We start from the raw sequence: 576,716 nt of genomic DNA on the forward strand, positions 1-576,716 counted from the left end.
AACGCATGCGTTTTTATAGAAAAAAAAAACAGAAAACAAACTGAAAAGCCACCCACCACCATCAAGGTGATAAAGGGATCCAAACCCTAACCCTACCCCTAACCTCACCCCTAACCGTTTAATGAACATTTTCTGACATAGTGCCACGTATTTCAGTCACGTTTAATGAATATTTTCTGAGTCATAGTGCCACGATATTTAAGTGCCACGATATTTAAGTGCCACGATATTTAAGTGCCACAATATTTAAGTGCCACGATATTTTGGTGCCACGTATATAAGTGCCACGTATTTAAGTGCCACGTATTTAAGTGCCACGTATTTAAGTGCCACGTATTTAAGTGCCACGATATTTCGGTGCCACGTATTTAAGTGCCACGTATTTAAGTGCCACGATATTTTGGTGCCACGTATATAAGTGCCACGTATTTAAGTGCCACGTATTTAAGTGCCACGTATTTAAGTGCCACGTATTTAAGTGCCACGTATTTAAGTGCCACGATATTTTGGTGCCACGTATATAAGTGCCACGTATTTAAGTGCCACGTATTTAAGTGCCACGTATTTAAGTGCCACGTATTTAAGTGCCACGTATTTAAGTGCCACGATATTTCGGTGCCACGTATATAAGTGCCACGTATTTAAGTGCCACGCATTTAAGTGCCACGCATTTAAGTGCCACGATATTTCGGTGCCACGCATTTAAGTGCCACGTATTTAAGTGCCACGTATTTAAGTGCCACGTATTTAAGTGCCACGTATTTAAGTGCCACGATATTTCGGTGCCACGTATTTAAGTGCCACGTATTTAAGTGCCACGATATTTTGGTGCCACGTATATAAGTGCCACGTATTTAAGTGCCACGTATTTAAGTGCCACGTATTTAAGTGCCACGATATTTCGGTGCCACGTATTTAAGTGCCACGTATTTAAGTGCCACGATATTTTGGTGCCACGTATATAAGTGCCACGTATTTAAGTGCCACGTATTTAAGTGCCACGTATTTAAGTGCCACGATATTTCGGTGCCACGCATTTAAGTGCCACGTATTTCAGTCACGTTTAGGATTAGGGTTGATATTCATAGCCTAGAGAGGGGCCATGGATATTGCCCCCCCCAGCTACAACTACCAGCCCGCAGCCACCCCAGAAATGGCGCATCTCTAAGATGCGCCAAATCTGGCGCTTAGCCTCTCTCTTCCCACTCCCGTGTAGCGGTGGGATATGGGGTAATAAGGGGTTAATGTCACCGTGACATTGTAAGGTGACGTTAACCCCAGTTAATAATGGAGAGGCGTCTATAAGACGCCTATCCATTATTAACCCCTAAAAAAAATTGCCGTAGGCTCCCGCCCAATTTTCATGTCCAGAAAGGGAAAGCCAGCGACTGCAGGCTGCTAATTTGTAGCCAGGGAAGGGGTTAATCTTCCCAGGCTATGAATATCATCCCACAGCTGTCTGCGTGGCCTTACTGGCTATTAAAATAGGAGGACCCCAGAAAAAAAATGACATAGGGTCCCCCTATATTTTATAGCCAGAAAGGCTACGCAGACAGCTGCGGGATGATATTCATAGCCTAGAGAGGGGCCATGGAAATTGCCCCCCCCCCCCCCGGCTACAACTACCAGCCCGCAGCCGCCCCAGAAATGGCGCATCTCTAAGATGCGCCAAATCTGGCGCTTAGCCTCTCTCTTCCCACTCCCGTGTAGCGGTGGGATATGGGGTAATGAAGGGGTTAACGTCACCTTGACATTGTAAGGTGACGTTAACCCCAGTTAATAATGGAGAGGCGTCTGTAAGACGCCTATCCATTATTAACCCCAAATTACTGAACACAAAAAAAAAGAGACAGGAAAAAGTATTTTAATATTCTAAATTTTACCATACTTACAAATCCCTTGATGATCTGTAGTCTTTTCCGACGTAGTCCATTAATATCGAGTGTCCCACGACGATCTGCCATGGAGAACAGCCACACCAGGAGATGTGACTGCTCTCCATGGCTGCCAAAACACACTGACAGGAGCAAAAGCTCCTGCAGTGTGCCTGCGCATGCGCGCGAGTTTACCGGCGTTCAATGAACTCCGGGACTCTCGCTTTACGACACTGCTGAAAAATTTTACAGCAGTTCAATTGCCGTAAAGTGAGCTCCCGGAGTTCATTTAGCTCCAGGAAAAGAACGGGCAGCTCCGATACACTGCAGGAGCGATTAACTCCTGCAGTGTATCACCGGAGGACGTCGTGGGACAACCTATTAATGGATTACGACGGAAAAGTGTTTTTTTTTTTGGGGAGAAGAATGATCGAGGAAGGTGGCCTTCGGGGACGTATGTGGTGAGTATGTACTACATGTTATATGTGTGTTTGTGTTTTTAACCCATTGTAGTCAGTCGCCTGACGATGGGACAACTCTCCCATCATCACATTTCGATGGGAGCAGTAGTCCCACCCGACGAATGACTACAATGAGTCACTACTGACAGACAGACTGACAGACACACACACACACACACACAGACACTATACATACCATTTCTACCATACGCCTCACATCGATCCCCATCCGACTGTACGACTCCATTTTCGCTACACTCCGCCCACTCACTTCCTCCTCTGACGTCACTTCCGTCTGCTGCGGTTTTGACACCCAAATCCGCATAAAATCTGCAGATGGTATATACATCTGCAGTTTTTATGCGGATTTGACCCACAGAATGGGAGTCAATGGGTGCAGAAACGCTGCAGTTCTGCACAAAAGAAGTGACATGCACTTCTTTGAAATCTGCAGCGTTTCTGCACGGATTTTTCTGCACCATGTGCACAGCTTTTTTTTTTTCACATTGATTTACATTGTTCTGTAAATCACAGTGCAGTTCTGCAGCGTTTCTGCTGCAGAAAAAAACGCTGCAGAACTGCACTAAATCTGCATGGTGTGCACATACCCTTATACATTCTAAGCCTTGCTGCTGCTTTTTTCCATGCACTCATTGACCTATTCAAGTTTTTTACAGTGATCTGTACTCAGAAATTCATCAAATCTGGCAGTGTTATTTGTGTTCCTGAAGAGTTTGTTGCTGCCACGTACAAGAAAATATCTTTTATGGGCTGGTTCAATTCCCTTCTATATTCTACAATTATTCCGCTCTTATCTGTAATTTGACTACGGTGCAGTGTGGCAGTAGGTATACTGTAGTGTATGACAGCCATCTAGTCAGGGATTATTGCATTATAATTTCTAAGCCTTGCTGATTTTTTCCATGTACTCATTGACTGATTTGTTTTTTTATTACGGTGATCTATACGCAGAAATTCATCAAAGCAGACAAAATTAACTGATTTAATGTGTCCATTCACAGTTTCTCTGTAGCATAGGTCTGTAAGAGGTAGTGGCGGGACACTTTACACTACTGGAACTGGAATTACCACTTCTGAACTCTCGAGTGCTTTGTTTCCATTCATTTCTGGCAGGTTTGGGGTCATTGTCCTGCTGGAAGACCCATGACCTAGGATGCAAACCCAGCTTTCTGTCCTCTGGCACAATATTAAAACTCTAAATTCTTTGGGAATCTTCACATTTCATGATGCCTTGCACACAGTCAAAGCACTCAGGGCCAGAGGCAGCAAAACAACCCCCAAATATCTTTGAACTTCCACCATATTTGTCTGTAACTACTATGTTCTTTATCAAAAAACTCTATCTTGGTCTCTTCGACCCACAGACAATCTTAAGAGTGGTTTTCCCCAGGCACATAGTGTGCATCCCAGTTCTAGATGTTTAACACCAGAAACGTTAAGGCGTCCTAAAAAAAAAAACCTCAAATGTTTTAGTCCACCCCGTGCACCAGCAGAACAGAGTACAAGTCTGACACGTTCTCAATGACTGGAGAGGATGATGCAGGAGTATCTGGAGCTCAATATCAATGCCATTAGGGGGTTTGGACTCTTTTACATTTTGGTCTTCAAAAATGGAAGAATGGCCTGAGCTCGCCTGTCATACCTTGGATGTTTGGTCATGCCCGGCAGCCAGTGTTCTCTCAGAACGTGTAATACATGAAATGTGAATAGCATAATGGCTTGTGAAATTTATGAAAAAAACACATGAGATTCTTAGCACAAGATTTGGCCAAAAGTTGTGAGCCCATCCACCAAACGTCAAGGTAATCTCAAAACGGATGGGTACCTGAGCTGACTGCCTAGTGTGAACACTTACCTATGGCTAATAACATGGTAAAGCCTGCTTTTATAGGAAGCTCTGAACCAACTGTGTTTGGATGTAATTAAAATCACAGCATGGTGAAGGGCGGGGCGTTCAAGTCAGAAAAAATAGTACATAGTAAATATAAGAAAACTGACTGAACAACCATATAGTCTGAACTGGTGCATAACCAAAAAAGTCATATAGCAAATAGATCAATGGCTGCACTCAAAATTTACCTTGACGTTTGGTGGATGGGCTCACAACTTTTGGCCAAATCTTGTGCTAAGAATCTCATGTATTTTTTCATAAATTTCACAAGCCATTATGCTATTCACATTTCATGTATTACACATTTCCTTGCCTTAGCACAGTAAATTTTGAGTGCAGCCATTGATCTATTTGCTATATGACTTTCGTTATTGCAGTCTGTGCCAGTCTTTGTGGTGTCTTTTGTGTCTGCTATTGCTACTGCTGCTGATGTTACTTTTTTTTAAATGTAGAGACTCCAAGTTGAGTCTCCATCTGGTGACTTGCCTTTAGTAGACGATGTGTCAGAGGCCTATTATACTGTTTCTATTCTGTGGAAATTGATGCCACTTTAGTGGAGAGTGATAATTTTTTTAAATCTGATGGGTTGCCTGTGTGAGTAGGGCTCTCAGACAAGCAAACCTGCACTCGTTTTCAGTCAACTACATGTGTTACTTTCCTTACATTTTTTTTTTACCAATAGTACTATATGAAACAGAAGTTTGTGCCATCTGAGTGTGGCTGGAAAAAAAAAGGTGTCGCATGAGGTATCAGGGCTCCCATATTAGGAGGCTTACATGGCTCCCTTAGCCACTACGTTTTAATTGAAACGTAAATTCAAATCTCTAAATGCTGGCCCAGACCGTGATACCTCATTCATGGCACATGGCTGACTTCTGCTGTGCCATTATCAAATTTGTACTGTAGGGAAATTGATGCCATGTTTCCTGTTGTCTGCCTCTAATTTTGGGAAATATTTGTACTCCAAGTTAAGTCTCCTTCATGTGTGGTGCCTGTTGAAGTATGGCTCCCAGCCCGGCAGCCCTGCCCTTACTTTTAGTCAACTACCAGTGTTACTGTCCTTACATTTTTCTAACATTAGTGCTCTACCAAGATGATATTTGTGCCACCTGAGTCTGGCTTGGAAAAAAATAGAGCTGTTTCTCCAGGTATCAGAATTCTCAGCAAAGAAGGCTTACTACTCCCTTAGCCACCATGTCATAATTGAAACTTTAATTCCTTGTTTTAAATGCTGGCCCAGACCCTGATACAACATGCATGGCCTATTGCTGACTGCTGCTGTGCCATTATAAAATGTTCTACTGTGGGTCAATTGATCAGTCACCTACCTGTGTCACTATCCTTACATTTTCTACCAATAGCAGTGTATGAAACTGATGTTTGCAATACCTGAATGTGGCTGTGAAACTAAAAAAGTTGAGTTGTTGCGTGAGGTATCTGGTCTCCCAGCAAAGGAGGCTTACACCGCTCCCTTAGCCACCACGTCTTAATTGAAACTTCAGTTCAAAGGTGTAAATGCAGTCCCAGACCTTGATATATCATACATGGCCCATGGCTGACTGCTTCTGTGCCATTATAAAAGAGTCTACTGTGGGTCATTTAATCAGTCAACTACCTGTGTTACTTTCCTTACATTTTTCTATCAATAGTACTGTATGAAACTGATGTTTGCGCCTTCTGAGTGCAGCTGGAATTAAAAAAAAAAATGGGAGATGTTGCATGAAGTATCAGGTCTCCCAGCTAAGAAAGCTTACACCTCTCTCTTAACCACCAGGTCCTCATTGAAACTTAAATTCCAAGCTATAAATGCTGGGCCAGGCCTTGATACCTCATGCATGGCCCATGGCCGACTGCTACTGTGCCATTTGCAAATTTCTACTGTGGGTCAATTGATGCCACTTTTCTAGGTATCTGCTCCTTATGTTTGGAAAGCTTTTCGTCACCCATTAAGGTGTTGTTTATGCAGCGCCCCAGAGTCCTGGTCGTTGCAGTACTGTGGCTCCGCCGCTAAGGGGGGGCTATGGTACGTCTGATGGCACTGAAGGAGTTCATCTGACCAGGTATCACAGACACCAATACACTTCACAGTCTGACCTCCAGGGGGAGCTAAGGGTTCTATTCATTAGGCCACTCCTCACAATCTGGTAAAACTGGGGGTTAGGCAGGAAGTTAGAAGAGAAAGCTGACTGGGTTGGAACCAGGTAACACCTTGTGGCAGGGGGTGTTGTAGGGGGAAGATTTAGAGGGGTCCCTGTCAGGGGTGGGATCCTGACAGAGGCCTAGCAACCAGAGAGAACGTTACGGGACCGCGCCTGCACGATATAGCGGTGGTACCCTAAGAAAGGACAAGAAGCGAGGTTTATTGTGCTGAGTGAGAAACGAGATCAACGCAACAAGGAGAATACCAGTAGGAGTCGTGCTGTAAGACGAGGCAACATCCTATTGAGGCACAATACCGGTGGCCGGAACGCCGAGGAAGTATAGAGCTCCAAACCAAACTTCAAACCTACGGCAGGACAGTCAGTTAGAGGCAGGCTGTCTCACCCAATTAACCTAGGAAGACACAGGGGGGTAACAACAGGAGTGGGGCGACGCTAGAGTCCCGGAATAGCTCCGAGCCTCGCCATCATACGGGTGCGTCCTAACCATAAGATCTGGGGGACGTGGAAGAACATGAGAATCGAGTTGTGAGGGAACACGAGAAACAGACACAACAGTTGTGAGGACTATCCCGTGGTGCTTAGCAGGGAAGGACTACAACACACAAGCGCTAGAAGGTAGGCACAGATTTCCACCTGCAAAGGGAACTCTGGAGGTGCCATCGGACCGGCCGGACTTGCACAGCCTGGTTAACCATATTCCGGACTGAGGACCCTGAAGCCTTCAGTAAAGAGGTAAAGAGACTGCAAGCTGGTGTCCTCGTTATTTGCTGCAACCTGCACCGCACCACCACAACATCATCACCACCTCGCACACCTTTATTGTACGCCCCTCAGCAGGGTCACGGACCGGGTCTAGCCACAGTGACAACCCCAGAACAGAGACTCAGAGGCCCGGTACCGGGTACCCCTCGGCCCTGCGGCAGTGGGGGCGCTACAACTTGGCGTCACGAACAGGATCTACTTAAGCCTGAAGAATCAGGTCATGTGTGCCTTGGAACTGTGATTTATTGTGCTTGGACTGTGATTTATTGCAAAGACTGTGCATTGCCATTTACCGCCAAAATCCGCCGCCATTACAGCGTTGAGGAGAGCGCAGGAGAAGAAGAGGGGCGTGGAGTAGGCGTGGACCAGCTGGAGAGCGCGAAGGACAATGGCCGCCCAGTCTAAATATTTCTGCACCGTGAGGACGTGTCCGTCAGCAGCCGAGATCCGCCTCCTGATTCTCAATGGTGGGCGGAGACAGAGAAAACGAAACCGCCCACGAAGGAGAGAGCGGGAAAAGGATCAGGAAGCGACCCACGTGGAGGACGCCATGGCCAGCAGCTCGGAACCCGAATGTGGGGTGGAAGCAGAAGACTCCCCCAACTACCCGGACGAGCACCGCAGCCAATTCTCCACGGACAGCACTGATCTCTTGCAGGCTGAGATGGGAGACTTGATCCACCAGCTCCTTCAGCTGAACGTGAAGGCCCAGGCTCCGCACCAGGTAGCGCCGGAAGGAAGTCCCCTGGCATCGGATCCTGCAACGCTGCCGGAGTTGCTGCTGAGGCCTCCGCCGACACCACCAGCAGAACCCGCCGCGGAGGAGGAGCCTGCATTGGCCGGTGAGTCCGCCGACCCCGTCCCGCTGGCAGAGGGCTTGTTAGTAGGCCCCGTTGCGGCACCCCCTCTCCCTGGGACCCATAGACTCCAGCGCCTGTTACCATGGGAGGAGGCAACGGGTATGGAGCGCTTCCTGAAAGCCCCGATCACACCAACTACCCTGCTGTGTGAGGCCCATGCGGAGCGCACGGTATGCCGCTGGGTGAACCCAGGATCCGACCTCGTGGGGTTCCCCGGGGTGAAGACACGGGAAGGGGAGATGGTGCAGGCCCTGAGCTGGGAGGAATACCAGACCCAGCTGGAACAGCAGTGGGAGGAGAAGGAAAGGGCGTACCAGGCCGGGCTGGAGACCTACTATCAAAAAGACCTGGCGGTCAAGGACCGGGCCCGCAAGGACCCCGCCGCTCACCAGGCTCCGTGCAGGCAGTGCACCATCACCACCTTCAAGCTCCGTGGAGGCTGGGGCTTCATTAAAGAGCTGGGCCTGTATGCGGAGGTGTTTGTCAACCGAAGGGATGTTGAGTCTCATCTCAGAGAGGGCCACCCAGACCGGGATCTCTACCCGGGGGACGAAGTGAGTTACACCAGGCACTTTGGGGAAAAGGGGTGGTTTGCCCTAAATGTCCACAAAAGGCAGAACCCTGTGACACCCCCGATTAAGGTGCCAGTGAAGCTGACCCCTGTGGCAAAGGTGCTGCCCCCTGATTGGTTCAAGTAACTATCCTAACACTCTGCGATTGTAAATAGTTCATTGTTTTTCTGCTGTTTTGCTGCTAAAACCCATCCAGGGTTAACTCTTAAAGGGATCCCTATTGCCTTTTGTTTGTTTTCTACTTGTTGCTTCCGTTATCAAGAGACTGCCGAATCATGGACGGTGAATGATTCAAAAACTGATGTTGTAAATAGTTTGCACCTTCTTAAAGGTGCTCTCTACTGGTTTTACACAAAGAAAGGACTCTTTGCGAAGACACTGGTCTTGGAACCAGCACCGGAGTCCTTACTGCGAACAGACTTGCAGCTTGAGAAGTTGCACTACCTCATAGAGACTTGGTCCCCTCTTAAAGGGGATGTCCACATATTGCACTTATGAACAGTGTTGCCTTAAGATGGTTAAATGGCAATAATGTCTTGAAAGAAGAAGTTAAATGTAACTAACTAGTTGATTGTAAGAAATGTTGGTAATGTGCTCTGAAATAAAGTCCTGTAAAGGTGAAAGCTAGAAGAAAGATGCAGCAGACCCGTAGGGGTAGACATAGCGTCCTGCATACATGTCAGTAAGAAAGTAATGAAGGAAGTTTAATGTTTTATTTAATAGAAAATGTTTAATAATGTGCTAGAAAATGAGGACAGGAAGTGAACCCGTAGGGGTTAGTGGTGAGTCCTCTTAGGAGCCATACAGAGATGGCTCAGTGATCCTGAACCGAAAGATGGATGGTATGTTCTATACTGTGTATAGTAGTAGAAAGGCAGTAGGCCCGGGCGGAAAGGGGCGGTCCTGTAACAGAAAGGAGAGGCAGTAGGTCTGGAGCAGTTAGGACAGGCGGTCCTGCAGATTTGAAGAAGGAGAATGCATAAAAGTTGATTAGCCTTATAATGTGTTATAAGAAGGTATTTAGTGGATTTAGCGAGTACGTCCTTAAAGGCAAAGTTAAATTATTGTTCAAAGAATTTGCACTTAGTAGAATACCCGGTTGGGTAAGAAAAGTTATTCATAGCAAGGTTATTTAAAGTATTTAACTATGTTTGTAACGTTCAAGTGTCCTTACCTCCCATAAAGGGAAGCTCTGTTAAAAAGTTTACTTGTACTTGCATTTTCAAAATTGTATGTCTTTTTGCTGACATGTATTGTTGTTTTCTTCCCAGTCCAGGAGTACTGGATTTAACCGGGGGGGAGTGCAGCGCCCCAGAGTCCTGGTCGTTGCAGTACTGTGGCTCCGCCGCTAAGGGGGGGCTATGGTACGTCTGATGGCACTGAAGGAGTTCATCTGACCAGGTATCACAGACACCAATACACTTCACAGTCTGGCCTCCAGGGGGAGCTAAGGGTTCTATTCATTAGGCCACTCCTCACAATCTGGTAAAACTGGGGGTTAGGCAGGAAGTTAGAAGAGAAAGCTGACTGGGTTGGAACCAGGCAACACCTTGTGGCAGGGGGTGTTGTAGGGGGAAGATTCAGAGGGGTCCCTGTCAGGGGTGGGATCCTGACAGAGGCCTAGCAACCAGAGAGAACGTTACGGGACCACGCCTGCACGATATAGCGGCGGTACCCTAAGAAAGGACAAGAAGCGAGGTTTATTGTGCTGAGTGAGAAACGAGATCAACGCAACAAGGAGAATACCAGTAGGAGTCGTGCTGTAAGATGAGGCAACATCCTATTGAGGCGCAATACTGGTGGCCGGAACGCCGAGGAAGTATAGAGCTCCAAGCCAAACTTCAAACCTACAGCACGACAGTCAGTTAGAGGTGGGCTGTCTCACCCAATTGACCTAGGAAGACACAGGGGGGTAACAACAGGAGTGGGGCGACGCTAGAGTCCCGGAATAGCTCCGAGCCTCCCCGTCATACGGGTGCGTCCTAACCATAAGATCTGGGGGACGTGGAAGAACATGAGAATCGAGTTGTGAGGGAACACGAGAAACAGACACAACAGTTGTGAGGACTATCCCGTGGTGCTTAGCAGGGAAGGACTACAACACACAAGCGCTAGAAGGTAGGCACAGATTTCCACCTGCAAAGGGAACTCTGGAGGTGCCATCGGACCGGCCGGACTTGCGCAGTCTGGTTAACCGTATTCCGGACTGAGGACCCTGAAGCCTTCAGAAAAGAGGTAAAGAGACTGCAAGCTGGTGTCCTCGTTATTTGCTGCAACCTGCACCGCACCACCACAACATCATCACCACCTCGCACACCTTTATTGTACGCCCCTCAGCAGGGTCACGGACTGGGTCTAGCCACCGTGACAACCCCAGAACAGAGACTCAGAGGCCCGGTACCGGGTACCCCTCGGCCCTGCGGCAGTGGGGGCGCTACATTTATACGTTTGGTTTGGCCTCCCATTGAAACTAATGGGGTTCGTGTACGTTAGCCGAACCGTTTGGTGAACGTCAAAACGTTTGATGAATCAAACTGAACAGAACCTTGAGAGGTTTGCTGATCTCTAATCCTGATTACAATTGTCAGCCATTCTCAGTCATACACTGGGTGTTCCTGCCTACTGAAAATATGCAGCTATATCATGTTATTTCATGTATCTTCATTCCACCTGTATGTAATGTAATGCAATTTTAAACATGGGATTTTAGTCAAAACCCTTACAAACTTAAGGGCTATCAAAGCCTATAAAAACCCACAACAAAAGGATTCACATAGTGAGCTTCTGCATTTTATTAGGATATCACATACAAAATTCTACTCTGGCTGCTTTACTTTCTGTGTTTGAAAAGTATGTATTTCACATTCAACTAGACTAAGCGGGTCCTATTTCATTAGATCTTGTCTAGACAGTTTGGTGGGTGTTACCCAGTAAACGTGGATCCAAGGAGGTGGCGCATAGTCAGACAACATGACACAAAAGGAAACTTTCAGCAGCTGTATGGGAAGCTACGTAGACATCATGACAAGTTCTATACATTCTTCTGCATGACTATTTGACCATCTGTTGGAGGAACTCTGATCTGGTATTACGTTCCTGAATACCAACATGCGTCAATGTATTTCTGCCTAGGAGGGTCTTCTGCTCACACCCTGAGGTGAGTCACCCAAGAATGATGTTTCTTGGTCCTTAACCCCTTTACCCCCAAGGGTGGTTTGCACGTTAATGACCAGGCCAATTTTTAAAATTCTGACCACTGTCCCTTTATGAGGTTATAACTCTGGAACGCTTCAACGGATCCTGATGATTCTGACACTGTTTTCTCGGGACATATTGTACTTCATGATAGTGGTAAAATTTCTTTGATATTACCTGCGATTATTTGTGAAAAAAATTGAAATTTGGCGAAAATTTTGAAAATTTTGCAATTTTCCAACTTTGAATTTTTATGTAATTAAATCACAGAGATATGTCACACAAAATACTTAATAAGTAACATTTCCCACATGTCTACTTTACATCAGCACAATTTTGGAACCAAATTTTTTTTTTGTTAGGCAGTTGTAAGGGTTAAAAGTTGACCAGCAATTTCTCATTTTTACAACACCATTTTTTTTTAGGGACCACATCTCATTTGAAGTCATTTTGAGGGGTCTATATGATAGAAAATAACCAAGTGTGACACCATTCTAAAAACTGCACCCCTCAAGGTTCTCAAAACCACATTCAAGAAGTTTATTAACCCTTCAGGTCTTTCACAGGAATTTTTGGAATGTTTAAATAAAAATGAACATTTAACTTTTTTTCACAAAAAATTTAATTCAGCTCCAATTTGTTTTATTTTACCAAGGGTAACAGGAGAAAATGGACCCCAAAACGTCTTGTACAAGTTGTCCTGAGTATGCCGATACCCTATATGTGGGGGTAAACCACTGTTTGGGCGCATGGCAGAGCTCAGAAGCGAAGGAGCACCATTTGTCTTTTCAATGCAAAATTGACTGGAATTGAGATGGGACGCCATGTTGCGTTTGGAGAGCCCCTGATGTGCCTAAACATTGAAACCCCCCACAAGTGACACCATTTTGGAAAGTAGACCCCCTAAGGAACTTATCTAGATGTGTGGTGAGCACTTTGACCCATTAATTGATTCACAGAAGTTTATAATGCAGAGCCGTAAAAATAAAACATATTTTTTCACAAAAATTATCTTTTCGCCCCCAATTTTTTATTTTCCCAAGGGTAAGAGAAGAAATTGGACCGCAAAAGTTGTTATACAATTTGTCCTGAGTACGCTGATACCCCATATGTGGGGGGGAACCACCGTTTGAGCGCATGGCAGAGCTTGGAAGGGAAGGAGCGTCATTTGGAATGCAGACTTAGATGGATTGGTCTGCAGGCATCACATTGCGTTTGCAGAGCCCCTAATGTACCTAAACAGTACCTAAATGTACCTAAACCCCCAAGTGTTTTACTACAGTTTATAACGCAGAGCCGTGAAAATAAAAAAATCCTTTTTTTTCCACAAAAATTATTTTTTAGCCCCCAGTTTTGTATTTTCCCAAGGGTAACAGGAGAAATTGGACCCCAAAAGTTGTTGACCAATGTGTCCTAAGTACGTTGATACCCCATATATTGGGGTAAACCCCTGTTTGGGCGCACGGGAGAGCTCGGAAAGGAAGGAACACTGTTTTACTTTTTCAACGCAGAATTGGCTGGAATTGAGATCGGACGCCACGTCGCTTTTGGAGAGCCCTTGATGTGCCTAAACAGTGGAAACCCCCCACTTATAACTGAAACCCTAATCCAAACACATCCCTAACCCTAATCCCAACGGTAACCCTAACCACACCCCTAACCCTAATCCCAACCCTATTCCCAACCGTAAATGTAATCCAAACCCTAACCCTTACTTTAGCCCCAACCCTAACTTTAGCCCGAACCCTAACTAGCCTTAACCCTAGCCCTAACCCTAGCCCTAACCCTGGCCCTAACCCTAGCCCTAACCCTAACCCTAGCACTAGCCCTAACCCTAACCCTAGCCCTAACCCTAACCATAGCCCTAACCCTAATGGGAAAATAGAAATAAATACATTTTTTTAACTTTTTACATTTTTCGATAACTAAGGGGGTGATGAAGGGGGGTTTGATTTACTTTTATAGCAGTTTTTTAGCGGATTTTTATGATTGGCAGACGTCACACACTGAAAGATGCTTTTTATTGCAAAAAATATTTTTTGCGTTACCACATTTTGAGAGCTATAATTTTTCCATATTTTGGTCCACAGAGTCATGTGAGGGCTTGTTATTTGCGGGATCAGTTGACGTTTTTATTGGTAGCATTTTCGGGCACGTGACATTTTTTGATGATGTTGTATGGCTCGTTTTTTGTGGGACAAGATGACGTTTTCAGCGGTACCATGGTTATTTATATCCGTCTTTTTGATCGCGTGTTATTCCATTTTTTGTTTGGCGGTATGATAATAAAGCGTTTTTTGCCTCATTTGTTTTTTTTTTGCGGTGTTCACTGAAGGGGTTAACTAGTGGGCCAGTTTTATAGGTCGGGTCGTTACGGACGCGGCGATACTAAATATGTGTACTTTTATTGTTTTTTTTTTATTTAGATAAAGAAATGTATTTATAGGAACAATATTTTTTTTTGGGGGGGGGAATTTTTTTAAATTTTTTTTACACATGTGAATATTTTTTATTTTACACTATAACATTGCCCCAGGGGGGCATCATGTTATAGTGTAAGATCGCCCATCTGACACTTTGCTGTGCACTGTGTCAGATCGGCGATCTGACGTGCACAGATCCAGGCTTCCCGGCGCCTGCTCTGAGCAGGCGCAGTGAAGCCACCTCCCTGCAGGACCAGGATGCCGCGGCCATCTTGGATCCGAGCCTGCTGCAGGGAGGAGGAGGTAAGAGACCCTCGGAGCAACGTGATCACATCGTGTTGCTCCGGAGGTCTCAGGGAAGCACTCAGGGAGCCCCCTCCCTGCGCGATGCTTCCCTATACCGCCGGAACACTGCGATCATGTTTGATCGCAGTGTACCGGGGGTTAATGTACCGGGGGCGGTCCGTGCCGGATGTCAGCTGCGATAGTCATAGACACCCGGCCGCGCTCCCCCGTGAGCACGGCCGATCGCATATGACGCACTATCCCGTTGGTGGTCATACGGGCCCACCCCACCTCGAAGGGATAGTACATCAGATGTCAGAAAGGGGTTAAAATGTTTTCATTACAGCTATTTCCTTGATCCACCCATGCTTTGTCTTATGATCTGTAAAGATATATTACATTAATTATGTTTTTCAAAATGATGTTTTAGAATTGAAAAGGTGATGTCGACCTTTATCATACAAGTGCTAAAATGATGGCCTACTAAACAATGTGGCTTGTGTCTGTTGGTTCAAATGTTCATAAAAATACAAACAACTTGTAAATCGCAAAACTAGTTCTGCTATTCCCAGTCAATGTAAGCAGTATGATGTTTGTTTCTTTAATAATTCCTAAGATGCCTATTGGTGTGCATGTCTTACATAATCAGATGTGTGGTTCACATTGCAACAGTAATGCAGTTATATTTGTAGGGTACAGATATTAGGGCATGCCACTATCATTTTAGACTTTGGCCTATATATCTAGTGTAAATGCTGAAAGTATGGCTTGATGGGCCTGCTAGAGTTCCATGGGAATGGGTCAGGAGACTCAGTTGGCCAGACTTGGTGGGTTGTTGAAGCTGTGGTGCAGCTACTTGTGGAGGTAGTGGTTGATGAGGCAGAGCCAGCTGGGTTGATGTTTGCAACTGGTGTTCCTCTGGCTGGTTCATGCAATGGCTATTTTACATTTCTAATTATTATTATAATTGCCACCTTTCCAGGAACTCAAACCCATTGTTACGCCCACAGGGCGTGATAAAGTATAGTGGACTCACTAGACCACTGATGGTGCAGTGGCGGCTTCATACCCGATATTCAAAAGACAGGAGAGTGGATCTCATAAACCAAAAGATATTTATTAACAAGGTTAAACAAAAAGGGAAAAGGTGCCAGAAGGAAAGAACCTCTGGATCACGGCACTGTACTACGTAGTGGAGCACTGGGCAAGATGTACCCCAATACAGGGATTCCCCCATCATAACACCAGGTGGCCTGAATGCCGCGAATCCAGGACCAGAGGACGACCTGTATTGACAGACTAGAAACACTGTGTAATACTTGGCTCTGCTGGTGGAGAGAATCCCGGAAGCTCCATGAAATCCCAGAAAGGCTGAACCTGCCGGTAGCAATATCTGGAGGGTTCGGTGAGGAGAGGCTAAGTCAACTTGCAGTGGGAACCGGAGTGACCAGAGGGATCCAGGATAGGAATCGCCAGAAGAGGATTCTGTGAAAATAGAGATGTCAGTATAGTGCAGAGCACAGCAGAGATGAGGCAACAATCCCAGAGAATGAACATGGCGCCCAGGCACCACCCTTAAGGGGAGGATGCCTATTATGCACACAGCATCACAGCACAGACAACCCTAATAGCGAACAGGTGCCCTACTGTTTTACGTATGTGCAGGAAGCGTGGCGCGCCTCCTAAGTTAAGAGCATTTTCAGGAGGCCTGAAAAGAGGATGCAGGTTCTTAGCAGAGAAAGGAGCCAGTGATCGTCTGGAGCCACAGACAGGGTGAGTAGTACCAGTGGAGCTGTGTGATAGGCGCTGGTCTCCCTGGCAGCGGCGATCGGTCCTGCTGCTGAGGGCATGACACCCATGCTGTGGTCAATTAGGTGCGGTGGCAACATCAACAACAATTTGTATCGTAGCCCTAGCCCACAGCCTGGAAGACCGCAGTATGTCTCGCAAATAGCTGGCCAGACTACGACAGAAAGCCTCCTCACAATCATCAATCATGGTGCAAGATAGATGGTCAAGGACTATCTATCTACCTTACACCTGGTCCCGTTGGTGGGTCCTTTCTACATCTGGTTTGATGAGGGATAAATGCTGCTACAGGGAAGGTGTCCAGTAGTAGCATCGGATTGGTGTTGTAGTCTTGGTCGTCCTTAAGTTGTTGGGCAGCTGTTACCGGTGGATCCTCTCCAGTCTCCTCTTCCACATCCCCAATGGGATCCACCAATGGTTTGGACTCAGACACATTGTCCCTGTCTCACAGGTTGGATTCCAATCTGCAAGTGGAAGCATGAGTCTTATTACATTAAAATCAAAATACAATTAAGCAATAAATGAAAACATGACAAATGCAGGCACTTATGGATGCATTTCTAAAATAAGCGCAAGAAAATGGAGCCACTCCATGAACACGTAGGGCCTTTTCTTGTGGGCCGCAGAACCACTTCTTGCACATTGCTGGTTCTTGCGCCTATACTGATCTCTGTAGCTCCACCAGCGCCGTGTAACAACACTCACTTGAAATACAAGGCATAAAAAAGTTAAGTGAGACACTAAATGCAGATTAAACAAATGGGGCATCATGTTTTTTGTATTTCATGCTTGTAAAACAAAACTGTAAAGGCATTGCTCATGAGACCGGTTTTAGAAATTAGGAGACTGCTAAGGCATGTGTTGCTGGTTTAGTCCATTGCTTATTTTAATTACCTAGTTTGCCTTATTTAAAAGTAAATCATCACATACTGTAGACACTTGTACACACTCTACAAAACTTTGTATTACCAGAATTATCTGCATATCAACATTGATGCATCTAGCCATGTTGAGATTCTCTGTGGAGGTGTGTGTCTTTTTTTTCTAGGTTGCCAGGATGTTCTTGGTTCAGAACTTCCTGTACTTGACTGATGCTATTTTGTCATGATCTCAATGGCAAGAGAACATAGCATAAGCATATATAGGAACTAGCTCTTGGAAGATGGGAACTGAGCTGACCATGAACTAAACCTAACGCACAACTAGCAGTGGCCGGGTAGCATGCCTACGTTGATTCTAGATGCCCAGCACCAGCCGGAGGACTAAATAAAGCTAGCAGAGGAAAATATTAGTCCTAGCTCACCTCTAGAGAAATACCCCGAAAGGAGACAGAGGCCCCCCACATGTATTGGCGGTGAGATGAGATGAAATAACAAACGTAGTATGAAAATAGGTTTAGCAAATTTGAGGTCCACTTACTACATAGCAGAAGACAGAAAGGACACTTTCATGGTCAGCTGAAAACCCTATCAAAAACACCATCCAGAAATTACTTTAAAACTCTGGCATTAACTCATAACACCAGAGTGGCAATTCCTGTTCACAAGAGCTTTCCAGACACAGTAACGAAACTACAGCTGTGAACTGGAACAAAAATGCAGAAACAAACATGGACAAGAGTCCAACTTATCTAGTAGTTGTCTAGGAGCAGGAACAAGCACAGAGAGGCTTCTGATAACATTGTTGACCGGCAAGAAACTAACAGAGCAGCAAGGTTATATAGCGACTCCCACATCTTGATGGGAACAGGTGAACAGAGAAGATGAAGACACCAGTTCAATTCCACCAGTAGCCACCGGGGGAGCCCAGAATCCAAATTCACAACAGTACCCCCCCCTCAAGGAGGGGGCACCGAACCCTCACCAGAACCACCAGGGCGATCAGGATGGGCCCTATGAAAGGCACGAACCAGATCGGAGGCATGAACATCAGATGCATTCACCCAAGAATTATCCTCCTGGCCGTATCCCTTCCACTTGACCAGATACTGGAGTCTCCGTCTGGAAACACGAGAGTCTAAGATTTTCTCCACAACGTACTCCAACTCACCCTCAACCAACACCGGAGCAGGAGGCTCAACGGAAGGCACAACCGGTACCTCATACCTGCGCAATAATGACCGATGAAAAACGTTATGAATAGAAAAGGATGCAGGGAGGTCCAAACGGAAGGAAACAGGGTTAAGAATCTCCAATATCTTATACGGGCCGATAAACCGAGGCTTAAACTTAGGAGAAGAGACCCTCATAGGGACAAAACGAGAAGACAACCACACCAAATCCCCAACAGAAAGCCGAGGACCAACACGACGGTGGCGGTTGGCAAAAAGCTGAGTCTTCTCCTGGGACAACCTCAAATTGTCCACCACCTGCCCCCAGATCTGATGCAATCTCTCCACCACAGCATCCACTCCAGGACAATCCGAAGATTCCACCTGACCAGAGGAAAATCGAGGATGAAACCCCGAATTACAGAAAAACGGGGACACCAAAGTGGCAGAGCTGGCCCGATTATTGAGAGCGAACTCCGCCAATGGCAAAAAAGCAACCCAATCATCCTGGTCAGCAGACACAAAACACCTCAGATATGTCTCCAGGGTCTGATTAGTCCGCTCGGTCTGGCCATTCGTCTGAGGATGGAAAGCGGACGAAAAAGATAAATCTATGCCCATCCTAGCACAGAATGCCCGCCAAAATCTAGACACGAATTGAGTCCCTCTGTCAGAAACGATATTCTCAGGAATACCATGCAAACGAACAACATTTTGAAAAAACAGAGGAACCAACTCGGAAGAAGAAGGTAACTTGGGCAGAGGAACCAAATGGACCATCTTAGAAAAACGGTCACACACCACCCAGATGACAGACATCTTCTGAGAAACAGGCAGATCTGAAATAAAATCCATCGAGATGTGCGTCCAAGGCCTCTTAGGAATAGGCAAGGGCAACAATAATCCACTAGCCCGAGAACAACAAGGCTTGGCCCGAGCACAAACGTCACAAGACTGCACAAAGCCTCGCACATCACGTGACAGGGAAGGCCACCAGAAGGACCTTGCCACCAAATCCCTGGTACCAAAAATGCCAGGATGACCTGCCAACGCAGAAGAATGAACCTCAGAGATGACTCTACTGGTCCAATCATCAGGAACAAACAGTTTATCAGGTGGGCAACGATCAGGTCTATCCGCCTGAAACTCCTGCAAGGCCCGCCGCAGGTCTGGAGAAACGGCTGACAATACCACTCCATCCTTAAGGATACCTGTGGGCTCAGAGTTACCAGGCGAGTCAGGCTCAAAACTCCTAGAAAGGGCATCCGCCTTAACATTCTTAGAACCCGGTAGGTATGACACCACAAAATTAAACCGAGAGAAAAATAATGACCAGCGCGCCTGTCTAGGATTCAGGCGCCTGGCGGTCTCAAGATAAATCAAATTTTTGTGGTCAGTCAATACCACCACCTGATGTCTGGCCCCCTCAAGCCAATGGCGCCACTCCTCAAAAGCCCACTTCATGGCCAAAAGCTCCCGATTCCCAACATCATAATTCCGCTCAGCGGGCGAAAATTTACGGGAAAAGAAGGCACAAGGCCTCATCACGGAGCAGTCAGAACTTTTCTGCGACAACACTGCCCCAGCTCCGATCTCAGAAGCGTCGACCTCAACCTGAAAAGGTAGAGCAACATCAGGCTGACGCAACACAGGGGCAGAGGAAAAACGGCGCTTAAGCTCCCGAAAGGCCTCCACAGCATCAGGGGACCAATCAGCAACATCAGCACCCTTCTTAGTCAAATCGGTCAATGGTTTAGCAATATCCGAAAAACCAGCAATAAATCGACGATAAAAGTTAGCAAAGCCCAAAAATTTCTGAAGACTCTTAAGAGAAGAGGGCTGCGTCCAATCACAAATAGCTTGAACCTTGACAGGATCCATTTCAATGGAAGAGGGGGAAAAAATATATCCCAAAAAGGAAATCCTCTGTACCCCAAAAACACACTTAGAACCCTTAACACACAAAAAATTAGACCGCAAAACCTGAAAAACCCTCCTGACTTGCTGGACATGAGAGTCCCAGTCATCCGAAAAAATCAGAATATCATCCAGATACACAATCATAAATTTATCCAAATAATCGCGAAAAATATCATGCATAAAGGACTGGAAAACTGACGGAGCATTAGAAAGACCAAAAGGCATCACTAAATACTCAAAGTGGCCCTCGGGCGTATTAAATGCGGTTTTCCACTCATCCCCCTGCCTGATTCGCACCAAATTATACGCCCCACAAAGGTCAATCTTAGAGAACCACTTGGCCCCCTTTATGCGAGCAAACAAATCAGTCAGCAACGGCAATGGGTATTGATATTTAACAGTGATTTTATTCAAAAGCCGATAATCAATACATGGTCTCAAAGAGCCGTCTTTTTTTGACACAAAGAAAAAACCGGCTCCTAAGGGAGATGAAGATGGACGAATATGTCCCTTTTCCAAGGACTCCTTTATATATTCTCGCATAGCAGCATGTTCAGGCACAGACAGATTAAATAAACGACCCTTTGGGTATTTACTACCCGGGATTAAATCTATGGCACAATCGCACTCTCGGTGCGGAGGTAACGAACCAAGCTTGGATTCTTCAAAGACGTCACGATTGTCAGACAGGAACTCAGGAATTTCAGAGGGAATAGATGATGAAATGGAAACCACAGGTACATCCCCATGAGCCCCCTTACATCCCCAGCTCAACACAGACATAGCTCTCCAGTCGAGGACTGGGTTGTGAGATTGCAGCCAAGGCAATCCTAGCACCAAATCATCATGTAGATTATACAGCACCAGAAAGCGAATAATCTCCTGGTGATCCGGATTAATACGCATAGTTACTTGTGTCCAGTATTGTGGTTTATTATTAGCCAATGGGGTGGAGTCAATCCCCTTCAGAGGAATAGGAGTCTCCAAAGGCTCTAAATCATACCCACAGCGTTTGGCCAAGGACCAATCCATAAGACTCAAAGCGGCGCCAGAGTCGACATAGGCGTCCGTGGTAATAGATGACAAAGAGCAAATCAGGGTCACAGATAGAATAAATTTAGACGGTAAGGTGCAAATGGAAACAGATTTACCAAGCTTTTTAGTGCGCTTAGAGCATGCTGATATAACATGAGTAGAATCACCACAATAGAAACACAACCCATTTTTCCGTCTAAAATTCTGCCGCTCGCTTCGGGACAGAATTCTATCACACTGCATACTCTCTGGCGACTTCTCAGTGGACACCGCCAGATGGTGCACTGGTTTGCGCTCCCGCAAACGCCTATCGATCTGAATAGCCATTGTCATGGACTCATTCAGACCCGCAGGCACAGGGAACCCCACCATAACATCCTTAATGGCATCAGAGAGACCCTCTCTGAAAGTCGCCGCCAGGGCGCACTCATTCCACTGAGTAAGCACAGACCATTTACGGAATCTTTGGCAGTAAATTTCCGCTTCATCTTGCCCCTGAGATAGGGACATCAAAGTTTTTTCTGCCTGAAGCTCCAAATGAGGTTCGTCATAAAGCAACCCCAAGGCCAGAAAAAACGCATCCACATTGAGCAACGCAGGATCCCCTGGTGTCAATGAAAAAGCCCAGTCTTGAGGGTCGCCCCGGAGCAAGGAAATCACAATCCTGACCTGCTGTGCAGGGTCTCCGGCAGAGCGAGATTTCAGGGACAAAAATAATTTGCAATTATTTCGAAAATTCTGAAACCCGGATCTATTCCCCGAGAAAAATTCCGGCAAAGGAATTCTCGGCTCAGATACAGGTGCATGACAAACAAAATCTTGCAAATCTTGTACCTTCGTGGCGAGATTATTCAAACCTGCAGTTACACTCTGAAGATCCATTACAAACAGGTGGACACAGAGCCATTCAAGGGTTAAGAGGAGGTAAGAAGCAGCTAGACAGCAATTAAGGGCTAGGCAGCAAAACTCTGAGGGAGAGAAAAAAAAAAAAAAAAAATTCCCTTCAACACTTCTTTTACTCCTGCTTCAGCCCAAACAATTAACACTTTGTGGGCCGGTCAAACTGTCATGATCTCAATGGCAAGAGAACATAGCATAAGCATATATAGGAACTAGTTCTTGGAAGATGGGAACTGAGCTGACCATGAACTAAACCTAACGCACAACTAGCAGTGGCCGGGTAGCATGCCTACGTTGATTCTAGATGCCCAGCACCAGCCGGAGGACTAAATAAAGCTAGCAGAGGAAAATATTAGTCCTAGCTCACCTCTAGAGAAATACCCCGAAAGGAGACAGAGGCCCCCCACATGTATTGGCGGTGAGATGAGATGAAATAACAAACGTAGTATGAAAATAGGTTTAGCAAATTTGAGGTCCACTTACTACATAGCAGAAGACAGAAAGGACACTTTCATGGTCAGCTGAAAACCCTATCAAAAACACCATCCAGAAATTACTTTAAAACTCTGGCATTAACTCATAACACCAGAGTGGCAATTCCTGTTCACAAGAGCTTTCCAGACACAGTAACGAAACTACAGCTGTGAACTGGAACAAAAATGCAGAAACAAACATGGACAAGAGTCCAACTTATCTAGTAGTTGTCTAGGAGCAGGAACAAGCACAGAGAGGCTTCTGATAACATTGTTGACCGGCAAGAAACTAACAGAGCAGCAAGGTTATATAGCGACTCCCACATCTTGATGGGAACAGGTGAACAGAGAAGATGAAGACACCAGTTCAATTCCACCAGTAGCCACCGGGGGAGCCCAGAATCCAAATTCACAACACTATTTCCTGGCTCTTTGAAAAGCTATGAGTATAAATTGACTGCAATATGGATGGTCCAATTTTTTCTAGCACCCATAGAATTGTATTGGCAAGTTTTGGACGATTTACGTGGCCATTCACAGCATGCTGCAAATTTTTCATCATGCCAAATACAGCTGAGGAAAAACTCTCAGATCTGCATGGCCTCATTGAATAACATTGTTCCAAGTGCAATGCCTTTACTTATCGGATTACACTTGTCTGATACATACACTCGTGTTAAAGAGCCCTATATGACACTTAAGAAGGTGGGTTTCCTTTACCTCTGCTGAACATATGCTGACCTGCTATACTCTATACTCAGGACTTTCCCATTTCTGTCACGTTCCAGTCCGCAGCAGATAACTCTAGTGACTTCTATATTTAACTTGGTTAAAAATTCTCATTTTCTCATTTACCTGTCTGCTTTGAACTCCGTAGCATGAGAGGTTCTCTTTTTTCAATCATACCAGTGACTTAATTCTACAGACACCAACCAGACTGTGGCCAGATATTATCTCTAAAGTAAAAGATATGCCTATAACTGTAACCATCAAAGCTCTTCTCCTACCCCAAATGTATTACATTCAGCAAGGCCATGACAAAAAAATCTGCTAAGAACTTACATAGCCTGGTCAAGCCAGAACATAAAAATGTAAACTTATTAAAATTGGAATATATACACATTTTATTAATAGTGAGCAATAATGATAATTCTAGAACACAAATCTTAATGTTGAAAGAACATTTGGAAATTAATAACTTGAACACAATTTACTATACATCAAAGAAAATCTGTACCTTTTATAATCATGTTATTTTTAGCTACAACATGTATTGGCTAATTTCTTATATCTTTTTAGAAGTTGGAGCTCTACCTTTTTTATTTTCACATTGCGCTGCATAAACATTGCTGTAAACTGCCTTACGTTCCTAAGTTCTTAACCGGTATTCCCATCTCCAAAATCCTATCCCAATATGTGGTAGCTGTAATAATAATAATATTAGCAAATACTGTATCTAAAATTATAAACGTAGTATAGTTCTTCTGATTTGCTGTGTCTCTTTCTGCATGTGCAGGCATTGCAGGACCTTCGGTATCCATGGCTACGACCACTAGCAACTAGCTTTCACTGTCACTATATCAATCAGTCGCAGCATTTAGCAGGCAAGTAAAGTTAGGGAGCCCCCTCTGCTCTCCAAAAAATTGTGAACATATATATAAAAAAATTTTACTAAATAATAAATATATATATATATATATTGTACCTATAAATAAATATACAGTATTTATGAAGAAAAAAAACAAGAAATTTATTAATATTTGGGATCGAAATGTCCAGAACAACCCAACCTATAAAGCTGCCCAACTTATTAACCACTTTAATGAACACCACAAAAAATTAAAATAACAAATGAGTCAAAAAACAAATGCTTTATCATAATATCACCAATCAAAAAGTGGAATAAAATGAGATTAAAAAAAGATCAATGCAAATAAAAATGATATTGCTGAAAACATCATCTTGTCCCGCAAAAAAGACGCTATAATACAGCTCCATCAGAGGAAAAATAAAAAAGTTATAGCTCTCAGAATAAAGTGATATAAAAATAATAATTTTTTCTATAAAATAGTTTTTAATGCGTAAAGTTACCTTATCAATTTTACCACAAACAGAACGGCATAAAAAAATTAATTCTTGCATTTCTGGCTGTTGTTCATTCTGCCTTCTAAAAATCAGAATAGAAAGCGATCAAGAAATGACATGTGTCCAAAAATGGTACCAATAAAAGCGTCAACTCATTCCGCAAAAAACAAGACCTCACATGACTGTGTCTGCCAAAAAATGGAAAAATTATAGCTCTCAAACTATGACAATGCAAAAACTAGTTTTTGCCAAAAATAAGCGTCTTTTAGTGTGTGACCGCAGCCAAACATAAAAAAAACAACAAAGCGGGAATTGCTGTAATCGCACCTACCCAAAGAATAAAGTTGTCTAATCACTTATACCACATGAGAAACGGTTAAAAGAAAATAAATCAAATTCTTCACCTGCATGAGCTGGACAAGTGAGTGATTTTCATTTTCACCTGGGAATCGGCTGGCAGGAACTTGGTGGTGATCCATGCTCTGCACATGTCTATTGAGAATTGGATTCTAATAGGTCTGGTTGGGTGAGCTGATGAAATCCTAGTATAAACAGTTGAAACCCCCAACAAGTGAGCATTTTGGAGACTAGAATTTATCTAGATGTGTGGTGAGAACCTGGAACCCACAAGTGTTTTAGAGAATTTTACAACGTTGATCTGTGAAAATGCATAAACAATATTTTTCCAACAAAAATGTTTTTGCCCAAATTTTTTTTATTTTCACAAGTATAGCAGGTGAAAATAGACCCCAAAATTTGTTGTGCAATTTCTCCTGAGTACACCGATACCCAATATGTGAAGTAAAACTACTGTTTAGGCACATGGCAGGACTTGGAAGGGTAGGAGCGTCATTTGACTTTTGAAATGCAAAATTTACTGAAATCATTAGCTGACACCATATCGCATTTGGAGAGCCCCTGATGTTCCTAAACAGTGGAAACCCCCCACAAGTAACCCCTTTTTGGAAACTAGACCCTCAAGGAATTTATCTAGATGTGTGGTAAGTGCCTTGAACCCATGGGTGTTGCACATAATTTTATGTTAATCTGTGAAAATGGAAAAATATTTTTTTTCCACAAAAATTTTGTTTTTGCACCTATTTTATTCATTTTTACAAGGATACCAGGAACAAATAGACCCAAAAATCTGTTCTGCAATTTCTACTGAGTTCACCGATACCCCATATGTGGTCGAAAACTACTTTTGAGGCATAGTGAGATCAAAAGGGAAGAAGCTCCAAATTGGAGCTCAGATTTTGATGGACTAGTTTGAGGGTGCCATGTCACATTGGTAGAGCCCCTGAGGTGCCAAAAGAGCAGAACTCCCCAAATGTTACCCCATTTTATGAATTACACCTCTCAGTGAATTTATCTAGGGGTGCAGTGATCATATTGACACCACAGATGTGTCACAGAATTTTATACCATTGGGCAGTGAAGAAAAAATAATTACATGTTTTCCACCAAAATTTAGTTTTAGCCCCAGATTTTACATTTTCACACAGGTAAATGGGTAAAAATGGCATCAAAATTTGTCCCACAATGTCTGTTGAATGTCGAAATAGCCCATATGTGGCTGTGTAGTATTGCTTAGCCACACAGCGAGACTATGGAGGGATGGAGCACTATTTGCCTACTGGATCACAAATTTTTTTACAACGGTTTACAAACTCCATATACTGAGCCCCTAAGTGCTAAAAGAGCTGAATCCCCCCTCAAGTGACCCCATTGTTTAAATTATACCCCTTTGCTAATTTATCTACACATGTATTGATGATTTTGACTCCATTTGTTGTTTTCCAGAAACAAGCAGCAGTGTATGTTGCCGAGTGAAAATTGCAAAGTGCCATTGTAATGTCCTTAAGTTGTAATTCCCAGTAAGTTGTACTCCCCAGTAAGTTGTGCTCACCAGTACGTTGTAATGTCCAGTACGTTGTAGTGGCCAATATGGCATGGTGACCAGCTCATACACCCGTAAATTAGGCTGGCTGTCGTCACTACAGAAATGCCAAACATGTGGATGCTAAATGTGGTTTAGGTACACTGTGAGGCTCAAAAGGGAGGGGACATTTCGATTTGGGAGTGCAGAATTTGCTGAATTTCTTTTTGGGGAAAAGGAGCCAAAGCGCTTTTCCAGATCCTTTGTACTACCAGTCACGTGGAAGCCCCCTATATTTCTGTTAACAGATGACAGACCTGAGTGGGGTCTTGCTTTTTTGTGGACTGAGTTGAAGCTTTTATTGGAAATATTTTACATAACATTTGGGATCACATTTATCTGGTGCTGTAGCACTTACATTGGGTTTTCCATCTAAATCTCCAAGTGACTTAATTCAGATGAAACCCACAAGGGAGCAACTTACTATAATGAGACAGCAGAGTTACTCTGGACAGAAAACTGTAGCGGATCGCACTTTTATGCAAGCCTAAAAAGATAGACACCGCCGGATCACAGGTCAGATGTCATCCATAGTGACTCCATCTGCTTTATTATAGGGAATCGTCCATCGGAATCACGCATTTCAGAGATTTACATGGAAACCCCATTGTAAGCACTGAATACAGTGCAAGATAAATGTGAGCTAAGGCTAGGTTCACATTGAGTTAGTGCAGTCCGTTCAGTGCATACGCTAACGGACTTCGCTAACGCAAGTGTCGACTTTGGCACAGCGCTAGCGCAGATGGAGCATCTGCTAGCTCCATCTGTGCTAGCAGTGACGGACCCGGAAACGCTGCAGCCCTCATCTCGGGTCCGTCACTCAATGACGGCACATCGCCTAGCGCACACCCATTGTGGGCGTGCGCTAGCGATGCGTCCGACATTGCTTTCAATGGTGGCGTTAACGGACTACGTTACACCGTGTTATGCCGCGGTGTAACGTAGTCCGTTTAAGGTACAGCCATAACGCAATGTGAGCCTAGCCTACGCCTTACTGCGATCTTTGGGAGGCAGAATGAACAAATCTACAGCATGTGAAGAATTGGTTTTGTTTATTCTTTATGTCATTCCTCTTGTTGTATAATTGATTAGACACCTTTTTTCTTCAGGTTGGTGTGATTACAGCTATACCAGATTTATATTGGGCTTTTATGTTTGGCTGCTGTCACACACTAAAAGCCGCTTTTTATTGCAAAAACAAGTTTTTGAATCCTCATATTTAGATAGCTATAACTTTTCCATATTTCATCTGATACAATCATGTAAGGGCTTGATTTTTGTGGGTCGAGTTGACATTTTTGTTGGTATCATTTTTGGGCACATGACAATTTTTGATGGCTTTCTGTTCCGATTTTTGGAGGCAGAATGAACAAAAAAAAATTTTTATGCAGTTTCGCTTGTGGTAAAATTGTTAAGGCAGCCTAATTCTTTGGGTTAGTACAATTACAGTGGTACCACATTTATATTGTTTTTTATGTTTTGCTGCTTTTACAGACAAAAAAATTATTTTGTAGAAAAAAATATTTTGCATCGCTTTATTCTCAGAGCTATAACTTTTTTATTTCTCCACTGATTAAGTTGTTTTGCAGCTTGGTTTTTTTTGTGGGACCAGATGACAATTTCAGAGATACCATTTTAATTTATATTCATTTTCTTTGTCGCCTTTATTCCACTTTTGTTCAGCAGTATGATGATAAAGCTTAGTATTCTACCTCATTTTTCATTTTTTTTTAACATGGTTCACTAAAGGGGTTAACTAGTGGGACAGTTTTATAGGTCGTGTCATTCTGGACTCGGCGATACCAAATATGTGTATTTTTATTGTTCATGTTGTTGTTACTTAAATAAATGTATTTATATGATTAATATATATTTTTTTATTATTTTGTTATTTTTAAAACATTTTTAATAACTTTTTTACATTGTTCCAGGATGGGACATCAAATTTCCCTTCCCTGATCGCTGATCTAATCCTCTGCAAAGCATCTCAAAGTGTCTCCAAGGCAGAGAGGAGACATGTCACTCCTGCTCTAAGCAGGAGCTTAGAGGTCACGAACCCTGGGTGACCCCGCGGCAACCTTTCAGCCGGGGGTCACAATGGAGACTATCATCACTGATACACCCGGTCCAGTTCCTGTTCCTTTGCGGTGTCCCCGTCGGAACTCCCGCTCTGTGCCGGTTCCACGCTGTCTGGACAGGGCCTTTGCTTCCCCTTCCTCCTCTGCTTCCTGGCATGCAGCCAGCAGGTCCTTGGGCTGTGTACTTAGGTCACACTCGCGCTCACTCCCGGTCTCTTAAAGAGACAGCGCACATTTTCCAAAAGGTGCTTCTGACCAATGGCGTGTTAATGATTACTATTTCTAGCCCCTCCACCATAGGGAGGATGCCGGAGCAACAAGTATCCTCAGTTGCTACTTCCAATTCCTGCTAGCATGTGCTTCTGTTTCTGAAGTCTGTCAGTGCTCCGCTTACACTGTTTGTCTCCACAGACTATCTGCTACCCATTACCTGGCTTTCCGGGATGATCTCCAATCTGCTTACTCCAGTTCCATCTCGTCCCGCCATTCAGTTACCTGAACCTCAGGACAACGTCAGTACCACTGGAACCAGCTTCTACCCGTACCCCTGGTACCCACCAGTTAGCTCTATGTCACCTGCTAACCCTGCTTGTCCGTCTGTCCCGCTGGGTCAGCTACCATGAGTCCAGGGTCTAACTGGAGGTAGCACCCGTGTCCCCCAGGTATCCCATTTTGACCCTGTTCGAGGGGTCTTACCACGGGTGTCTAGGGCTCATGTAGTCGCGCCCCCTTTAGAGCCCCCCTGACCGTGGTCCAGAGGATCCACGTTTAATTTCAATCAAAACAAATGTGAACTTCACCATCTGTGCCTCCGTTTCCATTCGTTACAGGCACAATGTGATCGCAATCGCGTTGGGCCGATGGGAGCATAGAGAGAGCTCCCGCCCTCTGTGATGCCCCTTAATATCACTTACACTATTGACAGCGGCATTAGAGGGGTTAATCGCCCGTGATCGGTGCTAGAACAGATGGGCATTGTTACAGAGTGTCAGTTCTCATATTGAGACACCCATATTTGATCGTGGCAGCGCTCAGTGTGAGCCCACGTGATCATCATGCACTATATATACTATGATTTGTGGGAACGCAACCATGTAAAATGCAAAAATTTTATTTAGGCATTGTAAGATTGAAGACACAAAAAAGCACAGTGAGGTCAAAAATACTCTGTTGTAAAAAAATCACAGTAATAAGCAAGTGCTAGTCAAAAGATGTAAAGAAAACAGGGTATTTAGTTGATACGTTTTTTTGCAAAAAAATGTATACTAAGCTGCTCCACCAAATCGCCAAGGTATACCCTTATAGAGCAGTCCTAACTAATGTATGCAATCCCTATCTGATGTATTTAAAACCTGATTATCTGTATAGTACCTGTATAAGCAGGGTTCAGAGAGAAAAAAAATATACATGTGGACATGCAGGATGGAACAGCTTAAATGCAAATGACCCACAGAGGAGTGGTGGACTCCCCAGTCTTGTAGAAACAAGAGAACAATTATAGAACCAGAAACACATGGGCTACTTGCACACTGAACAAAAACGTATCAACTAAATACCCTGTTTTCTTTACATCTTTTGACTAGCACTTGCTTATTACTGTGATTTTTTTACAACAGAGTATTTTTGACCTCACTGTGCTTTTTTGTGTCTTCAAGTTTTCTGGTGGTGTGAACAGGTTCCTATAGACTTGTTCAGTGTGCAAGTAGCCCATGTGTTTCTGGTTCTATAATTGTTCTCTTGTTTCTACAAGACTGGGGAGTCCACCACTCCTCTGTGGGTCATTTGCATTTAAGCTGTTTCATCCTGCATGTCCACATGTATATATTTTTTTCTCTCTGAACCCTGCTTATACAGGTACTATACAGATAATCAGGTTTTAAATACATCAGATAGGGATTGCATACATTAGTTAGGACTGCTCTATAAGGGTATACCTTGGCGATTTGGTGGAGCAGCTTAGTATACATTTTTTTGCAAAAAAACGTATCAACTAAATACCCTGTTTTCTTTACATCTTTTGACTAGCACTTGCTTATTACTGTGATTTTTTTTACAACAGAGTATTTTTGACCTCACTGTGCTTTTTTGTGCCTTCAAGTTTTCTGGTGGTGTGAACAGGTTCCTACAGACTTGTTCATTGTAAGATTGCATATGGACAGGTTGTGGATGGGAGGTATGTGTCCCCCAGGTGCCAAACCTCAGTGATGTAGGACCCGGAGAGGCAGACTCCATAACACTTAGTGCTGATGGGTGTCTTTATGATAATGGGGTTGGATTATGGGGCCTGATTACGAGCAGCTGAAGGAGCTGGGTGGGATCGGTTTCTGACTTACCTCCAGTCTAGTTCTTGGACGGCCTGATTTAAGGCAGCTGGGGCTGTCTCACTTGGTCTGTGTGTTTTGCAAGGTGAGGAAGCCTTATGTGTGGCTCAGACCCTGCTGGAATCTGAGCTGAAAAGACTCAAATTTAAACAGCTGAGCTGTGTGTTATATGGATTTGTTATTTTCTACTTTGTTCTGTTATACCTTTTGTTTACTTGGAAGAAGTTGTTTATTTTGTAACCCTGATGGTTTATGGACTTCTTTTAATATGCCGCATGTTTGTTGAAACCAGCGAACTAAGTCCCGGCTGTGAACCAGTGTCTACTGTAGAGTCAATCCCTCAAAGCACATTTAAGCCATACTAAATAGTGACTGTAAGAACACCTGACACATTTCTGCCTCAATTATTGCGCCCTTAATCGTAGGATGTCAGTGTGATAATACAGGCAGATATACAGTATATAGAGGAAGTGATCCAATCAAACGTCATTAAGATAATAACATTAATGATGCACCAGGAGTGCACTGTGCCAACAACGATAATACTATTCACATAGAAAAAATATCTAATAAATGTAAAATCTCTTTTGAAATCCATCCCTTTTGGATATTTAGTATCTAATTAAACAATCCAATAAGCTTCTCTAATGGTAAGCTGTCTATGCCAGTTGTCACCACGTTTGGGGTAAGCAACCTTTTGAAGACCGAAAAACGCAAAGTGTGTAAGGTCTCCTTTATGAACATTCACAAAATGATTGGACACTCCTGAATAGGAGCTGTTTTTCTTATTTATGTTGGATAGGTGTTCCGCTATTCGTTTCTTTAGTTTTCAGGTGGCACAACCGATTTATCGTATTTTACAAAAAAAGACATGTTATAAGTAATTGGCATATTTGGTGTCACAGTTCATATATGATGTGATACGGTGATCATTGGTATGAGACAAATTAAATGTTTTAGTTTTGTCTGATGCATATATGCATGCATTGCACCTGCTGCTAGCACATTTATAAGATCCCTTTATCCCTTTATTCCTTTATTTGCAGTTTTATTTGGTTGTCCAAAAACACTAGGACATAAAGAATTGCCAAGCGTGAAGCCCCTTCAGGCAAGGCACCTGCAGCCATTGCTTATGATTTCAAATAGAATGTCATCCTGATTGGTTAATATTTTTTTTATAATGGATTTTATTTTATTAAATTGTGGACTAAAAGGTGTTGAAAAAGTAACTGAAGAATGTGTGTTACTTTGGTCAGAAAAACATTTGTTATAAGGTACAAAGCACCTTGTTTTTTTGCCACCTTATCAAAGGCGCGTTTGATATCACGATTTTTGTATACCCTATCAGTCAATAGTTGATTGATAATATTACTTTCTTGAATGAAGGAAGCATTAGAAGAACACATCTGTTTTGCTTGGTTGAATTCACCATAGGGTATATCATGTATGGTGTGATAGGGATGTGAGGAGGAGGAGGATAATAGAACCGTTTTGCCAGAAATGTCTTTTCTGTAAAGAGATGTCTCTAGCTTTTGGGTGACAGGGTTACCAGTTAAATATACGTCCAAAATGGAGTTTCTGTGGTTGGACTATTTACCGTAAATCTGAGATTGAAATTATTGGAATTTCGATATACCATGAATTTTGCAATGTCAATGGAATTTCTCTGCCTTACAAATAGTAGGTCGTCCACAAATCTCCCAAACCAATCTATATCATTCGTAAAGGGGTTGTTTTCCGCAAAAATATGTTTCCTCCCACCATGACATGTAAAGAATAGCAAGGGATGGGGAGAATTTTGAGCCCATTGGTGCACCAAGTATTTGAAGAAAAAATTGTGAATCAAACATGAAACATTTATGATGTAATAAATAGGAGCTCCACATGGTGATAAAATATTTTAAATTAGTGGAATAATTGCTTTATTTGTCTAAGTGATGCTCAATAACCTTAATAGCTAGATGATGGGGGATAGTGGAATATAAGTTGATCACGTTATAAATTTGAAATGTTCATTCCATTTGAATTGATTAAAAACTTGTATACTGCAGAAGCATCTTTCAGATAACCTGGAATTCTGGTCACAAAAGGTTGAATGTGTTCATCCACCCATTGGCTTAGATTTTCATTTAGTGACCCAATGCTAGAAATAACTTGGGTGAAGGGGAAGAGGAAAGACCCCTTCATGGGTTTTAGGAAGCCCATGGAAAATGAGTAGTATGGGGTAATCTGGTAGGAGCCATTAATAAAGTTTATTATTAATTATTCCTAATCTGACACCCTCATAGAATTTGGGACAACATACATTGTATGACAGGGTAGGATCTGATGTAAGCGACCTGCATGTAGATGAATCTTTAAGAATATTGATAGCTAATTTAATAAACAAAGAGGTATCAAGAATGACAATACATCTGCCTTTATCAGATTGTCTGATTGTGAGGTTTAAGTTTGCTTGTAGTTCTCAGCTTTGAATTCAATGCCACTCATATTTCTGGGATGATAGGATGATTTAGTTTGTTCATGGAGTAGCTTCAGGTCTCTCTCTACTAATTTTTGAAATAAGCAAGTGATGTAACCCAAGATTAAACAGGGTAATACGTTGATGTTACATGTACGCCGCTAGGTTCAGATAGGGGCGGGACAGGTCTCATGAATTCTTTGGAACTCTGGGGGAACCGTTACACAGGGTGACCATGTACTGCAGCTTCCTCAGGCACAAGATGGATCCACTTTCTCACACAAATACAATTGATAGAGTCCTCATGAACATCAACAGTATAGTTTAATGTCACAGCACATCCAGTACAATTCAAGTCTCTTAAGCACAGGCTTTATAAACAGTACAGCTGCTTCTTTTAGAGGCACATTGACTAACAGTCTCTTTTGATAGGACAGTTCAGCACAGATCAAGACTCTTTACAAAAACACAGTAGTCCACAGCATTCCTTCTAGCACAGTGTAATGGAGGTGGGAGGGGGGTGTTGCTGAGGGAGATTATGCCTATAACACAACTTCTTCCAGTCCTTATCTTCCTGCTCCTGTTAGACTTTCTCAACTAGCAGTATAGGGCGTTAGCCCAACTCCGCTCTGTAAATGAATCCTGTGTCCCTATGGTTCATTTAACTGAACTTCTGTGAGAGATCACAGAAACACACCACTCATCCCTTGGTTGCTGCCAGAACAGTAAACAAGTTTCCCACAATCCCCCTGGGGCTCTGCTAACCACTCCCTGTCTCCTGTGACTGTCTTAACCCCTCTAGTTGCTGGATGCTTTTGAAGCAACAGCAGTTTGCACTATTTCTGCATGTCACACTTTTCCCTCCTTTTTGAATGTCGTCCTCGACCTTTGCCTCAATTGATTGATCTGACCAAATCTAAGACAGTGGTGGGAGTTATGTCACTTCATATACATATTGGCATAATATTCATAAACATTAATAACAACCTATTATTACAACCTTTTACTTGTAGGACTTCTGTAAGAAATAAACAATTAAAACAAACAGCATCTCTTCAGCTGGAGCTTTTCGTATGTCTTCAACCAGCTCTCTCTCTCACTAGGCCTTAACAGTTCTTTGTTTCTACAAAATCTTTTAAGGAAAATCACAGCATGAAAACAAGTCTTTCCACCAGGCAACATCTTCCATACTGCCTCTAGGGGTGAATACCACTCAGGTGGGCTTACCTTGTCCGTAGGCAGGGATACCTGTTTCCAATCGACAGTCCTTGGCACTTGACTTGGTTCACCAAGTGTCTCATACATCAGCATCACGGGTCTCCTCACTTCTGGAGTTGACATCCTCCTGATGGGTTGTTCCTCAGATACCCTGGGTTCTTCAATTGCAGGAGTTTCTTCCGCTGCACTAATTTCTTGTACTTCCTCAGATGCTCTTGGAACTGCCTCTGTAAGTTCCTGTACTTCTTCTGAATCATCTGGTTCTGCTCCTCCTGAGAGTCGATTGGTCTCTGCAGTGATCAGTGTTTGATCATCAGAACTGAATTGGACTTCATCTGTACTCCTTGGTTCAAACTCTGGAGCCTCTGGACTTAGTTCACTCTCCTGAGGATAGTACATTTCTCTCCTTGCCAGTCCGAGAGGCACAACAATGTGCTCTTCTTCATCTGACTTCAAGGTCACTGTTATGCTGTAAGAATCAGGCTGCACTCAAGTGTGACGATTCAAAGAGGGAAAACGGAGAGTGGACCCTGTAGACCGCGATGACGAACCCCTCTCGGACGAGCTCACCAGATAGACCGCCCCCTATACAGGGAGAGTTAGGGGCAGGCCCGTGAGGGACTATCGCCATGGAAGCTGGAGGACCAGGACGGGAGAAGACCAAGAAGAGGCGGAGATAGTAGGACCACAGGATAGGTGAGAACTGCAGAGAAACAGGACTGATGAGTAAAACAGGACTGATGGGTAAACTGCAGCAGTACAGGGACTGGCGGAGGAACTGAGGAAACGCAGTGGCTAGCAGGATACAGGAAAGACAGGATAAACCCAAAGTCAGAGGGAAAACGAACTTCACAGAGACTAAGAGCGGCCAGGAACACCTGAAGGAACAAATGATAACCAGGCACAGAGGGACGGCAGGAAGCAGTTTAAATACCTAAAGGCAGGGTAGCACTTCTGGGTAACAGACCTCCAGAACCATAGAGAGGACAATAAGGAGGACCGACTTCCAGGTACTAGTCCTCCAGGACCATAGAGGAGACGAAGAGGAGCGCCAGCAGAAGATCAGAAGTGCACACGCGCAGCACTGAACCTGGTATGCGCGCACACGAGAAGCAGAGGCCGGGAGCGAGCGAGGAGGCGGCAGCAGCGGTATGATAGTACCCCCGTCTTTACATCCCTCCCTCCTCTTTAGGCCAGAAAGAAACTTAGCTAAAATTCGGGGAGCCTGAATATTCTCCCGAGGCTCCCAGGATCTCTCCTCAGGACCGAAACCCTTCCAGTCGACCAAAACCAAAGTTCTACCTCTAATTTTTTTCATGGCCAAAATGTCCTTAACCTCAAAAACATTGTCTGCGGAAACAGGCGAAGGTGAAGAAAGAGTCGAGGTATGAAACTGATTAAAAACTACAGGCTTAAGGAGAGATACATGAAAGGAATTAGGGATACGAAGAGAGGCAGGTAACTTAAGTTTGTAAGAAACGTTGTTAATACGTGCCAAAACCTCGAAAGGACCAATATAACGGGACCCAATTTATGTGAAGGGATTTTAAGGCGAATAAATCTAGAAGAAAGCCAGACCTTATCCCCAGGATGGAACACAGGAGAATCGAGACGCCTTTTATCTGCATGCCTCTTCATCCTATGCTGAGCTAGTTCGAGAGCAGACTTGGTCTCCTGCCAAACTCTGGAGAATTCTCTAGACAGAAGATCTGCCGCCGGCACAGTAAAGACAGGAGGAACTGGTAGAGGAAGACCAGGGTGTTGTCCGTAGACGACAAAAAATGGAGATTTGGTAGAAGCTTTGCTGGTGTGGTTATTATAAGAAAACTCGGCCCATGGTAGTAAGTCAGACCAATCATTATGATGAGCGTTGAAGAAATGCCGGAGATAAGTAACCAGGATCTGATTGGTACGCTCCACTTGGCCGTTGGACTGTGGATGATAGGCCGAAGAAAAATCAAGCGAAATGTTCAATGACTTACAGAGAGATCTCCAGAAACGAGCGGTGAATTGAACTCCCTGGTCAGAAACAATGTGCTGTGGAAGACCATGAATGCGAAAAATATGTTGAACAAAAATCTTTGCCAGTTCAGGAGCCGAAGGCAGACCAGGAAGAGCAATGAAATGTGCCATTTTAGAAAAATGGTCCACAACCACGAGGATGACGGTACAACCACAGGAACGAGGCAGATCAGTTAAGAAATCCATTGTGATATGTTGCCACGGAGCAGTATGCAGAGGAAGAGGAAGAAGAAGCCCGAAAGGAAGCCGCCTGGGTACTTTGTTCTTGGCACAGGAAAGACAAGAGACCACAAAAGCTTGGACATCCTTCAAAAGAGTCGACCACCAGTAGTAACGAGATATTAGATCAAGAGTTTTCTTGAAACCGACATGTCTCGCTAGCTTGGAAGCATGTCCCCAGAGTAACACACGTCTCCTGTTCCTCTCAGAAACGAAAGTCTTACCCGGAGGTAAAAAGGTCATAGATACTGGAGCAAGTGTGATGATTTTAGCGGGGTCAATGATGTGCGAGGACTCCTCCTCAGTGTCCACCGACAAGAAGGACCTGGATAGAGCGTCAACTTTGAAGTTCTTTTCTCCAGGCAGGAAGCGAAGTTCAAAGTCAAATCAGGCAAAGAACAAGGCCCACCTGGCCTGACAGGGATTCAGTCGGCGCGCTGAACGGATGTATGCCAAATTCTTATGATCCGTAAAGATGACAAAGGGATGTAAGGCTCCTTCCAACAGATATCTCCACTCCTCTAAAGCCAATTTAATGGCCAAAAGTTCTCTGTCGCCAAAGGAATAATTTCTTTCAGAAGAAGAGAAAGTCTTGGAGAAGAAACCACAGGGCACAAGACGACCAGTAGAAGACTTCTGAGAAAGCACAGCTCCGGCACCGACAGCAGAGGCGTCAACCTCTAGGAAGAAGTGTTTATTAGCTTCAGGGCGATGAAGTAAAGAAGCGGAGGAGAATGCTTCTTTGAGAGAATTAAAAGCCTTTTCAGCCTCTGCTGGCCAAAGACGAGGATTGGCACCCTTCTTTATCAAAGAAGAGATGGAAGCCGACAAGGAGGAGAAATGAGGAATAAATTGTCGATAGTAATTAGCGAATCCTAGAAAACGCTGAATCGCCTTAACCCCAAGCGGACGTGGCCAGTTGAGTACGGCAGAAACTTTAGCCGGATCCATACACAGACCAGAATCAGAGATGATGAAGCGCAGGAACGGTAGGGACGACTGTTCGAAGGCACACTTCTCAAGTTTAGCATACAGATGATTCTCCCTCAGACGGAGAAGAACTTGCCGCACATGTCTCCTATGAGAAAGCAGATCCGGTGAAAACACAAGGATGTCGTCCAAGTATACCACTGCACAGGTGTAAAGTAGGTCCCAAAAAACATCATTCACCAACTCTTGAAAAACTGCAGGAGCATTACATAAGCCGAAAGGCATCACCAAATACTCATAATGACCGTCTCTGGTGTTAAACGCAGTCTTCCATTTATCTCCCGAATGAATTCGGATCAAGTTGTAGGCTCCTCTGAGATCCAGTTTAGTGAAGATTCGTGCTCCACGCAGACGATCAAAAAGTTCTGGGATGAGAGGAAGTGGATACTTATTTTTAATGGTGATGTTATTGAGGCCACGGTAATCAATGCAGGGACGAAGGGAACCGTCCTTCTTGACGAAGAAAAAACCAGCGCCTGCAGGAGAGGAGGACTTCCGTATAAAGCCTCTGGCCAGATTCTCTTGAACGTATTCAGACATGGCTTGAGTCTCGGAGGGTGACAGAGGATAAATACGACCTCTAGGAGGAGTAGAACCGGATACAAGATCTATCGGACAGTCGTATGAGCGATGCGGAGGTAAGACCTCTGCTTCCTTTTTGTTGAAAACGTCCGAAAAAGAGTGATAAGCTGCGGGTAGATTCGCTAGTTCCGGGGCTGAGGGAGGGAGACTAGCAGGCTTGATGGGAAGCAGGCATCTGTTTTGACAAAACTGTACCCAGGATAGGACGTCCCCAGTACGCCAATTCAGAGTGGGTTCATGGTTTCTTAGCCAGGGGAGTCCTAAAAGAAATGCATGGGATAAAGACGGTAAAACATAAAATGCCAACTTTTCTCGATTTAAAGCTCCAATTTGAATCTCAATCTCCTCTGTGACAGAAGAAACGACCTCCCGCAAAGGCTGACCGTCGACAGAAGCTATTTGCCTAGGAACCTCCAAGGATCTGACAGGAATCCCAAGCCTCTCGACCAGCTCAAGTTGAACAAAATTCCCAGCTGCACCAGAATCTACATAAGCCTCAAGAGAGAAGCGACTGGAACCCATGTGTAAAATGACTGGCAAAATCAAAGGTGGAGAGGAATCATGGCTACCTAGGGAGGCCTCTCTTACCTGACCTAGGCGGAGGCGTTTCCCAGCTTCTGGGGACAAGAACGCAGAAGATGAGAAGCGCTGCCACAATAAAAGCATAAGCCCTGTGTGAGTCTCTCCTTTCGGCATTGTTCGGCAGGCTTGAGGCGATCAACCTGCATAGGCTCAGGGGAAGAAGAGGAAGAAGCTGCAGTGGTTTGGGAAAGAGAAGTACCACATGTAACGGAGGATAAACGAGGAGGTCTCCTCTCTCTGACAACCTCACGAGAATGCTCCTGGAACCGCAAATCAATGCGAGTCGCCAAAGAGATAAGGTCATCTAAAGCAGAAGGAGTATCCCGCCCTGCCAGCTCATCCTTAATGTGGGAAGACAAACCTCGCCAAAATGCTCCCACCAAAGCCTCATTATTCCAACCTAAATCAGAGGACAGAGTCCGGAAACGGATGGCATATTGAGCTACAGAAAGGGTCCCCTGACTAAGGTTGAAAAGGGACTCAGTAGTCGATACCAGACGACCAGGTTCATCAAACACCTTGCGGAAGGTGTCTAAAAAAAAAGCAAGTTGAGAAACCACTGGATCATCTCGCTCCCAAAGAGGGTTCACCCAAGCCAAAGCCTCGCCCTCCAAATGGGACACCACAAAAGCCACCTTAGCTCGGTCAGTTGGGTACAGTAGTGGGGATAATTCAAAGTGTAGTTGACACTGATTGAGAAACCCGCGACATAATTTAGGATCCCCACCATACCGAGGTGGCCTGGCAAGACGGAGCGAGGGCTGTGGAGCGGACGCCTGTACAGGAGCAGAAGCGGCAGTCTGAAGAGAGAGAAGTCGATTATCGACTGAGGCCATAAAATTCAAAATATGGGACTAAGTGTCCCGTTGTTGACTTAACTCTTGCTGAAGAGACGCCAACTGAGTAGCGTTACCAGGGTCGGTAGACTGTAACGTCGCGAGACGAGACTCCATGTTCTTGAGAAAGGACATGATTCTAGTCTGGTTCTCCCGCAAAAAAAATAACTGCTTTTGAGTGGCAGAGACACCAGCGGGGTCCATGGCCTGGTTATACTGTTATGCTGTAAGAATCAGGCTGCACTCAGATGTCACCTGAGTGCAGTCCTATTTAAGTGTGACGATTCAAAGAGGGAAAACAGAGAGTGGTCCCTCTAGACCGCGACGATGAACCCCTCTCAGATGAGCTGACCAGATAGACCGCCCCCTATACAGGGAGAGTTAGGGGCAGGCCCGTGAGGGACTATCGCCACGGTAGCTTGAGGACCAGGACGGGAGAAGACCAAGAAGAGGTGGAGATAGTAGGGCCACAGGATAGGTGAGAACTGCAGAGAAACAGGACTGATGGGTAAAACAGGACTGATGGGTAAAATGCAGCAGTACAGGGACTGGCGGAGGAACTGAGGAAACGCAGAGGCTAGCAGGATACAGGAAAGACAGGATAAACCCAAAGTCAGAGGGAAAACGAACTTCACAGAGACTAAGAGCGGCCAGGAACACCTGAAGGAACAAATGATAACCAGGCACAGAGGGACGGCAGGAAGCAGTTTAAATACCTAAAGGCAGGGTAGCACTTCCAGGTAACAGACCTCCAGAACCATAGAGAGGACAATAAGGAGAACCGACTTCCAGGTACTAGTCCTCCAGGACCATAGAGGAGACGAAGAGGAGCGCCAACAGAAGATCAGAAGTGCACACACGCAGCACTGAACCTGGTATGCGCGTGCGCACGAGAAGCAGAGGCCGGGAGCGAGCGAGGAGGCGGTAGCAGCGGTATGATAGTCACTATCCACCTCCGGAGCTTCAGTCTGTGGTAGTCCAGTAGTCCATCTCAATCGATGTCAGTCTACTTCTGGGGAGACTTGTTGTGGTGGGAGATAATCACAGGGTAGTAGTAAATTCTGATGGACTATTCTGTTTTTTTTTTGTCCCGTTTCCAATCGGATTTCATACACTGGACTGTCATCAGCTTTCCTCCTTATGACCACATACACCTTGTCTTCCCAGTAAGAACAAAGTTTTCCTGGACCACCTTTTTCACGTACGTTCTTGACTAGCACCCGACTTCCTGGTGTTCATTCTGCTCCGTACCATTTTCGATCATAGTACTCCTTACTCTTGCTCTGCCCTTGGGTAGCCACTTTGGAGGCTATGTTGTATGCCTTTGTCATCCGTTCCTTCCATTTCCAAACGTACTCCAGATATGTTTTGTAAGTCTCTGACACCAGAGTGTCGAACATGATGTCGATTGGCAGTCTTGGCAATCGTCCATACAGCAGGAAGAAAGGCAAGTAACTCGTTGCCTCGCTCTTGTTAGTTATATGCAAGTACCACTTTTGACAGAGAACTCTTCCAATCTTTCTTCTCATCAGCTGTTAAAGTGCACAGCATTGACAATAATGTCCAGTTAAAATGTTCCACTTGTCCATTACCCTCTGGGTGATAGGGCGTTGTATGGTATCTATGAATTCTACAGTACTTAATTACTCCTAATTTGGCAAAGAGCTGGTTCTCAAATTCTCTTCCTTGGTCGTGGTGTAACCTCGTAGAGAACCCAAACTTCAAAGCAAAATTTTTGAAGATCTTCTCTGCCGCTGTTCGACCAGATTTATTAGTAGTGGCATATGCTTGAGCAAATTGAATAAAATGGTTCATCCCCACCAAGATGTATTCATAACCTCCCTTGCATGTCTCGAGATGTAAAAAGTCTATTGAGACCATCTCAAACAGATACGTAGTCTGAATGTTGCCCATAAGTGCCCGGGTTGATGTGTTGTGATGTTTATCTTTCAGACACCCACACTCCCTGGTCATGGACCTCTCAATATCTCTCTGCATGTACGGCCAAAAGAAACCTTCACGGATCAAGTTTGTTGTTCTTTCCAATCCCACGTGTCCCATGTTTTCATGGAGTTATTTAAAGACCAACCTATGGTACACTCTTGGTAGCACCAACTGCTGTTTTTTCCCTCCTTTACGATACAGGATACCATCTTCACTGAGGTAGAGCTTCGTCCATTCTTTAACTAAAACCAATACTGCTGGTGACTCATTATCTCTCATTTACTTGGAAAACGATTTTGGTCCACATAAGGAAGTACTCTGCCAATTATCTGATCTTCCTGTTGTGCTCTATGGATTGTTCTTTTTGGTAGTTGTTGAATGGACGGGGGTTATCTCGTTCTTTTGCTTTAACAGTAGTTTCCACCGTCAATGACCCCACAATGGTGTATCTTCCTCTTGATGAGCTTGTACTGCGTGGGTAGTGCTCTCAATAGCTTCCAGACTTACTTCCTCTGAGCATTCTTGCATGAACTTCTCAGGCTCTAGTGGCATTCTCGACAGTCCATCAGCATCCACATTGCATTTCCCTGGCCTACACTTAATTCTGAAATTAAAGTCAGCTAGTTCAGCTACCCATCTCTGACCCATTGCATTTAGTTTGGCTGTAGTGAGAACATAGGTCAAGGGGTTATTGTCTGTGTAAACCTCAAACTCTTTGCTGTAATAGAGATAATCTCTAAATTGTTCATAGATAGCCCATTTTAATGCCAGGAACTCCAATTTTCCAGAATGTAGATGTTAATTTCTCTCGGCGTTTGTCAATGTTCTGGAACCATAACCGATGACTCTCAATTTCCCATCTTGATGCTGATACAAGTGCAGATCCCAGTCCAACTTGAGAAGCATCACAATGAAGAACAAATTGTAAGTTGAAATCAGAATATCCCAGTATGGGTGGTTTTACTAGGTAATCCACTAGTTCTTCCAATACCTCCTGGTGGTCTGATGTCCAGACAATGAGCTGCTGGGATGAAATGGCATTGTTACTTTTAAGTCCGGTCCTGCCTGCATTCTTCTTTTTCTCCATGGGTGTTGTTGACTCTGTCATCCCCCAAGAGTAGATATAGTGGTGGCAATCCTGGAGAAGTTTCGGATATAAGTACAATAGTAGGAGAGGAATCCTATGATCTGCCTCACCTCCCCGACAGTAGAAGGCCGCTTGTCTTTCAAGCCCAGTACCGGAACGATATCTGCTGGGTCCATGGTATATCCTTCTCCAGACAATTTTCCCTAGAAATCGGACTTGCCTTTTGAACAGTTCACACTTCTTTGGGGTCAACTTAACTCCGTGTTGTTGATATTGCTGAAGTACAGTCCTCACGTGTTAAGCATGCTCTCAAAAGGTTTTGCTGTGTACCACATTGTCATCCAAGAACGGCTGACAGATATCATCCCTCAATCCTTCTAAACATGTCTCCATGCTCCTCTGGAATTCTGCTGGAGCTGAACTGAGCCCAAACGGTATGCGGATTCACTCGTATAATCCCCATGGTGTGATGAATGCTGTCAAGGGTCTACTGGACTCCCCGACAAACCCTTGGTGGTCCCTGAGAGGCTATCCAGCATATCTTGGATCTTTGGTATCGGGTGTCGATCAGGTACTGACTTTTGGTTTAGTTCCCAGGAATCACAGCAAGAATTACAACATCTTGTAAATACTCTTTCACTTCACGGTGTAATGGTTTCGGCACTGACATGTAATTTTTGGCTACTGGAGTCGTGTCTTTCAAATTAATTTTCAACTGTAATGACGGAATACAGCCTATATCAGAGTCATCTTTAGAGAATGCATGACACTCTTCTCTCAGCATCTGTTTTGCTACCGATAGATCTTCAGCACACAAGTGTTCCAGGGGTACTGGGGATCCCAGGAACCCGAGGTGGGTCATGCAATTTCCTCCCTTGGGCACTTCTGTTCCTTGGTGGGGGGACTGAATTCATGGTAGACCAATGGGCGGGTCTAACATTGGCTGGATATACCGCTTCAATGGTTTCAATGTGACCTAACACAGTCTTTGGATCCAGTCTAATTTTGTGGTATTCATCACCGACACTGTCACTCAGGCAAACCCACCAGTAGGAGCCATAAGCACAGTCTCACCATGAACTAGGCCTTTTGGAAGCTCAGAGGAGTCTTTTGGCACTAACAGTTTCTTCTGGACTTTTCTTCCCAGTTCCACCCGGACTCCACACCTCACTCCCATCATTTGGTTTGCAGGGATAATGGTTGTGCGCAGGCCTACCATGACTTCTTTCAGGTTCAATGTATTCTGTGCTTTCTTTACTCTATGAATCACATTTTCTGCCACAGCGTTGGGTATGGCGAACGATGTGGCAATTGCATCCACCATCAGTGGCCCTGACTTGTGTTTCATGATGACCTCATTGATTACATTACAACCCAGGATAGGATCCTCTGCCATGTTCTGATCACTGCTCACGAGAAAAGGTACCAAAAGCTCGATGGTGTTGCTGTTCTTCATGGCCCTGAGTTGGAAAGTCACTTCCACCCAGCCTATGAAAGGAATTTCGGTCTGGTTGACGGTTTTGCCATGGAGTTCCACTGGTCCTAAGAGTTCCTTTAGTGACCGAAGGCAGGTATGTGGTAGGTGGCACCTTCTCCATTTTTCATTTAAAAGGCTTGCTTGGGCTCCTGTGTCCCACAGTGCTTTTACCAGGAGTCCATCTAGCTGGCACTGTATATAGCACCTTTCACTGATTAGGCTGATGAGGCTATCTTTACTGACCGAGGAATCCTCCTCCCAGGAGTCTGACGTTAGACCTCTGCATTGGGCATTAAGTAACTGATGCCCCTGTGTCTCTTTTAGCTGTTGTAGATGGGAACACACTTTGGGATAGTGCTGACGCAGCTGTTTTTTAACTCATGCATTGTTCTGGGGGTTGGTGGGATTTGGATTTGCTTCTGGGGCTTTCTTTGTGTTGCGGTTACCAGTCTCCCTGCACTGGCAACCTCCTGTCTTTTAACCCAAATGACCATTGGCATTCCTTGGCATAATGTCCTTCCTCACCACATCTTGAACAGTGAACACATACCACACTCTGATTTGATGAACGGCACGCCTCACAAGCCGGGTATCTTCTGTATTGGAACCCACTCCTGGGTTTGAGAGATACAGATTCTGGCTTGTAACGAATCAGCTCTTTCACCTCCATCAGCTCAGCTCGCAGTTCTACTATTACTTCTTCCCAGTCAGCTCTGGCTGTCCTCCCTTTTGATGGTGGTTTAAGGTTCACTCTCAACGGTGGTACTGGAAGGTCTTCATCATGATCTTTGGACTGGCAACCGGGGGTCTCCAACTTCAGCTGACTAATTTTGGTGGTTTTAGGAGCTGAGCTTTTCTTTAATTTCTGTTCGCTCTCTGACTCCAAACTAGCTGCCTCATTCACTTTTTCAATCAGGACTTCATCCAGAATGCCAGGATCTTCTAGGTACTGTTTCGGCCGTAACTTAACATCTTTGCTGATTAAGCCTGTTCCCAACGATCTCAAGAACTTCTTCTGGACTAGCCCAGCATCAAATTTCTATTCCGTCCCTACATATCTGCATGTGAACAACAGTCTATCCTTAAGTTCAATTGCTCTGAACAAGAAACTTTGGGGTAATTCATTATTGTTCTGTAAGATGTTAATGAGTCGGTGGAACAATTCTGAAGGACTCTCTTCTTTATAGTGTCCTTTTAAAAATCATCTTCAACTGTGGTAGGGTCAATTAACTTTTTATCTCTAGTATACTGCGGAGGTTCAGTCCTGGGCTGATCATTTTCACCACCCCCTCAATGATCTCATCTGACTGGTAGCCTTTCAATAATCCTGCATTGATCTGGTGCAACAAGTTCATATAAGACAGTTTCTCTTTCTGCTCACACTCTTCAATCTGTCCCAAGATCTTGAACTCTTTCCTTATGGTGATTTGTGGTGTTTTTAGAGTACTGTTTTCCTGTTTTATTAAACCCAAGCAGATTAAAGATTCTGTCAGAGTCTGTCACACGTTCAGAGGGTTGGGTAGATTTCTGCAGGGCTGTTGTTAAGGCTTTGAATTGTTCTTTCGATTCCTGTAGTTCTGTCGGCGGAAGGAGATTCCCGCTCTTGGTAATTGGTGCCGCTCCTCCATCTTCCAAATTCAACCCAGTTAGAAACTGTTAGCTCCTGGAGGAATGGCCTCATGACATCTTCAGCTTCTTTCTCCCCCAGCTTATCCATCTGTGCATTAATGGCGGCTACAAGTTGTCTGTGGGAGCGTGCTTTAGAGATGTGTTCTTCTGACAGCTTTACCTGTTCTGCTACTGTTCTCAATTCTTTAGATGTTAACGGAAGAAGTTCACTGATCCTGTCCATTTGTATTTCCACATCCATTGCTGCTTGTGAGTTTTCTTTAGGGCTGGTCCCCTTTAACTGGTGTAGTTGAGTTGAGGTGCTGTGCTGCTTTAGCGCTGGTCCCCTTTAACAGGTGTAGCAGAGTTGAGATTAGGTGCTGTGCTGCTGTATTTTCCAGTCAATTTGCCTCTTTTCACTCAACAGTTGTGGCCAAAAGTATTGACACCCCTGCAATTCTGTCAGATAATACTCAGTTTCTTCCTGAAAATGATTGCAAACACAAATTATTTGGTATTATTATCTTCATTTAATTTGTCTTAAATGAAAAAACACAAAAAGAATTGTCGTAAAGCCAAATTGGATATAATTCCACACTAAACATAAAAAAGGGGGTGGACAAAAGTATTGGCACTGTTCGAAAAATCATGTGATGCTTCTCTAATTTGTGTAATTAACAGCACCTGTAACTTACCTGTGGCACCTAACAGGTGTTGGCAATAACTAAATCACACTTGCAGCCAGTTGACATGGATTAAAGTTGATTCAACCTCTGTCCTGTGTCCTTGTGTGTACCACATTGGTCTTCTTTCTTTTCTCCATGCTCAAAGAACTGTCTGAGGACTTGAGAAACCAAATTGTGAGGAAGCATGAGCAATCTCAAGGCTACAAGTCCATCTCCAAAGATCTGAGTATTCCTGTGTCTACCATGCACAGTGTCATCAAGAAGTTTAAAGCCCATGGCACTGTGGCTAACCTCCCTAGATGTGGACGGAAAAGAAAAATTGACAAGAGATTTCAACGCAAGATTGTGCAGATGTTGGATAAAGAACCTCGACTAACATCCAAACAAGTTCCAGCTGCCCTGCAGTCCGAGGGTACAACAGTGTCAACCTGTACTATCCGTCGGCGTCTGAATGAAAAGGGACTGTATGGTAGGAGACCCACGAAGACCCCACTTTTTACACCGAGACATAAAAAAGCCAGGCTGGAGTTTGCCAAAACTTACCTGAAAAAGCCTAAAAGGTTTTGGAAGAATGTTCTCTGGTCAGATGAGACAAGAGTAGAGGTTTTTGGGCAAAGGCATCAACATAGAGTTTACAGGAGAAAAAAAGAGGCATTCAAAGAAAAGAACACGGTCCCTACAAACATGGCGGAGGTTCCCTGATGTTTTGGGGTTGCTTTGCTGCCTCTGGCACTGGACTGCTTGACCGTGTGCATGGCTATATGAAGTCTGAAGACTACCAACAAATTTTGCAGCATAATATAGGGTCCAGTGTGAGAAAGCTGGGTCTTCCTCAGAGGTCATGGGTCTTCCAGCAGGACAATGACCCAAAACACACTTCAAAAAGAACTAGAAAATGGTTTGAGAGAAAGCACTGGAGACTTCCAAGGCGGCCAGCAATGAGTCCAGACCTTAATCCCATAGAACACCTGTGGAAAGATCTAAAAATGGCAGTTTGGAGAAGGCACCCTTCAAATATCAGGGACCTGGAGCAGTTTTCCAGCAGAGCATTGTAAGAAACTCATTGGTTACCGGAAGCTGTTGGTCGCAGTTATCTTGGCTAAAGGTTGTGCAACCAAGTATTAGGCTGAGGGTGCCAATGCTTTTGGCTGGCCCATTTGTGAAGTTTTGTGTGAAATGATCAATGTTTTGCTGTTTGCTTCATTCTCTTTTGTGTTTTTTCATTTAAGACAAATTAAATGAAGATAATAATACCAAAGAGTTTGTGTTTGCAATCATCATCTGAGTATTATCTGACAGAATTGCAGGGGTGTCAATACTTTTGGCCACAACTGTACATGCTAATTCCCGCTCAGAAATCCCGGTACAGGCCACCAATGTTACGTGTAGGTTCAGATAGGGGCAGGACAGGTCTCATGAATTCTTTGGAACTCTGAGTGAACCATTACTCAGGGCGACCATGTACTGAAGCATCTTCAGGCACAAGATGGATCCACTTGCTCACACAGATACAATTGATAGAGTCCTCATGAACATCAACAGTATAGTTTAATGTCACAGCACATCCAGACCAATTCAAGTCTCTTAAGTACAGGCTTTATAAACAGTACAGCTGCTTCTTAGAGGCACATTGACTAACAGTCTCTTTTGATAGCACAGTTCAGCACAGATCAAGACTCTTTACAAAAGCACAGTATTCCTTCTAGCACAGTGTAATGGAGGAGGGAGGGGGAGGGTTTGTTAAGGGAGATTATGCCTGTAACACAACTTCTTCCAGTCCTTATCTTCCTGCTCCTGTTAGACTTTCTCAACTAGCAGTATAGGGGGTCAGCCCAACTCCACTCTGTAAATGAATTCTGTGTCCCTATGGTTCACTTGCCTGAACTTCTGTAAGAGATCACAGAAACACACCACTCATCCGTTGGCTGCTGCCAGAACAGTAAACAAGTTTCCCACAATACCCCTGGGGCTCTGCTAACCACTCCCTGTCTCCTGTGACTGTGTTAACCCCTCTAGTTGCTGGATACTTTTGAAGCAACAGCAGTTAGCACTATTTCTGCATGTCACATTAAGTTTTTGGGTGTAACTGTGATGTCCTTATCTTGTACATGTCCGTATGATTCTTGTAATCTTGCAAGGATGTAATGGTTAAAACTGCATTATTTTCCTTTAAAGCAGAGGTGGGGAATCTTTTTTCTGCCAAGGGCCATTTGGATATTTATACAATCCTTTGGGGGCTGTACAAACTCCGCCTAAAAAGTACATCCTAACTCTGGCACTGATTTCAGGATGTAATCTTTCATTGCATGCCCTTCAGTGTTGAGTAGTGAGCACTGTATGTGTGTGCTAACAGAACAAGAAGAAATTAATGAGCTGATTGTAATCAAAATACACCTCCCTTCCCAAGAATGCGGTCCCTGAGAATCTGCTTGGGGGCCTGAGGGCATAAATGGCCCAGAGGCCTGAGGTTCCCCACCCGTTTTAAGGAACGGGCCGACGTATCTTGTGCTGGAAAAGAGGGAGTGGAATGTCTTTCATTTTCAGTATGTGACTCGGTGAAAAAATGTCTCTTAACGGTAAGGAGTCTAGTGAATTTGTTAATGTCTTTAATTGTTTGGCAGCATAGGAACCATGGCTGTGTGACCGGTGGTAATGATTTTACCACTGATCAGAAGCAGTGTTTGCCGCGCTGTCATGCACATGATACGTGTCAAACACTGGATATTTGGGGCCCCCACTCAAGTGAATAGGGTTAGGGTACTGTTCTGTTACCTGAACCCAAGCTTTTTTTACTGTTTGGCCGGACCCGCCATACCCGAACATCCAGGGGTCTGCCTATCTCTACTGTTAATAAGTCCATTATAAGCCCCCTTACTCCCATCCCAATTCCCCATCCCTTACTCCCATCCAATTCCCACCCCCTTCATTGTCATCTCCCCCACATCCATCATTGTCCTCTCCCCATTGCATCATTGTCTTCTTCTCCATCCCCATCATTGTCCTCTTCCCCATCATTTCCTTTTTTTTAAACCTGATTTGAACATTAGGTCATTTGCTGATTAATGCTTCCCTTTAACAAACTACTTAACAACAAAAGGCATGAAGGACTTGCCCACAAGAGTTTGCAATCTAGAAGCACTCAGTAAAGTTCACAAGTAAATGACTTAAATGAGCAAGTTTTTACGAAATAGTGCAATTAAAAAAAAATAAAAAATAAAAAAATAGCTATTTTCCATTTTGAATCTGTAATCTAACTGGAGATGTATCCTTTTGTGTAACGCCTCAGGTGAAATCGCTGTAGTCAGCGCATGTCAGGATGTCGGTTGTAGCAGCAGCAGCTTCACCACTGGGGGCCTGGAGGGGAGATAGGGCGGGGGAAGAGAAAGGGAAAGACAGAGGGGGGAAGAAATAAAAAGGGGGACAGGGGGTAGAGAGAAAGGGGGAAGAGATAGAGACACTGAGAAGAGAGAGAGAGGGGGAAGAGAGAAAGGGGGAATAGATATATATATAGAGCGAGTGGAAGAGATACAGAGAGATGGAGGAAAGAGGGGGAAGAGAGAGAGGAAGGGAAAGACATATAGAGAGGGAGAGAGATATATAGAAGGGGCAAGATATAGAGAGAGGGGAAGAGAGTGGGGGAAGAGATATATAGAGATAGGGGGGAAGAGAGAGAGAGATGAGGAAGAGATATAGAGAATATGGACTATTACTGCCAAAAATATGCCCCCCAACATCCCAAACCCCTGATCCCCTACCTTGACACACATCTTTTTTCTTGCTTTGGCAACACTAATTGTATTTTGGTACTGCAAATAAAGCCTATTTGAATTTGAATTACAGAGAGGGTGGGGAGAGAGAGGGGGAAAGAGAGGGTAGTGAGAGAGGGGGTAAGAGAGAGAGGGAGAGAGAGAGTAGAAGAGACAATGAGTAACAGATAGACAGGGAGAAGATAGGGGGAGAGAGTGAGAGAGGATAACAGAGAGAGGGGGACAGAGAGGGTACCAGAAAGAGAGGGGGGAAGAGAGAGGGGAAAGAGAGAGGGTAACAGAAAAGGGGAGGGGGAGAGGCGGGATAGAGAGAGAGACTCTCGCCACCAGGGTGTAGAACGGGTTCAATAGTTAGTGTAAATATAACTGAGGACATACTGCAGAATCACTGAACCACAGTTTTCTACAGGTTACTGTGGTTTAATAGCCTAGAACTCTTTATCTATAAACAGTCTATGGGGGCAGATGTACAGATATAGCATATATTTAGCTTTTCTACCTAATTACTAGCCTACATTATCACACTGAACTGTAACAAAAAGAATACAAAGATAATCATTACCCTGCATAAATGTAGCCATTAGCCAAAGACATGCTGGAGAAAATAAAATAAACACATTTATGACAGATATGGGATACACACTCCCTTCTGCACACATATTTTCTCAGTAAGTCTCAGGCTATGTGCACACTTTGCGGATTCCACTGCGGATTTTTCCGCAGCGGAATTCCAAAATCCGCAGTGAAAACCCGTCGCGGTTTTTACTGCGGATTTATCGCAGTTTTTACTGCGGATTCTTCTGCGGTTTTTCATCTGCATTTTCCTATTGGAGCAGGTGAAAATCCGCAGAAAAGAAGTGACATGCTGAGGAATGTAATCCGCTGCGTTTCCGCGTGTTTTTTTCTGCAGCATGTGCACAGCGTTTTTTGTTTCCCATAGGTTTACATTGTACTGTAAACTCATGGGAAACTGCTGCGGATCCGCAGCAGTCAAATCCGCTGCGGATCCGCAGCAAAATCCGCAAAGTGTGCACATAGCCTCAGTGTTCACCAACTTCACAGGCCACTTCTTATTTATTCTCACTTTATATTAAGATGTAAACAAGCATAAACCACAGTCACATTCTTTGACTTACAAATACTGATATGTTTGTTTTATCTTATCTTCATTAATTGTAATTGATGTACTATTCACCTGTTGTGTGTATTATCTGCATCAACAGGTAAGGCCATGTGCACACGTTCAGGATTTTTCGCGGTTTTTTCGCGTTTTTTCGCTATAAAAATGTGATAAAAACGCGAAAAAAACGCTAACCTATGCCTCCTATTATTTACAGTGTATTCCGCATTTTTTGTGCAAATGTTGCGATTTTTTTCCGCGAAAAAATCGCATCGCGGAAAAAAAAGCAACATGTTCATTATAAAAATGCGGAATTGCGGGGATTCTGCACACCTAGGAGTCCATTGATCTGCTTACTTCCCGCACGGGGCTGTGCACACCATGCGGGAAGTAAGCAGATTATGTGCGGTTAGTACCCAGGGTGGACGAGAGGAGACTCTCCTCCACGGACTGGGCACCATATAAGTGGTAAAAAAAAAAAGAATTAAAATAAAAAATAGTGATATACTCACCTTCGATGTCTTCCCGCCTCTCAGGTGCATGCTGCCGCTTCGGTTCCTGTAGCTGGTGTGCGGTGAAGGACCTGCGATGAGCAGCATCTATAGTAAAAAGTTGGTCACACTTGTCAAACAGTATAACAAATCGCTTGGAAAACGTTAGCATTCTGCAAGCTAATTACGCTTGCAGAATGCTAAAAAAACCGCGAAAAAAACGGAAAAAAAAAACTTTTTCTGCAAGAAATCCGGACGTGTGCACATACCCTCACACATGTAAAAAAAAAAGCATCAGATTACAGTGGATGTTCTGATAACTTAAAGATTCCCCAAACAATTGGATTTATATACTAAACTGCTCTGTGTATTTTTATATTTTGCAGAATAGTTAATACCTATGTAATAGCCCAGTCCTGACACAATACAAGCTTTCTTGTAGAGGTGCATGAAGATATTGTAAAAATAATCTTTAATTATATATTTTTTTCTATAAAAGAATTGATTAATATGCTAAAGTAGTCAACAAATGTATCATCATTTTGTACTGCAAATGAAATGTACCTTGAAACAGTATCATGCAATATTTTGATATTGAAATAATACTAAACAATAAAATAACAAAACAAAATCAATATTTATTATAACGAACATAAAAGGTGAAGCAGAAGTCCAGCGTGGGTGATATCCATAAAAAATAACTTTTATTCCATTTTCATTAAAAGTACATAAGTCCAAAATCCATCTTTATATCCAGAGACACAAAAACGGGTAATTCATACCAGTGACAGTCACAGGCTTAAAGTGCATTTAAAATCAAAAGGTACATCAATCTCTTTAAGCACACAGTTGTGCAGTTTTGTTAGAAATTGGCTGGTAGGTTGTCGGGAACATGCCATAGAACTTCTGCAAGCATTGGCAGTCTCGCTTACTTCTGCCTCTGCTCCTAGTAACAGATACGGTCTGTGATATTAAGATCACAACTGCACTGCTCAAAAAAATAAAGGGAACACTAAAATCCCACATCCTACTTATCACTGAATGAAATATTCCAGCTATAAATCTTTATTCATTACATAGTGGAATGTGTTGAGAACAATAAAACCTAAAAATTATCAACGTAAATCACAACTAATATCCCACGGAGGTCTGGAGTTGGAATGATGCTCAAAATCAAAGTGGAAAATTAAGTTACAGGCTGACCCAACTTCAGTGGAAATGCCTCAAGACAAGGAAATGATGCTCTCAATAGTGTGTGTGGCCTCCACGTGCCTGTATGACCTCCCTACAATGCCTGGGCATGCTCCTGATGAGGCGGCGGATGGTCTCCTGAGGGATCTCCTCCCAACTCCTGGACAGTCTTTGGTGCAACGTGACGTTGGTGGATGGTGCGAGACATGATGTCCCAGATGTGTTGAATCGGATTCAGGTCTGGGGAACGGGCGGGCCAGTCTATAGCTTTAATGCCTTAATCTTGCAGGAACTGCTGACACACTCCAGCCACATGAGGTCTGGCATTGTCCTGCATTAGGAGGAACCCAGGGCCAACCGCAGCAGCATATGATCTCACAAGGGGTCTGAGGATCTCATCGCGGTACCTGATGGCAGTCAGGCTACCTCTGGCGAGCACATGGAGGGTTGTGCGGCCCGCCACACCATTACTGACCCACTGCCAAGCCGGTCATGCTGAAGGATGTTGCAGGCAGCAGATCGCTCTCCACAGCATCTCCAGACTCTGTCACATGTGCTCAGTGTGAACCTGCTTTCATCTGTGAAGTGGCGAATTTGCCAATCCTGGTGTTCTGTGACAAATGCCAAGCATCCTGCACGGTGTTGGGCTGTGAGCACAACCCCCATCTGTGGACGTCGGGCACTCAGACCATCCTCATGGAGTTGGTTTCTAACCGTTTGTGCAGACACATGCACATTTGTGGTCTGCTGGAGGTCATTTTGCAGGGCTTTGGCAGTGCTACCCCTGCTCCACCTTGCACAAGGCTGAGGTAGTGGTCCCACTGCTGAGTTGCTGCCCTCTTATACCCCTCACCATGTCTCCTGGTGTACTGGCCTGTCTCCTGGTAGCTCCTCCAACCTCTGGACACTACGCTGACAGACACATCAAACCTTCTTGCCACAGCTCGCATTGATGTGCCATCCTGGATGAGCTGCACTACCTGAGCCACTTGTGTGGGTTGTAGAGTCCATCTCATGCTACGAGTGTGAAAACACAACCAACATTCAAAAGTGACCAAAACATCAGCTAGAAAGCATTGGTACTGAGATGTGGTCTGTGGTCCACACCTGCAGAAACACTCCTTTATTGAGTGTGTCTTGATAATTGCCAATAATTTCCATCTTTTGTTTTCCATTTGCACAACAGGATGTGAAATTGATTGTCAGTGTTGCTTCCTAAGTGGACAGTTTGATTTCACAGAAGTTTGATTTACTTGGAGTTATATTCTGTTGTTTAAATGTTCCCTTTATTTTTTTGAGCAGTGTATAATTTCACAAGGCCCCTACATATTATAAACTTGAACCCTTTAGTGCCTTTCATGAGGCACAAAAGGGTGTATAGTCTTGTTTAACCTAATAAATAGTAAAAAAAAATGAAAAGGTGAAAAGGGTAAAAAAAAAGGTGTGATCTCATATTTTCAGGCTTGGAAAGTCCCTGGTTATTGGGCCTTTTCCTCAGACCATTTGCAGCTGAGGAAAAACTCCCAGATGAGCACTGACATATTGAATAACATTGGTCAGAGAGCAATGCAATGTTTTCTCGCATTGCACTCATCTGATTTATATGCTAATGTGAGCAAACCCTTAAAATAAGAATAAACAATTGGAATAGGATCAACTCCCTTACCTTAATATAATTTTACACAAGCGCTTGCTACCATTTCAGGATTTATATGTGATGTAGTGTTCAGTTCTGTGAGCTGAAAGCATAATGACCTACACTATCTAAATTTGTTGTATATTGTTGGTATGTATGTTTAGGGACTGACACCTGTGAAATTTGTAGTCCATACAAAAAATAGATTGAATTTTAAAATAAAAAACTGTTGAAAGCTCATGAGGAGCTAAAATAAAAGAATCCAGATTGTGTGAGTGCCAGGGTTCTTTATCTATATGAATTTTAAAATAATCACTTATACTAAACCTGTAGCGTGCAGCAGTTATATATTATATCGAAGGGACTTGGATCGATTTGAAAAAAATTGTATATGATAAAATACACCAAAAAATAAAAAACATTCAAGCAATTCCTCTCTGAGTACCCTCTTTCCTTTGATGTTATGTTAAGGAACCCGTCAGCTGGATTTTGCTAAGTAACGTACTCACATGTCTTTACTGTCACTGTGATACTGATTAAAAAGATATCTGTGGTGAAGAAATACGTTTGTGTAATCAGGGTTTTAAGTTTTCTTAAAATCATAGCTCAGTGCATCGGGCGGGCTTGTGCGTACAGTGTTTGGCTCTGCCACGGCCCCTCCGCTTTCCTGTTGTCTTTATTGTCCTCCTGGTTTCCACATACAAGCCTTGGCATGCTATCAATGTTCTGCCACACTAAATGCACTTGGGCATATATCATCAAGCTCTGTTGCTGGCAGCTCTTTGTAATTGCTGACCAATAACGTCCAAGATGTGCTAGATGGGACACAAGTCCAGAGACGATGCCGGCCGTAGTATGACGCTGCAACATGGCACTTAGGACACTTCCACATTGTGAATGCCTCTTCATGACGTTGCTCACGTGGTCTCCAGACTAGTCTCTGGCTATCATTTGTTGAGTCCAAGATTAAAGAATATTTATCACTGAAGAGGATATACCTCAATTGCAGCATCCATTGCTGTCTTGCTTTGCGTGAGAGTGGTGAGTGGAGGTCAATGCAACACCTATGGCTGGACATCTGGCTCACAATCTAGTATCTTGAAATGCCCTTTAATGGCTTGTGTAGGAACTGTTTGAGACCTTATGCTTGGTATATGATAAATTCCTTTGCAGGACAGAATGCATCACTATGCACCTTTGTTCTAATCTGATGATATCATGTGATTAATGTTATGAACAGGATTTCATTAGGGAACATCACACAAGTTTTACTTCTGGGATTATGATGTGGCATAATGAATAGTAGCTGGACCCTTCTAGTCTTTCTTCCAGATTCAATAACAACTCTGCATTACATTGATTTGGTAGTGGAACCAGTGGTACATCCATTTCTCCAAAATGTCCGATGAACCATTTTTTGAGACAAGGTCCAATGTTGCTTGTGCTAGTGTGCGCAGTCTGAGTGACTTAAACAAGCTAACATTGCCTGAAGCGTCTTTGGACTTCTCCCACCTTGTCAACATCTGAGAGTTCATTGGTTGTGGAGCGCCCCCATGAGGTACTCAGTACCAGGTCCTGCAGTTCACAGGGGGATGTCACGGTGGCTGACTCGGTCCGGGGCCCTGGGACGTCCGTGTAAAAGGGAAAGGTCTTTAAAGGGGAAATGTTCGTGACACCACCTGTGGTATTTGGTCAGGGTGACTGACACTGCTTTAACCCCTTTCTGACCTCGGACGGGATAGTATGTCCGAGGTCAGAAGCCCCGCTTTGATGCGGGCTCCGGCGGTGAGCCCGCATCAAAGCCGGGACATGTCAGCTGTTTCTAACAGCTGACATGTGCCTGTAATAGGCGCGGGCAGAATCGCGATCCGCCCGTGCCTATTAACTAGTTAAATGCCGCTGTCAAACCCAGACAGCGGCATTTAACTTCCGCTTCCGGCCGGGTGGCCGGAAATGAGCGCATCGCCAACCCCCGTCACATGATCGGAGGTCGGCGATGCTTCTCCATTGTAACCATAGAGGTCCTTGAGACCTCTATGGTTACTGATTGCTGGTAGCTGTGAGCGCCACCCTGTGGTCGGCGCTCACAGCACACCTGCAATTCTGCTGCATAGCAGTGAACAGCAGATCGCTGCTATGTAGCAGAGGCGATCGGGTTGTGCCTGCTTCTAGCCTCCTGTGGAGGCTATAGAAGCATGGCAAAAGTAAAAAAAAAGTAAATAAAAATGTGAAAAAAATAATAAAAATATAAAAGTTTAAATCACCCCCCTTTCGCCCCATTCAAAATAAATCAATAAAAAAAAAATCAAATCTACACATATTTGGTATCGCCGCGTTCAGAATCGCCCAATCTATCAATAAAAAAAACACATTAACCTGATCACTAAACGGCATAGCGGGAAAAAAATTCGAAACGCCAGAATTACTTTTTTTGGTCGCCGCGACATTGCATTAAAATGCAATAACGGGCGATCAAAAGAACGTATCTGCACCAAAATGCTATCATTAAAAACACCAGCTCAGCACTCAAAAAATAAGCCCTCAACCGACCCCAGATCATGAAAATGGAGACGCTACGAGTATCGGAAAATGGCGCAATTTTTTTTTTTTTTTTTCAAAGTTTGGAATTTTTTTTCACCACTTATATAAAAAAGAACCTAGTCATGTTAGGTGTCTATGAACTCGTACTGACCTGGAGAATCATAATGGCAGGTCAGCTTTAGCATTTAGTGAACCTAGCAAAAAAGCCAAACAAAAAACAAGTGAGATTGCACTTTTTTTGCAATTTCACCGCACTTGGAATTTTTTTCCCGTTTTCTAGTACACGACATGGTAAAACCAATGATGTCGTTCAAAAGTACAACTCATCCCGCCAAAAATAAGCCCTCACGTGGCCAAATTGAAGGAAAAATAAAAAAGTTATGGCTCTGGGAAGGAGGGGAGTGAAAAACGAACACAGAAAAACGGAAAATCCCAAGGTCATGAAGGGGTTAAGGGGTCCGCTGGGGTGACGTTATGGCAGCTAGATGGTATACCTTCCCACAGGTGAAGTATATCCCCAGGGCTTCCTGGTTTGTAGATGGTGGAGGGTGAGAGGTGCAGAGAAGAACGAGGACACAAGGTTGCAGTCTCTTTACCTTTACTGAAGACTTCAGCATCCACATTCCAGGGCACCAGATCACAGGGCAGTCAGAGTCTGGCCGGTTTGGAGGCAAGTCCAGAGTCCCCTTGTCCAGGTGGAAATCAGTAGCCTTCCCTTGCGCTGCGGTGGGGTAGTCCCTTACTGCCTATGGCTTCACATAAGGGTCTCACAAATGTGATGTTTTGCTCTCTCTGTCCCCCATATAGGATAGGACAATACCCGTATGACTGGTGACTTGAGCCTGTTTATGGGGTCTCTTAGATAACCCGGCTCTGTAGTTGTCACCGTGCCTCCTGGGTGTAGGTGCGGACAGGTAACTTGCAATTAGCTGTCTCTGGAGCAAAGCATAAAGGTCCTTACTCCCTCGGTGCTCTGGCTACCGGGCTTCTGGGCCTCAGAAAGAGGCAGGCTGTGCAGGGCTGGTCCCCTTCTGGTATCCTCTCCTTTGCTTTGCTTTCCTTGCACGCTCACTGCAATACAGTTCTGTCTTCTGAATGTCTCTTTCTGGGAGCTGCTGCTCTGAGGGCATGCACAGCTCCTTGGACCCTCTGTCCACCTTAAACTACCATCTGGAACGTTCTAACTTTCCCTACAGACTACCAGTTATATATATATATGGGGAGTGACCTCAATAAATAGGAGCAGAAGCTCCCCCTGGTGGCCTGGAGTGTGAAATGTGTTGCATGTTTGTGATACCTGGATGCAGTTATCCTTCTTTGCCTCCAAACGTAGCATCACTCTCCCCGAGAGGAAAGCAATACCACTGCGACGACCAGGACCCTGGGGCGCCGCAGTTGTTAGTCACTAAAGGATGACCTTGATGATCAGTGTTCTCAAGTGCGTTCAGTATGACAGAACATTCCTAATACAATCATTAATAACCTCATGATAGCATTCTAAGACATATAAATGTATTTCGGAAAGTGGCGCTAATACTTGAAATTGGATAAATCAAGATTCAAGATGTTTTTAAAACTTGCTTTTCTCTCATCTTATATATACCGTAGTATAATGAAAAATATTATTTCATAAAACAGAACAGTGTTAGGTACTCCAACACACACATGTAATTCTAATGTTCAAAGAGTACATGTGCCCTGCCACTAACATTTGTAAGTGTAAATGAAAAGAATGGGGCCTCTAAAGATAAATAAACATTTCATTACATTTTTCCAAAATATATTTACCCAGAGCTAAATGGAAGAAAAGAGTAAACTATCTTTATATACATTTGGAAATATCAAGTCATTTTCCCCTTCTTTTGAAACTGAAAAATGGGGTGACTATAAAATTTATAGATTCAGTAGAGTTACTACAAGTTTCACTTGCATCATCAGCAAACATGGAAATAAAATGGTGCAGAGTCAGTTGAAATGACAATAGGCACATTACACATGGTATAGCGTTATGGATGAGTGGGGAAGACATAATAAATCATACAGAGGAGTTACACTTAGTTGGTTCAGATATATGCCATTGCACAGGCAGCCTCTGAATAGTGGAATACGATGTTGGCTTGAACATGGCAAGATGCCGTGCCATTCAGAATACACAGAAGTGATGTTATCTTTCAGAGTGCAAGCTTTTCGTAAATAGGAGCATGAGCTTTACATGCTGTATTACAAATGTCTGTTTACAATTCTTTTATTCTTCAGCATATGCTCCTTTTATTACACATAATGAGCCATTATCAAAGTCTAATGCAAAAAAGTCACTTCTGAAAGCCTCATAGCTGTTACTTCAAAGAATTTATAGCCAAGTAGACTGATCTCTCCTAGTAATGTCCTTTGTACAGAGGTAGCATTAAAGTAATGCAATCACACAATCTGAATATATAGTACGATACCCTGGTAAAACGTGCAGAGAATGTCTTGTAACCCTGGAGTCAAGCTAGCTTATAAAAAATTGGTCCAATGTTGATCCAGGAAAGTAGAATGAGTTTCATGCAAGTACAATGCGATTTTTCTCAACTGATATACAAATGTCATGTGTATGCAGTTCGTTTTTAACATCATCTTTTATACTATAATTCTCTATGTAATTTAATGCTAGTTTTCAAACTAATAAAGCAATCTTATATACAGTGTGGCATAGTGACTGGTCGTGTGATTGATGGACGGTATGTATCGCAGAGGTGGGTGACCCTGTGATGGAAGCCTGGGTATGTTTTGCTCAAGCAGATCTACTGCTGAGGGATTTCTTTACATTAGGAAGGCTTCCAGGTGATTGGAGAGATGGGTGGGTTCAGTCACCTACAAACCCACCCAAAGAGGCGTGTCTGAACACCTAAGATGGTTTTGTGTGTAAGGACCTGTGGTGATGTCACGCTCACCTGACTAGCCATGTGACAGGTACCTGGGTGTGGTTACACCTATGTAAAGGAGGTGTGTGTAGCACATGGAGTGTGTGAGTGTGTGAGTGTGTGTCAGAGTGGACACACCTCCGTGTGTCCTGGCTGGACACTGCAGAATGGCCTGTGTGTTGGACAGTTCCACATGGGAACAGACGTCCTGAACAGCACACAGGGACCATTTAGGCTGGAGAGCCTACGTGCTGGACATAGCACGGTCTGTGTGCCCACAGACGTGAGAGAGAGCGGAGCTCTATTATGGACATTGAGGAATCATCTGTCTGAAGTAAGACTGTTTACCTGTTGTTCCTGTTGTAATGTGGTTTATGGAGCAATAAACCCTGTGAACTTTTAAGGAAACGTGTCTCCTGAGTGTCATCCGCCGCACCTAAGCGAGTGTCCCCTAGACCCGTAGCGGGTGAAATGCTACAATTGGTGTTTCGGATGCGGGCAACGATCCAAGGAACACAGGTTGCAGCGCTGGCTGGTCTGAGCCAGAAGAGTGGACGGTCTTGACAACCGTGAGTAAATACTGACCGGGGTCAGTGAGAACTGCTGTTTATGGGATACCTCTGAGAAGAGGGATCCGGGAACCTGTGTGGCAATGACAGGGGACGGATGGAGATCTGTGGTGTACTGACCGGGGTCAGATTGGAGAGAGAGACATTGCGTCTGGGCACCTCTGAGGCCGAGGGGTGTCCAGGATCCCGTAAAAGTTGCCAACTGGTAACGGTCTGAAAACCATGTATTATGCTGGTCGGGATCAGTGAGAAATTGTGTTTGGGCTGTAAAGCCGGGTGTGTAACAGACCGGAGTCTGTGTTGTTCTGACCGGGGTCAGTGAGAAATTGTGTTTGGGCTGTAAAGCCGGGTGTGTAACAGACCGGAGTCTGTGTTGTTCTGACCAGGGTCAGTGAGAGACTGTGTTTTTCTATAAAGCACGTGTGCAGGTGCTTGCTGTGGACCGGCGAGTCCATGTATTTCTTTTTTTTTTTCGTCTTTGATCAACTTGCTGTGGCTTGGCGGGGCCACGAAGACTGAAGGCGGGGTTATGAAGTTTGCTGTGGATCGGCGGGTCCACGAAGGTGACAAGCGGCTTGCTGTGGATCGGCGGGTCCACGAAGTCTGCGGTTGAGCCATGCAGCGTGGTTGCAGCAAAGAGGAAAAGGAAAAAAAAAAAAAAGAGACATTGCTGGACTAGGTCGTGCAGACTCTTAAAAGGGCCAGTGCCGACCTAAAGAGATATATATTGTGGAACTGTTGGGGCTTGAGAGTACTGTGGGGAAATCCACGGGGTGTACCCCAGAGTGGGGTGGTGTCCCTAAAGGGGGTGGTGGCCCTAAAGGAGAAAATTGCCCAAAAAGGGGTGGTAACCCTAAAGGGGGTGGTGTCCCTAAAGGGAGCGGTAACCCGGGGAAAGCTAGTGTCTAAAAAGGGGTGGAGTTCTGCCAAATGGTGGTTTCCAAAAAAGGGGCGGAGTCCCAAAAGGGGGGTGGTAACCCAAAAGGTAGTAGTTGCCCAAAAGGGGGTGGAGTCCCGCGGGATGGTGGTTTCCCAAAAGGGGGCGGAGCATCCCAAAAGCGTGACTCAGTCGGACTGTTGTCCCGGGCAAATGAATTATTGTGTGTGAAAGTTAATGCAGAGAATGCACCCCCTATAGTTGACAGTCCTAAGTCAGGCGTGACCAAGGAAAATGGTGGAGGGTCCCAACTTACGGACATAACGTCACCTGATGTGTGCCACAATATGACTGTTAGTGGTGTGATGGATAGAATGTGTGGAGCTGGCTCCTGGAAAGAGTGTGACTTTGGGGTTCACCATACTGTGGGGTATGACACAGACTATGCTGGTGACTGTGACTCTGAGGAAGTAAGGGAGTACAGTAAAGAAGAGCCCCACCAGAAGGAAAAGTCCTCCCGTCACCGGAGACTTAAAGAATGCAAAGAAGTGGTACCAGTTGCACCTTGTGAAGAGCTGGAGGAGGCCACCAAAGGAGTGGGGCCTGAAGTAGGTACCACCTCGCGTGATGAAAGCTCAGCCAATCCAGAGGATGGAGGGAGCGAGCTAAGCATGGTTCAAGAGGCTGTGGATACTCGTTTGAAGCAAGAGGAGCTTCGGAGACAGGCCGCTGAGTGTCGTGTGAGTGCATTAGAGAAAGAGGTGGCGGAGCTCAGAGGTCGCCTAAAAGAAAGCCAGTCAATGACAGCTGAAGAGAAGGAGAGTTCCTTGTTCAAATGTATGATAGATGTACCTGAAGACCTGAGAGAGGCCTATGCCAGGGAGTCTATGCATGAAGAGTTCAAGAAGGCTGTGGGGGCATGTAAGGTGAATTGGTCCCCAGAAACTAATCAGTTAGTGATGCTGTCCACAACTGATGTCACAGCTAAGAGGGTAGCTACCCTGAGTGATTTGCATGGGAGACCCGGTAGCGAGCGTGTTGACAAAGAGTCAGTCTGGACAGGTTGTATGGGTGCAAGGGGATTGCGACGCCAGATTGAGCATGTTGCCCAAATCCGACTGAGACGGGATGACAAGGGGTCGTCTTTATCAAAGGGTGTGACGGAAATGGTTGACGAATGCCGACGAAAGGGTTCAGTAACAGGCCCTGACTTTGACAGACGGTTTGACTGTCAGGGGCGACAGAGAAGGATCTCTGGTCGGGTAATAGAAAGTGCCAAGCCCCACGGCTTTAGGCAGAGGGGGGGAATATGTGGCATAGTGACTGGTCGTGTGATTGATGGACGGTGTGTATCGCAGAGGTGGGTGACCCTGTAATGGAAGCCTGGGTATGTTTTGCTCAAGCAGATCTACTGCTGAGGGATTTGTTTACATTAAGAAGGCTTCCAGGTGATTGGAGAGATGGGTGGGTTCAGTCACCTACAAACCCACCCAAAGAGGCGTGTCTGAACACGTAAGATGGTTTTGTGTGTAAGGACCTGTGGTGATGTCACGCTCACCTGACTAGCCATGTGACAGGTACCTGGGTGTGGTTACACCTATGTAAAGGAGGTGTGTGTAGCACATGGAGTGTGTGAGTGTGTGTCAGAGTGGACACACCTCCGTGTGTCCTGGCTGGACACTGCAGAATGGCCTGTGTGTTGAATGGTTCCACATGGGAACAGACGTCCTGAACAGCACACAGGGACCATTTAGGCTGGAGAGCCTAAGTGCTGGACATAGCACGGTCTGTGTGCCCACAGACGTGAGAGAGAGCAGAGCTCTATTATGGACACTGAGGAATCATCTGTCTGAAGTAAGACTGTTTACCTGTTGTTCCTGTTGCAATGTGGTTTATGGAGCAATAAACCCTGTGATTTTTTTAAGGAAACGTGTCCCCTGAGTGTCATCCGCCGCACCTAAGCGAGTGTCCCCTAGACCCGTAGCGGGTGAAATGCTACAACAGATATAGATAAACAGAATAGATTAAATAGAATATATAGATGTCCTGTAGACATATAATTTCACAAGCCCCATATATATAATAAACTTCCACCCTTTAGTGCCTTTCAAGTGGCACTAAAGGGTGCTTAGCCTTATTTAATCTATTAAAAAAAAATGATGGGGTGTCCCACCTATTTTTCATAACCAGCTAATGTAAAGCAGACAACTGCGGACTTATATTAGCATTCTGGGAAGGTCCCTGGTTATTGGACCCTTCACAGCCTAAAAATAAAAGCTCAAAGCTGCCACAGAAATGGCACATCACATGAGATGCGCCAATTCTGGCTTTTGGCCCAACTCTTCCCCATTGCCCTAGTCTGGTGGCAATTGAGATAATGGTTTATGGCGTTAAAGTCAGCTGACATCAAACCCAGGGATCTATAGAGAGGCATCTATCAGACACCCCCATTACTAAGCCAGTAAGTTAAAAACACACACACATTTTATTTTTAAAAAAACACTCTCCTTCACCAATTCATTAAAAAAAACAGAAAAAAACACCATGAAGAGCAGACATATTCCAGCGAATCCGGTAGAACCTTTAACCACTACCCGACATGAGCCATACACACTGTGTACTGCTCTGTGAGAGCTGCGTTCCCGAAAACAGCAGTATATGTATGGCACAGCGATTGCGCTGCCTAACACTGAGAGCCACGGCGATCGCATGAGGGTTTTAGCTCTGTGCGAGAGTTGACACCCTGTAGCAATGCCCACGATCGGTGCTAGCACCCATCATGGGCATTTAACCTCTCTGATGCTGCTGTCAGTAGTGACAGTGGCATAGAGGAGCATCGTGCAGGGAATGACTTCCCTGCGCGCTACCATCAGGACAAGGCGATGGCTTGTGAGCATCTGTTCTCACTGTCATGCCTCCTTCCCTGCCTGTCAGATCCTGATGTGATGCTCTGAAGTGCAGAAGCCCTGCGATCTGACACTGTACAGTGATGTCCCAGGATGGGACAATGTAAAAAGTTATAACAAAATATTAAAAAGTGTAAAAATATTTTTAAAAAATCCCTAAATAAAGAAAAAGAAATACATAATTTTCCAATAAATACATTTATTTATGCAAATAAACAATAAAAGTACACATATTTGGTACTGCTGCGTCCGTAACGACCCGCTCTATAAAACTGTTCCACTAGTTAACCCCTTCAGTGAACACCGTAAAAAAAAAATTAAATCGAGACAAAAAACAATGCCTTATCATCACACTGCCAAACAAAAAGTGCAATAAAACGCGATAAAAATGATGGATCTAAATAAAAATGTTACTGTTGAAAATGTCATCTTGTCTCGCAAAAAACAAGCCACCATAGAGCTCCATCAGCAGAAAAATAAAAAAGTTATAGCTCTCAGAATAAAGCGATGCAAAAATATATATTTTTTTAAAATAGTTTTAATTGCATAAAAGCTCCAAAGCATAAAAATATATAAATGAGGTATCGTTGTAATCGTACTGACCTGAAGGGTAATGTTGCCTTACCAATTTTACCACATGCGGAACGGTATAAAAAAACAAAAAGCAATTCCTGATTTGCTGGTTTTTGATCATACTGTCTCCCAAAAATTGTGGTTTGGTCCCAATGAAGAGGTTTGAAAACCTTGAAACATGTTGACATAATAAACTGCATTGATGCTTCACCTTTGTGTGTGATCATACCTTTGAATCTTGAGCTGCGCGGTCTCTGAACCACTATATTGCTAATTTATAGCATGATATCTCACTGATGGTCCTGCAGCAAACTTTACATGCTTTTATAGGAGTTGTGACTGTCATAACTAGAGATGGGTGGACATCTGGATGTTCAGGTCCGGTAGGTTTGGCAGAACAGTTACAAAAAGTTTGGGTTCAGGTACCTAAACAGTACCCGGACTCGAACTCGGACCTCATTCACTTGAATGGGGGCCCGAACATCGGGTGTTTATGACGCTGTCATGAGCATGACAGCATGACATACACAGCTTCTGATCGGCAGTGAAGTAATTCACGCTGGTCAGACAGCCATGGTTCGCATGCTGTCAAAAGACAACGTGAACGCTTACTTGTGATCAAAGGTATAACGTTTACCTCCAGTCACTGGTGTCAGCGGATGGGACTACAGCTCCCATCATCGGACACCTGCTGCCGCTAATAACAGAGAGAGCTGACGCGGCTCTCTGGCTGGCGGGGATGATTTCACCGCCGATCAGAAGCGGTGTTTGCCAGGCTGTAATGCACTTGACAGCATGACAAACACCCGGGGTGTTTGGGCAGCCGAACCTGAATAGTAACACAGACTTCCTGATGAAGTCTGTGTTCGGTGTCCGTGCCCGAACAGTAGGTGTTTGGTACAGACGCCGAACTTTACTGTTCAGGATGGCCCATCTCTAGTTATAACCCCATCAGGAAAGCGGTATCTGGTTATCAGATAAGATCCAATTTGCGATTTTTTTTTTTTTTTGTCTCTCCAGTTTCACCATTTGATTTATCGTATTTTTTTGGTCTATGATAAACTAACCTCTAGGCTTGATGCCAGTGGATATTACACAGCTAACATCAACCCCATAAACCATTACCCCAACTGCCATCACATGAGGGCAATCGGGAAGAGCAGGACAGAGTGCCAGAATTGGCGCATCTATTGTGATGCGCCAATTTTTGAGCAGCTGCAGGCTGGTATTTTTAGGTTGGGAAGGGCCAAATAACCATGGACTTTCCCAGCCTGATAATATAATCCCCAACTGTCTGTCTACGTTGATTGGTCAAAAATAGGAGGGATTTTTCTTTAATTATTTTTTTAAATAAGGCTAAAAAATAAATACCCTTTAGTGTCACATGGAAGGCACTAGAGGGTGCAAGTTTATAAAATGTAGGGGGCTTTTGACATTAAATAGCTACAGGACAGCTATCATAGGCTACGTTCACATTTGCGTTGTGCGCCGCTGCGTCGACGACGCAACGCACAACGCAAACAAAAACGCAACAAAACGCACGCTAAAACGCTGCGTTTTGCGACGCATGCGTCCTTTTTTGCCGAAAGTTGGACGCAAAAAAAATGCAACTTGCTGCGTTTACTGCGCCCAACGCTTGCGGACAAAAAAACGCATGCGTCGCAAAACGCAGCACAACGCATGTCCATGCACCCCCATGTTAAATATAGGGGCGCATGACGCATGCGGCTACGCTGCGGCGCCCGACGCTAATGTGAACGTAGACATACCGTATCTATTCTTCATATTTATTCTAACTATTTTCTTCAGACTGTTCTGGCTGTGAATTTACTGTACTTGACTGATGAAATGTCGGGTTTCTTTTGAGATGTGTGTGTAAAAATCGAATGGCACACACATGGTGTGCTGTCCAATTTTTTTCTCACATCCATTGACTTGCATTGCCGAGTGTGATCTAATTCTCACATCTACTTGCAGCACACTGCGATTTATTTCCTCTGTTCGATTTGAGCTGAGAAAAAAAATCATAGATGAACACTAACTCATTTACTAACATTGGTCAGAGCGCAATGTGATGTTTTTTTTCACATTATACTTGTCCGATTTATATGCTCGTATGAGTGAGCCCTTTGCCATATGTACTGTATGTGCAGTTCCAAATTTATGGAATAGTCTGGTGATAGCAGCAATGATTTAACAAAAAAGTTTAGAAATAGAAAGCATATTTTTTTCTTATTTAGCGGACTATTCAGTCTAGTTACTAATACTGTATTACAGTGAAATACAAATGTTTTCCTTATGGGTTAACCCAGTGTTTATTGCGAGCAGTCATATGAAATGTGCTACCAAAAATCAGCAGAAAAGATTTGCTTTTCAGCTTTTGTGCTGAAAATGGATCATTTTAATAAGACAAACTTTAATTTTAAAGATCTGAGCTTTATTTGTTTTTAACATCAATTCACTATTTAATAGATACTTAATATAAATGTAGGCTATTGTTCAGATTTTAAAGTGAAAATGTCAGTAGAATCTACCCTCATAAGCCATCTACATGGCAAGTTAAAGAAAGTTGAATAAATTGCCTTGATACCTGTGATTCAATTTCTTATTCCAGAGAATTATACAGTTTTCATAATATGTAAATGAGTTGTTAAGATCTATGAGTAGGACATAAGTCCTCCATAGTCTGCCTCTAGAACAGTGTTCCCCAACTCCAGTCTTTAAAGGGAACCTATCACCCCGTTTTTTAAAGATTAGATAAAAATAGTGTGAAATAGGGGCAGAGCTGGGCTTTACATTAGTGCCTTTTTGTTGCCTTTATTCCCCCGTTAGGCTGCCGAAATACCTTTGTGAAGTGGCCGTTTTGTCCTGTCACTCAAGTTGGTCAGGTCGGATGGGTGTGGTTAAATAGCGGTTCCTCCCCCCTGCTTCTCGGCGTGTCTTTCGTAAACACGATCTGTGAATGGCACAGATCGCGCTTTTTCTTAGCAGTTGCGCAGTGAATAGCATATTTTATATCATTGCGCATGCGCGGGTCGTAACTTTAGCCTTGGTGCCCCGGAAGTGATCATATGGGCATAGTGTTTATCTGGATGCCGGTAAAAAACGATAGATAGAACGATAGGCAGGCGAGCGATTTTGGCACCAAACTTACGCTCGCAGTTCGGGCTGAGAAAAAATTACCGGCATCCAGATAAACACTATGCCCATATGATCACTTCCGGGGCACCAAGGCTAAAGTTACGACCCGCGCATGCGCAATGATATAAAATATGCTATTCACTGCGCAACTGCTAAGAAAAAGCGCGATCTGTGCCATTCACAGATTGCGTTTACGAAAGACATGCCGAGAAGCAGGGGGGAGGAACCGCTATTTAACCACGCCCATCCGACCTGACCAACTTGAGTGACAGGACAAAACGGACACTTCACAAAGGTATTTCGGCAGCCTAACGGGGGAATAAAGGCAACAAAAAGGCACTAATGTAAAGCCCAGCTCTGCCCCTATTTCACACTATTTTTATCTAATCTTTAAAAAACGGGGTGATAGGTTCCCTTTAAGAGCCACTAACAGGTCATGTTTTCAGTATTTCCTTAGAATGGCACAGGTGATAATTGCATCACCTGAGCAATACTAAGGAAATCCTGAAAACAAGACCTGTTGGTGAATCTTGAGGACCGAAGTTGGGGAACACTGCTCTAGAGCTTAAATGAAAGTAGGCATTACAAGTTTTAGACATATAATGACTGACAGTCTACGTTCCTGATCTCACTGCAGAACAATGTTTAATCATATCCTTGTACAGTAAAGCTGAGCTTTGTCTTATTTCAGTTTCTCCTCTTATACTGCTAACAGCTTATCTGTACTCTCTTACTCCCACACTGGCTGCCTGTGAGATGGAAACTGAAAAAGTGTTAGTTGTAATTAGGCACAACTGTGCAGCTGATCTGACAGCACCCTATGAGACAACAACAGCAGCTGCAGAGGTGTTTGTAATGAAACAAAGTTACGCTCTGATGTAATGTGTTAGTTGCAATCACACAGCTCTCTAGTGAAAACAGAAGAGCAGACTGTCAGTCAATAAATGTCTCACATTGGTAATGCCTCCTTTTATTTAAAATAATCTCTGAAGGAAGATTCTCAGGAGATCTCTGTCATGCCCATATATCTTAACGGCTAATTAGCATAAATTAAAAACGCTGATTTCTCTAGATAAGACATCAGATCACAGATATCAAGGTATCATTATATTCAACTTTCTATGGCCTAAATGCCCATATTGATCTTACTAACAAATTCCCTTTAAAGTAAACATCCTGTAATAGTAATATACATAAATCCAATTATATGATCCTACGATTTCAATTTAAATTTGTATTCACGAATAAAATAATGTATGCTTTATGCTCTTTATTGGCTTCCTTTAGTTGCATGTGACACAGCATAAAAGAAAAGTATATAGTGTGTTAAGCCCGCAGGTGACGCATGTGGTTTGTGGACTCAATATGCAGTTGACCGAGGAGAGCCTGGAGGGGCATGATTAAGCAAACACCTGACCCTTCGTTAGAGCCACTGAGGGTGGGGTTAGATTTGGCTCCGGATGAATGCCAGTTACTAGGGTTGAGCGAAACGGGTCGTTCATTTTCATAAGTCGCCGACTTTTGGCAAAGTCGGCGGCTCATGAAACCCGATCCGATCCCAGTGTGGGTCGGCCACGTGGAACGCGAACTTGGCGCCAAAGTCGCGTTTCGAATGACGCCTTCCCCGCCATTTTTTTGAGCCAATTAATTGTGGGCAGCGTGATGACATAGGTTCCGGCTCCTGCGGCATCATAGTGCTATGTTACGTTTTGAGAGAGAGAGAGAGAGAGAGAGAGAGAGAGAGAGAGAGAGAGAGAGAGAGAGAGAGAGAGAGAGAATAAAAAAATAATTTCATTGACAAACATTGGGTTTCGTGTTCCGGGTCCGGGACCCGACTTTACAGTACAATCGGCCGATTCCATACGATCCGACATCCGAGAAGGTCGGGTTTCACAAAACCCACCTCGATCCTAAAAAAGCTAAGGTCGCTCAACCCTACCAGTTACTACTGCAGGGCAGACCTGGGACACACGGCAGCTAACCCTCAAGGAGGTATGCAGGCACTGGTAGGAACGGCAAATGCTGGCAGGCACAGCTGGTATACAGGAACAGGCAGGTGCTGGCGGGCGCATCTGATATATGGTTATGAAGGTATTGCGGGCGCGACTGATATACAGGCAGACAGGTGCTGGGGGGCACAGTTGATATATAGGCAGACAGGTGCTGCCGACCACAGCTGATTTACAGGCAGCCAGGTGCTGGCAGACACGGCTGGTATTCAGGCAGGCAGATGCTGACAGACACGATTGATATACAGGTGGGCAGGTGCTGATAGACACAGCTGAGATGCAGGAAGGTGCAGGAGGATATGACTGGTATACAGGCAGGCAGTTGTTGGCAGGCATGGCTGATTATACAGGCCGGGAGGTTCTGGAACAGATAGAACTCAGTTCAGACAGGATGGACTGGAACTGCTTTAGTGAAAACGAGGTTTCTGGCAGGAGAGGATCCAGTCCGCAAGTAGGTACAGGCACGGAATCACAGATGCAAACCGGCAAGGAACCACCTGTGCAAAGTATCACGGAACTGCCGGTGCGGACAGGAAGGGAAACGTAATTGCATACAGGCAGGGAAACACAGGTGTGGACAGGCAGGGAAAAACACAGGTTTCCACGAGACAGGAGTAGGTGCACTTAGGACAGGGTCAGGTTCACACAGGATAAACACAAGGACATGCAAAAAAGAGAAAAATATCAGCTCACCTTCACAATGGATTCCACGCAAGGAAACAGTGTTGCAGTTAGAAGACCACATGGAAAACTAGGAAAAATCCAGAGTGTTGAATAAAATTAGAAGTCTTTATTGAAGAAATTTAAAAAGTCGAACCAGTGTGCCTTGATAGGAAAAACTGCACAAATCTAGCATTTCAGAATTCAATCCAATAAGGATTAAAGTAGGTTCAATAAGGATTGAATTCCAAAACGCATTTGCTAGATTTGCACATTTTTTCCTATCCATGCACACTGGTGCGACTCTTTAAGTTTCTTCAATAAAGACTTCTAATTTTATTCAACATGTTGGATTTTTCCTATTTTACCAAACACAAGGACAGGTACACCCAGGACAGACAGCACTAGGTTCACACAGGACAAATATAAGGACAGGTACAGACAGGATCAGATTCACACAGAGTACTTACAATGAAGTAGCAAGTGTACACACTGATCACTGATGTTGCACAGCGAAATAAGATTAGATATAGGAACTCAGACAAAGCTGGTTTAGGAAAGGTATTGCTTCTGACACAGCAGGTTTGGAAACAAATACTGATTCAGACAAGCAGGTTTATTAGTTTACTAGCTGAAAAGCCCGGTGTTGCCTGGGCATAGTAAATATCTGTGGTTAGTTATAGCACCTCACTTCTCTTATCTTCCCATCACGCCTCTCATTTTCCCCCTCACATCTTTCATTTTCCCCCTCACATCTTTCATTTTCCCCCTCACATCTCTCATTTTCTCCCTCACACCTCTCATTTTCTCCCTTACACCTCTTATTTTCCCCCTCACTCCTCTCATTCCCCCCTTACTCCTCTCATTCCCCCCTAACACTTGTCATTTCGACCTCACATCTGTCATTTTCCGATCACTCCACTACTTTCCCTCTCTCATTTTGCACTCACACCTTTTCATTTTCACCTCACACCTCTCATTTTCACCTCACACCTCTCATTTTCCCCTCAGTATATACATGCTTGTCATCTCCCTTATATATAGTATACACCTGTATGTCATCTCCTGTATATAGTATATACCTGGATGTCACCTCCCCTGTATATAGTATATACCTGTATGTCATCTCCCCTGTAAATAGTATATACCTGCTGTATGTCATCTCCTGTATATTGTGTATACCTATGTGTCATCTCCTCCTGTATATAGTATATACCTGTATGTCATCTCTTCTGTATATAAACAGGAACACAAACTTCAAGTTTCTTGGTGGTGTGTGAACATGTTCCTACAGACTTGTTCACTGTGCAGGTAGCCCATGTGTTCCTGTTTCCATAATTGTTCTCTTATGTCTACAAGACTGGGGAGTTACCCACCACTCCTCTTTGGCTATCTGCACAAAAGCTGTTCCGCTCAGCATGTCCACATGGACTTTTCCTCTCTGAACCCTGTTCACACAGGTAATATGCAGATGATCAGGTATTAAATACATCAGATAGGGATTGCATACATCAGTTAGGACTGCTGTGATATGGGTATACCTTGACGTTTGGTGGAGCAGCTTAGTATACTTTTTTTTGCAAAAAACATATCAAACAAATACCCTGTTCTTTACATCTTTTTACTAGCACTTGCGGATTACTGTGATTTTTTTAAACTGAGTGTTTTTGGTTTTACTATGCTCTTTTGTGTCTTCAAGTTTCAGACTTGTTCACTGTGCAGGTAGCCCATGTGTTCCTGTTTCCATAATTGTTCTCTTGTGTCTACAAGACTGGGGAGTTACCCACCACTCCTCTTGGGCTATCTGCACAAAAGCTGTTCCACTCAGCATGTCCACATGGACTTTTCCTCTCTGAACCCTGTTCACACAGGTAATATACAGATGATCAGGTTTTAAATACATCAGATAGGGATTGCATACATCAGTTAGGACTGCTCTGATATGGGTATACCTTGACGTGGAGCAGCTTAGTATACTTTTTTTGCAAAAAACGTATCAACCAAATACCCTATTCTTTACATCTTTTTACTAGCACTTGCGGATTACTGTGATTTTTTGAAACTGAGTGGTTTTGGTTTTACTATGCTCTTTTGTGTCTTCTGTATATAGTATATACCTGTATGTCATCTCCTGTATATAGTATATACCTGTATGTCTTCTCCCCTGTATATAGTATATACCGGCTGTATGTCATCTTCTCCTCTATATACCTATGTGTCATCTCCTCTTTTACATAGTATATACCTGTATGACTTCTCCTGTATATAGTATATACCTGTATGCCATCTCCTCCTGTATATAGTATATACCTGTAAGTCATATCCTCTTGTATATAGTATATACCTGTGTGTCATCTGCTCCTGTATATAGTATATACCTGTGTGTCATCTCCCCTGTATATAGTATGTACCTGTATGTCATCTCCTCCTGTATTAGACCTCGTTCACACATTATTTGGTCAGTATTTTTACCTCAGTATTTGTAAGCTAAATTGGCAGTCTGATAAATCCCCAGCCAACAGGAAGCCCTCCCCCCTGGCAGTATATATTAGCTCACACATACACATAATAGACAGGTCATGTGACTGACAGCTGCCGTATTTCCTATAATGTACATTTGTTGCTCTTGTAGTTTGTCTGCTTATTAATCAGATTTTTATTTTTGAAGGATACCAGACTTGTGTGTGTTTTAGGACGAATTTCATGTGTTGTGTGTGTTGAGTTGCGTGTGGCGACATGCATGTAGCAACTTTTGTGACATGAGTTTTGTGTGCGACAATACATGTAGCAACTTTTTGTGTCGAGTTGCATGTGACAGGTTAGTGTAGCAAGTTGTGTGCAGCAAGTTTTGCGCATGGCGAGATTTGCGCGTGGCGAGTTTTATGTGTGGTGCGTTTTGAGTATGTGCAAGTTTTGTGTGAGGCAGCTTTTGCATGTGTTGCAACTTTTGTGCATGTAGCAATTTTTCCGCGTGTGCAAGTTTTGCGTGTGGTGGGTTTTCAATGAGGTGAGTTTTGCACGTGTGGCTAGTTTTGCGTGAGCCTAGTTTTGCGTGTGGTGAGTTTTGCATGTGGCGAATCTTGCGCGTGGCGAGTTTTGAGTGGTGACTTTTGTGTTTTGACTTTTATGTGGCGAGGTTGGTGTATGTGTGGTGAAATGTGTGCTGAGGGTGGTATATGTGTTTAAGTACGTGGTAGTGTGTGGCGTATTTTGTGTGTGTGTTCATATCTCCGTGTGTGGTGAGTATCCCATGTCGGGGCCCCACCTTAGCAACTGTATGGTATATACTCTTTGGCGCCATCGCTCTCATTCTTTAAGTCCCCCTTGTTCACATCTGGCAGCTGTCAATTTGCAAAACTTTTCCTTTCACTTTTTCCCCATTATGTAGATAAGGGCAAAATTGTTTGGTGAACTGGAAAGCGCGGGGTTAAAATTTTGCCTCACAACATAGCCTATGACGCTCTTGGGGTCCAGACGCATGACTGTGCAAAATTTTGTGGCTGTAGCTGCGACGATGCAGATGCCAATCCCAGACATACACACATACATACACACACACACACACACACACACACACACACACACACACACACACACACACACACACACACACACCTTTATATATTAGATTAGTAGGGACTGAAACAAAAAGATTTGGAGGGAAGTAGTGATTCAGAAACAGCAGGTGTGGAAGCAGGTACTAATTCAAACACTGAAAGATTCAGATTCTGACATGACAGGTACAGGTAAAAATCAAGACTTTGATATAAATAGGTTAAAAGACAGGTCCTTATTCAGACACAGCAGGTTCAGGAGCATAGAAACAGGGTACAGGTTCAGAGTTAAGGCCTAGGCCAAACAAGCTCAGGGAAGTAGGTTCAGACAAGATTAGACACAGGTACTGGTTCAGAGTTCAGGCCTGTGCCAAGGAGGCCCAGGGAAATAGGTTACAACACACGTTGCGGATTTTGCTGCAGATTTTCCCGCAGCGGATTTGGAAAATCCGCAGTGCAAAACCACTGCGGTTTTCACTGCGGATTTTCAAGCGGTTTCTTCTGCGGATTCTTCTGCGGGTTTTCAACTGCACTTTCCTATTGGTGCAGGTTGAAAACCGCTGCGGAATCCACAGAAAGAAGTGACATGCTACTTCTTTGTTTCCGCGCGGAATTTTCCGCAGCATGTGCACTGCGGTTTTTGATTTCCATAGGTTTACATGGTACTGTACACCACATGGAAAACTGCTGCGGATCCGCAGCGTCAAATCCGCAGCAAAAACCGCAACGTGTGCACATAGCCTTAGTAGTTTCCCCAACACTAAAGGAGAATGTTGCTCAGGCACATAAGTAGGAGTGTGCACTGTGTCTTTAAGAACCAGGAAGTGCACGTGCATGTACCCTAAGCATGCTGCCAGGATAGATGCACAGCAAGCAAAGGACAAGTAGCTCACTGCACGGCCCGGGGTGGTATGTTGGTGTCCCTGCATGGTGGGGGATCGGAAACCATGAAGGGATACAGGCAGTGATATTGTGTAAGGGGGAATGGAGGCTTGTTCATGCTCCACTCCTTGCCCAAGTCCCTGCAAAGTTGGTATATCTGATATGTGATACTGTGGAATGCCATGTATATTTGATATGTTTTATAACGCTGTCATACTGTGTAATGCAATGTACAGATGTTAATGTATCAAGTAGATATGGGGAAATTATAGGATTTAGCCCACTAGGGGGGGCACAATAGAGTAAGATAGGAATAAGTTAGACCAATAGGACTTAGCTAGATAGGAGGGGCTACCTGGGAGTAGCTGGTAAGCTTCCTGGAGTTAGTCAGAGAAGGCTGGGAGCCAGGACAGGACAGTTGTGTCCCGTAACATTCAAGCTGGGGAGCCCAGCCATCCAGGGCCTATGGGTTGACAGTCACATGGTGGTGGAGGAATACAGGGCAGCATCAATATGGTAGCAGCTAACTTCATGGGAACCACCCTAAATGTCCGATGCTAAGCGGACAGGGGACCCTTGAAGTGGGTTAGTCGGACTAGTCAAGAAGCTGCAGTACCGAAGGTGATGGTACAACCCTGTGGTATTCCTGGAGGAGTGAGAGGCAGCACAGGGAACAGAATGGTGATATATTGTGAAGAACCTTGTTCTGTTTCTGTGACTAAACTGGACGACCTGAGTAAAATGGTTTTGTTGAAACTGGATTTGGACTCTGACTGTCATTGTGTAGTGCTGAAGGAAAATAAGGACCAGCAGTCGAAGGATGACTATGCATTACAAGTAGGTGCCCTACAGAAGGGACAGTGTGTTTATGAGACGGAGGGCCAGGTTGCAACAGAGCAGCCACCGTTAGCCATGACTACCCCCCTGGCCTCCATTTCAATTGCACAGTGAGATAAGGGAGATAATTTGGCACAAGCAACAGAGGGCTGATGTACAAGTACTGTAAACTGGCCCATTGTTCTCTAGCCATTGAAATGAAAAATGCCTCATGGCTAGTGTTGAGCATTCCGATACCGCAAGTATCGGGTATCGGCCGATACTTGCGGTATTGGAATTCCGATACCGAGTTCCGATACTTTTGTGGTATCGGAAATCGGAATCGGAAGTTCCCAGTGTATGGTTCCCAGGGTCTGGAGGAGAGGAGACTCTCCTTCAGGCCCTGGGATCCATATTCATGTAAAAAATAAAGAATTAAAATAAAAAATATGGATATACTCACCCGTCCGGGGGCCCCTGGACCTTACCGATTGTAAACGGCAGCCTCCGTTCCTAAGAATGAGCAGTTTAAGACCTCCGATGACGTCGCGGCTTGTGATTGGTCACGTGCCGCTCATGTGACTGCTCACGCGACCAATCACAGGCCGCGACGTCATCGCAGGTCCTAAACTCCTCATTGAGGACGGGTGAGTATATCCATATTTTTTATTTTAATTCTTTATTTTTTACATGAATATGGATCCCAGGGCCTGAAGGAGAGTTTCCTCTCCTTCAGACCCTGGGAACCATCCAGGATACCTTCCGATACTTGAGTCCCATTGACTTGTATTGGTATCGGGTATCGGCGATATCCGATATTTTTCGGGTATCGGCCGATACTTTCCGATACCGATACTTTCAAGTATCGGAAGGTATAGCTCAACACTACTCATGGCTTTTCTGGTAGTTGTCCCAGAATGAAAAATGATTTTGACGCTGTGCAATGTACTTGCCCTATTTATGTAAGCTTCTAAAAAAATGCCTGCACAGTGTGAACCCTTTTCCAATGACAGAAACATTAAAGGTGATGGCTGGGGCTTCTTTCCTTAATGGCTTGTGTGCTGCTATTCATGTTTTAGAGGCGTGTATACACATTTAAGAAAGACAAACTGTGATAAAATAACTTGGAAGATCTTACCAAGTGAATTAAAAAATGATTGTCCAGCATGGGCACTATGTTCAGCATGTAGTCTCTGATTAGTGACCAGAAGTCTCTGCTATCAGAAAGTGTTATGTGAGCTTGCAGACTTGTAGAGTCAGGGGCCTGTGATTGGGCTATAGCTATATCAGTAAAATCACAGACCATGCCTATTATTGAACTCTGAAAAAAAGAGAGATCTTCAGTACATCAGAAATATAAAGTCATTAGCATTAATCACATAGCAGCTTTATTATAAATAAATGCCTTGTTTTTTTAATGCATTGTAATATACACATACAAATGTTAGTGGCACAAAATATGTATTCCTTGTATCTTGGAAATAGTTTATTCTAATTATATAGAAGTCTGGATGTTTGAGGATGCACATTATGGATACACACCGCCGGCCAATCAGAGGCCAGCAGCTGACACTGGCAGACGGCGTGTAAAGAGATGGAAGTGTTGCCCACAATTCCCTTTGAAGACTTGTGTTGTTACCATGTGTATGGATGTGCATGGTGTTTAGTGATGTGCATTAAAAAAAAAAAAGACCCCTCTCCCTTGGGGTAATAACTTTATACTGTACTATATGTGTATCTTTTATATTTATATGTATATTAAAAGTTATGTTTTATATGATTTATCCATAATTTGGGTACTATCCGGTGAATTCACATTATTAGCAATAGAGTTTACTCTGCCCAGCCACAGATAGTTGATAGGGACAAGTAGAGTTAATGGTTGACAAGCAGAAAAGTTAAGCAATGACCATGGTAAGACAAGTAGCTCAATCAAGGGGGAAATTACGTGGAACCACAGGTTGAACAATAGGATTCTCGCTTACTTGTTAGTGGTGCTGTTGTTTGATACTTGGAACTTTTCCAAAGTGCTGTGCTGGGCTAGAGAGAAAGGCTAAGGAACAGAGAGGTGCAAGCTCAAGAAGGAATGTGTATAAAAATATTATATGTTCTAAGAGAAACATTTACAAAGTTTTGCACCTGCTATCCACTGTTCATACTTCTCTCTATGTTATTGTTCAGTAAAAAACAGTTTATTTTTCAGTTGTGGCCTCCTTCAATGAACACTACAACATCTGGTCAGAACTGGTCTGTAAGGGCATTGCACCCCTAATGCTAAAGTCCACACACAGGCAGGACCCCCATCTTCTTGTGGTGTGCCGGGATGTGGAAACAATCTTATTTTTTGTTGTGGCCTTCTGATCCCCTGATGAACCCCTAGGAATTTTCTAGGAAAGAAACGCGTCGGGTATTGATATGGGAAGTTGCTACGTACTGCCTAACTATGGATGGTGCCTTATTATGGTCTGATCTTTGCAATGGGAATTTCTGCCATTGAGCTGATAAAAGCCCAGCAGGACAACCAGATGCATACATTATTACTGCACCCTGTTTACCTTTATTTTGATTTTGACATAGTGATTAGTGATGAGCGAGCACTAAAATGCTCGGGTGCTTGTTGCTCGGGTCGAGCAAATTGGAATACTCGGGTACTCGGACAGAACAACGAGCCCAATGTAAGTCTATGGGAGACCTGAGCATTTTTACCGTGATCACCCCCTGGGGTCCTTTTAAGGTCTAAAAACATCTGAAAATGATGGAAACACTGCTCAAATGACACAGGAACATCATAGCAAATGTCTCTGGAAGCATTTCTGACTCCTAGGTCACAGCTGTAAACAATGTTGTCAGAGTTTCACGCCATTGTTACAGGGCACCAAAAAACATACAAAAACTAAACCAAAATGGATTTTGCTGGGAAATATGTTAAAGTACATCCTTTCCAGGGTAATGACTTATATATAAGGCAAAATAATTAACCCCAAACAAAAATGTTCCTCCACCACTTGGGCTATGTTGACACGCAGCGTTTTTGATGCGTTTTTCAACTTTAACATTGCTTTCAACCAATACAAGTGCATTCACTGGGAAATGTCATTGTAACATTTAACAACCCTAGCTGGCCATGTGGTGTGTGACACAGAAGGAGAAACATCTTGTTTCATTTATGAAGGAGGGACTCTTAAAGTCACAAAGCACAGGAGCATCAGGTGGCATTAATATTCTTAAAGGGCCATTATTAAACAGTGGGTCTCCTACGCTGTTATTGCCTATGCGGTGAGTAGCTGGGCTGCCAAGAATTACAACGCACCCCAATACCCCTTTCACGAGAGGTACAGGAGGGCCTCCTGAAAAAATGTTGCATTTACTGCAAGGCCTGCCCTGCTACCAAGTCATATGCACACCAATAAACCTTTGAACCCAGTTACTGGATGGCCACAGGAAAACCCACTTCACATTATTCATTTTGTACTCCCATACTGTTTTCTTATGCACTGACTGCAAGGCCAGCCCTGCTACCAAGTCATATGTACCCCAATAAGTCTTTGAAACCACATACTGGATGGCTACAGGAAAATACACTTCACATTATTCATTTTGTACTCCCATACTGTTTTCTTATGCATTGACTGCAAGACCTGCCCTGCTACCAAGTCATATGCAACCCAAGAAGCCTTTGAAACCAGGTACTGGATGGCCACAGGAAAACTCACTTAACATTCTTCAGTTAGTCCTGCCATACTGTTTCCTTATGCATTGAATGCAAGGGCCGCCTTGACCCAAATTTGCACGCACCCCAAATCCTTCCTGGGAAGAAACATGGAGGAGGGCCTCATAAAAAAACTGTCCCAATACAATGGAGCGGGTCTCATAGACCCGTAATGCCCATACACTAAGTGTATGGGCTGACAAACATTTTTTCCTGGGGGAGTATGCATCAACATACTGAGTAAATATTTTTATTATGGGCATCATAAACACCCTTGCAAAAAACTAGAGTGGATGTAGCAGCATGGAACACGTTAACCCTGGTGATCTAGTGGCAGTGGATGATGAGACGTGGCGGAAGGCCTCATTAAAAAATAGGCCCAATTTAAAGGAACGGGTCTCCTAAACTTGGAATGCCCATACACTAAATGCATGGGCTGACAAAACATTTCCCCATGGGGTGTACATTTTTTGAACATTTTTTATGGGGATCATAGACACCCTTGCCAAAAAAGTGACTGACTATAGCAACATAGAACACGTTCACCCTGGTGATCTAGTGGCGGTGAATGATGAGACATGGAGGAAAGCCTCATTAAAAAATAGGCCAAATTCAAAGGAATGGGTCTCCTAGACTTGGAATGCCCATACACTACGTGTATCGCTGACAAACATTTGCCCATATGGAGTTAATTTAAAAAAAAAATTGTTTACAGGCATCATAAACACCCTTGCAAAAAAACTAGAGTGGCTGTAGCAGCACGGAACACGAGGAGGAGTACACCAAATAGCCAAAATCAGGAAGCGTATACCCATGTGTGGGTGTGAAGAGGTGCATGGGAATACACCTCCCAAAAAGATACTGTATTGGAGGTTATGTTTCTCTGTCATTTGGTGGTGTAGAGAAGTCTGGTGGTGGACTCCTCAAAGTTTTGGAAAATGTTACATATGTCTGACATCCACGTCCACTTCTGAGGTCTTATGTGTGGAGTCTGACCTGAATAACGACGGCCTTGTTGATGCTGGTATTCAACAATTGCCCTCTTCTGCTCACAAATCCTTTCCAACATCTGCATTGTAGAGTTCCAACGCTTGGGAACATCACACACCAGTCGGTGAGCCAGAAGCTGCAATCGCTGCTGAAGCACAGAACGGGCGGCTGAAGCACGGCAAAGGCAGCTAAAGCTGTAACTGACTTTCTAAAATGGGCACACAGGCGGCGTACTTTCACAAGCAGATCCAGCAGCTCCGGTTAGCTTTTTAGAAACCGTTGAATGAGGTTAAGCACATGGCCCAGGCATGGTACGTGTCAGTTCATCTCGCCCCAGAGCAGCCACCAGGTTCCTGCCATTGTCACACACACAACCATGCCTGGCTGGAGGTTCAGCGGTGTCAGCCAAATATCTGCCTGCTCTTTCAGAGCTGTCCACAACACTTCAGCATTGTGCGGTTTGTCACCTAAGCAGATTAGCTTCAGCACAGCCTGCTGCTGCTTTGATTTGGCAGTGCTGCAGTGCTTCCAGCTTGGGACTGATGTGCTCATTTCAGAGATGGAGGCTGAAGAGGAGGTGCAGGAGCAGTGGACTGTGGGGACAACCCTGATTGACGTAGGGCCCGCAATCCTTGGCATCGGGAGGACGTGTTCTGTTATGATCTGGTGGCTTAAGAGCAGCATGGGACGTACTCTGGAGAAGGTGGTACCTGTACTGACCGCAGACCCTGAACCTAACACCACAACTAGAAGTAGCCGTGGAATGTACCTAGCGCTCCCTAGACATCTCGACACAGCCGGAGGACTAATTACCCCTAGAGATAGAAAAGGGAAAACTATCTTGCCTCAGAGAAAATCCCCAAAGAACAGGCAGCCCCCCACAAATATTGACTGTGAGAGGAGAGGGAAAAAACATACACAGACTGAAATGAGAATTTAGCAAAGGAGGCCACTTCTAGCTAAATAGAAAGGACAGGACAGAGTACTATGCGGTCAGTATTAAAACACTAGAAAATATCCACCACAGAAAATACAAAAACTCCACAGCTAACTAAAGACATGGAGGGTATATCTGCATCTCCAGAGATACCAGCTTGGCTAAACAAATCCTTATACAGACCAAGCTGGACAAGACAAAACATGGAAAATAACTGAACAATAAGACCACAGCATGTGGACAGCAAAATCAAGGCCAGAACTTATCTTTGTTGAAAAGAACTGCAAAGCAGAAGAGACCAGGCAGGGATGTGAATCCTCCAGGAACAATGGACAACTGGCACTGACTAAAGGGTGAAGCAAGACTAAATAGCCCTGTCCAAATTGCAAAAAGTGAAAACACCTGATAAATGCTGTGATTCAGAGACAGCAGCGCTATCACTTACAACCACCGGAGGGAGCCAAAGAGCAGAATTCACAACAGTACCCCCCTTGAGGAGGGGTCACCGAACCCTCACCAGAGCCCCCAGGCCGATCCGGACGAGCCAAATGAAAGGCACGAACCAAATCATCAGCATGAACATCGGAGGCAACAACCCAAGAATTATCCTCCTGGCCATAACCCTTCCATTTGACAAGATACTCAAGCCTCCGCCTCGAAAAACGAGAATCCAAAATCTTCTCAACCACATACTCCAACTCCCCATCAATCAACACCGGGGCAGGAGGATCAACAGAGGGAAGAACAGGCACCACATATTTCCGCAACAAAGATCTATGAAAAACATTATGGATGGAAAAAGAGGCTGGAAGGGCCAAACGAAAAGACACTGGATTGATAATCTCAGAAATCCTATAAGGGCCAATAAACCGAGGCTTAAACTTAGGGGAAGAAACCTTCATAGGGACATGACGGGAAGACAACCAGACCAAATCCCCAACCCGAAGCCGGGAACCAACACAGCGACGACGGTTAGCAAAACGCTGAGCCCCTTCCTGAGACAACACCAAATTGTCAACAACATGAGCCCAAACTTGCTGCAACCTGTCAACCACAGAGTCCACCCCAGGACAATCAGAAGGCTCAACCTGCCCTGAAGAAAAATGAGGATGAAAACCAGAGTTACAAAAGAAGGGTGAAACCAAGGTAGCAGAACTAGCCCGATTATTAAGGGCAAACTCGGCCAATGGCAAGAAAGCCACCCAATCATCCTGATCAGCAGACACAAAGCATCTCAAATAAGTTTCCAAAGTCTGATTAGTTCGCTCGGTTTGGCCATTTGTCTGAGGATGAAATGCGGAAGAAAAAGACAAATCAATGCCCAGCCTAGCACAAAAGGCCTGCCAAAACCTAGAAACAAACTGGGAACCTTTATCGGACACAATGTTCTCCGGAATGCCATGCAAACGAACCACATGCTGGAAAAACAACGGAACCAAATCAGAAGAGGAAGGCAACTTAGGCAAAGGTACCAAATGAACCATCTTAGAAAACCGGTCACAAACCACCCAGATAACTGACATCCTCTGGGAAACCGGAAGATCCGAAATAAAATCCATAGAAATATGCGTCCAAGGCCTCTCAGGGACCGGCAAAGGCAAAAGTAACCCACTAGCGCAGGAACAGCAAGGCTTGGCCCGCGCACAAGTCCCACAGGACTGCACAAAAGAACGCACATCCCGTGACAAAGAAGGCCACCAAAAGGACCTACCAACCAAATCTCTGGTACCAAAAATCCCAGGATGACCGGCCAACACAGAACAATGAACCTCCAAAATCACTTTACTAGTCCATCTGTCAGGAACAAACAATTTCCCCACTGGACAGCGGTCAGGTTTATCAGCCTGAAATTTCTGAAGAACCCGTCGTAAATCAGGGGAGATGGCAGAAAGAATCACCCCTTCCTTCAGAATACCGACCGGCTCAAGGACCCCAGGAGAATCAGGCAAAAAGCTCCTAGAGAGGGCATCAGCCTTAACATTCTTAGAACCCGGAAGATACGAGACCACAAAATCAAAACGGGAGAAAAACAGGGACCATCGGGCCTGTCTAGGATTCAGCCGTTTGGCAGACTCGAGATAAATCAGATTCTTATGATCGGTCAAGACCACAATACGGTGCTTGGCCCCCTCAAGCCAATGTCGCCACTCCTCAAATGCCCACTTCATAGCCAACAACTCACGATTGCTGACATCATAATTGCGTTCCGCAGGAGAAAACTTTCAAGAAAAGAAGGCACACGGTTTCATCAAGGAACCATCAGAATTCCTCTGAGACAAAACGGCCCCTGCCCCAATCTCAGAAGCGTCAACCTCAACCTGAAAAGGAAGAGAAACATCCGGCTGACGCAACACAGGGGCAGAAGTAAATCGGCGTTTAAGCTCCTGAAAGGCAGAAACAGCCGCAGAGGACCAATTCGTAACATCAGCGCCTTTCTTCGTCAAATCGGTCAGGGGTTTAACCACACTGGAGAAGTTGGCAATGAAACGGCGATAAAAATTAGCAAAGCCCAAAAATTTCTGAAGGCTCTTCACGGATGTGGGCTGGATCCAATCATGAATGGCCTGAACCTTAACCGGATCCATTTCTATAGATGAGGGAGAAAAAATGAAGCTTAAAAAAGAAATCTTCTGTACTCCAAAGAGGCACTTAGACCCCTTCACAAACAAGGCATTATCACGAAGGATCTGAAATACCATCCTGACTTGTTTCACATGAGACTCCCAATCATCTGAAAAAATCAAAATATCATCCAAATATACAATCATGAATTTATCAAGATAATTCCGAAATATATCATGCATGAAGGACTGAAACACAGATGGAGCATTAGAGAGTCCGAATGGCATCACAAGGTATTCAAAATGTCCTTCGGGCGTATTAAACGCAGTTTTCCATTCGTCCCCCTGCTTAATACGAACCAGATTATATGCCCCTCGAAGGTCAATCTTAGTAAACCAACCAGCCCCCTTAATCCTAGCAAACAGATCAGAAAGCAAAGGCAAAGGGTATTGGAATTTGACCGTGATCTTATTCAAGAGACGATAATCAATACAGGGTCTCAAGGAGCCATCTTTTTTGGCAACAAAGAAAAAACCTGCTCCCAATGGTGAAGAAGATGGCCGAGTATGCCCTTCTCCAAGGACTCCTTCACATAGCTCCGCATGGCGGTATGTTCTGGCACAGACAGGTTGAAAAGTCGGCCTTTAGGGAACTTACAGCCTGGAATCAAGTCAATAGCACAATCACAGTCCCTATGCGGTGGAAGGGAACTGGACTTGGGCTCATTGAATACATCCTGGAAATCTGACAAAAACTCAGGAATTTCAGAAGAGGGGGAGGAGGCAATTGACATCACAGGAACGTCACCATGAACCCCCTGACAACCCCAACTAGTCACAGACATAGATTTCCAATCTAATACCGGATTATGCACCTGTAACCATGGGAAACCCAGCACAATAGCATCATGCAAATTATGCGACAACAGAAAACGACAATCTTCCTGATGGGCTGGCGCCATGCACATGGTCAGCTGTGTCCAAAACTGAGGTTTATTTTTAGCCAACGGTGTAGCATCAATGCCCCTCAAAGGAATAGGACTCTGCAAAGGCTGCAAGGGGAAACCACAACGTCTGGCAAATTCTAAGTCCATTAAATTTAGAGCGGCGCCTGAATCCACAAATGCCATGACAGAAAATGACGATAATGAGCAGATCAGGGTCACAGATAACAGAAATTTAGGTTGTACAGTACTGATGGTAACAGAACCAGCGATTCTCTTGGTACGCTTAGGGCAATCAGAAATAACATGAGCAGAATCGCCGCAGTAAAAACACAACCTATTCTGACGTCTGAATCCTTGTCGTTCAGCTCTAGACACAATCCTATCACACTGCATAGGCTCAGGACTGTGCTCGGAAGACAATGCCATAGTGTGCACAACTCTGCGCTCGCGCAAGCGCCGATCAATCTGAATGGCCAGAGACATAGAATCACTCAGACCAGCAGGCGTGGGGAACCCCACCATAACATCTTTAACGGATTCAGAAAGACCCTTTCTGAAGATTGCCGCCAAGGCATCCTCATTCCATTTAGTCAGTACAGACCATTTTCTAAACTTCTGGCAATATGATTCTGCCGCTTCTTGACCCTGAGACAGGGCCAACAAGGTCTTCTCAGCATGATCCACTGAATTAGGTTCGTCATACAATAACCCAAGCGCCTGAAAAAAGGTGTCTACATTAAGCAACGCCGGATTCCCAGGTTCCAGGGCAAATGCCCAATCCTGGGGGTCACCACGCAGCAGAGATATAATAATTTTAACCTGCTGGATGGGATCACCAGAGGAACGGGGTTTCAGAGAAAAAAACAGTTTACAGTTATCTTTAAAGCTCAGAAATTTGGACCTATCCCCAAAAAACAAATCAGGAGTTGGAATTCTAGGCTCTAAAACTGGAGTCTGAACGATATAATCGGAAATACCCTGTACTCTAGCAGCAAGTTGATCCACACGAGAAGCCAATCCCTGAACATCCATACCAGCGCCGAACTCCTGAGCCACCCAGAGGCAAAGAGGGAAGAGAAAAAAAAAACACAACAGACTACAGAAAAAAAAATGGCTCAGCACTTTCCTTCCCTTCTTCTGAGATGCGGTTAACTCATTGTTGGCCAGTTGTACTGTTATGATCTGGTGGCTTAAGAGCAGCATGGGACGTACTCTGGAGAAGGTGGTACCTGTACTGACCGCAGACCCTGAACCTAACACAACTAGAAGTAGCCATGGAATGTACCTAGCGCTCCCTAGACATCTCGACACACAACAGTGTTCCATCCCAAGGTCTGACTGGGTCCCGGCTTCCACTGTTAACCCAGTGTGCCATCAGCGAGATGTACCCTCCCTGGGCACAAGCACTTGTCCATGTGTCCGTAGTTAGGTGTACTTTCCCAGTAACTGCATTGTTGAGGGCACGGGTAATGTTGAGACACATGCTTGTGTAATGCAGGGACGGCACAGTGGGAGAGATAGTGGCAGCTGGGGACCGAGTACTTTGGGACGGCTACTGCCATCAGGTTGCGGAAAGATTCCGTCTCCACAAGCCTAAAAGGCGCAAGCAAACGAGAAAATGTGTGAATTTAGTACTATGGCCTGTAGGGCGTTGGCTGCGTATTTCTGCTTGCATTCCAATGACTGGGGTATGGACAACTGAAGGCTGCGCTGGGACAAGGATGTGGACATGCTTGATAATTGTGCTATTTGAGTGAAGGCAACGGCAGGTGCAAGGCAGGAGACATCTTTGCATGCACCGTGGACAGGGGATTGGCTTGCACGCACAAGTGGAAGAAGCAGTGGTGTCACCCACAGACACTGTTCCTGGAGCCTGGGGTTGGGCCCACAAAGTTGGGTGCTTTGCTGCCATGTGCCTGATCATGCTAGTGGTGGTAAGGCTGGTCGTTTTGCTACCCCTGCTGATGCTGGCATGACAGGTGTTGCAAATGGCCTGTTTGGGGTTATCGGCAGTCTTTAAAAAATAACCAGACTCGGGAAGACCTAACAGTTGGACTGGCAACTTCCGTCATGTTGGTGTTACAGGGAACGGTTGCCCGCCTTCTGTCTGCAGCCACCACACTGCTTCTTCCTGTCTGGAGGGGTGCTATGGCTCCCTCCCCCTGTGTGCTGCTGTTTGCTAAATAGTGCTGTTTATAAGTAGAGCAACAGACAGGAAAAACACTGGAATACCGGCCTACAATGCCCAAACTTGGAGCACGCAGATATATGAGGCCTGCCACGGAAATGCTACACTGCCAAATATGTGGCCTGTATTTTTTTGAGGTTTGCCAAATAGTGCTGTATACAAGTAGAGTAACAGACAGGAAAAAAACTGGAATACAGGCCTAAAATGCCCAAACTTGGAGCACTCAGATATATGAGGCCTGTCACGGAAATATCACACTGGCAAATATGTGACCTGTATTTTGGGGGGTCTGGAAAATAGTGCTGTATATAACTAGAGTAACAGACAGCAAAAAAATTGAATTTAGGCCTTAAATGCCCACATTTTTAGCACACGGATGTATGAGGCGTGTCACAGATATACCACACTGTAAAATATGTGGCCTGTTTGTATTTTGGGGGGGCTCAGCAAAATAGTGTCAAGAAATCGTGTAAGACACAAAAAAATTCTACTCTACCGTGCCACAAAAAATGAAAGATTTTTCTGCGCAGTCATAAGTGATTTTTGTGACCCATTTAAAATTGCTGGATTTTCACGCTGTGCTAGGAAAAGAATCTGGCTGTATTGTGCAGTGTCAAAAAGCAAATGGAGAAAAAAAAGGGCTCTGGATTGCTTTGCAATATAATAATCTCTATTAACCAGGCAAAAAAAAATTTTCCTAGCCAATTATACCTGGGGCTAGGTATATATGGTCAATATATGCCATAGGTAGCAGCAGCCAGTAATAGAATGGACCCTCTTGATGTATGCAATGATATCTCTATACACACATACAGTGCCTGCAGGCCATGCACTGATATGTATAGAGTGACATACACTCCACTGCCTACCTAACACTGCAACCTAAATACTTCGGAATTAGTCCTTAGAAAGACTGTTGGTGTAGCTGGATTTGAGTAGTTTAGACCCAACACTAAGAAATCCCCAAATCTGACCCTATCTCAGCAGCAGCTCTCCCTACGCTGTGTCCGGAGCAGAATGCGTCGAGCAGGGCGGCGTCAGATCTCTTATACTTCTGATGATGCTGTGGGGCCAGCCAATCACTGCAAGACAACAACAACAAAGATGGTTGCAGTGTTATAGTGCCTGGCAGACAATCCCTGCATGTTGATTGGGTCTCTAAAGGCCGCCAACATTGCAGAGTTGAGACCCGAGTTCCCGCCGAGTAATCCCAGAAATGCTCGGTGTTCGCCGAGTACAGGCGAGCACGTTCGATTAACGAGTAGTGGCGAGCACGTTCGCTCATCACTAATAGTGATAGATAATTTGATCTATGGCTATTAGTTTGTTCATTTGAGCATATGTGGATTCTGGTACTAGTATAGGTACAAAAGACATTTCACTCTGTTCTTCTTGATATTCAACATTACGTTTTTTTTTATTTTTTTTTAAAGGGATAATTGTTCAAATAAGAACAATTATTTCAATGATTTAGTACAGAATAATTGGTGGGTCCCCACCAGATCACCATTAGTGTGTTTTCCATCTATTCATTTTGTATATTTTAAGTATACTTGCAGAGTTTAATTCAGTTTTCCTTTCTCCTGAGACTATCCTTACTAGGAGTGGGTCAACTTTATTTATCTTACATTGATTTTTGACACTATTGGTGGGTTTCCCCAGTTCACGAGTATATTTTTTTTCACGGGTAACAGGGTGTATTGGGACATTTTTTACATGATATGGATTAATAGAGACATCGGGGAAAGCCATACACAACCATATACATAACAAAAAGGGGCTACATTGTCCCTATCTGGAAGCCTATTTATTGATTCTGCCCAGGCGCGGAGGTTGGAACCCTAATGTAACAAACGATAATGGCATCCCAGATCCTCGACGGCTGTCCCTGTTATACCCTTAGTAACCCTACATGTTAATATTTAGGCCCATATACAGTACATCTCTGATATCACCTATAAATGGTACAAAAAGCACTCCACATACTAAATGGTCATTATTGATAATAGACCACTGCATGTCTGTGATGACATGCACCGCTAAAGTGCATAAGGTGCTTCAGCATGCAAAGTTATTCACTAATATCATGTAATTAGTGATGAGCGAATATACTCGGTACTTGAGATTTCTCGAGCACGCTCGGGTGTCCTCCGAGTATTTGTAAGTACTCGGAGAATAAGTTTTCAGTGCCGCAGCTGAAAGATTTACATCTGTTAGCCAGCATAAGTACGTGTGGGGATTCCCTAGCAACCAGGCAACCCCCACATGTACTTATGGTGGATAGTAGCTGTAAATCATTCAGCTGCGGCACTGAAAACTAATTCTCCGAGTACTTACAAATACTCGGAGGACACCCGAGCGTGCTCGGGAAATCTCAAGTACCGAGTATATTCGCTCATCACTACATATAATCTATAAATGGTGCAGTCAGGTAGATGAAACGTGGATACTTATCATGTGACCTAGCAGCCCGCCTCTTTTTGTATACAAGCTCATATATATCTCAATGAGGGCTTTTAGACCACATATGATAAGTATCCATATTTCATCTACCTGATTGTACCCTTTAAAGGGACTCTGTGTTACGGCTAGCGGAACACACCGAGTAAATATAGATGTTTATTATAAATGGTGCGTTCGCAGCACGGGGTCCACCGTGCAGGAGGAACCTGCTGCTAGTGAATGGTGGCACTGTTTGGCGGTATAGGCTAGCTCTGTTACTTCACAGAGTAGCCGTGAGAGGAAAGCACTGCGCCCGGTTAGCCTCACAGGAGCACAAGCTTGCTGCCGAACTGATAGCAGTCAGTGGTTATGCACACACGCAATCTCCTCACTGGAGGTGCCGGTATTCTAGGGGCTTATTTCAGCCGGGTCCCTGAATACATTCATACATAACCACACTGGCGCAAAGCACATATTTGGATTGATACTAGCCGTGCGGCCATGCGAGCCTTTTATAGCTGCAGCAAGTACAAGACCTTCCTAGAAGGACCAATGAGAGGCTGCCACAGAGCCGGAGCACCTTCAGGACCTTCCTGGAGAACCAATGGGCTTTGCTGCAGTATCCAAGCATGCGACCCTCGATCTCCAATGAGAGATCTTACCCTGGGCATGCTCAGAAGGAGAAAAGCAGGACTTAGTCCCAAAAGCATCTGCTCGCCGCTGCCCAGCACTGGCTTCAATGGCAGAAGCTGGAAAAGCATCAGTAACCCTTTGCACAGAGTCAGACTGAGCCAGACTCTGGGACCGACGTCTCCGCTGAGCAGACTCCACTGTGGCAGGAGAATGGGAGACCACAGTGGAGATGGCCTGAGATTCCCCCTGTGCAGAGGCGGAAACTCGACCCCTAACACTCTGTCACCTGAATTTGGCAGGCTATGTAAATGCCCTGTTTTCAGTCCGATGGGCGGTGTTTCTTCTTTTTGCCTCCACCCCATCCTTCCCCGCTGTCCGAAATATTTTCCAGAATTGAAGTAGGTTGTCCTCCATAGTTCGCGCATGAGAAATGCAATGTTGTCTCGCGCACGTGCACTATGCTTTGCCCATCTGCAGGCAAAGCTGAAAAGCATTACCGTGCATGTGCCGGCACACCATGTTCTGGAAGTATTTCTCTGTGTTCGGGACATAGTGCGCTGGCGCATGCGCAGTAATGCTTTTTGGCTTTGCCAGCAGATGGGCAAAGCATACTGCGCGTGCGTGAGACAAGATTGCATTGCGCACGCGTGAACTATGGAGGACACCTACTCCAATTCCGGAAAATATTGCAGACAGCGGGGAAGGATGGGGTGGAGGCAAAAAGAAGAAACACCGCCCATCAGACCGGACACAGGGCATTTACATAGCCCGCCAAATTCAGGTGACAGAGTCCCTTTAATTTGCATTACTTATAGGTTGCATGTTATCAGTAAATAATTTTACATGCTGAAGAACAATATGCACTTAACAAGGGCTGCAGATTATCATAGAGATACAGGGATCTAACAATAATGACCATTTATTTTGTGGACTGTTCTATACCATGGTGATATCAGAGACACCCATATATATATAGGCTTATATACCAAAAGAGGCCGGAACCATATTGCTTGTGTTACTGTGAGAAGTCTGTGTGGCCTGAAAGTGCTAACAAAGGCCTGTAGCGTCTCCGGACTGGTCTTACACCAAGCATATCTGGGACGTCATTGGTCGGCTATTGCAAAGGGAGCTATCAGCGTTGGATCTTGAGGATTTGCGTGCCAAATTGCATTCAGTCTGGTAGAACATTGCTCAGACAACTATTGATAACCTCACTGACCGTATACCAAAGGGTGTAGGCACTTGTATTTCTTGTGTGTTGCTCATGCTTGCTACTGAATAAACTGATATATTTTGAAAATTGTTTCTATGTTTTCATATTTTGCATATTATTAGCATGTCGATCAAGCATTTGACTTTCATACTTCCATGACTTTTCTATCTTGTTGTTCTAATTGTATATATATTTATTTGGAATTAACATAACAGTATGTTGAGTGTTTGGATATATACATATTCTTTGACATTTTTCATGATTTGCTACCTCACAACCTGGAATTTCACTGGGTTTTTTTTTGAGCGTTTGCATCAAATCATGTAAAGAAGATGCTTACAACTGTGAACATTTGGTTTTCTTTTTACTGTGAAGCAAATAGGACAATATAATTGAAAACTTCAGTGTGCATAACTATTCACCCGCCTAAAGTCAGTACTATGTAGTGCCTCCTTGTGCGTCAATTACAGGTGCACGTCGCTTTGGATAAGTCTCTATGAGCTTTCCACATCTTACCATTGGGATTTTTGCCCAATGCAAAACTGCTCCAGCTCCTTCAAGTTAGATGGTTTCCTCTGGCGAACAGCAATCTTCAAGTCTGACCTCAGATTCTCAATTGTATTACGACTGGGCTTTGACTAGACCACTTTAAAACATCTACATGTTTCCCCTTAAATTACTCAAGTGTTGCTTTAGCAGTATGCTTTGGGTCATTGTCTTGTTAAAAGGAGAATCTTCGTCCCAGTCAAATCACTGACAAACTGAAACAGGTTTTGCTCAAGAATACCAGTATTCCACACCATCCATTTTCCCCTCGATTCGGACTATTTTCCCTTTCCCTTTTGAAAAATATCCCCACTGCATGATGCTGTCACCGCTATGTTTCACTGTGGGGATAGTGTTCTTAAGGTGATGAGCTGTGTTGGTTTGGCGCCAGACATAGCATTTACCTTAGTGGCCAAAATGTTAAATTTTGGTCTCATCTGACATCAGCACCTTCCTCCATACATTTGGGGATTCTCTCACATGTATTTTGGCAAACTCAAAATAAGCCATACAATTGTTGTAGTAAAGTTTTTCTGCCGACTCTTCCATATAGGCCACCTCTATGGAGTGTACGGCTTATTGTGGTCATACGGACAGATACTCCAGTCTCTGCAGCTACCTCAAGTTACCTTTGGTCTCCGTGCTGCTTTTCTGAGTAATGCCCTCCTTGCCTGGGTTAAGAGAATCTTATTGGGTGGTGCTCTTTTGGCAGGACTGTTGTGGTACCATGTTCTTTCCATTTGATGATAATGGATTTTATGGTGCTCTGGGGGAATCATGAAAGATTGGGATATATATATATACTGTGTATTTTTATAACCCAACCCCGACCTATACTTCTCGACAACTTTGTCCCTGGCTTGTTTGTAGTTCTCCTTGGTCTTCATGGTGCTGTTTGGTTAGTGGTGCCTCTTTCTTAATGGTGTTGCAGCCTTTTTGGCCTTTCAGAAAAGGTGTATATACTGACAGACCATGTAATACTTAGATTGCACACAGGGGGACTTTCTTTCACTAAGCATATGACCTATGAAGGTAATTGCTTGCACCAAATTTTTAGGGGCTTCATTGCAAAAAGGGTGAATACATATGCACAGGCCAATTTTTAGTTATTTGAGCCTATACATTTTTCTCACTTAACTTCACCAACTTAGACTAGTGCTGATGCATCACACAAATCGGATTACAAACATATTTAAGCACAGGTAGTAATGTAACAAAATAGGTAATAGCTAAGGGAGTGAATACTTTCTCAAGACACTATCTATATAGATGTGTGTGTATATACATTTGTAATTGTTAACATGACAGTAAGCGGTTGTAAAATGACATACAAATGCATATTATTAATGAATGCAAACAAAATAAAAATCTTTCAGAAGTGTGTGTCAAAGTGACATCCACTTTTTATGCTCTGGTATATTAGTCCTGAATAAAGGTCAGGAGGAAACAGCTTATTACATGAATGACATTTACTGTCCATCATCGTATTACACTCCCGCCCACAAAACATTAGGATCACAAATTTGCAGAGACATAGAGTGTTCAGTTTGTGTGCATTTACAAAAAAGTGTGAGGTCAGAAACACCATATTACTGTGGAATCTGAGACTGCAATATAATGTTATGATGGACAACTGGCTCTTAAAAATGTTTGGTTTTATAGTAGGCTGCATAAAAACAGCTATACAAAATACAATACATTCTGTATGGTAATATGAGCATATATGAATCTTAGCTGTAAGGAGTAGTGAGGAGCGAGTGTACTCGTTGCTCGGGTTTTCCCGAGCACGCTCGGGTGATCTCCGAGTATTTGTAACTGCTCGGAGATTTAGTTTTCATCGCAGCAGCTGAATGATTTAAAGCTACTAGCCAGCTTGATTACATGTGGGGATTCCCTAGCAAAAAGGCAACCTTCACATGTACTCAGCCTGGCTAGTAGCTGTAAATCATTCAGCTGAGGTGATGAAAACTAAATCTCTGAACACTAACAAATACTCAGAGACCACCCGAGCAATGAGTACACTTGCTCATCACTAGTAAGGAGTTTATTGTATCATCACTCGTTCAGAAAATATTTTTAAAGCGAAAAACTTTGAAATAAAAATGACCCCCCAAAAAAGACATATCTTTCAGAATATGTTGAGAAAATTGAGGACTTTCACCTTGGTACTAACATGCCACCTGTTTACACTGAAAGACTATTGTGAAATGAGTGTTCTTAGGAAGGCACGTTCACGATAATCTTGCAGTATCAATAAACCTTTAGCCATGGAGAAAGATTCTTGCACCTGAAAGTTGCACCACAACCCGAAATTAGTATAATTAAAGTTTATGAGAATGACGTGGACACAGAGTGGACAAGACACCTGGCACATTTAGTAGGAAGATTTCTAAATGAGTGTTTACTATTTGAGTCATGATTGGAGTTAAATGCTCAAAAAAGGGGTTATGTTAGCACAATGCTAGTACTTTTTTTTTTTTTTTACATTTAGGAATCCCTTAATAAGGGATTGTCCATATATACTGGTAAGGTAAATGTCCGTCTGTACTGAAATTTAAGTTACTGAAATTTAAGTTGAATGGTAAATGATAAAAAAAAAAAATTGTTTTGTAATTGGTAATGCAGGAGGTATGTTCACGTGATGCGATTGAGCTGTATTTTTGCAGAAAGGAGTCAAATTTAATGTGATTTTTGATAATTGCCGCAAAAAAAACTGACCAGTGATTGAATTGTATGAACATAGTGTAATTTTAAATTTAACTCTTATTTTGCTTCAGAATGTCCTCACAGAATATCTCATTTTCAAGTTCAATTAAAGGGAATCTAGTTGCTGCTATCTAAAGTATTTTTGCTCAACTTAATTGCTTTTCTAACTTGTTGAAAAAATTTTCTTTTTACTCTTAATGGTTTTACAGGATAGATTACAAACACAATGCTCTGCAGAAAGAAAATGGTTTCATTATAAATCAACAAAAGTTGTCAAATTCTTAGACCTTTTACATGAATATTAACAAGCAATTCAGTACAAAATAGCATTTACTTACAAAATATCCACCTTTTAGTTGTACTGCCTATTACACATGACTTTGAAGCACTAAATGCTTTCTGTAGATCAATAATCATAGTTTAACAAATCACAAGTAGAAAATATAATAATGGCAGAAATAAGGTCACATTTGAATGATAATTATAAGTCGCTGAGAAATTTTCTCTTCTCTTTTGTAGACAAACGAATATCATTGAGGTACTGTTAGGGAAAATGGGGCATATACTTTCACAGTTTCATCCCACGCACAGTCTGCTACCTGTAAGATAAAAAGAAAAAGGCTTCCTAATAACAATCCGATATGTCAGAAAAAAATAAAATGCACCCCCCCTTGAAAATCTAATAGTCACACAGTAAGGCCCATTTGCCATGTTTGTTACTCAAAAAAAGAAGTGCATCCAAGAAGGAAGAGAATTGTAACTGAAAGCGGTATTGCTGAGTTTTCTTTTAGGTCCATTACCCCTTTTCTCTCTGGCAATTGGCTACAGGTCTGACTAGTCCATCATAGTCTGATTCTTTTTTATTTTAACTCGTTTTATTGAAGAATAACACAGTTAACATAACATCAAATAAACAAGTCTTAAGACTAGTCCCAACAGTTCCAGCCATATCAAGGACTACGGTCTTACAGGATAAATAACATTATATATTTTTTGGTGTTTTCAGAATAACAAAACAAACATATCACTATAACCATCTTGACTCATTGACCAATATATGCAAAGTGAAACTAGGATTAAGCTTCATATTTAAGGAAATATATCTAATATATTTCAACTACTGTATATACTCGTGTAGAAGTTGAGATTTTCAGCACTTGTTTTGTGCTAAAAACGCCCCCCCTTGGCTTATACACAAGTCATTGTCCAGAAATCTGGCGGGGGAGTCGGACTGGCAGAGCAGAGGCAGGAGCCGGCTAACAGAAGACATCATACTCACCCTCCTAGCGCCGTTGCTGCATCTCCGTCCCGACACTGGAAGCTCTTCCTGTGCTGAGCGGTCACGTAGTACCGCTCATTAAGGTAATGAATATGCACGCGTCTCCACTCCCATAGGCGTGGAGCGCATATTCATTACCTTAATGAGCGGTACCAAGTGGCCGCTGAGCACAGGAGAGCTGCCACGCCGGGACAACAGAGATGCAGCGACAGCAGTGAGTAGGATGGGGGGTGTGAGCCATGCATACAACGATGGGACGGGAGGATTGAGCCATGCGGGACCGGGGGAGCCATGCATACAACAGGGGGAGCCACACATACCAGGACAGGACGGGCGGGAGCTACACATAGCAGGACAGGACAGGGGAGCCTCACATACCAGGACAGGATGGGGGAAGCCACACATACCAGGACAAAATGGGGGAACCACATACAGCTCTGGCAAAAATTAAGAGACCACTGGAAATTTTTCAGTTTGTCTGATTTTTCTCTTTATAGGTATATTTTTAAGTAAAATGTAAATTGTTATTTTATTCTATAAACTATTGACAACATCTCTCCGAAGTTCCAAGCAATAAATTTTGTAGTTATTTTCTGAAAATGAGAAATGGTCAAAATAACAAAAAATGCATTGCTTGCAGACCTCAAATAATGCAAAAAAAAAAAAAAATAAAACACAAGTTCATAATCATTTAGAAACAACAATACTAATGTTTTAACTCAGGAAGAGTTCAGAAATCAATATTTTGTGGAATAACCATGAAATAAACCCGACAAATAATAAATCTTGAAAAGTCAGTCTAAAAACTGTAGAATATCCTGTTTCAAAATAATATACCTACAATATCAATTGGAATTGAAGAGTAAATACATTTGCAGATCTAGTAAGATTACCAGACCAATGGAATATGAAATTGAGTCAAGGGAGAAGAAGATATATTGACAATTGACTTCTTCTCAGCCTTAGTATTTAGGCTGATGGAAATACAATAAAGCTCACAATGCATAGTATTGACATAATGATGTTCATGCTGTTTGTGTCACGCTCGTGGTTATCACCCAGTGTTAATAAGCTTTATTATGACCAGAATACAAAAGAAATGATTAAGACATTTTTAAAAGGTCATGTTTAAAAGAGAAAACATTTGAAGAGTTATGCAATTTCTTGGTTTAATAACGGTGTATTACCAACACACATCAAGAAAACACACAGTCTCTAATATAAAATATACACTAGCTTGGGACTCAAAAATCATGTCACACAAAGGACCAACGTTGTCTAAGTAAGAAAGAAGATCTAGCTATACAAAGGGTATAGCCTTAAAGGAGTTGTTTCAAAAACCCTGTTATGAACTTCTTATTGTATGGCTTATTTATTGAAATTATTGCAACGTAGAGCCACTGCTCACAACAAACACTTAAGATTCCACAAGTGATTTCTCCATATAGAAGGAACACAGTGATCTCACTGACTTCTAGAAGCAACAGCATGTTTAATGCCTGTGCTATTTTTTGAACAAATGATTTCCATTATTTGCTATTTTGAAATTCTACTACAACTTCTAACAGCATCTGAGTGTCCAATAAAAAATGCACTGACCATAATTAGGAACGCTGAACACATACAGTAAGAAATAGAAATATACACTTCATACCATAGCTATGGCTTCTAATCCAGGGCCCAGGAAAGTGTTTATACAGTATCGACCAAAGGTTTGGGCACATCTATTCATGCAAAGGTTTTCTATGTTTTTATTACAATGTTCACATTCATAGATTCTTAGATTCATACTGAAGGCAGCAAAACCACTCACCAAAAACACACATAGAACCGAAGCGTAAAGAAACGTGTGAAACAAACCTGCATATGTGTTAAACTTTAAATTCCTTAAAGTATCATTCTTTTACACACCTTTGGCAGCTTTATCAGTCACCTAGCATGGCTTCCATTGAACATGTATGCCTCGTCAAGTGTTCATTTGTGAAATCATAAGCCTTCAGAAAGTGTTTATGACCATCAGGTGTGTTTTACAGAGGCAGTGTTGGTACACAATTCCATAAAGTGCCGAGCCTTATTCCACAACTGCTCTAAGCCAGAATATGCCAAGAACCAATCAATTAAGTAAAAAGAAAAACAGTCCATCATTAACATTAAGGTCAGTCAATCCATAAAATTAAAACCATCAATCGCTATGATTAAACTGACTCTCATGAGGATCTACCTAAGAAATGAAGACCAAGAATTTCCTTTGCTGCAGAGGATCCAAGAAGTATAGTTTCTCCTTGCGGAGAGTGATATGTTAAGCATGTTGAGATAAGGAGACTTAAAGCTGCAATGCTCCTCTGAGAAATATGCAAATTGTCTCTTCAGAGAGGAAAAGGACTAGAACTTTAGTGCCACCTATTGGAAGTAGCAATCCTAACAATCAATGTTGACCCTTTCACAAGCTTTGTCACATGACTTAGGATAAAAGCCAAACCAGAATCTCAATTTGCAGACACTGTTTCGGGTACTGCCCCTCGTCAGTGCAAAGTGCAGAGGAAATTCTTGGTCCTCATTACTCATCTGAGTTACCAGACTCAGAAACCGAAAATTAACAGGACCTCAGATAGCAGCCCACATAAATGAAGCACTTACATCAAGCAGCAGACACCTCTGTACACCAAATGTCCAAAAGAGACTCTTAGATGCTACACCAAGTTTCCTTTATGGCCAAATCCTGCAAAGGAGCTACTATGGAGGACCACAAGGAAGAGACTTATTTTGGTCAAGCAGCACAAGGACTGGACACTAGATCATTACAATTCTGTACTGTGGTCTCATTAAGGTACCTTCACACGAAGCGACGCTGCAGCGATAGCGACAATGATGCCGATCGCTGCAGCGTCGCTGTTTGATCGCTGGGGAGCTGTCACACAGACCGCTCTCCAGCGACCAACGATGCCGAGGTCCCCGGGTAACCAGGGTAAACATCGGGTTACTAAGCGCAGGGCCGCGCTTAGTAACCCGATGTTTACCCTGGTTACCAGCGTAAAACTAAAAAAAACAAACAGTACATACTCACCTGCGCGTCCCCCGGTGTCTGCTTCCTGACACTGACTGAGCTCCGGCCCTAACAGCACAGCGGTGACGTCACCGCTGTGCTTTCACTTTCACTTTAGGGCCGGCGCTCAGTCAGTGTCAGGAAGCAGACGCTGGGGGACGCGCAGGTGAGTATGTACTGTTTGTTTTTTTTACTTTTACGCTGGTAACCAGGGTAAACATTGGGTTACTAAGCGCGGCCCTGCGCTTGGTAACCCGATGTTTACCCTGGTTACCAGTGTAAAATATCGCTGGTATCGTTGCTTTTGCTTTCAAACACAACGATACACGGCAATCGGACGACCAAATAAAGTTCTGGACTTTATTCAGCGACCAGCGACATCACAGCAGCATCCTGATCGCTGCTGCGTGTCAAACGAAACGATATCGCTAGCGAGGACGCTGCAACGTCATGGATCGCTAGCGATGTCGTTTCGTGTGAAGGTACCTTTAGTCAAAATTTGAGATTTTTGGTACCAACTGCTATGTTTTTTTAAGATGCAGAAAAGGTGAGCAGATGACTTCTACATATGTGGTGTCCACTGTGAAACATGAAGGGGGAGGTCTGATGGCGATTTGATGGAGACACTATTTATTAAAAATTCAAGTCTCTCTTACCCAGCATAGATACCGCAGCATTCTGCAACAACAAGACATCCCATCTGGTTTGTATTTAGCGGGACCTTCATTTGTGTTTTGTGTTGAAACACAACACTGACCTAAAAAGAAACCTCCAGGTGTTTAAAAAGCTGTGTGACCAAAAAGGAGAGGGATGGAGTGCTATGTCTGTGACATGTGCTGCACAATCACCCGACCTAACCCAATTTAGATGGTGTAGGAAAGCCAGGTAAGACCGTGTTAAAAGGTAGCCCTAAAGGGCATGATTAGAGGCACCTGACTAGATATGACTAGAACCAGGTCATGAGTTCACTTGAGGCAGTCAGCTGGGGGGAGCTGAACAGTGTGGATTGTTTTGGAGGTAAAGAGAGACCAGCCAGAATCTCTCTAAGAAGAGACTGCACAGGTCATGTGCACTAAATTGCAAATATGAATGGTTACTATAAATAAACAATAGCTGTTTTGTGTGACCAAACTGGGAGTAATTCAGCAGTGTCTGATTAACCAGTGAAAGTGAGCACACGGAGTGTTAGGGTCTCACCCAGACAGCAATTCAGGTCCTCCTTGTTATTGCTTTGCCTTCATTGAAAAAGGACTGTGATTTTTGTTATTACGTATGTGCAAGAAAAAGGTTGAGTTTCATTTAAACAACTTTGCAAGTTTATAGAGTTCAATAAACCTCACATTTTTTGGACACAAGAATCTGGTGCCTGTGTGAACTCTAATGCCTACCTGAGAATGTGAATCCCTACAATGGATTGGGACCAGTTGAATGACGGAGGGAAAGCAAAGCAGCCAACAAGTGGTCAGCACCTCTGAGAATGCCATTAAAACTGATGGAAAGTCATTGCATTCAATTTAATTTCTTTGACATCCATGATTTTTAAGGACAGCAATAAGTCTTCTAGGCATGGAATCTACAAATTGACGGCATATTGCAACATCTTTTTATATTCTTCAAAAAGAACCTCTTTAAGAGGCTGGATGAAGTGTGATGCTCAACTTGTCTATACAGAAGTCCGCATAGGTGTTTCAGTTGGGTTCAGACCAAGAGACATAATTGGAAATGGAATCACTTTCACCCTGTTCTTCAGAAATGAAACTTATGGTTGTTTTGGATCATTGTCAAGTTGGAAAGTGCATGTCTACCAAGGGCATGGAGTATTGGTAGCATCTTCTCTTTCAATATCGAGTAGTACATCTGTGAGTTCATGCTACCATCAATGAAATGTAGCTCCCTGACACCAGCAGCAATCATGCAGCCCTACACAATGACAATGCCACCACTACATTTCAAAGCAGACACCATGCATTTAGAAAAATTAATTTTGAAAATGTGTTGTGCCTGCAGTGAAACATGGTGGTGGCAGTGTCCTCATGTGGGGCTGCATGAGTACTCCTGCTAAGAATGCAGTCATAGGACTCTCATACAGCAAAATCAAATGTAATGCTTTGCACTGAGTAGGGGCAACACCCCAAAACACATCTGTCAATTGAGATTCTGGTTTTGCTGTTATCTTATGTCATGTGGCCAGGTACTTTAAAGGGTCAATACTGACTTTTAGAATTACTAGTTCCAATAAGTGGCACTAGAGTTCAAGTCCTCTTATTCTTTGAAGAGACAATTTGCATATTTAATTTCTCAGAGGAATACTGCATGGCCGATAAGCCTCCTCATCCTGGCATTTCAGGTATGTCACTCTCCAGGAGGAGAAATATTACCTCTTACATCACATTTATTGAAGCAAAAACAGGTATTGGGGGCTTTTGACTCTTAATATCCCAGTCACATGTCTCCAGTCTATTGATTTCTATACAGTAGATAGCTGCTCACTACCCTTCTCGTCCCTCTTTGTTCCTGACAAGCTGCAGTTATGAATCTTGAAAAATCACTCTGCCTTTTGGTAACCCTTGACTCTGATCTCTACTTTAAACCACATATCCAAGTCCTTTCCACTTCCTGCTGACTCAAACTCAAAAATATTTCCAGGGTCCGCACATTCCTTACCCAAGAATCTGCAAAAATGCTAGTGCATGCCCTCATCATCTCCCGCCTCGAATACCGCAAGCTCCTGCTCTTTGGCCTCCCCTCTAACTTTCTTGCACCCCTCCAATCTATCCTAAGCTCTGCAGCCTGATTAATCCACCTATCCCCCATTGTTCCCCGGCCTCTCATCTCTGTCAATCCCTTCACTGGCTCCCCATTGCTAAGAGACTCAAGTTCAAAACACTAACCATAACATACAAAGCCACCGACAGTACTTACAGTAGGGGAAATAAGTATTTGATCCCTTGCTGAGTTTGCCCACTGACAAAGACATGAACAGTCTATAATTTTAAGGGTAGGTTAATTTTAACAATGAGAGATAGAATATCAAAAATAAAATCCAGAAAATCACATTGAATAAATTTATTTGCATTTTGTAGTGAGAAATAAGTATTTGATCCCCTACCAATCATTAAGAGTTCTGTCTCCTACAGATCAGTTAGACGCTCCTAATCAACTCGTTAACTGCATTAAAGACAGCTGTCTTTCATAGTAACCTTTATAAAAGACTCCTGCCCACAGACTCAATTAATCAGTCAGACTCTAACCTCTACAACGTGGACAAGACCAAAGAGCTTCCTAAGGATGTCAGGAACAAGATCATAGACCTGCACAAAGCTGGAATGGGCTACAAAACCAAAAGCAAGACGCTGGGTGAGAAGGAGATAACTGTTTGGGCAATAGTAAGAAAATGGAAGAAATACAAAACGACTGTCAATCGACATCGATCTGGGGCTCCATACAAAATCTCACCTTGTGGGGTATTCCTTGATCATGAGGAAGGCGAGACAACAGCCTAAAACTACATGGGGGGAACTCAAGGCAAATGGGACCACAGTCACCAAGGAAACCATTGGTAACACATTACGCCGTAAAGGTTTTAAATCCTGTAGTGCCCGCAATGTCTCCCTGATCAAGAAGGCACATGTGCAGGCCCATCTGAAGTTTGCCAATGAACACCTGGCATTCTTGGATATACGTATTGAAAAACGTTCCAATGGTGAATTGATTACAAGGACACACAGAAAAGATATAGCCACTAACTCTCTCCTCAGGTGGGAAACCAGTCACCCTGCTCCTCTAAAAAGAGGTATCCCCAAAGGACAATATCTCAGAGTGCGCAGAAATTGTTCCAATATGGTTACATTCCAAGAACAAGCCAAGGACCTAAGAAATCGGTTCTTGGAAAGGGGTTATCCAGAGGGGGTACAGAATAGAGCTTATAAAGAATCCCTGAAAAAAGAAAGGAAAGAGTTATTGACACCTAAGCCAAAGTCGGAGGAGGAGAACATTATATGCTTCATTACAAGATATTCTAATGGAGCTAAGTGTATCAGAGAAATCTTCCAAAGACATTGGCCGATTTAACCCTGCTGTTCTGTTTAGATTTCACATACACTTGTACTGTTCCCGGTCATTTTTGACCGTCCTTATAAAATAATCATTTTTAGCTAATCTAAGTGGTTTTTTTAAACAGTTTTTGCACTATTATATTGCTTGTGAAGATGGTTGTTCAAATACCAGAAAAAAAAATAAATACAAAGCTTGTTTTATATTTTTTTTATATCCAAAAGGGAACATGGTATTTTTTCGATTTTTGTAAAAATTGATTATTTTTGCAGATAAAAAAAAAATCTTGATCTAAATGTTAACTATAAGTAATAATATCAAACATTATATAGATATACTTTTTTCAAAGGCAAAAAAAAAAAAAAAAAAGCTTTTTTCTCTATAAAATGGCAAAAAACGTTGTTTTTTATACACTTATACTGTTCCCGGTCATTTTTGACCGGACCTAACAAAGTTGTGATTTGTACCTAATTCAAGTGTTATTTGATTACCTGTTGCATTGTTTTACTGTATGTGAACATGGTTTTCAATAATCAGATGAAAAATTAAATCAAAAACTTTTATTTTTTGAATCAAATAAATTAACATTTATGTACAGTGTAATACTGTACAACCAGCAAACACATGGAAAATCAGAAAATCATGATTTACAATATGAAATGTTGACAACTGAATGGAACTAGATCTATATGAACAGCAGGGTAAATAAAAACCAGTGAAATAAATTGCGCATAGCTATACTGGAAGCGAATCCGTCGGCTGTATCGCAACTTGAAAATGTTGGTATGTGTAAATCTGTTCTGACCAAAAGTAGTCAGATACATTGATAAATAGTAGTAGATGCAATATATAGTTCAAAATGAGGTGATAGCACCTTTATTTTTGTCAAAAATTGTCTGGAGAGCTGAATAAAGGCCTATCGGTCATTTTTGACCGAACAGTACAAGTGTAAAAAAAATTGTACCAAATAAAGTAAACAAAAATTAAAAAAAAAAAAAATTCCCACAGAGAGTACCCCCCTAATGACGAAAAGTCAGGGAGCCTCAAGTCTCAGAATCACACGCTGAATTTTTATAACATTATAGAATTTCAAAAACGGTCATTTTTGACCTAACAGAACAGCAGGGTTTTAACAGATGGATAGGGACATAAAGAAATATGTTCCATTGGTACCTCAGATAACCTATAAAAAGGGTAAATCCCTACGAGACAGACTGGTTCGCAGCCATTTTGACTCTGGAAACAGCTCTGGTCTAATAACAAACCAGGTTAAGGGCTGTTATAGATGTGGCAACTGTAAAAGCTGTGCCTCCATTAGACCTTCTAAAAGTTTTGTCAGCAATGTCACAGGCACCATGTACATAATTCGGCACTTTATCAACTGCCGCACTAAAGGGGTCGTTTACAAGGCCACATGTGAATGCGGCCTTGAGTACGTGGGCAAGACTAAGAGGGAGTTTCGCAAGAGGGTTGGCGAGCACCTCCGTGACATTGCGAACAAGAGAGAAACCCCAGTGGCAACCCACATAAATTTGGTTTATCAGGGCAACCCAAGTAAAATTTATTTCATGGGGATTGACAGGATAGTGCCTCCACAAAGAGCGGGCGATTGGGACAAACAAATACTCCAAAAGGAGACAAGATGGATATTCATGTTGAGAACAGTACAACCACTGGGGCTGAATGAGATACAATCATACAGCTGCTTTTTGCTAAACTATGTTGCGTTGTCTCCAGAACAAAAGCCTAATACATATATGGTGTTATGTCCGGTAGGGTCTATTATTAGGGCCAGCCACCGTTGAGTGGGGGCGCCATATCCAAAAATCTTTAGGGTGCCAACCCCCGCGGCAGGTAGGGTCACTTTGATAGGATAATTTACAATCTATATTATTTTGGACCAGCCCTTTCAAGATATTTTAAAATAACTTTCATAGACAGGCTTTCTCTTTTCTAGCTATTCTTTGTAGGCAAGAGGGCTCTACAGGGAAAGGTATTTTGGGACAGTCTACGTTGAGTGGGGGTGCCAACCTCCGCGATAGGTAGGGTAAGGAGAGTAGGTATATCAGAGTAGGGCATCCACAGGGTCACCCTTTCCCACGTTTGAGGTGATGGTAGGTGGTGTCCCGCGTATGTGAATTCCTTCCCTACAATTTTTTCTTCTTTCTTTTTTCTTTATACTCTTGCCGCTTCATTCAGGTAGGGCATTTTTTGTCTATAACAGTATTTTTCCATTTCTCTCGTCCTTGCTTGCTTGCTCTCCATTAATAAATAGGGTATTTCACCTTTGTAGGGAGGCAACTCACCTGTGTTCTCCGTAATGGTTGTCATGGATACATGCTGAGAGATCTATGAATCATGCCAATTGGTGAACAGGAGTAGTGTTCATACTAATCTTCCTGTTTCTAAGAGTGTCAATCACATACGCAGCACAATGAATAATGAATATAATGTGGGCTGTAGTATGAATAGGCACTCTTAGGGGACATAATAGCATTAACATGTGCACTTTTGTCCGATTGTTCTTTTAATAATGTCCGGCAGGAGTCAGCTCACACATTTTGGGCTGGGCTTGGCACCGGTACGGTGGCGCGCATGCGCCGCTGTGCGGGGATTCCTAGCGCCCAATGAAGCAGGCGAGCGTCCCAAGCTGTCCGGCAATACAGGGGTAAGCCCAGAGCACGCGTCACACGCCAAGGGGCGGAGCTTATTGAGCGCGGCACTGAGCTAAATCTATAAATATCACAGAAAGGGGAGACCCGTAATGGCAGCAGCATTCTCCCCAGATGAATCCATAAGGAAGAAACGCGTCGGGAGACGCTTCTTGCAGCACTTAATCTTCATACCTGGGTCGGACATGAGGTGGACGGCGGCTAGACGAATAGCTGGGATAATGGAGATGAACATGCGGTGAGATCCACCCTAGCATATGGGTTTGTTAATACACATGATCTCATGCTTCGCAGCATTCTCATAACATTCCACCATCATTAACCCTTGAAGATGCCACTATTTGAACCCATTAGGGAACACTCATGAAAGGTGTAAATGAGAAATAATGTATCCCATAGATTTATGGATGGGCAATCATATGTGAGGGGCATCTTGTAAACGCCTAATATATGTGCTGCTAATCTGCACTGACAGTGCTCCAATCCAACGTATAGTATCTATTCTTATAACTGTCCAAGTATAGTGGTTGCATTTTGGTGTCTTGTAAAATATACGGGACACACAGTATACACATTGTTGTTGTCCAGAAGTTATCCTGAGCGCAGGATCAAGGGCAAAAAACTGAATGTTGTGGCTTGGGTGGTTTCTATATACCAGTGCCTTTTCTGAGGTGTATAACTATTGGCCCGCATTGTGTGAGCCCAAGTAAATGGTTGTGGATTGGAAGCTACTTCAAATACTGGCAGTGTTGTTTGTATTTGTTATATGTCATTTGTCTTGGTTTGTTTCCCCATTTCTGTGAAGGTAATAGGGCACATATCACAATAGGGTTCTAACTGTTTATTTATTTTTTGGTCTTTAACAAATTTGCCAATTATTGGCTTTTAAATATACCTAATAAAGGTTAATTTTTATCCAGTCGATAAATTATCTATTGGATAAAGCACACCACGCTTATTACAATGAACACCTGGATGATTCTGCGAGTCATTGGGAGAAGGTACTGTTGTCAGGTGAGATAAAAATTGAGCTCTTTGGCATTAACTCAACTTGCCGTGTTTGGAGGAAGAGAAATGCTGCCTATGACCCAAAGAACACCATCCCCACTGTCAAGCATGAAGCTGTAAACTTTATGTTTTAAGTGTGTTTCTCTGATAAGGACACAGGACTATTTCACCGCAACAATGGGAGATTGGATGGAGCCATGTACCGTAAAATCCTGAGTGACAACCTCCTTCCCTCTGCCAGGACATTAAAAACGGGTCGTGGCTGGGTCTTCCAGCAAGACAATGACCCAAAACATACAGCCAAGGCAACAAAGGAGTGGCTCAAAAAGAAGCACGATATACGCAGAGTCAAACCACGGAAGAGACGGAGAAATCACTCCGCACCTATGCTGCTATTGTCTCATGCGAGAGGATCGGAGCACAGAGCATGGACACTCGGCTCACAGCAGAGCTGGAGGTGAGTGTCATTGGCATATCGCATTGGATGCCATATACTGGTGTGATTCCAGCCGAAATGTGCAGGCCCATAAATACAAATTAGCATGGTTTGAGGACTGATGGTCATGGTTCAGAGCAATATCGTTGTTTGTTTATACTTTCAATTTGACTGGATAATATTGTATATATAATAATAAACACAAACAAAAGAGAACAGAACAAGATTTCCCATCTCACCAAGTACAAACATAAAGGAAACATAAAGGAAAAACATAAAGACGTTACCTGGATATTTATAGTTATCATATTCTACTCAACAGCTCAAAATAATCATGAAATAAATTATGAATGCTAAACCTAATCCATTCTGATAATAGGTTAATAAACTATTTGGAATGGTTTATAATTTTTTGAGGTCATTTCATTGTCTAGCATTCCTTAACTATGCATAAAAAGCTTGAATACTGTACAAATTGGGAAGTCTACAGATTTCTTTTCAAACAAGGATGGCCAGTGAACTTGACATAGGCATTGGTGTAGAAGTCAAGGTTAAAAATATATAATTTAGAGAATGGTTTCCTTCTGAATGCTTATGAGGAAGACAAAAATCCACATAGCAAGTGTAGTGATGCATACCATAGTAAGCATGTAAGCTAGCCACTCAAAGTCTGCCAACTTTATACCTATAAATTAAACATGAAGAAAATCAACCATAACATTTACTAAAGTTCAAGCCCTTGCTGGATATATCCACCAATAGAACTGCAAGCAGAAAGGAAGCTTAGTCTCAGGCTATTATCCACATTTTTATACATATATTAAGTAGACACATGTATGTGTATTTTTTAAATATGTGAAGGCTACAAAACTGACTTCCTATTCCTAAATTGGACAGATATTGTAATGTTAAATTTGTATTCTATTCTTCAGCCTGGGTACTATTATAATACACAGGGATTTAAAACTTCTTTTGCTGGTTATTTTAATAAGGGGAGTTAGAGGAGGTACTCTTTAACCCCTTCACCCTGAAGCCTGTTTTCACTTTCCTGACCAGGCCAATTTTTTTTCAATTCTGACCACTGTCACATTATGAAGTCATAACTCAAACACTTCAATGGATCCCACTTATTCTGTTTTTTCGGGACTTATTGTACTTCATGATAACAATTATTTGATATAACTTACGATTATTTGTGAAAAAATTAGAAATTTGGCGAAAATTTAGAAAATTTAGCAATTTTCAAACTTTTAATTTGTGTGCCCTTAAATCAGTCATGTCACACAAAATAATTACTAAATAATGTTTCCCACATCTATTTTGGAAACTTTTTGTTGTTGTAAAGAAGTTATAAGGGTTAAAAGTTAACCAGCGATCTCATTTTTACAACAAAATTTACAAAACTATTTTATTTTAGGGACCACACAACATTTGAAGTGACTTTGAGGGGTCTATATGACAGAAAATACCTAAAACTGACACCATTCTAAAAACTGTACCCCTCAGGGTTCTCAAAACCACATTCAAGAACTTTATCAACCCTCCAGATGCATAACAGGATTTAATGGAATGTGGAAGGAAAGAAGAAACATTTAACTTTTTTTCACAAAATGTTTTTCTTTAGACTTTTTTTTGTTATTTTTGCGAATGTTACAGGAGAAAATGGGCCATGCAATCTGTTGTGCAATTTCTCCTGAGCATGCTGATACCGCATATGTGGGGAAAAACCACTGTTTGGGTGCACAGCAGAGCTCGGGAAGGAGCGCTATTTCACTTTTTAAATGTAAAGTTTGCTGGCATAATTTGTGGACGCCATGAAATGTTTGGAGGGCCCCTAATGTGCCTAAACAGTGGAAACCCCCCCCAACAACTGTCACCATTTTAGAAACTAGAACCATCATCTCGATGTGTATTGAGCAGCTTGAACCCCCAGGTGCTTCACAGAAGTTTATAACGCTGAGCCGTGAAAATAAAAAAATCAATTTTTCCCACAAAAATGTTATTTTTTTACCCCAAATTTTGTATTTTCACAAGGGAAAAAAAATGGAAGCCAAAATTTGCTGTGCAATTTCTCCTGAGTAGTCGAATACTACTTTAGAGGTACAGTGCAAAGCTCAGAAAGGAAGGAGCGCCATATTACAGTGCATATTTTTCTGCAGTGGTTTGAAGGTGCTATGACCCACTAGGAAAGCCCCTGAAGTGCCAGAACAGTAGGACCACCCATAACTGACCCCATTTTAAAAACTAAACCTCTCAGTGAATTAATCTAGGGGTGCAGTGATTATATTAACACCACAGATGGGTCACAGAATTTTATTTCACTGAGCAGTGAAAAAAAATAATTTACAGTGCCTTGCGAAAGTATTCGGCCCCCTGGAACTTTTCAACCTTTTCCCACATATCATGCTTCAAATATAAAGATACAAAATGTAAATTTTTGGTAGAGAATCAACAACAAGTGGAACATAATTGTGAAGTTGAATGAAATTTATTGGTTATTTTAAATTTTTGAGGAAATTCAAAAATTGAAAAGTGGGGCGTGCAATATTATTTGGTCCCTTTAACTTAATACTTTGTTGCGCCACCTTTTGCTGCGATTACAGCTGCAAGTCGCTTGGGGTATGTCTCTATCAGTTTTGTACATCGAGAGACTGAAATTCTTGCCCATTCTTCCTTGGCAAACAGCTCGAGCTCAGTGAGGTTTGATGGAGATTGTTTGTGAACAGCAGTTTTCAGCTCTTTCCACAGATTCTCTATTGGATTGATGTCTGGACTTTGATTTGGCCATTTTAACACTTGGATACGTTTATTTGTGAACCATTCCATTGTAGATTTTGCTTTATGTTTGGGATCATTGTCTTGTTGGAAAACAAATCTCCGTCCCAGTCTCAGGTCTTTTGCAGACTCCAACAGGTTTTCTTCAAGAATGGTCCTGTATTTGGCTCCATCCATCTTCCCATCAATTTTAACCATCTTCCCTGTCCCTGCTGAAGAAGAGCAGGCCCAAACCATGATACTGCCACCACCATGTTTGACAGTGGGGATGGTGTGTTCAGGGTGATGAGCTGTGTTGCCTTGACACCAAACATATCATTTGGAATTGTTGCCAAAAAGTTCGATTTAGGTTTCATCTGACCAGAGCACCTTCTTCCACATGCTTGGTGTGTCTCCCAGGTGGCTTGTTGCAAACTTTAAACAAAACTTTTTATGGATATCTTTGAGAAATGACTTTCTTCTTGCCACTCTTCCATAAAGGCCAGATTAGTGCAGTATATGACTGATTGTTGTCCTATGGACAGACTGTGCCACCTCAGCTGTAGATCTCTGCAGTTCATCCAGAGTGATCATGGGCCTCTTGGCTGCATCTCTGATCAGTCTTCTCCTTGTTTGAGATGAAAGTTTAGAGGGACGCCCGGGATTTGGTAGATTTGCAGTGGTATGATACTCCTTCCATTTCAATATGTTCGCTAGCACAGTGCTCCTTGGGATGTTTAAAGTTTTGGAAATCATTTTGTATCTAAATCCGGCTTTAAACTCCTCCACAACAGTATCACGGACCTGCCTGTTGTGTTCCTTGGTCTTTATGATGCCCTCTGTGCTTCAAACAGAACCCTGAGACTATCAAAGAGCAGGTGAGACTTGATATGGAGACTTGATTACACACAGGTGGATTATATTTATCATCATTAGACATTTAGGACAACATTGGATCATTCAGAGATCCACAATGAACTTCTGGAGTGAGTTTGCTGCACTGAAAGTAAAGGGGAAGAATAATATTGCACAGTTTTTGAATTTCCACAAAAATTTAAAATAACCAATACAATACATACACTTGTTGTTGATTCTTCACCAAAAATTTACATTTGGTATCTTTATGTTTGAAGCATATGTGGGAAAAAGTTGAAAAGTTCCAGGGGGCCGAATACTTTTGCAAGGCACTGAACATTTTTATCACCAAGATTGTGTGTTAGCCCCAAATTTTACATTTTCATACTGGGACATGGGTAAAAATGGCCCCAAAGTTTGTACCACAATTTCTGCTGAATGTAGAAACACCCCATATGTGGCTATAGAATACTACTTAGCCAGGCGGCAAGATTCTGAAGGGACGACGGCTATTTGTCTCCTAGAGTGCAGATTTTCCTAGAATACTTTGCAGACCTCTTATACAGAGCACTTAAGTGCTAGAAAAGGAGAATCCCCAAAGGATCTATTCACTATAATAAGGCAGCAGAGTTACTCTGGACTCAGTCTGACCTCTGCTCATCGTTGAGCTTTTCAGAAGTGCACAAACCTGTGAAGGATTGCGCTTTTATGCACGTGTAAAAAGCCAGACAATGCCCGATTACAGGTCCGGTGTCATACACAGTGCCTCCATCTGCCTCATTATAGGAAATCTTCCACTGGAGGTTCCGTCTGAATCCCGCATTTCAGGGATTTACATGGAAATCCAGGTGTAAGCGCTCAGCGCACAGTGCAGGATAAATGTGAACCGAGCCTTACTGCGATCTTTGGGAGTCTGAATGAAAAAAATCAACAACAGAATTGGTTTTCTTTATTTTATGTCATTCTTAGAGTGGTATAAATGATTAGACTACTTTATTCTTCGGGTCGGTGTGATTACAGCCATACCAGATTTTATATCGGGTTTTTATATTTGGCTGCTGTCACACACTAAAAGACTTTTTTTTATTGCAAAAACTAGTTTTTGCATTGCCATATCTAGACAACTATAATTTTTCCATATTTCAACCAGCAGAGTCATATAATGGCTTGTTTTTTATGGGATGAGTTGATGTTTTTATTGGTACCATTTTCAGGCACATGACTTTTTGATCGCTTTCTATTCCGATTTTTAGGAGGTAGTATGAATAAACAAAACAGCAATTCAGGAATTGTTTTTTTTTTTTAAATATACTCTTCCGAGTGTGGTAGAATTGATAAAACAGCGTTATTCTTCAGGTCATTACGATTACTCTGATACCCCATTTATATTGTTATAATTTTTATGTTTTGGTTCTTTTACACAATAAAAAATATTTTAAAGAAAAAAAATATATTTTTGCATCGCTTTATTCTGAGTTATAACTTTTTATTTTTCTGCTGACAGAGCTTTATGGCGGTTTGTTTTTTTGCAGGACAAGATGACGTTTTCAGCAGTACCATTTTTATTTACATTTGTCTTTTTGATCGCGTTTAATTGCACTTTTTGTTAGTCGGTATGAGGATTAAGCACTGTTTTTTGTCTAGTTTTTTATTTATATTTTTACGGTGTTTACTGAAGGGGATAATAGTGGGACAGTTTTACAGGTCGGGTCGTTCTGGATGCAGCGATACCAAACGTGTACTTTTTTTACATAAATAAATGTATTTATTGGATTCATATTTTTTTCTATATTTGGGAATTTAAAAAAATATATATCTATACACTTTTTAATAACTTTTTTTTTTACATTGTCCCAGGATGGGACATCATCTTACATTTACAGCTTTTGCACTGCAGAGCATTGGAGTAACGTCTCACAGGCAGAGAATGAGGCGTGTCAGCTGCTGCTCTTAGCACGTGCTGACAAGCCATCTTCCCTGTAGAACAATGAAGGGCCCGGCGGCCATCTTGCTGCCGGGAGTCACCATGGAGACCATCAGCACAACGCAATCTCATCGCGTTGTGCCGATGGAAGCACACAGGGAGCTCACTCCCTGTGCGATGCTCCTTGATGTCGCTGTCATTATTTAAAGCCGCATTTCAGAGTTCAAAAAAGCCTGATGACAGACTCCCTTTAAACTACCTAAATTAAATGGGTTGTTGCCTTTGAATATCGCTTTTTGCTACAAGAGTCCCTTGAAAAAAAAAAAGCATAATAATGTTTAGAACTGTTGCGAGTAACTTATTCATAGATTTGTCAAATGGCTCTGTGCACTAGGAGAGGATGTTAATGCTTTGTATTGAAGGGACTTGATCTCATTCATGGTACTTTATATACTGCTTCTCCATTTGGCTGTATATTAGAACATTACAATCAGGACCATTAGCTACTGTAGCATAGCACCACCATTAGAATAAACTGATCATAGAATAAGACAACGCCTGGACTACAGACGAACCCCTAGAATAATGGAGAAGTGATCTAGTTCACAGACTCTAGTTGTAGTCCAGCTGATTGATGTAGCTGCATTGTTAAGGAATACATAGAAATGCATTTAGTCTTGTGGACTCCAGCTGTCCCTCAAATTAAAATGGGCACTACTAAAATCTTAGGCCTTCTTTCACCATTAGATACTCAGATTACCTCTTCATTATTCTATCTTGATGATGACTGCATGCTTTTACACACTGCTGCAGGCATGCAGGCAACAGGTATACAGGTTTGTCTTATAAAGCCGCCTCAATGGGAATGTGGATTTATGACATCCATAAAACCAGAACAAAGTACATTTCCTCACCATACTTGCTGCTTTAGATGAATAGAGTAAATGTAATAAATCCAAAATTGATTTTCTCAGACCCACTCACTTGCTTATATAAAGATCATTTATAGACATGGTCGGACCCCCCTGGATGTTCGGGTCCGGCGGGTTTGGCCGATCAGTTAAAATGACACTTGAACAGGGGGCCCGAACATCCAGTGTTTACCACGTCGTCACGTAGATGACAGCGCAGCAAACTCTGCATCTGATCGGCAGTAAAATCATTACCGCCAGTCAGACAGCCGCAGCTCCCAAGCTGGCAAATGACAGCGTGAGCCTGAAGCTTTGATCAGAGGTAAAAAGTACGACTGCTCCCATCAGCCGATGCCTGCTGACACTAAAAATAGTGAGAGCAGGCGGTGGTTGATGGCAGTATTCATCAGCCGATGCCAGTGTTCTAAATAAATAATTTAAAAAAATGGGCGTGGGTTCCCCTGTATTTTTGATAACCAGCCAAGCAAAATTGAAAGCTAGGGGCTGCACCCTTAGCTGTCAGCTTTAACAAGGTTGGTTATCAAGAATAGAGAGAGTCCCCAATCTGTTTTTTTTTTTAATTATTTAAATAAATAATTACAAAATCAGGCGTAGGGTCCCAATTTTTGACAACCAGCCTTGCTAAAGCAGATAGCTGGGGCTGGCAAGGGGCCATGGATATTGCACCCCCCAGCCTAAAAATAAGTCCACAGCTGCCCACAAAAGGAACATTTATTAGATGCACCAATTCTGGCACTTTGCCCGACTCTTCCAACTTCCCCTATAGCAGGGGTAATATTTGTGGGGTTGATGTCACCTTTGTATTGTCCGGACATCAAGCCCACGGATTAGATTTGCCTGGTTCGTTATCAAACTACAAGGAAACGCACCGTTTTTTTTTTTATTACTAGAGTGCAGGAGCCAGCTGATGACTACTCCCATCAGTCGCAGACTGCTCTTGCTGTTATTCGCGGCAGCAGGCGTAGGTTGATGGGACCAGTGACCGGAGGTTAACTTTTTACTGTAACAACCCTGCCGGCATCACTGCATGGCCTTCCGTTCCCCACCTGCCTGTCACATCAACTCACTCACCCAGTGCCATGCTGTGAGATCTGTCTGCTGCCGGCTCCATGCCATGTGCTTCATGGCGGCTTGCTCTGTGTACACTTCTGTCATGTCGGACGCTGTTCAGACCAGGTCGTTCGACAGACAGCGGTAATTCCGCTTTTGACCACTATTTGCTCATTGGCATCGGCTAGATTTTATCTAGCTGTTCCGGGGTTAATTTACCTGATCCTCGGATTGGAAGCTGGGCCATGCCCATTGCCTTTAAATAGTTCTCCTGATCATTGGGCGTCGCCGATTATAGCTTCTGTCTTGTGCGTTGTTATCTCGGTCTGGAGTGGAGAGCTGGTTGTTGGAGATTCGTTGCTGGTGGTGTATTTTCCTTAGTCTTATTTACTCCTTCCTATATTTGTATTTATTTTGCCCTGCACATTTATAGTGCATTCCTGAGTGTCTGCGGCGTGGTGTATATTTTCCTTTATCCTTGTCTGTGCTAACTGTGGGTATTGGTTTATTACCTCTTCACTGGGTGGTGGGAGGAGGTTTCAGCCTAGGGTTGAAAGAGGAGACAGGGTGAGGTTCGAGGCCTGGACATGCACACCATCAGTGTAAACTCCAGGTAGAGGGTCAGTCAGGATTTCCCTAGTCTGAGGGAAATTGCAGGGGCCCGGGTTGTTAGCTCTCGCTCTCCTAGTCTCCCCGTGACAACTTCCTGGCTGTGTGCATAGGGGGGCGGCGCCAGCCACTCCGGATTCTTATTGAGACTGTGTGCACCTCCCTGGGGTGTTCCTGGCCAATAGTCTTGAGGCCTCTGATACTTAAGGCATCCTCACCCATTGAAGGATGCCTGAGCAAACTATTCCCCTCAGTTAGCATTTGCTACTGAGCTGCCAGGTCGTGTCTGTTTCCTGTCTCTGAGGGCTGCAATACTGCAGGCCTTCATCTGTGTTCTGTTTGTGTATCCGTGTCCGTTCCTGTCTGAACTCTGGTCTATGTCCATTCCTGTTCCCTCTTTGTAATTTGTCATTTCCCACTCTGCTGTGTGTACCTCCGCCTTATCTTTCTGCTCTGCTTGCCACTATCAGTGGCTCTGCATCTCTCTGCTCTGTTCTGCCACAACCTGTGGTTCTGTGCCTCTCAGCTTCCCTCGCCACAACCTGTGGTTCTGCACTCTCTGGCTCTTGGCGTTACCTCCTGCGGTTCTGGCTCTTGGCTCCGCCTCCAGCGTCTCCGCTCTTGGCTCCGCCTCCAGAGTCTCCGCTCTTGGCTCCGCCTCCTGCGGCTCCGTCCTTGGCTCAGCCTTCTCCTTCTTTACTCTTTGCTCTGCCTTCTCCTTCTCTACTCTTTGCTCTGCCTTCTCCTTCTCTACTCTTTGCTCTGCCTTCTCCTTCTCTGCTCATTGCTCTGCCTTCTCCTTCTCTGCTCATAGCTCTGCCTTCTCCTCTACTCTTGGCTCCACCTCCTGCTCTTACTCCGCCTCCTGTGATCCTTTGCTTCCACTCTTGCTCTACCTTTATTCTGCACTTGCCGTACTGGTCTCTACCTGTTTCTTTATGTTCTCCAGTCTGAACAGGTTCTTACCTGTTTTCATACATCCATCTGAATACCAGTTCCTACCAGAGTATCAGCCCTGTCTGCCAGTGCCAGCCGTGCCCGCCGCGCCTGTCTGCCTGCCTGTATCTCCGTCAAGCCAGTCTGCCCATCAGGGCCTCTGCCATACCCGTCTGTCAGCCAGTGTCACAGCCATGCCTGCCTGCCTGTGTCTTGTCCCCGGTGGGATCAGCATCCACAGTCCGACTCCACCCTGGAGTGGTACCTGGTAGCTTCCTATTGCACAAGTCTGACCTCACCATCAGAGGCTCCAGCGAACACCTAGGAAGCTACTTAGTTACGCCCCTTCCAGGGAAGTTTGGTCTGTGGTCCAGTTGGGCCACACCCCAGGCACCCGCGCCAACCAGTCTTGGCGCGAGCGTTACATTTACCTCCGATCACAGCTGCAGGCTCACGTTGTCTTTTGAAATTGTGGGAACCGCGGCTGTCTGACCGATCGTGATGATTTTACCTCCGATCAGAAGCAGTGTTTGACAAACACCCGGTGTCCGGGGGGAAGGGCTAAACCAGAACAGTAACACAGACTTCCTGGTGAAGTCCGTGTTCGGTGTCCGTGCCAAAACAGTAGGTGTCCGGTATGGATGCTGAACTTTACTGTTCGGGTTCGCAGATCTCTATTTATAATTTAATAAATTTGAAATAATACATAAAAAAATATATAAATAATAAATACAAAAATTGACCCCCTCAATAGTAAATTATATGTTTTTATTTCTATGCAACAGAAGGATATTTTACAATTCATTCACAAATTCCCTGTAAAGATGTGTCAGCAACATAATACAGGCAGCTGCCTTCAGCCCAATTTCTCCATGCTTACATTAACAGTTGACTTTATGACATCTAATCAGCTGAAGGCAAATCCTGACATTCCTGCCTCATGGTGGTTTGATCAGACATCCCATATGGGCACAATTGCCTATTTGTCTCAAAAATCCTTTAAGGGTGAAAAAAAATAGTAATTGTTTTAGGGGCAGAAGATGAGCATTACAATGCTTACAGTGGTATAGTGCCAAATGCTACAGTATGTGCTTTAACTTTGATTTATCTGTGAAGAGTATTCCTTAAAGTAGTCCATGTTATGACGCCAGTTTAACAACTACATATATCTCATCTTTAAAAGTGATAAGTGTATTAAAGGGGTGCTTCTCATTTTTGTAAAATGCACAGCCAAGTCTCTGGAGTAAAACCATTTTCCATTTTCCATTATTGTGAGAGCAAAGACTCTTGACTTTTCATTAATCACACATTACCATGCAGAAAGGAGGACAAAACTAGAACTGAAGCTACACTATAGGGGTTGTTCGAGAATTTTAACAATGTCCAAAAGCTGAATATGTGATGACATAATGAAATAACCATTGCTTACCTATCGATCCCCCACAGTTCTAGTGTCCCCAAAGCGGTGGTTTCTACCAGTCCCCTGCAGTGATGGTGTCACATTCCTCATTCATTTGACCGTTACAACTAATCACTGGCCTTTACGTTCAGGTGCCATACAATGAAATATCATTGCTAAGTGATTGGCTACAGCTGTCACATGAAAGATTGACATACTATCATCATTGCTGGAGATTAAGTAAGTAAATCAAGAATATTTTAATAGGTTAACATGTTTAGAGGTTTTTTTTTTTAAATCCTAGACTTGAAAACCTGTCAGCATGATTTCCTTTTAAGTACAGCTGCCGTCATCTAAAAGAGGACCTTTCTTTAAATGTCTCATGTTGTACTGGACATACCAAGCAATAGTGGCTGCAGAGTGGGAACATTTTTTTTATTTGCCACTCTGTTGCAGAGATATTAGCAATCCGAGTACTTGGCACCTAATTAATTAACTTTTGTTAAAGTGAATTTGTCACCAGTTTTGGCCGATATAAGATATGGCCATCACCTTTCAGGGCTTATATATGCAGGTGCTGGGGCTCTTTGACCTTTTCTGGCCCCTGCGCACTCCAGTACTTTGCTCTGCCCTCAACAGGGCAGATAAGTACGCCTGCGCAGGAGCGCGATACCGGGGAACCTGTGTGGATGATGCAGGGACATGTCATCCACATGAAGCAAGAAGGAGGGCAGCATCACAAGCAGATGGGAGGCGACGGACCAAGAAGAGTGACACCCCTCGGACCGGACCGCCCCGCAGATGAGTATAATAAAAGTTCTTTTTCCTCTCTTACAGGTTGTGTTGAGAGCTTATATACAGTATTATAGAATGCTGTATGTAAGTCCTGAGAGGTGGTGGCCTTACATCATATCATGCCTCCAGTAAAAATATCCACTTGAGTTTAACTAATGTAAACTCATTAGGAACCAAATACTTTGATTACTAATATATATCTGCAACGGAGTGACTGAAAAAAAATTTTTTTATTCCACACTGCAGCCATTATTACATGGTGTGCATCATAGTCAATGGCCCCGTTGGCCCACACAACCAAATGCTGTTTTGCGTGGGGGATAGGGGTTCAGATGCAAGCCCCGTAAGAGACACTGAACATAGGGAAAAAATGGTACATGAATCTAGACTGACCGTTCAAAGTAAGAATTTAGGCTCAATGAGCACATTTCAACTTTTGTTTAGGCATACACAGTCATCCGAATCACACATAAAATTTAGTACCACTGAGATTTTAGTTAATCCATAGGGAAATATAAAGAAATCTGGCACCCTATTCTCCTTGCATGCATGATAGCTGTCTCAGTGTAAGGATATGTTATTGTTTCTTGTCTTCCTCATAGTATCTCTAATAGAGATAAATATTCGTTTCTAACATGTTATACTGTAATGTCCATTTACAAATTAATCTTTAAAAGCTCTGGAAAAAAGTTAAATCAAAGAATATATTGTAAAATAATAATGAAAAATGATCCCTTACAGCTATACTAAATAAACGTGGTAAAAAAAAAAAAAAATTGTATCACACCAGGGGCATGGCTATGCATATTAGTAAAATCAGTGGTCTTTTCTTTACATTGGAAGAGTAATGGCTTTGAGTAAGAGTAATTAATTATATTGAATGAATACCAAAAGTATGAAGGTTTAAACCTACTGCTTTTCTGTGCACACATTATATAATGAAAAATATATTACCTCGATCTTTGGCAATTCATAATTGAGAAGATTTAAAGCTTTAAGCAGCCTTATCATTTAAAAAGATTTTTAAATACCTATATGTGCATCTTCAGAGATTCAAGTTCCACTATTTTGGAGATAATTTATGCACCAATTCTCATATTTTCAAGACCTGCCTTCTTCAGCATGTCTGCTTATGGACTAGCAAGTTCAGATCTGAGGGGGTGTGGATCTGAGTGTTCTCTCTACCCTCTATATTCTCCCAATATTCCAGCCTTAATGGCTATGATACCCCACAAACCTCTCAAAGTCCAGTATTTAATGAGAACAAAACTACAAAAAGGCATGTGCATATGTATAAATGAGAGGGTGCTCTGGGCAAAATGGAGACTTACAATGTCCCGTAACTTCTGATTCAATTATTAGAAAGTATGTCCCTTCTCCCATCCCTAATTTGTCATTTCAGAGAGAAAACGCAGCTCAAAAGTCTCATCAGGATTACAGTTTCTTACAGAGCCCAAGAGTAAATTAGCAAGAAACATGGAAGAAATACATGGGGGCATAATTCACTAGAGGCAACATTTTATTTTATAATCATTGGAGCAAACAATAAAAAATGGTTGTAAATGCGAGTATAGCCTTTCAATTTCAGCATATTTGTCTGCTGTACTGGTTGACGGTTTTTGGAACGTGGTGTTATATTCCCTCCTCACATGGGTAAACTACAAAGCCCACATAAGGATTCCTTAATCCTCTGTAATTATCTCTTTAATTAAGTAGTAAGAAAAAAAATAAGTAAGAAGAGTGTGAAATGATCCTGTATGCGGTTCAGTTAAGGAAAGGATAAAAGTTCTCAGAATTTTTACTTTATGACCTATTCTCTATGGAGTCGGAAAAGATGACTGCAAATCACCTACCATTTCTGAAAATGTGCATAATTATAACCTTGAACATACAGAGGTGCACTTATACATGATTGACGTGCTCTCACTCTAAGGTAACGTTTCTTTTTGATTTACTGTCAAATAATTCAATACTTAGAAATTAAACGACAGTAGTCAGAGTCATCTTTCTGAAAATGTCACAACATTCCCCTTAAAAGGATTGTCTGGTTATAACATAAGGAAGATCTATTACTATCAGTTTGGTGGAGGGGTAATACACACAATATGATCAGCTGTTATTTGCTCTGGAGAATGGATGAAAATACTTTGCCTCTAAACCTTGTAACCACTGGTCTAAAATTTCCCCACCCCAATGATATGATATTGATGACCTATCTTATAGGCAAGTCATCATTGTGCCGTGACCGTACAAACCCTTTAATGTTATAGCTGTGGATTTTCCTTTTCTTTCCCAGGAACCTCGCACAGAACCTGTTTCCCTAGCAAGCCTAAGATCTCCATCTCTACGGCTAGATGACTTCCTGAGGGGTGTCACTACGAAGGTCTGAAGTGGCAGATGATAAAACTCTATTCTTAGCCCTTTCCTTATTATGTCCAGAATCCAGCAACTGGAATAGACGTTCTCCAAGGCCTGGATAAGGAGGGAAAGCCTTTTCCCTACTTGTAGCCTGGGATCATTGAGAGGATTTTTTGGATGTTGAAGGACCTCTGAACATAAATCCGGGCTCTTTCCTACTTTTGAACTCCAACGTCATTCTCTCCCCTGGAGGACGTCCCCAATTATATATTTTCCTCTGAAAGGAAGTCTTCCTTGCATCACCTGTGAACCCAGAAAAGCCCTTTTTCTTGCACCAGCCTTTTCTAAGATGTCATCCAATTTATTCCCGAACAAAGGCAAGTCACCGGTTTTATCAGTTTTTTTCCATTCTTTGTTAATGAGTGCCTGGATCTTACTATTAACCGGAAAGGTGTGTTTCTTTCTGTGCTCTAACCCTTGGAACATCACATCTTCTGTGGATTTAGCCATCCTCTCCTCTTTTAAGCCCATTGTTGAGACGTCTTTAACCTATCGGTATCCTCCACCGGAAAACATGATCTGCCCCCGATGTCACTGTCCGAGGAACATGAGGATGAATATTCACTGTGGTATTTCCCTTCTGATAATGGAGAAACATCTGATTCAGAAGAGACTTCCCTAGATTTTTTCTTCACTTTTTTTTTTGAACAGGGATATTAGAGAGCCTTTTACCAAAGACCTGATGACAGATCTAAAGCTGGAGGCAAAGTCTGGGGTCTCCTCACTAATTAACTTGTGAATGCAGTCTGAAGTGATTTTTTTTTCCGCCCGTCCACTGCTAGCAGGGTTTTACATGGCGCACATTCTCTGTTCTTCTTAGCGTTAGCTATTTTAGGCCTCTAATGGTTAAACAAAAACAGAGGGGGCCTATTAAAATGGTGACATTCACGAAGATCACTCACTACCTGCTGTCACTTTAAGAGTACTGGATTCGGAGGCTGTTCTGGGATACATAAAGCATCCTCTCTGGACACCAAGGAGTCCTGAGACACTCTGCTCTTCAGACTAGGATGGCTGCCGCTCCTGCCACTTGAACAACTGCCCCTTTACTGTTTCCACGCTGCTGACGGCTGCCGCTATCCTCCTTGACAGTATGGGAGGAGAGCTAGAGCATGAGGGCTTTTTATGTGGGATCCACAGCGCTTTTTTCCGCGTCCCCTCCAGGTTTTGCCCTCCTGCGAGATCCAACCATTTCACCGTGTGCCCCGGTTGGCGAGGCTCATCATTACCAGTGTGTCCGAGCCACCTCAGCATGCCACACATGTCTGCTCGTGTCCGCACGTGCAACAGAGCCCACTCTGGACCTGTGAATGGTGCTTCCAGGACCCTGAAGGCCGGCACCAAAGGCATGTAGCCTGATCTTCTGGATGCCGGGACAGTGCTGGTTAAGATCTTGTTCCACTTTCACAGTGGAATTTCAACATGAAGTTCCCATCAAGGACAGGAAACCAAATGATGCGGGGTAGAGGTGCCGCCCTTTTATTTCATCTGGTTTTCTGTCTTTGATGGGCAGATCCCGCTCTCAAGTGTGCTGTTATGGGTGAAGGGAAAACAGAGATTCTATCAAAACTGCAGCAAGCAGTGCAGTAAGTGATACATTACTGGAATCAGGATATCAGTCTCTACATCATGCTGGTCTCATATTTCATAGCAAAAACCTATTGGCAGATTTCTTTTAAATCGGAGAAAGTTAAAAGGAGTTTATAAACATAAAATGACAATTAAAACCAAGCACAGGCACCAGGAACTCCACTGGTGTAGCCAAACAGTTCAGTGCACCATCCAATCTACTGATTTTCCACCTATCCCCACTCACCTGTTACATGTTTGTTACCTCTGGCTTCACAGTGGATTAGAGAAAAAAATTATATCAGAAGGTGCACTGAAATGCTAGACCACGCCAAGGGTGCACTGTGCTTGGCTTGAACAGTCAATTTTTGCTGACAGACTCTGCAACTTGAGACTTGGAATTTCAATTGAGTCCATTGGACAGAACACTACATTCAGGGGGCAGTAGGAGGGCAACAACCCAGCAGCAGGACTACTACCTCTGCCCTTGTGCAAGGAGGAACAGGAGGAGCACTGCCAGAACCCTGCAAAATGACCTCCAGCAGGCCACAAATGTGCATGTGTCTGCACAAACGATTAGAACCCGACTCCGTGAGGATGGTCTGAGTGCCCGATGTCCACAGATGGGGGTTGTGCTCACAGCCCAACACCATGCAGGATGCTTGGCATTTGCCACAGAACACCAGGATTGGCAAATTCACTACTGGCGTCCTGTGCTCTTCACAGATGAAAGCAGTTTCACACTAAGCACATGTGACAGTCGGGAGATGCCATGGAGAGCGATCTGCTGCCTGCAACTTCCTTCAGCATGACCGGTTTGGCAGTGGGTCAGGAATGGTGTGGGGTGGCATTTCTTTGGAGGGCCGCACAGCCCTCCATGTGCTCACCAGAGATAGCCTGATTGCCATTAGGTACCGAGATGAGATCCTCAGACCCCTTGTGAGAGCATATGCTGGTGTGATTGGCCCTGGGTTCCTCCTAATGCAGGACAATGCCAGACCTCATGTGGCTGAAGTGTATCAGCAGTTCCTGCAAGATGAAGGCATTGAAGCTATGGACTGGCCCGCCCGTTCCCCAGACCTGAATCCGATTGAGCACATCTGGGACATCATGTCTCGCTCCATACACCAACGTCACGTTGCACCACAGACTGTCCAGGAGTTGGATGCTTTAGTCCAGTTCTGGGAGGAGATCCCTCAGGAGACCATCCGCCGCCTAATCAGGAGCATGCCCAGGTGTTGTTCAGTAGGGAGGTCATACAGGCACATGGAAGCCACACACAATACTGAGCATCTTTTCCTTGTCATGAGGCAATTCCACTGAAGTTGGATCAGCCTGCAATTTGATTTTCCACTTTGATTTTGAGTATCATTCCAAATCCAGACCTCCATGGGATATTTACTTTTATTTACATTGATAATTGTTATGTTTTATTGTTCTGAACACATTCCACTATGCAATGACTAAAAATCTGCAACTGGAATATTTCATTCACAGATATCTAAGACATGGTATTTTTAGTGTTCCCTTTATTTTTTTGAGCAGTGTATATACAAGTATATGTATGTTCTATTAGGGGTAATTAGGGTTTCTTAGGGAAAGCCAATGGTGAGTGGGGGCGGACCCCAAAAATGGTCTTGGAATTTTGGACCACTATTCTTTTGCAAACTGCTCTGTCTCTCATATTTGAAGGTGCCTTCTCCCAACAGCAATTTTTATATCTCTCCACTGGTGTTCAATGGGATTTAGATCTGGACTTATTGCTGGCCAATTCAGAACTCTCCAGAGCTTTGATTGCATCCATTTCTGGGTGCTTCCTGAAGTATGTTTGGGGTCATTGTCATGCTGGACCTAGGATGCAAACAAAGCTTTCTGACACTGGGTACTGCACTGCGACCCAAAATCGTTAGGTAATCTTCAGATATCATGATGCTTTGCACTCCGTCAAGGCACCCAGTGCCAGAGGAAGCAAAACAACCTCAAAACATCTTTGAACCTCTACGATATTTGACTGTAGGCGCTGTGTTCTTTTCTTTGACAACCTCATTCCATTTTTGGTGAACAGTAGAATGATGTGCTTTGCCAAAAAGCTCTACCTTGGTCTCATCTGTTCACAACACATTTTCCCAGAAGGATGTTGGCTTAATCACGTACATTTTGGCAAACTGCAGTCTAGCTTTTTTTTGTCTTTGTGTCAGCAGTGGGTCCTCCTGGGCCTCCTGTCATAGCTTTTAATTTCATTAAAAATTTGACAGATAGTTTGCACTGACACTGATACACACTGAGCCTGCAGGACAGCTTGAATTTCTTTGGAACTGGACTGGGGCTGCTTATCCACCATCCCAACTATCCTGTGCTGCAACCTTTCATCAGTTTTTCTCTGACATCCATGTCCAGGGAGATTAGCTACAGTGACATGGGTTGTAAACATCTTATGTTGTGTACCGTGGACAAAGGAACATCAACATGTCTGGAGATGGACTTGAAACCTAGAGATTGTTGCCATTTTTCAATAATTTTGGTTATCAAGTCCTCAGCCAGCTCTCTTCTCCTCCTTCTGTTGTGCATGCTGAGTGTGGCACACAGACACACAATGCAAAGACAACTAAGTCAACTTCTCCCCATATCATCTGGTTTCAGGTGTGATATTCACATTGCTAACACCTGTTAGTTGCCACAGGGGAGTTTGAACAAGCATCACATGCTTGAAACAAAGTTATTTACCCACAATTCTGGAATGGTGCCAACAATTTTGTCCATCCCATATTAGGGGTTTTGTGTGAAATTACGTCCAATTTGCCTTTTCATCTCCATTTTTGTGTCATTCCAATACACACAAAGGAAATAAACATGTGTATAACAAAATATGAGACACTGAAATAATTTCATGGGAGAAATGCTTCATTTTCTGGAACAATTTCAAGGGTGCCAATATTTCTGGTCATGACTGTATTCTTTTCAGAGATACAGTGTGGAAAAAAGGATTTAGTCAGCCACAAATTGTGCAAGTTCTCCCACTTAAAAAGATGAGAGGCCTGTAATTGACAACATAGGTAGATCACAACTATGAGAGTCAAAATGAGAAAACAAATCCGAAAATCACCTTGTCTGATTTGGCAAGATATATTTTGCAAATTATGGTGGAAAATGAGTATTTGGTCACCTCTTACTCTCACAGACCTGTAACTTCTTCTTTAAGAGGCTCATCTGTTCTCCACTCATTACCTGTAGTTATGGCACCTGTTTGAACTTGTTATCAGTATCAAAGACACCTGTCCACAACCTCAAACAGTCACACTCCAAAGTCCACTATGGTGAAGACCAAAGACCTGTCGTAGGACACCAGAAACAAAATTGTAGCCCTGCACCAGGCTACAGTTACAGACTGGTTACAGACTGAATCTGCAATAGGCAAGCAGCTTGGTGTGAGGAAATCAACTGTGAGAGCAAAAATAAGAAAATGGAAGACATACAAGACCACTGATAATCTCCCTTGATCTGGGGCTCCACACAAGATCTCACCCCGTGGGGTCAAAATGATCACAAGAACGGTGAGCAAAAATCCCAGAACCACACGGGGGGACCTAGTGAATGACCTGCATAGAGCTGGGACCACCATAATAAAGGCTACCATCAGTAACACTCTACGCCACCAGGGACTCAGATCCTGCAGTGCCAGATGTGCCCCCCTGCTTAAGTCAGTACATGTCCGGGCCCACCTGATGTTTGCTAGAGAGCATTTGGATTATCCAGAAGAGTATTGTGAGAATGTCATATGGTCTGATGAAACCAAAGTAGAACTGTTTGGTAGAAACAAAACTCGTTGTATTTGGAGGAGACAGAATGCTGAGTTGCATCCAAAGAACACCATACCTACTGTGAAGCATGGGGGTGGCAACATCATGCTTTGAGGCTGTTTCTCTGCAAAGGGACCAGGATGACTGATCCGTGTACATGAAAGAATGAAGGGGCCATGTATCGTGAGATCTTGAGTGCAAACCTCCTTCCATCAGCAAGGGCATTGAAGATGAAACGTGGATGGGTCATTCAGCATGATAATGATCCCAACCACACCACCAGGGCAACAAAGGAGTGGCTTCGTAAGAAGCATATGAAGGCCCTGGAGTGGTCTAGCCAGTCACCAGATCTCAATCCCATAGAAAACCTTTGGAGGGAGTTGAAAGTCCGTGTTGCCCAGTGACAGGCCCAAAACATCACTGCTCTAGAGGAGATCTGCATGGAGGAATGGGCCAACACACCACCAACAGTGTGTGCTAACCTTGTGAAGACTTACAGAAAACGTTTGACCTCTGTCTTTGCCAACAAAGGATATATAACAAAATATTGAGATTACCTCAATGCAATTCTCTCAAGTAGGCCAAGATGGTAGGGACACACACAAAAAAATGTATTCCAGCATTTCTTTGTAATAAAAATATTCTATTTTTAAAATTCACACACACAAGCCATATACTACCGTAATATAAAAAGTACACTATGGGAGTAAAAATTGTAGAATACAAAATCACATCATAAGTTTTGGTCCTGCCTTTCAGGTGTTAAGACTATAGAAATAATACCTTTAAGTGGCAAAGTTTCAGAATAGATAAATACATAATTTTCCGACAATCTCCCTACTTTTCCACACACTAGGGCTTCTTTCAGGGGATCAAAAAGATGATAGTCCAATGGGGCAAGATCAGGACTACAAGGAACAGGTATATACAGGTATACACAGTGGGGAAAGAATGGAGAGATCTGCAATTTTTATCGTAGGTATATATATATATATATATATATATATATATATATATATATATATATATATATATATATAGGCAAACATATATGTGTATATCTTTCACATTTTATGCTCAAGAATGGGCATTCTCTATTCCGTGTTTGCTACTTTATCAAACTAGTTATCAGTCCGATCTACTCTCATAAACAATTTTACATCTAGTAAGCTTGTCATCAGTAGATACATACATCAATTTATTTCCCAACTCTTTTCTGACAAGCACTGTGTGGAGCTGTCATACAGGCAACCTGGTAATCATCAATCTACATCCTCCCTGACTTCACATAATAGATCTGCTCTATTCTAGCACTTCATCCACTAATGATAACAGCTATAATATGAAGTCCCCAGCACACACCCGGTTGAGAAACAAAGGAGAACCTCCATATCTGAAATCATAACTTCCAATTACTAGTCACTGTTATTTATTATATGCTGCTTTATATACCTTTTAGTTTCCAGCAACATTTACATTTTGCTAGCAGTACAGTTGTCTCCAGGTGTCTTAACCTAAACAAAGAGTGTGTTATGATAGGGCTAGCGGAACGCACCTAATGAAAGTATATATTTATTAGAATAGATGCGTTCGCAGCCCGGGGTCCACCGTGCAGGAGAACCTGCTGCTAGCAAATAGCAGAACTAATAGCAGTGTTAGCTAACTCTGTTACTTCACAGAGCAGCCGTGAACTCAAAGCACTGCACCCTGTTAGACTCCACAGAGGCACAGGCTAACTGCCTATACAAGAGCAGTCAGTGGTCTTGCACGCACACGAAACTCCTCGCCGGAGGTGCCAGCATTCTAGGGGCTTATTTCGGCCAGGTCCCTGAACACACAAGCATGCGAACTCCTCGCCGGAGGTGCCAGCATTCTAGGGGCTTATTTCAGCCGGGTCCCTGAACACACTCATACAAGACCACACTGGCACAAAGTACATAAATGAAAGCAATACTAGCGCATGGCCGTGCGGCCATGCGAGCCTTATATAGCTGCAGCAAGTAAAAGACCTTCCTAGAAGGACCAATGAGAGGCAGCCATACCTGAGCATGTGACCCTAAATCTCCACTGAGAGATCTTGCCCTGGGCATGCTCAGTGTGTGCCAAACAGGACTTAGTCCTAGCACCTACAGGACCTTCCTGAAAGGACCAATGGACTTAGCTGCAGTATCTGACCATGTGACCCTCGATCTCCACTGAGAGATCTTACTCAGGGCATGCTCAGAACGAGAAGAGCAGGACTTAGTCCCAGAAGAGTCTGCTCGCCGCTGCCCAGCACTGACTTCAATGGCAGAAGCAGGAAAAGCTGCAGTAACTCTTTGTACAGAGTGGGACTGAGCGAGACGATGGGACCGACGTCTCCGCTGAGCAGACTCCACTGCGGCTGGAGAAGAATGGGAGACCGCAGCGGAGATGGCTCGAGATTCCCCCTGTACAGAGGCGGGAACTCGAACCCTAACAGAGTGTCACATGTTTCTGAATGTTACAGTTTTCTAATCGATTCCCTTGTTAATACATTTGCTCTGCAGATTTTCCTTTTAATATAAATGGATTCATGAAAAATGCATACAGAGATAAGCATTTCAAGTCATCCAACTGCTGTTTGATACTCTCACAAAGTTTTAAAAATCTTTTACATGGAAAAACAATATTCTTATTTCTTACATATGTTAGTGGTTGCAATTAGATAATAATATAGTACTAATTTCAGTCTGCAATCTTCATTCCTTTTCATATCCCTCTTACATGCAAATTACAGCCTGATCTAGGTTTCATTTTTTCTCTCGCGGGAGTGTGTCTCCCAGTAATAAAGGTTGGATGTGAGGTCTGTGTGTATCCAGGGTGCTTGCTTCACTTTATTTCATGTATCAACCTAACTTTTAAAGGAACTTAAATAAAAAGAGAGCTATCTGCGCTGGATTAGAGTTTAACCCTTATATATGAAGAGACCCAAAGGACTGGTTACTAAAACAATACTGGGACCAGAAAATTAAACAAAATATACACTCACCGGCCACTTTATTAGGTACACCTGTCCAACTTCTTGTTAACACTTAATTTCTAATCAGCCAATCACATGGCGGTAACTCAGTGCATTTAGGCATGTAGACATGGTCAAGACAATCTCCTGCAGTTCAAACCGAGCATCAGTATGGGGAAGAAAGGTGATTTGAGTGCCTTTGAACGTGGCATGGTTGTTGGTGCCAGAAGGGCTGGTCTGAGTATTTCAGAAACTGCTGATCTACTGGGATTTTCACTCACAACCATCTCTAGGGTTTACAGAGAATGGTCCGAAAAAGAAAAAAAATCCAGTGAGCGGCAGTTCTGTGGGCGGAAATGCCTTGTTGATGCCAGAGGTCAGAGGAGAATGGGCAGACTGGTTCGAGCTGATAGAAAGGCAATAGTGACTCAAATCGCCACCCGTTACAACCAAGGTAGGCCTAAGAGCATCTCTGAACGCACAGTGCGTCGAACTTTGAGGCAGATGGGCTACAGCAGCAGAAGACCACACCGGGTACCACTCCTTTCAGCTAAGAACAGGAAACTGAGGCTACAATTTGTACAAGCTCATCGAAATTGGACAGTAGAAGATTGGAAAAACGTTGCTTGGTCTGATGAGTCTCGATTTCTGCTGCAACATTCGGATGGTAGGGTCAGAATTTGGCGTAAACAACATGAAAGCATGGATCCATCCTGCCTTGTATGGAGCATCTTTGGGATGTGCAGCCGACAAATCTGCGGCAACTGTGTGATGCCATCATGTCAATATGGACCAAAATCTCTGAGGAATGCTTCCAGCACCTTGTTGAATCTATGCCACGAAGAATTGCAGTTCTGAAGGCAAAAGGGGGTCCAACCCGTTACTAGCATGGTGTACCTAATAAAGTGGCCGGTGAGTGTATATACCTGATAGGGTTTCTTCTATGGAATGTGAAATCCCGTACTTGGAGCCACTCCAATGAAGACCAAGTTGAATCAAAGCTGTGTAGAGTCTTTCTGAGCTGGTAAATCCGGCCGCCGTTTAAGATGCACAGTCCTCTCCGGGGCCTCGCACTTACGTCTCCCAGGGGGAAAGAAAGAAGTCCAGAAAACGCTGGGTATTGCCTTTTAGAGTAGCGAGTTGCAGGAACTGCCCCGGCCGGTGGCAGTGAGAAATCCTGCACTCGCCGTGCTCTGAAGTCGGTCAGTATTGCTAGGCTTAGCCGCTCGGTACTCTGCCGTAGCAGGACCTTGTGTGACGTCACAGTCACATGATACCTCACGTGACGGGCTATGGAAAGAAACTGGGACCAAAATCCTGCGCGTTTCGGAGCCAAAACGAGCTCCTTCATCAGGGATGGTCTTTCCTGAGTGATGAATGTCTATATAGCCTCCGCAATCACATGACCGCAATTTAAGAATTAAAGGCAAAAAGTTCTATGTCACTATTTAAGCCCTTAGGGATTAGAGTATCAAAGGTGAAAATCATTCTCGACTCCTCTCTGGACATTTTTTGAATAAAATCCCCTCCTCTTCGGCATTTTTGTACCACTTTAAGACCAGTAATAACGGTGCCACATATTGCCCCCCCATGGTGCGTCAAAAAATGTTTAGAAAGGGGGTGCCCTTCAAACTTTTTGTTAATGTTGCTCATATGTTCATTAATTCTGATCTTCAGGGCCCGTTTTGTTCTACCAATATAGATTTTATCAAACGGGCATCTAATCGAGTAGATAACCCCTTTAGTATTACAAGAAATAAAATTCTCAATTTTCCAGTCGGTGTTTCCCTTTTTACATGCAAATTGTTTTTTAGTTTTAAGTAATTTGCAAGATTTGCACTTTTGACAGGGAAAAAAACCTTGGGGTTTTTAAGGGCACACTCTTTCAGTTGGAACAAAATGTGGAACTGTAGGGGCTATTCTATTTCCCAAATTTCGGGCTTTTTTATAAATAAACAATGGATGTTCAGGAAGTTTTTCGCCAATGACCTTGTCTTCTTTCAAAATGTCCCAATGTCTCTGCACAATCTTTCTAAGAAGATGTGTGTTAGCATTATATCTGGTAATGATCGGGATTCTCTCCAGCAATACTTGATTGTCACGTTTTTCTTTAATTTGAAAGAGACTGGATCTGGATAGTTTCTCAACCTGATTTTTCGCCACAGACAAGGAGCTCTGTGAGTAGCCTTTCTTAACAAACTTATCCGTAAGAATTTCCGCCTCATGTGCAAAATCCTGTGGTCGGGAGCAATTTCTATGTGCCCGAATCATCTGGCTTTTGGGAACATTCAACAACCAGTGGGGGAGATGACAGCTGTCTAATGAAATATAATTATTCCCATCAGTGGGTTTATGGAATGTTTTCGTGTGGATTCTACCCTCCTCAATAAAAATAATAAGATCCAAAAAGTCAATGGAAATTGTACTGGTGGATTTTTGGGGTTTTTATTTGGATTTTATTGTTTTTAGTGACGGATGGGTGTGACCGTTACACTATCCGCTGCAGGCCTATGAGGGTATAAGCGCTACTGGTGTTTTGCAGATAGAATTTTAAAGGAACCTGTCACCCCCTTGGATGTATGTAACCTATTAATATGGGCATACAGGTTTTAGAATGGATAAAATAATCATACCTGTATGCCTTATATCTGCGGTCCTGTTGTAGAGAAATCCTCTTATTTGATTATGGTATCAATGAATTCTTCTAGGCTTTGGAGTGTGCGGTGTCTGGAAGAAAACTCTGCCTCCCGTCTTCATTAGCGTACCAGCCCCCTCCCAGTGTAGTGGTGGCCACAGAATTCCCCGCCTGTGCCCTGCAATAGCTCAATTACACTTGACATTTCCAACCCTTCTATGGTCATTGGCTTTTTCTTTCTTCTGCGCAGGCAAGTCACTAAGCGGGGAGAGCACCTTATCATCACGCACACCGGACGTCATTTGGGTGGAAGTAGCAGTAACTCGGCACCTGCGCAGAAGAAGCCAATGCTCATAGAAGGCCTGAACCATCAAGTGTAATCACGTTATTGCATTGAGATGGTGCGGGATTCTGGGGCCACCACTACACTGAGGGGGTTGGTATGCTGATGAAGACTGAAGGCAGAATTTTCTTCCAGACACCGCACGTCCCAGAGCCTGGAAGAACTCATTACCGTAGCAGAATAAAAGAGGATTTCTCCACTACAAGACGGCAGATATGAGGCAGACACATAAGACTATTTTCACCATTCTATAACCTGTATGCCCATATTAATAGGTTACACACATCCAAGAGGGAGACAGATTGCCTTTAGTGCTGGACTTTCCTCTCTGCCCACAGCCTATTTTCTGTGCCTTATGAATATTCTTTCACCTCTCCACTGAAAATCTGTGTAAAACCCTTTTCCCTTATGCTATTATTTACAATGAGAAAATGGAGGGAGGAGAATACAGAGCAATCATTAGAAAGAGCTCTGACAGATTGGTAATATTTCTGCAAAGGACTCCAGTGTCCAGATAAAGGATTTACAGACCCTGCAGAAGCATAATCTTGCAAAAATGTTTTAATGAAAAATATTTGGAAAGTTGTTTATTTTTGCATGTAGGACACAAATTAACCCTGGAACCTCTCAATCACATTTTAGTTACATATACCTGTCCTTAGGGTATGGTGTACCCCAAAGACTGTTTCTTCTACACAGCCACGTAATGCAAGTATTAATCTTAGTATTGCTTAGAATGGTACAATTAGGTTTAACGTATTGCCTAACATTCAAAATATTTAAAAAAAATTATACATTTTTAGACATCTTCACAAAAAAATACAAAACTAATACAATATAATGAAGTTATTAGAAAATTGAAGAATTATAGCAGCACTTTATATATACACTCACCGGCCACTTTATTAGGTACACCTGTCCAACTTCTTGTTAACACTTAATTTCTAATCAGCCAATCACATGGCGGCAACTCAGTGCATTTAGGCATGTAGACATGGTCAAGACAATCTCCTGCAGTTCAAACCGAGCATCAGTATGGGGAAGAAAGGTGATTTGAGTGCCTTTGAACGTGGCATGGTTGTTGGTGCCAGAAGGGCTGGTCTGAGTATTTCAGAAACTGCTGATCTACTGGGATTTTCACGCACAACCATCTCTAGGGTTTACAGAGAATGGTCCGAAAAAGAAAAAAAATCCAGTGAGCGGCAGTTCTGTGGGCGGAAATGCCTTGTTGATGCCAGAGGTCAGAGGAGAATGGGCAGACTGGTTCGAGCTGATAGAAAGGCAACAGTGACTCAAATCGCCACCCGTTACAACCAAGGTAGGCCTAAGAGCATCTCTGAACGCACAGTGCGTCAAACTTTGAGGCAGATGGGCTACAGCAGCAGAAGACCACACCGGGTACCACTCCTTTCAGCTAAGAACAGGAAACTGAGGCTACAATTTGTACAAGCTCATCGAAATTGGACAGTAGAAGATTGGAAAAACGTTGCTTGGTCTGATGAGTCTCGATTTCTGCTGCGACATTCGGATGGTAGGGTCAGAATTTGGCGTAAACAACATGAAAGCATGGATCCATCCTGCCTTGTATGGAGCATCTTTGGGATGTGCAGCCGACAAATCTGCGGCAACTGTGTGATGCCATCATGTCAATATGGACCAAAATCTCTGAGGAATGCTTCCAGCACCTTGTTGAATCTATGCCACGAAGAATTGAGGCAGTTCTGAAGGCAAAAGGGGGTCCAACCCGTTACTAGCATGGTGTACCTAATAAAGTGGCCGGTGAGTGTATATATCACACAAAGAAAAAGAATAAAAAATAAAGAAATTATCTACACTATTTTTAGTAATATTACATTACACAAATATCCTTCTTCAAGACAATAGCCCTGTAAAATCCTCATCTGTAAAACAATTTGCATCACCACCAAAAAATAATACATGTTTCAAATTACTGTCACAAGGAGGTCTTCTCAAACATCTAAAACTGTCCTGGAAGCGTCAAGGTCTGTGGATTCCACAGGTTCAGACAATCCTCTTTTGACTCCATAGGTAGCTATGGTCAGCACAGAGTCGACTTCTAGAGCTGCAGCTCCTAGGCAGGTTAGGAGTTAAATCTTTGCTGAACTTAGCTTGTCGATTGCCTGTGGTCACATGGAGGAGAACCAGTCATGTATGCCCTTTCCCTATGTAAGCTGGGGATGCCAGCAATAGTTTCCTCCATACTGGTCTAGAAGCAGTGGACGTGAATGTCCTGGTGTACTGGTTATTCCCAAAGTTGTTGAGAGCGGTGTTTGGTTAACCCTTTCCTTGTTCCCTTGGTGTCTTTATACTTCTTTGTTGCCACTGGGCTTTACACTGTACAGTGTGTCCCTTTGTGTATTTCACAAAAAGCATATTGTATGAATGTGCTTCAGTTCTGCCCTGTCTGTCTTGCATTTCCCCATACATGTTTCAGATCAGTGCTGCTTACGAGCATAATAAGGAACAAGGCTCGGGCATCTCCACCTGCAGGAGTAATCCCGGAGGCAGGGATAGCTAGGCACACCAAGGATAAAGCTTGAAGGAAATTCTCACAAGGAACCAGCCTCAACAACTGCAACAGTTATGAAGACAGTGTTGTATTTCCCAGACACCATTAACAGGTTCTGGGGTTAACAATAACAAAAATATCTTGCAAATATGTATTTTAACCTGTTCAGGACAGGGCAATTATTCACTTTTGTGCTTTTGCTTTTCATTCCTCCTCTTCTTCCAAGAGCCATAACTTTATTAATTTTCTGGTGACATAAATATATGAGGGCTTGTTTTCAGTGCTACGAATGACAGTTTTGAATGACAACATCTACTTTCACCATTCATGTACTAAAAAACAGCAAAAAGTTCAAAGTGGAGTGAAATTGCAACAAAAAGGAATTCTGTAATTGTTTTTTGCTGTTTTGACATTAACTGTCCCCCTGAGGAAGGCAAATCGCCGAAACGCGCGTCGGGGTGGACGCGAGTGCTGTGCGTAGGTGCCGGGATTGATTGCTGTGGTGGGTATTTCCTCCCTTATATTATATATGTATATAATTATCGGTACCGCTTTATATGATCAGCAATACTAGGATTTTCCATTTTGGACTGTCACCTACATTATCAGTGATGTATATCCGCTGCGCACCTCACTCGGGTCCTTTTGGGACATGCGTGTGCGGGTTTGTATAGGGGATGTCTCCTGCCATGCTGTATACCTATCTGTTTTTATTCTTCAATAAAGTTTTTCTATATTTGTAATTACTGGACGTTTCGGAGCTGCGTTTTTGGTGCTGTGTGTTTGCTTGACATTAACTGTGTAGTCAAAGTGACCTGTCTCCAGGTGAGTATGATTACAACCATACAAAACTTGCAGTTTCGAAATTTAAGCGGTAAAGGAATTTCAAACATTCCTAAAGAATAAAAAACTGGTTTGTGTCTGCATTTTCTGGGACCCATAATGCTATATTTCTGTGGATGGAGTTTTGCTTTTTACATGGTAAGCTGACATTGTCATCAGTACCATTTTGGCGTTCATTTGACATTTTGATCACCTTTAATAGCATTTTTTAGGGAGGTGTGGTGACTGAAAAAAAACGCATTTCTGCAGCTTCAATTTTTTCTGTTTGCGACATTTACTGTATGGGTTAATTACTTTGCATTTTGAATAAACAGACTTTTGAAAACGTGGCAATACCAGATGATTATTTATTAAAAGTCTTTATTTTTAATGGGGTATAATGGTGTTGATTAGAATTTTAAAATTTTATGTATTTGTTAAAAAAACTCTTTAATTTTTGACTTTACTTTTTAGTCACCTTTTGGTGTCTTTTTAGTCACCTTAGTACATAGTTAAAATTAAGGCATCCTATGAAGATCAGTCTATGGCCGGGGTCACACTTGCGAGTTCAATGCAAGAAACACGTGCGAGTCTCTGGCATCAATACCCGGCACTGCCGCCGGCACACAGGACCGGAGCTTTCAGCTGCATAGAAATACACGCAGCTGCACACTCCGGTCCAGAAGTGCCGGTGGCAGTGCCAGGACTTGGTGCGAGTTTCTCGCATTGAACTTGCAAGTGTAACCCCTGCCTATGACTGAGCTTAAAAGGAGTATCAATAGACAGTTATGGGAGCCTTCAGTAGGACCTCGGCTACCATGGTAATCCATCGACGCCCAGTGATGATGGCACTGGAGGCCGATGAAAGCCACTGCATGCGAGCAATGCCACTGTCAATCATTTACAGCAGCATATAAATGGGTAACAACCATGGCTGTTAGACACAGATGCCAGCTATGTAACATAGCTGGTATCAGAGGCGTATGGATGTAGTACCTCAGCACACGATCACTCTATTGTACGACATACATATACACTACCATTCAAAAGTTTAGGGTCACTTAGAAATGTCCTTATTTTGGAAAGAAAGTACAGTTTTTTTCCAATGAAGCTAACATTAAATGATTCAGAAACACACTCTATACATTGTTAATGTGGTAAATGACTATTTTAGCTGCCAACGTCTGGTCTGTAATGCAATATCTTCATAGGTGTATAGAGGCCCATTTCCAACAACCATCACTTCAGTGTTCTTATGGTACTTTGTGTTTGCTAACTGTGCAATAAGGCTAATGGATGGTTAGAATACCCTTGAAAACCCTTGTGCAAGTACGCTAGCACAGCTGAAAACAGTTTGGCTGATTAGAAAACCTATAAACCTGACCTTCCTTTGAGCTAGTTGAGAATCTGGAGCATTACATTTGTTGGTTCCGTTAAACTCTCAAAATGGCCAGAAAAAAAGAACTGTAATGTGAAACTCGACAGTCTATTCTTGTTCTTAGAAATTAAGGCCATGTGAGAAATTGCCAAGAAACTGAAGATTTCCTACAACGGTGTGTACTACTCCCTTCAGAGGAGAGCACAAACAGGCTCTACCCAGAGTAGAAAGAGAAGTGGGAGGCCCCGCTGCACAACTGAGCAACAAGACAAGTACATTAGAGTCTGTAGTTTGAGAAATCGATGGCTCGCAGGTCCTCAACTGGCTTCTTCATTAAATAGTACATGCAAAACGCCAGTGTCAAGGTCTACAGTGAAGAGGCAACTCCGGGATGCTGGCCTTCAGGGCAGAGTAGAAAATAAAAAGCCATATCTGAGACTGGCTAATAAAAGAAAAAGATTAATACGGGCAAAAGAACACAGACATTGGACAGAGGAAGATTGGAAAAAATTATTATGTACAGACGAATCCAAGTTTGAGGTGTTTGGATCACACAGAAGAACATTTGTGAGACGCAGAACAACTGAAAAGATGCTGGGAGAGTGCCTGACGCCATCTGTCAAGCATGGTGGAGGTAATGTGATGGTCTGGGGTTGCTTTGGTGCTGGTAAAGTGGGAAATCTGTACAAGGTAAAAGGGATTTTGAATAAGGGATGCTATCGCTCCATTTTGCAATGCCGTGTCATACCCTGTGGACAGCGCTTGATTGGAGCCAATTTCATCCTCCAACAGGACAATAACCCAAAGCACACCTCCAAATTATGCAAGAACTATTTAGGGAAGAAGCAGACAGCTGGTATTCTATCTGTAATAGAGTGACCAGCGCAGTCACCAGATCTCAACCCAATTGAGCTGTTGTGGGAGCAGCTTGACCATCAGGCCAAACTAACTTGTGGGAGGGGCTTCTGGAAGCATGGGGTGAAATTTCTCCAGATTACCTCAGCAAATTAACTGCTAGAATGCCAAAGGTCTGCAATGCTGTAATTGCTGCAAAGGGAGCATTCTTTGACGAAAGCAAAGTTTGAATGAGAAAATTATTATTTCAAATAAAAATCTTTTTTTCGAACCTTGTCAATGTCTGGACTAGATTTTCAATTCATTTGGCAACTTATTTGATTAAAAGTATGAGTTTTCATGGAAAACACAAAATTGTCTGGGTGACCCTAAACTTTTGAACGGTAGTGTACGTCCATATGTGCAAAGAGGTAAATTTAGTGATACTGATTAGAATGAATGCTAATCATTAAATGACGGTGTGATTATTGCACTTGTTCTCAGAAACATATATGAATATAAATTTTTTTACACACAATTTGTATTTTCTATATTATCTAGATGTAAATAATTGCATGTTATTACTTTATGTACACATTTTAGAGATATGCAAGTTATCTTAATAGGTGGACAACAAGAGATAGGATTATTGCTATACTTTCCGATTTAAAAGAACTTTTCTAATATGTGGTCTAGCAAGTTCTGCCTCCTTAAGCATGGAATAAAAGAAATTTTTCGCTGTTAAAACCAGTAAGTTAGTTGTCTGACATTTCAATAATAATTTATGAAAAGGGAACAAAATTCTGTAAAGATATCAAAAGTCGAGAGCACATTTTTCTACCTACATATATGTATACATTAGCTTGCTTTTATGAAAACGACCAAGTTTTTGAACGAAGAAAATGTTCCAGTTCAGTCTGTAGTACAAATTCAATGTGATAAGAATGAAAGACGCTTCATCTCCTGAATTTTCATATTAATGGAGTGATGCATTCACCTATGTATATGTTTTACTTTGTCAAGAGAATGCTTTGCAGAATGAGTGATGGGTGACTGAGAATGAATGTGGCCAGAAAGCTTCAATTGTTCCCACCAAATTTGATTTATATAGACTAGTACTCATTTTAAAGTCCACATTCACAAAAAATGGGAAGCATTTAAACACTTTCAGCACTTTTCGATTCAGACACTGCCTCTCAATACATAATCCACACATACGCTGACTAAAATATATGAATTTGCATGATAAAAAAATGTTGGCATAATATTGAGTATGTGTGAATCATGGAGCTCCAGTCACAAACAAATGTCAGATTAAATTAATCTATTCGGCGCACTTGCTTGGATTTTACTGACTCATTCAACGTAATTGTGCAATAGATCATTGAATGTATACATACAATAAATGCATGAGATACATATACGCTATCAATCTGCTGGTTAACTGGACACTTTTTACTTGGAGGTAAAAAGAGCACATTTCTCATTGCATTTAATATTTAATCACATCATGGTATTAAATGTTTTCAACTTTAAACTGAATCTTATGACCACAAATTGGTGTCATCATTATTCTATCTTCCAAATGCACCAACATGTTCTGCATCGCTTTATATTTTAAAGGAACCATGTATAAAGAAAATCTAACAGAGTAAGAAACAAAATGATAATTTACACACGAGGAGGGTCAGTCTAGTTTTAGGAGCTTATAATCTATGTGAAGACACGGGTTACCAAAAAATAAAAGTACATATTTTCCACACTGGTCCAGCCATCATTTAGAAATAATAGAGTAATCCATATACAGCCAAATTCTCTGTGCACAGATTTCAAGGGAGCAAGAAATGTTGAAGTTACTATTGAATAAAGGTATAGGGGTTCTAAGGAATAATAGTAAATGTATGTCTTGTATTAGTCTTGCCTAACATGATACATATACATTTTTTAGTGTAAACGTAAAGTTGTCCCTTACTTGTACAACTTCTTCTCATACTGATTGCTTGGCCCCGCTAACATAATAAAGCTTAAACTCACCTCCCGTGCCGACGGCGTTCACATGGTACCGGCACCTCCATATCCCGGGGTTGTCGTGCGGTGTTGTGACACATGACGCCAGCGCCCAATCAGCACTGGCGTCACTGTCCTCACCTTCAAACGTTTTGAGTAGAGATGAGCAAATATAGTCAGCTCCCTCTTTATTCGGCAAGCTACAGCGCTTACCAAAGAAGCAGGCTAACTGGAGCGCTCCTGAATCAGCTGTCCAGCACCGCAGCTGCATGTGGCGCGGCTGTGTGACAGTCACAACAATGCATGGGGAGCCCAACAAACAGGGTTAGCCGGGATCCCGCGGCAGCTTCTTCGGTAAGCGCTATAGCTTGCCTAATAAGGAGGGAGACGACAATATTCGCTCATCTCTAGTTTTCAGCATGAAGAGGAAGTCAGATTAGCTGCAGACCGGACTTCCTCTCCATGTTCAAAACTTCCTAAGGCAGAGAAAAAGACGCCAGTGCTGATTGGGCGCCGGCGTCACAAGACCCCCGGGGAGAGCGAGTGCCAACACCACGGGAACAGCGCCAGCACAAAAGGCGAGTATAGGCTTTATTATTTTATGGTGGCCAAACATTTTGATCAAGAAGTGGTTGTCCTAGTACTGGACAACCCCTTTAAAGCTTTGGATGTTAGGAATAAGTTTGAAGGCTACGTAATCACATTCCAAAGTCTGGAACAGCACAAGAAAAGTTGTGGGGAAAATATTGGGGTGCTTTGATTACAGTTATGTTAATCTTAGATAAGTAGCAGAGCAGAGAGGACAGGTAAACTGAACAACATGAAGGAAGGTGAAACAATGGAAAGCTTTGTTAGAGAACATGATGCGTTAATATAGTTTTTTAAAGTGAATGGTCACCCAGAGCAGTAAATTGGTACAGGGTAGAGACATCAGTGTAGCGATGGAACAAATATGCCCGACTGCTGTAATTAGGATGTTTCCAAAGTAAGAAAGGGGTGGATTCTGAAGGCGCTTTTGAGGTGCAAGTGACATGAGCATGCATGTACTGTAATTTAATATAAGGAGCAAAGAGTTTCAGTTTTATATGGAAAGCTGCAACACAAAATGAGTGTGGGTGGAGGGCAGCTGCCAGGATTTCAGAGCGCATTGTTTTCATGTACTTATTGCTGCATTTTGTCTCCTTGATAACTATATACATGGTGGTGTTATTTATTCCATGATTACTCTAAATTATATCACATCATATTGTGCTCATTGATTAGCTGCATCTTTCTGCTACCTACAACTTATGGAAACAGTAAACATGTACTTACTTTTTCACACACTTCTTCTGCATTTTGGTATAGTTTTTGTTAAGTAATTATTATGCAATGGGCCATGTGTCATTCATTTTAGGTTGTATGTACCTCAATTTAAGATCTTCTAAAAATGTGTTTTTTTATTCTTTCCTGATACATAAAACCGCAGAATTCTAAAATGTGCTTAGTATTTCTCATATACTGTATATCTAAACCAAATTTGAAAGAAATAAAATTGTATTTAATTAAAAACTTCTGAAAAAAGTATCTGTTAATTGGCTAAAATTAGTAAGATAGTAAAGCCAAACTTGTCATGAAAAAAAAAGTTAAAAAATCACTTTAAACTAAAACTACTGAAAAAAAACCTAAAGCTCTAGCAGTTTGAACAAGTGCATGCAAAAAAAAATTCTGAAATACTGTACCGATTATTAAGACCAAGGAAGCTTATAGGGGGAAGGAGGCAATCTTGCGTAAAATTGCATTGTTCAGAACTTAGTAAACAGTCTACATTCAGAATATCTTGCCCACAGGTCCTGGCTACGTGGGTTGATGGCCAAGCTGTGTGGTAAGTGAGTGAATAACTGTTTTTGACAATAAAAATACATGCAGATACAGAATTTCAAGCTGTGAAAAAAATAGTCTGCATTCCCCAATGAAAGCACAACACTGTGATGTAAGTTCCTTCAGCATTGCTAATTTCTACCTCATTTAAACCCATTCATCTTTCATTGTGGTTTCTGACTGCAAGAGGTTATTGTTTAGTAAAGCATGTGAAGAGTTACGGTCAATGAGCTAAGAAATAATACTTAATACAAGTGACGTTCAAGGAAATTATGCCAGTCCATATAGCCATAACGATAGTTCTCATTCCAATATCACCAGTACTAATTCACTGTTCCATTTACTGGTTTGGTCTACAAGGTGCAAGCTCACAAAACATTAATACAAAGTGCTTCCGACAGCCTAGGGAGATGGATGCATGAGCTGTATGCTCCAGCTAACTGAGCCTTATTGTTATATATCGGTCTCAAAATGGTTTATCCGCTTTTAGAAAATCACAGTACTCGGGAACAGTTTGTTATTAAAAAAAACCTCACTCCCTGGGTACACCATCGAATTTCCACAGTTGCTCCTGGTATCCGATACTAGCTTCAGCGTTGACGTCATGTCAACAGCAGAACCGAAGAATAAAAATGGATATTCCAGTGCTTCTAGCCATAAAATTATTCTGATCAGAAATTAATTTAAAAACAGGAGAATCCATCATCCATCAGTAGCTGAGCTTCACCAGCAGGAACTGGCATTCATTCATGAACTTTCCAGTGTAGTGAGCCTTTTTATTTCTTTTTTGTACAAGTCATGGCAACAGCATGACAGACAGTGAGCTTAGCGGTTGCAGATAGAGATATATATATATATATATATATATATATATATATATATATATATATATATATATATCGTATAGCTGCCATGATGACCGCCTGAAATGCTGCAATTGCATTGCCGAAGGGAGAAGTGGGGATCGATGTGTGCTACAATGGATCCCGTACACTCAGTAATGAACCACTTAAATGCCGCTGTCAGATATTTCTCACTGATGTACACACCATATTAGTAGAGAGGCTTTGGGAATAAATATATATACCTGTCCTGGAACAAGAATGCTGAAGTCAAGGCCACAAGCAAACTCTGTATGATGCTCCACAGTTTCAAGCAGTGGTGATGGTTTGGAAAAGTCCCATAACCTGTCGAGAAAGTGCAAGTGTTAGGTAAATTTACTGTTTAAATACATTTTGTTCAGGAAAAAGAAAAATTTACCAAGAAGAAAATATAGAAGGTAACTTAGTAAAGTCTGCATTCATTATAAGGCCACTTTTGATGTGGCCGATTTATTGCGACTTACCAGTGCAAATCTGACATTTAAAGTGAAAGCAATTTATAGTGCAAAATATGTGCACAAGATTTTCAAAAGACAAACATTGAAACTGACAGCAAATCCACAGCAATACTACAATGTAACACTTGCAGATTTTACTGTGAGCTGTAGCACCAGACTCCCTTCTAGGTAAAGATACGTCATGTGATATTTGCAACTTAAAGGTTATCCCCAACATTGAAAGTTGTCTATCCAAGAGTAGGTGATAACTTGCGGATTGGTGGGGTCTTACCACTCGCAACTCCTTTTATCTCGAGAACGGGGCTCTAAAATGCCAAATCGGCAATATGCAGCAGTCCCATGGAAAATGAATGGAGCATGCAGTATCATCATTCTATTCCGACAGGGCATTTCGCAACCCCACTCTCAGGATCAGTGGGTACACAGCAGGCACAAGTTATCATCTAGCAAAAGCTTTAAATGTTAAGAATCATCTTTTAAGGAGGATCAAAGCATCTTACTGCAAAACTTTTCAAAGTATGAAGGTCTAAAAACTCTGAAGCTCCATAGACAAGGAAGAGCAGGAAAGCAGCAACCGAGAAGGGAACATCATATACACCAATTTTATTGCTTCAGAGTAAGAAAACTGAATTAACCTACGTTAAAAGCACATTGTATTTTGTAATAACATTAAAAATAAATTGTAAAAATAAGAAGACATTGTCCATTCCCGCACTGAGACATATATATTTGTACTAATCTTCTCTTATTTTCTAACCGCTTACTGCTGAAACCAATTTCACCTTTCCGAAGAGGAAAAATTCTTCAAACACTTTATCTGGTAATAACTCTGGAATGCTTCTATATATATATCTCAGTGATTCTGAAATATATTTTTCATGGCACATTGTACTTCATGTTAGCGGTAAATTTAAGTTGACAGCATTTGTATTTTTTTCTGAAAAGATCTAAAATGGAACAAAATTTTAGAAAAAGTTTGCAATTTTCAAACTTTTATTTTTTTTGTCACTTTATGAGAACTCTAGAACACTTGAACATATCCCAGTGATTCTGAGACTGTTTTTTCGCTGTATTTTCCTTCATGGTTGTGGTAAATTTTGGTTGATATGATTTGTGTTTATTTATGAAATATTTAAAATTTGACAAAAAATAGATACCTTAGCAATTTTCAAACTTTGAATTTCTATGCTCTTAAATCAAATTCCACACAAAATACATAAAAAATAGCATTTACCACATGTCTACTTTACATCGAAAAACTCAAAAACACATACCAAAAGGCCGGTTTCACACGTCTTGATATTTCCGGAACCGGAAAAAACGGTACCGGAGATATCGGTGTCCGTGTGTGTACTACGTGCGGCACAAGTGTGCCGCATCAGTACCACATAGACGGATGCCGGGAAAGTAGCACTACAGTAAGCACTGTTCCCTGGCGGCTGGTGCTGAAGCCGGCTGTCATCCATTCTCCCCTGCTCTGCCGGCGAGCAGGGGAGAATGAATGAATGAGAAGTAGCGGGCGCAGGCTCAGTAACAAGCGGTGACATCACTGAGTCTGTGCTCGCTGCCGGCATAAACTCCTGTGACCTCAGGACCGTGGGAGAATGCAAGTGAGGTCACAGCAGTTCAAGTTCTGTCAGTGACCTCATCACTTGCATTCTCCCACGGTCCTGAGGTCACAGGCGTTCATGCCGGCAGCAAGCACAGACTCAGCGATGTTACTGCTAGTTACTGAGCCTGTGCCCGCTACTTCTCATTCATTCCCCAGTAGTTTACAGCAGAGCGGTCGCATTAGCACCGCTCCCGTTTGTAAACTGTACATTCCCAAGATATGGATTACGCCCTGGGACAGACTGAACAACGGACAGGTATGGGTCTATTGTTGGTTTATTATTTTAATTTTTTTTTACAGGAGATCGAGGGCATCATTTGGATTAGGAGAAACAATAAAGATGGCAAACTGTGTGGTGTATGATTTCATTAAAAGACTTTATTCTTACTGTGTGGTGTTTATTTATTCCCTTTACCAACTATAGGATTAGTAATGGAGAGGTGTCTTATTCACACCTCTCCATTACTAAGGTGGGCTTAATGTCACCTTACAATAGGAGGTGAGATTAACCCCCCCATTACCCCACTTGCCACAGCTACAGGGCAAGTGGGAAGAACAGGGCAAAGCTCTTTTCTAGGCAGCTGTGGGCTGCTGTTTTTTGGCTGAGGGGGCTCCTTACCAGCCTGAGAATAGCACCTGTGAGTTTTGCCAGGTTGCTTTAAAAACATAGGGGGACCCCATGTCGGGTTTTTCATTCATTCATTCTCCCTTGCTCACCGGCAGAGTCGGGGAGAATGGATGAAAGCCGCATTCAGCACCAGCTACCGAGGAACAGCGGCTTACAGTAGCGCTACTTCCCCGGCGGCTGTCCGTGCACACGGAGGATAGTGTGCACTGTTCTCTGTGTGCACGTGTGTGGCATGTTTTGCAGCCCATGTGTCCGGGTGAAAACAGACATGTCTGCATGTTTTGCACATGGACATACGGTCCATGAAAACACACTTACATGTGCATAGACCCATTCATTTGAATGAGTCCACATGTGTCAGTGTCTCCGATATGTGAGAAAACTGTCACCACATGTACTGGAGACACTGACATGTGAAAGGGGCCTAAGATACGGCCTTCCCAAAACCCTGTCTGATAACAAATGCACATCTAACAGGATGCAGCAGGCCTCCATAAATAGATATAAATAAATGCTAGATGTGCATTTGTCATCAGACAGGGTTTTGGGAAGGACATATCTTATGGTATCTACTTTACATGGCCATCATTTTTTTTAAACAATTTATTTGTAAAGAAAGTAGAAGTGTTAAAAATTATTCAGCAATTTTTGTGATTTTCCATCAAATTTTACAAAACCAATTTTTTTAAGGGACCACATCAAATTTGAAGCAAATTTGAGGGGCTTATGGGACAGAAAATACCCAAAGTGACACCATTTTAAAAACTGCATCCCTCAAAGACAACATTCAGGAAGGTTATTAACCCATTAGGTGCTTCACAGGAATTAAAACAATGTGGAATTTTTCATTTTCACAAGGGTAAGAAGAGAAACTGGATCTGCAAATTTCTTGTGCAATTTCTCCTGACTATGCCGATACCCTAAATGTGGTGGAAAACTACAGCTTGGGTGCATGGCAGAGCTCGGAAGGGAAGGTTTACCATTTGACTTTTCGAGTGCAAAAATCCCTGGAATAGATAGTAGATACCATGTCGCGTTTGCAAAGCCCATGATGTACCTAAACAGTAGAAACCTCCCCCCCACAAGTGACCCCATATCTAGAGGTGTGGTGAGCACCGTGGAACCCACAGGTGCTTCACAAAATGTAATAAAATTGAGTCATGATAAAAAACAAAAAACAAACAAACATCTTTCTTGCAAAAATGTTGCTTTAGCTCCAAATTTTTCATTTTCACAAGAGTAAAAGGAGAAAATGGACCATACAATTTGTTGCGCAATTTCTCCACAGCACACAGATACCCCATATGTGTATATACTATTTGGGCACATGACAGGGCTCAGAGGGGAAGGAGTGCCAATTACATTCTGGAGCGCAATTTTGGCTCGAATAGATTGAGGATGCCGTGTCACATTTGAAGATCCCCAGACATACCAAAACAGCAGAAACCCCCACAAGTGACCCCCCATTTTGGAAACAACACAGGGGTATAGGGGTATAGTGAGCATTTTAAACACTCAGGGATTTACAGATATGCATAACATTGGGCTAAGTAAATGGAAAATTACAATTTTTCCACTAAAATGTTGCTATGGCCCCAAGTTTTTAACTTGTAAAAGAAGATAATAGGAGAAAATGAAAGGTACAATCTATTACTAAATGTTTCCTGAGTACGCCAATAGCCCATATGTGGTCAAAAACTACTTTTAAGACACAGTGCAAAGCTCAGAAGGGAAGAAATGCCATGTTGGATTTCAGATTTTGCTGCAATGATTTGAGCGTGCCACGTCACATAGGTGAAGTCCTTGAGGTACATGAACAGTAGAACCCTTCATTAAGTGACCCCATTTTACAAACTACACCCTCCAATTAATCTAAGGGTGCACTTAGCATATTAACACCACTTGGGCATCACAGAATTCTATACCATTGGGTGGTGAAGAAAGAATTACATTTTTACCACTAAAATGTTGTTTTCAAAAGTTTTTAATTTAACCCCTGAACACACCTCAAAGCCGCGACATGTCAGCTGTTTTCAACAGCTGACATGTGCCCGAAATAGGCGTGGGCGGATCACGATTAACTAGTCAAATGCCGCTGTCAAACTTTGACAGCGACATTTAACGCACGCTTTCGGCCATCGGGCCGGAAATACGCACACGGCTGACCCCCGTCACGTGATCGGGGGTCAGCGGTGCATCGGCATGACAACCAGAGGTCTCATTGAGACCTCTATGGTTGTTGATGCCGGATTGCTATGAGCGCCACCCTGTGGACGGCGCTCATAGCAATGCAGTAATTCTGCTACATAGGGGCGATCTGAGCATCGCTTCTACAACCCCTGGCAAAAATTATGGAATCACCGGCCTTGGAGGATGTTCATTCAGTTGTTTAATTTTGTGGAAAAAAAGCAGATCACAGACATGGCACAAAATTAAAGTCATTTCAAATGGCAACTTTCTGGCTTTAAGAGACACTAAAAGAAATCAAGAACAAAAAATGTGGCAGTTAGTAATGGTTACTTTTTTAACCAATCATAGGGGTCTATTGAAGACCTCTATGGTTGTTGATGCCGGATTGCTGTGAGCGCCACCATGTGGTCGTCGCTCATAGCAAAGCAGCAATTCTACTACATAGGAGCGATCTGAGCATCGCTCCTATGTAGCAGAGCCGATCAGGCTATGCCAGCTTCGAGCCTCCCATGGAGGTTATTGAAGCATGGCAAAAGTAAAAAAAATGTTTTAAAAAATATGAAAAAAAAAAAAAATATATATATATAAAGGTTTAAATCACTCGCCTTTCGCCCCATTCAAAATAAAACAATAAAAAAAAAATCAAATATACACATATTTGGTATCGCCGCTTTCAGAATTGCCCGATCTATCAATAAAAAAAAAGGATTAACCTGATCGTTTTCTTGCGGAGAGTGACATGATAAGCATGTCGAGGTGAGGAGACTTAAAGCCGCAATGCGCCTCTGGGAAATATGCAAATTGTCTCTTCAGAGAGGAAGAGGACTAGAACTCTAGTGCCACCTATAGGAAGTAGCAATCCTAACAGTCAATGTCGACTCTTTAACGGCTTTAACTCTCCTGACCTCGACATGCTTAATATGGCACTCTCCGCAAGGAGAAACGATACTTCTTGGAATATAGCAACACAAACTCTCATTTTTTTTTTTTTTTTTTATGTTTAAAAAACAAAACAAAAAAAAAACAACTTCTGAATGTTATTCTCCACTTAAACAAAAAATCTACACAAGTTTGGTATTGCCATGATTGTACTGACTTGGAGAATCATGATTCATAGTAACTTTTACCACCAAATGTAAGCCATAAAAACAAAACACAAAAAACCTTGGCAGAAATGAATATTTCCCCCAATTTCACCACAAGCTATTTTTTCAGTTTTTCGGCAATATGAATGGCGTCATTCAAAACTACAAGTCACCCAGTAAAAAACAAGCCATCATACAGCTATGTGGATGGAAAAATAAAAAAAATTATGGCAAAGGTTCACTTAACTTTACCACTCACACACGTGATATTGGATCATTTAAAAAATGACAACGTCTAATATTTTTGACTCATTTATTTGATTTGGTTATCTTTATCTACTTTTAGGCTTTGTGTAAAAATTTGATGTAGCTTTAGGTCAAATGTATGCAGAAATATTTTAAATTCGGAAGGTGTCAGAAATGTTAAAACACCACTGTATGCAACTCTATACCATAAAGTTACATACATCACCAATTGACTAATTATGGTTGACTATTTAAAGAAAAAACCCACACATGTATTGCATACTTGCCTGCCTGATGCCGTTTTCCCCCATCACAGACTGCTCCTACCAGGGATTTGGAAGCCTCGGCTGACGCAACTTTTTTTCCGGTCCGCTTTGCTGATGGGACGGGACTTCCGAGGTCTTTCTGATTGACAGCCAGATCCCTGCTGCCTAATTGGGGGAGCTGTCCATCAGCAAGAATGACCTCGGAAGTCCTGCCCAGTCACGTCAGCAGAGAAGCAGAATCCCCGGCAGGAGCGATCTGTGACTGATCTGTGTCGGGGGAGACCGCCGCCGTGTACAACAGGCAGGTAAGCTGCAATTACCTTCCTGTTAGTGCTTTGATACATTTTTTTGTAAAGTCCCAGATACTCCCTCTAAACTGGGAGTGCAAACACATGGGCTATATTTTGTCAAGTAGATCTTTTTCTTTTCACAATGTCAGTTGTATTGGGCACCTAGCTATCAGTGTTGAATACTTGTTCCGGCATTTTGTTGCTCGTCTGACACACACAGAAGGTTTCCAAGCAACTCACAGGTACCACAGTCCAATGATTTACAATCTTTTGATTACAATTAATTATATGCCAGAAGATTTGTATGAATAGTCTGTTGCCTTAAATAAATGCTCTAGAAATGAGCCAACTGACCCTACAAAAGAAATGATGCAGTGAATGGGCCAGGTGTGATGATACAAAATTACTTCTCCATTTCTGTTCTTTTTTATTCTTCGAGCTTCATCATTTGCATAAAAGTTAATATTGGAAAATATAGTACTGTGCATTATTACAATTTATACCACTGTAAAGTAAAGCTTAGATTTCTACTGTCTTTACCAGAGAAAACAAACTACATGCGTCTCTTACACTCCCTGCAGTGAGAACATAAGGATCAATCCAGGCTGAGCAAACAGACAAGTCATAGGGCAACATTTGCTTAGTGAGTCCATATTCCTAATGATGTAAATGAACACAGACGTGCATTGTCATCAGAAATATTTACTTTAATATCTTGCTAACGCAAGCCAAATTCTGAGAAAGTATTATTCTCTGGAAATCGTTGAGCCTCCGTTCTCATGATTAGTTGCTATCCTATTTGCTGCACCTACAGGTGGCTCAATCCCAGTATCTCCTCCCCAGTAAATGTGACACAATCTACATATTAGATCTAGCCGCTGGAAAAGGAACAGCTTGCTTCAGTCTCCGCCAGCAATAGAAAAACCATTTACTAACAGCTTCACTGTGACACGCAATATGACCCTAGAACATGATCCACAACCATCGGAAATTCATCATGAATGGCTTCAGGCCAACGATATAAACCATGATACAGGAGAGTGACACAAACTAAATTACGAAAAATAAATAATTAAGAATTATGCAGCGACTTACCCGGAATGACGTAACAAGTGTGTTACTACTGCCAGAACAAGATAAATGCAGGGTAAGCGTGTACGGTAGTATGGCACCAAACACACCATGACGAAGCATGAGGACGTGACACTGAACATGCTCAGGCAGTGTCAAGGATTGATTTATTACAAAGAACGTGTCATTTACTCAGAGTTCTAGTCCTAGAGCCAGTACAGAGGAAAGAACCATGAGCTACAACAGCAAGCAAGCAAGTGTGAAAAGAGGGGGATGGAAAAACGATACGTTAATATGTGAACAATGGAAGCCAAGAGAGAAAAAACTGCATTAATGATATTATAAAAATATATATATATATATATATTTCTATTCTGGAAACTTCATAGTTTAGACCAGGATTCTCATAAACATATTCTATTATTCAGCAGGAAAATATTTTATTGTACATATCCTGATTGGTTAACGGGAACTGTAAATTCAACTATTTAAACATTGATATAGGGGATGTAGCCCCTATAAAATTCACACCAGTAATATATATTGTAGTGGTGCAGTTGCAGAAAAATTTATATTTAATCCATCTGTAACAGAAGGTGCTTGGTGCACCGTTACGCCCTCCGCACTGTCCCAGAGCTAGATTAACAGCGCTTACTTTTTGGGTGCTTCCTATATGAAAAACTCTGTTCTTGCAATAATGCACTGACACTGGAGAAGCTCCGCACACTCACAGTGCCAGTGTACGTGCGGACATGCTCTGATCTCCAGCTCCTCTCTGAAGCCGCTCGCTACAGTTCTGGGTGCAGCAAGCGGCAGCCACAGACCATAGCCACACCAGACGCTGTGAGGGTCCCGATACTGATAGACTCCTCCAGCATCAGTGAACAACAGGGTTTATGGAAGGCTCGCTATGAGAAAGCATGCACAGTTAGTCAGCCTCAGTGGCAGCACTAGATATGCATATCAGAGAGCTATGCCAAGGGTGCATCGGAGTGCTCTCATTTGTATATGAATTAAAAATTAATTTTTCTCCAACTATACCACTAAAGTATATGCTACTAGTATGATTTTTATAGTGATAAGTCTCCTATATAAATTTTTAAGTAGCTGTATTTGCAGTTTTGGGATGACAGGCTCCCTTTAACTCTATGTTTTCAGCAGTATGTAGCGTTGAAGAAAGAAAAGCTTACCTTGCTCCAACGAGAAACTACTTTACAACGGTATCCCAGCTAAACAAACTATCAGCTTATTAACTGGCCCAACTCTCTCATGTTCACATGAACACTGTTGATGTTGAATCAAGTAGTTATTCAGGGCAGCTATGACACAAGATACCTGAATATAGCGGGGCGGATCAATGTCATAGACTGAAATGTAGCGCTGTGATGCAGGCGCGAGTTTTATTGTAACAATAGTAACATATATGATCTATTTATTTTCCATAATTGATCCTGGTAGTTGAGAGAGCACAATCGCAACAAAAGGAAGAACAGAAGCGCTGCACAATAATAAAGAGATTTAATTATGCTATTTACACAAAAAACTGATCTTATTGCTCTTTTTAGATGTTTAGATGGAAATGAAATATTTCCGATTGACATTGGGCCCAAAAATGTTTGTGTCATGTAACCATATGTTTCAGGAGGAAAAGTAATAAATATAAGCAAAAATAACCTGCAACTGAGCATATAGTGCAGAGCTGACATCATGGACAAATGGGCATCCATGGACAAAATAAAGACCTGATAAATCAAAACGCTAAAGGACAGCATTGTAAATCGTACATTATACAAACGTGTGTATATTTATGTACAGATACATAGCGATGCCTGACACCAAGAGCTTTTCTAAGGGAACTGTTAGAACCATATTTATTCTGCACCCATTTCTAATGGCAAGCAATCAATTGCCAATTTTTGTGTTACCAGTATAATGTGTCTATTGACGGATGTGAATGGACACTTATGATTCTCAGAATACAGCAGAAACATTTTTCTACAGAAAAATAATTTCTTGAATACAATTTGATCTCATCTTGACAGGTGTTCTATAAAAATGCAATAGATGGGTTTCCCTTCAATGAAATTTGAAATCCTTAGCCAACTATATAGTTTAAACAGTGTTATTTGTCATACACATTGAATGATCACTTTATTAGACACGCTTGCCCTTTCACAATCGGAGCATCCCTGTATAGAAATTATATAGGTAGCCATGGAGTCCAGCATAAAATGAAATGAGCAAGTTTACTACGGATTAGTTTTGATGTAACTCAATATCAGAATAGGTAAATGAAGGAATCGGAGTGACTTTGCACTTGTGATGGTCTTCACTGCTAGACAAGCTAGGGCCAGTGTTTCATAGTCTGTCAACCTTGTGGGGATGTCTTGTGCATGGTATTCATATACTGAATATACTGTTATAGAGGAAAAACATCCACTGATGGGGAACCTTAACAGTTTGTTAACCAAAGAAGTCAGAGGAAAATGTCAAGAATCCTTCTGTTTACTCAAGTAAACTTCAGCAGAATAGAATGCTGGTGCTAAGATTTATATGCCAGAAGGTGCAACTCACCATTCCTTAGCTGTAAGTGTCATTACTAAGGAAAACAGAAATGCAAGATTTAAGTAGGTAAATGAGCATACAAATTAATTCACTGCGCAGGGGAAAAACATTTCCCAGTCAGTTGAATCCAGATTTGACTATGTTCATAATTTCATGGCACTACACAATGGAAAAGAGGACACTTACAACACAACAAAGCCATATACCACAAGAGCAAAACACTCATCAATTGGTTCTTGGAACATGACAATGAGTTTTTCTTTCTTCCATGGCCTTCAAAGTATCTAGAGCTTAACCCTGTAGAGCATCACTGTAAAGAAGATTGAGGGTACCCATAATCTATAGAATTCATTTGAAAAGTAACCTGAAATTTTCTCGGGTGGAAAAATAAAAAAATATAACTGAATTAATTTGGTTGTATAAACATGCACACCTTTAAACTAATACTTTGTTGAACAACCCTTTGAAATTATGACAGCATTCAGTCTTTTTGCGTAGGAGTCAATCAACATAGCACATCTAGAATTGGCAATCTCTGCCCACTCTTCTTTGCAGTAATGCTCAAATTTGTGATATTGCGAGGGCATTTCCAGTCCACAGCGCCCTCTTCAGGACAACCCACATATTTTCACTACTTTTCTTCTAATTTTCTTCTGGTGAAGCCATTCTTTTGTTGATTTGGAGGTATGCTAAGTAGCGTTGTCATGCTAAAAGGTGAAAATGCTCTTTGTATTCTGCTTTTTAGAAGAGGCCTAAAGGTTTTGTTGCAAAATTGACTAGTACTTGCAACTGTTCATAATTCCCTCAATCTTAACTAAAGCTCCTGAAAAACAGCCCCAAAGCATAAAGCTGCCACCACCATACTTCACTTTGGGTACAGTGTTCTTTTGGTGATGAATAATGTTGACTTTGCACCAAACAAACCATTTAAAATCATGGCCAATAAGTTCAAACTTTGTATCATCAGACTAGAACATATTTTTCTACATGCTTTTTAGAGATTAGATCTAGGTTTTGGCAAAAAATACAGTGATAGAAATAAGTATTTGATCCCTTGCTGATTTTGTAAGTGTGCCCACTGACAAAGACATGAACAGTCTATAATTTTAAGGGTAAGTTAATTTTAACCTTGAGAGATAGAATATCAAAAATAAAATCCAGAAAATCACATTGTATTCATTATATAAATGTACTAGCTGAAGAGCCCGGCGTTGCCTGGGCATAGTAAATATCTGTGGTTAGTTATAGCACCTCACTTCTCTTATTTTCCCATCACGCCTCTCATTTTCCCCATCACATCTTTCATTTTCCCCCTCACATCTCTCATTTTCTCCCTCACACCTCTCATTTTCCCCCTCACTCCTCTTATTTTCCCCCTCACTCCTCTCATTCCCCCCTTACTCCTCTCATTCCCCCCTAACACTTGTCATTTCGACCTCACATCTGTCATTTTCCGATCACTCCACTATTTTCCCTCACTCCTCTCATTTTGCACTCACACCTTTTCATTTTCACCTCACACCTCTCATTTTCACCTCAGTATATACATGTTTGTCATTTCCCTTATATATAGTATACACCTGTATGTCATCTCCTGTATATAGTATATACCTGTATGTCATCTCCCCTGTATATAGTATATACCTGCTGTATGTCATCTCCCCTGTATATAGTATATACCTGTATGTCATCTCCTCCCATATATAGTATATACCTGTATGTAATCTCCTCCTGTATATAGTATATACCTGTGTGTCATCTCACCTATATATAGTATATATCTGTGTCATCTCCTCCTGTATATAGTATATACCTGTATGTCATCTCCTCCTATACATAGCATATACCTGTATGTCATCTCCTCCTGTATATACTATATACCTGTAGGTAATCTGCTCCTGTATATAGTATATACCTGTGTGTCATCTCCTCCTGTATATAGTATATACCTGTATGTCATCTCCTCCTGTATGTAGTATGTACCTGTATGTCATCTCCTCCTCTATATAGTATATACCTGTGTGTCATCTCTCCTGTATATAGTATATATCTGTGTGTCATCTCCTCCTGTATATAGTATATACCTGTGTGTCATCTCTCCTGTATATAGTATATACCTGTGTGTCATCTCCTCCTGTATATAGTATATATCTGTGTCATCTCCTCCTGTATTAGACCTAGTTCACACGTTATTTGGTCAGTATTTTTACCTCAGTATTTGTAAGCTAAATTGGCAGCCTGATAAATCCCCAGCCAACAGTAAGCCCACCCCCTGGCAGTATATATTAGCTCACACATACACATAATAGACTGGTCATGTGACTGACAGCTGCCGGATTCCTATATGGTACATTTGCTGCTCTTGTAGTTTGTCTGCTTATTAATCAGATTTTTATTTTTGAAGGATAATACCAGACTTGTGTGTGTTTTAGGGCGAGTTTCGTGTGTCAAGTTGTGTGTGTTGAGTTGCGTGTGGCGACATTCATATAGTGACTTTTGTGAGATGAGTTTTGTGTGGCGACATGCGTGTAGCAACTTTTTGTGTGTCGAGTTGCATGTGACAGGTTAGTGTAGCAAGTTGTGTGCAGCAAGTTTTGCGCATGGCGAGTTTTGCGCGTGGCGAGTTTTATGTGTGGTGCCTTTTGAGTATGTGCAAGTTTTGTGTGAGGCAACTTTTGCATGTGTTGCAACTTTTGTGCATGTGGCAATTTTTCCGCGTGTGCAAGTTTTGCGTGTGGCGAGTTTTGCATGTGGAGAGTTTTGCGCGTGGCGAGTTTTGAGCGGCGACTTTTGTGTTTCGACTTTTATGTGGCGAGGTTGGTGTATGTGTGGTGAAATGTGCGCTGAGGGTGGTATATGTGTTCGAGCACGTGGTAGTGTGTGGCACATTTTGTGTGTGTGTTCATATCCCCGTGGTGGTGTGGTGATTATCCCATGTTGGGGCCCCACCTTAGCAACTGTACAGTATATACTCTTTGGCGCCATCGCTCTCATTCTTTAAGTCCCCCTTGTTCACATCTGGCAGCTGTTAATTTGCCTCCAACACTTTTCCTTTCATTTTTCCCCATTATGTAGATAGGGGCAAAATTGTTTGGTGAATTGGAAAGCGCGGGGTTAAAATTTCACCTCACAACATAGCCTATGACGCTCTCAGGGTCCAGACGTGTGACTGTGCAAAATTTTGTGGCTGTAGCTGCGACGGTTCAGATGCCAATCCCGGACATACACACATACACACATTCAGCTTTATATATTAGATTTGCATTTGCAGTGAGAAATAAGTATTTTATCACTCTGGCAAACAAGACTTAATACTTGGTGGCAAAACCCTTGTTGGCAAGCACAGCAGTCAGACATTTTTGTAGTTGATGATGAGGTTTGCGCACATGTCAGGAGGAATTTTGGTCCACTCCTCTTTGTAGATCATCTCTAAATCATTAACATTTTGAGGCTGCTGCTTTGCAACCTAGAGCTTCAACTCCCTCCATAAGTTTTCTAGGGGATTAAGGTCTGGAGACTGGCTAGGCCTTAATATGCTTCTTTCTGAGCCACTCCTTTGTTGCTTTGGCTGTATGTTTTGGGCCATTACCTTGCTGGAAGACCCAGCCATGACCCATTTTTAATGTCCTGGTGGAGGGATGGAGGTTGTCACTCAGGATTTCATGATACATGGCTCCATCCATTCTCCCATTGATGCGGTGAAGTAATCCTCTGCCCCCAAGCAGAGAAACACCCCCAAAACATAATGTTTTCACCTCCATGCTTGACAGTGGGGATGGTGTTCTTTCGTTCATATGCAGCATTTCTCTTCCTTCAAACATGGTGAGTTGATGCAAAACAACAAAATTTTTTCTCATCTGACCACAGCACCTTCTCACAATCCCTCACAGAATTATTCAGGTGTTCATTGGCAAACTTCAGACGGGCCTGCACATGTGCCTTCTTGAGCAGGGAGACCTTGCGGGCACTGCAGGATTTAAAACCTTTACTGCGTAATGTGTTACCAATGGTTTTCTTGGTGACTGTGGTCCCAGCAGCCTTGAGATCAAGGACAAGTTCCAATCTATGTCGTTTTAGGATGATCAAGGATACCCCATGAGGTGAGATTGACAGTCATTTTATATTTCTTCCATTTTCTTACTATTGCACCAACAGTTGGCTCCTTCTCACCCAGCGTCTTACTTATGGTTTTGTAGACCATTCCAGCTTTGTGCAGGTCTATGATCTTGTCCCTGACATCCTTATAAAGCTCTTTGGTCTTGCCCATGTTGCAGAGGTTAAAGTGTGACTGATTAATTGAGTCTGTGGACAGGAGTCTTTTATAAAGGTGACTATGTAAGACAGCTGTCTTTAATGCAGGTAACGAGTTGATTAGGAGCGTCTAACTGGTCTGTAAGAGCCAGAACTCTTAATGGTTGGTAGGGGATCAAATACTTATTTCTCAGTGCAAAATGCAAATAAATTTATATAATTTATACAATGAGATTTTCTGGATTTTATTTTTGATATTCTCTCAATGTTAAAATTAACCTACCCTTAAAATTATAGATTGTTCATGTCTTTTTCAGTGGGCAAACTCACAAAATCAGCAAGGGACCAAATACTTATTTCCCCCACTGTAGCTTTTGTGTTTTTGTTTCTAAGAAAAGTCTTTCATCTTGCCACTCTACCTCAAAGGCCAGATGTATGAAGAATATGGGAGATTGTTGTCACATGAAGGGCACAATCAGAACTTGACAAAAATTTCTGCAGCTTCTTTATGATTGCAGTGAGCCTCTTGGCAGCCTACCGGTCCAATTTCCATCTTGTCTTTTTATCAATTTTTGAGGGATGTCCAGTTCTAGGTATTGTCACTGTTGTGCTTAATTTAAGCCACTTCTTGATGACCGTCTTCACAGTGTTCCAAGCCTTGAAAAAATGTTTGCACCCTTCTCTTGACTGATAACTTTCAAAGAGATCCTTTTGTTGTGTTGTAATCTGCTTATAGACTTTGGCTTTTGCTGTAAAATGCAGCTAAAGGTACCGTCACACTAAACGATATCGCTAGCGATCCGTGACGTTGCAGCGTCCTGGCTAGCGATATCGTTTAGTTTGACACGCAGCAGCGATCAGGATCCTGCTGTGATGTCGCTGGTCGCTGAATAAAGTCCAGAACTTTATTTGGTCGTCCGATCGCCGTGTATCGTTGTGTTTGACACCAAAAGCAACGATACCAGCGATGTTTTACACTGGTAACCAGGGTAAACATCGGGTTACCAAGCGCAGGGCCGCGCTTAGTAACCCGATGTTTACCCTGGTTACCAGCGTAAAAGTAAAAAAAACAAACAGTACATACTCACCCAGCGTCATACCACCCCCAGCGTCTGCTTCCTGACACTGACTGAGCGCCGGCCCTAAAGTGAAAGTGAAAGCCGCTGTGCTGTTAGGGCCGGAGCTCAGTCAGTGTCAGGAAGCAGAAGCTGGGGGTGGTATGACGCTGGGTGAGTATGTACTGTTTGTTTTTTTTACTTTTACGCTGGTAACCAGGGTAAACATCGGGTTACTAAGCGCGGCCCTGCGCTTAGTAACCCGATGTTTACCCTGGTTACCCGGGGACCTCGGCATCGTTGATCGCTGGAGAGCGGTCTGTGTGACAGCTCTCCAGCGATCAAACAGCGACGCTGCAGCGATCGGCATCGTTGTCGCTATCGCTGCAGCGTCGCTTAATGTGACGGTACCTTAAGAAAATGTCAGGAAAATCCTATTAGAACAGCTAAACTTTATATGGGGTTAATCAGAATCATTTTAAATGATGGCCGCTGTGTACTGACTACTATTTAACATGAGTTTAAATGTGAATGGCTAATTCTGAACACAACCACATTCTCAATTTTAGGAAGGGTGTTCACACTTTTGTAACCACATTATTATACTTTTATTTTCCCTCTCAAAATGAATTCAGCTTGTCTCTCAAAAGATTTGTACAGATTATGGGTCAAATAGAAAAAAGTGCTGAATTATTCTTCTTGGTATGATTGTTTTTACATGACAAAAACCTAGCATTTTAACAGGGGTATGTAGATATTCTTACATCCACTGCATATTAATAGGTGGGTGTGCAACCATACAGTCCTTAAATGATTGCAAAGGAAGCTGCCAACAGTGGATCTTGATGATTTGCGTGCCCAAATGAATTCAGCATGGCAGAATATTTCTCAAGACAACCCTTATTAATTTCATTGGCAGCATACCAAGGTGTTTAAGTGCGTGGAGATCAAACTCAATGCTGAATAAATTGAGTTTTGAAAAAATCAGTTTTCTTTCTTGGCATTGCAATCTCAATGTTGAGAAGTGTATATACATCCTTTCAAATTATTTTTGCTGTCCTAGAACAGTAGCCTAATTTTCTGTTGTAAGCGTACATCAAGTTTATCTACATCTCTTTGTCTGTTATGAAATACGGTCAGCAAATTTCTACTTTAAATGTTTATGCTGAGTCCACAAATGCTCATTACAAGAACAATCCAGTGTATAAGATCTAAATTAAATTACCTCTTGCATTGACAAATGCTTCCAACTCTAGAAAATACATGGGGAATGAATAATGACAATAACAAAAATAATTTTAAAGGATGTATATACAATGGACATACATAATATATATCATCTATTCTTCAGTTCGTTGCCACACAGATTAAATTGAAAAATAAAAAATAAAGAAGATAAAAACTCCTCCATGACGGTTGCTCCTCTCATGATATCAACTGTGATAACTACGTATTTGCTTATCTCCAGTATATACATATATATAATCATGTGCACAATATACAATGAGCAAATATGTCATTTATTACGCTTTGACCTTTGAAAGTTGAAATGCCTTTTTGCTCCTTTTTTTAAATTTAAGTACAGTGGTACTGCTACGACTCACATTTGTTACAGCCTGATGCGTTCCCTACAAAATATAGAAATGTTATTTCTTTATGCAAGGTGTAATAAATCATCTAAATATGTATCCAAGCATTTGGACTTTAGAATCAAGGGTTAAGAAGTTCCCAGAACCCCTCCATTTTCCTATATAATCGCTAGTGTAAAGAGCAGACATTAGATTGGCACATGTGAGGCTTGCACAGCTACTGATTAGTCAATGTTGGCAAGTTGTAGCCATACTGGGAAGAATTTATGGTTGGCAAGTCTGTGATAAAAGGCTTCTACTGTATAGAGAACTGTGTTGCAATTCCTCCCGAGCTTATTCCATCAGTTTTATGAACACTGTGCTATACATTCTGCATAATCTCCTTTATCACAGGTTTGCAGAGCTTTGCACAAGCTCCAACCTGCATTCCCATACTTCATTTACTATACTTACTTTTATTCACAGAAGTCTAGAAGCATGCATACACACAGACTATGATAAAATATAATAAGCCATTAAGTTGGTACACGGCCAGTACACAAATCTTATTTTGTATGCAAAAAGATGTCTGGACGCAAAGAAAAAAAATTAATAACACTTTTAGCAAGCGGGAAGTCTCCAGATCTATGCACATAAATAATAAGCCATACAAACCACAGACTACTAAATCGTTGCTTTCACACTATATGCTACAAATGCATTTGTCACCATCATGTTTCTTAATAAATGCATGGAACCGTTTACTAAAGGAAAAAGGCATTTCTTGGAAACAGAAAACTAAGGAAAAAATTAGCACTAATCGTAAAAACCAGTTACACATATTAAAGGGAACCTATCACTAGGTTTTCCCATATAAAGTACAGGCACCACTTTTAAGGTATTTTTTCCAACATACTGGAATGCTGTAAAGAAAAGTTCCCAATCCAGTCTGTAGAGCCCCCAAAAAGAGCTATCAGGCTAAGTTCACACTGGGCGTTTCTGCTGCATTTTTTTTCAGCTGCAAAACTCGATTTCTTGGCAGGAAAGAAGCTACAGCAAAAATGCATGTTTTGGTGTGTTTTTCTTTTTTTGCGGTTTTATTGTGTTTTTTCATGTGTTTTTGGGGCTAACTTGTGTCCCTTTGTGCATGCTAATAAAGAGGCGTCCCCCAGAGGAAAAAAAAATACTTCTTGTAGAACCATACCTCTAGATAACAATCGGACAGGAAAAAAAAAAAAAAATTGCACAGCACTCGGACCATGTGAGTGCTGTCCGATTTTTACACACCTTTGAAAAGCCGGCAATTCAGCAAGTGTACAGTAAAATCACAGCAGGCCCCACAGGATAGAAGAGATAGATTACATACAGTGTATACACATAGAGCTCACACAGATTTTTTTTTTTTTATTATTATTTATTTACAGCGCGGGTGCCAGCTGATGTATACTCCCATGAGCCGCTCCTGAACTCACTGTTATTAGCGGCAGCAGGCGGCAGCTGACGGGAGCAGTAGTCCCATCAGCTGACACTAGTGACCAGAGGTAATCATTATACCTCCGATCGCAGCTGCTGCCTCATGCTGTCTTTTGACAGCGTATGAACCATGGTTGTCTGACCGGCGGTAATGATTTTACCGTCAATCAGAAACAGTGTTTGCCGTGCTGTTATCCACACGGCAAAGTGGCAAACACCGGATGTTTGGGCCCACCATTCAAGTGAATGGGGTCTGGGTTCCGTACTCAAGAGTTTCTGCTGGATGACAGGCTGTATGGTCGCATCATGCAACCTGCCATCTAGATATAGCAGAGCTGACTGTGAAGTCACATCCTGCTGTCCTTGACTTTTCTGCAGCAAATACGCTGCAAAAAAAAAAAAAGTATACCTGCGTTTTTGCAGTGTTTTTTTCACCACCCATTCAGGTCAATGGGTAAAAAACGTTGAAGAAGTGACATGCTCTATGTCCAAAAAAACATGCAAAGCACAAAATACTGATGACAAATATACCAAAGTGTGTGCATGTGATTTCTGAAATCTCATAGGCTTTGCTGGTACTGTAAAGGAAGATGAGGATTAGCAACAAAAAAAACCGCAGGAAAAACACCCAGTGTAAACATAGCCTTATAATACTTGCAGAGGGGACGGTCCAGTTCGATGGGTGCCTCTGGTCTTGATTCGGCACATCCTAACTTCTTGAGATCGCTGCCCTCACTCCCTGCTTCATGTGGATGATGCATCCTATGTCATCCACGCAGTGTCCTCCATTGATCTGCTATCTGCCCTGCCGAGGGCAAATCTAAGTACTCTAGTGCACATGTGTTGGGAAAGGCCAAAGTGCGCAATGGAGGATGCTGTGTGGATGATGTACGAAGCATCATTCACACGAATCAGGGAAGGAGGACGGTGATTGCAAGGAGAGAAGGCACCGAATCAAGAACATAGACATCCACCGGACAAGACCGTGCCATCGGTAAGTACAATAAAAGCTTTTTTTGGGGACCTGCAGACTGGATTGGGAACTTTTTTACAACATTCCAGTATGCTGGAAAAAGGCCCTAATGATGGTGCCCTTACTTGCATTAACAGGAAAAACCTGGTGACTAGTTCCATTCATGCTAAACAGCATATAATTGATGGTTAAATAAGTATTACTACTTTATAAAATAAGCAACATTAAAAGTTATATTCAGCTTGCATCATTTTGTTTTTCTTTTTGGTGAAGTGGGCTATTAGTTATAAAAGATTTTCTTAATAACATTTTTCAATAACTTAAAGGGGTGGACGGAGCAAATAATATTGATGACTTTCGCTCCCAATAGGTCATTATTCCCATATTATTCGGGGTCCATCACCTGGCACCCCCACCGATCAGAAGTTATCAGTTCTGGCAGTGACTGGATTTAAATACTGAAAAGCATAGCTGTTCTAAGTATGTAGCAGCCACTGCCAAGAACTGCAGATCAGCTCCTATTCTCTTGAATTGGAACCGATATGCAATTCCGTGCATCTGCCACTACACAGTGAAAAAAACTGCTGCTCAGATCTATTCAATTTTTATATCAAGCCATTATCAGAGCTAATAAAAGCTGATTGTTGAAGGTGCTGGATATCAGTTAGTTCTAGCGGTCACATGTACATTCCAGACAGAAAAAAAACCTAGAACACTGACAGGGGTAAAACTAAAATGGCAGGGCATTGGTAAAGTCTTAGATGCTGACTTAGACAGAATTCTGTTTTGTTTTTTTTTTTTTTTAAATCAGGTTAAGTAAGATTAAAATAAAAGTTAATTCTACAGCAAAAAAAATGATTTGGACTACTCTGAAGTAGCCTAGAAAAAATTAGATATAAGGGGAAAAAATACTAAAGGGAATTTATCAGTAGGATTAACCCTCCTAACACGTCTATAAACTGGATATGAAGATACCTTGATATGTATAATCCGATATCTTATTCCAGAGAAATCCATGTTTCTCTTATATGTAAATGAGCTGTTCAGATCTATGGGCAGGACTCTGATCTGCATGAGAAGCTGTGGCCAGAGACTAATTTACACGAAGTGTGATGTGTACCGTATATACTCGAGTATAAGCCAACCGAGTATAAGCCGACCCCCCTAATTTTGCCACAAAAAACTGGGAAAACTTAATGACTCGAGTATAAGCCTAGGGTGGGAAATGCAGCAGCTACTGGTAAATTTCAAAAATAAAAATAGATACCAATAAAAGTAAAATTAATTGAGACATCAGTAGGTTAAGTGTTTTTGAATATCCATATTGAATCAGGAGCCCCATATAATGCTCCATACAGTTCATGATGGGCCCCATAAGATGCTCCATATTAAAATATGCCCCATATAATGCTCCATACAGTTTATGATGGGCCCCATAAGATGCTCCATACAAAATATGCCCCATATAATGCTCCATACAGTTTATGATGGGCCCCATAAGATGCTCCATATTAAAATATGCCCCATATAATGCTGCACAAATGTTGATTATGGCCCCATAAGATGCTCTATACAGACATTTGCCCCATAAAATGCTGCACAAATGCGGATTATGGCCCCATAAGATGCTCCATAGACACATTTGCCCTGTATAATGCGGCACAAATGCGGATTATGGCCCCATAAGATGCTCCATAGAGAAATTTGCCCCATATAATGCTGCACATGGCCCCATACAGATATTTGCCCCATATAATGCTGCACATGACCCCATATGATGCTCCATACAGATATTTGCCCCATATAATGCTGCACATGGCCCCATAAGATGCTCCAGAGAGATATTTGCCCCATATAATGCTGCACAAGGCCCCATACAGATATTTGCCCCATATAATGCTGCACATGACCCCATATGATGCTCCATACAGATATTTGCCCCATATAATGCTGCACATGGCCCCATAAAATGCTAAACAAATATTTGCCCCATATAATGCTGCAAATGGCCCCATAAAATGTTCCATACAGATATTTGCCCCATATAATGCTGCACATGGCCCCATAAGATGCTCCATGCAGATATTTGCCCCATATAATGCTGCACATGGCCCCATGAGATGCTCCATAGAGATATTTGCCCCATATAATGCTGCACAAGGCCCCATACAGATATTTGCCCCATATAATGCTGCACATGACCCCATATGATGCTCCATACAGATATTTGCCCCATATAATGCTGCACATGGCCCCATAAAATGCTAAACAAATATTTGCCCCATATAATGCTGCAAATGGCCCCATAAAATGTTCCATACAGATATTTGCCCCATATAATGCTGCACATGGCCCCATAAGATGCTCCATGCAGATATTTGCCCCATATAATGCTGCACATGGCCCCATAAGATGCTCCATATAGATATTTGCCCCATATGCTGTTGCTGCGATTAAAAAAATAAAAAATTACGTACTCACCTCTCAGGCCCCTGGCACTTGCTATATTCACCTGCTCCCCGTTCCACCGCCGACCGCCGCTGTGTCTTCCCCGTCCTCTGCACTGACTGTTCAGGCAGAGGGCGGCACGCACTAATTGAGTCATCGCGCCCTCTCACCTGAGCGTCACTGCAGAGGACATGGAAGACGCAGCGGTGCCAACGGTGGAACGGGGAGCAGGTGAATATCGCGCACTTCGTTATACTCACCTGCTCCTGGCGCGGTCCCTGCACATCTGTTCCTCGGCGTCGGGAGCTTCTTGTAGTGAGCGGTCACATGGTACCGCTAATTACAGTAATGAATATGCGGCTCCATCCCTATGGGAGTGGAGTCGGGTCCATATTCATTACTGTAATGAGCGGTACCATGTGACCGCTCACTACAGGAAGAAGCTGCCGGCGCCGAGGAAAAGATGTGCAGGGACCGCACCAGGAGCAGGTTAGCATTATTACACAGCTGCCGCTCCCCCTCCCCTACCGATGATTAGTGACACATCTGTGGACCTGCAGCGAGGGAGGGGCAGTACAGCAGAGGTGACTTTACTAGGAGTGGAAGAGAGCGGATATAACAACTGTGCTGCAGCTCCCCCATGGGGACTTTGTCAGAAAGGTATTAGACATCTGTGCTTTCTATTCATATAGGAGGTAAGACCTGGAGATGAGGTCTATCTGACATCATATATCTCACACACTGACAAATATGCAGTAAACTATAGTGGGGGCATGTTCGTCTTTACTGAGTGTTGCCTAACAGCACTATTATATTGTATGTCCAATACAATATAAAATACAAATGATAAAAATGTTTAAATCTTCTTTAGCACTAAAAGCACAAGCCACTTTTTTGATAGATTTCATACCTATCATACATAACCATTAAGGAATCTTCATGTAAATTGTTCTAGGAATGGATTGTGTTCCTATCATTGCTGGGTGCTGGCTATATACCAGAGAAGGAAATTACCAGGGTCCCATAAATAACATGTCCTGCTGTAACGTACTGGACATGTTTTAGATATAAATAAAAATTAAACAATTTATCGCAGACAGTAAGACATGAGCCTGAGTCAGCTCTGGCAGAGGTTACGCTGTGTTTCCTGCTGCACTTAACAATTGGGCTCCTGGCTTTTGCTACCTGAAAGGAGCAATTAGCAAAGTAATAGATCTTTCCAGCTCACCACTACAATAAAATACAATGACATTTATACATTATTCACAGATATGTAGTAGGTAAGTAGAAGAAATGTGGAATCTCACACTGCCTGGCTTGTAAACTGGTAAATCAATATAAAAGAATGGCACGAAAGACATAATATACAGTTTTAGCATCTTAATAAAATATAGCAGTTCAGTTTGTGATCATAATACAGGCATTAGAGCAATTGCACCTACTAAAAATGTTACAATGGTGCATTTCTTTACTTGAAAAAGATAAAGTAGCAGTTCAACTCAGAAAGTAAAAATTGCCTTAAATTTGCTACAGTATATAATTATATTTTGTAAAATTAATATATAGAATTGTAACTAGAATAGACATAATGGAGCCGATTTACTACGCTACAAAGGCTTAACTTATGAACTCAACAAAAAATGGTCGTCCATGCCTTGCACCACATTCATTAAAAGCTTTAGACAAGTTTTTCTTCAGGCTTATAATAGGGCATGGGCCAACAGAAAGAGGTTGAAGAAAACCAAAACCATGGCCTACATTGTGATCTTGTGCTCCAAAATTGTGTCCCAACTAGGCTGACCAAAGTATGTCGACTAAAAGATGATGCAAACAGACTAGACAGTCTAATGATTGACTAAATTCATCAAACAGAATGGGCCATATTGAAAACTTGGAAACATTTTAAACCTCCCTAATGTCAAGTTTCTACCGTCTTAGGCTGGTTTCACATTTGCGTTTTTTGCCGCTGCGTTTTAGCGCAAAAAAAACGCATGAGTTTTTTTCCTATATTTAACATTAAAAACGCATGCGTTTTTTTTGTATGCGTTTTGCCGCGTTTGACGACGCATGCGTCGTTTCTATGCTTGCGTTTTGTTGCGGAAATGCAACATGTAGTAATTTCTAGAGGCGTTTTTTTGCCGCAAGAAAACGCATGCGTTATTTTGCGGCAAAAAAAGGTATTGCTGTCTATGTAAACGAATGCGTTTTTAAGCACATGCGTTTGGTTGCGTTTTTAAACGCATGCGTTTCAATAGAAAAAAACAAGAATACACACTGATAAGCCACCCCCCACCGTCAAGGTGCTAAAGGGATCCAAACCCTAACCCTACCCCTAAGCAGAGGGCGCATCACCGCGAATGAAGGTAACTACAGGTCATTGACCTACATTACCTTCATTCCCCGGGGTTTTACAGGCATGAGCACAGCTGCATTATAGCAGAGCTCCTGCCTGTAAAATATTTTAACCCCTTCAGATGCATTTACATCGTGGGACGTTACAGATCTACGGAAGGTATGTATATTGTTGGTTTATTATTTTTAATTTGTTACAGAACGAGGGTCTTCAGGTGGATTGAGAGAGCAATAAAATATTACAACAACCTGTGTGTTTATTTCATTAAAGGACTTTATAATAATGTGTGTGTGTTCTTTTTAACCATTTCATACAACTGGATTAATAATGGATAGGTGTCATAATTGACGCCTCTCCATTATTAATCTGCCTTAATGTCACCTTACAATAGCAAGGTGACATTAACCCTTCATTACCCCATATCTGTTGTGAATTCTGCTCTTGGGCTCCCTCCGGTGGTTATAAGTGGTAGTGCTGCTGTCTCTGGATCGCAGCATTCATCAGGTGTGTCAAGTTTTTGCAATCCTGACTGGGCTATTTAGCCTTGCTTGACCCTTTAGTCAGTGCCAGTTGCCCATTGTTCCTGGAGGATTCACATCTCTGCCTGGTCTCTCCTGCTTTGCAGTTCTTTTCAACAAAGATAAGTTCTGGCCTTGATTTTTTGCTGTCCACATGCTGTGGCCTTATTGTTCAGTTCTTTTCCATGTTTTTGTCTTGTCCAGCTTGGTCTGTATAAGGATTTGTTTAGCCAAGCTGGTATCTCTGGAGATGCAGATATACCCTCCATATCTTTAGTTAGCTGTGGAGTTTTTGTATTTTCTGTGGTGGATATTTTCTAGTGTTTTAATACTGACCACATAGTACTCTGTCCTATCCTTTCTATTTAGCTAGAAGTGGCCTCCTTTGCTAAATTCTGATTTCAGTCTGTGTATGTTTTTTCCCTCTCCTCTCACAGTCAATATTTGTGGGGGGCTGGCTATCCTTTGGGAATTTTCTCTGAGGCAAGATAGTTTTCCCTTTTCTATCTCTAGGGATAATTAGTCCTCCGGCTGTGTCGAGATGTCTAGGGAGTGATAGGTACATTCCACGGCTACTTCTAGTTGCGGTGTTAAGTTCAGGGTCTGCGGTCAGTACAGGTACCACCTTCTCCACAGTACGTCTCATGCTGCTCTTAGGCCACCAGATCATGACACATATCCCACCGCTACACGGGAGTGGGAAGAGAGTGGCCAAGTGCCAGAATAGGCGCATCTTCCAGATGTGCCTTTTCTGGGGTGGCTGGGGGCAGATGTTTTTAGCCGGGGGGGGGGCAATAACCGTGGACCCTCTCCAGGCTATTAATATCTGCCCTCAGGCACTGGCTTTACCACTCTGGTGGAGAAAATTGCGCGGGAGCCCACGCAATTTTTTTCCGCAATTTAACCCTTAAATTTAATAGCTACAGCGCCGAAATTTTGCACATACACACTACTAACATTAGTAGTGTGGAATATGCAAAAAAAAGGGGGATATGACATGGTTTACTGTATGTAAACCATGTCTCATATCATGTCGGGTTTAGGCAGGAGAAATGAAAAGCCGGCAATTGAATTACCGGCTTTTCTGCTATATCGCGCTGAAGTAAATATAAAAATATATAGATTTCCCATTGATTTGCATTGGGTTTCATGTTTCGGGCCGATCCCCCGACCCCGACTTTTCAAGAAGATTGGCCGATTTCACTCGACTCGACTTTTGAGAAAGTCGGGTTTCGCGAAATCCGACTCGACCTCAAAAAAGGAAAAGTCGCTCAACCCTACTAGGGATCCTAACCCTACCCCTAACCCTTTGCCTTTGCTTTCTGATCTGTTTGCTAGGATTAAGGGGGCTTGTTGGTTTACTAAGATTGACCTTCGAGGGGCATATAATCTTGTTCGTATTAAGCAGGGTGACGAATGGAAAACTGCGTTTAATACGCCCGAAGGTCATTTTGAATACCTTGTGATGCCATTCGGACTCTCTAATGCTCCATCTGTGTTTCAGTCCTTCATGCATGATATATTTCGGAATTATCTTGATAAATTCATGATTGTATATTTGGATGATATTTTGAGTTTTCAGATGATTGGGAGTCTCATGTGAAACAAGTCAGGATGGTATTTCAGATCCTTCGTGATAATGCCTTGTTTGTGAAGGGGTCTAAGTGCCTCTTTGGAGTACAGAAGATTTCTTTTTTGGGCTTCATTTTTTCTCCCTCATCTATAGAAATGGATCCGGTTAAGGTTCAGGCCATTCATGTTTGGATCCAGCCCACATCCGTGAAGAGCCTTCAGAAATTTTTGGGCTTTGCTAATTTTTATCGCCGTTTCATTGCCAACTTCTCCAGTGTGGTTAAACCCCTGACCGATTTGACGAAGAAAGGCGCTGATGTGACGAATTGGCCCTCTGCGGCTGTTTCTGCCTTTCAGGAGCTTAAACGCCGATTTACTTCTGCCCCTGTTTTGCGTCAGCCGGATGTTTCTCTTCCTTTTCAGGTTGAGGTTGACGCTTCTGAGATTGGGGCAGGGGCCGTTTTGTCTCAGAGGAATTCTGATGGTTCCTTGATGAAACCGTGTGCCTTCTTTTCTCGAAAGTTTTCGCCTGCGGAACGCAATTATGATGTCGGCAATCGTGAGTTGTTGGCTATGAAGTGGGCATTTGAGGAGTGGTGACATTGGCTTGAGGGGGCCAAGCACCGTATTGTGGTCTTGACCGATCATAAGAATCTGATTTACCTCGAGTCTGCCAAACGGCTGAATCCTAGACAGGCCCGATGGTCCCTGTTTTTCTCCCATTTTGATTTTGTGGTCTTGTATCTTCCGGGTTCTAAGAATGTTAAGGCTGATGCCCTCTCTAGGAGCTTTTTGCCTGATTCTCCTGGGGTCCATGAGCCGGTCGGCATTCTGAAGGAAGGGGTGATTCTTTCTGCCATCTCCCCTGATTTACGACGGGTTCTTCAGGAATTTCAGGCTGATAAACCTGACCGCTGTCCAGTGGGGAAACTGTTTGTTCCTGACAGATGGACTAGTAAAGTGATTTCGGAGGTTCATTGTTCTGTGTTGGCTGGTCATCCCGGGATATTTGGTACCAGAGATTTGGTTGGTAGGTCCTTTTGGTGGCCTTCTTTGTCACGGGATGTGCGTTCTTTTGTGCAGTCCTGTGGGACTTGTGCGCGGGCCAAGCCTTGCTGTTCCCGCGCTAGTGGGTTGCTTTTGCCTTTGCCGGTCCCTGAGAGGCCTTGGACGCATATTTCTATGGATTTTATTTCGGATCTTCCGGTTTCCCAGAGGATGTCGGTTATCTGGGTGGTTTGTGACCGGTTTTCTAAGATGGTTCTTTTGGTACCTTTGCCTAAGTTGCCTTCCTCTTCTGATTTGGTTCCGTTGTTTTTTCAGCATGTGGTTCGTTTGCATGGCATTCCGGAGAATATTGTGTCCGATAGAGGTTCCCAGTTTGTTTCTAGGTTTTGGCGGGCCTTTTGTGCTAGGCTGGGCATTGATTTGTCTTTTTCTTCCGCGTTTCATCCTCAGACAAATGGCCAAACTGAGCGAACTAATCAGACTTTGGAAACTTATTTGAGATGCTTTGTGTCTGCTGATCAGGATGATTGGGTGGCTTTCTTGCCATTGGCCGAGTTTGCCCTTAATAATCGGGCTAGTTCTGCTACCTTGGTTTCACCCTTCTTTTGTAACTCTGGTTTTCATCCTCGTTTTTCTTCGGGGCAGGTTGAGCCTTCTGATTGTCCTGGGGTGGACTCTGTGGTTGACAGGTTGCAGCAAATTTGGGCTCATGTTGTTGACAATTTGGTGTTGTCTCAGGAGGGGGATCAGCGTTTTGCTAACCGTCGTCGGTGTGTTGGTTCCCGGCTTCGGGTTGGGGATATGGTCTGGTTGTCTTCCCGTCATGTTCCTATAAAGGTTTCTTCCCCTAAGTTTAAGCCTCGGTTTATTGGCCCTTATAGGATTTCTGAGATTATCAATCCAGTGTCTTTTCGTTTGGCCCTTCCAGCCTCTTTTTACATCCATAATGTTTTTCATAGATCTTTGTTGCGGAAATATGTGGTGCCCGTTGTTCCCTCTGTTGATCCTCCTGCCCCGGTGTTGATTGATGGGGAGTTGGAGTATGTGGTTGAGAAGATTTTGGATTCTCGTTTTTCGAGGCGGAAGCTTCAGTATCTTGTCAAATGGAAGGGTTATGGCCAGGAGGATAATTCTTGGGTTGTTGCCTCCGATGTTCATGCTGAGGATTTGGTTCGTGCCTTTCATTTGGCTCGTCCGGATCGGCCTGGGGGCTCTGGTGAGGGTTCGGTGACCCCTCCTCAAGGGGGGTTACTGTTGTGAATTCTGCTCTTGGGCTCCCTCCGGTGGTTATAAGTGGTAGTGCTGCTGTTTCTGGATCGCAGCATTCATCAGGTGTGTCAAGTTTTTGCAATCCTGACTGGGCTATTTAGCCTTGCTTGACCCTTTAGTCAGTGCCAGTTGTCCATTGTTCCTGGAGGATTCACATCTCTGCCTGGTCTCTCCTGCTTTGCAGTTCTTTTCAACAAAGATAAGTTCTGGCCTTGATTTTTTGCTGTCCACATGCTGTGGCCTTATTGTTCAGTTCTTTTCCATGTTTTTGTCTTGTCCAGCTTGGTCTGTATAAGGATTTGTTTAGCCAAGCTGGTATCTCTGGCGATGTAGATATACCCTCCATATCTTTAGTTAGCTGTGGAGTTTTTGTATTTTCTGTGGTGGATATTTTCTAGTGTTTTAATACTGACCGCATAGTACTCTGTCCTATCCTTTCTATTTAGCTAGAAGTGGCCTCCTTTGCTAAATTCTGATTTCAGTCTGTGTATGTTTTTTCCCTCTCCTCTCACAGTCAATATTTGTGGGGGGCTGGCTATCCTTTGGGAATTTTCTCTGAGGCAAGATAGTTTTCCCTTTTCTATCTCTAGGGATAATTAGTCCTCCGGCTGTGTCGAGATGTCTAGGGAGTGATAGGTACATTCCACGGCTACTTCTGGTTGCGGTGTTAAGTTCAGGGTCTGCGGTCAGTACAGGTACCACCTTCTCCACAGTACGTCTCATGCTGCTCTTAGGCCACCACATCATAACACATATCCCACCGCTACACGGGAGTGGGAAGAGAGTGGCCAAGTGCCAGAATAGGCGCATCTTCCAGACGTGCCTTTTCTGGGGTGGCTGGGGGCAGATGTTTTTAGCCAGGGGGGGGGGGCAATAACCGTGGACCCTCTCCAGGCTATTAATATCTGCCCTCAGTCACTGGCTTTACCACTCTGGCGGAGAAAATTGCGCGGGAGCCCACGCAATTTTTTTCCGCAATTTAACCCTTAAATTTAATAGCTACAGCGCCGAAATTTTGCACATACACACTACTAACATTAGTAGTGTGGAATATGCAAAAAAAAGGGGGATATGACATGGTTTACTGTATGTAAACCATGTCTCATATCATGTCGGGTTTAGGCAGGAGAAATGAAAAGCCGGCAATTGAATTACCGGCTTTTCTGCTATATCGCGCTGAAGTAAATATAAAAATATATAGATTTCCCATTGACTTGCATTGGGTTTCATGTTTCGGGCCGATCCCCCGACCCCGACTTTTCAAGAAGATTGGCCGATTTCACTTGACTCGACTTTTGAGAAAGTCGGGTTTCGCGAAATCCGACTCGACCTCAAAAAAGGAAAAGTCGCTCAACCCTACTAGGGATCCTAACCCTACCCCTAACCCTACCCCTAACCTTACCCCTAACCCTAGGTATCCTAACCCTAACCCTACCCCTAACCCTACCGTTAACCCTAGGGATCCTAACCCTAACCCTACCCCTAACCCTAGGGATCCTAACCCTACCCCTAACCCTAACCCCAACCCTAGCTATTTCTATTCATAGTGGGTTTTCTTGTTGATTTTGATGATTGGCAGCTGTCACACACTTCTCAGCATGCGTTTCAAAAATGCAAAGGCAGGAAAAAACGCATGTAAACGCGTCCAAACGCCGCGTTTTTTTTACCGCATGCGAAAACGCATGCGTCTAAAAAACGCAGCGTTTGCACGAGTTTACATGCGTTTTTTTCACCACTTGCGTTTGCGTTTTAAACGCTGCGTTTTTAAACACAAATGTGAAACTAGCCTAAGGCAGATCTGGGCAAAGTGCAGCCCGCGGGCCACATTCAGCCTTTTGGCTGTCTCAGTCTGGCCCATGGACCGTGACAGCCGAGGGGCTGGAAAACAGGGGCCCACGGGCCACACCGTGCCCACCCGATCGCTGTCTCCATCTACACCGACTTCATTGGTAGAGGAGGGGACTCCAGCAACTTCTTCCTCCAATCAGTGTGTGAAACAGTTAACGTGATGACATCATTTCATTGCGTCAGCTGTGTGCTGTGGAGAGTCAGCACACCAGAGACACCGAGACAGAAGAAGAGCGCCAGGGAACGGGACCGAGGTGAATATGTGGTGTTCATTTTTTTTACGTGTATGGGATGCACATGGGGAGGCTATGGAGCGTCATGCTGCACATGGGGAGGCTGTGTGGGGCTTGTGCAGTATATATGGAGAGGCTGTGTGAGGTCCATGCAGTATATGGGGAGGCTGTGTGGGGCTCGTGCTATATATATGGGGAGGCTGTGTGGGGCTCATTCAGTATATATGGAGAGGCAGTGTGGGGCTCATGCAGTATATATGGGGAGGCTGTGTGGGGCCCATGCAGTATATATGGAGAGGCTGTGTGGGGCTTGTGCAGTATATATGGAGAGGCTGTGTGGGGCTCATGCTGTATATATGGGGAGGCTGTGTGGGGCCCATGCAGTATACAGGTCCTTCTCAAAAAATTAGCATATAGTGTAAAATTTCATTATTTACCATAATGTAATGATTACAATTAAACTTTCATATATTATAGATTCATTATCCACCAACTGAAATTTGTCAGGTCTTTTATTGTTTTAATACTGATGATTTTGGCATACAACTCCTGATAACCCAAAAAACCTGTCTCAATAAATTAGCATATTTCACCCGTCCAATCAAATAAAAGTGTTTTTTAATAACAAACAAAAAAACCATCAAATAATAATGTTCAGTTATGCACTCAATACTTGGTCGGGAATCCTTTGGCAGAAATGACTGCTTCAATGCGGCGTGGCATGGAGGCAATCAGCCTGTGACACTGCTGAGATGTTATGGAGGCCCAGGATGCTTCAATAGCGGCCTTAAGCTCATCCAGAGTGTTGGGTCTTGCGTCTCTCAACTTTCTCTTCACAATATCCCACAGATTCTCTATGGGGTTCAGGTCAGGAGAGTTGGCAGGCCAATTGAGCACAGTAATACCATGGTCAGTAAACCATTTACCAGTGGTTTTGGCACTGTGAGCAGGTGCCAGGTCGTGCTGAAAAATGAAATCTTCATCTCCATAAAGCATTTCAGCATTTCCCCAGGTCAAGCCACTTTTGAACCATAAACAGCGGCAGAAGCGCCTGACCTGGGCTACAGAGAAGCAGCACTGGACTGTTGCTAAGTGGTCCCAAGTACTTTTTTCTGATGAAAGCAAATTTTGCATGTCATTCGGAAATCAAGGTGCCAGAGTCTGGAGGAAGACTGGGGAGAAGGAAATGCCAAAATGCCTGAAGTCCAGTGTCAAGTACCCACAGTCAGTGATGGTGTGGGGTGCCATGTCAGCTGCTGGTGTTGGTCCACTGTGTTTCATCAAGGGCAGGGTCAATGCAGCTAGCTATCAGGAGATTTTGGAGCACTTCATGCTTCCATCGGCTGAAATGCTTTATGGAGATGAAGATTTCATTTTTCAGCACGACCTGGCACCTGCTCACAGTGCCAAAACCACTGGTAAATGGTTTACTGACCATGGTATTACTGTGCTCAATTGGCCTGCCAACTCTCCTGACCTGAACCCCATAGAGAATCTGTGGGATATTGTGAAGAGAAAGTTGAGAGACGCAAGACCCAACACTCTGGATGAGCTTAAGGCCGCTATTGAAGCATCCTGGGCCTCCATAACATCTCAGCAGTGTCACAGGCTGATTGCCTCCATGCCACGCCGCATTGAAGCAGTCATTTCTGCCAAAGGATTCCCGACCAAGTATTGAGTGCATAACTGAACATTATTATTTGATGGTTTTTTTGTTTGTTATTAAAAAACACTTTTATTTGATTGGACGGGTGAAATATGCTAATTTATTGAGACAGGTTTTTTGGGTTATCAGGAGTTGTATGCCAAAATCATCAGTATTAAAACAATAAAAGACCTGACAAATTTCAGTTGGTGGATAATGAATCTATAATATATGAAAGTTTAATTGTAATCATTACATTATGGTAAATAATGAAATTTTACACTATATGCTAATTTTTGTAGAAGGACCTGTATATGGGGAGGCTGTGTGGGGCTTGTGCAGTATATATGGAGAGGATGTGTGGGGCTTGTGCAGTATATATGGGGAGGCTGTGTGGGGCCCATGCTGTATATATGGGGAGGCTCTGTGGGGCTCATGCTGTATATATGGGGAGGCTGTGTGGGGCTTGTGCAGTATATGTGGAGGCTGTGTGGGGCTTGTGCAGTATATGTGGAGGCTGTGTGGGGCTTGTGCAGTATATGTGGAGGCTGTGTGAGGTCCATGCGGTATATATAGAGAGGCTGTGTGGGGATCATGCTGTATATATGGGGAGGCTGTGCGAGGCTCATGCTGTATATATGGGGAGGCTGCGTGGGGCTCATGCTGTATATATGGGGAGGCTGTGTGGGGCTCATGCTATATATATGGGGAGGCTGTGTGGGGCTCATGCTGTATATATGGGGAGGCTGTGTGGGGCTTGTGCAGTATATGTGGAGGCTGAGTGGGTCTCATGCAGCATATATGGAGAGGCTGTGTGGGGCTCATGCTGTATATATGGGGAGGCTGTGTGGGGCTCATGCTGTATATATGGGGAGGCTGTGTGGGGCTCATGCTGTATATATGGGGAGGCTGTGTGGGGCTTGTGCAGTATATGTGGAGGCTGTGTGGGGCTCATGCAGCATATATGGAGAGACTGTGTGGGGCTCATGCTGTATATATGGGGAGGCTGTGTGGGGCTCATGCTGTATATATGGGGAGGCTGTGTGGGGCTCATGCTGTATATATGGGGAGGCTGTGTGGGGCTTGTGCAGTATATGTGGAGGCTGTGTGGGGCTCATGCAGCATATATGGAGAGGCTGTGTGGGGCTCATGCTGTATATATGGGGAGGCTGTGTGGGGCTCATGCTGTATATATATGGGGAGGCTGTGTGGGGCTTGTGCAGTATATGTGGAGGCTGTGTGGGGCTCATGCAGCATATATGGAGAGGCTGTGTGAGGTCCATGAAGTATATGGGGAGGCTGTGTGGGGCTCATGCTGTATATATGGGAAGGCTGTGTGGGGCTCATGCAGTATATATGGGGAGGCTGTGTGGAGCCCATGCAGTATATATGGAGAGGATGTGTGGGGCTTGTGCAGTATATATGGAGAGGCTGTGTGAGGTCCATGCAGTATATATGGGGAGGCTGTGTGGGGCTCATGCAGTATATATGGGGAGGCTGTGTGGGGCTCATGCAGCATATATGGGGAGGCTGTGTGGGGCTCATGCTGTACATATGGGGAGGCTGTGTGGGGCTCATGCTGTATATATAGAGAGGCTGTGTGGGGCTTGTGCAGTATATGTGGAGGCTGTGTGAGGCTCATGCTGTATATATAGAGAGGCTGTGTGGGGCTTGTGCAGTATATGGGGAGGCTGTGTGGGGCTCATGCAGTATATATGGGGAGGCTGTGTGGGGCTCATGCTGTATATATAGAGAGGCTGTGTGGGGCTTGTGCAGTATATGTGGAGGCTGTGTGAGTCTCATGCTGTATATATAGAGAGGCTGTGTGGGGCTTGTGCAGTATATGGGGAGGCTGTGTGGGGCTCATGCAGTATATATGGGGAGGCTGTGTGGGGCTCATGCAGCATATATGGGGAGGCTGTGTGGGGCTCATGCTGTACATATGGAGAGGCTGTGTGAGGGCTTGTGCAGTATATGGGGAGGCTGTGTGGGGCTCATGCTGTATATATGGGGAGGCTGTGTGGGGCTCATGCTGTATATATGGGGAGGCTGTGTGGGGCTCATGCTGTATATATGGGGAGGCTGTGTGGGGCTCATGCTGTATATATGGGGAGGCTGTGTGGGGCTCATCCTGTATATATGGGGAGGCTGTGTGGGGCTCATGCTGTATATATGGGGAGGCTGTGTGGGGCTCATGCAGTATATATGGAGAGGCTGTGTGGGGCAGCACACGCCGTATATGGGGAAGCTGTGTGGAGCTCATGCACTATATGGGGAGGCTGTGTGGGGCTCATGCAGTATACATAGGGAGGCTGTGTGGGGTTCATGCAGTACATATAGAGAGGCCGTGTGGGGCTCATGCAGCATATATAGAGAGGCTCTGTGGGGCTCATGCAGCATATATAGAGAGGCTGTGTGGGGCTCATGCAGCATATATAGAGAGGCCGTGTGGGGCTCATGCAGCATATATAGAGAGGCCGTGTGGGGCTCATGCAGCATATATAGAGAGGCTGTGTGGGGCTCATGCTCTATATAAGGAGGCTGTGTGGGGCTCATGCAGTACATAGGGAGGCTGTAGAGGGCTCATGCAGTATTTATAGGAAGGCTGTGGGGCTCATGATCTATAAAGGGAGGCTGTGTGGGGCTCATGCTCTATATAGGGAGGCTGTGTGGGACTCATGTTGTATAGAAGAAGGCTGTGTGGGGCTCATGCTGTATATATGGAGGCTGTGTGGGGGCTCTTACAGTATATAAGAGGCAGTGAGGGGCTCATACGATATACAGAAGGGGCTGTACTTGGATTCAAATGATAAATAGGAGGATGTTAGCATACACATTCTGCTCAATATTAAGTGATACAATTAATAATAATATAATTTTCAATAATTAATTATAATATATTGATATTGAACTGAATAATTTTCAGCCTATTGGTTCGGCCCTCGGCAACAGTCACAGTCTCTCATGTGGCCCCTCAGGAAAATTAATTGCCCACCCCTGGTCTAAGGCCATCTTCCCAGGAGCAGAAAATCCATTGCATTTAACTGTTTCAGCAAGATGGATGTGATTTCATGAGAACTCCTGCCCACAGTGCATTTAAAGACTCTCTTGAACTATGCATTTTTTTTCACTATAGACTGGTAAGGGGAACCTGAAAGCAATACATGTAAAAACAAAATTGCATTTTTAAGTACCGAAGTCTAGCGCCTCTGCACTAAAAGATAGTGGAATGTGTTGAGAACAATAAAACCTAAAAATTATAAAAGTAAATCACAACTAATATCCTACAGAGGTCTGGAGTTGGATTGATGCTCAAAATCAAGTGGAAAATTAAGTTACAGGCTGATCTAACTTCAGTGGAAATGCCTCAAGACAAGGAAATGATGCTCAGTAGTGTGTGTGGCCTCCACATGCCTGTACGATCTCCCTACAATGCCTTGGCATGCTCCTGATGAGGTGGCGGATGGTCTCCTGAAGTATCTCCTCCCAGACCTGGACTAAAGCATCCGCCAACTCTTGGACAGTCTGTGGTGCAACGTGACGTTGGTGGATGGTGCGAGACATGATGTCATAGATGTGTTCAATCGGATTCAGGTCTGGGGAATGGGCGGGCCAGTCCATAGCTTCAATGCCTTCATCTTGCAGGAACAGCTGACACACTCCAACCACATGAGGTCTGGCATTGTCCTGCATTAGGAGGAACCTAGGGCCAACCGCCCCAGCATGTGGTCTCACAAGGGATCTGAGGATCTCATCTCGGTACCTAATGGCAGTCAGGCTACCTCTGGTGAGCACATGGAGAGCTGTGCGGCCCTCCAAAGAAATGCCACTCCACACCATTACTGACCCACTGCCAAATCGTTCATGCTGAAGGATGTTGCAGGCAGCAGATTACCCTCCACGGCGTCTCCAGACTCTGTCACATGTGCTCAGTGTGCACCTGCATTCATCTGTGAAGAGCACAGGGCACCAGTGGCGAATTTGCCAATCCTGGTGTTCTGTGGCAAATGCCAAGCATCCTGCACGGTGTTGGGCTGTGAGCACAACACCCATCTGTGAACGTTGGGCACTCAGACCATCCTCATGGAGTTGGTTTCTAACCGTTTGTGCAGACATGTGCAGCCTTTCCCAGCGCCTGCGCACTGCAGTACTTTGCTCTGCCCTCAACAGGGCAGACAAAGAACGCATGCGCTGGAGCCGCGGCAAGAAGACAAGAAGAGGACGTCATTTTATGAAAATAGGAGGCGCTGGACCGGACCTCGACGCCCATCGGACCGGGACCGCCCCTGGGTGAGTATAATATAACCTTTATTTCTCATCTTTCAGGATACATCAGGGGCTTATCTACAGAATTACAGAATGCTGTAGATAAGCCCCTGATGCCGGTGGCCTTAGCTCATATACGAATTTTGGGGTAACAGATTCCCTTTTAAATAAATTAAAGATGGAACATATGCAGAGCAAGTCATTTTGACATTACAGTGAATGTTTTCAGTAATTTTTACATTATCGTCAGTGCTTTTTCATATAGGTTCCAAATTGTCATGGACAGAGATCAAAAACATTTTCTTTAAAATTTTCTGGTATAATTCACAATTTATTGTTGAATCAATGATGATGACAAGCTGTCCTGGCCCAGATGTAACGACATATGCCTAAATAATGATACCACCACATTTCAGATACTCTGAGGGTTGCTGAGCGGAGAGAGGGCTGCCTAATTTAAGTCTTGGACTGCAGATAAGTACATAGTCAAACGCAATATCATAGTTTAATACAAGAGCATAGTTTAGTGCTTTCCTTACTAGCTTTCCATTGCTTTTATCTGTACGGTTTATCCCCATTTAATATGTGCTCCATGGATAATGCTACCAGGTGTGCATCTTGTGAGATGTATGTATGCCATGAACAGCCGTTTAAGGGTGAATATATCTGCACTTGATGTTAGCAAGTTACATGTTTGTAAGCCCAAGTAATGAATCTGAATGTGCAGCTTGAAACACTCAGGAGCATTGCAAACCTGGAGAGGAGTTTAGCGCTCACTGAGCTTGCGCTGGCTGGGCCAGTGATATGGAGGAGGGTGGAGGTGGGGAAGATCAGGACAGAGAAGTACGTAGCTGGATAAATGTTACAAGAAGGGGTAGGGGGAAAAGTGCCAGAGAGCCCAGTCCTGATCTGGCACAACCTAGTAAATATGCTGATATTAGGAATGCAAGCCCATGACTGGGATCACTACAGCAGGGTGCTGCTCCTAAAAACCAGGAAAACAAGGGAATTAGGAGTGCAGCAAAGGCATGACAGGTGTTGGTGGTAGGTGGCTCTATAATTAGGCAGACAGACAGGCTCATCTGCCGCCAAGACCGTGAATGCCCAACAGTGTGTTGTCTGCCGGGTGCTCGGGTTCAACATATTGCGGATCGAATAAACAGATTGCTGGGTAGCGCTGGGGAAAACGCATCAGTACCAATGACAAAGTTAGAAGGCGCTGAATGGTCCTTAAAATTGCTTACAGTGAACTAGGAGAGAAGCTAGGGGTAAATGAAGAATTAAGGGGGCTGGAATATGCAAGGAAAGCAGGGAGCTGAGTAGGAGTAACAAAGTGCTAATAATATTAAATGTCTGCTGGCAAATGCAAGAAGTCTATAAAGAAAAATGAATGAACTGGAGACTCTTATGTCAGTCACAGAATACGATGTTGTAGGCATTACGGAAACCTGGCTTGACGAAAGCCATCACTGGGTAACAAACGTAGAGAGTTACACTACATTTAGAAAGGACTGGAAAGAAAAAAAAAGATGGAGGGGTGTGCATCTTCGCAAAATCCAACTTAAAACCTGTGCTCAATGAAGACATTGGGGGGAGTTACAGCAATGCAAAGTCACTATGGGTAAATATACATTGGAATGGCAATAATGGAAAGCTGCTAATTGGAGTTTGCTACAAGCCTCCTTATAAAGCCAAAAGATAGAGGTTGAAATGCTGAAACAAATTAAAAAGGCAGAAAATAGTAATAGGGTTCTTATAATGAGGGATTTTAACTGTCCAGACATTCAATTGGACATAGAATCTTCTGGTTTTGCTAAAAGCTACAAGTTCTTATCCACAGTTCAGGACAATACCTCTCTCAGCTGGTAGATGGACAAACCAGGGGAGGTCATCTGCTTGATCTGGTATGTGAATCTCCCCCAAAGTTTTGAATGGCCTTTTCTTAACAATCCTTTCAAAGCTAAGGTTAACCCAGTAGCCTGTGCACCTTTTTCTACCAAACTTTTTCCTTCCACTCAACTTTTTATAAATATGCAGCCAGCTTCTTCAGCAATGACCTTTTGCGGCTTACCCTTCTAGTGGAGTGTGTCTTCTGGATATCTGTCAAGTCAGCAGTCTTCCCGATGATTGTGGAGCCTACTGAAACAGACTAAGGGATCTTTTTAAATGCTTAGCAATGCTTTGCAGGTGTTTTTTGTTAACTATTCTAATGTACTGAGATAATGACTTTTGAGTTTTTATTGGCTTTAGTTTTTATTGGCTGTAAGCCATAATAATCAACATTAACAGAAATAAATAACTGAAATAGATTACTGTTTGTAATGACTCTATGTAATATATGAGTTTCACTTTTTGTATTGAAGAACTGAAATAAATTAACTTTTTGATGATATTCTAATTTAATGAGAAGCACTTGTATGTAACTATGTTTCACAGATGGCATAAGGTCTTTGTGCTGTAATGCTATGCTTTTTTCTTTCTCCAAACATAACGCTCCTCATTTAACCCAAAATGCACTATTTTGGTCTTATTCACAAAACATTGTCCCTGTAGCCTTCTAGCATGTCCAGGCTATGCTAAGTAGACCTAAGCACTGCTGATTTTGGTGAGCAGGGATTCTCCCTGCAACCATGCCATGCGCACACAATTGTTGTTCAGTGTTGTCCTGATGGTGGACTCATGAAGATCAACACTAGCTAATGTGTGAGAGGCCTTTATTTGTCTAGAATTTACCTTCGGTTTCTTAGTGACAATGCAGAATATTGTATGCTCGGCTCTTTGAAGCAACTTTGTTGGTCACCCACTACTAGAGAGGGTAATGATGTACCACATTTTTCAGATTATAAGACGCACTCTTTTCCCCAAAAGTTTTTGGGGAAAATGGGGGTGCATCTTATAAAGTGTATACACCTTACAGGTACCGTTGTTGCAGGCCACAGGCTGGCATGAGGGGGTGCCCGGCGGTTCAGCGGGTGCCCGACGGTGCAGAGCGGTGGTCTCTGGTGCCGTTGCGGGGTCTCTGCTGACATTTTGTGAAAGGCTAGAGCCCCCCGCAGTTCCATGGTTTCCTGTGCAGTGGACTCCGGGAAAATGGCCGCCAGGGGGGTGGCGCATGCGCAGATGGAGATCTCGCCACCAAGATCTCGGGAGATGAGATTTAAGCACTGAGATCTCATCTCCCGAATGCGCCACCCCCCCGGCGGCCATTTTCCTGGAGTCCACGGCACAGGAAACCATGGAACTGTGGGAGACTCTGGCCTTTCAAAATGTCGGCAGAGCCCCCCCGCAGTACTGGAAACCCCCGTGCAGCACCGGAGACCCCCGAAGCGGCACCGGAGACCCCCGCAGCAGTGCGCCGCACATCAGAACACCCCCTCATCCCAGCCTGCAGCATCACCCCACTCCTGCCTCCTCCAGCAGCGACCCCGTTTCACCGCAGCCACTACTCCCGGTAAGCAATAAGATGCATGGATTATAAGAAGCACCACCATTTTATTAAAAAAAAATGTTTTTCTTATTTTCTCCTCAAAATTTGTGGTGTGTCTTATAATCCAGAGCATCTTATAATCCGAAAAATACGGTAATTGAATTTCCTTCATGTGTAAACAATCTGTCTGACTGAGAATTAGAGGAGTCCAAACTATTTAGAGATGGTTTTTAACCCTTTCCGTCCTAATGAGAATCAGCGAATCTTTTTTTTTTTTTAGCTCCTCAGAAATCTATTGTTTGTGCCATTATACACTTTCACAAATATGTGATGTAGTGATCAGACTTGGATAGATTCCTGCTCTTTAAATAAAAACAGGTCTCCCACTCACACCTTACTGTCATCCCACTGATTGAAAACACCAGGCCCTAATTTCACCTTCAAAAATTGTCTACTAATCAGTCCCTAATGTGCCCAAACTTTGCTGTAAGGTCAGGAGTGTGGGGTTGCCAGGGTCAGTCTGTCTGACAGGGGCACAAACCTAGATTTTAGCTTTGCACTTTATGCTATATACTCTAATCCTAATGGTTCCCATACTGTTGGCACTAAAAGAAGTGATCTTGGATCATTTCTCTCATGTAAAAAATTTAAAAAATGTATTATTTTTGACTCTTGTTTTATTTGGGCCTATATCTACTTTTAGAACTTGTGCATAAGAACTTATGAAGTTTTAGGTCAAACTCATGCAGAAATATGGACCTCAAAGGTTCGCAAACTTTCAAGCACCGCTGTATAAATCACCTGACAAACAAAATGCATTCGTTTCAATAACCTAATGCTTTCTGTGTCAAGACACGTAATTCACCTAGACATGGTGTGGCTTGTGGTCAGTGATTTCCATCGGAATAAATATTTTACTGCATGTCTGGCCCCAGCTAGAGGCAATATAGAAGATCTTTTATATGGCAATACAAACACAGGAGTTTAGCATAGCTTTATCACACAAAAAAGTAAAATTAATCAAGAAAAATAATAAACTCCCCATGTTTAACCACTTACAGTACTGTGGGTGGATAAAAGGAATTACAGTGATGGGACCTGGGATAGCACATTAATCATAGCCATAGCTTTCAGGACCAACATTAATAGTCCAGGGTTAATCAGTCATGAGCTCTGAATGCTCCAAGCTGCTAGACATGCTACTCACTGCAGAACAGTCAGTACTTGAGGGGTGCACAGAGCATTGCACACAAGTCGATGCTTAACAAACTAATTGTTTTAATGGAGGTATCCTGCAGTTCCGAAAAAAAATCACTAAATGACAAATGTTATTTGTGCACTTTAGTAATTAGTAAAAAATGCTGACGTCCCTGAACTGAATGATTAAGTCACTCAGACTAATTATTTTATTTAGAAATGAATGTCAACAATTTTCCAAATGCAAGATAAAGTCTCATGTGACAGATGCTATTCACATACTGCTTCCAGCTAGAAAACCAAGCAATGCATGGACTTGAGGCAATTATCTATAAAAGTGCAAAATGGTGCTTTATGACTAATGGTTGAACAGACACCAGAGGGCCCTAGTGCAAGAACAACATATCGGCCCCAAGTTCCTCATAAAGCCCACCAAATGTTAAGTCTCTTTAACAATCCACTAGTACCGTATTTTTCGGACTATAGGACGCACCGGACTATAAGGCGCACCCAGGTTTTAGAGGTGGAAAATAGGGAAAAAAATATTTGAAGCAAAAAAAATGTGGTAAAATATTTAATAACATAAATAACATACTATTATATGTGGTGTCATTATATATAATAGTACGTTATTATGTTGGAAGCTGCGGGACCAGTGTGGTGTCTGTAAAGTACTATATGAAGACACTGGAGGGTGAGAATAAGAATGGGGGCACAGGGATTATAGTGAAAGCACCACTCCAGCACTGCAAAATAACACTGGAGTGCTGCTTTAAAATCCCATGGGAGAACTATAACTCCCAGCATGTCCTGCAGATCCTATGACATGCTGGGAGTTATAGTTCACCAAAGGAGTGGCAGAGTGCTGTATTGTGTTTTGTAAAGACTAACCTCTTAATTGTGGGAGCCAGCCTGTGGTGAGGTAAAAGCTGGAGCATCCCATGGCTGCACACACAGAGCCCTCTCTCTTGTTGCCTTTCCACAGCGCAGGACATAAGAGGAAGCTGCAGATTCTAGGTGGGAGTCTGAAGAACCTGTGATGATGTCAGAAGAGGGAGGGCTCTGGGCTGCCATGTGATGCTCCAGCCCGCCCACTCCTGACATCACACAGGTCCTCCCTGTGCACCAGACAGCTCAGCGTCCAGCACAGGCAGGTATGCAGTGATCTCCTGGCCCCTGTTGCTGCCTCCTCCTCCCCCGGACACACAGATTCTCCCCAGAATCAGTGCTGGGGAAACTGTGTGTGGCTGCTTAAGTGCAGCATTCATTTGCTGCTCCCCGCTCACCGCTCAGCTGATCGGTGGGCGGGGAGCCGCTAATGAATATTCACTGCACTTAATCAGCGGGGCGATGTGGTTTCCCCAGCAGCTGATTCCGGCAGCGGGGACATCCTGAAGTGGGATATCATTGCGATCCCACTCGCTGCTGCCCCCCTCCCCACATGCTATATCCGTACTATAAGACGCACCCACACTTTCCTCCCAAATTTGGAGGAAAAAAAGTGCGTCTTATAGTCGGAAAAATACGGTAATTGTCAATTATGAGCTTTATTAACCGAGTTCTTACATAAGAGAAACAATTTGAACACTGCAAACATTTTTATGGTGTTGAAAAACACGGTGTCAAAAAGGATGTCTTATAACAGTTTTCATGGAGTGGTTACAGTACATCTATAACTTCAAAGCATTTTTTTAAAGAATTAAAGGCCTTATTCGCTACCATATTGATGACAGCTATTACCAGTTCAAATGAGTAAGTAGTGATCTGCAGTACCTGGGAGCAGCCACTAGGCAATGTGATGGAGCTGTTTACATTCTGCAGCTGCGAAAGATGGTATCGATTGATGGGTGAGGGTGCGAGTGTCAGAGCCTAGCCAATCTATAATATTGATGACCTATCCTTCATATGGGTCAGCAATATTAATGATGGAAAATCTCCTCCCATATAATTGCAAGGGATCATTGTGGTTCCACAACTACTTTAACTTCTTCCCACAAATAGATGTGAATGTACAGGCTAATAGCCACAATTTATCAATATACCTTCCACAATTCCTTGTCATATAGCAAACAGAAGTTTAGCACACACAAAAATATACCACTGAGGTTCTCGTCTAATTTTTCTTACAAATTCAAGATTTAACTATATGATCATCTTTATTAGCACATAAATATGTATACATTCAGCTTGTCACAAATGCCTCCTGCTTGTGATATGTGTCCCTTGGTCAACTCTTTACAAGCAGTAAGCAGGGGATACAGGCTAATGCTGCAGCATAGACATATGCACAGCACTTATGTATTAAGACAAGCAGGCTTACACAAAATTATTTTTCAAATCTGTAGCTAGTAAATGTATGGACTCACGTGCTAAATTATTGCTCATTTACATGAATTTAAACTTATATCTTCAACTGCATGAAGGGCATACAAATGACCAAAAGAGGACAGTTTGGTGAAGAAGAGTCAAAGACCTGCTATAAAGGATTTAGTAGGTGATGATATCATCTTGTGGTTCATAAGACGTGTGAGGCTGTGGCCTCTGATACAGCTAGGGGGCGCTGTTTGTTCTCCCCAGAATGTGCATGCAGACGGATGTCCATAGATGTGCATGAGAGTCACGGATTTCCGGTCTGGGTTTTCCAGGTGGCTGAAGGCCACAGGTTTGTGTGTTTAAAAACCCTGCAGTAAGGGGTATGGGTGTGTCGGGTCGTGTCAGGTGTGCGAGGTGCACGTCAGTGTCAGTCTGGTGCGTGTTGGTCTGCAGAGTGCATGGAGGCACAGGCCAGCAGAGCCAGCACCCAGGGCAGCGGAATAGCCTGGCACCCGCAACGTACACAGAGATGCAAGTCGTCCATGGTACTGCTCTCGGATGTGGACAGTCCTGTGCCCGGAGGTGGATGTCCTGTGCATGAAAGAGAACTAGCATGTGCAACGATTGCAAACAGGTGGATATGGTGCCCGGCTGCTATCCGGAGGATATCCTGAACTGTGTACGACTGTGTGAGTAAAGAGTCTGCAAAGAGACTGTGAAACAGCGATGCAGGACCCCCACGAGAACTAGTCAGAGGAAGGCTGGCGTGTGTAGTGTCTGCAACATATGAGGCTGTGTGTATGGAGACGTATAGAGACTGTGAGATGGCATGCAGTCGCCCAGGGAAACTGGACAAGGGAAGTCTGGCCTGTTTAGGGACTGCAAATCTAAAGCCATGTGATATGTATTGCTTTGAACTAGTGTAAACTGGTCACTGATAACATCCACTGAAGTTATATGCATTTATGTGAATTGGACTTTAATGCTGTTAAGAAACACATTAAAAGAGACTTTTGTGTGAATTTGTGGGTCACTGCGTACGATGCTACTGAAGCTTTACAGAAGTTAAAGACGAACACACTGTCTAAGGCCTCTTTCACACTTCAGTCTTTTGGCGTCAGTCTGAAACCGCCATTTTCCTCAAATAGCGGATCCGCCATTTTTTTTTGGCGGATCCGCTATTTTCCCATAGACATACATTAGCGACGGATTGTGGCGGATGGTCGTCCGTTCCATCCGCCATGCGACGGATCCGTCGAGATTTGGCGGACGTCATCTAGACATTGATGGACATTATAACGTTTTTTGTCTGCGCCGAAATGGCGGTTCGCGACGTAACCGTCGCGTCCGCCATTCCATAGAATGGCCGCCTATGGGCGACGGATCCGTCGCAACCGTCATTTCGGCGGATCCGTCACCCCAATCTGCTTTTTCAATTGCGCATGCTCCAAAAAGTAGATACTTTTCCCACACAACCCCCAAGTAACGGATCCGTCAAAAAAACGGATCCGTTAGAACCGTTTTCTCAACAATTGTGACGGATCCGTCACTATGTCGGAGCAGACTGACGCCAAACAACTGAAGTGTGAAAGAAGCCTAAATAGTAGAGCTGGATTAGTTGCTAGACTGCAGATCGCATACATCCATAAATAAATGTTTTACACTGTGTTCCAAATTATTATGCAAATTGGATTTAAGTGTCATAAAGATTTAATTGTTTTGTTTTTCAAATAAACTCGTGGATGGTATTGTGTCTCAGGGCTCAATGGATCACTGAAATCAATCTTAAACACATGTGATAATTGGTTTTCCAGGTGATTCTAATTAAAGGAAAACTACTTAAAAATGATGTTCCACATTATTAAGCAGGTCACAGTTTTCAAGTAACATGGGAAAGAAAAAGGATCTCTCTGCTGCTGAAAAGCATCAAATAGTGCAATGCCTTGGTGAAGGGATGAAAACATTAGAAATTTTCCAAAAACATAAGCGTGATCATCGTACTGTTAAGAGATTTGTGGCTGTATCTGAGCACAAATGTGTTTGTGCTGATAAAGGCATAATGAGGAAGATTTCTGCCAGGCAAGTTCATCGGATTAAGAGAGCAGCTGCTAAAAAGCCAATACAAAGCAGCAAACAGATATTTGAAGCTGCTGGTGCCTCTGGAGTCCCTCGAACCTCAAGGTGTAGGCTCCTTCAAAGGCTTGCTGTGGTGCATAAACCTACTATTCGGCCACCCTTAAACAGTGTTCACAAGCAGAAATGGTTGTATTGGGCCCACACATACATGAAGACTAATTTCCAAACAGTCTTGTTTACTGATAAGTGTTGAGCAACCCTGGATGGTTCAGATGGATGGAGTAGTGGATGGTTGGTGGATGGCCACCATGTCCCAACAAGGCTGCAACATCAGCGAGGAGGTGGAGGAGTCATGTTTTGGGCCGGAATCATGGGAAACAGCTGGTAAGGCCCTTTAAGGTTCCTGAAGGTGTGAAAATGACCTCTGCAAAGTATATAAGGATTCTGACTGACAACTTTCTTCTATGGTCTAAAAAGCAGAAACGTGCCTTCAGGAGCAAAATCACCTTCATGCTGACAATGCCCCATCTCATGCTGCAAAGAAAACCTCTGAGTCATTGGCTGCTATGGGCATAAAAGGAGATAAACTCATGGTGTGGCCACCATCTTCCCCTGACCTCAACCCTATAGAGAACGTTTAGAGGATCATCAAGCAAAAGATCTATGAGGGTGGAAGGCAGTTCACATCCAAACAGCAGCTCTGGGAGGCTATTCCAACTTCATGCAAAGAAATACAAGCAGAAACTCTCCAAAAACTCACAAGTTCAATGGATGCAAGAATTGTGAAGGTGACATCAAAGAAGGGTTCCTATGTTAACATGTAACTTGGCCTGTTAGGATGTTTTGGAGTTAAATAGCTTTTTTGTTCAGTGAATGTGACCTCCTAATGATGCAAATTCCACAAATTAGCATTTTCAGTTCTTTAAAACATATCAAATGTTTAGAAATTCTACTGTGCCTAATAATTTGGAACAGTGCATTTTGAGTTTTTATTCATTTTGGAGATTATACTGTTATCATTGGGAGGTTTCTTCAATAAAATTCGATGTATAATCTAACGGGTGATGATGACTTTTATTAGACTGACTGTCATTTGCACCGACCATTTAGGAAAATCTGATAAAAATGTAATTTGCATAATAATTTGGAACATAGTGTAAATGTATAACTGCAACTGAGCTGGGATGAAACAAGCTGATGAGCTATCATTATCTGAGCAAAAGAAGTCCGCAGAAGACTGACGTACTACTGTAAAACAAAAAAATAAATAAAATAAGCAGTCATATAGAATCTTACCTCACAGTGAAATCATAGGAGCACGATCCCAAAATACTTGCATGAAAGGGAGAAAACTATAAGGAAAATAAAAAAGCAAAAACAGAATTAGGTAGGGACACCCAGAAACTGCCTTTATAATACCACAACAGACAAGAAATAGCACAAGAAATCTAAGGATGCAATAAATACTCAGAAAAACTGTATGCTTCAACGAAGAATCCACTCCTAGCGGTATCTCTTCTTGTCTGCAAACTATTGGAAAATGTGATGGACTCACTGTGCTGACCGCAACACAATTAGTGAATATATGGTATGGACTTTAACCCCTTCACGACATGCGCCATACATATACGGCGCATGTCGGGTCTCCTCCTTTGATGTGGGATCAGACACTGAGCCCACATCTTTTCCGGCACATGTCAACTGATTTAAACAGCCGATATGTGCCCCTAAAAGTGGATCGCGATTCCACCCGCGGCTGTTAACCTGTTAAAAGACACTGTCAATCTCTCTGGCAGCTACATTGAACACGATCACGCCGGAAGCACGTCAGTAATCCCGCCCATCAGCGACCGTGTCACATGACCGCAGGCCGCCGATGGGTTGGCATGACAACCCGGGGTCTGCAGGAGACCTCTGTGGTTGTCAGGACCGCATAGCTATGAGCCAAGGCTGAAGCTCTGCTCTGTGTAGAACAAGCGATAGGATGATTGCAGCTTCTAGTTTCCCATGGAGACTACTGAAGCAAGTGTAAAGTAAAAAAAAAATGTTTTTAAAAATATTAAAGAAATAAAAAAATATAAAAGTTCAAATCATCCGTCATTCGCCCTATTGTAAATAAAACAATGAAAAAAAATACACATTTGTTTTTGCCGCGTTCAGAATCAAGCGATTTATAAAAAGAAATAATCCGATAGGTAAAAGGAGTAACGAGAAAATAAGTCAAAACGCCAGAATTACGTTTTTTTGATTGCTGCAACATTGCATTAAAATGCAATAACAGGAGATAAAAACATTGCATCCACACCAAAATGATATCAATAAAAATGTCAGCTTGGCAGGCAAAAAAAGAAGCCCTCACCCAGCCCCAGATCACGAAAAATGGAGAAGATACGGGTCTCGGAAAATTACACTTTTTTTTTAAACCAACTTTCGATTTTTTTTCACCACTTAAATAAAAAAGAACCTATACATGTTTGGTGTCTATGAACTAGTAATGACCAGGAGAATCATATTTACAGGTCAGTTTTAGCATTTAGTGAACATGTTAGAAAAAAAAAATTTTGCAATTTCACCGGACTTGGAATTTTTTTTCCCCGTTTTTCAGTACACTAAATGGTGAAACCAATGATGTCGTTCAAAAGTATAACTCGTCCCGCTAAAAACAAGCCTCAAGTGGCCATATTGACGGAAAAATAAAAAAAAGTTATGGCTCTGGGAAGAAGAAAAGCAAACAGAAATGCAAAAATGGAAAATGGCCAGGGGTGAAGGGGTTAAAGGGAATTTTTCACCAGGTAATTGCCACCTAATCTGAGCACAGCATAACAAAGTGGTAGAGACCACAATTCCATCAATGTATCACTTACTGGCCGCTTGCTTTAGTTTTTATAAAATCAGTGTTTTATCAGCAGGACAGTAAAATTAGAGGGCTAGTAATCCTTCTGCCAGGCAGTCAAAGATACTCCTGAGCTCTGTATAACCCTGACTCCACCATTGAGTGGCAGCTGTCTGCTCATATACAGTGTACACAAAGAGTTGCCAATCAGTGGCGTGGGTGGGCATATACAAATTGCAGCATTCGGAGAACTGCTAGATCTGCAGCAGATAAAAGTCATTTTATTACAAAACTGCAGTAAGCAGCCTAGTAAGTGACACATCACTGGAATCAGAGTCACTGCCCCCACATTATGCTGCATTAAGATAGGGTAGCAAAAACCGGCTGACACATTCACCTATAAACGTTGTCATTTCTGTTACTGATAGTGTCACTTTTGGATGTTGCATATTTATAAAGGTCATTCACTTACTGCAGTACTGTTGTGTGATTAGGTGTGGTGGATTATTATTGGACATTATAAGGAATCTGAAGAAGTCATGCTCTTATTGAAGTGGTAGGCCATTTTCTAATTCTTTTTAGAAAGTGCAGCAAACATTTAATCCAGTAATTACTAGAGCATCTCTGACTGTAATTACTAGAGCAACACTCCAATCTGTGCTTATACATGGAAGCACGTGGATGCAACATAGATATATCATCTAAGTGTTTCCTGTTCCCATCATGGACCCACTCACTGAAATGTTTGAACTTGGTCGACAAATTGGGCCAAGGGTACGTAATAACAGCCATACGATATAATATTTCCATGTCCGATCTGTTAAAGAAAAAGGATCGCACACATACAAGAGAGTCGATCTTTTGTATAGGACCTCATTCAATGGAGGCTGCTGATGAACAGTACTGATTATACAGCTCTGGCAAAAATTAAGAGACCACTAGTGATGAGCAAGTATACTCGTTGCTCGGGTGGTCTCTGAGTATTTGTTAGTTCTCGAAGATTTAGTTTTTGTCGCCGCAGCTGCATGATTTACGGCTGCTAGATAGCCTGAATACATGTGAGGATTCCCTAGCAACCCCCACATGTATTCAGGATGTCCAGCAGCCGTGAATCATGCAGCTGAGGTGATGAAAACTAAATCTCCGAGAACTAACAAATACTCAGAGATCACCCGAGCAACGAGTATACTCGCTCATCACTAGAGACCACTGAAAAATGATCAGTTTGTCTGATTTATCTCTTTATAAGTATATTTTGAGTAAAATGTAAATTGTTCTTTTATTCTATAAAGTAATGACATGTCTCCGACGTTCCAAGCAATACATTTTGTATTTTATGAAAATGAGAAATGGTCAAAATAACAAAAAAAATGCATTGCTTGCAGACCTCAAATAATGCATAATAACCAAGTTCATATTCATTTAGAAACAACAATACTAATGTTTTAACTCAGGAAGAGTTCAGAAATCAATTCCAGCCTTGCTGAAGCATCCCCAGATCCACACCTGGTCGTCTAATGGTTAGACGGAGACATGAAGGTGTACAAGCCACAGAGTCTTACACCCACTAAAATTTGGTGGAGAATCGGTGATGATCTGGGGATGCTTCAGCAAGGCTGGGATTGGGCAGGTTGTTCTTTGCGAAGGACGTATGAATCAAGCCGCATACAAGGTTATCCTGGAAAAACAGTTGATTCCTTCTGCTCAGACAATGTTCCCCAACTCTGAGGACTGGATTTTCCAGCAGGACAATGCGCCATGCCACACAGCTAGGTCAATCAAGGTGTGGATGAAGGACCACCACATCAAATCTCTGTCATGCTCAATCTCCAGACCTGAACACCATTGAAAACCTCTGAAATGTAATCAAGAGGAATATGGATAGTCACAAGCCATCAAACAAATGTACCAGGAGTGGCATAAGGTCACCCAAAAGCAGTGTGAAAGACTGGGGGAAAGCATGCTAAGGGCTCATTTCCACATGCAAGGCACACGTCCGTATCTCGCATGTAGAAACCAAGCTCTGGTGCCGGCACTTTGGAGCGGAGCTGTGCAGCTCCATGTGTTCCTATGCGGCTGTACGCTCCGCTCTGGAGTGCCGGCTCCACAGCTTGGTTTCCACATGCGAGATACGGACGTGTGCCTTGCATGTGGAAATGAGCCCTAAGACGCATGAAAGTGGTGATTAAAAATCATGGTTATTCCACAAAATATTGATTTCTGAACTCTTCCTGAGATAAAACATTAGTATTGTTGTTTTTAAATGATTATGAACTTTTTTCTTTTTTTTTTTTGCATTATTTGAGGTCTGCAAACAATGCATTTTTTGTTATTTTGACTATTTCTCATTTTCATACAATAACTCCAAATTTTATTGCTTGAAACTGCGGAGACATGTTGTCAGTAGTTTATAGGATAAAAGAACAATTTACATTTTACTCAAAAATATACCTATAAAGAGAAAAAAAGACAAACTGAAAATTTTGCAGAGGTCTCTTAATTTATGCCAGAGCTGTATGTCTCTCCATCAACATTTCAGTCAAAGTTAGGAAGAGGCTAAGGATCGTAGCACTGCTTTTATGATTAAATATATTTGTTATTTTTTATATCACAGCTTGCTGCATATTTTTATAAATAATTTGAAAGCGGATAACCCTTTTTAGTGCCCAGTAGTATATGTTTTCATTACCAAATCTCAATGTCAACATGTTAAAATAAATCAAATTCAAGTACATATTAAAAAAGTGTGTGTTAATGTTCCTTTAATATCCCATTTTGAAATGCCTAAAGTAAAATGCTAAAACAAAGTAATAAATCTGTTATTATTTTGCCTACAACTGATAAGTTATGTATTGACAGCTGCAATGCCTTTAGCGTGGTGTAAAATTAGTACGTTGGTGGTATACCCCCCATGTCATGTGAGTGCGGCCATGTGATGTACAGTGACAATGACAAATATTGTGTGCTTTACAATTAAACATTTTATCAATAACTATAAACAAATAGCATTAGGGGTATGGTGTGATAGCCTTTCTTAATTACATTTGGCATCATTTTTCTTTTCTATTAGACCTGTCATATAATACCATATACTCACAAAATGATTTTGGTTATTGGGGTCGTTTGTAGGGATATGTTTGATTATTTGCACTAGGCTTATCTTCATGGTTGTTCTATTCTAAACTCACCTGTGATTATAATATTTTAAATCCCACAAAACAAATAAAGGAACTGTCCAGGGTGGAAAAAAACATACCTAGTTACTTTCATAAAAAAATAAAGTGTTATAGCAGTCTTCAGGTTGTGTATGGCATTGCAGCTTCACATTAAAGGGAGCCTGCCAGGATGACGGTTCAGGCAAAGTACAGGTGCTCGGTGCACCCTTGGAGTGGCCACACATTTATATGCACCTTACCACATAGCTTTTTCGTCATTCTTTGGCTCTATAAAGCCAGAGCTGTCAACCAAATGAGAGAAGGATGGGCGATAGATGGAAAACAAGCAGGTGGGAAGATGCACATAAATATTTGGCCAAACCAAGGGTGCACCGAGCACTTGTATTTGGTTTGAACCATCATCCTAAGCTGACAGTCTCCCTTTAAAGGGAATCTGTCACCCCATTTTAGGCCTATAAGCTAAGGCCACCGCCATCAGAGGCTTATCTACAGCATTCTATAATGCTATAGATAAGACTCCTATGTAACCTGAAAGATGAGAAAAACAAGTTAGATTATACTCACCCAGGGGCGGTCCCGATGCGGTCTGGTCCGATGGACGTCGTTGTCCGGTCCGGCGCCTCCCATCTACATACGATGACGTTCTCTTCTTTTGCTTCCTGTTGCGGCTCCGGCGCAAGCCTACTGATTTGCCCTGTTGAGGGCAGAGCAAAGTACAGCAGTGCGCAGGCGCCAGGAAAGGTCAGAGAGGCCTGGCGCCTGTGCACTGCAGTACCTTGCACCTGACCGCTCACGTGACCGCGACGTCATCGAAAGTCCTTCACTCTCTGCATTCTTAGGAACGGAGGCAGACGCTTGCAGCGGTGACAGCCAGGGTTCGTCGGAGGGGTGAGTATATCCATATTTTTTATTTTTATTCTTTATTTTTTACATGAATATGGATCCCAGGGCCTGAAGGAGAGTCTCCTCTCCTCCAGACCCTGGGAACCACACGTCGTATAAGATGACTGGGCGTGTAAGATGACCCCCGTCTTATACGGCGGGCTTATCCCAAATTCCATATTTTATATGGAAAAGTTGGGGGTCGTCTTATACGCCCAGTCGTCTTATACAGCAGAAAATACGGTATTTCTTGGCAGGAAAAACATTGCCTAAAATATGCACTTTTTATGCATTGTCCCCTCATCCCTAAACTGGTCTGCATGGCTTCTCATCCCTATCCTTGTATGCATGACTCCTCATTCCTATCCTGGTCTGCATGGCTCTTCATCCCTATCCTGGTCTGCATGGCTCTTCATCCCTATCCTGGTCTGCATGGCTCTTCATACCAATCCTAGTCTGCATGGCTATTCATCCCTATCCTGGTCTGCATGGCTTCGCATCCTTATCCTGGTCTGCATGGCTCTTCATCCCCATCCTAGTCTGCATGGCTCTTCATCCCTATCCTGGTCTGCATGGCTCTTCATCACTATCCTGGTATGCATGGCTATTCAGTCCTATCCTGGTCTGCATGGCTCTTCATCACTATCCTGGTATGCATGGCTATTCAGTCCTATCCTGGTATGCATGGCTCTTCATCCCAATCCTAGTCTGCATGGCTCTTCATCCCTATCCTGTGCTGCTCACAAGCAGAGATCAGCTGCCAGAATATTCACTGCTCTCCACGCCGGAACTATGTGCGTAAAGGGCAGTGAGTATTCATTGCTATTAACTAGTGCACACAGTGTCGTCCGCAGCTGCCAGGCGGTCAGGTGTGCCCACTACTTAAGAGAAATGAATATTCACGTCTCTCCACTCCCATGAAGATGGAGAGATGTGAAAATTCATTTCTCTTTGGTGGGCACACATGATCGCCCAGCAGCTGCAGGAAGTCTGAGAGCGAAGTGAATATTAATTTCCCTTTAGCAGTGGGCACAGGAGTTAGCCGCAGCAGCCGGCTCCTGCCTCTTGTGACCATTGCCTAAAATATGCACTTTTTATGCATTGTCCCCTCATCCCTAAACTGGTCTGCATGGCTTCTCATCCCTATCCTTGTATGCATGACTCCTCATTCCTATCCTGGTCTGCATGGCTCTTCATCCCTATCCTGGGTTGCATGGCTCTTCATCCCTATCCAGGTCTGCATGGCTCTTCATCCCTATCCTGGTCTGCATGGCTCTTAATCCCTATCCTGGTCTGCGTGGCTCTTCATCCCTATCCTGGTCTGCATGTCTGCATGGCTTCTCATCCCTATCCTTGTATGCATGACTCCTCATTCCTATCCTGGTCTGCATGGCTCTTCATCCCTATCCTGGTCTGCATGGCTCTTCATCCCTATCATGGTCTGCATGGCTCTTCATCCCTATCCTGGTCTGCATGGCTCTTCATCCCTATCCTGGTCTGCATGGCTCTTCATCCCTATCCTGGTCTGCATGGCTCTTCATCCCTATCCTGGTCTGCATGGCTCTTCATCCCTATCCTGGTCTGCATGGCTCTTCATCCCAATCCTAGTCTGCATGGCTATTCATCCCTATCCTGGTCTGCATGGCTTCGCATCCTTATCCTGGTATGTATGGCTCTTCATCCCCATCCTAGTCTGCATGGCTCTTCATCCCTATCCTAGTCTGCATAGCTCTTCATCACTATCCTGGTATGCATGGCTCTTCATCCCAATCCTAGTCTGCATGGCTCTTCATCCCTATCCTGTGCTGCTCACAAGCAGAGATCAGCTGCTGGAATATTCACTGCTCTCCACGCCGGAACTATGTGCGTAAAGGGCAGTGAGTATTCATTGCTATTAACTAGTGCACACAGTGTCGTCCGCAGCCGCCAGGCGGTCAGGTGTGCCCACTACTTAAGAGAAGTGAATATTCACGTCTCTCCACTCCCATGAAGATGGAGAGATGTGAATATTCATTTCTCTTTGGTTGACACACATGATTGCCCAGCAGCTGCAGGAAGTCTGAGAGCGAAGTGAATATTAATTTCCCTTTAGCAGTGGGCACAGGAGTTAGCCGCAGCAGCCGGCTCCTGCCTCTTGTGACCTGCTGCTCCGCCACTGCCGCTCCCCCTACCATCTTCTGGACCCTCACTCGAGTGTAAGCCGAGGAAGGCTTTTTCAGCACAAAAAAATGTGCTGAAAAACTCGGCTTATACTTGAGTAAATACGCTATATACACTGCTCAAAAAAATAAAGGGAACCCTAAAATCCCACATCCTAGATATCACTGAATGAAATATTTCAGTTGTAAATCTTTATTAATTACATAGTGGAATGTGTTGAGAACAATAAAACCTAAAAATGATCAATGTAAATCACATCTAATATCCCACAGAGGTCTGGAGTTGGAATGATTCTCAAAATCAAAGTGGAAAATGAAGTTACAGGCTGATCCAACTTCCTTGCCTCAAGACTAGGAAATGATGCTCAGTAGTGTGTGTGGCCTCCACGTGCCTGTATGATCTCCCTATAATGCTTGGGCTTGCTCCTGATTGTCTCCTGAGGGATCTCCTCCCAGACCGGGACTAAAGAATCCGCCAACTCCTGGACAGTCTGTGGTTCAACGTGACGTTGTCGGATGGTGCGAGGTATGATGTCCCAGTGTTCAATCGTATTCAAGTCTGGGGAACGGGCACCAGGGGCGGATTATCAGAGGGTCAATATGGGCGGTAGCCCAGGGCCCAGTGGCTTGGGGGGGCCCTGGGCCACCGCAGATTGACCCTCTGATAATCCGCCGGAGTGTGACTGAATGCCCGGCCCGCCGGCATTTATGTGCCCCGCCCCCCGGACCCGGTGGGCAGAGAGAGGGGGTCCGCATCGGGCCCCTTCTCATCTGCTCACCGGGCCCCTTCCGGCGCTTTCCTATTGACGTGCGTGCGCGCGCGCGCCCGCACCTCAATAGTTAACAACAGCCGCCAGCCAGCCAATTGGAGGCTGGCAGCTTGGCAGCTGAAGTCGGCCGCAGCTCACACGTCGCCGGCGTCTGACGTCATTGTCAGTCGCCGGCGAGTGTGCGCTGCTGGAGGGAGCTCGCGGCGTTTTTTTTTTATAAGCTAACGGTGGACTGTAGACACTGGGGCAATGCTGGAGACACTGGGGCAGATTGCTGGAGACACTAGGGCAGATTGCTGGAGACACTGGGGGCAATGCTGGAGACACTGGGGCAGATTGCTGGAGACACTGGGGCAGATTGCTTTAGACACTGGGGCAGATTGCTGTAGACACTGGGGCAGATTGCTGTAGACACTGGGGGCAATGCTGGAGACACTGGGGCAGATTGCTGTAGACACTGGGGCAGATTGCTGTAGACACTGGGGCAGATTGCTGTAGACACTGGGGCAGATTGCTGTAGACACTGGGGCAGATTGCTGTAAATACTGGGGACTGGGGCAGATTGCTGGACACACTGGGGCAATGCTGGAGACACTGGGGCAGATTGCTGGAGACACTGGGGCAATGCTGTAGACACTAGGGCAGATTGCTGTAGACACTAGGGCAGATTGCTGTAGACACTAGGGCAGATTGCTGTAGACACTGGGGCAGATTGCTGTAGACACTGGAGCAGATTGCTGTAGACACTGGGGCAGATTGCTGTAAACACTGGGGCAGATTGCTGGACACACTGGGGGCAATGCTGGAGACACTGGGGCAGATTGCTGGAGACACTGGGGCAGATTGCTGGAGACACTGGGGCAGATTGCTGGAGACACTGGGGCAGATTGCTGGAGACACTAGGGCAGATTGCTGGAGACACTAGGGCAGATTGCTGTAGACACTAGGGCAGATTGCTGTAGACACTGGGGCAGATTGCTGGAGACACTGGGGCAGATTGCTGGAGACACTGGGGCAATGCTGGAGACACTGGGGCAATGCTGGAGACACTGGGGCAATGCTGGAGACACTGGGGCAGATTGCTGGACACACTGGGGCAATGCTCGAGGACACACTGGGGCAGATTGCTGGACACACTGGGGCAATGCTGGGGGACACACTGGGGCAGATTGCTGGAGACACTGGGGCAATGCTGGAGGACACATTGGGGCAGATTGCTGGAGACACTGGGTCAATGCTAGAGACACTGGGGCAGATTGCTGGACATACTGGGGCAGATTGCTGGACACACTGGGGGTAATATGCTGGAGACAATGGGGCAGATTGCTGGACACACTGGGGGCAATGCTGGACAATTGGACATACTGGGGCAGATTGCAGGACACACTGGTGGTAATATGCTGGACACACTGGGGCAATATGCTGGACATACTGGGGCAGATTGTTGAACACACTGTCTGGGGGCAATATGCTGGAGTCAGACACTGGGGCAGATTGCTGGAGACCCTGTCTGGGGCAATGCTGGACACACTGGGGCAGATTGCTGGTTACTGGGGCAATATGCTGGACATACTGGGGCAGATTGCTGGACACACTGGGGGTAATATGCTGGACACACTGGGGCAGATTGCTGGACACACTGGGGGCAGGACTGGAGGCATGGGCAGAATGTAGACACGGGGCAGAATGAAAGACATGGGGCAGGATTGGATCATGGGGCAGGAGAATACGATGGAGACAGATGGGGCAGGATGGGGAGATCACATGGAGTAGAATGGATACTCATGAGTGCAGGATGGGAGAACATATGGCAGGAGCCAGGAATGAGACACACGGGGCCAGGGTGGGGAATATTATTACCATAGGGGTTAATTAAGGGATATTATTACTGCAGTGATGTATTTATTTTATTTTTTGAGTATACTGTTTTAAATGGGGGGGCGGTCCTGTTACTGTGCAGAGTGACTCTATATCGCCTTTTTTTCTCCATGTGTAATGTAGAAGTTGTGAAAAATTAAGTAATGTGTTCTGCAAGCAGAGCTCGAGATAACTCTGTTATTTCCTGCAGAAACGAGTCCTGGCTGGAAGAAATGATGGCGGTCTGTGCTGGATGAAAGATGAAGGACTTCACCTAGAGACGTCATTGGTGAGTCAGTGTTACCTATACATTGACACTATACTATATACAGAGGTCCTGTGTACAATGTCACGAGAGATCACTGTATTACCTATACACTATATACAGAGCTCCTGTGTATAATGTCACCAGTGATCTCTGTATTACCTCTACACAGACACTGCATACTAAGTATAGCTCTCCTGTGAATACTGGCACTTATGGTGATAGTATTGAGTTGTTTTTTTTCATTATTACTGATCAGTATTGTAGTATTCAGTCACTATGTGGTGGTAATATGTGGTCTGGAAATGGTGTTGTGGTATTTGTCCCTTGAATGTGCTATTTGGTCACCAAGTGGTGGTAATATGTGGTCTTGACATGGTGCGGTGGTATTTGTTCCTTGTATGTGATATTATTCGATCACTGTGTTTGTAATTTGTGGTCTGGTCATGGCGCGGTGGTATTTGTTCCTTGTATGTGATATTATTGGTCAAAATATACCTAAATTATATTGCAGATTTTAACAAATATTTAATAGGTTACAGTAGAGTAGGGCCCGGCCATTTTTCTGGAATAATCTGGTTCGGTTATAATATGACCCCCCCCCGTCACATGACCCCCCCCCCCGTCACATGACCCCCCCCCCCGTCACATGACCCCCGTCACATGACCCCCGTCACATGACCGGGGGGGCCCACAGTGTCTGAACAGCCCGGGGCCCTGGCTACCCTTAATCCACCCGACGGGCAGGCCAGTCCATAGCTTCAATGCCTTCATCTTGCAGGAACTGCTGATACACTCCAAACACATGAAGTCTGGCATTGTCCTGCATCAGGAGGAACCCAGGGCCAACCGCACCAGCATATGGTCTCACAAGGGTTCTGAGGATCTCATCTCGGTACCTAATGGCAGTCAGGCTACCTCTGGCGAGCACATGGAGGGCTGTGCGGCCCTCCAAAGAAAAGCCACCCCACACCATTACTGACCCACTGCCAAACCAGTCAGGCTGAAGGATGTTGCAGCAGATCACTCTCTACGGCATCTACAGACTGTCATGTCTGTCTCATGTGCTCAGTGTGAACCTGCTTTCATCTGTGAAGAGCACAGGTCACCAGTGGTGAATTTGCCAATCCTGGTGTTCTGTGGCAAATGCCATGCTTCCTGCACGGTGTTGGGCTGTGAGCACAACCCCCATCTGTGGACTTCGGGTACTCAGACCATCCTCATGGAGTCAGTTTCTAACCATTTGTGCAAACACATGCACATTTGTGGACAGCTGGAGGCCATTTTGCAGGGCTCTGGCAGTGTTCCTCCTGTTCTTCCTTGCACAAAGGCTGAGGTAGCGGTCCTGCTGCTGGGTTGTTGCCCTCCTACGGCCCCCTCCACGTTTCCTGGTGTACTGGCCTGTCTCCTGGTAGCGCCTCCAGCCTCTGGACACTACGCTGACAGACACAGCAAACCTTCTTGCCACAGCTTGCATTGATGTGACATCCTGGATGAGCTGCACTACCTGAGCTCCTTGTGTGGGTTGTATAGTCTGTCTCATGCTACCACGAGTGTGAAAGCACAACCAACATTCAAAAGTGACCAAAACATCCTCCAGAAAGCATTGGTGCTGAGATGTGGTCTGTGGTCCCCACCTGCAGAAACACTCCTTTATTGAGTGTGTGTTGATAATTGCCAATATTTTCCATCTGCTGTCTATTCCATTTGTACAACAGCATGTAAAATTGATTGTCAAACAGTGTTGCTTCCTAAGTGGACAGTTTGATTTCGCAGAAGTTTGATTTACTTGGAGTTATATTCTGTTGTTTAAGTGTTCCCTTTAGTTTTTTGTGCAGTGTATTTACATCTATTACATTTTAAAAATTATAAAAAGGATAATGAGCCGATGCAAAAAGTTTAGGCACCCTTAGATATTTGTGTCCTCAGATAACTTTGACCAAAGTTTCAGACATTAATTAACTTGTTAGCGTTATGGCTTGTTCACTATCATCATTAGAAAAGGCCAGGTGATGCCAATTTTCCCCACTTTATAAAAACCCAGCCTCCTCTAACCTTGTGCCAAAAAACAGCAGCAATGGGTTTTTCTAAGCAGCTGCCTAGCACTCTGAAAATGGTGGAGGCCCACAAAGCAGAAGGCTATAAGATTATAGCAAAGCGCTTTCAAGTTGCCTTTTCCTCAGTTTGAAATGTAATTAAGAAATGGCAGTTAACAGGAACAGTGGAGGTCAAGATAAGATCTGGAAAACCAAGCACAATTTCAGTGAAAGCTGCTCGTAGGATTGCTAGAGAAGAAAATCAGAACCCCCTGCTTGACTGCAAAAGACATTCAGAAAGATTTAGCAGACTCTGGAGTTGTGGTAGATTAAACAGTAGAACAGATACACCTGCACAAACATGGCCTTCATGGAAAAGTCCTCAGAAGAAAACCTCTCCTGTGTCCTAACCATATAATTCAGCATCATAAGTATGCAAAAGAACATCTAAACAAGCCTGATGCATTTTGGAAACAAGTTTTGTGGACAGATGAGTTAACCAAATAGTGACAGAGCCAATTTTGTCTTTAATGACCAAGCCAATTTATAAAATTCTGACCACTGTCACTTTATGAGGTTACAGTTCTGGAATGCTTCAACGTATCCCACTGATTCTGTGACTGTTTTTTCGTGACATATTATACTTACACATGTAGTGGTAAAATGTACATACTATACATCTTAGTGGTAAAATTTCTTCGATATAACTTGCATTTATTTAGGAAAGAAAAAAGAAATTTGGCAAAAATTGTGAAAATTTTGTAATTTTTCATTTTTGTGCCCTTAAATCAGAATAAATAAAATTTCCCACAAGTCTACTTTACATCAGCACAATTTTGGAAACATAATTTTTTTGTTAGGAATTTATAAAGGTTAAAAGTTAATCAGCGAATTCTCATTTTTTCAACAAAATTTACAAAACTATTTTCTTTAGGGACCACTTCACATTTGAAGTGAGTTTGGTGGGTCAATAAGACAGAAAATACCCAAAAGCGACACCATTCTAAAAACTGCACCCCTCAAGGTGCTCAAAATCACATTCAAGAAGTTTATTAACCATTCAGCTGCTTCACAAGAACTAAAGCAATGTGGAAGGAAAAAATGAACATTTTACTTTTTTCACAAAAAAATTACTTTAGACACAAACTTTTTTATTTTCACAAGGGTACTGGGAGATAATTTTGGACCACAAAATGTGGTTTGCAATTTCTCCTGAGTATGCCGATACCCTATATGTGGGAGAAAGCCACTGTTTTGGCGCATAGCAGTGCTCAGAAGGGAGGGAGCACCATTGACTTTTTGAGCGCAAAATTTGTCTGGAATCAATAGTGGGCGCCATGTCGTGTTTGGAGGCCTAAACAATGGAAACCCCCCAATCCTAACTACAACCCTAACACAGCCCTACCCCTGACCCTAATCGCAACCCTAACCCCAACCGTAACCCTAATCCCAATCGTAACCACAACCCTAAACTCCAACCCCACCCTTACCCCACCACTTTAACTGTAACCCCAACACAACCGTATCCCCAATATAATAGTATCCCCAACACAATCGTATCCCCAACACAATTGTATCCCCACCACAATCGTAACCCCAACACAATCGTAACCCCAACACAACAATAACCCCAACACCACAACTATAACCCCAGCACCACAGCCATAATCCGAACACCACAACCGTAATCCCAACACCACAACTGTAACCCAAACCCCAACACAACCCTAACCCTAGCCCGAACACTAACCCTAGCCCCAACCTTAACCCTAGTGGAAAAAAAATACATTTTTTATTTTATTATTTTCACCTAACTAAGGGGGTGATAAAGGGGATTTTATTTACTATTTTTTTTAATTTTGATCACTGTGATAGGGTCGATCACTGTGATAGGGTCTATCACAGTGATCAAAATGAACGAATAGGAAAAATCTCCTATTGTTTGCGGGTGCTGGCCAGCACATCTTGGCAGGCGCACTGGGTATGCACCCTTCATTTTCTTCCGGGAAGATGACGTGGAGGGCCCGGGGACAGAGCCAGAGGGTCCGGGGAAGGCGATAGTACCGGGGGTGATTCTCAGGGGACCCCATTTCTCTCTCCTCTGCTCTGCTAGATCATACCAGAGGAGAGAGAAATGAATGGGAAATCTGACTTTTTTTTGCGATCGCCGTTATTCGGTGAATAACAGCGATCACAAGACAGGGGACAATAAAAACCGACTCAAATCACTTTTATAAAATTATAGTTACACTGATATGGAACACATGTAAGAAAATATGGAAGAAAGTTGTTTTTTGGTGACAGTTTCTCTTTAAAAATTATTATTTTCAATCTTACAACAAATTGTGATTGGATACTTTATTTCTTAATGAAAAAGGAAACTATACCTGCTCAGCCAAACTGGCTATGGAAGGTCAATGCTGAGTTGGAAGGGCTTTTGCACCTGATACTAGTGTGTCCAGTTGGGGCCAAAAAACAGAGTACAAAGGGAACCAGGAAAGGGACAAAAGGGAAGCAGCAGAGGATCAGTGAGAATATCACTTCTTCTAGTTCTCTTTTTAACTATTCCGAACCCTTCAACTAAAATGTATTTCCTGGAAAATCTCTTTTTCTTTTAATTGAAGCTTTAACCCCCTTAAGAACCCTGATGTATCCACATGTCCAGGTTGTTAGGTACTTACCGACCTTGGACATATGGATACATCATGGTGATTTTGCAAGCACAGGAGCTGTGCTCGCCCAATTGCCACCGGGTGTTCAGATTATATGACAGCTGACACCCAGCACTCGATGCCACACCGCTTGTGGCAGTTTAACCCTCTAAATCCTGTGATCGATAGAGATTGCAACTTTTAGAAGGCATGCAGAGAGAGGGGGCCCCTTCTGCCATTTGATCAATGCCATGACAAGATCCGGGTCACTAGAGCTAGCAAGCTTGTTACAACATGCTCAGAGCATGGTGTATAAAGCTTATTTGTCAGTGCAGCACTGACAGTTAATAACGCATAGCAATGCCCATGCATTGCTATGCATTATAAGTGATCAGAGAGAAAAAGTGAAAGTCCCAAAGAGGGAATAAGCAAAATTGTAAAAAAACATTTTGTAAAAATAAGTTAAAACAAAAATAAAAAAAAACTAATAAATATAAAAAGTGAGGCAAAAAACTCTGCTTTATCACCATTTCGTACTATTGGATTAATAATGGATAGGTGTCATAATTGACGCCTCTCCATTATTAATCTGGCTTAATGTCACCTTACAATAGCAAGGTGACATTAACCCTTCATTACCCCATATCCCACCGCTACACGGGAATGGGAAGAGAGAGGCCAAGTGCCAGAATAGGCGCATCTTCCAGATGTGCCTTTTCTGGGGTGGCTGGGGGCAGATGTTTTTAGCCGGGGGGGGCAATAACCATGGACCCTCTCTAGGCTATTAATATTTGCCCTCAGTCACTGGCTTTACCACTCTGGTGGAGAAAATTGCGCGGGAGCTCACACCAATTTTTTCCGCGATTTAACCCTTTATTTTTACCAGCTAGAGCGCACAAATTTTGCACATACACACTACTAACATTAGTAGTGTGGAATATGCAAAAAAAAAAAGGGATATGAGATGGTTTACTGTATGTAAACCATGTCTCATATCCTGTCGGGTTTGTGAAGGAGAAATGAAAAGCCGGCAATTGAATTACCGGCTTTTCTGCAATCTAGCGCTGAATTAAATATAAATACAGTATATATATATATATATATATATATATATATATATATATATATATATATATATATATATATATATATACAGGTCCTTCTCAAAAAATTAGCATATAGTGTTAAATTTCATTATTTACCATAATGTAATGATTACAATTAAACTTTCATATATTATAGATTCATTATCCACCAACTGAAATTTGTCAGGTCTTTTATTGTTTTAATACTGATGATTTTGGCATACAACTCCTGAAAACCCAAAAAACCTGTCTCAATAAATTAGCATATCAAGAAAAGGTTCTCTAAACGACCTATTACCCTAATCTTCTGAATCAACTAATTAACTCTAAACACATGCAAAAGATACCTGAGGCTTTTAAAAACTCCCTGCCTGGTTCATTACTCAAAACCCCCATCATGGGTAAGACTAGCGACCTGACAGATGTCAAGAAGGCCATCATTGACACCCTCAAGCAAGAGGGTAAGACCCAGAAAGAAATTTCTCAACAAATAGGCTGTTCCCAGAGTGCTGTATCAAGGCACCTCAATGGTAAGTCTGTTGGAAGGAAACAATGTGGCAGAAAACGCTGTACAACGAGAAGAGGTGACCGGACCCTGAGGAAGATTGTGGAGAAGGACCGATTCCAGACCTTGGGGAACCTGAGGAAGCAGTGGACTGAGTCTGGTGTGGAAACATCCAGAGCCACCGTGCACAGGCGTGTGCAGGAAATGGGCTACAGGTGCCGCATTCCCCAGGTAAAGCCACTTTTGAACCATAAACAGCGGCAGAAGCGCCTGACCTGGGCTACAGAGAAGCAGCACTGGACTGTTGCTAAGTGGTCCCAAGTACTTTTTTCTGATGAAAGCAAATTTTGCATGTCATTCGGAAATCAAGGTGCCAGAGTCTGGAGGAAGACTGGGGAGAAGGAAATGCCAAAATGCCTGAAGTCCAGTGTCAAGTACCCACAGTCAGTGATGGTGTGGGGTGCCATGTCAGCTGCTGGTGTTGGTCCACTGTGTTTCATCAAGGGCAGGGTCAATGCAGCTAGCTATCAGGAGATTTTGGAGCACTTCATGCTTCCATCGGCTGAAATGCTTTATGGAGATGAAGATTTCATTTTTCAGCACGACCTGGCACCTGCTCACAGTGCCAAAACCACTGGTAAATGGTTTACTGACCATGGTATTACTGTGCTCAATTGGCCTGCCAACTCTCCTGACCTGAACCCCATAGAGAATCTGTGGGATATTGTGAAGAGAAAGTTGAGAGACGCAAGACCCAACACTCTGGATGAGCTTAAGGCTGTTATTGAAGCATCCTGGGCCTCCATAACATCTCAGCAGTGTCACAGGCTGATTGCCTCCATGCCACGCCGCATTGAAGCAGTCATTTCTGCCAAAGGATTCCCGACCAAGTATTGAGTGCATAACTGAACATTATTATTTGATGTTTTTTTTGTTTGTTATTAAAAAACACTTTTATTTGATTGGACGGGTGAAATATGCTAATTTATTGAGACAGGTTTTTTGGGTTTTCAGGAGTTGTATGCCAAAATCATCAGTATTAAAACAATAAAAGACCTGACAAATTTCAGTTGGTGGATAATGAATCTATAATATATGAAAGTTTAATTGTAATCATCAGATTATGGTAAATAATGAAATTTAACACTATATGCTAATTTTTTGAGAAGGACCTGTATATATATATATATATATATATATATATATATATATATATATATATATATATATATATATATATATATATATATATATATATGTGTGTGTGTGTCTCAATGACATATATATATATATATATATATATATATATATACATATATATACACTGTATATATGTTTTAACGAACATTTGAGCCCATAAATCCATTAATGTCGGTTTTGCAAGCCTGCGAGAAAATCTCGCAGTACGGATGCCATGCGGATTACATACGGAGGATGCCATGCGCAAAATACGCTGCCTATGGACGCACACCCTGCCTATGGATGACATACGGATCACTGTTTTTGGAACATTTCTGGGTATTACAGCCGTAAAATACGGACAGTATTTTCATACGCTGAGTGTGACGCCGGCCTAATATGGCGCTCCTTCCCTTCTCAGCTTTGCACTGTGCCTGAAAAGTATTTCCCGATTACATGTAGGAAACTTGCGCACTCAGGAGAAATTGTACAACAAACTGAGATCCATTTTTTCCTACTAGCCCATATAAAAATTAAAAACTTGGGGTTAAGATATTTTAGTGGTAAAACTGTACCATAATTGTTTTTTCTTCAGCGCTTAATGACATAAAATTCTGTGAGGCACTTGTGGTGTCAATATGATCACTGCACCCCTAGATTAAATAATTAGGGGTTGTAGTTTGTAAAATGAGGTCACTTATGGGGAGTATCAGGCACCTCAGGGGCTCTGCCAATGTAACACGGCAACCTCAAACCAGTCCAACAAAATCTGAACTCCAATATGGTGCTTCTTCCCTTCTGAGCTTTGCACGGTGCCTCAAAAGTAGTTTTTGAACACATATGGGATATCGGTGTACTCAGGAGAAATTACACAACAAATTCGGGGGGGCATTTTCTCCTGCTGTCCTTGTGAAAATGAGAAACATTGGAGCTAAAAAAACATTTTTATGGTTTCCGTACATTTAAAAAAAATTATTTTCACAAATCAACATTGTAAAATTCTGTGAAGAACCTCTAGTTTCAAGGTGCTCAACACACATCTAGATAAATTCCTTGAGACGTCACACATTCCATTCTGAGCCATGCCATGCGCCAAAATAGTACTTTTCTTCCACATATCGGGTATCAGCCTACTCAGGAGAAATTGCACGACAAATTGTATGGTGCAATTTCTCCTGTTACCCTTATGAAAATAAAAAAATTGGTGCTAAAAGAACATTTTTGTGGGAAAAATGTGATTTTATATTTTTACAGCTTAAAGTTATAAACTTCTGTTAAGCACCTGGAAGTTCAAGGTGCTCAACATATATATATATAGATTCCTTAAGGAGGTCTAGTTTCCACAACTGGGTCACTTGTGGGTGATTTCCAAACGCAACATGGCGTCCCTTCTCTATTCCAGCCAAACTTAAGTTCTAAAAGTCAACCTGTGCTCATTTCCTTTTGCGCCCTGGCATGCATCCAAATATTAGCTTTCCCCCACACATGGGGTATAGCCATGCTCAGGAGAAATTGCATAAGAAATTTTGGGGTCCATTTTCTCCTATTACAGTTGTAAAAATAAAAAAAATTGGGTCTAAATTAAAAAAAAAATTGAAAAAAGTTAACTGTACTTTTTTTCCTTCCACATTCCATTAATTCCTGTGAAGTACCTAAAGGGTTAATAAATTTATTGAATGTGCTTTTGAGCACCTTGAGGGATGCAATTTTAGAATAGTGTCACTTGTGGATATTTTCTGTCGTATAGGCCCCTCAAAGTCACTTCAAATTTGATGTAGTCCCTAAAAAATGGTTTTGTAAATTTTGTTGGAAAAATTAGAAATCGATGGTCAAATTTTGACCCTTCTAACAACCTAACAAAAAAAAACAATTATGTTTCAAAAATTGTGCGGATGTAAAGTAGATATGTGGGAAATGTTATTGATTAACTATTTTGTGTGACGTAACTCTGGTTTAAGGGCATGAAAATTAAAAGTTTGAAAATTGCAAAATGTTCAAAATTTTTGCCAACTTTCCGATTTTTTTTAACAAATAAATGCAAGTTATATAAAACAAATTTTTCCACAATCATGAAGTGCAATATGTCACAAAAACCATTCTCAGAATACAGTATAGGAAATCATGTAGTTTTATACTGTGCTTTACGGAAAATTTGTCCTGGTCATGAAGGTGAAAACAGGCATGGAGGGTAAAAGGGTTGAAATGTCAGGACTTCCAAACGTTACCAATGCATAAAAGAAAACCTTTACATAATTATTTTTTTTAACATTTGTCTTTCAAAAAGTAATTTCAATAATTGCAAATCTTGAAGAAAAAAAGTTTAGTATACCGTAAAGCACAGTATAAACAACATTATTTCCTATACTGCATTCAGGAGGTAGTTGGTCGGTTAAAATGTATGCAGACTGCTTTGATCTTGGGAAAAGAAACATTAATTAGGTATATCTTACCCTGCCATTTACCTAATTATCTACTGAAAGGAATTTCTTTGCTCTATGCACAAAACATTGAAATCACCCCTGAGTCATGTAAGTAAATGGACAGTTATTAAAGGAACAACAGATGAGGACTTTTGCCTGAGCTATAAGGTCTTTGTATCATATAATAATGGTGGCAAATTAGCTACATAGCAGATTTTCTGCAGATTAAGTCTGCGTAATCCATAGCAAAGGCGTAAAATGTGAACATTTACAGTAGTTAAGGTCCATGAATGTTGCAAATTAGAGACCTAACTCCTGCCCATAGATTGGTTAAAAAGACTTTTATAGAGTAGTGGCAACATTGTAATATTTGGAAAATGAAATCAAGAATAACTCAAATATCATATTTTCGGCGAATGATCACGAACATTATAGTTTATGGATTAAGACGATGTACACTTCCTTGTTTCATGCCCCAGTAATATTACAAATGTTGTCATCTCATTTATTCTACTACACTACATTTCAAATTAAGTTTATGTCAGCATCTCACAGTTTTAATATTATATATTGTTGTCGCTGAAGAAACAGAGACAGATTGGAGGATGCATGGGAAAAACACTTTCCATTACCGTTGTAAGAAAAAAATATATATATGTGTGTGAACAAATTGTTTGTCTACCTATGAAGTGTTCTCTAGACTAGAATGTGTCCATTGTCAATTTTCATCATTTTTTCTTTAGTATTAAATAAATAACAAGAAAACAGTCTGAAAAAAATGAACTCATAAAAATAAATGTAAAGTTAGATTACTTAAATTAGTCTTACAACCGTTTTTTTTTTTCCAAGAAAAACCATACACATAAATGTCTATGCATTTATAGGCAAGGATAGTAAAACTAAGGGCAAGTTACTGCTACAATACCAGCAAGGGCATACAGTAGGTAATAAGTCACCCAATTTTCTATAGGCGATTTATATGTGTATACAGCAGAGAATACCTTAAAACATAACTTTTAATCAAACCAAATAAAACCCCCAATCGGATATTAGATTAGTTTGGTCATATCAGATCAAACCCCCAATTGGGTATCAGATTAATTAGATCAAAACTAAATCAAACTGCCAATCGGGTATCAGATCAGAAAACAGAAAAATACACTGTGTGCAGTATTATTAGGCAAGTTGTATTTTAGAGGATTATATTTTATTATTGATCAACAACTATGTTCTCTCAATGAACCGAAAAGACTCATAAATATCAAAGCTTAATATTTTTGGAAGTTGGAGTGTTTTTTTTTTAGATTTGGCTATCTTAGGAGGATATCTGTGTGCGCAGCTAATTATTGCTGTGCAGAATTATTAGGCAACTTAATAAAAACCAAATATATTCCCATCTCACTTGTTTATTTTCACCAGGTAAACCAATATTACTGCACAAAATTTAGAAATAAACATTTCTGACATGCAAAAACAAAACCCCCAAAAAACTAGTGACCAATATAGCCACCTTTCTTTATGATGACACTCAAAAGCCTTCCATCCATAGATTCTGTCAGTTGCTTGATTTGTTTACGATCAACATTGCGTGCAGCAGCCACCACAGCCTCCCAGACACTGTTCCGAGAGGTGTTCTGTTTTCCCTCCCTGTAGATCCCATATTTGAGGGACCACAGGTTCTCTATGGGGTTCAGATCAGGTGAACAAGGGGGCAATGTCATTATTTTTTCTTCTTTGAGACCTTTACTGGCCAGCCACGCTGTGGAGTAGTTGGAGGCATGTGATGGAGCATTGTCCTACATGAAAATCATGTTTTTCTTGGACGATACCGACTTCTTCCTGTACCACTGCTTGAATAAGTGGTCTTCCAGAAACTGGCAGTAGGTCTGGGAGTTGAGCTTAACTCCATCCTCAACCGAAAAGGTCCCACAAGTTCATCTTTGATGATACCAGCCCATACCAGTACCCCACCTCCACCTTGCTGGCATCTGACTCGGAGTGGAGCCCTCCGTCCTTTACTGATCCAGCCTCTGGCCCATCAAGAGTCACTCTCATTTCCTCAGTCCATAAAACCTTTGAAAAGTCAGTCTTAAGATATTTCTTGGCCCAGTCTTGACGTTTTATCTTATGTTTCTTGTTCAAAGGTGGTCGTTTTTCAGCCTTCCTTACATTGGCCATGTCCCTGAGTATCGCACACCTTGTGCTCTTTGTTACTCCAGTAACATTGCAGCTCTGAAATATGGCAAAACTGGTGGCAAATGGCATCTTGGCAGCTTCACGCTTGATTTTCCTCAATTCACGGGCAGTTATTTTGCGCCGTTTTTGCCCAACACGCTTCTTGCGACCCTGTTGGCTATTTGCCATGAAACGCTTGACTGTTCGGTGATCAGGCTTCAGAAGTTTGGCAATTTCAAGACTGCTGCATCCCTCTGCAAGATATCTCACAATTTTGGACTTTTCAGACCCCGTCAAATCTCTCTTCTGAACCATTTTGCCAAAGGAAAGGAAGTTGCCTAATAATTAAACACACATTATATAGGGTTTTGATGTCATTAGACAACACCCCTCCTCATTACAGAGATGCACATCACCTGATTTACTTAACTGGTAGTTGGCTCTCAAGCCTGAACAGCTTCGAGTAGGACAACATGTATAAAAAGTATCATGTGATGAAAATACAACTTGCCTAATAATTCAGCACACAGTGTACGTATAACATCTGTGGTTTCCAATGTACGCAAACATGACATATAAAGTGCCCACGACGTAATCAGTGCAAGATAAAAAAAAATGGAAGGCTCTCACCCTTGTCTTGAGAGACCTGTTGACGGAGGCACTGCATAGAAGCAATGAGAGCAAAGGGAGAAGGGTGAATGTATAACCCCTAGTCTTCCCTGACATGCCTCATGTAAAGACTCCTGCCCTAAGAAGGGCACTACCCAAGTAATACCTAATGATGTCTACGTTTTCAAACTATAGATCCATTTAATCTCCCTCTGGAGTAGCATTCTATCAAAGTTGCCCTCTTTTCTGGGAGGACTCACCAGGTCAATCCCTGTAAATTTTAAAATGGAGGTGTCTCCTCCATGCATCCCATTGACATATTTAGTAATAGTTGTATCTCGGTTGCCTGTGATGATGCAGAATGCGTCATCGGGGTGAGTTTGGCGCTCAGGTGCGCTCTAACGCCGAGTCATTATGCATGCGCATTGCAAATACCGAAGCATTTTTTAATGATGGAAATCACGTCATCATAGACACTGCTTCTCCAATTGGTGGGATTCTTCAATGGATTGTATACTGCACTCATAAAGTCATTGGAATAGGTGCCCAAGTAGGGTATCCATCCCAATATCAATACAAGTAAAAAAAACTCGGCATTCAAAATGTACCGTGTTGAAAAAAAAGGTTTCAATTTATTTTGCATACAGCATACCGTGTTGAAAAAAAAGGTTTCAATTTATTTTGCATACAGCCAGCGATCAATTAAACGTTTCGGTCTGAGTATATGCCTTCATCAAAAGCTGTATGCTGCTTGTTTAGGAACCACGTGTCCTAGCACAGGGAAAGTTACCAGTGCCGTGGTTCTGATAAACAGACCGGGAAAATGTAGTCCGGTGTGGAAGTTAGAGTTAATAGGATAACCTGTTATATATTAACGGCGCTTTTCACAGGAGACGCAGCTTGCCATATTCCCTGCTGTTACGCTCACGCCCTGACACGCCCTGACACCCTGTCCTGCCACAAACCAGACTACCCTGGAAGGGGCGTGACTACGACAGCTGCCTTGGTCTTCACTGAAGCCTCTGATGGTGAGGTCAGGCTTGTGCGACAGGCAGCTGCCAGGTGCTACTCCAGGGTGGTGTCTGGATGTGGCTGCTGATCCCACTTGGAGAACAGGAACACTAGGACTGGTGCGGGCATCAGGCAGGACTGGCAGATGAGCACGGATGAAACTCAGACGAGTAGGCTGGCACGGCTGAGACACAGGGCTGGCAGAGACACGGCTGGCAGGAATGGCAGAGACACAGGGGTGGCAGGAAAGGCAGAGACACAGGGCTGGCAGGAACGGCAGAGGCACAGGGCTGGCAGGAACGGCAGAGACACAGGGCTGGCAGGAACGGCAGAGACACAGGACTGGCAGAAACATCAGAGACACAGGGCTGGCAGGAACGTCAGAGACACAGGGCTGGCAGGAACGTCAGAGACACAGGGCTGGCAGGAACAACAGAGACACGGCTGGCAGGAACAACAGAGACACAGGGATGGCAGGAACGGCAGAGACACAGGGCTGGCAGGAACGGCAGAGACACAGGGCTGGCAGGAATGGCAGAGACACAGGGCTGGCAGGAACGGGAGAGACACAGGGCTGGCTGGTGTGGTGTATGAAGGAACAGGTTTGGACCTGTTCACACAAGAGGTGCAGGTATGGATGCAAGCTGGAAGGAAAGGAGTATGAAGAATCAGGTTGGGGCCTGTTCACACGGGGGATGCAGGTATGGATATGAAGTATGAAGGAAAGGAGTATGAAGGAACAGGTTGGGACCTGTTCAGACAGGAAGAGAAGTGCAAGGCTGCAGATAGGAGCGGAAGAGCAGCAAGAGATAGCGCAGCAACAAAAGCTAAGCAGAGTGGAACCACAAGGAATGCGGAGAGGAGCTGCAGCAAGAGTTCTCTGCAGCAGCAGAAGCTAAGCAGAGCGGAACCACAAGGAATGTGGAGAAGAGCTGCAGCAAGAGTTTACTGCAGCAACAGGAGCAGAGCAGAGTAGAATGGAGCAGAACCGCAGGAGAGCGGAGCATAGGTAAAGCTGCAAGAGAGAGGAGAGCAGAGCACAGGCAAAGTCACAAGAGCCGCAAAAGTGCAGAGCATAAGCAAGCAGAAAGGACGCAAGGAAAGACACAGCAGGGAAGGAAGCCACAGACAAGGAGACAGAGGTAGGATAAAGTTCAGACAAGGTAATGGAACAAGACAAGGTATAAGAACAAAGACACAGGGACCAGGATATTCTGCCTCCTGGAGGGCAGACAAACCTAAACAAGGCAAAGCAAGGACATAGACACAGAGACCAGGATATACAGCCTCCTGGAGGGCAAACCAACAAGAATAAGGCAAGGCTAAGGCAAGGCTAAGAGTAGAGCCTCCAGAGATGGAGGAACACCGAGCAAGGCCTGGCAACTCAGAAGCTAAACACTAACTGACTTTACACATTGCACAGGCCCAGTCCACTATGTGGAGCTGCACTAAATACTGGAGGCCTCTTGGTAATTGGTCAGGAACACATTAGACAGGTGCACCTAATTCCTATAAGAACCACAGAGTTCAGGCGCCGCCCCCCTATGCACACAGCCAGGAAGAATGCAGAGAGCATAGGCACAGAATATGGAGCTGGCAAGAAACAGAAACCACATCATGACCTGGAGCAGTGGGTAAGATAGTGTGAGAGATGAGAGGCCATGCCGTGATGCCAGCAGAGTTGTTACACCTGCGCCAGGACATAAGATTTTTTTATCAAGCGGAAATCAGAATATATACTGCTCAAAAAAATAAAGGGAACACTTAAACACCAGAATATAACTCCAGGTAAACCAAACTTCTGCGAAATCAAACTGTCCACTTAGGAAGCAACACTGTTTGACAATCAATTTCACATGCTGTTGTGCAAATGAAATAGACAACAGGTGGAAATTATTGGCAATTATCAACACACACTCAATAAGGGAGTGGTTCTGCAGGTGGGGACCACAGACCATATCTCAGTACCAATGCTTTCTGTTTTGGTCACTTTTGAATATTGGTTGTGCTTTCGCACTCGTGGTAGCATGAGACGGACTCTACAACCCACACAAGTGGCTCAGGTAGTGCAGCTCATCCAGGATGGCACATCAATGAGAGCTGTGGCAAGAAGGATTGCTGTGTCTGTCAGCGTAGTGTCCAGATGCTGGAGACACTACCAGGAGACAGGCCAGTACAGGACTGCTACCTCAGCCTTTGTGCAAGGAGGAGCAGGAGAAGCACTGTCAGAGCCCTGCATAATGACCTCCCGCAGGCCATATGCTGGTGCGGTTGGTTCTAGGTCCTCCTAATGCAGGACAATGCCAGACCTCATGTGGCTGGAGTGTGTCAGCAGCTCCTGCAAGATGAAGGCATTGAAGATATGGACTGGCCCGCCTGTTCCCCATCCCTGAATCCGATTGAACACATCTGGGACATCATGTCTCGCACCATCCACCAACGTCACGTTGCACCACAGAATGTCCAGAAGTTGGCGGATGCTTTAGTCCAGGTCTGGAAGGAGAAACCTCAGGAGACCATCCGCCGGCTCATTAGCATACCCAGGCATTGTAGGGCGGTCATTCAAGCACAAGAAGGCAACACACACAACTGAACATCATTTCCTGGTCTTGAGGCATTCCCACTGAAGTTGGATCAGCCTGTAATTTAATTTTCCACTTTGATTTTGAGTATCATTCCAAATCCAGACCTCCATGGGATATTCATTTTGATTTACATTGATCATTTTTATGTTTTATTGTTCTCAACACATTCCACTATGTAATGAATAAAGATTTGTAACTGAAATATTTCATTCAGTGATATCAAGATGTGGTATTTTAGTGTTCCCTTTATTTTTTTGAGCAGTGTATAACAGGTTTTTTACTTATATCTCCTATTGGTGGGGTCAGCTGAAGGTGCTGACGTCATATGCTGACCCTTTAAAAGTTGAATAGACATTAGAGACCCTGTCATACACAAAATAGTGGTCATCTGGCATAACTGAGGGCCAGCCTTAGATGCCCTACATCAGGCCTAGTGGCACTGCATGGTCTCATATATGCTTTGTGACCCATCTTATACTTACCCCAACACTTTCGATATTCCCCAGAAGAGGCCACTAATAGATGGCTGAAATGTATAGGTATAGGTTGTATGGGGGGGGATTGATATTATTAGGCATTACTTGGGTACTGCCCTTGGTAGGGTATGAGTGGAACAGATCAGGGGAGAAAAAGGGTAATACGTTCACCCTTCTCTCATTCCTTCTATACAGTGCCTCCATCAACAGGTCTCTCAAAACAAGGGTGAGATCCTTCCAATTTTTTATCTTGCACTGGTTACATCATGGCCGCTTTATATGTCATGTTTGCCTACATTTGAAACTACATGTTATTTATGTATTTGTATTTGTCTGTTTTTACTTATCCGTTACCCAATAGGGGGTTTGATTTAGTTTTCATCTAATTAATCTGATACCTGATTTGGGGGTTTGATCTGGTTTTACCTAATTAATCTAATACTCAATTGGGGGTTTTATTTGGTTTGATTAAAAGTTATGCTTTAAGGTATTCTCTGCTGTATACACACACGAGTTACTGCTACCCATAATATAATGGAATACACTTTATTTTGAATATGCCTGGTTTTCATTTGTTAAATTTAACCTAAGGCTATGTTCACATCACAATAATCTAGTCTGTGTCCCTGGCTAGGGATCTGTGTCAATGGCTAGGGATCCCATTAAACATACAGTGTAAGAAAATATACATTGCGAGTTGCAGAAAAGAATCAATATCTCATTTCTAGATGTATGTAGATGAGGCAATATGTGGTATTTCCTACACTATATTGCCAATTTGGAATATCGCAAACAATATGCAGTAGTAAATAAAGTGCCTGTGGTTTGATAGGGGATGTATAGCAGTCAGCATCATATACAAAATATATGGATTTTCCCAAAAGAAGTCATCTCACAATGGGACTTCGTAATTAATAATAGATGCCGACAGCCAGCAATTCCCAACATTAAGGCATGTATGTATAAGTCAAACTTCAAATTCTAATATGTATAATGCAGGACGAAAGCCCAAGCAATAAGACTTACATACCACATACTGCCTCATCTATATACATCTAGAAATTAGATATTGATTCTTTTCTTACAATGTATGTTTAATGGGATCCCTAGCCATTAGCGTCCCTCACATTGGAGGCATTTGTTTTATATGTATTTTTATTTCTGATACCTTTTTATATATTAATAAAAATTGCAATTGATTTTTTATATAGAATCATTCTTTTCATGTGCTTATTCTGGCCACTTTAAGTCTCTTTATTTAGGAGTTATCCAAAACTGTTCAAAATACAATCAGTGTAGTGTTTAACAATATAATTCACAAGTTGCCGATATTATTCAATATTTCTCCACATGAGGCCTATCAAGAGTAAATGGACATTAAATTGTTAATGTCAGCGCTGTTTAGCCTTAGTGGCCGAGGACCACTCTATGGCATATGTCACCAATATGGACTAACTGCTCAAAAATATTAAACAGCAGGGAGATATAGAATAATATTTATCCCCCCTCCCCCCCCCCCCATGCCTAATCAGCCAGAGAAATTAATCACTAAGAATATCGCAAGGGGAGGAATTGCATAATACCCACCCCCATGTGAGATTGCTTATAAAAAAAACTAAAAAGGAAAATGAAGGGGAAGAATTGAATAATACTTACCCCTGAATAATAGCCATCAGACATTTGAAATTGGAGCAGCAATTTCATTGTTAGAGGAGGAATTATATTCACACCTAATGGCTATTACAGTAAGTTGGGACATTACTATCTAATATGGACTCTGTATTTTTAAACGAGCACAATCTCATTATTATTGTTATACTTTAATAAAAGTTACATTTTATCTTAGAATCTTTAGTTAGGGACTATTTGCCATTCGGCAACTTGTAAATTATATTCTTTATTTAAGAGAATCTAGTGACACAGACTGGATTATTATGCTAATTTATTGGCACATTGTACATATGGATCACATCCTCTTGATTAAATTATGTTCACATCACATTTTATCCACACGTCAGTAGCTCTATCTGGACTTATGTCTGAAGTCATAAAAAACAGGATTCAGGCATATCTGGGCCATTCATTTCCATTTGCTATGAAGCTGATGGAGTCACTGTGTGCACTGTTGGGCAATATTTTCAGCAGTATCCGCCTATTTGAGGCTGGCATCAAAACTTGGTAGCATGCATTTTGTTGACTGCCTCAAATAGGCTGATACTGCCAAAAATGATGTCCTAAAGGGCAGAAAGTGACTCTGTATGCCTCATGAAAGCCAAAGGCCCCGAGAGCTAATACACCAGAATCCCATTATTCAGGGCTTCAGGTGTAAGCCCCAATGGAGCCCCTGATACATGTATAAAACGTGATGTGAACATAGCTTAAATCTTCAACATACATACATTCACATCACAGAATAGAAAGGTCGTAAAATGCACAACTCAATAAATGTATTACAGCATTATAATACTTACTTTCACACGTCTGACAGCATAGGTATGACCATGGAGTTCAAAGACAGGTTGACGGATTGCCCTTAAATCCCAGCCTTTTAAACTGCAATCAACAGCACCTGTTACAAGCAGATTCTACATAAGAGAAAATAATGAGATGATTAGATGATTAGCATGCCTATAAGAATTAAGTTATATATATACATATATATATATATTTGAAAATACCCTGTTGAAATGACAGTATTTTCATGTAAAAAAAAAAACATATCAAGAAGAATATTTTCTGAACTTTTTCCACTTTTAACCCCTTAGTGACAGAGCCAATTTGGTACTTAATGACCGAGCCAATTTTTACAATTCTGACCACTGTCACTTTATGAGGTTATAACTCTGGAACGCTTTACCGGATCCCGCTGATTCTGAGAATGTTTTTTCGTGACATATTGTACTTCATATTAGTGGTAACATTTCTTCGATATTACTTGCGATTATTTATGAAAAAAAATGGAAATATGGCGAAAATGTTTAAAATTTTGCAATTTTCAAACTTTGTATTTTTATGCCCTTAAATCAGAGAGATATGTCACACAAAATAGTTAATAAAAAACATTTCCCACATGTGTACTTTACATCAGCACAATTTTGGAAACAACATTTTTTTTTGTTAGGGAGTTATAAGGGTTAAAAGTTGACCAGCAATTTCTCATTTTTACACCATTTTTTTTTTAGGGACCACATCACATTTGAAGTCATTTTGAGGGGTCTATATGATAGAAAATAACCAAGTGTGACACCATTCTAAAAAGTGCACCCCTCAAGGTGCTCAAAACCACATTCAAGCAGTTTATTAACCCTTTACGTGCTTCACAGGAACTGAAACAATGTGGAAGGAAAAAATGAACATTTAACTTTTTTGCAAACATTTTAATTCAGAACCATATTTTTTTATTTTCACAAGTGTAAAAACAGAAATTTAACCATACATTTTGTTGTGCAATTTCTCCTGAATACGCCGATACCCCATATGTGGGGGTAAACCACTGTTTGGGCGCACCGCAGAGCTTGGAAGAGAAGGAGCGCCGTTTGACTTTTTCAATGCAGAATTGGCTGGAATGGAGATCGGATGCCATGTCATGTTTAGAGAGCCCCTGATGTGCCTAAACAGTGGAAACGCTCCACAAGTGACACCATTTTGGAAACTAGACCCCTTAAGGAACTTATCTACATGTGTGGTGAGCACTTTAAACCCCCAGGTGCTTCACGGAAGTTTATAACGTAGAGCCGTGAAAATAAAAAAATCGCATTTTTTCTACAAAAATGATCTTTTTGCCCCCAAATTTTTATTTTGACAAGGGTAACAGGAGAAATTAGACCACAAAAGTTGTTGTGCAATTTCTCCTGAGTACATCGATACCCCATATGTGGGGGTAAACCACTGTTTCGGAGCACCGCAGAGCTTGGAAGAGAAGGAGCGCCGTTTTACTTTTTCAATGTAGAATTGGCTGGAATTGAGATCGGACACCATGTCGCGTTTGGAGAGCCCCTGATGTGAATAAACAGTAGAAACTCCCCACAAGTGACGCCATTTTGGAAACTAGACCCCTTAAGGAACTTATCTAGATGTGTGGTGAACACTTTAAACCCCCAAGTGCTTCACAGAAATTTATAACATAGAGCCGTGAAAATAAAAAATCCTTTTTTTTCCCTCAAAAATGATTTTTTTTAGCCTGCAATTTTTTATTTTCTCAAGGGTAACAGGAGACATTGAACCCCAAAATCTGTTGACCAGTTTGTCCTGAGTACGCTGATACCCCATATGTTGGGGGGGCACTGTTTGGGCACCCATCAGGGCTCGGAAGGGAAGGAGCGCCGCTTGGAATGCAGACTTTGATGGGATGGTCTGCGGGTATCATGTTGCATTTGCAGAGCTCCTGATGTACCTAAACATTGAAACCCCCCACAAGTGACCCCATTTTGGAAACTAGACCCCCGAAAGAGCTTATCTAGATGTGTGGTGAGCACTATGAACCCCCAACTGCTTCACAAAAGTTTATAATGTAGAGCCATGAAAATTAAAAAAATCATATTTTTTCTACAAAAATGATCTTTTCACCCCCAAATTTTTACTTTCACAAGGGTAACAGGAGAAATTGGACCCCAAAAGTTGTTGTCCAATTTATCCCGAGTACGCTGATGCCCCATATGTGGGGGTAAACCACTGTTTGGGTGCACGGCAGAGCTCAGAAGGGAGGGAGCACCATTTGACTGTTGAGCACAAAATTGGCTGTGGCGTTTAGAAACCCCCTGATGTACCTAAACAGTGGAAACCCCCCAATTCTAACTCCAACCCTAACGCCAACACACCCCTAACCCTAATCCCAACCCGATTCATAATCCTAATCACAACCATAACCCCAAAACAACCATAACCCTAATCAGAACCCTAAATCCAACACACTCCTAATCCTAATCTCAACCCTAACCTCAAACCTAACCCTAATCCCAATACACCCCTAACCCTAATCCCAACCCTGACCTTAACCCTAATCCCAAACCTAACCCTAATCCCAACGTAACCCCAATGCCAACCCTAATCCAAAACCTAATCCCAACTCTAACCCTAAGTTTAGCCGCAACCCTAGTCCTAACTTTAGCCCCAACCCTAGCCCTAACTTTAGCCCCAACGCTAACATTAGCCCCAACCCTAACCCTAACTTTAGCCCCAACCCTAACCCTAAATTTAGCCCCAACCCCAACCCTAACCCTAGCCCTAACTTTTGCCCCAACCCTAACCCTAGCCCTAACTTTAGCCCCAACCCTAACCCTAAATTTAGCCCCAACCCTATCCCTAAATTTAGCCCCAACCCTAACCCTAAATTTAGCCCCAACCCTAACCCTAACCCTAACCCTAATTTTAGCCCCAACTCCTCTAGCTGCCGGCCGGCAGATCATGGCGGGCGCACTGCACATGCGCCCGCCATTTTCTTACCGGAGGAAGAAACTGGCGGCCAGGAGGAGACACAGGAGGACCCAGGGACACCGGTAAGTATAACAGGGTCCCCGAATACCTCTATTTCTCTGTCCTCTGATGTGCGATCACATCAGAGGACAGAGATTTACACATCGCTTTTTTTTTTTTGCGGTCGCCGGTAAACAGTTAATTACCGGCGATCGCAAAACAGGGGTCGGTAAAAACCGACCCCGATCATGTTCTTTGGGGTCTCGGCTACCCCCGGCAGCCGAGACCCCAAAGATCTTCCGGGTGCTGGCCGGCGGGTGCACTGTACATGCGCCCGCCATTTTTGAGCCGGAACAAGATGGTGCCACCCATCGGGAGCCACAAAGAGCACTGTGGGAGACAGGTGACTATCGGGGGGCGAACGGGGACCCCATTTCTCTGTCCTCTGATGTGCGATCACATCGGAGGACAGAGAAATTAAATGGGAAATCGCGTTTTGTTTTTTTTGCAACCGCCGGTAAACGGTTAATTAACGGCGATCGCAACCTGGTGGTCGGTAAAAAAACCCCAAATCATGTTGACTGGGGTCTCGGCTACCCCCGCTAACCGAGACCCCAGAGAAAATCCGACTCTGGGGGGCGCTATTCACTTTTTCCACAGCTGTGGTTTAAGTACCCTTAACTGCCGCCGTTAAACCACAGCTGTGGTTTAAGTACCCTTAACTGCCGCCGTTAAAAGGCATACGTTAAAAGGCGGTCGTTAAGGGGTTAAATAAATAATTTTTAAAAACGACGTGGGGTCCCCCCATGTTTAACAACCAGCCTTGCTAAAGCAGATAGCTCATTGAAATTGCCCCCCCCCCCCAGCCTAAAAACAGCAATCTGCAGCCGCCCAGAAAAGGTACATCTATTAATAGCGCCAATTCTGGCGCTTTGTTCGGCTCTTCCCATTTGCCCTGTAGCATATTAGTGGGGTTGATGTCACCTTTGCATTGTCTGGTGACATCAAGCCCACGGGTTAGATAAAAAAAATCAGATTGCACTCTGACTAATGTTATTCAGTGATTCAGTGCTCATCTGAGATTTTTTTTCTCAGCTCAGAACAGACGGAAAAAAAAAATCACAGCATGCTGTATCTGCGTATATCGGAGAAGACTTGCCAATGCAATCTCGTGTGTATATATATATTGGTCCCTACAGAGAGCTGCTAAGTCCCCCTCTTTTTTGCATGTTATGTAGTCATTGCAGCATGCACCTGTTCACACAATATGGAGGTGCTGGTCAGGTTTTTTATACTATGCAGTTGGCCGATGCAAGTCCATGGGTGTGAGAAAAACTGTGACCATGCGTGTGCCGTGCAATTTTTAATTACAATTTGGCAAAAAGGCAACTTATCCCTAACTAAAGACCGTTAAAATATGACTTAATTAACTATTTTAAAGTAAAAAAGGTTAAAATTGCATGAGGCAGTGTATATATGGACATCTAGGGTATCCCCATCTCTTAAACTAATCTCAACATTATAGTTGTCGATATTTTCTGTTCCATAAATGCATTATGTCCTCCTATTACAATAAGCATAAGTTGCTGCCGCTACGTCACTTTCTTATAGTAAATCAATACACAATTGACTTATGCTAGTTAAAATAATCCTAAAGCCTCCCCATGCCCCAAAAGAAATACACTAATGTCAATACATACAATAGTCTCCTCTTTATGTTCATATGGAATAGCTCTGAGAACAGATCCCACCCAACAAACTATACCATCCCTATTTGGGAATATGATGGTCCCTCAGGCAACAAACATTACAAACATGGGTCAGATTATGACACCAGCGTTACCCACCAACCCAGAAATGGTGACACTGACACTGCTAAATACAAACAACAAGATACTGTCAACACCCCTTTTATGTCCAGTCTAATCCAACCACCCTCTTTTTTAGGGAATCTGTTATGACCCCAATGGCGAGGGTCTCAGAGAAACAAGTAAGTCTGCGACGTACAAAAATCCAGCTCATAGGGCAGTGGTAACTGGGTTGACCATATATCTACTCCTAACGCCAACACTAGCAGTAGCCGGGGAACATGCCTACGTTGGTCGCTAGATGTCTCGCGCCAGCCGGAGGACTAACTACCCCTAGAAGAGGAAAACAAAGACCTCTCTTGCCTCCAGAGAATAGACCCCAAAAGTAGGATAGTAGCCCCCCACAAATAATAACGGTGAGGTAAGAGGAAATGACAAACACAGAGATGAACTAGATTTTAGCAAAGAGAGGCCCACTTTACTAATAGCAGAATGAAACGACCACCACAGTCAAGACATGGAATGCCAGAATGGAGTTGACCCGCACAGGAGATAGATATAAAATAGCCTTTATTACAGTGAGTGGCAAAACAAGGGTTATATGTACATAAAATTTGCAATAAAATATACAATAAAAACAAGTACGCGATTTACTTTCAGGACAATAGAAAAAAATATATATATTTTAACAAAAAAATATAATATATGGTGCCCTCCAATCTTGGTTAATACAGATAGAAACCTACTTAAAAATATAAAATTATAAATAAACGGTGACCACCTAAAATTTCAACTCAATAAAAACGCATTAAAGTGCATAAGTGAAAAAATGTATGAATACCATATGGTGGTAGTATGTGGGACTCCAAAATATAAAGGCACACCATTCAATGCGTGCAGAACCACTCATGAAAGCAGCATGTAGCTGCAAAGTGAACACACCGAAAAAAAGTGCTGAGTGCAAAGGAATAATTGGGGTATTCTATCTGTAAATTACCTGTGAGGAGGGACGCCAGGTCCTGACACCGCGCACCCCGACGCGCGTTTCGGAAAACACTTTCCTTCCTGACGAAGGAAAGTGTTTTCCGAAACGCGCGTCGGGGTGCGCGGTGTCAGGACCTGGCGTCCCTCCTCACAGGTAATTTACAGATAGAATACCCCAATTATTCCTTTGCACTCAGCACTTTTTTTCGGTGTGTTCACTTTGCAGCTACATGCTGCTTTCATGAGTGGTTCTGCACGCATTGAATGGTGTGCCTTTATATTTTGGAGTCCCACATACTACCACCATATGGTATTCATACATTTTTTCACTTATGCACTTTAATGCGTTTTTATTGAGTTGAAATTTTAGGTGGTCACCGTTTATTTATAATTTTATATTTTTAAGTAGGTTTCTATCTGTATTAACCAAGATTGGAGGGCACCATATATTATATTTTTTTGTTAAAATATATATATTTTTTTCTATTGTCCTGAAAGTAAATCGCGTACTTGTTTTTATTGTATATTTTATTGCAAATTTTATGTACATATAACCCTTGTTTTGCCACTCACTGTAATAAAGGCTATTTTATATCTATCTCCTGTGCGGGTCAACTCCATTCTGGCATTCCATGTCTTGACTGTGGTGGTCGTTTCATACTCGAGTGTTTAGTCACTACTTTTCACAGAGCACCGATACACAATATATATTTTATTGAATTTTAACTTCTATTATTATTGGTTTAATTTTTATTGGTGCATCTGTGTATTCTACTAATAGCAGAATGTAGTAAGATAACTTATATGGTCAACAAAAACCCTATCAAAATCCACGCTGGAGATTCAAGAACCCCCGAACCGTCTAACGGCCCGGGGGGAGAACACCAGCCACCCTAGAGCTTCCAGCAAGGTCAGGAAACAGATAATATGCAAGCTGGACAAAAATGCAAACAAAAACAAATAGCAAAAAGCAAGAAAGCAGACTTAGCTTAATCAAGCAGGAACCAGGATCAGAAGACAAGAGCACTACAGATTAGCTCTGATATCAACGTTGCCAGGCATTGAACTGAAGGTCCAGGGAGCTTATATAGCAACACCCCTGACCTAACGACCCAGGTGAGCATACAAGGGATGAATGACATACCCAGAGTAAAAACACTAGTAGCCACTAGAGGGAGCCAAAAGGTAAATTCACAACAGTACCCCCCCCTTAGTGAGGGGTCACCGAACCCTCACCAAGACCACCAGGGCGATCAGGATGAGCGGCGTGAAAGGCACGAACTAAATCGGCCGCATGCACATCAGAGGCGACCACCCAGGAATTATCCTCCTGACCATATCCCTTCCACTTGACCAGATACTGAAGCCTCCGCCTGGAGAGACGAGAATCTAAGATCTTCTCCACCACGTACTCCAACTCGCCCTCAACCAACACCGGAGCAGGAGGCTCAGCAGAAGGAACCACAGGCACAACGTACCGCCGCAACAAGGACCTATGAAATACGTTGTGGATGGCAAACGACACCGGAAGATCCAAGCGAAAGGATACAGGATTAATGATTTCCAATATCTTGTAAGGACCAATGAAGCGAGGCTTAAATTTGGGAGAGGAGACCTTCATAGGAACAAATCGAGAAGACAGCCATACCAAATCCCCAACGCGAAGTCGGGGACCCACACCGCGGCGGCGGTTGGCAAAACGCTGAGCCTTCTCCTGTGACAACTTCAAGTTGTCCACCACATGCCCCCAGATCCGCTGCAACCTATCCACCACGGAATCCACCCCAGGACAGTCAGAAGGCTCCACATGACCCGAGGAAAAACGAGGATGGAAACCAGAGTTGCAGAAAAATGGCGAAACCAAGGTGGCGGAACTAGCCCGATTATTAAGGGCAAATTCAGCCAACGGCAAGAAGGTCACCCAATCATCCTGATCAGAAGAGACAAAACACCTCAAATAAGCCTCCAGAGTCTGATTAGTTCGCTCCGTTTGTCCGTTAGTCTGGGGATGGAAAGCGGATGAAAACGACAACTCAATGCCCATCCTACCACAAAAGGATCGCCAGAACCTGGAAACAAACTGGGATCCTCTGTCCGACACAATATTCTCAGGAATGCCGTGCAAACGAACCACGTTCTGGAAGAACACAGGAACCAGATCAGAAGAGGAGGGCAGCTTAGGCAAAGGAACCAAATGGACCATCTTGGAGAAACGATCACATATCACCCAGATGACAGACATGCCCTGAGACACGGGAAGATCAGAAATGAAATCCATAGAGATGTGTGTCCAAGGTCTCTTCGGGACAGGCAAGGGCAAGAGCAACCCGCTGGCACGAGAGCAGCAAGGCTTAGCTCGAGCACAAGTACCACAGGACTGTACAAATAACCGCACATCCCTTGACAAGGAAGGCCACCAAAAGGACCTGGCCACCAGATCTCTGGTGCCAAAAATTCCCGGGTGCCCTGCCAACACCGAGGAATGAACCTCGGTAATGACTCTGCTGGTCCATCTAGCAGGCACAAACAATCTGTCAGGTGGACAAGAGTCAGGCCTACCAGCCTGAAATCTCTGCAACACACGTCGCAGATCTGGAGAAATAGCAGACACGATAACTCCTTCCTTAAGAATACCCACAGGTTCAGCGACTCCAGGAGCATCAGGCACAAAGCTCCTAGACAGAGCGTCGGCCTTCACATTCTTAGACCCTGGCAAATACGAGACCACAAAGTCAAAACGGGAGAAAAACAATGACAAGCGGGCCTGTCTAGGATTCAGGCGTTTAGCAGACTCGAGATACATCAGATTTTTGTGATCAGTCAAGACCACCACACGATGCTTAGCACCCTCGAGCCAATGACGCCACTCCTCAAATGCCCACTTCATGGCCAACAACTCCCGATTGCCCACATCATAATTTCGCTCTGCCGGCGAAAACTTCCTAGAGAAAAAGGCACAAGGTCTCATAGTAGAACAACCAGGGCCTCTCTGTGACAAAACGGCCCCTGCCCCAATCTCCGAAGCATCCACCTCAACCTGAAAAGGAAGTGAGATGTCAGGCTGGCACAAAACAGGCGCCGAAGTAAACCGGCGTTTTAACTCCTGGAAAGCCTCCACGGCAGCAGGAGCCCAGTTAGCTACATCAGAGCCTTTCTTGGTCATATCCGTCAGCGGTTTAACAACACTAGAGAAATTTGCGATAAAACGACGGTAGAAGTTAGCAAAACCCAAGAACTTCTGAAGACTCTTAACTGACGAGGGTTGAGTCCAATCATGAATAGCTCGGACCTTGACTGGATCCATCTCCACAGCAGAAGGGGAAAAAATGAACCCCAAAAAGGGAACCTTCTGTACACCAAAGAGACACTTTGAGCCTTTTACAAACAAAGAATTTTCACGCAGAATCTCAAAAACCATCCTGACCTGCTCCACATGCGAGTCCCAATCATCAGAAAAAACCAGAATATCATCCAGACAAACAATCAAAAATTTATCCAGATACTTCCGGAAAATGTCATGCATGAAGGACTGAAAAACTGAAGGTGCATTAGAGAGACCGAATGGCATCACCAAGTACTCAAAATGACCTTCGGGCGTATTGAATGCGGTTTTCCATTCATCGCCCTGCCTAATGCGCACAAGGTTGTACGCACCACGAAGGTCTATCTTGGTGAACCACTTGGCACCTTTAATCCGGGCAAACAAATCTGACAACAGCGGCAAAGGATACTGAAATTTGACAGTGATCTTATTTAAAAGCCGATAGTCAATACAAGGCCTCAAAGATCCGTCCTTTTTGGCCACAAAAAAGAATCCCGCACCAAGAGGGGAAGAAGAAGGACGGATATGCCCCTTCTCAAGAGACTCCTTGATATATGAACGCATCGCGGTATGTTCAGGTACCGACAGATTAAACAGTCTCCCCTTAGGAAACTTACTGCCAGGAATCAAATCTATTGCACAGTCACATTCCCTATGAGGAGGCAGTGCACTGGACTTAGACTCGCTGAAGACATCCTGATAATCAGACAAATACGCCGGAACTTCCGAAGGCGTAGAAGAAGCAATAGACAAGGGCAGGGAATCTCCATGAATTCCATGGCAGCCCCAACTTGACACTGACATAGCCTTCCAGTCCAAGACTGGATTATGGGTCTGTAACCATGGCAACCCCAAAACAACCAAATCATGCATTTTATGCAGAACAAGAAAACGTATTACCTCCCGATGTTCGGGAGTCATGCACATGGTAACCTGTGTCCAAAACTGCAGTTTATTTTTTGCCAATGGCGTAGAATCAATACCCCTAAGAGGGATAGGATTTTCCAATGGCTCAAGAACAAATCCGCAGCGCTTGGCAAATGACAGATCCATAAGGCTCAGGGCAGCACCCGAGTCCACAAACGCCATGACAGGATACGATGACAGTGAGCAAATCAAAGTTACAGATAGAATAAATTTAGGTTGCAAATTACCAATGGCGACCGGACTAACAACCTTAGTAAGACGTTTAGAGCATGCTGAGATAACATGTGTAGAATCACCACAGTAGTAACACAAGCCATTCTGGCGTCTATGAATTTTCCGCTCATTTCTAGTCAGGATTCTATCACATTGCATTAAATCAGGTGTCTGTTCAGACAACACCATGAGGGAATTAGCGGTTTTGCGCTCCCGCAACCGCCGGTCGATTTGAATAGCCAGGGCCATAGAATCATTCAGACCTGTGGGAATGGGAAAACCCACCATCACATTCTTAATGGCTTCAGAAAGGCCATTTCTAAAATTAGCAGCCAATGCACACTCGTTCCACTGGGTCAGCACGGACCATTTCCGAAATTTTTGGCAATACACTTCAGCCTCGTCCTGGCCCTGAGACATAGCCAGCAAGGCCTTTTCTGCCTGAATCTCAAGATTGGGTTCCTCATAAAGCAAACCGAGCGCCAGAAAAAACGCATCAATGTCAGCCAATGCCGGATCTCCTGGCGCCAGCGAGAAGGCCCAATCCTGAGGGTCGCCCCGTAAAAAAGAAATAACAATTTTTACTTGCTGAGCGGAGTCTCCAGATGAACAGGGTTTCAGGGATAAAAACAATTTACAATTATTCCTGAAATTTCTAAATTTAAATCGGTCTCCGAAAAACGGTTCAGGAATCGGTATCTTAGGTTCTGACATAGGACTTCTGATAACATAATCTTGTATGCCCTGCACACGAGCAGCAAGCTGGTCCACACTTGTAATCAAGGTCTGGACATTCATGTCTGCAGCAAACACAAGCCACTCAGAGGTAAAGGGGAAAAGAAAAAAAAATGAGAGAGAGAAAAAAAAACTCAGAACTTTCTTTCTTATAATCCCGCTTCTGCAATGCATTTAACATTTAATACTGGCCTGGCAAACTGTTATGACCCCAATGGCGAGGGTCTCAGAGAAACAAGTAAGTCTGCAACGTACAAAAATCCAGCTCATAGGGCAGTGGTAACTGGGTTGACCATATATCTACTCCTAACGCCAACACTAGCAGTAGCCGGGGAACATGCCTACGTTGGTCGCTAGATGTCTCGCGCCAGCCGGAGGACTAACTACCCCTAGAAGAGGAAAACAAAGACCTCTCTTGCCTCCAGAGAATAGACCCCAAAAGTAGGATAGTAGCCCCCCACAAATAATAACGGTGAGGTAAGAGGAAATGACAAACACAGAGATGAACTAGATTTTAGCAAAGAGAGGCCCACTTTACTAATAGCAGAATGTAGTAAGATAACTTATATGGTCAACAAAAACCCTATCAAAATCCACGCTGGAGATTCAAGAACCCCCGAACCGTCTAACGGCCCGGGGGGAGAACACCAGCCACCCTAGAGCTTCCAGCAAGGTCAGGAAACAGATAATATGCAAGCTGGACAAAAATGCAAACAAAAACAAATAGCAAAAAGCAAGAAAGCAGACTTAGCTTAATCAAGCAGGAACCAGGATCAGAAGACAAGAGCACTACAGATTAGCTCTGATATCAACGTTGCCAGGCATTGAACTGAAGGTCCAGGGAGCTTATATAGCAACACCCCTGACCTAACGACCCAGGTGAGCATACAAGGGATGAATGACATACCCAGAGTCAAATCACTAGTAGCCACTAGAGGAAGCCAAAAGGTAAATTCACAACAGGAATCCAAACCTATCGTAGTTGATAAATCCAGTACGATGGGTAATGATTTATAGATCTTTAATTTGTCCTCTCAGATTTTGAATGAGACACATACAGTACAGACCAAAAGTTTGGACACACCTTCTCATTTAAAGATTTTTCTGTATTTTCGTGACTATGAAAATTGTAAATTCACACTGAAGGTATCAAAACTATGAAATAATACATGTGGAATTATGTACTTAACAAAAAAGTGTGAAACAACTGAAAATATGTCTTATATTCTAGGTTCTTCAAAGTAGCCACCTTTTGCTTTGATGACTGCTTTGCACACTCTTGGCATTCTCTTGATGAGCTTCAAGAGGTAGTCACCGGAAATGGTTTTCACTTCACACGTGTGCCCTGTCAGGTTTAATAAGTGGGATTTCTTGCCTTATAAATGGGGTTGGGACCATCAGTTGTGTTGAGCAGAAGTCTGGTGGATACACAGCTGATAGTCCTACTGAATAGACTGTTAGAATTTGCATTATGGCAAGAAAAAAGCAGCTAAGTAAAGAAAAACGAGTGGCCATCATTACTTTAAGAAATGAAGGTCAGTCAGTCCGAAAAATTGGGAAAACTTTGAAAGTGTCCCCAAGTGCAGTTGCAAAAACCATCAAGCGCTACAAAGAAACTGGCTCACATGAGGACCGCCCCAGGAAAGGAAGACCAAGAGTCACCTCTGCTTCTGAGAATAAGCCTCAGAAATCGCAGGTTAACAGCAGCTCAGATTAGAGACCAGGTCAATGCCACACAGAGTTCAAACAGCAGACACATCTCTACAACAACTGTTAAGAGGAGACTTTGTCCAGCAGGCCTTCATGGTAAAATAGCTGCTAGGAAACTACTGCTAAGGACAGGCAACAGGCAGAAGAGACTTGTTTGGGCTAAAGAACACAAGGAATGTACATTAGACTAGTGGAAATCTGTGCTTGGGTCTGATGAGTCCAAATTTGAGATCTTTGGTTCCAACCACCGTGTCTTTGTGCGACGCAGAAAAGGTTAACGGATGGACTCTACATGCCTGGTTCCCACCGTGAAGCATGGAGGAGGAGGTGTGATGGTGTCGGGGTGCTTTGCTGGTGACACTGTTGGGGATTTATTCAAAATTGAAGGCATACAGAACCAGCATGGCTACCACAGCATCTGGCAGCGGCATGCTATTCCATCACGTTTGCGTTTACTTGGACTATCATTTATTTTTCAACAGGACAATGACCCCAAACACACCTCCAGGCTGTGTAAGGGCTATTTGACCAAAAAGGAGAGTGATGGGGTGCTATGCCAGATGACCTGGCCTCCACAGTCACCAGACCTGAACCCAATCGAGATGGTTTGGGGTGAGCTGGACCGCAAAGTGAAGGCAAAAGGGCCAACAAGTGCTAAGCATCTCTGGGAACTCCATTTCCGGTGACTACCTCTTGAAGCTCATCAAGAGAATGCCAAGAGTGTGCAAAGCAGTCATAAAAGCAAAAGGTGGCTACTTTGAAGAACCTAGAATATAAGACATATTTTCAGTTGTTTCACACTCTTTTGTTAAGTATATAATTCCACATGTGTTAACTCATAGTTTTGATGCCTTCAGTGTGAATTTACAATTTTCATAGTCACGAAAATACAGAAAAATCTTTAAATGAGAATGTGTGTCCAAACTTTTGGTCTGCACTGTATATCATTACTTAAAAAAGGTACTATCACTTACTCAGTTTTCCATTTTTGACCCTTTCAATGAGGCGAAAGATTTAAATCTGTTTGTGCGCAAGCTGTCCTTGCATAAATATTATCCAACGAAAAATAAGAATGGTGTGGATTTGATCAGAAGGGAAAGGGAGGCAATTCAAATATTGCAGGCTTTGGAAACTGATGGTCCTGACATTTCCCCGCCATTCTCGTCTATAAAACTGAAAAAGTATAAATACCCCTGCCTTCTCTCAGTATCATAACAGACACTTTTGTAAATATGGTGGAGGAAGAGATAAGAAGGACATCGAAGAGAAAGTATGGAGCTAGACCTACCAATTTGAGTCAGGAAGAGATGGTAGCATGAAAAGAACTACAAGATAATAGGAAGCTTATTATCAAGCCCTCTGATAAAGAGGGAAATATTGATCTAATGGACATGGATGAGTATACGAGAATGGCGATGGATTTGTTAGATGATAAAAAAAAGTATGTTATCTTAAGGAAGGATCCAACAGAAAGATTTTTAAGGAAATGATCTATCCTCTTAAAGGAGGCACATGAAAAGAAATAGAAAATATCTACAACTATAATGTGCAGATTAGTGTGACAGAGTGGGTTACCCTGGATGTCCTTATATACTCACTGATTCATGCAATTTTAATTTTTTTCCTTTAAAAGTTAACTAAAAGTTATAATTTAACGGTCTTTAATTAGGGATCAGTTGCCTTATTGGCAAATTATAATTAATGCTATTGCCCTACGCTGACTAGGTGGACAGCAATATTTGTTTGTTTGAATTTTTAAGCACCCATCTCATAGGGAACCCAACATTTCAGCAAAGTATAGTAAATTCACAGCGTGATGTCAGAATACAATAGAAGAGATATACACTCACCGGCCACTTTATTAGGTACACCTGTCCAACTTCTTGTTAACACTTAATTTCTAATCAGCCAATCACATGGCGGCAACTCAGTGCATTTAGGCATGTAGACATGGTCAAGACAATCTCCTGCAGTTCAAACCGAGCATCAGTATGGGGAAGAAAGGTGATTTGAGTGCCTTTGAACGTGGCATGGTTGTTGGTGCCAAAAGGGCTGGTCTGAGTATTTCAGAAACTGCTGATCTACTGGGATTTTCACGCACAACCATCTCTAGGGTTTACAGAGAATGGTCCGAAAAAGAAAAAAAATCCAATGAGCGGCAGTTCTGTGGGCGGAAATGCCTTGTTGATGCCAGAGGTCAGAGGAGAATGGGCAGACTGGTTCGAGCTGATAGAAAGGCAACAGTGACTCAAATCGCCACCCGTTACAACCAAGGTAGGCCTAAGAGCATCTCTGAACGCACAGTGCGTCGAACTTTGAGGCAGATGGGCTACAGCAGCAGAAGACCACACCGGGTACCACTCCTTTCAGCTAAGAACAGGAAACTGAGGCTACAATTTGTACAAGCTCATCGAAATTGGACAGTAGAAGATTGGAAAAACGTTGCTTGGTCTGATGAGTCTCGATTTCTGCTGCGACATTCGGATGGTAGGGTCAGAATTTGGCGTAAACAACATGAAAGCATGGATCCATCCTGCCTTGTATGGAGCATCTTTGGGATGTGCAGCCGACAAATCTGCGGCAACTGTGTGATGCCATCATGTCAATATGGACCAAAATCTCTGAGGAATGCTTCCAGCACCTTGTTGAATCTATGCCACGAAGAATCGAGGCAGTTCTGAAGGCAAACGGGGGTCCAACCCGTTACTAGCATGGTGTACCTAATAAAGTGGCCGGTGAGTGTATATATATATATATATATATATATATATATATAGAGAGAGAGAGAGAGAGAGAGAGAGAGAGAGAGAGAGAGAGAGAGAGAGAGAGAGAGAGAGAGAGAGAGAGAGAGAGAGAGAGAGAGAGAGAGAGAGAGAGAGAGAGAGAGAGAGAGAGTTTTAATAAAAGATTACGTCTCACGCAGTGAGCGGTGACATCAGTGAGGAAACCGGGGTTCATCAGCTATGCTCTTCAGTGACCTTTCTCTCGTCAGCGCAAGACACTGCAGAGGCGTAATCACGCTCCTGTCTCAGTGTGTTCCGGTTAGCTTGCTGAGCGGTTGCATCATGCCACAGCTCAACAAACCACCCGAATGTAGCAGAGCTGGAGTTCTTCATGGGACAGCATCACATAAGGAATATCGGCAGACATGTGAGGAATATGGTGATTTATTATTTTTAATTTATCTACTATATAATTGTCTAAGGGTCACTTCCGCCTTTCTGTCTGTCCTTCTGTCTGTCTGTCTGTCACGGATATTCATTGGTCGCGGCCTCTGTCTGTCATGGAAATCCAAGTCGCTGATTGGTCGTCCCAAAATGCCCACGACCATTGCCACGACCAATCAGTGACGGCCATAGTCTGGCAGCGAAATGGCCCAGCCCTGCAGTCAGCGCTCACACAGGGTTAATGCCAGCGTTAACGGACCGCGGTGTAACGCACTCCGTTAACGCAGCTATTAACCCTGTGTGACCAACTTTTTACTACTGATGCTGCGTATGCAGCATCAATAGTAAAAAGATCTAATGTTACAAATAATAATGATTAAAAAAAAAAAGGTTATTCTCACCTTCCGACGTGGCACGCTGTCCTCGGCAGTGCAAGCGGCAGGTTCCGGTGCCAAGGATGCTATGCGAGAAGGACCTGCCATGACGTCACGGTCATGTGACTGCGACGTCATCACAGGTCCTGCGCTCATACCAACCCTGGGACCGGAAGCTGCCGCGTGCACCGCACACAGGTGCCAGGACTTCAAGGGGCCTTCGGAAGGTGAGTATATGTTTATTTTTTATTTTAAGTCTTTTTTAACCACGCATATAGTGCCCACATTGCTATATACTACGTGGGCTGTGTTACTTACTGCGTGGGCTCTGTTATATACTACATCTCTGTGCTATATACTATGTAGCTGGGCAATATACAATGTGACTGTGCAATATACAACGTGACTGTCCAATATACTACGTGGCTGTGCAATATACTACGTGCTCTGTGCTATATACTACGTAGCTGTGCAATATACTATCTGGCTATGTCGGTTCTGTTATATACTACGTCGACTGTGCAATATACTACGTGGCTGTGCAATATACTACATAGCTATGCAATATACTACGTGCCTCTACAATATACTACGTGGCTATGTTATATACCACGTGGCTCTGCTATATACTACGTCGCTGACCAATATGCTACATAGCTGTGCAATACACTACGTAGCTATGCATTACACTATGTGACTGTGTTATATACTACGTCCCTGTGCAATATACTGCGTGCCTGTGCAATATACTACGTTGCTCTACAATATACTATGTGGCTATGTTCTATACTACGTGGCTCTGCTATATACTACGTGGCTGACCAATATACTACATACCAGTGCAATACACTACGTGGCTATGTTATATACCGCGTGACTGTGTTATATACTACGTAGCTCTGCTATATACTACGTACGCTGTGTTACATACTACGTAGCTCTGTTATATACTACGTAGCTATGTTATATACTACGTCACTGTGCAATATAGTACGTAGCCTGTGCTATATACTACCTACATATTCTAGAATACCTGATACGTTAGAATCGGGCCACCATCTAGTACAGTAATAAATGGGAAAAAGAGAGCAGGGGAGTATTTATGTAAAATAAAGGACTCTGTGCATTTCTATCAAATAAAGGACTTTATTTTGTGTGTCTTTACTACATTTTACTAAGGACATAGTAATGAGGGTGTCTTACAGAAGCCTCTCCATTACTAACCCCTGGGCTTGATGTCAGCTGCCAATGCAAAGCTAACATCAACCCCAATACTATTACCCCACTTGCCACTGTACCAAGGCAAGTGAGAAGAGCGGAGACTAAATGCCAGAACTGGTGCACCTAAAGGATGACTAATTTCTGGGGCGGCTGAGGGTTGATGGTCTCAGTCTGGAAGGGGGCCCATATCCATAGCCCCTTCCTAGCATATTACTATCAGCCTGCAGCTGTCTTCCTAGGTTTTGCTGGTTATTAATTATAGGGGAGACCCCACGCCATTATTTTTTTGGGGGTCCATCATTTTAATAACCAGTAAACGCTAAGTAGACATCTGTGAGCGGATATTAATAGCCTGCAAAGCTCTATGTTTATTACATCCTTCCCGGGCTATAAACATCAGCCCCCTGCTGTCGGCTTTTCCTCAGCTGGTTATTAAAAATTAGGGGGACCCCATGCCATTTATTTCTTTACGTATTTAATTATGAGCTAAATACATCTATAGTAAGCTGCACTGCACTTATAATATATATCATTACATCTGTGTATCTGTATCTAAGATTGTTTTATTAGTTACTAAATTAGTTTGAAATGACAGAATTCCTATATGTGAAAGTTGATGTTGAAAACGCACGTCATACTGATGCTAGGTGAGAAAAATGGCATTGTACTCGCATGACACTCGTCCTACTTTGCAAGAACAACATCGGACCAATTTTATTTACGCTGATGAGTGTGAGTCCTTGGTGTGTAGTTTCTCCTACTAGTGAGTTGTGAGGTCCCCTGGTCCCGATGTGGCCAATGTCCTAAATCCGCATTCCTGGTCCCAGTATGGCCAATGTCCTGAACTCGAACCCCAGGTCTGTGTGCAGCCAGTGCCTGAAGCTGCTCCCTGGTCTGTGTGCGGCAAATGCCTGAAGCTGGTCAACTGGTCAATGTGTGGCCAATGCCTGAACCTGCTCCCCTGGTATGTGTGCGGCAAGTGCCTGAAACCTCTTCCCGGGTCCGTCTGTATTTCTGGTCTGCTAAAACCAGTCTCCGAATCAGCCAAGTCTAAAGATAGCCCGAATTCATGTCAGTAACCATTCTGTAAAAGAGCCAGAACTTATTAGTCTGAATGGAGCCTGTTATGACCCCAGTGGACAGGGTCTCAGAGGAACGTGTAAGTCTGCAAGATACAAAAATCCAGCTCATAGGGCTGTGGTAACTGGGTTGACCAAATAGCTACTCCTAACGCCAACACTAGAAGTAGCCGGGGATCATGCCTACGGTGATCGCTAGATGACTCGCGCCAGCCGGAGAATCTAACTACCCCTAGGAGAAGAAAACAAAGACCTCTCTTGCCTCCAGAGAAAGGGACCCCAAAGCAAGATACAAGCCCCCCACAAATAATAACGGTGAGGTAAGAGGAAATGACAAACACAGAAATGAACCAGGTTCAGCAAAGAGAGGCCAGCTTACTAATAGCAGAATATAGCAAGATAACTTATCTGGTCAACAAAAACCCTATAAAAATCCACGCTGGAGATTCAAGAACCCCCGAACCGTCTAACGGTCCGGGGGGAGAACACCAGCCCCCTAGAGCTTCCAGCAAAGGTCAGGATACAGATAGGAACAAGCTGGACAAAAATACCAAACAAAACAAAAGCAAAAAGCAAAGAAGCAGACTTAGCTTGAAAAACAGGAACCAGGATCAGAGGACAAGAGCACAACAGATTAGCTCTGATTTCAACGATGCCAGGCATTGAACTGAAGGTCCAGGGAGCTTATATAGCAACGCCCCTGAACTAACGGCCCAGGTGAGGATATAGGAAAAGACAGACGCTCCAGAGTCAAATCACTAATGACCACTAGAGGGAGCAAAAAGCAAAATCACAACAGTACCCCCCCCCTTAGTGAGGGGTCACCGAACCCTCACCACGACCACCAGGGCGATCAGGATGAGCGGCATGAAAGGCACGAACTAAATCGGCCGCATGAACATCAGAGGCGACCACCCAGGAATTATCTTCCTGACCATAGCCCTTCCACTTGACCAGGTACTGAAGCCTCCGCCTGGAGAGACGAGAATCCAAGATCTTCTCCACCACGTACTCCAACTCGCCCTCAACCAACACCGGAGCAGGAGGCTCAGCAGAAGGAACCACAGGCACAACGTACCGCCGCAACAAGGACCTATGAAACACGTTGTGGATAGCAAACGACACAGGTAGATCCAGGCGAAAGGATACAGGATTAAGAATTTCCAATATCTTGTAAGGACCAATAAAACGAGGTTTAAATTTGGGAGAGGAAACCTTCATAGGAACAAAGCGGGAAGAAAGCCACACCAAATCCCCAACACGTAGTCGGGGACCCACACCGCGGCGGCGGTTGGCAAAGCGCTGAGCCCTCTCCTGTGACAACTTCAAGTTGTCCACCACAAGATTCCAGATCCGCTGCAACCTATCCACCACAGAATCCACCCCAGGGCAGTCAGAAGGTTCCACATGACCCGAAGAAAAACGAGGGTGGAAACCAGAGTTGCAGAAAAACGGCGAAACCAAGGTGGCGGAACTAGCCCGATTATTAAGGGCAAACTCAGCTAACGGCAAGAAGGTCACCCAATCGTCCTGATCAGCAGAGACAAAACACCTCAAATAAGCCTCCAAAGTCTGATTAGTTCGCTCCGTCTGTCCATTAGTCTGAGGATGGAAAGCAGACGAAAACGACAAGTCAATGCCCATCCTACTACAAAAGGATCGCCAGAATCTGGAAACGAACTGGGATCCTCTGTCTGACACAATATTCTCAGGGATGCCGTGCAAACGAACCACGTTCTGGAAAAACACAGGAACCAGATCGGAAGAGGAAGGCAGTTTAGGCAAAGGAACCAAATGGACCATCTTGGAGAAGCGATCACATATCACCCAGATAACAGACATGCCCTGAGACACCGGAAGATCAGAAATGAAATCCATGGAGATATGTGTCCAAGGTCTCTTAGGGATAGGCAAGGGCAAGAGCAACCCGCTGGCACGAGAACAGCAAGGCTTAGCTCGAGCACAAGTCCCACAGGACTGTACAAATGACCGCACATCCCTAGACAAGGAAGGCCACCAAAAGGATCTGGCCACCAGATCTCTGGTGCCAAAAATTCCTGGGTGACCTGCCAACACCGAGGAATGAATCTCGGAAATGACTCTGCTGGTCCACTTATCAGGCACAAACAGTCTGTCAGGTGGACAAGAATCAGGCCTATCAGCCTGAAATCTCTGCAACACACGTCGCAGATCAGGAGAAATAGCTGACAAGATAATACCATCCTTAAGAATACCAACAGGTTCAGCGACTCCAGGAGCATCAGGCACAAAGCTCCTGGAAAGAGCATCGGCCTTCACATTCTTTGAACCTGGTAAATACGAGACAACAAAGTCAAAACGGGAGAAAAACAATGACCAGCGGGCCTGTCTAGGATTCAGGCGTTTAGCAGACTCGAGATACATCAGATTTTTGTGATCAGTCAAGACCACCACACGATGCTTAGCACCCTCGAGCCAATGACGCCACTCCTCAAATGCCCATTTCATGGCCAACAACTCCCGATTGCCCACATCATAATTTCGCTCCGCAGGCGAAAACTTCCTAGAGAAAAAGGCGCAAGGTCTCATAACAGAGCAACCAGGGCCTCTCTGCGACAAAACGGCCCCTGCTCCAATCTCTGAAGCATCCACCTCAACTTGAAAGGGAAGCGAGACATCAGGCTGGCACAAAACAGGCGCCGAAGTAAACCGACGTTTCAACTCCTGGAAAGCCTCCACGGCAGCAGGAGCCCAATTAACCACATCGGAGCCCTTCTTGGTCATATCCGTCAAAGGTTTCACAATGCTAGAAAAGTTAGCGATAAAACGACGGTAGAAGTTAGCGAAACCCAAGAACTTCTGAAGACTCTTAACTGACGAGGGCTGAGTCCAATCAAGAATAGCTCGGACCTTGACTGGGTCCATCTCCACAGCAGAAGGGGAAAAAATTAACCCCAAAAAGGGAACCTTCTGTACACCAAAAAGACACTTTGAGCCCTTGACAAACAAAGAATTTTCACGCAAAATTTTAAAGACCATCCTGACCTGCTCCACATGCGAGTCCCAATTATCAGAAAAAACCAGAATATCATCCAGATAAACGATCAGAAATTTATCCAGATAGTTCCGGAAAATGTCATGCATAAAGGACTGAAAAATTGAAGGGGCATTAGAGAGCCCAAAAGGCATCACCAAGTACTCAAAATGACCTTCGGGCGTATTGAATGCGGTTTTCCATTCATCCCCTTGCTTAATGCGCACAAGGTTGTACGCACCACGAAGGTCTATCTTGGTAAACCACTTGGCACCTTTAATCCGGGCAAACAAGTCAGACAACAGCGGCAAAGGATACTGAAATTTGACAGTGATCTTATTTAAAAGCCGATAGTCAATACAAGGCCTCAAAGATCCGTCCTTTTTAGCCACAAAAAAGAATCCCGCACCAAGAGGGGAAGAAGACGGACGGATGTGTCCTTTCTCCAGAGACTCCTTGATATATGAACGCATAGCGGTATGTTCAGGTATCGACAGATTAAACAGTCTTCCCTTAGGAAATTTACTGCCTGGAATCAAATCTATTGCACAGTCACATTCCCTATGAGGAGGCAATGCACTGGACCTGGACTCGCTAAAGACATCCTGATAATCAGACAAGTACTCCGGAACTTCCGAAGGCGTAGAAGAAGCAAAAGACACAGGCAGGGAATCCTCATGAATACCACGACAGCCCCAACTAGACACTGACATAGCCTTCCAGTCAAGGACTGGATTATGGGTCTGTAACCATGGCAGCCCCAAAACAACCAAATCATGCATTTTATGTAGAACGAGAAAACGTATCACCTCGCGGTGTTCAGGAGTCATGCACATGGTAACCTGTGTCCAATACTGCGGCTTATTTTCTGCCAATGGCGTAGCATCAATACCCCTAAGAGGGATAGGATTTTCTAATGGTTCAAGAATAAAACCACAGCGCTTAGCAAATGAGAGATCCATAAGACTCAGGGCAGCACCTGAATCTACAAACGCCATGACAGGATAAGATGACAGTGAGCAAATCAAAGTTACAGACAGAATAAACTTAGGATGCAAATTACCAACGGTGACAGGACTAACAACCTTAGATATACGTTTAGAGCATGCTGAGATAACATGTGTAGAATCACCACAGTAGTAGCACAAGCCATTCCGGCGTCTATGAATTTTCCTCTCATTTCTAGTCAGGATTCTATCACATTGCATCAAATCAGGTGTCCGTTCAGACAACACCATGAGGGAATTTGCGGTTTTTCTATCACATTGCATCACATCAGGTGTCTGTTCAGACAACAACATGAGGGAATTTGCGGTTTTGCGCTCCCGCAACCGCCGGTCAATTTGAATAGCCAGGGACATGGTATCATTCAGACCTGTGGGAATGGGAAAACCCACCATAACATTCTTAATGGCCTCAGAAAGGCCATTTCTAAAATTAGCGGCCAGTGCACACTCGTTCCAATGTGTCAGCACGGACCATTTCCGAAATTTTTGGCAATACACCTCAGCCTCGTCCTGGCCCTGAGACATAGCCAGCAAGGCTTTCTCTGCCTGAATCTCAAGATTGGGTTGCTCATAAAGTAAACCGAGCGCCAGAAAAAACGCATCAATATCAGCCAATGCCGGATCTCCTGGCGCCAACGAAAAAGCCCAATCCTGAGGGTCACCCCGTAAGAATGAAATAACAATTTTTACTTGTTGAGCAGAGTCTCCAGACGAACAAGGTTTCAGGGACAAAAATAATTTACAATTATTCCTGAAATTCCTAAACTTAAATCGGTCTCCTGAAAACAGTTCAGGAATCGGAATCTTGGGTTCAGACCTAGGATTTCTGGTAACATAATCTTGTATTCCCTGCACACGAGCGGCAAGCTGGTCCACACTTGTAATCAAGGTCTGGACATTCATGTCTGCAGCAAGCTTAAGCCACTCTGAGGTAAAGGGGAAAAGAAAAAAAAAAATGAGAGAGGGAAAAAAAAAAAACTCAAAATTTTCTTTCTTATAATCCCACTTCTGCAATGCATTAAACATTTAATACTGGCCTGGCATACTGTTAAGACCCCAGTGGACAGGGTCTCAGAGGAACGTGTAAGTCTGCAAGATACAAAAATCCAGCTCATAGGGCTGTGGTAACTGGGTTGACCAAATAGCTACTCCTAACGCCAACACTAGAAGTAGCCGGGGATCATGCCTACGGTGATCGCTAGATGACTCGCGCCAGCCGGAGAATCTAACTACCCCTAGGAGAAGAAAACAAAGACCTCTCTTACCTCCAGAGAAAGGGACCCCAAAGCAAGATACAAGCCCCCCACAAATAATAACGGTGAGGTAAGAGGAAATGACAAACACAGAAATGAACCAGGTTCAGCAAAGAGAGGCCAGCTTACTAATAGCAGAATATAGCAAGATAACTTATCTGGTCAACAAAAACCCTATAAAAATCCACGCTGGAGATTCAAGAACCCCCGAACCGTCTAACGGTCCGGGGGGAGAACACCAGCCCCCTAGAGCTTCCAGCAAAGGTCAGGATACAGATAGGAACAAGCTGGACAAAAATACCAAACAAAACAAAAGCAAAAAGCAAAGAAGCAGACTTAGCTTGAAAAACAGGAACCAGGATCAGAGGACAAGAGCACAACAGATTAGCTCTGATTTCAACGATGCCAGGCATTGAACTGAAGGTCCAGGGAGCTTATATAGCAACGCCCCTGAACTAACGGCCCAGGTGAGGATATAGGAAAAGACAGACACTCCAGAGTCAAATCACTAATGACCACTAGAGGGAGCAAAAACCAAAATCACAACAGGAGCCCTAGTCGTAAAACAGTGTCAGCTAACCTGACCCTTGGGGTCAACAGCTGCAGTACTGGGTTCTGCATAGGAGTTGTAACTGGTGGCTATCTGCAGCCCAGCCTGTCTTCACCATCAGGAGCTCCAGGGAACACCGGGTACCTGCTTAGCTACACCCTTTCCTAGACAGGCCTGGCTCTGTAGCACAGTGGCACCACAAACCACGTGCGCCATCAGCAGGCATAACATATGGTAGTTTAATTTTAGATTTTGACAGATAGGACTTTTGGGGACAAATATGCTAATTTCTGAATTCTTTACTTTTCTATATTAAAAATTGTTAAAAGAGGAAAAAAAAGGTGATTCGATATTTTTTCTTTTTTACTCATTAGAGGACTTGAGTACAATGTTTGATTGCATGTTTTATATACTTTTATAAAGCTGTATTACAGTATACAGTAAAAAAACTACATTCTCCAGTCCCAGGCTGGGTTCACAAGAGGACTGAGAAGGAACCATAGATGACTTCAGAAGTCCTCCTGCTGCTATAACAAACCATCGCCCCCCACACACAAGATCGCACCAGCGATTGCGCTATTTAAATGCCATTGTCCTTGATTGATGGCAGCATTTAAATAATTCAATAGCAGCAATTGGAGCTTCCTCCGGGCAATGCTGTCGCAGGACGATGCTGGCTATGATTTCCTGGTAGGATGCAGGCTCAGCACCTGCGCCCCCACTCCATACACAATTTCCCAATGTGACGTACTATTACATCACAGGTTGAGAAGTGATTAATCAAGCTACAGCTGATGTCAAAAGGAACACATTTAGTTGCAACTTAGTACATTCACATGACTGCTATTGTCATTTAACCCTTTACTGATCACGCAATTTACTTTTTTACACTTTTATCCTTTTCTGTTTCTAAGAGCCATAAAGTTTTTGCTTTTTCTTGCTTTTTTTTTTTTTTTTTACATAGCCATGAGGGGTTTTTTTTGAGGACCAGTTATAGCTTTGAATGATAAAATTTATTTTAATATAGCCGGGAGCTGCTACTGCGCAGGCGCAATCTTCTAAAGGATTTTTTAAAATTTTTCAGCAAGATGGCGTTGCCGGTGCATACGCAGTAGCAGATATCGGATCACAGCTAGACCTCGATACCTGCTACTGCGCAGGGGGGCGCCATTTTGAAATAGATTTTTTTTTAGCTGGATAACATCAAGAACATGTATTTTTGGGACATGAAACGTGATTATGCTGCAGAGCAGGTGCCACGACTGCCTGCAGAATTTTTTTTTTTTCTATGTACAGATATTCATTATGTAAACTAGGAGGCAGGTCACTGTCGGATCAGTGACCTATCAGAAGCCATACTGGTGAATACCTAAGCAGAGCACCACATCAAGACTCTCCCCTCACAGGCCGCCCCGGAGCACGATCATATCATTAACTCAAAACTGAAAATAAAGATTAAACAACCACAAAATGGATTTCATCAACCAAGGTATCATTTTAATCAGTATAACGGCACCGACCTGACACTATCTGTAGGTTATTGTGCACAATCCTGCTGACAGATTCCCTTTAAGGCATTTTTTTTATTTCTAAAGTATTTCTAAAAACATTATCTTCCTCAGAAGGGTGCGGAAGATCAGTATCGAAACGAACGTCAAGGGGTACACTGGACCTCTCCTGAACTTTGGGTATTTATCATTGCCCCTGGCTCTTATTTATTTTTCTATGCATATGATTTATATTACTTTACTTTGAACTATGGTGTGCACTATTTGTTTCTGATCCCTTCTATGATTTATTTAGATGACATTACTTAAATTCTATTTGGGGACTATTTTGTCTCAATAGAGTCGATCAGGAACAAATCCCAGCAATGTCCGAAGCGTTCACCTAATTTATATGTCCTGCATTCCTCGGCATAGCACAATTCTTTTTGCACTATGCATTTATTTATTTATTTATTTATTTAATTAGTGCTATTTTCTGATATATATTTTATCACATTCATTTCAGAGGTATTTACATAATTGGATTTGATTAACTTGGTATTTACTTCTCCGGACACCAGCATCATTATTTTGTCCAGTGTTTTGTTTTTCCCATTTCTGCATGGTTTGCTTTCATCTCCAATCACATTTTTATGAACTTGTTTTTAATTGTTTAATTTCAGTAAAGATCATGTTGCTTTGGTACTAATGTTTGGAGGACCTTTGTTCTTTCACAGTTTTCTGTCTGCTTCACGGTTCTCCGTGTGTAATTATTACAGCATCTTTTGCGGTTTCAGAGTATGAAGTGAGCTCAGGAAATGCTCCGTACACTTGTATATGAAGGATTAGGTCTGTGTCTGTTTATAACCTGATTGTAAAATAAAAATCATTAAATTCCCTAAAAACAAGGAGATGCTTAAAAACTCAAGAATTGAAACTTACAGCATTATTTGAATAATATTAGACAGCCCCTTTAGCAATTTGAATGTGCCCTCTATTTTCCGGCGGGCATGCCGTGCTTTAATGTTTTAGTTTCTTTTTTTATGTACCTGGTATATGACCAAACTACAATAATCCACAATGTAATCACACAGGGGACGCAAATGACTGCACATTTTATTTTTCAAGGACGAGACAATACTTATCGAGAGTCAAGGCCATATTCTGTCTTTTCTCAGGGTGGCTGCAGTTGGAGTATAAAGTAATTTATTATAACCTGAATCATTGCCAAATGTAATTCAAGGATAATGTCAAATCACAGGAGACATATTCTTAGGAACCGCAAGAACTAATTATTATAAAATAATACAAACTTTATTTTCTAAGTTATACTGAGATACTTTCCGAGTGTTCCCGGAAAAAAGGCAAAAGTCAAAAGATTCAGACCCCTGTACACCGCAAATCTGGGGCAATTATTGGCTTTAGCCTGTCATAACTAAGCCTGGGACAACTAATGATCTTATTCTCAGTGGGATATGTTATGTGAAGGAGGGAGAGACTTCGCAGAGCGGCACAGAAAATGAGCCAACCTATACTCTGCACACAAGAATCGAGGACGATTAAAATACAGACAGATTAAAAATAATATACAACTAATTCAGTGTCTTGCTATAATCACTGTGGGTTTCTATTCCCCAAGCAATTGGTTTTCTGTAATCTTAGCAATATATAATATCATAAAATATTACTTTGATGATACAGTAAAGGTGAAACAATGCCCCCATCACAAACTGCATGAAATATCTAAGAAATCAATGTTTCTCTAAAAACTATGTTCTATACAATCACTTACATAATGCTTCATAGCTTAAAACAGATTTTATCACGGGTTAAATACACTAATCTCTTCTTCTAATACTCTCGCCAGGTAGCTGATGGTAGGGAAGTGCAATTTTAATTTGCTGCTGTGTTACAAATGACCGAGTAGTAAGTCATGCATACTAACATTCTGCATAATTATCGCCAATGTACCAGACAATAGTACAGAATTGTTTTAACCGTTTACCTTTCAGTAGACCAACATGGTCAATCCAAGCCATTTAGTGCAATTGTTTACATCTGAGGTCAGAATATTTTTGGTTTCCATTTTATATGTGCTGGGAGGAATAAAGTTAATTTCTTCCCAGCAGCCGGGCTGTCAGTGCGGCAGCTGCACAGCTTTAGAACACTATTAACCTGCAGATTAACCCACATCTGCAGGTTAGTAGCGTTTCTTTGACATGACTGGTTCCACTTAAAGTTCCAGAGTCCTGACATACTCGGAAAGAGGGTCTCCTGACCTCCCTTCACCAATTTCCAAGTTAGAATATCATCAAAAAGTTAATTTATTTCAGTTCTTCAATACAAAAAAGTGAAACTCATATTATATAGAGTCATTACAGAGTGATCTATTTCAAGTGTTTATTTCTGTTAATTTTGATGATTATGGAATACAGCCAATGAAAACCCAAAAGTCATTATCTCAATAAATTACAAAAATTAACAAAAAACGCCTGCAAAGGCGTCCTTAGCATTTAAAAAGGTCCCTTAGTCTGTTTCACTAGTCTACACAATCATGGGGAAGACTGCAGACTTGACAGATGTACAGAAGACACACTCCACAAGGTAAGTACATTTTGCATTTCATTTGGAAATCAAGGTCCCAGAGTCTGGGGGAAGAGTGGAGAGGCACACAATCCAAGCTGCTTGAGGCATAGAGTGACGTTTCCACAATCAGTGAAGGTTTGGGGAGCCATATCATCTGCTGGTGTAGGTGTATTTCCTGAATTGGTGTTTTTGTTTCATCTTCCTCCCAAAAATCGGAATCAAAAGTGATCAAAAATGTTATGTACCCGAAAATGGTACCAATAAAAAAAAGTCACCTCCACCCACAAACAGCAAGCCCTGACATGACTCTGTAGGCAAATATATATATATATATATATATATATATATATATATATATATATATATATATATATATATATATATATATATAAATATATATATAGAGAGAAAAATTATAGCAATATGGGAATGTAAAAACTTGGTTTTGCAAAAAAACAGCATATTTTAGTGTGATAGTTGCTGAACATTAAAAAAAAAAACCAACAATATAAATCTGGTATCGCTGTAATCACATCGACCCGAAGAACACAGTTGTCTAATCAATTATACTGCACAAAAAATGGCTAGAAAATAAATAAAACCAATTTGTCACCTGCTGTTGATTTGTTAATTCTTCCTCCCAAAGATCGCAGTAAGGCTCTGCTCCCATTTATCCTGTGCTCTATGCTGAGCACTTACACTGGGGTTTCCGCTTAAATCTCTGCAAATTGTCTCTTCAGAGAGGAAGAGAACCAGAACCCTAGTGCCACCTATTGGAAGTGGCAATCCTAAAAGTCAATGTGGGAGCATTGTGGCTTTAAGTCTCCTCATCTCAGCATGCTTAGCATGTCAATCTCCGCAAGTAGAAACGATACTTCTTGGATATCATGTAAATCTTTGAAAGCATCCAAAGTGCTGCTAATTCCGGATCGTGGGCACCCGGCCTCACACATTAAGTGGAAAATTTCTGTTGCAGAATCAGTCACAAATGCACAACAAATTCAAAGACAGTATCTGCATGTGTTATTCACGGATTTCACCTGACTCCATTGAATAGGGTATTTTTTTTACTCAAGGTGTGAATGGGATGTTGCAATACGGTACTGAAAAATGCTGAAGAGTTTGGTGCAAAATCTGCATTATCACAAATCTGCAACATTTGAACTTGGACTTATTTTCAGAGAACCTCTAAAGTTACAAGTCCTAAGCTTTAGTAAAGAGTCAGATTAAATCATTTTCAATTCCAATATCCATAAATAGCAGTGTTATGATGTTAAAGTCACCAACTACATCAATGTATATTTCCTAACTGGATTGAAAGTGGCAAAAGTACGGTATGTATAAAAAGTCCTGTCATATGGCCCTGGACATTCAATACCATATAGTGACGAATATCCAATTAAAAATTCCATAACGACCTATAGAGCACAGTAAAAAATGTCGGACTTGAGCAGCTTTAATTTGCAAATATTGAGGCCAAATTCAGCTTCACAAGTGTGGCAGAATAAATAAAATCATGACAGTGATAAAGCATGAAAAGGCTTTATAATTTCATTAGCAGACAGAATTTTTTAAGATAATTTAATGCATCATCTGCACATTCATATCATATAAGAATTGTTAATTTCACATTTCGGTGTAGCAATGTCGTTTTTAATTAATGTTCAATTATCGTTTTTAATGTTATATGTTATTGCTGAGTAGAAGGTTCTATGCAGAAACAGGAAAGATATACATAGATGCCTATCCTATAATTTAATATCCCGAAAATGAATCCCACTGACCTGAAGCATTCAATCCATATAGAAATATAGCCAGAGGCCGCTTGCTGACCTTTTTGTTTTCATTTTATAGGATATCAGTCTTGTGTCATGTAAGGATATAGGGAATACCATGGAAAAAACAGTGTTTAATCTAAGCTTAGATTGACGACTGGCATAAAACTGACTATGGAGTGAAATAATCTTATTAGTTAATACTATCGAAAGTGGCAGTCATCTGTGACAAAGGCTGAAAAATATGAGGTTCTTATTATGAAATATGGGATTCCCTCTCTCATCCCAATAAAAAAAAAAGGATTTTCAAATGACAGTGCATACCAATGAAATGGTTTACTATATTCCACAAATAATGGAAAAAATAGATTTCAATCTAATGGTTTACAGCCAAAACGGAATTTGATTTTACATATCACATAACATTAAACAGATTCAATTTCATCTGCTTCCCAGGTAGGGTTATGTGTTTTTATATTGCGGTGCTTGAATACATAACGATGTTGCTGTACAGGCTTAGTAGAAATTGTTAAGACATAAAATAAAAAAGTTAAGACGTAAAATAAAAAAATAAAATCTGATGTTGAACAGGGATTTTATTTTTTTATGCACACATGCCATGCATGGAAAACCTCAATGCTGAATGTATCACCATGGATATGTCTAATAACGAGCCAATGGCCAACAAACAGTTATTATGTGGGATCAAATAAATAATATAAATACGGTAAATAAAAATAAGAAAATTCACAAAAATATTAAAAATAGCAGCACATACACCAGGACAGATTACAAGAGATGGGGAAGAACTTTGACTCTCTGCTCTTGCTTAGAGTTGGGCGAACCCGGACAGTAAAGCTCGGTGTCCATATCGAACACCTACTGTTCGGGGATGGACCCCGAAACACAAACTTCATCATGAAGTCCATGTTACTGTTCGGGTTCGACACCCTGAACACCGGGTGTTTCACTTCAATGTGAGGCCCGAATATCCAGTGTTTGCCACGCTGTCATGCACTGCCTCTGGTTGGTGATAAAATCATTACCGCTGGTCAGCAAGCTGCAGTTCCACGCTGTCAAATGACAACAGCCTCAGTGACTGTCGGTAACTTCGATGACATCACCGCTAGTCACTGAGGCTTTATCCCCAGACAAGGATTACGGCGTCATATAGAATGACGGAGAGGTAAGGAATATTGTTGTTTTTATTTTGTTACAAGAGATAAGGGCTTCAATGGAATGAGCATTAAGGTGAGTATAACTATGTTTGTTATTTTTAAATAAAAAAGGGGGGAACCCAGACCATTTGTTATTTTTTTTAATTATTTAATTAGGGCACAGGCGCTGGCTGATGAACACTCCTAGCTGTCACTATACCAGTGGTCGTAACCATGGATACTTAAGGTCCTGCAATGCCTTGACATGAAGAAAGAGACATAGCGAGTTAGAAAAACTATACTACATTTCTAATTGGAGGTACAGTGTGTACAGAAAGTATTCAGACCCCTTTAAATATTTCACTCATTGTTTCATTGCAGCCATTTGGTAAATTCAAAAAAGTTCATTTTTTTTCTCATTAATGTACACTCTGCACCCCATCTTCTCTGAAAAAATAACAAAAATGTAGAAATGTTTCCAAATATATTAAAAAAAGAAAAATTGAAATATCACATGGTCATAAGTATTCAGACTTTTTGCTCAGACACTCATATTTAAGTCACATGCTGTCCATTTCCTTGTGATTCTCCTTAAGATTGTTCTACGCCTTCATTGGAGTCCATCTGTGCTTAATTAAACTGATAGGACTTGATTTGGAAAGGCACACCTGTCTATATAAGACCTCACAGCTCCCCCTGCATGTCAGACCAAATGAGAATCATGAGGTCAAAGGAATTGGCCAAGGAGCTCAAAGACATAATTGTGGCAAGGCACAGATCTGGCCAAGGTTACAAAATAATTTCTGCAGTACTCAAGGTTCTTAAAGGGAATCTGTCACCCAAAAATCGTATATGAGATAAGGCCACCGGCATCAGGGGCTTATCTACAGCATTCTGTAATGCTGTAGATAAGCCCCCGATGTAACCTGAAAGGTAAGAAAAACAGGTTACATTATACTCACACAGGGGCGGTCCCGCTGCGGTCCGGGTCCAATGGGCTTCTAGGTATTCTAGTGTCTTATTTCAGCCGGGCCCTGAATCCACTCACACAAAACTCCTCACCGGAGGTGCCGGTATTCTAGGGGCTTATTTCAGCAGAACCCTGAAACCACATTCATATGACCACACTGGCGCAGAACACATAACTTAGCTGATACTAACGGCCATGCGAACCTTTAATAGCTGCAGCAACTACAGCACCTTCCTCAAGGACCAATGAAAGCTGCTACAGTACCTAAGCCACTTCAGGACATTCCTAGAGGACCAATGGGAGCTGCTGTAGTACCTGAGCATGTGACCCCCGACCTCCAATGAGAGGACTTACCCTGGGCATGCTCAGAAGGGGAAAAGCAGAACTTAGTCCCAGAGACGTCTGCTCGCCGCTGAGCAGTACTGGCTACAATGGTTGAGCCTGGAAAGGCAGCAGTAACCATCCGCACCGTATCGGGCTGAGCCACAAGCTGGGACCGACGTCTCCGCTGAGCAGGCTCCACTGCGGCTGGAGAAGAATAGGAGACCGCAGCGGAGATGGTTCGAGATTCCCCCTCTGCATAGAGTTTGCTAAAAAACACATGAAGGACTCCCAGACTATGAGAAACAAGATTGCCTAGTCTGATGAGATGAATATAGACCTTTTTGGTGATAATTCTAAGCGGTATGTGTGGAGAAAACCAGGCACTGCTCATCGCCTGCCCAATACAATCCCAACAAATGCCATGAAATGCCATGAAATGATGGTGGCATCATCATGCCATGGGGGTGTTTTTCAGCTGCAGGAACCGGACGACTGGTTGTCACTGAAGGAAACATGAATGCGGCCAAGTACAGGGATATCCTGGAAAAAACCTCTTCCAGAGTGCTCTGGACCTCAGACTTGGCCGGAGGTTCACCTTCCAACAAAACAATGACCCTAATCACACAGCTAAAATAACAAAGGAGTGACTTCAGGACAACTCTGTGACTATTCTTGACAGGTCCAGCTACAGCCATGACCTAAACCCAATTGAGCATCTCTGGAGAGACCTGAAAATATCTGTCCACCAATACTCACCATCCAACACACTCCCAACAATTAAATGATGGTGGCATCATCATGCCATGGGGGTGTTTTTCAGCTGCAGGAACAGGACGACTGGTTGTCACTGTAGGAAACATGAATGCGGCCAACTACAGTGATATCATGGAAAAAAACCTCTTCCAGAGTGCTCTGGACCTCAAACTTGGCCGGAGGTTCACCTTCCAACAACACAATGACCTTAATCACACAGCTAAAATAACAAAGGAGTGGCTTCAGAACAACTCTGTGACCATTCTTGACAGGCCCAGCCAGAGCCGTGACCTAAACCCAATTGAGCATCTCTGGAGAGACCTGAAAATGTCTGTTCACCAACATTCACCATCCAACCTGATGGAACGGGAGAGGATCTGCAAGGAAGAATGGCAAAGGATCCCCAAATCCAGGTGTGAAAAACTTGCATCATTCCCAAGAACACTCATGGCTGTACTAGTCCAAAAGGGTGCTTCTACTAAGTACTGAGCAAAGGGTCTGAATACTTATGAGCATGTAAATTTCCAAAGTCTGGAAGGAATCATTAGCATATTGAAATAAAAGTCTATTTCATCACATCTAGACAGCAACTATGAGGCATACAGGTAAGACTAGACTAAGATTTCGATTACCTGTATGGCCATAGTAATAGCTGAAAAGTGTCCAAGAGGGTGGAAGATTCCCTTTAAACTACAAAGAGCTGCACAACATCGTCTGTAATAATGTGCAAATATGTAAGATATGTCAACTCAATCCGCACAGATAATTAACCTCACTGATTTTTATCTTCACTACCCGTACAGAGGGTTCATTTAATTTTTTTCTCATTTTGTCTATTTTCCCAACCAAAAAATAAAGGAAAAGAAATTGACCCAAACTATACAGTACAGACCGAAAGTACAATCTTGAAGGAGTTCCCAGAGATGCTTAGCACTTGTTGGCCCTTTTGCCTTCACTCTGCGGTCCAGCTCAACCCAAACAATCTTGATTGGGTTCAGGTCTGGTGGACATCTGGCGTAGCACCTCATCACTCTCCTTCTTGGTCAAATAGCCCTTACACAGCCTGGACGTGTGTTTGGGGTCATTGTCCTGTTGAAAAATTAATGATGGTCCAAGTAAACGCAAACGTGATGGAATAGCATGCCGCTGCCAGATGCTGTGGTAGCCATGCTGGTTCATTATGCCTTCAATTTTGAATAAATCCCCAACAGTGTCACCAGCAAAGTACCCCCACACCATCACACCTCCTCCTTCATGCTTCACGGTGGGAACCAGGCATGTAGAGTCCATCCGTTCCCCTTTTCTGCGTCGCACAAAGACACAGTAGTTGGAACCAAAGATCTCAAATTTGGACTCATCAGACCAAAGCACAGATTTCCATTGGTCTAATGTCCATTCCTTGTGTTCTTTAGCCCAAACAAGTCTCTTCTGCTTGTTGCCTGTCCTTAGCACTGGTTGCCTAGCAGCTATTTTACCATGAAGGCCTGCTGCACAAAGTCTCCTCTTAACAGTTGTTGAAGAGATGTGTCTGCTGCTAGAACTCTGTGTGGCATTGACCTGGTCTCTAATCTGAGCTGCTGTTAACCTGCGATTTCTGAGGCTGGTGACTCGGATAAACTTATCCTCAGAAGCAGAGGTGACTCTTGGTCTTCCTTTCCTGGGGTGGTCCTCATGTGAGCCAGTTTCTTTGTAGTGCTTGATGGTTTTTGCCACTGCACTTGGGGACACTTTCAAAGTTTTCCCAATTTTTCGGACTGACTGACCTTCATTTCTTAAAGTAATGATGGCCACTCATTTTTCTTTACTTAGCTGCTTTTTTCTTGCCATAAAACAAATTCTAACAGTCTATTCAGTAGGACTATCAGCTGCGTATCCACCAGACTTCTGCACAACACAACTGATGGTCCCAACCCGATTTATAAAGCAAGAAATCCCACTTATGTTTAAACCTGACAGGGCATACCTGTCAATTGAAAACCATTCCCGGTGACTACCTCTTGAAGCTCATCAAGAGAATGCCAAGAGTGTGCAAAGCAGTCATCAAAGCAAAAGGTGGCTACTTTGAAGAACCTAGAATAGAAGACATAATTTCAGTTGTTTCACACTTTTTTGTTAAGTACGGTATATAATTTCACGTGTTAATTCATAGTTTTGATGCCTTCAGTGTGAATGTACAATTTTCATCATCATGAAAATACAGAAAAATCTTTAAATGAGGTGTGTCCAAACTTTTGGTCTGTACTGTATATGTATAGCTGAGTGAAAAAGGTCATTTGTTTAAGGAACAATCAGACATCTAGAAGCATTAGCCTTAAAGGGAACCTGTGACCCACCCAGAGCGTTTTTAAGTAAAAGAGCCACCTTCAGCAGCACTAAGGCTGCATTCTGTGAAGGAGTCTTGTATGTTTAGCATCCCTAGGAATGCTGAAATAATCACTTTTATAAATTTCGCACCATACCTCTATTGATTCAGGGAAGTATGATTTCTCCCTGACTCAAGGGCCTCGCAGCTGTCCACCATCCCACCGGGCGCCGCCTCCTCTCTGTCTTGTGCCGTCACCGGCGCTCTGCAATTATTTCTTGGGCATGCACCGTGCGCGCTGCCCTGGAAATTACATCAAGTGATGTAAGTAGATCATGCCTGCGCACAGCGGAGGCCCCAGATCCCACCCCGCAGTGTTATGATGTATTCACACTGCGGGGCTGCGAATCTGGCACCTGCGCAGTGGAGCGGGTCAACGCGCTCCATTGAAGATAGTGCCGAAGTTTCGCGAGACTTTAGCCCTATCTTCAATGCAGCACGGTGACCCGCTCCACTGCGCAGGTGCCAGATTCCTAGCCGAGCAGTGTGAATATATCATAACACACTACAGGGTGGGATCTGGTCCCTCAGCTACACAAAGGCGACGGTGACGTCACGACATAGAGGAGGCAGCGCCCGGAGGACACAGGGGGATGATTGACGTCTCGGAGGCGGTTGACACCGGCGGAGAAGACATACCTCCGGGACTCAATAGAGGTATGGCACGAAATTTATAAAAGTGATTATTTCAGCATTCCTAGGGATGCTAAACATAAGAGCCACCTTCACAGAATCCAGCCTTAGTGCTGCTAAAAGTGGCTCTTTTACTTAAAAATACCAAGGGGGGTGACAGGTTCCCTTTAAAGGTTTCAACAAACTCTGATACTACTAGCAAGCTCTATGCTTACGAACATATTCTTAGGGCCTGAAAAAAGACAAAAGGACACTCAGTGCACAAAAAATGGACAAAATTTAGTTCTGCCCATGCTTGTTTATCATTCATCATGAGCCTCAAGTAGAAGTTATTAATATAATAACTTTAGATTTTAAAAGCCTAAAAATGAAATGAAGCAGCTGGACTTGAATTATCCTTTTTATTAAATATCAAAGTCTTATTACATAGTGCTTCTTAACCATTACAGCAAATATTGCTTTATGACCTAACATTTCACCAAAACTTCATTCAAATCAAGTTTTAATGATAAAATTTCCCTCCAGACAGCACTGTAAAGGTCAGAGCTAAAATCACTCACTTTATCAATAAGGCTTTGTTTCTTAACTACTAAAAGAAGCATTTTGGGAAATGGTTCATTTGGTTTGCGGCACTTATATGTGGCCGATGCAGTGAAAGTTATGTGCCATTTCTTCTCTTGTGTAAACTGATTGCAAATGGAAAGTGTAATGGAATGGCTGAGAGAGTCTATCAGTACAAAATGACTGTTCAAGCCAACCACAGCACCTTGCAAGGGACAAAAGCCTAATAAAAAAATCATAATTTTGGTTTGCCAGAAAATATTTAAACATAGTAGTGACGGTTGGCACTCATTGCCGAAGCAGCGTTATGGTGGCCACCACAGTCACAGTGACCGGGAGAAGACAGGAGAAACAACAAAAACTCTGCATGTGAAAAGGACCCAATACGTGCCTTAGGATAAATAGTATCTAAATAATCTCACCTAATATGCTAGTGACAAACTGTAAGTGGAAATAATCTTGTAGAATTGTGGAAAAGTCTACTGGTCTTGGTATGGAAGTATGCAGAGCCAAGGTGCTGAGTTCTGTGTGCTGTCCTTGCACAATCCTGGAATCTCCTTGGGTATCCTGTATATAGCAGTGATAGTAGCTTCCAGAATGTTACGGCCGGTAGTGTCCCTGATTACCACTTGTTCAAGTTACATGTCATACCCCATGTCATCTCCAGGAACATGCATGTGTTACCAGGAACACTGTGAGCCGGAGAGCACTGGAAACAACCATCACTTATACACCTTGGACACCGGAGATTCCAAGATTATGCAGGGACAGTGTACCGATCCCTGCAACTTTGCACTGCGTTCTCCCAAGCTATGCCCAGCAGACTTTCTCCACAGGAGAAGCTGTCACTCTCATATTAGGCAAGACTATTCAGATACCTATATATCCCAAGGTGCGTCCTTTGTCAGTTTTTGCTGTATATTACTATATACTCACGGTCACTGTGGTTTTTTTGTCTACTATAATCAGCACTTCTGCAATTCCTATTATTTTTATCTTCCGAATCGATACAACTTAGGGTACTGTCACACTCTGCAACTTTCCAACGATCACGACCAGCGATACGACCTGGCCGTGATCGTTGGAAAGTCGTTGTGTGGTCGCTGGAGAGCTGTCACACAGACCGCTCTCCAGCGACCAACGATGCCGAGGTCCCGGGTAACCAGGGTAAACATCGGGTTACTAAGCGCAGGGCCGCGCTTAGTAACCCGATGTTTACCGTGGTTACCAGCGTAAAAGTAAAAAAAAAAAAAAAAAAAACCGTACATACTCACATTCCGGTGTCCTTCAGGTCCCTTGCCGTCTGCTTCCCGCTCTGACTGAGTGCCGCCGTAAAGTGAAAGCAGATCACAGCGGTGACGTCACCGCTGTGATCTGCTCTTACTTTCCGGCCGGCAGTCAGTCAGAGCGGGAAGCAGACGGCAAGGGACCTGAAGGACACCGGAATGTGAGTATGTACGTTTTTTTTTTTTTTTTACTTTTACGCTGGTAACCACGGTAAACATCGGGTTACTAAGCGCGGCCCTGCGCTTAGTAACCCGATGTTTACCCTGGTTACAAGCGAACGCATCGCTGGATCGCTGTCACACACAACGATCCAGCGATGACAGCGGGAGATCCAGCGACGAAATAAAGTTCCAAACGATCTGCTACGACGTACGATTCTCAGCGGGGTCCCTGATCGTAGTAGCGTGTCAGACACTGCTATATCGTATGGATATCGCTGGAACGTCACGGATCGTACCGTCGTAGCGATCAAAGTGCCACTGTGTGACAGTACCCTTACAGAGGTCTTATAAGTATGGTATAGGTATAAAGATAAAAATCTAATTAAATAAACTGCTGTACTAGGAATAGTGGCCCCTATAACTGAGCTGCTGTGCCTGTGTAAATAATGAAAAAGTGGACCAAACAAAAGCCTCAGTGTCATCATTCTGCTGATCAACAAGAATCCAGTACAAGGCAACAAACCAACAAAGAACAAATAATAGCTTTAACCCTTTCACCCTGAAGCCTGTTTTCACCTTCCTGACCAGGTAAATTTTTACAATTTTGCCCACTGTCACTTTATGTGGTCATAACTCTGGAACGAGTCAATAGATGCCACTGATTCTGAGACAGTTTTCTCATGACATATTGTACTTCATGATAGTGGTAAAATTCCAGTTATAAGACTTGCGTTTATTTGTGACAAAATGGGAAATTTGGCGAAAATTTAGAAAATTTCGCAATTTTCAAACTTTTAATTTTTATACCTTTAAATCAGAGAGTCATATCACACAAAATAGTTAATAACATTTCCCGCTTGACTACTTTACATAAGCACAATTTTTGAAACTTTTTTTGATAGGAAGTTATAAGGATTAAAAGTTGACCAGAGATTTCGCATTTTTACAATAAAATTTACAAAAACATTTTTTTAGGGACCATCTAACATTTGAAGTGACTTTGAGGGGCTTATATGATAGAAAATTCCCAAAAGAAACACCATTTTAAAAACTGCACCCCTCAAGGTGCTCAAAACCACATTCAAGAAGTGTATCAACCCTTCAGGTACTTCAAAGGAATTAATGGAATGTCGAAGGAAAAAATAAACATTTAATTTTCTTTCACAAAAATTATCCTTTAGACCTATTTTTTTTTATTTTCGCAAGGGTAATAGGAGAAAATGGACCATACAATTTGTTGTGCAATTTTTCTTGGCTACACCGATACCCCATATGTGGGGGAAATCTACTGTTTGGGCGCATGTCAGGGCTTGAAATAGAAAGGCCATTTGACTTTTTAAATGAAAAAAATTTGCTGGCATAATTAGCAGATGCCATGTCATGTTTGGAGAGCCCCTTATGTGACTAAACAGTGGAAACCCCCAATAAGTTACCCATTTTGGAAACTAGACCCCTTAACGAACTTATCTAGATGTGCACTGAGCACTTTGAACCCACAGGTGCTTCACAGAAGTTTATAATGTAGAGCCATGGACAAAAAAAATCACATTTTTCCGAAATAAATCGTTTCCAAATTTTGCATTTTCATAAGGGCAACAGGAGGAATTGTACCATACAGTTTGTTGAGCAATTTCTCATGAGTATGTCGATACCACATGTGTGGGGAAATAGTACTGTTTGGTCGCACGACAGGGCTTAGAAGGGAAGGAGCACCGTTTGACTTTTTGAATGCAAAATTTGCTGGAATAATTAGAGGACGTCATGTTGCGTTTGGAGATCCGCTGATGTGCCTGGCAAACATGTGGCAGCTAAATGTGGTTTAGGCACACTAGGACTCATAAGGGAGAGGGCATTTGGATATGGGAGCAGAGACTTTGCTGAATTTTTTGGGAGGAGCAAGGAGCCATTAAGCTTTTCTAGAGCCTTTGTGCTACCAGAAACATGGAAGCCTACTATAATTCCGTTAACAGATGATAGAGCTGAGTGGGGACTTGCTTTTTTGTGGATTGAGTTAAAGCTTTTATTGGGAACATCTTATATAACGTTTGGAATCACATTTATCCGGGCCTCTATGCTGAACACTTACTTTGTGGTTTCCATCTAAATCTGTGAGTGATGTGGCAGATGAAACCCCCGAGGGATCTATTCACTATAATGAGGCAGCAAAGTTACTGTGGACTCTGTCTGGCCTTTGTTCAGCGGTGTCCTTTTCAGAGGTGCACAAAACTGTGGCCAACGACACTTTTGTGGAATCCTAAAGGACACCAGTGGCTGTTAGAGGCATATGAGAGCTGATCAGATGAGCTATCATGTGGAGGGAAAGTTGCGGACTCTTCACCGGAGAACGCGTCAAAGGCAGGGACATGACTGATGACTTACGTATACGTCATGGTTCGTGAGAACTCCGGGAACAACTCTTTAAAGGCTAAATATCACAGTATATGATGCCGCGCTTGGGGGTAAACTATCCGAGGTGTCTAAGTCAAGAATAAACTGGTGGATCTGGTTGCTTAATTCCCTACTTCAATCATTAAGCTGGATATTACTCTTGTGATTAAAAAAACATAATGCCTGGTGTGCTAAAGAATTACAATGATAAAAGCCACCTCTTAATGTTCTGCAAATGACATAGGTATATGCGGTGTTAGGCTTACCCTAACTGCGGTGAATGTCCGTCCGTGTCATAAGATCCACGGAGTTTCGTTTGGCTGTGCGGTAATGGATATGCAGGGGGTTGGATATAGGTTGCTTCTTGCTAGCGGTAGGAAGTGGGGAGCACCTCAGCTGTGCAACACCAGAGGAGCCCCGGCCGAAGGCGTCCATGGATACAGCTGAAAAAATGGCTGCCAGTACCTGCTCGCTTGTGCTCGGGTGTGACGTCACAAAGCTACGGAGCTGCGTTAAGACCAAAAAGGGGTAACCAACACGTTTCGAAGTTGAACGTCCTTCTTCATCAGGGTTAATGCTCGTAATCTGGTCTCCTCTATATATACTTCCCTCTACAGAGCAGAGCGATTCAGGGGTGGGGACACAAGTGCTGCCATGAGGTATATATAGAGGAGGCCAGATTACGGGCATTAACCCTGATCTCATCTCAGCCAGTACACTAGATGTGGAGGGGGCCGTAGAAGGGCAACAACCTCAGCCTTTGTACAAGGAGGAACAGGAGGAGCACTTCCAGAGCCCTGCAAAATGGCCTCCAGCAGGCCACAAATGTGCATGTGTCTGCACAAACGGTTAGAAACTGACTCCATGGGTATGGTCTGAGTGCCCGATGTCCACAGTTGGGGGTTGTGCTCACAGCCCAACACCGTGCAGGACGATTGGCATTTGCCACACAACATCAGGATTGGCAAATTCGCCACTGGCGCCCTGTGCTCTTCACAGATGAAAGCAGGTTCACACTGAGCACATGTGACAGACGTGACAGAGTCTGGAGACGCCGTGGAGAGAGATCTGCTGCCTGCAACATCCTCCAGCATGACCGGTTTGGCATTGGGTCTTTAATGGTGTGGGGTGGCATTTGTTTGGAGGGCCGCACAGCCCTTCTTGTGCTCGCCAGAGGTAGCCTGACTGCCATTAGGCACCGAGATGAGATCCTTAGACCCTTTGTGAGACCATATGCTGGTGCGGTTGGCCCTGGGTTCCTCCTAATGCAGGACAATGCCTGACCTCATGTGGCTGGAGTGTGCCGGCAGTTTCTGCAAGATGAAGGCACTGAAGTTACGGACTGGCTCACCCTATCCCCAGACATGCATCCTATTGAACACATCTGGGACATCATGTCTCACACCATCCACCGTCACGTTGCACCACAGACTGTCCAGGAGTTGGCGGATGCCTTAGTCCAGGTCTGGAAGGAGATCCCTAAGGAGACTATCCGCCGCCTCATCAGGAGCATGCCCAGGCTTTGTAGGGAGGTCATACCGGCACATGGAGGCAACACACACACAACTGAACATCATTTCCTTGTCTTGAGGCATTTCCACTGAAGTTGAATCAGCCTGTAATTTGATTTTCCACTTTGATTTTGAGTATCATTCCAAATCCAGACCTCCATGGGATATTCAATTTGATTTACATTGATCATTTTTATGTTTTTTTTTGTTCTCAACACATTCCACTATGTAATGAATAAGGATTTGCAACTGAAATACAGTATTTCATTCAGTGATATCTAGGATGTGGTATTTAGTGTTCCCTTTATTTTTTTGAGCAGAAAATAATACCGGCACCAGTTAATACAGTGGGGCAAAAAAGTATTTAGTCAGTCAGCAATAGTGCAAGTTCCACCACTTAAAAAGATGAGAGGCATCTGTAATTTACATCATAGGTAGACCTCAACTATGGGAGACAAACTGAGAAAAAAAAATCCAGAAAATCACATTGTCTGTTTTTTTATCATTTTATTTGCATATTATGTTGGAAAATAAGTATTTGGTCAGAAACAAAATTTCATCTCAATACTTTGTAATATATCCTTTGTTGGCAATGACAGAGGTCAAACGTTTTCTGCAAGTCTTCACAAGGTTGCCACACACTGTTGTTGGTATGTTGGCCCATTCCTCCATGCAGATCTCCTCTAGAGCAGTGATGTTTTTGGCTTTTCGCTTGGCAACACGGACTTTCAACTCCCTCCAAAGGTTTTCTATAGGGTTGAGATCTGGAGACTGGCTAGGCCACTCCAGGACCTTGAAATGCTTCTTACGAAGCCACTCCTTCGTTGCCCTGGCGGTGTGCTTTGGATCATTGTCATGTTGAAAGACCCAGCCACGTTTCATCTTCAATGCCCTTGCTGATGGAAGGAGGTTTGCACTCAAAATCTCACGATACATGGCCCCATTCATTCTTTCATGTACCCGGATCAGTCGTCCTGGCCCCTTTGCAGAGAAACAGCCCCAAAGCATGATGTTTCCACCACCATGCTTTACAGTAGGTATGGTGTTTGATGGATGCAACTCAGTATTCTTTTTCCTCCAAACACGACAAGTTGTGTTTCTACCAAACAGTTCCAGTTTGGTTTCATCAGACCATAGGACATTCTCCCAAAACTCCTCTGGATCATCCAAATGCTCTCTAGCAAACTTCAGACGGGCCCGGACATGTACTGGCTTAAGCAGTGGGACACGTCTGGCACTGCAGGATCTGAGTCCATGGTGGCGTAGTGTGTTACTTATGGTAGGCCTTGTTACATTGCTCCCAGCTCTCTGCAGTTCATTCACTAGGTCCCCCCGCGTGGTTCTGGGATTTTTGCTCACCGTTCTTGTGATCATTCTGACCCCACGGGGTGGGATTTTGCGTGGAGCCCCAGATCGAGGGAGATTATCAGTGGTCTTGAATGTCTTCCATTTTCTAATTATTGCTCCCACTGTTGATTTCTTCACTCCAAGCTGGTTGGCTATTGCAGATTCAGTCTTCCCAGCCTGGTGCAGGGCTACAATTTTGTTTCTGGTGTCCTTTGACAGCTCTTTGGTCTTCACCATAGTGGAGTTTGGAGTCAGACTGTTTGAGGGTGTGCACAGGTGTCTTTTTATACTGATAACAAGTTTAAACAGGTGCCATTACTACAGGTAATGAGTGGAGGAAAGAGGAGACTCTTAAAGAAGAAGTTACAGGTCTGTGAGAGCCAGAAATCTTGATTGTTTGTTTCTGACCAAATACTTATTTTCCACCATAATATGCAAAAAAAATGATAAAAAAACAGACAATGTGATTTTCTGGATTTTTTTTTCTCAGTTTGTCTCCATAGTTGAGGTCTACCTATGATGTAAATTACAGACGCCTCTCATCTTTTTAAGTGGTGGAACTTGCACTATTGCTGACTGACTAAATACTTTTTTGCCCCACTGTATATAAAAATTCCCTGGAAGGATGAATAGACATCTCATGTGTAGAGCTACAGCGGGCTAATCTTAATGTGTAATATTGAAGATAAAAAGATGTGGCACTCACTAGTTCAAATAAATGTGAAAAAGTCCTTTATCACATTCCTTGGGATTAGGACTAAAACATGATGTGCAGGTTACAAATGTATACAGGGAAAGGCAGAGTGGACCTCTATTTTTTTCTTCTTCAATATATACACGGAGCTGCATTCCCGCAAATCGCCACACATACAGCTCTAGCAAAAACTAAGAGACCACCACATCAAAACCCTGTCATGGGCAGCCCATTCTCCAGACCTGAACCCTTAAATTTTTGTGCCAGAAACAGTGTGAAAGACTGGTGGCAAGCATACCAAGACGCATGAAGGCTGTGATTAAAAATCATGGTTATTTCACAAAATATTGATTTCTGAACTCTTCCTGAGATAAAACATTAGTGTTGCTGTTTCTAAATGATGATGAACTTGTTTTATTTGCATTATATGCGGTCTGAAAGCACTGTTTAGTTTTGTTTTTCATTTTAACCATTTCTCCTTTTCAGAAAAAAAAACTAAATTTATTGCTACGTTCAGCAGAAACAGTCTGACAAATTTTGGTGTCATTTTTACCCATTTCCCAGGGTGAAAATGTTATATCTGGAGATAAAATGTAATTTTTGTTGTAAAAATTTAATTATTTTGTTTTCACCGCCCAATGGTATAAGGTCCTGTGACACACTCGTGGTTTCAATATGATCACCGCACCCTTAGATAAATTCATTGAGAGGTGCAGTTTATAAAATGAGGTCACTTATGGGGGGTTCTGCTGTTCTGGCACTTCAGAAGATCTCTCAATGTGACATGGCACCCTCAAATCAGTCTAGCAAAATGTGAACTACAATATGGCGCTCCCCTTCGAAGCTTTGCACTGTGCCTCCAAAGTAGTTTTCAACCACATATAAAGTATTGGTACAATCAGGAGAAATTGTGTAAGATATTTTAAGCTCCATTTTATATTATTATTCCTTCTGAAAACTGAAAACTTGAGGTCAAAGTTAAATTTTAGTGGAAAAATGGTAATTTTCCATAGACTCAGCCCGATGTTATACAATTCTGTGAATCGCTTGAGGGTTAAAAATGCTCAATACAACACTAGATGAATTTCTCAAGACGCATAGTTTTGGAATGTCAGGGGCATTTGCAATCTATTCCAGCCAGAATTAAACTTGCTCTCCATTGTTTCTGAGCCAAGCCGTGTGCCCAAACAGATGTTTTCCACCATATATGTGGAATCTGTGTACTGAGGTCAAATTGGACAAATTGTATGGTCCATTTCCTCCTGTAAGCCTTGTGAAAATAAAAAAATTAGTGCTGAAGCAACATTTTTTGTGAGAAATATGTATTTTTTTCATTTTCATGGCACAACAACATAAAATTCAGTGATGTACCTGTGGGTTCAAGGTGCTCACAACATCTATAGATAAGTTCCTCGAGCAGTCTAGTTTCCAAATTGGGGTCACTTGTGGGGGTTTTGCATTGTTTAGGCACATTGGGGGCTCTGCAAACGCAACATGGTGTCTGCTATCTATACCAGCCAACTTTGCATTCTTAAGTCAATTGGCGCTCCTTCCCTTCTGAGTCCTGCTGACGCCCACACAGTGGTTTTCCACCACATATCTGGTAACGGTGTAGTCAGGAGACACGAAACAACAAATTGCATGGCCCATTTTCTCCTGTTACCCCTGTGAAAATTAAATATTTGGGCCTATAGCAACATTTTTGTGGGAAAAATGTATTTTTTTTTTTTCATTTTCATAGCCCCACAATATAAAATTCTGTGAAGCACCTGGGGGTTCAAGGTCCTCACAACACCTCGAGATAAGTTCCGTGAGTGGTCATTTTGTTTCCAAAATGGGGTCTCCACTGGGGGGTTTCCACTGTTTAGTCACATCATGCTCTACAAACACAGCATGGCGTCCGCTATCTATTCCAGCTTATTTCGCATTACAAAAGTCATTTGGCGCTCATTCCTTTCAGAGCCCTGCCGTCCACCCAAACAGTACTTATCCTTCACATATGGGGTATTGGCATAATCTGGAGAAATTGCACAACAAATTATTGGGTCCAAAAATTGGGCTAAAGTAAAATATTTTTGTAAAAAAAAAAATTTAAATGTTCATTTTCTCCTTCCAGATTGCATTAATTCCTGAAGGTTTAATAAACAGGTTGAATGTGGTTTTGAGGACTTTGAGGGGTTGTGTATTTAGAATGGTGTCACTCTGAGGTGACTATATGACAGAAAATACCCACAAGCCACATCGAATTTGATGTGGTCCCTAAAATATTGGTTTTGTAAATTTTGTAGGAAAAATGAGAAATTGCTGATACTTTTAACCCCTCTAACTTCCTAAGAAAAAAATGATGATTCAAATATTGTGCTGATGTAAAGTTGACATGTGGGGAATGTTACTTATTAACTATTTTGCGTGACATAACTCTCAGGTTTAAGGGCATAAAATGAAAAGTTTGAAAATTGCGACGTTTTCACCAAATTTCTAATATTTTCACAAATAAAAGAAAGTTGTATCGAACAAATTTTACCACTATCATGAAGTACAATATGTTATGCGAAAACAAATCTCAAAAACTAGGATCGGTGGAAGCATTCCAGAGTTATCTATATATATAATTGTCTAAGGGGTACTTCCGTCTGTTTGTCTGTCTGTAACGGAAATCCTGCGTCGCTGATTGCTCATGGCCAGCCAAGACCAATCAGCGACAGGCACAGTCCAGCCACAAATTCGCCCTTCCCTACTCCCCTCCAGTCAGTGCCCCCTCCCGACTCCCCAGTCAGTGCCCCTATAGCGGTTTAGCAGTCCATTAAACAGACTGCGTTACACCGCAGCATAACGCGGTGTAATGCAGTCTGTTAACGCTGCTATTAACCCTGTGTGATCAACTTTTTACTATTGATGCTGGCTATGCAGCATCAATAGTAAAAAGATCTAATGTTAAAAATAATAAAAAAGAATAAAAAATTATTATATTCTCACCTTCCGGCGCCTTTCCCGCTCTTCGCTGCGCTCCGGTCCCAAGAACGCATTGCGGCAATGACCGGAGATGACGTAGCGGTCTCGCGAGATGATGACATAGCGGTCTCGCAACACCGCTACATCATCACGTGTTATTGCCGCAATGCATTCTTGGGACCGGAGCGTCGTGAGGAGCATCGCTAAACGCCTGGGCTGGATCCGGGGGCCGCCGGAAGGTGAGTATATAACTATTTTTTATTTTAATTATTTTTTTAACAGGGATATGGTGCCCACATTGCTATATACTACGTGGGCTGTGTTATACACTACGTGGGCTGTTATATACTGCATGGGCTGTGTTATATACTGCGTGGCCTGTGTTATACACTACATCTCTGTGCTATATACGACGTGGGCTGTGCTATATACTACGTGGCTGTGCAATATACTATGTGGCTGTGTTATACACTACGTGGCTGTGCTATATACTACGTGGCTGTGTTATATACTACATCGCTGTGTTATATACTATGTGGCTGTGCTATATGCTACGTGGCTATGCAATATACTATGTGGCTGGGCAATACACTACATGGCTGTGTTATATACTACGTGGCTGTGCTATATACTACGTGGGCTGTGCTATATGCTACGTGGCCTGTGCTATATGCTACGTGGCCTGTGTTATATACTACGTGGGCTGTGTTATACACTACGTGGGCTGTTATATACTACGTGGGCTGTGTTATATACTACGTGGGCTGTGTTATATATTGCGTGGGCTGTGCTATATACTACTATACATATTCTAGAATACCCGATGTGTTAGAATCGGGCCACCATCTAGTTACCACATAAAGTGACAGAGGTCAAAATTGGAAAAATTGGCCTGGTCAGGAAGGTGACCACAAGGTTCTGGGTGAAGGGGTTAAATGCATACAATTTGGGCTAAATATCATTTTAGAAAATTGGTTTTAGTAAAATGTTTTCTCCTATAGCCTCTGTGTTACACTATGGCTTGCCGGCTACAGAATGCATTAACGTGGTTGTCCACATTATCTTTATTTTATCAGATGTGTTGGGGACATGATTTTGTGGCACTTACTATTATATAATATGACAGGTTCTCCTCCTGATTTTGTTAGTGTAGCTTTCCTCACAGACTGCACAGCTCTCCAGTCCAAAAAATGGTCACTAGTGAAGGAGAATGTGAGCAGACCTGTCCATCAGCCTCGTCCAATTCTGAAGCTCACATGAGAAAACTGCTTTTCTATTGGACCAGGCTGATAGACAGGTCTGGTGACATGTTCCTCCACCAGCAGCCATTTTATGGACTGGAGAGCTGTGCATTCTGTGAGGAAAACTACACTAACAAGAGCAGAAGGAGAACCTGTCATACCATATAATAGTAAGTGCCACAAAATCATGTCCCCAACTTATCTGATAAAATAAAGATAATCTGGCTGACCCCATTAACTCATTCTGCAGCAAACAAAAGACAGTGTAATATAGTGGCTATAGGAGGGAAACGGTGCAAAATTTTGAATGAAACCCAATTGCAAAAATAATATTTTGCCCACAATACATGCATTTTAAGTAAGTGTAGAATCACACATTTACATAATTAAATATTGGCAATAAATGTACTATTAATTGAACCATCGATTCATAAAAAGTAAATATCATTAACTGAATACTACTTTTTAATCATGTCACAAAGATTTCCTTTGCAACTATTGTTGAGTGTAGGTAAATGTAGTGCAGAAATAATGAATGAAGCATTTTCACTCATAGAAACATGGTGAGCTTACCATACCAGTATCTAATGAAGGTTAAGTCTGTCTTACCTCATCATATTTGCACCAATCACAACTTAAAATCTCAGCTTGGTGAGCGGGGATGACAAGTTTAGATACAGGAGTTTTCACGTCCCATATTCTCAGAGTCTGGTCTCCTAAAATCAGAATGAGGGGGACATAGTAACACTTGAAACGGTACAAGATTTAGGCTTTGTGCATGGAGAAGTATTGCAGCATAATAGTTTGCTTGCACCAGATAAAAACAACATAACTCGTCTCCCGGACAGACCCTGTGCCTGTAATGTCAGCGTTGTGATATCCAACGCCAACATCTCAGGAGATGCACCAGTCTAGTACGTAAGCATGTGGCTCTTTTATCTGGTGCACTGTAGCACTTAAGAAGGGCTTCTCCAATGGTGGACAACCCCTTTAAGCGCAACTATTCGTTAAAATTGCAGCAGATGTGCAATGAATCACCACTCATTGCACTGCAACACAGGTAAGAAAATAAGAAAAGCTAATAAATCACACTTAAAAAGAATAGTGAGACATTCAAGGTTCACAGAGTAATTTACACAAACACGGAAAATGTTTGGTGGGCAGAGAAACAGTGAGACAAAAGACAACCGACTTAGTCTGCTTTTGAGAATGAATATTTGTTAAAATTGTTCCTTCATTATAAGTTGGGTATAACCTGTCCCTGCTGCTTGAGGCCCCCTAGTAGGGAAACCTGTTCAATATCCCAACAGCACCACCACAGGTGAAATTTAGAATGACACATTCCTATTAAAATCAATGGTCTACGTAATGTATGGGCAAGCTGATGCCCAAATAAAGAGCCATGAGCTACAAATATCACATTTTAAAAAATGAGCAGATGGTTAAATGATTAAATACTACACTTAGTAGATACAACATCTAATGGTTGGAGATGGGGAGTAGGGAGAAATGCTACTTTTACATTACACTAAGGCTCTGAACAACATTCTTTTGTTTCTAAGGAAAACGGATTTCTTAATCCAATTTATTTTGAAAGCCTTTTTAGTTTGATGAATGATTTATCATGTTGTGAACAGATACATTCACCTGCAGCTGATTTCTCTTAGAAGAATATACACATCTGTTTTCAAGAATATTTCTATTACACAACTGTATACACCTACGAGCCATAACATTATAGGGAATTTGTCAGTTATTTTTTGCTATGTAATCTGACCGCAGCATGATCTAGGGGCAGACAGCCTGATTCCAGTGATGGGTCACTTCGTTTACTGGGCAGTTGTGATAGGATCACGGATTCTCTGGTGCAGATTTAGCAGAGCTCAGAATACTGAGCTGTGTATAACCTCACCCACAAAATTGATTGTATACTGTATAATGACGGAGAGCTACTAATCAGTACTGGGGTTGTGTTTGGACTAGGAGGCAGGTGACCTCTAGTTCTCCAATGATAATCTCCAGCTGATAAAAACAATGATTTTATTGAAACCGCACACAGCCCAGTAAGTGACACTTCCCTGAAATCAGGGTCTCTGCCCCTACATCATGCTGTTCCCTATTTTATAGAAAAACCTGGGAACAGATTCCCTTTAAATCCAATGAACTGAATAATGTTGAATATCTCATTACAAAGGCACCTTTCAAGGGCTGGGAAATACCAAGCAGCAAGTATGCAGTTAATATATTCATGTTCATTTGTAGAAAGCAGGAAAAATAGGTGAGTGTAAGGATATGTTTGAATGTTATATATGCAAAATTGTTATGGCCATACAACTGAAGCAGGTCGTCTCTGAATCAATGGTTTTGTGGTGCATTCCTGATAAGCAATGAATGGGGTCTATCAATAGTGGTTTAAGGAAGGACAACCTATAAACCAGTGATTCCTGGGTGCCAAATAGTCAATAAATGTGGAGTACAGTATACCTGTCTTATCCGATCCCACAGAGGAGCTACTGGTGGACAAATTGTTCAAAACACTGAAGTTATCCCAAAAAATAATGCATTTAAATAAATCTTTAATTAGCTTATGTTCTTGAATTCAACATATCTGATCCTTTATAGTCAGGAGAGATAATCCACCCCCAGAGTTGTTCCCTCTCCCCATTGAGAACACATGCAGGCTAGACAATGCCAAACATGTACGAGTATGGCAGGGTTGGAAACAGGGTGGTAGAGTTCAAACTTCCGACTCCTCAATTTCACTGACTCCGATTCTCTCATACATTACTCTTGTTTAATTAATAAATTTACTGTAGTAAAATGGTAACATCAGGCTTTTCATCACCATTATGATTCAATAATCAAGCTATTTAGATAAAATATAAAATAAAAATGTTTTTTGTTCACTCTAGCAGTTCTGAGAAGAGTGCAGGTATTCCTTCCCAGTGCCTTTTTCCTTTGATCTGTAGAGGAGGAGATTTACTACTAAGCATGTACATAAAGTGCAGCACAGATTCATCTAAACTAAAAGCCTACATCCTTATATCAGGATATTTATAGAACATTTCATAACTTTCCCAAATTCATCTGAAAAAATATTCAGCACATACTGCATTGAACTATGCAGTATGTGCTGAATCTGAATGCAATCTCATTCACTCCAAGTTTAAGAACATGTCCTGTTTGATAGGTGTCTGGTGATCATATATGTTTTTTCTCCCATGTCTCCCCCCTTTCTACAAACATGTTTGGTTTTTTGGATACCTTCTTTTAAATGAACAAGAATAAATCTTCAATTTTACAGACAATGTATCGGGAGCTGGATCATTTTCTTTCCTGCATTGAACTACTGTACCCAATTAACTATATATATTAGGAGTCTGAACCGGTCCATTTTATACCAACTCCACTAAAAAGCACTGGTTAAGAAGGATAGCTGTCGGTGGTTGTAAGGAATTGATCTGCACACCCACTTATTATCTTATATAGCTTTTTATATAGCTTCTAGCTATCTTATATCACTCCCAAGTTTTCCTTACACAGTTGAGATCCTTTAAGCCTGGTTATGCAGCGAGCTTTGTTAACCCCTTCATGACCCAGCCTATTTTGGCCTTAATGACCTTGCCGTTTTTTGAAATTCTGACCAGTGTCCCTTTATGAGGTAATAACTCAGGAACGCTTCAACGGATCCTAGCGATTCTGAGATTGTTTTTTCGTGACATATTGGGCTTCATGTTAGTGGTAAATTTAGGTCGATAATTTCTGAGTTTATTTGTGAAAAAAACGGAAATTTGGCAAAAAATTTGAAAATTTCGCAATTTTCACATTTTGAATTTTTATTCTGTTAAACCAGAGAGTTATGTGACACAAAATAGTTAATAAATAACGTTTCCCACATGTCTACTTTACATCAGCACAATTTTGGAAACATTTTTTTTTTTTTGCTAGGAAGTTATAAGGGTTAAAATTTGACCAGTGATTTCTTATTTTTACAACAAAATTTACAAAACCATTTTTTTTAGGGACCACCTCACATTTGAAGTCATTTTGAGGGTTCTATATGGCTGAAAATACCCAAAAGTGACACCATTCTAAAAACTGCACCCCTCAAGGTGCTCAAAACCACATTCAAGAAGTTTATTAACCCTTCAGGTGTTTCACAGCAGCAGAAGCAACATGGAAGTAAAAAATGAACATTTAACTTTTTAGTCACAAAAACGATCTTTTAGCAACAATTTTTTTATTTTCCCAGCGGTAAAAGGAGAAACTGGACCACGGACGTTGTTGTCCAATTTGTCCTGAGTACGCTGATACCTCATATGTGGGGGTAAACCACTGTTTGGGCGCACGGCAGGGCTCGGAAGGGAAGGAGCGCCATTTGACTTTTTGAATGAAAAATTGGCTCCAATCTTTAGCCCACACCATGTCACGTTTGGAGAGCCCCTGTGTGCCTAAACATTGGAGCTCCCCCACAAGTGACCCCATTTTGGAAACTAGACCCCCCAAGGAACTTATCTAGAAGCATAGTGAGCACTTTAAACCCCCAGGTGCTTCACAAATTGATCCGTAAAAATGAAAAAGTACTTTTTTTTCACAAAAAAATTATTTTAGCCTCAATTTTTTCATTTTCACATGGGCAACAGGATAAAATGGATCCTAAATTTTGTTGGGCAATTTCTCCTGAGTACACCAATACCTCACATGTGGGGGTAAACCACTGTTTGGGCACATGGTAAGGCTCGGAAGGGAAGGAGCGCCATTTGACTTTTTGAATGAAAAATTATCTCCATCGTTAGCGGACACCATGTCGCGTTTGGAAAGCCCCTGTGTGCCTAAACATTGGAGCTCCTCCACAAGTGACCCCATTTTGGAAACTAGACCCCCCAAGGAACTCATCTAGAGGCATAGTGAGCACTTTAAACCCCCAGGTGCTTCACAAATTGATCCGCAAAAATGAAAAAGTACTTTTTTTTCACACAAAATTTCTTTTAGCCTCAATTCTTTCATTTTCACATGGGCAACAGGATAAAATGGATCCTAAAATTTGTTGGGCAATTTCTCCTGAGTATGCCGATACCTCATATATGGGGGTAAACCACTGTTTGGGTGCACGGCAAGGCTCGGAAAGGGAGGCGTGCCATTTGACTTTTTGAATGGAAAATTAGCTCCAATCGTTAGCGGACACCATGTCGCGTTTGGAGAGCCCCTGTGTGCCTAAACATTGGAGCTCCCCTACAAGTGACCCCATTTTGGAAACTAGACCCCCCAAGGAACTTATCTAGATGCATAGTGAGCACTTATAACCTCCAGGTGCTTCACAGAAGTTTATAACGCAGAGCCGTGAAAATAAAAAAATAATTTTTCTTTCCTCAAAAATGATTTTTAGCCCAGAATTTTTTATTTTCCCAAGGGTAATAGGAGAAATTGGATCCCAAATGTTGTTGTCCAGTTTGTCCTGAGTGCGATGATACCCCATATGTGGGGGTAAACCACTGTTTGGGCGCACGGCAGGGCTCGGAAGGGAAGGCACGCCATTTGGCTTTTTGAATGGAAAATTAGCTCCAATCATTAGCGGACACCATGTCGCGTTTGGAGAGCCCCTGTGTGCCTAAACATTGGAGCTCCCGCACAAGTGACCCCATTTTGGAAACTAGACCTCCCAAGGAACTAATCTAGATGTGTGGTGAGCACTTTGAACCCCCAAGTGCTTCACAGAAGTTTATAACGCAGAGCCGTGAAAATAAAAAATGTGTTTCCTTTCCTCAAAAATATTTTTTTAGCCCAGAATTTTTTTATTTTTGCAAGAGTAACAGGAGAAATTGGACCCCAAAAGTTGTTGTCCAGTTTCTCCTGAGTACGCTGATACCCCATATGTGGGGGTAAACCACTGTTTTGGCACACGTCGGGGTTCGGAAGGGAAGTAGTGACGTTTTGAAATGCAGACTTTGATGGAATGCTCTGCGGGCATCATGTTGCGTTTGCAGAGCCCCTGATGTGCCTAAACAGTAGGAACTCCCCACAAGTGACTCCATTTTGGAAACTAGACCCCCAAGGGAACTTATCTAGATGTGTGGTGAGCACTTTGAACCCCCAAGTGCTTCACAGAAGTTTATAATGCAGAGCCGTGAAAATAATAAATGTGTTTCCTTTCCTCAAAAATATTTTTTTAGCCCAGAATTTTTTTATTTTTGCAAGAGTAACAGGAGAAATTGGACCCCAAAAGTTGTTGTCCAGTTTCTCCTGAGTACGCTGATACCCCATATGTGGGGGTAAACCACTGTTTTGGCACACGTCGGGGTTCGGAAGGGAAGTAGTGACGTTTTGAAATGCAGACTTTGATGGAATGCTCTGCGGGCATCATGTTGCGTTTGCAGAGCCCCTGATGTGCCTAAACAGTAGGAACTCCCCACAAGTGACTCCATTTTGGAAACTAGACCCCCAAGGGAACTTATCTAGATGTGTGGTGAGCACTTTGAACCCCCAAGTGCTTCACAGAAGTTTATAATGCAGAGCCGTGAAAATAATAAATGTGTTTCCTTTCCTCAAAAATATTTTTTTAGCCCAGAATTTTTTATTTTTGCAAGAGTAACAGGAGAAATTGGACCCCAAAAGTTGTTGTCCAGTTTCTCCTGAGTACGCTGATACCCCATATGTGGGGGTAAACCACTGTTTGGGCACATGCCGGGGCTCGGAAGGGAAGTAGTGACGTTTTGGAATGCAGACTTTGATGGAATTGCCTGCGGGCATCATGTTACGTTTGCAGAGCCCCTGATATGCCTAAACAGTAGAAACCCCCCACAAGTGACCCCATTTTGGAAACTAGACCCCCCAAGGAACTTATCTAGATGTGTGGTGAGCACGTTCAACCCCCAAGTGCTTCACAGAAGTTTACAACGCAGAGCCGTGAAAATAAAAAATCATTTTTCTTTCCTCAAAAAAGATGTTTTAGCAAGCAATTTTTTATTTTCACAAGGGTAACAGGAGAATTTGGACCCCAATATTTGTTGCCCAGTTTGTTGTGAGTACGCTGATACCCCATATGTGGGGGTAAACCACTGTTTGGGCGCACGTCAGGGCTCGGAAGGGAAGTAGTGACATTTGAAATGCAGACTTTGATGGAATGGTCTGCGGGCGTCACATTGCATTTGCAGAGCCCCTGATGTGCCTAAACAGTAGAAACACCCCACAAGTGACCCCATTTTGGAAACTAGACCCCCGAAGGAACTTATCTAGATGTGTGGTGAGCACTTTCAACCCCCAAGTGCTTCACAGAAGTTTATAACGCAGAGCCGTGAAAATAAAAAATAATTGTTCTTTCCTCAAAAATTATGTTTTAGCAAGTAATTTTTTATTTTTGCAAGGGTAACAGGAGAAATTGGACCCCAACAGTTGTTGCCCAGTTTGTCCTGAGTACGCTGGTACCCCAAATGTGGGGGTAAACCACTGTTTGGGCGCACGTCGGGGCTTGGAAGGGCGGGAGCACCATTTGACTTTTTGAACGCAAGATTGGCTGGAATCAATGGTGGCGCCATGTTGCGTTTGGCGACCCCTGATGTGCCTAAACAGTGGAAACCCCTCAATTCTAACTTCAACACTAACCCCAACACACCCCTAATCCTAATCCCAACTGTAGCCATAACCCTAATCACAACCCTAACCCCAACACACCCCTAACCACAACCCTAACCGCAACACACCCGTAACCCTAATTCCAACCCTAATCCTAACCCTAATCCCAACCGTAACCCTAATCCCAACCCTAACCACAACTGTAACCCCAACACACCCCTAACCCTATCCGTAACCCTAACCACAAGCCTAATCTTAACCCTATTTCAAACCCTAGCCCTAATTCCAACCCTAACTCTAATTCCAACCCTAACCCTAAGGCTATGTGCCCACGTTGCGGATTCGTGTGAGATTTTTCCGCACGATTTTTGAAAAATCTGCAGGTAAAAGGCACTGCGTTTTACCTGCGGATTTACAGCAGATTTCCAGTGTTTTTTTGTGCGGATTTCACCTGCGGATTCCTATTGAGGAACAGGTGTAAAACGCTGCGGAATCCGCACAAAGAATTGACATGCTGCGGAAAATACAACGCAGCGTTTCTGCACGGAATTTTCCGCACCATGGGCACAGCGGATTTGGTTTTCCTTAGGTGTACATGGTACTGTAAACCTGATGGAAAACTGCTTCGAATTCGCAGCGGCCAATCCGCTGCGGATCCGCGGCCAATCCGCTGCGGATCCGCTGCCAATCCGCTGCGGATCCGCGGCCAATCCGCGGCCAATCCGCTGCGGATCCGCTGCGGATCCGCGGCCAATCCGCTGCGGATCCGCTGCGGATCCGCTGCCGATCCGTTGCGGATCCGCTGCGGATCCGCTGCGGATCCGCTGCGGATCCGCTGCCGATCCGTTGCGGATCCGCTGCGGATCCGCGGCGGATCCGCGGCGGATCCGCGGCCAATCCGCTGCGGGTCCGCTGCCAATCCGCTGCGGATCCGCGGCCAATCCGCTGCCAATCCGCTGCGGATCCGCGGCCAATCCGCTGCCAATCCGCTGCCGATCCGCGGCCAATCCGCTGCCAATCCGCTGCGGATCCGCTGCGGATCCGCGGCCGATCCGCGGCCGATCCGCTCTGTGTGCACATGCCATAACCCTACCCCTAACCCTACCCGTAACCCTAACCCTACCCCTAACCCTACCCCTAGTTCTAACCCTAGTTCTAACCCTAACCCTAGTGGAAAAAAAAAAAAAAAAAAAATTCTTAATTTTATTATTGTCCCTATGGGGGTGACAAAGGGGGGGGGGGGGTTATTTATTATTTTTTTTATTTTGATCGCTGTGATAGAACCTACCACAGCGATCAAAATGTACCTGTAAGGAATCTGCCGACTGGCAGATTCGGCGGGCGCACTGAGCATGCGCCCGCCATTTTCCAAGATGGCGGCGCCCAGGGAGGAGACGGCCGGACACCGGGAGGATCGGTAAGTATGAAGGGGTGGTGGGGGGGTGGATCGGAGCACAGGGGGGGTGATCGGAGCACAGGGGGGGGGGATCTGAGCAAGGAGGGAGCGGACAGCAGGACGGGGGAGCCGGCAGGCGGACGGAGGGGACCGGAGGACTAACGGAGCACTGGGGGGGCGATCGGTGGGTGTGGGGGGGGGCACTTTAGTATTTCCAGCCATGGCCGATGTTATTGCAGCATCGGCCATGGCTGGATTGTAATATTTCACCAGTTTTTTAGGTGAAATATTACAAATCGCTCTGATTGGCAGTTTCACTTTCAACAGCCAATCAGAGCGATCGTAGCCACGGGGGGGTGAAGCCACCCCCCCTGGGCTGAAGCACCACTCCCCCTCTCCCTGCAGATCGGGTAAAATAGGAGTTAACCCCTTCACCCGATCTGCAGGGACGCGATCATTCCATGACGCATACGCTGCGTCATAGGTCGTTTTGGCACCGACTTTCATGACGCAGCGTATGCGTCAAAGGTCGTTAAGGGGTTAATAGTCTTGATAAAAAATATCCAACCATTTTCTGCCTCTATCCCTCAAGTATAACTATGTACCTCCTTAGGCTGGTTTCACATTTGCGGTTGTGTTCGCAGCGTTTGTACCGCATATATCCGCATGCGTTGTGTATTCCTATATTTAACATTAAGGACGCATGCGTTTTTATTTGTTCGCGTTTTGCCGCGGTTGACGACGCATGCGCCGTTTTGTCGTTTGCGGCTTAGCGCGGAAATGCAACATGTAGTAATTTTTAGAGGCGTCATTTTGCCGCCGGGAAACGCATGCGGTCGACTGCGGCAAAAAAACGCATTGCTGTCTATATGAACGCATGCGTTTATAAGTACATGCGTTTGGTTGCGTTCGTGAACGCATGCGTTTCAATAGCGAAAAACATGTCTAGACACTGATAAGCCACCCCCCACCATCAAGGTGATAAAGGGAGGGTGTGGACAGTTGCTGGTCACTTCTCAGCAGACAGCCAAGGAGAGCAGACGGACCACAGCGGACAGGCAAGCAGAGCACACAGACCCCAGCCCCTTAGAGCAAACAAGCCTCTGAACAATGTGAGTATATCCTAGCCAATGCCTTTATTTTCTATTTTCTTTCTCTACATGTCCTAATTTCTGCCATTTCTTTCTTTCTACATGCATCAGAATGTCTTCTTCTTCGGAATCATCGCATGAGGAATTTTGTCCAGGACAGTCGGAAGTGGAGCATGTCAGTGAGGGGAGTACTTGCCTCGTCAGGTTGGTAAGTATTCACTGTCACATCGACACGTGACAATTTGATTTTTCCTTTTTTTTAGAGCTCTTCTACTGCGGCAGAGACAGGGCAGGAGCAGCGGAGTCAAGGTCCGGTGGAAATACGGCAGCGGGTACGTATACAAGGCTGACTGTTTACTGTATCCTCAGTTGAATATTCTTGAATCTTTCTTTCTTTCTATTCGTATTTCTTTACTTTTTTCTTCTGGAATCCTTTTGTATGTTGACTTTCCTATTCATGACATTTCTCATCATCTTTTTTCTTTCTTTTCCTTATGTTAATTGAGCAAACTTTAATGACTTTATTTAATTTGCAGGTTTCACAACAGGAGGAGGATCTAATCGAGAATGACCTCCTCATCTCCCTCGTCCAGGAGCGAGTCCCGTTGTGGGACACCCGGGATCCACTGCACTCAAACATCGTCACGATCCGGCGCTTATGGATTGAGGTGGCCCAAGCGATGTGGGATGGCTGGGACAACGCCCCGACATGAGTCCGAAATGCATTTGGTAAGTATTGCACTGCAGTGTGAAGCAGCAGAGACCTTGGCCGTGCTCACTCGACTGTGTGTGATGAAAGAAACTCTCTGGAGTTTCTCTCATCACACACAGTTGTGTGAGCACGGCCAAAAGTCCTTTTTCTGACATTTTTTTTTTTTAACAGTATCCAAAGTCAAAACACGTTGGCGTTCGATGAAGGACCGCTTCAACAAGGACCTGCGTCAAGAGAGCCGTGTTCCCAGTGGTTCAGGAGCAAGGATCAGACGATACAAATACCATCGGGTTGCTCCTTAGCCATTATATAATTATGCAGAACCACACAAGCTTTGACCACCTCGTCAACTGTTTCCACTTTTAGATTTATGGCTGATGCAAGAATGCGCCATTTAGCGACCAGAATGCCAAAGGTACACTCTACTGTTCTTCGGGCCCTGGTCAGTCTGTAGTTAAAGATCCTTCTAGTGTGGTTCAAGTCCCGACTGGAATAGGGCTTCAGTAGGTTTTCACACATCTGAAAGGCCTCATCCCCAACCATAACAAATGGCATCGGTGAACCTTGAGTGTTGGGGAGAGGTTGTGGCGGTGGAAAATTTGAAATTTTTGCCATACACACGGCAGCCCATATCCGAGTTCTTGAAAGTTTGTGAATCATTGCCACGACCAAAAGCTCTAATGTCCACGGCGATGAAGCGACAGTTCGCATCAGCTATTGCCATGAGCACAACAGAAAAATATTTTTTATAGTTGAAATACTCCGATCCTGTTCTGGCAGGTTTGATAATGCGGATGTGCTTTCCATCCACCGCTCCTAAACAGTTGGGGAAATCACACACACTCCAGAATTTTTCCGCAATTTCAAGCCACATGTCGACGGTGGGTAGGGGTATAAACTCATCCCGGAGTACATTCCACAAAGCCCGACAGGTGTCCGCAACTATTCCGGACAGGGTGGATATTCCAAGCCGGTATTGGAAGTGGAGGGATGATAAACTCTCTCCGGTTGCAAGAAATCTGTAAAACAAACCCAAGAAACATTACAATCTATCCTACTTATGGTGTGGTTACGCTAAAGAAAGGAAAATACCCAAAAAATACATGTCAGAAAACAAAAAATTTGGACTGTCATTGGTTTATTTGGAACGTACCTTAATGCAACCAGCAGACGTTCCTCCGGTGGAATCGCTCTACGGAGCTGGGTGTCCTGTTGCCGTATGGCTCCTTGGACATGAGCAAGCAAATCCCGGAACGAGTCTTGCAACATCCTTGTGTATTCCTGGAATTTCTCCTGGTTGGCATTAAGCTCGGCATAGAGCGTGTGATAGGCTCCACGGCTCTCACGTAGTTCGATAATGGGGTGTCTCCAAAAACGCCTACGTTGTCTCCTTCTCCATCTTTCGCGATTTCTGTCTTGCTCCCAAGCAAAAGCACAGGCAAGAAACAGCTTGATGCTTAAATCCAGGTTGAAATAAAAGCTCTCCATGCGAAGATCCATCATGACACAGGATACAGTAGCAAACTGTTAAGATTTCAGTAGCCCTAGGGTCTATATATAGAGATTCCATAATACACGCCCTCTGTAGTCCCATTGGCGGTGTCTGGTTATCTTGATTTTTCTCTTGTGAAATTTCTCATCATGCGTACCAAAAACGCAAACGCAGAAAAAAACGCATATAAACGCGTACAAACGCGGCTTTTTTTAACCGCATGCGATCTAAAAAACGCCACGTTTGTACGCGTTTATATGCGTTTTTTCCACTTGCGGATGCGTTTTAAACGCTGAGAATTTAAACGCTAATGTGAAACTAGCCTTAGTTACAAGAAAGACAAATTACTTTTGCAGTTAAAGCATCACTCCAGTGGTTCTTATTTTTCAGCGCTGGAGTGGCTCTTTAACTGTACAGCCTTTCAGCGGCTGTACCTTTTACCGATGTCGCTCCGGTCCCACAGTGCCCATAGTGGCAATAACTTCTGACTGACCAGTGTTTCAAGAGCTCAATGCAAGTCTATGAGAGCCAGATCGAGACTCTCTTACAGTTGTATTGAAAAGTGACCTCCGGCACGCTCCATGAAACACTGGAGCTGTCGACAGGTCAATGTTCACCGAGGAGACGCTGGAAAAGGATGAAGATGGTCACAGGCGAGTATGAGACTGGTGGTAGGGAAATTACATTTAAAGCACCACTCCAGCAGTGCAACAAAAAAAAAACGCTGGAGTGGTGCTTTAACCCCTTTCTGACCTCAGACGGGATAGTACGTCTGAGGTCAGCTCCCCTGCTTTGATGCAGAGCTGCGCGGTGAGCCCGCATCAAAGCCGGGACATGTCAGCTGTTTTGAACAGCTGACATGTGCCCGCAATAGCGGCGGGTGAAATCGCGATTCACCCGCCACTATTAACTAGTTAAATGCCGCTGTCAAACGCAGACAGCGGCATTTAACTACCGCATCCGGCCGGGCGGCCGGATATGAGCGCATCGCCGACCCCCGTCACATGATCGGAGGTCGGCGATGCTTCTCCATTGTAACCATAGAGGTCCTTGAGACCTCTATGGTTACTGATCGCCGGTAGCTGTGAGCGCCACCCTGTGGTCGGCGCTCACAGCACACCTGCATTTCTACTACATAGCAGCGAACAGCAGATCGCTGCTATGTAGCAGAGGCGATCGTGCTGTGCCTGCTTCTAGCCTCCCATGGAGGCTATTGAAGCATGGCAAAAGTAAAAAAAAAAAGTTAAAAAAAATGTGAAAAAAATAAAAAAAACATAATAGTTTAAATCACCCCCCTTTCGCCCCAATCAAAATAAATCAATAAAAAAAAAAATCAAACCTACACATATTTGGTATCACCACGTTCAGAATCGCCCGATCTATTAATAAAAAAAAAGCATTAACCTGATCGCTAAACGGTGTAATGAGAAAAAAAATCGAAACGCCAGAATTACGTTTTTTGGTCGCCGCGACATTGCATTAAAATGCAATAACGGGCGATCAAAAGAACGTATCTGCACCGAATTGGAATCATTAAAAACGCCAGCTCGGCACGCAAAAAATAAGCCCTCAACCGACCCCAGATCATGAAAAATGGAGATGATACGAGTATCGGAATATGGCGCAATTTTTTTTATTTAGCAAAGTTTGGAATTTTTTTTCACCACTTAGGTAAAAAATAACCTAGTCATGTTAGGTGTCTATGAACTCGTAGTGACCTGGAGAATCATAATGGCAGGTCAGTTTTAGCATTTAGTGAACGTAGCAAAAAAGCCAAACAAAAAACAAGTGTGGGATTGCACTTTTTTTGCAATTTCACCGCACTTGGAATTTTTTTCCCGTTTTCTAGTACATAACATGGTAAAACCAATGATGTCGTTCAAAAGTAAACCTCGTCCCGCAAAAAATAAGCCCTCACATGGCCAAATTGACGGAAAAATAAAAAAGTTATGGCTCTGGGAAGGAGGGGATCGAAAAACGAACACGACAAAATGAAAAATCCCAAGGTCATGAAGGGGTTAAAACACGTAATTCTATTTCCTTTGGAAATTAATATTTTGGAAAAGAAATGAGCAAATGGAAGGGTCATGCTACACAGGGGTCTTTCCAATCTGTAACCATGAAGACACATAGGTCTGTGTAAGAACTGTAGACCCAAATTAGTCATTCCTTTAGGCAACTGCTTATGCTGCTTCCATCTGTATTTCTGTAAGATTCCCCTAGCTTCAGTGTTTACTGTTATGTAATGAGCTGATATTTTTTTTTCTACTTTCAGATAACACAAAGTCAGAGGTGGCAGAGAAAATCTCTAATAATTATATCTGCCAAAAAAATAGGAAGTATTTTCAATGTCCTATAATGAGCAGATGAAAGACTAATGGTAGACTCTTGCAAACGACTCGACATATTGTATAATGTCAACAACCACCCTCATGCATATTTATCTATCCTTAAAACTTGATTGTTCTATTATTTCCACTGTGAAAATAATGTCTTGCTAATCATAACTTGTTTTCGTCCTGTTATTTTTGCATACGTTCACTGCAGCTGTTCAAGCACGCTCGTGAACAAAACGGTTTGGAATTACTCAAAGTGCTCCACATGGGTGGGTGGAAGAAAAAGAAAGAAGATATCGCTGGAGAGAAAAGAGCGACAATCAGTAACAGAGTCGGGGCTTGTTTTAGAAGGTGTATAGCAATCTATACAATGCACAAGAATTGCCACATTCAGCAATTACTAAACATTTACTATTATTGGAAGCTGGGATCACAAAGTTTTACATTCAAAGGAAGAACAAAAGTAGGGTAGTCAATGAACAAGAGGTGAAGTTTGTAAGTAGACGCTCTCTACAGAATGTTAGCCATTTCAAAGGACGAGGTGAATAAGAAATACATATAAAAAAAAATCTGTGTTTTGCTTTTTGTTTTTTATAAAGAGACCAGATGTGTTTCCAACAAAGAGATAAGTAATGATTGAAAAATAAAATCAAGTACTGAAAATGACCAGTGGAAATAATTCACTTTTCGAGTTTTTGCTGTTGCTTCATTCCCGCTGCTCCCGAATATTAAGTCTTTGGGGTTTTTTTTTTAAATCAACCATATGGTTACAAAGCTACAGTTACTTTCTAATGTAAAGCAAACAACAAATAGGACAAAATAACTGAAAACTTCAGTGTGCATAACTATTCACCCCCCCTAAAGTCAGTACTTTGTAAAGCCCCTTTTGAAGCAATTACAGCTCCATTTCGCTTTGGATAAGTCTCTATGAGCTTGCCACTGTGATTTTTTTGCCCATTCCTAAAGGCAAAACTGCTCTTTTAAGTTGGATGGTTTCCGCTGGTGAACATTAATCTCCAAGTCTAACCAGATTCTCAATAAGATTAAGGTCTGAGCTTTGACTAGGTCACTCCAAAACATTTACATGTTTCCCCTTAAACCACTTGAGTGTTGCTTTAGCAGATTGCTTTGGGTCATTGTCTTGTTGGAAGGTGAACCTCTGTCCAAGTCTCAAATCACTGACAAACAGGTGTCACCCAAAAATATCCTGGTATTTCGCACTATCCAGCTTCCCCTCAAATCAAAAAACATCCACACAGCATGATTCTGCCACCACCATGTTTGATTATGGGGATGGTGTTCTTGGGGTGATGAGCTATGTTGGTTTGGCACCAGACATAGCTTTTACCTTGGTGGCCAAAAAGTTCAATTTTGGCTTCATCTGACAACAGCATCTCCCTCCATACATTTGGAGACTCTCCCACATCTTTTGGCAAATTCACAATGAGCCATACAATTTTTGTGTGTAAGTAAAGGTGTTTTTCTGCCCACTCTTTAAAAAAGGCCACCTCAATGGCGTGCATGTCTTATTGTGTTCGTATGGACAGATACTCTAGTCTGGATTTGATGGTGTTCCAGGAGATCATCAGAGATTTAGATTTTTTTTTTTAAATGACTCAACCCTGACTTGTACTTCTCAACAACTTTGTCCCTGACTTGTTTGAAGATCTGCTTGATCTTCATGGCGTTGTTTGGTTAGTGGTCCCTATTACTTAATGGTGTTGCAGCCTCTGTGGCCTTTCAGAAAAGGTGTGTGTATATACTGACAGACCATGCGACACGTAGATTGCACACTTAGATTGCACACAGGTTGGCTTCCTTTCACTAAGCATGTCATTTATGAAGGTAATTGCTTGGACCAGAATTTTTTATGGGCTTCATAGCAAAAGGGATGAATACATGTGCACATGAAAATTTTTAGCTATTTGATCAGATACATTTAATTTATGCCAATATTATTGCATTACACACAAATCAGATTACAAAATATTTTTAAAAACAGGTTGAAATGTAATAAAATACATAAAAAGCCAAGGGGATGAATACATTTGCAAACCATTGTATGACAGATATGGTATTTTTTAGTTAGTACTGAGTTTTATGGTCTTTACCAAGGAGACATTGCTCACAGGATTCTCTGAGGGCTGCTCTGCATTATTACTTTGAGCTACAATGCCTTAATAAATACCATAAAAATTAGTACTAAATAAAAAACATATCTCTGGAACAATATGGACAAATTAAAAACAAAACAAACAAAAAAACTGAATAATTAGGGGAACAGTGGGAAGAAAATAAGAGAAAAACCTGGCCATTTTAACCTGGTGACTGATCCTATTCAAATCATATTTACATTTATTTAATTACATTTGAGCTTACATTAACGTTCAGGAAATTAGACAGATAGCTGTCTGACAGAATGAGTTTAAAGGAGTTGTACTAAGTTTAAACATTATCTCCTATCCATAGGGTGGGGATAACATCTTAAAAGCAGAGGGGAACGGAATTCCGACAGCTTGGAACCCCACAGATCTCAAGAACTGGGGCTCAGTGTGAATAGATTGTTGGTTGGTCATGTACACCTCTGCTCAATCCATTCTCTATGGAACCGCCAGAGATAGCGGAGTACAGAGCTTGGCTGGTCTGCAGCACTCCTTTTAAGAATAAATGAAGTGGAGGGGTGAATGATCAACCACCACTCTATTTACACTGGGTTATTCAGAGCCCAAGCTTTCAACATTGGTGCGGGTCCCAGCAGTTGGACCCCTACACTATCGGGAAAGTATTACCAATCTCATGGATAGAGGATAACTTTCAAATTTTGCACAATCCCTTTACATTGGCATTTTGATACTTGTATTACATTGCAAGCTGCAGAAGCCAATCAATAGAAAATGTCTAATTAAACAGAAATTAATTAAAGCTTAACCCCTTTCTGACCTCGGACGGGATAGTACGTCCGAGGTCAGAAGCCCCGCTTAGATGCAGGGCTCCGGCGGTGAGCCCGCATCAAAGCCGGGACATGTCAGCTGTTTTGAACAGCTGACATGTGCCCGCAATAGCGGCGGGTGAAATCGCGATTCACCTGCCGCTATTAACTAGTTAAATGCCACTGTCAAACGCAGACAGCAGCATTTAACCGGCGCTTCCGGCCGGAAATGAGCGCATCGCCGACCCCCGTCACATGATCGGGGGTCAGCGATGCTTCTGCAGAGTAACCATAGAGGTCCTTGAGACCTCTATGGTTACTGATCCCCAGTAGCTGTGAGTGCCACCCTGTGGTCGGCGCTCACAGCACACCTGCATTTCTGCTGCATAGCAGGGATCTGATGATCGCTGCTATGTAGCAGAGGCGATCGAGTTGTGCCAGCTTCTAGCCTTCCATGGAGGTTATTGAAGCATGGCAAAAGTAAAAAAAAAAAAAAGTGAAAAAAAAAGTGAAAAAAATTTAAAAAAAATATAAAAGTTTAACCCCTTCATGACCGTGGGATTTTTCATTTTTCCATTTTCGTTTTTCACTCCCCTCCTTCCCAGAGCCATAACTTTTTTATTTTTCCGTCAATTTGGCCATGTGAGGGCTTATTTTTTGCGGGACGAGTTGTACTTTTGAATGACACCATTGGTTTTACCATGGCATGTACTAGAAAACGGGAAAAAAATTCCAAGTGCGGTGAAATAGCAAAAAAAGTGCAATCCCACACTTGTTTTTTGTTTGTTTTTTTTGCTAGGTTCACTAAATGATAAAACTGACCTGCCATTATGATTCTCCAGGTCAGTACGAGTTCATAGACACCTCACATGTCTAGGTTATGTTTTACCTAAGTGGTGAAAAAAAATTCCAAACTTTGCAAAAAAAATAAATAAATAAAATTGCGCCATTTTCCGATACCCGTAGCGTCTCCATTTTTCGTGATCTGGGGTCGGGTGAGGGCTTATTTTTTGCGTGCCGAGCTGGTGTTTTTAATAATAGCATTTCGGTGCAGATACGTTCTTTTGATCGCCCGTTATTGCATTTTAATGCAATGTCGCGGCGACCAAAAAAACGTAATTCTGGCGTTTCGATTTTTTTTCTCGTTATGCCGTTTTGCGATCAGGTTAATGCTTTTTTTTATTGATAGATCGGGCGATTCTGAACGCGGCGATACCAAATATGTGTAGATTTGATATTTTTTTTATTGATTTATTTTGATTGGGGCGAAAGGGGGGTGATTTAAACTTTTATGTTTTTTTTATTTTTTTCACATTTTTTTTTACTTTTTTTTTTTACTTTTGCCATGCTTCTATAGCCTCCATGGGAGGCTAGAAGCAGGCACAGCCCGATCGGCTCTGCTACATAACAGCGATCATCAGATCGCTGCTATATAGCAGAATTGCAGGTGTGCTGTGAGCGCCGACCACAGGGGGGCGCTCACAGCCACCGGCGATCAGTAACCATAGAGGTCTCAAGGACCTCTATGGTTACCTTCCTGACTCATCGCCGACCCCCGATCATGTGACGGGGGTCGGCGATGCGCTCATTTCCGGCCGCCCGGCCGGATGCGGTAGTTAAATGCCGCTGTCTGCGTTTGACAGCGGCATTTAACTAGTTAATAGCGGCGGGTGATCGCGATTTCACCCGCCGCTATTGCGCGCACATGTCAGCTGTAAAAAACAGCTGACATGTCGCGACTTTGATGTGCGCTCACCGCCGGAGCGCACATCAAAGCAGGGGACCTGACATCGGACGGTATAGTACGTCCGATGTCGGGAAGGGGTTAAATCACCCCCCTTTCGCCCCAATCAAAATAAATCAATTAAAAAAAAAATCAAACCTACACATATTTGGTATCGTCGCGTTCAGAATCGCCCGATCTATCAATAAAAAAAAGCATTAACCTGATCGCTCAACGGCGTAGCGAGAAAAAAATTTGAAACGCCAGAATTACGTTTTTTTGGTCGCCGCTACATTGCATTAAAATGCAATAACGGGCGATCAAAAGAACGTATCTGCACCAAAATGCTATCATTAAAAACACCAGCTCAGCACGCAAAAAATAGGCCATCAACCGACCCCAGATCATGAAAAATAAGAGACGCTAAGAGTATCGGAAAATGGCACAATTTTTGGTTTTTTTAGCTGGAATTTTTTTTCACCACTTAGATAAAAAATAACCTAGTCATGTTAGGTGTCTATAAACTCGTACTGACCTGGAGAATCATAGTGTCAGGTCTATTTTAGCATTTACTGAACCTAGCAAAAAAGCCAAACAAAAAACAAGTGTGGGACTGCACTTTTTTTTGTAATTTCACCGCACTTGGAATTTTTTTCCCGTTTTCTAGTACACGACATGGTAAAACCAATGATGTCGTTCAAAAGTAAACCTCGTCCCGCAAAAAATAAGCCCTCACATGGCCATATTAATGGAAAAATAAAAAAGTTATGGCTCTGGGAAGGAGGGGAGCGAAAAACGAACACAGAAAAATGGAAAATCCCAAGGTCATGAAGGGGTTAACTGTGCCCATAGTTGTTATAAATACATTCAATCTTTCTACAGATGTAATATTATTTCTTAAAGGGATTGTCTTACCATGACAAGTGACCATCTGAATACCTTCGGTCCAATTTTTTTTTTAAAATCTTTGGGGAAATTATAGAAGTCCACACATTTCTACAAATGTAGTAACACATTGTGGTCATTCGAATATACAGCTGTTAATGCAATACAAGAACAGGATGAGTTCTCTAAAGCGAAAGGACTCCAAACTGGGTCATAGAAGGAGGTACTAAAAATCCATGAAGTTGATATGCCTTGAAGGTGTCAGAACGAAAAAAAAACTGCACATTTTCATGCTGATATACACTGCTCAAAAAAAATAAAGGGAATACTTAAACAACACAATGTGACTCCAAGTCAATCACACTTCTGTGAAATCAACCTGTCCAGTTATGAAGCCACATTGATTTTGAATCAATTTCTTCTGTCTTCTACTGTGCAAAAGGAACAGACAATTATAGGCTATTAGCAAGACAACCCCTATAAAGGAGTGGTTCTAAAGGTGGTGTCGACAGACTATTTCTCTGTTCTCATCCTTTTTTGGCTGTTTTGGTCACTTTAGCATTTTTGTCATTGCTTTCACGCCTAGAGGTACAGTAGCATGAGGCAGTGTCTACTGTACAAACCACAGTTGTTCAAGCAGCGCAGCTCATCTAGGATGGCACATCAATGTGAGCTGTGGCAAGAAGGGTGACTGTGTCTGTTAGCACAGTGTCCAGAGCACGGAGTAGATGCCAGGAGTAGGGCCAGTACACCACCAAACGTGGAGGGGGCCGTAAAAGGGCAACAACTCAGCAGCAGGACCACTATCTCCTCTTTTGTGCAAGTATGAACAGGAGTAGTGCCAGGGCCCTGCAAAATTACATCCAGCAGGCCACTAACGTCCATGTGTCTACTCAAACTGTCGGAAACAGACTCCATGAGGGTGATATGAGGACCCGACGTCCACAAGTGGGTGTTGTGCTTACAGTCCAACACCGTGATTAACGTTTGCTAGAGAACACCAAAATTGCCAAATTAGACATTGGCACCCTGTGCTCTTCACAGTTAAGAGCAGGTACACACTGAGCATGTGACAGATGTGACATGAGTCTGGAGACGCCGTGGAGAACGTTCTGCATTCAACATCCTCTAGCATGACCGGTTTTGACAGTGCATCAGTAATGGTGTGGGGAAGCATTTCTTTGAGGGCCACGCATCTCTCCATGTGCTAGCTGGCACCCTGACATCCATTAGGATGGATTAGGATCCATTGTGAGACCATATGCAGGTGCACTTGGCCCAGGGAGCCTTCTGATGAATGACAATACTAGGCCTCATGTGACTGAAGTGTGTCTTAGCAGTTCCTGCATCACGGAGTTGATACTAATCACATCTTGTTCCATCCACCAACATCACGTTGCACCACAAACTGTCAAGGAGCTGACTGATGATTTAATCCAGGTGTGGAAGATCACTCAGGAGAGCATCCGCCACCTCATCAGGACCATGCCCAGGCATAGTAGGGAAATCATACAGGCACGTGGAGGCCACACACACTACTGAGCATCATTTCTTTGTGTTGAGCCATTCCAACCTACAATTTAATTTTCCACTTTGATTTTGAGCATCATTCCAAATCCAGACCTCCATGATATATCAATTTTGATTTACTTTGATCATTTTTATGCTTTATTGTTCTCAAAGCATTACACTATGCAATGAATAAAGATTTGCAACTGGAATATTTTATTGATATCTAGGATGTGGTATTTTAGTGTTCCCTTTATTTTTTTGAGCAGTGTATATTTCAGAATAGTTCTGGAATGTAAATGGCCTATCTTGCAGGTTAAAGATGAGGGTTATGCGCAAAACTGCGCTAAAAGATAAATCTACTCCTGATCATTTCCATGCTTAAAAAATGGGTACATTTAACAGACACACGCATGGTGAGCCCAACAAACAGGTTCTCCATGCATGTGTCGTGACCGTCACACAGCTGCAACACATGCAGCTGCGGAACCGAACAGCTGATCAGCTGGAGCGATCCATGAAGCCGGGTTCCCTTTGCAGCTTATTCGGTAAGCGCTATAGCTTGCCGAATAAGCAGGGACCCGGAGATATTCGCTCATCTCTACTTGTAACAAACACATTTGCTGTAACATGCACAGTTACTCAAACTGCATATTACATTATTACACTTAATAAAATAACAAAATTAAGAATGTGTTATTATGGATAGTCACAAATAGCAGTTTTCAGTGGATAATTTCGGGGAGGAACACAAATGACAAAAGCATCCAGATTGAAAGATTTCAGTTCACTGCCTTCAATTCTTCTACACATTATTTAACTCAAGCCAGGCTCCTGCCAGAGGCACAACACTAAGCATATTGGAGATAGTATGCCATTTGCTGATATTGTACTTTAGATTAAAGCACCCTCAAGCCTACTGTTTGTTCGAGTGCTTAGACTACTAATATTGTAAGTGATGATGTTTAAAAGTGTAAAGGGTTGTCTGAGGGAGACAATCAGAAATACCTTTTCACAGTCGCAATCGTTAAAGAAGTAATAAATAGAGGAATGGTATACTGTAAAGATGAATTGAATGGAAGCATCTATTGGTAATTCTTTCATCAATGTTACAGAAAAAGTGTCATGCCCTTCATTGGGGCCCTCTCAGAGTAACTTAGAAGTTAATGTAAAGTCGTTTTTGAGAACTTTCATACTATATTGTGCTGCAGTAAGGCGTTACATTGTGTGCATAATATGCAGGCTTCTTTCATCCTCCAGGTGACTGACAGGTATTACTGTAAATGGGGAGAATCTGAGCAATCAGTAGGTTGGCAGAAGGAAGGGTAGCTAGCTTATGTACTTACTGTTACCGTGTTCCAAATTTCACAAATTTTTACTTTTAAAGGGAGTCTGTCAGCAGAAAATTACCATTCAAACAAAATACAGGTGCTTAGTACTGTACACCTTGGCATGGTCAAACATTTACGTGCATCTTCCCATCTGGAACATAAGTAGGTAGGAAGGTGCACAAAACTGTTTGGCCACATGAAGGATGCATCGAGCGCCTATACTAGGTTTGAATAGCCATTCTGTGCTGACATTTAAGAAAGGTAGGCCAGAGAAGTCATCACAAGTAGGACTGGTGTGACATTTCCTCGAGAAGGCTTTTTTTTGTAGAACAAGTGGTCTCCAATTCAATCTCGAGCTATTTTGGTGTTCAAGACAAAAGTGTGACTCATTGCTGAAGAGGATAGACCATCATTTCAATATCTAGGCTCCATTAAACCAGTCTCCATTTCACGCCCACATGTTCAACACCATGAAGCAGCATTCACCAGGAAATGTCACATTGCTCTTACCCCTGGGATTATGGTATGAGCTGGAATAACACAAGGTAGCTGGACCCCTGTTGACGGTCACCATTGGTAAGGTCATTTCTCTAAAGTGCCCCAAGAGCAACTTTTCAATGCCCAACACATGTTGCTCATGCTACTGTGATTAGCTTGTGTGGTATAAACATGCTACCATGGTCTACAGCATTGCCAAACTAGTCTCTTAGGGTACCGTCACACAGTGCAATTTTGATCGCTACAACGGCACGATTCGTGACGTTCCAGCGATATCGTTACGATATCGTTGTGTCTGACACGCTACTGCGATCCAGATCCCCGCTGAGAATCGTACGTCGTAGCAGATCGTTTGAAACTTTCTTTCGTCGTCTAGTGTCCCGCTGTGGCGGCATGATTGCATTGTGTGACACAGGTTGTATACGATGTGCGCACAGTAACCAACGGCTTCTACATCGCAAATACGTCATGAAATTATCGCTCCAGCGCTGTGTATTGCAACGTGTGACCGCAGTATACGACGCTGGAGCGATACTTATACGACGCTGCAACGTCACGAATCGTGCCGTCGTAGCGATGAAAATGGCACTGTGTGACGGTACCCTTACTCAGTACATCTATGACATCATTGGTCAGGAATTGCAAAGTAAGCTGTCAGCAGCAAATCTTGATGATCTGCTTGAGTGCATTCAGCGTAGCAAAACATTTCTCAGTAAACCATTAGTATCATCTTTGATAGCAGACAAGGTGTGATTATTAAATCGAGAGGTTTTGAACATGTTCTTTCCACCTTTTCATCATTTGCATATAATTAACATGTGTATCCATCATGTAATTTTAATAATTCCATGACTTTTCCCTCTTGGTGTTGCAATTTGAATGTTGACAGTATACAGTGGCATACAGTACTGTGCAAAATCATTATGGCATAACATTTTCTAGGAACACTTGTACAAAGTGTAGTCACACCAAATGTTCGTTCACTTTATAGCTTATTTTTATTAACAAAATGCAAACACCTATATTTCGGAAAGCTTTCTTACTTTTCAGAATTTTTCCCACACCTGTCAAACCGTACTGTATTTTTATGCTTTACCATTTTTGAACATTGTTAATACATTTAATGGGGAAGAACGGTAAGAAGTTTTTTCTGGCGATGCAGACATATGTAGGCTTCCTTTTGTGGGGCCAAGTATTTTTATCATTAATACTACCATTTAGGATTTTATACATATTGTGATGTAATTAATGTAATGTAAGAAGAAATCCTGTTGGTTTTGGCTTTTTTTTTTTTTCAACTTCATTGACTGTTGTTGAAATAATACAATAAATAAGACCACTTTCACTTATAATAAAAAGGACTAATACACAGCTGATTTTCCTAATGCAGGCTTTTGTGTAAACCGCATCTCCCCCACCAAGTGTTACAAAAGCAGCATAGTGGCTGATTTGACGAATTGTCACATTGTGTGAAAAAAAAAATCTGAAGTGTAAATGAATCCTGGCACAGTGTAGTTGAAATCTATATCACTTCACTCTAGGTCGCTGAAGTTACCATTTTTATTAAGAGTGAAAGTTACATAATAATTGGGTATACCTTGTATGCCTATGTATTAAACCCTGTCAATAACCCATTGACATGAAGTCTAATGGGCATCGGCAAAGACGTAATGTTTTCATTTTTTCGCTGATAGATCTTTGTGAGAGCTTATTTTTTGCATAGCGAGACGTTTTTATTAATACCATTAAGGGTTACATACGACATTTTTTATTTTTCTTATTGCATTTTATGTTGTGTTGCGCTAAACAAAAAAAAAAAAAATTTTGTTTAGATTTTTTTTCTGTTCACCACGATTATCAATAGGGTTAATTAATTTGATATCTTACTAGATCAAACTTTTATGAATATACCGCAATACCGCATAAGTGTTTTTTTTATATCTACAATTTTAATGAGGGATCAGGGGGTTAATTCAAACTACGGCATTATTTTTAAAACTTGGAGTCCAGAATTCATTACATGACGTATAATTTCATTAAACACTGAGGCACCAAAAACGATAAAACATGTAACAGTACAAGAACAAGATTCCAGTGAGCAATGGGTAGAACAGCGCAAGTCTCTCATACATGCATCAATTCGTAAAAAAGTGCAAGTGCTTTACAGTTTCTACATACAGTATATACCCAGCTGTGTGGGGGTGCTGATGGAGTGGTGCTAATGTAATCCAAACGTGGGACCTGTATAGGTTAGTAAATGGTACTAAGCATCAGACCATCTGCATTAGTGCATATAATTAGAAAAAAATTGCTCTTAGGGTACTGTCACACAGTGCAATTTTGATCGCTACGACGGTACGATTCGTGACGTTCTAGCGATATCCATACGATATCGCAGTGTCTGACGCGCAGCAGCGATCAGGGACCCTGCTGAGAATCGTACGTCGTAGCAGATCGTTTGGAACTTTCTTTCGTCGCTTGATCACCCGCTGACATCGCTGGATCGTTGTGTGTGACACCGATCCAGCGATGTGTTCGCTTGTAACCAGGGTAAACATCGGGTAACTAAGCGCAGGGCCGCGCTTAGTAACCCGATGTTTACCCTGGTTACCAGCGTAAACGTAAAAAAACAAACAGTACATACTCACATTCCGGTGTCTGTCCTCCGGCGTCTCAGCTTCTCTGCACTGTGAGCGCCTGCCAGCCGGAAAGCGAGCACAGCGGTGACGTCACCGCTGTGCTTTCCGGCTATGGCGCTTACACAGTGGAGAGAAGCAGAACGCCGGGGGACAGACACCGGAATTGTAAGTATGTACTGTTTGTTTTTTTTACGTTTACGCTGGTAACCAGGGTAAACATCGGGTTACTAAGCGCGGCCCTGCGCTTAGTAACCCGATGTTTACCCTGGTTACCCGGGGACTTCGGCATCGCTCCAGCGCCGTGATTGCACAGTGTGACCGCAGTCTACGACGCTGGAGCGATAATCATACAATCGTTGCGACGTCACGGATCGTGCCGTCGTAGCGATCAAAATTGCACTGTGTGACAGTACCCTTACCCATGGTTCTCCAGGAGAGATAACACGTAGCCAGTCCCAACACGCGTTTCCCATTGGCTTCTTCAGGGGGCCATGGTTAGAAGTGTGTCCTAACTGCTCTTAAATAAGTCACAGCATAAAAATGAGAGCAGGTGATACAAATCTTGAGGCGCATGTGTTCCATAGATCTTCGCCGGAAGTTTCATCGCATCCGGCAGCCCATGGCGGAGCAGGTCACAGGGGACTCCCTGATGGCGTCACTCACCAGCACGCATCATCTTCGGGCGCCGCCAGCAATGCTCCGGGAGACATGCGCACAGATCACTTCCTGTCCCAAGGTACGGGGTGCACACATCCGATGCTGCAGGCATCATGCTAAGTGCAGGCACAGGAGAAGGGCATATATATTGTGGTATACCACAAACTGAACACACATATGAACGAACTCTGCATAACAGGGTATAATATCACCCATGGAAATAATTAAACATTAACCAGGACCCCTGAAGAAGCCAACACGAAACGCGCATTGGGTCTGGCTACGTGTTGTCTTTCCTGGAGAACCATGGGTAAGAGCATTTTTTCTAATGATATGAACTAATGCAGATGGTCTGACGCTTAGTGCCATTCACTAACCTATACAGATCCCAAGTTTGGACTACATTAGCACCACTCGATCTGCACCCCCACACAGCTGGGTATATACTGTATTTATAAACTCTACAGCACTTGCACTTTTTTACGAATTGATGCATGTCCTGTATTTTTGCCCTTCTCACCCCTTATACATTTCTTATATGAGAGACTCACCCTGTTGTACCCATTGCTCACTGGAATCTTGTTCTTGTACTGTTACATGTTTTAACCTTTTTTGTGCCTCAATGTTTCTTAAAACATTCAACTTCAAATCCATGTTTTTTATATTTAACTCAGTAGAGGAGTGTCCATGTGATGTTTTTCTAGGTCCTAGTAATATAGGCATAGAACCTTTTGATACGCTCTTAATGTCATTAAGTGCTCTGTCTTAATGATATTGTGTCATACACTGGAAGCAGGCAGGCGTACGGATAATACTCAGACGGGAGCAGCCCAAATGCAACGTCCAGTCCCGCTGCACTCATGCCCCATTACAGCCATGTCTTCAGTTGTTAGTGAAAAATCTTAATGACAAGTTCTCTTTAAAGTTGCTGGATGATAAATGACACTGTGGGTTATAATTAATCAAGCAATTCATGTTTATAATTGTTAAATAAAAGTTGAACAAGATGGACACAAATATTTTTTCAACCTGTATAGCTATGTGACGCAAGAGTGGAAACCAGTGATGAGAACGTGCTCAGTTAAGGTGTTATCCGTCCATGATGCGGTACTAAAAGAGTGTCTCTGGCGTGCTCAAAAAATATGTTCAAGTCCCCATGCCTGCATATCTTTCTGCTGTTTGTTAGGCAATCCCTGTATGTGTTGCGGCTATCAAACAGCCGCGAGACATGCAGGTGTGGAGACTCGAACTTATTTTTTGAAAACGCTGAAGAAATTCGGTTAGCTCCTAAGCATGCTCAGATAACACCTTGTTTGCTCATCACTAATCATAACTAATCTATAACTAATTATAGATCAATAAAATAAATAAAAATTATAATGTGTTAAAAACATAAGCATTGAATGAATATGTTATTGGGAAGCAAATATGCAAAATCTCTTATGCATAATTCATTATGTTCAAGTACAGTGGTTGAGGAACTGAACTCGGAAGCTGGATTCAGAAAAATGGTGTGTTCTTGACTATGTGCCACTTTGATTTCCAGGTAGTAAAGCGGGATTCTGCTGGAACAGCACAATGACTCACAGAATCCTTTTCAAGCATCAGGCCCCTGTTATTTATGTCATTTCTTTAATCACATTTTCCAGATGACCGGAGTTTCTTTGTTAGCGAGACATTGATCAGGTCCTCTACTGCTGAAACACATCCTCTCTGGCTCCTGGCTTATCTTATCAGCTCTGAAATTACCTGTGACATCAGTCTATGAATGGCTTTAAATAATAAAAAAAAAAACTCACAACTAGCAGTAGTCTTAATTATCATTTATAGATTAAAACGGGTATTACACATGTAGAGAAATCAATTTCGTATTTTAGGTGCAAAATATAAAGGTTATATCAGTTGTAGAAATGACAAAATAACCTATCAGTATAGGAGAGGACATCTATTACAAGCTTAATAAAGAACAACAGATATACCGTAATAGGAGAACAACTAGTACAACTACCTGAAGTCCTATAAAGGAATAGGAATACAACAAATAAATATATATATATATATATATATATATATATATATATATATATATATATATATATATATATATAAGAATATCAGTTAGGAATGGTACACATTACATTTTCGGGCCATAAGTTAGTGGCTCCATCGAGGCTGAAATCTGAAACCATGAAAAATGGGATTTTATTTTACAGTGTTTTTGTGATCTATGTAGCCTATGTTTCAAAACTGCCAGTCTTGTCAAGTTGAGCACAAAAGTATGGTCTATGAAACACTACTGAGATGCAGGATAGACAGAGAACAAGGTGAGTCCATCTGGGGGAGTGAACACTTGGAACGAATGTGGCAATTAAATGCCGCTGTCTGTCATTGACAGCCATATTTTAATAGGTTAACAGCAGCAATCAGCCGTAACGCCGATTGCTGATGCCAGATATGAAATTTAGCCATCATCTGCCCTGCGTGGAGCGCGTTCAGCTCATGATTACGTTCCAAACACCCTGTCACGCTGCATAACATAATGGTACATCATGAAGCATTAAGAGGATAAAATGACAGCTGAAGAAAAACATGCAACCAGACTTGTCCATCAATATTATGTATACAGTCAACTTGGTTCTGCCACTGTACACTATGGACCGAGTTTGCTTTCGGTATTATATTTCTCTACTAAGTTTAGTTCTGGTACTTTACACCTATACTGAGCTTGGTTCTGGTCAGTACTAATATTATGACCTTGGGTCTGGTTCTGTATCTATGTGTTAAGTTTGGATCTGATACTCAGTCACTGATTCCAGTGACTGTTACTTTTGTAAAGTGAGTATTTCAAGAAATAACAAGAAAAATAAATATAAAACAGAGTATCCTAGTCTACCATCAGCTATAGGTCCAGGACCTCGTTCAGCTGAAATCTCAGTGCCAGTTTTCCTTGAACAACTCTTTGAAGAATAGCAGTATGATGAAGAACAAAGTGACAGAAAGGATGAAGATTTTGAAATTAAAGAGGTCTCAGTTCATAAGGGATTTGACCAGCAGGGGTTGAAAGATATGGCACAAGATTTGGGACTAGCAAAAACGGCTTCAGGACTCCTAGTATCAAGACTGAATGAGAAGATTGAAGGAGACTGCTTCAAGTACCTCATTTTGGCATGTCCTAGACCAGTGATGGAGAGCCTATAGCACGCGTGCCACAGAGGACACGCAGAGCCCTCTCTGTGGGCATGCATGCCAGGCCTGCCGCCGCACTCACTCCACTCCCTTCCGATGTTCAAATGTATTTGTGTCTTTTAGATGCTAATACATTTAAACCAGGGGTGGGGAACCCCCGGCCCACCGGCCACATGTGGCCCATGGGAACTCTTAAAGCGGCCCGTGGGCAGGTCCCCAGAGTCCGCAATGCTCGGGTGGCAGCCATATCCTGCCAGCTCTTTAACCCCCAAATGCATGGTACGCAGCATTTATTACAGAATGCTGCCTGCCCATGAATGATGATGTCCTTGGGGTGGGCGGGGTTAGCGCCCAATGCACTCCCGTCCTCCTGTCCCGGAAGAGGAGCTGCTGCCAGAGAGATCTCTGTGCCGGCAGCTATGTGCCTGTGTGCTGGTGGTTTCTGTGCCCGAAGATCTGTGCCTTTCTGCTGGTGATCTGTGCCCCTCAGCTGTGTGCCCCCTGTGATTTCTGTGTCCCCCCAGCTATGTGCCTCAATATGATCTCTGTGCCCCCCAACTATATACCCCCCTGTGATCTCTGTGCCCCCCCCTGTCATCTCTGTGGCCCCAGTTGTGCCCTGTGATTTGTGTCCCCCCAGCTATGTGCCTCAATATGATCTGTGCCCCCCAACTATATTCCCCCTCTGTGATCTCTGTTCCCCCAGCTATGTGCCCCCCCTGTGATCTGTGGCCCCAGTTGTGCCCACCTGTGATTTCTGTGCCCTCCAGCTATATGCCCCCCTGTGATCTCTGTGCCCCCTGTGATCTGTTGCGCCTAGCTTTGTACCCCCCGTTATCTAAGTTCCCCCTTTGCTATGTACCCCCTGTGATATTTGTGCTTGCTCCCATGTGATCTGAGCCCCCTGTGATTTCTGTCCCCACCAGCTATGTACCCCCCTGTGATCTTCGTGCCACCCCCTGGTGATCAGTGTCCCCTTTGGTGATGTATGTCCCTCCCCAGTGATGCTGTTAGCCCCAGGTCCAATGTGCAACACTGCTGCTGGGGCCGGAGAGGAGTAAAGACAGTGCGGGCGTGCGCTGGTAAGAGCTCCAGCAGGAGCAGGACATTAAATGTATTAAGTTTAGTTTTGAAACAGGTGGGGAATGGGCGGCTGCTTTATTCAGAGAGAGTGTGTGTATCTGTGTGTGTGTTTGTATATATTTTGCAGAGGGGCAGTGTGTGTGTACATGTATACATATATTGAAGAGGGGCAGTGTGTGTGAGTATATACATATAGTTGTGTGTGGATTTTGCAGAGGGGTAGTGTGTGTGTGTGTGTGTGTGTGCGCGTGTGTGCGTGTGTGTATGTATGTGGGGGAGTATTTTGCAGGTCTTCTGTTATGTGATGTTAAATTGCCATATTGGCACTTTCTGATAAATAAGTGGGTTTGGGCTGCCGTTTTGGCGCTCGGTCTCTAAAAGGTTCACCATCACTGTCCTAGACTTTCATTTGAAAAAATAAAGGCTAGTGTATTTAATGGTCCAAAGATTCAGCAGCTGAGAGACGTACATTTCACCAGCACAATGTCACAACTCCAAAAGAATGCTTGGATTATCTTTCAAAGATCTTGTTAAGACCTTTCTTGGAAATGCACAAGCAAACATCCAAATCCTGCAGCTTACAAAGTTGTACTAAGAGAAAAACTGGGGTCACTTTTGGATTCAGAAGCCAAAAGATAGTCATTAAGTGTCAAATCTAAGTCAATGAAAATTATGTTCCCCGGTGAAGTATTACCGTAACAGTAAAAAAAAATCTTATTATTTCTCCTTTTTAGGCTTGTATGACATCCTGAATTATTTTAGGCTGGCGTTCACTAATGATTAACAGTAATCTTAATCAAACTGGAAAAGCAGTTGACATATCAGTGTTGCAGGATGGAGCCATGTCATGGACCAATTGTCTCAATTTGTTCCCTACATTATCAAAGGAACTAAGATGTGAACTGTTTGCTGGCCATACCATTGAGGTGAATGTGATTTTATAGATCTAGACAGCTTGCCAATTCCTTTCCAATCAGACCAATATCAACTTAAAATTTAAGTACAGGGTGGGCCATTTATATGGATACACCTGGGTGGGCCATTTATAAAGTTGCATAAAAAATGGCTGACTTCAAAATGGCCGCCATGGTCACCACCCATCTTGAAAAGTTTTCCCCCTCCCATATACTAATGTGCCACAAACAGGAAGTCAGGAAGGATATCACCAACCATTCCCATTTTATTTAGGTGTATCCATACACATGGCCCCCCCTGTATATCCTTATAAATGGCCCACCCTGCAGAATATAGTATATAGGAACAGAGGATGGCCCCAAAAGTTTCACAGAATTTGGGAGAAGTGGTGTGAAGCACTCCTGACGCACGTATCCCCCAGTGCTTTAATTTCCCCAATTTTGCGTTATGCACCCTTTTTCCAGGTTTTCAGATATAAGACTCCTGATGTAAATGGACCAAATTGTATTCTTGTTTATATTTTTAAATCATATAGACCTTAATCTTCAATATTTTTCTACATTGCCCAGATTTCGGCCGGGTGCAGTATTTTCAACAGACATCTATATATCAATATATCCAACTGTATTGCATAGAATGTGATGCAACAATTGCAATATTATTTTGAATGGACATTTGTTACAGTTGGTAACATCTCCGGATGCATGTCCTGTTATGCTATGTAATGTTTATGCTAAAGTATTTTTCAACAAAAAGTTTAAAAAGAAAAAAAAAAGTTATTAATGGCCAGTTGATCTGATTGACATCTGCCTTATTTGCCAGAATACTGATGTACTTGGCATTAAAATCTGTCTGAAAATCTAAATGACTGTCATGTAAATTGTGCATCTGAAAGACAACATTATATGGAATAGAACAGTTATTTTAGGACATTCATAAGAAAAGAGGAAAATAAGAAATCCATCTACCCAAACAACATATCTGTCTAAATAGGCAGATCAATTTGACTAGTGCTGAGAGGTCCCACACACATCAGATGGTCGGCCGATCCAATCGAAATCATTGGATTTCAACGGATTTCATCTAATCTGTACAGGGGCCTTAAATCAGTCTGTTTGGTCAGAAATCTTGGGTGTAAAAAGATGTTGCGCCCTAATGCATGTGAAGAGTGGAAATGACATCTGTGGTTCCCCCCTAACCAATGCTGAAAGGGGTTCGGTTTTCATTAGAGAGAAAAGACAAAAAAAAGCATAAGGGTGTCACAAACGAGGAGCACAAAGCCTCATTTATAAAAAGCAAACGATATTTTGGCTCCAAAATCACTGAAGCATTATTGGAGCCTGAACCAGAAGTAACAATTATCTATTAATTACAATATGTGAGGCCGTGTCAAAGGGGTTTGTACCTTAGAAAGCCATAAAGATCAGTAACCTAGAAACAGACAACTTAAATTAGGGATTACATCCAATTAGTCCCCAAGCACTACAAAGAGATCTTGTCTGGGTGGCAGCACGCCTGCTCCCTGTGTGTTCATGCGATACATTGTCAGTGCTACATAAAGTACCACATTATCATCCAGCCTTGTTTATTATTAGCCATGCCATGTAGATAAAAGCAGAGTTCATAGCAGAGACCTTTTCACCAGTTTCCATGTCTTTGGTGAGAAGTGCACTCTTATGCTTAATTAAATTAAGAGGCATTGACATAATCCATTCAGTGTTGTAGCGGAGGAAAATAAAGTACCGAACTATCAATCTAAGCTGTCCATTAGATCATTGTCTAAACTGCCGCGTCCGCCAACTGCAGGGTGATTAGTTAGTCTGGAAAAGTGCAGCGCCTCCAAAAACAAGGGGACCTGATGCAAGATTTCCCAATATTCTGGATTATCGGAAAACTATAGAAAAGGTTCTAAAACTCACCTGTAAAATAATAAGCATAATAAGGTGTCAGGTTATATCTGTTATTATACAGGTCCTTCTCAAAAAATTAGCATATAGTGTTAAATTTCATTATTTACCATAATGTAATGATTACAATTAAACTTTCATATATTATAGATTCATTATCCACCAACTGAAATTTGTCAGGTCTTTTATTGTTTTAATACTGATGATTTTGGCCTACAACTCCTGATAACCCAAAAAACCTGTCTCAATAAATTAGCATATCAAGAAAAGGTTCTCTAAATGACCTATTACCCTAATCTTCTGAATCAACTAATTAACTCTAAACACATGCAAAAGATACCTGAGGCTTTTAAAAACTCCCTGCCTGGTTCATTACTCAAAACCCCCATCATGGGTAAGACTAGCGACCTGACAGATGTCAAGAAGGCCATCATTGACACCCTCAAGCAAGAGGGTAAGACCCAGAAAGAAATTTCTCAACAAATAGGCTGTTCCCAGAGTGCTGTATCAAGGCACCTCAATGGTAAGTCTGTTGGAAGGAAACAATGTGGCAGAAAACACTGTACAACGAGAAGAGGTGACCGGACCCTGAGGAAGATTGTGGAGAAGGACCGATTCCAGACCTTGGGGAACCTGAGGAAGCAGTGGACTGAGTCTGGTGTGGAAACATCCAGAGCCACCGTGCACAGGCGTGTGCAGGAAATGGGCTACAGGTGCCGCATTCCCCAGGTAAAGCCACTTTTGAACCATAAACAGCGGCAGAAGCGCCTGACCTGGGCTACAGAGAAGCAGCACTGGACTGTTGCTAAGTGGTCCCAAGTACTTTTTTCTGATGAAAGCAAATTTTGCATGTCATTCGGAAATCAAGGTGCCAGAGTCTGGAGGAAGACTGGGGAGAAGGAAATGCCAAAATGCCTGAAGTCCAGTGTCAAGTACCCACAGTCAGTGATGGTGTGGGGTGCCATGTCAGCTGCTGGTGTTGGTCCACTGTGTTTCATCAAGGGCAGGGTCAATGCAGCTAGCTATCAGGAGATTTTGGAGCACTTCATGCTTCCATCGGCTGAAATGCTTTATGGAGATGAAGATTTCATTTTTCAGCACGACCTGGCACCTGCTCACAGTGCCAAAACCACTGGTAAATGGTTTACTGACCATGGTATTACTGTGCTCAATTGACCAGCCAACTCTCCTGACCTGAACCCCATAGAGAATCTGTGGGATATTGTGAAGAGAAAGTTGAGAGACGCAAGACCCAACACTCTGGAAGAGCTTAAGGCCGCTATTGAAGCATCCTGGGCCTCCATAACATCTCAGCAGTGTCACAGGCTGATTGCCTCCATGCCACGCCGCATTGAAGCAGTCATTTCTGCCAAAGGATTCCCGACAAAGTATTGAGTGCATAACTGAACATTATTATTTGATGGTTTTTTTGTTTGGTATTAAAAAACACTTTTATTTGATTGGTCGGGTGAAATATGCTAATTTATTGAGACAGGTTTTTTGGGTTATCAGGAGTTGTATGCCAAAATCATCAGTATTAAAACAATAAAAGACCTGACAAATTTCAGTTGGTGGATAATGAATCTATAATATATGAAAGTTTAATTGTAATCATTACATTATGGTAAATAATGAAATTTAACACTATATGCTAATTTTTTGAGAAGGACCTGTACTATATGGAGGGAGGAAAGAGAGGTGAAGTGAGGAGCACAATGAGAAAAGAATCAGAATCACACAAGACAATCAGATGGTGCTGCAGCTAGTGGATGACTTCACTTATCCTGGATTCACAGCCACATAGCTCAGTACTACCATATAATGTATTCCATGCTGCTGTTACTCTTAAATGTACTAAACAGTGGAAAAAAATGGAACCCCTTATTGTGTATTCTGGATAGGAGACATTATAGTATCTAGTCCTCTTCCACTAGTTCAGAGAGAATTGAAAGACAGAGATGGAACATGCGGGGGAAGGGGGAACTGGTGAAAAATGTAGGACACAAGAAGTAACAGCAAAACGTGCGTTGGGGTGAGGGGGAAGCGCCACCTTGTTTCACTGCTAGCTTTCCAGCTCTAACCTTAGGTAGCGTATTTGACAATTTAATGTGCATGCATTCTGATTGTTTATTTGCCACTAGTGCATTTATATTTTGATATTTGGAATATTACTGATTTATGGTATTCACAGACTATATATTCAATATAGTATTATTTGTATTAGACAATTATTGTCAATTTTGCAACCTTAGTGTATCCTTAAATGTTATGTGATTTGCACTTGCACTTTTCTATTTGATCATACTCTTGGGCTTTAGCTATTTGGGTTACATTTTTACCCCCCTTTTTAGTGGATCTATTAGGCTTGCTGTCGCGTATTTAAAGATTATTTATTTACTAGATACAGTGCCTAAAAGTAGTATTCAACCCCCTGCAGATTTAGCAGGTTTAATAAGATGCAAATAAGTTAGAGCCTTCAAACTTCAAACAAGAGCAGGATTTATTAACAAATGCATAAATCTTACAAACCAAAAAGTTTTGTTGCTCAGTTAAATTTTTATAAATTTTAAACATAAAAGTGTGGGTCAATTATTATTCAACCCCTAGGTTTAATATTTTGTGGAATAACCTTTGTTTGCAATTACAGCTAATAATCGTCTTTTATAAGACCTGATCAGGCCGGCACAGGTCTCTGGAGTTATCTTCTCCAAGTTATCTAGGTTCTTTGGGTGTCTCATGTGGACTTTAATCTTGAGCTCCTTCCACAAGTTTTCAATTGGGTTAAGGTCAGGAGACTGACTAGGCCACTGCAACACCTTGATTGTTTGCCTCTTGAACCAGGCCTTGGTTTTCTTGGCTGTGTGCTTTGGGTCGTTGTCTTGTTGGAAGATGAAATGACGACCCATCTTAAGATCCTTGATGGAGGAGCGGAGGTTCTTGGCCAAAATCTCCAGGTAGGCCGTGCTATCCATCTTCCCATGGAGGCGGACCAGATGGCCAGGCCCCTTGGCTGAGAAACAGCCCCACAGCATGATGCTGCCACAACCATGCTTGACTGTAGGGATGGTATTCTTGGGGTCGTATGCAGTGCCATCCAGTCTCCAAACGTCACGTGTGTGGTTGGCACCAAAGATCTTGATCTTGGTCTCATCAGACCAGAGAACCTTGAACCAGTCAGTCTCAGAGTCCTCCAAGTGATCATGAGCAAACTGTAGACGAGCCTTGACATGACGCTTTGAAAGTAAAGGTACCTTACGGGCTCGTCTGGAACGGAGACCATTGCGGTGGAGTACGTTACTTATGGTATTGACTGAAACCAATGTCCCCACTGCCATGAGATCTTCCCGGAGCTCCTTCCTTGTTGTCCTTGGGTTAGCCTTGACTCTTCGGACAAGCCTGGCCTCGGCACGGGAGGAAACTTTCAAAGGCTGTCCAGGCCATGGAAGGCTAACAGTAGTTCCATAAGCCTTCCACTTCCGGATGATGCTCCCAACAGTGGAGACAGGTAGGCCCAACTCCTTGGAAAGGGTTTTGTACCCCTTGCCAGCCTTGTGACCCTCCACGATCTTGTCTCTGATGGCCTTGGAATGCTCCTTTGTCTTTCCCATGTTGACCATGTATGAGTGCTGTTCACAAGTTTGGGGAGGGTCTTAAATAGTCAGAAAAGGCTGGAAAAAGAGATAATTAATCCAAACATGTGAAGCTCATTGTTCTTTGTGCCTGAACTACTTCTTAATACTTTAGGGGAACCAAACAGAATTCTGGTGGGTTGAGGGGTTGAATAATAAATGACCCTCTGAAAAGACTTTTCACAATTTAAAAAAAAAATAAACAAAGAAATAACATTCTTTTTTGCTACAGTGCATTTCACACTTCCAGGCTGATCTACAGTCTAAGGGTATGTGCACACGTTCAGGATTTCTTGCAGAAATTTCCTGAAGAAAACCGGAAATTTTCTGCAAGAAATCCGCATTTTTTTTTTTGCGTTTTTTTTCCGTTTTTTTCGCGTTTTTTTAGCATTCTGCAAGCGTAATTAGCTTGCAGAATGCTAAAGTTTTCCAAGCGATCTGTAGCATCGCTTGGAAAACTGACTGACAGGTTGGTCACACTTGTCAAACATAGCGTTTGACAAGTGTGACCAACTTTTTACTATAGATGCAGCTTATGCAGCATCTATAGTAAAAGATAGAATGTTTAAAAATAATAAAAAAAATAAAAAAATGCTTATACTCACCCAGACATCTCCTCACCGGCGTCCGGCTCCTCTTCCTATAGCTGGTCTGTGCGCACAGGACCTAGCGTGACGTCACGGTCACGTGAGCGGTCACATGACCGCTCACGACCAATCACAGGACAGTGACGTCATCGGCAGGTCTTTCGCCGCACACCAGCTACAGGAACCGAACGGCAGCGTGCAGTGGAGGCGGGAAGACTGCGCGGGACATCGAGGGTGAGTATAGGACTATTTTTTATTTTAATTCTTATTTTTTGACCACTTATATGGTGCCCAGTGCGTGGAGGAGAGTCTCCTCTCCTCCACCCTGGGTACCAACCGCACATAATCTGCTTACTTCCCGCATCGTGGGCACAGCCCCGTGCGGGAAGTAAGCAGATCAATGGACCCCTAGGTGTGCGGAATCCCCTGCAATTCCGCATTTTAATGAACATGTTGCTTTTTTTTCCGCGATGCGATTTTTTCGCGGAAAAAAAGGCTACATTTGCACAAAAAATGCGGAATACACTTTAAATAATAGGAGGCATATGTAAGCGTTTTTTTCGCGTTTTTATCACGTTTTTATAGCGAAAAAACGCGAAAAAAACGCTAAAAATCCTGAACGTGTGCACATGGCCTAAATGTCACAATGCCAAGTTAATTCCAAATGTGTAAACCTGCTAAATCTGCAGGGGGTTGAATACTACTTGTAGGCACTGTATTTTATTATACTGCATATCTGCATTTTCTTTAGCTCCCCTGAAAGGTGTTATCCAGTTCCGTATATCAACTGTTACTGCTAGGAGTTATTATATGTTAATTGAAGCACTTATATATCATATCTACCATACATCCTTTTCTGATGGTGTCTTTTTTCCCCCCGCAGGGCACTCTGGTTTTTATTTCACATGTATTTTTTTAATTAAAATTAATAAAATTTGATTTTATATTTTACCTCTGCTTACTTCTTCGGCTATTCATATATATTCGTGTATTTTCATGGGCATACTGTTGATGAGTTAATTAGGATACAAATCATTTAAAGTGGTATAGTGATATTTCTCATGTACACACTTATGATAACGTATATTTAAAAGTTACCTAAATCAATAGGTGTGACTTAAAGGGAACCTGTCAGCAGTTTTGGCCGATGTAAGATACGACCACTGCCTTTCAGGACTTATCTACAGAATTCTATAATTCTGTAGATTAAGCCCCTGGTCCGATCTGAAAGATAAGAAAAATAAGTTTTATTATAATCACCCGGAGGGCAGTCCAGTCCGATGGGCGTCACAGGTCTGGGTCCAGCGCCTCCCATCTTCTTGCGATGCCGCCCTCCTGCTTCTTCATCACTCCCCGGCATCGCGCTCCTGCGCAGGCGGACTTCTCTGACCTGTTGAGGGCAGATGAAAGTACTGCAGACCTTTCCTAGCGCCTGCGCACTGCAGTACTTTGGTCTGCCCTCAACAGGTCAGAGAAGTCCACCTGCGCAGGAGTGCAATGCCCAGGAGCGATCAAGAAGAGGGTGGTATTGCAAGATGGGAGGCGCCTGACCCCGACCTGCGACACCCATTGGACCGGACCGCCCCCCCGGGTGAGTATAATATAACTTATTTTTCTTATCTTTCAGGTCGGACCAGGGGCTTAATCTACAGAATTATAGAATGCTGTAGATAAGTCCTGAAAGGCAGTGGTTGTATCTTACATTGGCCAAAACTGCTGCCAGGTTCCCTTTGAGCTCTGAAATTTAATAAATTAAGGAGGTGTGGGGGGGGGGGGGGGGGGGGGGGGCTAATTTTCAGGCATTTTGAAAACACTTCCTCTGTGTATGTGTTAAGCCATGCTGTCAGATCTCAGGCGTGCATGAGCAATGTTTAATAATCACTGATGTTTAAAGAAAAACTTTCGCTGATTGAATATAAAATATACTTTGCGATATATTTATCAGATACATTTTCTTCTTTCTCCACTTATGAGCCACTTCTCATTCTTCCCTCTGCCTCCTGTACAACATTCATTAAAAATCTGTCTTCATTACAAAAAAAACAGACTGCTAGACTCCAATCAGCAGCTGCAAGCAGACTGAATATTAGAGACAGAGTCTGCAGAAGAAAAAATGCAGGATACAAGTGATCTAATAACCAGAAATGGTGGCATTCCTCATGTACACACACAGGTACATGTTGAGCTTTTTCGGTAAAGCAATAGTACAATAAAAAAAATAAGAAACTTTGTCACTTTTTGGCTCCTTCACTGATCACTCTGAAAAATTGCTCAAATCTGTGCACAATGAAGGGGAGAAGAAAGGTGAAGGGTGAAAGGCAGAGACACGGAGAAGCTGCTGAAGCTTCTAGTGGCTGGAGCTGGGGAGGTAAACTGCTAAATAATATATACAAGTCATAAAATGGCCAGAAATAGTATTATACCTCGTGTACGCACAAACATAACTGCCTTCTCTGAAAACCATCTTAAAGTTCAGTAACACTAATCTTTTTCAAATTTTTTATACAAAAGTGTAGATGAAGTGACTAGGAAAAAGATACATTCTGGATTTAGGCTCAATCTGTGTACCGGTAGTTCCTTTTCCTTGTTATGAATCACAAGGGTCCGTAGTTTGTTGTAGTATTGTAGTAGTATTGTATATGTGATTCTTCAGAATTTATTTTAGTCTATGCCTGATGAAGAGACCTGTGTAGTCTCGAAAGCTTGCAATTTGTTACCATCTTTTCAGTTAGCCATTAAAAGCTATCAACCACTGAGGACTCTCAGTCCTAAATATTTTTCTAGGAAAGATATCTGAAAGTTTCCTCGACCCAGAATTTTGGTGCTTTATGTACAATAAATATTTCTTATCCAAAGGGCATATCAAGATGTGTACGGTCTATTGTAAGAAAATCATCTGATTTCGCAAACGTTTCAAAACTGAACCGATAACGTTTGATAAGCGATAATGTCCTAAACCTTGATTATATGATTATCACACAAAAGATTTATCTACTAGGAGGGGCCAACTAATAGCTAAAATATCAATTTAGAATACAGAAAGTTGTTTCAAGGTCTGGAGAATGCCTGTTCTCATGGGGAGACAACCCTGCAGCTTAGCACTTTTCTGTTAAAGAGGAACTGTTATCAAGTCAAAAGTAGACAGTGTTTGTTCTAATATTATGCGTCCAACTTCCCTCATGAATATACAGTTTTTTGTGTTTTTTTATATCCGCCATATGGTCCATACATCTGCTACTATAACAGAATTAATTTAAAAAAATATTTTATATACGTACACACATACTTGGGAGAAGGGGGTAAAAAGCCAAAAGTGGCCATTGTTACTCAGCGACATGTCCTCTAACTGCTTTCCATTCTTATTACTGTCTCAGATAGTAAAGGCAAAGGATTGCATGTGCAAAGCCATGAAAGAACGGATGGTGCCAAGATTGGGGGCTGCAGAGGCTACTGACTACCAACGGTCTACATCTGAAGTACTGTACAGTGTCCCTGCCAAAGTAACAAGGACCGCAGCTACCTGCTAAGGACAGCTCTGCACCAGGGCCATACATTACCTAGGCACTTATTCTGTGTTCACGTTCATTTCCTTTTCACTCCTCCTGATCTATAGAACTACAATCTTTCCAGTTTACATGAGCCTAAAATCTTACCTTAGTTAACATATGTAATAACCCAGTTTACATGAGCCTAAAATGTTATATTAGTTAACATATGTAATAACACTACTTTCCGTTTAGGAATTATTTTTATTTCTTTTACTTATATAGCACAATATTTTCTGCAGCGCTTTACAGATGTCATCATCACTGTCCCCATTGGGGCTCACAATCTAAATTCCCTATCAGTATGTCTTTGGAGTGTGGGAGGAAACTAGAGAACCCGGAGGAAACCGACACAAACACGGAGAGAACATACAGACTAATATAACATTATTAACTCTTGATTGTCATTAAAAAAAAAAAAACACAAAAAAGAAATTACTGACAAGACCAGAGCAAGCCATATTCAGTAGCACAACTTTTCCAATGTGCAAGATTATACACAATGTTACTAATATAAGACCGCCACCTGGTGGACAAAGAAATTTATGCACAGAAATTGGACAGGGCAGAAAATACAAAAGAACAAAGCTTTTCAACTCAGTAATGACAATGCAATTTTTTCGTACTTTTTATTTCTTCCCATTATTTGAAGAGCCATAACTTTTTTATCTTTCCGTCAACATTGAGGAATGAGAGCATGTTTTTTTGCACAACGATTTGTAATTTTGAATGATACCATTAATTTTACTATGAGGTGCACGGGAAGACAGGAGAAAAATCCAAAATGCAGTGAAATTGTGAAAAAAAACAACCCTGTTTTTATGGCATTCATTGACCTAGCAAAATGATTGTTGCCATTTTCCAAGATCTGAAACATTTTCATTTTTCAGTTGATAGAGGTGTTTGAGAGCTTGTTTTTAACTGTAAAATTTGGGACAATTTCGGACTGCAAAAAAAAAGCAGAAAATTAATAATAATCATTATAATTATACTTCCCTGTCCAGTGACGCGTCCTCCTGTCCCGCTGTCTCCCGGCCGCATCTGCTTCCGGGGCTGCTCATTAACTTCCGGCAGTATTCACTACACTCGGCAGTCTTCGGCTGTTTCCGGCAGTGTTTGTGTAGTGACGTCACCGCACGAACACTGCCGGAAACAGCCGAAGACTGCCGAGTGTAGTGAATACTGCCGGAAGTTAATGAGCAGCCCCGGAAGCAGATGCGGCCGGGAGACAGCGGGACAGGAGGACGCATCGCTGGACAGGTAAGTATAATTATAATGTTTATTATTAATTTTCTGCTTTTTTTTTTTGCAGCTCCAACCTCCCCATCCCATATATGTAAAGTCCGGGTTCGGACGCAAGTTTGTGTCAGCTCCAGCCCCAAACTCGAACTTTACAAAAAAAACTCGGGTGAACCCGCCAATCCCGAAAATCAGGGGGGTTCGCCCATCACTTCTTACAACGTTTTGATAGCTTTTTATTGTTTTTATTTTTTGGAATTTTGGAGTTGCAGCAACCAAAAAAGAAATTGTAATCCTGGCCTTTCAATTTTTCTCTTTACAGATTTTATCAATAGGGTTAATTAATTTTATATTTTGATAGAAAAGACATTTCTAGATGCGATAATTCCAAATGTTTTATTTATTATACATCTACTTTTAATGGGAAAAATGAGTGGGGCTAACAAATGTGTATATGTGTACATTGTTACCGCGGGGGACAATCACAGCTGCGGGGTCACGCTGACATCTGACAGCATAATCCCACAGTGTTCTGACCAACAGTACCGGCAGTTGCGTTACCACGGGTGACAGTCACAGCTGCGGGGTCACGCTGACATCTGACAGTATAATCCCACAGCGCTCTGACCAACAGTACCGGCGGTTGCGTTACCACGGGTCACAGTCACAGCTGCGGGGTCACGCTGACATCTGACAGTATGATCCCGCTGCGCTCTGACCAACAGTACCGGCAGTTGCGTTACCACGGGTGACAGTCACAGCTGCGGGGTCACGCTGACATCTGACAGTATAATCCCACAGCGCTCTGACCAACAGTACCGGCGGTTGCGTTACCACGGGTGACAGTCACAGCTGCGGGGTCACGCTGACATCTGACAGCATAATCCCACAGCGCTCTGACCAACAGTACCGGCGGTTGCGTTACCACGGGTGACAGTCACAGCTGCGGGGTCACGCTGACATCTGACAGCATAATCCCACAGCGCTCTGACCAACAGTACCGGCGGTTGCGTTACCACGGGTCACAGTCACAGCTGCGGGGTCACGCTGACATCTGACAGTATGATCCCGCTGCGCTCTGACCAACATTACCGGCGGTTGCGTTACCACGGGTGACAGTCACAGCTGCAGGGTCACGCTGACATCTGACAGCATAATCCCACAGCGCTCTGACCAACAGTACCGGCGGTTGCGTTACCACGAGTCACAGTCACAGCTGCGGGGTCACGCTGACATCTGACAGCATAATCCCACAGCGCTCTGACCAACAGTACCGGCGGTTGCGTTACCACGGGTGACAGTCACAGCTGCGGGGTAACGCTGACATCTGACAGCATAATCCCACAGCGCTCTGACCAACAGTACCGGCGGTTGCGTTACCACGGGTGACAGTCACAGCTGCAGGGTCACGCTGACATCTGACAGCATAATCCCACAGTGTTCTGACCAACAGTACCGGCAGTTGCGTTACCACGGGTGACAGTCACAGCTGCGGGGTCACGCTGACATCTGACAGTATAATCCCACAGCGCTCTGACCAACAGTACCGGCGGTTGCGTTACCACGGGTCACAGTCACAGCTGCGGGGTCACGCTGACATCTGACAGTATGATCCCGCTGCGCTCTGACCAACATTACCGGCGGTTGCGTTACCACGAGTCACAGTCACAGCTGCGGGGTCACGCTGACATCTGACAGCATAATCCCACAGCGCTCTGACCAACAGTACCGGCGGTTGCGTTACCACGGGTGACAGTCACAGCTGCGGGGTAACGCTGACATCTGACAGCATAATCCCACAGCGCTCTGACCAACAGTACCGGCGGTTGCGTTACCACGGGTGACAGTCACAGCTGCAGGGTCACGCTGACATCTGACAGCATAATCCCACAGTGTTCTGACCAACAGTACCGGCAGTTGCGTTACCACGGGTGACAGTCACAGCTGCGGGGTCACGCTGACATCTGACAGTATAATCCCACAGCGCTCTGACCAACAGTACCGGCGGTTGCGTTACCACGGGTCACAGTCACAGCTGCGGGGTCACGCTGACATCTGACAGTATGATCCCGCTGCGCTCTGACCAACATTACCGGCGGTTGCGTTACCACGAGTCACAGTCACAGCTGCGGGGTCACGCTGACATCTGACAGCATAATCCCACAGCGCTCTGACCAACAGTACCGGCGGTTGCGTTACCACGGGTGACAGTCACAGCTGCGGGGTAACGCTGACATCTGACAGCATAATCCCACAGCGCTCTGACCAACAGTACCGGCGGTTGCGTTACCACGGGTGACAGTCACAGCTGCGGGGTCACGCTGACATCTGACAGCATAATCCCACAGCGCTCTGACCAACAGTACCGGCGGTTGCGTTACCACGGGTCACAGTCACAGCTGCGGGGTCACGCTGACATCTGACAGTATGATCCCGCTGCGCTCTGACCAACATTACCGGCGGTTGCGTTACCACGGGTGACAGTCACAGCTGCAGGGTCACGCTGACATCTGACAGCATAATCCCACAGCGCTCTGACCAACAGTACCGGCGGTTGCGTTACCACGAGTCACAGTCACAGCTGCGGGGTCACGCTGACATCTGACAGCATAATCCCACAGCGCTCTGACCAACAGTACCAGCGGTTGCGTTACCACGGGTGACAGTCACAGCTGCGGGGTAACGCTGACATCTGACAGCATAATCCCACAGCGCTCTGACCAACAGTACCGGCGGTTGCGTTACCACGGGTGACAGTCACAGCTGCAGGGTCACGCTGACATCTGACAGCATAATCCCACAGTGTTCTGACCAACAGTACCGGCAGTTGCGTTACCACGGGTGACAGTCACAGCTGCGGGGTCACGCTGACATCTGACAGTATAATCCCACAGCGCTCTGACCAACAGTACCGGCGGTTGCGTTACCACGGGTCACAGTCACAGCTGCGGGGTCACGCTGACATCTGACAGTATGATCCCGCTGCGCTCTGACCAACATTACCGGCGGTTGCGTTACCACGAGTCACAGTCACAGCTGCGGGGTCACGCTGACATCTGACAGCATAATCCCACAGCGCTCTGACCAACAGTACCGGCGGTTGCGTTACCACGGGTGACAGTCACAGCTGCGGGGTAACGCTGACATCTGACAGCATAATCCCACAGCGCTCTGACCAACAGTACCGGCGGTTGCGTTACCACGGGTGACAGTCACAGCTGCAGGGTCACGCTGACATCTGACAGCATAATCCCACAGTGTTCTGACCAACAGTACCGGCAGTTGCGTTACCACGGGTGACAGTCACAGCTGCGGGGTCACGCTGACATCTGACAGCATAATCCCACAGCGCTCTGACCAACAGTACCGGCGGTTGCGTTACCACGGGTGACAGTCACAGCTGCGGGGTAACGCTGACATCTGACAGCATAATCCCACAGCGCTCTGACCAACAGTACCGGCGGTTGCGTTACCACGGGTGACAGTCACAGCTGCAGGGTCACGCTGACATCTGACAGCATAATCCCACAGCGCTCTGACCAACAGCACCGGCGGTTGCGTTACCACGGGTGACAGTCACAGCTGCGGGGTAACGCTGACATGTGACAGTATGATCCCGCTGCGCTCTGACCATTACCACTGATAAGAACCACCGCGCTGGTGTTTCCCACGCTGTCACACAAATCAGCAAACATTTTTATACCTGCGTTTTTGCTGCTGATTTGACTCACTCAATTGAAGTCAATGGGTGCAGAAACGCTGCAGAAACGCAAAAAGAATTGACATGAAAAAAACGCAAATACTTAAGGAAATTTGCTGATCATGTGCACAATACTTCAGGATTGTAATTGAATTAGCTTGCATAAGGATTCCATAGCGTTTTTAGCCCAGGCGTGGAAAAAAAAACCGCGGTGAAAACACATCAAAAACGCACTGTGTGCATATAGCCTTATAGGACATTTCATATCTTTCCCAAATTCTTATGTAAACATTTACAGCACATTCTGCACTGAACTACTGAACTCAATTTATTAGATATTATAGGAGTTGGTCCATTTTATAAAGACCCCAACTCCACCAAAATGGACACCGACTCCATGAGCCCACAGCCCAGACGATCAGGCAGAGTTTTTACCTTGAGGTTTATAGGGACATAGTAGGAATATCTTTATACTTACATCCCTACTGTACCTGATTCGCTACTATAACCCCTTATCGACCGCCGACGTGCGTTAAAACGGCAGACGATTTCAAAAGTATGATCCGCCAGCACGAGAAATATTCCGTATTAACCAAATCTTTGATTTCGTCAGAAAGAATATACCGAGTGGGAGACCTATTAAGATCACAGGATTTGAACAGAAATGTATAGATGATCCACTGGGTGGGGGGATTATTTCTTTTTTGTACTCTTCCTTTACTAGTATACAAGAGGAGGAAAAGCTTAAATTTATGCGACAATGGGAGGAAGACCTGGGATTTGAGATCTCGCTGAAGGAGTGGCAGAGCTGTTGCGATGCCTTGTCAAGAGGCTCCCATCAGGTGTCTTTGGTTGAGTCTTCCCTTAGAGTCTTACATAGAACATACCTGGTCCCTACGAGGTTGCATACCATATATCCACAGGTCTCTGACAAATGCTTTAGAGGTTGTGACGCACCAGGAAACATGAGTCACATATGGTGGTCCTGCCCGGTGGTTACTGATCTGTGGCGGGAGGTAAAGCTTTTACTGGATAGGATGATTGGAAAAGAGACATTAATGAACCCACTGACCCTCCTTCTGGGATTAAAACCGCAGGGGTTATCTAAAAAATTACACAGACTGGCGGTGTTATTGGGAATGGCAACCAAAATACACATAGCGTCAAAATGGAGGTCTCCTACACTTTCAATATCTCTTGTCAAAGATAGAATGAACACTATCATGATATATGAGCGCATTCAAGCGACGAGGACTGATAGCTGGAATTCCTTTTTCCAAACCTGGTCGCCATGGCTCGAACTATATCCGGATGGTCAAATGAAGTTGGCTCTCACCCTGTCTCCCTGAGATGTTGCTTTTTATTTTTCTCTTCGAAGGAGTGGGGATCCTGAACTGGATAACATTGATAACCGATCGATACTTGTTGATATGTGAGAATATTATTGTAAAATTGTAGAGTGGTTTTATACTGTATTCGGTCTTGGACTTATCCCCTTTTGTTTCTGTCTTGTTTTTGTCTTGTCTTTCATTAATCAACATTAATACTTCCCCCATACATTACAATGTTAGTGTTGATACTTATGTAAATTTTGTATTTTCAGTACTCCCACGTTGGGAGATTATTGTGAAATTTTTATTTTCCAAATAAAAATATTGAAACAAAAAAAAAAAACGGCAGACGATAAGAGGCTTATTCCCCCATCGCCTTTTTTAAATGGCGATGAGGGAATAAGAGCATATAGCGCCCCCAGAGACCAAAAATCTCAGTTGTCACAGCTACCAGGGTACCTGAGACCCTGGAGAGCACAATCAAGGCAGCTTTTCCAGTCCCCAATCACGAGATTACCATTATTCAATGAATAACAGTGATCATGTAAAACAGAAAAAATGGTGCCAGCTATTAACATCATTTCACTCTCTTCTGACATGATATTCATGTCAGAGGAGAGAGAAATGATGTCCCCAAGCCACCCCAGTACTTCCGCCATCCCTCGGTCCTCCTGCGACACCACATAACCCTCCACCTCATCTTCTTGAAAAAAAAAAAATGGTGGGTGCATATGCAGTGCACCCACCGAGATCTGCCGGCTGGCACATGGGAACAATGATTATTTTTACTTCTGGTTCCTTTTTATGACTGTGATAGAGTGTTTATCTCAGTGATCAAAACCCAATAATTTGTATGTCTCCACCCCCCTTTCCGTGTCAGATTAAGTTGTTTTTATTTTATAAATGTTATGTATTTCATTCTTTGCCATTAGAGTTAGGCTTATTGGGTTAAGGTTTGGGATGGCCTTATTGTTAGGGTTGGGCTTAGGGTTTTTAAAATAAAAGATAAGAAGACGATATGACTACTAGTGTTGAGTGCAAGTGCTCACTACTCGAGTTTGCATCAGGTGCTTGGGTATGCGCTGAGTGCTCGAGTGACATGTTCTACTCTCCGCCCCACGTTTTGCGGCTGTTAAGCAGCCAAAATAACATGCTGGGAATGTCTCCCTTACACAAGCAATCCCCACATGTTCTTTTTTACCCCAACACACGATGCAACCTCGAGTAGTGAGCATTTGTGCTCAACACTAATGACTACATATTCAATAATTCAATGTGACGACTCAATGTTATCAAATTCTGTGTAGTGCCTTTGGATTCAAAATCCTCACTATACCCCAAATAAAATACTTGAGGGGTGTAGTTTCCACTGTTTAGGCACATTAGGGCACTCAAAACACTACATGGCGTGCTCTCTCCATTCCACCCAATTTTTGCGTTCAAAAAAGTCAAACAGCGCTCCTTCTCTTCTAAGCCCTGCCGTGCGCCAAAACAGTAGTTTTCTCCCACATATGGGGTATCGGGGTACTCAGGACAAATTGCACAACAAATTTTGGGGTTCATTTTCTCATGTTACCCTTGTGAAAGCAAAAAATTGGGGGCTAAAGTTAATTTTTTGTGAAAAAAAATAAAATGTTTTTTTTTCCACATTACATTATATTCATGTGAAGCACCTGAAAGGTTAATAAACTTCTTGAATGTGGTTTTGAGGACGTTAAGGGGTATAGTTTTTAGAATGGTGTTACTTTTGAGTATTTTCTGAAATATAGGTTGTCCAAAGTCCCTTTAATGTGATGTGGTCTCTAAAATAAATGATTTTGTAAATTTTGTAGGAAAAATGAGAAATTGATTATCAATTTTGAACTCTTCCTAACAAAAAATTTTTTTTAAAAATGATGCAGATGTAAAGTAGACATGTGGGAAATGTTATTTATTAACTATTTTGTGTGGTATAACTATCTGATTTAAAGGAATAAATATCTGAAGTTTAAAAATTGCAACATTTTCAAATTGCTTGACAAAGGTATGATATTTTCATAAATATACACAAATCATATTGACCAAAATTTACCACCAACATGAAGTACAATATGTAAAAAAAAAAATAATCTTAGAATCACTGGGATTCGTTGAAGCGTTCCAGAATTACACTGGTCGGATTTCAAAAATTTGGCCTGGTCATTAAGGTAAAAATGAACTCCGTCACTAAGGGGTTAAAGCTGCTCCCCCTGATGGCATATTTATTTATATCAATGTTTTTGGTCAAGTTAAAATAGTAAAATTTAGATTTTTAGAAAAAAAGGGAGTGATTCAATTTTTTTTTACTTTATATTGTAATCCTCTCAGAACACTTGTACCCATTACTGATAAATCGCTTATGCTATGTACTACAATAATACAGTATTGAATTATGTACTAAAAATCACAGTTGTCTGTGAACACCAGAAGCAGGCTGGTCTTCACAGGAAAATCGCCCAGGGGTCTTCAGTAGACCCATGACTACTATTGGTAAGGTAATCCATCGGTGCACAGTGAGGGTAATGGTCGCCTAAAATTACCCTTGCGCTTTAAAGGGAACCTGTCACCAGGTTTGGCCAATATGAGATGTGGCCATCACCTTTCAGGGCTCATATACAGCATTCTATAATGCTGTATATCTGTCTTCAACCTGACCTCCAAGAGAAGAAAAATAACTTTTATTATACTCACCTGCGGGGCGTTCCGGTCCAATGGGTGTCGCAGGTCTTGGTCCGGCGCATCCCTTCTTTTTGCGATGCTGCCCTCCTGCTTACTTTGTGTGGATGACGCGTCTCCTCGGCACCGCACTCCTGCGCGGGCGTACTTCTCTGCCCTGTTGAGGGCAGAGCAAAGTACTGCAATGCGCAAGTGCCGGGAAAGGTCAAAGGGCCGCGGCGCATGCGCACTGCAGTACTTTGGTGTGCCCTTGACAGGGCAGAGAAGTACGCCTGCGCAAAAGCGCTGTGCCGAGGAGACTGTGTGGATGACGAATGGACGCATCATGCACAAGAAGCAAACAGGAGGACGATGATAGTAATAAGATGGGAGACGACGGACAAAGACCAGTGACGCCCATGGGACCGGACCGCCCCGCAGGTAAGTATAATAAGTGTTTTTCTTCTATTATAGGTCATGTTGGGGGCAGATAAACATGGCCATAACTGGTGACAGGTACTTTTTAAATGCTGCTGGCAGAGACTGAAAGTGGCATTTAACTAGTTAACAGCAGCAGGTAAAACTCAGCTACTCCTATGGCTGTTAGAGGAAGATGATGGCTGAATATCAGCCATCATCTTCTGAGAAAGATGCATGCTTATCTCCTGAGCCTACTAGATACATCTGCTTTTAACGAACACCATACATGGGAGCCCATCTTTAAGGGGTTAAAACAGAATTGATAAAATGCTCTATCACAATGCAATGTGTTTCATTTTATTTCTAGTTATAATGGGGAATGTACAAACCAACATGAGAAAAAAAAAGTGGAATTAAGTAGGTCTCATAAAATATAACATTTTATTAAGATATAATTAAAAAAAATGTAAATCTGAGACACACAAACATGGCAAAACAGAATGTTTCTGGAAGTGGTACCAGTACACATGTACAATGTAAAATTTAAAAACAACTTACACAGATAAAAAAAGACCCTACTAAAGATAAATTCTATTGTCACACCCCCTGACGAAGCCTTTGGGTGAAACGTCCATTGGGGTTTGATGGACCAGGACACATGTACACTACCCCTCTTCAGTTACATACCATCTAGTTGTAAGTATGTACTTATTGGCTTTTTCTCACTAAACAATTTAGTATCAGTCATGGCATTTGCTTCTTGACTTGGGGTATCTTTAGCAGGGTCTTTAGCAGGGTCTTTTTCACCTGTGTAAGTGGTTTCTAAATTATACTTTGTACTCCTTGTACATGTGTACTGCTGGTACCACTTCCAGGATTAGTCTGTTTTGTCATGTTTTTGTTTCAGATTAATTTTTTTTTTTATTATATCTTAATAAAATATTATATTTTATGAGACCCATTTTTGAACTCTTTCCTAATGTTGGTTTGTAGATTCGTTCCGGAGTGTGTCTCTTGAACATTTTTCCTTTTCTGCTCATTTTATGTTGGTACGATCTCTGGCAAAAATTATGGAATCACCGGCCTTGGAGGATTTTCATTCAGTTAATTTTGTAGAAAAAAATTCAGATCACAGATATGGCACAAAACGTAAGTCATTTCAAATGGCAACTTTCTGGCTTTAAGAAACACTAAAAAGAAATCAAGAACAAAAAATGTGGTAGTCAGTAATGGTTACTGTTTTAACCAAGCATAGGGGAAAAATTCTGGAGTCACTCAATTCTGAGGAAAAAATTATGGAATCACCCTGTAAATTTTCATTCCCAAAACTAACACCTGCATTAAATTAGATAAGATCGTTAGTCTGCATCTAAGGCCTGTTTCACACATCAGTGGCTCCGGTACGTGTGGTGACAGTTTTCTCACGTACCGGAGACACTGACACACGTAGACACATTAAAATAAAAAAAACACGGAGACATGTCAGTGTTCGTGGGAGCGCACGGATCACACGGACCCATTAAAGTCAATGGGTGCGTGTCAACACGTACCGCACACAGATGCCGTCCGTGTGCTGTCCGTGTGCCGACTGAGGACCACACGGACTGTGCAGGAGACAGCACCCGCCTCCCACCCCCTGTGCGCCCACCCGCTGGCATTAAAATACTCATCCAGCTTCCGATATGCTTCCTCTCAGCGCCGGCAGCTTGTCCTGTGTGAGCGGTCACGTGGTACCGCTCATTACAGTGATGAATATGCGGCTTCACCTCCCATAGGAGGGGGGGTTGACCACGAACTTTATTTTAAACACAGAAAGAAAAAAAAAAACCTTGATTTTTCATTCCTTCTCTCCAGCGAACGCTACTGGGGAGAAGGAATGAATGCCGGCTTCAGCACCACACGCAGGGGGGACAGCGTTTAACTCTAGCGCTGTCTCCTGCACGGTCCGTGTGGTCCTCAGTCGGCACACGGCTGCCGCACGTGAGACACACTGATGTGCCACGCGAGCACACGGACATGGATAACTCCGGTACCGATTTTTCCGGTACCGGAATTATCTGGACGTGTGAGACTGGCCTAAAAAGGAGTGATCACACCTTGGAGAGCTGTTGCACCAAGTGGACTGACATGAATCATAGCTCCAACACGAGAGATGTCAATTGAAACAAAGACCTGTACCCTCGCCAATCAGTAACACTATGAAGCACCTATAATATATACAAACTTTTATAAAATGAGTTACCTTTTAACCCCTTAGTGACGGGGCCAAATTTTTTAAATCTGACCAGTGTCACTTTACGTGTTAATAACTCTGAAATACTTCAACAGATCCCATTGTTTTGAAGATTGTTTTTTCATGACACATTATACTTTATGATAACGGTAAATTTAGATCAATATGTTTTGTGTTTATTTATAAAAATAATTATCAGAAATTTGACAAAAATGTAAAAAATTAGCAATTGTCAAACTATGAATGATTATCCCTTTAACCCAGATAGTCATCTAATAACAAAACATTAATAAATAATGTTTCTCTCACGCCTGCTTTACATCACCGCCATTTGTAAAATGTTCTTTATTTTGTTAGCATTTTCATAGGTTTAAAAAATGTATTTTTACCACCTAAGGCTACTTTCACACTAGCGTCGTTTTGAATACGTCGCAATTAGTGTTGAGCATTCCGATACTGCAAGTATCGGGTATCGGCCGATATTTGCTGTATCGGAATTTCCGATACCGAGATCCGATACTTTTGTGGTATCGGGTATCGGGTATCGCAACAACATTAATGTAATAATGTGTAAAAGAGAGAATTAAAATAAAAAATATTGCTATACTCACCTGTCCGACGCAGCCTGGACCTCAGCGAGGGAACCGGCAGCGTTGTTTGTTTAAATTTCGCGCTTTTACTTGGTTACGTGAAGTCCCGGCTTGTGATTGGTCAGGGCGGCCATGTTGCCGGGACGCGGACCAATCACAGCAAGCCGTGACGAAATTACGTCACGGCTTGCTGTGATTGGTCCGCGTCCCGGCAACATGGCCGCCATTAACCAATCACAAGCCGTGACGTCACGGGAGGCTGGACATGCGCGTATTTTAAAAAGCGCGCGTGTCCAGCCTCCCGTGACGTCACGGCTTGTGATTGGTTAATGGCGGCCATGTTGCCGGGACGCGGACCAATCACAGCAAGCCGTGACGTAATTTCGTCACGGCTTGCTGTGATTGGTCCGCGTCCCGGCAACATGGCCGCCCTGACCAATCACAAGCCGGGACTTCACGTAACCAAGTAAAAGCGCAAATTTTAAACAAACAACGCTGCCGGTTCCCTCGCTGAGGTCCAGGCTGCGTCGGACAGGTGAGTATAGCAATATTTTTTATTTTAATTCTTTATTTTACACATTTATATGGATCCCAGGGTCTGAAGGAGAGTTTCCTCTCCTTCAGACCCTGGGAACCATCAGGAATACCGTCCGATACTTGAGTCCCATTGACTTGTATTGGTATCGGGTATCGGTATCGGATTGGATCCGATACTTTGCCGGTATCGGCCGATACTTTCCGATACCGATACTTTCAAGTATCGGACGGTATCGCTCAACACTAGTCGCAATGCGTCGTTTAGGAGAAAAAATTCATCCAGCAAAGTTGTCTGCAGTTGTCTGTTTTTTCCCCATAGACTAACATTAGCGACGCATTGCGACGTATGGCCACACGTCGCATCCATCGTGCGACGGTTGCGTCGTGTTTTGGCGAACCGTCGGCACAAAAAAAGTTACATGTAACTTTTTTTTGCGCGTCGTGTCTGCCATTTTCGACCGCACATGCGCGGTCATACTCCGACCCCTCCTCCCCGGACCTTACAATGGGGCAGCGTAAGCGTCGTAAGACTGCTTCCGCTGCCCAAGTCGGGCATTATTTTCACAACGCGCGTCGACACGTCAGGCCGACGCATAGCGACGGCCCCGTGCTGACGGCCCCGTGCCAACGCTAGTGTGAAAGCAGCAGGCTGTGGCACACGTTCAGGATTTTTCATGTTTTTTTGCGGTTTTGTGCTATAAAAACACGATAAAACTGCGGGAAAAAAAAACGCATGCATTAAGCGTCCTATTATTAGAATGCAATCCGCAATTTTTGTGCACATGTTGCGTTTTTTGCGGAATCGCATTCCGGAAAAATACGCAGCATGTTCATTCTTTGTGCTGTATCGTGGGGATTCCACGCACATAAGAATGCATTGATCCACTTACTTTCCGCATGTGGCTATGCCCACCATGCAGGAAGTAAGTGGATCATGTGCGATTGGTACCCAGGGTGGAGGAGAGGAGATTCTCGCGATGCTTCCGTTCCCAATAATGCATTGCGAAAATATCCTGTGATGATGTAGCGGTCTCACAAGACCACTACGTCATCTGGGGATTTTGCCGCTATTCATTATTGGGACAGGAGCATCGTGAGGAGCGGGAAGACTGTCGGGGACGCTTGTAAAAGCTAATTGCGTATGTAAAATGCTAGTGTTTAGCGGGAATACGCATGCCAATTCCACATGCGATATACCTGCGGCAGGAGTTGCGGAATTGCCGTGGAAATTTCCGCGGCAATTCTGCAACGTGTGCACTTAGCCTAAATGTCACTGACTTCTGAACAGGTCACTATAGCCAGCAGACTCTAAGGCCGCTATTTGGCCGTGAATTGCCACGGCAAACATCAGGACCACACAGTCATGATCTCAGGGTGCTGATGGGGATAAAGAGGGAACCCCCACACTCTGTTAACCATTTATATGATTTAGTCACTATTGACAGCAGCATCTAAGTGGTTAAACAGATTTGGACGGTGACAACACTGATCGTGGCTGATACAGCAAGTTGTCAGCTATAGTGTACAGCCGACAGGGGAGGCTATTCTTTTATATCTCAGGTCAGTAAAAAGACATATTGGCGGTCATTAAGGGATTAAAGTAACTTGAAATTTCTTCAAATCTAAAAAAAATGTACTTTATAAACGCAAAACATTTTCATAACATTTGCCATATAAAGGGTCCTGTGACATATGGAAATAAAGGCTTATAATAACTTAAAAGTGAACCCTTACAAACATGAAGTACTGCAGGACAGGACAGGGAAACACATTTTCAACATAACCTGTTCTGTTATTATCAGGAGCTCCATTGCACCAAACTTCCTTTCTCTCTGAAAAGGCAATTTGCATATTAAATTTCCCAGAGGAGCATTGCACGGCGAATAAGCCTCCTTACCTTGACAAGCCAGAGCTGGTACGTCACTCTCCATAAGGAGAAACGTTACACCTTAGACCCCAGTCCAGAGCCTCTCACCTAGCCAAATCAGTTCTCATGCTTCGCACTGACGAGGGCCAACAGCCCGAAACACCGTGTCTGCGAATTGAGATACTGATTTGGCTTTTGTTCTAAGTCATATTGCACGACTCGTTAAAGGGTTGATTGTGACTTGTAGGATCTCTACTTCAAACAAGTGGCGCTATAGAGTTCAAGTCCTCTTTTTCTCTGAACCGGCAATTTGCATGTAAATAAGGAACATAAGTGCACTAAAGGACGTATTAATACAATTGCAGTCTTCGGCTCCACCTGGATTCTTCTACCCAGCATCACCATCTGCTTCTTGATTGACAGTGTAGAGTACAGGTGATGTTATGCAGCAGAGCCTCTGTCTCTATTGTCAATCAAAAATGGGAGTGGCAGGGAGAAGTGAAGAGGAGGTGAGAACTTCAAGTGCACTGTTACGTACAACCACGCACTTGCAGTCCTAATTTCCATATGATTAAAACCTTAATCTCAGAGTAACAAAGCAATGGGCAATGACAGAATAGCTTGTTCTTCCCTGCTCTATCCTGCAGTACCTTAGGTTTCATAGGCACATTCTTACTGACAGGTACCCTTTAAAACAGTAATTTAAGTATCTCATCTTACCTGAGGCTGATGCAAAACAGCCTGGTATATGAGGCGACCAGATTGTGCTGTACACAATGTTTTCATGACCCGTGAAGGTGCACAAAGACTTTCCAACAGATGGATCCCACTAGAAGCAAAAAAACAAGAACTTACTCATTCCAGAAATGCAGACATATTAATATGTACATCAAAACAGATGTTAACCTCTTTCTTTTTTAAATCTGCACCAATTCTGCACGTCACAAATAAGCAACATGTGCATGAGTCTTCAGGATTCTCATTCACTTTGCTGACATCCGGAAACCCTTTTGGTTTTGTGACATTTCTTCACTGAAAAACTCAGCAAAAACACAACGTGTGCACACAGCCTTACAGCATGGAAATACAAAAATAAACTATTTTGTTTGTGTTTGTTCTGTTTTTATTTTTATTTTTTTTTAACTACAGTGTTTATTATCTAAAAGTAATAAAGCATAAATAAAATGACATGAAAGGTTATCACCATAATAATGCTCGCTCACAGAATAAAGTAAACACATTGGGTCCAATTTCATCAAAACCTTCAAGCCAGAATTGTGGTGTATAAGTTTTGTGATTATTGAAGCCTTCATGCCAATTTCTCCCAGTTCTGCCGGCACAGGTGCAGATGCAATGTAATACCAAATATTGTCTAATTCGTGACGTTCTGCACTCCAGAAATCTCACTCCAGTACCTGCATGGAGTGAGATACCTGGCGTAGAGCATTAAGGTGCACACCACTCATCGGACACTCCAGATTTGGTGCATGCCACTTTATAAATCATGAGTATCCGACTCCAGCATGGACCCTCATGAAGACCGGCGTGAGAAATGTTGGTCTTGATGAAACGAGCCCTTTAACTGTGCAAAGAACAGTATTGGGCTGTATGTAGTAAAGAGTTAATAACGGAAGAAAAACAAATATATATATATGCTCAATTATCCCATTCACCCCAGAGCCATTTTCCATATTTTCGTTTTTCGCTCCCCTTCTTCCCAGAGCCATAACTTTTTTATTTTTCTGTTAATATAACCATGTGACAGCTTGTTTTTGCAGGAGGAGTTGTACTTTTGAACGACACCATTAACTTTACCGTATAATATCATGGAAAACCGGAAAAAATTCCAAGTGTGGTGAAACTGGAAAAAAAAGTGCAAATCCACAATTGTTTGTTTGTTTTTTTTTACCATGTTCAGTAAATGCTAAAACTGAGCGGCCATTATGATTCTCCAGGTCATTACGAGTTCATAGACACCAAACATGTCTAGGTTCTCTTTTATTAAAGTGGTGAAAAAAAATCCAACGTTTATTTTCTTTGGACAAAGAAATAAAAAAATAGCGCTATTTTCCAAGACCTGTAGCAACTCCGTTTTGCCAGGTCTGGGGCTCGGTGAGGATCATTTTTGCTGATGTTTTTTACCTATACCATTTTGAGAAGATATAGTGTTTTGATTGCATGGTATTACATTTCATTGCACTGTTGCAGTGAGCAAAAATAAAAAAAATGTAATTCTGGAGTTTTTAATTTTTTTCTTGTTACGCCGTTTACTAATTCATCTTTTTATATTTTGATAGATCGGGCGTTTTTGAACACCACTATACCAAATTTGTGTATTTTTGATTTTTTTATGTTTTTTTTTTTTTGAATGGGGAAAAGGGGGGTATTTTAACTTTTATATTTTTTTTCAACTTTTTTTCTGCTTTATACTTGCTTTAAAAGTCTCCTTAGGAGACTTGGAGTTGCGTACGTCTGATCGCTTGTGCTACAATAGCATAGAATTAATAATCTGCTATGAACAACGGCCACGGGGCGGAGCTCATAGCACACTGGCAATGACAACCATAAGGGTCTCCTGCAGACACTGAGTTGTCATGCCAACACATCGGCGCCCGATTGTCATGTGACAAGGGCGCTGATGGGCTTCCAGCGCAATCATGCTAAATGAGGCTATCAGAGATTTATATCGGCATTTAACATTTTAACAGCTGAGGGTGGATGGCGATTCCTCCTGCAGCTGTTAGGTTTAGGAGCACATGACAGATGAATAAAATCAGCTGTCACGAGTTGGAAAAGATGCGGGCTCAGCACTGGAGCCTGGATTAAAGGGGAAAACACGACATATGACGTAATAATACGTCATATGTCATGAAGGGGTTAACAATCTATTGTGCCTCACAGGATTCAAGTATCAGAAAGCAACATTTGTCAAATAATTTGAGTCTCTTTTAGCATAACATTCCCTATCATGTGGGTGACATATGTCTGTTTACTGACAGATTCCCTTTAAAACATATAACTCTGCCCTTCACCATTCCAAAATAACCTACTTCACAACCTTCATCAGCGCACTATCCAACAATCCTACAGTAAATGACTGCAACACTTTGTACTCCATTTGTGAGTGGTTTGACCAAATCCTAAACGACTGACACTTTTTACTCCATACCCAATGAATCACTATTGTCACCTGTACCACAAAAACATTTCTAGAATTTGGCCTTTTCTTATCTTAGACTAGAGGTACCCAACCGTTCTGGGCTTGAGAGCCACATTCAGCTTTGAGAGAGGTTTATGAGCCACATTTAGGTCTAAGAAAGAGTTGCAAGGCACATCCAGATCCAGGCCCCCTCACAGTAGCGACACATAGCGCCCCCATTACTAGTATAATGACAGCCAAAGCTTTTCCACAGAAATCACACCAAGCCAGCATACCAAGATCCAGAGGTTCCCACAATATCGCCATTCAGTATTCCCGCATCAATCACTCCCATCACACTGTTGCATCCAGCAGGGCCGGCTCCAGGTTTTTGAGGGCCCCGGGCGAAAGAGTCTCAGTGGGCCCCTTTAACACATACCACGATTCATGATGCACAGATACAGCAGCGAAATATAGGTATAGTACAATGCCAGATTTCACTTCTTACATGAGTGATAGCTATTGTAAATTCTACAATACCACACAGCAGAGGGGCTTTATATAAGTTAACCCCTTATATGCCAATTATGCGAGAGCGATGCGGTAGCCTTGCATTGCAATTTCATCACCCGAAGCGTCCATATTTCTATGCAGCTGCACACTCCTGTCCAAAGAACGGGCGGCTGTGCAGGGTGAAGTGATGCGAGGTTCTTGCAAGTATATACACTACTATATATAGTAGTATAATTCAGCGCCATAGCGGTATAATGCACCCCCATAGTGTATAATATGCCCCAAGCGCGGCTTTACAAAAAAAATCCAAGTGTCCTCCACTCGATGCATCTGAGGCCCGGACCTTCGCTCCGGCGTATGACAGTGATGTCATATGCCGGCTAAGGGCCTCCTGATGTCAGCTGCTGGCCTGTGATTGGCTGGCAGATGTTAACTGTTGCCGTGCAGTAGCAATCTCCCACACAGGAACAAATGTTAACTGCCTGTGCGTCTGAGGACACCCGATCAGATGCTGAGGTGGCAGAAGCCTTTAGGCTATGTGCACACTTTGCGGATTCCACTGCGGATCCGCAGCGGATTTGACCGCTGCGGGTCCGCAGCAGTTTCCCATGAGTTTACAGTGCAATGTAAACCTATGGGAAATGAAAACCGCTGTGCACATGCTGCGGAAAAAAACATGCGGAAACGCAGCGGATTACATTCCGCAGCATGTCACTTCTTTGTGCGGATTCCGCTGCAGGTTTCCACCTGCTCCAATAGGAAACTGCAGGTGAAAACCCGCAGAGGAAACCGCACTAAAAACCGTGATAAATCCGCAGTGAAAAACCGCAGCGGTTTTGCACTGTGGATTTAGCAAATCTGCTGCGGAAAAATCCGCAGCAGAATCCGCAAAGTGTGCACATAGCCTTAGCTGGGGCCTGCTGAGCAGAGGAGAGGGGGCCCCATCTGCTCATCGGGCCCCATCCAGTAAGGGCAGTAATGCCCTGATGGCGGCCCTGCTTAGGTCAGTGGGTTTGGGAAGAAGGATACTTATATTATAAAGTTTTCGGGAATATTAGGAATAATTAAAATATATAAAATAATTGTCCAGCTGAAAAAAGTGTAAGGCCGGGGTCCCACAAGTGATGATTCTCTCATGTGAGAGAATCGGCTCAATTATGCCACTGACACTCAGATCAAACTCTCATCCGAGTGTCATCTGATTCTCTTGCATGAGAAAATAGGAGCATATTGAGAAGACAAGGACACTTAATTTCTACATCTTCTCTACTGTCTGAGGCCGTGGATGTCAGACTGCACTCAGATGACAGCTGAGTGCAGCCTGAAGTTTCATATGCATCCATAGATTTCAATGGGTCCGTGTAATCCGAATTCCAGAGCCACTCGAAGCGTGCTGCAGATTTTTCCACTGACGATTTTTCCACACGTCCTCAGCTGTGTTATACGCTCGTGTGAGCGAGGACTAAGACCCTTTATTCCCCCTGCAGATCTTCTCTCATTAGCCTCTCATGCTAAGTCCGGCCCCAATTACTTTTCTATAGTACTGTGGAATTTGTGGCATACTTTTACCATATACTGTGTTTGTATCTATCTATATATATATATATATGTCTATCTATATATATATATATATATATATATATATATATATATATATATATATATATATATATATATATATATATATATACACTCACCGGCCACTTTATTAGGTACACCATGCTAGTAACGGGTTGGACCCCCTTTTGCCTTCAGAACTGCCTCAATTCTTCGTGGCATAGATTCAACAAGGTGCTGGAAGCATTCCTCAGAGATTTTGGTCCATATTGACATGATGGCATCACACAGTTGCCGCAGATTTGTCGGCTGCACATCCCAAAGATGCTCCATACAAGGCAGGATGGATCCATGCTTTCATGTTGTTTACGCCAAATTCTGACCCTACCATCCGAATGTCGCAGCAGAAATCGAGACTCATCAGACCAAGCAACGTTTTTCCAATCTTCTACTGTCCAATTTCGATGAGCTTGTACAAATTGTAGCCTCAGTTTCCTGTTCTTAGCTGAAAGGAGTGGTACCCGGTGTGGTCTTCTGCTGCTGTAGCCCATCTGCCTCAAAGTTCGACGCACTGTGCGTTCAGAGATGCTCTTAGGCCTACCTTGGTTGTAACGGGTGGCGATTTGAGTCACTGTTGCCTTTCTATCAGCTCGAACCAGTCTGCCCATTCTCCTCTGACCTCTGGCATCAACAAGGCATTTCCGCCCACAGAACTGCCGCTCACTGGATTTTTTTTCTTTTTCGGACCATTCTCTGTAAACCCTAGAGATGGTTGTGCGTGAAAATCCCAGTAGATCTGCAGTTTCTGAAATACTCAGACCAGCCCTTCTGGCACCAACAACCATGCCACGTTCAAAGGCACTCAAATCACCTTTCTTCCCCATACTGATGCTCGGTTTGAACTGCAGGAGATTGTCTTGACCATGTCTACATGCCTAAATGCACTGAGTTGCCGCCATGTGATTGGCTGATTAGAAATTAAGTGTTAACAAGAAGTTGGACAGGTGTACCTAATAAAGTGGCCAGTGAGTGTATATGTCTATCTATATATATATTCAAGTAAAAAAGGCAGCACACTGCAGCGCTAAGACATGCAAACATGAAACATGAAAACTGAACTGCAATACTGCACTAGAAACATGAAAAATGAGAGCGTTTAGCGCATAAAAATGGCCAATTTTATGTGTACCTGATAGCCCCTTTACGGCATCTCTCTTATATCAGGTCCTACGCTTGCCTACCTCGAGGTATTGCAGTTCAGTTTTCATGTTTCATGTTTGCATGTCTTAGCGCTGCAGTGTGCTGCCTTTTTTACTTGACTGTATATGAGTTGGTTACTCTAGGTTCAGCACCTGTTCACACTTAGTCTATGTATGGATGTGACGGTCAGTTTTTTCAAATATAATATCTATATATATATGTCTATCTATATATATATGTCTATCTATTTATATATATATTTATACAGTGTGTGGTCATGTTACATAACATCTCTAGAAGAGGAGCCTGTTCGGTGGCTATAAATCCTGACGAGCCCCCTCCAGAGATCAGAGAAGGATAAGGCTTCTGTGCCTCACATCTGCCCCCTGACAGGACACCACAGCTCCATTCTGAAGACTGAAGTTTGGAGAAGTGCAGGGAATTTTGAGAGGGGGTTGCTGTGTCCTGTCAGGGGGCAGGTTATGCTTCTCTGCAGGAGGTGAAGGTGCACTCAGCTCTGCTATTTTCATGATAGATGGGTCAGACTCAGGACATACTGTGGCAGCTGCTGTGCTGATTAACGCTGTCAATGAGCAGTGAGCACAGTAGCCAACTCACTGATGATGGTCGGCTGCAGGGACTAGAGCCTGTCAGGACACCGTCCATAAACTTAAACAACACAGGCTCAGACAACACTCACCGGGGGAGGGGGGCTGCTCCGTGACTCACTCCTGACTGTACTGTGTGACGGGACAGGAGCACAGCACACTGGAACTGCACTAAGGCTACGTTCACATTTGCGTTGTGCGCCGCAGCGTCGGCGCCGCAGCGCACAACGCAAACAAAAACGCGGCCAAACGCATGCACAACGCTGCGTTTTGCGCCGCATGCGTCCTTTTTTTCATTGATTTTGGACGCAGCAAAAATGCAACTTGCTGCGTCCTCTGCGCCCCGACGCGGGCGCCGCAGGGACGCATGCGGCGCCAAACGCAAGTGCACCGCATGTCCATGCACCCCCATGTTAAATATAGGGGCGCATGATGCATGCGGCGCCGCTGCGGCGCCCGACGCTGCGGCGAGGACCGCAAATGTGAACGTAGCCAAGCCCGCTCAGCCGGGATTGGATGCTGGAAAGTCCCGCCCTCCTGTTGCTCAGCACTGGCTGCCTCTCCCAGCTGTCTGTCACAATGCTGACTCCTGCTTCCTCCGCACACACACCGCTCTGGTTTGTAAAAATTCTGACCGCGGGCCCCTCCAGCTCCTGGGTCCCTTACACCAGTGTGTGTGCGCTGTATCCCAGGCAGCGTGAGTGGGCCCCCCCCCGTCTCCCCAGGGCCCCGGCACTTGCCCAGGTACTGCGGGTGCTAACGCCGGCCCTGGCATCCAGCCTCAAGCACTTCCACCGATCTCCATCTTACCATACCTAAATTATCTCCAGACCCCCAAGCTGGCAGGCAGCCGTGAGCCACACATCATGGGCCTGTGAGCCTGTAGCTCCCGAGCCACAGGTTAGGGACCCCTACCTCAGACTCTGCAAAAATTCTTTAGTCATGCACACACGCTGCGTATTGTGATGCATAAATTTCTGCAACGTTTCTACATTTCTTGGCAGGAAAAACACTGCGTCCAAAATTCATGTTTTTGCATGTGCTTTTTCACCTGCGTTTTTTCAGCGTTTTGGATGAATACTAGTGCCTTGTTTTTATTTCTCTGTTTATGTTTTTCAGGTTCCATTTGTGGACTATGTTGGACTTCGTTAATTATGTCAGACCTGCATGGGAACTTTTTGTTTTTTATAAAATGGTGAACCAGGGAAAGTGTGGGAGAGTATTTATTTAAATTAAAAAGTGTGTTTTTTCTTTTTACTTACTGCATGTCACGCCGCCTCCTCTGCCGCCTCCTGCAGCCGCTCATACTTACCTGTTCCCAGCGTCCGGGCGCGGCTCTCCTGCAGCTTCCTCTCTCCAGCGCTCGCTCCCGACCTCTGCTGGCCGTCGGGCGTGCGCGCACGTCAGGTTCTCTTCTGTGCGTGCGCACCTGTAACCTCTGCTGGCTCCTTCTGTCCGGTCCTCTCTATCGTTCTGGAGGACCCTCTTCACCCAGAAGTAAGGAGCTGCGTTCCTATTTCTTCCTCTCTGTATCTCACCCCTGTGCCTGATGATCACTTGTGTCTTCCTAGTGCTCCAGGCCGCACGTGTGTTCTGTGCGTCTTCTGTTCCCTGATTCTATGTCCTGTTTTCTCTCCGCAGAACCTCTCGGTACTCACAGCCCTGGCAGTTCCTGTGTTCCCGCAGTCCCTGTCGCTCTACAGTTCCAAGTGTCCCTGCAGCCCCCGTCGCTTGTCTGTTACTGTGCTTCCGCTATCCCAGCGCCTCTGCAGCCCCTGTGCCTCGGCAGTCCCAGCCGCTCTGCGGTTCCTGTGTCTCCCCTCTGCTCCAGTAGTTCCTGTCTCCCAGCGGTCTCTGTGTTTCTACAGTCCTGAGTCCCTGTAGTACTCCGTCTGTCCTTAGTCTCTTCCGTTCCCACCAGTCTTTGTTTCTCATTTACTCCTCACGGTCCTGACTCTCCGTTCCTTCTTCCCTTTTTCCTCCTAGGTCCCTCCGGCTTCCGTGGCGATAGTCCCTCACGGTCCTGCCCCTAACTCTCCCTGTATAGGGGGAGGTCTATCTGGTCAGCTCGGCCGTGAGGGGATCGTCGTCACGGTCTAGTGGGTCCACTCTTTCTATCTTGGTAACCTCACAGTATCATCAGGCCATGGACCCCGCTGGTGTCGCCGCTACTCAGAAGGAGTTACTCTTCTTACGTGAAAACCAGACCAGGATAATGTCTTTCCTTAAGAACATGGAGTCTCGTCTTGCGGCTTTACAGTCCTCTGATCCAGGTAATGCTTCGCAGCTGGCAGCGCTTCAGCAGGAGTTAGGTCAATAACGAGACACTCAGTCTCATATTTTGAATTTTATGGCCTCAGTAGATGATCGGCTTCTTTCTCTCCAAAATACTGCCACTGTTCCAGTTCAGGCCTCCGCTCCCCAACCTTCGCCCCGTTTGGCTAGGCCTCCTCGGTATGGTGGGGATCCAAAATTATGCCGCGGATTTCTAAATCAATGTCTACTGCATCTTGAATTATCTCCGCTTCTCTATCCCTAGACCGAGCTAAGGTAGCTTTTGTTGTTTCCCATTTGGAAGGCGAGGCTCTGGCGTGGGCTAATCCCCTCTGGGAACGAGACGATCCGCAGGTTACTCAACTCGCCCCTTTTTTGGATACTTTTCGCAAGGTATTTGATGAACCTGGTCGTCTGGTCTCAACCACAGAGTCCTTCTTCAATCCTCTCCTCCCCTGATTCTGTCCGTTATTTTACATTTGGGTTCCCGTCGTTTTTCTCTTGGCGCTTATGTTGATTCTGGAGCTGCTGGAAACTTTGTTCAACTTGAAGTAGTAAACAGACTAGAGATACCTGTTAGACCTTTGGAGACTCCTAGACATATAGCTTCTGTCGATGGTCAGCTTTTGCGGGAGACCATCAACTTGGTTACAGAGGAAGTTGAACTTCAGATTGGAGCTCTACACTGTGAGAAATTGTTTTTTTTTGTCTTGCCCTCGTTGTCTCATTCTTTTCTTCTGGGCCTTCCTTGGCTAAGAAATCACGAGCCCACCCTGGACTGGCGTACAGGTGACATTTTACGTTGGGGACAGTCTTGTCAGAATAGGTGCCTGCTCACCATCAAGCCTACTGGTGTCTCTCGTTCCACTCCAGAATCTGTGGATCTTCCATCGGCTTATCGCTTTTTTTCGGATGTGTTTAATAAAAAGGAGGCAGAGACCCTACCACCGCATTGCCCTTACGACTGTCCGATTGATTTGGTTCCTGGTTCTGCTCCCCCTAGAGGTCGTATTTATCCTCTGTCGCCTACTGAGACTCAAGCCATGACCAAGTACATCCAGGAGAATCTGGCCAGAGGCTTTATTCGAAAGTCTTCTTCACCAGCAGGAGCTGGGTTTTTTTTTGTTAAGAAGGATGGTTCCCTTCGTCCATGCATTGACTACCGGGGCCTCAATTACATCACGATCAAAAACAAGTACCCACTTCCTTTAATTCCTGAACTTTTTGATCGTTTGCATGGGGTGCGAATTTTCACCAAACTAGATCTTCGAGGGGCCTATAATTTGGTCCGTATTCGCTCTGGAGACGAGTGGAAGACTGCGTTCAACACCAGGGATGGTCATTACGAATATTTGGTTATGCCCTTTGGCTTATGCAACGCTCCCGCAGTCTTCCAGGAGTTGGTGAATGACGTTTTTCAGGATCTCCTTTACACCTGTGTAGTAGTGTACCTGGATGATATTCTCGTGTTTTCACCAGATCTGTCTGCCCACAGGAGGGATGTTCGGCAAGTACTTCTGCGTCTGAGAGAGAATCGGCTTTATGCAAAACTTGAGAAGTGCGTCTTCGAGCAGCCATCTCTACCGTTCCTGGGTTTCATAATATCCAATGCCGGTCGGCGTATGGATCCAGAAAAGGTTTCCGCTGTGCTAAACTGGTCTCGTCCTCATGGAGTTAAGGCTATTCAGCGCTTTCTCGGATTTGCCAACTATTATCGACAGTTTATCCCTCACTTCTCCTCCTTATCGGCTCCCATCTCCTCCATGATTCGTAAGGGTGCCAACCCTCACCTTTGGTCCTCTGAGGCCGAAGAGGCTTTCCAATCTCTCAAGCAAGCCTTTGCCTCTGCGCCAATTCTTCAACGTCCAGTTGCCAGTAAACCCTTTGTCCTTGAAGTTGATGCTTCTGCCGTCAGAGCCGGAGCTGTGCTCTCTCAAAGATCTTCTTCTGGTCACCTTGTGCCTTGTGGTTTTTTTTCCAAGATTTTTTCTCCTCCAGAAAGGAATTATTCCATCGGAGATAAGGAGCTATTGGCCATTAAATTGGCACTGGAGGAGTGGCGATATCTCTTAGAGGGAGCCTTACATCGCTTTGTGATCTACATGGATCACAAGAATCTGGCTTACATTCGTTCAGTGAAAAGACTGAATCCGCGACAGGCCAGGTGGGCCTTGTTCTTCCTCCGGTTCGATTTTGAACTTCGTTTTCTGCCTGGCAATAAAAACTCCAAAGCCGACGCTCTGTCCAGGTCGTTTCTTTCGGAGGATATTGAGGAGAAGCCTGCGCACATTATAGATCCTGCCAGAATCATCACAGTCGCCCCGGTCTCTTTCTCATCTTTGCCTCCAGGTAAAACCTTTGTCACCGAGGGGAACAGGAGACACCTCTTACTTTGGGGTCATGCTTCCAAACTGGCTGGACATGTTGGTTTTAAGAAGACCTTCCGTTTGATTTCTCGTTACTACTGGTGGCCTACCCTGTCTAAAGACGTCCGGAGTTTTGTCGTCTCTTGTCCTTCCTGTGCCAGGAATAAGATTCCCAGACAATTGCCTTCCGGACTTCTACACCCTCTGCCTTCTTCTCCATGGCAACATCTATCTATGGATTTCATTACGGACTTGCCTAGTTCCTCTGGTTGCTCCGTTATCTTTGTGGTCATGGATCGCTTTTCTAAAATGGCTCATCTCATCGCTCTCTCTGGTTTACCTTCTGCTCAAGAATTGGCAAAGATTTTTGTTCATCATGTTTTTCGTCTTCATGGTCTTCCTCAACATATTGTCTCTGATCGTGGAGTTCAATTCATCGCCCGATTCTGGAGATCCCTCTGCAAGTCTATGAATATCTCGCTTGACTTCTCCTCGGCCTACCATCCACAATCCAATGGCCAAGTGGAACATACAAATCTGACATTGATGACCTATCTTCGTCATTTCACTAATGCCCATCAGAATGACTGGTCGGATTTACTTCCATGGGCCGAATTCTCCTACAATAACCATCCCAGCGAATCTTCTAGCAAGTCTCCATTTTTTATCGTCTTTGGTCAACATCCTGGCCTTCCTCTACCGGTTCCTCCTGTCTCTGCTGTACCAGCGGCTGATCTTCTGTCTAGACAGTTCTCCAGGGTCTGGCAGGAGACTAAGTCCGCTCTAGAGTTAGCTCAATCTAGGATGCAAAGACATGCCGATAAAAGGCGTCTTGATCCTCCCATATTTCATCCTGGGGATAAGGTCTGGGTTTCTTCTAAATTTAATCTCCTTAAAATCCCTTCTCATAAACTGGGTCCCCGTTACATCGGTCCTTTCCAAGTTTTGACTCGCATTAATGATGTTTCTTATAAGCTCAAATTACCTGCCTCTCTTCGTATTTCTAATTCTTTTCATGTGTCTCTCCTCAAACCAGCAGTGTTTAATCAGTTTCATGCTTCTCCTCTTTGTTCTCCTTCGCCTGTTTCTGCTGATGATATCTTTGAAGTTAGGGACATTCTTGCCATGAAAAAACGCAGGGGAAAAACTTTGTTTTTGGTTGACTGGAAGGGTTTTGGTCCTGAGGAGAGGTCCTGGGAGCCCCGAGAGAATATTCAGGCTCCTCGAATTTTGTCCACATTTCTCTCTAGCCTTAGGAAGAGGGGAGGTAAAGACGGGGGTACTGTCACGCCGCCTCCTCTGCCGCCTCCTGCAGCCGCTCATACTTACCTGTTTCCGGCGTCCCGGCGCGGCTCTCCTGCAGCTTCCTCTCCAGCGCTAGCTCCCGACCTCTGCTGGCCGTCGGGCGCGCGCGCACGTCAGGTTCTCTTCTGTGCGTGCGCACCTGTAACCTTTGCTGGCTCCTTCTGTCCGGTCCTCTCTATCGTCCTGGAGGACCCTCTTCACCCGGAAGTAAGGTGCTGCGTTCCTATTTCTTCCTCTCTGTATCTCACCCCTGTGCCTGATGATCACTTGTGTCTTCCTAGTGCTCCAGGCCGCACGTGTGTTCTGTGCATCTTCTGTTCCCTGATTCTATGTCCTGTTTTCTTTCCGCAGAACCTCTCGGTACTCACAGCCCTGGCAGTTCCTGTGTTCCCGCAGTCCCTGTCGCTCTGCAGTTCCTAGTGTCCCTGCAGCCCCCGTCGCTTCTCTGTTACAGTGCTCCCGCTATCCCAGCGCCTCTGCAGCCCCTGTGCCTCTGCAGTCCCAGCCGCTCTGCGGTTCCTGTGTCTCCCCTCTGCTCCAGTAGTCCCTGTCTCCCAGCGGTCTCTGTGTTTCTACAGTCCTGAGTCCCTGTGGTACTCCGTCTGTCCTTAGTCTCTTCCGTTCCCACCAGTCTTTGTTTCTCGTTTACTCCTCAAGGTCCTGACTCTCCGTCCCTTCTTCCCTATTTCCTCCTAGGTCCCTCCGGCTTCCGTGGCGATAGTCCCTCGCGGTCCTGCCCCTAACTCTCCCTGTATAGGGGGAGGTCTATCTGGTCAGCTCGCCCGTGAGGGGATCGTCGTCACGGTCTAGTGGGTCCACTCTTTCTATCTTGGTAACCTCACACTGCAAAAAAAAAGCTGCAAATCTGCGATTATTTTAGAGTTGTGCTTTTATAGCTTTTTTTTACTGACTTCATTGAAGAAAATTCTTGAAAAAAACGCTGCAGAAACGCTGAAAGAATTGACATGATACAGATTTAAATCTGCACCACATCTGCAAGTCACAAATGAGCAACGTGTGCATGACACTTCAGAATTCTCATTCACTGAGCTGGCAACAGGATTCCCTGCAGGTTTTGCGACAAAAATGAGACATATGCACACAAGCCTTACAGTTTCATCGTTTTTATTGTTGAAGATAGACATAAGTCCATCAAGTTCAAATTATAACCTAATATGTTAATTCAGAGGAAGTCATAAACTCCATGAGGCAAATGCTAATTGCCCCATATTAAGGGGAAAATTCCTTCCTGATTCCATATAAAGCAATCAAACTAGTTCCCTGGATCAACTTCCCATCTCAGAATATAGTACCTATAACTTGTAATATTATATTTTTCAAGAAAAGCACCTAGGCCATCCATGAACTTTTGTTGCTCCGATTCATTCTACTCTGGACTATTGTAACTCTACTAATCGGTCTCCCTCTTACCAAACTCTTCCCCAATCTCCAATCGATTCTTAATGCAGAAGCCAGGGTTATATTTCTGTCCAGCCACTACACCAATACTTCCACACTGTCATTGCACTGGTTGCCCATCCACAACAGAGAACAATCTCTCCGTAGTTTTGCACCACCCTAAATCTCCTCTATCATCTGTCTACCTCTCATGCTCTCCATTCTACTTATGATCTTAAACCATCATCTGAATCTTCCACTCCCATCTCCAGCACTACCTTCGTACTGCGCCAGTTAAAACTAACTTGGACAATCTAATTAATTCCCAGTGTTCACAGTTTTAAGAGTGTCCTAATAACACGTTTCTATAGACTGGCCTGCCACCTCACCATTAATTTAACTATCCCATTAACCCTTCCTACATTTTATTTAGAAATCTGGTCCCTTTTATTATCTGTTTCCACACCCTCCATGCACGTTTTATCTAAGTGTCACCCATATTTCTTCACCGACTTTCAGCTTACAAGCCGGGTCCTCTCTCCTCTTGGTATGTGCTGAACTATGTGTTACTTTGAAATGTCTTGTATTGTTTGTACAAGTTCCTTCTGAAATGTAAAGTGCTGCAGAATATATTGGTAATATAGAGATAAAAATTCTTAATATTAAAACATACCATGGTACACACATACATCAACAAACAGAAAACACAAAAGACATATGATTTCAAACAGTAGTGTCACCACTAACTTACTAATTTTGCAGTACGATCCCAGGATCCGGATATCAGAAGCTGCTCTCCTCTTGTCTGACTCCAATCTACGCTGTAAACCTACAATAGATAAGAAAAAAAAAGAATGATTACTACCAGCAGCTTGTTGTATGCCCGTAGGACATGGTTACTAAAAAGACTCAATTCATTATCGTCGCATTGATCACAATCATAGAGCAACATTAAGAAAACAAATAATATCAGTCATGGAAGAGGCAAAGTTCTGATTTAATTTTGGACTGGACTCAAAGTTATGAAACACCTAGGAGATGCTAGATCTCCGCATCCTTCACCCAAATTACCAGCAATATCAGTGAAAAAAAAAACTAGTTTATCATTATCCAGATGGTCATTCTTCCCTGACCAACCGCATACATAGACATTGGCCGCATACATCAAGGACTTTTTGTAGGCTGCTTTTTCAGTAGAGATTTGACTAGGGAAAGTGTAGTAGAGGCCAGGGCATTGCAATTCCAAAGGTTTCCTTACAAGCTTGTCCAAAACCTTGATGTCCATTCACCTCTCCACCACTCTCCTATCTGACGCCCAGTGGGTTGCAGAGCACTAGCACTGCTGCCACCATGCCACAGTTCACCAACGAAAGAGTATCAAGGAAATAGGGCTCGCAGAGGCCAAAGATGAAGTGGACATGAGTTCTAGAATATGACATGTGCTTAATGGGTACTGTGGAGGTCATAATAGAAGCGACAGTGAAATCTGGATATCGCAGTGACATCTGGAGAATAAAAAAGGACAAAAAATGTCCTTTAAACATGTACTTCAATGATAATGAAAAAAAGGAATAAACTAAAAGGAACCCAGTTGTCAAGCTGAACTTATGCACCCTATAACATCTCACCGGCCAACTGCTGTTTGCACATTTACCAGTAGAATGTATGTAAAAAAAAAAAAAAGAAGTAAAAAAAGCAACACCTCACGCTGATCTAAAGAAACCTTCCTCTGTGTGTTGCTCTTTCTAATTGCTTTGGCTATTAAAATTCATGTCTTCCCATTGCAGAGAAGGATTACCATAACCGAACTTTCATAAAGAAAACACTTTCTCCCAGCAGTAAGACGGCTGTGTCATTATCTGCAGTCTGTGCAGTACCGAAACACGTACCTATTAAAACTCGAGAAGGAGAATTGAATAGGGTTTTGTCAAACTTTCTAGCTTATTCCACAAGGGTAATACAAGAAAGTTGTTCATGTAGTCAACCGGGACTACCTGCTTACATTCTATGTGTGCGTTACAGAACTGGTGCCAGAACCTCAGCTTAGAGAATCAATAATAACTTAGTAACCAGATACATTTTTAACTAAGTCAAGGGTTGAAAAATACATGAAAAATTTTCTCTTTGCACCTCAGCAATGTTGTATTAGGCACCGAATATAATTTTCTTTTGTGAAACATTTCCATCACAAAAGCTTGTTGGCAGAGGGAAGCATGAAGTGCTCTAAAATTTCCTGGCAGACGGCTGCACTGACTTCGGTCTTGATAGGTGGGAAAACTTGCAAAATTGGTAGTGTATCAAAAACTTATTTTCCCCACTGTATACATGATCCCCATCCTGGTATATATGGCCCTCATTCTGTTATATATGATCACCATCCTGATATATATGGCCCTCATCCTGGTATATATGATCCCCCATCGTTGTATACAGTATATGATCCCCATCCTGTTATATATGTCCTCCTTCATGCTGCACACATAAAAAAATAAACAATTCTACTCCTCTTTCCACTGCTCCCACGCAGTGAGTCTTCTGATCCCGGCACCTGACGTCACTGTGTAAGTGGTGCAGCGCATGAAGTTAATGCCATGCCCCCCCAAACGCCAACGTCATCTACCATAATCACTGCTCCTCAGGCCTGGGACTATGGGTGTAGTGAGCAGGGAATATTCATTATCCTTAATACTGGTCTCACATGATCGCCCAGTCGCTGGAGGAAGCTGGCTGCTGTGGCTAACATGTCTGCCTGCTATTAAAGAAAATCAATATTCCTTGCTCCTTAATCCTACAATCCCGCCCACCTCTCACTGCCACCTTCAGTGCAGAAGGGGTCATGAATATTGCCCCCCCCCCCCAGTCTATAAATTGTAGCCTGCAGCCGCCCAGAGAAGGCGCATTTATTAGCAGTGAGGGGGGTATTTGGGAGTGCAGAATTGATTGATTGTGTGGACAGGTGTCTTTTATACAGGTAACAAGTTCAAACAGGTGCAATTAATACAGGTAATGAGTGCAGAGCAGGAGGGTTTCCTAAAGAAAAACAAACAGGTATGTTAGCTAGAACGCTTGCTGGTTGGTAGGTGATCAAATGCTTATTTCAGGCAAGATAATTATTTAAAAATCATGAAATGTGATTTTGTTGGTATTTATTTTTAGATTCTGTCTCTTACAGACCTGTCCATTTGTTGTAGGTGGGGAAACTTGCAAAATCGGCAGTGTATACTTATTTTCCCCACGGTACCAGGATGGGATAAGGATGGGCCTTATTAGTACAGAGTTGGGGGACATTACTTCCATAACAGTGTCATCAGCAGATCCCCAAAACAGTGCATCATACCCACATTTTTTGCTTCAAATATTTTTTTTTATTTTCCTCCTCTAACACTTACCTGAATATTTGCTTGTGGAAATTTCTGAAAGGTTTCTGCATCTCTTGGCAGCAAATAAAGTTGTTTTTTTTAGCTAAATAAAGATATTTAAAAAAAAGTTTTGTAATGTAATTTTTTGGTTCAACACCACCTTTTTCATTCTGATGCAGTAGGACAATAATAATAATAAGAATAATAATAGTAATAATGGGATTAGGGATTGGTGACAGCAGCTGTCATTGACACCAAGCCCTAGGTTTAGTAATGAAAAGGTGTCAGCCAGACACCCTCATTACTAAGCTGATAAGTAAACATACACCCACACACATTGTAACCAGCGTATGTAAGGCATGGATATTGACCCCCCCTCCCAGACTAAAAACATCAGCTCTCAGCCACCCCATAAAAGCAGCATCTATAAGATGTACCAAATCTGGAGCTTAGTCTCACTCTTCTCACTTGCCCTGGTGCGTCGCAAGCGGGGTAATGGGTGGGGGGATTGATGTCACCTTTGTATTGTCAGGTGACACCAAGCCCACAGGTTAGTAATGGAGAGGCGTCTATGAGACACCACCATTACTAACCCCATAGTGATATTATACACAGTCCTCCATTGAATCTAAATTAAATCATACTCGCTGAACGCCTAATACACTAAAGCCAAAGTCTCCTGTAACAAAAATAAAATAATAAATCAAAATATTCCTCACCTATCCGCCGAGAAGATAATAATCCATAATGTCTCACGATGGTCTTGATGACTTTGAGGGCAGTCACAGATGTGACTGCTCTCAAGGTCAGCCAGCTACAAGCTGACACAGGAGGTAATCGCTTCTGCAGTGTATAGCACTGAGCTGCAATAATAGAGTTCACCGGAATTCATCAGCTGATCAGCTCCGGTGATCTCCCTTACCGCACCACCACTGCATAAGAAAGTTCTCACACAGCAGAGGTGCAGTGAGATATCTGGGGCTCATCAGTTGATAAACTCTAGCGAACTCTCTCATCGCAGCTCAGTGCTATACACTGCAAGAGTGCTATACACTGCAGTAACATCTCCCGCTCTCACGATGTAACTGTTCTACACGTGAGATTGCCGGGAGACACTCTGGATTAGGTGGACTACGGTGGACAGGAGAGTATATGGTTGTTTTATTATTTTTGATTGTTTACAGGAGACATGGGCATCAAGGATTGGGCGTTGAGGCGAGTACATTTTTTTATTTTACATTTTTATAGCAGACAAGTGTATCAGGGATTTGGTGTTAGGTGAGAATACTGTGTTTCTCATTATGTGACCGCGATGTCACAAAGGTCCTTCGCGGAGCGCAATGCATCCATGGGAACGGAGGCCATCGCATGCACCGCTGAGAACCGGGAGAACTCCGGGGGCCGTCGTAAGGTAAGTATATCCATATTTTTATTTTTATTCTATATTTTTTACACGAATATGGATCCCAGGGCCTGAAGGAGAGTCTCCTCTCCTCCAGACCCTGGGAACCATCCGGGACCGCTCCCTGCACCATATGCGGCAACCTCAGAGCTCCACACATGCCGTACCCGGCGTGTAAGACAACCCCCGACCTTTGAGAAGATTTTCAGGGGTCAAAAAGTCGTCTTATACGCCGGAAAATAAGGTATATCTGCATAACACTGATCATTTTCCTCTCAGCCTCGCTATATGTGTTCTTAGATATAGCTCTTCCTTTTTAATTCAGTTTATGCCTGCTATATACAGTGGGTACGTAAAGTATTCAGACCCCTTTAAATTTTTCACTCTTTGTTTCATTGCAGCCAGTTGGTAAATTCAAAAAACTTCATTTTTTTCTCATTAATGTACACTCTGCACCCCATCTTGACTGAAAAAAACAGAAATGAAGTAATTTTTGCTAATTTATTAAAAAAGAAAAACTGAAATATCACATGGTCATAAGTATTCAGACCCTATGCTCAGTATTAAGTAGAAGCACCCTTTTGCGCTAGTACAGCCATGAGTCTTCTAGGGAATGATGCAACAAGTTTTTCACACCTGGATTTGGGGATCCTCTGCCATTCTTCCTTGCAGATCCTCCCCAGTTCCGCCAGGTTGGATGGTGACTGTTAGTGGACAGCCATTTTCAGATCTCTCCAGAGATGCTCAACTGGGTTTAGGTCAGGGCTCTGGCTGGGCCAGTCAAGAATGGTCACAGAGTTGTTCTGAAGCCACTCCTTTGTTATTTTAGCTGTGTGCTTAGGGTCATTGTCTTGGCCAAGTCTAAGGTCCACAGTACTCTGGAAGACGTTTTCATCCAGGATATCTCTGTACTAGACTTCTGGTGGTCCCAAACTTCTTCCATTTAAGGATTATGGAGGCCACTGTGCTCTTAGGAACCTTGATTACTGCAGACATTCTGTTGTAACCTTGGCCAGATCTGTGCATTGCCACAATTCTGTCTCTGAGCTCCTGGGCCAGTTCCCTTGACCTCATGATTCTCATTTGGTCTGACATGCACTGAGAGCTGTGAGGTCTTATGTACACAGGTGTGTGCCTTTCCAAATCAAGTCCTATCAGTTTAATTAAACACAGCTGGACTCCAATGAAGGAGTAGAACCATCTCAAGGAGGATCACAAGGAAATGGACAGCATGTGACTTAAATATGAGTGTCTGAGCAAAGGGTCTGAATACTTATGACCACGTGATATTTCTGTTTTTCTTTTTTATTACATTTGCAAAAATGTATACATTTCTGTTTTTTTTTCAGTCAAGATGGGGTGCAGAGTGTACATTAATGAGAAAAAAAAATGAACGTTTTTGAATGTACCAAATGGCTGCAATAGAACAAAGAGTGAAAAATTTAAAGGGGTCTGAATACTTTCCGTACCCACTGTAGCTACATTTTTTTTAATCTTTTCAAGGTGGGGATTATTACTATACTTTCCAAACACATTTATGTTCCTTGATATCTGATTAACCCTGCCCTAGCAGCTTACTCTGTCTCCCATCCTACTGAGTCAGCATGTTCTAGTCCCGCAATGCCAGATTTGCACCCAATTTTACAAGCTTCTTCGCAGTGCAGTAGTGAGAAAATAGAACTGGTAACATTTATGAGGATAGAAGCTGCAGTAAAATATAGTCCGTAATATAAGTCATCATAATATATTCAGAAAGCTTAATCACAGTAATTACAGGGGCCTCTGAGCTGCATCTGGATATTGCTTACACACATAAAAGTAAATGTTGGCACATTTTAAAATAGCACAGCCAAGGGGAACACATAAAAGTACCTGTCACTGTGACATAGATTCTGTGTTTTGGAAACTACTATGTTAATAAAACTCATTCAAGAGAAATATGATGGTCTGTTTCATATCTAGTTACTAGTGATGAGCGAACGTGCTCGAATAAGGTGTTATGTGAGGGTGCTAAGAGTGTCTTCAGGGGGCTCCAAATAAATGTCCCCGAGTCCCCTGTCAAACAGCCACGAGACATGCTGGCACGGGGACTCGGACATATTATTAGAGTACACTGAAGACACTCTGTTAGCACCTGAGCATGGTCGGATAACACCTTTTCAGAGCACATTTGCTGATCATCACTACTAGTTACTTCAAAATCTGCATTTATGAAGACAGACATTGTAATTTTTCCACATTTCCTAAAGGCCTCACAAAAATATAAAACAGTTTACACTAGAAAGAGAAAAAGTGAGTCCTGCAATAAGTCTGTGGTCATACAGGGATTGGGAGCATTACATTACCTGCCATTCCAGCCTTTACTTTAAGGCACCAGGCACTAAATTATTTAGATTCGCTCTCCCTTTACGATACGGGAGTTTCATTTATGCTGCCAGTGGACACAAGTAAACATGGCAGTGCCTTGCTTTCAGCCAAGGTGCCACATCTTTGCACCTTCAGAAAGCATTACGCATATTCCATCCTACACCGGAGGACAGTCTGTTTGATCAGCAGCTAAATCATGGGAACAGTCAGCTGAAGCTTGTGCTTTCTGCACGACTGCCGCAGGAAAACAAAACAGAAAACTGCATCTCAAGACCATACAAAGCTAAATTCCTTATCTCCCAGTCTTCTGAGGCGACCACATAGAGCTGCCTACTGGTTATCCGTGACGGGATTCTATAAATGTGCAGGTGCAATGTTTGTATATATGCACTAGACAAAACTAAACCCTTTAATTTGTCCCCTAGCATAGATCACAGTATCACATCATTCATGAACTGTGACGACAGATACCGTATGTGGTTTACTGTATGACATGACTGTCCTGGAAAATACAATACATCGGTTGCACTATTCGAAAACTTAAAAAACGCATGGCAGAACATTTATCCAATATAAGCAATATGAACGGCTCCTACTCAGAAGCGTCCAAGCACTTTGTAAATGCTCGTAAAGGAGACCTCACACACTTTGTTTTTTTTGGTCTAGAGAAAGTTTTTCATCCTGAACATGGCGGTAATTGACACAAACAGCTCACAGCTCACCATCAGAGACGCTTATTGGAATTAGAGAACAGATACCAAACACCCAAAAGAATGAATTTCAGAAAATATTTATTGGAATACTCTGTACCAGGGGTGGGCAATTAATTTTCCCAAGGGGCCACATGAGAAGCTGGCACTATTTTGGAGGGCCGAACCAATCTGCTCAGCTTAAAGTGGCGGTCCAATACTAAAGGTGAATTTCATATTAAATCTAATCTCATTACATTCTGACTTCCTCTCTCTCTTATATTTAAAAAAACTTCCAACGACATTTTGTTTGAGATTTACCAGTGCATGTTGGGATACTGAAATGAGCAGTTATCAGGAAGCAAAGGCCTCTGTGCTCTCTCTGGAATGAGGCATCATCAGTGATGTTTGTTTCAGGGGCTGGGGCAGTCCTCACCTGATAATGTGTCAGTTATAAATTCTGACATATGCTCAGTATGAGCTCCCTGTGCTATATTCCTTTGAATGCACAGTGACAGTGTACTCCCTTGCCGGCTCTAAAGAGAAGTGACAAGCTGGCAACAGAGCGCACTGTCAGTGTAAATTGGAAGGAGGCAATGCGGCTAGCAGGGACTAGTCCAGTCTCTGAAACAGATGCCACTGATGATGCGTCATTTCAAGGTGGGGAAAGCAGCTGTGGCAGTGACCGCAGCCTCTGCCCCCTAATGACTTCCGGTGAGGGTATCCCAAAATGCACTGGCATACTCAAACAAAACGTTGTTGGAAGTAAAAAACAAACAAACAAAAAACAAGCAGGCAGGAAGTTATAGAGAGGGAACGGTAGAATTTTTTTTAATTAAATTATGTTAGAAAAGTGATTACATTATTGAATTAAGTAGACGTCTACTATGCAATTTACCTTCGGTTTCAGACCACCCTTTTAATTTGGCATAATGTTAATTTTATTGCTTTATAAAAAGCAGTTGATTAAAAGGTTAAGTTTCAATGAGCCTATAAAAAAATATATATATTCATCCAGAAAAACTGACTATTTTCCTTCTGTATCCTCATCTGTAGAGCATCCATTTTTGTATAACATAAGCAAATACAATTTACAAGAACAAATACATGTTAGTAAAGGATATGTATTTGTAAAAAATCAGATGCTATATGGATGATTCATATGGGATCCAATTTTTTATTTTTTTGCACACCCATAGACTTCAACAGGCGAGTCTCAACTGAAATACAGAAGAGATTTGGTGGGTGCGGTGCTCTTTCTCACACAGACATTTTCAAACTGTAATGTAAATAGCTCAATTACATATAATTGCTCATAGTGCTCTCTGTCTGAGGTCGGGTTTATTTTCTTTGACAGACGGCAAAATCCAGTCGTGTGAATGTAGCCCGATAATACCTGCTGCAATAAAGCTTATTGGAACAAGTGTTAGGCTGGGTGCCCAAGAACCGGTACTAGCAGCGCTTTGGATGGAGTGTATGTTTGCTGCGTCCAAAGCGCTGCCGTCTATTGAACACCGCTAAATCTGCATGTGTTCACTGAACCGCACGGATTTACCGCAATACATTTCTATTGATGTAATTTATCTTGCGGAGATGTTAGAAATTGCCATGCTGTGGTCTTGAAAGATGCGCCACATGTCGGTGTCCCTGGGTGATCCACAGGCAACTGTGCACGCATAGTGGACATGGAATTTCTAGAAATCCCATCCACCATGCCGTCACAGCAGGCCGCTGAGGGTATGACGCTCCATAAGTACACAGCACCAAAGCCGCAGCAGTTCCTGATCATTAGCACATACTCTTTGGCTACTTTCACACTAGCGTTGTTGGCTGTACGTCGCAATGCGTCGTTTAGGAGAAAAAACGCATCCTGCAAAGTTGTCTGCAGGATGCTTTTTTTCCCCATAGACTTACATTAGCGACGCATTGCGACGTATGGCCACACATCGCAACCGTCGTGCGATGGTTGCGTTGTGTTCTGGCGGACCGTCGGCACAAAAAAAGTTACATGTAACTTTTTTTGTGCGTCGAGTCCGCCATTTTCGACCGCGCATGCGCAGCCGAAACTCCGCCCCCTCCTCCCCGGACATTACAATGGGGCAGCGTAAGAGTCGCAAGACTGCTTCCGCTGCCCACGTCGGGCATTTCTTTCACAACGCGCTACGACACGTCGGACTGATGCATAGCGACGGCCCCGTGCCGACGCTAGTGTGCAAGCAGCCTTACAGTTAATCAAGCAATACATAAATATAGAGCATTGGGAAAAAAGTTTTTGCCCAACCCTGCTCCACATGCATAGATCCATATCACATATGGGGCAGGAGGTGACAGGCGGAGTGGGGTGTGGGGGTCTTTATTGCAGTCTTTGGAGTGGATGTGATAAGCTTCATAGCACAGGGGGGCTTAACCCTTACCTCTCCTGCAAAGGACATACAACAGGACAAGCTGGGTGCAAAGGGGGAGGTAAGGATTAACCCTCAAATAAAAAAAGGTGGGGAGGCAGCAGAGTACATGGTGGTGGGGCAGAAGAGCAGTTTGGGGAGCAAATAGAATATCCCATCTGCAGGCTGTATGTAGTGGAGGTGAGGGGGCACTTCACTGCCGGACCCCATATTCAGAAGGAATACTCAGCCCAAGTGTTTTATCTCCTATCAGCTGCCAGGAAGATCCAGGGAGATACAGTGGCTCCTAATTAGCTGCTCTCCCAGCTTTTATTCCACGGTTAATGTAAAAGTGGCATTGCAGCTGCTGTGACCTAATGCTGCCTCCAAGGTGTTATCTGTGCTCCACTTAGAAGCTACTTGCCCATTATCTGCAGCAGATGGGTACTGCACTCCCAGCTTTGCTCCTCCTGTCCAGAACGCACCTGCCTGCACAGGTTTCTGCTGCTCTGCAAATCAGGAGGAGCCGAGCAGCCCTGCATCCACCATTGAAAAGACAGGAACGGGGCTATAATCCGAACTACGATTCTGAGAAAAATCAGAATGGTAGATAAGTCCCTCTCTCCAGCCCTCTGTCAGCGGGCTGGACAAGAACAGTCAGAAGGCCGGATGTGGCCCGCGGGCTGCAGTTTGCCCAGGTCTGCCCTGTACAGTTCTAGGAACATTAAGGGAATAGGGGAATCTAATTTAGGGCACCAAATTTAGGACAATACAGACTAAGGGTACTGTCACACAGTGCAATTTTCGTCGCTACGACGGCACGATCTGTGACGTCGCAGCGTCGTATGATTATCGCTCCAGCGTCGTAGACTGCGGTCACACTGTGCAATCACGGCGCTGGAGCGATGCCGAAGTCCCCGGGTAACCAGGGTAAACATCGGGTAACTAAGCGCAGGGCCGCGCTTAGTAACCCGATGTTTACCCTGGTTACCAGCGTAAACGTTAAAAAAACAAACAGTACATACTCACATTCCGGTGTCTGTCCTCCGGCGTCTCAGCTTCTCTGCACTGTGTAAGCACAGCGGCCGGAAAGCACAGCGGTGACGTCAGACGTCACCGCTGTGCTCGCTTTCTGGCTGGCCGGCGCTCACAGTGCAGAGAAGCTGAGACGCCGGAGGACAGACACCGGAATGTGAGTATGTACTGTTTGTTTTTTTAACGTTTACGCTGGTAACCAGGGTAAACATCGGGTTACTAAGCGCGGCCCTGCGCTTAGTTACCCGATGTTTACTCTGGTTACAAGCGAACACATCGCTGGATCGCTGTCACACACAACGATCCAGCGATGTCAGCGGGTGATCAAGCGACGAAAGAAAGTTCCAAACGATCTGCTACGACGTACGATTCTCAGCAGGGTCCCTGATCGCTGCTGCATGTCAGACACTGCGATATCGTAACGATATCGCTAGAACGTCACGAATCGTACCGTCGTAGCGATCAAAATTGCACTGTGTGACAGTACCCTAAGAGAAAAACAGCTTAGGTGTAATCTAATTACAGTGTTCAACTATATAACTACAGCGATCTCCCTGTTTACATCTCGGCTTACAGCGACTACGGGAGCAACCTCCGGGTTTAGATGAAAGGTTTAGTCATTATCATGGAGGGCGATTCTAACCTGTACAAAGCAGTGAGATCATGGAGCTCTCTCCCTCACAGTGCTGTGAGGGTGGATTCACTGAACAAGTTCGAGAAGGATTTAGACGTCTTTATTGAAAAATATAATATAGCAGATTATGATGACTAGATTTGTATAGATTGGACTTTGCCATATTTCGAGTTGGGATGGAATTTTTCTCCAAATGTAGGGCAAATTGGCATCCACTTCATAGAGATTTTTTTGTCTTTTTCTGATAGAGTTATAATGTGGAATTAATTTATCTGGGTCTACTTTCAACCTTATCGACTAACGTATAATTAAAGGATTCATGGGAGGGGAACGGACATAGTGCATTTTTGCTTAGATGGAATGCCTCTTCCACATTGTACTGCAATACAAGTATACAGTGGCATGTAAAGTTTTGGCAACCCTGGTCAAAATTACTGTTATCGTGAGCAGATAAGCAAGTTGAAGATGAAATGATTTCTAAAAAGCTTAAAGTTAATGATGAACCATTTCCTTTGTACTTTAGCAAAAAAATGTATATATATCTTTGTAATTTTTAAAATGTAAAAGATGAGAGAGATATATACAGATAAATATATATATATATATATATATATATATATATATATAGTATCTACATATATATTCTCTCATTTTACATTTTAAAAATTAAAAAAAGGAAAATGGGCCAATGCAAACGTTTGAGCACTCTGCATGGTTAGTACTTAGTAGCATCCCCTTTTGCAAGTATCACAGCTTGTAAACTCTTTTTATATCCAGACAAGAGTCTTTCAATTCTTGTTGGAGGGATTTTCATCCATTCTTCCTTGGAAAATTCTTCCAGTTCTGTGAGAGTCCTGGGTCATCTTGTATGCACTGCTATTTTGAGGTCTAGTCACAGATTGTCAATGAAGTTCAGATCAGGGAACTGTAAGGGACATTGGAAATCTTCAGCTTGCGGCTTTTGAGGTAGTCTATTGTGGATTATGATGTGTGTTTAGGATCATTAGACATTTGTCGAAGCCATCCTCTTTTCAACTTCTGTTTTTTTTCACAAATGGTGTTATGCTTTCATCAACAATTTGTTGAAATTACATTGAATCCATTCTTCCCTCTACCCCTGAAACATTCCCCGTGCCATTGGCTACAACATAACGCCAAAACATGATTGTTCCACCCCCATGCTAAATGGTTGGCGAGATATTCTTATCCTGAAATTCTGTGCCCTTTTATCTCCACACATACCTTTCATCATTGTGGTAAAAGAGCTCTATTTTAACTTCCCCAGTCCAAAATGCATCAGGCTTGTTTAGATGTTCTTTTACATACTTCTGACACTGAATTTTATGGTGGAGACGCAGGAGAGGTTTTCTTCTGATGACTCTTCCATGAAGGCCATATTTGTGGAGGTGTCTCTGAACAATTGAACAATGTACCACAACTCCAGAGTTTGCTAAATCTTTCTGAAGGTCTTTTGCAGTCAAGTGGGGGTTCTGATTTACCTCTCTAGCATTCCGACGAGCAGCCAGGCTAGGCAGCTGCTTAGAACTACCCACAGCTGCAGTTTCTTGGCACAAGTTTAGGGGAGTCTGGTTTTTAAAAAGCTGGGGAATTTGCATCACCTGGCATGTCCTAAAGATAATAGTGAACAAGATATAATCCTAACAGGCTAATTAAGGTCTGAAGCCTTGATCAAAGTTATCTGAGCCCACAAATCTCCCCAAACATTTGCATTGGCCCGTTTTCCTTCTTCTAATTTTTAAAATGAAAAAATTACAATATATTTGGTTTTGCCTAAATACAAAGGAAATTTGTCATTTTTAACTTTAGGCCTTTTAGAAAACATTTAATCTTCAACTTACTTAGCTGTTCACAATAACTCACTTTGACCAGCGGTGCCCAAACTGTTACATGCCACTAAGCATGAATCTAACCAGGGCAGAATTACTGCAGATTACAGAAGCAGGTAAATTTGATGAGATTTTACAAATTTGCAGCATAGTCATTCTGATCTGGATTTGTCTGAGATTAAATGAATGATGATTGAGCAGGAAAAAAAAAATTGATATTTAACATTTAGGGAATTTGCTGTGAATTCAATACAATTGAAAGGTCTAAAAGTACATGTCATAAATTAAGTTTTTTTGATAATAGTGTGGAAAACAATATTTGCAATTTACTTCTGAAATCATAAAGGAAAGATAGAGGTTTGTATTTAATATTTCATACCTCTTGATTGTGCTCTTTGAATACATGCACAGGTCCTTGTGGTTTAGATATGTCCCATAGTTGCAGTGATCCATCTCCGCTCGAAGTTACCAAAATATTCTCACTGATTTCACTCCATGTTACATCAAATAGTGCATCGCTCCACTCAAAGCTGTGTCAAGTAACAAAAATAAAATAGTAAATAGTGGATTAAAGAAAATAAAGTTCATAAAACATGAAAGCAGAGCAAGCACCTCTTTAGAAGATGCAGGATGAACATAAAAAGTGGAAAAATTGTATAAAAGAGAAAGTATCAGTATATTTTACCAAGTAAAAATGCTTGACCGGGATAGAAAGGATTTTTAGAGTCCTTCCTTTACATACCTACTACTTAACAGCGAGCGTGCTCGGATAAAGTGTTATCCAAGCATGCGCTCAGGTGTGATCCGAGTATCCCAGGGGCTCGAGTAATATGTTCGAGTCCCCGTGTCACAATCCATTTTTGGATTTGTGGCAGATCTGGTTCCATGGAGTTAAACCTTTTTTCCTTTTGGACTATCGGGGGTTAATGTCAGTTTTTTCCCCCACTGGCAAGCCACTGTAATTGCATTGCTGCTGGGTCAGCTGATGTGGGCGGTGACCACGCCCACCATCCTTTAAAAAGTTACCTAATGCATCAGCTGACTGTCGGTGTTAGAGCAATCTGCAGTGACCAAGCTGGAGTAAGGAGCCCTCTGGGAGCAATGGTGCTTCAGCTAAATACCCTGTGTCACGATATGGTATGAAATATCATAAGTTTAGTGCTCTTGTCAGCCCAGGATGTGGGCTAGGAGGCCCCCCTTGTCTTTTGCTTCAGAGTTGAGCTTGCTTGCCAATGTAGATGGGGGAAGTGAGTTTTATTGACGAAAGGCATTTACGACCCCCAGTTCCTGTAGTAGTAAGTGCTCAGCTTTAACAGTTAGAGAAACTTCTAGAACCATGCGGTCCTTTGTTCGGTTATTGTGAGATATTAGACAAACTATTTAGGATAGTGGAATGATAAATACATATTCTTTATCTCCGTCGAAGCATCTACCCATCACTCTAAACACAGTCGCCTAACTCCATCGGGGGAAGAAGTAGGGATTGCTCTGTAAATAATAGGACATATTTGATCTCCTTAGAAAGCTCATGTTAATACAAGCTCTATGCTGGGTGTGATATGACTCTGATATGTACTGGGACGGAGTTATAAGCATTAGACCAATTTGTATCCAAGTTACTCAGACTGAAAGGTAGGAGGATCTGGAAAAGCCAGCCCTTTCTGTGAGGTCACAGACTGTAGATTATAAAGTTGTGGCCAGATCTCCCGGCTGAGTCTTCTTCTTCTCTTTTCCTGTGAGCCCTGAGCAGCACATCCAATGAGCTGGGATGTCTGGCTGACTGCCATGCAATGATCTGAGAAATGTGAGTGTTATCGTTTCTTCCTTTAATCCTTTTATTTTCATAATTACCTTGTACATATTTGCAATTGTCTCATTTGTAACATCTTTGTAAAATATTTTATAAACACTGCCTAAAAATCATTTATGGGGTATCATATTTAATACTAGTTCGTCCTTCCTGCTCTAAATACGTACCCTGTCTCTGAAGGGAATTACGCTACTATTTTGGGGGTTGGCTCCAGACCCGTTCAATTGGAGCTGGTGGCAGCGACCGTGTGCCGGCTTTTGGGGGTCCCTGTAGCGACTGCGGCTTGATAATTATTGTTCCTGCCTGAGTGGGAGTAGTTATCGCGTCGCTGCAGTGCACCCAATAGCCAGTACATAGCAGGCAGCGTTTCTGGCGACTAATCACCCTAGGTGCAGTACCTAATCTGACCTGACAGAAAGGGGGGCGCCAGAGAGCTGCAAGGTTTAAGTGGAACTGTAAGCGGGATAGACACAAATCCCTGCAGTTCATGGTATATTGAAGAGCAGTGGGATACCTAAAATAAGCCCCTGCTGTAAACTAAGAGGTCAATAACCTCGTGTGTGTTTTTTTTCATCACATTGTGGCAGTGGAGGGATAACTAGGATAACCCCCCTGCACATGTGATAGCCGTCTGTTGGTCTAAAGTCACCCCAATCCGTGACATATTGTAGGCAGCGGCTAAGGGATCTTGACAATTGGTGACAGTCACGGTGTGAATCGTGACATATTGGTGGCAAGGCGGTGGGATATTAGAGCATTAGTGATTTGGTTTGAGCAATCATTCCTTTCACTAAAAACTTGCAGAAAGTTCTTGCGAGAACTCTGCGCAAATAAGTTTGGAGAACGAACTCAGTGTTTATTAGTTGTGAGACAATTGTGTACTGGTAATTATCCCCTCCCTTTTTCTTCGTTTTTCTATCCTATCTTTTATTTGGCAACCATGGTTGTGCTGGGAGAAACCTTTTATAAGAAGCAGTCCAAGGACACTCTTATGGCGTTGTGCATGTCACAGCAGATTGACTGTACAAACAAAACCAAGGCTCAAATGGTCGCTGAACTGGTGCAATGTGAAGCAGACCAAGCCAGGCCACAGAGCCCAGAGGCCGCAGAAGCCGGCACAAGCGAACATGGTGCTGCAGCAGAGGTCCAACCACTGAATACGGGCCCTACTGGCAACCAGGGGGGTGCAGACCTCCTCCTGCAGCTGGCTCTGCAACAATGCCCCGCAGATGACCTGGACCGACGTCTGCAGCTGATCCAGCAATACCAAGAGAGAGCCGAGCGAGAGGCCCAGGCCCAGCGAGCCGAGCGAGAGGCCCAAGCGCAGCGGGAGTACCAGCTGCAGATGGCCCAACTGCAAATGCAGGGGTCGTCCCAGAGCCGTGAATCCAGCAGCGCTCAGACACCAAAGCCCCGGCCCGACCACTTTCCGGTTATGGAAAAGGATGGGGACTTGGACACTTTTCTGCGGGCCTTTGAGAAAGCCTGCAGACAGTACCAGCTGCCTACACAAGAATGGGCACGGTACCTGACACCAGGGCTGAGAGGAAAAGCTCTGGAGGCGTTTGCTGCCCTCCCTCAAGAACAAGATGGTGACTATGAGGCCATCAAGCAGGCTCTGATAGCCAAGTACCAGCTTACACCCGAGGTGTACCGTAAAAAGTTTCGGACCCTCCTACGTGGCCCACACGACAGTTACAGTGATGTGGTGCATAGACTGGGGACCCACTTTGACCAGTGGACCCAAGGACTGTCAGTGACCACCTTTACACAGCTGCGAGACCTGATGATCAAAGACCAGTTCTTCCGTCTTTGCCCAACTGAAGTGCGACAGTTCGTGATGGACAGAGAACCCAACGATGTGACGAAAGCAGCGCAGATTGCCGATGCCTATGAGGCCAACCGTAGATCGGAAGTGCGGAAGCCAGTCACCACCAGCTGGAGAGGGGGTAAGCCTGCAGCCAACGCCAGTACCCCTGCCAGCCAACACACCAGAGGTCCTGTCCCCGTGGCCAACAGCACCAGACCTACCACCGAACTTCGCCAGTGTTACCACTGCAGGCAGACTGGACACCTCAGTCACCAATGTCAAGCCAAGCAGAAGAACTCCTCATCCCAGGCCCCAGGGCCTAATGCAGCAGTTCTTTTGGTGGGTGGTGTGGCTGGGAGGGTGTGTGACAACGTACAGCCCGTCACTGTGGGAGGTCGTGTTGCTACAGGCCTCAAGGACACCGGGGCTGAACGAACCCTCATCCGACCCGAGCTGGCGGCCCCTGAAGAAATCATTCCGGGGAAAACCCTAACTGTCACTGGGATTGGGGGCATCAGCTGTCCCTTACCGATGGCCCGGGTTTTTATTGATTGGGGTGCCGGGAGCGGGGTGAAAGAAGTGGGGCTGTCTGATAATTTGCCCACTGATGTTTTGTTGGGGACTGATTTGGGGAGGTTGTTTGCATACTACGTCCCTGACACCCCTCCCCAATCTGCTAATAAGGGTAACGTTAACCCTGATGATGATGATGATGATGGGAAATCGCATGTGTTACCTGACCATGCTTTATCTTGTAGTGATGCATCTGCTAACCATTTTTTCCCTAGGATTGATGGTGAAAATGCTGTACCTGTGCCAACTGTATCTGATAATGATGTTTCTGTGAAAGTTGATGTGTCCATAGGTACAGGAGTGCTCAGCCACGTCGCTCTGCGGAGTGAGACGGCTGAGGAACCCCTAGCAGGGGCAAGTGTCGGTGCTACCGGAAATGGGGAAATACATGGGAACCGTGAGGAAGTGGATGCCATGCAATTGACCAGTGCCACCGAGGAAGGTAACTGGCCCATAAGTAGCAATGCTCCTGAGGTAATGGGGGTGGATGGGGAGGTAGAGCCCATAGCAGCGTCGGCTGTTGGGTCTGTAGAAATCCCCGGGGAGACAGCCTACATAGCTGCTGTCACCCGCAGTCAGAGTGCCCGGAACGCAGATAACTGTTTGCCTCCCGGACCCTCCTCAGTCATCAGAATGACTGAACCAGAGGTGGACCCAGAGCAGGTCCCAGAGGGCTCCCGTGGGGAAGGGACCCTGACGTCGCTTCTGGCTTCCCCTAGCCAGGAGTTTCAGGCCGCTCTGCACACAGATGCGAGCCTAGAGAGTTTGAGACAACTCGCCGAGATGCGCTTCTCCGAGACTGATAAGGAGAAGGTGTTCTGGGAAGGAGGAAGGTTGTACCGGGAGACAGTACCCGGAGAATCACAAAAGGAGTGGTTGAGGGAAAGACAGCTGGTCGTCCCGCAGCAATTCCGGGGTGAGTTGTTGCGGATTGCCCATGAGATCCCGCTAGCTGGACACTTGGGGATCAGCAAAACTAAGGCCCGGCTGTCTCAACACTTCTATTGGCCTAAGATGGGGACAGATGTGTCAAACTACTGCCGCTCTTGTGTCACCTGCCAAAGAGTGGGGAAGGCGGGGCCTGCTCTTAAGGCTCCCCTGATCCCTTTGCCAGTGATAGAGGAGCCTTTCCAGAGGATTGCGGTGGACATTGTGGGCCCGCTGACCGTCACCAGCAGCTCTGGAAAGCAATATATTCTTACTGTGGTAGACTACGCTACCCGGTACCCAGAGGCAGTAGCTCTGTCGTCAATTAGGGCAGATAAGGTGGCGGATGCCCTGTTGGCCATCTTTTCACGTGTAGGATTTCCCAGGGAAATGCTTACTGATCGAGGGACCCAATTTATGTCTCACCTAATGGAGGCTCTCTGTAAGAAAATGCAGGTGAAGCACCTGGTATCGAGTGCATATCACCCACAGACCAATGGCTTGTGTGAACGCTTCAATGGTACCCTCAAACAGATGCTACGCATGCTGGTTGAGACACAAGGGCGCGACTGGGAGCGGTACCTCCCACACCTGCTATTCGCTTACAGAGAGGTTCCGCAGGCCTCGACGGGGTTCTCCCCCTTCGAGCTCCTGTACGGCAGGCGAGTCCGGGGACCCCTTGGGTTGATAAGAGAATCCTGGGAAGAGGAGCCGAACCCTTCTGAAGTGTCCATAGTGGAGTATGTCATGCGCTTCCGTGACAAGATTCAGACCTTGACGCAGTTGGTGCATGACAACATGACGCAGGCTCAGGCTGATCAGAAGCACTGGTACGACCAGAACGCCCGGGAGCGGACCTACCACGTGGGTCAAAAGGTGTGGGTGCTGGTTCCTGTACCAACGGATAAGCTTCAGGCAGCCTGGGAGGGCCCGTACGTCGTCCACCAACAGCTCAACCCGGTCACCTATGTGGTCACGCTTGACCACACTCGGGGTAGGCGAAAGGCCTTTCACGTCAACATGATGAAGGCTCATCACGAACGTGAACCTTTCGTCCTACCGGTCTGCAGCGCACCCGAAGACGGGGAGGAGGACACCCTCCTGGACATGCTGGCCCAAGCCAAGGCCCGTGGGTCCATTGAGGACGTGGAGGTAAGCGCCTCGCTAGATGAACCACAGCGGTTGCAGTTGCAAACCACCCTGGAACCCTTCCGGGTCGTGTTCTCCAACCGGCCTGGAAGGACTGAGTTAGCGGTCCACGAGGTGGACACCGGGAATCACGCCCCACTACGGCGAACACCCTATCGAATCTCTGACCAGGTGCAGCAGATTATGCGCCAGGAGATCGATGAGATGTTACAGCTGGGGGTGATTCGACGGTCAAAGAGCGCGTGGGCCTCACCTGTAGTTCTCGTGCCAAAGAAGGACCGGACCACCCGGTTCTGCGTGGACTACAGGGGGCTCAACGCCATTACAGCCTCTGACGCGCACCCAATGCCGCGCATCGAGGAGCTGCTTGAGAAGTTAGCTGGCGCAGAATACCTGACAATAATGGATCTGAGTCGCGGATACTGGCAGATTCCCCTGAGCCCCGAGGCGCAGGAGAAGTCCGCCTTTATCACACCCTTTGGACTGTACGAGTCCACGGTCATGCCCTTCGGCATGAAGAATGCCCCTGCCACTTTCCAGCGGATGGTCAATTTCCTGCTTCAGGGACTGGAGAAGTACGCCGTGGCGTACTTAGATGACATTGCCATCTTCAGTCCCTCCTGGGATGAACACCTGCAGCATCTTGAGGAGGTGCTCGGGCGAATTCACCGAGCAGGACTGACTATCAAGCCGGGAAAGTGCCAGATGGGCATGAGGGAGGTCCACTACCTGGGGCACCGGGTAGGCGGAGGCACCCTGAAACCGGAGCCTGACAAAGTGGGCGTGATCGTGAACTGGCCCACTCCCAGGACCAAGAAACATGTGATGTCCTTCCTGGGCACTGCAGGGTACTATAGGCGCTTCGTGCAGCACTATAGTAGCCTGGCAAAACCTTTGACGGACCTCACCAGGAAGAAGCTACCCCACATCGTCAACTGGACAGATGGCTGTGAGGGGGCCTTCCAGGCGTTGAAAACAGCACTGTGCAACGCCCCTGTGTTGAAAGCAGTCGACAGCAGTCGACCGTTCTTGGTACAGACCGACGCCAGCGAGTTTGGCCTCGGTGCTGTGCTCAGCCAGGTTGACTCGGAGGACCAAGAGCACCCCGTGTTGTACCTGAGCCGGAAACTTTTGCTGAGGGAAGTGGCCTACTCAACCATTGAGAAGGAGTGCCTGGCCATAGTCTGGGCCCTGCAGCGCTTGCAGCCCTACTTGTACGGTCGCACCTTCACTGTGGTGACCGACCACAACCCTCTGCGCTGGCTAAGCACCATGTGTGGAACCAATGGCAAGTTGCTACGCTGGAGCCTTGCCCTTCAGCAATTTGACTTCACCATTGAACACAAAGCGGGCAGGGAGCATGGGAATGCAGATGGACTGTCCCGCCAGGGTGAACCCACGGAGGTGCGCATGGAGGCATACCGAGAGGTCCTGCCGCCGTAGCGCACGCCAAAAGGGGGAGGTGTCACGATATGGTATGAAATATCATAAGTTTAGTGCTCTTGTCAGCCCAGGATGTGGGCTAGGAGGCCCCCCTTGTCTTTTGCTTCAGAGTTGAGCTTGCTTGCCAATGTAGATGGGGGAAGTGAGTTTTATTGACGAAAGGCATTTATGACCCCCAGTTCCTGTAGTAGTAAGTGCTCAGCTTTAACAGTTAGAGAAACTTCTAGAACCATGCGGTCCTTTGTTCGGTTATTGTGAGATATTAGACAAACTATTTAGGATAGTGGAATGATAAATACATATTCTTTATCTCCGTCGAAGCATCTACCCATCACTCTAAACACAGTCGCCTAACTCCATCGGGGGAAGAAGTAGGGATTGCTCTGTAAATAATAGGACATATTTGATCTCCTTAGAAAGCTCATGTTAATACAAGCTCTATGCTGGGTGTGATATGACTCTGATATGTACTGGGACGGAGTTATAAGCATTAGACCAATTTGTATCCAAGTTACTCAGACTGAAAGGTAGGAGGATCTGGAAAAGCCAGCCCTTTCTGTGAGGTCACAGACTGTAGATTATAAAGTTGTGGCCAGATCTCCCGGCTGAGTCTTCTTCTTCTCTTTTCCTGTGAGCCCTGAGCAGCACATCCAATGAGCTGGGATGTCTGGCTGACTGCCATGCAATGATCTGAGAAATGTGAGTGTTATCGTTTCTTCCTTTAATCCTTTTATTTTCATAATTACCTTGTACATATTTGCAATTGTCTCATTTGTAACATCTTTGTAAAATATTTTATAAACACTGCCTAAAAATCATTTATGGGGTATCATATTTAATACTAGTTCGTCCTTCCTGCTCTAAATACGTACCCTGTCTCTGAAGGGAATTACGCTACTATTTTGGGGGTTGGCTCCAGACCCGTTCAATTGGAGCTGGTGGCAGCGACCGTGTGCCGGCTTTTGGGGGTCCCTGTAGCGACTGCGGCTTGATAATTATTGTTCCTGCCTGAGTGGGAGTAGTTATCGCGTCACTGCAGTGCACCCAATAGCCAGTACATAGCAGGCAGCGTTTCTGGCGACTAATCACCCTAGGTGCAGTACCTAATCTGACCTGACAGAAAGGGGGGCGCCAGAGAGCTGCAAGGTTTAAGTGGAACTGTAAGCGGGATAGACACAAATCCCTGCAGTTCATGGTATATTGAAGAGCAGTGGGATACCTAAAATAAGCCCCTGCTGTAAACTAAGAGGTCAATAACCTCGTGTGTGTTTTTTTTCATCACATTGTGGCAGTGGAGGGATAACTAGGATAACCCCCCTGCACATGTGATAGCCGTCTGTTGGTCTAAAGTCACCCCAATCCGTGACATATTGTAGGCAGCGGCTAAGGGATCTTGACAATTGGTGACAGTCACGGTGTGAATCGTGACACCCTGTTTCCCCGAAAATAAGACACCGTCTTATATTAATCTTTGCTCCAAAAGTTGCACCGTGTCTTATTTTCGGGGGGGGGGGGGGGGGGGGGGGTCTTATTTTCTCAAGAAAAAGTACAGGGCCACAAAACATAAGGGCTCTAAAATGGCTCCCACACACTTTCTGGACACTGTACCACTACAGTAACAATCACCCACAGCAGTTCCTTCACCGTACCAGCCCCATCATCATTTTGCAGCCCCAAATATTCCCATCATCCCATTGCAGCCCTCGTCATCCCTTTACAGTCCCCAATACAGCACCCCCATCATTCCATTACAGCCCCCATCATTCTACAGTACAGTATTGCAGCCTCCCATCATGCCACATCATCCCACTGCAGCCTCCCATCATCCCGGTATCCCACTGCAGCCTCCCATTATCACAGTATCCCACTGCAGCATCCCATGTGTGTACCGTACACACACACACACACACACACCCTTACACAGACACACACACACCCATACACAGACACACACACACACACCCTTACAGAGACACACACACACACCCTTACACAGACACACACACACCCATACACAGACACACACACACACCCATACACAGACACACACACACCCATACACAGACACACACACACACACCCATACACAGACACACACACACTTTCACAGGCCAGTCTCACACGTCCAGATAATTCCGGTACCAGAGTTATCCGTGTCCGTGTGTCCATGTGCTCACGTGGCACATCAGTGTGGCACACGTGCGCCAGCCGTGTGCCGCCTGAGGACCACACGGACCGTGCAGGAGAGACAGCGCTACAGTAAGTGCTGTCCCCTGCGTGTGGTGCTGAAGGCGGCATTCATCTCTTCTCCCCTGCAGCGCTGGCAGGAGAGAAGGGATGAAAAATCAATTTATTTTTTTTGTTAAAAAGAAAGTTTGGGGTCACCTCCCGCCTGACCCACGCGCTTTGCGCATATTCATCACTGTAATGAGCGGTACCACACGACCGCTCACACAGGACAAGCTGCCGGCGCTGAGAGGAGGCATCGTGGGAGCTGGGTGAGTATTTCTCTGCAAGCGGGCGGGGGGGTGGGGAGGGGAGGGAGGCGGGAGGTGACCCCAAACATTCTTTTTACCAGAACAAGGTATGCCTTATTTTGGGGGGGGGGGGGTGCCTTATATTAGCAGGCACAGTGCTCCCCCTAGCATGCCTTACTTTCGGGGGGCACCCTATTTTCGGGAAAACACGGTATGTTGATCTGGTGTCTTTATCCTGCTGTGCGGTGCTTTTTAGCAGAAAGCTAAGTGTTATATTTTTGTTATCTCGTCCCTTCGGTGTCTGTCACTTTCCTGTGTTTCTTACCTGCAGTAGGTGCGGCTACTGCCAGTCACCCGCCAGGTGACATGCCCCTCAGGAGGTGACCGTCCCCGATTCCCTAGTGTCAGGGCCTTCCTCTCCCCTATTCCATCGGTGTTGTTGTGCTGTTTGGCGACCGACCAAACGTTGGGTCGTGCCACACTGAGTCAGTCACTCCGTGACATTAACACTGACGTCACATTTTTTTTTTCCGGTGAGCCATGGCTCAAATGCATGCCTTTGCCCAACTGATCCAGACCCTAACTGATGAGCTTAATGAGCTGAGGGGTCAGGTGACCCAGCAGCTTCAGCTGCTGATGGGGATTTGGGCCTCGGCTCAGTTGTAGGCTCAACCAGAACCAAATATATCTCTCCCTGACCGTTTCTCTGGAGGGAGAGATAAGTTTATGGTTTTTCAGGAGGCCAGTAAATTTTATTTCAGGCTCTGCCTTCGTTCATCAGGGAGTGAGGAACAGCGTGTGGGGATTATATTCTCCCTTCTCAAGGATGATCCCCAATCCTGGGCCTTCTCCCTGCCGACCGGTTCACCAATTTTACGGTCGTGGACAAGTTTTTTGCGGTATTGGCGCTGGTGTATGGGGATGCTGTTGTAGTCTCCCTGGCTGAGTCTAGTCTCCGCAAAATCAAGCAGGGGGGCCGGCTGGCTGAGGAGTACTGCTTAGAGTTTAGGAGGTGGGCCACTGACACGCAGTGGAATGACCCTGTCCTTAGGAGCCATTTTTGTCAGGGTCTGTCACCTAGGCTGCAGGATACTCTGGTGCAGTACGCTGCTCCCAGGTCATTGGAAGCCTCCATGTCCCTTGATATCTGGATGGATAGACACCTCAGGGAGAGACATACACCAAATCTGCCCCCTGTTGTCCTAGCTAGGGAGGAGGACACACCGATGCAGATGGACGAACCCATGCAGGTGGGAGGAGTTTAGTCTCAAACAGGATTGCCTGTGGTGTGGGGGCATATTTTTATGGTGGGCAGAGTGGTCATTGCATCGGTGTCTGCCCAGCTCGCACCAAAGTATAATCACCATCACATAAGCCGTGTCCCCCTGGTTGTGTGAAGGGAGGCGATCAGGGTGTGTATATTTCCTACATTTTCTCTTCTCAGTGTACCTTACCTGCTGAGGTGGTGGTTGGCGGGGTAACGGAGACTGTACCGCTGCTGGTGGACAGTGGAGTGGGAGTCAATTTGGTGGATGCTCGCTTTGTTTAAACCCATAGCCTGGTGGGTAGGACGCTAGCGAGACCTCTAAGCTTTCAGACAATTGACTCAGCCAGGGGAGGGTGAACCAAGTCATAGATGATATACGCCTGCATATTAGGACTCGTTATGAAGGCTCCCTGTCGTGCTATGTCTTGGAGGGTATGCCAACTCCTATCATTTTAGGCCTCCCTTGGTCGAAGAGACACAACCCGGCCATAGAGTCATAGATTGGTGGTCCAGGGAAGTAGTCAGCTGGGAACAGTCATGTAAGGACTGCAGGCCTGGAGCTACGATCTCTGCGGTCTTTCTGCAACCTCCCCCTTCTTCTTTTCCGCTGGGGGCAGCAGAGGTGCTGCCAGGAAGTAGGGGCATGACTCAACCCTCACCACTAGTTAACCCTGAGTGTCGGAGTCCTCTTAGGAGGAGGGGTCAGGGGAGGGTGGTGGTTTCCTCTGTACATAGTGGGGGTGTGAGTGTGGTGACACAGGGAGACGCATCCGATATCGGTTCTGTTAAGAGTTCACCATCTTGTGGCAAATGTATGCATGGAAATAAACGTTCAGGTTCGGACCTGTGTGTGAACGAGTACGTGTGGGTGTCCACCAAAAACATCAGGTGGAAGGGTGCTACTGGGACCTGGAGTTCTAGGGTGATCGTGCCGTATCGGGCGTCATCCACTCTCGGCCGCGATGACAGCGGGTGATCAAGCGATGAAATAAAGTTCTGGACTTCTAGCTCCGACCAGCGATATCACAGCGGGATCCAGATCGCTGCTGCGTGTCAAACACAACGAGATCGCTATCCAGGACGCTGCAACGTCACGGATCGTCGTCGTTCTCGCTGCAAAGTCGCTTAGTGTGAAAGTACCTTTAGACTAATGTCTGATAAACTGGTTAACATCAAAGGGTCAGGAAGACAATTTAACATGTATGGGAGTGGCTAACAAGTTACTGTCATGGCTACATCGATTTGGCATGCCGTTTCAGACTACTGATCGGCTTGTTCTCTCAGAGAAAAACTGACATCCGATGTCATTCTCATAGAGAACACGGGATCGCTCAACCGTGGGGGCCCTACGATGTACAGGAGATGGCTACAGGGTGAACAATCTAATGTGCATGGCATGCCTTAAATAGAGCTCGCTTATCAGACACCTAAGTGGATGTGTCATAAATATCTACAAAGGGAAAGCTAAGACTTTTGTTCACTAAGGCTATGTGCACACGTCAGGATTTCTTGCAGAAATTTCCTTAACAAAACCGGACATTTTCTGCAAGAAATCCGCATGCGGTTTTTTGCGTTTCTTTGCGTTTTTTTCCGGAGGTTCCAAATGCAATAATATAGTGAGAAATCCTCAAAAAATCCGCAAAATTAATGAACATACTGCGTTTTTTACCACGAACAAAAGGCAACATATGCACAAAAATTGCGGAATTCATTATAAATAATGGGATGCATATGTATGCGTTTTTAAGCGTTTTTATAGCGAAAAAAAGCAAAAAAAACACGAAAAATCCTGAACGTGTGCACACAGCCTAATTCAGTAACTGACAGGCTGCTTAAAGGGAACCTGTCACCCCCAAAATCGAAGATGAGCTAAGCCCACCAGCATCAGGGGCTTATCTACAGCATTCTGTAATGATGTAGATAAGCCCCGATGTATCCTGAAAGATGAGAAAAAGAGGTTACATTATACTCACCCAGGGGCGGTCCCGCTGCAGTGGGCATCGCGGTCCGGGGCCTCCCATCTTCTTAGGATGACGTCCTCTTCTTGTCTTCACGCTGCGGCTCCGGCACAGGCGTACTTGGTTTGCCCTGTTGAGGGCAGAGTAAAGTACTGCAGTGTGCAGGCACCGGCCTCTCTGACCTTTCCCGGCACCTGCGCACTGCAGTACTTTGCTCTGCCCTCCACAGGACAGACAAAGAACGCCTGTGCCGGAGCGTGAAGACAAGGAGAGGACGTCATCGTCAGAAGATGGGAGGCCCCGGACCAGACCGCGACGCACATCGGACCGGACCGCAGCGGGACCAACCCTGGGTGAGTATAATCTAACCTCTTTTTCTCATCTTTCAGGTTACATTGGGGGCTTATCTACAGCAATACAGAACGCTGTAGATAAGCCCCTGATGCCGGTGGGCTTAGCTCATCTTCGATTTTGGGGGTGACAGATTCCCTTTAACAAATCAGCCCCTTCCTTCAGTTACAGGGAAGCACTACTGCCAATATTGATAATCCATCTGCTTAAAACAACTGCTACCACGTCCATGCATTGTACGCTAACTGGGAGCCTCAACATCCTTCACTTTCTCAGAATTGGTTATAATTATTTATGACAAAACATTACCTCTTAAAGCAAAGAAGCCCTGCATCATTTTGGTCTAGCAAGAAAACAGTGCCGCAACCTAAAGAAAAATAACACAAAGACTATATGTAAGTTTGAGGTAAGGGTAATCAATTATACAAGTAATTGGACATTTTATCAAAAATAGGTCAATTGAAAATTATTACATACAACTTAAAGCGAACCTGTCAGCAGGATTTTGCTAAGTAAACTACAGACACTGTCAGGTTGGCAGTGTTATACTGATTAAAATGATACCTGGTGTGAAGAAGTCCGTCTTGTGGTTCTTGTGTAATCAGTGTTTGAAGTTTTCTGTTAATGAGCTCGTGCTCTTGGGCGGAACTGTAGGCAGAGTCTTATGCTGCCGTCACACTAGCAGTATTTGGTCAGTATTTTACACCAGTATTTCTCAGCCAAAACCAGGAGTGGAACAATTAGAGGAAAAGTATGATAGAAACCTATGCACCACTTCTACATTTATCACCCACTCCTGGTTTTGGCTGAGAAATACTGATGTAAAATACTGACCAAATACTGCTAGTGTGACGGCAGCCTTATCTGCCTGCTCTAAGCCAGAGAAACCAAGGAAAGAACTGCCCACAGGCCGCCCCGAGCATGGGCATCTTTTCATCTGAAAACTTCTAACACTGATTACACAAGAACCACAAGATGGATTTCTTCACCCCAGATATCATTTTAATCAGTCTAACACTGTCAACCTGATAATGACTGTAGGTTACATAGCAAAATCCTAATGACAGGTTCGCTTTAATAATAAGAGGGTTGGAAGATATGAAAATTAAAATTGACCATGGATGGAATGATTTGGCTCCAAATCAGAACATCACTGTAGCATGCTTCAGCCACCGAATGGCTATGTTCCCACAATGAGTTTTTGGTGAGTATTTAAAACTACATATTTCAGAAAAACTGCAAGTAACCTGTTTTACTTAACTGGTGCTGAAAATCTGCAACATCAAAAACTCAGCAAAGCTCATTGTGGGAACATAGTCTTTTTTTGCACATCAAACATATAAGAAGTTCAAACTAAAACAGCAACCTAAATTCCACAACAAATATTCCTGCTATCTGATAAACATCACAGATCTGCACTGCCCCATAGTATAATAATGGGCTGAGTGCTATCTGATAAACCATCACAGATCTGTACTGCCCCATAGTATAACACTGGCCTGAGTGTTATCTGACACATCACAGATCTCCACTGCCCCATAACATAACATTGGGCCGAGTGCTATCTGATAAACATCACAGATCTGCACTGCCCCATAGTATAACATTGGGCTGAGTGCAATCTGATAAACCATCACAGATCTGTACTGCCCCATAGTATAACATTGAGCTGAGTGTTATCTGACACATCACAGATCTGCACTGCCCCATAGTATAACAATGGGCTGAGTGCTATCTGATAAACATCACAGATCTGCATTGCCCCATAGTATAGCATTGGGCCGAGTGCTATCAGATAACACATCACAGATCTGCACTGCCCCATAGTATAACATTGGGACGAGTGCTATATAATAAATCACAGATCTGCACTGCCCCATAATATAACATTGGGCTGAATGCTGTCTGATAAACATCACAGATGATCTGTACTGCCCCATAGAATAACAATGGGCCGAATGCTATATGATAAACCATCACAGATTTGCACTACCCCATACTATAACATTGAGCCGAGTGCTATCTGATAAACCATCACAGATCTGCACTGCCCCATAGTATAACATTGGGCCAAGTGCTATCTGATAAACATCACAGATTTGCCCTACCCCATACTATAACATTGAGCCGAGTGCTGTCTGATAAACCATCACAGATCTGCACTGCCCCATAGTATAACATTGGGCCGAGTGCTATCTGATAAAACATCACATATCTGCACTGCCCCATAGTATAACATTGGGCTGAGTGATATCCGATAAACATCACACATCTGCACTGCCCCATAGTATAACATTGGGCCGAGTGCTATCTGATAAAAGATAACAGATCTGCACAGCCCCATAGTATAACATTGGGCTGAGTGATATCCGATAAACATCACAGATCTGCACTGCCCCATAGTATAACATTGGGCTGAGTGATATCCGATAAACATCACACATCTGCACTGCCCCATAATATAACATTGGGCTGAGTGCTATCTGATAAAAGATAACAGATCTGCACTGCCCCATAGTATAACATTGGGCCGAGTGTTATCCAATAAACATCACACATCTGCACTGCCCCATAGTATAACATTGGGCCGAGTGCTATCTGATAAAAGATAACAGATCTGCACTGCCCCATAGTATAACATTGGGCTGAGTGATATCCGATAAACATCACAGATCTGCACTGCCCCATAGTATAACATTGGGCTGAGTGATATCCGATAAACATCACACATCTGCACTGCCCCATAATATAACATTGGGCTGAGTGCTATCTGATAAAAGATAACAGATCTGCACTGCCCCTTAGTATAACATTGGGCTGAGTGCTATCTGATAAAAGAAGATAACAGATCTGCACTGCTCCATAGTATAACATTGGGCTGAGTGATATCCGATAAACATCACAGATCTGCACTGCCCCATAGTATAACATTGGGCTGAGTGATATCCGATAAACATCACACATCTGCACTGCCCCATAATATAACATTGGGCTGAGTGCTATCTGATAAAAGATAACAGATCTGCACTGCCCCATAGTATAACATTGGGCTGAGTGATATCCGATAAACATCACAGATCTGCACTGCCCCATAGTATAACATTGGGCTGAGTGATATCCGATAAACATCACACATCTGCACTGCCCCATAATATAACATTGGGCTGAGTGCTATCTGATAAAAGATAACAGATCTGCACTGCCCCTTAGTATAACATTGGGCCGAGTGCTATCTGATAAACATCACAGATCTGCACTGCCCCATAGTATAACATTGGGCTGAGTGCTATCTGATAAACATCACAGATCTGCACTGCCCCATAGTATAACATTGGGCTGAGTGCTATCTGATAAACATCACAGATCTGCACTGCCCCATAGTATAACATTGGGCTGAGTGCTATCTGATAAAACATCACAGATCTGCACTGCCCCATAGTATAACATTGGGCTGAGTGCTATCTGATAAAACATCACAGATCTGCACTGCCATATAGTATAACAATGGGCTGAGCGCTATATGATAAACATCACAGATCTGCACTGCCCCATGGTATAACATTGGGCCGAGTAGTATCTGATAAACATCACAGATCTGACCCATAGCGTAACATTGGGCTGAGTGCTATCTGATAAACATCACAGACCTGCACTGCCGCATAGTATAACATTGGGCTGAGTGCTATCTGATAATACATCACAGATCTGCACTGCCCCATAGTATAACATTGGGCCGAGTGCTATCTGATAAAACATCACAGATCTGCACTGACCCTAGTTTAACATTAAGCCGAGTACTATCTGATAAACATCACAGATCTGCACTGCCCCATAGTATAACATTGGGATGAGTGCTATCTGATAAACATCACAGATCTGCACTGCCCCATAGTATAACATTGGGCTGAGTGCTATCTGATAAATATCACAGATCTGCACTGCCCCATCGTATAACATTGGGCTGAGTACTATCTGATAAAACATCACAGATAATAATAATAATTTTTATTTATATAGCGCCAACATATTCTGCAGCGCTTTACAAATTATAGAGGGGACTTGTACAGACAATAGACATTACAGCATAACAGAAATCACAGTTCAAAATAGATACCAGGAGGAATGAGGGCCCTGCTCGCAAGCTTACAAACTATGAGGTAAAGGGGAGACACAAGAGGTGGATGGTAACAATTGCTTTAATTATTTGGACCAGCCATAGTGTAAGGCTCGGGTGTTCATGTAAAGCTGCATGAACCAGTTAACTGCCTAAGTATGTAGCAGTACAGACATAGAGGGCTATTAACTGCATAAAGTGTATGAGAACATGATGCGAGGAACCTGATTATGTTTTTTTTTTTTTTAAATTGGCCACACAAGAATAGTTAGGTTAATGCATTGAGGCGGTAGGCCAGTCTGAACAAATGAGTTTTTAGGGCACGCTTAAAACTGTGGGGATTGGGGATTAATCGTATTAACCTGGGTAGTGCATTCCAAAGAATCGGCGCAGCACGTGTAAAGTCTTGGAGACGGGAGTGGGAGGTTCTGATTATTGAGGATGCTAACCTGAGGTCATTAGCGGAGCGGAGGGCACGGGTAGGGTGGTAGACTGAGACCAGAGAGGAGATGTTGGGTGGTGCTGAGCCATGGAGTGCTTTGTGGATGAGGGTAGTAGTTTTGTACTGGATTCTGGAGTGGATGGGTAGCCAGTGTAATGACTGGCACAAGGTAGAGGCATCGGTGTAACGGTTGGTGAGGAATATGATCCTGGCTGCAGCATTCAGGACAGATTGGAGCGGGGAGAGTTTGGTAAGAGGGAGGCCGATTAGTAAAGAGTTACAATAGTCCAGACGAGAATGAATAAGTGAAACAGTAAGAGTTTTTGCAGAGTCGAAAATAAGAAAAGGGCGAATTCTAGAAATGTTTTTGCGATGCAGATAAGAGCGAGCCAGTGATCGGATGTGGGGGGGTGAATGAAAGCTCGGAATCAAGGATGACCCCAAGACAGCGGGCATGTTGCTTTGGAGTAATGGTGGAACCGCACACGGAGATGGCAATGTCAGGCAAAGGTAGGTTAGTAGAGGGTGAGAACACGAGGAGTTCAGTTTTTGACAGGTTCAGTTTCAGATAGAGGGAGGACATGATGTTAGAGACAGTGGTAAGACAATCACTGGTGTTTTCTAAGAAGGTCGGAGTGAAAGCAGGAGAAGAAGTGTATAATTGGGTGTCGTCAGCATAGAGATGGTACTGGAAACCAAATCTACTGATTGTTTGTCCAATAGGGGCAGTATACAAAGAGAAGAGGAGCGGGCCTAGGACTGATCCTTGAGGAACCCCAACAGTAAGGGGAAGGTGAGAGGAGGAGGAACCAGCAAAACATACAGTGAAGGATCGGTCAGAGAGATAGGAGGAGAACCAGGAGAGAACGGTGTCCTTGAGGCCGATGGATCTCAGATCACAGATCTGCACTGTCCCATAGTATAACATTGAGCCGAGTGCTATCTGATAAATATCACAGATCTGCACTGCCCCTTAATATAACATTGGGCAGAGTGCTATCTGATAATACATCACAGATCTGCACTGCCCCATAGTATAACATTGGGCTGAGTGCTATCTGATAAACATCATAGATCTGTACTGCCCCATAGTATAGCATTGGGCCGAGTGCAATCTGATAAACATCACAGATCTGCACTGCCCCATAGTATAAAATTGGGCTGAGTGCTCTCTGATAAACATCACAGATCTGCACTGCCCCATAGTATAACACTGGGCTGAGTGCTATCTGATAAACATCATAGATCTGTACTGCCCCATAGTATAATATTGGGCTGAGTGCTATCTGATAAACCACACAGATCTGCATTGCCCCATAGTATAACATTGGGCCGAGTGCTATCTGATAAACATCACAGATCTGCATTGCCCCATAGTATAACATTGGGCTGAGTGCTATCTGATAAACATCATAGATCTGTACTGCCCCATAGTATATCATTGGGCTGAGTGCTATCTGATAAACATCACAGATCTGCACTGCCCCATAGTATAGCATTGGGCCGAGTGCAATCTGATAAACATCACAGATCTGCACTGCCCCATAGTATAACATTGGGCCGAGTGCAATCTGATAAACATCACAGATCTGCACTGCCCCATAGTATAGCATTGGGCCGAGTGCAATCTGATAAACATCACAGATCTGCACTGCCCCATAGTATAAAATTGGGCTGAGTGCTCTCTGATAAACATCACAGATCTGCACTGCCCCATAGTATAACACTGGGCTGAGTGCTATCTGATAAACATCATAGATCTGTACTGCCCCATAGTATAATATTGGGCTGAGTGCTATCTGATAAACCACACAGATCTGCATTGCCCCATAGTATAACATTGGGCCGAGTGCTATCTGATAAGCATCACAGATCTGCATTGCCCCATAGTATAACATTGGGCTGAGTGCTATCTGATAAACATCATAGATCTGTACTGCCCCATAGTATATTATTGGGCTGAGTGCTATCTGATAAACATCATAGATCTGCACTGCCCCATAGTATAACATTGGGCTGAGTGCTATCTGATAAACATTACAGATCTGCACTGCCCCATAGTATAACACTGGGCTGAGTGCTATCTGATAAACATCACAGATCTGCATTGCCCCATAGTATAACATTGGGCTGAGTGCTATCTGATAAACATCACAGATCTACACTGCCCCATAGTATAACATTGGGCCGAGTGCTATCTGATAAACATCACAGATCTGCACTGCCCCATAGTATAGCATTGGGCCGAGTGCAATCTGATAAACATCATAGATCTGCACTGCCCCATAGTATAACATTGGGCCGAGTGCAATCTGATAAACATCACAGATCTGCACTGCTCCATAGTATAACATTGGGCTGAGTGCTCTCTGATAAACCACACAGATCTGCATTGCCCCATAGTATAACATTGGGCCGAGTGCTATCTGATAAACATCACAGATCTGCATTGCCCCATAGTATAACATTGGGCTGAGTGCTATCTGATAAACATCATAGATCTGTACTGCCCCATAGTATATCATTGGGCTGAGTGCTATCTGATAAACATCATAGATCTGTACTGCCCCATAGTATAACATTGGGCTGTGTGCTATCTGATAAACATCACAGATCTGCACTGCCCCATAGTATAACATTGGGCTGAATGCTATCTGATAAACATTACAGATCTGCACTGCCCCATAGTATAACACTGGGCTGAGTGCTATCTGATAAACATCACAGATCTGCATTGCCCCATAGTATAACATTGGGCTGAGTGCTATCTGATAAACATCACAGATCTACACTGCCCCATAGTATAACATTGGGCCGAGTGCTATCTGATAAACATCACAGATCTGCACTGCCCCATGGTATAGCATTGGGCCGAGTGCAATCTGATAAACATCACAGATCTGCACTGCCCCATAGTATAACATTGGGCCGAGTGCAATCTGATAAACATCACAGATCTGCACTGCTCCATAGTATAACATTGGGCTGAGTGCTCTCTGATAAACATCACAGATCTGCACTGCCCCATAGTATAACATTGGGCCGAGTGCTATCTGATAAACATCATAGATCTGTACTGCCCCATAGTATAACATTGGGCTGAGTGCTATCTGATAAACATCATAGATCTGCACTGCTCCATAGTATAACATTGGGCTGAGTGCTATCTGATAAACATCACAGATCTGCACTGCCCCATAGTATAACATTGGGCTGAGTGCTCTCTGATAAACATCACAGATCTGCACTGCCATATAGTATAACAATGGGCTGAGCGCTATATGATAAACATCACAGATCTGCACTGCCCCATGGTATAACATTGGGCCGAGTGGTATCTGATAAACATCATAGATCTGTACTGCCCCATAGTATAACATTGGGCTGAGCGCTATCTGATAAACATCACAGATCTGCACTGCCACATAGTATAACATTGGGCTGAGTACTATCTGATAAACATCACAGATCTGCACTGCCCCATAGTGTAACATTGGGCTGAGTGCTATCTGATAAACATCACAGATCTGCACTGCCCCATAGTATAACATTGGGCTGAGTGCTATCTGATAAACATCACAGATCTGCACTGCCCCATAGTATAACATTGGGCCGAGTGCTATCTGATAAACATCATAGATCTGCACTGCCCCATAGTATAGCATTGGGCTGAGTGCTATCTGATAAACATCACAGATCTGCACTGCCCCATAGTATAACATTGGGCTGAGTGCTATCTGATAAACATCACAGATCTGCACTGCCCCATAGTATAGCATTGGGCTGAGTGCTATCTGATAAACATCACAGATCTGCACTGCTCCATAGTATAGCATTGGGCTGAGTGCTATCTGATAAACATCACAGATCTGCACTGCCCCATAGTATAACATTGGGCTGAGTGCTATCTGATAAACATCACAGATCTGCACTGCCCCATAGTATAGCATTGGGCTGAGTGCTATCTGATAAACATCACAGATCTGCACTGCTCCATAGTATAGCATTGGGCTGAGTGCTATCTGATAAACATCACAGATCTGCACTGCCCCATAGTATAACATTGGGCTGAGTGCTATCTGATAAACATCACAGATCTGCACTGCCCCATAGTATAGCATTGGGCTGAGTGCTATCTGATAAACATCACAGATCTGCACTGCTCCATAGTATAGCATTGGGCTGAGTGCTATCTGATAAACATCACAGATCTGCACTGCCCCATAGTATAACATTGGGCTGAGTGCTATCTGATAAACATCACAGATCTGCACTGCCCCATAGTATAACATTGGGCTGAGTGCTATCTGATAAACATCACAGATCTGCACTGCTCCATAGTATAGCATTGGGCTGAGTGCTATCTGATAAACATCACAGATCTGCACTGCTCCATAGTATAGCATTGGGCTGAGTGCTATCTGATAAACATCACAGATCTGCACTGCCCCATAGTATAGCATTGGGCTGAGTGCTATCTGATAAACATCACAGATCTGCACTGCTCCATAGTATAGCATTGGGCTGAGTGCTATCTGATAAACATCACATAGCACTCGGCCTTGTTATACACCAGTGTGAACAAGCCCTTAGGGCGACATACGTTCCCTACACAATGCGCCCCTAAGCCCTTACATGGTTATACTTGCTGGGTTATTCGGGGCACAGCCAGGGGGGAGTCTGCCTCCACAGCCATCACACTGCCAGCCTTTCCGCCATCACTGTGCACAAGGCTGGCAGCGTACGTGTCACGAGCACATCACACTCCTGCCTTCACCTTTTTCTTTATTACACTGGAGACATTTATTCCTCAGGATCTCATGAGCAGGCACAATAATGGAGGACTGACAGATAAGACAGTAGCTGCCACTAGGACAGTAATGGGCTCCTTCACCTGATATGCCATAGTTCTGGGAGGCAGCACATGCCAGGCGGGTGGGCACATACGGAGAGAACTCCACAGCATAGCCGTGTCTGCCAGGTAGGCGGATTGCCCGGGTCACACCGCCAGCTGATGCCATGCCCTATACGGCAACTTCCAGGGCATAGCCGTCAGGAACGGCCACCTGCTGCAGCCAACAATGGAGGCGCCCGCTGGAGACTGTGGCAGTGACAGCTTCACTTCCCGGCGCACTGTGCACGACACGGGACAGCTGTCACCAGCGCCAGTACAAGGCACAGAAAGCGGCGCATTCTGGGAAAACACGACCAAGCCTCGCTTTCACGGCAGGAACACGTCATGTGGCCAACCTCGAGCCAATGAGCATAGAGGCGGGAATGTTTAGCATAAATAGATTACATACCGAGCGCCTGTGTCAGAATTCCGTACTGTGCTGTAGCGCAGACAGACCTTGTCACGTACAGCCAGCCTTGTGTCCTAAAGCGAAGGGGGTTATACTGTGCTGAAAGGTCACTGATAAAGGAGCCCTGAATAAGTAACACTTCTTGTCAGCCATTATAACAGACGCTGGCTGAGAAGAGTGGGCCTTTATTATATAATTTACAGCTTCACGAAAGCAGCCGAAGGGCTCACTCAGAACCACGCGTTTCCTTCAGACCTTGCTGTCCTTACTATAAACTGTGAGAAAAAATTCGATAAAATCATAAAATTAGAATAGGTACTAAAAGACGATGCTGAAGTTGGTTTCTTATTCGTTCAGTTTCTTATTCGGGCTGAAGTTGGTTTCTTATTCAGCAGTTTCTTATTCGGCTATTTTTTATTTTCTGTTTTTTTCAGGTTTTTCAATAAAAATAAACCATTGTAAGTATATAATATTATGCGGTCATGTGCCCTCTTGTGAATACACTTAAAAACAGATAAAAATATTAGAAGGCTGGCACAAAAATGGGCATCAAAGTGGGCACTGAGGTATGGTATTAAAGGTGTTAAATGGCTTTGTGCCACTGATCTGACACCTGACTTGCATACCTTGTGATGCCACACATCAAGTTCCTGTCAATCCAGCCTGGCACAAATGGGTTCTGCGCATCAGAACTGGCATCAAAGTGGGCAGAGAACCAATTTTCACACATGCGAATAAGTAACAGCTATTTTTAAGGGGTTAAATGCCTTTGTGCCACTTATTAAACACCTGATTTACATACCTACTGATGCCCCACATGAAATCCATGTCACTCCAACCCTGGCACAAATGTGTTCTGGGCATCAAAACTGGCATCAAATGGGGCAAATCGCCCATTTTCACTGATTTGAATAAGTAACAGCTATTTTTAAGGGGTTAAATGCCTTTGTGCCACTGATCTAACACCTGATTTACATACCTACTGATGCCCCACATGAAATCCAAGTCAATCCAGCCTGGCACAAATGGGTTCTGGGCATCAGAACTGGCATCAAAGGGGGCAAATAGCACATTTTCACAGATTTGAATAAGTAACAGCAATTTTTAAGGGGTTAAATGCCTTTGTGCCACTAATCTAACACCTGATTTACATACCTAGTGATGCCCCACATCAAAGTCAAATCACTTCAGCCTGGCACAAATGGGTTCTGGGCATCAAAACTGGCATCAAAGGGGGCAAATCGCCCATTTTCACAGATTTGAATAAGTAACAGCTATTTTTAAGGGGTTAAATAGCTTTGTGCCACTGATCTAACACCTGATTTACATAACTACTGATGCCCCACATGAAATCCAAGTCACTGCAGCCTGGCACAAATCGGTTCGGGGCATCAAAACTGGCATCAAAGTGGGCAAATCACCCATTTTCACAGATTTGAATAAGTAACAGCTATTTTTAAGGGGTTAAATAGCTTTGTGCCACTGATCTAACACCTGATTTACATACCTACTGATGCCCCACATGAAATACATGTCACTCTAGCCTGGCACAAATGGGTTCTGGGCATCAGAACTGGCATCAAAGGGGGCAAATTGCACATTTTCACAGATTTGAATAAGTAACAGCTATTTTTAAGGGGTTAAATAGCTTTGTGCCACTGATCTAACACCTGATTTACATACCTACTGGTACCCCACATGAAATCCATGTCACTGCAGCCTGGCACAAATGGGTTCTGGGCATCAGAACTGGCATCAAAGGGGGCAAATTGCACATTTTCACAGATTTGAATAAGTAACAGCTATTTTGAGGAGGTTAGATGCCTTTGTGCCACTGATCTAACACCTGATTTACATACCTACTGATGCCCCACATGAAATCCATGTCACTCCAGCCTGGCACAAATGGGTTCTGGGCATCAAAACTGGCATCAAAGTGGACAAATCACCCATTTTCACAGATTTGAATAAGTAACAGCTATTTTTAAGAGGTTAAATGCCTTTGTGCCACTGATTTAACACCTGATTAACATACCTAATGATGCCCCACATGAAATGCATGTCAATACAGCCTGGCACAAATGGGTTCTGGGCATCAAAACTGGCATCAAAGTACTCAAATCACCAATTTTCATAGATTTGAATAAGTAACAGCTATTTTTGAGGGGTTAAATGCCTTTGTGCCACTGATATAACACCTGATTTACATACCTACTGATGCCCCACATGAAATCCATGTCACTCCAGCCTGGCACAAATGGGTTCTGGGCATCAGAACTGGCATCAAAGTGGGCAAATTGCACATTTTCACAGATTTGAATAAGTAACAGCTATTTTTAAGGGGTTAAATGCCTTTGTGCCACTAATCTAACACCTGATTTACATACCTACTGATGCCCCACATGAAATCCATGTCACTCCAGCCTGGCACAAATGGGTTCTGGGCATCAGAACTGGCATCAAAGTGGGCAAATCACCCATTTTCACAGATTTGAATAAGTAACAGCTATTTTTAAGGGGTTAAATGCCTTTGTGCCACTAATCTAACACCTGATTTACATACCTACTAGTACCCCACATGAAATCCATGTCACTGCAGCCTGGCACAAATGGGTTCTGGGCATCAGAACTGGCATCAAAGTGGGCAAACAGCGCATTTTCACAGATTTGCATAAGTAACTGATGTTTTTAAGGGGTTAAATGCCTTTGGGCCACTGATCTGACACTTAAAATACACAGACAGTGATGCCCTGCATCAAACCCAGGTCCCTTCAGCCTGGCCCAAATGGGTTCTGGGCACCAGAACTGGCATCAAATTGGGCAAACAGCCCATTTTCGCAGATTTGAATAAGTAACTGATGTTTTTAAGGGGTTAATTGCCTTTGGGCCACTGATCTGACACTTAAAATACACAGAAAGTGATGCCCTGCATCAAACACAGGTCTCTCCAGCCTTGGCCAAATGGGTTCTGGGCACCAGAACTGGCATCAAAGTGGGCAAACAGCCCATTTTCACAGATTTGAATAAGTAACTGATGTTTTTAAGGGGTTAAATGCCTTTGGGCCACTAATACGACACTTAAAATACACAGACAGTGATGCCCTGCATCAAACCCAGGTCTCTCCAGCCTGGCCCAAATGGGTTCTGGGCACCAGAACTGGCATCAAAGTGGGCAAACAGCCCATTTTCACAGATTTGAATAAGTAACTGATGTTTTTAAGGGGTTAAATGCCTTTGGGCCACTAATACGACACTTAAAATACACAGACAGTGATGCCCTGCATCAAACCCAGGTCTCTCCAGCCTGGCCCAAATGGGTTCTGGGCACCAGAACTGGCATCAAAGTGGGCAAACAGCCCATTTTCACAGATTTGAATAAGTAACTGATGTTTTTAAGGGGTTAAATGCCTTTGGGCCACTAATACGACACTTAAAATACACAGACAGTGATGCCCTGCATCAAACCCAGGTCTCTCCAGCCTGGCCCAAATGGGTTCTGGGCACCAGAACTGGCATCAAAGTGGGCAAACAGCCCATTTTCACAGATTTGAATAAGTAACTGATGTTTTTAAGGGGTTAAATGCCTTTGGGCCACTAATACGACACTTAAAATACACAGACAGTGATGCCCTGCCTCAAACCCAGGTCTCTCCAGCCTGGCTCAAATGGGTTCTGGGCACCAGAACTGGCATCAAAGTGGGCAAACAGCCCATTTTCACAGATTTGAATAAGTAAGTGGTGTTTTTAAGGGGTTAAATTCCTTTGTGCCACTGATACCAGAGTGCATACATATAGAACAGGGAGCCCCACAATAAAACCAGGTCTCTTCAGCCTGGCCCTAATTAGTTCTGGGCATCAGAACTGTCATCAAACTGGGCAAACAGCCAATTTTAACAGATTTGAATAGGGACCTGCTGTTTTTAAGGGGTTAAATGGCTTTGGGCCACTGATCTGACACTTAAAATACACAAATAGCGATGCCCTGCATCAAACCCAGGTCCCTCCAGCCTAGCCCAAATGGGTTCTGGGCACCAGAATTAGCATCAAAGTGGGCAAATATAGTGGGTTGGTGTCGGGAATGCCTTGGTTACAGCATCAAAACCCTGTTATTAACTGGGTTACTGAGGAAATTGTTCAATGGTCCTTATCTAAGTCCTTGAAGTCTGTATCTGTGTTGTCTGTCGGTCTGGAAGCTATTCCGGAGTATCTGAAGGTCTTTGAAGACGTGTTCTCTGAAAGCGAGGCTGAGGTTCTACCGCCACATCCATCTTTTAATTGTGCCATCAATTTAATCTGTCTTGTCCTGAGCGGCTGGCCATGAAGGAGTATATTGCCGAGAGTCTTCGTAAGGGGCATATCCGCCCTTATGTTTCTCCTATGGCAGCTGGCTTTTTCTTTGTAAAGAAAAAAGATGGTGGTTTGAGTCCTTGCCTCGACTTTCGGTAACTCAACAAAATCACTGTGAGAAAAACTTACCCACTTCCTCTCATTCCTGACTTGTGTAACCAGTTGTCTGGGGCCAAATGATTTTCAAAGTTGGATTTGTGGGGAGCCTATAATTGGATAAGTGTTTGAGAGGGAGACGAGTGGAAGACGGCGTTTCTCACGTGAGAAGTTCTTTTTGAGAATCTTTTTACGTCCTTCGGGCTAACAAACACCCCTGGCCATTTTTCAAAATTTTATTAATATTGTGTTTGCTGATCTGATCGGTCACTTTGCGATTATTTACCTTGACGACATCTTGGTTTACTCCCCTGACAGTGAAACCCATTTTCACTATTCGCGTACTGTCCTTCATAGACTCAGGGAAAAACTACTTTTTTCAAAATTTGAAATGTTAATTTTTTGTACAGGTGTTATCATTTTTGGGTTTGATTGTTTCCAATGAGGGGTTTCACATGGATCCCAAGAAGGTGCAGGCTATTAGTGATTCGGTTCAGCCCCGTGACTTGAAGGGTTTGCAACTAGTGATGAGTGAGTATACTCGTTACTTGGGTTTTCCCGAGCACACTCGGGTGGTCTCCAAGTATTTATGTCTGATCAGAGATTTAGTTTTCCTTGCCGCAGCTGCATGATTTACAGCTACTAGACAGCTTGATTACATGTGGGGATTCCCTGGCAAACAGGCAACCCCCACATGTACTCAGGCTGGCTAGCAGCCATACATTATGCAGCTGCATCAACAAAAACTAAATCTCTGAGCAGTCACAAATACTCGGGAGACCACCCGAGCGTGCTCGGGAAAGCCCGAGCAACGAGTATACTCGCTCATCACTATTTGCAACGCTTCTTGGGGTTTGCAAACTACTATCGAAAGTTCATCAAGTGTTTTTTGCAGGTAATTAATAGTGATGAGCGAATATACTTGTTGCTCGGGAAATCTCCGAGTATTTGTGACTGCTCAGAGATTTAGTTTTTGTTGACGCAGCTGCATGATTTATGGCAATTATGGCACTTAGCCTCTCTCTTCCCACTGCCCTGTAGCGGTGGCAATGGGGTAATAGTTGGGTGGTTGATGTGACCTTTGAATTGTAAGGTCACATCAAGCCCGGCTTAGTAATGGAGAGGTGTCAATAAGACAGCTATCCATTACTAATCCTATAGATCTCCTGTAATGAATAAAAAAAAACAAAAAACAACAATATACCTGTCCGTTGTTCTGTCCCACGCAGTAATCCATATCTGGGGAAAATACAGTTTGCAACCAGGACTGTGCTAAGATGCTACCAGCCCAGCTGCAAACTACTGGGGAATGAGGAGATGCTGCCAGCGCAGCCTCAGTGACTAGCGGTGAAGTCACTGAGTCTACCCTCCCTGCTTGCCTGACCCGCGCTGAACTCTGGAGCGTGGGAAAATGCCAGTTCATTTTCCCACGCTGCAGAGTTCATTGCAGTTCAAGCCGGAAGGGAGGGCAGACTATGTGACATCAGCACTAGTCTCTGTAGCTGCACTGGCAGCATCTCCTCATTCCCCAGTAGTTTGCAGCCATGGCGGTTGCATTTCAGCACCGCTCCTAGTTGCAAACTGTATTTTCCCCAGATATTGATTACTGCGTGGGACAGAACGACTGACAGGTATGGTATATTGTTGGGTTTTTGTTTTTGGTTTTTTTTAATTACAGGAGAACAAGGGCGTTGAATGTATTAGCTGCATAATAAGGATGAAAAACTGTGTTTAGTGTTTTATTTCATTAAAAGACTTTATCCTGGCTGCGTCTTTATTGAACCTGTAACAACTATAGGATTAGCAATGGATAGGTGTCTTCTTGACACTTCTCCATTACTAAGCCGGGCTTGATGTGACCTTACAATATAAAGGTCACATCAACCCCCAAACTATTACCCCATATACTACCGATACAGGGCAGCGGGAAGAGAGAGGCTAAGTGCTGAAATTGGTGAATCTTAAAAATGCGACATTTCTGGGGAGGCTGAGAGCTAGTGTTTGTAGCCATGAGGGGTCAATATCCATGGCCCCTTCCTAGGCTATGAATATCAACCCGCAGCTGTCTGCATAGCTTTTTCTGGAATTTAATTATAAGGGTACCCCATGTCATTTTTGGGGGGCCACCCTATTTTAATAGCCAGTAAACACTAAAAATACAGCTGTGGGCTCATATTCATAGCCTGGGGAGATCCATGGGTATTAACCCCTTCTTAGGCTATAAACATTGGCCTCCAGTCGCTGGCTTTCCCTCTCTGGATTGGAAAATAATGCGGGAGCCCGCAACATTTTTTCCCCCCAAAATAATCTTTTATTAATTACATACATGTCCTCTAATTTGCACACACACTATACTAATTGTATTGATCACTGACATATACAGTACATATCTAACTATTCTGCATCTACTTAGTGTATGTAAACCATGTCTTCTATCCTGTCGGCTCCAGCAGTGATTTTAGAGAGGCTGACAAATGAATTACCGGCTATTCTTCTATGTGTCTCTCTCTGCAATATAAAGACTATATATATACAGTGTATATATATATATATATATATATATATATATATATATATAACCATATGCAAGAAGAAAGAGAAGGCACTCACCGATCTAAATTTCCCAACTTTATTTCATCTTAATGTTAAAAAAATTCCATGGCCGGGGGAGTGAGGAGCGGAGTTCTTGTGAGCAGGGATAGACGACGGCCGTTTGTGCTTGCGCTTCCACGGGTCAGTATTTTTTTAACATGAAGATGAAATAAAGTTGGGAATTTTAGATCGGTGAGTGCCTTCTCTTTCTTCTTGCATATGGTCATGGATTTTCGTGTATTTTCAGAAGAGCACCTATGATCTTGATGCATGGCTGATGCTAGGACTATTATTCATTAATACCTGAACCCGAAATTTTTGGATAACCTCGTTTCACAGACAGTGCCGTTCGTTTTTGGTCTTCTTGACGTTAGATATATATATATATATATATATATATATATATATATATACACACCCACTAGCTATTGAACCTGTTCTACGCCCGGGTGGCGAGCATTTATATTGGTATATGGTCTCCATCCTGGTATGCGCCTCTTCCATCCTGCCCCCTAATCTTGTCATGTGCTGCTACCATCTTGCACCCCCATCCTGTCATACGCTGCTCCCATCCTGCGCCCCCTTCCTGTCATGTGCAGCCCCATCCTGCGCCCTCATCCTGTTTTGTGCGCCTCCATCTTGTCATGTGCTACTCTTTTCCTGTGCCCTCATCCTGTCATGTGCTGCTCCCATCCTGCGCCCCCATCCTGTCATGTGCTGCTTTCATCCTGCGCCCCATCCTGTCATGTGCTGCTCCCATTCTGCGCCCCCATTCTGTAATGTGCTGCTCCCATCCTGCGCCCCCATTCTGTCATGTGCTGCAACCATTCTGCGCCCCCATTCTGTCATGTGCTGCTCCCATCCTGTGCCCCCATTCTGTCATGTGCTGCTCCCATCCTGCGCCCCATTCTGTAATGTGCTGCACCCATTCTGCGCCCCCATTCTGTCATGTGCTGCTCCCATCGTTGATGGCCCCCATAAGATGCTCCATAGCATAATATGCCCCGTATGCTGATGCTGCGATTTAAAAAAAAAAAATGACAGACTCACCTCTCGTCGCTGGGCGCCGAGTGCCTAAGCAGGCGGGAACACCAGCGCACTATGGGGGTCAGGTGCTGGAGTCGCCGCTGGCTAAGGCCCCCGGTGTAACAGCGTGTCCCTCCCCCGGCCTGTGTCCCTGGACTGCTATGTAATCAGGCTTGAGTCAACAACCAGAAGGGGGAGCTTTCCCTCATGGAGGGATGGATCCCAGGACACAGAACAATAGACTCATGTGTTGGCTGATTCAATTGTGTGGTGACTTGCGAAGGGCTGGGATCGTATGCTGAGGCGAGATCCTGGTGCCCATGTGTGGAGGATTAAAAGCTGCCACGTGGAATGGTGTTGTGTCCCTCATCTGCTGGATCCAGTAAACCCATCCCAGGATTATTTTTCTTTTCCCTGGCTTCGGATTGCCAGGTGGCGCCCCCGGATCTGCTCCCTTTGTGTGGACTCATTGTAGACTAATTACGGACGCTGCAGAATTACTTTGATTTGTGTTGTCCCAGTTCCCTGTTCCGATAAATTTTATTGGATTGATTACTGGCGTGGTGTCTCTTCCTGCTCTGTCGCATGCCCCGTTACACCCGGCACTTGCGATATTCACCTGTCCCTGTTCCACCGCCGCGCGCCACTCTGTCATCCGTGTCCTCTGGCTGTGACTGTTGAGGCAGGGGGCGCGCACTGACCACGTCATCGCGCCCTATGACCTGAACGTCACAGCCAGAGGATGCGGAAGACCCGGCGGTGGAACGGGGACAGGTGAATATAGCATGGCTCACCCTCCCCCTTCATACTCACCCTCCTGGTGCGTCTCTGCTTCTCCGTTGGAGATAGCGGTATGCGTTCAGTGCTTACTCATATCGCGATCTCCTGGGCCACAATCCTCCTCCCCGGATGCGTCACACTGTGGGATCCAGACTGTGCAGACGCGTCGCGCTTGCGCAGTCTATAAACGCTTTGGACAGAGTGACGCTATCAGCGTTATAATATATATATATATATATATATATATATATATATATATACAATGGTGTTCAAAAGTCCTGCATAGGCGTGAAGAAAACTATATGTTTCATACTTCTGCATCTCTACAGTGAAACTGGTGGGACATATATGTTTTTGTAATCCCTCATCGTGTGCCATACTCATTTTTGAATGTCCCAAGTGTATAAATTGTTATGGTATGCGCATTTTTGATAATTTTTTTTACAGCATAACCATACCTACACCAGTACAGTGTGTAGAATGGTGAACAGGTTTCTAAGTACATTAACTTCCAATGCAAGTTCACACAGACTTAAATTTAACTTTTTAAGATTTATTATTTTTTATTTAATTCAGAGTCCTGAAAAGGGCCTTTAGAGTGCATCTTTAGCTTCTAATACTTTATTGGCCAGCCTTTGCTCTTGAGCACCAGCTTGCATCTCTGTGGCATTGAGTGAACAAGCTTCTGCAGATGTTCACGAGTGATGATGTGGTTCCAGGCCTGTATCAGAGCCTCAATCAACTCACTCTTGGTCCTTGGCTGTTTTCTAGATATCTCTAATGATACCTTGTGCCACAAATTTTCAATTGGATTGAGGTCCGGGGACTGAGCTGGCCAGTCAATAGTAGCCACCTTGTTCTTTTTTTTCCTTTCCGTTACTGTCTTAGCTCTGTGACAAGGAGCATTATCATCCTGGAAGATGTAATCCCCTGAAAAGAGGTGTTGAGCAGAAGGAAGCATTTTCTTATTAAGGATGTCTATGTATTTTTTTGCATTAACCATACCCTCCACAATATGAAGCCTTCCAACACCATTGGCTGCCATACAGCCCCAGACCATTACTTTCATCGGATGTTTCACAGAGAAGCTCAAACACTCTGGCTTGTACTCTTCATGTGGGAACCTTCTCACATAAGACTTGCCATCATTTCCTAAAATGCAAAAAGTGCTTTCATCACTAAATAGCACTTTTTCCCACTCCTCCTTCCTCCATTTTAAATATTTCAATGCCCACAGTTTTCGCCTTTGTCTTTGTATGGATGTCATCAATGGCTTCTTTCGGGCCTTGCACCCTCTCAATCCTGCTTCCAAACATCTCTTCCTAACAGTTGATGTTGCTACCTCAATATTGCACTTTTCTTGCCATTCTCGCAGAAGCTGAGGAGAGGTGAGTTTTCGATTGGCAAGGGATGTTCTTATGAGTACTCTATCCTCCCTTTTAGTTGACTTTCTGGGCCGACCAGATCTGGGCCTGTCCTGGGTAATTCCAAGCTGCTTATGTTTCTGCAAAATTCTTACGACTGTACTCTGATTACAGCCGACCTTCCTTGCGATCTGGGGGCCAGTATAACCCTCTTCATGTAGCACCACAACTCGCACACGATCCTCCGCTGACAAAAATCTGAAGGCTCCCATCATAAAACTCTACAGTATGATTCAGCTAGATAGACCAACAGATAAAACAAACAAACAAAGCAGCAGATGGGATGTAATGTGATTGGCTGCCATATCCAGGTTATGATTGGTCACAAGAACCTCATCTGTGATTGGCTAATTTTGGATCTGAAGCTGTACAATATTTAGTTGTGCTTTCAATTCCCATATTGTTGCAATAATATCAGGCAAAACTGCTTCAAAAGCTAAAAATATTACAGGGAGAGAATGCAAAATTGTATTCTGAACAAAACCATATATAATATGTCATATTAGCATTGAAGATATTCGACAGAAAACGTTTAAAACTTGAAAAATCAATTTATCCTATACCTATGCAGGACTTTTGAACACCACTGTATATATATACTGTATATATGTATACACACACCACACATTTATTCTATGTGTATATCTCTATTCTATCGTAATCTAACCTGTCACTCTGATTAAAATGTACGTGGCTGATCATTTGCCGGCTTTTAATCTATCTATCTATCTAGAATATATATATACATTTTGAAGAATATTACGTTTTAAAACTATGTGTAAATGATTAATAACATTTCTGTATGTAAAATCTCATGTTAAAATCGCACTGCAGTCGGGATGTAGATCGGGTGTTAGGTGTGAAAAGTCAGATTGTACTCGCACAAAAAACGCCTGACACTCACATGACACTTGCATTGCACTCGTCAGACTTTCCTGCAATAAATAGAACCGATTTTTAAATCGCTAGTATGTCTCCAGCCTGTGTATGTAATAGTGGTGTGAGATCAGTGGCCAAGGTCATTTAACCCCTTAAAATTCAGTTACTTATTCAAATCATTAAAATCAATGCCGACTTTGATGCCAATTCTCACGGCCAGAACCCATTTGGGAAAAGCTAAAGTGACATGAATTTCATGCAGGGCATCAAAATGCATGTAATAATGGTGTCAGATCAGTGGCCCAAAGTCATTTAACCTCTTAAAAAATCACTTACTTATTCAAATATGTGAAAATGGGCTGTTTGCCCACTTTGATGCCAGTTCTGATGCCCAGTACCCATTTGGGCCAGGCTAAAGGGACCTGAGTTTGATGCAGGGCATCACTATCTGTGAATTGTAATCGTCAGATCAGTGGCCCAAAGTCATTTAACCCCTTGAAAACACCAGTTGCTTATTCAAATCTGTGAAAATGGGCTGTTTGCCGACTTTGATGCCAATTCTGGTGCCCAAAACCCATTTGGGCCATGCTGAAGGGACCTGGGTTTGATGCAGGGCATCACTTTCTGTGTATCTTAAGTGTCAGATCAGGGGCCTAAAGGCATTTAACCCCATAAAAACATCAGTTACTTATTCAAATCTGTGAGAATGGGCTGTTTGCCCACTTTGATGCCAATTCTGGTGCCCAGAACGCATTTGGGCCAGGCTGGAGGAACCTTGGTTTGATGCAGGGCATCACTGTCTGTGTATTTTAAGTGTTGTATCAGTGGCCCAAAGGCATTTAACCCCTTAAAAACATCAGTTACTTATTCAAATCCGTGAAAATGGGCTGTTTACCCACTTTGATGCCAGTTCTGATGCCCAGAACCCATTTGGGCCAGGCTGAAGAGACCTGTTTTTGATGTGGGGCTCCCTGTTTTATATGTATGCACTGTGGTATCAGTGGCCCAAAGGCATTTAACCCCTTAAAAACATCAGTTACTTATTCAAATCTGCGAAAATGGGCTGTTTGCCTAAATTGATGCCAGTTCTGATGCCCAGAAAACATTTGGGCCAGGCTGAAGGGACCTGGGTTTGATGCAGGGCATCACTTTCTGTGTATTTTAAGTGTCAGATCAGTGGCCCAAAGGCAATTAACCCCTTAAAAACATCAGTTACTTATTCAAATCTGTGAAAATGGGCGATTTGCCCACTTTGATGCCAGTTTTGATGCCCAGAACCCATTTGTGCCAGGCTGGAGTGACATGGATTTCATGTGGGGCATCACTAGGTATGTAAATCAGGTGTTAGATTAGTGGCACAAAGGCATTTAACCCCTCAAAAATAGCTGTTACTTATTCAAATCTATGAAAATTGGTGATTTGCTCACTTTGATGCCAGTTTTGATGCCCAGAACCCATTTGTGCCAGGCTGGAGTGACATGGATTTCATGTGGGGCATCAGTAGGTATGTAAATCAGGTGTTAGATCAGTGGCACAAAGGCATTTAACCCCTTAAAAATAGCTGTTACTTATTCAAATCTGTGAAAATGTGCAATTTGCCCATTTTGATGCCAGTTCTGATGCCCAGAACCCATTTGTGCCAGGCTGGAGTGACATAGATTTCATGTGGGACATCAGTAGGTATGTAAATCAGGTGTTATATCAGTGGCACAAAGGCATTTAACCCCTCAAAAATAGCTGTTACTTATTCAAATCTATGAAAATTGGTGATTTGAGTACTTTGATGCCAGTTTTGATGCCCAGAACCCATTTGTGCCAGGCTGTATTGACATGCATTTCATGTGGGGCATCATTAGGTATGTTAATCAGGTGTTAAATCAGTGGCACAAAGGCATTTAACCTCTTAAAAATAGCTGTTACTTATTCAAATCTGTAAAAATGGGTGATTTGTCCACTTTGATGCCAGTTTTGATGCCCAGAACCCATTTGTGCCAGGCTGGAGTGACATGGATTTCATGTGGGGCATCAGTAGGTATGTAAATCAGGTGTTAGATTAGTGGCACAAAGGCATTTAACCCCTTAAAAATAGCTGTTACTTATTCAAATCTGTGAAAATTGGTGATTTGCCCACTTTGATGCCAGTTCTGATGCCCAGAACCCATTTGTGCCAGGCTGGAGTGACATGGATTTCATGTGGGGCATCAGTAGGTATGTAAATCAGGTGTTAGATTAGTGGCACAAAGGCATTTAACCCCTTAAAAATAGCTGTTACTTATTCAAATCTGTGAAAATTGGTGATTTGCCCACTTTGATGCCAGTTCTGATGCCCAGAACCCATTTGTGCCAGGCTGGAGTGACATGGATTTCATGTGGGGCATCAGTAGGTATGTAAATCAGGTGCTAGATTAGTGGCACAAAGGCATTTAACCCCTTAAAAATAGCTGTTACTTATTCAAATCTGTGAAAATGTGCGATTTGCCCACTTTGATGCCAGTTCTGATGCCCAGAACCCATTTGTGCCAGGCTGGAGTGACATGGATTTCATGTGGGACATCAGTAGGTATGTAAATCAGGTGTTAGATTAGTGGCACAAAGGCATTTAACCCCTTAAAAATAGCTGTTACTTATTCAAATCTGTGAAAATGTGCAATTTGCCCACTTTGATGCCAGTTCTGATGCCCAGAACCCATTTGTGCCAGGCTGAAGTGACATGGATTTCATGTGGGGCATCACTAGGTATGTAAATCAGGTGTTAGATTAGTGGCACAAAGGCATTTAACCCCTCAAAAATAGCTGTTACTTATTCAAATCTATGAAAATTGGTGATTTGCTCACTTTGATGCCAGTTTTGATGCCCAGAACCCATTTGTGCCAGGCTGGAGTGACATGGATTTCATGTGGGGCATCAGTAGGTATGTAAATCAGGTGTTAGATCAGTGGCACAAAGGCATTTAACCCCTTAAAAATAGCTGTTACTTATTCAAATCTGTGAAAATGTGCAATTTGCCCACTTTGATGCCAGTTCTGATGCCCAGAACCCATTTGTGCCAGGCTGGAGTGACATGGATTTCATGTGGGGCATCAGTAGGTATGTAAATCAGGTGTTATATCAGTGGCACAAAGGCATTTAAACCCTCAAAAATAGCTGTTACTTATTCAAATCTATGAAAATTGGTGATTTGAGTACTTTGATGCCAGCTTTGATGCCCAGAACCCATTTGTGCCAGGCTGTATTGACATGCATTTCATGTGGGGCATCATTAGGTATGTTAATCAGGTGTTAAATCAGTGGCACAAAGGCATTTAACCTCTTAAAAATAGCTGTTACTTATTCAAATCTGTGAAAATGGGTGATTTGTCCACTTTGATGCCAGTTTTGATGCCCAGAACCCATTTGTGCCAGGCTGGGGTGACATGGATTTCATGTGGGGCATCAGTAGGTATGTAAATCATGTATTAGATTAGTGGCACAAAGGCATTTAACCCCTTAAAAATAGCTGTTACTTATTCAAATCTGTGAAAATGGGTGATTTGCCCACTTTGATGCCAGTACTGATGCCCAGAACCCATTTGTGCCAGGCTGGAGTGACATGGATTTCATGTGGGGCATCAGTAGGTATGTAAATCAGGTGCTAGATTAGTGGCACAAAGGCATTTAACCCCTTAAAAATAGCTGTTACTTATTCAAATCTGTGAAAATGTGCAATTTGCCCACTTTGATGCCAGTTCTGATGCCCAGAACCCATTTGTGCCAGGCTGAAGTGACATGCATTTCATGTGGGGCATCACTAGGTATGTAAATCAGGTGTTAGATTAGTGGCACAAAGGCATTTAACCCCTCAAAAATAGCTGTTACTTATTCAAATCTATGAAAATTGGTGATTTGCTCACTTTGATGCCAGTTTTGATGCCCAGAACCCATTTGTGCCAGGCTGGAGTGACATGGATTTCATGTGGGGCATCAGTAGGTATGTAAATCAGGTGTTAGATCAGTGGCACAAAGGCATTTAACCCCTTAAAAATAGCTGTTACTTATTCAAATCTGTGAAAATGTGCAATTTGCCCACTTTGATGCCAGTTCTGATGCCCAGAACCCATTTGTGCCAGGCTGGAGTGACATGGATTTCATGTGGGGCATCAGTAGGTATGTAAATCAGGTGTTATATCAGTGGCACAAAGGCATTTAACCCCTCAAAAATAGCTGTTACTTATTCAAATCTATGAAAATTGGTGATTTGAGTACTTTGATGCCAGTTTTGATGCCCAGAACCCATTTGTGCCAGGCTGCATTGACATGCATTTCATGTGGGGCATCATTAGGTATGTTAATCAGGTGTTAAATCAGTGGCACAAAGGCATTTAACCTCTTAAAAATAGCTGTTACTTATTCAAATCTGTGAAAATGGGTGATTTGTCCACTTTGATGCCAGTTTTGATGCCCAGAACCCATTTGTGCCAGGCTGGAGTGACATGGATTTCATGTGGAGCATCAGTAGGTATGTAAATCAGGTGTTAGATTAGTGGCACAAAGGCATTTAACCCCTTAAAAATAGCTGTTACTTATTCAAATCTGTGAAAATGTGCAATTTGCCCACTTTGATGCCAGTTCTGATACCCAGAACCCATTTGTGCCAGGCTGCAGTGACATGGATTTCATGTGGGGTACCAGTAGGTATGTAAATCAGGTGTTAGATTAGTGGCACAAAGGCATTTAACCCCTTAAAAATAGCTGTTACTTATTCAAATCTGTGAAAATGGGTGATTTGCCCACTTTGATGCCAGTTCTGATGCCCAGAACCCATTTGTGCCAGGCTGGAGTGACATGGATTTCATGTGGGGCATCAGTAGGTATGTAAATCAGGTGTTAGATTAGTGGCACAAAGGCATTTAACCCCTTAAAAATAGCTGTTACTTATTCAAATCTGTGAAAATGTGCAATTTGCCCACTTTGATGCCAGTTCTGATGCCCAGAACCCATTTGTGCCAGGCTGAAGTGACATGGATTTCATGTGGGGCATCAGTAGGTATGTAAATCAGGTGTTAGATTAGTGGCACAAAGGCACTTAACCCCTCAAAAATAGCTGTTACTTATTCAAATCTATGAAAATTGGTGATTTGCTCACTTTGATGCCAGTTTTGATGCCCAGAACCCATTTGTGCCAGGCTGGAGTGACATGGATTTCATGTGGGGCATCAGTAGGTATGTAAATCAGGTGTTAGATCAGTGGCACAAAGGCATTTAACCCCTTAAAAATAGCTGTTACTTATTCAAATCTGTGAAAATGTGCGATTTGCCCACTTTGATGCCAGTTCTGATGCCCAGAACCCATTTGTGCCAGGCTGGAGTGACATGGATTTCATGTGGGACATCAGTAGGTATGTAAATCAGGTGTTAGATTAGTGGCACAAAGGCATTTAACCCCTTAAAAATAGCTGTTACTTATTCAAATCTGTGAAAATGTGCAATTTGCCCACTTTGATGCCAGTTCTGATGCCCAGAACCCATTTGTGCCAGGCTGAAGTGACATGGATTTCATGTGGGGCATCACTAGGTATGTAAATCAGGTGTTAGATTAGTGGCACAAAGGCATTTAACCCCTCAAAAATAGCTGTTACTTATTCAAATCTATGAAAATTGGTGATTTGCTCACTTTGATGCCAGTTTTGATGCCCAGAACCCATTTGTGCCAGGCTGGAGTGACATGGATTTCATGTGGGGCATCAGTAGGTATGTAAATCAGGTGTTAGATCAGTGGCACAAAGGCATTTAACCCCTTAAAAATAGCTGTTACTTATTCAAATCTGTGAAAATGTACAATTTGCCCACTTTGATGCCAGTTCTGATGCCCAGAACCCATTTGTGCCAGGCTGGAGTGACATGGATTTCATGTGGGGCATCAGTAGGTATGTAAATCAGGTGTTATATCAGTGGCACAAAGGCATTTAAACCCTCAAAAATAGCTGTTACTTATTCAAATCTATGAAAATTGGTGATTTGAGTACTTTGATGCCAGTTTTGATGCCCAGAACCCATTTGTGCCAGGCTGTATTGACATCCATTTCATGTGGGGCATCATTACGTATGTTAATCAGGTGTTAAATCAGTGGCACAAAGGCATTTAACCTCTTAAAAATAGCTGTTACTTATTCAAATCTGTGAAAATGGGTGATTTGTCCACTTTGATGCCAGTTTTGATGCCCAGAACCCATTTGTGCCAGGCTGGAGTGACATGGATTTCATGTGGGGCATCAGTAGGTATGTAAATCAGGTATTAGATTAGTGGCACAAAGGCATTTAACCCCTTAAAAATAGCTGTTACTTATTCAAATCTGTGAAAATGGGTGATTTGCCCACTTTGATGCCAGTTCTGATGCCCAGAACCCATTTGTGCCAGGCTGGAGTGACATGGATTTCATGTGGGGCATCAGTAGGTATGTAAATCAGGTGCTAGATTAGTGGCACAAAGGCATTTAACCCCTTAAAAATAGCTGTTACTTATTCAAATCTGTGAAAATGTGCAATTTGCCCACTTTGATGCCAGTTCTGATGCCCAGAACCCATTTGTGCCAGGCTGAAGTGACATGGATTTCATGTGGGGCATCACTAGGTATGTAAATCAGGTGTTAGATTAGTGGCACAAAGGCATTTAACCCCTCAAAAATAGCTGTTACTTATTCAAATCTATGAAAATTGGTGATTTGCTCACTTTGATGCCAGTTTTGATGCCCAGAACCCATTTGTGCCAGGCTGGAGTGACATGGATTTCATGTGGGGCATCAGTAGGTATGTAAATCAGGTGTTAGATCAGTGGCACAAAGGCATTTAACCCCTTAAAAATAGCTGTTACTTATTCAAATCTGTGAAAATGTGCAATTTGCCCATTTTGATGCCAGTTCTGATGCCCAGAACCCATTTGTGCCAGGCTGGAGTGACATACATTTCATGTGGGGCATCAGTAGGTATGTAAATCAGGTGTTATATCAGTGGCACAAAGGCAATTAACCCCTCAAAAATAGCTGTTACTTATTCAAATCTATGAAAATTGGTGATTTGAGTACTTTGATGCCAGTTTTGATGCCCAGAACCCATTTGTGCCAGGCTGTATTGACATGCATTTCATGTGGGGCATCATTAGGTATGTTAATCAGGTGTTAAATCAGTGGCACAAAGGCATTTAACCTCTTAAAAATAGCCGTTACTTATTCAAATCTGTGAAAATGGGTGATTTGTCCACTTTAATGCCAGTTTTGATGCCCAGAACCCATTTGTGCCAGGCTGGAGTGACATGGATTTCATGTGGGGCATGAGTAGGTATGTAAATCAGGTGTTAGATTAGTGGCACAAAGGCATTTAACCCCTTAAAAATAGCTGTTACTTATTCAAATCTGTGAAAATTGGTGATTTGCCCACTTTGATGCCAGTTCTGATGCCCAGAACCCATTTGTGCCAGGCTGGAGTGACATGGATTTCATGTGGGGCATCAGTAGGTATGTAAATCAGGTGCTAGATTAGTGGCACAAAGGCATTTAACCCCTTAAAAATAGCTGTTACTTATTCAAATCTGTGAAAATGTGCAATTTGCCCACTTTGATGCCAGTTCTGATGCCCAGAACCCATTTGTGCCAGGCTGAAGTGACATGGATTTCATGTGGGGCATCACTAGGTATGTAAATCAGGTGTTAGATTAGTGGCACAAAGGCATGTAACCCCTCAAAAATAGCTGTTACTTATTCAAATCTATGAAAATTGGTGATTTGCTCACTTTGATGCCAGTTTTGATGCCCAGAACCCATTTGTGCCAGGCTGGAGTGACATGGATTTCATGTGGGGCATCAGTAGGTATGTAAATCAGGTGTTAGATCAGTGGCACAAAGGCATTTAACCCCTTAAAAATAGCTGTTACTTATTCAAATCTGTGAAAATGTGCAATTTGCCCACTTTGATGCCAGTTCTGATGCCCAGAACCCATTTGTGCCAGGCTGGAGTGACATAGATTTCATGTGGGGCATCAGTAGGTATGTAAATCAGGTGTTATATCAGTGGCACAAAGGCATTTAACCCCTCAAAAATAGCTGTTACTTATTCAAATCTATGAAAATTGGTGATTTGAGTACTTTGATGCCAGTTTTGATGCCCAGAACCCATTTGTGCCAGGCTGTATTGACATGCATTTCATGTGGGGCATCATTAGGTATGTTAATCAGGTGTTAAATCAGTGGCACAAAGGCATTTAACCTCTTAAAAATAGCTGTTACTTATTCAAATCTGTGAAAATGGGTGATTTGTCCACTTTGATGCCAGTTTTGATGCCCAGAACCCATTTGTGCCAGGCTGGAGTGACATGGATTTCATGTGGAGCATCAGTAGGTATGTAAATCAGGTGTTAGATTAGTGGCACAAAGGCATTTAACCCCTTAAAAATAGCTGTTGCTTATTCAAATCTGTGAAAATGTGCAATTTGCCCACTTTGATGCCAGTTCTGATGCCCAGAACCCATTTGTGCCAGGCTGCAGTGACATGGATTTCATGTGGGGTACCAGTAGGTATGTAAATCAGGTGTTAGATTAGTGGCACAAAGGCATTTAACCCCTTAAAAATAGCTGTTACTTATTCAAATCTGTAAAAATGTGTGATTTGCCCACTTTGATGCCAGTTCTGATGCCCAGAACCCATTTTTGCCAGGCTGGAGTGACATGGATTTCATGTGGGGCATCAGTAGGTATGTAAATCAGGTGTTAGATTAGTGGCACAAAGGCATTTAACCCCTTAAAAATAGCTGTTACTTATTCAAATCTGTGAAAATGTGCAATTTGCCCACTTTGATGCCAGTTCTGATGCCCAGAACCCATTTGTGCCAGGCTGAAGTGACATGGATTTCATGTGGGGCATCACTAGGTATGTAAATCAGGTGTTAGATTAGTGGCACAAAGGCATTTAACCCCTCAAAAATAGCTGTTACCTTTTCAAATCTATGAAAATTGGTGATTTGCTCACTTTGATGCCAGTTTTGATGCCCAGAACCCATTTGTGCCAGGCTGGAGTGACATGGATTTCATGTGGGGCATCAGTAGGTATGTAAATCAGGTGTTAGATCAGTGGCACAAAGGCATTTAACCCCTTAAAAATAGCTGTTACTTATTCAAATCTGTGAAAATGTGCAATTTGCCCATTTTGATGCCAGTTCTGATGCCCAGAACCCATTTGTGCCAGGCTGGAGTGACATAGATTTCATGTGGGGCATCAGTAGGTATGTAAATCAGGTGTTATATCAGTGGCACAAAGGCATTTAACCCCTCAAAAATAGCTGTTACTTATTCAAATCTATGAAAATTGGTGATTTGAGTACTTTGATGCCAGTTTTGATGCCCAGAACCCATTTGTGCCAGGCTGTATTGACATGCATTTCATGTGGGGCATCATTAGGTATGTTAATCAGGTGTTAAATCAGTGGCACAAAGGCATTTAACCTCTTAAAAATAGCTGTTACTTATTCAAATCTGTGAAAATGGGTGATTTGTCCACTTTGATGCCAGTTTTGATGCCCAGAACCCATTTGTGCCAGGCTGGAGTGACATGGATTTCATGTGGGGCATCAGTAGGTATGTAAATCAGGTATTAGATTAGTGGCACAAAGGCATTTAACCCCTTAAAAATAGCTGTTACTTATTCAAATCTGTGAAAGTTGGTGATTTGCCCACTTTGATGCCAGTTCTGATGCCCAGAACCCATTTGTGCCAGGCTGGAGTGACATGGATTTCATGTGGGGCATCAGTAGGTATGTAAATCAGGTGCTAGATTAGTGGCACAAAGGCATTTAACCCCTTAAAAATAGCTGTTACTTATTCAAATCTGTGAAAATGTGCAATTTGCCCACTTTGATGCCAGTTCTGATGCCCAGAACCCATTTGTGCCAGGCTGAAGTGACATGGATTTCATGTGGGGCATCACTAGGTATGTAAATCAGGTGTTAGATTAGTGGCACAAAGGCATGTAACCCCTCAAAAATAGCTGTTACTTATTCAAATCTATGAAAATTGGTGATTTGCTCACTTTAATGCCAGTTTTGATGCCCAGAACCCATTTGTGCCAGGCTGGAGTGACATGGATTTCATGTGGGGCATCAGTAGGTATGTAAATCAGGTGTTAGATCAGTGGCACAAAGGCATTTAACCCCTTAAAAATAGCTGTTACTTATTCAAATCTGTGAAAATGTGCAATTTGCCCACTTTGATGCCAGTTCTGATGCCCAGAACCCATTTGTGCCAGGCTGAAGTGACATGGATTTCATGTGGGGCATCACTAGGTATGTAAATCAGGTGTTAGATTAGTGGCACAAAGGCATGTAACCCCTCAAAAATAGCTGTTACTTATTCAAATCTATGAAAATTGGTGATTTGCTCACTTTGATGCCAGTTTTGATGCCCAGAACCCATTTGTGCCAGGCTGGAGTGACATGGATTTCATGTGGGGCATCAGTAGGTATGTAAATCAGGTGTTAGATCAGTGGCACAAAGGCATTTAACCCCTTAAAAATAGCTGTTACTTATTCAAATCTGTGAAAATGTGCAATTTGCCCACTTTGATGCCAGTTCTGATGCCCAGAACCCATTTGTGCCAGGCTGGAGTGACATAGATTTCATGTGGGGCATCAGTAGGTATGTAAATCAGGTGTTATATCAGTGGCACAAAGGCATTTAACCCCTCAAAAATAGCTGTTACTTATTCAAATCTATGAAAATTGGTGATTTGAGTACTTTGATGCCAGTTTTGATGCCCAGAACCCATTTGTGCCAGGCTGTATTGACATGCATTTCATGTGGGGCATCATTAGGTATGTTAATCAGGTGTTAAATCAGTGGCACAAAGGCATTTAACCTCTTAAAAATAGCTGTTACTTATTCAAATCTGTGAAAATGGGTGATTTGTCCACTTTGATGCCAGTTTTGATGCCCAGAACCCATTTGTGCCAGGCTGGAGTGACATGGATTTCATGTGGAGCATCAGTAGGTATGTAAATCAGGTGTTAGATTAGTGGCACAAAGGCATTTAACCCCTTAAAAATAGCTGTTACTTATTCAAATCTGTGAAAATGTGCAATTTGCCCACTTTGATGCCAGTTCTGATGCCCAGAACCCATTTGTGCCAGGCTGCAGTGACATGGATTTCATGTGGGGTACCAGTAGGTATGTAAATCAGGTGTTAGATTAGTGGCACAAAGGCATTTAACCCCTTAAAAATAGCTGTTACTTATTCAAATCTGTGAAAATGGGTGATTTGCCCACTTTGATGCCAGTTCTGATGCCCAGAACCCATTTTTGCCAGGCTGGAGTGACATGGATTTCATGTGGGGCATCAGTAGGTATGTAAATCAGGTGTTAGATTAGTGGCACAAAGGCATTTAACCCCTTAAAAATAGCTGTTACTTATTCAAATCTGTGAAAATGTGCAATTTGCCCACTTTGATGCCAGTTCTGATGCCCAGAACCCATTTGTGCCAGGCTGAAGTGACATGGATTTCATGTGGGGCATCACTAGGTATGTAAATCAGGTGTTAGATTAGTGGCACAAAGGCATTTAACCCCTCAAAAATAGCTGTTACTTATTCAAATCTATGAAAATTGGTGATTTGCTCACTTTGATGCCAGTTTTGATGCCCAGAACCCATTTGTGCCAGGCTGGAGTGACATGGATTTCATGTGGGGCATCAGTAAATATGTAAATCAGGTGTTAAATCAGTGGCACAAAGGCATTTAACCCCTTCAATACCATACCTCAGTGCCCACTTTGATGCCCATTTTTGTGCCAGCCTTCTAAATTTTGTATCTGTTTTTAAGTGTATTCACAAAAGGACACATGACCGCATATTATTATATACTCAGAATGGTTTATTTTTATACAAAAACCTGAAAAAAACAGAAAATAAAAAATAGCCGAATAAGAAACTGCTGAATAAGAAACCAACTTCAGCCCGAATAAGAAACTGAACGAATAAGAAACCAACTTCAGCATCGTTACTAAAAGTGCTCTTGACTGTGCCCTTTTTTAACTACTTCACGAGTGACCGATTTTTCACCTTTTGGGCCCAATTCCATCATTTGCGTTTTTTTCTAAGTCACCTTTTTCTTTATGTTTTGTGGTATTTGTTGACATTTTCAGCACCAACTTATACAAAAAGGCTTACGTGGTTCATGGATTTTGTGCAGAATTCAAAATGCTCTTTATTTTTGTCACTTACTTGGAGTACATTAAGAGTATGTGCACACGTCAGGATTTCTTACAGAAATTTTCCTGCAACGTGTGCACATACCCTAAATGAGCTTTTGATGCTGCATATTTTTGCTGCATCACCAACGCAGCGTCTTAGGATGGGATTGATAGAAATCTACTCACAGTGCTTCTTTTTTTACTCAGCGTAAACTAACCTACGGTTTGAGTTTAAAATCCACAGCATGTCAATTTCTCTTGCTGCTGTGCTGTTTTCTGTGCAAATTTTTCCCATAGATTTGCACTAGATGCATAAAATCCAGAGATAAAAAACACATACATTTTTAGTGCGTTTCCTCTGCTGAAACGCATCAAAACGCATGTAGTCTGCATATAAGTATATCAATATACCTTAGTTTTGTCGAAGCAATATACCATGAAGTTTGAAAACAAGGCAGTTTTATCTAAAACATGATACACCAACAAGAGACAAAAAAGCAGTGTAAAAACACAATAAAAAAGCATGTAAGAAAACCACACACAAAAACACATGTAAACAAACCACAAGTAACCTAATTTACATAATAGATGTTGAAGTGTTGCAGATATTCTGCAACATCAAAAACTCACCAAAAGCTCGTTGTGGAAACTAAGGGTATGTTTCCACGGTCAGGAAACGCTGCTTTTTTGATGCTGCGCAGAGCTGCAGCGTCAAAAAAGCAGCGTCCAGATGTTCCAGCATAGTGGAGGGGATTGTATGAAATCCCATCTCCACTCTGCGTGGAAACCCGCACGCGGCGGCCCTGCGACTCCGGACATGCTGCGCGTCTTTTCAGATCGCAGCATGTCCGTACACCTTGCGGGGACGCAGCGTCCCCGCAAGGCATATCACAGGGCCCTATGGGAGAGAGCAGCGTCCCCGCAAGGCATATCACAGGGCCCTATGGCGAGGGGTGCGATGATCCCGGATGTGTACTGTACACATCCGGCACCATCGCGTCCCATTAAGGGGGCGGGGCTTAGCGCCGAGCGGCTTCGCCGCTGCGGCGATCCCGCCGGCGAAACGGACCGTGGAGACGTACTCTAAGGGTATGTTTCCACGGTACGTAAACGCTGCTTGTTTGACGCTGCAGCGTCAAACAAGCAGCGTCCAGATGTTCCAGCATAGTGGAGGGGATTTTATGAAATCCCGTCTCCACTATGCGTGGAAACCCGCACGCGGAGGCCCTGCGACTCCGGACATGCTGCGCGTCTTTTCAGAACGCAGCATGTCCGTACACCTTGCGGGGACGCAGCGTCCCCGCAAGGCATATCACAGGGCCCTATGGCGAGGGGTGCGATGATCCCGGATGTGTACTGTACACATCCGGCACCATCGCGTCCCATTAAGGGGGCGGGGCTTAGCGCCGAGCGGCTTCGCCGCTGCGGCGATCCCGCCGGCGAAACGGACCGTGGAGACGTACCCTAAGGGTGCGTGTCCACGTTCAGGATTGCTTCAGGATTTGGTCAGGATTTTATGCAGGTAAAATCCTGACCAAATCTGCACCGGAGGTCACTGGCAGGTCACCTGCGTTGTCCTTGAGTTTTTTCTGCTATGTAAGGACATGCTGCGTTCTTAAAAGACGCACCGCATGTGAGTTTTCTCAGGTCTGCCGCATGCGTCTTTTACTGCATAGTGGAGACAGGATTTCATGAAATCCCCTCCACTATGCTGTAACATCTGGACGCTGCGTTTTTTATGCATGCTGCTCAACGCTGCATCAAAAACTCAGCGTTTCCTGAACGTGGACACATACCCTAACCCTTAGCTATGTGCACACGTAGGAAATGTGGTGCAGAATTTTCTGCACTAAATCTGCATCTCCTAGCAGAAAGCGCAGGTGCAGATTTGATGCAGTTTCTGTGCAGTTTCTGTGCAGTTTCTATGCAGTTTCTGTGCAGATTTTACCAGTGCAGATTTTCATCATGGAGGGGTGCAGAATTAATCATCAAGACATAGGGTATGTGTCCACGTTCAGGATTGCATCAGGAATTGGTCAGGATTTTATGCAGGTAAAATCCTGACCAAATCTGCACCTGAGGTCACTGGCAGGTCACCTGCGTTTTTCATGCGTTTTTTGATGCGTTATTTCATGCGGATTTGTGTGTGTTTTTGTAAGCTCAATAAAGATATACCAAAAAAAACGGGTGATGTCATTTCTTGTATAACCTCTTCATTTACATACTCCATTGAAGAATAATGTTTACACACACAGACAGATGATAGATAACAGATCGATAGATAGATGATAGGTAATAGATAGATCTATCGTATTTATCTATCGTATCTATTATCTATCTATAAATATATCTATCGATAGATATATCGATAGATAGCTAGATAGATATATCAATAGATAGATGATAGATAGATAATAGATAGATAATACCAAGCCCGATGTTTAGTATATCTATGTATCTTTATTCTGTTTGTCTGTCTGTCACAGAAATCCCAAGTCACTGATTGGTCGCTGCAAAACGGTCACGACCAATCAGCGACGGGCACAGTCCGGCTGTGAAATGGCCGCTCCCTACTCCCCTGCAGTCAGTGCCCCCTCCAGTCAGCGCTCACACAGGGTTAATGGCAGCGTTAACGCTATGCCGCAGTGCAACGCACTCCGTTAACGCTGCTATTAACCCTGTGTGACCAACTTTTTTACTATTGATGCTGCCTATGCAGCATCAATAGTAAAAAGATCTAATGTTAAAAATAATAATTAAAAAAAAAAAACTTTATATTCTCACCCTCCGTCGGCCCCTGGATCCAGCTGAGGCCTTTCCCGCTCCTCGCGACGCTCCGGTGATCGGTCCATGCATTGCGGTCTCACGAGATGATGACGTAGCGGTCTTGCGAGACCGCTACGTCATCATCTCGCGAGACTGCAATGCACTCTTAAGACCGGAGCGTCGCGAGGAGCATCGGTAAACGCTTCGCCTGGATCCGGGGGCCGACGGAGGGTGAGTATATAACTATTTTTTATTTAAATTCATTTTTTTAACAGGGATATGGTGTCCACATTGCTATATATTACGTGGGCTGTGTTAGATACTGCATGCGCTGTGTTATATACTACATATCTGTGCTATATACTATGTGGCTGTGGTATATATTACATGGCTGGGCAATATACTACATCGCTGTGCTCTATACTATGTGGCCTGTGTTATATACTGCATGGGCAGTGTTATATACTACGTCTGCTATATACTACATGGCTGGGCAATATACTACGTGTCTGTGCAATATACTATGTGTCTGTGCTATATACTACGTGTCTGGGCAATATACTACTTGGCTGCTATATCTACTGTGTTGGCTGTGCTATATACTACGTGGGCTGTGTTATATACTACATCGCTGTGCTATATACTACGTGGCTGTGTTATATACTACGTGGTTGCTATATACTACGTGGCTGTGCTATCTACTGCGTGGGCTGTGCTATATACTACGTGGGCTGTGTTACATACTACCTTGCTGTGCTATATACTACATGGCTGTGCTATATACTACGTGGCTGTGCTATATACTAGCGGCCGGCCGCGACCAATCAGCGATATTGGAGCGGAATTTAACCCCCACTCACAGCGCGACGTACATACATACAACCATATTCTAGAATACCCAATGCGTTAATCGAGCCACCATCTAGTATCTACTATATAATTGTCTAAGGGTATGTGTCCACGTGCCGTTTTACATCCGTAATAGCAGCGGATTGAACGCTGTGTGGAGCCGCAGCGTTCAATCCGCAGCGTCCAGATGTTACAGCATAGTGGAGAGGATTTTATGAAATCCCATCTCCACTATGCGTGGTAACACGCACCCGGTGGCCCTGCGATTCCGGACATGTGGCACGTCTTTTTAGATCGCAGCATGTCCGTTTACCTTGCGGCGACGCTGCGCCGCCGCAAGGTAAAACACAGGGCCCTATGTGTGGGGTGCGATGATTCCGGATGTGTGCAATGAACACATTCAGCATTATCGCGTCTCCAGAAGGAGGCGGAGTTTTTGGCGGTGCGAGTTTGCCGCTCCGTCCAAACCGCCGGCCATCCTGAAAGTGGACACGTACCCTAATGGTCACTTCCGTCTGTCTGTCTGTCCTTCTGTCTGTCGCGGATATTCATTGGTCGCGGCCTCTGTCATGGAAATCCAAGTCGCTGATTGTTCGTGGCAAAACGGCCATGACTAATCAGCGATGGGCACAGTCCGGCGGCAAAATGGCCGTTCCTTACTCCCCGCAGTCAGTGCCCGCTCCATACTCCCCGCAGTAAGTGCTCACACAGGGTTAATGGCAGCGGTAACGGACCGCGTTATGCCGCGGTGTAATGCACTCCGTTACCGCTGCTATTAACCCTGTGTGACCAACTTTTTGCCATTGATGCTGCCTATGCGGCATCAATAGTAAAAAGATGCAATGTTAAAATTAATTAAATAAATAAAAAATCGTTATATACTCACCGTCCGTCGGCCCCTCGAATCCAGAACAGGCCTTTCCCGCTCCTCGCGATGCTCCGGTGACCGCTCCATGCATTGCGGTCTCGCGAGATGATGACATCATCTCGCGAGACCACAAAGCACTCTTGGGACCGGAGCGCACGATGAGCGTCGGTAACCACTTCGCCTGCATCCAGGGGCCAATGGAAGGTGAGTATATAACTATTTTTTATTTTAATTATTTTTTTTAAAAGGGATATGATGCCCACATTGCTATATACTGCGTGGGCTGTGCAATATACTACGTGGGCTGTGCTATATACTGCGTGGCTGTGCAATATACTACGTGGGCTGGGCAATATATTATGTGGCTGTGCAATATACTACGTGGGCTGTGCTATATACTATGTGGCTGTGCAATATACTACGTGGGCTGTGCTATATACTGCGTGGGCTGTGCAATATACTACGTGGGCTGTGCAATATACTACGTGGGCTGTGAAATATACTACGTGGGCTGTGCAATATACTGCGTGGGCTGTGCAATATACTACGTGGGCTGTGCAATATACTATGTGGGCAGTGCAATATACTACGTGGGCTGTGCAGTGTACTACATGGGCTGTGCAATGTACAACGTGGGCTGTGCAATATACTGCATGGGCTATGCTTTATACTACGTGGGCTGTGCAATATACTACATGGGCTGTGTAATACACTACGTGGCCTGTGTTATACACTACGTGGCCTGTGTTATACACTACGTGGGCTGTGTTATACACTACGTGGGCTCTGTTATATACTGCGTGCGTGAGCTGTTATATATTATGTGAGCTGTGTTTTATGCTACGTGGGCTGTTATAAACTACGTGGCTGTGTTATATGCTATGTGAGATGTTATACACTTCGTGGGCTGTGCTATATACTACGTGGCTGTGCTATATACTATGTGGCTGTGCTATTTACTACGTGGGCTGTTGTATACTACATGGTCGGCCACGAACAATCAGCGACAGGCGCAGTCCGGCTGTGAATTGGTGCGGGATTTGAACCACGCTTCGCTAATTGGTCGCGGCCGGCCGAATCCTGTGTATTCAATGTATTATTCTAAAATCTTCATAAATAAACTACATACGTATTCTAGAATACCCGATGCGCTAGAATCGGGCTACCATCTAGTATACATATATAATTGTCTAAGGGTCTGTTTGTCTGTAAAGGAAATCCCGCGTCGCTGATTGGTCGTGGGTGGCTGGCGCGAGCAATCAGCGATATTGCAGCGGGATTTAACCCCTTAAGCCCCGAGGGTGGTTTGCACGTTAATGACCGGGCCAATTTTTACAATTCTGACAACTGTCCCTTTATGAGGTTATAACTCTGGAACGCTTTAACGGATCTTGGCGATTCTGACATTGTTTTCTCATGACATATTCTACTTCATGATAGTGGTAAAATTTATTTGATATAACTTGCGTTTATTTGTAAAAAAAAATGGAAATTTGGCGAAAATTTCGCAATTTTCCAACTTTGAATTTTTATGCCCTTAAATCACAGAGATATGTCACGCAAAATACTTAATAAGTAACATTTCCCACATGTCTACTTTACATCAGCACAATTTTGGAACCAAAATTTTTTTATGTTAGGGAGTTATAAGGGTTAAAAGTTGACCAGAAATTTCTCATTTTTACAACACCATTTTTTTTTTAGGGACCACATCTCATTTGAAGTCATTTTGAGGGGTCTGTAGAGATCAGATTGAAGAATCCATTTTGTCTTCCTCTACTCAGAGACGTATATGAAGAAACTTGAGCAAGGTAGACATTTCCTTTTATGGACGCATTCCTTCTTGTTATTGTGACCTTTAACCTACATTCCAGAAGTTGAACGTTATCAGTAGAATAGATACTCTTTTGTTAGAGAATATGAGCCCTTGTACGCATGTCTGTAAATGCTTATCTCATTCCTATATAAACAGGAGGGGTGAGCCCAGTGAGTCAGAGACGGGCTCCTGAGCTTTCCCAGTTATGATCACACAATACTTTGTTTGCGTGTCATTTACCTGGAAGCTTACCTCCAGTAAGCCAGGGACTGAGAAGGACTTAACATTTCTTTGGCGCCTGAACAGGGACCTGAGATAAGAGTATTTGCTCGAGATTTACCTGCGGATACGGACAACGGAGATCTGGGATAATGGACGGCAAATGAACTGAAAAACCTGGCCAGGTAAGAGACATTATTAGTTCTCTTTTATCTGCCCTGTATTATCCGAAAGATCTCTATGAGCCGTGTCACGCTGGGTTAGTCTAGTAGTGAGTAGATACCTATAAAACTCGGGTTACCATATTGTATAGACTTATGAGTCCTGTCCCTGGCAGTGTGTGAACAGTGTGTGAACAGTGTGTGAGCAGTGTGAAGGTTGTGACATGTTGTGAAAGAAGAATAGAAGTACGTAGAACAATAAGCCACGATTGTTAGAACAAGGTTATTGGTGAAGTCAGCCTAACTGGGTTATGAGGTAGCGTCCTTCTGGGAGACCTCCGCCCATGCTTGACTCTCCTATAGAACTTGTTTCTACATTCCCTGGATAAGGTGTGATAGAATGAGCCCAGGACGCGGTTTTCATGAGCCTGGGACAAGTATGCTAACTGACACAGAAAGTTTTGTGATCTGTATGGTGTTGCTGGGTCTGTGTGCATAATAGCACTTAAGTACGTCCTGCATATTAGAAGAAACAGAGCAGACAAGCCCTTCAATATTTTAGCTCCCTAGGAGAGAAGGCAGCGAGACGCCACCAACAGAGGAAGTGGTTGTCCAAACGTCACCTGGGGTAGAAATAGCAAATATTGAAAGGATATTTTAGCTCCCTAGGAGAGAAGGCAACGAGACATCACCACAGTGATTGTCCAAACGTCACCTGGGGTAGAAATAGCTAAAATGAGAAATAAACAGACCAAAACCGTCTTAGGACAAGTGGAAGCAGCAGATATCATACAGGAAAGATGTGGAAAGGCAGTCAGAAGTCAGATTAGAAGAGTAAGAGAAAAATTGGGAATTTCAGAAGCACTTATGTTCAGTACAGAATGGGAAAGACTGAGTAAAGAACGAGGTGGAATTATTAAAGACAATGGGTGGGAAGAAATCATACATTGTATGATAGAGGTCTTAAAAAAAACAGCTAAAGAGGAGAATTGGAAGTATGATCCAGACACTTCCAAATGGATCATGGGAAAGGGAAAAAGTTGTGACATAATCCCGCCACCTTACCTAGATCCAAAAGCCCAATCATTTGTACCATCTGGAAGAGCAGAAGGAGGAAAACAATTTCCAGCCTTGTATCCCAATCTTGGTGGGGTAGGAGGATGGGAATGTTCACACTGTGGACAACAAAATCCAGATGGGAGAAATGATTGCCTAGCCTGTGGTACACCTAGATATGGCGCTGTACTTGCCCCTGTTAGGGTAGTACCTAGACCTTTTAGAGAAGTTGGTGCTAATGGAGTAATGGCAACCCACTACCATAACACACGGCAATACTTCCCTTGGTCCCCTGCCGAGGGTATGTCCCTCTTACATAACGCACCAGATCCTGTCCAGTTTCCAGTTAGATTTGCGCAGTATATACAACAAATCATGCAGACTCATGCTGGGGTCTGGGCGGACGGGGAAGAATTATGTAGAATGAAAATGTCCCCCGGACTTTTTCAGGAATTATTGACACACTTACAGCCCAATAGACCAGTGGCAGAAGGGGGTGCCTTACAGACAGAAGCATCAGGCACCCAGTTCACAGAGGCATTAATAATTTTCATGAGAGGAAAACAGAGGGAAAGGGGGTCTACAGGTGTGATTATGCAGAAATTTGGGCAAAGTATTGAAGAATATAGTCAAGAACTAGAAAATAGCTTTAGGGATGAAGGATTGGATATGACTGATGCTTCAGTAAGGAGACTTTTCACAAAACAATTAATAGAGGGGCTAGATCCAAAAATCAGAGAAAAATTTAAATCCTCTACTCCAGATTGGAGAACAATTGAACAACCAAATATTGTGAAACAGCGATGTTTAGGAATAGCCATGGATATGAGAGAGAATCGTAAGCCTGTTAGAATAGCACAAGCTAATACAGGAGGAAGAGTGAGACACAATTTTCTTTGCCACTACTGTAAAAAGCCAGGTCATTTCCAAAGAGAGTGCAGGAAGAAGTTGGCAGATATAAAGTCAGGCAAATTTGTTCCCAGAAATAACCCTCCCCAAACGGACAACCAGCAGAAATCTACCATCATAGATGGTCCCATACCAGATTCAGATTGACTCGATGTGTTACAAACTTCCCTACCAGCTAGGAGACCTATGATACAGGTGAATGTGGGGGGGGAGAGAGATTCCATTTTTGATAGATACAGGTGCAACTTCCTCAATTTTGAATCAAGATTTTCTTCCAAATCCGGAAGATATTTCAGAACAAACAACTTTTGCTGAGGGTTATGATGGGGTAATTCGAACACTGCCATATACTGTGCCCCTAGAGGTCTCATTAGGACCTAAATGTTTTGCATCCAGATTTTTGTATGCCAGAGGTGCCCCAACATGTCTGTTAGGAACTAATGTACTAAAGAAATTAGAAGCTAACATCAATTTTAGGGAAGATGGCACAGTTATGTTGACTATCCCTGATGATGCAGAAACATTAGAACAATATGTCAGAATTCAGGCTTTTGAGGATTATGCTGAAGAAAAAGAGTACACCATAGATCTAGACCTCTCAATGGTCCCAGAAACACTGTGGGCACAGGGTGACACTGATGTGGGATTATTACATATCTCTCCTGTAAAATTATCTGTGCAACCAGGAACTGTTCTCCCACAGCTCAGACAATACCCTGTGAGTGCCCAGCAGGAATTAGCGATTACAAAACAGATAGAGGGATATAGAGAAAAAGGAGTTTTGGTAGAGATACAATCACCTGCTAACACTCCTCTGTATCCAGTCAAAAAGAGAACTCTTGATAAGGGTTCTATGCCCAAATATCGTATGGTACATGATCTAAGAGAAATAAACAAAGTTCTAGATCCTATCACCCCAGTTGTACCCAATCCTCATACGTTACTATCACAGATACCAGCCAGTTCTCAAGTGTTTACTGTAATAGATCTTTCAAATGCATTTTTCTCGGTTCCTTTACACCAAGATAGTTGGCATTTGTTTGCATTTACATTTAAGGGCAAACAGTTGGCGTGGACACGCCTTCCACAGGGAATGATACACTCCCCTACTCTTTATTCAAATGCCCTACAAACAGTCCTCCAGAGGTTTGAACCCGAATCACAGGTAGTAATTTTACAGTATGTGGATGACATACTACTTTGCTGCCCAGACCTAGAAACTGCAGAAAGGTCCACTGTGAGTTTACTATGTTTTCTAGAAAAAGAAGGGTGTAAAGTGAATAGACAAAAGCTACAAGTTTGTCAGATCAAAGTGGTCTTTCTAGGTCATTGCATTTCTCAAGGTAAAAAGCATCTTACACCTCAAAGAACTGAAGCAATAAGACAGATGAATGAGCCTAGAAATTATAAACAGCTACGAGCATTTTTAGGAATAGTGTCTCATTGTAGACAATGGATTATACATGCCAGTCAACTAATGCAATCACTGTATGACTGTGTAAAAAGTGAACCTTATTTGTTGACAAAAGAAGGTCAGATTTCGTTCCAACAATTAAAAGATGCCCTTGTTTCAGCTCCAGCGTTAGGGCTACCAGACTACACCAAACCATTTCAGCTTATGGCTGCAGAAGTTGATTCTCATGCTACAGGAGTTCTTACCCAGAAGCATGCAGGGAAACAAAGACCAATTGCATATCTTTCAGCAAGGTTAGATCCAGTAGCCAGGGCAGCGCCAACCTGTGTACGTGTGGTTGTTGCTGTCTCACTATTGTTGGACAAAGCATCAGAAATTGTCCTAGAGCATCCACTCACAGTTCAAACTACGCATGATGTTTATGGGATATTAAACCAGGTCCAACCAAAACACATTTCCATGGCCAGACATTTGCGGCTACAGTGTTATTTGCTGCTTCCCTCTACTATCACATTTGCAAGGCTTCAGACTCTCAATTTAGCAACACTGCTACCTCTCGAGTCTGAAGGGGGGAATAAGGACACTGATCCACACGCAAATTTTTTCCCTACAGACACACATGATTGTACAGAGCTCATTTTACAAGAAACGGTAGGCTTACCCAATGTATCCGAAACACCACTTCAAAATCCAGATTTAGAGCTGTTTATAGATGGTAGTAGGTTTGCAGATGACACAGGTAACTTCCATACAGGGTATGCAGTTGTGTCAGAATCTGAAACTCTCAAAGCAGAACCTCTTCCACCGAAACAGTCTGCACAAGAAGCAGAACTAACAGCATTGATTGAAGCGCTAAAAATAGCTGAGAATCAGACAGCTAATATATACACTGATTCTAGGTATGCACATGGTATTGTGTTTGACTTTGGAGTAATCTGGAGAGCTAGAGGTTACATGACAGCGTCAGGCCAACCTGTAAAACATGCTTCTCTGATCAAACAGATCTTAGAGGCTGCACAAGAAACAAAAGAAGTAGCAGTAATTAAGGTAGCTGCACATGTGAGACTCGACACTAGGGAATCTAGGGGAAATGATAGGGCTGATAAAGCAGCCAAGGCAGCAGCGGTCAAACCCTTACAGCAGGTTCATACTGTAAACCCCACAGAAAATACTGAAGATAGACTGAGACAAGCACAGGAAGATGCAGGAGAAGAGGAGAGGGACAGGTGGAAAAAGGAAGGGGCAGAAGAACAAGCAGGAATTTGGAAGAAAGATGGACTAATATGTCTACCTAGAGCCTGGTACCCGATTGTAGTTGGTGGACTGCACCACCCTACCCTACTCATGTGTCTGCAAATGCAATGACACTACTGGCAAAGCAAGTCTGGTTGGCTCCAGGTTTTGGCAACTACGCAAGAGACTATTGTGCAACATGCGTTATATGCCTGGCACATAATCCCGGACAGACAACAAAGACCCCTATGAAGCACCACGTCCGACCTCTCTATCCGTTTCAGCGATTACAAATAGACTTTATCCAGCTGCCAAAAAGTAATGGGTATGAGTATGTGTTGGTATGTGTGGACATGTTCTCGGGGTGGCCAGAGGCCTATCCAGTTCGGAAGGCTTCAGCTAAAAACACTGCTGTAAAGCTAGTTGCCGAACTGATACCCCGTTACGGTCTCCCTGAAGTGATCGAGTCAGATAGGGGTACTCATTTCACTGGAGAAATATTTCAAAATGTACTGAAAATGTTGGGTGTTGAAAGTTAGTTACACACTCCGTACCATCCTCAAAGTTCTGGTAAGGTGGAACGCATGAATGGAACTTTAAAATTAAAAATACAGAAAGCCATGGCTGAAACAGGAAAGCCTTGGACAGAATGCCTTCCACTGGCCCTTTACTCAATACGCAATACCCCAAGGGGTAAGACTAAACTGTCTCCATATGAAATTTTGTTTGGCAGGACTGCCAATTTAGGATGTTATTTTCCACAGCAACTTGTGTTAAATATTGAGTCATTGACTTCTTATGTGCAAAATCTTCAGAAACAATTAACTAAGGTGCATGCACAAGTTTTTGCTTCTCTTCCAGATCCTGACAACACTGAAGGAAGTCACAAGTTGGAACCAGGTGATCAAGTCTATGTAAAAAGACACACCAGAAAGGCTCTTGAACCAAGATTTGACGGACCCTTCCAAGTCCTGTTGACAACACCTACATCAGTCAAGCTTGAAGGAAAGGCATCATGGATACATGCAAGCCATTGCAAAAGAGCAGTATAAAACTCATAACATTGATGTTAATAGTATTAACCTCAACGGAGGCATGGGATAGACTAAATTCTTTAACCCCTTTGAACAATAGATTCGTGCAACATCATAGAAAATTAGTACATGACATTTAAATTAAAGGACGTACAACGACTCAGAGATCAGTATGACAAAGATAATGACCAGAATAAGGATAGCTGGTGGTCTGATACTTTCTCTTTTCTCAACCCAGCCAACTGGTTCAGAGGAATCGGTGGGTGGGTTGCTGGGATCATGTAGAGCATAATACATATAGTTATGATTATTGTAGTCATATACGTACTATTCCAGATTGTGCTCAAGAGTATCTCAGTATGCACAGATAAATTTTGTGTAATAGATGCAAGAGTATAAATTTTCTTCTTTATTCTTATGTTATCCTCTAGTGATTCTAATTAATATTACTGTACTAATCTTTGTTTTTTTATATTTTAGTATACTTATTGCAAAACAAAGAAAAGGTTGTGAGAGTTAAACGGAAGAATTGATACTAGATTTGATTCTCTTATTAATGATATAAGCGTGTACATGTGTAATACCAAAAATAAAGGCTTTGTCTTTGGCCCTGTGGTAATCTAAAATATGGATATGTTAAAGGGGGATTTGTGATAGATTATAAAAGGAATATGTCAAAGGGGGGAATTGTAGAGATCAGATTGAAGAATCCATTTTGTCTTCCTCTACTCAGAGACGTATATGAAGAAACTTGAGCAAGGTAGACATTTCCTTTTATGGACGCATTCCTTCTTGTTATTGTGACCTTTAACCTACATTCCAGAAGTTGAACGTTATCAGTAGAATAGATACTCTTTTGTTAGAGAATATGAGCCCTTGTACGCATGTCTGTAAATGCTTATCTCATTCCTATATAAACAGGAGGGGTGAGCCCAGTGAGTCAGAGACGGGCTCCTGAGCTTTCCCTGTTATGATCACACAATACTTTGTTTGCGTGTCATTTACCTGGAAGCTTACCTCCAGTAAGCCAGGGACTGAGAAGGACTTAACATTTCTATATGATAGAAAATACCCAAGTGTGACACCATTCTAAAAAATGCACCCCTCAAGGTGCTCAAAACCACATTCAAGAAGTTTATTAACCCTTCAGATGTTTCACAGGAATTTTTGGAATGTTTAAATAAAAATGAACATTTAACTTTTTTTCACACAAAATTTATTTCAGCTCCAATTTGTTTTATTTTACCAAGGGTAACAGGAGAAAATGGACCCCCAAAGTTGTTGTACAATTTGTCCTGAGTACGCTGATACCCCATATGTGGGGGTAAACCACTGTTTGGGCGCATGGCAGAGCTCGGAAGGAAAGGAGCGCCATTTGACTTTTCAATGCAAAATTGACTGGAATTGAGATGGGACGCCATGTTGCGTTTGGAGAGCCCCTGATGTGCCTAAACATTGAAACCACCCACAAGTGACACCATTTTAGAAAGTAGACCCCCTAAGGAACTTATCTAGATGTGTGGTGAGCACTTTGACCCACCAAGTGCTTCACAGAAGTTTATAATGCAGAGCCGTAAAAATAAAAAATCATATTTTTTCACAAAAATGATTTTTTCGCCCCCAAGTTTTTATTTTCCCAAGGGTAAGAGAAAAAATTGGACCCCAAAAAATGTTGTGCAATTTGTCCTGAGTACGCTGATACCCCATATGTGGGTGTAAACCATTGTTTGGGCGCATGGCCGAGCTTGGAAGGGAAGGAGCGCCATTTTACTTTTTAATGCAAAATTGACTGGAATTGAGATGGGACGCCATGTTGCGTTTGGAGAGCCCCTGATGTGCCTAAACATTGAAACCCCCTACAAGTGACACCAGTTTGGAAAGTAGACCCCCTAAGGAACTTATCTAGATGTGTGGTGAGCACTTTGACCCACCAAGTGCTTCACAGAAGTTTATAATGCAGAGCCGTAAAAATAAAAAATCATATTTTTTCACAAAAATGATCTTTTCGCCCCCAATTTTTTATTTTCCCAAGGGTAAGAGAAGAAATTGAACCCCAAAAAATGTTGTGCAATTTGTCTTGAGTACGCTGATACCCCATATGTGGGTGTAAACCATTGTTTGGGCGCATGGCAGAGCTTGGAAGGGAAGGAGCGCCATTTGACTTTTCAATGCAAAATTGACTGGAATTGAGATGGGACGCCATGTTGCGTTTGGAGAGCCCCTGATGTGCCTAAACATTGAAACCACCCACAAGTGACACCATTTTGGAAAGTAGACCCCCTAAGGAACTTATCTAGATGTGTGGTGAGCACTTTGACCCACCAAGTGCTTCACAGAAGTTTATAATGCAGAGCCGTAAAAATAAAAAATCATATTTTTTCACAAAAATGATTTTTTCGCCCCCAAGTTTTTATTTTCCCAAGGGTAAGAGAAAAAATTGGACCCCAAAAAATGTTGTGCAATTTGTCCTGAGTACGCTGATACCCCATATGTGGGTGTAAACCATTGTTTGGGCGCATGGCCGAGCTTGGAAGGGAAGGAGCGCCATTTTACTTTTTAATGCAAAATTGACTGGAATTGAGATGGGACGCCATGTTGCGTTTGGAGAGCCCCTGATGTGCCTAAACATTGAAACCCCCTACAAGTGACACCAGTTTGGAAAGTAGACCCCCTAAGGAACTTATCTAGATGTGTGGTGAGCACTTTGACCCACCAAGTGCTTCACAGAAGTTTATAATGCAGAGCCGTAAAAATAAAAAATCATATTTTTTCACAAAAATGATCTTTTCGCCCCCAATTTTTTATTTTCCCAAGGGTAAGAGAAGAAATTGAACCCCAAAAAATGTTGTGCAATTTGTCTTGAGTACGCTGATACCCCATATGTGGGTGTAAACCATTGTTTGGGCGCATGGCAGAGCTTGGAAGGGAAGGAGCGCCATTTGACTTTTCAATGCAAAATTGACTGGAATTGAGATGGGACGCCATGTTGCGTTTGGAGAGCCCCTGATGTGCCTAAACATTGAAACCCCCCACAAGTGACACCATTTTGGAAAGTAGACCCCCTAAGGAACTTATCTAGATGTGTTGTGAGAACTTTGAACCCCCAAGTGTTTCACTACAGTTTACAACGCAGAGCCGTGAAAATAAAACATCTTTTTTTTTCCCACAAAAATGATTTTTAGCCCCCCAAATTTTTATTTTCCCAAGGATAACAAGAGAACTTGGACCCCAGAAGTTGTTGTTCAATTTGTCCTGAGTACGCTGATAACCCATATGTTGGGGTAAACCCCTTTTTGGGCGCACGGGAGAGCTCGGAAGGGAAGGAGCACTGTTTTACTTTTTCAACGCAGAATTGGCTGGAATTGAGATCGGACGCCATGTCGCGTTTGGAGAGCCCCTGATGTGCCTGAACAGTGGAAACTCCCCAATTCTACCTGAAACCCTAACCCAAACACACCCCTAACCCTAATCCCAATGGTAACCCTATCCACACCCCTAGCCCTGACACACCCATAATTCTAATCCCAACCCTAATCCCAACCGTAAATGTAATCCTAACCCTAACTTTAGCCCCAACCCTAACCCTAACTTTAGCCCCAACCCTAACCCTAACTTTACCTCCAACCCTAGCCCTAACCCTAACTTTAGCCCTAGCCCTAACCCTAGCCCTAACCCTAACCCTAGCCCTAATGGGAAAATGTAAATAAATACATTTTTTTAATTTTATTATTTTTCCCTAACTAAGGGGGTGATGAAGGGGGGTTTGATTTACTTTTATAGCGTTTTTTATATCGCATTTTTATGATTGGCAGCTGTCACACACTAAAAGACGCTTTTTATAGCAAAAAAGTTTTTGCATCTCCACATTTTGAGACCTATAATTTTTCCACATTTTGGTCCACAGAGTCATGTGAGGTCTTGTTTTTTGCGGGACGAGTTGACGTTTTTATTGGTAACATTTTCGGACACGTGACCATTTTTCATCACTTTTTATTCCGATTTTTGTGAGGCAGAATGACCAAAAACCTGCTATTCATCTTTTGGGGGAGGCGTTTATACCGTTCCGCGTTTGGTAAAATTGATAAAGCAGTTTTATTCTTCGGGTCAGTACGATTACAGTGATATCTCATTTATATCATTTTTTTATGTTTTGGCGCTTTTATACGATAAAAACTATTTTATAGAAAAAATAATTATTTTGGTATCGCTTTATTCTCAGGACTATAACTTTTTTATTTTTTTGCTGATGATGCTGTAGATGACGTTTTCAGCGGTACCATGGTTATTTATATCTGTCTTTTTGATCGCGTGTTATTCCACTTTTTGTTCAGCGGTATAGTAATAAAGCGTTGTTTTTTGCCTCGTTTTTTTTTTTTTTCTTACGGTGTTTACTGAAGGGGTTAACTAGTGGGGCAGTTTTATAGGTTGGGTCGTTACGGACGCGGCGATACTAAATATGTGTACTTTTATTGTTTTGTTTTTTTTATTTAGATAAAGAAATGTATTTATGGGAATAATATTTTTTTTATATTATTATTTATTTAGGATTTTTTTTTTTTTTTTTTTACACATGTGGAAAAAATTTTTTTTTACTTTTTTACTTTGTCCCAGGGGGGGACATCACAGATCGATGATCTGATAGTGTGCACAGCACTCTGTCAGATCACCGATCTCACTGACAGGGCTACAGGCTTACCAAGTGTCTGCTCTGAGCAGACACTCGGTAAGCCACCTCCTTTCCTGCAGGACCCGGATGCCGCGGCCATCTTGGATCCGGGACCTGCAGCCAGGAAGGAGGTAGGAGACCCTCGGAGCAACGCGATCACATCGCGTTGCTCCGGGGGTCTCAGGGAAGCCCGCAGGGAGCCCCCTCCCTGCGCGATGCTTCCCTATACCGCCGGTACACCGCAATCATGTTTGATCGCGGTGTGCCGGGGGTTAATGTGCCGGGGGCGGTCCGTGACCGCTCCTGGCACATAGTGCCGGATGTCAGCTGCGATAGGCAGCTGACACCCGGCCGCGATCGGCCGCGCTCCCCCCGTGAGCGCGGACGATCGCGTATGATGTACTATCCCGTCACTGGGAATTAAGTCCCAGGTCACCTTGACGGGATAGTACATCAGATGGGATTAAGGGGTTAAACACCACTTCGTAAATAAAGTACATACATATTCTAGAATACCCGATGTGTTAGAATTGGGCCACCATCTAGTAGATATATAATATCAAGGCCGATGTTTATAAATGAACGTTTAATTTAAAAATAAAATGGGAAAAAAAATGGCGTGGGCTCCCGCGCAATTTTCTGCGCCAGAGGGGGAAAGCCGACAGCTGGGGGACAATATTTGTAGCCTGGGAAGGGGGTAATACCCATGCCCCCCCCCCCCCAGGCTATGAATATCAGCTCGCAGCTGTCTGCGTAGCCTTTGCTGGCTATTAAAATAGGGGGACCCCCAAAAAAATTGACGTGGGGTCCCCCTATAATTTATATCCAGAAACGCTACGCAGACAGCTGCGGGCTGATATTCATAGCCTAGAGAGGGGCCATGGTTATTGGCACCCCAGCTACAAATACCAGCCCACAGCCGCCCCCGAAATGGTGCATCTGTAAGATGCGCCAATTCCGACACTTAGCCCCTCTCTTCCCTCTCCTGTGTAGCGATGGGATAGGGGGTAATAAGGGGTTAATGTCACCTTGCTATTGTAAGGTGACATTAAGCCGGGTTAATAATGGAGAGAGTATAGAGTAGTGAAAAAGTTAAAAAAGAAATAGACACAGACAGAAAAAAAGTATTTTATTATTCTTAATTTCACTATACTTACCATACTCGATCGCCTGCAAAAAAGTAAAATAATAAACCATATACTCCCTGTCTGACGCAGTCCAATTAATAACGAGTATCCCACAATGATCTCCCCTATAGAACAGTGACATCGGGTGATGTCACTGCTCTATAGGACCTCCAGTGACACACTGACAGGAGACAATGGCTCCTGCAGTGCATCACTGAGAGGTTACTGTAGTTCACTGGCCTCACTTTATGGCAATTGCTGCATGGGAACTTTCTCACACAGCAATGCCAAAAGTGAAGCTAGGGACTATTTTCTCACAGGTGCGTAGGAATACATTGTGTAATAATTATAGGGGATAACTCAGGAGACTCTTTGCGTGGAACAAGACAACTACAGGACACAGTTTTATAAGTGGTAAAGTCTAGATTATCACACAGTGATTCATTCAGGTGCAGAGAGAAACTCAAGTCCACAACATTTGGAGTAAGTATTAAATGCAGCTTAGCATTCTATAGGAAACTTCAGAGGAAAATGCAATCACGCAGAAAGTTTATGAAGCACAATTATTCTTGAGGATACTTGACACGAATAAGTCCTTGCTTAGTCCAAAACACAGATAGATATGCTTATAAGGCAGTTAAAATAATATCTCAGCTCAACAAGGGAGGCCTGGGTAATAGTCTCAGGTTCTTGCAGAGCAGCAACAGCTTACATGTCCAGCAAATGCAGATGGAAGTAAACATGAGCAGAAGATGAAGGAGGATTACTGGAGCTGGTGTATGCAGCAGGAACTCAGAGCAGAGTAGCAGGATAATCCCACAGGTTCACAGGAGCAGGTATATAGCCAGGGAGTAATCAGAGGTCAGGAGCAGGATGCAAGGCAGAATACTCTAGCACAGACTGAAGGCTGGGGTGGAGTTTTATAGCAGGAAGACACAGTGCACATGAGACCAAAGACGCCATCTTGGAAAAGGGCAATAATGCACAAAAGGTAATAAAAAATGTTTAGAGTCCTGACATTGCTCCCTCCTTAGAAGCGGCCTCAGGACGATCCTGGACCTGGTTTCTCAGGGAATCTCTGATGAAAACGAGAAATCTTCTGTTGGGCATTGATGTTTTCCACAGGTTCCCAAGAGTCTTCCTCAGGGGGATATCCCTGCCATCTTATCAGATATTGGAGCCGATTCCTGCGAATCCTGGAATCAACAATTTCCTCCACCACAAATTGTTCTTGCCCATCAATCACCACAGGCTGCGGAGGTGGCACAACACGTCCCTGGAAGGTATTAGGAGATACAGGCTTTAGTAAAGATACATGAAAAACTGGGTGTACCTTCATTGTCCTAGGCAGCTTCAGCCGGCAGGCCACAGAGCTCACAATACCATTGATCTTGAAAGGGCCAATTAATTTCTGTCCAAGTTTTTGTGAAGGAACGTTTAACTTCAGATTCTTAGTTGCTAACCACACGGAATCTCCAACCTTGAACATGGGTGCAGGTTTACGGAATCTATCAGCCGATCTCTTATAACGTTCTTGAGCTGTGGTCAGGGATTCCTTCAGAACCTCCAGATTTTGCCTCATCGCAGTCAGCCTTTCCTCCACTGCCGGAACCGGAGAATTAATTGGAGACCTAGGTAAGATACACGGATGATAACCCAGATTGGCAAAGAAAGGTGTAAATTTAGTGGAGGCGCTCTGAGAATTGTTATATGAAAATTCGGCTAACGGCAGCAACTCCAACCAATCATCCTGGAGATGGCTGACATAGCATCTTAGATATTGTTCCAGCATCTGGTTGGTACGCTCAGTCTGACCATTTGTCTGGGGATGGTAAGCGGAAGAGAGACAGACATTAATATTGAGTGCAGAGCAAAACCCCTTCCAGAATCTTGAAGTGAACTGCACTCCACGGTCAGAGATGATCTCATCCGGAACCCCATGCAACCGAAAGACATTCTGTATAACCAAGTTCACTGTCTTTAGCTGAGGGGAGGCCGGTGCACGGAACAAAATGAGCATCTTTAGTCAGGCGATCAACTACCACCATGATTGTATTCATGCCCCCCGATGTAGGCAGCTCCACAATAAAGTCCATTTATATAGACCCCCAAGGGCGGGATGGAACAGGTAATGGTTGTAGAAGACCCGTAGGTGCCACATGAGGAGTCTTGTAGCGAGCACATACCTCTCAAAAGAGAACATAGTCCTTGGAATCCTTCAGGCAAGTTGGCCACCAGAAGAATCGGCTAAGGAACTCTTGTGTCTTCTGTACCCCCCTGTGACCAGCCAACTTGGAGTCGTGTACCAACTTGAGCATCTGCAGACGGACGACCTCAGGGACGCAGATACGTCGATCTCTGAACCACATGCCACCCTTAAAGACAAGATTAATATCCACAGGTGGGTTGGCCAGAAATACATCACTGTCATAGGCCTCCCTGCACTCCTTCCACAAGTCCTGATCGTGGATAACTCCGATGAAATTGGCATCAGATAGAATGGTCTTGGACGGGGCTCCAGGTACGGAATCCGCAGCATGGATTCGGGATAAAGCATCAGCCTTCCCATTACGAGAACCTGGACGGTACAAGATAACAAAGTTAAATTGATTTAAAAATAAGTTCTAATGAGCCTGACGAGGAGAAAGACATCTAGCGGATCTAAGGAACTCTAAATTGCGATGGTCAGTTAGCACTATGATCTGTTGTGCAGCTCCTTGCAGATCATGCCTCCATTCTTTGAAAGCCGCAATAATAGCCAGCAATTCCTTGTCTCCCACGTCATAATTCTTCTCTGCTGAGGTTAGTCAGCAGAAAGCACAAGGATGTAGCAGACCCTTCTCTCCAGTTCTTTGGGAGAGAATAGCCCCCAAAGCATTATCAGAAGCGTCCACCTCCACAATGAAAGAAAGTGTTGGATCTGGGTGTATCAACAGCGGTGCTGATATGAAACAGATCTTAAGCCGATCAAAAGGTTCTTGAGCCTGTGATGACCACTTAAAGGGCTTTTCCTTCTTTGTCAAGGAAGTAATGGGACGGATAATATCAGAAAAATTTCGAATGAAGCGTCTGTAGAAATTTGCAAAACCAATAAAACGTTGGACCTCCTTAATGTTCTTGGGTACCGGCCAGTCAAGGATAGCCTGAATCTTACCAGATTCCATGTTCAGAGCCTGGGGAGAGATGATATAACCTAAGAACTGTATCTCAGAATGATGGAACTCGCATTTCTCCGGCTAAATATACAGATGGTTCTCTTTCAGACGTCTTAAAACAGTTTTGACATGTTCTTCATGTTCCTGTAGAGAGTCAGAAAAGAGCAGTATATTGTCCAAATAGATCACTAAAAACTGGTCCAACAAATCTCTGAAAATGTCATTAGCAAGGTGTTGAAACGTTGCAGGGGCGTTACAAAGCCCAAAGGGCATCACAAGAGATTCAAAGTGTTCATACCTGCATCTGAATGCTGTCTTCCACTCATCCCCTGGACAAATATGCACCAAATTATAAGCCCCACGAAGATCCTGTTTAGAGAACACCTTAGCATGGCGGACTCTTTCCAGTAATTCGGGAATCCGAGGCAAAGGGTATCGGTTTCGTACGGTTACCTTATTGAGTTCCCGATAGTCAACACAGTGTCTCAGGGTCCCATCCTTCTTCTTTACAAAAAAGATAGGTGCCCCTGCTGGTGAAGAAGAAGGACGTATGAAGCCTTTGGCCAGATTTTCATCAATATACTCCTTTAAGGCTTGAAGCTCAGGTGCGACCAAAGGGTATTTTTTTACCAAAAGGAATAGCTGCCCCAGGAAGCAACTCAATGGGACAGTCATAATGCCTGTGTGGAGGAAGCTGATCTGCATTCTTCTTGTCACAGATGTCAGAGAACTCTTTATATGCTGGAGGTAAAGAAAATATCTGTACATGTGGTTCCGTAGCCGTGGACTCAGGGACAGCTTCTGTTAACGCTGAGTTGCTCCTTGTTGGAAAGATAATCTCCTTGGTCTCCCAGTTGATAAATGGGTTCTGAGAACGCAACCAAGGAATGCCTAAAATCACAGGAAAATGAGGAGAAGAAATTAGCAAGAAAGAAAGTTGCTCCTGATGATTAGGCTCCAACAAAATTTCAAGGGGTACGGTCTCCTGATCCACAGGCCCAGAGATTAAAGGTGACCCATCCACTGTTTCCATGGTAATTGGAGAGGCTCTTTGCTGAATTTCAATACCATGCTCCTTGGCAAATGCGATATCCATGAAATTGCCACCTGCACCAGAGTCAATCATAGCTGCACTGGAAATCCACTGTCCTGAACACAGGATCTTAATAGGGAGAGAACAGTGAGAGTTCTTTTCCTTAAGCTCCTTGGGGGGTGAAGTCATAGAAAGTGAGTGGAATACAGCGTTTAAAGGCATCTACATTCAGAGATGTCAGATTCATCATCACAGTTGTCATACTCCCCTACCGCTGCTAGCACCTTGTTAGGCCGTCTGGGACACTTAGGACCATTGATCAGAAAGTGGTCAGACTGGCCGCAGTAGAAACATAGACTTTCACGAAGGCGATGCTCCCGGCGCTCATTGATCTCGCGCCTCTGTACGGAATCAATTTGCATGGGCACCTCCTCCATCTCCCGAGATGTTTTACCTGCAGGCTCTTTGGAAGGAAGGGAAAAGTTAGAAATACGGTTATATGCAGCAAACTTCCCCTGCCTACGCTCAGTAAGGCGAATGTCAATGCGCACACAATGCTGTATAAATGTCTCTAGCTCTTATGGTGACTCAGAGCGAGCTAGTTCATCTTTTACAATACTAAACAGACCCCTTTTAAAAATAGGCAATTGTGCATAACGGTCCCAATTCGTATCTACCACTAATCTCCAGAAACCACCGGAGACTAGATGGAGGTGGACATGACTTGGGGATGGGTGGACCGAGAACTCCTGCAGCTTTTGTTTGTATTGCGGTGTAGATTTTAAACAAGAGTGTTGTTGCTTTAAGAGGAAGTTTAGATGTTTGTGCCTGGTGTATTACTGTGAGGAGGGTGGGGCTTATATAGGGGAGGCAACTCTGGCTCTCCCTCTTTCTCTCACAGGATGGACAGGAGGAAACATTGGTTTAGGAGTCAGGTGGAAGTTGCAGACAAGTTAAGGTGGACTCATTTTAACTAATAGAGGATGTAAAACCTCATGGTGGTGAGCAGGCTCGGCTTTGGTGGCCAGCCTCAAGGACGTTGTAATGGTAACATCAATCAGGGGCGGGCACAGTGGTTAAGCACAGGAGTGAGGATAATAGGGTCATTGGTGCCCTGAAAGTTTACTGGCCCTGATTGAATGGCAAGCCAGTGCGTGCCGCCCCTTTATGGTTGTCTGTCCTGGTGCTGTATGTCAGACAGCTGGGGATATCGCAGTACTTGTGAATCCCAATATACTAGCACTCCACCTGACTCCTACTGTGATTATTTAATCCTGTGATTTGAATAAAAGCTGTGGCCATTTTGACAACCAAAATAATGTGTTTTGTGTATTAATTTTAGTACCTAGGTTTACAGTAGTTATGGTGGTTTTAAGAAGGAGTGGGGTCCATCCCATATCCAAAAGTCATGAATTCAGTAGCATACTCAATAACAGAACGTTTTGCCTGGCGTAAAGACAATAAAGCAGATTAAGCGGTTGCACGGCAATTAGGATCATCAAACATTAATGTCATAGCGGCCAAGAAATCATCCAAGTTATTTAACCGTGGGTCACGAGACTCAATCAACGGATTCGCCCAGGCGAGCGCTCGTGCGGTCAGCAGCATTATTACACACAATACTTTGGATCTATCATTAGGAAAACGGTCAGCATGCACATCAAAATATAGCATACATTGATTCACAAAGCCACGAAATTTGTCGCGATCACCATTAAATCTGAATGGGGGCAACTTAGGTGGGCTAGCTGGTGGCGGTTGCCCAGAGGGAAAAGTCACTTGTGCAGCTATTTGCGTGCTTATGTCCTGAAAAGCCCGTCCATACTGGGACTCTATGCCAGCAAGTTTGTTTTCCTGGGCTGCCATGCGGGTGCTTAAGTCCTGCAAAGTCTGTCCAAACACTTGTTGATTGTGTTCAAAGCTTCCAAACTTCTTTTGCAGACCTTCCACATCTTTCTGCAGTGATCTAATTATGGAAAACATCTGCTCTAGTCTGCTTTCTGCAGTCATTGTTCCAGCAGTCTCCTTTTTTTTTAAGGCTAGAGTATCCTTTAATAATTATAGGGGATAACTCAGGAGACTCTTTGCGTGGAACAAGACAACTACAGGACACAGTTTTATAAGTGGTAAAGTCTATATTATCACACGTGATTCAAACAGGTGCAGAGAGAAACTCAAGTCCACAACATTTGGAGTAAATATTAAATGGCAGCTTAGCAGTCTATAGGAAAGAGAGGAAAATGCAATCACGCAGAAAGTCTATGAAGCACAATTATTCTTGAGAATACTTGACATGAATAAGTCCTTGCTTAGTCCAAAACACAGATAGATATGCTTATAAGGCAGTTAAAATAATATCTCAGCTCAACCAGGTAGGCCTGGGTAATAGCAACAAATATAGCCAACTAACATGGTAGCAATAATTAACTCAGAAATCTGTACCATTAATATGAAAAGGACCTAACGACCTATCATCAAAATACATATTATCAGCGAAAGAACAGATGATACAAGGTCAAACACAGTATCATATGAAAATATAAACTTTATTGAAAATTACTAAAAACAAATGCATGGAGGTGATACAGATGGTGGCGCCACAGCGAAACACGCTGCAAAAAAAAACGCCAGAGGCGCGTACACAGGGATGCCAGTCCTCCATACCTAGTATGCATTTTATTTAAAGGTATAGTCCAAAAAAACAGAATAGAACATACAAAAAAAGCCTAAAAAATAAGCAAAAACAAACTAAATATAACAATATATAGCATAGTCGTTATGTAGCAGGCGCTAAACTGCTGGCAGGCATGTACTAAGAATAATCAAAGACCTTGCACAGAGGTACACCTGATATATTAACAGTGTACCATATAAACACCCATATTGGGTATAAAGCCACTATCCCACGATGTAGCAGTGAAATACATTGCTAACGGTCTATAGTGTGCACAAATACCGCCGCAGAAAAGTACCTACCGCAAGAGGACTGTAACTCCCGTGGACGCGCCTTCACCCCAACCCCGCGTTTCGGTAATAAACCTTCGTCAGGGGGTACTTTTCTGCGGCGGTATTTGTGCACACTATAGACCGTTAGCAATGTATTTCACTGCTACATCGTGGGATAGTGGCTTTATACCCAATATGGGTGTTTATATGGTACACTGTTAATATATCAGGTGTACCTCTGTGCAAGGTCTTTGATTATTCTTAGTACATGCCTGCCAGCAGTTTAGCGCCTGCTACATAACGACTATGCTATATATTGTTATATTTAGTTTGTTTTTGCTTATTTTTTAGGCTTTTTTTGTATGTTCTATTCTGTTTTTTTGGACTATACCTTTAAATAAAATGCATACTAGGTATTGAGGACTGGCATCCCTGTGTATGCGCCTCTGGCGTTTTGTTTTTTTTTGCAGCGTGTTTCGCTGTGGCGCCACCATCTGTATCACCTCCATGCATTTGTTTTTAGTAATTTTCAATAAAGTTTATATTTTCATATGATACTGTGTTTGACCTTGTATCATCTGTTCTTTCGCTGATAATAGGCCTGGGTAATAGTCTCAGGTTCTTGCAGAGCAGCAACAGCTTACATGTCCAGCAAATGCAGATGGAAGTAAACACGAGCAGCAGATGAAGAAGGATTACTGGAACTGGTGTATGCAGCAGGATTTCAGAGCACAGTAGCAGGAAAACCCCACAGGTTCACAGGAGCATGTATATAGCCAGGGAGTCACCAGAGGTCAGGAGCAGGATGCAAGGCAGAATACTCTAGCACAGACTGAAGGCTGGGGTGGAGTTTTATAGCAGGAAGAGTGCACATGAGACCAAAGAGGCCATCTTGGAAAAGGGCAGTAATGCACAAAAGGTAATAAAAAATGTTCAGAGTCCTGACACATTGTGAGGAATACATTGTGGAAGGATAGCCTCCATCATTGTATTCCTGGATCCCCTGGAGAGCGGTCGCATCAGCTGATGCTGCTGCTCTCCACGGGAGATCGTTGTGGGACACTCTTTTAATTGGATTTCTGCGGATCAGGGAGTATAGTGTTTGATTATTATTGTAATATTTTTTACAGGTGACACTGGCTTCGGGGATCCAAGTGACAAGTGATGGTGAATATGTACTCTATGTTTAATGTACTGTATGTATGTTGTATGTATGTACTGTATGTATGAGTTGTATGATGTATGTTGTATGGTGCATGTCATATGGCGCATTTTGTCGCATGTTGCATGTCGTCACATGTTGCTGCATGTCGCATGATGTTGCATGTTGTTGCTTGTCGCATGTTGTCACATGTTGCATGTTGTTGCATGGTGCATGTCACATGTTGTTGCATGTTGCATGTTTTCGCATGTTGCATGTCACATGTTGTTGCATGTCGCATGTTATATGTTGCATGTCGCATGTTGTTGCATGTTGCATGTTGTCGCATGTTGCATGATGTCGTATGTCACTGCATGTCGCATGTTGTTGTATGTTGCATGTCGCATGTTGTCGCATGTCATCGCATGTTGCATGTCGCATGTTGTTGCGTGTCGTATGTCGCATGTCGTCGCATTTTGTATGGCGTTTGTTGTGTATTGTATGTCCACACAGTGTAGACGAGTTCAGCTCTGCTACATCTGAATGCCTGACATCTAGATGTAGCAGAGCCGATAGATGATCACCGGAGATAACTCTCCAGCGATCACCTACACTACAGCGTTCTCGCAAACAGCTGATCAGCTATTTTCGAGAACCAGACTAGTGACCGGAGATAAGTCCCAGTCACGTGCACAGCAGTTCTCGCGATAACATAAGTTATCGCCGGAACTGCAGTGGACAAGGGACTTCCGGCGGCGGGACAGGTGAGCCGGCAGGACATGCGTAGTAAGCTGCTTGTACGCAGGTTCTACGCATGTGACTAATCATTAGATGCGATTTTATCGCATCTAATGATAGTCTATGGTAAATATACGGCGTGACAACGGAGCGTCGCCGCTTTGTAAACAAACATGCTGCGTTCTGAAAATACGCGCCGCATGTCCGTTTACACCGGTCTGCCGCCTCCGTGTTTTACCGCATAGTGGAGACGGGATTTCATGAAATCCCCTCCACTATGCTCTAACATCTGGACGCTGCGGCTCTGCGTTTCCTGAACGTGGAAACACACCCTAAGGCTGCCGTCACACTATCAGTATTTGGTCAGTATTTTACATCTGTATTTGTAAGCCAAAACCAGGAGTGGGTGATAAATGCAGAAGTGGTGCATATGATTCTATTATACTTTTCCTCTATTTGTTCCACTCCTGGTTTTGGCTTACAAATACCGATGTAAAATACTGACCAAATACTGCTAGTGTGACGGCAGCCTAATAATTTCTATTTTTCATGAGGGCTGTTTTTAATTTTGCCGAATGAGTTGTATTTATTAATAGCACCTTTTTAGGGTACATATCACATATCCACTAACTTTTAATTCTTGTGAAAGAACACAAAAAATTACAATTCTGTCAGTCTTTTATACTTTATGCTATTCACCATAGTGTACAGACAAAGGGTTAACTTTATTCTGAGAGTCAATACAATAATTTTGATGACCCCAAATTTGAATAATTTTATGTTTTATTTCATTGGTATAATAAATACACTTACTTAGAAAACAAAAGGTTTTTGTGAGAGACATTAATTTTCTGTCAATGAGCTATAGTTTTCTTTAGGGCTCATACTCACTTGTGAGAAACTCGGATGAGTCTCGCACGGCAATACCAGGCACTGCACCCGGCACAGAGGAGCGGAGCGTGCGGCCGCATAGCAATACATGCCCTTACTGTCATTGTGTGGTCTTATACAACCCTATAAATATGTATGAGCAGGCACCACCTCAAAATAAATCGGGATCACCTATTGCATATCAATAGCAAACATAGCAACAAACAAGTAAAGTATATGCACACAAAACAGGGATCACCAAAAAAGTAAACAATTCTTTATTAGAGAACACATACAATTTAAAAACACTTAAAATAGTCCACAACATGGACTACTACGTCTTTGGTTAAACGCAAACTCAGCTAGTGATAGAAAAGAAGTCCAATCCTCCTACTGATCTGACACAAAACATCTGAGGTAAGTCTCCAAACTTTGGTTTAGGCATTCAGTCCTGCCATTAGTTTGAGGATGGAATGCCGAAGAAAAGCATAGATGCATCCCTAAACGAGAACTAAACACCATCCACAATTTAGGTACAAATTGGGTCCCCCGATCTGACACAACATCGGATGGAACCCTGTAAAGCTTCATGATCTCAGTGACAAACACCTGAAAGCAGGTACAGCAATAAAGTGCGCCATGTGACTAAACCTATCTACCACAACTAAGATAACAGTTTTACCAGAGGATTAAGGAAGATCAGTAATGAAATCTATGGATAAATGAGTCAATGGTCGGTCAGGAACGGTTAATGGTAAAAGAGCCCCAGACAGACAAGTATACGGGAACTTGGAATGCGCACAGACACAACAGGATGACACAAAGCCAACTAAATCCATACGCAACCTTGGCCATCAGACACAATGAGAAAAGAGGTCCAAGGACACCTTACTACCTGGGTGACCAGCCAGAGCCAAGTTATGATGTCCCTTCAAAATTTTTAGATACAGATGTACAGGTACAAACAATTTCCCTGAAGGTCCAGCAGGAGCATCCCCCTGAGCCTCCAATACCTCACCCTCAAGTTCAGAATACACTGCAGAGATGACCACACTTCCCTCTAAAATAGGAACAGCATTGTCAGTACTCCCAACACCAGGGAAACTCTGGGACAAAGCATCCCCTTTGAAATTCTTAATCCCAGGATGACCACAAAATTAAACCTGGTGAAAAACAAAGACCATCTAGCTTGCCTCAGTTTAGCAGATTCAAGGTACATCAAATTTTTGTGATCAGTGATGACTGACAGGGGGAACAGCCCCTAAAAAAAATAACGCTGTTCCTCAAATGCCAACTTAATGGGGCCCATTATTCTGTATGCAGCATTATATGGGGTCCATTATTCTGTGAGGAGATATTATATTGAACCAATTATTCTGTATGGAGCATTATATAGGGCATATTATTCTGTATGGAGTATTATATGGAGTCCATTATTCTGTATAGAGCATTATATGGGGTCCATTATTCTGTATGGAGCATTGTATGGGGTCCATTACTTTGTATGCAGAATTATATGGAGTCCATTATTTTGTATGGAGCAATATATGGGGTCCATTATTCTGTATGGAGCATTATATGGGGCCCATTACTTTGTATGCAACATTATATGGGGCCCATTATTCTGCATGCAGCATTATATGGGGCCCATTAATCTGTATGCAGCATTATATGGGGGCCATTATAATGTATGCAGCAATACATGGGATCCATTATTCTGTATGGAACATTATATGAGGCTTATTATTCTGTTTGGAGCAATATAGGGCCCATTATTCTGTATGGAGCGCCATATGGAGCCCATTATTCTGGATGGAGCACTATATAGATCCCATTATTCTGGATGGAGCAATATACTGTATGAAGGACTATGTGATGTCCATAATACTGTATGGAGGACTATGTGGTGCCCATAATACTGTACAGAGGACTATTCTGTCCAGTCTAAAATGAAAACTTTTGAATCCTCCTATGGTGCACACTGTGCAATGCGAGGTTTCTCCGGTTTCTGAGCTATTGTAGAATTTACTATAAATTTCTTGTAATGTAAGAAGTAAGTGAAATATTTGTCATTGTACTATACCTATATTTCTCTACTGTATCTGTGCATCATGAATTGTGGCACACTGGGGACAAAAAGTATTTAGACCTTTTCACTCTTTGTTTCATTGCAGCCGTTTGGTAAATTCAAAAAAGTTTATTTTTTTCCACTTTAATGTACACTCTGCACCCATCTTGACTGAAAAAGACAGAAATCTAGAATTTTATGCAAATTTAATAAAAAAGAAAAACTGAAATATCACATGGTCATAAGTATTCAGACCCTTTGCTCAGACACTCATATTTAAGTCACATGCTGTCCATTTCCTTGTGATCCTCCTTGAGATGGTTCTACTCCTTCATTGGAGTCCAGCTGTGTTTAATTAAACTGATATGACTTGGTTTGGAAAGGCACACACCTGTCTATATAATACCTCACAGTTCACAGTGCATGTCAGACCAAATGAGAATCATGAGGTCAAAGGAAGCGGCCAAGGAGCTCAGAGACAGAATTGCGGCAAGGCACAGATCTGGCCAAGGTTACAAAAGAATTTCTGCAGTACTCAAGGTTTCGAAGTGCACAGTGGCTTCCAAAATCCTTATTATGAATACTGAATACTTTCCGTACCCACTGTATGTGTTAAAGGGGCCCACTGACACTCTTTCGCCCGAGACCCACAAAAACCTGGAGCCGGCCCTGCCGGTTTCTTCACCTTTACCCTATGTTCACACTTGCGTACCGGGCCTTTGCGGACGGCTGCTTACTTCCTCCGTGAAGCTGCGCCCACTTCCACACTTCTTCTGTTTATGTCCGCCTACTTCTGCATGCTTCCTGCGTACCTATCTTTAACATTGGGTACGCAGCACATGCGGAAGTGGGCGGAGCTTCACCGAGGAAGTATGCAGCCGTCCGCAAAGCCCCGGTACGCAAGTGTGAACCCGGCCTTAGAGCTTGCTTCCTCTTGCAATTAAATCGGATGAATGCAATCCAATAAGGCCTCTTTCACACTCCCGTCTTTCTTTTTCCGTCACAATCCGTCGTTTTGTGAAAAAAACGGATCCAGCAAATGATGCTGCTGGATCCATTTTTTACTCATAGACTTGTACTAGCGATGGATTGTGATGGATGGCCACACGTTTCATCCATCGTGCGCTGGATCCGTCGTAAAATTGCTGTCCATCGGGCGGAGAAAATGTACAGAGGAATGTTTTTTCTGCACATCGGAAAATCGCTCAGCGATGGATCCTGCGCTGCCCGTCGTTGGCTATAATGGAAGCCTATGGGCACAGGATCCGTCGTTGACTGTGAAATCCAGCGACGGATGCCGTCAAACTGAGCATGCACGGAAGAATTTCCCGTCAGAGAAATTCTCGCTCGCTCTCTCTCTCTTTTTACTATTGATGCTGTCTATGCAGCATCAATAGTAAAAAGATATAATGTGAAAAATAATTTTAAAAAATAAAAAATCGTGATATTCTTACCTTCCGGCGTCCCACGTGGCCCCCCCCCCCGATGCTCGCGATGCTGCCGGCAGCTCCGGTTCCCAGTGATGCATAGCAAAATGACCCGTAGCGAGACCGCTACGTCATCACAGGTCATTGTCTATGCACCACTTGGAACCGGAGCTGCCGGCAGCATCACAAGCATTGAGAAGGCTGCAGGGGCTGCGCGGGAAGCCGGAAGGTAAGAATATCACAATTTTTTTTAATTATTTTTATCATGGGTTGTGTTGTGTATGCGTTTTTGCAGCGAAAAACCACGGCGAAGACGCATACACAACGTGTGCACATAGCCTTCTAGGATGCACTGGAACCATCAAAAAAATGGCTCCAGCGCATCCATTTTTTACAATCAGCACAGGATCCGTCTTTTCAACATTTTGACGGATCCTGTGCAGATTGTAAAAACGGAAGTGTGAAAGAGGCCTAAAACATCCGTTTGGATTTGTACCAATTTAATCATGCTTATTTTCTCAGTGGCGTTTTTTTTTTTTCCTGCTCTAATTGTACAGAAAAAAATCACATCACATCACATCAGATGTGATTCCCTAATGTGTCTCTGGCCAAACCTCAAACTTTACCGTTCGGGTTCACGCATCCCTAATTAATACCTAAATGAAAATAAACTATTTTCATAAAGTTTATCCAAAGATACATTTCATTGATTATTTTACAGACTGCAGTAGTTCTGCATTGCCATACAAATACTTATTATTCTTTTGTTGAATAATGTTTAATTTGAGAATTTAAAAAAATAAATAAATTCAATGGCACCACCACATTTTTGTCACTTTTAATGCATGTACCCTTAATGCTTTTTTATTCTAATTTATTTCATGGATGTTTAGTGACCTCTAGTGGTAAAGTATAGTAAATAGCAGACGCTCAGCCACTTTAGGATTCAGCAATTTGGGGCCTTGACAACACAGCATTTTGTTTTTTCCTAATTGTTGTTACTGTGTACCTAGACAATTCACTGTATAATGAATAGATATATATAAAAAATAAAATAGAACATTTATTGTATATGTGTATTAAAAATAATTAAAAATCTTGATCAATAAAAATAGGACAGTAGTAAGTAGCTTAAGAGTAGCTCACTTTAAGGGTACGTCCCATATGCGAGAGAAACGGACAAGTGCAATCTGATAAAAAATCGGATTGCACTCTGACCAATGTTATTGAATGAGTTACATCTCATCTGCGATTTTTTCTCAGCTCAAATCGGACTGAGAAAAAAATCACAGCATGCGGTGATTTGCTGCGTATCTTAGACGAAACTCGCCAATGCAAGTTAATGGCTGTGAGAAAAAAATTATACAGCACACGGACCATGCGAGTGCTGTCCGATTTTTATGCACCGGTGTCCTTTGAAAAGCCAGCAATTCATGTGCTGCATACAGTAATATCACACTGACAGGTTAGAATAGAATAGATATATACTGTATATATACACATAGATACATATACAGTATATATATATATATATATATATATATATATACACACACTCACTGGCCACTTTATTAGGTACACCTGTCCAACTTCTTGTTAACACTTAATTTCTAATCAGCCAATCACATGGCGGCAACTCAGTGCATTTAGGCATGTAGACATGGTCAAGACAATCTCCTGCAGTTCAAACCGAGCATAAGTATGGGGAAGAAAGGTGATTTGAGTGCCTTTGAACGTGGCATGGTTGTTGGTGCCAGAAGGGCTGGTCTGAGTATTTCAGAAACTGCTGATCTACTGGGATTTTCACGCACAACCATCTCTAGGGTTTACAGAGAATGGTCCGAAAAAGAAAAAAAATCCAGTGAGCGGCAGTTCTGTGGGCGGAAATGCCTTGTTGATGCCAGAGGTCATAGGAGAATGGGCAGACTGGTTCGAGCTGATAGAAAGGCAACAGTGACTCAAATCGCCACCCGTTACAACCAAGGTAGGCCTAAGAGCATCTCTGAACGCACAGTGCGTCGAACTTTGAGGCAGATGGGCTACAGCAGCAGAAGACCACACCGGGTACCACTCCTTTCAGCTAAGAACAGGAAACTGAGGCTACAATTTGTACAAGCTCATCGAAATTGGACAGTAGAAGATTGGAAAAACGTTGCTTGGTCTGATGAGTCTCGATTTCTGCTGCGACATTCGGATGGTAGGGTCAGAATTTGGCGTAAACAACATGAAAGCATGGATCCATCCTGCCTTGTATGGAGCATCTTTGGGATGTGCAGCTGACAAATCTGCGGCAACTGTGTGATGCCATCATGTCAATATGGACCAAAATCTCTGAGGAATGCTTCCAGCACCTTGTTGAATCTATGCCACGAAGAATTGAGGCAGTTCTGAAGGCAAAAGGGGGTCCAACCCGTTACTAGCATGGTGTACCTAATAAAGTGGCCGGTGAGTGTATATATAGATGTCAGTGATACACACACATATATATATGTATATATATGTATTTATATTACATAGATAGATAGAAGAAAAGCCGGTAATTCATCTGCCGGCTTCTGTAAAATCACTGCAAGAGCCGACAGGATAGAAGAGATGGATTACATACTGTAAATAAAAATAAAATAGGTAAATATATAGATGTCAGTGACAAATTACAATTAGTACAGTGTGCGCGCAAATTACTGGACATGTATTTTTTTTAATAAAAGATTATTTTAGGGGGAAAAAGGGCGTGAGCTCCTGCGCAATTTTCATAACCAGCAGAGGGAAAGCCAAGACTGGGGGCAAATGTCTATAGCCTGGGAAGGGGGTAATACCCATGGAGCTTCACCGCAAGTCACTGAAGCTCCGCTCCCAGCAGCTCATTCATCAGTGGTTTTCAGCCACAATGGTTGCATCTTGGCACCGTCCAGGTTGAAAACTGTATATCCCCCAGATATGGATTACTGTATGGGACACAACGACGGACAGGTATGGTATATTGTTGGTTTGTTATTTTACTTTTATTACAGGAAGTCGAGGACATTGCAGGAATTAGATGTGGTCGTAAGTTACCCCACTTGCAACCGCTACAGGGCAAGTGGGAAGAGCGAGGCTAAGTGGGAGAACTGGCCAATTCTTATGCAATTAATATCAGCCCACAGCTGTCTGCATAGCCTTTGCTACTTATTAATTATAGGGGGACCCCAGGTCATTTTTTGGGGGGCTCCCCTATTTTACTAGCCAGTAAAGGCTAAGTATACAGCTGTGAGCTGATATTAATAGCCTGGGAAGCTCCAGGCTATAAACATCTGCTTCAAGTCGTTGGCTTTCCCTCTGCTGGTTACGAAAATTGCACAGGAGCCCACTCCATTTTTTTCCAAAAAATAATCTTTAACCCCTTTCTGACATCCTTCCATGTGCCCCAGGCCAAATTGACCAAGGACGGAATAGTACGTCTCAGCAATCATGGGGGGATCGCGGCCGATCGCCGCTGGGTGTCAGCTGATTCTGACAGCTGGCACCAGGCACTAGGTGCCAGGAGCGGTCACAGACCGTTCCCGGCACTTTAACACCCGAAATACTGCAATCGAACACGATCGCAGCACTCCGGAAGCAGGCACAGGGGTTGGCAGCCCTTCTGCATTTGCATCGAAGATCCTGCAGCGAGACGCGGGGTCCCGATGTGGCCATGGGGACCTGACGTCAGGGTTACCAGAGCTAGGTAACTTGGTGATCATTCGCAGTGCATGATCACCAAGTCGTCTCACTGTCAGTGCAGCGCTGACAGCTTATATGGCATGCAGATGCTGCTTCATCTGCGTGCTATAGAAGCAATCAGCCTGCAAAAAAAAATGATTGTCCCATAGTGGGTCAAAGTGAAACATTTTTAAATAATTGTAAAAATATTTAAAAAAAATAAAAAATAATAATAAAAATCAAAAATAATAATAAAAAAAATCAACATTTATTCTATCAATAAATAAATATTTTAATGAAAAAAAATCTAAACAATAAAAGTACACATATTTGGTATCGTCGCGTCCGCAACGACCCGACCTATAAAACTGTACCACTAGTTAACCCCCTTAGTGAAAACCATAAAAAAAAGGGCAAAAAAGCAATGCTTTATCATACCGCGCAGGAAAAGGTTCAATAACACGCGATCAAAAAGACAGATATAAATAAACATGGTACAGCTGAAACCATCATCTTGTCACACAAGCAACAAGCCCCCATACAGCTCCATCAGCAGAAAAAAATAGTTATAGCCGCAATAAAGGGATGCAAAAATAATTATTTTTTATATAAAATAGTTTTTATTGTATAAAAGCGCCAAAGCATAAAAAATGATATAAAAGAGGTATTGCTTTAATCATACTAACCCGAAGAATAAAACTGCCTTATCAATTTTACCACACATGGAACGGTATAAACGCCCCTAATGTGTCTCTGGCCAAACCTCAAACTTTACCGTTCGGGTTCACGCATCCCTAATTAATACCTAAATGAAAATAAACTATTTTCATAAAGTTTATCCAAAGATACATTTCATTGATTATTTTACAGACTGCAGTAGTTCTGCATTGCCATACAAATACTTATTATTCTTTTGTTGAATAATGTTTAATTTGAGAATTTAAAAAAATAAATAAATTCAATGGCACCACCACATTTTTGTCACTTTTAATGCATGTACCCTTAATGCTTTTTTATTCTAATTTATTTCATGGATGTTTAGTGACCTCTAGTGGTAAAGTATAGTAAATAGCAGACGCTCAGCCACTTTAGGATTCAGCAATTTGGGGCCTTGACAACACAGCATTTTGTTTTTTCCTAATTGTTGTTACTGTGTACCTAGACAATTCACTGTATAATGAATAGATATATATAAAAAATAAAATAGAACATTTATTGTATATGTGTATTAAAAATAATTAAAAATCTTGATCAATAAAAATAGGACAGTAGTAAGTAGCTTAAGAGTAGCTCACTTTAAGGGTACGTCCCATATGCGAGAGAAACGGACAAGTGCAATCTGATAAAAAATCGGATTGCACTCTGACCAATGTTATTGAATGAGTTACATCTCATCTGCGATTTTTTCTCAGCTCAAATCGGACTGAGAAAAAAATCACAGCATGCGGTGATTTGCTGCGTATCTTAGACGAAACTCGCCAATGCAAGTTAATGGCTGTGAGAAAAAAATTATACAGCACACGGACCATGCGAGTGCTGTCCGATTTTTATGCACCGGTGTCCTTTGAAAAGCCAGCAATTCATGTGCTGCATACAGTAATATCACACTGACAGGTTAGAATAGAATAGATATATACTGTATATATACACATAGATACATATACAGTATATATATATATATATATATATATATATATACACACACTCACTGGCCACTTTATTAGGTACACCTGTCCAACTTCTTGTTAACACTTAATTTCTAATCAGCCAATCACATGGCGGCAACTCAGTGCATTTAGGCATGTAGACATGGTCAAGACAATCTCCTGCAGTTCAAACCGAGCATAAGTATGGGGAAGAAAGGTGATTTGAGTGCCTTTGAACGTGGCATGGTTGTTGGTGCCAGAAGGGCTGGTCTGAGTATTTCAGAAACTGCTGATCTACTGGGATTTTCACGCACAACCATCTCTAGGGTTTACAGAGAATGGTCCGAAAAAGAAAAAAAATCCAGTGAGCGGCAGTTCTGTGGGCGGAAATGCCTTGTTGATGCCAGAGGTCAGAGGAGAATGGGCAGACTGGTTCGAGCTGATAGAAAGGCAACAGTGACTCAAATCGCCACCTGTTACAACCAAGGTAGGCCTAAGAGCATCTCTGAACGCACAGTGCGTCGAACTTTGAGGCAGATGGGCTACAGCAGCAGAAGACCACACCGGGTACCACTCCTTTCAGCTAAGAACAGGAAACTGAGGCTACAATTTGTACAAGCTCATCGAAATTGGACAGTAGAAGATTGGAAAAACGTTGCTTGGTCTGATGAGTCTCGATTTCTGCTGCGACATTCGGATGGTAGGGTCAGAATTTGGCGTAAACAACATGAAAGCATGGATCCATCCTGCCTTGTATGGAGCATCTTTGGGATGTGCAGCTGACAAATCTGCGGCAACTGTGTGATGCCATCATGTCAATATGGACCAAAATCTCTGAGGAATGCTTCCAGCACCTTGTTGAATCTATGCCACGAAGAATTGAGGCAGTTCTGAAGGCAAAAGGGGGTCCAACCCGTTACTAGCATGGTGTACCTAATAAAGTGGCCGGTGAGTGTATATATAGATGTCAGTGATACACACACATATATATATGTATATATATGTATTTATATTACATAGATAGATAGAAGAAAAGCCGGTAATTCATCTGCCGGCTTCTGTAAAATCACTGCAAGAGCCGACAGGATAGAAGAGATGGATTACATACTGTAAATAAAAATAAAATAGGTAAATATATAGATGTCAGTGACAAATTACAATTAGTACAGTGTGCGCGCAAATTACTGGACATGTATTTTTTTTAATAAAAGATTATTTTAGGGGGAAAAAGGGCGTGAGCTCCTGCGCAATTTTCATAACCAGCAGAGGGAAAGCCAAGACTGGGGGCAAATGTCTATAGCCTGGGAAGGGGGTAATACCCATGGAGCTTCACCGCAAGTCACTGAAGCTCCGCTCCCAGCAGCTCATTCATCAGTGGTTTTCAGCCACAATGGTTGCATCTTGGCACCGTCCAGGTTGAAAACTGTATATCCCCCAGATATGGATTACTGTATGGGACACAACGACGGACAGGTATGGTATATTGTTGGTTTGTTATTTTACTTTTATTACAGGAAGTCGAGGACATTGCAGGAATTAGATGTGGTCGTAAGTTACCCCACTTGCAACCGCTACAGGGCAAGTGGGAAGAGCGAGGCTAAGTGGGAGAACTGGCCAATTCTTATGCAATTAATATCAGCCCACAGCTGTCTGCATAGCCTTTGCTACTTATTAATTATAGGGGGACCCCAGGTCATTTTTTGGGGGGCTCCCCTATTTTACTAGCCAGTAAAGGCTAAGTATACAGCTGTGAGCTGATATTAATAGCCTGGGAAGCTCCAGGCTATAAACATCTGCTTCAAGTCGTTGGCTTTCCCTCTGCTGGTTACGAAAATTGCACAGGAGCCCACTCCATTTTTTTCCAAAAAATAATCTTTAACCCCTTTCTGACATCCTTCCATGTGCCCCAGGCCAAATTGACCAAGGACGGAATAGTACGTCTCAGCAATCATGGGGGGATCGCGGCCGATCGCCGCTGGGTGTCAGCTGATTCTGACAGCTGGCACCAGGCACTAGGTGCCAGGAGCGGTCACAGACCGTTCCCGGCACTTTAACACCCGAAATACTGCAATCGAACACGATCGCAGCACTCCGGAAGCAGGCACAGGGGTTGGCAGCCCTTCTGCATTTGCATCGAAGATCCTGCAGCGAGACGCGGGGTCCCGATGTGGCCATGGGGACCTGACGTCAGGGTTACCAGAGCTAGGTAACTTGGTGATCATTCGCAGTGCATGATCACCAAGTCGTCTCACTGTCAGTGCAGCGCTGACAGCTTATATGGCATGCAGATGCTGCTTCATCTGCGTGCTATAGAAGCAATCAGCCTGCAAAAAAAAATGATTGTCCCATAGTGGGTCAAAGTGAAACATTTTTAAATAATTGTAAAAATATTTAAAAAAAATAAAAAATAATAATAAAAATCAAAAATAATAATAAAAAAAATCAACATTTATTCTATCAATAAATAAATATTTTAATGAAAAAAAATCTAAACAATAAAAGTACACATATTTGGTATCGTCGCGTCCGCAACGACCCGACCTATAAAACTGTACCACTAGTTAACCCCCTTAGTGAAAACCATAAAAAAAAGGGCAAAAAAGCAATGCTTTATCATACCGCGCAGGAAAAGGTTCAATAACACGCGATCAAAAAGACAGATATAAATAAACATGGTACAGCTGAAACCATCATCTTGTCACACAAGCAACAAGCCCCCATACAGCTCCATCAGCAGAAAAAAATAGTTATAGCCGCAATAAAGGGATGCAAAAATAATTATTTTTTATATAAAATAGTTTTTATTGTATAAAAGCGCCAAAGCATAAAAAATGATATAAAAGAGGTATTGCTTTAATCATACTAACCCGAAGAATAAAACTGCCTTATCAATTTTACCACACATGGAACGGTATAAACGCCCTCCCCAAAAGAAATTCATGAATTGCTGGTTTTTGTTCATTCTGCCTCCTAAAAATCAGAATAGAAAGCGATCAAAAAATGTCATGTGCCCGAAAATGGTACCAAAAAAAACGTCAGCTCACCCCGCAAAAGCGGGACCTCACAAGACTCTGTTGAAATATAAAAAAATTATAGCTTTCAAAATATGGTGCTGCAAAAACTATTTTTTGCAATAAAAAAAACGTGTTTTAGTGTGTGACAGCAGCCAAATATAAGAATCCGCTATAAGGTCTCTTTCACACATCCTGATATTACTGGTACCGGAGATGTTAGTGTCTGTGTGTGTAATACAGTACTTGCGGCACACGTGTGGCATGCGTGTGCTGCATCAGTACCACAAGGACAGGCTAAAAGGAAGAAGTGTTAAAGTAAGCGCTGTTCCCCAGTGCCGGGTGCTGATCACAGCTCTCATCATTCTTCTCTGCTTTGCCAGCGATCAGCACGAGCAGGGTAGAATGATGAAAGTTACATCTAAGTAATAAGAGACAGCAGGCAGCAGCTGATGGGACTATTACTCCCATCAGTCTACCTCTGCTGCTGCTAATAACAGTGACAGCAGGAGCGGTGGATGGGAGCATTCATCTGCCACTCCTGCGCTGTAAATAAATACGTTAATTTAAAAAAAACGGCATGGGTTCCCCCTTATTTTTGATAACCAGCCAGACACAACTCACAGCTGTGGGCTGGAGCCCTCAGCTGTTAGCTTCAGCAAGGTTGGATATCTAGGATAGAGGGGTCCCCATGCCATATTTTTTAATTATTTAAATAAATAATAAAAAAAAAAAACAGTGTGGGGCCTCCCATTTTTGACAGCCAGTCTTGCTAAAGCTCACAGCTGGGGACTGGTATTCTAAGGCTGGTAAGGGGCCATGGATATTGACCCCCAGCCTAAAAATAGCAGCCCACAGCTGCCCAGAAAAGGCACATCTATTAGATGCACCAATTCTGGCGCTTTGTCCAGCTCTTCCCACTTGCCCTGTAGCGGTGGCAAGTGGGGTAATAGTTGTGGGGTTGATGTCACCGGTGACATCAAGCCTATTGCTTAGTAATGGAGAAGCGTCTATAAGACACTTATCCATTACTAATCCTATAGTTGTACTGCTAAATAAAGACACAGCCATAATAAACTTAGGTGAAGCACTTGAGGGTTCAAAGTGCTCACCACACATCTAGATAAGTTGCTTGGGGGTCTTGTTTCCAAAATGGTGTCACTTGTGGGGGGTTTCCACTGTTTAGGCACATCAGGGACTCTCCAACACGACATGGCATCTGATCTTAATTGCAGCCAATTTTGCGTGGAAAAAGTAAAGCAGCATTCCTTCCCTTCCGAGGTCTGCCATGCGCCCAAACAATGGTTTACCCCTACATATGGGGTATCAACATACTCAGGACAAATAGTACTATAACTTTTCGTTTCCAATTTCTCCTGTTACCCTTGGTAAAATAAAAAAATGTCGGTCTAAATGAATGTTTTTGTGAAATAAAGTTAAATGTTCATTTTTTTAGCAGTCAATGTCGACCCTTTAACGAGCCTTGTCACATGACTTAGGATAAAAGCCAAACCAGAATCTCAATTTTCAGACGCTGTGTAGCCAAACCAGATCTCCACTTTGCACTGACGAGGGGCAGTACCCCGAAACACAGTGTCTGCATACTGAGATTCTGGTATGGCTTTTATCCTAAGTGATGTGACAAGGCTTGTTAAAGGGTCGACATTACTGTTAGGATTGCTACTTCCAATAGGTGGCACTAGAGTTCTAGTCCCCTTCATCTCTGAAGAGGCAATTTGCATATTTCCAAGAGGAACATTGCGGCTTTAAGTCTCCTCACCTCGACATGCTTAACATGTCACTCTCCGCAAGGGGAAACGATACTTCTTGGATCCCAGTCAGACGCCTCTCAATCAGCCAAACCAGATCTCCACTTTGCACTGACGAGGGGCAGTACCCTGAAACACAGTGTCTGCAAATTGAGATTCTGGTTTGGCTTTTATCCTAAATCATGTGACAAGCCTCGTTAAAGGGTCGACATTGACTATTAGGATTGCTACTTCCAATAGGTGGCACTAGAGTTCTAGTGCTCTTCCTCCCTGAAGAGACAATTTGCATTTTTTTTTAAACATTCAAAAAAATCCTGTGAAGCACTTGTAGGGTTAATAAACATCTTGAATATGGTTTTGAGCACATTGAGGGGTGCAGTTTTTATAATGGTTTCATTTTGGGGTATTTTCTATCATATAGACCCCTCAAAGTGACCAAATGTGAGGTGGTCCCTAAAAAAAAAATGGTGCTGTAAAAATCAGAAATCGCTGTTTAACTTTTAATCCTTTTAACTTACTAACGAAAAAAAAATTTGGTTCCAAAATTGTGCTGATGTAAAGTAGACATGTGGGAAATGTTATTGATTCAATATTTTGTGTGACATATGGAGTGCCCCGTCGAGGGCAGTGGGGTGCTCGGTACCGGGTCCTTCAGTTCACAGGGGGATGTCACGGTGGCTGACCCGGTCCGTGGCCCTAGGGACGTCCGTGGAAAAGGGAAAGGTCTTTAAAGGGGAAGTGTTCGTGACGCCACCTGTGGTATTCGGTCAGGGTGACCGACGCTGCTTTAAGGGGTCCGCTGGGAGGATGTTATTGCAACTAGATGGTATACCTTCCCACAGGTGAAGTGTATCCCCAGGGCTTCCCAGTGTGTAGATGATGGATGGTGAGAGGCACAGTGAAGAACGAGGACATAAGGTTGCAGTCTCTTTACCTTTCACTGTAGACTTCAGCATCCACAGTCCAGAGCACCAGACCACAGGGTAGGCAGAGTCCAGCTGGTTTGCAGGCAAGTCCAGAGTCCCCTTATCCAGGTGGAAATAAGTAGCCTTCCTCTAGCGCCATAGTGTTGTAGTCCCTTACTGCTAAGATTTTCATAAGGTCCACTCCTCACAAATGTTGCAGATGTTATGTCTCTCTCGCTCTCTGTCCCTCAGATGGATAGGACAAACCCGTATGACCGGTGGCTTGAGGCGTTTTACAGGGACTCTATCATGCCCCAGCCTCTAAGGGGTGCCACCTTGCCTCCTGGGTGTAGGGGCGGACAGGTAACGTGAAATTAGCTGTCCTGATGGTCTCTGGAGCCAGGCATAAAGGGTTGTTGCTCCCTCAGTGTTCCGGCTACCGGGATCCTGCGCATCAGAAAGAGGCAGCCTGTGTAGGGCTTTTCCCCTCCTGGTATCCACTCCTTTGCTATGACTTCTTCTCACCCTCTCTGCAATACAGTTCTCCTTCAGTGTCTCTTTCCAGAAGCTGCCGCACTTAGGGCAGGCACAGCTCCGTGTCCTTCTGCCTCGATCTCTGACAGTATCCCACCCCTGTCAGGGACCAACTACCTGAGCAGAGCTCAGCCAGCAACTCATTAACTTCCTGTTGTGAACTCTATTTTTAGGCTCCCTCTAGTGGTCACAAGCGGTACTGTGTAGTGTTGTCTTTCTGCAGGTTGGCTGCATCAGCTGGTTTGTTATCCTTGGTTGGTTTCCTATTTAGCTCACCTGGATACTCAGTTCCTTGCCTGCTATCAATGTATTCAGTGCTCTTCAGATTCCTTGTGACTACCTTGCTCCCAGTCTCTCCAAGACAAGCTAAGTTTTTGTTTGTTCATTTTTTGATTATCAGCATTCATCATGTTTCTTGTCCAGCTTGCTAAAATGTGATCTCCTCGCTTGCTGGTTGCTCTAGGGGACTGAGTTTCTCCCCCCACACCGTTAGTTGGTGCGGGGGTTCTTGAAATCTCAGTGTGGATATTTTGTAAGGGTTTTTTACTGACCGCACAGACCCCTTTTCTATTGTCTGCTATCTAGTATTAGTGGGCCTCATTTGCTGAATCTGCTTTCACCCCTGTGTATGTGCCTTCCTCTTACCTCACCGTTATTATTTGTTGGGGGCTTCTATATCTTTGGGGATTATTTCTCTGGAGGCAAGAGAGGTCTTTCTTTCTCTCTAGGGGTAGTTAGTTCCTCAGGCTGTCTCGAGACGTCTAGGATTTTTAGGCACGTTTACTGTTATGACCCCAATGGCGAGGGTCTCAGAGGAACGTGGAAGTCTGCAGAATACAAAAATCCAGCTCATAGGGCAGTGGTAACTGGGTTGACCATATATCTACTCCTAACGCCAACACTAGAAGTAGCCGGGGATCATTCCTACGTTGATTCTAGATGACACGCGCCAGCCGGAGAATCTAGCTACCCCTAGTAGAGGAAAACAAAGACCTTTCTTGCCTCCAGAGAAGGGGACCCCAAAGCTGGATAGAAGCCCCCCACAAATAATGACGGTGAGGTAAGAGGAAATGACAAACACAGAAATGAACCAGGTTTAGCACAGAGAGGCCCGCTTACTGATAGCAGAATAAAGAAAGGTAACTTATATGGTCAACAAAAACCCTATCAAAATCCACACTGGAAATTCAAGAACCCCCGAACCGTCTAACTGTCCGGGGGGAGAACACCAGCCCCCTAGAGCTTCCAGCAAAGGTCAGGATATAGATTTGCAACAAGCTGGACAAAAATACAAAACCAAAACAAATAGCAAAAAGCAAAAGGCAGACTTAGCTGATATAACTGGAACCAGGATCAGTAGACAAGAGCACAGCAGACTAGCTCTGATAACTACGTTGCCAGGCATTGAACTGAAGGTCCAGGGAGCTTATATAGCAACACCCCTAACTAACGACCCAGGTGCGGATAAAAGGAATGACAGAAAAACCAGAGTCAAAAAACTAGTAACCACTAGAGGGAGCAAAAAGCAAATTCACAACAGTACCCCCCCCTTAGTGAGGGGTAACCGAACCCTCACCACGACCACCAGGGCGATCAGGATGAGCGGCATGAAAGGCACGAACTAAATCGGCCGCATGAACATCAGAGGCGACCACCCAGGAATTATCCTCCTGACCATAGCCCTTCCACTTGACCAGGTACTGAAGCCTCCGCCTGGAGAGGCGAGAATCCAAGATCTTCTCCACCACGTACTCCAACTCGCCCTCAACCAACACCGGAGCAGGAGGCTCAGCAGAAGGAACTACAGGCACAATGTACCGCCGCAACAAGGACCTATGAAATACATTGTGAATAGCAAACGACACAGGAAGATCCAGACGAAAAGATACAGGATTAAGGATTTCCAATATCTTGTAAGGCCCAATAAAACGAGGTTTAAATTTGGGAGAGGAGACCTTCATAGGAACAAAGCGGGAAGAAAGCCACACCAAATCCCCAACGCGTAGTCGGGGACCCACACCGTGGCGGCGGTTGGCAAAGCGCTGAGCCTTCTCCTGTGACAACTTCAAGTTGTCCACCACATAATTCCAGATCTGCTGCAACCTATCCACCACAGAATCCACCCCAGGACAGTCAGAAGGCTCCACATGACCCGAAGAAAAGCGAGGATGGAAACCAGAGTTGCAGAAAAAAGGCGAAACCAAGGTGGCGGAACTAGCCCGATTATTAAGGGCAAACTCAGCCAACGGCAAGAATGTCACCCAATCGTCCTGATCAGCAGAGACAAAACACCTCAAATAAGCCTCCAAAGTCTGATTGGTTCGCTCCGTCTGTCCATTAGTCAGAGGATGGAAAGCAGACGAAAACGACAAATCAATGCCCATCCTACTACAAAAGGATCGCCAGAACCTGGAAACGAACTGGGATCCTCTGTCTGACACAATATTCTCAGGGATGCCGTGCAAACGAACCACGTTCTGGAAAAACACAGGAACCAGATCGGAAGAGGAAGGCAGCTTAGGCAAAGGAACCAAATGGACCATCTTGGAGAAGCGATCACATATCACCCAGATAACGGACATGCCCTGAGATAGCGGAAGATCAGAAATGAAATCCATGGAGATATGTGTCCAAGGTCTCTTCGGGACAGGCAAGGGCAAGAGCAAACCGCTGGCACGAGAACAGCAAGGCTTAGCTCGAGCACAAGTCCCACAGGACTGCACAAATGACCGCACATCCCTTGACAAGGAAGGCCACCAAAAGGACCTGGCCACCAGATCTCTGGTGCCAAAAATTTTCCCGGGTGACCTGCCAACACCGAGGAATGAACCTCGGAAATGACTCTGCTGGTCCACTTATCCGGGACAAACAGTCTGTCAGGTGGACAAGACTCAGGCCTATCAGCCTGAAATCTCTGCAACACACGTCGCAGATCCGGAGAAATAGCTGACAAGATAACTCCATCTTTAAGAATACCAACAGGATCAGCGACTCCAGGAGCATCAGGCACAAAGCTCCTAGAAAGAGCATCGGCCTTCACATTCTTTGAACCTGGTAAATACGAGACAACAAAATCAAAGCGGGAGAAAAACAATGACCAGCGGGCCTGTCTCGGATTAAGGCGTTTAGCAGACTCGAGATACATCAGATTTTTGTGATTAGTCAAGACCACCACACGATGCTTAGCACCCTCGAGCCAATGACGCCACTCCTCAAATGCCCATTTCATGGCCAACAACTCCCGATTGCCCACATCATAATTTCGCTCGGCAGGCGAAAACTTCCTAGAGAAAAAGGCACAAGGTTTCATAACAGAGCAACCAGGGCCTCTCTGCGACAAAACGGCCCCTGCCCCAATCTCCGAAGCATCCACCTCAACCTGAAAGGGAAGTGAGACGTCAGGCTGGCACAAAACAGGCGCCGAAGTAAACCGGCGTTTCAACTCCTGGAAAGCCTCCACGGCAGCAGGAGCCCAGTTAGCTACATCGGAGCCCTTCTTGGTCATATCCGTCAAAGGTTTCACAATGCTAGAAAAATTAGCGATAAAACGACGGTAGAAGTTAGCGAAGCCCAAGAACTTCTGAAGACTCTTAACTGACGAGGGCTGAGTCCAATCAAGAATAGCTCGGACCTTGACTGGGTCCATCTCCACAGCAGAAGGGGAAAAAATGAACCCCAAAAAGGGAACCTTCTGTACACCAAAGAGACACTTTGAGCCCTTGACAAACAAAGAATTTTCACGCAAAATTTTAAAGACCAACCTGACCTGCTCCACATGCGAATCCCAATTATCAGAAAAAAACAAAATATCATCCAGATAAACAATCAAAAATTTATCCAGATACTTCCGGAAAATGTCATGCATAAAGGACTGAAAAACTGAAGGCGCATTGGAGAGCCCAAAAGGCATCACCAAGTACTCAAAATGACCTTCGGGCGTATTGAATGCGGTTTTCCATTCATCACCTTGCTTAATGCGCACAAGGTTGTACGCACCACGAAGGTCTATCTTGGTGAACCACTTGGCACCCTTAATCCGGGCAAACAAGTCAGACAACAGCGGTAAAGGATACTGAAATTTGACAGTGATCTTATTTAAAAGCCGATAATCAATACAAGGTCTCAAAGATCCGTCCTTTTTTGCCACAAAAAAGAATCCCGCACCAAGAGGGGAAGAAGACGGACGAATATGTCCTTTTTCCAGAGACTCCTTGATATATGAACGCATAGCGGTATGTTCAGGTACCGACAGATTAAACAGTCTTCCCTTAGGAAATTTACTGCCTGGGATCAAATCTATAGCACAGTCACAGTCCCTATGAGGAGGCAGTGCACTGGACTCAGACTCACTGAAGACATCCTGATAATCAGACAAATACTCCGGAACTTCCGAAGGCGTAGAAGAAGCAATAGACACAGGCAGGGAATCCTCATGAATACCACGACAGCCCCAACTTGAGACTGACATAGCCTTCCAGTCCAGGACTGGATTATGGGTCTGTAACCATGGCAGCCCTAAAACGACCAAATCATGCATTTTATGTAAAACCAGGAAACGTATCACCTCGCGGTGTTCAGGAGTCATGCACATGGTAACCTGAGTCCAATACTGCGGTTTATTTGCTGCCAATGGTGTAGCATCAATACCCCTAAGAGGAATAGGATTTTCTAATGGTTCAAGAGTAAATCCACAGCGCTTAGCAAATGAGAGATCCATGAGACTCAGGGCAGCACCTGAATCTACAAACGCCATGACAGGATAAGATGACAGTGAGCAAATCAAAGTTACAGACAGAATAAATTTAGGTTGCAAATTACCAACGGTGACAGGACTAACAACCTTAGCTATACGTTTAGAGCATGCTGAGATAACATGTGTAGAATCACCACAGTAGTAGCACAAGCCATTCCGGCGTCTATGAATTTTCCGCTCATTTCTAGTCAGGATTCTATCACATTGCATTAAATCAGGTGTCTGTTCAGACAACACCATGAGGGAATTTGCGGTTTTTCTATCACATTGCACCGAATTAGGTGTCTGTTCAGACAACACCATGAGGGAATTTGCGGTTTTGCGCTCCCGCAACCGCCGGTCAATTTGAATAGCCAGTGCCATAGTATCATTCAGACCTGTGGGAATGGGAAAACCCACCATAACATTCTTAATGGCTTCAGAAAGGCCATTTCTAAAATTAGCGGCCAGTGCACACTCGTTCCAATGTGTCAGCACGGACCATTTCCGAAATTTTTGGCAATACACTTCAGCCTCGTCCTGCCCCTGAGACATAGACAGCAAGGCCTTTTCTGCCTGAATCTCAAGATTGGGTTCCTCATAAAGTAAACCGAGCGCCAGAAAAAACGCATCAAGATCAGCCAATGCCGGATCTCCTGGCGCCAGCGAAAAAGCCCAATCCTGAGGGTCGCCCCGTAAGAACGAAATAACAATTTTTACTTGCTGAGCAGAATCTCCTGATGAACAGGGTCTCAGGGACAAAAACAATTTACAATTATTCACGAAATTCCTAAACTTAAACCTGTCTCCGGAAAACAGTTCAGGAATCGGTATTTTAGGTTCTGACCTAGGATTTCTGATAACATAGTCTTGTATGCCCTGCACACGAGTAGCCAGCTGGTCCACACTTGTAATCAAGGTCTGGACATTCATGTCTGCAGCAAGCATAGCCACTCTGAGGTAAAGGGGAAGAAGAAAAAAAAAAAAAAAACTCAGAATCTTCTTTCTTATAATCCCTCTTCTGCAATGCATTAAACATTTAATACTGGCCTGGCAAACTGTTATGACCCCAATGGCGAGGGTCTCAGAGGAACGTGGAAGTCTGCAGAATACAAAAATCCAGCTCATAGGGCAGTGGTAACTGGGTTGACCATATATCTACTCCTAACGCCAACACTAGAAGTAGCCGGGGATCATTCCTACGTTGATTCTAGATGACACGCGCCAGCCGGAGAATCTAGCTACCCCTAGTAGAGGAAAACAAAGACCTTTCTTGCCTCCAGAGAAGGGGACCCCAAAGCTGGATAGAAGCCCCCCACAAATAATGACGGTGAGGTAAGAGGAAATGACAAACACAGAAATGAACCAGGTTTAGCACAGAGAGGCCCGCTTACTGATAGCAGAATAAAGAAAGGTAACTTATATGGTCAACAAAAACCCTATCAAAATCCACACTGGAAATTCAAGAACCCCCGAACCGTCTAACGGTCCGGGGGGAGAACACCAGCCCCCTAGAGCTTCCAGCAAAGGTCAGGATATAGATTTGCAACAAGCTGGACAAAAATACAAAACCAAAACAAATAGCAAAAAGCAAAAGGCAGACTTAGCTGATATAACTGGAACCAGGATCAGTAGACAAGAGCACAGCAGACTAGCTCTGATAACTACGTTGCCAGGCATTGAACTGAAGGTCCAGGGAGCTTATATAGCAACACCCCTAACTAACGACCCAGGTGCGGATAAAAGGAATGACAGAAAAACCAGAGTCAAAAAACTAGTAACCACTAGAGGGAGCAAAAAGCAAATTCACAACAGTTTACCGGCTACCTCTAGTGTGTTTGGATAGGTTCAGTTTTGCGGTCAGTCCAGTTTGCCACCTCCCTAGAGCTTGTCCTATGTTTGTTACTTAGCTGGAGTAATTTGTGATCCTCAACCACTAAGGATCATAACAGTATAGCAGGCCAAAAAGTGTTTAATGCATCGCAGAAGTGGGATAAAAAGAAGACCTGAGTACATTTTTTTTTTTTTCTCCCGCTTTTCCTTGGCTGCAGTCTGTTTAGCTTCTTTCATCCCCTTGAACTCTGGGTGGTTTTGAGCTCAGCTGCAGACATGAATATTCAGACTCTGACTTCTAGTGTGGATCATCTTACTGCACGGGTGCAAAGTATTCAGGATTTTGTTATTCATAGCCCTATGTCAGAACCAAAGATACCCATTCCTGAGTTGTTTTCTGGAGATAGATCTAGGTTTCTGAATTTTAAGAATAATTGTAAGTTATTTCTATCTCTGAGACCTCGTTCCTCTGGTGATTCCGCGCAGCAAGTTAAAATTGTTATCTCCTTGTTGCGTGGCGACCCTCAAGATTGGGCTTTCTCTCTGGCGCCAGGAGATCCTGCATTGCTTAATGTAGATGCATTTTTTCTGGCTCTTGGACTGCTTTATGAGGAGCCTAATCTTGAGAATCAGGCAGAAAAAGCGTTGCTGGCTATCTCTCAAGGTCAGGATGAAGCAGAGGTGTATTGTCAAAAATTTCGGAAATGGTCGGTGCTTACTCAATGGAATGAGTGTGCCCTGGCTGCAAATTTCAGAGAAGGTCTTTCTGAAGCCATTAAGAATGTTATGGTGGGGTTTCCCACCCCTACAAGTCTGAATGATTCTATGGCTTTAGCCATTCAGGTTGATCGGCGTTTGCGGGAGCGCAAATCTGCTCATCCTTTGGCGGTATTTTCTGAACAGAGACCTGAGTCTATGCAATGTGACCGAACTCTGACCAGAATTGAGCGACAAAGTCATAGACGTCAAAATGGGTTGTGTTTTTACTGTGGTGATTCTACTCATGTTATCTCAGCATGCTCTAAACGCTTAAAAAAAATCGCTAAACCTGTCACCATTGGTACTATACAGCCTAAATTTATTTTGTCTGTTACTTTGATTTGTTCTTTGTCGTCCTACCCGGTTATGGCTTTTGTGGATTCGAGTGCTGCCCTGAATCTGATGGATTTGTCGTTTGCCAGGTGCTGTGGTTTTGTCCTGGAGCCTTTGGAATTTCCTATTTCTCTGAGGGGAATTGATGCTACACCATTGGCTGAGAATAAGCCTCAGTATTGGACGCAAATGACCATGTGCATGACTCCCGTACATCAGGAGGTGATTCGCTTTCTTGTTCTGCATAATTTGCATGATGTTGTCGTTTTGGGTCTGCCATGGCTGCAGGCTCATAATCCAGTTTTAGATTGGAAAGCTATGTCTGTGTCAAGTTGGGGTTGTCAGGGAATTCATGGCGATACTCCGTTGGTGTCTATTGCTTCTTCCACTCCTTCTGAGGTCCCTGAGTTTTTGTCTGACTACCAGGATGTATTTGATGAGCCCAGGTCCAGTGCCCTGCCCCCTCATAGGGATTGTGACTGTGCTATAAATTTAATTCCTGGTAGTAAATTCCCTAAGGGACGACTTTTTAATTTTTCTATACCAGAGCATGCCGCGATGCGGAGTTATATAAAGGAATCTTTGGAGAAGGGACATATTCGCCCATCCTCTTCCCCTCTTGGTGCAGGATTTTTTTTTGTGGCCAAGAAGGACGGTTCTTTGAGACCTTGTATAGATTATCGTCTTCTGAATAAAATCACAGTCAAATTTCAGTATCCTTTGCCATTATTGTCTGATTTGTTTGCTCGGATTAAGGGTGCCAGTTGGTTCACCAAGATAGATCTCCGTGGTGCGTATAACCTTGTGCGCATTAACCCCTTCACCCCCAAGGGTGGTTTGCACGTTAATGACCGGGCCAATTTTTACAATTCTGACCACTGTCCCTTTAGGAGGTTATAACTCTGGAACGCTTCAACGGATCTTGGCGATTCTGACATTGTTTTCTTGTGACATATTGTACTTCATGATAGTGGTAACATTTCTTCGATATAACTTGCGTTTATTTGTGAAAAAAACGGAAATTTGGCGAAAATTTTGAAAATTTTGCAATTTTCCAACTTTGAATTTTTATGCCCTTAAATCACAGACATATGTCACGCAAAATACTTAATAAGTAACATTTCCCACATGTCTACTTTACATCAGCACAATTTTGGAACCAAAATTTTTTTTTGTTAGGGAGTTATAAGGGTTAAAAGTTGACCAGAAATTTCTCATTTTTACAACACCATTTTTTTTTAGGGACCACATCTCATTTGAAGTCATTTTGAGGGGTCTGTATGATAGAAAATACCCAAGTGTGACACCATTCTAAAAACTGCACCCCTCAAGGTGCTCAAAACCACACTCAAGAAGTTTATTAACCCTTCAGGTGTTTCACAGGAATTTTTGGAATGTTTAAATAAAAATGAACATTTAATTTTTTTTCACACAAAATTTATTTCAGCTCCAATTTGTTTTATTTTACCAAGGGTAACAGGAGAAAATAGACTGCAAAAGTTGTTGTACAATTTGTCCTGAGTACGCTGATACCCCATATGTGGGTGTAAACCATTGTTTGGGCGCATGGCAGAGCTTGGAAGGGAAGGAGCGCCATTTGACTTTTCAATGCAAAATTGACTGGAATTGAGATGGGACGCCATGTTGCGTTTGGAGAGCCCCTGATGTGCCTAAACATTGAAACCCCCTACAAGTGACACCATTTTGGAAAGTAGACCCCCTAAGGAACTTATCTAGATGTGTGGTGAGCACTTTGACCCACCAAGTGCTTCACAGAAGTTTATAATGCAGAGCCGTAAAAATAAAAAATCATATTTTTTCACAAAAATGATCTTTTCGCCCCCAATTTTTTATTTTCCCAATGGTAAGAGAAGAAATTGGTCCCCAAAAAATGTTGTGCAATTTGTCCTGAGTACGCAGATACCCCATATGTTGGGGTAAACCACTGTTTGGGCGCATGGCAGAGCTTGGAAGGGAAGGAGCGCCATTTGACTTTTCAATGCAAAATTGACTGGAATTGAGATGGGACGCCATGTTGCGTTTGGAGAGCCCCTGATGTGCCTAAACATTGAAACCCCCTACAAGTGACACCATTTTGGAAAGTAGACCCCCTAAGGAACTTATCTAGATGTGTGGTGAGCACTTTGACCCACCAAGTGCTTCACAGAAGTTTATAATGCAGAGCCGTAAAAATAAAAAATCATATTTTTTCACAAAAATGATCTTTTCGCCCCCAATTTTTTATTTTCCCAAGGGTAAGAGAAGAAATTGGTCCCCAAAAAATGTTGTGCAATTTGTCCTGAGTACGCAGATACCCCATATGTTGGGGTAAACCACTGTTTGGGCGCATGGCAGAGCTCGGAAGTGAAGGAGCGCCATTTGACTTTTCAATGCAAAATTGACTGGAATTGAGATGGGACGCCATGTTGCGTTTGGAGAGCCCCTGATGTGCCTAAACATTGAAACCTCCTACAAGTGACACCATTTTGGAAAGTAGACCCCCTAAGGAACTTATCTAGATGTGTTTTGAGAGCTTTGCACCCCCAAGTGTTTCACTACAGATTATAACGCAGAGCCGTGAAAATAAAAATTCTTTTTTTTTTTTCACAAAAATGATTTTTTAGCCCCCAGCTTTTGTATTTTTACAAGAGTAACAGAATAAACTGGACCCCAAAAGTTGTTGTCCAATTTGTCCTGAGTACGCTGATACCCCATATATGGAGGGTAACCACTGTTTGGGCGCATGACAGAGCTCGGAAGGGAAGGAGCGCCATTTGGAATGCAGACTTAAATGGATTGGTCTGCAGGCGTCACGTTGCATTTGCAGAGCCCCTGATGTACCCAAACAGTACAAACCCCCCACAAGTGACCCCATATTGGAAACTAGACCTCCCAAGGAACTTATCTAGATGTGTTGTGAGAACTTTGAACCCCCAAGTGTTTCACTACAGTTTGTAACGCAAAGCCGTGAAAATAAAAATTCTTTTTTTTTTCACAAAAATGATTTTTTAGCCCCCAGCTTTGTATTTTTACAAGGGTAACAGAATAAATTGGACCCTAAAAGTTGTTTTCCAATTTGTCCTGAGTACGCTGATACCCCCTATGTGGGGGGTAACCACTGTTTGGGCACATGACAGAGCTCGGAAGGGAAGGAGCGCCATTTGGAATGCAGACTTAAATGGATTGGTCTGCAGGCGTCACGTTGCATTTGCAGAGCCCCTGATGTACCCAAACAGTACAAACCCCCCACAAGTGACCCCATATTGGAAACTAGACCTCCCAAGGAACTTATCTAGATGTGTTGTGAGAACTTTGAACCCCCAAGTGTTTCACTACAGTTTGTAACGCAAAGCCGTGAAAATAAAAATTCTTTTTTTTTTCACAAAAATGATTTTTTAGCCCCCAGCTTTGTATTTTTACAAGGGTAACAGAATAAATTGGACCCTAAAAGTTGTTTTCCAATTTGTCCTGAGTACGCTGATACCCCCTATGTGGGGGGTAACCACTGTTTGGGCACATGACAGAGCTCGGAAGGGAAGGAGCGCCATTTGGAATGCAGACTTAAATGGATTGGTCTGCAGGCGTCACGTTGCATTTGCAGAGCCCCTGATGTACCCAAACAGTACAAACCCCCCACAAGTGACCCCATATTGGAAACTAGACCTCCCAAGGAACTTATCTAGATGTGTTGTGAGAACTTTGAACCCCCAAGTGTTTCACTACAGTTTGTAACGCAAAGCCGTGAAAATAAAAATTCTTTTTTTTTTCACAAAAATGATTTTTTAGCCCCCAGCTTTGTATTTTTACAAGGGTAACAGAATAAATTGGACCCTAAAAGTTGTTTTCCAATTTGTCCTGAGTACGCTGATACCCCCTATGTGGGGGGTAACCACTGTTTGGGCACATGACAGAGCTCGGAAGGGAAGGAGCGCCATTTGGAATGCAGACTTAAATGGATTGGTCTGCAGGCGTCACGTTGCATTTGCAGAGCCCCTGATGTACCCAAACAGTACAAACCCCCCACAAGTGACCCCATATTGGAAACTAGACCTCCCAAGGAACTTATCTAGATGTGTTGTGAGAACTTTGAACCCCCAAGTGTTTCACTACAGTTTACAACGCAGAGCCGTGAAAATAAAACATATTTTTTTCCCACAAAAATGATTTTTAGCCCCCCAAATTTTTATTTTCCCAAGGATAACAAGAGAACTTGGACCCCAGAAGTTGTTGTTCAATTTGTCCCGAGTACGCTGATAACCCATATGTTGGGATAAACCCCTTTTTGGACGCACGGGAGAGCTCGGAAGGGAAGGAGCACTGTTTTACTTTTTCAACGCAGAATTGGCTGGAATTGAGATCGGACGCCATGTCGCGTTTGGAGAGCCCCTGATGTGCCTGAACAGTGGAAACTCCCCAATTCTACCTGAAACCCTAACCCAAACACACCCCTAACCCTAATCCCAACGGTAACCCTAACCCTACCCCTAACCTCACCTCTAACCGTTTAATGAACATTTTCTGACAGTCATAAGTGCCACGTATTTAAGTGCCACGTATTTAAGTGCCACATATTTAAGTGCCACATATTTAAGTGCCACGTGTTTCAGTGCCACGTGTTTCAGTGCCACGATATTTCAGTGCCACGTATTTCAGTGCCACGTACTATAAATACTATAACTATGTGGTTATACGTGGCACTGAAATATCGTGGCACGTAAATACGTGGCACTTAAGTACGTGGCACTTAAGTACGTGGCACTTAAATACGTGGCACGTAAATACGTGGCACGTAAATACGTGGCACGTAAATACGTGGCACTTAAGTACGTGGCACTTAAGTACGTGGCACTTAAGTACGTGGCACTTAAGTACGTGGCACTTAAGTACGTGGCACTTAAGTACGTGGCACTTAAGTACGTGGCACTTATATACGTGGCACTTATATACGTGGCCACTGAAATATCGTGGCACTTATATACGTATATAAACGTATATTTTAGTGCCACGTATTTCAGGTTAGGGGTAGGGTTAGGGGTAGGGTTTTTTTTTTTTGTTTGTTTTCTTGTGTTTTTCTATAAAAACGCATGCGTCTAAAAACGCATGCGTTTTACCACGTTTACATGCGTTTTTTCACACATGCGTTTTTTTAAAAAACGCATGCAGATAAAAACGCAAGTGTGAAACCAGCCTAAAAGACGCTTTTTATAGCAAAAAAGTTTTTGCGTCTCCACATTTTGAGACCTATAATTTTTCCACATTTTGGTCCACAGAGTCATGTGAGGTCTTGTTTTTTGTGGGACGAGTTGACGTTTTTATTGGTAACATTTTCGGACACGTGACCATTTTTGATCACTTTTTATTCCGATTTTTGTGAGGCAGAAGGACCAAAAACCAGCTATTCATGAATTTCTTTTGGGAGAGGCGTTTATACCGTTCCGCGTTTGGTAAAATTGATAAAGCAGTTTTATTCGTCGGGTCAGTACGATTACAGCGATATCTCATTTATATAATTTTTTTATGTTTTGGCGCTTTTATACGATAAAAACTATTTTATAGAAAAAATAATTATTTTGGTATCGCTTTATTCTCAGGACTATAACTTTTTTATTTTTTTGCTGATGATGCTGTATGGCGGCTCGTTTTTTGCGGGACAAGATGACGTTTTCAGCGGTACCATGGTTATTTATATCCGTCTTTTTGATCGCGTGTTATTCCACTTTTTGTTCGGCGGTATGGTAATAAAGCGTTGTTTTTTGCCTCGTTTTTTTTTTTTTTTTCTTACGGTGTTTACTGAAGGGGTTAACTAGTGGGGCAGTTTTATAGGTTGGGTCGTTACGGACGCGGCGATACTAAATATGTGTACTTTTATTGTTTTTTTTATTTTATTTAGATAAAGAAATGTATTTATGGGAATAATATTTTATTTTTTTTTTCATTATTTTGGAATATTTTTTTTTTTTTTTTTTTTTACACATTTGGAAAATTTTTTTTTTAACTTTTTTACTTTGCCCCAGGGGGGGACAATACAGATCGGTGATCTGCCAGTTTGCATAGCACTCTGACAGATCACCGATCTGAGGAAAGTGCAGGCTGCTTCACAGTGCCTGCTCTGAGCAGGCGTCTGTGAAGCCACCTCCCTCCCTGCAGGACCCGGATCCGCGGCCATCTTGGATCCGGGTCTGGGAGCTGCAGGGAGGGAGGTAAGACCCTCGCAGCAACGCGATCACATCGCGTTGCTGCGGGGGGCTCAGGGAAGCCCGCAGGGAGCCCCCTCCCTGCGCGATGCTTCCCTGCACCGCCGGCACATCGCGATCATGTTTGATCGCGGTGTGCCGGGGGTTAATGTGCCGGGGGCGGTCCGTGACCGCTCCTGGCACATAGTGCCGGATGTCAGCTGTGATAATCAGCTGACACCCGGCCGCGATCGGCGGCGCTCCCCCCGTGAGCGCCGCTGATCGCGTATGACGTACTATCCCGTCGGCGGTCATACGGGCCCACCCCACCTCGACGGGATAGTACGTCAGATGTCAGGAAGGGGTTAAGCAGGGAGATGAATGGAAAACAGCATTTAATACGCCCGAAGGCCATTTTGAGTACTTAGTGATGCCTTTTGGACTCTCTAATGCTCCTTCTGTGTTTCAGTCCTTCATGCATGACATCTTCCGAGAATATCTGGATAAATTTATGATTGTTTATCTGGATTACATTTTGGTCTTTTCTGATGATTGGGAGTCCCATGTGAAGCAGGTCAGGATGGTGTTTCAGGTCCTGCGTGCTAATGCTTTATTTGTGAAGGGCTCAAAATGCCTCTTCGGAGTACAGAAGGTCTCCTTTTTGGGTTTTATTTTTTCTCCTTCTACTGTGGAGATGGACCCAGTCAAGGTCCAGGCTATTCATGACTGGACTCAGCCTACGTCTGTTAAGAGTCTTCAGAAGTTCTTGGGTTTTACTAATTTTTACCGTCGTTTCATCGCTAATTTCTCTAGCGTGGTTAAACTTTGATGGATTTGACCAAGAAGGGTTCTGATGTGACTAATTGGTCTCCTGCGGCCGTGGAGGCCTTTCAGGAGCTGAAGCACCGGTTTTCTTCAGCTCCAGTCTTATGTCAGCCAGATGTCTCTCTCCCCTTCCAGGTCAAGGTTGATGCTTCTGAGATTGGAGCAGGGGCTGTTTTGTCGCAGAGAAGCTCTGATGGCTCTGTGATGAAGCCATGTGCTTTCTTTTCAAGAAAGTTTTCGCCTGCCGAGCGGAATTATGATGTTGGTAATCGGGAGTTGTTGGCTATGAAGTGGGCATTTGAGGAGTGGCGACATTGGCTCGAGGGAGCTAAACATCGTGTGGTGGTCTTGACTGATCACAAAAACCTGATTTACCTCGAATCTGCCAAGCGCCTGAATCCTAGACAGGCTCGTTGGTCATTGTTTTTCTCCCGTTTCAACTTTGTGGTCTCATACCTGCCTGGTTCGAAGAACGTGAAGGCTGATACACTTTCTAGGAGTTTTGTGCCTGACTCTCCGGGAGTTTCTGAGCCGGCTGGTATTCTCAGAGAGGGAGTGATTTTGTCTGCCATTTCCCCAGATTTGCGACGAGTGCTGCAGAAGTTTCAGGCGGATAGACCTGACCGTTGTCCACCAGAGAGACTGTTTGTCCCGGATAGATGGACCAGCAGAGTTATTTCCGAGGTTCATTCTTCGGTGTTGGCGGGTCATCCTGGGATTTTTGGTACCAGAGATTTGGTGGCTAGGTCCTTCTGGTGGCCTTCCTTGTCGCGGGATGTGCGTTCCTTTGTGCAGTCTTGTGGGATTTGTGCTCGGGCTAAGCCTTGCTGCTCTCGTGCCAGCAGTTTGCTTTTGCCTTTGCCTGTCCCGAAAAGGCCTTGGACGCACATTTCCATGGATTTTATTTCGGATCTTCCAGTATCTCAGAAAATGTCTGTCATCTGGGTGGTGTGTGATCGTTTTTCCAAGATGGTCCATTTGGTGCCCTTGCCTAAGTTGCCTTCCTCCTCCGATTTGGTTCCTCTATTTTTTCAGAACGTGGTTCGCTTGCACGGCTGTTATGACCCCAATGGCGAGGGTCTCAGAGGAACGTGGAAGTCTGCAGAATACAAAAATCCAGCTCATAGGGCAGTGGTAACTGGGTTGACCATATATCTACTCCTAACGCCAACACTAGAAGTAGCCGGGGATCATTCCTACGTTGATTCTAGATGACACGCGCCAGCCGGAGAATCTAGCTACCCCTAGTAGAGGAAAACAAAGACCTTTCTTGCCTCCAGAGAAGGGGACCCCAAAGCTGGATAGAAGCCCCCCACAAATAATGACGGTGAGGTAAGAGGAAATGACAAACACAGAAATGAACCAGGTTTAGCACAGAGAGGCCCGCTTACTGATAGCAGAATAAAGAAAGGTAACTTATATGGTCAACAAAAACCCTATCAAAATCCACACTGGAAATTCAAGAACCCCCGAACCGTCTAACGGTCCGGGGGGAGAACACCAGCCCCCTAGAGCTTCCATCAAAGGTCAGGATATAGATTTGGAACAAGCTGGACAAAAATACAAAACCAAAACAAATAGCAAAAAGCAAAAGGCAGACTTAGCTGAAATAACTGGAACCAGGATCAGTAGACAAGAGCACAGCAGACTAGCTCTGATAACTACGTTGCCAGGCATTGAACTGAAGGTCCAGGGAGCTTATATAGCAACACCCCTAACTAACGACCCAGGTGCGGATAAAAGGAATGACAGAAAAACCAGAGTCAAAAAACTAGTAACCACTAGAGGGAGCAAAAAGCAAATTCACAACAGTACCCCCCCCCCCCCTTAGTGAGGGGTCACCGAACCCTCACCACGACCACCAGGGCGATCAGGATGAGCGGCATGAAAGGCACGAACTAAATCGGCCGCATGAACATCAGAGGCGACCACCCAGGAATTATCCTCCTGACCATAGCCCTTCCACTTGACCAGGTACTGAAGCCTCCGCCTGGAGAGGCGAGAATCCAAGATCTTCTCCACCACGTACTCCAACTCGCCCTCCACCAACACCGGAGCAGGAGGCTCAGCAGAAGGAACTTCAGGCACAATGTACCGCCGCAACAAGGACCTATGAAATACATTGTGAATAGCAAACGACACAGGAAGATCCAGACGAAAAGATACAGGATTCAGGATTTCCAATATCTTGTAAGGCCCAATAAAACGAGGTTTAAATTTGGGAGAGGAGACCTTCATAGGAACAAAGCGGGAAGAAAGCCATACCAAATCCCCAACGCGTAGTCGGGGACCCACACCGCGGCGGCGGTTGGCAAAGCGCTGAGCCTTCTCCTGTGACAACTTCAAGTTGTCCACCACATGATTCCAGATCTGCTGCAACCTATCCACCACAGAATCCACCCCAGGACAGTCAGAAGGCTCCACATGACCCGAAGAAAAGCGAGGATGGAAACCAGAGTTGCAGAAAAAAGGCGAAACCAAGGTGGCGGAACTAGCCCGATTATTAAGGGCAAACTCAGCCAACGGCAAGAATGTCACCCAATCGTCCTGATCAGCAGAGACAAAACACCTCAAATAAGCCTCCAAAGTCTGATTGGTTCGCTCCGTCTGTCCATTAGTCTGAGGATGGAAAGCAGACGAAAACGACAAATCAATGCCCATCCTACTACAAAAGGATCGCCAGAACCTGGAAACGAACTGGGATCCTCTGTCTGACACAATATTCTCAGGGATGCCGTGCAAACGAACCACGTTCTGGAAAAACACAGGAACCAGATCGGAAGAGGAAGGCAGCTTAGGCAAAGGAACCAAATGGACCATCTTGGAGAAGCGATCACATATCACCCAGATAACGGACATGCCCTGAGATAGCGGAAGATCAGAAATGAAATCCATGGAGATATGTGTCCAAGGTCTCTTCGGGACAGGCAAGGGCAAGAGCAAACCGCTGGCACGAGAACAGCAAGGCTTAGCTCGAGCACAAGTCCCACAGGACTGCACAAATGACCGCACATCCCTTGACAAGGAAGGCCACCAAAAGGACCTGGCCACCAGATCTCTGGTGCCAAAAATTCCCGGGTGACCTGCCAACACCGAGGAATGAACCTCGGAAATGACTCTGCTGGTCCACTTATCCGGGACAAACAGTCTGTCAGGTGGACAAGACTCAGGCCTATCAGCCTGAAATCTCTGCAACACACGTCGCAGATCCGGAGAAATAGCTGACAAGATAACTCCATCTTTAAGAATACCAACAGGATCAGCGACTCCAGGAGCATCAGGCACAAAGCTCCTAGAAAGAGCATCGGCCTTCACATTCTTTGAACCTGGTAAATACGAGACAACAAAATCAAAGCGGGAGAAAAACAATGACCAGCGGGCCTGTCTCGGATTAAGGCGTTTAGCAGACTCGAGATACATCAGATTTTTGTGATCAGTCAAGACCACCACACGATGCTTAGCACCCTCGAGCCAATGACGCCACTCCTCAAATGCCCATTTCATGGCCAACAACTCCCGATTGCCCACATCATAATTTCGCTCGGCAGGCGAAAACTTCCTAGAGAAAAAGGCACAAGGTTTCATAACAGAGCAACCAGGGCCTCTCTGCGACAAAACGGCCCCTGCCCCAATCTCCGAAGCATCCACCTCAACCTGAAAGGGAAGTGAGACGTCAGGCTGGCACAAAACAGGCGCCGAAGTAAACCGGCGTTTCAACTCCTGGAAAGCCTCCACGGCAGCAGGAGCCCAGTTAGCTACATCGGAGCCCTTCTTGGTCATATCCGTCAAAGGTTTCACAATGCTAGAAAAATTAGCGATAAAACGACGGTAGAAGTTAGCGAAGCCCAAGAACTTCTGAAGACTCTTAACTGACGAGGGCTGAGTCCAATCAAGAATAGCTCGGACCTTGACTGGGTCCATCTCCACAGCAGAAGGGGAAAAAATGAACCCCAAAAAGGGAACCTTCTGTACACCAAAGAGACACTTTGAGCCCTTGACAAACAAAGAATTTTCACGCAAAATTTTAAAGACCAACCTGACCTGCTCCACATGCGAATCCCAATTATCAGAAAAAACCAAAATATCATCCAGATAAACAATCAAAAATTTATCCAGATACTTCCGGAAAATGTCATGCATAAAGGACTGAAAAACTGAAGGCGCATTGGAGAGCCCAAAAGGCATCACCAAGTACTCAAAATGACCTTCGGGCGTATTGAATGCGGTTTTCCATTCATCACCTTGCTTAATGCGCACAAGGTTGTACGCACCACGAAGGTCTATCTTGGTGAACCACTTGGCACCCTTAATCCGGGCAAACAAGTCAGACAACAGCGGTAAAGGATACTGAAATTTGACAGTGATCTTATTTAAAAGCCGATAATCAATACAAGGTCTCAAAGATCCGTCCTTTTTTGCCACAAAAAAGAATCCCGCACCAAGAGGGGAAGAAGAAAAAAAAAAAAAAAAAACTCAGAATCTTCTTTCTTATAATCCCTCTTCTGCAATGCATTAAACATTTAATACTGGCCTGGCAAACTGTTATGACCCCAATGGCGAGGGTCTCAGAGGAACGTGGAAGTCTGCAGAATACAAAAATCCAGCTCATAGGGCAGTGGTAACTGGGTTGACCATATATCTACTCCTAACGCCAACACTAGAAGTAGCCGGGGATCATTCCTACGTTGATTCTAGATGACACGCGCCAGCCGGAGAATCTAGCTACCCCTAGTAGAGGAAAACAAAGACCTTTCTTGCCTCCAGAGAAGGGGACCCCAAAGCTGGATAGAAGCCCCCCACAAATAATGACGGTGAGGTAAGAGGAAATGACAAACACAGAAATGAACCAGGTTTAGCACAGAGAGGCCCGCTTACTGATAGCAGAATAAAGAAAGGTAACTTATATGGTCAACAAAAACCCTATCAAAATCCACACTGGAAATTCAAGAACCCCCGAACCGTCTAACGGTCCGGGGGGAGAACACCAGCCCCCTAGAGCTTCCAGCAAAGGTCAGGATATAGATTTGGAACAAGCTGGACAAAAATACAAAACCAAAACAAATAGCAAAAAGCAAAAGGCAGACTTAGCTGAAATAACTGGAACCAGGATCAGTAGACAAGAGCACAGCAGACTAGCTCTGATAACTACGTTGCCAGGCATTGAACTGAAGGTCCAGGGAGCTTATATAGCAACACCCCTAACTAACGACCCAGGTGCGGATAAAAGGAATGACAGAAAAACCAGAGTCAAAAAACTAGTAACCACTAGAGGGAGCAAAAAGCAAATTCACAACACACGGCATTCCTGAAAATATTGTGTCTGATAGAGGATCCCAGTTTGTGTCCAGGTTTTGGCGGACTTTTTGTGCTAAGATGGGCATTGATTTGTCTTTTTCGTCGGCCTTCCATCCTCAGACTAATGGCCAAACCGAGCGAACTAATCAGACGTTGGAAACTTATTTGAGATGTTTTGTTTCTGCTGATCAGGATGATTGGGTGACTTTTTTGCCATTGGCCGAGTTTGCCCTTAATAATCGGGCTAGTTCTGCTACTTTGGTTTCGCCTTTTTTCTGCAATTCTGGTTTCCATCCTCGTTTTTCCTCGGGTCAGGTTGAGTCTTCTGACTGTCCTGGGGTGGATTCTGTGGTGGATAGGTTGCAGCAGATTTGGAACCATGTGGTGGACAATTTGAGGTTGTCACAGGAGAAGGCTCAGCGCTTTGCCAACCGCCGCCGCGGTGTGGGTCCCCGACTTCGTGTTGGGGATTTGGTGTGGCTGTCTTCTCGGTATGTTCCTATGAAGGTCTCCTTTCCTAAATTCAAGCCTCGCTTCATCGGTCCTTATAAGATCTTGGAAATCCTTAACCCGGTGTCTTTTCGTTTGGATCTCCCAGCATCGTTTGCCATTCATAATGTGTTCCATAGGTCTTTGTTGCGGAGGTATGTGGTACCTGTGGTTCCTTCTGTTGAGCCTCCTGCTCCGGTGCTGGTCGAGGGCGAATTGGAGTACGTGGTGGAGAAGATTTTGGATTCTCGTATCTCTAGACGGAGGCTTCAGTATTTGGTTAAGTGGAAGGGCTATGGTCAGGAGGATAATTCCTGGGTTGTCGCCTCTGATGTTCATGCGGCCGATTTGGTTCGTGCCTTCCACGCGGCTCATCCTGATCGCCCTGGGGGTCTTGATGAGGGTTCGGTGACCCCTCCTCAAGGGGGGGGTACTGTTGTGAACTCTATTTTTAGGCTCCCTCTAGTGGTCACAAGCGGTACTGTGTAGTGTTGTCTTTCTGCAGGTTGGCTGCATCAGCTGGTTCGTTATCCTTGGTTGGTTTCCTATTTAGCTCACCTGGATACTCAGTTCCTTGCCTGCTATCAATGTATTCAGTGCTCTTCAGATTCCTTGTGACTACCTTGCTCCCAGTCTCTCCAAGACAAGCTAAGTTTTTGTTTGTTCATTTTTTGATTATCAGCATTCATCATGTTTCTTGTCCAGCTTGCTAAAATGTGATCTCCTCGCTTGCTGGTTGTCTAGGGGACTGAGTTTCTCCCCCCACACCGTTAGTTGGTGCGGGGGTTCTTGAAATCTCAGTGTGGATATTTTGTAAGGGTTTTTTACTGACCGCACAGACCCCTTTTCTATTTTCTGCTATCTAGTATTAGTGGGTCTCATTTGCTGAATCTGCTTTCACCCCTGTGTATGTGCCTTCCTCTTACCTCACCGTTATTATTTGTTGGGGGCTTCTATATCTTTGGGGATTATTTCTCTGGAGGCAAGAGAGGTCTTTCTTTCTCTCTAGGGGTAGTTAGTTCCTCAGGCTGGCTCGAGACGTCTAGGATTTTTAGGCACGTTCACCAGCTACCTCTAGTGTGTTTGGATAGGTTCAGTTTTGCGGTCAGTCCAGTTTGCCACCTCCCTAGAGCTTGTCCTATGTTTGTTACTTAGCTGGAGTAATTTGTGATCCTCAACCACTAAGGATCATAACTAGTGTTGAGCGATACCTTCCGATATCAGAAAGTATCAGTATCGGAAAGTATCGGCCGATACCGTCAAAGTATCGGATCTAATCCGATACCGATACCCGATCCCAATGCAAGTCAATGGGATGAAAATATCGGAATTAAAATAAACCCTTTCTTTCCTTGTAGGTTAATTCTACATGAAGGAAAACAACTAAGAATAATGTAGGATGTATTGGGGGACGTGGCGGAGACATTAAAGGCACAGAGGTTTAGCCCAATCTAATAGAATAGCAGGATTTTGTTTTGTTTTTTATGACGTTCGGCGTTAGAAAGATTTTGACTATGTTAATTTTTTTTTAATTTTGTCAGATATTGATGTTTCACTACTTCCACGCCCTTCACCTTCTTTTTTACTTCTCCCACACTTTCTTCTTCATTATCCTCATCATCAGCTTCTTTGACATCAACTTCTTCACCTTATTCATCTTCTTCTTTATCTTCTACCTATTATTTTTTTGGTTACATTGTTCATATTCTTTTTATTTTACTATTATCTTCATCATATTCTACTTCTTCATCATATTCTTATTTGTGACAGGCATTCCCGTAGTTGTTATCTATAAAAGTTTGAAGATTACACCTTCCGTTCTGCCTGTCACAAAACAGTTACATTTGTCCGCGTTCAGTTTGGCCTGCAGCATCAGGCTTTATCCAGGGGCACCACGAGGAGGAACGGACTCACCCCCATACACTGCTTAGTCTTCTGCTGCTTATAATTTAGATAATATCTTTTGCTCTGATATTTAGTCTTATGCTTAATGTTCTTCTGCTCTCTGTTCTGCAGCCTCTTGTTCTTCTGCTTCTCGGTCTTCCAGGTCGTCGTCGTCTCCAGGGTCGTCGTCTCCGGGGTCGTCGTCATCGGGGTGGTCTTCAGGGTCGTCGTCTCCGGGGTCGTCGTCATCGGGGTGGTCTTCAGGGTCATCGTCTCCAGGGTCGTCGTCATCACGGTGGTTGTCGTCTCTGGTGTCGTCGTCATCTTAGGGGTGGTCTTCCGGGTCATCGTGTTTAGTCTCTTGAACTTGGAAATGTAGCAGAAGGTACAAGAAGGCTGAGAAAATGCCGAGAACCAGCTGATGGAACTGGAACTCGGATGGCTACCCGAAGGTCCAAGAGCCAATGGAACTACCGAGGACCAGCTGACGTTACTGGAACCCGGTTACTAAGCAGGAGGTACCCGTGCCTGAAAGCACTACCAAGGACCACCTGACGTTGGTGGAACTCGGATACCCAGAGGGAGGCACCTAAGCCAAAGGCTCTGCCCGGAACCAGCTGACGGTACTGGAACCAGGATGGGGAGCAGAAGGTACAAGAGCAAAAGACACTGCCGAGAACCAGCTGACGGTGCTGGAACCCGGATGGTTAGCCGAAGGTCCAAGAGCCAATGGAACTACCGAGGACCAGCTGACGTTACTGGAACCCGGTTACTAAGCAGGAGGTACCCGTGCCTGAAAGCACTACCAAGGACCACCTGACGTTGGTGGAACTTGGATACCCAGAGGGAGGCACCTAAGCCAAAGGCTCTGCCCGGAACCAGCTGACGGTACTGGAACCAGGATGGAGAGCAGAATGTACAAGAGCAAAAGACACTGCCGAGAACCAGCTGACGGTACTGGAACCCGGATGGGTAGACGAAGGTCCAAGAGCCAATGGAACGACCGAGGACCAGCTGATGTTACTGGAACCCGGTTACTAAGCAGGAGGTACCCATGCCTGAAAGCACTACCAAGGACCACCTGACGTTGGTGGAACTCGGATACCCAGAGGGAGGCACCTAAGCCAAAGGCTCTGCCCGGAACCAGCTGACAGTGCTGGAACCAGGATGGGGACCTATTCAAGCTTGTCTTCCTAGAGCCCCAACTAGCAGTGTTGGAGCAAAGGGTCAGCAGGAGGAGGAGAGGGAGCAGAGTGTAGGCCGAAGCCTGCCTTGGTGGCAGCTTTGGGTCTGTTGTGTCTGCGTGGCAGTTGCAGGACACGTTGCCGGCTGCACAGCAGGGGAACAGCTGGCGGTGCTGAACCCCACTGACACATTGGCTGGTGTTTTTCTCTGTGCAGCTAGCAGTACCGGGCCCCAACTGGCGGTGTTGGAGCCCGGGCTCTGCAGGGGGAGCAGAGTGTAGGCCGAAGCCTAATTGAACCAATTTCAAAGGTAACCTTTAACCCCCCCTCAGGGGTTACAAAGTAGAAGAGCCACAGCTTATGCAGCAGTAGTGCTGCACAAGTCAAAGGTTGCTCTTTTAATTTTTCTCCTTGCACACGCTGAATGAAACACGTATAACATTTAGCCCTTTATACAGTCAAACTGTGTTGGAGGCGCGAGTTCCCTTCGTAATGAGACGCAGCACAGATGTCAAGAATCCCACCTTGGTGCTGGGTGCAGCCTCCTGAGCGTTGTTATTTGCTGTACAGGAGTCTGCGCTGTCGTGTTATCCCCTGGCCTAGCGCTGTTAACGCTGCCCATCTTCTGACATCATTTAATGTCGGCCGGTGCGGTTCGCGATGACCATGAATCCCAGCCCCGCAGTGTCTTAACATTGTTAAAACACTGCGGGGCTGGGATTCATGGCCTGGCGCAGCACATATGTTCGCCTCTCACACTCGGGTCCTTACACCCGCTTCAGACTGTGCGGCGTCAGCTGATCCCTTATCGCATGCCACGGCCATGAAGCCGCACAGTCTGAAGAAGACGGAAGGAGATGAGGGACAGGCGAACTGATGCACTGCTCATGCCCATCAATCACACCCTCGCAGTCCCAATAAATAAGACACCGAGGGGCGTTGTGTGGGTCAGGGCGGCCGCAGAGGCGCAGGCAGCCAAACAATGATGCCAGAAGACGGGCAGCGCTACCAAGGGGGTTGCAGCGTGTCATTACAAAGGAAAGTCACACCTCCGGGACGGTTAAATGGTCACACAGAGGACACATTTTAGACGTGTTTTCAGTTCCACATGTGCGAGGAGAATACGTTTATGAGCCACCTTGCACACATGCAGCATTACCGCTGTACAAGGTGGCTGTAAAACATACAAACGCCTGGGGGAGGGGGGACAGGTTCCCTTCAATTTCAGTTCTTGTGTCTGCGTGGCTTTTGCAGGACACGATGCCGGCTGCACAGCAGGGGAACAGCTGGCGGTGCTGAACCCCACTGACACATTGGCTGGTGTTTTTCTCTGTGCAGCTAGCAGTACCGGGCCCCAACTGGCGGTGTTGGAGCCCGGGCTCTGCAGGGGGAGCAGAGTGTAGGCCGAAGCCTAATTGAACCAATTTCAAAGGTAACCTTTAACCCCCCCTCAGGGGTTACAAAGTAGAAGAGCCACAGCTTATGCAGCAGTAGTGCTGCACAAGTCAAAGGTTGCTCTTTTAATTTTTCTCCTTGCACACGCTGAATGAAACACGTATAACATTTAGCCCTTTATACAGTCAAACTGTGTTGGAGGCGCGAGTTCCCTTCGTAATGAGACGCAGCACAGATGTCAAGAATCCCACCTTGGTGCTGGGTGCAGCCTCCTGAGCGTTGTTATTTGCTGTACAGGAGTCTGCGCTGTCGTGTTATCCCCTGGCCTAGCGCTGTTAGCGCTGCCCATCTTCTGACATCATTTAATGTCGGCCGGTGCGGTTCGCGATGACCATGAATCCCAGCCCCGCAGTGTCTTAACATTGTTAAAACACTGCGGGGCTGGGATTCATGGCCTGGCGCAGCACATATGTTCGCCTCTCACACTCGGGTCCTTACACCCGCTTCAGACTGTGCGGCGTCAGCTGATCCCTTATCGCATGCCACGGCCATGAAGCCGCACAGTCTGAAGAAGACGGAAGGAGATGAGGGACAGGCGAACTGATGCACTGCTCATGCCCATCAATCACACCCTCGCAGTCCCAATAAATAAGACACCGAGGGGCGTTGTGTGGGTCAGGGCGGCCGCAGAGGCGCAGGCAGCCAAACAATGATGCCAGAAGACGGGCAGCGCTACCAAGGGGGTTGCAGCGTGTCATTACAAAGGAAAGTCACACCTCCGGGACGGTTAAATGGTCACACAGAGGACACATTTTAGACGTGTTTCCAGTTCCACATGTGCGAGGAGAATAAGTTTATGAGCCACCTTGCACACATGCAGCATTACCGCTGTACAAGGTGGCTGTAAAACATACAAACGCCTGGGGGAGGGGGGACAGGTTCCCTTCAATTTCAGTTCTTGTGTCTGCGTGGCTTTTGCAGGACACGATGCCGGCTGCACAGCAGGGGAACAGCTGGCGGTGCTGAACCCCACTGACACATTGGCTGGTGCTTTTCTCTGTGCAGCTAGCAGTACCGGGCCCCAACTGGCGGTGTTAGAGCCCAGGGTCAGCAGGAGGAGGAGAGGGAGCAGAGTGTAGGCCGAAGCCTGCACTGGCGGCAGCTTTGGGTCTGTTGTGTCTGCGTGGCAGTTGCAGGACACGTTGCCGGCTGCACAGCAGGGGAACAGCTGGCGGTGCTGAACCCCACTGACACATTGGCTGGTGTTTTTCTCTGTGCAGCTAGCAGTACCGGGCCCCAACTGGCGGTGTTGGAGCCCGGGCTCTGCAGGGGGAGCAGAGTGTAGGCCGAAGCCTAATTGAACCAATTTCAAAGGTAACCTTTAACCCCCCCTCAGGGGTTACAAAGTAGAAGAGCCACAGCTTATGCAGCAGTAGTGCTGCACAAGTCAAAGGTTGCTCTTTTAATTTTTCTCCTTGCACACGCTGAATGAAACACGTATAACATTTGGGCCCTTACACAGTCAAACTGATTTTGAGGCGTGAGTTCCCTTCGTAAAGAGACGCAGTACAGCTGGCAAAAATGCCACCTTGGTGCTTCTTTTGCGGCCTCCTGAGCATCGTTATTTGTTGCACAGGAGTCTGCGCTTTTGTGTTATCCCTTGGCCTTGCGCTGTTAGCGCTGCCCATCCTCTGACATCATGTAATGTCGGCCGTTGCGGTTTGCGATGACCATGAATCTAAGCCCCGCAGTGTCTTAACATTGTTAAAACACTGCGGGGATGGGATTCATGGCCTGGCGCAGTACATATGTTCGCCTCTCGCTTGGGTTCTTACACCCGCTTCAGACTATGCGGCGTCAGCTGATCCCTTATCGCATGCCACGGCCATGAAGCCGCACACTCTGAAGAAGGCGGAAGGAGATGAGGGACAGGCGAACTGATGCACTGCTCATGCCCATCAATCACACCCTCGCAGTCAAAATAAATAAGACACCGAGGGGCGTTGTGTAGGGCAAGGCGGCCGCAGAGGCGCAGGCAGCCAAACAATGATGCCAGAAGACGGGCAGCGCTACCAAGGAGCTTGTTGCGTGTCAATACAAAGGAAAATCACACCTGAGGGACGTTTTAATGGTCGCAGAGGACTCATTTTAGACGTGTTCAGTTCAACCTTGGCAAGGAGAATAAGTTTAGGAGCCACCTTGCACACATGCAGCATTACTGTCGTACAAGGTGGCTGTAAAACGTAGAAACGCCTGGGGGAAGGGGGACAGGTTTCCTTCAATTTCAGTTCTTGTGCCTGCGAGGCTTTTGCAGGACACGTTGCCGGCTACACAGCAGGGGAACAGCTGGCGGTGCTGAACCCCACTGACACATTGGCTGGTGTTTGGCTCTGTGCAGCCAGCACATCTGGGCCCCAACTGGCAGTGTTAGAGCCCAGGGTCAGCAGGAGGAGGAGAGGGATTACAGTGTAGGCCGAAGCCTGCACTGGAGCAAGTTGAAAGGGAAACTTTAACACCCCCCCCCCCCCCCTCAAGCGTTTGTAGCTGAAAGAGCCTCGTGTACAGCAGTAATGCTGGAAAAGGTAAACTTAGCTCTTTTAATTATGGTCCTTGCACATGCTGAACCTAACACTTATGAAAAGTGTCCCCTCCTACCGTGATACCGTCCGGTTGGTGTAACTGTCCTTTGTGATGTGACGCAGCACAGCCGTCATTCTTACCCCCTTGGCGCCGTGCGCCGCCTCCTCAGCGTTGTTTGAATCAATCCCGGAGCCTGCGCTGTTAGGTTAGCCCTTGGCCATGCACACATTTTGCGCTGCCCGTCTTCTGACATCATTTGGTGTCAGGCTGGCTGCGCCTGTGCGGCCGCGCTGGCCGAGAGCCCGCCTCGCAGTGTCGTCTAATGTAATCCCACCGCGGGCCTGGGATCCGTGGCCATGCGCAGTGCATATCCTCACCTCTCACTCCCCTCCCTACGGCTTCTTCACACTGTGCGGTGTCACGGCCGTGGCATGCTATTAGGGACCAGCTGACACCGCACAGTCTGAAGAAGGCGTAGGGAGATGAGTGAGAGGTAGAGGTTCAGATATGCACTGCGCATGTCCATGGATCTCAGGCCCCCAGTGGGATTAAATCAGAAGACAGTACGAGGCGGGCTCTCGGCCAGCGCGGCCGCACAGGCGCAGCCAGCCTGACACCAAATGATGTCAGAAGACGGGCAGCGCAAAATGTGTGCATGGCCAAGGGCTAACCTAACAGCGCAGGCTCCGGGACTGATTCAAACAACGCTGAGGAGGCGGCGCACGGCGCCAAGGGGGTAAGAATGACGGCTGTGCTGCGTCACATCACAAAGGACAGTTACACCAACCGGACGGTATCACGGTAGGAGGGGACACTTTTCATAAGTGTTAGGTTCAGCATGTGCAAGGAGCACCACGAAAAGAGGCACTTTTTCCCTTTGCATCATTACTGCTGCACAAGGTGGCTCCTTCAGTAACAAACGCCTGGGGGAGGGGGGGGTTCAGGTTCCCTTAAATTTAACTTGTTGTGCCTGCGTGGCGGTCGCAGTACACGTTGCCGTATACACAGCAGGGGAACAGCTGGCGGTGCTGAACCCCACTAACACATTGGCGAGGTGTTTGGCTCTGTGCGGACAGCACTTCTGGACAACAACTAGCGGTGTTGGAGCCCAGGGACAGGTGGAGGAGGAGGAGGTGGAGGAGGTAGGAGGGATTGCCACACACACAGCAGGGGAACAGCTGACGTTACTGAACCCCAATAACAGAGGAGGGACTGTTGGGACTGTGCGGACAGCACTTCTGGACGGCAACTAGCGGTGTTGGAGCCCAGGGACAGGTGGAGGAGGAGGAGGTGGAGGAGGTAGGAGGGATTGCCACACACACAGCAGGGGAACAGCTGACGTTACTGAACCCCAATAACAGAGGAGGGACTGTTGGGACTGTGCGGACAGCACTTCTGGACGGCAACTAGCGGTGTTGGAGCCCAGGGACAGGTGGAGGAGGAGGAGGTGGAGGAGGTAGGAGGGATTGCCACACACACAGCAGGGGAACAGCTGACGTTACTGAACCCCAATAACAGAGGAGCGACTGTTGGGACTGTGCGGACAGCACTTCTAGACGGCAACTAGTGGTGTTGGAGCCCAGGGACAGGTGGAGGAGGAGGAGGTGGAGGAGGTAGGAGGGATTGCCACACACACAGCAGGGGAACAGCTGACGTTACTGAACCCCAATAACAGAGGAGGGACTGTTGGGACTGTGCGGACAGCACTTCTGGACGGCAACTAGCGGTGTTGGAGCCCAGGGACAGGTGGAGGAGGAGGAGGTGGAGGAGGTAGGAGGGATTGCCACACACACAGCAGGGGAACAGCTGACGTTACTGAACCCCAATAACAGAGGAGCGACTGTTGGGACTGTGCGGACAGCACTTCTGGACGGCAACTAGCGGTGTTGGAGCCCAGGGACAGGTGGAGGAGGAGGAGGTAGGAGGGATTGCCACACACACAGCAGGGGAACAGCTGACGTTACTGAACCCCAATAACAGAGGAGGGACTGTTGGGACTGTGCGGACAGCACTTCTGGACGGCAACTAGCGGTGTTGGAGCCCAGGGACAGGTGGAGGAGGAGGAGGTAGGAGGAGGTAGGAGGGATTGCCACACACACAGCAGGGGAACAGCTGACGTTACTGAACCCCAATAACAGAGGAGCGACTGTTGGGACTGTGCGGACAGCACTTCTGGACGGCAACTAGCGGTGTTGGAGCCCAGGGACAGGTGGAGGAGGAGGAGGTGGAGGAGGTAGGAGGGATTGCCACACACAGCAGGGGAACAGCTGACGTTACTGAACCCCAATAACAGAGGAGGGACTGTTGGGACTGTGCGGACAGCACTTCTGGACGGCAACTAGCAGTGTTGGAGCCCAGGGACAGGTGGAGGAGGAGGAGGTAGGAGGGATTGCCACACACACAGCAGGGGAACAGCTGACGTTACTGAACCCCAATAACAGAGGAGGGACTGTTGGGACTGTGCGGACAGCACTTCTGGACGGCAACTAGCGGTGTTGGAGCCCAGGGACAGGTGGAGGAGGAGGAGGTGGAGGAGGTAGGACGGATTGCCACACACACAGCAGGGGAACAGCTGACGTTACTGAACCCCAATAACAGAGGAGGGACTGTTGGGACTGTGCGGACAGCACTTCTGGACGGCAACTAGCGGTGTTGGAGCCCAGGGACAGGTGGAGGAGGAGGAGGTGGAGGAGGTAGGAGGGATTGCCACACACACAGCAGGGGAACAGCTGACGTTACTGAACCCCAATAACAGAGGAGGGACTGTTGGGACTGTGCGGACAGCACTTCTGGACGGCAACTAGCGGTGTTGGAGCCCAGGGACAGGTGGAGGTGGAGGAGGTAGGAGGGATTGCCACACACACAGCAGGGGAACAGCTGACGTTACTGAACCCCAATAACAGAGGAGCGACTGTTGGAACTGTGCGGACAGCACTTCTGGACGGCAACTAGCGGTGTTGGAGCCCAGGGACAGGTGGAGGAGGAGGAGGTGGAGGAGGTAGGAGGGATTGCCACACACACAGCAGGGGAACAGCTGACGTTACTGAACCCCAATAACAGAGGAGGGACTGTTGGGACTGTGCGGACAGCACTTCTGGACGGCAACTAGCGGTGTTGGAGCCCAGGGACAGGTGGAGGAGGAGGAGGTGGAGAAGGTAGGAGGGATTGCCACACACACAGCAGGGGAACAGCTGACGTTACTGAACCCCAATAACAGAGGAGCGACTGTTGGGACTGTGCGGACAACACTTCTGGACGGCAACTAGCGGTGTTGGAGCCCAGGGACAGGTGGAGGAGGAGGAGGTGGAGGAGGTAGGAGGGATTGCCACACACACAGCAGGGGAACAGCTGACGTTACTGAACCCCAATAACAGAGGAGGGACTGTTGGGACTGTGCGGACAGCACTTCTGGACGGCAACTAGTGGTGTTGGAGCCCAGGGACAGGTGGAGGAGGTAGGAGGGATTGCCACACACACAGCAGGGGAACAGCTGACGTTACTGAACCCCAATAACAGAGGAGGGACTGTTGGGACTGTGCGGACAGCACTTCTGGACGGCAACTAGCGGTGTTGGAGCCCAGGGACAGGTGGAGGAGGAGGAGGTGGAGGAGGTAGGAGGGATTGCCACACACACAGCAGGGGAACAGCTGACGTTACTGAACCCCAATAACAGAGGAGGGACTGTTGGGACTGTGCGGACAGCACTTCTGGACGGCAACTAGCGGTGTTGGAGCCCAGGGACAGGTGGAGGAGGAGGAGGTGGAGGAGGTAGGAGGAGGTAGGAGGGATTGCCACACACACAGCAGGGGAACAGCTGACGTTACTGAACCCCAATAACAGAGGAGCGACTGTTGGGACTGTGCGGACAGCACTTCTAGACAGCAACTAGCGGTGTTGGAGCCCAGGGACAGGTGGAGGAGGTGGAGGAGGTAGGAGGGATTGCCACACACACAGCAGGGGAACAGCTGACGTTACTGAACCCCAATAACAGAGGAGGGACTGTTGGGACTGTGCGGACAGCACTTCTGGACGGCAACTAGCGGTGTTGGAGCCCAGGGACAGGTGGAGGAGGAGGAGGTGGAGGAGGTAGGAGGGATTGCCACACACACAGCAGGGGAACAGCTGACGTTACTGAACCCCAATAACAGAGGAGCGACTGTTGGGACTGTGCGGACAGCACTTCTGGACGGCAACTAGCGGTGTTGGAGCCCAGGGACAGGTGGAGGAGGAGGAGGTAGGAGGGATTGCCACACACACAGCAGGGGAACAGCTGACGTTACTGAACCCCAATAACAGAGGAGGGACTGTTGGGACTGTGCGGACAGCACTTCTGGACGGCAACTAGCGGTGTTGGAGCCCAGGGACAGGTGGAGGAGGAGGAGGTAGGAGGAGGTAGGAGGGATTGCCACACACACAGCAGGGGAACAGCTGACGTTACTGAACCCCAATAACAGAGGAGCGACTGTTGGGACTGTGCGGACAGCACTTCTGGACGGCAACTAGCTGTGTTGGAGCCCAGGGACAGGTGGAGGAGGAGGAGGTGGAGGAGGTAGGAGGGATTGCCACACACAGCAGGGGAACAGCTGACGTTACTGAACCCCAATAACAGAGGAGGGACTGTTGGGACTGTGCGGACAGCACTTCTGGACGGCAACTAGCAGTGTTGGAGCCCAGGGACAGGTGGAGGAGGAGGAGGTAGGAGGGATTGCCACACACACAGCAGGGGAACAGCTGACGTTACTGAACCCCAATAACAGAGGAGGGACTGTTGGGACTGTGCGGACAGCACTTCTGGACGGCAACTAGCGGTGTTGGAGCCCAGGGACAGGTGGAGGAGGTGGAGGAGGTAGGAGGGATTGCCACACACACAGCAGGGGAACAGCTGACGTTACTGAACCCCAATAACAGAGGAGGGACTGTTGGGACTGTGCGGACAGCACTTCTGGACGGCAACTAGCGGTGTTGGAGCCCAGGGACAGGTGGAGGAGGAGGAGGTGGAGGAGGTAGGAGGGATTGCCACACACACAGCAGGGGAACAGCTGACGTTACTGAACCCCAATAACAGAGGAGGGACTGTTGGGACTGTGCGGACAGCACTTCTGGACGGCAACTAGCGGTGTTGGAGCCCAGGGACAGGTGGAGGTGGAGGAGGTAGGAGGGATTGCCACACACACAGCAGGGGAACAGCTGACGTTACTGAACCCCAATAACAGAGGAGCGACTGTTGGAACTGTGCGGACAGCACTTCTGGACGGCAACTAGCGGTGTTGGAGCCCAGGGACAGGTGGAGGAGGAGGAGGTGGAGGAGGTAGGAGGGATTGCCACACACACAGCAGGGGAACAGCTGACGTTACTGAACCCCAATAACAGAGGAGGGACTGTTGGGACTGTGCGGACAGCACTTCTGGACGGCAACTAGCGGTGTTGGAGCCCAGGGACAGGTGGAGGAGGAGGAGGTGGAGGAGGTAGGAGGGATTGCCACACACACAGCAGGGGAACAGCTGACGTTACTGAACCCCAATAACAGAGGAGCGACTGTTGGGACTGTGCGGACAGCACTTCTGGACGGCAACTAGCGGTGTTGGAGCCCAGGGACAGGTGGAGGAGGAGGAGGTGGAGGAGGTAGGAGGGATTGCCACACACACAGCAGGGGAACAGCTGACGTTACTGAACCCCAATAACAGAGGAGGGACTGTTGGGACTGTGCGGACAGCACTTCTGGACGGCAACTAGTGGTGTTGGAGCCCAGGGACAGGTGGAGGAGGTGGAGGAGGTAGGAGGGATTGCCACACACACAGCAGGGGAACAGCTGACGTTACTGAACCCCAATAACAGAGGAGGGACTGTTGGGACTGTGCGGACAGCACTTCTGGACGGCAACTAGCGGTGTTGGAGCCCAGGGACAGGTGGAGGAGGAGGAGGTGGAGGAGATAGGAGGGATTGCCACACACACAGCAGGGGAACAGCTGACGTTACTGAACCCCAATAACAGAGGAGCGACTGTTGGGACTGTGCGGACAGCACTTCTGGATGGCAACTAGCGGTGTTGGAGCCCAGGGACAGGTGGAAAAGCAGAGGAACACAATGTAGGCCGAAGCCTGATTGGAGAAAGTCGAAAGGGAACCTTTAACCCCCCCCCCCCCCAAGGCGTTTGTAGCTGAAAGAGCCAGCTTGTGCAGCACAAAAGATGCAAAAGGAAAAGGTGGCTCTTTTCATGATGCTCCTTGCAAACACAGAACTAAACACTTATAAAATGTGTCCCCTGAAACCGTGAGACCGTCCCGGAGGTGGGACTTTCCTTCGTAATATGACGCAGCACAGCCGTCATTCTTACCCCCCCGGCGCCATGCCACGGCTCCTCAGCGTTGTTTGATTCCGTCCCGGAGCCTGCGCTGTTATGTTATCCCTTGGCCAGGCACACTTAGCGCTGCCCATCTTCTGACATCATTTGGTGTCAGGCTGGCTGCGCCTGTGCGGACGCGCTGGCCAAGAGCCCGCCTCGCAGTGTCGTCTAATGTAATCCCACCGCGGGCCTGGGATCCATGGCCATGCGCAGTGCATATCTGTCATGGTTCCCAATGGCAAGGGAACGTCAGAGAACTTAAATAACGGACTAGCTCTTGGGTGATGGAATCTCGAGCTGACCGTGAGCTAAACCTACCACACAACTAACAGTGGCCGGGTGACGTGCCTACGTTTTATCCCTAGACGCCCAGCGCCAGCCGGAGAACTAACTAACCCTAATAGAGGAAAAAACAGACCTGGCTTACCTCTAGGGAAATTCCCCCAAAAAGGAGACAGAAGCCCCCCACATATATTGACGGTGAGTTCAGAGGAAAAGACATACGCAGTATGAAGGTAGGTTCAGCAAAGCGAGGTCCGCTTACTAGATAGTAAGAAGATACAAAAGGGAACTTCACGGTCAGCTGAAAACCCTATTAAAATACCATCCAGAAATTACTTTAAGACTCATGTGTCAACTCATGACACCGGAGTGGTAATTTCGGCCCACAAGAGCTTCCAGCTACAGAAACATAACATAACTGTGAACTGGAACAAAAATGCTAACAAACTTAGGACTAAGAGTCCAACTTAGCTGATAGTAGTCTAGAAGCAGGAACATGCAACAGAAAGGCTCTGGTAACATTGATGGCCGGCACTAGAATAACTGAGCAGCAAGGCTAAATAGGATACTCCCACATCCTGATGAAAACAGGTGAACAGAGAAAGTGAAGCACACAAGTCCAGTACCACCAGCGACCACCGGGGGAGCCCAAAAACCAAATTCACAACAGTACCCCCCCCTCAAGGAGGGAGCACCGAACCCTCACAAGAACCACCAGGGCGATCAGGATGAGCCCTATGAAAGGCACGGACCAAATCAGAGGCATGAACATCAGAGGCTGTCATCCAAGAATTATCCTCCTGACCGTAGCCCTTCCACTTGACCAGATACTGAAGTTTCCGTCTGGAAACACGGGAGTCCAAGATCTTCTCCACAACGTACTCCAATTCACCCTCAACCAACACCGGAGCGGGAGGCTCAACGGAAGGCACAACCGGTACCTCATACCTGCGCAATAATGACTGATGGAAAACATTATGGATAGAAAAAGATGCCGGGAGGTCCAATCGAAAGGACACAGGGTTAAGAATCTCCAAAATCTTATACGGGCCGATGAACCGAGGCTTAAACTTAGGAGAAGAAACCCTCATGGGGACAAAACGAGAAGACAACCACACCAAGTCCCCAACACGAAGACGAGGACCAACACGACGACGGCGGTTAGAAAAATGCCGAGTCTTCTCCTGGGTCAACTCCAAATTGTCCACCACCTGTCCCCAAATCCGATGCAACCTATCCACCACAGTATCCACTCCAGGACAATCCGAAGACTCCACCTGACCAGAAGAAAAGCGAGGATGAAACCCCGAATTGCAAAAAAAAGGAGAAACCAAAGTGGCAGAACTAGCCCAATTATTGAGGGCAAACTCCGCCAACGGCAAAAAGGCAACCCAGTCATCCTGATCCGCAGACACAAAACACCTCAAATAAGTCTCCAAGGTCTGATTAGTTCGCTCAGTCTGGCCATTAGTCTGAGGATGGAACGCAGACGAAAAAGACAAATCAATGCCCATCCTAGCACAGAACGCCCGCCAAAATCTAGACACGAACTGGGTCCCCCTGTCAGAAACGATATTCTCCGGAATACCATGCAGGCGAACCACATTTTGAAAAAACAGAGGAACCAACTCGGAAGAGGACGGCAACTTAGGCAAGGGCACCAAATGAACCATCTTTGAAAAACGGTCACACACCACCCAGATGACAGACATTTTCTGAGAAACAGGGAGATCAGAAATAAAATCCATAGAGATGTGAGTCCAAGGCCTCTTTGGAATAGGCAAAGATAACAACAATCCGCTAGCCCGAGAACAACAAGGTTTGGCCCGAGCACAAACATCACAAGACTGCACAAAAACTCGTACATCTCGAGACAGAGAAGGCCACCAGAAGGACCTAGCCACCAAATCCCTGGTACCAAAGATTCCGGGATGACCTGCCAACGCAGAAGAATGAACCTCCGAGATGACTCTACTGGTCCAATCATCAGGAACAAACAGTCTACCAGGCGGGCAACGATCAGGTCTATCCGCCTGAAACTCCTGCAAAGCCCGTCGCAGGTCTGGGGAAACAGCAGATAATATCACCCCATCCTTAAGGATACCTGTAGGTTCAGAATCACCAGGGAAATCAGGCTCAAAACTCCTAGAAAGGGCATCCGCTTTCACATTTTTAGAACCCGGTAAGTATGAGACCACAAAATTAAACCGAGAGAAAAACAACGACCAGCGCGACTGTCTAGGATTCAGGCGCCTGGCAGACTCAAGATAAATCAAATTCTTGTGATCGGTCAATACCACCACCTGATGTCTAGCCCCCTCAAGCCAATGACGCCACTCCTCAAAAGCCCACTTCATAGCCAAAAGCTCCCGATTACCAATATCATAATTTCGCTCGGCGGGCGAAAATTTTCGAGAAAAGAACGCACAAGGTCTCATCACGGAGCAATCGGAACTTTTCTGCGACAAGTCCGCCCCAGCTCCGATCTCGGAAGCATCGACCTCAACCTGAAAAAGAAGAGTAACATCAGGCTGACGCAACACAGGGGCGGAAGAAAAGCGGCGCTTAAGCTCCCGAAAGGCCTCCACAGCAGCAGGGGACCAATCAGCAACATCAGCACCCTTTTTGGTCAAATCAGTCAAAGGTTTAGCAACATCAGAAAAACCAGTTATAAATCGACGATAAAAATTAGCAAAGCCCAAAAATTTCTGAAGGCTCTTAAGCGAAGAAGGTTGCGTCCAATCACAAATAGCCCGAACCTTGACAGGATCCATCTCAATGGAAGAGGGGGAAAAAATGTACCCCAAAAAAGAAATCTTTTGAACCCCAAAAATACACTTAGAACCCTTCACACACAAGGAATTAGCCCGCAAAACCTGAAAAACCCTCCTGACCTGTTGGACATGAGAATCCCAGTCATCCGAAAAAATCAAAACATCATCCAGATACACGATCATGAATTTATCCAAATATTCCCGGAAAATGTCATGCATAAAGGACTGAAAGACTGAAGGGGCATTTGAAAGACCAAAAGGCATTACTAAATACTCAAAATGGCCCTCGGGCGTATTAAATGCGGTCTTCCACTCATCCCCCTGCTTAATTCGCACCAAATTATGCGCCCCACGGAGATCAATCTTAGAGAACCACTTAGCCCCTTTTATTCGAGCAAACAAATCAGTCAGCAGTGGCAGAGGATACTGATATCTGACTGTAATTTTATTCAAGAGTCGATAATCAATACACGGCCTCAAAGAGCCATCTTTTTTAGATACAAAGAAAAAACCGGCTCCTAAGGGAGATGAAGAAGGACGAATATGTCCCTTTTCCAGGGACTCCTTAATATATTCTCGCATAGCAGCATGTTCAGGTACAGACAGATTAAATAAACGACCCTTTGGAAATTTACTGCCCGGAATCAAATCTATGGTACAATCGCAATCTCTGTGAGGAGGTAGTGAACCAAGCATAGGCTCCTCAAAAACATCACGATAATCAGATAAAAATTCCGGAATCTCAGAGGGAATAGATGACGAAATGGAAACCAAAGGTACGTCCCCATGAGCCCCCTGACATCCCCAGCTTAAGACAGACATTGCTTTAAAGTCAAGAACTGGGTTATGAGATTGTAACCATGGCAATCCGAGCACCAAAACATCATGTAGATTGTACAACACAAGGAAGCGAATCGTCTCCTGATGGTCTGGATTCATACGCATAGTCACTTGTGTCCAGTATTGTGGTTTATTACTAGCCAATGGTGTAGAGTCAATACCCTTCAGAGGTATAGGAACTTCCAGAGGCTCTAGATCAAACCCACAGCGCCTGGCAAAGGACCAATCCATGAGACTCAAAGCGGCGCCAGAGTCGACATAGGCATCCGCGGTAATTGACGATAATGAACAAATCAAGGTCACAGACAAAATAAACTTAGACTGTAAAGTGCCAATTGAAATAGACTTATCAACCTTCTTTGTACGTTTAGAGCATGCTGATATAACATGAGTTGAATCACCACAATAGAAGCACAACCCATTTTTTCGCCTAAAATTCTGCCGTTCGCTTCTGGACAGAATTCTATCACATTGCATATTTTCTGGAGCCTTCTCAGAAGACACCGCCAAATGGTGCACAGGTTTGCGCTCCCGCAAACGCCGATCAATCTGAATAGCCATTGTCATGGACTCATTCAGACCTTTAGGTGCAGGGAACCCCACCATAACATCTTTAACCCCTTCCCGACATGTGACGGTATAGTATGTCACATGTCGGGACCCCCGCTTTGATGTGCGCTCCGGCGGTGAGCGCACATCAAAGCCGGTACATGTCAGCTGTTTTGAACAGCTGACATGTTCCCGCAATAGGCGCGGGCAGAATCGCGATCTGCGCGCGCCTATTAACTAGTTAAATGCCGCTGTCAAACGCAGACAGCGGCATTTAACTACCGCATCCGGCCGTGCGGCCGGATATGAGCGCATCGCCGACCCCCGTCACATGATCGGGGGTCGGCGATGCTCCTCCATTGTAACCATAGAGGTCCTTGAGACCTCTATGGTTACTGCTTGCCGGTGGCTGTGAGCGCCCCCCTGTGGTCGGCGCTCACAGCACACCTGCAAATCTGCTGTGTAGCAGCGATCTTATGATCACTGCTGCATAGCAGAGCCGATCGGGCTGTGCCTGCTTCTAGCCTCCCATGGAGGCTATTGAAGCATGGCAAAAGTAAAAAAAAAAAGTTTTTAAAAATGTGAAAAAAATAAAAAAAATATAAAAGTTTAAATCACCCCCCTTTCGCCCCAATCAAAATAAATCAATAAAAAAAAAACCCAACCTACACATATTTGGTATCGCCGCGTTCAGAATCGCCCGATCTATCAATAAAAAAAAAGCATTAACCTGATCGCTAAATGGCGTAATGAGAAAAAAATTCGAAACGCCAGATTTACGTTTTTTTGGTCGCCACGACATTGCATTAAAATGCAATAACGGGCGATCAAAAGAACGTATCTGCACCAAAATGCTATCATTAAAAACGCCAGATCGGCTCACAAAAAATAAGCCCTCACCTGACCCCAGATCACGAAAAATGGAGACGCTACGAGTATCGGAAAATGGCGCAGTTTTGTTTTGTTTTTTGCAAAGTTTGGAATTTTTTTTCACCACTTAGGTGAAAAATAACCTAGTCATGTTAGGTGTCTATGAACTCGTAGTGACCTGGAGAATCATAATGGCAGGTCAGTTTTAGCATTTAGTGAACCTAGCAAAATAGGCAAGCAAAAAACAAGTGTGGGATTGCACTTTTTTTGCAATTTCACTGCACTTGGATTTTTTTTCCCGTTTTCTAGTACACGACATGCTAAAACCAATGATGTCGTTCAAAACTACAACTCGTCCCGCAAAAAATAAGCCCTCACATGGCCAAATTGACGGAAAAATAAAAAAGTTATGGCTCTGGGAAGGAGGGGAGCGAAAAACGAAAACTGAAAAACGGAAAAAGCTCCGGGGGTGAAGGGGTTAATGGCATCAGAGAGACCCTCTCTGAAATTCGCCGCCAGGGCGCACTCATTCCACTGAGTAAGCACAGACCATTTACGAAATTTTTGGCAGTATATTTCAACTTCATCTTGCCCTTGAGATAGGGCCATCAAGGTCTTTTCAGCCTGAATCTCTAAATTAGGTTCCTCATAAAGCAACCCCAAAGCCAGAAAAAACGCATCCACATTGAGCAACGCAGGATCCCCGGGTGCCAATGCAAATGCCCAGTCTTGAGGGTCACCCCGCAGCAAGGAAATCACTATCCCAACCTGCTGTGCGGGATCTCCAGCGGAGCGAGATCTCAGGGAAAGAAATAATTTACAATTATATTTGAAATTCAGGAAACGAGATCTATCCCCGGAGAAAAATTCTGGTATAGGAATTCTAGGTTCAGATATAGGGGCATGAATAACAAAATCCTGTAAATTTTGAACCTTCGTAGCAAGATTATTCAAACCTGTAGCCAAACTCTGAGGATCCATTTTAATCAGGTGAGATCAGAGCCATTCCAGGATTAGAAGGAGAGAGAGAGGCAAAGGCTGCAATTAGAGCAGAAATGCAACTGAGTCAACAATATAGCAAGCTCAGAAGAAAAAAAAAAAATCTGCAGACTTCTTTTTCTCTCCTTTCTTCTGCCAACAGTTTTAACCCTTGGCCGGCCATACTGTCATGGTTCCCAATGGCAAGGGAACGTCAGAGAACTTAAATAACGGACTAGCTCTTGGGTGATGGAATCTCGAGCTGACCGTGAGCTAAACCTACCACACAACTAACAGTGGCCGGGTGACGTGCCTACGTTTTATCCCTAGACGCCCAGCGCCAGCCGGAGAACTAACTAACCCTAATAGAGGAAAAAACAGACCTGGCTTACCTCTAGGGAAATTCCCCCAAAAAGGAGACAGAAGCCCCCCACATATATTGACGGTGAGTTCAGAGGAAAAGACATACGCAGTATGAAGGTAGGTTCAGCAAAGCGAGGTCCGCTTACTAGATAGTAAGAAGATACAAAAGGGAACTTCACGGTCAGCTGAAAACCCTATTAAAATACCATCCAGAAATTACTTTAAGACTCATGTGTCAACTCATGACACCGGAGTGGTAATTTCGGCCCACAAGAGCTTCCAGCTACAGAAACATAACATAACTGTGAACTGGAACAAAAATGCTAACAAACTTAGGACTAAGAGTCCAACTTAGCTGATAGTAGTCTAGAAGCAGGAACATGCAACAGAAAGGCTCTGGTAACATTGATGGCCGGCACTAGAATAACTGAGCAGCAAGGCTAAATAGGATACTCCCACATCCTGATGAAAACAGGTGAACAGAGAAAGTGAAGCACACAAGTCCAGTACCACCAGTGACCACCGGGGGAGCCCAAAAACCAAATTCACAACACATATCCTCGCCTCTCACTCCCCTCCCTACGGCTTCTTAAGACTGTGCGGTGTCACGGCCGTGGCATGCTATTAGGGACCAGCTGACACCGCACAGTCTGAAGAAGCCGTAGGGAGATGAGTGAGAGGTGGAGGTTCAGATATGCACTGCGCATGTCCATGGATCTCAGGCCCCCAGTGGGATTAAATCAGAAGACACTGCGAGGCGGGCTCTCGGCCAGCGCGGCCGCACAGGCGCAGCCATCCTGACACCAAATGATGTCAGAAGACGGGCAGCGCTAAGTGTGCCTGGCAACGGGATAACATAACAGCGCAGGCTCCGGGACGGAATCAAACAACGCTGAGGAGCCGGGGCACGGCGCCAAGGGGGTAGGAATGACGGCTGTGCTGCGTCATATTACGAAGGAAAGTCCCACCTCCGGGACGGTTTTACGGTATCAGTGGACACATTTTATAAGTGTTAAGTTCTGCGTGTGCAAGGAGCTAAACAAAAATAGCTACCTTTTCCTTGTGCAGCATTACTGCTGCACAAGGTGGCTCTTTCAGTAACAAACGCCTTGGGGGGGGGGACAGATTCCCTTACATTTCAGTTGTTGTGTCAGCGTGGCGGTCGCAGGACACATTGCCGGCTACACAGCTGGGGATCAGCTGACGTTACTGAAACCCAATAACACTGGGTCGTATGTTTTGACTGTGCAGACGGCACTTCTGAGCCTCAACTGGCGGTGTTGGAGCCCAGGAATTTAAGTTCAGGTGGTAGAAAGATGAACACAACAGGAGACCTGGATAACGTAGACAGTGACCTAATTATTTAATCAGGAAGAGGAGTGGCAAATTCCTGCGAGATCCAGGCCTTGTTCATTTTCAGGAAAGTAAGCCGGTCAACGTTATCGGAGGATAGTCGCATGCGACGGTCAGTTAGTACACCACCTGCAGCACTAAAGACACGTTCCGATAATACACTGGCCGCAGGGCAAGCCAGCACCTCCAATGCATACTGGCTTAGCTCTGGCCATGTATCCAGCTTTGAGACCCAAAACTTGAAAGGTGAAGAGCCGTCTGGGAGTACAGCAAGAGGGCAAGACATGTAGTCTGTCACCATCTGACGGAACCGTTGCCTCCTGCTGACTGGAGCCGTCTGTGATGGTGTAGACTTTTGTGGCGGACACAGAAAACTGTGCCACAGTTGGGCCATACTGGTCTTGCCTTGGGCAGAGGCACTGCTTCTGCTCCCTCTTTGTGCAGAGCCTCCACCACTGCCTGGACGCACTGAGCTGCTTTGGAATGCACTAGCAGCACTTCTCTCAGTTGGAATGGAGAAGATGATGGAATTCACCAGTGTGTCTTGGTACTCCCGCATTTTTCGCTCCCGGTTCAACGGTGTGATGAGGCTTTCTACGTTGTCCCGGTAGCGAGGATCGAGGAGGGTGAACACCCAATAATCAGACATGTTGAGAATGTGGGCGATGCGGCGGTCGTTTCTCAGGCACTGCAGCATGTAATCCACCATGTGCTGCAGACTGCCAACTGCCCAAGAAACGCTGTCCCCTGCTGGAGGCGTGATCTCTGCCCGCTCGTCATCACCCCACCCTCGCTGTACACACTGAGTACTGGACAATTGTGTAACTCCCTCCTCTGGACGGATGTCTTCCTCCTCCATTGACTCCTCCTCATCCTCCTCACAAACTGTCCCCTGCCTACGCGTTTGTGAGGAACCACGTGGCGCTGACTGTCCAGAAGATGATGGAAATGCTGAATCCTCATCCTCCACCTCTTCCACAACATCATCCCTTAGCGCTTGCAGTGATTTTTCAAGCAGGCAGATAAGGGGGACAGTCATGCTGACTAGTGCATCATCTGCACTCGCCATCCGCGTGGAATAATCAAAGGGACGCAAAACCTGGCAGACGTCATTCATAGTGGCCCACTCTGTGGTTGTGAAGTCTGTACGGCGCTGAGTGCGACTTCTTTGCGCCTGAAGCAGCTGGTACTCCATTACAGCTTGCTGCTGCTCACACAACTGCTCCAACATATGTAACGTGGAATTCCACCTGGTAGGTAGGTCACATATGATGCGATGTTCCGGCAGGCGGTGTCGGCGCTGCAGAGCCGCAATGCGCGCTTTTGCCGTGCTGGAACGCCGCAAGTGAGCACACTCTAGGCGGACCTTGTGCAGCAGTGCATCAAGATCCGGATAGTCCCTCAAAAAACTCTGCACGACCAAATTGAGCACATGTGCCAGACATGGGATGTGAGTGAGGTTGCCGAGGCCCAGAGCTGCCACCAGATTTCGGCCATTATCACACACTACCATGCCTGGCTGGAGATTCGCTGGCACAAACCACACATCGCTCTCCTGCTTGATGGCATTCCAGAGCTCCTGCGCTGTGTGGCTTCGATTCCCCAAATAAATTAATTTCAAGACGGCCTGTTGACGTTTGGCCACGGCTGTGCTCATGTCGGTCGTAACAGGTAAACGTTCATCACGGTTCCATGTGGAGGTGGACTGTGACGGCTCCTGCAGCGATGATTCTGAGGAACTGGTGTAAGAGGAGGAGTCAATGCGTACAGAATGGATTCCTGCAATCCTTGGAGTGGGCAGGACACGTCCTGCGCCACTCGCACGATCTGTACCCGGCTCAACGACATTAACCCAATGGGCAGTGAGGGAAAGGTATCGCCCCTGTCCATGTTGACTGGTCCACGCATCGGTGGTGAGGTGGACCTTGCTACTGACGGCGTTCAGTAGCGCGTGTTTTATGTGTCCCTCCACATGCTTGTGCAGGGCAGGGACGGCTTGCCTGCTGAAGTAAAAGCGGCTGGGCACATTGTACTGTGGGACTGCCAATGACATCAAGTCACGGAAGCTGTCAGTCTCCACCAGCCTGAATGACAGCATTTCCAGTGAGAGAAGTTTGGCAATGCCTGCAGTCAGAGCCTGTGCTCGTGGGTGGTTTGACGAGAAAGGCCGCCTTTTCTCCCATGCCTGTACTACCGATGGCTGTAGACTGGGCTGGGAGTGTGTGGATGACTGGGAAAGTGGTGCTGCGGGTGGAATTACAGCGGGTCTCTGGACAACAGGGCCAGAGGTTCTTCCACGGCGATCCTGGGAGGAAGCCGAACCAGCTGCGTGTGAGCTGGAGGAAGAGGCAACACGAGCTGAAGAGGTGGTAGCTGCTGCTGTTGGTTGGCCTAGCTCTTCAGTGTGTTTTTGTAACTCCGCCGCGTGCCTGTTCCGCACATGTTTCCACATGTTGGAGGTATTGAGGTTGCTGACATTTTTCCCTCTTTTGACTTTTTGATGACACACCTTGCATTTGACATAGCAAATGTCATCTGCAACTGTGTCAAAAAAGGACCAGGCACTGCAAGTCTTGGGAGCGCCCTTTTTGGCTTTTGGAAGAGACATGCTCCTAACGGGTGCCAAAGCGGAGGCTGCAGGATCCGCAGTCTTCCCCCTCCCTCTCCCTCTTTGGGCCGTACGGGGAATCTCTTCCTCAGAGCTGCTCCCACCACCTTCCTGTCCCTCACGCCAAGATGGGTCAAGGACCTCATCATCTACACTACCCTCTGCCCCCAACTGCTCCTCCTGGGTAGTCTCAGCAGCAGAGCACGCACCAGTAAGTGGCACCTGAGTGTCATCATCAGCTGATGCGGCCTGCAATGTGGTGACCGGAGCCACTGGCCCACCCGCCTCTTCAGAGGAAGAGAGAAAAAGCTGTTGGGCATCACTGCACCCTGCCTCTTCTTCCATTTCTCCAATGCTGCTTGGCTGGCCCCCTGTTTCCAAGCCAAGAGATTCAGAGAACAGAAGTAGAGACGGCTCCTGTCCTGGGCTCTCTGTCTGCCTGGGCAATTTGGCAGGTGGTGAAGAGACAGATGGCTGCTCTCCAGTGCTCTGTGTCTGAGAGGATGTGGCACTAATTGAAGTTGATGCATTAGCTGCCATCCATCCGACAACGGCTTCAATTTGTTCTTCACGCAGCAGCGGTGTACGGCGCTCTGCGACAAAGCTGCGCATGAATGACTGTTCCCTGGTGAAAGTGGGTGCTGATGAGTCACCGGTGCCCGCAGCAGGCACAGAATCCCCACGTCCCCTCCCTGCTCCGCGCCCACGCCCACGTGCCTTACTCACTGCCTTCTTCATCTTGGTTGACTGATAAAGATAAGCAGAAATGTACTAACGGCTTTGTGTGCTTATTCCTGAACAACTCCTCCTAACAGGTATAAGAAACACTAATTTTCTAAAGTGTGGACTAGACTTTAATATGAGCTAATGTGGCCTACACAAATGTAAAGTGGTGTCACTGGTGTGTTTGGTGAACTTTATTATTTATTTATTTTTTGGGGGCTGAACTGACAACAGATAGAGCTGCAGTCACACGGAGACCGTGCAGACAGCCGTAAACGGCGGTGCAAGGCCCAAAAACCCTCCTCTACGTTATCCTATGTAATGTTTTTCCACAAGTTAGCTGGAGACGGGTGGAAAGACACTAATAGGAATTTTTTGAAAAAATGTGCAGCAGCCTGCACTACTTAAAACAAAATGAAAATTCATTTTGCGGTATGACGCAGTGAAGAACCCTGAGCTGGAGACAACCAGGCTATGGCTGCTCACAGACTACAGGGCGAGCTGCAGTCACACGGAGACCGTGCAGACAGCCGTAAACGGCGCTGCAAGGCCCAAAAACCCTCCTCTATGTTATCCTATGTAGTGTTTTTCCACAAATTAGCTGAAGACGGGTGGAAAGACACTAATAGGAATTTTTTGAAAAAATGTGCAGCAGCCTGCACTACTTAAAACAAAATGAAAATTGATTTTGCGGTATGACGCAGTGAAGAACCCTGAGCCGGAGACAACCAGGCTATGGCTGCTCACAGACTACAGAGCGAGCTGCAGTCACACGGAGACCGTGCAGACAGCCGTAAACGGCGCTGCAAGGCCCAAAAACCCTCCTCTACGTTATCCTATGTAGTGTTTTTCCACAAATTAGCTGGAGACGGGTGGAAAGACACTAATAGGATTTTTTTGAAAAAATTTGCAGCAGACTACACTACTTGGAAAAAAAAAAAAAAGAACAGTATGAGGCAATGAACCACCCTCCCTGAACTGAATACAACCAGCTATGGATGGCCTATGTGGCTGCACTCAGACTAGAGAGTGGGCTGCACTCACACACACACACACACAGACCTTGCAGATCGCTGTGAAAACAGCGCTACAAGGCAAAAGCAAGGTGAATAGTAGGTGAACACAGCGGTTGCTAAATTAGCCTTTGGAAAGCACAAAGAAGCAGATCGCTATCTCTAAACTGGCCCTCAGTCAGCAAACAGCGTCCTGTCACTAACTGAATTCACAGCAGAGTGAGCGCAAAATGGCGCCAGCGACTTTTAAACTGCATCATGACATCATTTCAGCAGCCAATCACAGCCATGCCAGTAGTTTCATGCCCTCCATGCTGAACAGGATGTGCCCACACTTGGAATCATTCTCATTGGATGAATTTGTGCAGTTTGAATCTGGGAACTTCCGATTCCGGTATCCGATACGCGGCAAGTATCGGAATCCCGGTATCGGAATTCCGATACCGCAAGTATCGGCCGATACCCGATACTTGCGGTATCGGAATGCTCAACACTAATCATAACACTTCCTCTCCAGGCTACCAGTTTTACCAATGTGAGGACTGTGACCTAATAAATAGGAGCAGAGATCCCCCTAGCGGCCTGGAGTGTGAAATGTGTTGCATGTTTGTGATACCTGGATGCAGTTGTCCTTCTTTGCCTCCAAATGTAATATCACTCTCCCCTAGAGGAAAATGACATTGCTGCCATGACCAGGACCCTGGGGCGCTGCACATATTTCTCAGTTTTAAGGGCATAAAAATTCAAAGTTTGAAAATTGCAAAATTTTCCAAATTTTCGCCAAATTTCCATTTTTTACACAAATAAACGCAAGTTATATCGAATAAATTTTACCGCTAATGTGAAGTACAAAATGTCACGAAAAAATAATCTAAGAATCGCCAAGATCCATTGAAGTGCTCCAGAGTTATTACCTCATAAAGGGGCAGTGGTCAGAATTGCCAAAATTGGCTTTGTCATTAACATGCAAACCACCCTGGGGGGTAAAGGAGTTCATTAAGTACATGTCCTGTAAATTTGCACACACACTGTACTAATTATATTTGTCACTGACATCTATATATCTACCTATTCTGTATGTATTTACTGTATGTAATCCATCTCTTCTATCCTAGTAAAAATAAGTAGCAGCCGACAGCACTTCAATGCAGGGGTGCTCGTTCCAGTCCAATGGCCCAATTGGAAAGAAAACACAGTCCAGTACAAAAAAGGAACAGCATCCCATCCAGGTGATGAAAGATTAAAAGAGCTTTATTCTGCCATGTGTGGTGAAACGCTACCTCAGTGGGTTGGGGAACACTCGCTTGGCACGGGATTTAAGTACTCAGGCACGGCTTCTCCACGTAAACAGTCTTATTCCGTTTATTAGACATCATAAACCATAACATAAACAGTTCATTATACACATCAATGGAACACATTAACCATCGACGGTTTGTTCCAATGGCAGATCCGTGTCTGCCCATAACCCCTTGTTATCTGGAGTTACCTTTCAGGAGCTGCGGCTCCACACACTGACTCCTGTCAATGCTGGTTCACAGGGGAAAGCTGTCTCACTGGGATCATCGTCCTGGTGACCAGGGCACCTCCGATAGTCCAGACCCACAGGAGGAACTGTAGCTTCCCCAACACAGAAACCATCTCAGGCTCTGTAGCTGCAGCCTCTCCATGCGCTTCCAGGAAATCCAATCACAGGCACTTCCATGGCCTCACCAGGTGCTTGCAGGACTCCACTCCATCCCAGGACAATCCAACACCCTGACCATTCCAGGACTCACACTCTCACCTGGTGCTTGCAGGACTCCAGTCCATCCCAGAACAATCCAACACCCTGAGCGTTCAGGACTCACACTCTCACCAGGTGCTTGCAGGACTCCAGTCCATCCCAGGACAATCCAACACCCTGAGCATTCAGGTCCACAGTCTCTCTAGGTGCTTCCAGGATATCTCCACTCACAGGAGACTCCAACACCGACCGTCCAGGTCCACGGTCTCTCAGGTGCGTCCGGGAAAACTCCACTCACAGGAGCTCCCAACACCAACCGTCCAGGACCTTGCACATGGACCAAACAGATCCATACACTCTGACCATGTGACCAGAACTCAGTCACATTATATGGTTGTAACCACTCCCCTAGACGGCAGTGTGTGTGGTTAGTTTGACCCACCCATCTCTCATAACTAGCTCTGACAGTTGCACTTACCTGGGCCCTTTTATTCTATCTTTTAGTATCTTCTTTGTACCATCATACAGGTAATTGTACTTTATTATTTATTATTTGCGTTAATGTGATTGCAGGATTTACTTTCGTTTTGTTTTGAGTCCTTCAGGAGATGACATTATTGGTACACTTGATTAGGACTGATCATAGTCCACAGATGGAATCAGTTTCTACTCTTATGATATATGATGATGTTGTACCACCTACGTTTATGGATTACGTACTGATTACTATCTCGCTGTACTTTTGATAAATGATCTTCACCTTATATTATGTTTTATTTTATACTGGCACTTTGCCTTTATGAATGATTTGGTGGGCTACTATACATATGTACATACTGTATATCAATGCAGGTACATGATATTTTGGTCCTGGATATTTACTTTCAATATGTACTGACCAGTTGTTTTGCTCTGTTATGAATTTTCATTATGTTCATGTATTTCTTGATTATGTTGTATTATGTTTGTCTTGTAGATAATCACCCTGATAAAGGCCCATTAGGCCGAAACGTCGGTGTATTATATGACTGGTCATAGTTTATAATAAATCAATTATTTTTCGACATCTATTCTTAGTAGTTCTCAGATTATTCTACTAGATATATATATATATATATATATATATATATATATATATATATATATATATATATATATAAAGTGAAAAATAGAACAGCACAATGCTCACCGGTGGGTGCCTAGCCTCCTGGATAGAATAGTCCATTCATCTACCCAAATTGTATACAAAGATAGAAAAAGAAGGCAGCACTCCAAATCCTTTTCAGGGTGAATTTGGAGTGCTGCCTTCTTTTTCTATCTTTATATATATATATATATATATATATATATATATATATATATATATATATATACACAGTACCTTGCGAAAGTATTCGCCTCCCTGGAACTTTTCAAACTTTTCCCACATATCATGCTTCAAACATAAAGATACCAAATGTAAATTTTTGGGGAAGAATCAACAACAAGTGGAACACAATTGTGAAGTTGAATGAAATTTATTGGTTATTTTAAATTTTTGTGGACATTCAAAAACTGAAAAGTGGGGCATGCAATAATATTCGGCCCCTTTAACCCCTTAACCACCAAGGGTGGTTTGCACGTTAATGACCTGGCCAATTTTTACAATTCTGAGCACTGTCCCTTTATGAGGTTAGAACTCTGGAACGCTTCAACGGATCCTGATGATTCTGACATTGTTTTCTCGTGACATATTTACTTCATGATAGTGGTAACATTTCTTTGATATTACCTGCATTTATGTGTGAAAAAAACTGAAACATTTCTTTTTTTATTAGGGAGTTATAAGGGTTAAAAGTTGACCAGCAATTTCTCATTTTTGCAACACCATTTTTTTTAGGGAGTACATCACATTTGAAGTCACTTTGAGGGGTCTATGTGATAGAAAATATCCAAGTGTGACACCATTCTAAAAACTACACCCCTCAAGGTGCTCAAAACCACATTCAAGAAGTTTATTAACCCTTCAGGTGTTTCACAGGAATTTTTGTAATGTTTTTAAAAAAAATGAACATTTAACTTTTTTTCACAAAAAATTTACTTCAGCTCCAATTTGTTTTATTTTACCAAGGGTAGCAGGAGAAATTCGACCCCAAAAGTTGTTGTACAATTTGTCCTGAGTACGCTGATACCCCATATGTGGGGGTAAACCACTGTTTGGGCGCATGGTAAAGCTCGGAATGGAAGGAGCGCCGTTTGATTTTTCAATGCAAAATTGACTGGAATTGAGATAGGACGCCATGTTGCGTTTGGAGAGCCCCTGATGTGCTTGAAATCCCCCACAAGTGACACCAATTTGGAAAGTAGACCTCTATGGAACTTATCTAGATGTGTGGTGAGCACTTTGACCCACCAAGTGCTTCACAGAAGTTTATAATGTAGAGCTGTAAAAATAAAAAATCATATTTTTTCACAAAAATGATGTTTTCACCCCCAATTTTCTATTTTCCCAAGGGTAAGAGAAGAAATTGGACCCCAAGGGTTGTTGTGCAATTTGTCCTGAGTACGCTGATACCCCATATGTGGGGGTAAACCACTGTTTGTGCGCATGGCAGAGCTCGGAAGGGAAGGAGCGCTGTTTGACTTTTCAATGCAAAATTGACTGGAATTGAGATAGGACACCATGTCGCATTTGGAGAGCCCCTGATGTGCCTAAACATTGAAATCCCCCACAAGTGACACCATTTTGGAAAGTAGACCCCATAAGGAACTTATCTAGATGTGTGGTGAGCACTTTGACCCACCAAGTGCTTCACAGAAGTTTATAAAGTGGAGCCGTAAAAATAAAAAATATTTTTTCGCAAAAATGATTTTTTGCACCCAATTTTTTTTTACAAGGGTAACAGAAGAAATTGGACCCCAAAAGTTGTTGTGCAATTTGTCCTGAGTACGCTGATACCCCATATGTGGGGGTAAACCACTGTTTGGGTGCATGGCAGAGCTTGGAAGGGAAAGAGCGCTGTTTGACTTTTCAATGCAAAATTGACTGGAATTGAGATAGGATGCCATGTCGCGTTTTGAGAGCCCCTAATGTGCCTAAACAGTGAAAACCCCCCACAAGTGACACTATTTTGGAAAGTAGACCCCCTAAGGAACTTATCTAGATGTGTTGTGAGAACTTTGAACCCCCAAGTGATTCACTACAGTTTATGACGCAGAGCCGTGAAAATAAAAAATAAAAATTCTTTTTTTTTACAAAAATTATTTTTTAGCCCCAGTTTTGTTTTTTGTTTTTTTACCAAGGGTAACAGGAGAAATACCCTGAGTACACTGATACCCCATATGCGAGGGGGAACCACCGTGGGCGCATGGCAGAGCTCGGAAGGGAAGGCGTGCCATTTGGAATGCAGACTTAGATGGATTGGTCTGCAGGCGTCACATTGCATTTGCAGATCCTCTGATGTACCTAAACAGTAGAAACCCTCCACAAGTGACCCCATACTGGAAACTAGACCCCCAAGAAACTTATCTAGATGTGTTGTGAGAACTTTGAACCCCCAAGTGTTTCACTACAGTTTATAACACAGAGCCGAGAAAATAAATCCTTTTTTTCCCACAAAAATGATTTTTCAGCCCCCAATTTTTTATTTTCCCAAGGGTACCAAGATAAATTGGACCCCAAAAGTTGTTGTTCAAATTGTCCTGAGTACGCTAATACCTCATATGTTGGGATAAACCCCTGTTGGGCGCACGGGAGAGCTCGGAAGGGAAGGAGCACTTTTACTTTCTCAACGCAGAATTGGCTGGAATTGAGATCGGATGCTATGTCGCATTTGGAGAGCCCCTGATGTGCCTAAACAGTGGAAACCCCAAATTTCTAACTCCCGAACACACCCCTAACCTTAATCCCAACCCTAACCATAACCCGAACACGCCCCTAACCCTAATCGTAACCACACCCCTAACCCCAACACACCCCTAACCCTAATCCCAACCCTATCCACAGCCCTAACTCCAACATACCCCTAACCCTAATCCCAACCATAACCCTAACCATAGCCCTTACCCTGACACAACCCTAACCCTAGTCTCAACAGTAAATGTAATCCTAACCCTAACTTTAGCCCCAACCCTAGCTGTAGCCCTAACCCTAACTGTAGCCCTAACCCTAACTTTAGCCCCAACTCTAACCCTAACTTTAGCCCCAACCCTAGCCCTAACTTTAGCCCCAACCCTAATTGTAGCCCCAACCCAAACTGTAGCCGTATCTCTAACTTTAGCCCCAACCCTAACCCTAACTTTACCCTAACCCTAGCCCTAACTTTAGCCCCAACCCTAACTGTAGCCCCAACCCAAACTGTAGCCCTATCTCTAACTTTAGCCCCAACCCTAACCCTAACTTTAGCCCCAACTCTAACCCTAACTTTATCCCCAACCCTAACTGTAGCTCTAACCCTAACTTTAGCCCCAACCCTAACCCTAACCCTGATGGGAAAATGGAAATAAATACATTTTTTTTATTTTATCATTTTTCCATAGCTAAGTGGGTGATGAAGGGGGTTTGATTTACTATTTATAGTGGGTTTTTAGTGGATTTTTATGATTGGCAGCTGTCACACACTAAAAGACGCTTTTTATTGCGAAAACTAGTTTTTGCGTCTCCATATTTTGAGAGCTATAATTTTTCCATATTTTGGTCCACAGAGTTCTTTTTTGCGGGAAGAGTTGACGTTTGTATTGGTACCATTTTCCGGCACGTGACATTTTTTGATCGCTTTTTATTCCGATTTTTGTGAGGCAAAATGACCAAGAACCAGCAATTCATAAATTTCTTTTGGGAAGGAGCGTTTATACCATTCCGCATTTGGTAAAATTAACCCCTTCACCCCCAAGGGTGGTTTGCACGTTAATGACCGGGCCAATTTTTACAATTCTGACCACTGTCCGTTTATGAGGCTATAACTCTGGAACGCTTTGACGGATCTTGGCGATTCTGACATTGTTTTCTCGTGACATATTGTACTTCATGTTAGTGGTAAAATTTATTCGATATAACTTGCGTTTATTTGTGAAAAAAATGGAAATTTGGCGAAAATTTTGAAAATTTTGCAATTTTCCAACTTTGAATTTTTATGCCCTTAAATCACAGACATATGTCACGCAAAATACTTAATAAGTAACATTTCCCACATGTCTACTTTACATCAGTACAATTTTGGAACCAAAATTTTTTTTTGTGACGGAGTTATAAGGGTTAAAAGTTGACCAGCAATTTCTCATTTTTACAACACCATTTTTTTTTAGGGACCACATCTCATTTGAAGTCATTTTGAGGGGTCTATATGATAGAAAATACTCAAGTGTGACACCATTCTAAAAACTGCACCCCTCAAGGTGCTCAAAACCACATTCAAGAAGTTTATTAACCCTTCAGGTGTTTCACAGGAATTTTTGGAATGTTTAAATAAAAATGAACATTTAACTTTTTTTCACACAAAATTTATTTCAGCTCCAATTTGTTTTATTTTACCAAGGGTAACAGGAGAAAATGGACCCCCAAAGTTGTTGTACAATTTGTCCTGAGTACGCTGATACCCCATATGTGGGGGTAAACCACTGTTTGAGCGTATGGCAGAGCTCGGAAGGAAAGGAGCGCCATTTGACTTTTCAATGCAAAATTGACTGGAATTGAGATGGGACGCCATGTTGCGTTTGGAGAGCCCCTGATGTGCCTAAACACTGAAACCCCCTACAAGTGACACCATTTTGGAAAGTAGACCCCCTAAGGAACTTATCTTGATGTGTGGTGAGCACTTTGACCCACCAAGTGCTTCACAGAAGTTTATAATGCAGAGCCGTAAAAATAAAAAATCATATTTTTTCACAAAAATGATCTTTTCGCCCCCAATTTTTTATTTTCCCAAGGGTAAGAGAAGAAATTGGACCCCAAAAAATGTTGTGCAATTTGTCCTGAGTACGCTGATACCCCATATGTGGGTGTAAACCATTGTTTGGGCGCATGGCAGAGCTTGGAAGGGAAGGAGCGCCATTTGACTTTTCAATGCAAAATTGACTGGAATTGAGATGGGACGCCATGTTGCATTTGGAGAGCCCCTGATGTGCCTAAACATTGAAACTCCCTACAAGTGACACCATTTTGGAAAGTAGACCCCCTAAGGAACTTATCTAGATGTGTGGTGAGCACTTTGACCCACCAAGTGCTTCACAGAAGTTTATAATGCAGAGCCGTAAAAATAAAAAATCATATTTTTCCCACAAAAATGATTTTTAGCCCCCCAAATTTTTATTTTCCTAAGGATAACAAGAGAACTTGGACCCCAGAAGTTGTTGTTCAATTTGTCCCGAGTACGCTGATAACACATATGTTGGGGTAAACCCCTTTTTGGGCGCACGGGAGAGCTCGGAAGGGAAGGAGCACTGTTTTACTTTTTCAACGCAGAATTGGCTGGAATTGAGATTGGACGCCATGTCGCGCTTGGAGAGCCCCTGATGTGCCTGGACAGTGGAAAGCCCCCAATTCTACCTGAAACCCTAACCCAAACACACCCCTAACCCTAATCCCAACGGTAACCCTAACCACACCCCTAGCCCTGACACACCCATAATTCTAATCCCAACCCTAATCCAAACGTAAATGTAATCCAAACCCTAACCCTAACTTTAGCCCCAACCCTAACTTTAGCCCCAACCCTAACTTTACCTCCAACCCTAGCCCTAACCCTAACCCTACCCCTAACCCTAAACGTGACTGAAATACGTGGCACTGAAATACGTGGCACTGAAATACGTGGCACTGAAATACGTGGCACTGAAATACGTGGCACTTAAATACGTGGCACTGAAATATGTGATACGTGGCACTGAAATACGTGGCACTGAAATACGTGGCACTGAAATACGTGGCACTTAAATATGTGATACGTGGCACTTAAATATGTGGCACTGAAACACGTGGCACTGAAATACGTGATACGTGGCACTGAAATACGTGGCACTGAAATACGTGGCACTGAAATACGTGGCACTGAAATACGTGGCACTGAAATACGTGATACGTGGCACTTAAATACGTGGCACTGAAACACGTGGCACTGAAATACGTGATACGTGGCACTGAAATACGTGGCACTGAAATACGTGGCACTGAAATACGTGGCACTGAAATATGTGGCACTGAAATACGTGGCACTTAAATACGTGGCACTGAAATATGTGATACGTGGCACTGAAATACGTGGCACTGAAATACGTGGCACTGAAATACGTGGCACTTAAATACGTGGCACTTAAATATGTGATACGTGGCACTTAAATACGTGGCACTGAAACACGTGGCACTGAAATACGTGATACGTGGCACTGAAATACGTGGCACTGAAATACGTGGCACTTAAATACGTGGCACTTAAATACGTGGCACTTAAATACGTGGCACTTAAATATGTGATACGTGGCACTTAAATACGTGGCACTGAAACACGTGGCACTGAAATACGTGATACGTGGCACTGAAATACGTGGCACTGAAATACGTGGCACTGAAATACGTGGCACTGAAATACGTGGCACTGAAATACGTGGTACTGAAATACGTGGTACTGAAATATGTGGCACTGAAATACGTGGCACTGAAATACGTGGCACTGAAATACGTGGCACTGAAATACGTGATACGTGGCACTGAAACACGTGGCACTGAAATACGTGATACGTGGCACTGAAATACATGGCACTGAAATACGTGGCACTGAAATACGTGGCACTGAAATACGTGGCACTGAAATACGTGGCACTATGACTGTCAGAAAATGTTCATTAAACGGTTAGGGGTGAGGTTAGGGGTAGAGTTAGGGTTAGGGTTTGGATCCCTCTTTCACCTTGATGGTGGTGGGTGGCTTTTCAGTGTGTTTTCTGTTTTTTTTCGATAAAAATGCATGCGTTTTTAACGCAAACGCATGTGCTTAAAAACGCAAGAAAATACTGCAGGTTGTATTTCTGAAAATGAACGCATGCAGAAAAAAAACGCATGCGTTTGAAAACGCGACCAAACGCGTACAAAAAAAACGCATGCGTTTTCAATGTTAAATATAGGGAAAAAACGCATGCGTTTTTTTGTGCAAAAAACGCTGCAGACAAAAACGCAAGTGTGAAACCAGCGACGCTTTTTATAGCAAAAAAGTTTTTGCGTTTCCACATTTTGAGACCTATAATTTTTCCACATTTTGCTCCACAGAGTCATGTGAGGTCTTGTTTTTTGCGGGACGAGTTGACGTTTTTATTGGTAACATTTTCGGACACGTGACCGTTTTTGATCGCTTTTTATTCCGATTTTTGTGAGGCAGAATGACCAAAAACCTGCTATTCATGAATTTCTTTTGGGAGAGGCGTTTATACCGTTCCGCGTTTGGTAAAATTGATAAAGCAGTTTTATTCTTCGGGTCAGTACGATTACAGTGATATCTCATTTATATCATTTTTTTATGTTTTGGTGCTTTTATACGATAAAAACTATTTTATAGAAAAAATAATTATTTTGGTATCGCTTTATTCTCAGGACTATAACTTTTTTATTTTTTTGCTGATGATGCTGTATGGTGGCTTGTTTTTTGCGGGACAAGATGACGTTTTCAGTGGTACCATGGATATTTATATCAGTCTTTTTGATCGCGTGTTATTCCACTTTTTGTTCGGCGGTATGGTAATAAAGCGTTGTTTTTTGCCTCGTTTTTTTTTTTTTTTCTTACGGTGTTTACTGAAGGGGTTAACTAGTGGGGCAGTTTTATAGGTTGGGTCGTTACGGACGCGGCGATACTAAATATGTGTACTTTTATTGTTTTGGTTTTTTTTATTTAGATAAAGAAATGTATTTATGGGAATAATATATATTTTTTTTTTATTATTTATTTAGGAATTTTTTTTTTTATTTTTTTTTACACATGTGGAAAATTTTTTTTTAACTTTTTTACTTTGTCCCAGGGGGGGACAATACAGATCATTGATCTGGCAGTGTGCACAGCACTCTGCCAGATCGACGATCTGCTGTGCAGGGCTGCAGGATTACCAAGTGTCTGCTCTGAGCAGACACTCGGTAAGCCACCTCCTTCCCTGCAGGACCCGGATGCCGCGGCCATCTTGGATCCGGGACCTGCAGCCAGGAAGGAGGTAGGAGACCCTCGCAGCAACGCGATCACATCGCGTTGCTCCGGGGGTCTCAGGGAAGCCCGCAGGGAGCCCCCTCCCTGCGAGATGCTTCCCTATACCGCCGGTACACTGCGATCATGTTTGATCGCGGTGTGCCGGGGGTTAATGTGCCGGGGGCGGTCCATGACCGCTCCTGGCACATAGTGCCGGATGTCAGCTGCGATAGGCAGCTGACACCCGGCCGCGATCGGCCGCGCTCCCACCCTGAGCGCGGCCGATCGTGTATGACGTACTATCCCGTCGGTGGTCATACGGGCCCACCCCACCTCGACGGGATAGTACGTCTGATGTCAGGAAGGGGTTAATAAAGCAGTTTTATTCTTTGGGTTAGTACGATTACAGCGATACCTCATTTATGTCATTTTTTTATGTTTTGGCGCTTTTATACGATAAAAATTATTTTATATAAAAATTATTATTTTTGCACCGCTTTATTCTGAGGAATATAACTTTTTTATTTTTTCGCTGATGATGCTGTATGGCAGCTCGTTTTTTGCGGGACAAGATGACGTTTTCAGTAGTACCATATTTGTTTATATCTGTCGTTTTGATCGCATGTTATTCCACTTTTTGTTCGGCGGTATGATAATAAAGCATTGTTTTTTGCCTCGTTTTTTTTTTACGGTGTTCCCTGAAGGGGTTAACTAGTGGGACAGTTCTATAGGTCGGGTCGTTACGGACGCGGCGATGCTAAATATGTGTACTTTTATTTTTTTTTATTATTTAGATAAACAAATGTATTTATTGGAACAATATTTTTATCTTTTGCTTTATTTTATTTTTTTTACACATGTAAATATATATATTTTTTATTTTTTTATTTTGTCCTAGGGTGGGACATCATGCTATAGTGTCAGATCACTGATCTGACACTTTGCAAAGCACTGTATCAGATCAGCGATCTGACAGGCAGTGCAGGAGGCTTGCCGGCGCCTGCTCTTAGCAGGCGCTTGCAAGCCACCTCCCTGCAGAACTCGGATGGAGCCCCGTGGCCATTTTGGATCTGGGGCCTGTAGGGAGGAGACACTCGAAACAACGCGATCACATCGCGTTGTTCCAAGGGTCTCAGGGAAGCACGCACGGAGCCCCCTCTCTGCGCAATGCTTCCCTATGCCGCCAGAACGCTGCGATCATGTTTGATTGCAGTGTTCCGGGGGTTAATGTGCCAGGAGCAGTCCGTGACCACTCCTGGAAAATAGTGCCGGATGTCAGCTGTAAAAATCAGCTGACACCCGGCGTGATCGGCCGCGCTCCCCCATGAGCGTGGCCGATCGCCTATGACATACTATCCCGTCCCTGGGAATTAAGTCCCAGGTCACCTCAACGGGATAGTACGTCAAATGGCAGAAAGGGGTTAACTTAATACTTTGCTGCGCCACCTTTTGCTGTGATTACAGCTGCAAGTCGCTTAGTGTATGTCTCTATCAATTTTGTACATTGAGAGACTGAAATTCTTGCCCATTCTTCCTTGGCAAACAGCTCGAGCTCAGTGAGGTTTGATGGAGATCGTTTGTGAACAGCAGTTTTCAGCTCTTTCCACAGATTCTCGATTGGATTGAGGTCTGGACTTTGACTTGGCCATTCTAACACCTGGATACGTTTTTTTGTGAACCATTCCATTGTAGATTTTGCTTTATGTTTGGGATCATTGTCTTGTTGGAAGACAAATCTCCATCCCAGTCTCAGGTCTTTTACAGACTCCAACAGGTTTTCTTCAAAAATGGTCCTGTATTTGGCTCCATCCATCTTCCCATCAATTTTAACCATCTTCCCTGTCCCTGCTGAAGAAAAGCAGGCCCAAACCATGATGCTGCCACCACCATGTCTAACAGTAGGGATGGTGTGTTCAGGGTGATGAGCTGTGTTGCCTTTACGCCAAACATATCATTTGGCATTGTTGCCAAAAAGTTCGATTTTGGTTTCATTTGACCATAGCACCTTCTTCCACATGTTTAGTGTGTCTCCAAGGTGGCTTGTTGCAAACTTTAAACAACACTTTTTATGGATATCTTTGAGAAATGGCTTTCTTCTTGCCACTCTTCCATAAAGGCCAGATTTGTGCAGTGTGCGACTGATTGTTGTCCTATGGACAGACTGTCCAACCTAGGCTGTAGATCTCTGCAGTTCATCTGCGTGATCATGGGCCTCTTGGCTGCATCTCTGATCAGTCTTCTCCTTGTTTGAGATGAAAGTTTAGAGGGACAGCCGGGTCTTGGTAGATTTGCAGTAGTATGATACTCCTTCCATTTCAATATGATCGCTTGCACAGTGCTCCTTGGTATGTTTAAAGTTTTCAAAATCATTTTGTATCCAAATCCAGCTTTAAACTACTCCTCAACAGTATCAGGGACCTGCCTGTTGTGTTTCTTGGTCTTCATGATGCTCTCTGTGCTTCAAACAGAACCCTGAGACTGTCACAGAGCAGGTGAATTTATACGGATGAATTATAGGTGAATTGTATTTATCATCATTAGGCATTTAGGACAACTTTGGATCATTCAGAGATCCACAATGAACTTCTGGAGTGAGTTTGCTGCACTGAAAGTAAAGGGGCCGAATAATATTGTATACCCTACTTTTCAGTGTTTGAATTGCCACAAAAATGTAAAATAACCAATAAATTTAGTTCAACGTCACAATTGTGTTCCACTTGTTGTTGATTCTTCACCAAAAATTTACATTTGGTATCTTTTTGTTTGAAGCATGATATGTGGGAATAGGTTGAAAAGTTCCAGGGAGCCGAATACTTTTGCAAGGCAATGTATGCATGTGTTTTGACGAATATTTCCTTTGAAAACGATGTGTAAATGACATAGAGAACTGCTGTATGTAAAAGCTCATGTTAAAATCACATTGCAATCGGATAGCAATCGCAATGTACGCTGTTGTAAATCGGATGCTAGGTGTGAAAAATTGCATGACACTTGCATATCACTCGCCCGTTTTTTCGGTCCTGATATCGGAACTTTTTTTCTCACATATGGCTACGTACCATAATAAACATAAATATATACTGTGTTCATATTTCGTCCTCTCTAGCTCAATCAATGCTAACTAGCTAATAATAACCATTATAATTCATTTGTTTTCCCTACAGTTAGATAGCAAAATGGAGAAGAGCTGAGATAATGTAGTTAATCAGCAGTTTGAAAATACACATTATATTAATTGTACAACTGTCCTTACAAATACTGAATGTTTTTTTGTTTCATCATAACAATATAGCTGCATTGATTCATGCCAGGCTACACAGGATCATAAGCAGGTAAACAAAAGTGATGGTACATTAGTGCACAATTGTGTCCACAATGGCAATGTTGCTGATGTCAGAGCTGCTGGTTTTAACCCCGTAAGGACCGAGCCACTTTGTAGGTTGAAGGGAACCTATCACCAGGTTTGGCAGATACCAGCGCTTTCAGCACTTATCTACAGCATTCTATAATGCTATAGGACAAAACAAAGGATAACTAACTGGTAGCAGAACTCATATAATCCAAAGTAAATTCTCCTACAGTGCTTAAAATAAAGAAATTATAATTATATCTGCCAACCAAGTGAAAGGACTAAATTAAAAGAGGTGGACTGTCGAAAAAAATACAAAACACCAGAGAACCCCACCCCCAAAAAAAACAGCAAAAGTCCACACTGGTAAGCATTAAATATCATAAACTTTATTCAAAAATCAGGTAAGTCATAACAAAGTAAAGGACAATGCAAACCTGAAAAATAACCATATAAAAGAGCAAACAATTCAGAAATATAGCCATATCAATTCATATATGATGTGACCAATAAATAAAAGAATTGATACATTAAGACATCAAAATGATGATAAATGACAATGAATAACTTCAAGTATGTGAATGATGAGCAAAAAAGAAATAAATAATAAATAAAAAAAGTATTCACAAATATACACAAAAAATATAAAGTGTAAGTGCTAAACACACCAGTAGGTGTCAGTGTGGACATTCATAAGTCATAAGACCGAGAAAGAATTAAGTGCAAAATGTATATGAAAAGTAAAACCACAGTGGGACAATACTTACAATAGCGATGCAATCCTGGTTTCCTGCATGGCGCCCTCCCCAACTCGCGTTTTGGCATGCTGCCTTCGCCCCCTGATGGTGGGGTGCAGGACTGAGGGTGCAGGAAATGATTGGAGGACACAAGCATTGCAGTTTCCTTTACCTTTTACTGGTGAATTGAAGGTGCAGTCCGGGGCACAGGTAACAGGTGTTGATGGGGTCCGGGCAGCCTTGAAGTAACTTGGGATCCACCTAGCCAGGTGGGGTTGGAGGCCTCCCTTCTGTGCTGTATTTTCTGTCCCTTGCTGCCTGAAGCTCTGCACAAGTTCCTCTCAGTGTCTGTTACTCCTAACCTGTATGGCTGACAGCATGAGCCTTTCATGGGCACTGTCTTCTCACTGGCAGCCCCAGGCTCCTGACCCCCTGAGGTGCCTCCAGGTATCAGATGGGGCCAGGAGACCTGCAATCTCCTGCCCTCCAGGTGTAGTTGCTGGGCCTTTAGTATCCATGCAACCACTGACTCCGGTGTCCGGTCTCCTTTGCGCTTAATCCTGGGGTGAGCTCAGTCGCAGCTCCACACCCCAGACTTTCCTCACTTGCCTCCTCAAACCTCACTTTCTGTCCCTACACACACAAAATGACTAACCCCACCTCCAGACCAGAACCTATAGGAAAGTTCCCCTGAAACCGGGTTTAGATCTCCCCCTCCTGGTCTGGAGTGAGGAAGGTGTTGCATGTTTGTGTTACCTGCCAAGGGGATCCCTCCTTGCTTCCAGGCATGGCATCACCCTCTGTGAGGAAGGCAATGCCATTGTGGCAACTGGACTCCTGAGGTGACACATTCCCCCCTAGTACAATTCAGTACTCCCGGACTGAGAAAACAAAAAGAAAACATGTCAACAGGTGAACAATTATTAGCAATAATTGATGGAAATTTTACAAAAACCCCAAAATAGAAAACAACAACACAATTACGGCAGCGTCTAGTCCGTACGATGCCATCCAAGAATTGTTTTTATCCATGTATCTGGAGTTTGGTTGGTGGGAACCGCCTTAACCCACTTTATGTATCGTCCCTGGGTGTGGCTACAGGGCACTCTATCGGTGGGCCTGGTTTTCGGCCACGCCGGCGGTTTGTTTTCAATGCCAAACCGGGGTAACTATGTACAAGAAAGGTCCTGACCACACATAGTCCTGTGGCCCAGTTGTCTTTTAACAGGTTATTACGCATATTTAAAAGTTCTTACAGTAGTCTCTGTAGGTTCTGATGCTTAGTGGTTGCACAACTTATACATTCCAATTTATTTATATTACTAATACAGTGACATTTTAGTCCCTATACCGGGCTGGGATCTGACCTCTGGTACTACGAGTTAAAACACAGACACACCAGAGACACTTCAAATAAAATATTAGAAGAAAATGTGTGTAAATAAATAAATATATATATATATATATATACATATACACATATATAGAATTTTTTTAAATATAGATGGATCGCCCCCAGTAGGGCAGTGGGGTACTCGGTACCGGGTCCTTCGGTTCTCAAAGGGGATGTCACTGTGGTTGACCCGGTCTGTGGCCGTAGGGACGTCCGTGAATAAAAGGGGAAAGGTCTTTAAAGGGAAAGTGTTCGTGACGCCACCTGTGGTATTCGGTCAGGGTGACCGACGCTGCTTTAAGGGGTCCGCTGGGGTGATGTTATGGCAGCTAGATGGTATACCTTCCCACAGGTGAAGTGTATCCCCAGGGCTTCCCAGTGTGTAGATGGTGGATGGTGAGAGGTGCAGTGAAGAATGAGGACACAAGGTTGCAGTCTCTTTACCTTTTTACTGAAGGCTTCAACGTCCACAGTCCAGAGCACCAGATCACAGGGTAGGCAGAGTCCGGACGGTTTGGAGGCAAATCCAGGGTCCCCTTATCCAGGTGGAAATCAGTAGCCTTCCTCTAGCGCCTGGGTGTTGTAGTACCTTACTGCTAAGCTTCTCATAAGGTCCTCACAGATGTTGTAGATGTTATGTCTCTCTCTCTCTGTCCCCCGGATGGATAAGACAAACCCGTATGACCGGTGGCGTGGGGCTTTTTACACTCTATCATGCCCCAGCCTCTCGTGGGTGCCACCTTGCCTCCTGGGTATATGGCGACTGTTGCTCCCTCGGTGTTCCGGCTACCGGGATCCTGCGCCTCAGAAGGAGGCAGCCTGTGCAGGGCAGAACTCCTTCTGGTTTCCTCTCCTTTTTGCTACCACTTCTCCTCACGCTTTACAACACAGTTCTCTGTTCGTGTCTCTTTCTGGAAGCTGCCGCACGTGGGGCAGGCTCCGTGGCCTTCTGTCTAGGCCTCTGACAGGATCCCACCACTGTCAGGGACCAACTACCTTAGCCGAAGCTCAGCCAGCAACTGCCTGAGCAAAGCTCAGCTAGCATCTCCCAAACTTCCTATCCACTAGCTTTACCTAGTGTGAAGAGTGCCCTAATAAATAGGATATACAATCAGTGGAATACATAGTCTGTCTAGTTAGTTAGTCATTTGTATGTAGCCATAATATTCAATAAAACAGACTAGGACCTTACTTGGACAACTGCAGTTCAAACATGAAATATACTCAGAGCACCGAAAAGAGCAGTCAAGAAGTCCCACTTTATACAAACGTGCAAAAAACCTTTATTTAGAAACATCAATAAAATACAGGTATACAGCATGGCAGGTCACAAGATTCCCTCCACAGAACCTCGCACACATCTAAAAGGACTAGACAGGGTGCACGTAGCTTAATCATAGGCAGTGATTAGAGCGTCCATTTACAATATAACACCGTAATTCTATAGTCCAGGTATAAAACAACTGCCACAAGTACATATGACCATAGTTACATACATATATAGGTTTGTTACATACCACAGTATAGGGTCACAGTACACGTGCACGCCGATCTCGTCCAGGGGTGGACTTTTGTATAAAGTGGGACTTCTTGACTGCTCTTTTCGGTGATCTGAGTATATCTAATAAATAGGAGCATAGTTCCCCCTGGTGGACTAGAGTATGAAGTGTGTTGTCTGTTGGTGTTACCTGGTAGTGAGATCTCCTTCATTGTCTCCAAACGTAACATCACTCCCCCCTAGAGGAGAATGACATTACTGCAACGATCAGGACCCTGGGGCGCTGCCCTTACACACAAATTAAATCAGTAGCCACGGTGTTCTGTGAAAGACAGTGGATACCACTAAGGTAAGAGACCAGCTAAAACAACCAAAAACATGGAACAAAAGAATATCAAGCAGGAAGTAGGTAATAAAATGCCTTTATTAGGTAGAAATGGCAAGATAATAAAGTAAAAATGCCAAATTGTGCTATAGTTTACAGCTATTAAGGATTTGCATTTATTTGCAAGAAAATTGATGTTTAAGCGGCACTTCCGTAATGAAAGTACATTACAATTGTTTCCTACAGAGGCGGAACAGGAGGCACTAGCTATTTTGGATGAATTGGCTCAGGAACATAATGATCCATTGGGAGGTAAGATCCCGACATCCATCCAACCAAGGTCACACAAGTTTTCCCCTCTGTCAGCCTGTCCTACGATTGATGTTTTTGTGAAGACAGTAACTGTCACGATACCCGGGTATTAATGCTGCAGAGGAAACTGTACCCAGCAGAAACGGAGCTGGACCAGAAACCGGGTAACTAACATGAACACCAACGGGACCTTTCACATGAGACATTGTGACCAGGTAAAGCAAAAGGACCTACGATCATGTGACAAAGTGGGAGGTGGTCAGGGGGCGGAGCCAGATGCCGGGGAAACATAAAAGAATAGTGAAACAAAGCAGAGGTCTTAGCCAGGAGATTACAAGAAACTAACAGGGAGAGTCAAAGAATAGTCAGAAGCCAAGCCAGAAGTCAGTAATCCAGGAAAGCGAATAAAGCGAGGTCAAGCACACAGACTGCAGAAAAACCTATAGCTGACAAGGATACCAGGTTAGGAGCGAGTATAAATAGCCCTCCCATCTTGAAAGAGAGGCTAAGAACATTAACCCTGAGAGTACAGGACATAACCTTGTCCTAACCACGACAGTAAGTAAGGATTTTGATGAGATTCCTCATTTTCCTGCAGCGGAGAACTTAAATAAGAAAGAAAAATTAGCCCTGAAGGGATTACAAAACCTGTCTGACGTGGTATTTAAACCGGATGACAAAGCGGTAAATGTGGTTGTTTGGCCTAAGCAGTTGTATGAGAATGAAGCGTTTCGTCAATTAAGGGACAATGTAAGCTATAAAAAATTAACCTTTAACCCATTGGAGAAATTTCGGGCAGAACTCTTGACTATCCTTCGGGAGGCTTTGGATGCAGATACTATTACCAAAAAATTATTTACAGCTCTCCAGGTGTCTGAACCGACAATATCAACATTTAATTTGTTGCCTAAAGTCCACAAAGATCAAACTGTTCCACCTGGTAGACCCATTATTTCGGGTTGTGGGAATTACCTTGAGAATATTAATACATTTGTGGATTCTAGGTTACAACCATTGGTTGAGGAATTGCCTTCATTTATAAAAGACACTAACGAGTTCCTTAAAAAGGTTGATGACCTACATGTCGGTGATGATACCTTCTTGGTGTCTTGTGACGTTGAGAGTTTATACACTAATATCCACCATAATGATGATGATCATCATCTATACCTACATCTATAAGGCAGCTTACCACACAATTGCTTGAGTTTTCCTTATCAAAATCAGTTTTTCTATTCAAGGGGTCCTTCTACCTGCAGCTCCAGGGTACAGCAATGGGTGCTTCTTTTGCGCCAGCGTATGCTAACCTATTCCAGGGGCTGTGGGAGAAGGACCTCTTTCTGTCTGAACCTGTGCCATCCATGGATCGCATTCTCTTATGGGTGCGATTTATTGATGACATATTTTTTATTTGGCAGGGTTCGGAGGACTCCCTTCATACCAATGTAAGGAGGTTGCTTTCCCTGCTCCTTACCTGGAACCACTTAGTCAGACAGCTGGGTTGTCGGGGGGAAGACGTTCTGCCCTGGACAGAAGGGACCATGTGACGACTGGGAGCAGAGAGGAAGAGAGGGGGGTGTGGTCAGAAAAGTGCGGGAGAGCAGAGCGCGCCAGACAGAGGGGACAGCATGCCAGAGAGAAAGCAGGCTGCAGCGCCGCGCTCCCCATGACAGAGTGCTCCCCTTGAGGGCACTAAGGCTGGAGTGAGAGTGGGGACTTGGAAGCCTCCATAATCAGAGACTACGTATCCCTTTACAGTGACCTGAGCGCGCAGCCCCGGTGACCGCACTGACAAGCCAGGACCCCTGAGTGTGACTAAGGAAACTGCTCAGTGTGTGTGTATTCTTGCTGCAGAGAGAGAGAGCCTATAAGCCTGGTGTACAGAGACTCGCAGCAAGTGGCTGTATGATTTCCTGCTTGCAGCTTCACTTGGAGAAAAGTCTTAACCCCGGAGTTTCTAGTTCCCAGGAAACAGAGAAGAGACTTCGATCCCCTGGTCCCCGCAGTATCAGTACAGAGACTGTGATTCTTGGTGAGAGACTTAACAGTGCGGAGCCCCTGATTCCTGGCTGTGCTGTAAAAGCTAAAGACTGCATCTTGTGATTACATGAAAGCGGACTCTGCTGATGAGTGTACCCACGCTGGAGATCAGGACCCTCCAGTCAGGACCTCCCTGGACTGATAAGTTACAAGAACACTCGTTAACCCTTTTGTTTTCACTTAACTGTTTACTGTTTGATTTACCTCTATTAACTCCCTGTTTTCTCCCTGCGAGGAGAATCTTACTCCTGTTAATAAATTCCCCTCAACAGTTGGTCTGTCTGTTCCATGGTGGCATACTCAACCCTGCACTCTATTACACCTTTATGTCATATCTCAATCAAAACTCTCGCAATATACACTTGACATATAAGTTTGATGTGAACTTAATAGAATTCTTGGACGTAAGCGTTTATAGAGGGGAAGATAATTGTCTATGCACCAATATTTTTCGCAAATCAACAGCGGTGAATTCTCTTCTACACGCAACCTCCTCACATCACCCTACAATGATTTGTATGCCTTCGAAGGATTTGCTCTAGCGAGATGGACTTTGAGAGATAGGCTTTAGATTTAAAAGAAAGGTTTCTTTAACATGGATGCAGCCGGCGTTCTATCAAAAAAGGTTGCAATCATGCAAAATATACCACTCGGCATCAAGCTTTGTATGGCACCAAACCGTCTAAATCTAATCAATTAGATATATTACTCAATACCATGGGCAAACTGAATCAATGAGATTTTATCTAACTAAATCGTGGGCAATCCTTAAAGCAGATCCAATTTTGTCTCAGTATATTGGTGAGAAAACCAATATTACATATAGAAGGTCCAGGAATTTGAGGGATCATTTGGTGAAGAGCCACTACGCTAAGGCCATGTTCACACTTTGCGGCGTCCCTCTGCGGGTTCTCCCGCAGCGGAATTGATAAATCTGCAGGGCAAAACCGCTGCGGTTATCCCTGCAGATTTATCGCGGTTTGTTTTGCGATTTCCGCTGCGGGATTACTCCTATACTATTGATGCTGCATATGCAGCAATATGCAGCATCAATAGTAATGTTAAAAATAATAAAAATTGCTTATACTCACCCTCCGATGTCCGGATCTCCTCGGCGCTGCACGCGGCGCTCCGGTTCCAAAGATGCTGTGCCGAGAAGGACCTTCGTGACGTCATGGTCATGTGACCCGGGCGTCATCACGGTCATGTGACCGCGACGACACCGCAGGTCCTGTTCGCACAGCAACTCTGACCGGCCGGCCGCGTGCAGCGCTGAGAGGTGAGTATAACATGATTTTTTTTTTTTTTCTTCTTTTTACCCCAAATATGGTTCCCAGGGCCTGGAGGAGAGTCTCCTCTCCTCCACCCCGAGTAACAACCGCACATTAACCGCTTACTTCCCGCTCAGCCCCATGCGGGAAGTAAGCGGTTCAATGCATTCCTATGGGTGCAGAATCGCAGCGATTCTGCACAAAAAAGTGACATGCTGCGGGTTTTAAACCGCTGCGTTTCTGCGCGGTTTTTCCCGCAGCATGTGCACAGCGGTTTGCGGTTTCCATAGGGTTTACATGTAAATGGAAACGCTATGGAAACTGCTGCGAACCCGCAGGATCAAAATCGCCGCGGTTCCGCGGTAAAAACCGCAAAGTGTGAACATGGCCTTATAATCTAGTTTCTTCTTCCTTTTTAATGAGTTCCAAACCATCACTAGGTTGTAGATCATGTGGTAAGTGTGTTGCTTGCCCCAATATCCTAAGGGCCCAAACTTTTTGTATATTTACCTATTGAAAACCATCCCGAAGCATTTTAAGATTCATCATAATTGTGATGAATCCCTTTTGAAGATAATTGGTATTGACAGGATTGAACCAAATGAAAGGGGAGGGGAAATAAGTATACCCCTGGCAAAGATGGAGACAAAGTGAATTTGGACTTTAGATACGGTGTCCCCGAAAGGATTAAATGAAAATCTGAGCTTTGCCCCTTTCTTGTAAACCACTTTTTAGTCATGCAATTGTTTTTTTTAATTTTGCTATTGTATGATTTTATTGTTTTAACATATTTTTATTTATTTATTTCTATTTATTTAAATAATTTTTATTATATTTTATTAGAACTATATTGATACTTACTCTGTGCGGTTCGTGGGTCCGGGATGTTTGTCCTTCTGCTGACCATCTTGGTTTGGGTTTCATCACTGTGCTCTGGATCGACCAGGGTGGTGGATCCTTTTCTTTAATTCTTGAAGCTCTCCATTTGGACTTGATGAATTTTTCCTATGGAGTAGAAAAAATATTGTGTTATTAATTTGTTGTTATATTATTATGTATTTTTCATATTTTTCTTTTTGTATTTTTCCTTTTTATTTTTATTTATCTATTATTTAATTGATATTTTATACTTATTTTTTATTATTATTATTTTTTCTTGTAAAGCAATGCTTATTTTCTTTTCATTATTTTATTTTTATTTTTTAATTATTATTTTTATTTATATTTATTTTTCTTTAATATTATATATTTTTGTATTTTTATATATTTTTTGTGTATTAATTTTTAAAATTTTTCATTTGATATATGTTTTCCACTGTTAATTAATGCACTTTATCATAATTGTACATATTATTGTTATGTGAGATTTCATTTCCTTAATGGTCCGTGTGACTTTTAATTTTGATTCTATTATCTTAATTACATTTTTTCACACGGCATATATGTATATATATATATATATATATATATATATATATATATATATATATATATATATATATATTTGCTGTTATATAATTTCCTTATTAGTTTATTATTGATTAATATTTGTTCTTTATTATTTGATATTATCATTTTCACTCAAATATGAGGTATCATATACTACTTCCCCATAGCAATATGCTCTATAATCCCCGTACAGTCCATGCAATATTGTCTTACTATTTTTATCTTTACTGCATTTCCATACAGATAATACAATTTGCAAATCTGCATACACCATTCATTTTCCAACTTCCTATGCAGTGTCCCTGGTTGCGCGCATGCCCTGTCTGTGTCCCAAAGTCCTGGCTTGCCGCGTCTCTGTGTCCTTGGTAACGCCGGGTGCTCTGTTTCCATGCATCTGGTCATGTGACTCGGGTGCTTGGACTTCCAGGTTCTCCTGACCGCGCATGCGCCGTACACACTCGAGTCACGGCTATAGAATTGCATACAATATATAAATCTCCCGGATCTTACAATAGCCACCCGCTGACGAAGGAAGTTTTTCCAAAACGCGCGTCGGGGTTCGCGGTCACGGGACATGGCGACCCTTAAAGGTATATTACTAATATATTACTGTGCCTACTCCTTGCACGTAGCACTTTAATTATGTATTTTTTTAATTGATCATTTGGATGTGGCGACCGTAAATGGTCTTTTGCATCCCTTGCTTTGCACCTTGCATTTTTTGTGGCACAATTTTCTGATTTTTATCTTATATATTAACCACACTGATTGATCTCTTTACATTACTAGCACTTTTTATCAGTAAGTTTTAACTATTTTATTATACGACTATGAATTTATTTATTTTTTTTGGATTGCACAACTGAGGAATATATTTTTAAATAGGGTAATCGGGTCTGCCGTTTTGTATCTGGTTTGCTATATATATATATATATATATATATATATATATATATATATATATATATATATATATATATATATATATATGTAATTCTTGTCCTGATACGCGCATAATTTTTATTTTATTATCTTGACATTTCTACCTAATAAAGGCATTTTATTACCTACTTCCTGCTTCATATTCTTTTGGCTATCCATGTTTTTGGGTTATTTTGGCTGGTCTCTGGTACTACGGGTGGACCTACGCAGTACAGGTATTGATAGTGACTAGTGATGAGCGAACATGCTCACCACTACTCGATACTCACCCGAGTATCACTATGCTCGGTGTACTCGGCGAGCACCGAGTGTTTCTGGGATTATTCAACGGGAGCTCGGGTCTCCGCCCTGCAATTTTGGCTCTCTTTAGAGCACCAATGACCATGCAAGGATTGTCTGCCATGCACTGTAATGCTGCAACCATCTTTGTTGTGGTATTACAGTGATTGGCTGGCCGCACAGCGTCATCAGGTCTATAAGAGACCTGGTGCCGCCCTGCTCACCGCATTCTGCTCCAGAGTCAGCTAGTGTATGGAGAGCTGCTGCTGAGATAGAGTCAGAATCGTTCTTTTAATAGTTAGTGTGGGTCTGCTAGTGTTCAGTCCACAAATCCTGATAAACCAACAGTCCTTTTTAGGGCTAATTCGGGGGTCCAGAGATTGCAGCGCTAGGTAGGCAGGGGAATCTATGTGCACATATCCACATCAATGAAAGGCCTGCAGGCACTGTATGTGAGTACATACACTCACCGGCCACTTTATTAGGTACACCATGCTAGTAACGGGTTGGACCCCCTTTTGCCTTCAGAACTGCCTCAATTCTTCGTGGCATTCCTCAGAGATTTTGGTCCATATTGACATGATGGCATCACACAGTTGCCGCAGATTTGTCGGCTGCACATCCCAAAGATGCTCCATACAAGGCAGGATGGATCCATGCTTTCATGTTGTTTACGCCAAATTCTGACCCTACCATCCGAATGTCGCAGCAGAAATCGAGACTCATCAGACCAAGCAACGTTTTTCCAATCTTCTACTGTCCAATTTCGATGAGCTTGTACAAATTGTAGCCTCAGTTTCCTGTTCTTAGCTGAAAGGAGTGGTACCCGGTGTGGTCTTCTGCTGCTGTAGCCCATCTGCCTCAAAGTTCGACGCACTGTGCGTTCAGAGATGCTCTTAGGCCTACCTTGGTTGTAACGGGTGGCGATTTGAGTCACTGTTGCCTTTCTATCAGCTCGAACCAGTCTGCCCATTCTCCACTGACCTCTGGCATCAACAAGGCATTTCCGCCCACAGAACTGCCGCTCACTGGATTTTTTTTCTTTTTCGGACCATTCTCTGTAAACCCTAGAGATGGTTGTGCGTGAAAATCCCAGTAGATCAGCAGTTTCTGAAATACTCAGACCAGCCCTTCTGGCACCAACAACCATGCCACGTTCAAAGGCACTCAAATCACCTTTCTTCCCCATACTGATGCTCGGTTTGAACTGCAGGAGATTGTCTTGACCATGTCTACATGCCTAAATGCACTGAGTTGCCGCCATGTGATTGGCTGATTAGAAATTAAGTGTTAACAAGAAGTTGGACAGGTGTACCTAATAAAGTGGCCGGTGAGTGTAGATCTCACTGCATACCTCAAAAAGCTCCATTACTGCCTGCTGCTGCTGCTTATTTTATATATACCTATCTGCAGTTATCTGTGGCAATTTTTTTTATTCTTCAGCTTATACCTGCTCATTTTATTATACAGCAATCCATAGCCTTTTTTTCTACATTTATTTGCTTGGTCATGCTGCAGACTACAGCCAGGTCATTGCAAAACAAGAGCGTGCAAATCTAAGAATTAAAAAAAAAATAAATGTTGTCCCAGGCATCAGATGTGAGTGCGCAAAAAAATCGGTCTTTTTTTTGGTACTACCTAATATTTTGTAGTGTCTTACAACATTTTTGGACACCATTTTGGTGCCCCAAAAATCTGTAGCTGGCCCAAAAAAATTTAGCTAAGCTACAGTTCTTAGATTTATCACTGTGAGTTGTACACCACATGCATAGCATATCATTGCGCAAAATATCTTACAATTTTAGTACTCCAATTTTTTTTTTAGTGTCATAGGCAACTTATTGACACAATTTTAGTGTGCTCAAAAAATTAAGGCCACATTTTGATCAGTCTGTTATCTCTGGCTGATGCCTGGTATATCTGTGGTGTAAAAATCTTCGCTTCGCAGGCATACATTGCATTGTTCTGTCTGCTAGCCTTGGTCTACTCAATATTTAGTGTTTTCAAAAATTACAAAAAAAATTAAAAAAATGTATACAGTCTGTTATCTACGTGAGACGCCTGGTGTATTTTTTGTCCGCTAGCCTTGATCGGGCAGCATGGTGGCGCAGTGGTTAGCACAGCAGCCTTGTCGTGCTGGAGTCCTGGGTTCAAACCCAACCAAGGACAACATCTGCAAAGAGTTTGTATGTTCTCTCCGTGTTTGCGTGGGTTTCCTCTGGGTACTCTGGTTTCCTCCCACATTCCAAAGACATACTGATAGGGAATTTAGATTGTGAGCCCCAACGGGGACAGCGATGATAATGTGTGCAACCTGTAAAGCGCTGCAGAATATGTTAGCGCTATCTAAAGATTATTATTATCTACTCATTATTTTTTGTTTAAAAAATATATATATATATTTTAACTGTCTGTTATCTCCGTCAGACGCTCAGTTTATCTGTGGTCTCCAAATACTTGCTTTTCAGGCATACTGATCACATATAATTTTTCTCCAAATAAATCCACTTGTATTGAGCTTTTCAAATATTTCAGTAGTCCATTTAAAATGGGCAAGGCAAGGGGCAAGGGACGGGGAAGTGGACGTGATGCTGTTGGTGTATGCAGAGGACGAGGCCATGGCCAAGCTGAAAGTGGGCCACAACAAAGACCCACATCTTCATGCTCGACCTTCCTGTCCCAGTTTCTAGGGGACTGCAGCACACCACTACTGAAGCCAGAGCAGTGTGAAACGGTTGTTGGTTGGATAGCAGATAATGCTTCCAGTCACTTAGCTACCACCACCACCATGTCTTCCACACCGTCAAGTCTGAGTAGCCGTGAGTGTGGACCGGATATTGCTCACCCTGATCCTCCTTCCTCCCACCATGCCGAGTGCCCTGAGACAACTGATCCCACACTTGGACACTCCGAAGAGATGTTCAGTTTTCCCTTGAAAGATTCCGGACTCTCGGCCGGTCAACTTGAAGTGGGGCCAGATGAGATCGCATGTATCGATGCTCAAAGATTTGAACAGCCACGGTCACGAGACACAATTGCCAGAAAGTCAGGAGGAGGAGCATTGTGCGGATGTGGAAGACGAGGTGGTGGATGACATAGTGAGTGACCCAACCTGGCAGGAGGACATGCATAGCGAGGACAGCAGCACACATGGGGAAGGAGGCATATCACCCCAACAGTTAGAAATAAGCAGTGTGGTGGCCACAGACAGAAGGCGTGCATCCGTTCCCAGTAACACCAACTGTTAGATCTTCCCGAGTCTGGTTATTTTCTAAAGACGGCTGATAACCCCAAACAGGCCATTTGCAGCAACTGCCATGCCCGCATCAGCAGGGGTAGCAAAACTACCAGCCTGACCACCACCAGCATGATTAGGCACATGGTAGCAAAGCAAACCACTTTGTGGGCCAAACTCCAGGCTCCAGGAACACTGTCTGCAGGTGACACCACTGCTTCTTCCACTGTTTTGCGTACAAGCCAATCCTCAGTTTACCGTGCCTGTAAAGATGCCTTGGGCCCTGCACCTGTTGTTAACCACAGTGAACCAGCACCATCATGATGCCCGTCCACGTCCTTGTCCCAGCCCAGCCTTCAGTTGACTATACCCCAGTCTTTGGAATGCAAGCGGAAATACCCAGCCAATGCCCCACAGGCCACAGTACTAAATTCTAACACTTCTCGTCTGCTTGCTCTCGAAATGTTTCCTTTTAGGCTCGTTGAGACGGAAGCTTTCCGCAACCTGATGGCGGCGGCCGTCCCAAGGTACTCGGTCCCCAGTCGCCACTATTTTTGCCCCAGTTTGCTGTACTGGCATTACACTAGCATGTGCACCACAACATTACCTGTGCCCTCAACAATGCTGTTACTGGGAAAGTCCACCTAACCACGGACACATGGACAAGTGCTTGTGGTGCGCCCCCAGTAGGGCATTGGGGTACTCGGTACCGGGCCCTTCGGTTCTCAAGGGGGATGTCACGGTGGCTGACCCAGTCCGTGGCCCTAGGGACATCCGTTGTAAATGGGGGAAAGGTCTTTAAAGGGATAATGTTCGTGACGCCACCTGTGGTATTCGGACAGGGTGACCGATGCTGCTTAGGGGTCCGCTGGGGTGATGTTATGGCAGCTAGATGGTATACCTTCCCACAGGTGAAGTGTATCCCCAGGGCTTCCCAGAGTGTAGATGGTGGATGGTGTGAGGCGCAGTGAAGAACGAGGACACAAGGTTGAAGTCTCTTTACCTTTTTACTGATGGCTTCAGCATCCACAGTCCAGGGTACAGACCACAGGGTAGGCAGACTCCGGCCGGTCTGAAGGCAAATCCAGAGTCCCCTTATCCAGGTGGAAATCAGTAGCCTTCCTCTAGCGCCTGGATGTTGTAGTACCTTACTACTGAGCCTCTCACAAGGTCCTCACAACTGCTGTAGATGTTCTAGATGTTATGTCTCTTTCTCTGTCCCCCTGATGGTAAGGATAGGACAAACCCATATGACTGGTGGCCTGAGGCTTTTTACAGGGACTCTATCACGCCCCGACCCCCACAAGTTGCCACTGTGCCTCCTGGGTATGGGTCGGGCAACCAATATGTAATTATCTGTCCTGCCAGTCTCTGGAGCAAAGCTTGGAGACGATTACTCCCTCGGTGTCTCGGCTACAGGATCCTGCACCTCAGAAAGGAGGCAGCCTTTTGCAGGGCAGAACTCCTTCTGGTTTCCTCTCCTTTTGCTACGACTTCATTTCTCACCCTCCGCAATACAATTCTCTTCTAATGTCTCTTTCTAGGATGCTGCCGCACGTCGGGCAAGCGCAGCTCCGTGGCCTTCTGTCTAGGCCTCTGACAGGATCCCACCCCTGTCAGGGACCCACTCTATCTGCAGCTCTTAGGTGTTCTTCCTTTCCTGCTGTCTGCCTGACAGGTGCTGCCTGGGTGAAACCCAGTCAGCTTCTGCCTAACTTCCTATCCAGACCACCAGTTTTACCTAATAGTGAGGAGTAGGGTTGAGCGAAACGGATCGTTCATTTTCATAAGTCGCCGACTTTTGGCAAAGTCGGCGTCTCATGAAACCGAGCCGATCCCTGTGTGGGGTCTGCCATGCGGTACGCGACTTTCGCGCCAAAGTCGCGTTTCAATGACGCTAAAAGCGCCATTTCTCAGCCAATGAAGGTGGACGCAGAGTGTGGGCAGCGTGATGACATAGATCTCAGTCCCCACCATCTTAGAGAAGGGCATTGCAGTGATTGGCTTGCTTTCTGCGGCGTCACAGGGGCTATAAAGGGGCGTTCCCGCCGACCGCCATCTTACTGCTGCTGATCTGAGCGTAGGGAGAGGTTGCTGCAGCTTCTTCGGAAGCAGGGATAGTGATAGGCAGGGTACATAAAGCTACAAACCGCTTGTGCTGTAGCGATTTCCACTGTCCAACACCACCTTTTGATTGCAGGGACAGTGGAAGCTACATTTTTTTTTCCTCAGCGCTGTAGCTCATTGGGCTGCCCTAGAAGGCTCCCTGACCCTGATAGCTGCGTTGCTGTGCCTGTGTGTACGCCGCTGTGCAAAACAACTGCTTTTTTCAAAGCACAAATCCTGTTTTTCCTTCCTTTCTGCACAGCTATCTTGTGTGTTTGTCCACACTTTTGTGTGCAGCAGTCCTTTTTATAGCTGCCTGCCATACTTTTCTGAGATAACTGCAGGGAGATAAATATTGGCAAGTCTGCATCCGTGCCATTGCTGTGTGTGGCATCTGTCTGTCATTGTGTGGCACCGAAAACACTGTGTAATACTTGGCCATTTTTTTTTGGGGGGGGGGGGTACATTCTCCCTTTTCCAAAAAAAAAATTAGTGGGAGATAAATATTGGCAAGTCTGCCTCCGTGCCATTGCTGTGTGTGGTATCTGTCTCTCATTGTGTGCCACCGAAAACACTGTGTAATACTTGGCCAGTTTTTTGGGTTTTTTTGCTAAATTCTCCTTTTTCCAAAAAAAAAATTAGTGGGAGATAAATATTGGCAAGTCTGCCTCCGTGCAATTGCTGTGTGTGGCATCTGTCTGTCATTGTGTGGCACCGAAAACACTGTGTAATACTTGGCCATTTTTTTTGGGGGGGGGTACATTCTCCCTTTTCCAAAAAAAAAATTAGTGGGAGATAAATATTGGCAAGTCTGCCTCCGTGCCATTGCTGTGTGTGGCATCTGTCTCTCATTGTGTGGCACCGAAAACACTGTGTAATACTTGGCCATTTTTTTTTTTTTTTGGGTACATTCTCCCTTTTTCCAAAAAAAAATTAGTGGGAGATAAATATTGGCAAATCTGCCTCCGTGCCATTGCTGTGTGTGGCATCTGTCTCTCATTGTGTGGCACCGAAAACACTGTGTAATACTTGGCCATTTTTTATTTTTTTTTTGGGTACATTCTCCCTTTTCCAAAAAAAAAATTAGTGGGAGATAAATATTGGCAAGTCTGCCTCCGTGCCATTGCTGTGTGTGGTATCTGTCTGTCATTGTGTGCCACCGAAAACACTGTGTAATACTTGGCCAGTTTTTTTTTGGGGGAGGTACATTCTCCCTTTTCCAAAAAAAAAATTAGTGGGAGATAAATATTGGCAAGTCTGCCTCCGTGCCATTGCTGTGTGTGGCATCTGTCTGTCATTGTGTGGCACCGAAAACACTGTGTAATACTTGGCCAGTTTTTTTTTGGGGGGGGTACATTCTCCCAGAAAAAAAAAAAAAAATAGTGGGAGATTAAGATTGGCATTTCTGCTTGAGTGCTGGTCCTGTGTGTGCCATCTGTCTCAAATTATTGGGGCACAGAAAACCTAGTGTGTAACATTGGGCCTGATTTTCCTTTCAGTGTCAGGCACCTATAAAGGTATATATAAATCCTACAGAAGTTTGAGTTCACCTGATAAGTTGTTTTACAGTAACAAATAGCGTTACTTTGGTTACGTTTTGCAAACAATGAGGAAGTCTAGTGGAAGAGGTCGTGGCCGTGGGCGGTCATTGTCAGCAGGTAATGATGGTAGTGGTGGTGGAGCATCAGGTGGTTGTGGTAAAAGCAGTACAGCACCTAAGTCTCGAGTTGTTGAGCCAGGTTCGTTGTCTGGCTACACAAGGCCTCGAACGCTCTCTTTTCTGGGAGTAGGAAAACCACTTTTGAAGCCGGAGCAGGAGGAACAAGAATTGGCTTTCATTGCTGACTCTGCCTCTAACTCTTTTGCCTCCTCCTCGGAAAGTGCCAAATGTCAGAGCAGTGCATCGTCAGTGGATGCTCCCGGTCAGGAACAAGTCGCTTCCTTGTGTCCTTCACTAAAAACAACAGTGAAGGATGCATCAGTCGACACAACAGGTTACTCCATGGAGCTCTTTACACATACTGTTCCTGGGTTACACAGTGAAACAGTTAACAGGCTATGCCCATTAGAAGTTGAATCGGACATGGAGTGCACAGATGCACAGCCACAGCCAGATTACTATGCTGTTCCTTTGACTCAGACCAGAACATTGCCCTCGCAGTGTACTGAGGCAGAATCAAAACCAGTGGAGACTATGGTGCTCCGTCACGAACGCAATACCACCGGCTTACACGGTGACACAGACGAAGTTGCACACAACATAGAAGAGGAGGTCATAGATGACCCATTTGTGGACCCCGATTGGCAGCCATTGGGGGAACAGGGTGCAGGCGGCAGTAGTTCTGAAGCGGAGGAGGAGGAGCCGCAGCAGGCATCAACATCACAACAGGTTCCATCTACCGGGCCCGTATCTGGCCAAAAACGCGTGGCAAAACCAAAACCAGTTGAAGGACAGCGTGGCCATCCGGTTAAAGAAGCTCAGTCTGCAATGCCTGAAAAGGTATCCGATAGTAGAAAGAGTGCAGTCTGGCATTTTTTTAAACAACATGCAAATGATCAGCGCAAACTCATCTGTCAAAAATGTTCAACTACCTTAAGCAGAGGTCAGAATCTTAAAAGTCTAAATACAAGTTGCATGCATAGACATTTATCCACCATGCATTTGCAAGCCTGGACTAACTACCAAACGTCCCTAAAGGTTGCAGCACCCTCGGCCAATGAAGCTAGTCAGCAACGCTACATCCCTTCCCTCCCTGTAAGCCGACCATTTCCCACACCACCTGCAGTATCTGTGCAGCTTTCGTCGCCAGGCCAAAGCAGTCAGGGAATCACCAGGTTAGTAGTAGGAAACACTGCATGTAGGGCACCGGCAAGAATACCATCTCCAACCCTCTCTCACTCACCCATGTCCACCGGCACCACCGCTAGTTCCACGATCTCCAGCTCTCCAGTCCAGCTCACCCTACATGAGACTCTTGTTAGGAAAAGGAAGTACTCATCCTCGCATCCGCGTACACAGGGTTTGAACGCCCACATTGCTAGACTAATCTCATTAGAGATGATGCCCTACCGGTTAGTTGAAAGCGAAGCTTTCAAAGCGCTGATGGACTACGCTGTACCACGCTACGAGCGACCCAGTCGGCACTTCTTTTCTAGAAAAGCCATCCCAGCCCTCCAACAGCATGTTAAAGACCGCATCGTCCATGCACTCAGGCAGTCTGTGACTACAAAGGTGCACCTGACAACAGATGCATGGACCAGTAGGCATGGCCAGGGACGTTACGTGTCCATCACGGCACACTGGGTGAATGTGGTGGATGCAGGCTCCACAGGGGACAGCAATATTGGCACAGTTCTGCCTAGCCCACGGTCAAGGAAAGAGTTGGCTGTAGGCGTTCGCCCCCCCTCCTCCTCCTCCTGCAGAAGCGAGAGCTCGTCCACAGACCGCAGTCACACATCCACTCCATCCGCAGCTGCCACTGTTGCACACCAGGTGTGTCATTATGGGACAGCTAGTGGCAAGCGTCAGCTGTTGTGATTCGGTTCGTGGGCTCCCCCGGTGTTCTCTTGTGGTACTGGTGTCCTGCAAGCTTTGCCTTCTCAGTTCACCTGTTCCTATCAGGATGTGGGAGTATCCTATTTAACCTTGCTCCTCAGTCATTCTAATGCTGGCCATCAATGTATCCAGTGTGATTCTGTTGCATGTTCCTGCTCCCAGTTTTCTGCTCAGCTAAGTTGGACACTTTAGTCCTTAAGTCTATTTTTGTATGTTTTGTCCAGTTTGCACTTATGTGAATCTCTGCAGCTGGAAGCTCTTGTTGGGCTGAAATTACCACTCCGGTGTCATGAGTTGTCACATGAGTTAAGGTAATTTCAGGATGGTGTTTTGAAGGGTTTTGCAGCTGACCGCGAAGTCCTCTGTTGTATCTTTCTGCTATTTAGTTAGCGGGCCTCTCTGTGCTAAATCTGCTTTCATACTACGTGTGTCTTTTCATCTGCTCTCACCGTTATTATATGTGGGGGGCTGCTATCTCCTGTGGGGACATTCTCTGGAGGCAAGCCAGGACTGTGTTTTCTTCTACCAGGGGTAGTTAGTTCTCCGGCTGGCGCGCGGCATCTAGAGACAACGCAGGAATGCCCCCTGGCTACTTCTAGTGTGGTGTGTAGGTTTAGCATCGCGGTCAGCTCTAGTTTCCATCACCCGAGAGCTTGTCCGTTTATTCTATGCTTCTGATGTTTCCTTGCCATTGAAAACCATAACAGTATGGCCAGCCCAAATGTTTAATCTATAGGCTGAAGCAGGAGAGAAAAGGAACTGTGTGAAACTTTTTTTTTTTTTTTTTTTTTTTTTCCTTCCTCTGAAGTTGCACTCCAGCTCTAATTGCAGTCTCCTGTTTTCCTCTCCTCTTAACCCCTGAATGGCTCAGACTTTATCTGTTGAAATATGGATCCCCAGAGTCTGGCTACCAATTTGAATAATCTTGCCTCTAAAGTTCAGAATATACAAGATTTTTTGTTACATGCTCCTCGGTCTGAACCTAAAATTCCTATACCGGAGTTTTTTTCTGGAGATCGATCTTGTTTTCTAAATTTTAAATACAATTGTAAATTGTTTCTTTCGCTGAGATCTCATTCTGCTGGAGATCCTGCCCAGCAAGTAAAAATTGTTATTTCTTTACTGCGGGGTGACCCCCAAAATTGGGCATTTTCATTGGCACCAGGGGATCCTGCGTTGCTCAATGTGGATGCGTTTTTTCTGGCTTTGGGGTTGCTTTATGAGGAACCAAATTTGGAGATTCAGGCTGAGAAAGCCCTAATAGCCCTCTCTCAGGGGCAAGATGAAGCCGAAATATATTGCCAAAAATTTCGAAAATGGTCTGTGCTTACTCAGTGGAATGAGTGCGCTCTGGCGGCAATTTTCAGAGAAGGTCTCTCTGATGCTGTAAAAGACGTCATGGTGGGGTTTCCTGCGCCTACTGGTCTGAATGAGTCCATGACAATGGCAATTCAGATTGATCGGCGTTTACGGGAACGCAAACCTGTGCACCAGTTGGCGGTGTCTTCTGAAGAGGCACCACAGAGTATGCAATGTGATAGCTTTCTGTCCAGAAGCGAACGACAGATTTATAGGCGCAAAAATCATTTGTGCTTCTATTGTGGAAATTCTACTCATGTTATATCAGCATGCTCTAAACGAACAAAGAAAGTTGATAAATCCTCTGCTATTGGCACTTTGCAGTCCAAGTTTATTTTGTCTGTAACTCTAATTTGTTCGTTATCTTCTATTGTTGAGGATGCGTATGTGGATTCTGGCGCCGCTTTGAGTCTTATGGATTGGTCCTTTGCCAGGCGCTGTGGGTTTGATCTAGAGCCTCTGGAAGTTCCTATACCTTTAAAGGGTATTGATTCTACACCATTGGCTAGTAATAAACCACAATACTGGACACAAGTGACTATGCGTATGACTCCAGACCATCAAGAGGTGATTCGCTTCCTTGTACTGTATAATCTACATGATGTGTTGGTGCTGGGATTGCCATGGTTGCAAACTCATAACCCAGTCCTTGACTGGAAAACAATGTCTGTACTAAGCTGGGGATGTCAGGGAAATTATGGGGACACATCTTTGGTCTCCATTGCTTCATCTATTCCCTCTGAAATTCCTGAGTTTTTGTCTGATTATCGTGAGGTTTTTGAGGAATCTACTCTTAATTCTCTTCCTCCTCACAGAGATTGCGATTGCGCCATAGATTTGATCCCTGGCAGTAAATTTCCTAAGGGTCGGCTATTCAATCTGTCTGTACCTGAACATGCTGCCATGCGAGAGTATATTAGGGAGTCCTTGGAAAAGGAACATATTCGTCCTTCTTCGTCTCCTCTTGGAGCGGGGTTCTTTTTCGTAGCTAAAAGCGATGGTTCTTTGAGACCTTGTATTGATTATAGACTCTTGAATAAGATCACAGTCAAGTATCAGTATCCTTTGCCATTGCTGACAGATTTATTTGCTCGCATTGAGGGGGCGAAGTGGTTCTCTAAGATTGATCTTCGCGGTGCGTATAATTTGGTGCGAATTAAGCAGGGGGATGAGTGGAAAACCGCATTTAATACGCCCGAGGGCCATTTTGAGTATTTGGTGATGCCTTTTGGTCTGTCAAATGCCCCTTCGGTCTTTCAGTCTTTTATGCACAATATTTTCCGTGAATATCTGGATAAATTTATGATTGTGTATTTGGACGATATCTTGATTTTTTCGGATGACTGGGAATCTCATGTTCAACAAGTTAGGAGGGTTTTTCAGGTTTTGCGGACCAATTCTCTGTTTGTTAAAGGTTCAAAGTGTGTTTTTGGGGTTCAGAAGATTTCTTTTTTGGGGTACATTTTTTCCCCCTCTTCTATTGAGATGGATCCTGTGAAGGTTCGGGCTATTTGTGACTGGACGCAACCGACTTCTCTTAAGGGCCTTCAGAAATTTTTGGGCTTTGCTAACTTTTATCGTCGATTCATAACTGGTTTTTCTAGCGTTGTCAGGCCTTTGACTGATTTGACTAAAAAGGGTGCTGATGTTGCAGATTGGACTCCTGCTGCTGTGGAGGCCTTTCGGGAGCTTAAGCGCCGTTTTTCTTCTGCTCCGGTGTTGTGCCAGCCTGATGTTTCTCTTCCTTTTCAGGTGGAAGTTGATGCTTCCGAGATCGGAGCGGGGGCGGTTTTGTCGCAGAAAAGTTCAGATTGTTCAGTGATGAGACCTTGTGCGTTCTTTTCTCGAAAATTTTCGCACGCCGAGCGAAATTATGACGTCGGTAATCGGGAGCTTTTGGCGATGAAGTGGGCATTCGAGGAATGGCGTCATTGGCTTGAGGGTGCTAAACATCAGGTGGTGGTCTTGACTGATCACAAAAATTTGATTTATCTTGAGTCGGCCAGACGTCTGAATCCTAGACAGGCGCGCTGGTCGTTGTTTTTCTCCCGGTTTAATTTTGTGGTTTCGTATCTGCCAGGTACTAAGAATGTGAAGGCGGATGCCCTTTCTAGGAGTTTTGAACCTGATTCCCCTGGTGATTCTAAACCTACGGGTATACTTAAGGACGGGGTGATATTGTCTGCTGTCTTCCCAGACCTGCGACGTGCTTTACAAGAGTTTCAGGCGGATCGGCCTGATCGTTGTCCGCCTGGTAGATTGTTTGTGCCGGATGAGTGGACCAATAGAGTCATCTCGGAGGTTCATTCTTCTGCGTTGGCAGGTCATCCGGGAATTTTTGGTACCAGAGATTTGGTGGCTAGGTCCTTCTGGTGGCCTTCCCTGTCTCGGGACGTGCGTACTTTTGTGCAGTCTTGCGATGTTTGTGCTCGGGCCAAGCCTTGTTGTTCTCGGGCTAGTGGGTTGTTGTTGCCCTTGCCTGTTCCTAAGAGGCCTTGGACACACATCTCTATGGATTTTATTTCTGATCTCCCTGTTTCTCAGAAGATGTCCGTCATTTGGGTGGTGTGTGACCGCTTTTCTAAGATGGTTCATTTGGTGCCCTTGCCCAAGCTGCCTTCCTCATCTGAGTTGGTGCCCCTGTTTTTTCAGAATGTGGTTCGGCTGCATGGTATTCCGGAGAATATCGTTTCCGACAGGGGATCCCAGTTTGTGTCCAGATTTTGGCGGGCGTTTTGTGCCAGGATGGGCATTGATTTGTCTTTTTCGTCTGCATTTCATCCCCAGACAAATGGCCAGACGGAACAGACTAATCAGACCTTGGAGACTTATTTGAGGTGTTTCGTGTCTGCTGATCAGGATGACTAGGTCTCCTTTTTGCCGTTGGCTGAGTTTGCCCTTAATAATCGGGCCAGTTCTGCCACTTTGGTCTCCCCTTTCTTTTGCAATTCAGGGTTCCATCCTCGTTTTTCATCTGGTCAGGTGGAGTCTTCGGATTGTCCTGGAGTGGATACCATGGTGGATAGGTTGCATTGTATTTGGGGGCAGGTGGTGGACAATTTGGAGTTGTTCCAGGAGAGGACTCAACGTTTTGCTAATCGCCATCGTCGTGTTGGTCCTCGTCTTCGTGTTGGGGACTTGGTGTGGTTGTCCTCCCGTTTTGTCCCTATGAGGGTCTCTTCTCCTAAGTTTAAGCCTCGGTTCATCGGTCCTTATAAGATTTTGGAAATTCTTAACCCTGTGTCTTTTCGTTTGGACCTCCCAGCATCCTTTGCTATCCATAATGTCTTCCATCGGTCATTATTGCGGAGGTATGAGGTACCACTTGTGCCTTCTGTTGAGCCTCCTGCTCCTGTGCTGGTTGAGGGTGAATTGGAGTACGTGGTGGAGAAAATCTTGGACTCCCGTGTTTCCAGACGGAGACTTCAATATCTGGTGAAATGGAAGGGCTACGGTCAAGAGGATAATTCTTGGGTTACAGCTTCTGATGTTCATGCTTCTGATTTGGTCCGTGCCTTTCATAGGGCTCATCCAGATCACCCTGGTGGTTCTTGTGAGGGTTCGGTGCCCCCTCCTTAAGGGGGGGGTACTGTTGTGATTCGGTTCGTGGGCTCCCCCGGTGTTCTCTTGTGGTACTGGTGTCCTGCAAGCTTTGCCTTCTCAGTTCACCTGTTCCTATCAGGATGTGGGAGTATCCTATTTAACCTTGCTCCTCAGTCATTCTAATGCTGGCCATCAATGTATCCAGTGTGATTCTGTTGCATGTTCCTGCTCCCAGTTTTCTGCTCAGCTAAGTTGGACACTTTAGTCCTTAAGTCTATTTTTGTATGTTTTGTCCAGTTTGCACTTATGTGAATCTCTGCAGCTGGAAGCTCTTGTTGGGCTGAAATTACCACTCCGGTGTCATGAGTTGTCACATGAGTTAAGGTAATTTCAGGATGGTGTTTTGAAGGGTTTTGCAGCTGACCGCGAAGTCCTCTGTTGTATCTTTCTGCTATTTAGTTAGCGGGCCTCTCTGTGCTAAATCTGCTTTCATACTACGTGTGTCTTTTCATCTGCTCTCACCGTTATTATATGTGGGGGGCTGCTATCTCCTGTGGGGACATTCTCTGGAGGCAAGCCAGGACTGTGTTTTCTTCTACCAGGGGTAGTTAGTTCTCCGGCTGGCGCGCGGCATCTAGAGACAACGCAGGAATGCCCCCTGGCTACTTCTAGTGTGGTGTGTAGGTTTAGCATCGCGGTCAGCTCTAGTTTCCATCACCCGAGAGCTTGTCCGTTTATTCTATGCTTCTGATGTTTCCTTGCCATTGGAAACCATAACAGTCAGCAGGCTGTATTGGCAATGAAGTGTTTGGGCGACAACAGACACATCGCGGAAGTTCTGTCCGAGTTCTTGCTGAAAGAAACTCAGTCATGGCTGGGCACTGTACATCTTGAGGCAGGCAAGGTAGTGAGTGATAAGGAATTTCATGGCTGCCATAGCCCTTTCCCAACTGAAACACATTCCTTGCCTGGCTCACACCTTAAACCTGGTGGTGCAGTGCTTCCTGAAAAGTTATCCGGGGTTACCCGACCTGCTCCTCAAAGTGCGCAGACTTTGCTCGCATATCCGCCGTTCGCCTGTACACTCCAGCCGTATGCAGAACTATCAGCGTTCTTTGAACCTTCCTCAGCATCGCCTAATCATCGACGTTGCAACAAGGTGGAACTCCACACTGCACATGCTTCAGAGAGTGTGCGAACAGAGGCGTGCTGTTATGTATTTGTAGGAGGATACACGGGCAGGCAGTTGGATGGCAGACATGGAGTTGTCAGGTGTGCAGTGGTCGAAGCTACAAGACCTGTGTCAAGTCCTTCAGTGTTTTGAGGAATGCATACGGCTGGTTAGTGCAGACAACGCAATAATAAGCATGAGCATCCCCCTAATGCGTCTGCTGATGCAAAGTTTGACGCACATAAAGGAGCAGGCGTCTGCAGCCGAGGAAGAGGAAAGCCTTGATGACAGTCAGCCATTGTCTGGTCAGGGCCGTGTAGAGGACGTGGTAGCGGGCGAAGAGGAGGAGGAGGACGAGGAGGATGATGGGGATGAGTACTTTTTTAATGAGGAAGCTTCTCCTGGGCCAACAGAAATTAGTGGCGTTGCAAGGCCGGGTTCTGTTTTTGTAAGGGAGACAAGTGACGTAGATTTGCCTGTAACTGCCCCTCAAACCAGCACAACCGCAGATTTGCCAACTGGAACTTTGGCCCACATGGCGGATTATGCCTTACGTATCCTCAAAAAGGACCCACGCATTATTAAAATGATGAGCGATGACGATTACTGGTTGGCCTGCATCCTTGACCCTCGCTATAAAGGCAAATTGCAAAATATTATGCCACATGAGAACCTCGAACAAATATTAGCAACCAAACAAGCTACTCTTGTAGACCGTTTGATTCAGGCATTCCCAGCACACAGCGCCGGTGATGGTTCTCACACGAGCTGCAGGGGGCTACAGGGCAGAGGTGTTAGAGGTGCACAGATCAGAAGTGGCGTTGGACAGAGGGGTTTTCTGACCAGGTTGTGGAGTGATTTCGCAATGACCGCAGACAGGACAGGTACTGCAGCATCTATTCAAAGTGACAGGAGACAACATTTGTCCAGTATGGTTACTAACTATTTTTAAGCCCTTATTGATGTTCTCCCTCAACCGTCATTCCCATTTGATTACTGGGCATCCAAATTAGACACCTGGCCTGAATTGGCAGAATATGCATTGCAGGAGCTTGCTTGCCCAGCAGCTAGTGTGCTATCAGAAAGAGTATTCAGTGCTGCTGGTTCAATATTAACCGAAAAAAGGACTCGTCTGGCTACCCAAAATGTGGATGATCTCACCTTCATTAAAATGAACCACTCCTGGATTTCAAATTATTTTGCCCCACCTTTCCAGGCTGACACCTAGCTTTCCTATAAAAAGGTCTTGCTTGTGGACTGGTCTTACTGAGTGTTAAAATCTCTTCATTTGCAGCAGCTGTTTGACCAGCATACGACATGTTTACACATCCCCCAATGGGAAAACTCCCCCCACGGGGCCGTTGTCTCACTCTCGACACTTGGCGCAAGCACCCGTTAGTTACAGTGCTGTTTGTCAGAAGAGGTGGGTGTGCTCGCTTTTGGTCGACGGCACTGCCACTGGGTCCCTCATAGTACAATGTAGTGTCTCTGGCGGTGGTGGTGCGCACCCAACGTCAGACACACCGTTGTAACATGAGGGGCCCTGGGGCGGTACCGCCGGCCACAAGAGAGTCCCCCCCCCAGCTCAAACTGTGCTCTACCACGTGCCAAATTATCTCGCACAGCTCCACCAATGTTTAGTCTATGCGCTGACATCATTCAATGCCTGGCACTGACAATCAATACCAATTTGTTGACATCTATGATGATAGTTACAGTAGTCTTGGTCAGTGTCCTATATTGACACCAGTAAATACTAATTTACTGCCAAATTACTTTGTCATAAACTCTGCAGTTGAGCCCACCCCTGTACCTAAGCATGCCACCCTTTTTTTGATTTATAGTTGTTTTGCAAGACATTAACATCTATTTATTTTTTGGGAGTACTAACTGTGTCAGACACTTCTTGCAATACTCCTCCACTGACCGCAATGCTGCCTGCCTGTGTATCCATGTAACCGATTTAAAACTGCCATGCCTGCCTATTGTTTGTTATTTTAGGCCTTTGACAGCCTGTCTGCGGCCCCTACTTGCAATACTCCTCCACTGACCACAATGCTGCCTGGAGTGCCTGCCTGTGTATCCATGTAACCGATTTAAAACTGCCATGCCTGCCTATTGTTTGTTATTTTAGGCCTTTGACAGCCTGTCTGCGGCCCCTACTTGCAATACTCCTCCACTGACCACAATGCTGCCTGGAGTGCCTGCCTGTGTATCCATGTAACCGATTTAAAACTGCCATGCCTGCCTATTGTTTGTTTTTTTAGGCCTTTAATAGCCTGTCTGCGGCCCCTACTTGCAATACTCCTCCACTGACCACAATGCTGCCTGCCTGTGTATCCATGTAACCGATTTAAAACTGCCATGCCTGCCTATTGTTTGTTATTTTAGGCCTTTAATAGCCTGTCTGCGGCCCCTACTTGCAATACTCCTCCACTGACCACAATGCTGCCTGCCTGTGTATCCATGTAACCGATTTAAAACTGCCATGCCTGCCTATTGTTTGTTATTTTAAGCCTTTGATAGCCTGTCTGCGGCCCCTACTTGCAATACTCCTCCACTGACCACAATGCTGCCTGGAGTGCCTGCCTGTGTATCCATGTAACCGATTTAAAACTGCCATGCCTGCCTATTGTTTGTTATTTTAGGCTTTTAATAGCCTGTCTGCGGCCCCTACTTGCAATACTCCTCCACTGACCACAATGCTGCCTTGAGTGCCTGCCTGTGTATCCATGTAACCGATTTAAAACTGCCATGCCTGCCTATTGTTTGTTATTTTAGGCCTTTAATAGCCTGTCTGCGGCCCCTACTTGCAATACTCCTCCACTGACCACAATGCTGCCTGCCTGTGTATCCATGTAACCGATTTAAAACTGCCATGCCTGCCTATTGTTTGTTATTTTAGGCCTTTGTTAGCCTGTCTGCGGCCCCTACTTGCAATACTCCTCCACTGACCACACCAATGCTGCCCGTGTACCCCTGGAACCTATTTAAAAGTTCATAGAGCCTGTTATGACCCCAATGGCGAGGGTCTCAGAGGAACGTGGAAGTCTGCAGAATACAAAAATCCAGCTCATAGGGCAGTGGTAACTGGGTTGACCATATATCTACTCCTAACGCCAACACTAGAAGTAGCCGGGGATCATTCCTACGTTGATTCTAGATGACACGCGCCAGCCGGAGAATCTAGCTACCCCTAGTAGAGGAAAACAAAGACCTTTCTTGCCTCCAGAGAAGGGGACCCCAAAGCTGGATAGAAGCCCCCCACAAATAATGACGGTGAGGTAAGAGGAAATGACAAACACAGAAATGAACCAGGTTTAGCACAGAGAGGCCCGCTTACTGATAGCAGAATAAAGAAAGGTAACTTATATGGTCAACAAAAACCCTATCAAAATCCACACTGGAAATTCAAGAACCCCCGAACCGTCTAACGGTCCGGGGGGAGAACACCAGCCCCCTAGAGCTTCCAGCAAAGGTCAGGATGTAGATTTGGAACAAGCTGGACAAAAATATAAAACCAAAACAAATAGCAAAAAGCAAAAGGCAGACTTAGCTGATATAACTGGAACCAGGATCAGTAGACAAGAGCACAGCAGACTAGCTCTGATAACTACGTTGCCAGGCATTGAACTGAAGGTCCAGGGAGCTTATATAGCAACACCCCTAATTAACGACCCAGGTGCGGATAAAAGGAATGACAGAAAAACCAGAGTCCAAAAAACTAGTAACCACTAGAGGGAGCAAAAAGCAAATTCACAACAGTACCCCCCCCCTTAGTGAGGGGTCACCGAACCCTCACCACGACCACCAGGGCGATCAGGATGAGCGGCATGAAAGGCACGAACTAAATCGGCCGCATGAACATCAGAGGCGACCACCCAGGAATTATCCTCCTGACCATAGCCCTTCCACTTGACCAGGTACTGAAGCCTCCGCCTGGAGAGGCGAGAATCCAAGATCTTCTCCACCACGTACTCCAACTCGCCCTCAACCAACACCGGAGCAGGAGGCTCAGCAGAAGGAACTACAGGCACAATGTACCGCCGCAACAAGGACCTATGAAATACATTGTGAATAGCAAACGACACAGGAAGATCCAGACGAAAAGATACAGGATTAAGGATTTCCAATATCTTGTAAGGCCCAATAAAGCGAGGTTTAAATTTGGGAGAGGAGACCTTCATAGGAACAAAGCGGGAAGAAAGCCATACCAAATCCCCAACGCGTAGTCGGGGACCCACACCGCGGCGGCGGTTGGCAAAGCGCTGAGCCTTCTCCTGTGACAACTTCAAGTTGTCCACCACATGATTCCAGATCTGCTGCAACCTATCCACCACAGAATCCACCCCAGGACAGTCAGAAGGCTCCACATGACCCGAAGAAAAGCGAGGATGGAAACCAGAGTTGCAGAAAAAAGGCGAAACCAAGGTGGCGGAACTAGCCCGATTATTAAGGGCAAACTCAGCCAACGGCAAGAATGTCACCCAATCGTCCTGATCAGCAGAGACAAAACACCTCAAATAAGCCTCCAAAGTCTGATTGGTTCGCTCCGTCTGTCCATTAGTCTGAGGATGGAAAGCAGACGAAAACGACAAATCAATGCCCATCCTACTACAAAAGGATCGCCAGAACCTGGAAACGAACTGGGATCCTCTGTCTGACACAATATTCTCAGGGATGCCGTGCAAACGAACCACGTTCTGGAAAAACACAGGAACCAGATCGGAAGAGGAAGGCAGCTTAGGCAAAGGAACCAAATGGACCATCTTGGAGAAGCGATCACATATCACCCAGATAACGGACATGCCCTGAGATAGCGGAAGATCAGAAATGAAATCCATGGAGATATGTGTCCAAGGTCTCTTCGGGACAGGCAAGGGCAAGAGCAAACCGCTGGCACGAGAACAGCAAGGCTTAGCTCGAGCACAAGTCCCACAGGACTGCACAAATGACCGCACATCCCTTGACAAGGAAGGCCACCAAAAGGACCTGGCCACCAGATCTCTGGTGCCAAAAATGCCCGGGTGACCTGCCAACACCGAGGAATGAACCTCGGAAATGACTCTGCTGGTCCACTTATCCGGGACAAACAGTCTGTCGGGTGGACAAGACTCAGGCCTATCAGCCTGAAATCTCTGCAACACACGTCGCAGATCCGGAGAAATAGCTGACAAGATAACTCCATCTTTAAGAATACCAACAGGATCAGTGACTCCAGGAGCATCAGGCACAAAGCTCCTAGAAAGAGCATCGGCCTTCACATTCTTTGAACCTGGTAAATACGAGACAACAAAATCAAAGCGGGAGAAAAACAATGACCAGCGGGCCTGTCTCGGATTAAGGCGTTTAGCAGACTCGAGATACATCAGATTTTTGTGATCAGTCAAGACTACCACACGATGCTTAGCACCCTCGAGCCAATGACGCCACTCCTCAAATGCCCATTTCATGGCCAACAACTCCCGATTGCCCACATCATAATTTCGCTCGGCAGGCGAAAACTTCCTAGAGAAAAAGGCACAAGGTTTCATAACAGAGCAACCAGGGCCTCTCTGCGACAAAACGGCCCCTGCCCCAATCTCTGAAGCATCCACCTCAACCTGAAAGGGAAGTGAGACGTCAGGCTGGCACAAAACAGGCGCCGAAGTAAACCGGCGTTTCAACTCCTGGAAAGCCTCCACGGCAGCAGGAGCCCAGTTAGCTACATCGGAGCCCTTCTTGGTCATATCCGTCAAAGGTTTCACAATGCTAGAAAAATTAGCGATAAAACGACGGTAGAAGTTAGCGAAGCCCAAGAACTTCTGAAGACTCTTAACTGACGAGGGCTGAGTCCAATCAAGAATAGTTCGGACCTTGACTGGGTCCATCTCCACAGCAGAAGGGGAAAAAATGAATCCCAAAAAGGGAACCTTCTGTACACCAAAGAGACACTTTGAGCCCTTGACAAACAAAGAATTTTCACGCAAAATTTTAAAGACCAACCTGACCTGCTCCACATGCGAATCCCAATTATCAGAAAAAACCAAAATATCATCCAGATAAACAATCAAAAATTTATCCAGATACTTCCGGAAAATGTCATGCATAAAGGACTGAAAAACTGAAGGCGCATTGGAGAGCCCAAAAGGCATCACCAAGTACTCAAAATGACCTTCGGGCGTATTGAATGCGGTTTTCCATTCATCACCTTGCTTAATGCGCACAAGGTTGTACGCACCACGAAGGTCTATCTTGGTGAACCACTTGGCACCCTTAATCCGGGCAAACAAGTCAGACAACAGCGGTAAAGGATACTGAAATTTGACAGTGATCTTATTTAAAAGCCGATAATCAATACAAGGTCTCAAAGATCCGTCCTTTTTTGCCACAAAAAAGAATCCCGCACCAAGAGGGGAAGAAGACGGACGAATATGTCCTTTCTCCAGAGACTCCTTGATATATGAACGCATAGCGGTATGTTCAGGTACCGACAGATTAAACAGTCTTCCCTTAGGAAATTTACTGCCTGGGATCAAATCTATAGCACAGTCACAGTCCCTATGAGGAGGCAGTGCACTGGACTCAGACTCACTGAAGACATCCTGATAATCAGACAAATACTCCGGAACTTCCGAAGGCGTAGAAGAAGCAATAGACACAGGCAGGGAATCCCCATGAATACCACGACAGCCCCAACTTGAGACTGACATAGCCTTCCAGTCCAGGACTGGATTATGGGTCTGTAACCATGGCAGCCCTAAAACAACCAAATCATGCATTTTATGTAAAACCAGGAAACGTATCACCTCGCGGTGTTCAGGAGTCATGCACATGGTAACCTGTGTCCAATACTGCGGTTTATTTGCTGCCAATGGTGTAGCATCAATACCCCTAAGAGGAATAGGATTTTCTAATGGTTCAAGAGTAAAACCACAGCGCTTAGCAAATGAGAGATCCATGAGACTCAGGGCAGCACCTGAATCTACAAACGCCATGACAGGATAAGATGACAGTGAGCAAATCAAAGTTACAGACAGAATAAATTTAGGTTGCAAATTACCAACGGTGACAGGACTAACAACCTTAGCTATACGTTTAGAGCATGCTGAGATAACATGTGTAGAATCACCACAGTAGTAGCACAAGCCATTCCGGCGTCTATGAATTTTCCGCTCATTTCTAGTCAGGATTCTATCACATTGCATTAAATCAGGTGTCTGTTCAGACAACACCATGAGGGAATTTGCGGTTTTTCTATCACATTGCACCGAATTAGGTGTCTGTTCAGACAACACCATGAGGGAATTTGCGGTTTTGCGCTCCCGCAACCGCCGGTCAATTTGAATAGCCAGTGCCATAGTATCATTCAGACCTGTGGGAATGGGAAAACCCACCATAACATTCTTAATGGCTTCAGAAAGGCCATTTCTAAAATTAGCGGCCAGTGCACACTCGTTCCAATGTGTCAGCACGGACCATTTCCGAAATTTTTGGCAATACACTTCAGCCTCGTCCTGCCCCTGAGACATAGCCAGCAAGGCCTTTTCTGCCTGAATCTCAAGATTGGGTTCCTCATAAAGTAAACCGAGCGCCAGAAAAAACGCATCAAGATCAGCCAATGCCGGATCTCCTGGTGCCAGCGAAAAAGCCCAATCCTGAGGGTCGCCCCGTAAGAACGAAATAACAATTTTTACTTGCTGAGCAGAATCTCCAGATGAACAGGGTCTCAGGGACAAAAACAATTTACAATTATTCACGAAATTCCTAAACTTAAACCTGTCTCCGGAAAACAGTTCAGGAATCGGTATTTTAGGTTCTGACATAGGATTTCTGATAACATAGTCTTGTATGCCCTGCACACGAGTAGCCAGCTGGTCCACACTTGTAATCAAGGTCTGGACATTCATGTCTGCAGCAAGCATAGCCACTCTGAGGTAAAGGGGAAGAAGAAAGAAAAAAAAAAAAAAACTCAGAATCTTCTTTCTTATAATCCCTCTTCTGCAATGCATTAAACATTTAATACAGGCCTGGCAAACTGTTATGACCCCAATGGCGAGGGTCTCAGAGGAACGTGGAAGTCTGCAGAATACAAAAATCCAGCTCATAGGGCAGTGGTAACTGGGTTGACCATATATCTACTCCTAACGCCAACACTAGAAGTAGCCGGGGATCATTCCTACGTTGATTCTAGATGACACGCGCCAGCCGGAGAATCTAGCTACCCCTAGTAGAGGAAAACAAAGACCTTTCTTGCCTCCAGAGAAGGGGACCCCAAAGCTGGATAGAAGCCCCCCACAAATAATGACGGTGAGGTAAGAGGAAATGACAAACACAGAAATGAACCAGGTTTAGCACAGAGAGGCCCGCTTACTGATAGCAGAATAAAGAAAGGTAACTTATATGGTCAACAAAAACCCTATCAAAATCCACACTGGAAATTCAAGAACCCCCGAACCGTCTAACGGTCCGGGGGGAGAACACCAGCCCCCTAGAGCTTCCAGCAAAGGTCAGGATGTAGATTTGGAACAAGCTGGACAAAAATATAAAACCAAAACAAATAGCAAAAAGCAAAAGGCAGACTTAGCTGATATAACTGGAACCAGGATCAGTAGACAAGAGCACAGCAGACTAGCTCTGATAACTACGTTGCCAGGCATTGAACTGAAGGTCCAGGGAGCTTATATAGCAACACCCCTAACTAACGACCCAGGTGCGGATAAAAGGAATGACAGAAAAACCAGAGTCCAAAAAACTAGTAACCACTAGAGGGAGCAAAAAGCAAATTCACAACAAGAGCCTAGTTATATATTTTATTTACTATTAATAAGGCCATGATGGACTACGCTGTACCACGCTACAAGCTAACCAGTCGACACTTCTTTTGCGAGAAAAGCCATCCCAACCCTCCACCAGCATGTAAAAGACCGCATTGTCCATGCACTCTGGCAATCTGTGAGTACAAAGGTGCACCTGACAACAGACGCATGGACCTGTAGGCATGGCCACGGAAGATTACGTGTCCATTAAGGCGCAATGGGTTAATGTGGTGGATGCATGGTCCACAGGGGACAGCCTACTAAGTCTGTCTGCAGTCCCTAATTCAAATTGTCCTCCACTGTCTAAATCGGAGCTTCCACCTTCTGGCTTTCGGCCTATAGTATCAGAAATTAAACTGCATTTGGCCTTCAACTTTGGTTACGGCCTACTAACGGTGTCTGCCCCTCCCTGGTGTTTGTCCTCAACTGAATAAAGCTGAGCTTCAACCTTCTGGCTCTCATTAAGTGCTGTGTTTTTAAAAATTGGTGGTTAGGGCCTACTAACGGTGTCTGCCCCTCCCTGGTGTTTGCCCTCAACTGAATAAAGCTGAGCTTCCACCTTCTGGCTTTCGGCCTATAGTATCAGATATTAAACTGCATTTGGCCTTCAACTTTGGTTACGGCCCACTAACGGTGTCTGCCCCTGCCTGGTGTTTGTCCTCAACTGAATAAAGCTGAGCTTCAACCTTCTGGCTCTCATTAAGTGCTGTGTTTTTAAAAATTGGTGGTTAGGGCCTACTAACGGTGTCTGCCCCTCCCTGGTGTTTGCCCTCAACTGAATAAAGCTGAGCTTCCACCTTCTGGCTTTCGGCCTATAGTATCAGATATTAAACTGCATTTGGCCTTCAACTTTGGTTACGGCCTACTAACGGTGTCTGCCCCTCCCTGGTGTTTGTCATCAACTGAATAAAGCTGAGCTTCAACCTTCTGGCTCTCATTAAGTGCTGTGTTTTTAAAAATTGGTGGTTAGGGCCTACTAACGGTGTCTGCCCCTCCCTGGTGTTTGCCCTCAACTGAATAAAGCTGAGCTTCCACCTTCTGGCTTTCGGCCTATAGTATCAGATATTAAACTGCATTTGGCCTTCAACTTTGGTTACGGCCTACTAACGGTGTCTGCCCCTGCCTGGTGTTTGTCCTCAACTGAATAAAGCTGAGCTTCAACCTTCTGGCTCTCATTAAGTGCTGTGTTTTTAAAAATTGGTGGTTAGGGCCTACTAACGGTGTCTGCCCCTCCCTGGTGTTTGCCCTCAACTGAATAAAGCTGAGCTTCCACCTTCTGGCTTTCGGCCTATAGTATCAGATATTAAACTGCATTTGGCCTTCAACTTTGGTTACGGCCTACTAACGGTGTCTGCCCCTGCCTAGTGTTTGTCCTCAACTGAATAAAGCTGAGCTTCAACCTTCTGGCTCTCATTAAGTGCTGTGTTTTTAAAAATTGGTGGTTAGGGCCTACTAACGGTGTCTGCCCCTCCCTGGTGTTTGCCCTCAACTGAATAAAGCTGAGCTTCCACCTTCTGGCTTTCGGCCTATAGTATCAGATATTAAACTGCATTTGGCCTTCAACTTTGGTTACGGCCTACTAACGGTGTCTGCCCCTGCCTGGTGTTTGTCCTCAACTGAATAAAGCTGAGCTTCAACCTTCTGGCTCTCATTAAGTGCTGTGTTTTTAAAAATTGGTGGCTAGGGCCTACTAACGGTGTCTGCCCCTCCCTGGTGTTTGCCCTCAACTGAATAAAGCTGAGCTTCCACCTTCTGGCTTTCGGCCTATAGTATCAGATATTAAACTGCATTTGGCCTTCAACTTTGGTTACGGCCTACTAACGGTGTCTGCCCCTGCCTGGTGTTTGTCCTCAACTGAATAAAGCTGAGCTTCAACCTTCTGGCTCTCATTAAGTGCTGTGTTTTTAAAAATTGGTGGCTAGGGCCTACTAACGGTGTCTGCCCCTCCCTGGTGTTTGCCCTCAACTGAATAAAGCTGAGCTTCCACCTTCTGGCTTTCGGCCTATAGTATCAGATATTAAACTGCATTTGGCCTTCAACTTTAATTACGGCCTACTAACGGTGTCTGCCCCTGCCTGGTGTTTGTCCTCAACTGAATAAAGCTGAGCTTCAACCTTCTGGCTCTCATTAAGTGCTGTGTTTTTAAAAATTGGTGGTTAGGGCCTACTAACGGTGTCTGCCCCTCCCTGGTGTTTGCCCTCAACTGAATAAAGCTGAGCTTCAGTCTTAGGCTTTTGGCCTAAAGTATCAGATATTAAACTGCATTTGGCCTATTAGTGTGTTTGGGCCCTTAAAACAGTGTCTGCTGCTCCTGGGTTTGCTACTCCACTGAACAAAGCAATGCCGCCTGTTTAGTCCTGTTACCAATTTTGAACTGCATTTAGCCTACTTTATTCTTTGGCCCTATATCTGTTTCCTCCTCATCCTGCCCATTGCCCAGCCACTGCTAGATGAGTCTGCTGGTACATTGACCTAGACCACTACATTCCCCTTGCACTCTACACAGCCAGAATCTGACCCTGCTAAAAGTAAGGTTCCCCTTCCCGCATGTTATACCACCTTACACAGGGACAAAGAGGAAGGTGCAGATGAAAGTGCAGGTTCCTTCATCAGGTGGGGGGGCATACTCGTTGGCGACGTCACTGGCACAGGGCCCCTCAGAGTAAGCAAAAGTGTCGCTGCTGGTGGGAGGCTCCCCCGCCGTGCAAACACACCGCTGTACTTTGAGGGGCCCTGTGCCAGTGCCAATGCGAACAAGTGTGCCCCCCTGCTTGCTCAGGATCACAGCACTTGCAACGTTGAAATACTTACCTCTCCCTGCTCCACCGCCGTGACGTAGTCCACGATTCCTGGGCCCACTAAAACCTTGAACCAGCCCTACCCCCCACAACTTTTGCCAAATGACCCAAGTTCCATTGAACAACTATTATTATAAAGTTAATTAAGATTGACAAGCTTCAGAAACAAGAATTGATGTTTTGGGCATTAAAATGGGCACTGTAGGTGTTTTCCTGGCCTCCACTCACTGCCGACTATGCTTCCCCATTGACTTGCATTGGGTTTCGTGTTTCGGTCGATCCCCGACTTTAAGCGATAATCGGCCGACTGCACTCGACTCGACTCTGGACAAAGTCGGGTTTCACAAAACCCGACTCGATCTTTAAAAAATGAAAGTCGCTCAACCCTAGTGAGGAGTGCCCTAGTAATAGGAGTGTAGCCCCCCCTGGTAGACTGGAGTGTGAAGGGTGTTGTGTGGTATGTGATACCTGTTAAGAAGATCTCCTCTGTTGCCTTCAGATGTAACATCACTCCCCCTGGTGGAAGATTGACATTACTGCAACGACCAAGACTCTGGGGCGCTGCACTACCCCCCAACCTCCCCCCCCCCCGTTAAATCCAGTACTCCCGGAATGGGAAAAGAAAACAACAATTCATTAGCAAAAGACATACAAAATTTTGAAAATGCTATAAAAACAAATTAATTTAACTAAGCTTCCCTTTATGGGAGGTGAGAACACTTGAACATTACAAACAAGAGAATATTTACATTTCCTTGCTTCAATCTGACCAATAACAGTTGACTAATTATGAAATATAACTACCCGTACAGGTATACTATCTATTATTTACTAAGTGCATAGGCAAACACTTTATTTAAGTGCAAACATTAAACTGACCGACTAACTCACTAATCACTATTTCACTAACCCCCATGGGTTCACTTTATTGAAATTCAGAACAGTTTATCACCCCCTATGGGCTCACTGTATCTTTCTTCAATTTTATTCAGAGTACATCATTTCAAACTATTTCCTATTCTACATACTATTGGCTATGTAAACATTACTACTAGATTGCATTAACTCACTATCTATTATATTAACTTTTTATCAAGGTGCAAGAATTCAACATTCCCTTTAAGGGCAAAACACATTCAAGTCTTTCAAAGAGGTAGTGCAAAGTAATCACATCATCAGTATTCAAGTCAATTTAAAGGTGACGTGAAGCGAGGGACCCATGACGAACCCCTAACGTTGGTCTTGGGTGAGCTACAAGACGTGTAATCCTGACCCGGAATTCTGCCACACCAACGGGTTTTTCTTCAGGTCTGTAAGGCAAAGCAGTTATTTTTACAGCAAGTTTAACAGCAGTTTCTGTTAAGAGGCAGTCTCTGTAAAAGCCTCCTATGTAAAACCAGTAGGAAGCACCTTTAAGAAGGTGCAAACTATTTACAAGGACAGTTTGTGATCATGCACAATTCATGATTCTGCAGTTCGTTGAAATAATAAGAAAAGTTGTGCAAAGCATAGGATCCCTTTACGTAGGGGATCCCTTTAAGAGTTAACCTTAAACGGGTTTAAAGGCAGGAAAAGGAAATGTTTTTAAGAACTATTTACAGTCTTGTCAGTGTTTGGTTACTGGAACAGTTCTGGCGGTAGCACTGGTGGAGGTAGTCCTCTTGGATACTGACGGCCGTCAGGTGCTACATATGAGGCTCTTTCACACCAGATGGGAGTTTGAGTGCCCACTGAGTTCTGTTCAGGGGTAACCATAGCACAGGTTACCAATGGAGTTGTCTCTGTGGCCACGACAGTTTCGATAGTTGTTACAGTGCATACTGTGGTCCTTGTAATGGTACAAGTAGGCGTGACGGTGTTAGTAGTAGTAGTGGCAGTAGTCTTGACGCATGGTGGCGCTGTTGTCACAGGAGACGGCATAACTGGGGTTTTGGCATGGTGTGTCATAGTTTTCCTTTTCTTGTGTATATTCAGGGCAAACCATCCCTTTTCACCAAAATGTCTGGTGTAAGTGACATTGTCTCCCGGGTACAAGTCTCTATCTGGATGTCCTTCCCAGAGGTGAGACTCCACATCCCTTCGGTTAACAAAGATCTCCGCATAGAGTCCCTGTTCCTTTATGAAACCCCATCCTCCTTGTAGTTTGAATGTGACAACTATGCCCTGCCTACACGGGGCCTGGTTAGTGGTGCGGTCCTTGCGGGCCTGGGCTTTGACTTGCAGGTTGCGTTTGTTGAAGGCTCTTGTTGAGCCTGGTGTCTCTCTTCAGTTTCCTCCCACTTGCGAGCAAGCTGGGCCTGGTAGTCCTCCCAACTCAAAACTTCCACAGTCTCTCCCTTCTGTTTTTCTGCACCGGGGAACCCCATAAAGTCTGCTCCGGGATTCACCCAGCGGTATACAGTCCGCTCTGTATATACTTCACCCGGCAGGGTGGTGGCCGTAATTGGGGCTTTCAGGAATTGCTCCATGCCGGTGGGTACCGCGAGGAGGTGGCGCTGCTACGGGGCCTATTAGCAGGTCGTCTGTCACCGGGGCAGGGTCAGCGTTCTTACCTGCCACAGCGGTGTCCTCGGTGTTGGTCGGTTCTGCTGGCGGCGGCGTCTGCAGAGGTGCTGGGGGCAGTGTCGGTGGCGGTGCCGGTGGATCCTCCGCAAGCGTTGTCCAGCATGCGGCCTTAGTGTTCACCCGCAGATGCAGGAGCTGGTCGATCAGCTCGTCCACTCCGGCCTGCAGGAAGTCAGTGCCAACTGTGGAGGCCTGGTTGCGGTGCCTCTACGGGTGGCTAGGGGAGTCCTCGGCCTCTACCCCTCGGTCTGGCTCCGGGCGGCTCGCCATGGCCTCTTCCATGTGGCTCGCTTCTTCCTCAACCTTTTCCCGCTCTGTTCTCCTGGGGCAGTTTTGTTTTCTTTGTCTCCGCCCACCATTGAGGATCAGGAGGCAGATCTCGGCTGCTGACGGACACATCCTCAAGGTACAGAGATATTTAGACTGGGCAGCCATTGTTTTTCGCGCTTCTCAGTTCGTTCACGCCCACAATGCCACGCCCTTCTTCTTCTCCTGCGCTCCTCGTGGCGCTGTAATGGCGGCGGTCTTGGTGGGAATTTTTTGTGGTAAATGGCAATACACAGTTCTTAAGCAAATCACAGTTCAAATACAATTCTGGCACAGTTCTTAGGCGCACATGACCCGATTTTCAGGCATAAGTAGATCCTGTTCGTGATGCCAAAGTTGGAGCGCCCCCAGTAGGGCAGAGGAGTACTCGGTACCAGGCCCTCATGGGGGATGTCACGGTGGCTGACCCGGTCCGTGGCCCTAGGGACGTCCGTTGTAAATGGGGAAAATGTCTTTAAAGGGATAATGTGACGCCACCTATGGTATTCGGTCAGGATGACCGACGCTGCTTAGGGGTCCGCTGGGGTGATGTGATGGCAGCTAGATGGTATACCTTCCCACAGGTGAAGTGTATCCCCAGGGCTACCCAGAGTATAGATGGTAGATGGTGTGAGGCGCAGTGAAGAACGAGGACACAAGGTTGCAGTCTCTTTACCTTTTTACTGATGGCTTCAGCATCCACAGTCCAGGGTACAGACCACAGGGTAGGCAGAGTCCGGCCGGTCTGAAGGCAAATCCAGAGTCCCTTTATCCAGGTGGAAATCAGTAGCCTTCCTCTAGCGCCTGGATGTTGTAGTACCTTACTACTGAGCCTCTCATAATGTCCTCACAACTGCTGTAAATGTTCTAGATGTTGTCTCTTTCTCTGTCCCCCTCATGGTAAGGATAGGACAAACCCGTATGACTTGTGGCCTGAGGCTTTTTACAGGGACTCTATCATGCCCCGGCCCCCACAAGTTGCCACCATGCCTCCTGGGTATGGGTCGGGTAACCAATATGGAATTAGCTGTCCTGCCGGTCTCTGGAGCAAGGCTTGGAGACGATTACTCCCTCGGTGTCCCGGCTACAGGATCCTGCGCCTCAGAAAGGAGGCAGCCTTTTGCAGGGCAGAACTCCTTCTGGTTTTCTCTCCTTTTTCTACGACTTCATTTCTCACCCTCCTCAATACAATTCTCTTCTAATGTCTCTTTCTAGGATGCTGCCGCACGTCGGGCAGGCGCAGCTCCGTGGCCTTCTGTCTAGGCCTCTGACAGGATCCCACCCCTGTCAGGGACCCACTCTGTCTGCAGCTCTTAGGTGTTCTTCCTTTCCCGCTGTCTGCCTGACAGGTTCTGCCTGGGTGAAACCCAGTCAGCTTCTGCCTAACTTCCTATCCAGACCACCAGTTTTACCTAATTGTGAGGAGTGCCCTAGTAATAGGAGCTTAGCTTCCCCTGGTGGACTGAAGTGTGAAGTGTGTTGTGTGGTATGTGATTCCTGGTAAGAAGATCTCCTTTGTTGCCTTCAGATGTAACATCACTCCCCCTGGTGGAAGAATGACATTACTGCAATGACCAGGACTCTGGGGCACTGCACTTGTGGGCAGGAACGGTACATCTCACTGACGGCACACTGGGTTAACATAGTGGAAGCCAGGACCCAGTTGGACCTTGGGATGGAACATATCCTCCCCATGCCGAAGATTGCCGGCCCTACATCAATCAAGGTTGCCCCCACAGTCTACAGCTCCTGCACCTCCTCTTTGTCCTCCTCTTCATCCTCCATCTCTGAAATGAACACATCAGTTAGAAGCTGGAAGCACTACAGCACTGCATCAGCCAAGCAGCAACAGGCTGTGCTGAAGCTAATCTGCTTAGGTGAAAAACCGCACAATGCTGAAGAGTTGTGGACAGCACTGAAAGAGCAGTTAGATATTTGGATGACACCGCTGAACCTACAGCCAGGCATGGTCGTGTGTGACAATGGCCAGATCCTGGTGGCAGCTCTGAGGCAAGATGAGCTCACACACGTACCTTTCATGGCCCATGTGCTTAACCTCGTGGTTCAACGCTTTCTCAAAAGCGGCCCGGAGCTGCCGAATCTGCTATTGAAAGTACGCCGCCTGTCTGCCCATTTTAGAAAGTCAGGTACAGCTTCAGCCGCCCTTGCAGTGCTTCAGCAGTGTTTGCAGCTTCCGGCTCACCGACTGGTGCGTGATGTCCCCAAGGTGTTGGAACTCTACACTGCATATGTTGGATTTGTGAGCAGAATAGGGCAGTTGTTGACTACCAGCATCAACAAGGCCATCAATATTCAGTTATTCACGCATAAGACCTCAGGAGTGGACATATGTACCATCCTCCAAAACTTTGAGGACTGCACCAAGATGGTGAGCGGCGATGACGCCATAATTAGCGTCACCATCCTGCTTCTCTGCATTCTGAAAATCTCTCTGCTCACAATTAAAGAGGCTGCATTGCAGGCAGAGCACGAGGACATGGAGCAAGGAACCATACAGGGTGATTACACTCAGCCGAGCCTCATGTTGTCCCAACGTGGATTGGTAGACAATGAGGAGGAGTAGGAACAGGAGCTACTTTCATGCGCTATAGAAGGTACTACAAGCACAGCTGTCAAACTGTCTGTTCAGAGGGGATAGCCTGAGGACAGGGAGGAGGAGGAGTAGGATGAGGAGGACAGCATGGTCAGTCGTCCTGTTGGTGAGGACATGGAAGTCTTGCCTGTTAGCAGTATGGCACGCATGGCTGACTTTATGTTGCGCTGCGTTTCCCATGACCCTCGCATTATTAAAATTTTCATTGACACTCATTACTGGTTGGTGACACTCCTAGACCCACACTACAAGAACTTTCAATCTCTTCTTCAAGAGGCAGACAGGTGTTTGTTGTACAGCCAAGGAGTCCAAGCAAGAGAGAAAAAAGTACAATCCAGCTCAGGCAAGAGAACAATGGAAAAGTTCTGGGACAGTTTTCTCAGACCCTCCCATCATGCCGGCAGAGAGGCAAGGGGTGCTGTCACAAGAAGTGCAATGTTTGGGAAGATGCTGAGGGTGTACCTTGCAGATCATACAAACGTCCTCAGGGATTCCTCTGTGCCTATTAATTATTGGGTATACAAGCTGGACACGTGGCATGAACTAACTCTCTATGCTTTGGAGGTCCTGGCCTGCCCTGCTGCTAGCATTCTGTCAGAGCGTGTTTTTAGTGCCGCTGGTGGAATTATAACAGATAAGCGAATCCGCCTGTCAACTGAAAATGCTGACAGGCTGACTCTTATAAAAATGAACAAGGGCTGGATTGAGCAAGACTTCTGTATACCACCGAATGAAAACAGCTAAACATAACCTCAAATACATTGTCTTTTTTGTGGAGGTGTATTCTCCTGCACCTCTTCACAACCACACATGGGTATACGCTTCCTGATTTGGTCTGTTTGGTGTTATCCTCCTCCTTATCCTCATCATCCACAATCACTAGAACACCAGGGTGAACGTATTCTGTGATGCAAAAGTCACTACATTTTTGTGCAAGGGTGTTTTTATGATGCCCGTTACTAATTTGAAACCAAAACAAATGTTACTCCCAGAGGGGGAAATGTCATACAAATGAGATGTATGTATATTCTTCCCATTTATTCCTATATTTTCCATTTTTCCTATCTATGGACCATCCTCGTATGACCTAGTGTATACCTCTTCAATACAAAATATTGAAATACTATTATATTATATTTTTATTTATATCCCTGTCTCTGAGCTGTTGCTAGGGACCAACATATCTCGTTGGACACATTCTGGCTTCATATCTATGAACCTGTGATCCCCCCTTCCTTTTGTTATTTTCTTTCATAGGTGGATTCACATCCTTTAATCATTTGTTTGATTTCAGTATGATTGATCATTATTATGTCTCCTCATTCTCCCCACTAGATCACCAGGGTTAACGTGTTCTGTGCTGCTACAGGTCAGTCCAATTTTTGGCAAGAGTGTCTATGATGCCCATAAAATATTTTTAAAAAATGTACCCCCCATGGGGAAATGTTTGTCAACCACTGTACTTCATGTATGGGCATTACAAGTCAAGGAGACCAGCTCCTTTACATTGGGCCTAGTTTTTAATGAGGCCTTCATCAATGTCTCCTCATTATCCGTCACTAGAACACCAGGGTGAACGTATTCCGTGATGCAAAATTCACTAAATTTTTGTGCAAAGGTGTTTTTATGATGTCCGTTACTAATTTGAAACCAAAACAAATGTTACTCCCCCAGGGGGAAATGTCATAAAAATGAGATGTATGTATATTCTTCCCATTTATTCTTATAGTAGATTGTAGCCCGATTCTAACGCATCGGGTATTCTAGAATATGCATGTCCCCGTAGTATATGGACAATGATGATTCCAGAATTCGCGGCAGACTGTGCCCGTCGCTGATTGGTCAAGGCAACCTTTATGACATCATCGTCGCCATGGCAACCATTATGACATCTACGTCGATACTGTGCCCGTCGCTGATTGGTCGAGGCCCAGGCGGCCTCGACCAATCAGAGACGCGGGATTTCCAGGACAGACAGAAAAACCCTTAGACAATTATATATATAGATTTTCAATTTTTCCTATTTCTGGACCATCCTTTATGACCTAGTGTATACCTCTCCAATATAAAAATATTGAAATACTATTATATTTTTATTTATATCCCTGTCTCTGAGCTGTTGCTAGGGACCAACATATCTCGTTGGACACATTCTGGCTTCATATGAACCTGTGTTCCCCCCTTCCTTTTGTTATTTTCTTTCATAGGTGGATTCACATCCTTTAATCATTTGTTTGATTTCAGTATGATTGATCATTATTATGTCTCCTCATTCTCCGCCACTAGATCACCAGGGTTAACGTGTTCTGTGCTGCTACAGCCAGTCCAATTTTTGGCAAGAGTGTCTATGATGCCCATAAAATATTTTTTAAAAATGTACCCCCCATGGGGAAATCTTTGCCAGCCCATGCACTTCGTGAATGGGCATTACGAGTCTAGGAGACCCGCTCCTTTGTAATGGGACAGTTTTTTTAGGAGGCCCTCCTCCGTGTTTCTTTCAAAGGCGGGATTGGGATGCGTGCAAATTTGGGTCAAGGCGGCCCTTGCATTCAATGCATAAGGAAACTGTATGGCAGGACCAACTGAAGACTATGAAGTAGGTTTTCCTGTGGCCATCCAGTATCTGGGTTCAAAGGCTTATTGGGGTGCATATAACTTGATAGCAGGGCAGGCCTTGCATTCAATGCAACATTTTTTCAGTAGGCCCTCCTATACCTCTCGTGAAAGGGGTATTGGGGTGTGTTGTAGTTCTTGACAGCCCAGATACTCACTGCATAGGCAATAACAGCATAGGAGACGCACTGTTTAACAATGGCCCTTTGAGAATATTAATGCCGCCTGATGCTCCTCTAAAAATAGGCTGTGTGACTTTAAGAGTCCCTCCTTCATAAATGAAACAAGATGTGTCTCCTTATGTGTCACATACCACATGGCCAGTTAGGGTTGTTAAATGTTACAATGACATTTCCCAGTCAATGCATTTGTATTGGTTGAAAGCAATGTTAAAGTTGAAAAACGCATCAAAAATGCTTCATGTGAACATAGCCCAAGTGGTGGAGGAACATTTTGGTCTGGGGTTAATTATTTTGCCTTCTATGCAAGTCATTACCCTGGAAAGGATGTACCTTAACATATTTCCCAGCAAAATCCATTTTGGTTTCGTTATTGTATGCTTGTTGGTGCACCTGTAAAAATGGCATGAAACTCTGACAACATTGCTTACAGCTGTGACCTAGGAGTCAGAAATGCTTCCAGGGGCGATCCCCATGATGTTCCTGTGTCATTTGAGCAGTGTTTCCATCATTTTCAGTTTTTAGACCTTAAAAGGACCCTCGGGGGGGATCGCGGTAAAAATACTCAGGTTTCCCACAGTCTTACACTGGGCTCGTTGCTCAGGTCGAGTACCCGAGTATTCCAATTTACTCCCGAGCAACGAGCACCCGAGCATTTTAGTGCTCACTAATCACTAATAGTGACCTGGCCGGATTTACTATGCTTGCTACCACTGGTGTAGTGCACTCTCTATTGGCTATGCTACGGGTGATTTTACGTAGCACAGATATACCTGATCTCCTAGGACTACTCCTACTCACTGTGGGCATGACAGATTCACCGTTAGCAGGGGGTGGATTATCTTGCTCCGCTGCTGGTGTGGCATCTGTTGCTTGAGCCCGCTGGTCTTCAGATTGGTCTCTAGTGACATCCCTTTCTGGCACTACTAGCTGGGGAAAGGTCAACACGGTCACGACTATGGCCTGGTTCACTCTTGTCCAATTTGTAGGGAACTAGCCGAGTACTGTGCTGATCTTTTCCTCCACTTCTTCCATTTACTGAGGAATGTTTTGATATTCAATCCTCTCTTTCAGTTGGTCAGGGCATGGTTTTAGATGATCCCTTGACACTGCCACTGAGGTTTTTTTTCCATCTTTACTGATGAGACACACTTTGGTGTTGTCAAAGTCTGAAGGTAACATGGTGTATGGTTCAACCTCCCACTGATCTAGTTTGTGAACTCGTCTCTTCCTCTTGAGTACTTGTTCTCCAGGTAACAAGGGAACTGCAGGGGCTTGCTGATTATAGTTTCTCTCCTGCCTCTGTCTTGCCTAGGACAAACTTTCCACACATTCTTGCACTTTGCGGTATTGCTGCTGCCGCTCTGTATCCCAAGATAAATACCAAAGAAAACAGAGTACACGTCCAAACCTTTGTTGTAAAAAGGATATAAAAATACTTTTTATTGAACACAATTCAAGATAGCAAGCATGTATCGTGCACTAGATACCACCACCCACATCCTCCGATCTTACCCATCGTGCAGAGTACCAGGGATCACTGTCGGGGCGTGGACAGTGATCCCTGGTACTCTGCACGATGGGTAAGATCGGAGGATGTGGGTGGTGGTATCTAGTGCACGATACATGCTTGCTATCTTGACGTTGGCCCTACTATAGGGCTTATGATAGGCACCCGCTGTTCCTCTCTTACCTTGGGTCTGTGATGCACTACTTTGCACTTTACATATGAAATAATTGCAGCTGTACCTCTGGGCTATCACTGCCTTTTCAGTGCTTCCAATTTTCCCTTATTGAATCGTTATTTATTTTTTTGTTACTCTGTTGTTACATATATATGAATTGTGTTCAATAAAAAGTATTTTTATATCCTTTTTACAACAAAGGTTTGGACGTGTACTCTGTTTTCTTTGGTATTTATCTATGTTTGCAGGAGTGTCCTTGTTATAGGTTGGTGATACGATCTCTGTTGTCTTTGATACGCTTTACACATTGCTATGAGCATGTGGAGGAGATCGTATCCTCTTGTGTCCATACTGGGCTGTATATATAATATCGCTCTGTATCCCAGTCTGCATCTGGTGATGTAGTTTCAGGTGTTAGGACTCCCGTGTCCAAATCAATGAGTAACTTGCCAGGTCTGGCTCTCATCAAGTAGGCTGGAGTGCAGTTTATGGAGTTCTCCGGGATATGGTTGTAGAGGTCTGCCAGATCCGGCAACTTCTCTGGCCACTGGTTTCTTTCTTCCAGGGGCAAGTTCTTCAACAGGTTAATTACCACCTGGTTCATTTTCTTGCACATACCATTTGTCTGTGGATGATACGGTGTTGTTCTGATTTTCTTGCATCGGTACAGATTACAGAACTCCTGGAAAACGTCTGCCACAAAGACTGGGCCTTGGTCGGTGAGCACTTGTTCAGGGTAACCATGCGGTCGACAAAAATGTTCTTGGAACGCTTTAGGTGCTGTCTTCGCTGTTTGGTCCATGACAGGCACGACTACCAGGAACCTTGAGTAATGGTCCACTATGGTAAGAGCGTAGGTGTAGCCAGTCCTACTCGGGTTAACTTCACTAAATCCAAAGCTACCAGCTCAAGTGGTTGTTTGGTGATGATTGTCTGTAATGGGGCTTGCTGGCTGTTACGGTCTTTCCTGCGCATGTTGCATGGGCCACATTCTCAGCACCACTTCTCAATGGCTTTCCTCATGCCAATCCAGTAGAATTTTTCACGAAGAAGGACCTCCTACTTCTTCCACCCGAAGTGTCCTGCTCCATCGTGGTACGCTTCTAAGACCATTGGCGCATCCCTCTTCGGGACTACCACCTGCCAGACCATTTCGTGTGTGCACAAGTTGATGTTCCTCTGACACATTTTACCCTCATAGATGAACAGTTTACCCTTTTCCTTCCAAAACTGTTGCATTTGCTGTGAAGAATCTGGACCAGGGTGCAAATCAGCTTGTCAGCATCTCCCTCGTGATCATGCTGTGATTGGTAAGTCAGATTGACTGACTGATCACAGCGATCTGGGTGCGGGGACCAACAGCATGAGTCCCTGCACCTCTGCCCATGTTGTTCATCTGTCAGGGACAGCTGTCGGGACAGAAATGTCACTGTGTGTTCACACGCAGTGACAGTTTAAATTCATGACAGACCTAGCCCATCCTTGTCCAGGAACTGACACGCTGCCATAATGGGCTATGTCCGTCATTGGATGTTAACGGGTTAAATATCTCCTACTCCACTCCACACTAGTTAGGCTCATTATATACTCCAGTAGGGCTAAAGCCTCAAATCAGAGGCATATCTCCAGGAGCCAATAAAAACAATTTCTGCCCTACTACAGTAGTTGGACAAGTCAATCAGCAGCAAGTTATACTAGAAACCCACCCTCGCAGAACAAAACAAAACACCCTACACACACAGTAAAACAAAGGCTTAGCTTAAAAAGCCAATAGATGCAGGCTCATCCCTGCCACAGCAGATGGACAAAGTCAACCAACTTCAAGCATGTCTTGAAACCTGCCCTCCCCACACAAGCCAGTCCCCAACACACACAAACATATTAGAACTCATATACAAGATATCGATCTATAATGCAACCCACTGAGGGCACACAAACACTTAATGACAAGCAGGGCCGCCATCAGGGCATTACTGCCCTTACGCTGTATGGGGCCCGGTGAAAAGCAGTACACAGAGGGGCCCACAGGTCCGGGGCCCCACTTATGTGCTACTGTTCATCGGGCCCCATCGTGCAGCAAAATGGTGCGCACTGCGGCACACACATCAGTGCTGCGACCCGGGAGCTTTTCCGGAGTTGTTCACGGCCGTCATACCTTGACGGCTGCGCAGCTCCTGCTCCCTCCATCTTCTGTGTCAGGTGATGGTGCATACACGTGATGACATCATCGACTACGTACCGCCCGACATGTTCAGGACGCTGGAGGCAGAGCCACTGTGCTGGGGAGCGGCTGTGAGGTAAGTATACAAAATGTTTTTGTTTTCTGTACAAAATGAATTAAATGGGTGAGGGGAGGAGGAGGAATTGCACATGATGACGGGGGAAGGAGTAAGGGGGACTGCACATGATGATGTGGGGAGGGAGGCTTAAGGGGGACTGCACATGATGTGGGGAGGGGGGTTAAAGGGGGACTGCACATGATGATGTGGGTAGGGGGTTAAAGGAGGACTGCACATGATGATGTGGAGGTTAAAGGGGGACTGCACATGATGATGTGGTGGTTTAAAGGGGGACTGCACATGATTATGTGGGGGGGTTAAAGGGGGACTGCAGATGATGATGTGGAGAGGGGGTTAAAGGGGCACTGCACATGATGTGCGGAGCGGGGTAAAAGGGGCACTTCACATGATGATGGGGTTAAAGAGGGACTGCACATTTATTTATCTAATCGTATGAACATACTGTATATTCTAACATCATTTAAGAATCAATAACAAACAATAAACAGTGATTGAAAGGGGACAAAGGAACAGAAATCAGAGTCGAAATGATGTAAAATATATTGACCAAGAGATCCAGATGTAATTTGATTGTTTGGTCATCAAAATTGTTAGTCCTTTAGCGTTACCCAGGGTGCACCACTTGGAGGCGGACTATAGTTGCACCCTTGACTGCACATGAAGTGAGGGGTTAAAAAGAACTGCAAAGGATGACTTGGGGTAAAGGGGACTGCACAAGATGATGTGGAGAGGGGGGTTAAAGAGGCACTGCACATGATGATGTGGAGAGGGGGGTTAATGGGGGACTGCACATGATGATGTTGGGGGGTTAAAGTGGAATTACACATGATGATGTGGGGAGAGGGTTAACCCCTTAACCCCCAAGGGTGGTTTGCATTTTGATGACCGGGTCAATTTTTACAATTCTGACTACTGTCCTTTTAGCCTCCTGAGGTTATAACTCTGCAATGCTTCAACGGATCCCAGTGATTCTGGCATTGTTTTCTCAGGACATATTGTACTTCATGATAGTGGTAAAATTTCTTTGATATTACTTGCGTTTATTTGTGAAAAAAATGGAAATTTGGCGACAATTTTTAAAATTTCAAAATTTTCCAACTTTTAATTTTCATGCCCTTAAATCACAGAGATATGTTACACAAAATACTTAATACGTAACATTTCCCACATGTCTACTTTACATCAGCACAATTTTGGAAACAAGATTTTTTGTAAGGGAGTTATAAGGGTTAAAAGCTGACCAGCGATTTCTCATTTTTATAACACCATTTTTTTTTAGGGACCACATCACATTTGAAGTCACTTTGAGGGGTCTATATGATAGAAAATACCAAAAAGTTACACCATTCTAAAAACTGCACCCCTCAAGGTGCTGAAAAACACATTTAAGAAGTTTATTAACCCTTCAGGTGCTTCACAGGAATTTTTGGAATGTTTAACAAAAAAATAAACACTATTATAAGCCTTAAAAATACAAATCATATTTTTTTCTCAAAAATGATCTTTTCGACCCCAATTTTTTATTTTCCCAAGGGTAACAGGAGAAAGTGGACCCCAAAAGTTGTTGTGAAATTTGTCCTTAGTACGCTGATACCCCATATGTTGGGGTAAACCATTGTTTGAGCGCATGGTCGAGCTCGGAAGGGAAGAAGTGGCGCTTTGGAATGCAGACTTTGAGGGAATGGTCTGCGGGCATCACGTTGCGCTTGCAAAGCCCCTGATGTACCTAAACAGTAGAAACCCCCCACAAGTGACCCTATATTGGAAACTAGACCCCCAAAGGAACGTATCTAGATGTGTTGTGAGAACTTTGAACCCCCAAGTGTTTCACTAAAGTTTATAACGCAGAGCAGTGAAAATAAAAACATTTTCTCACAAAAATGATTTTTTTTATCCCCCAAATTTTTATTTTCCCAAGGGTCACAGGAGAAATTGGACCACAAAAGTTGTTGTCCAATTTGTCCTGAGTATGCTGGCACCCCATATGTGGGGGTAAACCACTGTTAGGGCGCACGTCGGGGCTCGGAAGGGAAGAAGTGGCGTTTTGGAATGCAGACTTTGATGGAATGGTCTGCGGGCGTCACGTTGCGTTAGCAGAGCCCCTGATGTGCCTAAATAGTAGAAAACCCCCAATTCTAACTCCAACCCTATCCCCAAAACACCCTTAACCCTAATACCAACCCTAACCACACCTCTAACCCTAACACAATTGATGAATTGAAAGTGAGGGAAGAGGGACAGCAATTAAATTGAAGGAGGGGGTGTTGGCATATGCAACAGATTAGGACTTATTATAAGTGAAAGGAGGACTTTACACTAACCAGACAGCAGATGGCGATAGTGTGTAAAGTTATATACTTGCTGTAATGTGGGGAGGGAAACTCTCTGTTGTTGGTTGTTTTTCTTACTTCCTGATTATTCCTTTTTCTTCATGAATGTATATGTGTCAGTGCACGGATTATGTGACACTGAATTGTATCTCATGTTTATCCAGTATGAAGTAAATACTGTTTACTCAAGATATCTTGCTGCTTGAAGCTCTCCTAACTACAGCGGTGACTGCAAGAAGACGCACTCTGCAACAGGTTATGGGCCCAGGCACCCCAGACACTACAGGTCTGTAATACAAGCCCAGTAGAAGGATCCTGGTTTATAACCCCAGATAACAACGGAGCACACAAATAAGCTCTGTAAACAAAAGGAAATAAATACAGAGTGACAGAGGAATTCATCATCCCAGGAGCTGGACATACAGGAGAATATCTTCAGAACAACTCTCTAAACAAGTAAAGGTACCGTCACACTAAGCGACGCTGCAGCGATACAGACAACGATGCCGATCGCTGCAGCGTCGCTGTTTGGTCACTGGAGAGCTGTCACACAGACCGCTCTCCAGCGACCAACGATGCCGAGGTCCCTGGGTAACCAGGGTAAACATCGGGTTGCTAAGCGCAGGGCCGCGCTTAGTAACCCGATGTTTACCCTGGTTACCAGTGTAAAATGTAAAAAAACAAACACTACATACTCACCCTCTGATGTCTGTCACACGTCCCCCGGCGTCCGCTTCCTGCACTGACTGAGCGCCGGCCCTAACAGCAGAGCGGTGACGTCACCGCTGTGCTGTACTTTCACTTACGGCCAGCGCTCAGTCAGTGCAGGAAGCGGACGGCGAGGGACGTGTGACAGACATCAGAGGGTGAGTATGTAGTGTTTGTTTTTTTACATTTTACACTGGTAACCAGGGTAAACATCGGGTTACTAAGCGCGGCCCTGCGCTTAGTAACCCGATATTTACCCTGGTTACCATTGTAAAACATCGCTGGTATCGTTGCTTTTGCTGTCAAACACAACGATACACGGCGATCTGACGACCAAATAAAGTTCTGAACTTTAATCAACGACCAGAGATATCACAGCAGGATCCTGATCGCTGCTGCGTGTCAAACACAACGATATCGCTATCCAGGACGCTGCAACGTCACGGATTGCTAGCGATATCGTTTAGTGTGACGGTACTTTTAGACTATATAAAGATGATGAGTAACACAGAACTGAAATTTACAGTAGCGAAACTGAATAGTGAAAATTATCAGTTATGGAAATTCAAAGTAGAGATGTTGTTATCTAAGGATGATCTATGGGAAGTAATTGTTACAGCAAGACCAGATCAAGATAATCAGACATGGGATAATAAGAATAGATAAGCTAAAGCCACCATTAGCTTATTAGTGGATGATGCTCAATTAATACATATAAGAAATGAAGAAACAGCTAAGGGAATGTGGGAAGCATTAAGAAAACTGTATGAAAGACCTAGCTTGAATCACAAGTTATTTTTATTAAGAAAGCTGTACAGTATGAGATTGAGTGCAAATGACGATATGCAGAAGCACATATTCTCAATGATGGAAGTGATATCACAGCTAAGATCTATTGGTGAAGATGTTAAAGAAAGTCATGTAGCAGCTATATTGTTGTGCAGTTTACCAGATTCGTATACAGCCTTGATAAATGCCCTTGAGACGAGAGCAGAAACTGACATTACATTAGATTTTGTGAAAACAAGACTAATAGATGAATATCAGAGAAGAAAAGAACAAAGAAATTATTCTTCTACTGAAAAGGACAGTGAAAACGCTCTTAAAGCTACAGAATTCAAAAAACCCTAGAATAAAGAGACAAGAGAATGCTTCAGATGTAAGAAAAAAGGTCATTTAAAGAAAGACTGTACCATATGGAAAGCAGAACAACAAAAATTGCAACATAAACAGCATACACAGAAAGTAAAAAACACAATTTCCGATTCATGTAAGAATAATTGGAATGGCACATTTAAAGTAACAGACAAGAAATCATCACTTGGTTGGTTTATTGATTCAGGAGCAACGAGTCATATGACAAGTGACAAGAATTTCTTTACTGATCTTGATTTAGATAAGAAAGAAGCCATTTATCTTGCAGATGGAAGCAAAATAACCGCAGAAGGTATCGGACAAGGTATGCTAAATTGTTCAAACAAGTTCGGGCAAGATTCAAAGATACTTGTACAAGATGTGTTGTATGTTCCAAAATTGGAAGGCGGATTATTATCTGTGAAACGTTTAACAGCAAAAGGACTTACAGTGAAATTCAAAGACAATGAGTGTGCAATTATTGCAGGAAACAAGGTGATAACCAAAGTCAAGGCAGATGAACAATTATATCATTTTGACACACCAAGGGAACAGATGAAGGTATGTACACATGATCACAAAAACTGTATTCACATGTGGCATAGACGTCTAGGACATAGACACCCTGACAGTATAAGGGAACTACAGAGAAAAGAATTGACAAAAGATTTAAAGATATCAGATTGCTCAATTACCATAAGATGTGAATATTGTATAAAATCCAAAGCCACAAGGATATCTATTCCAAAAGAAAGTGAGATGAAAAGCGAAAGACCACTTGATTTGGTGCATACTGACGTATGTGGACCCATGAAAATGACCACATCAGGAGGCAATAGATACATGTTGACTTTTATAGACGATTACTCAAGATTAGTGTTGAGCATTCCGATACCGCAAGTATCGGGTATCGGCCGATACTTGCGGGTATCGGAATTCCGATACCGAAATCCGATACTTTTGTGGTATCGGGTATCGGTATCGAAACAACATTAATGTGTAAAATACAACATTAATGTGTAAAATAAAGAATTAAAATAAAAAAAATTGCTATACTCACCTCTCCGACGCAGCCTGGACCTCACCGAGGGAACCGGCAGCGTTGTTTGCTTAAAATGCGCGCGTTTCCTGCCTCCCGCGACGTCACGGCTTCTGATTGGTCGCGTGCCGCCCATGTGGCCACGACGCGACCAATCACAGCAAGCCGTGACGTAATTTTGAGGTCCTGGAAGCTTAATTCTAGGCATTCAGGATTTTAAAATTACGTTCCGGCTTGTGATTGGTCACGTCGCGGTCACATGGGCGACGCGACCAATCACAAGCCGTGACGTCACGGGAGGCAGGAGACGCGCGCATTTTTAAAATTACGTCACGGCTTGTGATTGTTTGCGTGCCGCCCATGTGACCGCGACGCGACCAATCACAGCAAGCCGTGACGTAATTTCAGGTCCTCAATGCAGAAATAGGCATCAGGACCTGAAATTACGTCACGGCTTGCTGTGATTGGTCGCGTCGCGGTCACATGGGCGGCACGCAACCAATCACAAGCCATGACGTAATTTTAAAAATGCGCGCGTCTCCTGCCTCCCGTGACGTCACGGCTTGTGATTGGTCACGTCGCCCATGTGACCGCGACGCGACCAATCACAAGCCGGAAGGTAATTTTAAATTCCTGAATGCCTAGAATTAGGCATTGAGGACCTGAAAATTACGTCACGGCTTGCTGTGATTGATCGCGTCGCGGCAACATGGGCGGCACGCGACCAATCACAAGCCGTGACGTCGCGGAAGGAAGTAAAAGTGCGCATTTTAAGCAAAGAACGCTGCCGGTTCCCTCGGTAAGGTCCAGGCTGCGTCGGAGAGGTGAGTATAGCAATATTTTTTATTTTAATTCTTTATTTTACACATTAATATGGTTCCCAGGGCCTGAAGGAGAGTTTCCTCTCCTTCAGACCCTGGGAACCATCAGGAATACCGTCCGATACTTGAGTCCCATTGACTTGTATTGGTATCGGGTATCGGTATCGGATTAGATCCGATACTTTGCCGGTATCGGCCGATACTTTCCGATACCGATACTTTCAAGTATCGGACGGTATCGCTCAACACTACTCAAGATACATAGTCACATACTTAATTAAAAACAAAAGTGAAGTTTTTGATAAACTTGTAGACTATGTAACAAGATCAAGTAACAAATTTCAAAGGAAGCCAATTGTCATCAGAAGTGATAATGGAGGTGAATTTACAGGTCACAGAATAGAAGACTACTTACGACAAAATGGAATAGAACACCAGAAAACGGTTCCATACACACCTGAACAAAATGGAGTATCAGAAAGAAAAAACAGAACTCTAACAGAAATGAGATGTATGCTGACAGATTCCAAACTACCAGAGAAATATTGGGGTGAGGCAGCAATGACAGCTACATATCTACAGAACCGACTTTTTTCCAGAAAACTGACGAAAACTCCATATGAACTGTGGCAAGGTATGAAACCAAGTGTCAATCATTTAAAAGTTTTTGGATGTAAAGTTTTCATATTCATTCCAACAGAAAAATGTTCCAAACTTCAAAACAGATCCATGGAAGGAATATTTGTTGGATATAGTGAAAATTGCAAAGGATACAGAATCCTAGATCCCAAAACAGACAGAGTTACGGTGAGTAACAGTGTGACATTCATTGAAGATTTAAATGAAGACATGATTTCAGTTGAAACAAAAAATGAGAAAACCAATAGTGACACAACTGAAGAAATATCTGATGAGAAAGAAGCAGAAATTAATGAAGAACAAAATACTGAAAGTGAAGTATCACAACTACAAACAGACACAGAACCAAGACATTCAATGAGAGAGAACAAAGGAAAACCACCAAAACGTCTCTCATACAAGACAAGCACAAGAAAAATCTATGAGCCTACCTCTTGGGAAGACATATCTAACCTTCCTGTAGAAGAAGCTAATAAATGGATAGAAGCAACAGAAACAGAAATTAAATCCATGCAAGATTCAAATACATGGACACTAACAGATTTACCAGAAGGAAGAAAAACCATAGGATGTAAATGGATTTTTAAAGTTAAATACCAAACAGATGGCACAGCTGAAAGATACCGAGCAAGACTCGTAGCTAAAGGGTATTCTCAAAAATATGGAGAAGACTATGATGAGACATTTGCTCCAGTTGTCAAACACACTACAATAAGAACTTTACTTTCAGTTGCAGCAATGAAACAGATGCAACTGAGACATCTGGATGTAAAGACAGCTTTTCTGAATGGAGATTTAACAGAAGACATTTATATGGAACAACCTCCAGGATTCAAAGATGAAAGAAATCCAAACAAAGTTTGTAAACTACAGAAAAGCATATATGGTTTAAAGCAAGCAGCTAAAGCGTGGAATGACAAAATCACGGAAGTACTTACAAATGAAAAATTTCAAAGAAGCAAAGCTGATCCATGCTTATACACAAAAAGGCTGAGTAATAGATGGATCTATATACTCATATATGTAGACAACATTTTGATTTGTTTTGAACAAGAAAGGGATAACGAAAACATTCTAAAAATCCTGAAGCAACATTTCGAAATCAAAGACTTGGGAAATGTAAAGCAATATCTAGGAATACAGGTAGAAAGAGAAGAAGACGGAAGTTTCCTACTGAATCAAAATCACATGATTCAAGACATAACAGAAAAATTTGGATTAAAGGATGCAAAAACAGTAAAGTCTCCAATGGAAACTAATTATCTCAAAGAGATGAACAGTGAAAAAAATATGCTACCAAATAATGAAGAATACAGAACAGCAATAGGACAACTACTGTATCTAGCGACTGTTACAAGACCAGACATCGCAGCAGCAGTAGGAATCCTGAGTAGAAAGGTACCAAACCAAATAAAGCTGATTGGAATGCCGTGAAGAGAGTAATGCGTTATTTGAAAGGAACTAGCAATGTTAAGCTGAAATTACCCACAAGTGATGATTGCATTTTAACAGGATATGTTGATGCAGATTGGGCTGGAGATCCAACTGACAGAAGATCTACCAGTGGACATATTTTTTTCCTCTCAGGTGGACCAATAAGTTGGACAAGTAAGAAACAGTCAATTGTGACACTATCTTCAACAGAAGCAGAATATGTTGCCGCAGCACATGCGAGTCAAGAAGTACTGTGGTTAAGACAATTGTTGACAGAATTAGGACAACCACAGTTGGCACCAACAAAACTGAAAGAGGACAATCAAGGATGTCTTGTTCTTGCTCAGATGGAAAGAGTCAATCCAAGAACCAAGCATATTGATGTGAAATATAATTTCTTGAGAGATCATCAGGAACAAGGAGTCTTGAAATTAGAGTACTGCCCTACTGAAGAAATGACAGCAGACATCTTTACGAAGGCGTTGAATGCTGATAAACATCATAGACTAATAAAAAAGTTGGGTTTGATTGAATAAGTCCTTACTGTTGAGAAAGGGTGTTGGCATATGCAACAGATTAGGACTTATTATAAGTGAAAGGAGGACTTTACACTAACCAGACAGCAGATGGCGATAGTGTGTAAAGTTATATACTTGCTGTAATGTGGGGAGGGAAACTCTCTGTTGTTGGTTGTTTTTCTTACTTCCTGATTATTCCTTTTTCTTCATGAATGTATATGTGTCAGTGCACGGATTATGTGACACTGAATTGTATCTCATGTTTATCCAGTATGAAGTAAATACTGTTTACTCAAGATATCTTGCTGCTTGAAGCTCTCCTAACTACAGCGGTGACTGCAAGAAGACGCACTCTGCAACAGGGGGGTGGGGAGAGCAAATGATCGGGAGAGAGCAAATAATGAATTTTGAGGGTGGGAGGAGTAAATTGAATGTATTGAATGTGGGGGTAGAGCTGTTGATAATGAAGAGAGTGTGGGAGAAAGAGAAGACATGACAATGAATTGGGGTGGAAGGGGCATGTAAATATATTGAGTCGGGGGCGCGGGAGGTACATAGCGGGGGCGCTGAGTACGCAGTGACTGGTAATGAACTGGGTGAAAAGTATAGGTCTTAATAATTTATATATTTATTTATTAGGTGGGGCTCAGTAGCATATTATAATTTATATTTGGAATGGTGGGTTGCATAATAACCAATTATGTATTAATGGTGGGTGCATATCTATATTCAGATTTGTAGTATAGAAGAAAGGGAAAAAGAGGGGAATGTGCTCTGGAAGTGGTGCTCTAGGTAACTGTGTTATTTTATGCAGAGATGACTCCTAGCTGGAAGAAGTGATGGCGGTCTGCACTGCTTGAAAAAGAAAGGCAAAGATGAAGGACTTCAGCTAGAGACGTCACTGGGGAGTCAGTGTGTTACCTGTACACTGACTACACTATATACAGACCTCCTGTGTATAATGTCACCAGTGATCACTGTATTACCTGTACACTGACACTGTATACTATGTACAGAGCTTCTGTGTATAATTTTGCTTAGTATTGTTTTTTTGTTTTTTTTATTAATGATCAGTATTGTAGTATTCAGTCACTATGTGGTGGTAATATGTGGTCTGGTAATGGTGTGACAGAATTTGTCCCTTGCACGTGGCATTATAGGTCACTATGTGGTGGTAATATGTGGTCTGGTCATAGTGTGATGGCATTCGTCCCTTGTATGTGGTATTATAGGTCACTATGTGGTGGTAATATGTGGTCTGGTTATGGTGTGAAGGTATTTGTCCCTTGTATGTTGCATTAATGGTCAGGTAAAAAAATGCATGTGACTCATTCCCTTAAAGAAAAATACATAAAAATATATTTATATTTAATAGGTTAGAGTAGAATAGGGTCTGGCCAAAAGAGTCTACCGTGTCATTTTGGCAGTTTAAAAATCCTTTTGGCCAAAACAAAAGCTGCTGGTTATGAATGTGATCTGGTGTTTGATGGGAACTGTTGTGAACTCTGTTTTCAGGCTCCCTCTTGTGGTCACTGGTGGTATGGTGTGACTTTTGCTTTGGGCTCCCCCTGGTGGCTTTGTTTGTTATCCTGCTGGTCTCTGGCTATCAGCTGGTTCGTTATCCTCTGGGAGGTTCCAATATAGCTCTGTTTTACTTCCACTTGTTGCCGGCTGTCGATGTAATCAGTGCTACTCAGATTCCTTCTGACTACCTTGCTCCCAGTCATCCAGGACAAGCTAAGTTTTCTTTGCTCTTTTTTTGATCAGCAGTGTTTATCATGTTTTCTTGTCCAGCTTGCTAAAATGTGATTCCCTCGCTTGCTGGATGCTCTAGTGGACTGAGTTTCTCCCCACACACCATTAGTTGGTGCGTGGGTTCTTGAAATCTCAGGATGGATATTTTGTAAGGGTTTTTTATTGATCGCATAGACCCCTGCTCTATTTTCTGCTTTCTAGTACTAGTGGGCCTCTTTTGCTGAATCTGATTTCATTGTGCCTTCTTCTTACTTCACCGTTAATATTTGTTGGGGGCTTCTATATCTTTGGGGATTATTTCTCTGGAGGCAAGCGAGGTCTTTCTTTCTCTTTAGGGGTAGCTAGTTCCTCAGGCTGGCTCGAGACGTCTAGGAATTATTTAGGCACGTTCACCGGCTACCTCTAGTTGTGTTGGATAGGTTCAGATTTGCGATCAGTCCAGTTACCATCTCCCTAGAGCTTGTCCTTAGTTTATTCACTTGCTGGTCTATTCGTGATCCTCAGCCACTAAGGATCATAACAGGGAACTGTTAATATCTGATTGATGAGGACGTGGTGGAGAAATTGAGTTTTTCCAAGAGTGAGCTGTGGAACTGTAGAAGGTTCGAAGGGTGGAGGCAAAGCTGGGGTGGAGCCTGGGTGGAGTCTCAAGGGGTCCCAAAAATTTTGCCAGTATGGGGCCCCGAAATTCCTAGTGGCAGCCCTGATGACAAGATATACAGTGTGTGTTTGTATGTATGTATGTATGTATATATATATATATATATATATATATATATATATATATATATATATATATATATATATATACACACACACACACACACAGGTGCTTCTCACAAAATTAAAATATCATCAAAAGTTAATTTATTTCAGTTCTTCAGTACAAAAAGTGAAACTCATATATTATATAGAGTCATTACAAGCAGAGTGATCTATTTCAATTGTTTATTTCTGTTTATGTTGATGATTATGGCTTACAGCCAATGAAAACCTAAAAGTCATTATTTCAGTAAATTATAATACATTATAACACCAACTTGAAAAATGATTTTAAAATCCAAAATGTTGGCCTACTGAAATGTATGTTCAGTAAATACATTCAATATTTGGTCAGGATTCCTTTTGCATCAATTACTGCATCAGTATGAAGGCGATCAGCCTGTGGCACTGCTGAGGTGTTATAGAAGCCCAGGTTGCTTTGATAGCAGCCTTCAGCTTGTCTGCATTATTGGGTCTGTGTCTCTCATCTTCCTCTTAACAATACCCCATAGATTCTCTATGGGGTTAAGGTCAGGCGAGTTTGCTGGCCAATCAAGCACTTTTGTCAGTGTAGACAGGTGCCAAGTCCTGCTGGAGAATGACATTTCCATCTCCAAAAAGCTTGTCAGCAGAGGGAAGCATGAACTGCTTTAAAATTTCCTGGTAAATGGCTGTGCTGACTTTGGTCTTAATAAAACACATAGGACCTACACCAGCAGATGACATGACTCCCCAAACCATCACTGGTTGTAGAAAATTCACACTTGACCTCAAGCAGCTTGAATTGTGTGCCTCTCCACTCTTCCTCCAGACTCTGGGACCTTGATTTCCAAATGAAATGCTAAATTTACTTTCCTTGTGGAGTGTGTCAATGACTGCCTTCTGGACATCTGTGAAGTCAGCAGTCTTCCCCATGACCTAGGAGCCTACTGAAACAGACTAAGGGTCCTTTTTAGATGCTTAGGAAGCATTTGCAAGTGTTTTTTGTTAATTATTCTAATTTACTAAGGTAATGACTTCGGGGTTTTCATTGGCTGTAAGCCATAATCATCAACATTAACAGAAATAAACACTTGAAATAGATCACTCTGTTTTTATTATTATTATTATTATTATTATTATTATTATTATTTAATTATTTATATAGCACCATTAATTCCATGGTGCTGTACATGAGAAAGGGGTTAGATACAGAGTTATAGCTATCATTTACAGTAAACGAATTTACAATGACAGACTGGTACAGAGGGGAGAGGACCCTGTCCCTGTCCTTGCAGATTTGCATTCTGCGGGATAATGGGGAAGAAACAGAAGGTTGGCAGTGCAGCAGCTATGGTGGTGGTGAGGTGGCAGCTCTGGTGGTGGTGAGGCAGCAAAATGGTTATTGCAGGCTGAAGGCTTTCCTGAAGAGATGGGTTTTCAGGTTCTGTCTGAAGGATCCGAGGGTGGTGGAAAATCGGACGCATTGAGGCGTAGAATTCCAGAGGATGGGGGATATTCGGGAGAAATCTTGGAGGCGGTTGTGTGAGGAACGAATAAATGTGGTGAACAGTAGGAGATCTTGAGAGGATCAAAGATTACATTAGGGAAGAAATTGGGAGATTAGTTCAGAGATATAGGGAAGGGACAGGTTGTGGATAGCTTTGTAGATCAATGTTAGTAGTTTGAACCGGATTTGTTGGGGAATTAGGCGCCAGTGGAGGGATTTGCAGAGGGGAGAAACAGGGGAGTAGCGAGGAGAGAGGTGGATTAGGCAGACAGCAGAGTTGAGGACAGACTGGAATCGTGCAAGAGAGTTAGTGGGGAGGCCACAGAGGAGGGTGTTTCAGTAGTTGAGGCGGGAGATGATGAAGGCATGCACAAGAGTTTTAGTATATTGAGGGCTAAGGAAGGGACAGATTCTGGCAATATTTTTGAGTTGGATGCGACAGGAGGTGGCAAGAGTTGGACGTGTGGTTTGAAGGACAGGGCAGAATCGAGAGTTACTCTGAGGCAGTGGATTACAGGTGCGGGAGAGAGATTGATGCCATTTACCATAATAAATAGATCAGGTAGGGGAGATACGCGAGATGGCGGAAAGATGATGAGTTTGGTTTTGTCTATTTTTGTCTACTCTATTTGTAATGACTCTATATAATATATTAGTTTCACTTTTTGTATTTAAGAACTGAAATAAATTAACTTTTTGATGATATTCTAATTTTGTGAGAAGCACTATATATACAGTTAGGTCCATATATATTTGGACAGAGACAACATTTTTCTAATTTTGGTTATAGACATTACCACAATGAATTTTAAACAAAACAATTCAGATGCAGTTGAAGTTCAGACTTTCAGCTTTCATTTGAGGGTATCCACCTTAAAATTGGATGAAGGGTTTAGGAGTTTCAGCTCCTTAAAATGTGCCACCCTGTTTTTAAAGGGACCAAAAGTAATTGGACAGATTCAATAATTTTAAATAAAATGTTCATTTCTAGTACTTGGTTGAAAACCCTTTGTTGGCAATGACTGCCTGAAGTCTTGAACTCATGGACATCACCAGACGCTGTGTTTCCTCCTTTTTGATGCTCTGCCAGGCCTTCACTGCGGTGGTTTTCAGTTGCTGTTTGTTTGTGGGCCTTTCTGTCTGAAGTTTAGTCTTTAACAAGTGAAATGCATGCTCAATTGGGTTGAGATCAGGTGACTGACTTGGCCATTCAAGAATATTCCACTTCTTTGCTTTAATAAACTCCTGGATTGCTTTGGCTTTATGTTTTGAGTCGTTGTCCATCTGTAGTATGAAACGACGACCAATCAGTTTGGCTGCATTTGGCTGGTTCTGAGCACACAGTATGGCTCTGAATACCTCAGAATTCATTCGGCTGCTTCTGTCCTGTGTCACATCATCAATAAACACTAGTGACCCAGTGCCACTGGCAGCCATGCATGCCCAAGCCATCACACAGCGTCTCCAGTGTTTTATAGATGATGTGGTATGCTTTGGATCATGAGCTGTACCACACCTTCCCCATACTTTTCTCTTTCCATCATTCTGGTAGAGGTTGATCTTGGTTTCATCTGTCCAAAGAATGTTCTTCCAGAACTGTGCTGGCTTTTTTAGATGTTTTTTAGCAAAGTCCAGTATAGCCTTTTTACTCTTGATGCTTATGAGTGGCTTGCACCGTGCAGTGAACCCTCTGTATTTACTTTCATGCAGTCTTCTCTTTATGGTAGATTTGGATATTGATACGCCGACCTCCTGGAGAGTGCTGTTCACTTGGTTGGCTGTTGTGAAGGGGTTTCTCTTCACCATGGAGATTATTCTGCAATCATCCACCACTGTTGTCTTCAGTGGGCGCTCAGGTCTTTTTGCATTGATGAGTTCACCAGTGCTTTCTTTCTTTCTCACGATGGACCAAACTGTAGATTTTTCCACTCCTAATATTGTAGCAATTTCTCGGATGGGTTTTTTCCTGTTTTCTCAGCTTAAGGATGGCTTGTTTCACCTGCATGGAGAGCTCCTTTGACCACATGTTTACTTCACAGCAAAACCTTCCAAATACAAGCACCACACCTCAAATCAACTCCAGGCCTTTTATCTGCTTAATTGAGAATGACATAGCGAAGGGATTGCCCACACCTGTCCATGAAATAGCCTTGGAGTCAATTGTCCAATTACTTTTGGTCCCTTTAAAAACAGGGTGGCACATGTTAAGGAGCTGAAACTCCTAAACCCTTCATCCAATTTTAATGTGGATACCCTCAAATGAAAGCTGAAAGTCTGAACTTCAACTGCATCTGAATTGTTATGTTTAAAATTCATTGTGGTAATGTCTATAACCAAAATAAGAAAAATGTTGTCACTGTCCAAATATATATGGACCTAACGGTATATATATATATATATATATATATATATATATATATATATATATATATCTATATATATCTATATATATATATATATATATATATATATATATATATACTGTACAGTGGTGTTCAAAAGTCCGGCATAGGATAAATTGATTTTTCAAGTTTTAAACGTTTTCTGTTGAATATCTTCGATGCTAATATGACATATTATATATGGTTTTGTTCAGAATACAATTTGCATTCTCTCCCTGTAATATTTTTAGCTTTTGAAGCAGTTTTGCCTGAAATTATTGCAACAATATGGGAATTGAAAGCACAACTAAATATTGTACAGCTTCAGATCCAAAATTAGCCAATCACAGATGAGGTTCTTGTGACCAATCATAACCTGGATTTGGCAGCCAATCACTTTGCATTACATTGCATCACATCTGCTGCTTTGTTTGTTTTATCTGTTGGTCTATCTAGTGAATCATACTGTAGAGTTTTATGATGGGAGCCTTCCGATGAAAGTAATGGTCTGGGGCTGTATGGCAGCCAATGGTGTTGGAAGGCTTCATATTGTGGAGGGTATGGTTAATGCAAAAAAATACATAGACATCCTTAATAAGAAAATGCTGCCTTCTGCTCAACACCTGTTTTCAGGGGATTATATCTTCCAGGATGATAATGCTCCTTGTCACAGAGCTAAGACAGTAACGGAATGGAAAAAAAAAGAACATGGTGGCTACTATTGACTGGCCAGCTCAGTCCCCGGACCTCAATCCAATTGAAAATTTGTGGCACAAGGTATCATTAGAGATATCTAGAAAACAGCCAAGGACCAAGAGTGAGTTGATTGAGGCTCTGATACAGGCCTGGAACCACATCATCACTCGTGAACATCTGCAGAAGCTTGTTCACTCAATGCCACAGAGAGGCAAGCTGGTGCTCAAGAGCAAAGGCTGGCCAATATAGTATTAGAAGCTAAAGATGCACTCAGAAGGCCCTTTTCAGGACTTTTGAACACCATTGTGTGTATATATATATATATATATATATATATATATATATATATATATACAGGCTCGGACTGGCCCATAGGGGAACAGGGAAATCCCCCGGTGGGCCCCTGTGCTGATCTGGGCTCACAACCCTACTGTATGGGCAGTACTTGGCATAATTAATCTGATTCACTCTGTACTCGTGTTGAGCGATACCTTCCGATATCGGAAAGTATCGGTAAGTATCGTCCGATACCGGCAAAATATCGGATCTCGCCGATACCTGATACCAATGCAAGTCAATGGGACGAAAATATCGGAATTAAAATAAACCCTTTCTTTCCTTGTAGGTTCATTCTACATGAAGGAAAACAACTAAGAATAATGTAGGCTGTATTGGGGGAGGTGGCGGAGACATTAACCCCTTCACCCCCAAGGGTGGTTTGCACGTTAATGACCGGGCCAATTTTTACAATTCTGACCACTGTCCCTTTATGAGGTTATAACTCTGGAACGCTTCAACGGATCTTGGCGATTCTGACATTGTTTTCTCGTGACATATTGTACTTCATGATAGTGGTAAAATTTCTTCGATATAACTTGCGTTTATTTGTGAAAAAAACGAATATTTGGCGAAAATTTAGAAAATTTAGCAATTTTCCAACTTTGAATTTTTATGCCCTTAAATCACAGACATATGTCACGCAAAATACTTAATAAGTAACATTTCCCACATGTCTACTTTACATCAGCACAATTTTGGAACCAAAATTTTTTTTTGTGATGGAGTTATAAGGGTTAAATTTGACCAGCAATTTCTCATTTTTACAACACCATTTTTTTTTTAGGGACCACATCTCATTTGAAGTCATTTTGAGGGGTCTATATGATAGAAAATACCCAAGTGTGACACCATTCTAAAAACTGCACCCCTCAAGGTACTCAAAACCACTTTCAAGAAGTTTTTTAACCCTTCAGGTGTTTCACAGGAATTTTTGGAATGTTTAAATAAAAATGAACATTTAACTTTTTTCACAAAAAATTTATTTCAGCTCCAATTTGTTTTATTTTACCAAGGGTAACAGGAGAAAATAGACCCCAAAATTTGTTGTACAATTTGTCCTGAGTACGCTGATACCCCATATGTGGGGGTAAACCACTGTTTGGGCACATGGCAGAGCTCGGAAGGAAAGGAGCGCCATTTGACTTTTCAATGCAAAATTGACTGGAATTGAAATGGGACGCCATGTTGCATTTGGAGAGCCCCTGATGTGCCTAAACAATGAAACCCCCCACAAGTGACACCATTTTGGAAAGTAGACCCCCTAAGGAACTTATCTAGATGTGTGGTGAGCACTTTGACCCAACAAGTACTTCACAGAAGTTTATAATGCAGAGCCGTAAAAATAAAAAATCATATTTTTTCACAAAAATGATCTTTTCGCCCCCAATTTTTTATTTTCCCAAGGGTAAGAGAAGAAATTGGACCCCAAAAATTGTTGTGCAATTTGTCCTGAGTACGCTGATACCCCATATGTGGGTGTAAACCATTGTTTGGGCGCAGGGCAGAGCTCGGAAGGGAAGGAGCGCCTTTTGACTTTTCAATGCAAAATTGACTGGAATTGAGATGGGACGCCATGTTGCGTTTGGAGAGCCCCTGATGTGCCTAAACATTGAAACCCCCCACAAGTGACATGGTTTTGGAAAGTAGACCCCTTAAGGAACTTATCTAGATGTGTGTTGAGCACTTTGACCCAACAAGTGCTTCACAGAAGTTTATAATGCAGAGCCGTAAAAATAAAAAATCATATTTTTTCACAAAAATGATCTTTTCGCCCCCATTTTTTTATTTCCCCAAGGGTAAGAGAAGAAATTAGACCACAAAAGTTGTGCAATTTGTCCTGAGTACGACGATACCCCATATGTGGGGGTAAACCACTGTTTGGGCGCATAGCAGAGCTCGGAAGAGAAGGAGCGCTATTTTACTTTTCAATGCAAAATTAACTGGAATTAAGATGGGATGCCATGTTGCGTTTGGAGAGCCCTTGATGTGCCTAAACATTAAAAACCCCCACAAGTGACACCATTTTGGAAAGTAGACCCCCTAAGGAACTTATCTAGATGTGTTGTGAGAACTTTGAACCCCCAAGTGTTTCACTACAGTTTATAACGCAGAGCCGTGAAAATAAAAATTCTTTTTTTTTTCACAAAAATGATTTTTTAGCCCCTAGTTTTGTATTTTCACAAGGGTATCAGGATAAATTGGACCCCAAAAGTTGTTGTCCAATTTGTCCTGAGTACGCTGATACCCCATATATGGTGGGGAACCACTGTTTGGGCGCATGACAGAGCTCGGAAGGGAATGAGCGCCATTTGGAATGCAGACTTAAATGGATTGGTCTGCAGACGTTACGTTGCATTTGCAGAGCCCCTGATGTACCCAAACAGTACAAACCCCCCACAAGTGACCCCATATCGGAAACTAGACCCCCCAAGGAACTTATCTAGATGTGTTGTGAGAACTTTGAACCCCCAAGTGTTTCACTACAGTTTACAACGCAGAGCCGTGAAAATAAAAAATCCTTTTTTTTCCCACAAAACTTATTTTTTGGCCCCCAGTTTTGTATTTTCCCAAGGGTAGCAGGAGAAATTGGACCCCAAAGGATAATGTCCAATTTGTCCTGAGTACGCTGATACCCCATATGTTGGGGTAAACCCCTGTTTGGGCACACGGGAGAGCTCTGAAGGGAAGGAGCACTGTTTTCCTTTTTCAACGCAGAATTGGCTGGAATTCAGATCGGATGCCATGTCCCGTTTGGAGAGCCCCTGATGTGCCTAACCAGTGGAAACCCCCCAATTATAACTGAAACCCTAATCCAAACACACCCCTTACCCTAATCCCAACAGTAACCCTAACCACTCCTCTAACCCAGACACACCCAACCCTATTCCCAACCGTAAATGTAATCCAAACCCTAACCCTATCTTTAGCCCCAACCCTAACTGTAGCCCCAACCCTAGCCCCAACCCTAGCCCTAACCCTAGCCCTAACCCTAGCAATAACCCTAGCCCTATCACTAGCCCTAACACTAGCCGTAACACTAGCCCTAACCCTAGCCCTAACCCTAACCCTAGCCCTAACCCTAGCCCCAACCCTAACCCTAGCCCCAACCCTAACCCTAGCCCTAACCCTATCCCCAACCCTAGCCCTAACCCTAGCCCTAACCCTTGCCCTCACCCTAACCCTAACCCTAGCCCTAACTCTAGTCCTAACTCTAGCCCTAACCCTAACCCTAACCCTAACCCTAATGGGAAAATGGAAATAAATACATTTTTTTATTTTTTTATTTTTCCCTAACTAAGGGGGTGATGAAGGGGGGTTTGATTTACTTTTATAGCGGGTTTTTTAGCTGATTTTTATGATTGGCAGCCGTCACACACTGAAAGACGCTTTTCATTGCAAAAAATATTTTTTGCGTTACCACATTTTGAGAGCTATAATTTTTCCATATTTGAGTCCACAGAGCCATGTGAGATCTTGTTTTTTGCGGGACGAGTTGACGTTTTTATTGGTAACATTTTCGGACACGTGACATTTTTTGATCGCTTTTTATTCCGATTTTTGTGAGGCAGAGTGATCAAAAACCATCTATTCATGAATTTCTTTTGGGGGAGGCGTTTATACCGTTCCACGTTTGGTAAAATTGATAAAGCAGTTTTATTCGTCGGGACAGTACAATTACAGCGATACCTCATTTATATCATTTTTTTATGTTTTGGCGCTTTTATACGATAAAAACTATTTTATAGAAAAAATAATTATTTTGGTATCGCTTTATTCTCAGGACTATAACTTTTTTATTTTTTTGCTGATCATGCTGTGTCATGGCTCGTTTTTTGCGGGACAAGATGACGTTTTCAGCGGTACCATGGTTATTGATATCAGTCTTTTTGATCGTGTGTTATTCCACTTTTTGTTCGGCGGTATGATAATAAAGCGTTGTTTTTTGCCTCGTTTTTTTTTTTTCCCTTACGGTGTTTACTGAAGGGGTTAACTAGTGGGGCAGTTTTATAGGTTGGGTCGTTACGGATGCGGCGATACTAAATATGTGTACTTTTATTGTTTTTTTTTTTTATTTAGCTAAAGAAATGTATTTATGGGAATAATAAATATATTTTTTTTTTATTTATTTAGGATTTTTTTTTTTTTTTTTTTTTTTTACACACGTGGAGAATTTTTTTTTAACTTTTTTACTTTGTCCCAGGGGGGGACATTACAGATCGGTGATCTGACAGTGTGCACAGCACTCTGTCAGATCTGCGATCTGCTGTGCAGGGCTGCAGGCTTACCAGCGCCTGCTCTGAGCAGGCACTCGGTAAGCCACCTCCCTCCCTGCAGGACCCGGATGCCGCGGCCATCTTGGATCCGGGACCTGCGGCGAGGAGGGAGGTAGGAGACCCTCGGAGCAACGCGATCACATCGCGTTGCTCCGGGGGTCTCAGGGAAGCCCGCAGGGAGCCCCCTCCCTGCGCGATGCTTCCCTGTACCGCCGGTACACCGCGATCATGCTTGATCGCGGTGTGCCGGGGGTTAATGTGCCGGGGGCGGTCCGTGACCGCTCCTGGCACATAGTGCCGGATGTCAGCTGCAATATGCAGCTGACACCCGGCCGCGATCGGCCACGCTCCCCCCGTGAGCGCGGCCAATCGCGTATGACGTACTATCCCGTCGGTGGTCATACGGGCCCACCCCACCTCGACGGGATAGTACGTCAGATGTCAGAAAGGGGTTAAAGGCATAGAGGTTTAGCCCAATCAAATAGAATAGCAGGAATTTAAATTTTTTTTTAAGCTGTTCGGAGTTACAAAGATATTGACTATGTTAAGAATTTTTTTATTTTGTCAGATATTGATGTTTCACTACTTCCACGCCCTTCACCTTTTTTTTAACTTCTCCCACACTTTCTTCTTCATCATCATCAGCATCTTTGACATCAACTTCTTCTTCACCTTATTCATCTTCTTCTTCATCTTCTACCTGTTATTTTTTTTTTTGTTACATTCTTCATATTCTTTTTATTCAACTATTATTCTTCTTCAAATTCTACTTCTTCATCATATTCTTATTTGTGACAGGCATTCCTGTAGTTGTTATCTATAAAAGTTTGAAGATTACACCTTCCGTTCTGCCTGTCACAAAAGAATTACATTTGTCCGCGTTCAATTTGGCCTGCAGCATCAGGCTTTATCCAGGGGCACCATGAGGAGGAACGGACTCACCCCCATACACTGCTTAGTCTTCTTCTGCTTATAATTTAGATAATATCTTTTGCTCTGATATTTAGTGTTATGCTTAATGTTCTTCTGCTCTTTGTTCTGCAGCCTCTTGTTCTTCTGCTTCTCAGTCTTCCGTGTCGTCATCTCCAGGGTGGTCGTCTCCGGGGTCGTCGTCGTCATCGGGGTGGTCTTCAGGGTCATCGTCTCCAGGGTCGTCGTCATCTCAGTGGTTGTCATCTCTGGTGTCGTCGTCATCTTAGGGGTGGTCTTCCGGGTCATCGTCTTTAGGGTCTTGAACTTGGAAATGTAGCAGAAGGTACAAGAAGGCTGAGAAAATGCCGAGAACCAGCTGATGGAACTGGAACTCGGATGGCTACCCGAAGGTCCAAGAGCCAATGGAACTACCGAGGACCAGCTGACGTTACTGGAACCCGGTTACTAAGCAGGAGGTACCCGTGCCAGAAAGCACTACCAAGGACCACCAGACGTTGGTGGAACTCGGATACCCAGAAGGAGGCACCTAAGCCAAAGGCTCTGCCCGGAACCAGCTGACGGTACTGGAACCAGGATGGGGAGCAGAAGGTACAAGAGCAAAAGACACTGCCGAGAACCAGCTGACGGTACTGGAACCCGGATGGGTAGCCGAAGGTCCAAGAGCCAATGGAACTACCGAGGACCAGCTGACGTTACTGGAACCCGGTTACTAAGCAGGAGGTACCCGTGCCTGAAAGCACTACCAAGGACCACCTGACGTTGGTGGAACTCAGATACCCAGAAGGAGGCACCTAAGCCAAAGGCTCTACCTGGAACCAGCTGACGGTACTGGAACCAGGATGGGGACCTATTCAAGATTGTCTTCCTAGAGCCCCAACTAGTGGTGTTGGAGCAAATGGTCAGCAGGGAGAGCAGAGTGTAGGCCGAAGCCTGCACTGGAGGCTGCTTTGTGTCTGCGTGGCGTTTGCAGGACACGATGCCGGCTACACAGCAGGGGAACAGCTGGCGTTCGTTACTGAACCCCACTGACACATTGGCTGGTGTTTTTCTCTGTGCAGCCAGCACTTCCGAGCACCAACTGGCGGTGTTAGAGCCCAGGGACAGCAGGAGGAGAGGGAGCAGAGTGTAGGCCGAAGCCTGCACTGGAGGCAGTTTTAGGTCTGTTGTGTCTGCGTGGCGTTTGCAGGACACGTTGCCGGCTACACAGCGGGGGAACAGCTGGCGTTGCTGAACCCCACTGACACTTTGGCGGGTGTTTTTCTCTGTGCAGCCAGCACTTCCAGGCACCAACTGGCGGTGTTAGAGCCCAGGGTCAGCAGGAGGAGCAGAGGAGCAGAGTGTAGGCTGAAGCCTGCACTGGCGGCAGCTTTGTGTCTGCGTGGCGTTTGCAGGACACGTTGCTGGCTACACTGCGGGGGAACAGCTGGCATTGCTGAACCCCACTGACACATTGGCGGGTGTTTTTCTCTGTGCAGCCAGCACTTCCGGGCACCAACTGGCGGTGTTAGAGCCCAGGGTCAAAGCCTAATTGAACCAATTTTAAAGGTAACCTTTAACCCCCCCTCAGGTGTTACAAACTAGAAGAGCCACCTTGTGCAGCAGTAATGCTGCACAAGTAAAAGGTTGCTCTTGTAATTTTGTTCCTTGCACACGCTGAATGAAACACATATAAAATTTAGCCCCTTATACAGTCAAAACTGTCTTGGAGGCGTGAGTTCCCTTCTTAATGAGACGCAGCACAGCTGTCAAAACTACCACCTTGGTGCTTGGCGCGGCCTCCTGAGCGTCGCATTTTGCTGTACAGGAGTCTGCGCTGTTGTGTTATCCCTTGGCCCTGCGCTGTTAGAGCTGCCCGTCTTCTGACATCATTTCATATCGGCCAGTGCGGTTCGCGATGCCCATGAATCCCAGCCCCGCAGTGTCTTTTCATTAATTCACACTGCGGGGCTGGGATTCATGGCCTTGCGCATGATATAGAAGGGTTAATAGGTTGCCTTTAAGTGCCTCTTGCCTTTAATTGCTAGAATTACTAGAATCTGTTAACGCAGTAGTCTGATGGTCTCCCCTTCAAGGAGACTACACTTCTTATCATGTATGTTCTCAATAGTCAGCCACAACATGCTCTAAGGGTACGTGAGAAATAAAGGTCAGTATGACCCTGGGTGATGGTGGGGGCTACATGAATTACATAGTGTGTTACATTTGTTGTAAATGGTATAAAATACTGCCTTTTGCTGCATTACATCAGATAAAAGTGACTTGCTCACAGGATATGTGTGAGGTGTCTTTTTGTCTCCAAGCGCGCTTGTAAATTAAGGGCGTAATTCCACAATTAGGCCTCACTGGTGATCTGACGTACTGACTCTGGGTCAGAGCGAAAACAGCTACGACAGTTTTGGCGCCCGAACGGGGGCCGTGTAACCAGCCTATTCGGAATCCATATGTGGGAGCTTCCTGAGAGATTGGACATGCAAACACCAGCTGCAGCAAGGTGAGAAATGTTATTCTTACAATCTGTTTTGCACCTGCAATCTCTCTTCCAGATTTCTCCATACCTCTGGGTAAAAGGCTGCTAACACGGTTCAAAGAATCCACATCACCATTGAGTTTTGTGTTTTGTCTATTTATGTCCGTATGAGAGTTGAATAATAGAGTAGTAAGATGATAATTGTGATAATTGTTATCTGTATTAGTTGTCAATATCCTAATTGGTTATGTATTTGTTTGGTGTGTAATACAGAGCTGGGATAGACTCTGTGCATTGTTGTTATTTTGGTCATTTTGGATTGGCAGTACATTATATGAAGCTGTATTTTGTATAAGGCCGTGGTTTTTGTTGTTTGACCTTAAAGTGCTTTCAGGGTGTCAGTGGACACTGCTGCAGTTTTATTTATATGGAGTTGTGTTAATTCCAAAGTGCAAAATAGGCAGGCTGTGTGAACCTTGTATGTATGTCTATGAGAACCTATGAATGAGATTAGAGGTGAGTAAATAAGTATAAGGGATAAATAAATAGATCCATCCCTGATTG

General features: G+C 43.9%; 1 protein-coding gene and 1 long non-coding RNA gene across 3 annotated transcripts; both read right to left on the reverse strand.

Annotated features, from left to right (window-relative positions):
• Positions 1-15,608: 15,608 nt before the first annotated feature.
• LOC143809822 (uncharacterized) lies at positions 15,609-52,287 on the reverse strand. Its single transcript, XR_013222473.1, has 3 exons — positions 52,228-52,287; positions 16,540-16,779; positions 15,609-15,991 (listed from the first exon to the last, which is right to left on the reverse strand). It is a non-coding gene; the product is annotated as an uncharacterized LOC143809822 (long non-coding RNA).
• Positions 52,288-95,566: 43,279 nt separating this feature from the next.
• On the reverse strand, positions 95,567-376,476 carry PEX7 (peroxisomal biogenesis factor 7). 2 transcript variants are annotated; one of them, XM_077289286.1, is made up of 10 exons: positions 376,176-376,476; positions 367,035-367,092; positions 353,340-353,490; positions 339,998-340,075; positions 325,607-325,715; positions 269,287-269,393; positions 220,185-220,298; positions 190,336-190,391; positions 143,342-143,441; positions 95,567-95,935 (listed from the first exon to the last, which is right to left on the reverse strand). In XM_077289286.1, exons 1-10 carry the CDS (start codon positions 376,300-376,302, stop codon positions 95,867-95,869), a joined length of 969 nt encoding a protein of 322 aa, XP_077145401.1. In that variant the 5' UTR covers positions 376,303-376,476; the 3' UTR covers positions 95,567-95,866. The 2 variants fall into 2 exon arrangements, with proteins under 2 accessions (XP_077145401.1, XP_077145402.1); XM_077289287.1 differs by lacking the exon at positions 220,185-220,298.
• Positions 376,477-576,716: the final 200,240 nt, after the last annotated feature.

The sequence above is a fragment of the Ranitomeya variabilis genome, chromosome 2 (assembly GCF_051348905.1).
Source record: "Ranitomeya variabilis isolate aRanVar5 chromosome 2, aRanVar5.hap1, whole genome shotgun sequence".
Lineage (NCBI taxonomy): Eukaryota > Metazoa > Chordata > Amphibia > Anura > Dendrobatidae > Ranitomeya > Ranitomeya variabilis.

What these genes read in the sequence shown, in the direction of transcription:
- PEX7 (XM_077289286.1), bottom strand. Translation starts at nt 376,302, where the DNA reads ATGGCATCAGCTGGCGGTGTGACCCGGGCAATCCGCCTACCTGGCAGA. An exon ending in CCAGAACTATGGCATATCAG is followed by an intron (nt 367,093 to 376,175) that starts GTGAAGGAGCCC and finishes ATTTTTCTTTAG; the next exon opens with GTTGCGGCACTGTTTTCTTG. An exon ending in GCATTCTTGTTCCAGGACAG is followed by an intron (nt 95,936 to 143,341) that starts GTATATATATTT and finishes TTTATCTTACAG; the next exon opens with GTAGCAGACTGTGCGTGGGA.